The sequence below is a fragment of the Neofelis nebulosa genome, chromosome 3 (assembly GCF_028018385.1).
Source record: "Neofelis nebulosa isolate mNeoNeb1 chromosome 3, mNeoNeb1.pri, whole genome shotgun sequence".
Classification (NCBI taxonomy): domain Eukaryota; kingdom Metazoa; phylum Chordata; class Mammalia; order Carnivora; family Felidae; genus Neofelis; species Neofelis nebulosa.
Window position 1 is genome coordinate 144,653,499 of NC_080784.1, and position 576,716 is coordinate 145,230,214.

At 41.5% G+C, this 576,716-nt stretch overlaps 4 protein-coding genes, 1 long non-coding RNA gene, 2 other non-coding genes and 2 pseudogenes across 44 annotated transcripts; 4 read left to right on the forward strand and 5 right to left on the reverse strand.

The window, feature by feature from the left end:
- The first annotated feature begins 10,860 nt into the window (after window positions 1–10,860).
- LOC131507430 (uncharacterized) lies at window positions 10,861–31,874 on the forward strand. The gene is made up of 3 exons (XR_009259499.1): window positions 10,861–11,046; window positions 28,358–28,754; window positions 30,604–31,874. It is a non-coding gene; the product is annotated as an uncharacterized LOC131507430 (long non-coding RNA).
- A 16,374-nt stretch (window positions 31,875–48,248) lies between these two features.
- Window positions 48,249–57,017, reverse strand: LOC131508051 (farnesyl pyrophosphate synthase-like; annotated as a pseudogene).
- Window positions 57,018–62,071: 5,054 nt separating this feature from the next.
- SHROOM3 (shroom family member 3) lies at window positions 62,072–385,492 on the reverse strand. 8 transcript variants are annotated; one of them, XM_058722187.1, is made up of 11 exons: window positions 385,058–385,492; window positions 271,701–271,855; window positions 125,586–125,717; window positions 107,768–107,899; window positions 97,756–100,960; window positions 90,649–90,722; window positions 84,332–85,228; window positions 82,714–83,202; window positions 79,218–79,368; window positions 68,304–68,576; window positions 62,072–63,059 (listed from the first exon to the last, which is right to left on the reverse strand). In XM_058722187.1, the coding sequence occupies exons 1-11, from the start codon at window positions 385,223–385,225 to the stop codon at window positions 62,691–62,693; spliced, it is 6,045 nt and encodes a 2,014-aa protein (XP_058578170.1). In that variant the 5' UTR covers window positions 385,226–385,492; the 3' UTR covers window positions 62,072–62,690. The 8 variants fall into 8 exon arrangements, with proteins under 8 accessions (XP_058578170.1, XP_058578168.1, XP_058578171.1 ...); XM_058722185.1 differs by having other exon boundaries at window positions 82,714–83,205; XM_058722188.1 differs by lacking the exon at window positions 385,058–385,492 and adding an exon at window positions 332,944–333,095 and having other exon boundaries at window positions 82,714–83,205.
- On the forward strand, window positions 298,733–298,865 carry LOC131508258 (small nucleolar RNA SNORA3/SNORA45 family). The gene has a single exon (XR_009259956.1). It is a non-coding gene; the product is annotated as a small nucleolar RNA SNORA3/SNORA45 family (small nucleolar RNA).
- Window positions 385,493–404,701: 19,209 nt separating the features above from the next.
- On the forward strand, window positions 404,702–508,842 carry CCDC158 (coiled-coil domain containing 158). 30 transcript variants are annotated; one of them, XM_058722200.1, is made up of 27 exons: window positions 405,308–405,523; window positions 409,777–409,935; window positions 410,663–410,705; window positions 415,099–415,329; window positions 417,532–417,673; window positions 423,967–424,184; window positions 428,226–428,335; window positions 428,449–428,776; window positions 429,132–429,208; window positions 430,084–430,194; window positions 431,276–431,390; window positions 438,018–438,137; window positions 440,125–440,322; window positions 441,461–441,943; window positions 449,480–449,669; window positions 451,665–451,817; window positions 454,569–454,681; window positions 456,497–456,655; window positions 458,014–458,106; window positions 458,895–459,020; window positions 495,693–495,853; window positions 497,189–497,248; window positions 498,143–498,202; window positions 501,720–501,787; window positions 504,426–504,584; window positions 506,376–506,475; window positions 508,633–508,842. In XM_058722200.1, the coding sequence occupies exons 5-27, from the start codon at window positions 417,604–417,606 to the stop codon at window positions 508,751–508,753; spliced, it is 3,393 nt and encodes a 1,130-aa protein (XP_058578183.1). In that variant the 5' UTR covers window positions 405,308–405,523; window positions 409,777–409,935; window positions 410,663–410,705; window positions 415,099–415,329; window positions 417,532–417,603; the 3' UTR covers window positions 508,754–508,842. The 30 variants fall into 30 exon arrangements, with proteins under 30 accessions (XP_058578187.1, XP_058578188.1, XP_058578200.1 ...); XM_058722204.1 differs by lacking the exons at window positions 405,308–405,523; window positions 409,777–409,935 and adding an exon at window positions 404,702–404,848; XM_058722199.1 differs by lacking the exons at window positions 409,777–409,935; window positions 415,099–415,329 and adding an exon at window positions 408,749–408,809.
- Window positions 479,728–479,811, reverse strand: TRNAR-UCG (transfer RNA arginine (anticodon UCG)). The gene has a single exon. It is a non-coding gene; the product is annotated as a tRNA-Arg (tRNA).
- Window positions 508,843–511,171: 2,329 nt separating the features above from the next.
- Window positions 511,172–515,541, reverse strand: STBD1 (starch binding domain 1). Its single transcript, XM_058722228.1, has 2 exons — window positions 515,160–515,541; window positions 511,172–513,065 (listed from the first exon to the last, which is right to left on the reverse strand). The coding sequence occupies exons 1-2, from the start codon at window positions 515,359–515,361 to the stop codon at window positions 512,206–512,208; spliced, it is 1,062 nt and encodes a 353-aa protein (XP_058578211.1). The 5' UTR covers window positions 515,362–515,541; the 3' UTR covers window positions 511,172–512,205.
- A 15,238-nt stretch (window positions 515,542–530,779) lies between these two features.
- On the reverse strand, window positions 530,780–567,612 carry FAM47E (family with sequence similarity 47 member E). Of its 2 annotated transcripts, XM_058722234.1 has the most exons (8): window positions 567,384–567,610; window positions 562,455–562,824; window positions 559,761–559,900; window positions 554,026–554,176; window positions 551,121–551,303; window positions 545,140–545,295; window positions 534,030–534,107; window positions 530,780–531,187 (listed from the first exon to the last, which is right to left on the reverse strand). In XM_058722234.1, exons 1-8 carry the CDS (start codon window positions 567,455–567,457, stop codon window positions 531,152–531,154), a joined length of 1,188 nt encoding a protein of 395 aa, XP_058578217.1. In that variant the 5' UTR covers window positions 567,458–567,610; the 3' UTR covers window positions 530,780–531,151. The 2 variants fall into 2 exon arrangements, with proteins under 2 accessions (XP_058578217.1, XP_058578216.1); XM_058722233.1 differs by lacking the exon at window positions 530,780–531,187 and having other exon boundaries at window positions 533,892–534,107; window positions 567,384–567,612.
- Window positions 567,613–575,913: 8,301 nt separating this feature from the next.
- The window catches only part of LOC131508052 (centrosomal protein 15 kDa-like), a 10,642-nt pseudogene continuing 9,839 nt past the window's right edge, over window positions 575,914–576,716 (forward strand).

Sequence of the window (576,716 nt, forward strand, 5' to 3'; positions counted from 1 at the left end):
CTTGAGAGAGAGAGAGAGCATAAGCATGAGCAGGAGAGGAGCAGAGACAGACAGAGACACAGAATCCAAAGCAGGCTCCAGGCTCTGAGCTGTCAGCACAGAGCCCAACACGGAGATCCAACTCACCAACTGTGAGATCATGACCTGAGCTGAAGTCGGGCACTTAACCAACTGAGCCACCCAGGCACCTCTATTTTTTTCTTTTTGAATGTAAACCATCTCTTGCTTGGCTCTTGTTCTCTTAGTCTCTAGCTTCGTAACTTTCTCCAGCCCCTCATCAAATTCATTCTCCACTGCCAGCAGCATCTCAAAATAATGCATTAACATTTATTGAGCAGTTTCTCTATGCTAGGTCCTTGTCTAAACACTCTACATGCATTATCTCCTTTCATCTTTATACCAATTGTGAACAATAGAAAATATATTCGTCTCTGTCCTCAGTTTCTCGCACAGAGCTGCTAAAACCCTTGTAATTTCTTAAGTGATAAGGGCACAGGAGCATCTTTTGTTCTAATATTTGGTCTCTGTCCCCGGTTCCCAAATCCCTTGGAATTTCCTGGGTGATAGCAGTGCCTTTGTTCTAATGAAGTGACTCTTGCTAGGATCCTGGATGGGAGCTGGCCACCAGAAGGACCAAGCCATAAATAGAAGCTTGGAATTTTCAGCTCTGCTCCCCCATTCTCTAGAGAGAGGCTGGAAATAGAATTAATAATTAATCATGCCTATGTGATGAAGTGCTCATAAAAATCCCAGAAGTATAGCGTTCAGAGAGCTTCCAGGTTGTTGAATACATGGAGGTGCTGGGAGAGAGGTGTGCCTGGAGAGGGCAGGGAAACTCCACACCCCTGTGCACATACCTTGCCCTACACATCTCTTCTGTCTGGACATTCATCTGTATTCCTTATCATATCCTTACATACTGTAAACAGTAAGTAAACTGTTTCCTGAGTTCTGTGACTTGCTCTAGCAAATTAATTGAACACGAGAAAGGGGTCACGGGACCTTCCAATGCATTGCCAGTCGGTCAGAAGCACAGGTGACAATGTGGACTTGTGATTGGCATCTGAAGTGGGGAGGGACAGTCTTTTAGGACGGAGCCTTTAACCTATGGGATCTACTCTACCTCCAGGTAGATAGGGTCAGAACAGATTTGAGGGGCGCCTGGGTGGCTTACCAACTTTTGATCTCGGCTCAGATCATGATCTTGAGGTTTTTGAGTTTGAGCCTACGTCAGGTTCCTCGGTGGTGGTGTGGAGCCTGTTTGGGATTTTCTCTCTCTCTTTCTCTCTCTGGCCCTCCCTTGCTCTCTCTCTCTCAAAATAAATAAATGAAACAAACAAACAAACAAACAAACAAACAAAAAGAATGGATTCAAATTGTAGGATGCCCAGCTGATGTCACAGAGAATTATTTGGTGTGAGAAGAACCCTTACAATCTGGGGTCAGAAATGTCCTGAGTGTAGTAGCCACTCCATAGTAGAGGAGAAACACAGGAGGAGAATGGAGGTTTTCTTTTTTTTTTTTTAATTTTTTTTTTTACATTTATTTATTTTTGAGAGATAGAGAGAGACAGCATGAGCAGGGGAGGGGCAGAGAGAGAGAGGGAGACACAGAATCTGAGGCAGGCTTCAGGCTCTGAGCTGTCAGCACAGAGCCTGATGTGGGGCTTGAACCCACAAACCGTGAGATCATGACCTGAGCCGAAGTCGGGCGCTTAACCTACTGAGCCACCCAGGCGCCCCAAGAATGGAGGTTTTCTTAACATAAGCCGAGGAGGCAGGCAGTAGCATTACTCCTATCTTACTGATGAGGAAAAGAAGGCATTGGAGAAGCATAGTAATACACCCCAAATCACAGAACAAGTAAGTTAAGAAACCAGAACTCTAACCCAGACTTCCTGCTTTTAATTATTTGATCTTTCTAAATAGTCAGTAGCCCATTTCAAGCTCAAATATAATTTTGAAGCAAAATTTCTCATTATGTGAATCCCCTGTGTGTTTTCAGTTTGGGGATATTCAGCTCAGAAGATTACATGTCTCTTGGGAGCCCTACAGTTTGACGTTTTCTCCTTGCCTGTAGTTTGGCTTCTGAAAGCTTGGAGTCTTTGACAGAATGTCGCTTTGGGGCAATCGTAGTCTCAAATACATACCCTTTGAGTTTTGTTTGTTTGTTTTTGTCACCACTGTTGTTCTACCCATTTGTAGTGGGTTGAATAGCATCACCCAAAAATTCCTGTCATGGAACCTCGGGATGTGACCTTATATGGAAATAGGGTCTTTGCAGATGTTATTAAGATAAGGCTTGAAGTGACATCATACTGGATTAGGGCAAGCCCTAAATCCGATGAGAATGCCTTCATAAAAGACGGGAAAAAAACCACAAAGTGACACAGGAAAGAAGGTCATGTGAAGACAGAGGCAGAGACAGGAGTTAGCTGCCACAAACCAAGAAACACCAGGAGCCACCAGAACCTGGAAGAGGCAAGGACAGTTTCTCTTCTAGGGACATTGGAGGGAGTGTGGCCCTGCCGACACCTGAATTTCAGATTTCTGGACTCCAGAAATGTGACAGAAAGAAATTTCTGTTGTGCCCACTTGTTACAGCAGCCCTGGGACACTAATGTGCCATCCTTTAAGACCTCCCCCACAACTCCCTCCTTTCCATGGCCTTCCTTTATCATGTAAGAGAGAGGTGTTTCCCCTCCTCTGAACTCCAAGAGGACTTGCTGTCTGCACCATCGCGGAATTCTTAGGCTTCTATTTTGTGTGTGTCAGCTTCTCCAGAAGGAAAGTTCAGGGCTTTTTTGCTTTAAAAAAAAAATTTTTTTTTTAAGTTTATTTATTTTTGAGAGAGAGAGAGAGAGACTGAGCGCTAACAGGGGAGGGGCAGAGAGAGAGAAGGAGAGAGAGGCACAGAATCTGAAGCAACCTCCAGGCTCTGACCTGTCAACACAGAACCTGACGCTGGGCAGGAACTCATGAGCCATGAGATCATGACGTGAGCCAAAGTCAGACACTTAACTGACTGAGCCACTCAGGTGCTCCAGAAAGTTCATTTTTAAATTTTTTTTTCAACGTTTTTTAATTTATTTTTGGGACAGAGAGAGACAGAACATGAACGGGGGGAGGGGCAGAGAGAGAGGGAGACGCAGAATCGGAAACAGGCTCCAGGCTCCGAGCCATCAGCCCAGAGCCTGACGCGGGGCTCGAACTCACGGACCGCGAGATCGTGACCTGGCTGAAGTCGGCCGCTTAACCGACTGCGCCACCCAGGCGCCCCCAGAAAGTTCATTTTTAAATCCTTCCCTGAGTCTCTGCTTAGCTCCTAACTGGGTAATATACATACATTAAGTGTTTAATACATAATTGTTGAATGCATAGTTTTCCAAATTCTCTCTTTCCATTTAATGAATCCATTCAACAAATATTAATTGAGTGCCTATGATCCATCAGGCATTTTTTTCTTGCCTTTGGGGTAAATTCATGAACAAAAATATAAAATTCTGTCCATGTGAGCTTCCATTCTAGTGAGAATGTCAGTTTATGTATTGAAATTCAGATGCCCTAGGCCCATGTTTCAGACTAGTTTTTGTAGCTTTCCCTGTCCCTTTATTGTGTGGATCCCAGTTTCTAATGACGGAACTATTCTGGCCTCCATTCAGATCTTCCTCTGGAGTGCCAAGGTCAAGGAGTGAAGTGACTTGAAGGGGATTTCAGTTCTCTCAGAATAATTCTCTCTCATAAACCTTCTGTGTCCTGAAGTCCCTTCTGTCCATTTAAACATGTTTATAAGCTGTGTTGTAAGCTCCACTTCTGGAAGCTGTATTTGTAAATCGGCATGCAGGCTGAGAAACCAGGAGGGCACACACAAACATGGGCCCAGTGTCAGCTAGGACCCAACGCTTTGGTCTAGTCCCACACAGGTGGCTCTGTGCCACTTTTGCTGGAATCTGTGGCCCATCAGCTGTTCTTCATTGCTGCCAAAGTACAAGACTCTCTCTTTTCTAACTGGGGACAAATGCCAGACACGAGGACCACATGTAGGGATAAGTAGGGTATGTTTTTATAGGAGAAATGTGTAGAACAAAGAATGGTGTTCTCTGGCCTCATTTTGATTTTTCAGCCTCGAGGAAACTGATTGATACGAAATCCAGTCGTAGTTGATTTGATGAGTGGGGGTGGGTGATGGTAAAGACAAAATACCAGTGCATCCATCAATCTGCCCTTAGTCCTTCGAGAGTGTGGTAAAATAGCCCTCTCATAAACTGTTCCTGGGAGAAAGTAAGGGCAATTGATATAGACTTTCTAGGGAGAATTTGGGCAATATATTTCAAAAACCTTAAAATGTTCATCCTAATTAAGTAATTTTATTTACAAGAATTGATCTTGAGGAAATAATCTTATATTTTCACAAATACTTATTCAGAAAGATCTTTTTTTGCAGTGTTCTTTAGAATAATGAGAAGCAACACAAATATCCAACAACACAGAATTGGTTAAATGAACAATGTTACATCTATGTGTTAGAATATGAGCTGGCCATTAACAATTCTATTCAAAGATTGGAAAATGTTAATTTTTAAGGTAAGTGATGAGTACATGAGGGTTCATTTTAACATTCTATATACCTTAGGGCATGGTTGACATTTTCCATGACAAAACTAAAATCTCTTGGTTCTCAAAGAATGTTTTACATCTAATAGAAAATGTTTATAAGGCCTTAAGTGGAAAATGCAGCTTATCAAACAGTATGTATGGACATATTGTAGGATTCCATTGGATTTGTTTTGTAAGACAAAACTGCGATACCACACACACACACACACACACATATACACACACACACACACACACACACATACACATGTTATATTTTTATATTGTGATATAAAAATTTTTTTATATTGTGATATTGTGTGTGTGTGTGTGTGTGTATGAACAGTGGCTGTCCCTGGATTGTACAAACATAGGAACTGTGGGGTCAGTTGGTAGAGCATGCAAATCTTGATCTTGGGGTTGGGAGTTTGAGCCTCATGTGGGGTGTAGAGATTACTTAAAAATAAAATCTTATTTTAACAGTCTATTTATTTTTGTTTATTTATTATATTTTGAGACAGAGAGATAGAGAGCGAGTGGGGGAGGGGCAGAGAGAGAGAGGGAAACAGAATCCCAAGCAGGTTCCATGTTGTCAGTACAGAGCCAGACTCAGGACTCGGGCCCATGAACTGTGAGATCATGACCTGAGCTGAAATCAAGAGCTTGACACCTAACCTACTGAGCTACCTAGGCACCCCTTAAGTTTTATTTATTTTAGTAACCTCTACACCCCACATGGGGCTCAAACTCATGACCCCAAGATCAAGAGTCACATGCTCTTTCTACTGAGCCAGCCAGGTGCCCCTAAAAATAAAATCTCTAAAAATAAAAAATAAAATTTTTTAGAAGTGTGGGAACTCTAGATTGATTTTTTCTTTTATACTTCATATTTTTAAGCATTTAATAAGCATACATTACTTTTATAATCAGCAAAATAATAGTTCAGTATTAAAAGAGAGGAAAGAACCATTTAAAAAATTTTTTTTAATGTTTATTTTTGAGAGAGAGAGAGAGAGAGAGAGAGTGCAGGCAGGGGAGGGGCAGAGAGAGAGGGAGATCTAGAATCCAAAGCAGGTTCCAGGCTCTGAGCTGTCAGTACAAAGCCTGATGCAGGGCTCAAACTCACAGACCACAAGATCATGACCTGAGCCAAAGTCTATGTTTAACTGACTGAGCCACCCAGGTGGTCTGGGAGAACTTTTAAAGGCAAGATTGAGAGTCAGTCACATAAGTCTGGTCCTGCATGACTGGGGAAAGTTTTATAACTTTCCTCAGCCTCAGTTTTGTGTATACAGTAAGAAAAAAATTTCCCTACTTGTTGAAGTTTATATGAAGTTTAAACAAAACAATGCTGAAAAAGCTTTTAACATGATACCTAATAGAGAGTAAGGGCTCAGTAAATGTTATTTTAATAAAACTCAGGTCTGACATCTGCTGTGGTCATGATAGCATAACTGATAGTTGATTAGACTTCCTGCAATAAATAAGTAGAAAACTGGGCAAAACGTATGAAGTAAGTCTGTGCAGACATTGGGCAACAGCAATGCAGAACTTTGATTCCTGAGAGAAGGAAAACAAATTTAATGAACCTTCAGCCTCACTGAAACAAGGGGCAGGCATAGATCAGAGTTGGGGAGGTTGACATAACTGGAATTTGTGAGCCAAGTTACCTGAGGAAAAAAAAGTATGCAGAAAAAGGACTGTGTAAGTATTTATAGGGTCCCCATGAGTCTTGGTCTGAACAGTGGGCTGTACATGTATAAGGCAAGATTCTATAGGCTGGGCACATAACAACATTACCAGAGAAAGAAAAACTACCAGGGACCTGCAAACTGAACAATCACTGAAGTTTGCAGAGGGTTGAGGAATATTCTAGTTCCAACCAGCCAGATATTCTGTAGATTCCAGAAAGGCCATGCTTTAGAAATAAGGCAAAAGTCATCCTAAAATAATGGGTACTTTAGACTCACACAAGAAAAGGTTGAGAATTAGCTTCAAAAAGACCAAGCTGGGGGTGCCTGGCTGGTTCAGTCAGTAGAGCATGCAACTCTTGATCTTAGGGTTGTAAGTTCCAGCCCCACGGTGGGTGTAGAGATTACTTAAAATTTTTTTTAAATTAAAACCAAAACCAAAACAGACAAACAAATAAACACAAAAAGACCAAACTGATCTCCAACTAAATTAACTTCCTGTGAGTATAAAGCTCAACATTTTTTTTAAAGGAGAAAAACATAAATCTAGACACTTAACAACGAGACACCCACTATGTTCAGAATCCAATAAATAGATTACTAGAAGTGTGAGAAAACATGAAAATATGATTTTTAGCCAGGGGTAAATAGAAACAGATCCAGCAGTGACAGACATGAAGAAATCAGCAGACAGGACTTTAATGATGCTTTTGTAAATATGTTTAAGAATAAAAAACAAAACAAAACAAAACAAAAAAACCTCAGCCCTCAACACAGTGAGAAACATGGAAAATTATAATAAAAGAGCCAAGTGTAACTTCTAGATCCAAAAATTAGAAATGCATATCTCATTAGATGGGCTTAACAGAAGACTGCACACTGCAGAAGAAAAGATCAGTGAACTTGAAGATGTATGGGGAGAAAAAAAGTCAAAACTAAAGCTCAGAAGGAAAAAGAGTGGGAGCTGGAGGGAGAAACAAATGAAGAGAACCCCACTGACCTGTGGGATAATATCAAGCAGTCTAACACATGTGATTTTAGTCCCAAAAGGAGAGAGTGCAGAAAAGTTATTTGAAGAAATAATGACTGAAATTCCAGATTTGATTTTTTAAAATATATATATTTACCAAGTGATGTGACAAGCTCAACACCAAAAAACATAAACACAAAGAACTACATCAAGACATAGCTTAATCAAAGTGCTGAAAACCAATAATAAAGTGAATATATTAAAAACAACCAGAGAAAGACACATCACACTCAGGGGAACAAAGATGTCTACTGACTTACACATGAGAAATAATGTAATATAGAAAGAAAGAAAATGTTATTTTAGAACTCCATATGCAATAAACACAGCCTTTAAAAAGGCAGACTAAAGATATTTTTAGATAATATCTAAAAAAGCTAATACTAGCAAGTAATTGTTGCCTGCATTACAATAGCTAATATTAAAATAAACAATAGTTAATTATTAGAAGGTAAATATTGCCTAAAATACAAGATATGGAAAAGGAAGTTTCTTAGTTTATAAGGAAAAAATGCCAGTTCTATACAGAAAAATAAAGGTCATTGACAACAGTAAATATGTGAGTAAAAGTTTTCTCATTATTAAAATTTTCTTCAGAGACAATTGTGTAATTAAAACAAAACTAATATCAATATATTTGGGATCAATAACATATGTGTAAGTGAAAGGTCTGACCAAGGAAGATGGGAGAATGGAAATGGACTGTTGTAGGTCTAACATTATGTAACAGTACAATTTCATTTGAGGATAAACTGTCATAAGGTAAAGATGCATACTGTTAACCCCAGAACAATCACTATAAAAATAAAATAAAGATGTATAAACAATAAAAGAGATTAAATTAAATATTAAAAAATAATTCGAAAGAAAGCAGCAAACATGAAAAAATGAACAAAGAAGAGATGAGACAAATAGAAAATGAACAACAAGATGATTGATGTAAAAAATCCAACAATATGGGGCATCCGGGTGGCTAATTGGTTAAGTGTCTGACTTTGGCTCAGGTCATGATCTCATGGTTCATGAGTTTGAGCCCCATATGGGGCTCTGTGCTGACACCTCAGTGCCTGGAGCCTGGTTCAGATTCTGTGTCTCCCTCTTTCTCTGCCCCTGCCCTGCTCTTTCTCTCTCTCAAAAATGAATAAACATTAAAGAATTTTAAAATTCTTTATTAAAAAAAATTTTTTTTAAATCCAATATGCATACTTGCATTAAATATAAACACATCAGCTAAAAGCAGATATCGTTAGATTGGAAGAAGACAAGATCCATGTAAGTAGTTTAAAAGAAACACTCTAGGGGCGCCTGGGTGGCGCAGTCGGTTAAGCGGCCGACTTCAGCCAGGTCACGATCTCGCGGTCTGTGAGTTCGAGCCCCGCGTCAGGCTCTGGGCTGATGGCTCGGAGCCTGGAGCCTGTTTCCGATTCTGTGTCTCCCTCTCTCTCTGCCCCTCCCCCGTTCATGCTCTGTCTCTCTCTGTCCCAAAAATAAATTTAAAAAAAATAATAATAAAATAAAAAATAAAAGAAACACTCTAAATGTAAAGACAGAGTTTCAAAATAAAAGAATGAAATAAAATATACCATGCAAATATTAATCAAAATAAAGCAACATTAAAATGGACTTCAGGACAAAGACTATTACCAATGTAGAGAGACATTTCATAATGATAAAAGGGTCAATTCGTTATGAAGACATAACAATAATAAATGTGTATGCACTTAGTAAGAGAACATACATAAAGTAAAAAGTGATAGAATTAAAAAGAAAAATAGACAAATCCACAATTATCATTAGAGATTTTAATACTCCTCTCTCAATAATTGTTAAGTGGGTGAACAATCAGTAAGGATATCGGTTTGAAAACACCATCAGTATGACCCAACTGGCACAGATAAAATACTGTATCAACAGTGGAAGATTACATATTCTTTTCAAGTACATGCAGAATATTCACCAAGAGAGACCACATGGTAGGGTATAAAATGTCTTAATAAATTTAAAATGAATACTTTTTGATAATGCAATTAAATGAGAAAACTCTATGAAATCTCCAAATATTTGGAAATTAAACAACACACTTCTAAGTAACCCATGGGTCAGAGAAGAAATTATCAGAGAAGTTAGAAATTGTCTCAAGCTGTATGATAATGAAAATATAAAATATCAGAATTTGTGAGATTCAGTTAAAGCAGTGATTAGAGGGAAATTTACACCTCTAAATACTTATATTAGACACAAAGAAAATTCTAAAATCAACATCTAAGCATTTCACCTTAAGAAGCTCAAAAAGATGATCAATACAAGTTCAGAGTTAAGTGGAAGGTAGGGAATAAAGGTAAGAGAAGACTAAAACAAAAGATTCATTTGAAGGGTCAGTACAATTGATAAACATTTAGGTGGACAGAACAAGAAAAAGGGGAAGAGAACACAAGTTACCTGTATCCGAAACAAAAGAGAGGATATCACTATAGACTAACAGCATTTATGACAACTTGGATGAAATTGAGAAATTCTTTAAAGATACAAATAAGACATAGCAAGATGTGGAGTGTAATATTCAGAGTTTGGGCTCTGGAGCCTGGCTGCTAAGATGTGAATCTATGCTCCTTTACTCATCAGCCACATAAGTTTGGGCAAATTCTTTAATTTTCTGCGCCTCAGTTTCTTCCTCTGTAAAATTAGGATCATAGGGTTTTGTGAACATTAAATGAGTTTGATTTTATCATTTCTTAAATCTTATATGATTTTTCTGGATTGAGACTTAGGATTGGTTCTGAAGGTTCAAGTGAAAGGGAGGTGGAAATTTTGGGGCAGTGTTAGAGCTTCTTCTGGTCTCTAAGATGGACTATTAATGAATATAGCTAGAAAGTTTACATACACAGTTCAAAAGTCTATTGGTAGTTTGTTTAAATTCAACATAGGAAATCAACCAACTTAAGAAAAGAAGAAACAAACCCTGATGAAACATAGTCCCCTTTGCCTTGACCCTCCTAACCTCTGACATTATTCACTTCCCCACACAATTCTAAACGAGATTTAAAAGGTTGACCTCATGGTTTGTTGGGAGAGTTATGTTTGCTCAGCAAAATGCAGCTAAAAGTAGCTGTTGGAAACAGGAGGGCTCCCTGTGTCAGTTGCCAGATGAAAGGAAATGAAGGTTATCTTCCTCAGTTTCCAATCAAGTATGGACAGTTGCTCATCCTAGTTCTGAAACACTGGAAGTTTCTTGCCCATCCAACTTCTTTCTTCCTGTTTCTCCAGAGTCTGAGCTGTGCCTCGTATTCTTTCAGGTCACCGCTGTGCAGCGTGCCTGCCAGCCTGCTGCCATCCATCATGCTAAAAGCCCTGGCATGAGGCTTGGGGCTTTCAGCCAGGGAAGACTGGCAGCCATTGACACTCCTTTCCTGCCTGATGGTCATGCTGGCTTCTCCTGAGAGCCTCTGACTGCTGGCTCCTGAAGCCAGAGGTTGTCTTGTCACAATGCCCTGCTCAGAAGGCTGTGTCTTGGGTTGCTTTGTTGGGACAGAATCCCCACCAAACATCAGCTGGGTGGCAGTGCCTCAGGCAGAGAGGGGAGCCAAGAACTTATCCACCACAAAAGAACATGAACCCAAGCTGAATCTGAACATCTGTTTCCTATGTAACGCCCTTCAGAAAGCATGGCATTGTTTGCTTTCAAAATCAGTTCCCAGCAATCCAGGAAAACAAAAAGCCATCAGTGTCTGAGGTAAAGCTGGCTCTTTTCAATGTGGACAATAATCCTTCTTCCTGAACCTTGGGGTCCTGAGGGATCCCAACATTGCCAATATTTAAAGATCATGCAGACTGATGTTCTGGCAGAATCTATGAACTCTGATCTTCATGAGAAAATTGGAGTTCTCCAATGAAGGGAGAGAAGTAGGAATGTACTTTTAAAGCCTTGAAGAATCTGGGAAGGGACTACCTCCTTAAGGCAGAGTAGAACAGCTGATCTAGAGTCTAGACCTGCTGTTCTGGTGAACATCTGTGGCCAGAGGTTCCACAACCACAATGACCAGGACATGGGCTTGGGGTTACACAGGCCCTGGAATTGATGAGCGCTGGGCAAGAAATGTAATTTCTTGGAATTTTCACTGGTCAAATGGAAATAATAATGCTTTATATATGGGGATATTGTGTGGATTCAATGACCTAGCACTTATAAAGCACTTGAATAGTGTCTAGCATTGAGTAGATGCTTAATATTATTAGCTATTTTTATTACTGTCTTTATTAGGCTCACACTATCAATCAATTCTCATGAAATACATTCTGTTTGGCATATTGGGTTTTTTAAATAGAAAACAGAAATATGTGATTTCTTCCTTTGAAGAGTTTATGTCCCAGAAGGTTTAAAATGATCTAACCCACAGGGGACTTTTCCACTAGTTTGTCATGGGGGGAAGCAGATTAGGAAAGGAGAGCTTTATGAAAGAAGTTGGATAGTAGACTCTCAGTAACTACAATGATTACTAGTTTCCAGTTGCACCCATTCATCCGCTTAACCAGTTTATTCATTTATTAACTCACCAAATTCATGAAGCAATATTTTTAAGGGCCTTTTCATGTCCCAGCCAGTAACTTTGACTAGGAAACGCCTGAGGTATTGTGGTCATGGTATGGAGTGGGAATTATGGTCTCGTGGTGAGATCTGAAATAAGCCACTTTGGTCAAGCCAACCTCTTGATTCCTTTTTTTTTTTTTTTTTTTAATTTTTTTTAATGTTTATTTTTGAGAGAGAGACAGAGACAGAGAGTGAACGGGGGAGGGGCAGAGAGAGTGGGAGACCCAGAAACGGAAGCAGGAGGCTCCAGGCTCTGCGCTGTCAGCACAGAGCTCAACGTGGGGTTCGAACCCATGAACCATGCGATCATGACCTGAGCTGAAGTCTGGCGCTTAACTGACTAAGCCACCCCAGTGCCCCAATCTCTCGATTCTTGTCATAGATAAAGGTAACCCCCAAAGAAGTTTTGGGGAAAGTAATGATTGGCCACTTCCTCACACCTCACTACCAGGTTATAATGAAAGCAAGTTTTAGACCAAATCCTGTCACACATACAGACATTATTAGATAAATATTCATTAGCTAGCAGACACAACACAGTTCCTACAACTGCTCAGGGAGCCCAAGTCCTAGATCTAAGCCCTTCTAGATGCTTCCCTCAGACTCCACATGAAAGGTTCTTTCCAGGTAGACTGCTATCACTTCTAATGGGTATCAGACAATCAGAAATCCCTGTGGCACCTGGGCGGCTCAGTCAGTTGAGCATCTGACTCTTGATTTTGAAGTTCAGGTCATGATCCCAGGGTCATGGGATCAAGTTGTGAGTCGGGCTCCACACTCAGCTTGAGATTCTCTCTCTCTCTCTCTCTCTCTGCCCTTCTGGGTGCACTCTCTCTCTTAAAAAAAAAAAAAAGAAAGACATCCTCATAAATCAATAATTCATCATGGAACTTGTTAACGAACAAGCCTCAGGCACCATCACTAAAGATTCATGCCTCAGCATATTTTTACACCTTGTAAATGTGAGAGGACCTCTGCAGTATTTTCTAGCAACTCTACCTACCTCAAATGCCTTTAATTTCACCACTGAAGGCCAATTTCTAACATTAGTCATGCTTATTAATCATCAGTATTTTCTCAATAAAGCCCTATTTTGGACACTGGGTATACTAATTGGAAACCTACTGGTTATTGGTTGAGGTGTAGTAAATCAAAGACTGACTCTGGAGCAGGGTACTTTCTGATGGAATGTAGCTGCTGTCCCTTCACTGTGCTTTCTTGATTAGTTCCAGGGTTTGGGTTTCACCTAACAAACACACGTTTTAAAATAAATCACAGGTGCTAGAACACCTGTGCACAAAGGTGACTCACAGGATAAACTCAACATCATCTGGGATCTGACCATCAGTTTCCCAGGCCCAACATTTAATTTTGTCTTTATACCACAAAAGGAAAGCTCAAGGGCCACCTGGGTGGCTCAGTCGGTTAAGCATCCATCCTCAGCTCAGATCATGATCTTGCAGTTGGGTTCATAAGTTCGAGCCCCTCATCAGGCTCTCTGCCAATGTGGAGTCAGTTTCTGATCCTCTGTCTCACTCTCTCTGCCCCTCCCTCGCTTGTGTGTGCTCTCACTCTCTCTCTCTCAAAAATAAATAAAAGTTTAAAAAAAAAAGGAAAGCTCAAATTACTCAAGCTTATGGAACCTGGTTATAATTTTTTTTTTTAACGTTTATTTATTTTTGAGACAGAGGGAGACACAGCATGAACGGGGGAGGGGCAGAGAGAAAGGGAAACACAGAATCGGAAGCAGGCTCCAGGCTCTGAGCCATCAGCCCAGAGCCCGACGCGGGGCTCGAACTCGAGGACCGCGAGATCGTGACCTGAGCCGAAGTCGGACGCTTAACCGACTGAGCCACCCAGGCGCCCCATGGAACCTGGTTATAAACCAGAAAGCCACATTATTTGTTTACAGTGAGATCTCAAACCACCAGGCAGCTTTGATATTAATAGGATAACATATTTTCTACCCGGACACCATTTTAAGGGGAAGTTATCATCACAAAATTGCTTGTGAACATTGGACTCTGTACAAGAGCCTGTGGTTAGCAGGTATAGACCTGCCAGAGGCACCTGAGTCCTTAAGCCAGGGTACTTTTTCTCCTTATCTGAGCCCAAATGGACATTGCTAATTGCTGACTTTGGGGGTTCCATTCTCCATCTTTCTTCTGTTCACACAATAGGCCAGAATTCAGGCCACTGTATAATTCATTATGTTTCTACTTATGAAATTACCATGATATTGTGGTTCCAACTCCCTAGAAATATCCGTTTTCTTCTTTATTGACGTTTGGAGTATAATCAAATTCTTCCATCACACTTTAACAGGGAGATAGCTTTGAGCGTGTAGGTTATACAGATGGAAATTTCAGAGGACTCATGAGGCAGTGTTCTTTTAATTACAAGCAAATGAAAACCCAACTCAAAACCTCTTGGTTTATGTAATTTCAAAGTTTCTGGCACAGCTGCATCCAAGGGTTCAGACAATGTCATCAACCCGGTCCTTTGGATGTGCTCTGCTGGATGTTGGCTTCATCTTTAAGTAGGCTCTTGCCACGTGGTGGGCCTCTAATGGCTCCAGGTTCACATGCTTATAGTTTCAAGTCCAGTTGGAAAAAAGCTTCTCTTTTTCTCAATAGTTCACTAAAAAACTCCTGCAATTAAATTGAACTGGCCTGGCTTGGGTTACATGCCCATTGCTGAACCATGGTGTTTAGGGGGACAGAATTCATGGATTGTCTAGACCTTGGTTACATGGCTACTCCTGAGATCTGGTTTTTGTGCATGGATGGAGAGTGAGTGTATCACAATGATGTTGTTACCAGAAGAAGGGGGATGGGTTCCATGTAGGCAAAACCAACAAGTATTCACTGAAGAGGCAACCTGATGTATCTTCTCTCCAATTTCTAGGGGGGTTATTCTCCTTTGTGCCACATATGTCCAAAAAGTAGGTAGAATGGATGACATTCTGCCATCTAGGATCTCAGTCTAGTAGGGAGAGTGTGCACAAATGACCACCACAAACAAACAAATAACCCAACAAGGCAAACATCATGTGAATTCAGTATAGAGGGCAAATGGGAGTTCTGTAAGTTTAAAGGAAAGAGGGTTAGTGTAGTGTGAAAAGATAAAGGAAGGCTTCATGGAAGAGGTAGACTTTGAGCCCTGAAGGATAGGTAGGATTTTGGGGGGGAGAGGGGTGGGTGGGAAAGCACAAGCAGGGGAAGGGCAGAGAGAGGGTGCAGAGAATCCCAAGGGGGCTCAGTGCTCACAGGCTGACAGCAGTGAGCCCAATGTGGGGCTCAAACTCATAACCAGTGAGATCATGACCTGAGCCAAAGTCTAACACTCAACTGACTGAGTCACCCAGGTGCCCCAGGTAGGATTTTGATAAATGGAAAGACAGAGGGTCTGACACTACAGGGAGGTGGAGGGTACTACACCCTGGAAAGAGCATGGTGGGTATGTCTTTTGTGTCTATGAGATGCTTCAGATTGTGTGTTAAGGATGCAGTCAAAGTCCATGTGATGTCAGGTTGAGCAGTGGGTCCGTGGTAGGTTTGGGCAGCTTATACAGGGGGAATGCCTTCTGCAAAGGGTAAAGGTGAGTTTCAGGCATTGTGAAGATGTCATAGTTTCTATTTCAGTGTTTCTGAAAGTGTGGTCTGGGATGCTTTTTAAACATGCAGATTTCAGCACTGGTCCCAGACTGATAGAATCAGAATCTCAGAGGGAGTAGGTCCTTAGCCTTTTTGTCTGGGGCTCAGCCCACACAGATTGTGAGATGTTCTCCAAGCCTACATTCAGCTCTGCCTATCATTTTGACAGGAAGGCCCACTTCCGGTCGCATTACAATAAAAACCTTGTAGCCCTTCCAGAAGACTAAGATTCTTCTGCTCTGCCCCACCTTTACGGCTGTGGCTGGAACCAGAGGCAAGGTGTCACAGCCTCTGGGCTGAGAAGAGTAGAGCTGATCATGGATCCAGAAGGAGGGGCAGGGTACAGGCTTCTCTTGACCTGAAGGAAGAAAGCGAGAGCCTTATCAGATCCACAGAATTGGCCAAGTAGTTCTTCCTGTCACTGTTCTTAATTGGGTACATAGGTACAGACCAAGAAGAGAGACTTTCGGATTTTGTTTGGAAAAACCCAGACTGCATGACGTCTGTCAGCACTTAATCTCCAAGCGCACTGAGTACTAACAGACACAAAATGCAATCAGTGGCCTCCCATCCTTTGTAGTGGTGGGCGGGTTTACACTGCAGGTAAATAAACACTTCCATTTCGCACACATTGTCAATAGCTTACATTTTTTTTTGCCTGCTACGGCGCTCTGCATGGAGTAGCCTGAACACTATTATTCTTAAATTAAAGGCTGTTTCCTCTGAGGAAGAAAGCCTGAGCCTGCTGGTAGTTCGCTACAGCAGCTTTTCTGAGTTCGTGGTCCTCCTCACACCTTGGGAACTGCGTTAGCATTTTTTGAGAAAGGTAAAAGTGGACCGTGCTGTTTATATTCTTTAAATTGAATCAAGATTCACTTGAAACAAACAACGCTCTACCAGAAGTGGAAAAGATAAGCTAAAGGGCAGACACGCCCAGGTGGGCCTTGTCGTTTTCTTCTCTGCTTGTTAGTGCAGATGCCTGTTGCCGGAAGACCTGGGACACCAAGTTGGGTGGCCCTGGCTGCTGTGCAGTCCTCCACCTAACCATTGCCTCCACCTCCCTCTTCTGAGATGGACTCAATTAGCAGGGCTGGTGGAGTCCCCTTCCCAAGATCAGGTTCAGGAGGAGGGCACACATGGGCTGCCCAGGGGAATCGCCAGTGAACATGCCTTTCCAACCCTGGTCTGTGTCTCCATAGTACCCTGGTGTCCTCTGTGGCCCCAAGCTCATGCCACTCAGGGCAGGCAAACTCAGGCAAAGACAGTATCTGAGCCCAGGAGCTCATTCTTCAATTAGTTGGCTCCCCTTGGCCTGGGACACCAGCGGCGTTCTTTCCCTAACTCTGCCTACTTCCTCCTCCTCATTTTATTTTGTTCTCAATTTTCAATCCCTTTGGAAGAGAAGTGCGATTCTAATTCCTCCTGGGTGATTCCTAGCATGGTGATGAGTCTTTGCTTTCAGCTTCCTGGCTCTGCTATCACGCGTGACCTTTGGAATTTCATGGCTCCCTGCCAGAAACCCTGGTTCTTCCCAGCATCTGTTTAAACACGGTGCTTCCGGTATCAATGCCCTTTGCCTTTCTAACCTTTTTGTCATCTGGCTCTGAGTTCCAAAGGGGATTTTACTGCCTGTCAGGTCAATAATGTTGCCCTGTGGCTGGAAGAAACGCCTTAATAATACATTTTTTTGTGTGTGTGTAGAGAGTTGCTGAATTTTAAAGATTAGCAGTTGGAGAAAATTTCAAGCCTTCTTTTTACATCTTGAAAAGACCAGCCCTTAGTCTGGCATTCAGTGCCCTCCTCCATGTGGGCTAGCTTGCCTTCGAGCCTTTCCTCCAATCAGCACTACTTTCTTTTTGCTTCTACTTGTACTTTATCCAGTACCCTGGCCTCCTGGACTTTGCTTAAGCTGTTACTTCTGCCTGGATCACCTCCCCCCCGCCCCCCCCAGGCTGTTTTCGATTTCTGCATGGTGCAATTTCCACCCATATTCTAAGTGTCAATGTCCATTCCAGAAAGCTTCCCCAGATCTCACTGCATCTGATTTACTCTCCCCCCCACCACACCAGACCCTGCCCTCCCAACCTGCTATTTAAAAAAAATTTTTTTAATGTTTACTTACTTTTGAGAGAGAGAGCACAAGTGGGGGATGAGCAAAGAGAAAGAGGGAGACAGAGAATCAGAAGCAAGCTCCAGGCTCTCAGCTATCAGCACGGAGCCCAATGTGGGGCTCAAATCCACAAACTGTGAGCTCATGACCTGACCTGAAGTCAGATGCTTAGCCGACCAAGCCACCCAGATGTCCGGCAACCTGCTATTTTGAGACATAGCCACATTGATACAGCTGTACTGAGATATAATTCAGGTACCAACTCAAATGCATCCATTTAAAATGTTGCAATTCAATGGCTTTTAGCATAATCACAGAGTTGTACAACCAGTCCACAATCAGTTCTAGAATATTTTCATCATCCCATAACCCAATTCCATACTCTCTAGCCATCAATCTGCTCCCTGCCCCCAATCTTCTCCAGCGCTAAGCAACCACTGATCTACTTTCTATCTCTATAGATTTACGTGGTCAGGACATTGCATATAAGTAAAATCACACTATATGTGGTCTTTTGTGACTGACTTCTGCCACATAGAATAGTGTTTTCAAGATTCATCCATGTTGTTACTTGCATCAGTACTATTTCATCGAAGAGGCACACTTTAAAAGCATTATAACATCTCTGAAATAAGGATGCATCTTCAAAGCAATACTGTGCATAGGTTAAATAGCAGCAACTTTTTTTTTTTTTAGTACTTCTTAATGATGCATCGTCCAATCAATGGCATCAAATGCAATGAAATGTTATATTCACATCTCTGCTCTAACCCCTATTGCAATCAGCGTTGCAGCCAACCCATTTGTTTATGTGTCCATCTTGTCCTGTAAACTATAGGCTCCAGAAGGATAGCAACTGTCTCTTAATTATCTTTGGATGCTTTAAATTACCTGGCATAGCACTTGGCTTTTAGAAAGTGCTCAGTTAATGTGAAGAATATGTTCTATTCAGAGACACATACTTTAACAGTAACATGGCAGAGCAGGAGAAAGGTGCAAAATCTTCATGCACACTTTTTTTTTCATGCACACTTAATGGGTATGTGGTGTACTTGTGATTGTTAAATTTTTGGTGACTGATATAGTTATTTAACTAAATATTTAGGCACCTACTGTGTGCCACATCCTGTGTTCTAGGAAGACATGGTACAAAAATGATCATGACACATTCCTGCTCCCAAGGAACTCATATTTTGGAAAGACATTTATATAAATGGTTATACAACAAGGAGAATGGGTGTGGTGTAGGGGCTCCCAATTCCCTGAGACAGAGAGGTGGAAGAAGCTAATTAGAAAGTGGTGCCTATTGGAGCGCCTTGGTGGCTCAATTGGTTAAGTATCTGACTTTTGGTTTTGGCTCAAGTCATGATCTCACAGTTTGTGAGTTTGAGCCCCATATCGGGCTCCATGCTGTCAGCTTGGGATTCTGTCTCTCTCCCTCTCTCTCTCTTTCTCTCTCTCTCTGCTTCTCCCCTGCTCATGCTCTCTCTGACTCTCTCTCTCTCTGTCTCTCTCTGTCTCTCTGTCTCTCAAAAACAAAACAAAACAAAACAAAACAAAACAAGGCAGTGTTACTTGTCGTTAATACACAGGCATTACAAACATGGGCTTTACAGTCTGATAGTCTTGAGTGACCTTGTGATTATGACATTGAATTCTCCATGTCTCTATTTCATTATCTGTAAAGTGAATGTAATAAAAGTATGTATCTCTTACAGTTTTAAGAATCAAATGAGACAATGAATATAAAATACCTGACATATTAATAAATGCTCAAATAAATGATAGTCATTCTTGTGAATTTTAGATCATTCAGCCGTGGGGGATTTTACAAGTTATTTAGCCAGGGCGCCTGGGTGGCTCATTAGTTAAGCATCTGACTTTGGCTCAGGTCATGATCTCATGGTTCATGAGTTTGAGCCCTGCATTGGGCTCTGTGCTGACAGCTCAGAGCCTGGAGCCTGCTTCGTATTCTGTGTCTCCTTCTCTCTCTGCCCCTCCCCTGCTCATGCTCTGTCTCTGTCTCTAAAAAAAAAAAAAAAAAAAAAAAAAAAAAAGATACTATTTAGCCAACCCTCCCCTAATTTTATCCTTTTGAAAGCAAAGCACCTAGGGCTTAACCTCTAACTGGAGGAGGTGGAGTGGGCATCCAGGAGACACTGGAAGCAGGAGACATTAAAATGGCCAAGAATTTTTGGCAAGATGGGCACTTTGGAGGTGAGTTTGTGAAGGCCCGTTCCTCTGGCCCAACCCATTGGCTCTCCTTTTTTCTCCCCCACAGGCAGCCACTTTGTTCACTTAGGCTTCCTATTCATGTAGGTAAAATGTGCCCTGTATTTGGACAGCCCTTAGCAGGAAAGTCTCAGCCCAGCCTGGACCATAAGTTCCAGTTCCTTCCTGGGTATGATTTTTCTCTTCTCAACTAACCTGTACATTCCTTGGACTGTCAGGGGCTGAGGTTTCTGCATTTCTGTTCCTCAAATACTTAGCTGGATTGGCAAAGGAGTTCTACTTAAGTTTTTCATGTTTTTTTTTAACTTTTTCCTTTGAAATACTAACAAGTATTTTTGAATGAAAGAATGGGGAATGAGTATATTTGAGATGAATTATGAATAAATGCACAAACAAATGGTTACAGGGCTGGCTATAACAATTGTTTCTCAAGCAAATTACATTTTTTTTTCAAGGGGGAAAATGAAGTATAGAATGAAGCTAAAAGAATTATACTCCTTTATTAATATTTTTTCAGTTTTATGAATAACATCTTATAATATCACTGTTCAATCAACAGAGCTAGAATAATTGGGTTTTGATAGTTGGTTTCTTTTCTAATAGACATGGCATCTGGAAAACAGTGTTTTATTTTTTTTCTGCTAACTAGACAGACTGATGAAGCTGTTGGTCCCATGGTTACCAATCTTTGTCTAAAAGAAGATGCTGAATGATATAGAAGGCTAAGAAGTATTTTTAGAAACTGTGTATGTTCTCCTCTCCCTCTGGGTGGTGGAAGAAGGGGTGGGACTACAGTTTCAGGACGCTGGTCTTTCAAACCTGGGTCTGAGCACAGGAAGGCCCATGGGTACACTGTCAGAAGTGGGGTTCTACTAAACAGAGGGCATGAGTGTTGACTCAGTTAATAGAAAATGTGACAGAAAATCTGAACTAATAGTAGTTTAAGCAAGATAAAGTTCATTTCTTCCTCACATAAAACAGCTCCACATGAAGATAGTGCAGGGCAAGAATAGCTCCATGGTATAGGTTCCTTTCAGCTCTGTGCTCCATTCCAAGGGGTGTGGTCCTCCAGTTTCCAAGATGGCAGCTGGAAACCCAGCCACCTAATTGGAGGGACAGGAAGGAGGCAAAAAGCTCAAACCACTTCCTTATAAGTTTCTTGAAGATGGCAAAGAACTCTTTTTTTTTTTTTTTATGTTTATTTTTGAGAGAGAGAGAGAGATAGAGCGCAAGAAGGGGAGGGGTAGAGAGAGAAGGAGAAGCAGAATCTGAAGCAGGCTCCAGGCCCTGAGCTGTCAGCACAGACCCTGATGCGGAGTTGAAACCCACTAACCATGAGATAATGTCCCAAGCTGAGGTCAGACACTTAACCAACAGAGCCACCGAGGCGCCCTGGCAAAGAAGTCTTTTTTTTTTTTTTTTTACTTTTTTTTTTATGTTTATTTATTTTTGAAGAGAGAGCATGAGTGGGGGAGGAGCAGAGAGAGAGGGAGACACTGAATCTGAAGCAGGCTCCAGGCTCTGAGCTGTCAGTACAGAGCCTGACACGGGGCTCAAACCCACAAACCATGAGATCATGACCTGAGCTGAAGTCAGATGGTCAATGAACTGAGCCACCCAGGAGCCCCAAGAACTCTTTAACTAATATTTCATCAACCAGAACATAACCATGGTGACACCAGGCTTCAGAAGAGGCTGGGAGATGTAGTCTTGATTCCAGGTGATCATGTGCCCAGATTAAAAACCACAGTTGGATTACCAAAAAGGAGAGGAAGAATGAATACAAGAATAGCAAGTAGCTATCTCTGCCATAAGGGCACGGGGTCCCAATACCGGCCCCTGAGTGTTAGGATAGGTATGGATGGTGGGTGGGGAGCTGGGGCTTCTCAGCGTCTCCCAGGCAAGTTCTGCCTGGTAACAGGCCCATGTAAAGTGCTGTCCTGGGAGTTAGTAGCTCCCCCCGCTCCCCATAAGAATGGTTCACAAGACTTTGCCCTACCCCCTGGAAGGCCCCCACTCTCACCCTAGGATCTCTTCTGAATGCAACAGGAATATTTCATCCCTCTACTTCACCCCTTGACTGCTTTCCTTTGAGAGAGATTTAAAACTAGGCTCAGGCACTTGGTGAACATGTCATCTTGGCCAAGTGATTGAACATCTCTGAAGTTCATTTTCCATACCTCTGAAATGTTAATAATCTATAATAAAACATAATAATAATAATAATAATCAGGCCCAACACAAAGTAGGTACTTAAAACAAATGTTAACTACTTTCCCAACCAAATGGGCTGTGTGAAAGTGGAACCCCTAGTGAAATTAGCACTTTCTTCAGATATTCCAAACTTTACCCATACTCTGATCCAATTCTGATTTTGTTAAAAAGGCCAGAACTTACTAAGAGCGTACTATGTGCTAGGCACTATTCTAAGTGTGTTGTGTGTTTTAACTTCATGACAATCCTATGAACTAACCTTTACTATCCCCATTTTACAGAGAAAGTTTAAGTAATGTGCCAAAGCTCTCCTAGCTAGGAAGTAACAGAAACTCTGGATCCAGGTGGTCTGGGCCCAGGGCCTGTGAGCTTAACTGCTAGTGATAAAGCTTCTCCGGGAACTCTCCTCCCGCCCTCTCACCTGTTTAAGATCTTAATCAAAGCTTTGTAAATTTAGCCAGGATCTGACCCTTTTGAAGGCCCCCAACCCCTCCAATCCTTTATCTTCTTAACTTTGTCTCTTACAAAATCTTTTTGGCTGGGGTTAATGATCAGTTATTTAACAAATATTTGTGTCAAGGCTCCGTCTTTCTCTTAAGAGTTCACAGTCTTATTAGAGAGATAAGAAATTGAATGACAGCTACACCATATGACTCAGCAATTACACTTCTGAGTTATATAGACAGAAGAATTGAAAGCATGGACTTGAACCATGTCTAATGTTCATAGCAGCATGTTCACAATAGCCAAAGAGTGGAAACCACCCAAGTATCCACTGATGGATGAATGGATAAACAAAATGTGGCGTATACATACGATGGAATATTATTCAACCTTCAGAAGGAATGAAATGCTGATACATGCTACAACATGCGTGAATCTTGAAGGCATTATTCTAAGTGAAATAAGCCACACACAAAAGGAGAAATATTGTATGATGCCACTAATATGAGCCACCTAGAAGAGCCAGCTTCATAGAGACTGAGAATAGAATGGTTGTTGCCGGGGCCTGGGAGAAGGGAGCATAGTGTTTAATGGGCACAGAGTTTCAGTTTGGGAAGTTGGAAGAGTTCTGGAGATAGTTGGTGGTGGTATTTGCACAAGTGTGTGAATGTATTAAAGTCATAGAACTTTACCCTTAAAAATGGCTATAATTGCTAAGAGGCGGCAGAATAGAGGCACTTGGCCTGGTCATCTATTCCGTCGCTGATATGACCTTTGCCCATCTGCTCAGTTCCTTTTCCTTGGTGGGTCTCAAAGCCTTCCCATCTCTTGGTCTTCAGAGTGGGCCTGTGGGGGCCGTTAGGAGGCCAGGAGCTGCCTGGAAGAGTAGCTCTGTTGCTCCGGGGTAAGGTGGGAATCCTGCGCGTGTGGTGCAGTTTGCTGAGGTCTGGACTGGAGCAAAGTGCAGGCAGTCTGGGGCTTAGAAGCTGAGGTCTGACGCCTGTCCTGCTATCTTAGCCATCCGGGTGAGTGAGCATGAGGGTGTGAATGAAGGGGGCAAGAGGAGATGGAAGGAAGTGTAGGGATCAGAGAAGGTTTGATAGAGCTCAGTTAGCATGAAGGAAAAGAGCACCCACAGAGGACACCCAGATTTCCAGTCTGGGTGACTGGGTGGATGGGAGTGCCACTCCTGAGATGTGGAATACACGGGGAAGAATGTGTTTTTTGGGGAAACCCATGTGTTCCCTTTTCCACTTTTGGATATGCCAAGTTGAAGGTTCTTATGATACATTGGAGTAGCCAGTTACCCTAAAGGAAATATTGGTTTTAATTTTATACAGCAAAGACAAAGAAGGATACACTAGGAGGAGAGCAGATTGAGATTTAAAAAGAAAAAAGAAGAAAGAAAGAAAGAAAGAAAGAAAGAAAGAAAGAAAGAAAGAAAGAAAAAAAAAAGTGGTGTTTAGAGACCTTCCAAAGGGACTATAGGACCAGATGTACAGCTTGCATAATTTTGTGCAAGTCTGGTTTCTGATTTATGTTTATTTTCAGCCAGTAACCCACACTCATTTTGCTTCTCTTGGTTCTTCTTAGTGAAGACACTGATTGGGATCCAGAAGCATGTGTGAAATCCAAACCATCATTCCCAGTGCTTGAAAGGAAGCAGCAAAACCCCATTGGTTTTGGTTTATAAAATGCATCCTTAATAGTGTGTCATTGCCCTTGCTGTCTCTGTTTCTGAGCTTGACTTCCCTTCAGAAGCATTGTCATTGGGGAGATGTTTCTATTATTTAATTTGCTTTGTTTTTTAGATTATTAGTGTTGAGCTCCCATTCTACACCTACTATCACTCCAGCTGCAATCTTCAGACATTAACTTCTGGGAGCACTGAACTGGCCTCAGCCTGTCCAGCCTGTCCCCTCCCTCTGCCAGCCCTCCCAGGCTTGTGGATTCAACTACAGCAGTCAGCAAACTCATACCTTTCTCCTTCTGCCTGAACTTGGGACTGTCTTTCTCTACACGCTAGCCTTCTTTTGAGTTTTCCTTCTTCTGAAGAAAGACATGGGACAATGACCTTTGGGCACTGTCCCTTTGCTTATCAGTTTGTGTTACAACAAAAACCCAGAAACAGTCTTGTTTTTGTGTGCTATGCTGTGGTATACTGAGTGCTTTTACATTCATTATCTTCTTATCACCTCCTGGACCTTAATTTCTTCATCTGTGAAATGGGGATTAACATATCTACTCATCTTTCATACTTCACACACTTGTAAAGACTGTGATTGATAAGGGATATAAGAGCCGATGGGAAATGACCAAATCTGATTTGTTAAAAAATATATATAGTGTTAAACTTATAGCTCTGTTTCTGAAGCTCCTCAGCAGCTTACACTCCTATTTTTTTGTTGTTGTTTTTTTCAGAAGAAACTGCCAGCTCCCATTTTAGTGTTCTTTTACATGAATAATATTAATTATAATAAAACTCCATTAATCAAGCACTTCCTGGAGCAGATAATAATTACATTAAGAATCCCATTGGGATGCCTGGGTGGCTCAGTCGGTTAAGCATCCTACTCTTGGTTTTGGCTCAGGTCATGATCTCACAGTTCATGAGTTCAAGCCCTGCATGGGGCTCTGCGGGGACAGCACGGAGCCTGCTTCAGATTCTCTCTCTCTCTCTCTCTCTCTCCCTGTCTCTCTGACTCTTTCCTGCTCTCTCTCTCTCTCTCTCTCTCTCTCTCTGTCTCTCTCAGAATAAATAAATAAACTTAAAAAAAAATCCCACTTAGTTCTCAGCCTTGAAAGCGGGTACAAATATGCCTATTTTACAGGTGAGGAAACAGAGGCTCAGAGAGGTTAAAACAGCCAAGTCTAATTCACACCGTGAATAAGTGGCAGAGACGGGTTGTCAACCATGTTTGATGTGAATCTGGAGCCTCTGCCCTAACCACTACAATTTCCTAATTCACTAGCTCTCCATTTTTCAAAGTAACTTCTTTTGCTCCTCCTCCGCCTCCTCCATCCCTTCCCTAAAAGCATCTTTACCCTCAGGCCTCTGAAAGTGTCCATTTTGGAAACCACAAGTAAATAAAAGAAACCTGGTCGGATGCTCTCCACAAGCTTGGGGCAAGTCTTGAGTGTGGGGTGGGAAGCTGGAGGCAGAGGGAGGGGAGGGGAGGGGGCTGACTGGCGGGAGGTAAACACTTTGGACTGTTTGCTGTACCTCTTTGTCTTCACCCAGACAGGAGTGGACAGATCCATGGAATACATCTCCCAGTGGAGAGGTTCCGCCTCCCCTCCATGCCCCCACCCCTGCTCCTTTCAGCTTCCCAGTCCCTGGACTCCTCCCTTTTGACAGTGATGTTTTCCACCCGAAATCTAGCATGCCTTGGGGGTTGGCCAGAGGAGGGAGGGATTGGGGGCCCAGCCGGAAAGGGGGCTGGGGAGAGGAGGAAGATTAAGAAAAGAAAAGCAGCTGGAACTCATCTCCTGGGGAAGGTCCAAGAAGGAGGCCCAGGCCCTGGGAAATCTGCTCGCCTCCTGTTATGCACAGCCCCCCTCCCAGCTTCCTTTTCAGTCTGTGTAACCCAAGGATTCTAATCATTCGTGGCAGTTCCCCACAGCAAGCGGTGCAGATAGCCCAGCAGACACAGGGACCCCCACTGGGAGAGAATACGTGCTTTCAAGCTGCAGGGAGCCCGTTGCCAGAACTTAAAAGATGTCCTTCCAAATGTCAACATTGCAAATCAGGAAAAAAAAATCACTGGGTGTACATGACTCCGGTCAGCAGGATGGTGTGGCCAGCAAATATGTGGATATTTAGTGACAAAGGATGATAAAGGTACTGAACTTGATAGGCGGAGAATTTTAAAACTTCAGTATTTCTGCAGGACTGGTCTCCAGAGGAGCTCCGCAGAGGGTCTGAGCCCATGTGTAAGGAAAGGAACCAGGAAATGAGTTTAACTGACTGAATGTGGGGGAGAGTAAGAGTATCCTCTAAGGAGGGTCTTAAAGTCATTCCAAGCTTGTTTTAAATTTAGAGAAAATTAGGTCATTCTGGAATCATCCTTTGGACCGAGCATGAGGTCAGGAGAAACTATTTTAGAAAATAGATCATATCATGTCACTCCCCTGCTTGAAACCACTGGGAGCTCCCATTAGAATAAAAATAAATCCTGAACTTCCTGCTGCAGCCTGCAGATTTCATGACAGACCCCTGCTGATGTTTCCCACCTCATTTCCCATCCAATAGGCTGTAGCCTTGCTGGCCTTCTTAGGTGTTGAGAGCATCTGCTCTTCCCTTTGGCTAGAAAAATGTTCCTGGCCTCAGCTTATGATGGTGTTTTTCAAATTACAGGTCATAACCAATTAGTGGGTGGTAAAATTAATTTAGTGGGTCATAACCAATTTTTTAAAAGAAGAACTTAAATATAATAGAAATATTAGACTATACCATAAAATAAGGATGGGTATTGTTTTTATGAAATACATATGTGTGTATGTGTATCCTGGATTATGATGTAAAATAAAATTCTTACTAATGAATCTCAGTCCATAAGCTTTGACAGTCACTGACTTGGGAGTTGGTGATAGATAATTTAGGCTTTTCCACCCCCACCCCACCCCTAACCAGGAGCATTTTTTATTTAAAAGAAGCTTTCTGATTTCTTTGTAGAGGCATTATTACAAATGTTCAATAGAAATGAATTGAGCCTTGGGGCGCCTGGGTGGCACAGTCGGTTAAGCGGTTAAGCGTCCGACTTCAGCCAGGTCACGATCTCGTGGTCCGTGAGTTCGAGCCCCGCGTCAGGCTCTGGGCTGATGGCTCGGAGCCTGGAGCCTGTTTCCGATTCTGTGTCTCCCTCTCTCTCTGCCCCTCCCCCGTTCATGCTCTGTCTCTCTCTGTCCCAAAAATAAATAAAAAACGTTGAAAAAAAAATTAAAAAAAAAAAAAAGAAATGAATTGAGCCTAGGGCACCTGGGTGGCTCAGTCAGTTAAGTGTCTGACTTCAGCTTAGGTCACGATCTCATGGTTCAAGAGTTTGAGCCCTGCATTGGGCCCTGTGCTGACAGCTCAGAGCCTGGAGCCTGCTTCAGATTCTGTGTCTCCCTCTCTCTCTTCCTCCCCTGCTCGCACTCTGTCTCTCTCTCTCAAAAATAAATAAAGATTAAAATAAAATTTAAAAAAAAGAAATGAATTGAGCCTGGCCTCAAAGACCATTAACCAGCTTTAAAAAGTTTTTATGGATCATACATGAAAAACAGTTAATGTCTTATGTCTTTATGTTGTATGACCTTGTTGTACTCATAGGAGAATGGCTGCATATGGGATCCATGGTTAAAAGTCTTATGACAAGATGGGCTTAAATGGCTCTGCTGGTTAAACATCTGACTTTTGATTTGGGTCCAGGTCATGATCTCAGGGTTGTGAGATCAAGTCCCATGTTGGGCTCAGTGCTGGGCATGGAGACTGCTTGAGATTCTCTCTCTCCTTCTCCCTCTGCCCCTGCCCTGCATGTGCTCTCTCTCTCTCTCTCTCTCTCTAAAGAAAAAAAAAATTATAAAGAAGATAAAAAATTTTTCAAAAGTCCTATGACAGTTATTGCTACTTAGCCGACCCAACAACCTTTCCCAAGTCCTCTTCACTTGTCCTATTTTACTGCGGAGGCTGGCAAAACTAAATGTTCCACTTTCTCGACTCCCTGGCAGCTAAGAAGGGCCATCACACAGATGTGGTCAAAGATATAGATGAAAGTCTGTTCAAATGTGGCTGAAATTTTTTTTTCCTTTTCTAATAAAAGAAACTTTGGTTGGCATTGTCTCCATCTCTTCGTTTCCTCCTGCTTTGAATGAAGACGAGAAGCCTATAACTGCTTTGGATCTGCAGCCACCATCTTTGGATGATGAAGGAAAGTCCTAGAAAATCACAGAGATTCTGGCTCTGATGGGAATTCTGCAAGTTCTGCTTGTGTCATATTTGCTGATGTCCCGAAGGCTAAAGCCGCGCTCAGAGTCAGTATGGCAGTGGACTACACAAAGGTGTGGATACGAGAACACATGATTCATTGGAGCCATTAATATAACAATCTGCCATTTCCTTCCTCAAGACACTTTATTTTCATCTGTTGAAAACTGGTTGTAGTATATTCATTTTATTAATATAAGACACTTGGCTGTCATCTCCAAAAAATTATCACAGTAAGTATGCAAATCTGTGATGTCTAAAATGTGAATGGTACCTTTTTAGATGCAGTGTTGTGGTGCAGTGCGCAACCTGCACAACCATACTTATGGCCCCAATAACTCTTAGCAGCCCATGTTGAGTGTGAGGGTTAGTTTCAAGCCTTAGGTGTCTTTAGTACTTCCCATCTAATACCATGCCTGACATTTTATGAATACAGGTCTTCTGTCACTTTCTCCAAATTCTGTTTGCCTACCACAGAGCTGCCAGAGTTAGATTTTTAAGCAAAATAACAATGGCAACGAATATATTTTGAGCCCTTCCAATGTTCCAAGCACTGTGCTAAGTAGCTCACTTAATCCTTACAATAACCTTAGAAAGCAAGTGTCTTTATTATTCCCATTTTATAGGTGAGAAAATTGAGATTTAGATATATGTAACCTGCCACAGATAAGCCAGCCAGTACAAGGCAGAGCAAAACCAGAAGTCAGGTCTATTTGCCTCCAAAGTACATGTCACGTGTCCTCTGGGATCCTTGGACCACCTGCATCAAAATTACCTACAGTACTTGTTAAAATGCAGAGTCCTGAGCCACATCTTAGACTTAATAAAGCTTGAACTTAGCACGGTTTATGAGGTTCCTCCTAATTTCGCCTTTGCTCCCCTAACTTCATCTTGGCTGGTCCTCTCCATTGCACTTGCTGCCCCCTGCACACAAGTACGCACACTGCAGATGCACACAGAGGCGTTGGGCATACTTGGAATATGCTGGCCCCTTACCCTTGTACCTGAATTCACACAATTCCTTCTCAGAATAACTCCACTTCCGCTTCTTCCCACTTACTCACTCTGGTGAAATTCCTTTTACGCCTCAAGTTCCAGTTGAAAAGCCAGCCTTTCTGGGAACTTTTCTTATTGCCCATTCCACAGACAGGCTGCTGCTTCTTCGGAGCTTTTCTTGGTACTTACCAGATAGCTCTACTCCACACTTACTGACAAGTTGATTTTTTCTTCTCACCCTACTTGCTGCATCCTCAGTGAGGCATTTAGTAAGGCTTTTTGTTTGTTTGTTTAAAGGTATAATTGACATGTAACATGAGTTTCAAGTGTACAACATAATGATTCAATATTGTATATATTGCAAAATGGTCACAGTAAGTCTGGTTAACGTCCATCACCATACATAGTTACGAATTTTTTTCTTGTAATAAGGACTTTTAAGATCTTCTCTCTTAGAAACTCTCAAATATGCAACACAGTATTATTTTTATTTATTTATTTATTTATTTATTTATTTATTTATCTATTTAAGAGAGAGAGAGAGCGTGCACTCAAGCAGTGGGGAGAGGGAGAATCTGAAACAGGCTTCCTGATGTCAGCACAGAGTCCTATGCAGGGTTCCATCTCATGACCACAAGATCGTGACCTGAGCCCAAACCAAGAGTTAGATGCTTAACCGACTGACCCACCCAGGTGCTCCCACAACACAGTATTATCACCTGGAGTGATCATGCTATACGTTTCCATTTCCATGGCATTTGATAACTGGAAGTTTGTGTCTTCATAAGTTTTAATAAATGTTTTTCAAGAGTCAAATGATTTAAAACAATATTTCTAATGTAAAAATCATAATTTAGTAATAAAGTAGGTCTTAAACCTCAGATTATATTGGAAAGAAAAACACACACACACACGACCACAAAGCAAGATAATTAAAAAAAAAAAAAAAACAGAAAATAGGAAGAGGTAAAATATCATGTTCTCGACTTACAAAGGGAAATTCAGACTATTTTATTCTAAATGCTAGTATTTAGAGCAAATATAGAATCAAGAATATTTACTTGTTTTTGTTCTATTTTATTATAGAAAATTCAAATCTACACACAAGTAGAGAGACCAGCGCACGGGCCCATCACCCAGTTCCAATAGTTACCAACATTCTTCTGTTCTTCTTTCAAATGATGCCAACAATTGAGTTAATTTAAAAATACCCTTGGGTGTGACATTGCAAAACCAGTCATGCTTTTTAAAAGAATGACAGTAACAGCTACCATCTGGTCATTAGTGAACACCTAAAGACAGGAATCACTGTGTGATCATTAGTTTCCTCTCCATGTTGTTATCGGGGAGCAGGGAGGAAGAGGACCCAGACTGCCTTGGTGGGGGCTGCCAACTTGGGGGTGGAGGGGAATCAAAAACCCTTTCCCTTTGCTGCTCAAATTCATCAGAAGCTGGTTGAAAGCTTGAAAAGAAGAAGAAGAATTCGACCAGAAGTTTCTTTGAAGGGAAGCAGATAAAGGTTGTGACTGGAGCCCTAAATTCACAGTGACCTGTATCTAGACTTTACGTGATATCCTTCAGAAACTGTCCAACTATATTGTTTTGTGAGTGTGTGTTAGGGATTAATTTGTTTAATGTAAACGTCTAGAATATTTCACTCTTGTGACTTTATTGGCATTTATCAATTTCTTTAAAAGGTATTCTGGGGGGCGCCTGGGTGGCTCAGTCGGTTGAGCTTCCGACTTCGGCTCAGGTCATGATCTCATGGTCTGTGAGTTTGAGCCCTGCATCAGGCTCTGTGCTGACAGCTCAGAGCCTGGAGCCTGCTTCAGATTCTGTGTCTCCCTCTCTCTCTGACCCTCCCCTGTTCCTGCTCTGTCTCTCTCTGCCTCAAAAATAAATAAACATTAAAAAAAATTAAAAAAAAATAAAAGGTATTCTGGGAACCTCAGCAAATGGAAGTTCCCTGGGATGCTCTTGACCCCTGAAAGACTGGTGGAGATTGCGATTCAGAAAAAGTTGAGGTCTTCAGTGTTGTCCCCACTTTTCATCATGAGGGGCTACTGTCTGATGCTGGTGGAAAGAGTGCCAAGGTTACAATTGGGTCCAAGAGTGGCAAAAAAGGAAAAAAGACAAAGAGGTCACTGGTGACAGGGGAACATTTGGCTGGAGAGGCAGCAAGAAGGAAAAAACAGGAGAGAGATGTGGCGGACAGACTGAGACTGGAAGTGTGAGAAAGGGGAGTGCACCACGCTCTTGGGGTCCATGAAAGGAAATCTGAACTTAGCTTTTATTTAATCCAAATGTCTTCAACTTTCCTAGGAGAAACCAAGGCCCAAAAGGTGGAATCCTAGTAATTAAATCTGTAAAACCTTGAAAGCAAGTCCCAGATGACTGCCCTAGAGATTTCAAGGCGGATGCTTACCACAGCACAGGCAAATGGAAAAGGGAATTTCTGCCCTAAAGGAAAAGGAATACCCTGAGGCACCCATTCCCCCCCCCCCACACCCCCATCCACACACACACACCAGAGCCCTCTCAATTAGATCCCAGAGGGCTCTCCACCTCCTCCCTGGGCTGTCCAGCTTCCCAGTAAGGGGGAACAATGAAGGAATTCGGGGTTTCCTACCAAACATGCACTGACCAGATTGGAAGCAACCCCTTGGTAAAGCACGCAGTCAGAATTGCTGACGAGGTCCACCCTCCTTCCCTAGAAACCCGGGGAGTGGGGGTAGGGGAGGCATTGCTGAGTTGGTGATGTCCTGGAGAAAGGGTGGCCTTTGTGAAAAGTGCCGGTTCAGTGGATGCTTGGGATGACTCCTCCCAACCACCCTGAGTTCTCCTCCAGGAGGGAGAAGGGTGCACAATGAGAGGGTGTGAGGACTTGCTTGGCCAGGCTAGGAAGGCTTGTTGACCATGGCAGTGACAGGCTGTAGGGTGGGGAAGGACAACTAGGGTCTGGGAGAATAGCCAATAGAGAAGGCCTCTGGGGCGGTTCGTTAATGAGCTCATTCATCCAGGCAGGTTAATGGCCAGCAACTGTGGTGCCCAAGAAGCAGTTCACACAGCTGAAGGTTAGGGAGCTAAACAATATGCAGTCATGATGGTTTCCTCTGCCTGTGAGTCAGCAGGCAGTATGTGCAGGAGAGGGTGTGGATAGACCAAGAGAATGTTCTTTCTCCTTTCTAGTAGCAAGTGTGGTGAGCATGTGCAATGGCAATAACTCAGAAATACATTACCCAGAAATCTAAAAATAATGTGATTTTATTACAGCAATAATTATTAATAACATTTTGAAACTATTTTTAATTTGTACCGCCTAGTTAATTTGATCGACTTTAAGCTGTGCGGGGCTCTCTGTAATGAATCAACAACACATGTTAGGCTTTTGCAGTGGAACACCTTTATGTAACAAGCTGCATCCTTTTGGATGTTTATGCACGAAGACCAGCTACACGGAAATGTGGATGAGGCATGAAATTCCAAGATTGCAATAAACAGCAAACACAGGGAAAAACTACTTATTTGGGATGAATGATGCTCTTTGCCAACTGCCTGTTAAAGCATTTTGATTCCAAGTCAGGAGGGAGGGGAGGGAGGGAGGGAGGGAGGAAACATCTTTAGGGTGCATTTAGTAATGCATTCCTGCCTCCCGAGTCCATGCATCTTTCTTCCTTAGAACTCTGTTTTTATCTTTGTTCTCCTTAGAGCCTCTTTCAACATTCTTCAGCTGATAGATAGGCAATGAGGCGTGAAGAAGGTGAAGCGTCCAAGCTGGAATCCAACACGAACCTGGTTCTCAAGGAGACTTCTCTTAAGACCTCACTACCTCTAGTACAGGCTTAATTCCCAGGCCCTGTGTCCCCCCCCCCCCCGCCACCCCCCCCCCCCCCCCCCGTTTTGAAGCTACTTCCTCTCCCATTCCTGAGCATTTGGAGGCACAAAGCCAACATCAGGGGTGGCAGAGGAGCAGAAGGGCCATTCCGTTCTGGCTTCATGTACATCCAGAGCCTCACATATGGCCTCTGGCAGAATCTCCAGACGAGCTTCTCTGCACGCAGTCATACCAGCGCATGCGTGCCATGAAAGGCTCTTTAAAATATGCCACAATTAAAATGTCTGTAACTTGTTTTGGCGTGTCTTCATTTAAACTTTTTTTTCATGTTTTATTTATTTTTGAGAGAGAGAGAGAGACATCATGAGCAGGGGAGGGGCAGACACAGAATCTGAAGACAGGCTCCAGGCTCTGAGCTAGCTGCGAGCACAGAGCCTGATGCGGGGCTGGAACCCAGGAACAGTGAGATCATGACCTGAGCTGAAGTCGGATGTTTAACTGACTGAGCCACCCAGGTGCCCCTGGTGTGTCTTCTTCATTTTAAAGATACGTTCAGAGCCTCAAAACAGAGAGGCCTCTTGCACCTTCGGAGACCTGAGCGCAGAGGAGTTCTCAAAGGCACACACGCTGCGTAGCCTTTCGGTTACGCAGCGTCAGGGTTGAGGAATGGAGGGTAGAGGTTCTCCGCATGCAGTGGTCCGCCTCTCTAAGAAGCCCGGGGGAAGATGGCAGAATCTATCTTGCAGGGTCTCCAGAAAGACTCCCTCTCTCCACCCATCTCCACCGGCGCCCTCCACCGTCTGTGGCCTGTGCGGGCGCCCAGCAGACACGGGGCTCACGCAGACAGGGGTCCACGCTGTTCTCTGGACGCCCTGAGGCTCCATCCTCACGGCCCGGAGAGCCCGGCAAGGTGGGGTCTGCTCACCCTGCTCCCTCCTGCCCGCACAGTGTCACCAGACAGACGCTTACTGCTAAAAGAAAACCTAATTTGTCCTTGGAAGCGAGGCGCCTTCTAGCGGGGGGAATCTCAGCTGTGGGGGCATAGGGGAAGGAGGCGCCATCACGCGGGCCGGGATTGGATGTAAATGCACCGAGGGGAGCAAATGAGGGCAAGTCAAGGAGAAAAACCAGGTCTGAGACTTTAATTAGCGGCTTTCCCCCCTTTGGGATTCCTGAGAGCAAATGGAGAGGAGAGAGGAAGGGATCCAGGGAGAGAGGACGCTGGGCTGCTGGCTGTGGAGGAGCACCTGGGGGGAGACTGAGGCCCGCGGGGCGGAAGGACTGACAAGGCTCTGAGCAGGCCCTTAGGGCTGAGCACCCCCTTCGCGTGTGGTGTCACTGCCCCAGCATGGCCCCCGACTCTTGTGGTCAACAAGGATAGTCGCCAGGGCCTGGGAGGGCCACCGGGTGCCAAGGTAAGGAACAAGCCGCCGCTGCTCTCTGTGCGCAGCGGGGCCCTCAGCCAAGGGGGAAGTGAATTAGAAGACGGCGTGGTGGGTGCTAGTGGATATTCTAGACGGTGTTCACAAGGCGCAGTCAGGGCCCGGCGTGGGTGAAGTCAGTGTTGTTACAATAATTTAATGTTTATTGTTATTTGGGGTGCAAATGGGGGCCGGCAGCAACCGAGGGTGTTTGTCTTGTTCACTGCTCCCTCACTCTCACCTAGAGTAAGTCCTGGCAAATGTAATGAGAGTGTCCGTTGACTAAGTGTTTATGAGATATTTATTATATGTACATATATGTATAATGTAAAGTTATATGTGTGTGTAAAGTTATATGTAAAGTGTGCCTCTGTGTGTGTACATCTGCCTCATTTTACAGACGAGCAAACTAAGGCATGAGATAATCAAGCAGCTTGTGCAAGGTGGCATGGTGAATCTGGGTTTGAATCTGGAATGCTGGCTGGCTACAAAACTAATGTTTTTCATCACCATCCTGTAAATAAGAGATCATTTGAAATGAGATATTTTGAAATGAAAAATTGATTTGCGCTGGAGAATCTAAAGCCTTCAGAGATGAGGAAGCATTTCATTCAGGACTTAAAGAATGACTAGGAGACATGGGAGGGCTTTTGGGGGCTGGGCGGGATCTTTTATTTTCACCTTTCTGCTCTTCAGACAGTTGAGAGTAGGGCACCCTAAAAGTCTTGCTCATATTTTGCATTCACTGTGGTTCATGAGGAGTTGGGCCAATTACCTGAGTTCTGAGGCACAGACACTATTGCTCATGGTGCAGGGAGACAGTGAGTGATCACAAGGGGAAAACTAAATTCTAGTACCTTTGTACAGAATTTTAAAAAAATATTGTATTCTGTGAGAAAGTGAAGAGGTGGGGCCATATTCAGCTGGATAAATGTGAATGGAATGAATTTTGTCTGAGTGGTCTACATTTTCCCACCTAGATCTTAACTCTTAGAACGTCAACTTTTTCTTTCTGTCTAGACCTGTACCTGGAAAAAGAAGAGAAATTCATTCACACCAAGGTGAAAATGACTAATAACATTTATACCTCGAATAGGCATTTATTGAAAGAGCCTACCCTGCAAGATAGGTAGGTGAATAGAATAGATAGATTAGGGGGCACCTGGGTGACTCAGTGGGTTAAGTGTCCAACTTCAGCTCTGGTCATGATCTCGGGATTCCCGAGTTCAAGCCCCATGTCAGGTTCTGTGCTAACAGCTCAGAGCCCGGAGCCTGCTTTGGATTCTTTGTCTCCCTCTCTTTCTACCCCTCCCCCACTTGCACTCCATCTCTGTCTCAAAAATAAACATTAAAAAAAATTTTTTTAAATAGGTTAAGACAGGAAAAGGAAAACGTTGGTAGAATCTAGGTAGTGAGTATATGTGTTTTTACGATAAAATTCTTTTATTTTTGTTGCATGTTTGTAAATTTTCAAGGCCTTATTTCCTATGTGGGAAAGGGGAGGAATGAGTATGAGTTTAGGGGAAAAAAAGACAAATCTTTGTTCTTAAAGAGCTTTTAGTCAGGAGAGGAGATAAAGCACATACACAAATAATTGGGTTCTAAATCTGGGGTAAGATTTTTAGATAAGTCAGGTCTTTTTCCTCTCTGTGTTCTTTTCTTCCTCCTGACCTAGGGCAAGGGTTATGGCTGACTGGGGAAACTGGAAGGAGACCGCTCCTCTTTTTGGCTTTTATATCTAAAAGTCCAAACTCTTAAGAAAAGGAAATGCCCTAGGACAAACAATCCCTCTTAGAATAGAGGAGTGGTGCTGATTCTTAACCCCTAGATGAGAAAGAGATTCTGGAAATGGGGCCCTTCTGCCGGCTTATGTTAGGAAGTAGTAAGTACTCAGATTAGAAATGGCTGTGTGTGGTTTAGGAGAAGATAGCCACCCTCTCCTAATTTATTGACCGAACGAGGACCATTACACTGGGGCACTAAGCATAAAGCAGGACTGTCCCAGGTAAACTGGGAACACAGGCTGCCTCAGAAAAGACTTGAATGCCCTAAGCAGAGCACAGAAGGATGGAGCCCCTGGGCCCAAAGGGGCCTGTAAATAAGAGAAATCGGTGGATGTCCCAGTGATAACCTGGGTGATAATTAATTGGTGGTGCACTTCCCCAACCCCAAGTCTCAGTGCTGCCTAAGCCCTGGGGGGCCTTGGCACATCTCTGGGTGATGCTGGGAGTGGGGAGTGGGCCTACATGCCATCAAGGTAAAATGAATATCATTAAACCTGGAAAGGGAAAAAGGGAGAAGGAACAACTAGATGGTAATACGCTATGCACCTCTCAAGAACAGGGATCGTGAGGCACCTGGGTGGCCCAGTAGGCTAAGCAGCTGACTTGATTTCGGCTCAGGTCATGACCTCATGTTTGGTGAGCTTGAGCCCCCTGTCTGGCTCCTCGCTGACAGTGTGGAGCCTGCTTGGGACTTTGCCCCCCTCTCTCTGCCCCTCCTTTGCTCTCACTCTCTCTCAAAGTAAATAAATAAACTTAAAAATAGGGATCATGTCTTTTTTGCTCAATAGCAGAAGCATTTCAAAGTAAAACTTCAAAACTGTTTGTTGAATAAATGAATGAATAAGGTACATGTATGCCCTGGGAAGGATGGTAATGCTGATAACTGAAATAGAGACAGGAAGTAAAAAGGGTTTAGGAGGGAAGATAGTTTTGGTTTTGAAAATACTGGCTTTTTTTTTTTTTTTTTTTTTTTCAACGTTTTTTTTAATTTATTTTTGGGACAGAGAGAGACAGAGCATGAACAGGGGAGGGGCAGAGAGAGAGAGGGAGACACAGAATCGGAAACAGGCTCCAGGCTCCGAGCCATCAGCCCAGAGCCTGACGCGGGGCTCGAACTCACGGACCGTGAGATCGTGACCTGGCTGAAGTCGGACGCTTAACCGACTGCGCCACCCAGGCGCCCCTCAATTTTCTTTTTAAAATTGAGTTAAAATTGACATGTGACATGTTAAGTTTATGGTGTATAATGTGTTGATTTGATATATTTATAGAATGCATATGATTGCCATTGTAGCCTTAGCTAACACTTCCATCACATTACATAATTATCATTTATTTGTGGTGGGAATAATTAAGATCTAGTTTCTTAGCAAGCGCATTTATAACACTATTATTGTCTGTAATTACTATATTGTGCATTAGATCTTCAGGACTTATCTACTGGTTCTAGGTCAATTTTCAATTTTTTGCTGTTAGTATATAAGAACCTAATTATTGGGGCGCCTAGTGCCCCTTACCCATTTAGCCCACCTCTCGCCCCACAATCCCTCCAGTAACCCTCTGTTTGTTCTCCATATGTAAGAATCTCTTATGTTTTGTCCCCTTCCATGTTTTTATATTATTTTTGTTTCCCTTCTCTTATGTTCATTTGTTTTGTCTCTTAAAGTCCTCATATGAGTGAAGTTATATGATATTTGTCTTTCTCTGACTAATTTTGCTTAGCATAATACCCTCCAGTTCCATCCACATAGATGCAAATGGCAAGATTTCATTCTTTTTGATTGCCGAGTAATACTCCATTGTATTTATATTTCCAACATCTTCTTTATCCATTCATCCATCGGTGGAGATTTGGGCTCTTTCCATACTTTGGATTGTTGATAGTGCTGCTAAAAACATTGGGGTTACATATGTCCCTTCGAAACAACACACCTGTATCCCTTGGATAAATACCTAGTAGTGCAATTGCTGGGTCATAGAGTAGTTCTATTTTTAGTTTTTTGAGAAACCTCCATACTGTTTTCCAGAGTGGCTGCACCAGCTTGCGTGCCCACCAACAATGCAAAAGAGATCCTCTTTCTCTGCATTCTTGCCAACATCTGTTGTTGACTAAGTTGTTAATGTTAGCCATTCTGACAGGTGTAAGGTGATATCTCATTGTGGTTTTGATTTGTATTTCCCTGATGTTGACTGATGTTGAGCATTTTTTCATGTGTCGGTTGGCCATCTGGATGTCTTCTTTGGAGAAGTGTCTAATCATGTCTTTTGCCCATTTCTTCACTGGATTATTTGTGTTTTGGGTATTGAGGTTGATAAGTTCTCTATAGATTTTGGATACTAATCCTTTATCTGCTATGTCGTTTGCAAATATCTTCTCCCATTCTGTCAGTTGCCTTTTAGTTTTGCTGATTGTTTCCTTTGCTGTGCAGAAGCTTTTTATCTTGATGAGGTCCCAGTAGTTCACTTTTGCTTTTGTTTCCCTTGCCTCTGAAGACTTTTGAGTAAGTTGCTGCAGCCAAGATCAAAGAGGTTTTGCCTGCTTTTCCTCGAGGATTTTGATGGCTTCCTGTCTTACATTGAGGTCTTTCATCCATTTTGAGTTTATTTTTGTGTATGGTGTAAGAAAGTGGTCCAGGCTCATTTTTCTGCACGTCACTGTCCAGTTTCCCCAGCACCACTTGCCAAAGAGACTTTCTTTATTCCATTGGATATTCTTTCCTGCTTTGTCAAAGATTAGCTGGCCATATGTTTGTGGGTCCATTTCTGGGTTCTGTATTCTGTTCCATTGATTTGAGTGTCTGTTTTTGTGCCAGTACCATACTATCTTGATGATTATAACTTTGTAGTATAGCTTGAAGTCTGGGATTGTGATGCCTCCTGCTTTGGTTTTCTTTTTCAAGATCACTTTGGCTATTTGGGCTCTTTACTGGTTCCATACAAATTTTAGGATTATTTGTTCTAGCTCTGTGAAGAATGCTGGTGTTATTTTGATAGGGATTGAATTGAATATATAGACTGCTTTGGGTAGTATCTACATTTTAACAATATTTGTTCTTCCTATCTAGGAGCATGGAATATTTTTCCATTTTTTTGTGTCTTCTTCAGTTTCTTTCATAAGGTTTCTATAGTTCTCAGTGTATAGATTTTTCACCTCTTTGGTTAGATTTATTCCTAGGTATCTTATGGTTTTTGGTGCAATTATAAATGGGATCGATTCCTTGATTTCTCTTTCTATAGCTTCATTGTTGGTGAATAGGAATGCAACCAATTTCTGTACATTGATTTCATATCCTGCAACTTTGCTGAATTCATGAATCAGTTCTAGCAGTGTTTTGGTGGAATCTTTTGGGTTTTACATATAGAGTATCATGTCATCTGCAAAGAGTGAAAGTTTGACCTCCTCCTGGCCAGTTTGGATGCCTTTTATTTCTTTATGTTGTCTGATTGCAGAGGCTAAGACTTCCAATACTATGTTGAATAACAGTAGCAAGAGTGGACATCCCTGTCTTGTTCCTGACCTTAGGGGGAAAGCTCTCAGTTTTTCCCCATTGAGGATAATATTAGTGTTGGGTCATTCATATATGGTTTTTATGATCTCGAGGTATGATCCTTCTATCCCCACTTTCTTGAGAGTTTTTATCAAGAAAGGATGCTGTATTTTGTCAAATGCTTTCTCTGCATCTATTGAGAGGATCATATGGTTCTTGTCCTTTCTTTCAGTGATGTGATGAATCACATTAATTGTTTTGCAGATATTGAACCAGCCCTGCATCCCAGGTATAAATCCCACTTGGTCGTGGTGAATAATTTTTTTAATGTATTGTTGGATCCGGCTGGCTAATATCTTGTTGAGGATTTTTGCATCCATGTTCGTCAGGGAAATTGGTCTATAGTTCTCCTTTTTAGTGGGGTCTTTGTCTGGTTTTGGAATCAAGATAATGCTGGCCTCATAGAAAGAGTTTGGGAGTTTTCCTTCCATTTCTATTTTTTTGGAACAGCTTCAAGAGAATAGGTGTTAACTCTTCCTTAACTGTTTGGTAGAATTCCCCTGGAAAGTCATCTGGCCCTGGACTCCTATTTTTTTGGGAGATTTTTGATTACTAATTCAATTTCTTTACTGGTTATGGGTCTGTTCGAATTTTCTATTTCTTCCTGTTTCAGTTTTGGTAGTATATATGTTTCTAGGAATTTGTCCATTTCTTCCAGATTGCCCATTTTATTGGCATATAATTGGTCATAATATTCTCTTATTACTGTTTTTATTTCTGCTGTGTTGGTTGTGATCTCTCTTTCATTCTTGATTGTATTTATTTGGGTCTTTTCCTTTTTCTTTCTGATCAAACTGGGTAGTGGTTTATCAATTTTGTTAATTCCTTCAAAGAACAACCTTATGGTTTCATTGATCTGTTCTACTGTTTTTTTTTTTTTTTGGTTTTGATAGCATTAATTTCTGCTCTAATCTTTATTATTTGCAATCTTCTGCTGGTTTTGGGTTTTATTTGCTGGTCTTTTTCCAGCTCTTTAAGGCATAAGTTTAGGCTGTGTATCTGAGATCTTTCTTCCTTCTTTAAGAAGGCCTGGATTGCTATATACTTTCCTCTTAATGACCACCTTTGCTGCATCCCAGAGGTTTTGGGTTGTGGTGTTATCATTTTCATTGGCTTCTGTATACTTTTTAATTTCCTCTTTAACTTCTTGGTTAGCCCTTTCATTCTTTAGTAGTATGTTCTTTAGTCTCCAAGTATTTGTTACCTTTCCAAATTTTTTCTTGTGGTTGATGTCGAGTTTCAGTGTTGTGGTCTGAAAATATGCACGGTATGATCTCGATCTTTTTGTACTTGCTCAGGGCTGATTTGTGTCCCAGTATGTGGTCTATTCTGGAGAACGTTCTATGTACACTGGAGAAGAATGTATATTCTGCTGCTTTAGGATGAAATGTTCTGGATATATCTGTTAAGTCCATCTGGTCCAGTGTGTCATTCAAAGCCATTGTTTCCTTGTTGACTTTTTGATTAGATGATCTGTCCATTGCTGTGAGTGGGGTGTTGAAGTCTCCTACTCTTAGGGTATTACTATTGATGAGTTTCTTTATGTTTGTGATTAATTGATATATATATATTTGGGTGCATCCACATTTGGCGCATAAATGTTTACAATTGTTAGGTCTTCTTGGTGGATAGACCCCTTAATTATGATATAATGCCCTTCTGCATCTCTTGATACAGTCTTTATTTTAAAGTCTAGATTGTCTGATATAAGTATGGCTACTCCGGCTTTCTTTTGCTGACAATTAGCACGATAGATGGTTCTCCATCCCCTTATTTTCAATCTGAACATGTCTTTAGGTCTAAAGTGGGTCTCTTATAAACAGCATATAGATGGATTTTGTTTTCTTACCCATTCTGTTGCCCTATGTCTTTTGATTGGAGCATTTAGTCCATTGACATTTAGAGTGAGTACTGAAAGATATGAATTTATTGCCATTAAGTTGCTTGTAGAGTTGGAGTTTCTGGTGGTATTCTCTGGTCCTTTCTAATCTTTGTTGCTTTTGGTATGTATGTATGTATGTATGTATGTATGTATGTATGTATGTATCTATCTATCTTTTGTCCCCTCAGAGAGTCCCCCTTAAAGTTTCTTGCAGGGCTGGTTTAGTGGTCACAAACTCCTTTAATTTTTGCTTGTCTGGGAAACTTTTTCTCTCTCCTTCTATTTTGAATGACACTCTTGCTGGATAAAGAATTCTTGGCTGCATATTTTTCTGATTCAGCATATTGAATATATCCTGCCACTCTTTCTGGCCTACCAAGTTTCTGTGGATAGGTCTGCTGCAAACCTGATCTGTCTTCCCTTGTAGGTTAAGGACTTCTTTCCCTTGCTGCTTTCATGATTCTCTCCTTGCCTGAGTATTTTGTGAATTTGACTATGATATGCCTTGTTTGTGGTCAGTTTTTGTTGAATCTAATGGGAGTCCTCTGCTTCCTGGATTTTGATGTCTCTGTCTTTCCCCAGGTTAGGAAAGTTTTCCACTATGATTTGCTCACATAACCCTTCTACCCCTATTTCTCTCTCTTCCTCTTCTGGGACCCCTATGATTCTGATGTTGTACCTTTTTAATGAGTCACTGATTTCTCTAATTCTTAAATTGTGCTCTTTTGCCTTAATCTCCCTCTTTTTTTCTGCTTCATTATTCTCCATAAATTTGTCCTCTCTATCGCTGATTGTCTGTTCTGCCTCATCCATCCTTGCTGCTGCAGCAGCCATTCGAGATTGCACCTCAGTTATAGAATTTTTTATTTCATCCTGATTAGCTTTTACTTCTTTTAGATCCCGAAAAGGGATTCTAATCTATTTTGGACTCCAGCTAGTATTCTTATTATCGTGATTCTAATTCTGGTTCAGACATCTTGCTTGTGTCTGTGTTGGTTAAGTCCCTGGCTGTCGTTTCTTCCTGCTCTTTCTTTTGGGGTGAATTCCTGCTGAATTCTGTGGTTCAGCTTGTGCAGATTGTTGTGTTAATCCTCAGATCAGTTTTCTAGGTGTGTAGGATGGTTTAGTGTTGGTCTGGCTGTATTTCATGGAGACTCTTATTACCCTTTTAATATTGATACAATTTGTAGATCCTTCCTGATATAGGATATTTGTGTTCTTGCTTTTCTTTCTGGATTAGATACCTTAGGGATTTATCAATTTTGTTGCCTTTTGCCTTTGTTAATTTCTTATCTTTTTTATTTTGTTAATTTCCACTTTTGCCTTTATTATTTCCTTATTTCTCCTTACTTTTGGCATACATTGCTCTTTCTTTAGCTTTTTGAAGTTGAAACTTAAGTATTGATTTTAGAGTGTTCTTTCCTAATATAAGTGTCTAAAGCTATCAATTTCCTTCTATTCATTTTTGTAAGTATATCACACAATTGTTGGTATGTTTCTTATCAGTTTAAAATATTTTCTGATTTTATTTATGATTTGTATTTTGATCCAGGTATGTTATATAATAGTGGTTTAATTTCCAAATATTTGGGGTTTTTCTAAGTTTCTTGCTGGTATTTCTAATTTAATTCCACAAAGAACATAATCTGTATGTTCAGTCAGTATGCTTATAATCAATATGCTTCAATCCTTTTTTTTGAGACTTATTTTATGGCCATGCATATAGCCTATCTTGGTACATATTATATGTAATGACAATGATTGTATTCTTCTATTGTTGGCTGTAATGTTCTATAAATATCATTTAGGTCAAGGTGGTTTGGGATAGTGGTCAAATTATTTGTGTTCTTACTGAGATTTTTTTTTTGTCTGGTTTTTCTGTCAGATGATGAGGGAGAGATGTTACAAATCATGGATTTGTGTTCTGTCCTCAGTTTTGTCCATTTTTGCTTTGTTACTTTTGAAGTTCTTTTAATAAGTACATAAATATTTATGACTGCTATATCTTTCTGAAGAATTGACACTTCTGTCATTATTAAACGTCCCTCTTTATCTCTGGTAATACTTTTCATCTTGAAGTCTATTTAATCTGATATTAATTTAACCACTTCAGTTTTATGACTAGTGTTCGCTTCGTTTATCTTTTCTCATCTATTTACTTTCAATCTATCGGTTTCTTTATATATATAAATGTGTCTTGTAGAAAATATACACTTGGATCTTGATTTTTATAATTTATTTAGACAGTTTCCACTTTTAAATTGGAGTGTTTAGGCCATTAAAATATAATGTAATTATTCATAAGGTTTAGTTATAGGGCGACAACACTGTTTTCTCTTTGTTTCTGTTTTCTGTTTCTCTATTCTTCCTTTCCTGCCTTATTTTGGATTTAGCATTTTTTAAAATTCCATTTTAATTTACAAATTGGCTATGTTAGAGTTTTTTGCATTTTTTAAATTTTTTATTTTTTAATTTTTTTAAAGTTTATTTATTTATTTTGATAGAGTGAGCGAGAGTGTGAGCATGAGTCGGGGAAGGGCACAGAGGGAGAATTCCAAGCAGGCTCAGTGCTGCCAGCCCAGAGCCAGACGTGAGGCTTGATCCTACCAACCATAAGATCATGACCTGCCCCCATGAACCTGTGAGATCATGACCTGAGCTGAAACCAAGAGTCAGGTGTTTAACCGACTGAGCCACCAGGTGCCCCAAGTTTTTGCATTTTTAACTTGATAGCTTAGGGATTACGATTACAGGTCTTGATTCTTTGTAGTTTTTTAAAATCCTTATTTTTTTCTGTTCTTCAAATTGGATAATGCCTATAGATCTATTCTGAAGTTCACTGATGCTTTCCTTTATCACTTCTGTTTTGCTTTTAAATCCATCCAGTGTATTTTTCATCTCAGGTATTATATGTTTACCTGATAATTTTACTTGGTTTCCTTTGTATAGTTTTTATTTATCTTGAGATTTCCTATCTCTTTGATTCACTATGCACCTTCATTAACAAACATTTTCCTTTGTCTCACTGAGCATATTTATAGTAGTTTAAAATGGTTTAAAATCTTTTGTGGTTTAAAATCTTTTTGTGCTAATTCTAGCCTGTGGGTCATCTCAGGGTTGCTCTTTGCTGATTATCTTTTCTCTTGAGATTGGGTCACAAATTGCTTCTTTTTCCTATGTCAAGTAATTTTGGATTCTAACCTGGATGATGTGAATAGTATATCCTGGAAACTCTGTATTCTGTTATATATTTCTCCAAAGAGTTTTGATATTTTTGTTTTGATAGACCATGAAGTTGGAATTAAATCTCAAGCTCTATCTTTGGGACAACTCAAATTTCAGTTCAATTATTATGTCTTTATTTATTTATTTTTTAAATTTATTAACCTTTAAAATTTATATCCAAGTTAGCATATAGTGCAATAATGATTTCAGGAGCAGAATCCTGTGATTCATCCCCTACATATAACACCCAGTGCTCATCCCAACAAGTGTCTTCCTTAATGCCCCTTGCCCATTTAGCCCTTCCCCCCACCCACACCCCCTCCAGCAACCCTCAGCTTATTTTCTGTATTTAAGTCTCTTATGTTTTGTCCCCCTCCCTGTTTTTATATTATTTTTGCCTCCCTTCCCCTATGTTCATCTGTTTTGTATTTTAAATTACACATATGAGTGAAGTCATATGATATGTCATTCTCTGACTAATCTGACTTTGCATAATACAATCTAGTTCTATCTACATTGTTGCAAATGGCAAGATTTCATTCTTTTTGATTGCCGAGTAATACTCCATTGTATTTATATATATGACATCTTCTTCATCCATTCATCCATTGGTGGAGATTTGGGCTCTTTCCATACTTTGGCTATTGTTGATAGTGCTGCTATAAACATTGGGGTACATATGTCCCTTCGAAACTGCACACCTGTATCCCTTGGATAAATACCTAGTAGTGCAATTGCTGGGTCATAGAATAGTTCTATTTTTAGTTTTTTGAGGAATCTCCATACTGTTTTCCAGAGTGGCTGCACCAGCTTGCATTCCCACTGGCAGTGCAAAAGGGTTCCTCTTTCTCCACAACCTTGCCAACATATGTCATTGCCTGAGTTGTTAATTTTAGCCAGTCTGACTAGTGTGAAGTGGTATCTCATTGTAGTTTTAATTTGTATTTCCCTGATGATGAGTGATGTTGAGCATTTTTTCATGTGTCTGTTAGCAATCTGGATGTCTTCTTTAGAAAAGTGTCTATTCATGTCTTTTGCCCATTTCTTCACTGGATTATTTGTTTTTTGAGTGTTGAGTTTGATAAGTTCTCTATAGATTTTGGTTACTAACCCTTTATCTGATATATCATTTGCAAATATCTTCTATTCCATCGGTTGCCTTTTAGTTTTGCTAATTGTTTCCTTTGCTTTCAGAAGCTTTTTATCTTGATGAGGTCCCAATAGTTCCTTTTTGCTTTTGTTTCCCTGGCCTCTGGAGACATGTTGAGTAAGAAGTTGCTGCAGCCAAGGTCAAAGAGGTTTTTGCTGGCTTTTTCCTCGAGGATTTTGATGGCTTCCTGTCTTACATTGAGGTCTTTCATCCATTTTGAGTTTATTTTTGTGTATGGTGTAAGAAAGTGGTCCAGGTTCATTCTTCTGCACGTCTGCACTGCACTGCACTTCTGCACATCTGGACTGCACTGCCCAGTTTTCCCAGCACCACTTGCTGAAGAGATTGTCTTTATTCCATTGGATATTCTTTCCTGCTTTGTCAAAGATTGGTTGTCCATATGTTTGTGGGTCCATTTCTGGGTTCTCTATTCTGTTCCATTGATCTATGTGTCTGTTTTTGTGCCAGTACCATACTGTCTTGATGTTTACAGCGTTGTAATACATCTTGAAATTTGGAATTGTGATGCCTTCAGCTTTGGTTTTCTTTTTCAAGGTTGCTTTGGCTATTTTGGGGTCTTTTCTGGTTCCGTTCTAATTTTAAGATTAGTTAAAAGATTAACTAAGATTTAAGGTTTAAGATTAGTTTAAGATTAGTTAAGATTGTTCTAGCTTTGTGAAGAATGCAGGTGTCATTTTGATAGAGATTGCATTGAATATGTAGATTGCTTTGGGTAGTATCAACATTTTAACAACATTATTCCATTCCATGAGCATGGAATAATTTTCCATTTGTGTGTGTGTGTGTCTTCTTCAATTTCTTTTATAAAGTTTCTATAGTTTTCAGTGTATAGATTTTTTACCTCTTTGGTTAGGTTTATTCCAAGGTATTTATGGTTATTATATCTTTATTTTTGTTCATTTATTTTTAACGGGAACCATGGGTGGTTTTTTTTTTGTTTTTTTTGTTTTTGTTTGTTTGTTTTTAAGGTTTATTTATTTTTGAGACAGAAAGAGACAGAGCATGAGCAGGGAAGGGTCAGAGAGAGAGGGAGACACAGAATCTGAAACAGGCTCCGGGCTCCGAGCTGTCAGCACGGAGCCCGACGTGGGGCTCGAACTCACGGACCGTGAGATCATGACCTGAGCCAAAGTCGGACGCTCAACCGACTGAGCCACCCAGGCGCCCCTGGGTGTTTTTAATACATGAAAAAAATTGACATTTCAGCTCAGTAGAAAGGGGGAAAATTATTCAATAATAGAACCTACCAGACAATCATTTGAATGCAAATAAAAGTATACCCTTACATCATACCAAATATTGTCAACTAGCATTCTAGCAATGATTCACGAGTAATAATGTAAATTAAATTAACTCAACAGAATTTATGTTAAGCATTATAAAAAGGGAGGTATACTGGCATTATATCAGGTTCAAAAGTTAATTTCTTAAGTCAGTGATACAGAAATTTAAGAAAGTGTACCCATGTGTTTCTTGCTGATTTATAATGTTCAAACTATGTATGTCAAAATGTACAGAAAACAGATCTCTATATCAATACATCAAAATAAATGATCTACTTAAAGTCTACACCTGAATTACATAACTCCTACAAAAATTGAAATTTGTACCTTCCATTATTACTAACAGAGCACCCTAAATCAACTGTCTTAAAGATAAATTTAGTCCTTCACAAAAGAAATAGTCCAGAGGTGTCCTTTACAAAAAAAAAAAACAATAGTCCAGAGGCAGAATGGCTACAAGACTGGTTGGTTCAGTGGCTAAGTAACAACATTCAGGTACCAGGTTCTTTTTTTTTTTTTTTTTTTTTTTAAGTTTAGATAGTTTACTGAGGGCCTCCCTCTCCCACCCTCACAATCTCTAGGTCACTTTTTCCTCTTATAGATCTTGTGTGCTAGCCCCAGGAAGATGGCTAGAGGTGGGGGCATGGCCTACTGCTCGATGAGGCTCATAGGGTGGCTTTAGCTGTCTTCACACTGTGTGAACACAACTGGCAGGTTCAGCTCCTCATATAGTGCCTTCACCCGGGGTACATCCTCGGCCATAATTCTCCTGAAGGACCCGGTGCTGTTCTGGAGAGGCCCGCTGCGGACACTAAACTATCAGCCAGCTGCATTTGTTGTCCTGGATGTCAGTGCCAATCTTGCCTGTCACACTGGGTCCCCAAAGAGATCAAGATAATCATCCTGAATCTGAAAGAACTCCCCCACCTCAGGATCTTATTGGCATTGGCATGTTCTTTCTCTTCGTCCATGCACGCCACATACATGGCAGTAGTACAGGAAGATAGAGGGAGTAGAAAGCTGTCTTGTGCTAGACAATAGATTTGTACCTCTTTGCAGTGAATCTGCCAAGATCCCCATTGCCCTGGGGGGCTGTGATGAGGTCAGGGTCTGGCTGATCTCAGTCTGATAGGAACTCTGTAGGAAAAGCTAAAGGATAGCAGAATTTCATCTAGCAATTCTTCCAGATTGTCACAGTGCTGAGGATGGAATGGACCATCCAGAGACAGGAGAGGCAATTTCCTGGCTCAAGGAGGTCTTGGAGTACGGTGCGAATGAGACCAGTGTCAGCAGAGTTTGACAGCACTGAGAGCATTTCAGGAGCTGGTGGAGCCAAGGAAGCAGGATGCTGATAGTCTCTGGTGGGCTGGTGTGTGGAACTGCTCTAAGCTTTCTTCCTGGTGTCATGATGGTTATCAGAAGCCAGGCATAGGTTTGGATGCCATCAATGACGCTTTGCTTCTGGAAGCATGTATCTACCACCTGCTGAAGCCCTAGTGGCAGGAGTAGCCTTCTTACCTGAACTTAAGTTGTAATTCATTTTTGAAAGACATAACGAGACATTACATCCAGACAAGGAGGTATCCAAAAAAAGATTAAGATTCCATTTCACCCTGCATGGTTTCTTAAATCTTTGAGGAAATCTTTTCCAGAAATAATTTGTCAGATACATCTTTTGTTTATCTGTCTAGAATTGGGTCCTATGATCAGTCTAAACCAATTGCTAGCAATGAGAAAAGGATTATCATTAATGACAGAAACTGATCTGTGTTTATTCCCTGTCCTGTGATGGGAAATTGACACTCAAACTGGCAGCAAACTGTAAGGAGGCAGTGACTAAGATAGTCCCTGAATGTCTGCCACAAGCACATACTGTGTTCTTAATTCATTCAGTAATAAGAAGGAGTAGAACCTAATGTTTGAAAATGCTATTATATCACATAAAAATACAGATAATTCTTTTTTTTTTTTTTTTTTTTTTTTTTTTTCAACGGTTTTTATTTATTTTTGGGACAGAGAGAGACAGAGCATGAACGGGGGAGGGGCAGAGAGAGGGAGACACAGAATCGGAAACAGGCTCCAGGCTCCGAGCCATCAGCCCAGAGCCCGACGCGGGGCTCGAACTCACGGACCGCGAGATCGTGACCTGGCTGAAGTCGGACGCTTAACCGACTGCGCCACCCAGGCGCCCCAAAAATACAGATAATTCTTAAGTTACATGGTATTTGTGCTCTACACACTTTCCCTATGTAGGCATCCAAATAGAATAATAGATGAAAAAATTAAAAGTGGGAATATTTTTAAAAACATTTTATTTATTTTTGAGATAGAGACAGAGTACGAGTCAGGGAGGGGCAGAGAGAGAGGGAGACACAGAATCTGAAGCAGGCTCCAGCCTCTGAGCTGTCAGCACAGAGCCCAACACAGGGCTCAAACTCACGAACCACGAGATCATGACCTGAGCCGAAATAGGACGCTTAACCGACTGAGCCACCCAGACACCCCTAAAAGTAGGAATATTTTGAGTACATTTTAAAGCTGTATAGACCACAGTAAGTATTACAGTTCTTTCTCTCTACTGGAGACTTCTGGCATTAACAATTTAGAATTATGCAGTTTTCTATCTCTTTTATATATAGATTTCTAATTATTTTGCTGACTCAAATACAGTTGAAAATATTATTTTAAAAACACTGGTTTTTTCTTTTAATTTTTCTTTTCTTTTTTTTTTTGAGTTTATTTGAGAGAGAATAGGGGAAGGGCAGAGAGAGAGGGAGAGAGAGAATCCCAAGCAGGCTCCCCACTGTCAGCAAGGACCCCAATGTGGAGCTTGAACCCACGAAACATGAGATCATGACCTGAACTGAAATCAAGAGTGAGACACCTAACAGACTGTGCCACCCAGGTGTCCCTAATTTTTATTTTATTTTAATTCCAGTGTAGTTAACATACAGTGTGATATTCATTTTGGGTGTACAATGTAGTGATTCACCAATTCCATACATTAGTAGTGTTCATGATAAGTGTGCTCTTAATCCCTTTCACCTATTTCACCCATCCCCCTTCCCACCTCTGGTAGCCATATGTTTGTTCTCTAGAGTTAAGAGTCTTTTTTTTTGGTTTGTCTCTTTTTTTTTTACCCTTTGTTCATTTGTTTTTTAAATTTCACATATGAGTGAAATCATATGGTATTTGTCTTTCTCTGTCTTGTTTCATTTAGCATTATATTGTCTAGATCCATCCATATTGTTGCAAATGACAAGATTTCATTCTTTTTACGGCCAAATAATAGTCCATTGTATATATACACTACATCTTTTTTATCTGTACATCTATTGATGGACACCTGGGCTGCTTCCATAATTTGGCTCTTGTAAATAACGCTGCAATAAACATAGTGCTATATATATCCTTTTGAATTAGTGTTATTGTATTCTTTGGGTAAATACCCAGTAGTGCAGTTACTGGATTGTAGGGTGGTTCTGTTTTTAATTTTTTGAGGAACCTCCATACTATCTTCCACAGTGGCTGCAGCAGTTTGCATTCCCACCAACAGTGCAGGAGTGTTCCTTTTTCTCCAAATCCTTACCAACATTTGTTGTTTCTTGAGCTTTTGATTTTAGCCATTCTGACAGGTGTGAGGTGATATCTCATTGTGGTTTTGATTTGCATTTCCCTGATGATGAGTGATGTTTAGCGTCTATTCATGTGTCTGTTGGCCATCTGTATGTCTTCTTTGGAGAAATGTCTATTCATGTTTTCTGCCCTCTTTTAACTGGATTAATTGTGTGTGTGTGTGTGTGTGTGTGTGTGTGCTTTTTTTTTTTCTTTTCATGTTGAGTTGTAATTTTTTGTCTCGTGATGAGAACTCTTAAGATCTATTTTCCTAGCAACTTTGGAATACATAATGCAATCTAGTCATAATGTTGCCCTGTTAACTATAGTCAACCCTCTGCATTGTATCCCTAGGACCTATTTATCTTATAACTGAAAGTTTGTATTTTCTGAAAACATTCACGCATTTCACCCACCTCATTCACCCACTCATCTATTGATGGACACTTGGGTGGTTTCCATCTCTTGGCTATTGTAAGTAATGTTGCATGAACATGGGAATGCTGATATCTTTTTGAGATAGTGATTTTGTTTACTTCACATAAATACCCAGAAGTAGAATTGCTGAATCATGTGGTAGTTCTATTTTTAACTTTTTGAGAAACCTCCATATTATTTTCCATAGTGATTGTACTAATTTACATTCCCACCAACAATGCACAAGGGTTCTCTTTCTTCCACATCCTCACCAACACTTGTTATTTTCTTGTCTTTTTGATAAATAGACATTCTAACAGGTGTGAGGTAGTACTTTATTGTCATTTTGATTTGCGTTTCCCTGATGATTCGTGATGTTGAGCACCTTTTCATGTATCTGTTGACTTTTTTTTTTTAAGATTTTATTTTTAAGTAATTTCTGCACCCAATATGGGGCTCGAACCTACAACCTGGCCTTCAGGCCACAGCTTTTAAGATGTGCAAATAGGCCTCTTTCACAGAAAGACCTGTTTTTCGGTCTGCTGCCCCTGCACTGGGTCCTGGGGAAATAGGTGCAGTGAGTCTGTGTGAATCCATTAAGAACAGTTTCTTAGTTTGTTATACCCTTGTGGGGCTTGTGTATGAAAGCCCCATTGTCTTTCAGAGCTGGATGTTTTGGGGGCTGTCTCTCAGTTGGAAATCTTAAAAGTTGGGGTGACAGATATGTGTTCAAATCTTTTCACTCCTCAAGGAAAAGCTGGGAGTTGTGGGTTCCCTCCTGCTTGTGTGTTGTTATGCCTGGGGTGGAGTTTTGTGAGATTGTGTCTTATCCTCTCCTACCTGTTCTGATACGGGTCCCCCACCCCCGCCATTTCTCATTCACCTGATGTATAGGAGTAGTTCAGCTAGTTTCTAGATTTCTGCCCCCCCACCCCCCCAGGGAATTGTTCCATATGTAGGTGTGGTTCAGTGTGTCCATGGGAGGAAGTGAGCCTGAAGCCTCTATGTCATCATCTTGAACCACACTCTGTATTTCTTTTTAAAAATCTCTTTGTTACAGCAGCTTAAACTATACCTAGCTATGATAAAAATACCTGGGAGTGTCTGTCTTCAGGATCTCTAATAACTGCATGAAGGATAAAACCCAGTTACCCATTTAGTCAATAACATAACTAATTTGCTTCGTTTCTCACTTGTTTCTCCACTGTTTTTTTAAGTTGAGGTATAACCCACAGTCAATATAATACATAGGTCTTAAATGTTCATTTTGATGAATTTTGACAATTTTTATATACTCATGTAACTACCACTGAAAGGAAGATACAACAGATTATTTCCATCATTCTAGAAGGCTCTCTTGCATTCCATTTCAGTCAATTAGCTTCCCCCCATTCCCAGGCAACCACTTTCTCGTTTCTATCATTATAGATTAGTTTTGCCAGTTCTAGAAATTGATATGTGGAATCATACAGTACGAACTTTTTGTAACTTCTTTTGATTAATTAACGTAATGGTTTTCATTGACGTTGTTACATGTATATCAATAGTTGTTTTTTACTTTGTATTTATTTATTTATTTTTATTAAAACAAATTTTTTTAATATTTATTTTTGAGAGACAGAGAAACAGGGCACGAGTCGGGAAGGGGCAGAGAGAGAGAGGGAGACGGAATCTGAAGCAGGCTCCAGGCTCTGAGCTGTCAGCACAGAGACTGATAAGGGGCCCAAACCCACAAACCATGAGATCATGACCTGAACTGAAGTCAGATGCTGAACCTACTGAGCCACCCAGATGCCCCTACTTTATATTTTTTTAAGTTTACTTATCTAAAATTTTTTTTTAAATGTTTATTTATTTTTGAGAGACAGAGAGACAGAACGCGAGTGGGGGAGGGGCAGAGAGTGAGGGAGACAGAATCTGAAGCAGGCTCCAGGCTCTGAGCTGTCAGCACAGAGCCTGATGCAGGGCTTGAACCCATGAACTGCAAGATCATGACCTGAGCCGAAGTCGGATGCTTAACCGACTGAGCCACCCAGGTGCCCCTTAAGTTTATTTATTTTGAAAGAGAGGGAGAGGGAGAGAGAACGCATGCACATTCAAGCATGGGAGGGGCAGAGAGAGAGAGAGGAGAGAGAGAATCCCAAGCGGGCTCCACACTGTCAGCGCAGAACCCAATGCAGGGCTCAATCCCATAAATGGTGAGATCATGGCCTCAGCAGAAATCAAGTGTCAGATGCTCAGCTGACTGAGCTGCCCAGACGTCCCAATAGTTGTTTTTTACTGATGAATACTATTTCACTGTATTAATGTACTGCTAATGGTAATTTATTAACCTGTTGATGGAGATTTGAGCTGTTTTGAGTTTTTTGACTATTTGATTCAAGCTTCTATTAACATTCTTCTACAAGTCTTTTTATGGAGATATATTCATTTCTCCAGAGTTATTATCTAAAAGTGGAATTGCTGGGGCACCTGGGTGGCTCAGTCATTAAACATCTGACTTCAGCTCAGGTCATGATCTCATGATTAGTGAGTTCTGGTCCCACATCGAGTGAGCTGGAGCCCTGCTTTGTGTGAGCCCTGCTTCTCCCTCTCCCCCTCTCTCCCTCTCCCCCTCTCCCCCTCTCCCCCTCTCCCCCTCGTCCCCTCGTCCCCTCTCCCCCTCTCCCCCTCTCCCCCTCTCCCCCTCTCCCCCTCTCTCTCTCCCTCTCCTCCTCTTCCTTTCTCCCTCTCCTCCTCTTCCTCTCCCCCTCTCCCAGGATTCTCTCTCTCTCTGTCCCTCACTCACTTGTACCCTTTCTCTCAAAAAGAAAAAAAGGGGAGTTGCTACACTGTAGAGTAAATATATGTATAATTTTGTAAAAACCTACCAGTTTTCTAGTGTGTTACACACTCACCGGCAAAGCATAAGAACTTCATTTGCTCCACAGACCCACCAACACTTGATTTTAGTCACTCTAGCGAGTGGGTAATGGAATCTTTTGTGGTTTGAATTTATATTTCTCTGATGATTTAAATATGTTCCTCACCTTTTCATGTGCTTCTTGACCAACAATATATCTTCCTTTGTGAAATGTCTACTTCTTTTGCCAAGCTTTAAAAACTTGGATTGTTTTTATTGCTGATTTGTATTCATGTGTCATGCATATTTGCATTTATGCATTATGGACAGAAGACTTTTTGTAAGCTACCTCCCACTGACTTCTGATCAATTTGATCTGAAGAGCTGTGGTTCTACTTTTCTTAGCAGGCAACTCCTATATCTTCAAAATTAGCTGGGCCAGTGTGCAAACTTAAGTATCCAGAGTGATGATGAGCATGCACGTTTCCCACTGTGCCCTTCAAAGATGCTACTTTCTTATCTACCTGTGGAGGCACATTTTTATTTTTTATTTTATTTACTTTTTTTTTTTTTTTTTTTTTTTGAGAGAGAAAGAGCACATGAGCAGGGGAGAGGGCCGGAGGGAAAGTGAGAGAATCCCAAGCAGGCTCCACGCTCAGCACAGAGCCCAACGTGGGGCTTGATTCCGCCACCCTGGGATCATGGCCTGAGCTAAAATCAAGAACCAGACGTTCAACCGACTGAGTCACCCAGGCACCCTACAATTTGTTCTTAAACCCTGTTATATCATTTTCAAAATGTATTCAAAAACAAGTCTTCAGTAAGATTTGTAGAAAAGGTCAAGGAATCCTTTTTTTTTTTTTTTTTTTTTTAATGTTTATTTATTTTTGAGACAGAGAGAGACAGAGCATGAACGGGGGAGGGTCATAGAGAGAAGGAGACACAGAATCTGAAACAGGCTCCAGGCTCTGAGCTGTCAGCACAGAGCCTGATGCGGGGCTCGAACCCACGAACCGTGAGATCATGACCTGAGCCGAAGTCGGACGCTTAACCGACTAAGCCACCCAGGCGCCCCAAGGAATCCATTTTTAAAAGAAGGAAAAATGGAGGAATAAGAGGAGTTGCATTCTCAACGCGACAATATATGACTGCTCAGGGTTTTAAACTCAGATTAAAATGATTATCCTTGGGGGCACCTGGGTGGCTCAGTCAGTTGAGCGGGTGGCTCAGTCAGTTGAGCAGCTGACTCTTGGTTTCGGCTCAGGTCATGATCTCACGATTTCATGGGTTCAAGCCCTACATTGGGCTCTGTGTTGGCAGTGCGGAGCCTGCTTGGGATTCCCTGTCTCCTCTCTCTCACCCTCCCACACTCACACTGTCCATGTCTCTCTCAAAATAAATAAACTTAAAAAAAATTATTCCTTGATCAGGGTGAAGTTTCTTTGGAGTTTTACATAATAACATCAAAACACGTTCAGTGATACATTATTAAACTGAGTTTATTATTAACTTCATTATGAAACTTCTGGAGTAAACTTTGAAAATGTGTTTCTGTCCTAAGCTGAAGTTCCTTTTCTACCTGTCTATTGGCACAGAATCCTAGTCCTGGATGGACATCAGACTGTCTTCTTGCCCTTTAATAAATCCATGTGATACCACATGGATCTGTGTTCTTTTTTTTTTCTTTTAAGTGTCAGAAAGGAAGATTGGTATTTTAAATTCTCATTCCAGTGCTCTGAACCCTCTTTGCTGGCTTGTTCCTTCTTACCAACTCAGCTCCTGTTATCACATAATATAGTCAAATCCTGTATTCTGTTCTAATTGGAGAAGGGACATTACTCTCTTTCATTCTTATACACATTTAGACATATTGCAAAATATTCCTTTAGGTATCTGTTTTTTCTTTTAGCTTGGATTTTTTTTCTTGAAAATGAAAAAAAGGCATGTTTTTAACTTTACTCACAGGTCTTTGCTTTAGTTCTTTACTCATTCCCACTTGATCCTTTGTAAGTCACCAGAAAGAAAAAGAAAGAAAGGATATAATTGGACTCCCTTTGGGAGTGGACGGGCAGGACGATGCCACGTGTAGAGGGTGAGGTGGAGCAAAGCACACGCAGAGACAGAGGCTTACCCCCCTGGACACACCAGGAGACCTAGAGGGACATGGAAGCCGAGCAAGGCAGAGATGAACAGATACGGAAGTTATGTATGTTCCTAAATAGGCCTAAGTCTAAATCTGTTGCTTTAGGCACTTTGAGGAATATGGGCGTAGGAAGCTCGTTTGAGAACTTGCTTTCCTTCTGATACCTTCTCCTTCAAGAGGTCTGAAGTCACTAGTTTTTCTTTGTTGTCATGGAAGTAGTTCTTAAAGAATTAACAACTACATAATTCTTTATGGTGCCAGAAGATGACGCTAGGGTGATAATCCAGAAGGAGAAATCTGTGTCAGTTATCACCTTACTGCGTCTTCGCTCCATGTCTACTCTTGAATGTATGTTCTGCAGTAGTGGACAGATCGCTTCGATCTCCGTTACGGTGACTGTGATGTTAGGCTTTCTCAGCCGAGGGCACTGGAGGAGCAGGAGGGAAGAAAAGGACTGTCCTGCTGATTTGGCTGGTGAATGAGTAGTGTGTGTATGGGACATCTGATGGAGTTCTGCCCCAACCATGGATTGTCTTGATGACCTTGCAGCCTTAACAGGCGATAGCCATCTCCCGGCCCTGTGGACGAGAAGCCTGTTCCCTGAAGGATTCATGCTTTGCTTCGGTGATTCTGCCAACACCTGCTCCACCATGCAGATCACCTGCGACTCAGATGGTTTCCACTGAGAGGCTGCTCCCCCCCACCCCCCGCAGGTCCCCACTGTTTGTGAACATCCTTGCCATTGGCTGCTGACAGACTGTACCCAGCTTGTGCTCTGGAGGGTTGCTTCCTGCTTGCCCAGGGATTGCAGACCAGCTCTGGCCTGGGTAAACCAACACATTCTTCTGCTGAGAGTGCACTAAGTTCTCCAGTGAGGTCTGAACCCAAGCCTTGGGGAAGGGGACCCTTTCCCAGATTGTCTTTCCTTAGGTACTCTCCCTTAGCTCAGGGTATCAAATTTCCTTATATCCTATAGGCACTCATCAGAATTAAGTAATTCTTTATATTAAACTTACCCTGTTCAACCCGCTGTGTCAAGGGGTTTTACTGATGTTTTAGCAAGAAACAGAGTTGTTTTTCCACTGATAGAATATTAGAGAGGAATTTATAGAATGAAGTAGGAATAAATGAGCCGGTTTCTTCATTTGCAGCTTTTTTCTTACCTAATTCTGATTTTAGGGTTTGGAAATTTGACATTTTTGTGTCATAAGCTAGACTGTCCAATCCATGCTGAGAGAAATTCTAACTCCTGTGTACCTGAGACTTGGGATGGGGCAACAGAAATCTAAGTAAGGTCCCCGCTGAAAAGGTCAGTCATGATTTCAGGTTAGTGCAGATCTCAAGGCAGAACTTCAGATTACTGACATTGTGTGACAGGTTGATTCCTTTTGAGGAAAAATAGTGCAGTTGAGCCTCAAGATGTGCTTAGCTTGTTCAAATTTAAAGCAGATCTGGGAGAAAGTGAGCAGGGAAAAACACCCATATCATAACCTGGGGATTGCACAAAAATCGGACAATATTAACTCATAATGAGTTGTTATTACATAAATTCATGTTAGTCTTTCTGTGATATTAATAAAGACTGTACAATGATTGGTATCAGTGGCCCTCAAACAGTGAAGTATATCAGGATAACCCAGGGAACTTAGAGATGCAGATTCCTAGCCCCCTTGGTGGTGTCTCAACAATGGGCATTTTTTTTTTAAGTTTATGTATTTATTTTTGAGACAGAAAGCACAAGTAGGGGAGGGACAGAGAGAGAAGGAAAGAGAATCCCAAGCAGGCTCCACACTGTCAGCCCGGAGCCTGATTTGGGGCTCAAACCCACAAACTGTGAGATCATGAACAGAGCCAAAGCTGGATGCTTAACCAGCTGAGCCACCCAGGCACCCCAACGATGGGCATTTTTAACAAGCACTCCCATGATTCTCATGCATGGTATTTTTGAGAAACCATGCATTAGCTGGTGTCTGAATGAGCTTCCAGAAGAAAGGTGAGGTTTTTATTTAGAAATAAGAATTAAAAAAAACCCAAACCGTTCATGTGTTCCTTCCTGATTTTAAAACGGTCTTTATCATTTTATCCCATTCTTCATCCCAGAGTTAAGGCAACAATGAATATCTTGTCCCCAGTATACTATTTCTGTGTAGAACAGCACCTTCACATTTGTCTGATCATTTTATACTTTGCCAGAGATGAAGAAGTTACTTAAGGCTGAAAGTTCTCCCTTTTTCTTGCCAGTAATAAGGTGCATAAGACTTGTGCTCTTCTAAAGAAACAAAAAATAATTTCAACCCAACAGAATAAAGCCAGTAACATGGAAAATTAAAGGTATCTGGAACAATAAAAGAATAAAAAGCCAATGTTTTCCCAGTATCCAGAAAAAAACCCAAAACACCCAATATCTTGGTAAAAGATGCTTGAATAAAATATAAACTTAAGGTAGTGCTCATATTAGGAACAACTGTGATCTTTTACACTCAGAAGTGATTTTAGATCAGATACTAACAGTGGAATAATAGGAAAACTGGGATGTCGCAGGCTGGGTTCTCTCTTGTATGCCTCAAAGGCCCTCACTTCAACAGATAGCTTCTGTAGGGTTGACCCATGCTTGCTAATCTTCAAGTTTGGAAATCAGTTGTGCAAAACAGAACCTAAAATGTTCTCCTGGAGAGGAGGAAAAAGTTTTGGTTTTACAGTGTCTCTTGGAAAAACTCAGACACTTTCACTATGGAACCTCCCTGCATTCTTTGGGGTTAAGCAGCCACCACAAGAAACAAAACAGCAGGAGAAAGCCCTGAGTCAACCAGCATGTAGCAACATGCTCAGAACTTCTCAAGTGGCCCAGGAAGTTGGGAGACCTCCCAGTTGTCACAAGACCTCGTCCTTTCTTAGAACTTCACAGGTTTCTCGAGTATCAGCACTTGGATTATTGTGAGGCCACCTCACATCCACCACTTCTGACGGGACATGGCATTTCAGAAATGACCACGTCCACAGTACCGACTGAACAAACATCCTTAAGTCTTGACCAACAACATGCTTATAACTGATTTGCTCATGATCTTGGCTGAGGATATTGCTGGGAGGAAAAAGGATGGCCTCCACTGTAGAGGATTGTTTTTAATAGTGGAAGAGAATGGAAAATAGGAAAGGGATAGAGAACAGGCTTACTGTTGGGCCTAAAGGTATTTGAAAGTTAATAATGGTGAAGTTAGCGGTCTCTTCTCACCAAGCAAGGGTCAAGTTTTGCTACAGTAGGGATCACACCCACCTGAGAATTCATTTTCAGAGTTGCATGTAAAACCTCCCTCATTTCATGTAACAACAGACAGCAGTTCAGTGTAGCAGAGGAGGGAGTGATATCCTGGCAGGTCCTATGCTTTCAGGTGTTTATGTCATGACAAGCATCTGTTACTCTGAAGGCCACTTATTTTGACATGTATAGATCAGAAAAGTGACTGAAAAAAGACTGAATGTGCAAAGTGTATCCAGTCAAATCCTTCAGAGGAATAATTTTGGAGAGTGTTAGGAACTGGGAGCCCCTAGAATCCCCTTGAGGAATTTGACTAAGAGCAGCTGAAGACATTTACTGGCTGGCTTCCACCTGGTCTAATACAGGGAGCCACTCAGTATCAGCAAGACACAGCTAATTGCCAACGAGTTGATTTGGGGCTCCTGTGTTGGCCTAACTCTGAGGAAATGTCAGATGCACTCTATTTCTCTACCTCAAAAGAACCAGGAGGTGTGGCTGCTGAACACTGTCACAGGTTCCACGGAGTCCCTGGGAAATGGGAACTCTGGATGTAAGAGAGAAGCTTTGACAACATTCCTGGGAAACAGAGGTGCTCTCTTACTGTACTGATGGAGTCAGCGGATAGCCTCCAAAAAAGGAAAGCTTTGGCTTTGGTGTTGATGGCTCACAAGAAACTTCTGGGTGGCCTGTTCGTCCAAGCTCTTCAAAAGACATCTATATTGGGGACCAAAACTATAGTTTTGAAGTTCTTAAAACCAGGAGATACATTTCATTAATTAATTAAAATGTCTAGGATGGAAGAGGGCATTTGGTCTCTTGAACAAGTTTTATTCTCCCAATTCTCTCTAGTACTTGAAGCTCAAATGAGCAGAACTGGCCACCAGCCATGGGTCAAGCACATGTGAAAACAACAACAAAAAAAACTAAATCAAAGCCTAGGTTGCACCACCTGCTCAACGTACTAGGCCATCTCTGGCAGCCATTAGCACAGCCTGGCCACTGGTCCTCGCCTCCTGCCACCTCCCGGTCTATTTGTTTTTTTTTTTTTTTTTTTTTTAAATTTTTTTTTCAACATTTTTTATTTATTTTTGGGACAGAGAGAGACAGAGCATGAACGGGGGAGGGGCAGAGAGAGAGGGAGACACAGAATCGGAAACAGGCTCCAGGCTCCGAGCCATCAGCCCAGAGCCTGACGCGGGGCTCGAACTCACGGACCGCGAGATCGTGACCTGGCTGAAGTCGGACGCTTAACCGACTGCGCCACCCAGGCGCCCCCCTCCCGGTCTATTTGAATAGACTTATAACTTGGGCTCTAGAGCACCCTCCAAAAAGTCATAATTTTGAAGCAAAATCACAGTCTTCAGATGCCCCGTCCAAATTCCAAATGGATAGTGCAAAATCACTCTTTGGATATTAAGGAGGCAGTTTTTGATGGTGGTTGATAGGCTTAAGAATTTAGGAAAACTTTTTCAAAAGCATCATTAAAACAGCCTAAGAGGGGCGCCTGGGTGGCGCAGTCGGTTAAGCGTCCGACTTCAGCCAGGTCACGATCTCGCGGTCCGTGAGTTCGAGCCCCGCGTCAGGCTCTGGGCTGATGGCCCGGAGCCTGGAGCCTGTTTCCGATTCTGTGTCTCCCTCTCTCTCTGCCCCTCCCCCGTTCATGCTCTGTCTCTCTCTGTCCCCAAAATAAATAAAAAACGTTGAAAAAAAAAAAATTTAAAAAAAAAAAAAAAAAAAAAAAAAAAAAAAAAAACAGCCTAAGAATAGAGCTCTTAATGTAGGCTACATTTAGCCCAAATCCCCTGCAGAAGCACTGCATGACTTCAGTGGAATTGATTTGGTTGCTGACTTTCCTCTTACACAGATTAGCTGTCGTCCTTGTTGGTAAAATTTAGCTCTGTCTCCCCGCCCCAGCAATCATGCCGTGAAGCACTAAGAAATGATGTGACAGCCATGTGGCACAAAACCTCCTTCCCGGGGAAGGTGGTGTTCCTGTTGGTTGTGGAAGTAAAGCAGCGATGACTGTCAGCAGAAACTGGGATTCCCCCGTACCCATTCTCACACAAACGAAAAAGGTACAAATCAGGCAGACAAGCCAAGGGCTTAAGAAAAAAGTCTCCAGCTCAATGTGATTATCTTTGGAATTCTTCATTTCATTAAGGTTTTCACAAAGTACAAAGCTCAAACATAACTGCCTATGTCCACCACAAAACAGAATCAAATAAGTGGTTAGCACACAAACATAATGATCTTTCTCATTTTAAAAAATATAAATAACGACAATGTTCAAGGTTTTACAGTTTTCTTCTGTGGGTGTTTCTCTTTAAGGCTTTATGTTGCAGACCCTTCATTAATGAGTTCTTATACCTGTTGTCAAGATATACCACCCACAAGCAAGGAAGGCCACTGTGAATACATTCCTGAGGGTGACACTCATCTAAGTTGCCTCAGCCTGTTAAAAACTAAATCGAACGCCCTCCCATCGGTTCTCACAGTTTCATTAATTTTCCTTCTACTAGAAAGTGATCATAGAAAGGAGTAAGTTCCCAGCAGCATTCAAGCTCTCAGATCAATCATGTAGGGTGAGAAGGAAGAAACAGGCTTTTTCCTGGATAGTTTGTTTGTTTTCCTTTCATCCAGAAAAACCCCAATAACCCATAGAGTTTAAATGGTGGTTTGTACTGAAACATTTTTCAGATTAAATAGTGTTGAGAGAAAGGGTGATCTTTTGGTTGGGTGTTTTAGAAGAGGTTAAAGTGGGGAGGTTAATGTTGGAAAAATACCACTTAAAGTACACCCCCCAACAGGAGCCGTTTCACTCTCAAGGTTTGGGGGCAGAACCAAGGCCCCTGCCTTGGGAATGAAATCAGACGGGAGGCTCTCCAGCAGACACTTGACTTGTTCCTGGCCTAGCTTGATCTTGTCGTCCAGCTTTCGCTGCTCAATGAGGAGTGTTGACTTCATTTTCACGAAATGCTGGTAATCCTGGAGCTGCTCCTCTGACAGGTAGTTGGCCAGGATGTCCAACACTACACGCTCCCTCCGATCCAGGTTCTCCTTGAGCTCCCGGGCATCCTCGTGCTGCCCAGCCAAGACCTTCCTCTTCTCGTTGAGGGAGCTCTGCCAGGGCAAAACCAAGAGATCAGCAGAGGGCAAGGGCAAGGAAGGAAACTGCAAAAACACCTTTTACAGGACTGTGAAATCTCCAAGAGTGTATTTCAACTGTTGCTCTAGAGTAAGGAGGCTTACTTTTTGGAAAATCAGTTTATTACCCTTCTGTTGCATGTATATACTTCTCTAACTTGTCAAATTATGTGGCAGCTTTAAGAGAGATTACATTAAACTGGCTGGGGTAAAAGCTCAGCTCTAGGCTTCTAGATTTAAAAGGACAATCAGTGATTCCACTCACATGAAGTATTTAGAGGTTGCATATATCTATATGAGTAATCAAAAACAGAGAGATACAAAGCAGAATGGTGGTTGCCAGGAGCTGGGGGGAAGGGGTGTATGGAGTCGTTTAATGGATATGAAGTTTCAATTTTACAAGAAGAAAAAGTTCTAGAGATCTGTTGCACAACAATGTGAACATACTCATCACTACTGAATAAAATGGTTGAGGCGGCAAGTTTTAGGTTATATGTAGTTTATCATGATAAAAAACTAAAGGGGGCATGGTGTACCTGGGTGGCTCAGTCAGTTAAGCATCCAACTTTGGCTCAGGTCATGATCTCACGGTTTGTGGGTTCAAGCCCCACATCTGGCTGGCTCTGTGCTGACAGCTCAGAGCCTGGAGCCTGCTTCCGATTCTGTGTCTCCCTGTCTGCCCCTTCCCACCCCCTTGTTCCCTCTCTCTCTCTCAAAAATAAACATTAAAAAAAAAATTAACTGAAAGGGGGGAAAGAAAGGCCAATCTTCACAGTACAAGTATTTACATTGATAGCGGTTCTCAAAGTGTGGACCAGCAGTGGCACATCTCCTGGGAACTTGTGAGAAATGCCAATTTTCAGGGGCTGTTTGATCTACTGAATCCACAGCTTGGGAGCTGGGGCCCAGAAATCTGTGGTTTAATAAGCCTTCCAGGCAATTGTTCCACAGCTGAAGTTTGAGAACCTCTGCTCTGATCCACAAACCATGGGAACATCAGATTTTCCATATCGAAAGAAATCTGTTACCAATTTTTACGCCTTTGAATCTACTATGAGAGAAGTTCTGTTTAACGATGATGGTAGTTTCATATTCTGAGCGTTTCTTACACAAACCCAATGGTAAGACAGCATGTGTAGGCTAATTTTCTTTATAGAAATCTTTAACATGGCTTTTTACTCATCATGTTGACATATAATGAATCATTTTTTTTATGTTTAATCATTTAAATTTTTCAGGCCAAAGTCATTGAGAAATATTAAAATGAAAATCTAATTACAAGGTAGATCTGTAATTTTATTTCAATATAAATTGGCTATGTAGGCTTATGAAAGGCTCACAGGCCATGTGCCTTATTTTCCCTTGAACTAGCATGTCAGATCTTACAAAATAATGCCCAGGGGGGAAAGTACAAAGTTTTAGGTTTATCTTACAAATATCTCCATTTTCATGGCTTCCTTCCCCTAATAAGAAAAACACATCTAAAACAACAACAACAACAACAACAACAAAAAACCCCTTAGGTAAGGGGCCTGGCTGGCTCACTCAGTGGAGTATGTAACTCTTGATCTCGGGGTTACGAGTTAGAGCTCCACATTGGGTGTAGAGATTGCTTAAAAATCTTTAATGAAATCTTGCCATTTGCAACGACATGGATGCAGCTAGAGTGTATGATGCTAAGCGAATAGGTCAATCAGAGAAAGACACATACCATATGCTTTCACTCATGTGGAGTTTTAGGAGACAATACAGATGAACATATGGGAAGGGGGGAAAAACAGAGGGAAACAAACCATGAGAGATTCTTAATGATAGAGAACAAACTGAGGGTTGATGGAGAGAGGTGGGTGGGGGATGGGCTAGATGGGTGATGATGGGCATTAAGGAGGGAACTTGTGAGGAGCACTGGGTGTTGTATGTAAGTGATGAATCACTAAATTCTTCTCCTGAAACCAATATTATACTGCATGTTAACTAACTAGAATTTAAATAAAAATTTGGAAAAAAAAGCCCTTAGGGACACATGCACCCCAATGTTTATAGCAGCGTTATCTATGATAGCCAAATTATGGAAGCAGCACAAGTGTCCATCAATAGACGAATGGATAAGGAAGATGTGCTATATATACTATGGAGTATTAGCCATCAAAAAGACTGAAATCTTGCCATTTGCAATGACATGGACAAAGCTAGAGAGTATGATGCTAAGTGAAATATGTCAGAGAAAGACAAATACCATATGATTTTGTTCGTATGTGGAATTTAAGAAACAAAGCAAACGAGCACAGGGAAAAAAGAGGAAGAGGCAAACCAAAAAAGAGACTCTTAAATATAGAGAACAAACTGGGGAGGTGGGTGGTGGGCGGGTTAAATAGAGGATGGGGATACAGGAGTGCACTTCCTGTGACGAGCACAGGATGATGTTTGGAGGTGTTGAATCACTATATTGTACACCTGGAACTAACATTAAACTGCATGTTAACTGGAATTAAAAAAAAAACCAAAACACCTTAAATACCTTTAGGGACTGAATTTGAATGAAGACACCTTTCAAAATGCTGTAAAGAAAAAGTGAAAACCTCTTTCTCACCTTTAAAAAATTAGCAAGTATTTTAAACATGAGAAATAGAGAATAATACCTGTGTACCCATCATTAGCCATGCCAATTCTTAACAGGGGCATTTATCATACTTGCTTCAGATTAAAAGCAAAAACTAGAGAATTCAGTTGAAGCCTTACATATATTCCCCTTCGCCCCACTGGTGACCATTCTACATTTTGCATTTGTTGAACCACTTCTTCTTCCTTCAAATTTCTATTATACTGGGTTTCTTAATGAAGACTGATCGTGATAAAAACGAGTATGGATGTATTATGCATGTGAGCAAGCACACATCTGTATTCGAGGGTGTGTGTGTACATTTAAACGTTGAGTGGAGTTCCATTCTGGAACAACTCCTCTTCCCCTAACGAAAACTGCTTCACTGTTTCTTCTCTCACAGACCTGTGGCATCCATCCCAGCGGCCAAACAGGAAACTTAAAGTTAGCTTCCGCTCTGCCCTACCTCTCATCCAGCTTGCCTTACTATTTCAAACTCATTCTCTCACTCCCTAGTCTGTACCCCTGTGGTAGTTGCCTAAGTGAATGGCCTAACTCCTTCTTGGTAGACTCTTAGCCTAAGCCCCACCACTCTTCAGGCTAATTAGGTGATGAAATTAGTTTATGGCTCTTCCTGGCCTCCAGGCTAAAGTCCTAAGTCTGTCAAGTGTGACCCACAAGGTCTCTGTGACTATTTTCTGTGCTGGATACTGCTTGTGCCTCTAGATCCACTTTTCTCAGCCATGCCCTGGGCCTAAGGAAGCTGAATGGTGAAGGCTGCATCAACTGGTGTCCTCTCCCTCTGGGCTTGATCCATGGGTGTCATGGGCAGGAGACTGGAGGGAGGGAGCAGGAGGAAGAGCCTGGGGCATCTATCCCTGGCTCCTTCCTTGCCAGGTAGTGGGGACTACATTTGCTCACCATGGCCTCAGGGCTGTAGGACAGACACAGTTAGAATTCTGATAAGGGCTCTCTTCCTCCTCCAAGTGATGCTAACCTTGGGGGGACAGGGAAGCTTCATTATCCCTTCTTCCTCACCCCTTCCCACACCTTCACTGAACATTGTTTATCCCTTTTGAATGAGCCCTCTATTTCCTGTCAATTTCCTGACTGTACGCTTTTTTAAATATTTCCTGCAATTCACGATTTTTAAAAACCAAGCAACCATGTATGGTTCTTGAACATGCCATGGTCGTTCTTGACTTTGTCCATGACATTGCTTCTAAATGGTGAAGCCCTCCACGTAGAATTAAGAAATTCTTCTATACCCTGGTCAAGTGTCACCTGTGCCAAGTCTTTCCTGGCCTCCCCCCACCACCTGAGAAGCGTTTCGTAGCTGCGTCCGTTGCTGTGCTGCAGCATTGTGGATGCACTTGCTGCTTCCATACTGGTTTTCCTCACTACACGGTGAGTTCCTTGAGGGCGGGGCCTGTGTTTTGGCTGGTGTTCATCCCCAGAATGCGCAGCACCAGACATTTGGTAGGTGCTTGTTTGCTGAGCGGAGGGAAGTAGGAAAGGATGGTACTTTTGAGGCAGGCACTTCTAGACGATTTCTAGATGCGGAAGCAAAGACTCAGCACATTTGCATGAGGAGGGGACTCACCAGAAGGAGAGAGGAGATGCAGAAAGTTTTTCGATGCCCAAGCACATTCAGAATATCAACTAGACTTTTTCTATTTCAAAAAATGACATCTTCCCTTTTAAGTTAATACATTAGGAGAAATAACTGGGAAATCCCTGATAGCCCCGAAAGAAAGAGCTATAGATAGGAGGAGCCAGAAAGCAAAGGAGTCTCTTAGTGGCTAGGGTGCTCACCACCTTCTAGCATAAATATCTATGTACAATAGTTACAGGTATGTTTATTGTCTGATTTGTCTTGATAGGGTCCCTGAAGACAGGGATCTGTCTGTTTATTCATGAGCCTCATGCATCCCAGCAAATAGTTGCTGTACTGATGAGTAGGTGAAGAGTCCTATGCAGCTCTGGAATTATGTTCATCATAGAGAATAAAACTTGGGGTCTGCAGCAGGACCCCTCATATCCTGGTTCCATCACTTGCTGGCTTGTTGTGAGGTTCCAGTGAGCCCAGTGCTGGGCAAAGAGGAAAGGACTTGAATGTTATCCAGTGTTGCTACCGCTGTTACTACCTGTCCTCTTTCTTCCAGTAGAGGGCGCAGTGGAGACACCTGGGTACATCGTCCCCAAGTGCCTGCAGACCCTCACTCACAGATTCCCTGGAGCTTGAGTCCACATTCCCACGTGGGAACTCTCCTCAGCCCCAGCAGTTTTTTTTTTTTTTTTCTTTTTGTCCCTCTCTCCCTTTCTAATGTCACCCTCCCACCATGCTTCTGTCTCTTCCTTTTCCTGGGAAAGAAGGTTAGGAAAGAAAACTCTGGTACCTGTGTTTTTACTTTCCTAAGTATTCCCTGAGCCTGAAGTGCCAGCATTACCTCTTGGCATGCAAGATGACTTCTTTGGTGTTTCCCGGTAATCTATACATTGGACCGCCCTTCCTGCCCCAGAGATCATAATCTTCTCCAGAGAAGGGGTCATGTTCAATTGCACCTATGTGCGTGGGTTCAGAGGGAAAAGCCGTTGAAGTAAATCGCTAGTCCACCTACCCTTTCTTCATTACTGGCATCTTCACCGAGGCCGCTAAGGACGTTTTCCACACGGGCCAGGCGCCCTGAGAGGGAGAGCAGCAGGTTTACCACCTTGTCCAAATCCCCGATGAACATCTTGTACTTGTCAAACTCATTCGGCTTGCAGAGCTCACTGATCAAAGCCTCCACCTCTTCCCCCAAGGCATTATTGAGCTTGATGTCCATCAGCAGACTCCCTTTCGCTTCCTGCAGGGTCTCAAGCTTGTGGGTGAGGCTTCCAATGAGCTCGGCCTGTAACCCCAGAGGAGACACACAGCAAACATTAGCCAGTGGAATTGTCAGTGGAAAGAGGATTCATTTCTCCCAGGCACATCCTGTCTTTTCAAGGCTAAGCTGAAGGTCCCCTACTCTGTCTGGACTGCCTCTCAACATGACGCCACAATATTCTTTCCTTTCCCTGAATGTCTACAACTGCCTTTCTCTGAGCCTATTCAGTCTTCACAGGCCAACACTTGACTACACATCATCGCCTTGTAATGTTTCCCAATTGAGTCATGCTCTGTACAGCTCAGTTTTCCCAACTGGCTTGTCAACTCACTTTTATTTTACTATTTTTTTTTTTTTAAGTTCAATTTTTTGAGAGAGAGAGAGTGCACATGAGCAGGTGAGGGGCAGCGAGAGAGGGAGACAGACTCCAAAGCAGGATCTCCGCTGTCAGCTCAAAGTGCGATGTGAGGCTCAAATCCACAAACTGTGAGATCATGACCTGAGCCCAAGTCGGACCTCAACCGACTGAGCCACCCAGATGCCCCATTTACTCACTTTTATAAGGCTTTTCAAGACATGCTCTCTTTTGGTCCTCATAACGATACCACAGGCAGGTAGGGTATAGATTTCTTGTTTTACAAATAGAGAAGCCAAGAGTTAAAGGAACGAAGGGACTTACCCAAGGTCAGAGAGCTGAGTGGACTACTGAAGATAGTTACCATTCAACAGAGCAGTTACTATGTGCCAGACACCGTGCAATAAACTCTACATGGATTATCTCATTTAGTCTTCCCAACAATCATACATATACAGCAGGTGAAGAAACAGACTCCGGTGAGGTGATGGCCCAAGACACACATACCATTAAGCAGGGCTGCCTTGAACTCAAGTCAGCTTGATTCAGGAACTAGCCTTGTACAGTCATCATAAATATTCACCGAGACCTTTATCAGAAGTCAGCCGTGTGATCTTTCCATCGTGCTCCACTATCTCCACTTGCCTGAGTTATATAATTTGCCATTTTTATTGCAAATGTCTATGCATATGAAACAGTTACACAAGTATCCAATATATTTAACTGAAGGAATGAAGTAAAGGTCTTAGTGGTTTCCAGTTTGATTACACTTATGCTAAATGTCTACTAGTTTGCTACAAGAGAAATTAAACTTCATGATTTTTAAATTAGTCTTTTGTTTTTCTCTTAGCCTAAGGTAGCCAGATGGAAAAAGGACATAATCTTTTTTTGGTTAAAACCTATTTCTTTACCACTAAAACAGTTCCAGCTCAAAAAAAAATTTTTTTTTATGCATATATATAAAATCAAGCCATGTGGCTTCAATTGGAAACTTGGTAAGAAAGGATCACAATTTTGATGTTAGAGTAAAATCTTCATTTTTAAAGGAAAGAAAAGGGGAAAAATAGAAATAATTTTGACTAACAGAACTGAAGGGTCCTGAGGATTTTTGGTACTATTTCTTCATCACCAGAAAATACAACAATTACAATGATATGGGGAAATATTTCTCCATGTTGTGCTCATCTTGGAGCTGGACCATCAGAGGTACTCTGTCTTCCAACCTAAGGTTCAGAGTGTCCTTGAAATGTCTACGTTTTGGCCTTCACGGTGACAACTTGTCTTCTCGACTCGCCTAAGCCCAAAGGCTAAACAGTGACTAACACAATTCTCATCTGCTGCACTACCTCGTCATAGGTTATAATCTTTGGCTTTCCTCAAGCTGTGTAGTTAAGACAAAGTCAATGCAAGGATACTTTCAGTAGAGGAAAAACCCGTACAGTCTATATCACTCCCCAACTGAGGAGTCTAAACCCAGAAAAAATGCAGGTGGCAGAGAATATTGTTTAATATTCCTTATGTTCTCCTGGAAAATAGATTTTCCAGAAAACCCCCACCAATTGTGGCTGGCATTTCTGGTATTTGCCTGCTACCCAGCCTGCTAGGTAGCTCCAGAAACACGCCCAGCAGGGTGTGACGATCCTGCGTGGTGTTATCCGTTCTTACGAAGAGAACGGCAAGGAGACGGATGGAAAGCATTAGGAAAAATAAACCCTGCCTGCTGTTACAGCTTCCAGCATTCCCACCAGACAAGGTTCAGAGAAGTCAAATGTCATTACAGCTGCTTTTCAGGTAGACAGTGAGAGACTCTGACATCTCCATGAAGTCAGGCCAGGAGGTTTTCATCTTGCTGCCTGCATTCCCTAGGCTCACTGCTCCGTCACCGGACGATACCTTCTCACAGTTACACCAAATCCAAAGGGGCAGATGACTATGCAGCATTTCTATACTCCAGCCTCAGGGAAAGGTCTCTGATTATTCAAATGTGGGATCCATTTCAGCCTCTTGTCTTGAGAAGTATAGTTTCTAGAAAAGTCTTGAAACAGAACTAGGAGATGGAAAAGAAGGTAACGGCCTTGCGTTTTTCATTCCTCTCACTAGGACTTCTTTTGAAACTAATATTGTGTCATCACTTCTGGAACTCAAAGCACTTTTGCTGACAGTTTATTTGATATCATTAAAAAACAAACCCTCATCATGGCCTCAGAAGCTGGTATTTGAAGGGACAGGAGACTCTGAATGTGTGAATGAGCAGAGACCAGGAAGGGATACGTCCGTCCTCACGTGTTGGGCGGAGTTTCTTCTGGACTCGGCTCGGGGCTCCTACGCGGGTCAATAGTGCCGAAAGGGCAGCCCCCAGGCAGGGCAGTGGGCGGGCAGCGGGCAAAGAAGTGACACAGCGGAACAGCAATGGGAGATCAGGCTCGGCAGCCTAATTCTCTCAGTCTGTCCTCTGCACAGCTTGTTTGGGTTTTCAAAGACCCAGATGCTGGGCAGAACCACAGCCTCTCTGTGCAGGAGCTGATGTGTACTGTGGGCTTCAGGGTAGAAGGAAGACTAGAAGGAGATGGAAATGTCCGGGAGTGATGCAGGGAGGATTCGGTGGGAAGAACCAGGGCACATTTCGTGGCACTCTGGTTTCTGAAAGCTATTTGCCGGGCCATAAGGTGATGTGTTAGCACGTATGGCCATGCTGTGATATAGAAGTTACTGAGCAGTCTCATCCGTCGCTCCTGGCCCAAATGGTACATATTTGGATGGTATTTGGTTTTTTAAAATGCTTCTACGTTTAAGTGATGGAAATTTGGATTTAAAACTGCAGTTAAAAGGGATGTGAGTAACTGAAGGCAACAAGGGAAAGTTGGCTACACCAAACAACCATTTCTCTGCCAGGCAGACCTCTTCAAAAAAACCCAAAAAACCAAAACAAAAAACCAAACCCTACCAACTTCTAGCTGCAGAATTCACTGTGGGAGGGACAACAGGTCTTTTGAGGGGTTTTGTTTCAATAACATTCTAGTCTCTCAGGAGCTACTTAATTTGCAAAGTCATTCACATTTTTTCACTTCTCATCTGGTGCGAACTGTTACGTCACCCTGTGTGCGATGCAATTTATAGGGTTTTTTCCCTCTAAATATAGTTTAACAGACCCTCCCCCTCCCACCTCACCATTTGCTTGCAGCAACCCTGCTGGGCCCCTTCTGGCCTCCTCACTGCCTCCAGGAGTCAGGAACCTAGGCTCTGACAGAAAACTCACCCCCCATCAAACCACTTGACCTTTGGTGCCTCCATTTTCTCACTCATAGCCAGGGGATAATAATATCTGCCTAAAACTAATAATGTTTGAATATTAAGCTCTTTCTCTGTGCCGGGAACCACTTAAATATTTTACTATTCAATTACTACTCCCAATAACCTGATGAGACAGGTAGTATATTATTATCCCGGTTTTACTGCTGCACAAAGTGAGGTGGCTAGAAGTTATTTAACTTGCGAGATTCAGGTCGTCTGGCTTCAGGGATCAGGGTTTTAGTCACTACGTTAAAATAGCTCATTGGAATGTTCTGAGGCTCAACCATAATAAAGCTTGTGCGAGCATTCTGGGAAATATAAAAGTATTATACACATTCAAGTTATTGCTACTTGTGCTATCATTAAGATTCAGCAATAGTCTGGGGAACACTCATTTTAGGGCGCACCTCTAGAGGAATACTCAACGTCTCCCCCACGTGACCATGGCACTTTGCCTTCTGCTCAGGGATCTGTGCTGACCATGTTCCCAATCACGTTGCTAATGACACGGCTGGCCTGTGCTGACGGACCATCTTTATCTCAAAGAAGGGTAATTCAGGACTCCTAGCTGCATGGCTGGAATTTAGGGGCAGAGTGGAGTTCAGGCTCCTGCTAGTAAAAATGATGAAGATAAAGACACTTCAACCACAGGCTTTGTTGTTTCTTTCTTTGGTTTTAAATGGGAGGATCTAGGCAGTAGTACATGGTTGTTTTCACAGCTGAACTTCATCCAGGAGAAAAGTCAGGGGTGATTTTTGTCCCAGTGACAAAAATGGGATCAAACCTCCATCCCATGTTGTGGGACCTCAACGAAAACAGGTCTTGGGGACTCAACTACCATTTCAAATATTCTCTGGCACATTCTCTGGCAAGAGTGGCTCTTTACCATTCACTTCCTCTCAGGAAGGCTTGTGATCAGAACGCTGTCCTATTTACTCAGTACTGTCTCTTGGTTCTGGGTATCAGGACTCTCTGACAAGAAACAGTATTAAATTTCTTTAAATTCAGCTAAGCCCAGGGGCGCCTGGGTGGCTCAGTCAGTTAAGTGTCGAATTTGGCCCAGGTCATGATCTCATGGCTTTTGAGCTTGAGCCCTGCATTGGGCTCTGTGCTGACAGCTTAGAGCCTGGAGCCTGCTTCAGATTCTGTGTCTCCCTCTTGCTCTGCCCTTCCCCCGCTCATGCTCTCTCTCTCCTTCAAAAATAAATAAAACATTAAAAAAAATTTTTTTTTAATTCAACTAAGCCCATCATCCTCCCTCCCTAAATGACCTCTGTTTCCCTATTTCAGTTATGACAGCCATGTAAGGCCAGAAGCTCGAGAGTCATCCTTGACCCTTTCCTCCCTACCATGCTCCACATCTAATCTGTCCCCATATTCTGTCCACTCTGCTTCCCGCCCCCCTTTTTTTAAATCCACCTGTTTCTCACAGCCCCTCCCGTACTGCCTTTACACAGGTACTGTCACTTTCCCCGTAACACCCTCCCACCTACCGCCTCTGCCTCCACAGCTGCCAGAGAGACTTTTCTAAAATGCCTGTCAGCTCTCTCCCTGCTGGTAAACCCCAGGGTGGAGGAAGGATGAGGGAGTCCTGGCGTTAGCCAACATGGCCATACACCCCCTACCGCCTCCGGCCCCACTTACCACAACTAACATCCCTGGACTCTGAAGGGGACTCTGTAAAGTGAAGTATGGCAGCGTGTCGGGACGGGGAGCCAAATCTGAAGTATGACCCGGAATGGGGGTTAGTTGCCAGCCTCCCCCTTCTATGTTCTAGCTCTGAAGTGCACGCAGAGAGTGGCAGCAAAACTCTGAGAAAAGTCCTGCCTTTCAAACAAAGGACCAAAAAAAGGGGCCTCCGCGAGCTAAAACGTGTGGGGAAAATCCTGTTTTTAACCCTCCTTGTTTTCTTCCCCTAGCCCTGGCTCCCAAGAGTAGCTCTACTCCCTGAACTGCACTCGCAGTGGGGGCACAGGCACTGAAAACCCCGAGAGAGAGAGAAGCGAAAACAAAAACAACAAGTCTTCTTTATGGTCAGAGGAAGTGGTCCAAACGGTGTGAGGGGAATTCCCACTCTTGTTTCTTTCTCTTTTATTGAGGGAGGTCCCAGCCATGCAGAACAGCATAGCAGCCCAGGCTGCTATAGTCATGAGAACTGGTCTTTCTAGCCAGAGGCCCAGGAAGAGGGGTGGCTGGGAGCCAGACAGTGTTGGGGGGGGGGGGGGGTGGGGTGGAAATACTGCACGGAACAGCCAGAAAGAAGATCCCCTAATTCTGTGTATGAACTGACAGAAGTCCTAAGCTCACGCTCAAGTAGACCCAAAGCAACACAACAAAGACTCTGAGAACTGAACTATGAAAGAAGCACTAACCAAGTCCCAGACTAACACTCCAAATGGTGCATGTTTGGGAAGGATCTGTGCAACACAGCAAAGGTTGTGAAAACCGAAATCATGTTGGAATTGGCACCTGAAGGTGGGACAGAACTTATAGTCAAGGGGCACCTGGGTGGCTCAGTCAGTTAAGCGTCTGACTCTTAATTTCGGCTCAGGTTGTGATCTCACAGTGTGTGATATCAAGTTCTGCATCTGGCTCAGTGCTGACAGTACAGAGCCTGCTTGGGATTCTCTCTCTCCCTCTCTCTCTGCCCCTCCCCTGCTCTCTTTCTTCCTCAAAATAAATAAACTTTAAACACAAAAAGAACTTGTAGTCAAGCTGAATAGATTACTTGCTAAAATGAAAAACAAAAAAGTCAACATTCTGTAGAAGATTTTAACAGAACCCAGAGGCTCAAAATGTAATACTCAAAATGTTCAGAATACAACACAAAATTACCCGACATTAAAAAAAACAAAAAAACAGTAAAACATGAGCAATTCCCAGGGGAAGACAATCCTGAGGAAACCCCAGTGCTGGGATTTCCAAAGCCTTTAAAATAACTTTTATAACCTTCCTCCATGGTAAAAGTAAACACTCTTGAACACAGAAGTCTTTGGCAAAGAAACAGACACTACAAAAAACTGAGTCAATGGAAATTTTGGAACTCAAAACCATATTTGAAATTAAGAGAATTACTGGTGGAATGAAGACAGTCCTACAGAAATTATCCAATCTGAAGAACTGACAGAAAACAGATTCTTAAAAATGAACTTCAGGGACTTGTGAGGCAACATCAAAAGGTCTAATATTTGTGGTACTCGAGTCTCAAAAGCAGAAGAAAGATTAGTGCATAAAAAATATTTGAAGACATTATGGCTGAGAACTTCCCTGAATTTGGTGAAAGACCTAAATTTACAGAATCAAGAAGTCAGTAAATGCCAAATAGGAATCACCAAAGAAAATTAGGCTCACACACATCATAATCAAGCTGGTGAAAATTGAAGACCAAGAAAAAAAAATTGAAAGCAGCCAGAGAAAAACAACACATTGCATACAGGAGAATCAATATTTAAATGACTGTGCAGTTTTTGTCAGAAACCATGGGAGCAAGAAGGCGGAATGACAACTTTAAAGTGCTAAAAGAAAAAGAACAGTCAACCCCCAATTCCATATCCAGTGAGAATATCCTTCAGGCACGACAGCAAAATAATGACATTCTTAGATGAAGGAAAACTAAGAGAAACCGTCACCAGTAGACCTATTTTAAAAGAAATGGAAGGAAGGAAGGAAGACTGAGGTTTTTCAGGCTGAAAGGAAGAAAGACCACAGAGAAATCTGGAACTTCAGGAATGAAGGAAGAGCAACACAAATGGGCAGCTGAGAACCATCTGGGTCGCTAATGATCTCCTGGGGAAAGCCAATTCTGCAGAACAACAGATTCTTTTTGCCTTCTGAAATATTCCACTAAGTCTCTAAGCCAAAGCCCTTTGGCCTTCAGAATAAAGAGTCATGGGACCTGTTGAAGCAGATTTTTGCCTAATAGACATAGCTGGGTTAGGCAAAGAACTTAAAGCTCTAATTATTAGACTGTCTTTAGATTTTTTGTTCAGATAGTTCAGACAATAAAAGTGTTTCAAACTTCTATTTACTTGGAACATTATAATTCATCATCTATGATGTATACATGGAAAATATATTAAAGCAGAATTGGTTTAAAAGGCTAATTTCAATTTTTAAAAATATTTATTAATTGGGACTCTGGTTTCCATTGAGTCTTAGTGAATTTCATGACTAGCGATGTATCTTAGGTTACTAGTAACTTTAAATATCAGGTAATAAGTTATTTCTTTGGGAAGGTTGGTGGGAGGCTAGTCTCTGCCTTGGAACAATCTTGATGAAGCATCATTTTTAAAAATCACCCTTAGAAAAGCTTGCTGTATATCAGGAAGGGAACTGCATTTTCAACTCTATGCTGCAAATATTAATAGATGCCTTCTACATCATTTAAAACTCACATATTTTGGGGGTACCTGGATGGCTCACTCAGTTAAACGTCCAACTCCTGATTTCAGCTCAGGTCGTGATCTCACGGTTCATGAGTTCGAGCCCCAAGTTAGGCAGTGTGCTGACAGCACAGAGTCTGCTTGAGAGTCTCTCCCTCTCTCTGCCCCTCTCCATATTTTCTGTTTCTTAAAAAAAAATTTTTAAGTTTATTTATTTTGAGAGAGAGCACACAAGCTGGGGAGGGGCAAAAGAGAAGGAGAGACAGAATCTCAAGAAGGCTGCACACCATCAGCAGAGAGCCGGATGTGGGGCTCTAACTCACAAACCACAAGATCATGACCAGAGCCAAGATCAAGAGTCGGATGCTTAACTGACTGCACCACCCAGGCGCCCCTTTATATTTTCTGTTTTTAAATTTTTTTAATGTTTACTTTTGAGGGAGAGAGAGCGAGCACATGAGTGGGGCGGGCAAGAGACAGAGGGAGACACAGAATCTGAAGCAGGCTCCAGGCTCTGGGCTGTCAGCACAGAGCCTGACACAGGGCTCGAACTCACGGACCGTGAGACCATGACCTGAGCCAAAGTTGGATGAGTAACTGACTGAGCTACCCAAGTGCTCCATATTTTCTGTTTTTAAGTCAGGAATATAAACACAAATGATGCTAATGAAAATTCTATTATGCACAAATAAGCTTGCGGTTCATTAAAAACATCTCATAGGATTCTCTAGTGCCGTGCAGTAAGATCTGAACTCTTCAGCATTTCAAACAAAGCCCTATGTGACCTCCATGACCTTCTGGCCCCTGTGGAGCCTCCCAGCCTTATCTTCTGGGATCCATTGCCTTCCTGTGTGATCCTCTAAATTTGGTCATTTCTAACTGAGGCATGAGCCTTTTTGTTTGACATTCCAAAGTATCAAACTGCTGGCGATACCTTTCTTCAGTACAGACACTCCCTGTGTTTTTCCACATCTCTGGGTCTTTACCCAGGCCAGTCCCTTTGTCTTGGATGCCTGATGTTCTCTTGCCCTGACTCCTTCTGACTCATTCTGATTACTTCGGTGTAAAATGTGGCAGTATAGGTATCAGAGCAGTTTTGTGGAAATAAAGAGAATATAGCACTATGAAAAACACAGCCCACACTTAACAAGGTAAGAAGTGCTCAGCACATTGTACCTAATGTTATTTCCTGTGAGGATTAATCCTCTGTGCCTTTATACTCTCAATCTAAAAATACTTTTGCCATATAATCATCAGAGTGAGAGGCTGATAATAAACTGATGGGAAAGCATTTTTTTTTAAAAAGCAATGAGTAATTTGTCACACTGCTACTATAGAATAGGGTATCTCTACATGCAAAAAAATGAAACAAAAAAGTGTAAAATATTCAGTGAAAGGCGCCATGGCAACTTGGTACCTGTAATGGTGTTTATACAGCTCCCTCTTTGCGATAAGTAGAGACTAGAGCAGGTAGTTTTTTTCCCTCATCGGAGGACCCATTAAATGGGGGCATTCGGCGGCATTTGAAGTAGGGATATGCCGGAAGTAGGGGAGCCATGAAGCAGGTGTTTAAATGGGAAAACCTCGGGCTGGGAGAGCTCAGTACTACAGTGCCAGCCGTGCACTTGTGCGTCCATGGAGCCAGGAGCTGTGGGAGGGAGAAGAACACCCCTGACAGAGGTGCTTCTAAAATCCCCAAATCCTCCTGCCCCGTTACTCCCTGCTCGAGGGTCTGTGTCCTGTGGTCTTGTTCCACACACAAACAAGAGAGCCTGCGACACATGGAGTAAATGAAATAGAATCACCTAAGAAGGCTTCTCCTGGGATTGGTACCACTGAGAACCACTTACATTCCAGGCTCAGCAAGAGACAAGCGTTTGAACAGAGAGTCCTTTTTCAGTGTACGGGCCTGGCTTGTATGAAGAGCTGAAAACTCAGTGGCAGGTGGCCCTTCCGGGGCTGTAGGGAAGGCGGAATGGCAAGAACTTTCTCCCCGGCAGGCACAGCTGGGCTTAGATCTTCAGGGTATGTGGGAAGACAGCAGCGGCATCATGGTGTCATTTTTAAAATGTCTTACATGTAAAATTTCTGTAGGAGTATCAAATGCTAACTAAATTTCAGTGCTGTGCTTCCAAGCTATTCACTGGGGTGCTGCAGACAGAGTTGGGGGAACGTAAAGATTAACATTACCACCTCTCAGAAGTGTCTTTTGACAATCGGTCTTTTTCCTTAAAGTTTCTATGTTGTCTGGTTTCCCTTTTGGACATGAAACATGAAAGGAAAATTACAGACTGCGGGCATTGGCTGGTCAGCTCAGAGAAGAGAGCTGGGGTCTCTGTGTTGGACTAAGTGAAGGTTGGGCACCTGGGTTTCAGTCTCAGCTATGAGACTTTTAGGAAGTAACTTATTCCCTGTAATGACTTTCACTTTTGTCATCTGTAAAGATGAAAATGACAGGAAAGCTATGAGGAAGTCACTCAAAGTGCCATGTGAGTCAGGAGTCCAAGGACCGTATGGGCAAGGTTGGTGATGTGACAGACCTTTCTTCCTCTCCTGCCCTAAGGAGCCAGTATCCTTGCTCGGACCTTGACTCTCTTTTTGGAGACAGCAGAACACAGGCCTCAATTCTTCTTTTACCTTCTTTTCATTGACATCCACCTGCTCCTCTTCCTCATTCACCTCCTCTGGCATATCCTTGATCTTGTTCAGAAGCTCAGCCTTGGGAGCAGACACACTGTAGTAGGCAGGACAGTTGACCAGCACGCCCATTGCCTCCTTGTCTTCACTCCTGAGGCATAAAGAACAAAAAAGTACACAGCACATTCCAGAAGCTTCATTTTACCACATGTCTGTGCATTCAGAAAGGTGTAAAAAATGCTATTCATTCCCTTCCCAGAAATTAGGATGAACAAATACTTACCAAAGAGTGATTACTATGTATAGGGCTCTTGGAAGCCAGGCAGACCTGGGCTGGAAAACACCAAAGAGAGTGCTGGGAAGGAGACTGGACATCAGGCCTGTGGATTTGCTAGATGACTCTGGATTAAGTCATTTGACCTCCCTACGTGTTTCTCCTTTTGTGATAAATATGAGTTCCTGAGATACAGGAGTGCTGATGCATGGGGGCACTTGTACCCCAATGTTTATAGCAGCACTTTCAACAATAGCCAAATTATGGCAAGAGCCTAAATGTCTATCAGCTGATGAATGGATAAAGAAGATGTGGTTTATATATACAATGGAATACTACTTGGCAATGAGAAAGAATGAAATCTGGCCATTAGTGACAACATGAATGGAACTGGAGAGTGTTATGCTAAGTGAAATAAGTCAGTCAGAGAAAGACAGATACCGTATGTTTTCACTCATATGTGGATCCTGAGAAACTCAACAGAAGACCAGGGGGGAGGTGAAGGGGGAAAAAGTTACAGAGAGGGAGGGAGCCAAACCATAAGAGACTCTTAAATACTGAGAACAAACTGAGGGTTGATGGGGGGTGGGGGAGGGGAAGTGGGTGATAGGCATTGAGGAGGGCACCTGCTGGGATGAGCACTGGATGTTGTATGGAAGCCAATTTGATAATAAATTATATATAAAAAGTATGAGTCCCTGAGTGTGAGGGTATTTTGAAGGTGCTGGACCATCTCCAGTTGTGGGTTATTTCCTACTCTTCCACGGTTACCCGTCATCTTTCTGATGCCTACTATGATTGTTGCATGGACACTTGGCCATGTTTCCTTCTCATATAAGCATGACAGCCCAGATAAGCCTAAGAAATCTACAGCTTTCTGGTCAACAGCCACGAGACGTGAAGTCTACTCCTTAGGTACACAGCAGGGGTTTCAAGGCCGGGGAACAAACTAGGAATTGAGAAACCTGATGTCTAGTGTTCTCTGCTTGACCATCACCAAGCTGTCTTTCGAGTAGAGGTCAGAGCCTACTAACTGAATAAATGACTCTATGGAAGTAGGTGAGGTTCTCTTGGAGAGGTATTTCAATCTTGTGACTTTATTTTTAACATCTAGGCCATCATTTTACTATGGAATAAAGAGCCACAGAAGAAGTCATTTTTACTCATTTCCTGTTTGATAGGACTATTCTTCTAAGCAATATAGTTACATTTAATTCAGTTAATTGAAAAAAATAGGAAAAAAGTCTTCTGATATGCCCCCCCCCCCATATATTCATAGCATTACAAATGCTTCTCAGGCTTTTGACTGACTAAACCTCACAATGGTGAGTCTCATGCACAATAGGACATTGCTTGTTTTCACCAGAAGATGGCGCATGCCAGCCTTTTGAAATTCCTCCAGGTCTCCGTGCTGCAAAAGCTACATGACTATTTCATTTCTAAATTGAGAGAACGAATGTTCTCAGTGATAATGCTAGGAAATACTTTGCTAAGGATGTATTTGTAAGTTGCCTTGGCCTTTTTACAGCAAGTGGTCAGAGAACGGAATGAATGGAAGCCCCTAACTCTGATCTATGACACCTACCCACGGGAACTGACACACCCAGAGAAACCCATCTTTGGGTCCTTCGTGGAACCCAGTGGATTGATTGTCTTGCGCATTGTGGGTACTCAGTAAATGTGTGCTAACCATCTGACCCTGGATAAGTCACTTCACCTCAGTAAGTCTCTGTCTGCCAAATCTGAAGAAGGGGACGGACAAGGTGACAGTTCAGGCCTTGTATTAGGAGAGTCTCCAACAACCTATCAGAGCTTGTAAGGACTCCATCGCTCTTTCCTCTCTTCCCCTCCCCCAAATCAAAACATAGTATTCCTGTTGGTAATTTAGTTAGGATCAGTTGGAAATTTCTAAAGGCAAGCCCAAATTTAGACAAAAAGCTGTTTTTATTTAGTCTAGAAGCCACTAACTGTGGAGTACCAATCCATCAATTCACATAGTTTTCAATGAAAATTAAAAAGAAAACAAAAACCACTCTAAACCTTTCCCATAGTAGTCCTTTAAGGAAATCAAACATACAAGAAAATATGCGATCACCCGGGAGAAATCAAAAGAATGAAAAATACAGATTGCTCAGGGTCCTTTCACCCCTGTGGCTGGGGGCTGGGACACACTGCATGACTGTAAACACGTGCCATCAGGGAGCTTCAGGAGCAGAGGCTCGCTGGCTGAACAACACTGTGAGACTGCATCCACGTTCAGATCTCTCTTGATTTTTAGGGTTACACAACATCCACCTAACTCTTGAAAAGGGCGAATGTCAGTGTAGTAAATCCATTTGTCTGGGCTTGCTTTTTTTTTTTTTTTTTTTTTTTTTTCTGAGAGAGATAGGGTGCAAGTGAGCAAGGGGTAGAGAGGGGGAGGTGGGGAGACAAAGGGATAGAGAGGGGAGGTGGGGAGAGAAAGAAGCGGGGCTCACCCAAAATGGGGCTTGAGCTCACCTAATGGGGGGCTCAAACTCACAAACCGTGAGATCACAGCCTGAGCCAAAGTCAGATGCTGAACCACCCAGGCGCCCTGGGCTCTCTTCCTTCTTAGAAGTCTGTGCTCACCTCCACCTTGAGGAGGCCTCTGCTCTGCTCACCACTTCTCCCTGCCACTCAGCACTGACCCCTGTGGTGCTGTCTGCAAAGGTGACTCTGTTGCTTATTGAGTTAGGGGCACTGTGAAATCATTATGAGAGCAGGCACAGTCACCAGGCACAGTCACTGGGCCAAGTTCAAATCCAGATGCCATCACTCACATGTTCTTGGGCTTTGGTTGGGCAGTCTTAATTTCTCTGCGTTTCAGTGACCTCACTTGTAAATGGGAGGTAAGATTGGTTGCAACCTCAGGAGGTTCTTGTGAAGATTCAGTGAGATAATGTTTATATAAAAAATTACTACAAGGGCTAACACAAAGACATCAACAATATTAATGGTTTTAATGGCAATTGTCACCACTATTACTATTTTTGCTGTTGGGCAAGTGCCTAGTAACTCAAGGTCAGTCTGCCCCACTTTCTACTCCTCAGAGCCATTCTGCTAAGGCTGAGATGGCGTGTCATTCTTGGGTCAGAATCTTTGGAAGCAGGAAAATGTCACACAAGTTGTCCTAGACCTATTACCACCCCCATGGAAGGAGGTTAAATATAAGTCTTTTTGAGGGCATTACCAGGGACTTACCTCTTGCTTTCATATCCTGCACAGTTGACAGTTCTTTGCATGGCCTTTCTCTTTATGCTGTTCTCCTTCAACAAGTTTACATCTCGGGGAAACAAACCTTCCATCAGGTCCATAGTTGTCTTCATTCTGGAGTCTGGATCCAAAATGTCTGCCAGAGATTTGTCTTGGTGGACAATTTCCTTTGCCAGAGCCTCTGTTCTGATGTCTTCTGAGGTCTTCTGAGGACCAGAACTAACATTCTTTTCTAAACTCTGAGTCCCACTGACTGGGTTGTGGATGGGAGATGGCTGCCCGGGGCCTGGCTGCTTGCCAAGAGCCCCAGCAAGTTGGGGCAGAGCGCCCATGGTGGAGGTTGGGTTGGTCTCGTTGGCTTCTGAACCCTTGATAGAAGTTTGCGATCTGGAAGCTGGTATATGACTGCCAACCAAATGGACTGTACCAGGCATGGGCCTTTCCTTGGCAACCGTCACCTTGGCAAATTTGCTGGAGCTGCTAGGGATATTAAAAAAGAGAGGGTAAGAGAGGAGTCAACAGAAAGGTAGGAAGACTGAAGGAGAAGTTTTCCACATCAGGGCTGTGGCTTTCCACATGAGGAATGGTGGGGTGGGGGCAAGGTAGTCATGCCCTGAGGTTATCATTCCCCACAAATTGCAAGGTCCTGAGGGCTTTCTCCTCACCCCAGCAGTTGGTCACATGGGAGTGTGTAACTTTTTAGGGGATCTAGTAGGAATTCAGTTTTGGTGAATGTTGCTGTGAGATTCTAGAGCTTTCTGAAAGGTCCAGGTGAACAGAAGGAGTTAATTGCAAAGGCAAAGTGTTCTCTTGGTGTTTAGAGACTGCTTGTCCTGGGAAGTATTTGTTGGGAAATGCTTCTTCTCTATTCTTCTGGCTTCCAAGAGGTTTTCCCTCAACATTACTGACCTTTAGCTCTGTTCTTTATCCTCTCCAATGGACACGGAGTGACTGTGGAAAGAAAGCTGACCATATCCTGTCCATAATCCAGCTTCTTCTCTTTCTTTTGAGAGTGAGGCTACCTCTAGGCTAGTCTACACCTCTCTCTCTCTCCCTCCATACACACACACACACACCAGTGTGTATCTAGCATGGCCTGAGACTAGGCAGGTAAACCTGTTTGGGGTTCACCATCAGGAGGCTTGCTTACACTCAAGAGAGGAGCCATATTTTCCAGTATCAGCTGTATCAGTAACAAGAGCAATACTTTGGTCTTCTATATGTCTTCCTCCTTTGTCTTATTTCTTAATTGATTCAGAACTCAAGCAGGAATGAGGGATGCTATTTATTTAAGACCCTTTGAACTTATCGTGTCCACAGAAGTGAACTATGCCTTTTGGGCTTTGGTGTCCATTTTCACTACTCTTGTTCCTCTGTTCCCGATGCTAGTATTGGGTACTGGGGTCACAACCTGCCAAGGTAAACAAATGAAACCATTCTGCCAGTTGCGTGACTTAAGCTTCTGTAGAAAATCTCCACAACAGGGCTCTCCTGTGGCCAATGAAAGGAGGATCTGGGGAGCCTGCAGGGTAAAACTCTTACTGGAGAGGGGCACCCTTTTGCTCCTCAGCTGGGGGCTTGCCCTATCCAGAGTCTGCCCACTTACCTGGTACAGGGCTCCTTGTGATCCTCACTGTCCAGTTCTGCCTCATACAGAGCGTGGGGAGGAGGTGGAGGAAAGTCATCCAAGCTATTCACTGGGGTGTCCTGGCTCAGCGGAGGCGGTGGGGGTGGGGGAAGTTCAAATGCGGGGCTGGAAGCGGCGTTGGGGCACAAGTCCTTCACAAACACCTCATCATCATCATCTTCCCGAGGTGGTGGGGAGGCCAGCAGGACCGACTCAGATATTCGGAGGGAGATCCTCCCTGGAGTGCTTGGGGCCCCAAGAGGCGAGTCTAGAGTGCTGCCTGAGCTTGGAGGAGTCTGCTGTGTTTTGTAGTGCTTCAGGTCTCCAAAATCAGGTGACGAGGATTCTTCAGGGAGGCTGTCCTCTCTGACCGTGTGGGCCCACTTCACCCGAGGTGGGGCAGGCCGCTGAGGCAACGAGACCCGCTTCCTTGTTGCCTCTTCTAGCCCATGCTCCGGGCTGTTGGGCTCGTGGCCTCTTGGACTGGCAGGCTGGACCAGGCTGTGACCATTGCTTCTGTGGGTCACTGCTGGGGTGTATGGAGGAAGAGGCTGTTGCCCTGTCTGACAGTCCCTTCCAGTCAGCTGATCGGTCGCAGCCTGGGAGCTGGAGGGAACGGGGGAAGGCAGAGCTGAGCTGAGTGGGGTCAGGGATGCAGCCCTGGTGTCTGTGAGATGCCCTTGCATTCCTGTGGGCAACAGCCTGGGGCAAGGCGTTGTTCTGCTGGCCTGCCTCTGATGGTCCAGGGGTCCAGGACATTCGCTGGGTACAGAGGAACCACCAACTGCTTTGCAGCCTGAACCACCCCAACGAAGGCTAGGATGGTGTTTGAGCAACAGCATGTCTTCGTGGCCTCTTTCTGAACAACTGACGGACCTGGAGCAGGATATACAAACACAAGGGTTACAGCTCAGAAGAAAGGGGCAAACTCTGAACCCTAACTTCATTACACAGACGGGAAAAGCATTTAGGAAGCAGGGCCTCAGAGGAGCCACACACTGTCCCTCAGGCTGCTCACACAAAGAACCAAGTTTAAAAAGGACGCCTGGTGCACAGTTGGTTAGGTGTCCAACTTCTGCTCAGGTCATGCATGATCTTGCGGCTCATGGGTTCGAGCCCCGCATGAGGGTCTGTGCTGACAGCTCAGAGCCTGGAGCCTGCAGTGTGCCTCAGATTCTGTGTCTCCCTCCCTTTTTCCCTCTTAGAAATAATAATAAGCATTAAAAAAAAAAAAAAAGATTCCAGGGGCTCCTGGGTGGCTCAGTTGGTTAGGTGACGGACTTCAGCTCAGGTCATGATCTCACAGTTCGTGGGTTCAAGTCCTGCATTGGGCTCTGTGCTGACAGCTCAGAGCCTGGAGCCTGCTTCAGATTCTGTGTCTCCCCCTCTCTCTACCCCTCCTCTGCTCACGCTCTGTGTCTCTCTCTCAATAATAAATAAACGTTAAAAAAAATTAAAAAAGAAAAGATTCCAGGCATACAGTCCTACAGGAAATGTCAGATGGTAGACATGGGGGTCACAAGGCATTTCCTTTTATTAGCTCTCTCTCCCTGACCTCCCCACCCCCTCTACACATCCCACATGAGGCAGCTTTTCGGGGCAGGCTTTGGGGTATAAAAGGAAACAGGTACATTTCTTCTGCCCCTTTCAGGACTACTTTGGGAAAGCAGTCCCAGTGTGATCCCCATGGGAGAGGTGTGTTTGGAAAGCACCTGTGTGGGCTGTGAACTTGACGGTTTTATTTACAGTTTTCCCTCAGTTTCCTCCTGTTTTCACTTTTTACAATGGAAGGTAAGGAGGGGGAGGGGAGTCTCCCTAAGGAGCTAATAAGCAATCATCTCTGGAGAAAGAGAGCAATAGCAATGGGCAAATGGGGTACGTGGTGAGTTCAACACCTGTCCTCTATCTAGGCTCTGAGGAAAAACCCAACAACTTCCAATACTTTTGTCATTATGCTCTAAAGGAAGAAAGGAAAACAAAACAGAAATCTGTAGCACTGCCTGCTGCCACCCAAGAGTTAATGTGGGGATAAAACAAAGCGCCGGCAAACCACCCGAATTTGAAAATTCCACATTTGGCGCTCCTTGACTCATATGCAAGTGAATCTGGAGAGCAGATGGAACTTCTCATTTTGCAGATCTGAGTCCCGAGGGAAGCTGTGGCTCAGTCCCCAGGAGAACCCCAGCCCAGGCCTGCCACAAAACCATCCAAGTGCCAGGCAAGGATAATGCAGCATATGGAAGGAGAAGACTGCAAAGAACCAAATTAGCTCTTCTTGGGATGTTATTTTTTCTGTATTATAAATGCAGATGGCTAAGGGGCCCATCTCTCTCTCAGATGCAGCCCCTCCCTTCCCCTCAGATATCCTTTTCATTCAGAGGCAGTATCTTCACCAGGAAAGTCTCAATATCTAAGATTGGCTACTTTGTACTTCTTGGTGGGTTCCCAAATGGGGGTACTGAAAACCCAGAGGCAGGAAATTCGGTGGGGGGGGGGGGGCTTTTCTCTCATGTCTTACTCATGTTGGTATCCTCAGTACCTGGTACAAAGTCCTGTCTTGGGGGCGCCTGGGTGGCTCAGTCACTTAAGCTTCTGACTCTTCAGCTCAGGTCATGATCTCGCAGTTCGTGAGTTCAAGCCTTGCATTGGGCTCTGTGCTGACATTGTGGAACCTGCTTCAGATTCTCTGTCTCCCCTCTCTCTGCTTCCCCTACTCATGCTCACGTGCTCTCTCTCTCTCAAAATAAATAAATGAACTTAAGAAAAAAAGGACTCTCTCAGCAAATGTCTGTTGAACAACTCTGCCCAGCTGCACTTTAGACTGTAGGATATAAACTCTTTTCAAACTCCATACCCTCTAATAGGACACAGAATAACTGGAATCCGTTTTAATGACTAACCTGGGTACCTTCATTTTATTATATTTGTATCTTGAGACTTTTTTAAAAGGGGAAGCATCACTAAAAAAACCCCATGAAATATAATATTTATCCTTTATTTAAAGCCCAAATAAACTTTGAGATATATATATATTTTAATGTATGTTTATTTTTGAGAGAGCAGGGGAGGGGCAGAGAAAGATGGAGACAGAAGATCTGCACTGACAGTGCAGAGCCTGATGTGGGGCTTGAACTCACAAACCGAGAGATCACAACCTGAGCAGAAGCTGGACACCTAACCGACTGAGACACCCAGGCACCTCTAATCTTTCATATATTTTTAGTTTATGTTGAATCTTCTTAGTTTATAGGAGCCATACTTCAATTGCATATTTTTGAAGGTAATATTGGAGTTAAATGCTTAGTCTAGTTGAGAATGCTTCTCCTAGGGGATTGTTTTGTATGTTTTCAAGAACAAAAGATAGGGTGAAAGAGAAGTTTGAGTCTCTTTTATACTAGAGTGTGAGAGGCAAACATCTGTTCACAGGTATCCAGGAATCCCAACATTCAAGAATGGAGTTTGAAAGCAATTAGTCTTCTTTTTTTCCTTCATAGCTTTTTAAAAAATGTGATAAACACAGAAAATTTACTATTCTATTTTTTTCAAGTTTATTTATTTTGAGAGAGCACACATGTGCGAGAGAGCCAACAAGGAAGGGACAGAGGGAGAGAGAGAGAGAGAGAGAGCATCCCAAGCAGGTTCCACACTGTCAGCACAGAGCCTGATGAGAGAGCTTGAACTCATGAACCGTGAGATCATGACCTGAGCTGAGATCAAGAGTAGGCCACTAATTAACCTACTGAGCCACCCAGGTACCCCTATGACTCTATTTTTAAATGTTCAGTCCAGTAGTGTCAAGTATATCCATATTGCTGTGCAACAGATTTCCAGAACTTTCTCTTCCTGTAAATCCGAAACTCGATACCTAAGCAACAACTCTTTTCCCTTCCCCCAGCCCTGAAACCTCTACTTTCTGTTTCTGTGCATTTCACTAGTTTATAGATGCCTTATGTAAATGGAATCAGAGTATTTGTCCTTTTGTGTCCAGCCTGTTTCACTTAGCATAATGTCCTCAAGGTTCATCCATGTTGTAGCATGTGTCAGACTCCCTTTTTAAGACTAAATAATATCCCAGTATATGTATATACCACATTTGTATCTATTGATGGGCATTTGGGCTGCTTCACCTCTTTGCTATTGTGAGTAGTGATGCTATGAACACGGGTATGAAAATATCTCTTTGAGATACTGCTTTCAACTCTTGAGGATGTATGCTCAGATATGGTAGATCTTTAATTTTTTGAGGAACTGACATACTGTTTCCCAAAGCAATGGAGACTATTTTGCAATCTCACCAACAATTATTTTTGGTGGAGGGAAAGACATTTATTACTGAGCTATAAATTAGAGGTGGCAGGAGCCTAGTAGTCATGTTTGCACAAGGGGGACCAACGTCTCCACATCCCTTTCCATATATCTGATAGTAGGCCACCCAAATGGGTATGAGGTGGTATCTTATTATGGTTTTGATTTGTGTTTCTCTCATCATTAGTGATGTGAAGCACCGTTTCATCTGCTTGTTGGGCATTTTTTATCATCTTTGGAGAAATGTCTCGTCAAGTTCTGTTTAAAAAATTTTTTTTAGTGTTTATTTTTGAGAGACAGAGCATGAGCAGAGGAGGAGCAGAGAGGGAGACACAGAATCCAAAGCAGGCTCCAGGCTCTGAGCTGTCAGCACAGAACCCAACACAGGGCTCAAACTCATGAACTATGGGATCATGACTTGAGCTGAAGTGGGACACTTAACCAACTAAGCGACCCAGGCACACGTTTGTTTTTTAAGTAGGCTTGGGGTACCTGGGTGGCTCAGTTAGTTAAGTGTCTGACTCTTTGTTTTGGCTCAAATCATGATCTTATGGTTTGTGGGATCGAGCCCTGCCTCAGGCTTGGGATTCTCTCTCCCTCTCTCTGACCCTCCCCTGCTCGGTCTCTCTCTCTCTCTCTCTCTCTCTCTCAAAATAAATAAACTTAAAAAAAAAAAAAGGAGGCTTTATGCTCAGTGTAGAGCCCACCTTGGGGCTTGAACTCACGACCCTGAGATCAAGACCTCAGCTGAGATCAACAGTCAGATGCTTAACCAACTGAGCCACCCAGGTGCCCCTCAAATTTTTTTTGTAACTGAGGTATTTGATTTTTTTTTTTTTTTTTTTTTGGTTGAGTTACTTTTGCCTTTGACTTCAGACAGTTCTCTTCTGGCAGTACGTTAGGTCACTGTTCCTTTTCCCTTGTTTCTAGCTTGTAAGCAATGCACCCAAACTAACCAAAGTTCTCAGCCTCACCTTGAATATTTTCTTCACTTTAGGCACAGCTATGGGAGCAAGAGCACATAACCGTGGACGTCTGCTCTTGGCCATAAAGAAGGTAACTTAATACCCACCTCCTGATACCACACAGGCTGCTTTTAGGTGGCAGTATTAGGCTGAGCTACTGGGAAGGTGAATACAGTATAGAAAAAAAGAGAAACAAGGATTGAATTAAATGTAAGAAAAAGAAACGGGCTTCAAAAAACATGGAAGGTAGGAGGGAAGATGTAAATGCATACTACAAATTATAGTAGATAGCCCTATGATGTTGCCTTAAAACCACATACAGGCACGTGCTTCAGGGGAAATTCCTTGGAAATTTCTACTTGAGCTCCATGTGAATAGCTCAAAAATTCAAAGTCTAAAAAAGTATCCATTATATGTTTCTACTTAGGAGAAATGATTTTGATGACAATTTTTAACTTTCCTGCTATTTTTTTTTTTATCCCTAACTGCCTAAAAATTATGATTTGGGAGCTTTACTTTTTAGTTTGTGTGCTTCCTGTAAGTTTGTCTTGCTCTGTGAAGCTGTTCATGAAATGGTCACTCCTCCTCTAGTGTTCTAGTCACCAGACCTGACCCTTTGTGCACAAGACTGGAAGACAGCCACACAGAGGCCCCATGTGTGACAGCCATCATAGGATATGCATGGAGCATCTCCATGAACTATTCTGAGGCTACTCTTACTTGAAGTCAAGCACTGCTTCAACAGTACACATTCTAAATCTATTTTGAAGAAGTCTCATCCTTAAAGAAAGTCATCTGTAAATAAAAAACGTAGAAGGTCCCTATGGTACAGACAAATGGCAGAGGCAGCACACAGTCCTATGAAACATCTTAATGTCACGTTTCCCTTCCTTGGAGAGAAGAATAGAAACATTTTTTTAAACTTTTTAAGTTTATTCATTTCTGAGAGAGAGAGAGAGGGAGACACAGAATCTGAACTCCGGCGGCATTCCTAAGGCAGAGGGCATCATAAATACACGTACATACCTGGACCCAGGGCCAGCCAAATAATACGGATCCTTCACAGGGCCAAAGCTGTTGTTTTCCCCCAAAACCACATCCTTGAAACACAAGAAAGGCACAGCGTTATTCCCAAAAAAACAGGCACTGAAATTTACCAAGAAGGTGGAGGTAGAAAGGAGAAGGAACCTTTACTGGATGCCTACTCCTTACGGTCAGGCACCAATGCAGGACTGTTACATACTACCCCTCCTCATGCTCAATGCCCCAGGAAGTGCTGGGAACCCTGGTGCATTGAGGAAGACACAGATCCAAAGCACTTAACTGTCCCAAGGTCACAAGTGGCAGAGCCAGGATTTGTACCTCAGTCTGTCTCGCCGGGTGCCTCTCCTAACAAGGACATTTTCTAAGCAGAAGTCTGATAGCAGTTATCTCCAGGGTTCAAAATAACCGCTGGACTTGAAACAGAATGATGAAAATCAATTCAAAGGGCCAAACTTTTGAACCAGCAATAGGGAAATATGGGAGATGACAAGAAAAGGATAGTTTATTGAATTTAGCAAAAATCTCAAATGTTCTGATGTATAATTAGAAAAACGGTAAGTATCTGGCTTGTAATCAGCTTGAAGTATATTCTCTCCAGGAAAAAAACATCTCACCCACCTGTACTATCAATAACTCTGGTAACTTTTCAGGGATTTTCTTTTGGTTCTTTCTATCTATCTATCTATCTATCTATCTATCTATCTATCTATCTATCTATCTATCTATCTATCTTAGAGGGTGCGAGAGGCAGAGAGAGAAAGAATCCCAGGAGGGGAAGAGGGAGAGAAGTGGGGGGTGGAGAGAAGTGGGGGGTGGAGAGAAGTGGGGCTCAAGCTCACGAACCGTTAAGATCGTGACCTCTGCCAAAGTCAGATGCTTCATTCCTGAGCCACCCAAGGCACCTGTGCCTGAGCCACCCAGGCACCTGTTAGTAAGGGTATATATTGGTTTCCCAAAAGGGTGGTAGGTGAGATTTGTTTGGTTTGTGTGAGTTTTCGGTAGTATAAAATTTGGCCCATGTGAACAGGTCCCTGATGAAGACAATGATATTGCTATTGATAATACATTTAATTTTCAATTATAAATTGAAAATTTATTGAATATAATTATTTCAATTATTTATAACAGGCGACAGGCAGAAAACAGAGACATTAAATCCATATATGATCTTCCACTTAGTTTTAGCAACTCATTTCACCATTTACTCTCTCCAATGGGCTAACTGCTTTCCAATCTTTTTTTTTGGCCCAGTCAGTGGTAGAGATACTCAAAGGCAACAGGAAAGAGCCAAAGGCAGTAGTAGGTCTGAAGGGAAAACAAACACCTGAATATTAATAGCAGTGATCCCTTATTGCATTTACTGAGTGCCACTCTGCTAAGTACCTTACAATCCTCAAATTATGTGTCTGGAGTTGTATCAGGCCCCTGACGGTCCTTCTGTAAGTTAACCTATAATAAGAGGGAGCAGGGAGGTAACTGCAGCTCAGAAAGGTTAAGTATTTTGCCCACAGTTAAAGTGGAGGAGGGAGGATTCAAACCATCATCTCTTCAAAGCTCCAGATTTTTCCTTGGAATCTAACAGGTGAGTAGAGGCTGTGCTGGATGCAATGAGATTTCGATGCTTTGAGAGAAAGGAGTTCCATGTGTCTCTTATTTGCTCAAATACTGATAGAGGGAATGGGAATTCCTGCTCTCCACAAAACCTTCTGGTCCTTCTGAGGTCCTTCCCTATTCCACCCCCTCTTGACAAGAATGTACAGCTTTGCCAATAATTAAGTGGGAACGCTTCTACCTCCCCTTTAAGCTCCTTCCCCACTAACAATTAGGTATATTTTTCCATTTTTCTTATTTCCTTTGAATTTCAGTATGAGTTTAACTTCTGTAGTCACATGAGTTGGCCCTCAGAATAAGGCGCTTAAGTTGATATTTATGTGGGTGTGCATAAGATAAAGGAAGAAAAAAAAAGACTTCATAGGATAGCAACACCAAAGTAAATAAATAAATAAATAAATAAATAAATAAATAATAAAGGAAGTGAGACCCACTCACAGGCCATTGAGAGAACTCTCTAAACTTCCTGTTGCTGACAATACCATTTGGACAGAAGTTCAGCCTAGTACAAGCCCAAGGAGGCTCAATTTCTGTTGCATTTACTTGCTGTGATTTGGACATACATTCACTGCCAAAGAAGACTTTATTTTCTATAACCTGTTAAGAAGTATAAAGTACTTATGGCAATTTAGGAAAAAGCAATGGCTCTGGGAGAAATACAAGGTATTGAGTTATTCTAGTAGACACTTGGACAAGTGTCTATTTGTGTCTATTAGTTATCTGATTTTTGATGACGGACTTCAAAATACCCCAGTTCTTATTCTTCATTAGGAATAGCAAACTTAAAATTGCAAACCTAAAGTCTACGGAGTCCCGATCCTCACTCTTCCTTTGGGTTTTGAGTTACTTAGTATCTTCATAGCCAATAAAATATGAAGACAATAGTATTCATCTACTTTGGAATACCAGTTTCAAGTATCTGCTAAGATGAATCAAATCCACTTGAGAAATCTTAAAATTTTTTTTAAATGTAAATAACAGTAATCAGTAGATGTTAAAATGAAATCAATTCATTGACTGAAGTTTTCAGATAGATATTTAATGCTAGCCTCCTCCTTTTCCCAAACTTTTTTATTCAGGGAGGGAGCATGGTATAGGGATTTGCAGAATCTGGTGTCCAACAACATGGGGTCAAAACCTTGCTCCCACCACCTGGGACAAATTTCCCATCCTTTCTGTGCTCATATCCCCCTTCTGTAATACAGAGATAACAACAGTATCTACTTTGCACAGATGTAAGGATTATTTTTATGCTTATAAAACATGTAGTACGACAACTGGTACATACATAGTAAACATTTATTATTAGCTATTTGCAACTTTCCCTTTGGTGGAAAGGTGATTCTGTTTATGCACAAGCTTGAATGGGTGCTTACTGAAGGGGTGCTAAAATGAGTTACAAGCTGCATTCTACAGAATCAAGCCTACATCCAACATGGTAGGATGCACTAAGCAGTTTTTCTCAGTAGTTAAATGATGTTTGTCATACCATCACATGCTGAGCATCTTATATATCAGGAACCAGGGTCTTTGAGAAAACAGGCAGAAGGAGAGAAGCCTCTAACTCAGCATCTGGAAAAACAACTCCCAGCCAGGAATCTTATTTCTCCAAAGGCTTCTTTTTATAGCCTTTGCTGTATTTTAAATCTATGCGATGAATAGGTGTAAATTTCCATCTCCCAAGCAGAATTACTTGGATGTTCTCTGGCAGCTTTGCAGGGCACATCCACTTTAAAAAGGTTAAATTTTCTAAAGCTTCATAGAAAGCAGGAAATAGGTAAGAATTTGGTGTTCCCTTCAGCTCCATCACTAATATCCACTGTTCTGTAATAACTACTTCTGTAGTTGTTTAGGCCCAAGAGTGATCAATTTTTATTAACAGAAGAATTGATTTTTTAAGATACTTTAATTTTTTTTAATGTTTATTTTAGAGAGAGATTGAGAGACAGAGTACAAGTGGGGGAGGGGCAGAGAGAGAGAGAGAAGGTGACAGAATCCGAAGCAGGCTCCAGGCTCTGAGCTGTCAGCACAGAGCCCGACGCAGGGCTCGAACTCACGAATTGTGAGATCATGACCTGAGCCGAAGTCAGATGCTTAACCAACTGAGCCACCCAGGCGCCCCTTGGAAGAGTTGATGTCTATGCTGACCTTGTTTTAGAGGCAGAAACTATCCTCGATAATGGATTTTTGAAAAGGAATGGAATCCTTGTCAAAAGCTTGTAAATCCTGCTCTAGCATCTGGCTGGCGGGAACAAGCAGCATGTGTTCAGGACCATAAATAGACTCCATATTTTGGGTTTAACTGAGGCAGACAGTTTCCACAGGGTTCCTTAATTTCTCAGAGTTCTCTAAAGCTCGGATTGAGACAAATTCCTACTGAATACCTTCATTAAAGCTTAATAATAATGGTAAAGTTTCTCGAATTTATGCAAATAAAAAACCAATATAATATCCTAAAATAATAACCACAATAATTGTGTGGAGCCTAGTTTTTTGTTTTTTTTTTTTTAACTAGTTCTACAAATAGGGTAGATGATGGCTGTATGAAGAAGAATCAAGGAGCAGACCTTGCCATGGACCTGGTCTCCAGGCAGGCAAGGTCTGGTGCTGGGTGGGAGAACGGGAGAAGGAAGGTCAGGAGCACAGTCCTGGCTGTTACAATCTGGGGGATGATATTCTATTCTTAGAATTTATAGGAGCAAGGCAGCACAGATAAACTCTTTGATTTTGAAATGTTTCCCCCCTCTGGCATCACAGTCCCCAAATTAAATAATATCTAAATATGGTACTCTATTGCAGAGGATGTAAATAATGTTCTGTATTTGTCTTTTGAAAAAGTGTTTCAAGTAATATATTTAGCTGGGATTTAGAAGAATTTCATCACTTCTGTATACCACCTATGTTTTAGCTTTATTTCCCAGTTTACCAGGCTTGAGAGGTATTTGGGGAGAAAGCAAAGGAACATTCATAGCCATCCAATCAATTCCCCAAGGGAGAAGGAGGACATCTCATAAGAAATAAATAGCAGAAGATGATTTAGTTTTCACCGAAACATTTCTGTTTTCTGTAGAACATGGGAAGAAAAATTAAGATGTTTGGATTACTATGCTCCTGAAGCCCATCAAACTCGCTGAAATTTTATGTTACATACGTGGGTTTTAAGTGTTTTAGTTGTAGGATAAGGAGTAGAAATTAGCTCTGTTTTTCCTTCTGAGGGGAGGAAAATGGTTAGGGAATGCTTATGGAGGATTGCTTCTATACAATTTTCTTGTGGGTTTATACTGGGGAGAAAAATGTTTCTGGATATTTTGAAACAGAAAATATCTCGATGGGTACAGAATTTTGTTTCAGAAATGGTGCAGCAAAGTACTTCTCAGGCAGTGATGTCTGAATCTTTCTTTTTTTGAGGCTGTTTCTACCAACTAATGCCTCCCCCCACACAACCCCCAATCTTTTATAAATCTCCTGCCCCATCCTTCACAGCCTGGTTCAAAGACCATCTCCTTCACCACACTGAGATATCACCTCACACCAGTCAGAATGGCTATAATGAACAAATCAGGAGACTGTAGGTGCTGGAGAGGATGTGGAGAAACGGGAACCCTCTTGCACTGTTGGTGGGAATGCAAACTGGTACAGCCACTTTGGAAAACAGTGTGGAGGTTCCTCAAAAGATTAAAAATAGATCTACCCTATGACCCAGCAATAGCACTGCTAGGAATTTACCCAAGGGATACAGGAGTGCTGATGCATAGGGGCACTTGTACCCCAATGTTTACAGAAGCACTTTCAACAATAGTCAAATCATGGAAAGAGCCTAAATGTCCATCAACTGATGAATGGATAAAGAAATTGTGATTTATATACACAATGGAATACTACGTGGCAATGAGAAAGAATGAAATATGGCCTTTTGTAGCAACGTGGATGGAACTGGAGAGTGTTATGCTAGTGAAATAAGTCAGTCAGAGAAAGACAGATTCCATGTTTTCACTCTTATGTGGATCCTGAGAAACTTAACAGAAGACCATGGGGGAGGGGAAGGAAAAAAAAAGTTAGAGAGGGAGGGAGGCAAATCATAAGAGACTCTTAAAAACTGAGAATAAACTGAGGGCTGATGGGAGGTGGGAGGGACGGGAGGGTGGGTGATGGGCACTGAGGAGGGCACCTGTTGGGGTGAGCACTGGGTGTTGCATGGAAACCAATTTGACAATAAATTTCATATTAAAAAGATAAATAAAAAATTTTAGAAATGATCAAAAAACCCCATCTTCTTCAAGAGAAGCCCTGAGATCCCCTCAGTTAGAATTAATAACTCTCCCCTCTATAGCATATTATTTATCACTGCTCCCAAAGCATTCACTAGTCATGTTAGTTACTTATAGTTAAGTTCAAGTCCTTGTTCAGTTGTGAATCCCAGAAAGGCATGAACCTTATTTTGTTTTGTGTTTCTTTCAACCTTCTAATACAGTGCTTTTCATACAACACGTGTTCTACAGATGCTTGCTAAATGGTGGACTTCTCTGCTGGGGAAAACAGAATTTGAGAAGGGACAATGGAGGCGTTTTCCCCTGAGCTAACATAAATATGAATGCCTAATATATATATTAGTTCCTGATATCATCTTTGGTGGGAAGGGAACTATGAGGTGAGCCTTTGATCTGCAGGGCATGCACAGCGAGGAGCCACTGAGAATTAGGGAAATTAATACACTCCTGGGACTTAGTGCTCAGGTTCTATTGCGAACTGTGCTGAAATTTCCAGTGGAAAGCACTTGATAAACTTTGAGTAGTTTGAAACCTTTATGAGAACATTCTTTTATGAGAGAATTTGAAAGCGTATGATTCTCCTATCTCCCCAAGACAGTGCACAGAAAGGATCCAGATGGGAGCAGGGAGACATAGGTTTGGTGTGGGTAATATAACTACACAGGATGATTGTGAGAATCAATGAGATAAAAAATGTAAAGCATACTTAGCTGAGGGCCAGGACTTCAATAACTATAACTATTAAAGTCAGTAATTCTACATGTTTTATAAATGCATAAGTCTAACAGAGGATGCAAAGCTAAAATCTTTAAAATTCCAAGACACAGTTTGTATTACATGGTGGGGGGGGGGGGGGCACTGTATAAAAGAAAATCACTAACTTTTCCTAACCATGCATTCTTGCACTGAGAGATGGTGACTTCCTAAAATGAAGTGTGTACATGTACACACACACACACACACACACACACACACTATATGTATGCATACCTCTATATAAGATGTATGGGTCTATATAAGATACCTATACAACTCTATATATCTACATATCAATCTCTAGATCTCTGTAAGGGTACTGGGCACCCAGAAAGAAATCACCCCATGAAAACAAATGCTACCCTTTTGCATGTCAAAGGAAAATTAAAGGGGAGCCTCACTAAAGCTCCAGGGCCAGAAGGGTCCCATCCTAGGACCCTCTGGTTGCACGTACCTGACGCTTGTCTGCAGTGGGAGAGGACCGTGATCTCACATGGACAGGAACCGCCAGGACGTCTGAGCGCTCCAGCAGGTCTTCAGCAGACATGGACTTCCCAGCCCTCCTGGCTGCGGCCCCCCACGAGGAGGGCTCCCCAGGGGTCCTGTCCACCCTCTGGGTGCCCTTCGGCCCATAGTTAGCTCCAGCGAGCAGCTCCCTCGGGGCTTGGTCCCCACGTCGCAGCTCCCCAAAGACATGACCACCAGCGAAGGAGCTGCTGCGATCTCTGGGGGCCCGTGGGGACTCCCCCACGTCCCCCGCCGCTGCTGCGGCGGGTAGGAAGGCGGCCTCTCTGCGGAGCTGCAGGCTCGGTTCCCGCAGCGAGCAGAGGCTGGAGGCCGAGGTGAGGCCGGGGCCCTCGGACGCCGCGGGGCCGGGCTGCAGGTAGGTGCTCTGGGCGCGCTCCCGCGGTGGCCCGGGCTCCTGGAGGCTGCAGGCGGCGGCGGAGGGCCGCTTGCCGGTCTTGCGCTGGATGTAGTCGGCCAGGGCGCTCTGCTGGAACTGCTTCAGCTCGGGGCCCGACAGGCTGAGCGTCGAGCAGGCCTTGCCGTCGCGCTCGAAGATGCGGCGCCGGTCCGCCACGGTGCTCTCGGTGAAACGCAGCCCCTTCTTCTGCGCGCTCGAGGGCGCCGGCTCGGCCTCCTCCGAGATCCCCACCTCGTTCATCTTCTCGGGCTCCGAATAGGAGCGCTTCTTCTGTTCGGGGGTCAGGCGACGGCGCGGCCCCCTTCGGGTGGCAGGGAGCGCGGGTCGGGCAGGGTCGCCCTCGGCCGGGGTCACGCTGTGCCGCTCACGAGGGGTGTGCGGGGAGGCGGAAGCCGCCGCCTCCGGGCTCCGCAGCCCCACGTGGGCTGAGGCGGGCCTTGGACGCCAGGCTCTCGAAGCCGCGGGTGTCCCCGGCTCGAGGTCCCGGCGTCGAAAGGAGGTGGCCCCCAGGACGCGGGACTGCGCGTCCTTGATGCTGTTCCGGTAGGCACGGCTGAAAGGGGCGTCCAGCACCGGCGACTCGGGCGTGCTGGGCCTGTCATCCAGCCACAGGGGCTCCTGCTCCGTCTCGCCTAAGAGCTGAAAGGTGCTCTGGCTGCGGAGCAGGTGCGTGTCCCGCCTCAGGGGCTCACTGCCTTGGAGCTGGGGGCCACAGCCGCCATCCGCACCCCTCCTCAACTGCTGACTGTGTGGCTGCCAGGTAATCTCTTCCAGCTTTGGCTCCTCCTTTTTGAAGTGCTGCTGCTCCCCATTGCCTATGGGTTCAGTGGAGTCGGAAAAACGGATATTGCCTTTTGTCTCCTCAAAGTCCTTCCCAAAAGGATGAGAATTTGGAACGGTCCTGTTGGGCCTGTAGTTATGGCCATAATGAGAGCTGCCCACACTTAGGGGTCTCTGGCTCCCTTGTTCTCGCTGCTCTATCTTGGAAACCTTCTCCAGCACGGAGCAGTGAGGCTTCCCATACTGAAAGCCCTGCAGAGCCGAGGCGCTGCTGGAGCTGAGCCGCCTCCGGCCCAGACTGGATGTCTGCTGGTGGGGTGGAGAGGGAGGGTCCTCGTGCCTTGGGTCTGAACTTGGGAAAGAGGCCAAGGCACTGGTTCTCGCCTCGGGCCTTGGATAGGAAACTGGCCTGTCCAGGTGGCTCCTGTGATCGGGAACAGCTTTCCTGCCAGAGTCCTCCCCCTTGCTGTTGACTACACAGGTGGACCTGCCATCCTGGTAGCCCTCCTGGGCTCCTCTTCCTGGCTCCATGCTGCTCTGCCTTCTTAGATTCTCAGGAATGTTCTGGAGAGAGGAGAAGGCTGACTTGGTCCTGCCAAAGTTGTTCGGCGGGCTCTGGCCTAGGCTCTCCCTCTCCAGCCTGTGCTGCAGGTTGGCATTGTGGTCTGCGTGTAAATCACCCTCCCAGGGCTCTGAGGGCCTGGAAGATCTCTTGTCTTCACCCACTTTGAGGCTGTGGTGATTAGAATATGGTTTGTTGCTGTGGGTGCTCTTTCTCTCGTTGGGATGTGGGCTGCTGCCGTGGAGAGGGGCGAGCTGTCTCTCCAGTGAGGTATCCTCCTCATTTTCAGGTACTGAAGGGAAATGGACTCTGTAGGGGACACATTTGGCTGAAGTTTCAGGTTTCCTCTCTACCAGGGACATTGAATCAGGTTCTAGAGGCTGGTAGAAGGCGAACCCAGACCTGCTAGATCCATTTTGGTTCCCATTCTCGTCAAAGGTAGCCATTTTGTCACAAGCTCCGTGGGGAGCTGTATACCCACTCTCCTTGGCCAGTGCTGGGTAGAGCGTGCCGTTACCACTCACAGAAGGCTGGGGCACCTGGGCAAAGTGTGGCTCCAGAGAAGGTACCGGGTAGATGCCAGTTGGCAGTAGAGGTTGGCCAGGTTGGGCCTTCTGGGGGTAATTATGCTTGGGCTTCGCTGGGGGGCTGTTCTCTGGACTCTTCTCTAGCACAGTATGCAGCTGTTCCTCTAAGAAGGGAGATTTCAGGGAGGCTGCGACGTTTGCCTGAGGCCGACAGAACCGCTTCTGATCAAGGCTAGACCAAGAGTTGGGCCGTTCTCGCTGCCGAAAGGCTGCATAACTGTCGCTCCGAGCTGGGGGCAGCGGTGCGGCCGCTTTAGGAGCCAGGCTGGAAGTGGCCGTCTCCAAGGAACCGGGGCATTGCTGGCTCCAGGATGGGGGGGGCGCCCCCTTGCCCCGAGGAACACTGTGCCATTTATCATAGCCCTGACCATCTGCTGATGCTCGGGCCTCCCTCCCTTGGAGAAGCAGGGCTGAAGAGTTCACCTCATACTCTGCTGAGACTCCCCTCCGGGGATCATAGACTGTCTTGACATAGCGAATGTCTGCCTGCCTCATCCCTTCTAGGAGGCCGCCCCGGGCAGAAGTGGTGTCCACGGAGCCTGAACGCTCCCGGCTAGAGATGCCGGGGGGCGGATACTCCAGGATGCTAGAGCTGGTGGAGAAGGAGCTGTACGCCGAGTCTCTCTTGTTGTGGAGGTGGCTGAGCTGGTCAATGCTGCTGGTGGACTTGGCAGGGGAGAGAAGATGGCAGGGTGGGTATCCCCCACTGGGCTCCAGGCTCTCCATGCTCCCCTGGGAGCTGCAGTGGTCAGGGCTTCGCCTCAGGTACGCGTGGTCATAGTTGGAGAGGTCACTGGTAGAGGAGCTGGAAGAAAGGGAGACACAGCAGTCAGCACCATGAGCCGCTACCATTTGGTAGGCTTACAGGCACAGGACCCAGCTTATAAATGTACTCTTGTGCAAGATGTTTCGTTTTTGGAAGGGTGGGTGAAAAGGGCCATATTTGGGCCTTGCTCGGCCTCCTTGTATGTTGTTACTAGGAGTAATTGCCCGACAGTGTAACCTATGTGGCTCTAATTAATCACCCAGGCTTGCAAGGGGAGGAACAGGGAGCAGAGAGGAAGCCATGTGACCAAATCACATTGATGTGATTTGCTCCGTGCTACAAATGACATTCTACATGTGCCAAGAAAGGAGAGAGGAAGAGGAGGAGGGGTGAGAGACACTGCAATTTTGTGTCCCTTGGGGCTGTTTGTGGGAAGAGGAGGAAGAGCTCACTAAGAGACCAGGCACGTGAACCGGGTGAGGGAGACGCAGTGTGCACGTGTGTATGTTTTTAGTTAATATCTTTCCTTTTTATGGAATTGAAGGGCTACACCTTGGCAATCTTCCTGGAATCTCGACTGTACTAGAGACAATTTGTTTGTAGTGAGAAAGCTAAACACAAAGCTGAATGAGAGAAATACAGAGAAATGGGAGTCAGAGAAGGCTAACAGGAGAGGGAAGCTTACTAAGAAGCCTTAATCACAGGAGCCCATCCCTATGAATGACTTCCCAAAGCCTGAGCAAAGCCTCCTTCATACACTCAGAAAGGTAAGCCTTTCTCCTTTACAAAATCCTCTGCCAGCAAGAGGGGGAATGACTTTCAATCCTGGCATGGCATACCCCAAAAAGTTGCCTCAAAACAAACTTACTTATAATTAGCTTTAATTATAAACTCAAGATATACTTCACCCAGCATGTTGGGGGAGTGAGGGCATACAGGAAGAAGTAAGCGGGGGCACCTGGGTGGCTCAGTCACTTGGGCATCTGACTCTTGATTTCAGCTCAGGTCATGATCTTGCAGTTCGTGAGTTCAAGCCTTGTGTTGGGCTCTAGCTATCAATGTGGGATTCTCTCCCTCCCTCTCTCTCTCTGCCCTTTCCCGGCTCTTGCTCTGTCTCTCTCTCAAAATAATTAAATAAACATGAAACATAAAATAAAATAAAAATAAATAAGGAAGGAATATAGGGTCCAGAAGTCAAACAATAATCTCAAAACTGTTCAAATGTTTGTGACTTACTGCTCTCTACTGAAGGATAAATCACTCAAAGTTTTTGCTAAGCTTTTCTATTTTCTTAAAAAATTTTTTTTAAATATTTTAATTTATTTTTGAGAGAGAGAAAGACACAGAGTGCAAACTGGGGAGGAGCAGAGAGAGAGAGAGGGAGGCACAGAATCCGAAGCAGGCTTCAGGCTCTCAGCTGTCAGCACAGAGCCCAACACGGGGCTCGAAGCCATGAACCATGAGATCATGACCTGAGCCAAAGTTGGACGCTTAACCAACTGAGCCACCCAGGTGCCCCTAAGCTTTCCTACTTTTAAATGAGTTGGCATTTAAGTACTGTTACAATTCATGGTGTTATTACTATATTTCTAGATCTCATGTAAGTAAATACAGTGTTTTATTGGCTAAGGAAGTGCCTTATTGGCTTTGTGGCTGGCCTAAATCCAGGGTCTATGGCAAGAGACCAAAAGGGCCATATTCTGACTCAAAACTGGCACCGGAATTCAAGGAAGAGTACATTTTCAGCAACTCACTTCAAGAATGTAACTCTTCTTTTTTAGAGAAAGTCAGTTTACTGAATGGAGCATCCTACTTTAGGAGGAACAGGTAGAGATTCAAGGGAGACAGGAAGGAACAGCTCACGAGCCAGCCAGATTACAGATATCAGTCCTGGCACTCAATGGCATGGCATATGTCACTGCCAGATTTTACCCCTCCTCTCTCCCTTCCCAGCTCTTTGAAATGAAGAGATTGTGTTAAAAATGTACATGACAGCTCAGCTGGGGATAATCCCACATGACCCACTTATGCTTCTCTTTATCTCCTCTAAGATAGATTCAGAGCTAACACTTCTAATGGAAATGGAAGCCGTATATCCATAATGGCTGTTTTGCTCACCAATTCCATGCAGGTGGTAGGCACTACTCAATCCCCCTCCAAACTGCTGAGAGTTTTAGCAGTCTTTCACTGAAAGGATAATTCACATCTACTTGGGAACACACAAAAAGTCAAAGAGAATAAACTGAATAACTGAAACTCTCACTACTGAGCGGGAACAAGGGTCATCACTAACCTATCTCAAACTGTAGATGATGTCTAGAAATACAAAATCACTGGTAGAACTATCTCTAGGCAGAGCAAGGGCAGAATGGGTTACAGAGCTCAAGGAAACTTAAGCCACCACACCTCAGGTGGAATGCACCATGTGAGGACTGCAACATGCTCTTTGCTACTCGGGGAGAGCTCCACCCCTTTGGAATCCCCCTTCCCAAGCTTCGTGGGGAGTATGACCAATTGGTATGCTATGCCACGAGTGTGCTGACATCACCCTCTGCAAAGTTCTTCTGCCACTTTCTGGAAGTAGTCATTTTGATTATCTTTGCCATTCCTGCTTCCAAGATGGCACTTTAAAAAAATTTTTTTTTAATGTTTATTTTTGAGAGAGACAGAGAGATAGAATGCAAGTGGGGAAGGGACACACACACACACACACACACACACACACACACACACACACACAGAATCTGAAGCTCCAGGTTCTGAGCTGTCAGCACAGAGCCTCGTGTGGGGCTGGAATCCATGAACTGTGAGATCATGACCTGAGCCAAAGTCGGATGCTAACCAACTGAGCCACCCAGGCACCCCCCAAGATGGTACTTTTAATAGTGGGGAAGAACAACTTGGAATGAGGTCTTCATTCCCTGCAACGGTTCCAGCCCACAGAGACAGCCTTACTGTCAAGATAAGTATGTCAAGCTTCTTACTGTGGTCTGGCTAGCTCTCAACCTCATTTTCTATTAGACTCCTCTCGATCACTGCATTCCAGTGCAATGGCCTCTTTACTGTAACTCAGACCCATGAAAGGCATCCCCATGTCTCAGGGCCTTTGTACCCACTGCTCCCGCCACACACTATGCTCTTCTCCTGGCTCACTTCTTCCCTTTACTCAAGTCTCTACTTGAGGGAAGATTTCCTGGAACTATCTAAAGAGCATCTCCTCCATTCTTCCTGGTTAGTCTGCTTACTTCCTTCACAGCACTTACCACTACTAAAGGTTACCTTTTATTCCTTTCATTGTATGAAAGAGACTTCAGTTGTGTCTGTAATGCTTAAGATCTGAAGCAAATATGACAAGATGTTAATTCTGTGGTAGATCCATGTGTTCTTGTAATATTACTCTTTATTGTGGGTGTTTGAAAGTATTTTCTAGGGACACCGGGGTGGCTCAGTTGGTTAAGCGTCCATCTCTTGATTTCGGCTCAGGTCATGATCTTACAGTCTCTGTTGGTCCTAGAAACTTTTTTCCAAAAAGCATCTAAATGGATTATCATTCCATGGAACAGACCTTGGTACACAAATATTACAGGGTGGGGGCTTTTTATGTCTCATTCAGCATTATACGCTCAATAACTAGAAACCATCTGAGACACAGTACTGGTTCTTTAGCATTTTGATACTGTTACTTCAGCCTCCTGTGAGGGGGCTGGATTACCGGACTTTTCAAGATCTCTTCTGAAGTACTTTAACTACTTAGGACCATCGTGTGGTTTCTGTAGAACAGCAAAAAGACAGTGACTTGGGTCTGACAGGAAGCAGCTGCAATACAGTTTCGGTGAAATTCAGATCTAAACCAGCTCGCAGGCAGTTAAAATTACTTGTCCTGTGCTTCCCTCTGCCCCAAGCTCCCTGATTCTCCCGCTTCTTAATGACAAACGGATCCATAAACTTAGGACTGAGATTGGGTTTCTAGAACTAAAGGAGGGCTGCCAGAGGGATGCCACCCAACTGGTTCGGCACACCAGACCACTGTGCTCCTTGGAAACGCGCCGGAAGCACTTCTCCATCGACAGCCACCAACCCTCAGGCCCTCTGAGGGGAACAGAGTTGGGGTGAAGCCCTCGGCGCAGCTGCAAGCCTGAGGTGTGGACCAGACACACCAGACCACAGGGTGACCCGTGCCGGGCAAGAAGAGCATACCCAGGTCTGTAGCGCTGTGGGTAATGCGAGCTTGCCTTTCTTCCTTTGTAGCCCACACAGTGCTTTGTGCAGACGGTCGGGGGGAATCTGTCCTGAAGCTTGTATTAGAGGGGCACGGCGATAGATCGACCTACTGAAGCCCCTCTGGAGGTTGGACAGGAAGGAGGAAGCAGGACATGCAGAAATGCATTCTTTGGAGCTACTGCCCTTCTGAAGCCCGCTCTGCCATTCTCTAGCGGCCTCCTGGAGCTCACCACAGTTCCCGCACGCAGCTCTTGAGCGCCGGCTACAGTAGTCTTAACTTCGGCCCATGTTTTTCAGGTCACAGTATGACCAGATTTAGAGGCTCTGGTACGGCGTAGGCGTGAGGAGGCCCCACAGGGCTCCACTCTTTAGGGACACTCTGGTAATGCACAGTTGCATTTTATGTGCATGCTGGTTTATGCCATTAACCTTAACATTTATTATCAGGTTTCACTGTGCCTCTGGTAAGTCTTCAGCCTAATTATTATCATTGTCAAAATTACTGAATGCTTATTATGTTGCAGGAACTGCACTAAATGTTTTACATGTTCTGTTTAATCCTCACTGTGATTGAATGGGATACGTATTATTAATTTCATCTTATAGACAAGAAAAACAAGATCAAAGAGGTTAAATGATTTGCTCAAGCTCATCCAGTAGGTGGTGAAGTTGGGATTTAAACGTAGGTTTCATTTAAAAGCCCAAGTACCGTATCACCGTGCCTTCTTTCCTTCACACTGCAAGGCCCTCCACATCTAACCTTCTAATTTTTTTTAATATTTATTTATTTTTGAGAGAGAGAGAGAGAGAGAGAGAGCGAGAGAGAGAGCGCGAGCACAAGCGGGGGAGGGGCAGAGAGAGACGGAGACACAGAATCTGAAGCAGGCTCCAGGCTCTGAGCTGTCAGTGCAGAGCTGGATACAGGGCTCGAACTCACGAACCACGAGATCATAACCTGTGCTGAAGTTGGACACTTAACCGGCTGAGCCACGCAGGCGCCCCTATTCTTCTAAAGGCCCAGAGAGTGAAAACGCTGTGCCTGGGTACCAACAGCACCCTGCTGGTGGGCCCTGTTCTCTGAGCTTAGATGGCAAGAATAAATTTTTTCAAGGTTATTGGGAGGGACATGGGCAAGGGAGAGGAGTGTCTGTAACAAGGAGGGTCACCAGGAAATTCTTTTCTATGACCTGAAACCTACCCAGATGTGCTAGGAGCCATGTCTGTCCATGAGAAGTCTAGGAATTGGCTCTTGATTTGACCAGACCTGAGTGTTAACGGCTCTGAGTCCTGTCCTTGCTAAATGCAGAGCCACCATCTGTCAGTTAAGTAATCCTTCCAGAAGTCACCCCCTCCCCCACCTGACTCATCAGCACTTGTATCTCATTTGTATGTAGGACCCATATTCTCTTGACCGTCCCACCTCTCTGCCGTTACCCTTATCCAAGCACTTTCAAAAAGTCCTAAGCGAGAGTCTAACTCCCTGGCATCAGAAAATGGATTCTAATTTGCATGGATTCTGAGTTTGTCATAAATGTAGGGGAGTCCTGACTGAGTACTTTAATATGTCTGGATGGTCAAGTTTGGCTTCCTTCTCCCCAGTCCCTCTCAGTTGTGTAAGATCTGATTACTACAATAAATCCCTTCTCCTGTGACACTGGTGGTGGCCTTGCCTTTTTCTGACTGAACCCTGACTGACACAATGACTAGAAAAGCAGAGAAAGTATAACTCGGTTATGCACAAGGGCTCTGACACCTGGCTTGGACTTGAGTCTGGACTCAGGTCCTGATCAATTGTTTGACTTTCGACAAATTTGTCTCTCAAAGCTTCAATTTCAGGTTCTGTAAAATGGGGTTAAGAATAACGTATCTGTTTTAGGGGCACCTGGGTGGCTCAGTCGGTTAAACGTCTGACTTCGGCTCAGGTCATGACCTCACGGCTCCTGGGTTCGAGCCCCGCATCGGGTTCTGTGCTGCCACCTCGGAGCCTGGAACCTGCTTCAGATTCTGTGTCTCCCTCTCTCTCTGCCCCTCCCCCGCTAATGCGCATGCTCTCTCGCTCGCTCTCCTTCAAAAATGAGTAAACATTAAAAAAAATAAAAGAATACTGTATCTGTTTTAAAGGTGGAGATGAAGGTGTGTATCACAGGAGATAATCACAGGAGTGCACACTGAGTAGCCCTTAAGTGTGTTCGTTTTTTTGGTTGGAGCTAAGTTGGATAACTAGCCTTAACAGAAGGATATAAAGCAAGTAAGGAGTTCAAATACATGAATAAAATCACTCCATAAAAAGCAGACACATACTGGGTTGAGAAGGACATTAAGCACTAAGGAAAGAAGTTTGTCAGTTTTTCTAGTGAAGTGCTACAATGTGCAATTGAGAGAGGTCTGACTGAGAATGAGCAGACCCTGCAATGATCTCATATGGCCTCCCTTCCTGCCAGTCTAGCCCAGGGTATGAAGGTGACATATACATTAAGAGTTTGAAGAGGAAGAGGAAGGTGGTGGATAGAGAGGTTTGATCCTCAGGTTGAGTGTAAAGAAATGTTCTCAAAACAGAAGAACACCTTTTCTGGGAACAAGAGCTCTGAAAGAAGCAAAGCCCTGCATCTCGGCTGGGTCACTTACCTGGAATGGTACCTTTGGGGCCAAGGACTGCCGATCGTGCCCGGAGTGATTTGCATCATGCTGCCCTCTGGTTGTTTCTCTCCCAATTTGGTTAAATGCCAAGAGTGAGGTCGGCCTGCAGGGTCGCTGCGCCTGAGGAGACATGGAAGAGAGACCTCTCAACATCAGGAGCATTCTCAGTGGAGTCTCGTCACCGATGTGATTTACTGATTGAAAAGCAGAGACTGCTGTAGCCTTAGAGATCAAAAAAAATTAAGTAAATACTGGAAAGTAGAACTTACTGCTTATTTCTCTTACTAACCATTGCTCCTCTCTGCTTTATAATATTTTTACTTTCATTTTGACATGATTTCAGACTTACCTAAAAATGTTGTAACTTAGTATAAAGAATTCCCACACAAACTCCAGTGCACTATGTGAATGCAAATTGGTAGTCACTATGAAAAACAGTATGGAGATTCCTTAAAAAAATTAAATAGAACTACCATATGATCCAGCAACCCCACTTCTGGGTGTATATCCAAAGAAACTGAAATCAGGATCTTATAGAGATATCTACTCTCCCAGATTCACTGCAGCATTACTCACAAGAGCCAATATATGGAAACAATCCAAGCGTCTATCACCTGATGAATGGAGAAGATGTGATACATACACACACACACACACACACACACACACACACACACACACACACGGTGGATTACTCAGCCATGACAAAGTAGCAGATCCTGCCATTTGCAACAACTTGGATGGACCTTGAGGGCATAATGCTAAGTGAAATAAGGCAGACAAAGATAAATACCGTACAATCTTACTTCTATGTGGAATCTTTTTAAAAAAGACAAACTCAGGGGCACCTGGGTGGCTCAGTCAGATGAGCGTCCAATTTCGGCTCAGATCATGATCTCGTGGTTCGTGAGTTCGAGCCCCACATTGGGCTCTGTGCTGACAGCTGGGAGCCTGGAGCCTGCTTCTGATTCTGTGTGTCTCTCTCTGTCCCTCCCCTGCTTGCACTCTGTCTCTGTCTCTCTCTCTAAAAAATGAGTCAACATTTAAAAAATATTTTAAAAATAAAAAAATTAAAAAGACAACTCAGAATAACAGTATTGGTAGCTAGAGGCTGGGGAGATGGGAGAAAGGGGAAGATTTGGTTAAAGAGCACAAACTTTATAAGATTTACAGGTTTGGGGATCTAATGTACAGCATGGTGATTATAACTAATAATACTGTATCATACACTTGAGTGTTGCTAAGAGATTAGATCTTAAATGTTCTCAGACAAAAAAGAAATTGTAACTACGTGACAGGATGGATGAGTGGCTAATACTATGGAGGGAATCATTCTGCAATTTATAAATGTATCAAACCAGTATATTGTACACCTTAAACTTATACAATGTTACACACTAATTATATCCCAATAAAAACTGGAAAAAAAAATGAATTTCACCTTCACCTAGATTCCTTGTATGTTAACATTTTATGCTTTATTAATTTAAAGCACACAGAGTTGCCTTGCTGTTTGTTGGTCTCTGCTTATCCATATATGAAAATGGGAGCAGTAATTCCTTGCCACCTCCCAAAGGACTTTGTGTGGCTGTATGGTAAAAAGCTTTCTGGTGATTTTGAAGTCCTCTGTCCTATCCTGATGCTGGATAAATTACATTATTTTAATTTCTTGGTAAGAACTACATAAAAATTAGCAGCTACCTCAGGGTTAACACTGCTCTAAGCTACATGGTCTAAACAGCAAGATGTTCTCGAAAATAGTTTTTCATTTTGCAAGTCAAGGACTTCAACTTTTAAATATCCTGCCTTTATAACACAAAGAGCTGACAAAGCCAAACGGAAAAAAATGGGTGTCCTTTAGCTACGATACTGAAGAATAAATTTGGTAAGGATTACACTGCTATAGAAGGTCAGAGTCAGGAGAGAGGGGCTGTGCCGTACTTTTGGCAAAAAAGTGAGGTGTGCTGGGGTATCTCATGCTGAAAACGTTTGAACTGTAGGAATGCAGGGGCATTTTTCTGCAGTTTAGAAACACGTGTATGAGATCCAGGAGTGCATTTTGATACACTGAAAATAAAGCTGAAAGTACACACACCTGTTTCTTTTCTATGAAACGATAAATTAGCATTTGCTAAATTAAATGAAAAAACCGTTCCCCCAATATGAGTCAAATTTCAAAAGTGTTAAGTATATCAGAATAATATTAGGCCAGGTGTCAAGACATGGGTTCTTACCCTGACTTTATTAACTTGCTGTATGACTCTGTAGAAATTACTTTCCCTCTCTGAGCCTTTGTTCATGTAAAAAAATGAAGACATTAATCAAAGAGGCTGTATTAGCCTCATTTTAATCTGAAATAACTTTTAAAATCTGTAAGAGTGTAGGGAGGACTGCAAGAGAGATAATGATTTCCCAAAAGTGCACATATTTTCTTCTGAAGAAAAATAGGAAAGGATAGGAAAATGGTCTTCTGTGAAGCAAGAGATACAGACACACAAGATTTTTAGCTGTCAGTCAGTAAATGCTGATTGAACTGAGGAACATATAGTCATATGCTAACATCTGTGTTGCCACATGGGCCAAGGAAAGTGAGAAAAATGGAAATCTCTCTTGATAAAACACTGGGGATAGACAGAAGGTGGAATGTGGCAAAAGGTTATCAGCTCTGGGATCAGACAGACCTAGATTCTAATGCTGATACCTCAAATCCAAAAGCTAAAAACTGGTGGTAAATTTCTTAACCATTCTGAGCTACCTCATCTGTAAAAGGCAGATTATAACAGAACCTATTCATAGGGTTTTGTAAGATTAAAAATGAGGTCATGTACCGGCACATAGTAGAGCTCAACGAATGTTAAGTATGATTATCTTCCAGCATTCATTATTAAAGAACTGGTAAAGACTAGAGGGTAGGGAGACAACCCCATCAGGGAGATCTACAATGCAAGACAGGAAAGGGGTGAGAGAAGCCTGGAGTGAATGGTGGAGGCAAGGGGAATGGGCAGGAACTGTTGATGGCACAGAGTCACCCACATCTGAGCTCCCCAGGAAGGTAGATCTAGAAGGTAGATCTAAGAGTAGATCATTACAGCAGAGAGTTATGGTGCTCACAGCCTGGAGGACCCTGGCCACAGTGGTGAAGCAGGGAGCTGCCAGGGCAGTGGTCATGACCTCTGGTCAGGGAAGTAAACACGGGCCAACAGGGAACAGACCTTGCCCACCTGGAAGCTAGGAAAGAATGAAAGCAAGTAATAGCACAGTCTTGGGGCAAAAGAGAGAAAGTAGGGTGCAAAGTCAGGAGATCAACAGCGGAAGGCAAAATATTACAACTGTCTGGCTCTTTGCCCCCATACCTCTCTAATCCCCCTAACAGGTCCCAGGCAACCCATACCCTCTGCCCCAAAGTTGAACCTGCCCTCTTCTCAGAGGGGCCATCTGGGAGCCCCAGGTTAATGGCTCAGTGTCTCCACAGTTTGCCATTCTTGCTGCTAGCTTCCCTCTGACCTTGGACACACAGCCTCCCAGAAACTGGCTCCTCACCTAGCTCCTCAAAGCCAGGCTACCTCCCTGGAACCTCAATTCCTCACTGACTTAGATTTCCTGCTTTGTCTTCCAGTTCCATCCAGGGATTAGAAATCCCTTCTGGTGCCCCAAGCCCCTCAGAGGCTGGCTCAAATCACACAGCCCTAAGTCCCACAGTCAGGACTGAAACCCAGTTGCCTATGACTTCAGACACTCAAGAGATGTTACTGAATAACCATAAAGGAAAAGCCGAGAACTTGCTGAAAAAATATAAAGTCTTTTTTTTTGCACGAGGCACCTGGAGACATTTCATATGGGTTCAAATGATCCAAATGGGTCCAAAATACATATGGAGAAAGAATAAACTGTCATCTTCCCACCTCATGTCTGGTTACCTAGGGAGAGGAGTTGGCAAGACCTGTGACTAGGGACTTTGAGAAGCCAATGGATATAGCTGCAGAGTGAGGTTGGCCCGGCACCTGAGGGTGGTAATCCTAGGGATGACCCTTCAGCAGCTTCATCCACCAGCGGTATCTGACCACGCCTACCTAAAAACACTGGTGCCAAGAAGCCTTCCCTGCCCAAGAGAAATGGACAGGCCCTGATAAACTCAAAAGGCTCTACAGAAACATCTCGCTTCTAGTCAAGGAGATGAGGTGTGAGCTACTGTTTTCCAATAATTTCAGGAGTTCCGGAGAAGCCCTTTAGTCTGAAATCTCAAAGGAAAAAAGAGAGGAGGTGCCCTGAAGTGCAATCTACTCACCCAGACTTCGTATATCAGTTAGTACAGCACCTTCATGAAGGGTCAGACATCCCACTGAAAATTCTGAATCAGACTGAGGTGTACAAGGAGGCTGTGCACAGAATAGTGAAGACAAGTGGAGCTGTTTCACCTACATTAAGGGAAGAAAATTTCTCCTTGTGCTTTGGAGGCAAGAGCGAGGCTTTTCAAAAAAATGTAACCCATGAAACCTTTCTTTGGTTTCTTTCCCATTCATTCAGGAGACATCCAGGGAGACTTTCTATATCCTAGTCACTATGCTGGCAGTGGGGATACAAAGAACAACAAAGGATCAGTAGACCCACATAATTCACAGTATAGAGGAGGATGGCCAAGTAACCTGGGATGCGATGGGCTCCATGATTGAGACCCATACAAGATGCTTGGTAAACACAGGGGAGGGACTCACTAACACTGTGAGAAAGCTTCACTTTAACCTAGATCATGAAAGGTTTTCCAGATGGAAGAGGGTGGGGAAAGGAAGGTTTTCCAGATGGAAGAGGGTAGGGAAAGGAAGGCCATCTAGCTAGAATAGCATGACTAATGCATGGAGATGTACAAGAATATGGTAAAACAACACAAAGAAGCTGGAGAGGAGACGATGAGTAAAGGGAAGAACAGTAGATAAAGGTGATGAGGTAGGAGGGGCCACATCTTAACAGGCTTCACTAGACAGTCTGGACAGTGTCCTGTGGATTTGGAACCCACCAAAGAACCTTAGCCAGGGAGGAGCATGTTCAAATATGGGTTTTGGTAAGATCCTGACAATGACAAGGAGAATACATTTGAGAGAGACAAGACTGGAGGCTTTTCTCTTGGCCAGGGTAAAAGATAATGAGTGTCTGGCACTTAAGGCAGTGGCAGTGAACTTAAAGAGATAACCAATCATGGGGCACCTGGGTGGCTCAGTTGCTTGTGCATGGAGCCCAATGGCGGGGCTTGAACTCATGAACCATGAGATCATGACCAGAGCCAAAGTCAGATGCTTAACCAACTGAGCCTCCCGGGTACCCCTATTTTAAACAAAGAGAAGTATAAGCAAGTTTATGTGAGACAGGGAGCTAAGGATACAGGACAAAGAGGACACTCCTCAAGACTCATGAGAAAGTAGGAAGGGATGGCATTCTACGGTACATGTGGGCAGTATACCTCATTTATGTATGTGTAAAGGCAGTTCCACTGAAATAAGAAAGTAGGAGGTAAGATGTTGATGCTCCTAAGTATGAAAGAGGGCAGATGGGAGGCGAGTCAGAGAGATTTCACACCCAATGTCCTCTATTTTCATTATGATGATGCCAGAAGAGGGAAACATGAGGGGATTGATGTGGCAGGTTGGGGCTCAAGGCACATAACAGTGAGACCAGAAGAGCTAAAATTTGATGAGCATTTATAACTAAGAGTTAATAACTAAGAATTAATACTAAGATATGCCCTTAAGGGGCTTACATCCTGGTAGGGAGACCAAAAGAAGGAATTCCTACAGTAAATAATACATCACAAAGAAATAATTCCTACAGTAAAGATAAAATAAATGTCCAAGACTTGTAATGCCAAGGCAGGAAACCCAACTTGGAGAGATTTTTCTCTCTGGAGCTTGGACAGGTAACTATTGGCCCTTGGGTGGGGTGTCAGGTCTCACCACAGGTCTAAGACATTAAGAACAGAGTGATCTTGAAACAAACAAACAAAAGGTCTTAAAAAACAAAAATGCATCTGTTGGGAGAAGGCTTCAGAGAGAAGTTCTTTTTTTATAAGATTCTTCCACGTGGGCAGTGAAGTGATGAAATGAGGGAAAAGAACAATAAAAACGAGGACCAGAATGGAGCCCAGTGACTCTTACGCCTTGCTAGGGGAAGTATACATCAGCACAACCTGAAGAAAGAGCAGTCTGGCAACATCTAGAAAAAAATGTTTTTTTAATTTTTAAAAAATGTTTATTTTTGAAAGAGAGAGAGCGAGCATGAACAGGGGAGGGGCAGAGAGAGAGAGGGAGACACAGAATCTGAAGCAGGCTCCAGGTTGTCAGCACAGAGCCGGACGCGAGGCTCAAACCCACAAATCGCGAGATCATGACCTGAGCTGAAGTCGGATGCTTAACCTACTGAGCCACCCACGCACCCCTAGGGAAAAAAAAAAAATTTTATGTTTCTTCATTTTTGAAACACAGAGAACACAAGAGGGGTGGCGCGTAGAGAGAGGGGGGCACAGAATCTGAAGCAGGCTTCAAGCTCTGAGCTATCAGCACAGAGCCCGACGCGGGGCTCGAACTCACGAACTGCAAGATCATGACCTGAGCTGAAGTCGGAAGCTCAACCGACTGAGCCACCCAGGCACCCCAAAAAAATTTTTTTAAATAACACATCTATCAAAAGATTGAAAAACAAGCTAAATGCTCATCAGTAGCAGACCAGTTAAATCTTTGCAGTACATCCATAAAACAGAATACTTTTGTGGCCATTAAAAGAATGGAGTAGCTCTATACATAATTGATATGTAAAGATCTCCAAAATCTATGACAACTATAAGGTTGTGAGTACAGTATGATGCAGTATGCAAGAGAAAATATACGTAACCCCTAACAGGTCTTAGTGGAAAGAATATTTCTGGAGTGATGCTTGTGAAACTAGGAAAATGAGTGCCTCTGGGCAGGAAAACTTATTTTTTTCACTGTTATTTCCTTTTGTAACCTTTGAATTGTGTATCATGCGCTTGTATTACCTATTTAAAAGCACAGCATTTTAAAAATAGCTGGAGATAACCAAAAAAAAAAGTCAAACAGCTGTTTACTGACTTTTTCAATGATGCAAATAATTTAATAAACATTCCTAAAGAGCACAGCATGCTTTCATATTTTGGGATCACTTTGATCTTTAAGAAGATAAGGAAATACTTTCCTAAAGGGCATTACATCATGAGCATATCAATAAGGGTCAGAAGACAATTTAATTTTAAATTTTGAGCAGACTGAGTTTTGTGTGTGGGTGTAATTCAAACAAAGCCCTTTTGTTGCATTCCTAACCACAAACAAGGAAGCTTAACTGCGTGGGACGGGTAGGCTGATGAAAGTGGAACTAGCAAGTGACATGGTGTCCTTCTTAGATGATTTTGTCCTAACCCAGAGTCAGGAATGCAGAGCATATTTCTGAGAAATCTATAGTAAAGAAGTTCAGGTATTTCAAGCAGTTTTCGTTGATCACCTACTGTGTGCCTTCTACTCCGATGAATTCTAGTTGGGAGTTCTGAGATGGCCACAAGGAGCTTACAATCTTGCTGGGGAGTCTTAGATGCAAGAAAAAGTGTTCAACAGAATCAGACTTAATCATTCATTCAAAAAATATCTGAGTGCCTGCTGAGTGCCAAGCACTATTCTAGACACTTGATGCCTATTTTCTCACTTACTCTTTGTCCTATCTTTACGTGCAGGGCTATTAATTAGGAAATGAGGTAAATAAGAAAAATTAAGCAACTTGTCCACAGTCACAAGGGTGGTAAGCAGAGTTGATATTTATTAAAAAAAATTTTTTTTTAAATGTCTATTTATTTTTGAAAGAGAGAGAGAGACAGAGTACGAGCAGGGGAGGAGCAGAGAGAAGGAGACAGAATCCGAAGGAGGCTCCAGGCTCTGAGCTGTCAGCACAGAGCTCGATGAGGGCCTCGAACCCACAGACCGTGAGATCATGACCTGAGCCGAAGTCGGATGCTTAACAGACTGAGCCACCCAGGCACCCCCCGAAGAGCTGATATTTAAACTCACACATCTGGCCCCAGAGCTTGTGCTCTTACCATCTAAGCAACGAGCAGTGTAAATGAGGTGGGGTGGGCAGAGTAGGGAGACAGACAGTAAGCAAATAAACAGGATATTTTCACACAGTCCTAAGGGTTCTGAAGGAAATAAAACTGGGTAGTGTGAGAGTGAGATGAGGGTCCTGCTTGTGGACAGCCTCTTTGAGAGGGGCATTTGAACAGAGACCTAAATGATGATAAACCATGCAAAGAGTTGGGGGCAGAGTATTTAGGATGGAAGGAACAATGAAATGCAAAGGCCTTGATGTGGGAATAAATCTGGGGTTTTCAAGAAGCACAACAGTGTGACTGAAGCCTTAGGAGCAAAAAGCAGATGGTAGGAGAAGTCATCAAATGGTACTGGGCCATGTAAGCTCTAGAGGGACTTTGGATGTAAGCATCAAACATCTCACATGCTGCCCATGATCAGGAATAGGGTCTGAAGCTGGCCAAAAGGTCTAGAAATAGAGCGGGACTTCAGATGACCTTGAAGGATCCGTATGCTTTGCATAAATCAAGAAGGTAACAACCACAACTTGGAACATAAAAAATTCCAAGAGCTAGAGTTCAGTTTTGTGTTGATGCTGTGCTTCAATGAGCTATTATGACTGACACTTTGAGTTTACTCTTCTGGGTGCGCGAACATTATAAAACCATGCCAGTTATCAACCAGACATGAGCTGAATATGTAAGAATACAAGATAGACTACCAGCACTACCAAATAAAACATCCTGTTTTCTAATCCACTTACTAACCCACCTACCTGCCCATCCATCATCTGTTTAGTACACAATATGCTTTAATAGATGACCAAGTCCAGGCAAACCATAAAAGACTCTTAAATACAGAGAACAAACTGAGGGTTGCTGGAGGGGAGGTGGGGGGGGAGTGGTTGGGCTAAATGGGTGATGGGCATTAAGGAGGGCACTTGTGTTGAGCACTGGGTGTTATATGTAAGTGATGAATCACTAAATTCTACTCCTGAAACTAATACTACACTGTATGTTAACGAACTTGAATAAAACAAAACAAAAAAACAATAGATGACCAAGTCCAACTTAACAAGATTCCGGTCTTAACCCCCCACTTTTGACCCCCCAAAACAATATATTAATATATTCTGTAAATCAGGTCTGAGTTAACGTGTCATGGATGTGGGTTGAGGGTCTTCCTGATAGACTTACTGAACACCATATGCTTGGCCCAGGATAAAATATGTTTCCTAAGGTTCCTTTTGTGTGTCACTGCTATTTTCCCCTTTTTCTCCTAATCTATTTTTAAAATTATAAAGTCCTTCAAACATATATAAATGTATTCAAATTAATATAAAGATCACCCACATACTCATCACCAAGATTAATCAAATCTTCATATTTTCCCCGTTTTATTTGAGGTACTCTTTTGAATAAGTATAGGTACTCTTTTGAATTCATATAGTTTTTTTCTTAAAAAAAGATCAAAGCCATTGAGAAGTCTTACTCTCCACATTTCCTAGCCCACTCCCCCCATTTCTCTTCAGTATTTAGAAAGCCTCTTCATACCATTTTTTCCTTTTAGCTGCCTGGTATTCCCTTGAATGCATACATCATATTTACCCACCAGACCCTTTCTGTAGATACTTTTTGATTTCTAGTCTCTTGCTATTACAAATAATGCTTCAGTGAATAACCATGCCCATACACTGATTTCTATCTATGCAGACTTATTGCAGCAAAAATTCCCAGAAGTAGAATTGTTGGCTCAAAATAGGCACTTGTGATTTTGATAGTTAAAGCTAAGTTGCCCCTTTCACCTTTTAAAGAGGAAACAAATTCAATATGAACAATTAAGCATCACTGTACAAGTAATTGGGGGGGGGGGGAAGGATATTATATCTTTAGTATAGTGGAACAGATGATCTGTATTTGAACAACAATGCCTTTTTTAGGCATTTCCTGTTTACAGGAAAATGATAGGCCCCAAATACTGATGACAAAAATATACAGCAAGTGAAAACCATGACTGAGTCAAGCTACACTGAGCTGTACTCATAACACTGTTTTATTCCATAGATCCCCATGGAACTCTCTCTGGAATAAAAATTACCCCACATTGAGATAGGTTTTCTACATGTTCACAGGAGGCAGAAAAGCTCCTAAAATTTTTAAAGGGTTGAAAAAGCCCATTATCTTCCAAGATACAAAAGAAAAGACAAGAAAAGAGAAAAGAAAAGGAAAGAAAAAAGGTGGTAATTGTCCCGTAACACTATTGGCAAAGACATTGTTCTTGAGAAATCCTTTACCCCCCCTTTACAGCATCGCTAACCTCTAGTTTCTAGGACTACAGGACTCTTCAAGACTGTATTTCAGACTTTTGAGATTCACAGAAAAATCCAAGCAAAGTTTTCTAAGGCTTTTATAATTGCCTCACCAACATCTGTGTCTTAAACAAGTGGTTCGGTGGGTAGAAAGGTATGCATTAGGTAATATAACCCCATAGCAACACACAGTCCTTTCTGGAAAGAGAAGTTCTTTTTAAATGTCACATCCTGATAATACGCCCTGGGGACGTTTGGCTTTGAGGAGTGAATCATAAGTAAGAGTGAAGTGTGCTAACAGATAGACATAAGACTCTAACACCTAAAATTTGCATAAAAGATGAAAAACCTTTTCAAGTAAGATGCTTTACCCCACTTCTCACACCTGTCCCAATGTCCTTTCACTAGTGGTTTATCTCCTCCCCACTCTCTATTCTGACATATTTTTTTTTAAGATTTAAATTTTATTAATGTCCAAACAAAGCTATTATCCTACAGGAGAGGGACCACCAATGGGGTGGGCGTCTTTCACTTAGTCACCAACGGATGATGGCGTTGCAATGTCTTTTTCTCAACATCCCTCTCTTTCTATCCTCCTCCTCTCAACTCTGAGGAAGCAGAAAAGTCAACTCTCCTTCCCACACTTCAACATTTGCATCCAAGCCATGGCAGAAGTTGACACAGACATTCTAACATCTCTGATCTCTAACAGCATTCATCTTGTCTTTCATGGACTTTCAAAATCCAATTACAATAAATAGCACAGCATAAATAGAGAAGCATAAGTTCTAATTATTGATAATTTCTTCTTCTCAAATCTCAATTTGCAATCAGATATTTTATTTGTTGGAGGAAGAAGGAGAGACTGGCTTTTACCAATTTCTTTAGATATCAGATATTATGATTTTAGGATTTTCTTCTCTACTTCCGTGTGCCATAGAATGTGTTGCTAGAGCTCATGTAGGAGAAATCACTTCTGTGCTGGTCTGTTTTTATCTTCCACACACAGATGGAATAAATGTACCCTCATGGATCTCAGGGTAAGATAGTTGCAGAGAACTGGAAATATCGTTGTGTGTCCCTGAATTACTGCTCCCCTTGACAGAGAAGTTGCTTAGAGGTCTACCATAGGACTCCCATTGGATAAGTTAGAAGCAGTTCAGCAGGGCACAGTAAAGGTGTGGCTCTTCCCCTCCACCCAGTGGTCTTTGGGGCGGGAGGGGAAGGGTATCTACCACAGCAGCTGGAAACATGCCTCCTTAATATATAAATCCACACAAGACTGTCCTTGGAGAGTTTAAAGGAGGCCAAATACCAACCAAGATATTTCAAAATTAAGCTAATTAATTTTCATACAATGCCAAAGTATACATTGCTTTTCATTTACCAAAACAGGCGGAGGAAGGGTTTTTGTGTGTGTGAGGCAAAAGCCTTACCTTTCAGAAGGGACTTTTTTCCAAACACCACTCCATTAAACAAAAACAAATAGATGGACCCCAAACCTCCAACGCTAAAGACACTGGCTCTTTTGGGATAAGTCTGATGCATCCCATTGTTTTTCTCTTCTTTATTTCACCTGCTTGTCATTTAGAGAAAGAGGCCACAAATAAGCAATTAAAGGCAACAAGAAAACAAAGGAAAGGACAGAAAGCATTCATTTTTAGAGAAAAACCTCCAACAGTGGTCAAAAGAATCTACATTTAAAAATCATACCAGAAAGGGATCGCTCACTAAAAGAAAACTTTTAAAGATCATTGATTGAAACCTGATTGAAAAGATGACAGAGAAGCTAAAAACTTTAAGAATACTTGCTCCAGCCCCTCCATTCCTACCTACCTGTATCTTCATAATAAATTTTACACCAGGCGTTTAACCACCACCAGCCACCCCTACCACCACTCACACATAACCTGACACCGGTGGGGGAGAAAATAATACAGCTCAGAAGAATGCTTCCCTCTTACTCACTTTCAAATGAAAGAATGCCAAATAAAACTTGAAAAACCAGCCCTGTGATCCTTCTCTGTGTTGGATAAAATAAGCAGTTCATATTTTCAGTTTTACCTTTTACACGGTCTGATGATCAGAGGAATCTCCATAGTAATCAATACTCCAATCACCTTGAGATCTAGAACATGACCATGACTGCTGCACCCACCTGTTCTTTCCCATGCCGTATGTTCTCTTAAGTGACAGTATTCCCTAGAAGCAAGCACTCGCATTAAGCGGACCTCTGAGCAAAAACTTTGAATCAAGATTATATAAGAAGAAAAGTGGATTCAAATGAGTGGGAATGGGGAAAAGATAATCAAGCATTTATACCTTCAGCTGTGATGGGGTTACATAATGTACAGCCGGCAATCTCAGTAACCACTTCTTTTCATGTAACTTTAAAGTTGAATGAGAAGACCCACCTTTCCTCTAACATTGAGAACACAGTCACAGGTTCCTTCTCTTCCAACAAATGTTGGCAATGAGAACAGAGAAGAACTTGGCTGCTAGGACACAGACAGCCATTCCTTGTGAGAAATGGAAACAGTCATCTAGGAATTCCCCAGGGAAATGGGGAAGCAAAGCCATGAAGTACACAACACAAAGCAATTGCTAATTTGAAGGAGATGAAAAGCCACTCCAAATACGCACGTGCATCCTAAGACATATGGTGACTGTGGGGCGCCTGGGGGGCTCAGTCAGTTAAGCGTCCGACTCTAGGTTTGGGCTCAGGTCGTGATCTCACGGTTCCTGAGTTTGAGCCCCGCATCAGGCTCTCTGATGTCAGTGCAGAGCCTGCTTCGGATCCTCTGTCTCCCTCTCTCTCTGCCCCTCCCTTGCTCGCTCGCTCTCTCTCTCAAAAATAAATAACATTAAAAAAAAAAAAGAAACTTAAAAAAAGGAAATATGATGACTGCATACACAGGAGAGAATAATTAAACATTCCTATGCAGAAATACTAATAGTACTGAATTACATGAATGCGCATATAATGAGAAACTTAAGCATGCGGTTGCTTTTTTTTTTAATAAACAGGTATAACACAACATCAAAAAGACACCTGTGAAAGGCTTGTCAGTTGCGAACCCTGCAATGAAACTGCGAACTCTCACTCTCACATAGTAGTGGACTTACCTTGTGGCAAACAGAAGCATCCTAGATAACAGCCCTCTGGCCAACTGCATGTCATATTCAGGGCTGGGATAAAAAGCCATCCCTCCCAACTACTGCCCTCTCTGCTCCTGTCGGGGTTGCAAAGGCTTCCCAACAGTCCACTGCACCTCCCGTCACACCGCCCGAACCACCCGGAACTCGCTAAGCATGCAACTAGCTGGGTGGGACTCACATTCCCAGTCACCTCTGCAAAACGGCCAATTAAAATTCAATTCCTGCCAAATAAGAGGGAAGAAGAGAAGGTGACCCTTGGTAACTTTTCCGGCAAGAGCCAGCATCTTAGACAATAGCGTGCAGCTTAGAAATGCTAGAATTCCATTTTGTGGGCAGGAGGAGGAGGGAAGCAAGGAAAACCATCTGCTGATAAAATGCATCAAATTGGAATCAGGAAGTTCCCTTGAATGATCTCTGCCAAACCCTCAGCCTCCTCCACATGCAAAAATGCCACTGTCTGCAAAAGTGTGTGTTAATTGCTTTAAGCTTCCCAGTTTGGGAGGCTACTGAGGCAGGGGTCCAAATCAACATCCCCTGAGACCTGCTAGGCACACTGTCCGGAGAACACGAAGTCAGCAGCCCCGGGACAAAACTCACTGCCAAGGGACGTACAAAGTCCCAGCTGAACTAACCGTGTTGCTCCGCTGAGAATTAGGAGTGAAACCCTGAGCTTGTGTTATCTATTTGTCTTGATTTATTTTACAGAGCACAGACCACCATGTGGTAAATGCTTAGTAAGTAAATGAGGCAGTTATTATAATGATGGTACGACCGGTGGGGGCAGGGGGAGAGGTTTGTGGAGGAAAGCACTGGCTCAGGAAATACTGAATTTCAAGCTAGAACATTTTGTCTCCTTTACCAACTCACTGAACTAGCCTGGCCGAAGGCTTGACAGGTTTTATGGAGATGTTTCTGTTAAGATAAATGAGATCACAGGATTCCTACTGACAGAGTTAGATAAGAGAGCATTCAGGGGTCTCACGGAAGGGAAGGATGGGATTGGATCTGTGAGAATATTAAGCCCTGGACCAGAAAGAGTTTCTCTCTCTAAATCTGGTTGCTTGGCTGGTCGCTGTCTACATCTGGGGGAGGATGGAGTTTCCTGCTCTTACTCTTTTGTTTTTCTTATGCGTAAATGAGAAAATCCTTCCTGGCTATTTGCTCCATGAAAAAGGAACTATCTATAACTCTGACCCAGTGCACTTGGAATTGGCTCATGAAGTAGCCCCAGCACTTTCCAATTCCAAGAGTTGCGACTTATCACAAAGTAGACTTGCTCAATGGCCACTACTAACCTACCAACTCGACACTTGGAAGACTCCTAAGAAGCTGATAAGCACATCGTTTCTGCCCTAAGTGGAAGACCAGGACATCAGCACCTCACCCCTTTCCATATTTCAAGACAGGATTTAGACCAGAGCCAGCCTGAAAGAGAAACAATGACCAAAGCTGGAATAATGTAAGCAATGAAAATAATGTAAGAGCAAAAGTGCATTGGATTACAACACAGAGAAGAAAATAAACATGAAGGAGTCCTTACTGATACAGTTAAAATAAGTAGGGAAAGAGACAGCTCTTCCTTACAGAAGAATTCCAACTAGTAAATACAGAAGGAATGAAGAAAATATGGAATCAGCTTAGAACATTATAGTAATAACTGTTGCAGGGACTATATCCACCAATGGAGAAAGTCTGAGGACAAATAGGGATATTCACATAGTCTCAAAGTTATCTCTTCCAAGATATTACAAAGAGATGAATAGCTGTACGGTAGAGAAACCTGGCAGACTTTACCTCAACCCAGTCATCAAGGTTGACATCACCAGGAGTAAAACATACGGACATAACGTAATCCCTGATAGGACATGCAACCAGGACGCATCACTTCTGTGGTATTCTTGCCAAAAATGTATAGCTTCAATCTAATCATGAGACAATATCAAACAAACCCAAAAAGAAGGCATTCTACAAAATAACTGGCCCATACTCTTTCAGTGTGTCAAGGTTGGAAAAGACAAGGAAAAACTAAGGAAATATCAGATTAGAGGAAACTAAGGAAACACGCCAAATACAATACAGAATCCTGGAACAAAAAAGGGATGTTCATAGGGGAAAAAATGATAAAAACTGAATAAAGTCTTCTGTATATAGCCTGTAGTTAACAGCATTTTATCAATAGCAATTTCTTAGTTTTGATATTTGGATTATGATGATAAAAGATGTAAACATTAGGGAGAGCTAGGTGATGGGTGTACTGAAAATCTCTGTACTATTTTTGCAACTTTTTTATGACTCTAAAATTATTTTGAAATAAAAATAAAACCCAAAATGGGCAGGATTTAGGATCGGAGTATAATTGGATAAGAACCACTCCCATTTCCAAGTTCAGTCCTACATCAGTAACACTTGGGATACAGAGATCTCTTCCTCTAGGAAAGAGGAAGCCAGCTATTGCAGGGGCTTACAATAAATATAGTTGTGGAGTCAAGATACACATGTGAAATTCCTAGAGTATACGGAGTTAAAGGGATATGCGTGGGAGCAACGTATCCTTTTTAAAAAGGAAGTTGCTTGCCCATCCACTCCCTTCCTGTCCCCCTTCAGACAGACCACTGATGGCCAGCTTTGACCATGCTGATGAAGGCAACCCCCAAAATTTTTTTAATGTTTATTTATTATTGAGACAGAGAGACACAGAGCGTGAGCAGGGAAGAGGTAGAGAGAGGGGAGACACAGAATCTGAAGTAGGCTCCAGGCTCTGAGCTGTCAGCACAGAGCCCAACATGGGGCTTGAACCCACAGACCGTGAGATTGTGACCTGAGCCAAAGTCGGTCACCTAACCAACTGAGCCACCCAGGTGCCCCAACCCCGGCTCATTTTAAAGACTGTCTCTTCATGGATAGGACACCATCCAGGTATACAATTAGGTTCATTTGTTTCATCCAACTGTTAAAGATCGATTTATAAAATCTTTTCATTGTTTCAAGCTCAAACTCAGGTCTGTGTGATTCCAGTGCTCAAGTACGGCTTCAGTCAATCTATGCTCTTCCTGCCTTCATCAGCCTAATGGTCCCACGCTTATTCCCAAGGGCCCCACTGGCAGCAGCATGGAAGCCACACTCTTTAATCTGTCTTCTCCCTTCTCCCATCCTCATCTGCTATCGATCTGCTTCCTAAATTCATCTCGAATCATGTCTCCTCTCTTGTCCCATCACCGCTTGTGTGGTTCAATCCTGATCATTTTCTTCCCAGGCTATCGCAGTAACTTCTTAACTACAACCTCTGGCCTTGAGCACATTGGTGCTGATGCCACACCAACCTACACAGCCCAGTGGAGTCTTCCCAAGTAGAAGGCTCTGGTTCTCTACATTGACAATCCAAGGAGGCTAAAGGACATAGTTCTCAGGGCTCTGCCTCTTCCGGCTGGCCCCAGAACAGCCTTTGCCAGCTGGCTCCCTTGTAGCCAGCACCTTCTGCAAATCTGACCTGTCCTCTACCACTAACCGAATTCCCACAGCTGTGGGAGCACACAGGAGCACAGAGGATGCACAGGTGAGTAGCTGCAAATGTTTTTTAGGCTAACTTTACAATCTCAGGACACTCCTCAGTTAACAGAGGACAAGAGTTTTATATGATCATCAGTTCAAAGATGAATTAATCTTGCTGTACAATTTAACACATTTGTCATTTCCAAAGTGTAAGACCTTGGTTGGTATATTGCTGTGAGTGTTTTTCATTGTAGTTTCAAAAACAGTTACGGATGTGTTTTTTAAAAAGATATCTGAATCAGGGGTGCCTGGGTGGCTTAGCTGGTAAAGCTTCTGACTTCAGCTCAGGTCATGATCTTGCGGTTCATGAGTTCGAGCCTCGCGTCGGGCTCTGTGCTGACAGCTCAGAGCCTGGAGCCTGCTTCACATTCTGTGTCTCCCTCTCTCTCTGCCCCTCCCCTGCTCACACTCTCAGTCTCTCTCTCTCAAAAATAAACAAACATACACAAAAAAAAAAAAAAAAAAAAGAGAGAGAGAGAGAGATCTGACTCAAATGATTTGAGGGAGCCCCAGACTACCTCCCGGGAACTTTAGGGTTCTTCAGAACCTATTTTGAAAACCATCATTATTGTACTCTGAGCTGCTATCAGACCTCCTTGTTCAGCCCCTCCTACCTACCTACCAAGTATCTTGACCAGCCTTGCCCCCAGTCCCTTTTCTTCCAGCAGCCGAGTTCCTTTTCTGAACTGCTCCGCACAGACTCTGTGTCTCTTACCTGTGCTTCGGCCGAAGCTTAACTCCTCCTGACCATGCTGCTTTCCTGTGCTGGGGGTCCGAGGTGAGGGGCTCTGGGCTGAGGGAGTCAGAGGTACTGGTACCTGCAGGGCCTGGGTCTGCACACGCATCTCTGGCAAAACAAAAGAATGGGAAAACGGGAAAATATGATGGTGTTCATGGGAAGGGTGCACTAATGAATCAACAAGAAAAATGCATGAAAATTAACTGAGCGGTTAAAGCAGAACTGCAGGCTGAGTGCAGAGTTCTCAGCCTGCACCCACTGAAGTGCTCTGCTCCAAAGAAGGCAGGCCCATGCCTGAGGGGCTTCATCCTTTCCCATCTATGTTTCTGTGCAGCACTAAAGTATACTTCCCAGTTTAAAATACCAGGTTTTCCAACCAAGGGGGAAGAGACACTACAATGAAGGTGAACTCCCCCTATAATTCAGCCTCCATCAGTAAATAAGTGAGAAACTGGACTCAGTGAAGCAAATGGCCAGGCAACGTCCCTGAAACCCAGTCCCCACTGCCTCCCTTCTTTTTTTTAATGTTTATTTTGAGAGAGAGTGCATTCATGCGAACAGGAGGAGGAGGAAGAGGAGGAGGAGGAGGAGGAGGAGAGAGAGAGAGAGAGAGAGAGACAGAGAGAGTCCCAAGCAGGCTCTGTGCCATCAGAGCAGAGCCCAAAATGGGGCTTGATCTCACAAACTGTGACCAGAGCGGAAATCGAGAGTCGGACGTTTACCCGACTGAGCCACCCAGGCACCCCAGACCACTGCCTCCCTTCTCAATTCATTATAAGGAGAGTGACCCCCAAGGGGAGCAGGCCTCCTCTGTTCAGTGAGTGGCAGCTCAGAAGAGCATGCCAACTCTTAAGCCTTAGCTGTTTCAGATTGTCTAGATTCCACCGTGCTGGAGGCAAGCCTTTTATGTGTCCATTTAAGTCCACCCTCACACCCCCCAGGTCCCTAACACCATTCTCTTTTCCTCCCCAGTCCCAGGCAGAGAAAATTTTAAGCCCTGCGTGACCAATATGTGGCACACATTCTGCCACAAGAACAGGTGTATTTCTTCCCCGTAGGAGACTCTCAGCTTCTGAATTTCCAAATGCCTGACTCGAAGGCATCCTCTTGATCAGACAGTCGCCTGCCTCAGGCTCTGAAGCAGTTTTGTCATTATTCTGCTCTGCTGGGTACCAGTGATGTGTTTTCAGTGTGGGTCTTTAAGGATCATTCTGAGACTAGGAGAGCCTACCAGTGGCCCCCACACACGTCCTGTGAGCAGGAATTGGAGAAGAGGCAAATGCATGCAGCTTCTCCTCTGTGTGAGCCTTGGCTGAGAAGAGGCGGGATTATCAAACGGCTGTCAATTTCTTTTATTTCAGGACACAGAGGGAGATGACCAAGGAGTTTCCATTTCTAAGATATGCTTCCTTAGCTAAGTACCCTTACCCCTTTCTGTACATTACTTTTCTCATCAAATTTAGGATTCCTGGAGTTGAATATGGTCAATATAAGTCTAGGCTTGAAGTCTGAAGGCTCAGTTGAGGTTCTGTCACTTATGAATTGAAAGACATTGGGCAAATGCCCTCTGAACCTAGGCCCCACATCTGTAATATAAACATAAGAGGCAGGGCACAGCATGACTAGGGGGCTGGTTCCGTAGGCAGCCTCTCTGATTTGGAGTCCTGACTCTTCCTACTGACGAGCTCTGTGACTCTGACCCCTCTGTGTCCCGGCTGTCTCATCTCTGAAAGGGGCGTAAAAGAACACCGTTTTTCATAGAGCTGTTGAGAAGCTGAAGCTAATTCAGATGAAGCACTTAGGATAGAGCCTGGCACATGCTCAGTACTCAGCAAATTAGCCAATATTATCATGCCCATCTTGCAAAATTGCTGCTAAGTCTTCTACATGATGTCTGTTACCTGTCTAGCACACTGCCTACAGGTGGTATTTGCCTAATTATTTTCACAATCATTTTACTGCAGTACCTCCATGTTAGAGCTCCTTTCAGCCAACATGTTCTACAAAACAGACACCACTAAAAAGACCGAATCTATGCTGGGAATAACCGCAGGAAGAGCTTTGGCCAGAGAGTTAATATGTCAAGGCCTTTTGCAGAATTCATCCTGTGGTCCCCAATTAGAATTACTCCTACAACCCTCAGAGGCACCAACACCACCTGGCTTAAACCGGGGGCAGAAAACAGACTCAATGGTATCTCACCATCAGATGTGTGAATGTAAAGATTACATGTACGTCACGAGCACACCCAGGACCACTCACTGGTATAATCCATTCTGACAGCAAGCTTTCCTTTCTAGTCTCCTCTAGATGCCTATGTGTCTGCTAGTGGAGAGCAAAGGCCAAGCCTGAGCTTTCATAAAACCTCTGTGGCGTTTAATACCTTCCTCATTTGGGGCTTGAACCATAATTGCTGGCTCTGTCCTTTCTGCACCACAGCGAAGCCCTTTTCTCTTTCCTCGCCCGCTCCCCCTTCCTGGGAGGTGCCAGGTGATGGAAGGTCCAGGAGGGCACTGTCACGGGGAAGGGTTGGCAGGAAGGGCAGGCAAATGAAAAAGAGATAAAAGCACAAGGAACAGGAGATGATCTCATCCTTTCAAGGACTTTCGATACAGGATTCCTCGCAACCCTAGGAAAGCAGAGAACGGCACCCCAGCATTGCTCTCCAGGCCACTGGCTGTCTGGTCACCTGCCACCTCCAGGAGACCGACTGAGGTTAGCAACTGGGTGTGAGGGTTCATGGAACTCATGTAGCTTGTTGCTGACTGCAGTCCCGCCACTCCCCCCCTTGCTAAACCACAGCACAGCCTCCCTGCTAATCTACGCCTCCCCCCACCCTGGATGGGCTGGCTCCAGAGGCCAGATGGAGGTCCGGGCACTGAGTGGGCTTTCTGGATGTATCATACAAACTAGGAAAGAGGCTAGAGAGAGTGCAGGAAGAATCGCCAGCACTTAGAACACAGCTTTTCTGCCTTAAACTCTTTCTAGAATCATCTGGATGACAAACATTTAAAACATTTATATGTTCTAATGAAAAAAAAAATCCATGATGAATCTAGACCTAAATTAGTCCTGGAATGAGTGTTGGGAAGCCTATTACTCCAAAGACCTCCCCGTTGGACTCCTCACTTCGCCTTTTAATCCCCTCGCCAGTTATCTTATCTGCACCTTGAACTTGGCCTGTCTCTGCAATGCACATTTTCCCATCCGCTTCCGGCCTCTCGGCAGAGTGGAACTGGCAAAGCCTACAATGTGCTCTGATCTCGTGCCCCACTGGTGCTACTGTGATTCCACACGCCTGGGACAGATTATTCCAAGTCTTTCCTATAGGAGATGTGTGCTTTCCCATATATCAGGAGTCATTCTCACAACTTCTCTATAAAGGCAAAACCTAATTGTTTGAGCCCCATCTTCCAGGTGAATACGCCAAGACAGACAGGTTGTATATCTTGGCTCAAACCATACATGGAATCACACTCACGCGAGATAAAAATCACCATCAGTTACTCTTCTTCCTTTCAGTGTAAAAGCTTCAAACTTGTTTAGTTTAGATCACAAATTCTGTAGGCCTTGGAAGTACACCCAGATTTGGTCAGAATGGGTGGAGATGGTGATGGTGGGGACTTTAATTAAACATGTTGCCAAATGAGCTTATTTTTTAGTTAAAAGATACTCAATGGTAGACACCCACAGATATACTGCAGAAGCCTTAGACTCAATGAAACAAGTTCAAGTGAAAAAATACGGAGGTAAACCATATGCCTCTCCAGCCTTATGGAGCTACTTCCAGATCCCAAAAGGCATCACATTCTCCTGGCTTATCCATACTTGCCCTTCAGGTTTCAGTTTGGACATCATCTCCTCCGAGTGCAAGTTGGCATGAGGTGCTGCGCCCTGTGCTAGCTATAGGTGTGCATTTCAAAGTGCAATGCACACTGTCTTCTGACCACCTGTTTGCTGGTCTGTCTTCCTCTACATGCTTAGAAAGGCAAGCAGACCAGCTTGCTGCCTGGCACACTGAGTCGCTTGATAATCATTTGTTAAATGAACGAAATATTGCCAAATGTTCAACAGATCTGTAACGTGTCTTCCTTCCCATCTCCTTTTTGTTCACTTCACTGGCTGGCAAAGCTAATGAGGGTTGCGGGGGCGGGGGGAACTGTTTGTATATTGTTTCTTGCTCTTCCCCAGTCTCGAGATCAAGGTTTAGGAGGAGCTAAAAACAAAATTGTGAACCACAATCCTCCTGTCATCTTTCTTCCCCAGACAGTTAAGAAACAAGAAATCCAGGCCAACTGCCTCCATTTCTACTCCCTGTGATTACACTCATATTTTGTCCACCCTCTCCCCCACCACCCTCAATATTCCTAACTCATGAATATACACTGGCTACTTTACTATTTGATATTTTAGTAGAGTCATTCACTGCTTTCTGAACTGAGTGTCAGCCAACATCAGAAGTTCCAGATCATTCTGTTCCCTGTGGCTCTCCCGAACAGCATGAAAATTGGGGGGAGGCCTGGAGAAGCTGGAGTAAGCGCTGTGAGGAACTGAGCCAGACATTTTAAATGGTCTTTCCAGATCCCTTTAGATTCCTGCTTTCTACTGAGTTTAAATACTTTTATTTTGTCTTGGGGCAGAGTGGCAAAGAATCATCTCTCCTTGGCAGGGACTGTTACAACATTAGAGAAATGCAGCAGTTCCTCCCTTTTTGTGGGGTTTCATCCAACAGGAAAGAGCTTCCTCACTGGCTGCTTCCACTCCTGTCCCCCTTCAATCCAGCGTCTACCAGCAGCCAGTGACACTTTTAAAAAATGTACATGACTCAGGGCACCTGGGTGGCTTGGTCAGTTGAGCATCTGTCTCTTGATTTTAGCTCAGGTCATGGGATCGAGCTCCTCGTTGAGCTCTTTGAGGAGCCTGGGGACTGCTTGAGATCCTCTCCCTCCCTCCCTCCCTCCCTCCCTCTTTCTCTCTCTCTCTCTCTCTCTCTCTCTCTCTCTCTCTCTCTCCCCTGTTCACACTCTAAAATTTCTTTTTATGCTTCCGATTCTGTGTCTCCCTCTCTCTCTGCCCCTCCCCCGTTCATGCTCTGTCTCTCTCGGTCTCAAAAATAAATAAACGTTAAAAAAAAAAAATTAAAAAAAAAAAAAAAACAAAAAGGGCGCCTGGGTGGCTCAGTCGGTTAAGCATCCGACTTCAGCTCAGGTCACGATCTCGCGGTCCGTGAGTTCGAGCCCCGCGTCGGGCTCTGGGCTGATGGCTCAGAGCCTGGAGCCTGCTTCCAATTCTGTGTCTCCCTCTCTCTCTGCCCCTCCCCCGTTCATGCTCTGTCTCTCTCGGCCTCAAAAATAAATAAACGTTAAAAAAAAAATTAAAAAAATAAAATAAAATTTCTTTTTAAAAATTTAAAAATAAAAAATAAATTAAAAAAATGTAAATGGCTCATGTCACTTTCTAATAAAACCCTGTGTATCTACCCCCTGGACTTCAGAGAGAATTCAAGTTCCTTAAGTCAGCTGTTGAGGCCCAAGTGACCTGGCTTCCAGTCCTCCCTTACACATCACCCTCCTACTTCGCCCTGACCTCACAGGCCAGCCTTAAGCTCCCATCCCACCAACCTCTTCACCTTCACACATGCTGTTCCCACTGCCCGGAACAGTCTTCCTCCCAATTTCTTCACTTGGCTGGCTCCTCCTTAGCCTTCTGGTCCCGGGTCGAACATCACCCCATCTACTGCCAAAGTCTCTTTCCTGGCACCTGGTCTTTTCTTTCATGGCACTACTGGCTGCATGTGATTATTCACTGGCACATGGTCTATTTCCTCTACTAAATGGCAAGCTCAGTGAGGTCTGGGCCCCTGGCCGGTCTGTCTCCAATTTTGTTTTTTTAAACCATTACACACCTAGGGCCTAGCACATTGAGTGGTTCACAGTAGGCACATAATACAGATTTGTTGAATGGATCACAGGAGACTGTAAAAGGACTAGTTGGGATGCATCCAGAATGGAGCTCTCTGCCTGTCAACTCTTAAAGGTATTAAGTTCTTTACTGCACATGTTTTGGGGAAGGTGGTTCTCTCTTCTTTCAGTTGCTTTCTCTACAAGACTGTCAGCCAATTTCTTTGAGAAAGCACAGTTTGGCCCTATTGGTCCATCTCATTAGCAGCAGGGTTTGTGGGGTGGGGAGGACCGGTGTTGAGGGACCTTGGCCGAGCCTTCCAAACAAACAGTTGGCACGGCCTGGTGCAGTTTCGCTGCCTGATGTTTTGAAGCAGCCAGAATGCTTTCTCAGATTAAGCAGACAGAAGTGCATTTATATAGGCCTGAGCCTGTCCTCAGAGCCCACTGGAGAAATTCCTGTGGATTTATGCTGGATGCCACTGTGTGCTCATTTTCATAATTTGCCTTATTAAAAGTTGTGTTCTTGGTTTCCTGTGTGTTTGTTTGCTTTGTTTTGTCCTGTTCCATGTCCATCATGCGTGAAGCTGGCCTAATTATCAGGTCTCTCTCGGTAGCAGGTTTGAGGGTCATTACGAAAGGCTTCCCACACATTTCTCCTCCATCTCCTGGAGGGGGTAAAAAGCCTGGACTCTTGGTTTCTCCAGTGTCTGGAAGAAGAGTGGAAGAATTGATGCCATTGGGAACAGATTTCTATTCTTAGCCTAATATAGCTGTTCTCCATTCTTGGATGATTGAGCCATTTATCAAAGTTTTCAGACATCCTTAGTGAACTGTCCTTTCTTTAAAAGCCCCCCGTTCCTTTTGGTTCCTATGTATTTAGACTTAGCCTTCTGGGTCAGGGTCCCTCCATTACTCTCTTTTTTAAATTTTATTTTTTGCTTTTAAAATCACTATTTACCCACCTAGGAAGCTCACTCTGTATTCTCTCAGGCCTAAACCCTATCTGGTGCTCTCCATCATAGCGATGTCACTGATTTGTACTTAAAAACCTCTTCTTTCTGGGGCACCTGCTGTGGCTCAGTCGGGTAAGTGCCTGACTTTGGCTCAGGTCATGATCTCACAGTTTGTGAGTTCGAGACCGCATTGGGCTCTGTCACCACAAGCCTGCTTCAGATCCTCTGTCCCCCACTCTCTCTCTGCCCCTCCCCTGCTCGTTCTCTACCTCTCTCTCAAAATAAATAAATAAACTTAAAAAAAAAAAGCATAAAAAAAAAAAAACCTCTTCTTTCTGCTCATGCACCCTCATTTGGCAGCTTGCTCACTCCAGGAAGGCCACGCATAACCCTTCAGTCAGGCATTGTCGTGATCGGTAGGCCTCAGACCTGTGTCCGTCTGTACCTCCTGCTCTTGCTGCTGCTTTTTCTCACTTCATATCCCTTGAAACCTCCCAATGCATCCACGTGTACAATTTGTACCACCGGCATTCAACGTATTTCTGATGATGTTTGAAACCATAGTAAGCTTAACCTTATCTAGATCTTAGGTAATGACTTCTATGTTGACCTTGCACAAGGACTAGAAAAGGGTGGGTAGGAGAAAAAGCCAGATGCCTGGCCAGATCTTTTCACCTACCTAATAAATATTTAATCACTTCAGATTTACCTTTGACTATAATCCCTCCACCCACTGAAGCCTATGCACAGGCAGCCCAGAGCAAGCGCGTAAGAAAACCAAGGGCACTCATGCAAGGCCCTATAGTTAAATTGATGATATCTTTACCACTGGAGGAGTACAGTCCTCCCCTCAAATACTCAGAGCCTGACCTTAAATCAACTTTGATAAGTGGCAGGCTGTGTAATATGGATTAATGTGGATTCTGGAGCCAGCTGTTCACATTCTTATTTGGGCTCTATTACCTAATAGGTGTTCGACCTTTGGCAGATCACTTATAACCTCTTATGCCTCAATTTCCTCCACTACGAAATAGGATAATAATAGCACCTACACCAAAGGGTAGTTGTGAGGCTTAAACAAGTTGATATGCCTAAAGCACTTAGAACAGAGCCTGGCAATAAATGTTAACTTAGAATAGAAACTTACATTTATTGGGCACATGGTATGTATCCGATACTGGACTTTAAAAACAGCTATTCAGTGAATTTTCTTATCATGTGAAACAGTGATGATCCTCATTACAGATAAAGAAAGCAAAATGAAATAAAACAAGTAGAAACGGGAATGGCTGAAGGCCACACCCTTTCCTCCATGTCACCCCTCGTTAAATGCCCCTGAGATCACTGGCTTTGAAAACTCTTTTCCTTTTTTTTTTTTTGTAATTTTTTTTTTTTTTTAATATTTACTTTTGACAGGGAGAGAGATAGACACACACACAACGAGAACAGGGAAGGGGCAGAGAGAGAGAGAGAGAGAGAGAAAGAGAGAGAGAGAGAAACACAGAATCAGAAGCAGGCTCCAGGCTCTGAGCTGTCAGCACAGAGCCTGAAGCGGGGCTCGAACCCACAAACCATGAGATCATGACCTGAGCTGAAGTCGGACACTCAACCGACTGAGCCACCCAGGCGCCCCTGAATACTCTTTTCTTAAGCATTGCCACATGTTAAGCCATGCATGCCTGGCATTTCTTCCACATCACCCTTTTGCTATTTATAGGAGACAAAAAGATATGCATGAAAACAAAAGACTAGCAAATATGCCAGAATGTTACTACTGGGTGATTATAGATGATATTTTTCTTTTTCTGTATCTTGCAAATTGTTTACGATTAACAGTATAATTACCAGAAAAAGTAAATTAGCCTTATTTTTTTCCTAACTAAAATGAGTCTAAGAGTCTGGTTTCTTCATATTTTTAAAGGGAAATCTTTGTCAGGGAATGAAAGTGGATAGATCTCTCCTGGGAGGAAATCTGGGCAGTGGAAAGACTACACTGGTGGCAGGTTTACTCTGGGAGCTCTAGCAACCACTGAAAATCCTTGTTGGAGTAGGAAGCAGAATTTCTGGGAAGCCAGTATCAGTAGAGAAATGAACGCTTCCTGAGAAAATTCAGCCTCCATCTTTCTTTCCCAACACCCCCCTCTCATGCATTCCCAAAGAACCATGCAAATCTCTACACTGAACTGTAATAATTCCTTACTTTATTCTCACCCATTATAGCTTAAAAGTACCTTCCATACATTATTCCTTTTGGCCTTCATAATAATCCTACATAATAGAATGGGTACTATTTAGCCCCACTGAACAGATCTACATTCACAGCCTCACAGAGAGACACTAACTTGCCCTAGTGCAGGACTTGTAAGATACACAACTGGCATATGAAGCCAGGGCCCCTAACTCCAACTCTCACCCTCTCTCATTTCATATTACTTTTGGATCCTACAGTCCTAAAAGTCCATTGATACAGGTGACAAACATTTAATACCAAGACTTCTTCAAAGGGAAAGCTTCTTTGGAAGAAAATAGAAAGCTACTGAAATCCAAACGGGACCCTCTCCAGCCCTAGCCTAAATGTTCCTAGATCTAGAGAGATGATGAGGTCAGATTTTGAAACACTCCTAATCCTTACCTCTGCCGCCAAAACTGCATTCCTGTTTTTGACTCAGAACTTCCTAACACTGGTCACGCTGCTGAAAACATACAGCACATGTTTTTCATGCCAAGACTCAGAGGCCACTTCTATACACTGCCCAATCATCCAACCCCTCCATCAACAATCACTAAGGTCCACAATGGACCACACAATGGATCAGGCCCTGGGCTTGCAATGGCAGTTGAGTGGACCCCTCCTGTGAAATTATAAACTAATGGGAAGACAGGCAAGACAACTGTACAAATATACAATGACAAACCATGGTAAGTGCTAGAGAGAGAGTACATGAGACCACAAGAGTAGTCCACACTCAGCACACCTTCCTCTCCTTTCCATTCCCTCTCTTTCATTGTCTATATATATGCTTGTTTCCCCTGGTCATATGCTTCAAGGAGGGCAGGTTATCAAAGCACAGTCCCAGATGCCGTAATTACCCTATGGAGTGCTCCGAGCCAGGCCATAATCATTACCTGCACAGCCTAATGTAATCCTCACAACCAGTCTCTAAGGCAGGTACTTTTATGCTGTTACATCTCCACTTTCCAGATGAGGAAAAGGAAGCTCAGAGAAGCAGAGAAAATTGAACACGCTCTACTGGAACAAAAATTAAATCCAGATCTGGCTGATGACAAAGCCTATGCTCCTCACCCCCATGCAATAGTCTTAGTTTCTCTTTTCTTCCTTGGCCAGGTAAGGTGCTCTTCTAAGAGATGATGCCCAATGAATATTTAATAAAACTATGCTCCGAGTGGACATTTGGCCAGCTTCCTGGTGGGCTCCCTGCAGTTGCCCACTCTGTCTCCTGTGGATGGGCACTGCTGTCTTCCCAGAGGGAAGTTTTGTTGCTGATGCCCTACTTGGACCAGACAGGTATGTTTTTGGTCTCATGAGGCAGGTGGGGAGGGATGCACAGAATATAATGCAATCAGCCCCCAGACCCTCAGCTGACACAGCAAAGAACACAGGAAACAATCTTGACATCCTACATCATGGGAGGGTAAGGTGGGAGCCAAATACAAAATGTCCCAGTCCAAATTCCTATGGCTTCCCTCTCCCAGACCACAATGCATGGCATAGTCCCAGCGATGACCACTAGGACAGTGTGTTAGAAAGGATCTACTTGAGGGGCACCTGGGTGGCTCCGTCGGTTAAGCGTCCAACTTCGGCTCAGGTCACAATCTCACAGTTTGTGGGTTCGAGCCCCCCATTGAGCTCTGTGCTGACAGCTGGGAGACTGGAACCTGCTTCTGATTCTGTGTCTCCCTTTCTCTCTCTGCCCCTCCCCTGCTCACACTCTGTCTCTGTTTCTCAAAAATAAATAAATGTAAAAAAAAAAAATTAAGAAAGGATCCACTTGAGGTGAGAGGAGCGAGAGAGAGAATAAGCAGCAATATGGTAGAAGTAACATAGGAAAACATTTGGTAACACTTCCTCCCTTCTTTCCACACATTAGGAAAAAGCAGTTGGGATGATTAAGCGGAACACCCAAAATGGCCATATGCGCACACACTAACATAGAGGGAGATAATACTGGACCGGCAGCCGGGAGACCTGCACTGGGTTAGGACAGGTGAGCTATAGGGTTTCTTCTACCTTTAATGATCTATGAACCGAGGTGAGAGAAAAAAAAGGGCATTAAGTAACAATCCTGAGTGAGAAAACACAATTTCTGAGTACCTTCATCCACTAAGTGATGAGTGCTTTCTACATGCAGGTTCCAAGTTAGAATCTGTGTGGAATAAAAGACAATTTCTAATCTGATCCACGATTTGGATCAGATTGACCTGGGCTGCATCTGAGCTCGGCCAGTCCCTGGCCATGATTCTGACCCTCAGGACCTCATGTATAAAAAAGGGGACAGAGTATTATCTACCTCGTGGCAAGGCTGTGGGATCCAGGGAGACCGGCTCGTGGGAACCACTACCAGACACAGCCATTATCACGTGATCACAGTGGTCTACATGAGAGAGACGAACAGGATAAGTCATCAAGGGGTGTGACGGCATGGTTGGTATAATGACGGGCTCTTTAATTCCTCAAAACAGGAAAACTGCAAATGTCCAAAGCATTTAGGGAGGGATATAAATATTTAACTCCAGGGTGGAGGATTTTTTTGCACATAATTAACAAGAAATATGGAGCATGAGGAAGGCCCCTTTGGAAGGGACAAGCACAGAGGACCTAGCAGCTGGTATGAAAGAAATAGTTGCTCAAGCACAAGGATGACAGAATTAGCCTAAGGAGCTCTTCCAGGGGCCTCCTCTCATCAGAGGAGCCCCAGGCACCGGACAGAAATGGCACTTCAGGGAATGTATGAGCATGGATATGTTAAAAACATGACTTTGGGCCCAGGGTGGGGTTTTTTTTGTTGTGTGTTTTTTTGTTTTTGTTTTTTTTTTTTTTTTTTGAGTCCCTGGAGTCCTCCCACATCAGACTCGGAGTGAAACATCCCTCCCCTCCTCCTGGCTCTGGAAGGTTCCTGGGGTTGCAACCTAGTCAGTGGGAGCCAGGGTTCCACTCTCCATCTACATGCAAACTAAGTCACTCCTGTCCTAAACATGCCTAGAGAAGAGGGGTGGACCTTAAAACTGGAAATGGAGACTGTCATTCATTGAGAGAAAATAGGTCCCTTGCTAAATTTGGCATCAGCTGAGGAATCTTAGAAAAAATGAACTCACCCCCTTGTTTGTGAGGAAGGCCTAATCCTCACTTTGCCCAAGAGGATTATTGGGTGTTAGAAGGAAGCTTGCATGCACTTTTTTTAAGCTCGTGCCAACTGCATTTGTGTCCACAGTATCCAAGATTCGTTCTGCTGTTTAGGGGAGATAATAGACATTCCAGGCTATTTTAATGCCTCTGAATCACAAACCTGAATGTTTCCAACCTTTGCTATCACCCAATGCAGGACCCTGTCTTCCAAGCTTTCCCACAGCTGTTGCTTTATATTCTTGGGAAGCAAGTCTGAATGGAAGCCAAGGTACCAAGGTATAGACAATTTGTGGAAAAGTAATGGTTTGCCATTTACAATATACCTTTCCAAGGTGTTTGTCACTATGGTCCACAGGCTGAGTTTCAACTTAGCCCCATCATTTTTCCTTTCCTTTGGTTACTATGGGATTAATGTAATACAGTCTAGAAATTTTATTTCTTTTAAATCCTGTATGTCCCTACTCACTCCAACACTGTCCTATCCTCCTCAGGGGAATTCTGGACCCACGAACATATGTCACACAAGAGTGGGACTGACCTGACAAAATCTGTCTTGAGTTTAGCATAGCATTCTCAAAACATCATTTAAAAATATTACAAATTGGCACCTGTGTTAGGCTTTATAATTTAGAAAGTATTTTTACACGACAAATTTAATTCTTATAACAACCCCATGAGACATGGCCCCCTTTCACAGAAGTGAAAACTGAGGCACAGGTAATTTTTTTAAATGTTTATTTATCTTGAGAGAAAGAGAGAGAGCACACACATGCACATGAGCAGGGGGAGGGGCAGAGTGAGAGGGAGACACAGAATCCCAAGCAGGTTCTGTGCTGTTGGCCACAGAGCCAGACATGAGGCTCATTCCTACAAACCATGATATCACGACCTGAGCTGAGATCATGAGTCAGATGCTTAACTGACTGAGCCACCCAGGCACCCTGAGGCACAGGTAATTTAAATAAGGCACACCTCATTTTATTGTGCTTCACAGACATTGTGTTTTTTACAAAACGAAGGTTTGTGGCAACCCTGCATTGAGCAAGCCTATTAGCAGCACTTTTCCAACAGCATTTGCTCACTTCCTGTCTCTGTGGCACATTTTGGTAATTCTTGCCAACATTTCAAACTTTTTCAGTATTATGACATTTGTTACGGTAATCTGTGATCAGTGATTACAACTTGCTGAAAGGTCAGATGATGGTTAGGATTTTTGGCAATTTTTTTTTTTTTTTAAGTAAAGGATATACACTGGTTTTTTTTAGACGTGATGCTATTGCCCATTTAAAAGACTACAGCGTAGGATAAACCTAAGTTTATATGCATTGGGAAACCAAAAAGGTCATCTGACTCACTTTCTGGCAGTGGTCTGGAGCTGAACCTGCAGTATCTCTGAGGTATGCTTTTAAGTTGCTTGAGATCACAAAGAAAGTGGTAAAGCCAGGACCCAACAGATTATAAGGCTCCAAAGGGTGGCCTTAACCACCTTTGATAACAGTCATGTCGCCTACAGCTCAGTTAGATTATCTGCAGGCTGATGGGTCTCTAGAATACAGGGTAGCCTTGCCCTAGGAAGAGCATAACAATTCATCCAGTATGGTCTTCCTCGGAAGTGACGATTTCTGGTGGTTTCTAATTGGTAACTACCTTTCCTTCCCTTCACTATTAAGGCTGTTTAATTTCCACCTGTAGTTACAAGTTCTATCTTGACTCTGAGGCCAGCTGGACTCCAAAGGAGAATCTCAGGAGAGAGCTTCAAGACAAATTCTTAGCTAGTACATTCTCATCTTGAGCCTCAAGTCCCTGGGCTACACCCCAGTTTCCAGTGCCTGCCTGATCTTCCAAGCTGGATGGAAACTTGTTTTTAAAAAAAAATTTTTTTTTTATTTTGAGAGAGAGTGAGCACGCAAGCAGGGGAGGGGCAGAGGTTCACAGCAGGGCTGTGAAGCCTGATGCGAGGTTCGATCCCATGACCCTGGGATCATGACCGGAGCTGAAATCAAGAGCCAGATGTTCAACTGACTGAGCCACCCAGGTGCCCTAGAAATTTGCTTTTGACACCAATTCCTTCAAGAACACAGTCTGGACTTACTATTGTTGACTAAGCCATAAACAGATGGTATTGGGAACAAAAGCCAAAGGGAGACAGGGAAGTGAGGGGTCGTTTTTATCTGACTGGGCAGAGCAGGTCCTTCCCCTCTCCACCTGGCACTAACACACAGAAGGAGATGGCATCAGGCTGGAGTTTGGCAGGTCATGGATGGGGCAGCCAGGCCAGCCCAGGGCAAGAAACACCCTGTATATCACCCCTCATCTCCCCTCCCACTGCAACCCCAACTTGCCAAGCCTGGAAAAGGTACAGCACCCATGACAAAGAGAAGGTACTGGACTGTGACCCCACGTCACGAACCCACGGATAGAAGGGTGGCCTCCGCCCAGCCAGACCTGGCTCAGTAGGGGAGGCGGCCTTTTCTCACTAGCATTCCAGCTGCTAGCGGTGAAGAGGTAACCATGGGAACCGACACAAAGGGCTTAAAGTTGAGGGGCAGAGGCTGGAAGCAATGGTGAAGAAGCAAAGAGGGACTTCAAGAGACAGCCCTGCAACTCTCCTCACGTTAGCCATGCACATCTATTGTGAGTCACACTCAAAGACAAGTGGAACTTGCACACGGCACAGCAGGCTTGAAGGGTCAGGGACAGCCAGAGAGCAAAGATCCTTGCAGGTTCTTCCTCCAGATTGCTTCTCTCCCCTTCAGAGAGCAGAAACCTCAGGGTTTCATCTGCCAGGAGTGTTGCAGATGGGTGGGTGGACACAACTGGTACACAATAGCCTTCAAATACAAGGCTGCAAGCAACACTTCCCAATGGGAGTCCTCCCCACACCCCCAGCTTCAGCCCACTGCTTCCAGGGGGACTTCCAGCATGTGCCGGGGAAAATCTCTGGAGGCTCCGTAAGTAGACCTGGCACCATTTGGGTAGTTGAGGAAAAAGTCCTGAGATTCTGGCTGTTTAGCTGCACTGCAAAGGAGAGGCTTGGATGTTGAGAACACTAACACAGAGCACCTTGTACAACAACGGGGACTTGCAGAAGCAGGAGGCTGCTCCAGTGCAAAGGCTCTTATCTACACAGGAAATCAGATCTATAATTTCTGTAACTACATTTCTCCCCTAAACCTCCACACATTAAAAAAATTAAAAAATAATAAAATAATGTTTATTTTTGAGAGAGAGTGTGAGCAGGGAAGGGGCAGAGAGAGGAGACACAGAATCTGAAGCAGGCTCCAGGCTCCGAGCTGCCAGCACAGAGCCCGACGTGAGGCTCGAACTCACAAACTGTGAGATCATGACCTGAGCCAAAGTTGGAAGCTTCACCGACTGAGCCACCCAGACGCTCCACCACACATTATTTTAATTGGCCAATGTAACTCTTAAGTCTTCATTAAATCAGTAGGGTTCTCAACCTGCACTTGGCTTTCATTTTTTTAAAGTTCTAGCTCAGGTTCTTCTGCATCTATTGAGGAAATGCCAATGGAAATAGGGAATAGCAACATCCCAGGTCAGTTTACTTTTCCTCTTACTATGACAGGGCTCTGGAGACCATCTTTCACCTGGCCTTCCCTCTTGGACCAAGGTAATCTATGTCAATCCTTACAAGGGCTTCACACAGCCTAGATCAAATCCTAACAGGTGGCCTAGTTCTCTGCATGTCTTTATTCCCAAGTTGATTTTTTTTTTAAAAGCTTATTTATTTTGAGAGAGAGAGCGTGTGTGAGCACAAGCAGGGGAGGGGCAGAGAGAGGGAGAGAGAAAGAATTCCAAGCAGGCTCCACACTGTCAGTGCAGAGCCTTATGCGGGGCTCAAACTCAAGAACAGTGAGATCATGACCTGAGCCAAAATCGAGAGTCAGACTCTTAACTGAGTTGAACTGAGCGACCCTGGTGCCTCTCCCAAACTGACTTCTTAGTCGGAGCCATTGGGGTGGTAGGAGGGTGAAGGACAGGGTCAGCGAGTGTCACTGACACGCAGAGTTTTGAGAGTCTGGGGAAAGAATCTGAAGTGTTCATTAGCACCCCCCTGCCCCCCATCCCTTGGTCAACTAATTCCTCATCACCCGTGTTCACTTGTGTGCCATCCATAATGGTGGCACCAGTGCCACTTATTGGTGTTACTTTCTTCCTGTAGTAATTAAATCTTAAAAATAATTTTACCTAAAAGGGAAAAGCGACTGACCTCCATTACGAGACTCCTCAGTTGAGGAGCAGGATCCTGTGGAGCTTCAACCCTGGCACCATCATGCCCTCAGCAAGCTATTTAATCTCTTTGTGTTTGGGTTTCCTCACCTCTAAAGGGGGAGAACAATGCCTACCTCACAGGAGTGTGAAGAAGATAGAAGACTTTCCGGTAGTGCTCCACTCTTAGCAAGTACTCAATCAATTTCAGAAATTAACACCCACCAAGGTGCCAGGCTATTTACTTTTACATGTACTTTGTCATTGAATTGTTAGAATTGCCTGAATCTGATACTATTGACACCTCTTTCAAGGTATTATTATCACAGTTCTGCAGATGAGGAAACTAAGGCTTAAACAATTAGGAACTTGCCCTAAACCACTAGCAGATAGCAGAGCTCAGATTCAGACATCGGGTGCTCTGTCTCCAGTCTTAGGACCTTTTCACTACACTGCCTTTTTACACAAGAATATCTTGTTATTCTTATTTTTAGGAAGATAAAAAGAGAAAACCTTAGGAAGAAACTCTGGTGTTTAATGGGGGTGGGAATGGGGAGGGGACAGGATTTAAACTTCCTCAAGCAAGAGGCTTTATCAAACAAACAAACAAAAAACAAGACTAGCCTAAGACGGAGCCCTTTGCTCTGAAAAAAATTCCCAGAAAAATGGATATACATTCACACTTAAGAGTCGGGCCATCTATGAACCCTTGAGTGTGAAATGTCTTATCAGTCACAATTGAATTCCCAGGGCTAATATGTTCTCAGTAAATGTGTGATAAATGTTTACTGAATGAATACCAACCCAACAACAAAATGCCTCTGCTGGAGTTGGCAAAGCACAGAACATCTTTCCCAAACACTTTGTTGAACTGAAATAATTAAAGCTTAATAGATTAAATAAACTATTATCATATTGACCACTCCATCCAAGGTATTTTACTGAAAATTGAAGTTATATAGTCTGTCTCTTTAAAAAGAAGCACAGGGATGCCTGGGTGGCTCAGCTGGTTAAGCGTACAACTTGGGCTCAGGTCATGATCTCACAGTTCGTGAGTTCGAGCCTCACGTCGGGCTCTGTGCTGACAGCTCAGAGCCTGGAGCCTGCTTCAGATTCTGTGTCTCCTTCTCTCTCTGCCCCTTCCCTGCTCACACTCTGTCTCTCTCAAAAATAAACATTAGAATAACATTTTAAAATAAAATAAAAAGCAGCACAGTATCAGTTTGATACAGAGTTCAAGCCTTTCGTTGCCCCCTCCCCCCACATCTTTAGAAAGAGGATGTAAAATGTAACCTTTTCACCTGGATTCCCAGAGGAAGCTATGAACCTAGTCTGGGAGTTCAGCTTCAACACATTTCATAAAATCAGTCCTTTAACACAGAGGGGTTTGCCTAGTGGGTATTTCCTCTCCAGGGTTCACCTCTGGTGGCAAAGAAAAGCCACACTGGTACTCTGAACAAGTGAGGCTGTAGGCAAGAACTTTAAATTCCCCATAACCTCAAAAACAGAACTCATTAAAAAAAAAAAAAAAAAAAGATACATAGAATGCTAAGTATATCAGTTAATAGGTTACAGGATCCTTGATAATCTTAAATGAGATGGCTTTTACAAAAAGCACAAATAATTTTATATACACCAATACTACATTTATATTTATCACAGCGCATGGCATTATTAGCTGACATTTACTCAGCCCTCGCTAAGCTAAATACTTTCATTATCTACCTCAATCCACACAACAACTCTATGAAGAAGCTTCATTATTGTCCAAAGCTTTCAGATTCAGAGGCATTTAATAATTTGCTCAAGGCAATATATACCTAGAGGCAGAGATGGGATGTGTACTCTGGTCTATCTCCGGAATCTAGATTTTTCTTCTCCTGATTGAACTAATGTTTTGCATACAGTAAAATGCGTAAGTCCTTAAGTGTTCAATTTGATGGAGCTTGAAAATTGTGTAGATCTATGCAACCATCTCTCAAAACAAGACCTAGAACCTTTCCATTGCTCCAGAGAGCTTCTTCTTTCCACCCCTCAAGAGGCAGCCACTAACACCTGCCACCATAGATTAGTTTTGCCTGTTCTCGTTCTTCATAAATAGAATTGCTTTTGTATTCTCTTGTCTGTTGTTTTTTAGGTTTATTCATTTTTGAGAGTACGAGGAAGAAGGGGCACAGAGAGAGGAGGGCAGAGGCTCTGAAGCAGGCTCTGCACTAACAGCAGTGGGCCCTACGCAGGGCTCAAACCCACGAACCGTGAAATCATGACCTGAGCCAAGGTCAGATGCTCAATCGACTGAGCCACCCAGATGCCCAACCTGTGACTGGCTTCTTTAACATAATGGTTCTGAGATTCATCCAGCTGGTTGTATATATCAGGAGTTCATTCTTTTTGATTGCTGAGAAGTAGGTCATTGTATGGATGTACCACAGTGTATCCATTCTCTTGGTGGACACAGGGTTGTCTCCAGCTGTTGGCAATTATTAATAAAGTTGCTATGAACATTCTGTACGAGACTTTTTGTGGACATTTGTTTTCATCTATCTTGGGTAAATAGCTAGGCATGGAAATGTTGGGTCATAGGGTTGGGATATGTTTAACTTACAATAAACCTAAGTTCTTAACCCCTATCCTCCCTCACAATGGCATTAGCTTATTAACATCTGATTTCTCCTCTTACAGGACAAGAACCCAGAGGGCAAAGAACCCATCTCCATTTCCAGGGCTGCCTCCCACATAGTAAATGTTTGCTGAACAAATGAAAGACCATTGTTACACTCCTGTTCCTTCTTTGGGCGTTACTATAGCATAAGAAAACATGCTTGGCATGCATGGAGAAATATGACAAGCTGGCGGGTGTGGAGGTGAGGCACTGCTCATTCAAGCAAAGTGAAAAAACGCCCAGCCTGGAGACTCTTGACTTCCCCATTTTCCTCCTGAGGTGACCTTTCCTAGAAAGTGAACCCCTCCCAGTGATCCTGGGGGGAGAAAGCGTGGTGGCTGCTCCTGATCCAGTGACGTGACAGAAAGGGAGGAAGGTGTCACTGCAATTGAGGTCACACAGTGGTTAGAATTACAGGATACTTCTGTCAAACGGGAGAGGAGAGGAAGCAGCAACCCATGAAATCCTGACCTGAAAGAAACCACAAACCAGCAGCACTGCTGGCCCAGGGGAACAGCCTCCAACAGAAGTTACAGGAATACGTTGGTCTGGACAAAAGCGCTACACAAGAACACATTTTGAGGAATAAAGTAAAACGTAATGTTGACGTAAAGATGTCATCAGATTTAACATACAAACTGGGAATCCTGAAGAGAAAGTTGGATCCAGAGTGAAGAGAGCTCCCAAGGACCATCTTTAGTTGAGAGTTTTAGGACACATGGACCCCTCCCCCACCTTTCAGGCAGAACTTTTAATTCCTGTGAATCAACCCATTCATTTACTTCAAACCACACAACTTTTGCTGTATTCAACTTCTGTAACTTCCTAGACAGCAATTAAATCATTGTTGATTTTTCTATCCATAAATAGAAAAGAATTGGCAAGTCCTAGGAGTAATTATAAATCTTCCTTATCAAAGGAGGATTTTCATTTTATGTAAATCCAAACAGGGCTTCACCTCTTACTGGACTCAGGTGCTTTGGGGGTGGGGGATCTTTATACTCTTTGGTCCCAGGTTATTGAAGGCTGAAATATAATTAGAATGCCTCGATTTGGGGTTTGGAGATGTGACCCAGTCTTCCTTTATCCAGACAGTACTGCACTGAAGGCAGATGGATGTTTATCCTATTCTTAAAACCGCCAGGGAATTAAATTCTCTACAACATCCCTTGGTAACCTTCTCCAGGGTTTTATCAAGCATACAGTGAAGAAGTTCTGATGTAGAAACCAATAAAAATATTAACTCTACCAGCCTAGCTGCAAGCACTGGTAAGGGATATGTGTTTGGGCACTTTGCCTTAATGGTAGAGATGTATTTACAAAACAGGCTATACAAACAGAAACCATTTGTCAGGAGCAGATGTGGGAAGCTGATTCAAGAGAAATTGCCACAATAAATTCTGCTCCATGAACTCTGTGAAGAAGTTATTGTTGGTTACAACCTTTTTTAAAGTACAAGGTTATTCCCTGGTCATTTCCTAGTTTTAGTTCCTAAACCAGATTTGTGAGCAATTAAAAAAATGTCTGCAAAGTTTTCAAATGACTAAGCTTTTATGAAACACAAGCCTTAACCTACAATATAAACATTGTTGTGAATAGCCGTTTACTTCTTTTTCAGTTCTGTATGATCCACCTTTTCTGCAATGACCATGTAATACTTTCACAATCAGGAAAAAAAAAAAAAAGATTTTAAAAGACAAAAATAACCATCAAAATTAGTTAAAATGGAAACCAACTTCTGGTGAAATCATTTGGGGGTGGGATTTAGCTATACGTCTAACACGCCTTTGATAACTAGTCCTTAAATATTAAATAACTAGAAACAGAAAACGCACAGAACAATCTTTAGAAGCCTCTGTGCTAATCTCTCCATGGAGATTATACGCATGTGGGTGCTCGTTCACTCCCAGCCCAAAAGCCTCCCTGCACAGAAGTTCACTACACCACTATGAGTAAAAAAAAAAAAAAAAAAAAAAAAAAGTAATACATCGCAGAGAAAGAGACAAACATACTCCCTCCCCCCCCCCCATGCTCCCAGTATTGAAATTTTTTAAGCCCTCCCACACCCTTCGGCAAAGCACTTTTATCCCTCTGGCAATTCAGAGTAGAGCGTGTGTCAGGTATAATTTAATTCCTTGATTTAATTTCTGCTACAGACCGGAGAACACACCTTTTTAAAAACTGCCTTAAGATCTGGAACAAGTCGGGGGCGGGGGGTGCGCCTCAAAGCACATTTGAGACCTTTCCTACAGAAACCAATCCAGTAAAATTACGAAAGAGAAGTCTTTCTAAACCCAGTAGGGGCCCTTGTGCGGAGCGATTTATCAAAATTAAAATATTTCACAGATCATTTCTTCTGAAAAGTTTTCACGCTGTCAATAATCTGCAATTATTTTCCTCTTGGAGTGGCAGTTCCTGCCTCCATAAAAAAAAGCCAAGGCCCAGGAGTGTCAGGAGACCTTTGGAGAGCGCCGCCCCCCTCCCCCCACCTGGCCAGCCCCGGGACCCATCCCCATAGAAAGGGTTTTTCCACAGTCGCCGAAGGGACTGAAATAGACACCCTTTAGAAAGCAGACGGCGGGGCACGCCCGCCCCCCTCCTTCAAAGGCAGCAGTGCGCCCCGGCCGCACCCACCGCCGGCCAGGGGGAGCGGACCCGAGCCCAGCACTCACCATCGCCGCTCGCGGGGCCGCCGCCGCCTCCCGGGCGGTGCAGGACTCCAGGCCGACGCCAAGTTCAAACCTCGCCGCCGCTCCAAGGAGGCGGCGCAGGGCATCGCCGGGGGTTTCGGCCGCGCTCAACAATGGGCGGCTCGGCCGCGCCCTGCGCCGCCGCGCCCCGGCTACTGCAGCTGCGGCGCGGCGAGCCCGGGGCGCGCGGCTCCAGGGGCCGAATCTCGGCGCGGGGGACCCGGGGGCGGGGGGTGCGGGGGCGCCCGACGACCACGCCTCCGGGCCTCTGGGGCCGCGCCGGAGGGGCCGCGCTCGCTCCGCGCTCGCCACCAGGTAATCCCACAGGAAGCCTCGCGGATTGGCCCGGGCGCTCAAGACAGGATTTGCATTTCAATGGCAGAAAAGGCTCCCCAAGGTTTGAAAACGGATTCCGGGATGGAAGAGTCAGGCTGCCCTCGCCCCTCCGCGGGCTACGTCCTCTGGTCCTCGTGGTATTAAGGGGACCGACACACATGCTCCCCGTCTCTCCTTTCTCAGCTCACCCTCAGAAAGGTGGCTTACCTCCCCCCACCCGCCCCATTTTGAAATGAAAAGGAATCCGACAGCAAAATACCAACTTTAAGAAGCCCGCGCTCGCTTTTCAGGGGCCATACAGTTAGTAATTGATCAAATGAAGCATGAATGAAGCAAGGTAAAAAGTTCACAGCTTGGAAGGAAAAAAAAAAAAAAAAAGCTCACATTACAAGGAAAATAACCATCCTTTTTCTTCGTATGTCCTCTTCAGTAGAAGTCAACCGGAGAGATCCAGGTTGTTGCCGACCGGCTAATGCTGTTGAAACCTCCCTTCTCAGTCCCTTTTTGTTTCCATGAGCATCATCTCTACATGAGAGACAGGTGATTTATGGCTGTTATCTCTCGGGACCTTGGATTCAGCTTTGCAAACTCTTGGGTTTTAGACAATATACACATTTGCATTTGTTTTGCTTTTATGATACAAGTGCCCAGTTGATAGTCTTAAGGAAGGTAGGGTGTTATGTTTAGTTTCATCTTTCTTCAAAGGCTCTTCCAGCCTCTTTCAATGGGGGTAAGAGTTTTTTCTTAGAGCACCTTTCTTAATTGCTTTCACATGTTGTCGCCAGAGATTAAGAAAACAGGTCTGAAATTGGTTTTATTTCTTCTCACTCAAGCAGAATCCCTGTTGTTAAAATTTCAGGTTCTATATTTAAGGCAGTAAATATATATATACAGACACAGAGAAGAGAATGCCTAATTAAGTAGGAACTAGAAGCCTCAGTTCCAGGAGGGTTGATACCATTTGTCTTTACTTGGCTGTATTCTTTGTTATTAGAAGCATTAGCTACCACAGCAACCACTGAATAAACCTCTTTACTGAAATCTTTATGGACAGGCTTCCTTCCCACTTCCAAAAAGGTATTATCCCCCTTAAAACTGGATTTTGTCTTCAAAATGATATTACAAACATGCACAAACACATCCACACCTATCATGCAGTCAACAGGGTACGCATATACACTGTTGCTAAGTGTTGGAAGCAGGAAGGCTAATGTGTGCCTGCCCTGTGTGTAATGTCCTGTGGAAATCTAGTTTTGGGTGAAGGTGATGTTCACAGCTTAAGCTTTAAATAAGTGATCAGCCCTTCAGTATAGACAGCACATTGCGTCTGCCACCATGTTGAGGAAATAGCAAGTATTAGCTAGAAGACTCAGCCAGGAGCTCTGCGGGAAGAACAGATAAGACCTGTGGCTTCTTTATCTTGTTTTCTCAGTGCTCAGGGTCAGGTGAAATCTCATGAGGGTGGAACAGATCCCTCTATTCTTATATGAAATATCACTTTAAATTGGTGATTAAAGCCATACTTTGGGTCCAAATCTTACCTCCCATGCAGCCTGTATTATACCAGTGAAATCCATCACTATGGTGAGAGACCCTGGGCTTCCATTGTATAGTTGTATCTGTAAATTAGAGGCATTGTCAGATATTTGTAGATGAAAGGAAAACAACCTATCTCATGGGATCAAAGCTGAGCCTGGAAATGAAGAAATCTCTGCAGCAATACAAAATTATGCTAACGTCTCTCTGCACAAGCTAGAGGTAAGTTCCCTCACCTGGCGCCTCACCTGGAGTTCCCTCTCAGTGCTCCTGCAGAATGATCCATCCCTTCCTTCACAAAGTATAACTGGTAAATGACCATGAAACAGTTACACATGTCAAATATATGTATGGGTAAACTCTAAGACAACTATTAAAGATGGCCTCTGTAAAGTCATGCTGTCTTTTAGTTCCTATTAAGACTGTAATCAGGAATGGTACTTTCACACTAGAATCCAAAGCATTTTTTGTAACCCTAGGATTAGGGTCTCAAGTAAAGGCCTTTATGAAACCTGGCTGTCACCTGCAAAGCTACTTAGAATCTTACAGAGGTCAGAACCCAAGGAAAAGATAGGGTAGGCCTAGGTAGGTGAAAGTTCACTCATTATGTGTGCCACTACAATTTTTGTTAGTATAGCACCCAGCTGCCATGTGCATAGCTTAGGGGGTCAGATCTGGGATCCTGCATCAAACCTGCATAGGTCTAAATGGAAGCCAAAAGGAAGAACAGAATAAAATTAGCAGATGAGACTGGAAGGGATTGCTTCATGGACATGTAAGAGACAAAGGACATTTTCAATGTTATGGGGGGGTCACTGGTTAAGTAACAGTCACTCATGTCAGCAGCCTCAGGTCACTAAGGAGACAAGGATGGACAGCATTCTCCTGGGAAAGTCTTGATTGAAAGATTAGAATTGCCTCCTGGAAATTGGAAGCAACATAAGTGTTCATACCGAAAATGGTTAATTCTGAAGCATATAATGCAGCATTTACAAGAGGTAGACCTATATGTAGTATCCAGAGATTTCCATGTAGTTAAATGACAAAGCTATATACACAGTATATACAACATTTATCATGCTTTACAAAAGTCTAGAAAAACATATGAAAGCAAATACTAAACTATTTCTAGAGTGGGGGCGGGGGGTAAATATAAATGTACCTTTAAAAATTTTTATTTATTTATGTAAAGGTTTTTTTTTAATTTTATTTTTGAGAGAGAGAGAGAGAGAGTCAGAGCATGAGCGGGGGAGGGGAAGAGAGAGAAGCAGGCTCTAGGCTCTGAGCTGTCAGCACATAGCCCAATGTGGGGCTCGAACTCACAAACTTCAAGTCATGACCTGAGCTGAAGTCAGATGCTTAACTGACAAGCCACCCAGTTGCCCCTAAAGCTTACTTATTTATTGTGTGAGAGAGAGGGGGGTGTTGGGGAGGAGAAGGGGAGGGGCAGAGAGAGAGGGAGAAAGAATCCTGAGCAGGTTTCCCCTGTCACCACACAGCCCCACACAGGGCTCAATCCCACGGACTGTGAGATCAAGAGTTTGATGCTTAACTGACTGAGGCACTCCTTATTTGTTTATTTTTAAGTAATCTCTACACCCATTATGGGACTTGAACTCATGACCCCGAGACCAAGAAACACATGCTCTTCTGACTGAGCCAGCCAGACACCCCTAAATTTACCTTTTGCTTTTAACATTTCTAGAGAATTGGGGCATTTTTAAAACAATAAGTATAATTTTAAAACAGTAAGTATAATTTACTCTTTGAATTGAATGTTTACAATATTGTAATAATTATGTGTTCTGAAATATTTCAGCCAAATAAGCTAATTTTGATAAACTGAATATTTTATTTCTTCCCACACGTGCTCCCCACTTTCTCAGGCTGAGGCTTTGCAAGACAGCAGGCAACCCAAGAAATAAAGTCCATCCCCCAAGCTCAGACGGAGCTGCCACATCTTGAGGGTGAAAACTCAATTTCCTAGAGCCTGGGTACTGCAAGGCTAAGAGGGAATAAGAGAGGAAAACGTGGATGATGAAAAATAGAGAGGAGGGAAGATAGAGGAAGAGAAGGGATGGAGAAAGGAAGAGGGGAGGAATGAGAGATGGTAGCTGGAGGATAAAAGACAAGGGGGGAGCGCAGGAGGGAGGATAGAAAAAGGAACATCTAGCTCCTAGAAACATGAAGATGTGCTGGAACACATATGTTAAACACACAGGGAAGAACATACACCAGCCTTTGATGGAAGTTACCAGAAAGAGGTAGCATGGGAGAATGTTAACTTTATTGTTTTACTTTTATTGTGTCATAGTATTTGCCATAACATCAAATAATAACATTTTTTAAAAGTAAACTCTACCCCCAGCATGGGTCTCAAACTCACGACCCCAAGATCAAGAGTCATGTGTTCCACTGACTGAGCCAGCCAGATGCCCCAATAATATCAAATAAGAAAACATTTAAAAATAAGGCACATCGTAAATAAGCAATTATGAAGAAGGAGGAAAATCATCCACCAAACCTGCCTTTGATTGTAACTTGGGCATATCACAGCCTGAAGCTTTAACCCTTCACCTAGATGCATAGTCTAATAAATAGGATATTTGTTATCGGAGGGATTTATGTAATGCGGGGTAACGAGTTTTCAGACAAAAATTTAATAGAAAGTTGTGAAATTCAAGAAGTTATCAGATTTATACACCACCAGCGTCTTGGATGACAATGTCTAGAAAGTCAATAAATGTCAACTAGGACTGCATTGACTGATAACAACTTTCACTAGTTCTGGTCGTACTGCTCATATATGCATATCATCATTTGTTATCGCTGTGTCACCAATAACATTACACCCTTTTCTGGACATAAGGAAATAATTTCTATGCCTTGAATAATCTGAGAGTACAATGTACAGAGAGTCCTCTTCTGGACATGATTTAGATGATACCAGAAATTCCACTTATATTTTGATTGACAGAATATTATTCAGGAAGTTTCGGGACAGCCTAAGATAAGATTTTCCCATTGACTTCCCCCCCCCTTCTCTTTCTTTCTCTCTCTTTGACCCATTTCATTTCCGATACCACCGGCTGAGTGCCTGCAGAGTGCCAGACTTTGAGGATATCAAGTTGGATGAGGTCCTAGCCTTGACTTCAAGGTGCTCATCAGAAACTCAGACATCTAAAGAAATTATTTCAGTACCACAAGATAAGAAGAGAGTGTGGTTATCAAAAGTATGGGCTGGATTAAAGAGCTTGCTAGCTGTGTGGAAGGTTAATTGATCTTACTAAGCCTTAGTTTTTTCCTCTAAGTAAGAATAATTATACCTCCCATAGGTTTTTGTGAAGATAACATGAGATAGTTATTGAGTGTGTGTCTGGGGGGTGGGAATAACTGTTCGTTATAGTCCTGTCTTTCCTCCCAGCCAGTGCCATCCATTGACCAAAGAAAGGGTGACTGAGCAGAACTCATAGAACAAAGGCAGCCAGGCACAAGTCTTAAGATTTTTGAGAACACTCAATTAGAGCCAGTTTTCCCTCCACCACAGACATTACAGCTTTCTAGGACTAACAAAGAAGGGCAAGGCGAGTCGGAGAGAAGTGAAGGGGAATTAGAAGCTAGAGCAACTCTGGGTCCTATGTGGGGCAAGATGGTAGCTCCAGAAAGGCTTAGAGATTTGAGAGCAGAAAGTATGTGGGCCCTGACCCCAAGCAAGAGTCTGGAGATCTGGCTTAGTCCCAGAGCCGTTGGAAACTCGGTCAGGAGTAGGAGTCACAAAGAAATGTCTGTGTGGTGTGCTTAGGCAGGAGAGAGCTTCATGCTTCCCACCAATCCTCCCAATCAAGAGTGGTCCAAGAGAGGCAGAATGTTTCTGGTAAGGCCAAGACAGCATAGATGCTGGATGGATCTGAGGAAGCTGTAGATACCACTGTCCCAGCTTGGATGGTCAGCAGACACTTCAGACACCAGCATAGGGAGATGGTGACATGGAGGCCAAAGGTGCAATTTCACTTAGCCTCCCTGTGACACACACACGTACCTGCCTAAGGCCCTGACAACTCTCCAGCAGCCCCAGAAACGGAAGGAGACTCGGAATTAGCTGATACTAAGTTTCTCTCTGACGAATGAGGTCTCAAAAGAGAAATTACAGTCAGTTTCTAAAAAAGAAACGGTTACCTTCTTCCATAACTGTGTTTGTGGCTCAGGATTTGTACCCACCAGGGGTGCCTGAGGGCTCAGTCAGTTAGGCGTCTGACTCTTGATTGCGGCTCAGGTCATGATCTCATGGTTCGTAGGATCAAGCCCCACGCTGGGCTCCATGCTGACTGAGCAGAGCCTGCTTGGGATTCTCTCTCTCCCTCTCTCTCTGCCCCCCCCCCACTTGTTCTCTCACTCCCTCTCTCAAAAATAAATTAAAAAATAAATTAAAAAAAAAACACTAAAAAAAAATGTAAAAAAAAAAACCAAAAACATTTGCCTGGGTGGCTCAGTTGGTTAAGTGTCCAATTTAGGCTTGTTATGATCTCACAGCTTGTGAGTTCGAGCCCCACATCAGGCTCTGTGCTGACAGCTCAGAGCCTGGAGTCTGCTTTAGATTCTCTGTCTCCCTCTGTCTCTGCCCCTTCCCTGCTTGCTGACTCTCTCTCTGTCTCAAAAATAAATAAACATTAAAAAATTTTCAAAAAAAAATTTCTACCCCCCAAACATATAAAATAAGCAGCACTGTGTGGTTAATATGTGAGAGCTAAAAAAAAAATGATAGCTATTTTTTATTTTGATTAATCTATGTACTGGCAGCAGAGGAGAGGCTATGTACAGCAGGGAAGGATACAGAGATGTTTGAGACAGGTCTTGAAGCACGTGCATGGGCTGACTGGCATAACAGGAGTGGAGAAAAAGATCAGGTCAGAAAGTTTGAAGGTCCCGAAGCCAACTGGGGGTCAGCACGTAACACGGCGAGGCAGGGGGCAGGTGATAAACAGTGTAGATGGAGAGGCGGATGATGGGAGTGAAGCCTTCTGGGCTATCTTCAGGACTTACACTTTATCTCGTAGGCCATGAGAAATCACTAAAAGTTTTACACCAGTGTCATGACCAGATCGGCACCTTCAAGAAGTCACACTGATGGTGAATGGAGTCACAGTGATGGAGGAAGGCTGAATGGGAGGCGCAGGCCTCACAGATTTTGACCATAAGGCCTAAGGGAGAATCCCAGTCCTGTGAGGCCAGCATTGCATCATGGTTCAGAGTACAGTCTCTGGAAGCAGAATACTTGAACTGGAATTCTGGCCTCAGGCTCTACTATGTGACCTTGGGCTGGTCATTACCTGCCCCATGAGGCAAATTCCTCATCTATAAAATGAGAGCTTAAAAACTGAACCTGATTCACAGGATTGCTGGAGGTTTCGCTGTAATAACTCCCCATGAAGCACGTAGAATGGAGCCTGACATAAAGTAAATGCTTATTGCATTTTAGCTCTTATTAATTAAGCTGCACATAAAATCATGATTAGCTTTATATGGGCAAATGATGATTATGGTGGATAATTATGGTAAAATCTTCAACTCCTGGTATTCATTTAAATGTTGGTCACCAAGCAAAACTTCAGGAAGAACATCTTCCTTGTAAATTTACTTATAAAAGGCACAGGTCAGGCTGCAATTCAGACTAGCCCGCACTAGTGATCACAGTTGTTTGTGCTGGCGCAGGTGTTTATCCTTTTCAGCTCCGAAGCTCTAACAGGGTTGATGTGAACTGCTAACAGCTGCTACCTCCTGTTGGCGGAAGCAACCTCCTAGAGCAAGGTGAAGTGCGCTTGGTATGTGAAGGGCATTTGACTCTTAGGAAAAGGCATGTGATAGAGGTGACACTGAGTACTGACGGCCCAGAATCCTGAAAGGTAAAACTCCACAAGTGACAGGTCGTTAACAGCCCGGGTTCATCGGGAGTGCAAACACTAGCATGCCCTTGTCACTGGGAAGAAAGGGGGGAGGCGGTGCAGGCAAGGGCAGACAAGGCTGAGCCAGTCAGCATTCTCAACCTAACCAGTGCCTGAGCAGAAGCACCAACATGATCTTCTGTCAAGGAAAGCAAGTATTTCAGTTGATGTCCAAGAAGCGTCAGAACTGAGGATTAAAATCTTTTCTGGGACATGATCCGAAATGTTCTGATGGAAGCTTTAAACATTTTCTCTTTCCAGGGGCGCCTGGGTGGCTCAGTCGGTCGAGGGTGCGACTTCGGCTCAGGTCACGATCTCATGGTCCGTGAGTTCAAGCCCTGCATTGGGCTCTGTGCTGACAGCTCAGAGCCTGGAGCCTGCTTCGGATTCTGTGTCTCCCTCTCTCTGCCCCTTCCCTGCTCACAGCCTCTCTCTCTCGAAAAATGAATAAACATTAAAAAAAAATTTTTTTTTAAACACAAAACTTTTCTTTCCAGAAAAATGTTCATATGTTTCTGAAGATATAGATAAAGATAAATAAGGATTTGGGGGGAAATCTGAGGAGGAAGAAGCATAACCCATTTAGAGATGGAGTTCAGTGCAATTCCTGTCATGGTTTGCACTTTGTATTTGGGCAGAAACTGCTTCTCTGAGAACCCACATGATGATTGGTGGGGAGTGAGTGCCACTGAGACTGTGCAGGAGCTAAGAAAGACTGAGCAAAGGGCAGACCTGGGGTGGAAAACACCTGCATTCCCGGAGGGCGGTAGGTGGAGAGCTTTAAAGCAAGTACCTGAATCTGATCACGGGTGATACCTAAGGAGAGAGTAGGTGTGGAAATGGAGACTGGTGTGATGTTTTAAGTTGGCATACAAACTGAACAGCTGATTTATAGAAATCTGTTTTAATGACTAAAAGTATGTTATTCCACTACGTGCTAACCTCTGATTTATTTTTTGTTAAAGAGCTGCTTCCCTGACCAAGAGAATTCATCATCATCACCAACAATGGTTTCTTTATAACAATGCAAATCATCGACAAACTTTTTTTTTAAAGCTTATTTATTCATTTTTTGAGAGAGAGAGGGGGAGAGACAGAGGATCCCAAGCAGGCTCCACACTGCCAGTGCAGAGCCCGATGTGGGTCTTGAACCCGTGAACCATGAGATCATGACCTGAGCCGAAGAGTCGGACACTTTAACCGACTGAGTCATTACCCACCCCCACCCTCACCACAAATCACTTTTTAAAAGAATTGTTCAATGATTTGGCACTTTTTGTCTTTGCCTTGTATCAGAATCTTAGCCTTTCAAAAAGGATCTCTTAATTTTATTCAAAGCATCAAGACACCTGTTCCACTGGCCAGTCTTTCTTCCTAAGACTGTGTTATATGAAATCTTGACCACATATAAATATTTTAAACACTTAAATTTCATCAACATTGCCATATACTGCTTTAAGAACAACCCAAGGTGCTATAGAAGTGTAACCTCAAGAGACAAAAACAAGTTGCTGGGGTAAGTTGCTAGGGAAAACCAATTGGAATTTTTGAAATGTAGATGACTCACTTTGATGATTTACTGCTACTAAGGTTTAGACAATATGGTATTTGATGTCTACATGTTTTTCAAAAGGGCTTAAATCCTCTTTGGTGCTTTAGGTTTAAAAAAAAGTCACCTTATCTTCATTTGTAAGCTTATTTTTGAAAATAAAATTTTCCACTAGCTAGTTGGCAGCTTCACTGGTCTTGAAGTATTAACTTCTCTGGCTCCCAAAAGAAAAACAGAGAAATTAAATGTAGCTCCTGTTTACTTTTTTGGCAGTCTCACTTTATTGACTTAAAGAAGCCAATTCATCTCCCCTTATTCTTTAAAAACCCACAAGCAATGTGCTTTTAAAAAGGATTCTAGCCACTGAGCATCGCGCTAATAGTTCATTTTCTAAGATCTCTTTCATTCCCCTCAAGTCCCACAGTTTTATGTTGTACTTTCACATGTAGATTCAGGCAATGAAAAAAATTTTTCTTTACTCTCCAGCTGATTTGTTTTTAAGCCCAACTTTCTCCCAGTAGGTGTTCAGGAAACTGTTCTACTCCAAGCCGGATGTCAGTGTTATTTCACATACTTTAGTGCTCTTGCCTAGGAACCAGAAAATAAGATGGGAGAGAAAACTTACGTTTAAAGTTCTTGTAATCAGCACCTTTGGGAGGTGTCTGGAGTGTGCTTATACTGACCAAAGGCGAGAAGATAACAGCGTCTTGGGCAGATCTCGGTAGACTGTTGGCTGCCATTTTTTGCTGATAGACCAGAAAGAGCTGAGCCACAGCCTATCAGTTATAGTAAGAGCACCCTTCATTTTGTGCCTAGTACTAGTCCCGCACCATGCCTCAGGCTTTATATACCTTAGTTCTAACTTTTACAATAATACCTCGAGGTTATCACCAGTCCCATTTTAAAGACTAGAAATGAAGCTCAGATTTTAAGTAACTTGCCAAAGTGCAACAGCATCTCAGGGACAGAATGAAGAATCTGACTCTAAAGCCCATGCCTTGTCCTTATAACCATCCTGGATGACCAAGATAACACTGCAGGTTAAACTGCTTTAATAATAGGACAGGTTTTGTTTTCTCCTAGGGGGTGAAGGAAAGTGAACATATCCATTCTCTACAGGCAAAGTTTTTATTGGCATTCAGAGCACCAAGAAGAAGAAAACTACTTAGAAAAAAACCCATTTGCCTTATGAGTCTAATGGAGGATAAACAAAGGGCCATTTCTCTCTAGAACGATCTTTTTTTCCCCTCGGTAAATGGAAAGTTACTTTTTTTTTCCTTTAAAAATGGTGCCTTTTCCCAAATGAAGGTCACTTAACTTTGCCTGATTCCATCCTTATTAACTCAGCTATAAGGGAGAGTTTTGCTAACTACCTTTAATGAATCCAGTAATTACCATTTTTGCAAGCATGCTTTGGTTTCCCTCTCTGGAATTTTATTTACCTACCCACCCCCCCCCCCACCCACCCCCTCTCTGGGTTGGGGTGAGATTCCTTCCTCAACTCCAATTTCTCTTCTAAGGAATTCTAGCCAACCTGCCAGAACCAGAAATATTTTTCTTTCACAATGAAACTTCTCTGATCCTTAACCAACAGCAATTTCTCTCTCCTCTGAATGTTCAAAAATATATAATTTAATCATCAACTATTGCCTTTATCACATTTTACCTTGAATACAGCTATTGGTGCCATTAAAACAGAAATCTCCCCTCCTAGACTAATAGTGTTTCGGGAGCACGGATTGTCTGATGCCCATGGTATGCAGCATGTGTCGGTATTGGGTAAATTAATGTTCCTAGACCATTATACACATGGCCATCATCTCCTTTTTGAGACCAGGTTTTTCTTGTCCGCCTTTGTTTATAAGTCATATTCTTTCAAGATCTTTCCCCAACTGCTTTAACCATTTCCCACCCCAAATTTATAAACTAAATTTTTGGTGATTATATACTGCTTTGAAGCATTGTTTGTTTTATTATGTGTATGCCCTGTATTCCCAATTAGAGCTGGGGACCAATGTCTATCTGGTCTATCTGTCTATCTGGATGATGGGATTATCACTGTTGTTATTAATGACTTTGATTTATTGAATGCTATCCTCACGCACTCTGCTGAGGGCTTCATTTACCTTATCATATCCCTGATAGAACACTGGGGTCCCCTGGCTTTGTTCCTCAGCTTGCATCAGCCCTCAGCTTTCTTTACTGTAATACAGTCCAGGGGGTTGATGACTGGATGGTGAGATTCTGGAGAGCAGGGACCACATCTTTTCTACTCATCTGGGAACTTACAGTGTCTAGTGCCATGCATGATAGAGAATAGATCCCCAAAAAATATTCCATTGCAGTTTTTTTTTTTCCATTTCCTTTGTCTTGGATTAGGAGTTGTTTGTTTTTTTAAAGTTTATTTATTTTTAAGTAATCTCTACACCCAATGTGGGGCTTGAACTCATAACTCTGAGGTCAGGAGTCACCTGCTCTTCTTTTTTTGTTTAATTTTTTTTTAATGTTAATTTATTTTTGAGAGACAGAGAGAGAGAGTGTGAGCAGGGGAGGGACAGAGAGAGAGGGAGACACAGAATCCGAAGCAGGCTCCAGGCTCTGAGCTGTCAGCACAGAGCCCGATGCAGGGCTCCAATTCACAAACTGTGAGAATCATAACCTGAGCCGAAGTCGGACGCTTAACTGACTGAGCCACCCAGGTGCCCGAGTGACCCGCTCTTCTGATGGAGCCAGCCGGGCACCCCTCCATCAGAGTTTTGGAGCTACATAGCTCACAAAACAAACAGTGGTTTAAAACCTAGTTTTAGAAATACCAGTGTTTAATTCCATATTCCTATCAAGTGAGAACTCTTCCTCTGTCTGTACTGGAACTGCCAGATTAAGAATTTGGCTATTTTTCCTTAAATCCAGCATGAGATCCCCACTCTTCAGTAAATGAATGTGCTTTAGGCAAAAGAATGAAAACCTGTGTGCCCTGACTCTGAGCTTCCCAACATGCTCCCCATCTGCGTCCCACCTTGTTCATCTCTGGTCTACGTTTGTATTCGTCTCTGAAGGGAGCAATGGTCTCCTCTCCATGTGCTGGAATGAAAAGATCTGATCAGAACCTAAAAGCTCCCCCACAGGAAACTGTCTGAGCCTGTGATTTACATCCCTGGTTTTCTTATTAACTAACTGCCAGCCTTCAGAAAACTGGAGCCAACCCAAGTGGGGACCCTGGCAGCTGGTGTGAAATGTGACACCAGAGACCAGCAAGTCATGGCTGCTGGAGAGTGGGGGGAAATGCGGAGGTTTGGGCGGGAGGGAGAAAACGTCTTCTGGAAGTTTGATGTGTGCTCCTGGGAAGGAGTATAATTCTGTCTGATTAGAAGACAACTCACCCTTGATCACTCTGTTAGACAGACAGCCAGAGACCAGTCTGCTAAAGGTTCAAGGATAGGATTCGTTTCCTCCTTCGCCTATCTCAGAATGTGTAGGAGAAGGGAAAAGATAAGTTACCTAGAGAAATGTGGAGAAGTGATCACAGTTCATGGAAAACAGGTATCTTTTATTTTTCATAAACATTTAATTTTTTTACTTCCTGACATGTGAGGTCATGAGAACATTATACAGAATCAGAAGAATCTATCTTTTTAGTTCTAATTTAAAAACAACAGTGGGGGTGCCTGGGTGGCTCAGTCAGTTAAGTGTCTGACTCTTGATTTCGGCTCAGGTTATGATCCCAGGTGGGATCCAGCCCCGCATCACGCTCTGCCCTGAGCGTGGAACCTGCTTAAGATTTTCTTTTCCTCTCCCCCTCTCACACACACTCTCTCTTTCTCTCTAAAATAAAACATAAAAAATAAATAAAAGCAACAGTAAAGGGGGAAATGAGATACTGTTCAACAAGCATCACAGTTTCAATTTAAGGAGATGGAAAGTTCTGGAGATCTGCTGCATAACAATGTGAGTGTACTTAACATTGCTGAGTGGCACACTTTAAAATGGGAAAGATGGTGGGGCACCTGGTGGCTCAGTCGGTTGAGAGCCCAACTTCAGCTCGGGTCACGATCTCACGGTTCGTGGGTTCGAGCCCTGCATCGGGCTCTGTGCTGACAGCTTGGAGCCTGGAGCCTGCTTCCGATTCTGTGTCTCCCTCTCTCTCTGCCCCTCCCCTGCTCGTGCTCTGTCTCTCTTTCTCTCTCTCTCTCAAAAATAAACATTAAAAAAAATTTTTTTAATGGGAAAGATGGCGAATGTCATGTGTTTTTACCACGACTAGAAATTTTTATAAACTTAAAAAAAATTAAAGGATAAATAAGAAAAAGAAGAAAGTAGCCAAATACATTCTGAAGAGGAAAATACATTACTACTCCTTTGGCTGCTATTTCTTCCCCATCCCTGCCCTTTTCTTTCTCTTACCAAGCTGCCTCACAGTTACACATCAATATCCTTTGTCTTTATGTGGACAAAGAGGAAAAAAAGGAGAAAGATGTAAGAGTTTGCAGACACAGAGAGGAAGGCTGTGGAGAAATGTCTCTTTCTGAACCACCAGCCAATTGGATGTTTTAAAAATTACGTATGTATAATGGGTTATGGCAGAAGACATGTTTTTTTAAATTTTAGATAAACTTTTTTTTCACAAGTGTTTTTTTTAATATCAAATTTATTGTCAAATTGGTTTCCATACAACACCCAGTGTTCATGCCAACAGATGCCCTCTTCAATGCCCATCACCCACCCTCCCCGCCCTCCCAGCCCCCATCAACCCTCAGTTTATTCTCAGTTTTTTAAGAGTCTCTTATGCTTTGGCTCCCTCCCTCTCTAACCTCTTTTGGCCAAAGACATTTTTGAAGTCTACACAACAGACTAATTGGGTTCTTGCTACTGGATTCCAGATCACAAGTCTGAGAGAGATCCCGGGAGCTAACAGGACAGTCATGCCAACAGGCAAAATAAAGAACATAAGAATCCCAACCCAATTTCCTTTCAAATTCTCTTCCTATCCCCACCCCATCCCATTTTTACTTTCTTATCCAGTTGGGACACTAGTTTATATTGACTGATTTATTTTAGGGAAGGAACTGTTTTTAAAATCTATCCTAGTTTAGAGTTTTTTCTTTTGGAGATAAGTGTTGATCAAAGCAACAAGCAACAACTGTTGTTTTAATTTATGTTTCCTTTAGTTTTGCAAATTTGGGAAGGAGGAGGGCTTTTTTTATAAGAGGTAATGAGGCAGAATCCTCTTAATGGCAAGGATATTTTCTCACCAGATTAAAACCCATGTATGCTAAAAAAAAAATAATGAAATAAAAGTAGCTTTTCTTAAGGGAGTAAATAAATTTTAAAGCAAGAAACATCCCACAGTTTGAGCTTACTGTTCCTATCAATACAAGCTGGGAAGGGAGGTAAACAGGGTATTTTCTCTCTCTCTCTCTCTTTCTTTTTTTTTAAGTCCCTGACTTGAAGTAACAGAATTAATTTACAGTAAGAAGAATCTGATCAAAATATTTAGGACAAATGACTGCTAACGCGATCACCTTAAATGCCAACAGTAGGGACAGATTTTTTTTCTGTTTTATTTCTCTCTGAAAATATATTACCTTAGTTTACTTTAGGCAAATGAACTCCGAGCTTTGTATGAACATCACTTCATTAATATTTGTCCCATGCATGCAGTTAGAACAGAGAGTCTTGTTAATGTTCATTTTTTTTCAAAGAGGGATAAATAATCTTGACTTTCTCAATGTATCCTTACTACATCGAGCTCCCATTTCCTATATCAGAACTCTGAGAAATAACTCTTTCCCTTAAGCGTGGAGGCATAGAATCACATAAATAACAAAGTCAATACCAGTTAAACCTGTCTCTCTACAGATTTTTCTTTCTGGATGTTTATCCATCTAGCACACATGTTTTATTGAGCAGCTACTAGGCTGTGGGTGCCGTGTGATGGAATCTGTCTGGCAGGCTGGAGGACTGTAGGAAGGCATCCTAAACCAGAACTGATGAAATGGGAAAGGACTCTCAGCTGAGGTCGAGAGAGTGAATGGGAGTTAGCTGGGCAAAGAGAATGGAGGGAGGAGAGCTCAGGAAGACCCAGGAATGGGCGAAATCAGTGCGGCTGGAGAGGAGCCCAAAGGAGGAAGTGGCTAAGGGGGTGGACAGAGACCGAGGCTTGAGCCGGCCCTGGACGTGTAGCTCAGGTCCTGGTTAGGAGTTTGAAGCTTAACCAAAACGCAATGGGAAAGCATTGGAACACTTGAAGCAGAGGGACGGGGTGACATCTGTGTTTTAAAAGGATCACCTTGCCTGCAGTGCCACTGGTGGGAAAGGGACAAGGCCAGAGCCCAGTCAGGACATAGCTGCGGGAGTACCGCCTGGAGGCGATGTATTCTCTCCACCCTAGAATGTAAGCTCCAGGAGGGCAGGGCTTTTTGCTTGGTTTACTTCACTCTAACTCAGGCACCTGGTGTGTGGCACGTAGTAGGTGCTCAAAGATTTGTTGAACAAACAATTAAATGGCTGGCATAGGGTAATGTTGGAGAAGAGTAAAGGGAGGGGCACATGGAGAGAAAAATGATAAATCTACGATTCAATAGCTATGTGTGTTTCCCAAATAAAATGCTAACTTTAATAAAAGTGTACATATCAGTGATGTTTTTTTTTTTTTTTTAATTTTTTTTTCAACGTTTTTTATTTATTTTTGGGACAGAGAGAGACAGAGCATGAACGGGGGAGGGGCAGAGAGAGGGAGACACAGAATTGGAAACAGGCTCCAGGCTCCGAGCCATCAGCCCAGAGCCCGACGCGGGGCTCGAACTCACAGACCGCGAGATCGTGACCTGGCTGAAGTCGGACGCTTAACCGACTGCGCCACCCAGGCGCCCCTTTATCAGTGATGTTTAATAAATGCATACAGTTGTGCAGCCATCACCATAATCCAGTTTTAGGACATTTCTACACCTCAGGAAGTTCGCTTGTGCCTAACCCCTGCCCCCACTCCCAACCTCTAGCAACTATTGATCTGTTTGTTTTATAGATTTGCCTTTCCTAACGATTTCAAATAAGTGCAAACATAAACTATGTTATCTTCTGTGTCTGGCTTCTTTCACTTGGCATGTTTTTGAGGCTCATGCATGTCATGGCTGGTTTCAATAGTTCATTCCTTTTACTGTTAAATAGTTTTCCACTATAAATATGCCATATTTTGCTGACCCATTTCCCAGGTGACAGACGTTTGGACTGTCTGCACATTTTCTCTATTAGGAATAGCGCTGCTGTGAATATTTGTGCACAAGTCTTTGAGCGGACAGGGGCCTTGTTCGTTTGGATTAGATGCAGGAGTTGGTGAGAAAAATGGAGGGGTCGAGGAAGACACCCAGATTTCAGGCTGGGGCAACTGCACGGGTGACATTGCAACACACTGAAACGGGGGGGAGCAGACGTGGAGCAGATGTGATGGGAAAGTGGCCTCAGTTTAGGGCAATGGCCTCTGAGACAGGAGTGGATATCCCCTGCAGGCAGGTGGGCACATAGATTTGGAAGGTGAGTTTGCTCAAACTAATGTCTAACAAGGGACCATTTTTTGAATGGCTTGTTGCAGGTTTCAGATTTATTTCTCTGGCACGGGCACCAGGGTGGCTCAGTCGGTTAAGCATTTGACTCTTGGTTTCAGCTCGGGTCATGCTCTCACAGTTCCTGAATTCAAGCCCCACGTTGGGCTCTGCGGTGACAGTGTGGAGCCTGCTTGGGATTCTCTCTCTCTCTCTCTCTCTCTCTCTCTCTCTCTGCCCTTCCCCTGCTCTCTCTCTGTCTCTCTCAAAACAAATAAGTAAATAAACTTAAAATAAAATGTAAAAAAAGATTTATTTCTCAGTCATCATAAAAGCACTTCTCTGGAACTTAGGCTCTTCTCTATATCAACCTGACCAAAGAAGAAATTCGTAAAGACACATCACATGCTCACTTTGGTTTGCATAATAATTATAATAACATCTACGTGCTCGGCATTTCCTTTTTGAAAGTTGTGGTAAAATGCACAGTATACAGCTTGCCACCTTAACCATGTTTACGTGAGCCGTTTAGGGGCCCGAGGTACATTCGTGCTGTTGTGCCTCCATCCCACCATCCTTCTCCAGAAGGCTCTCATTTTCCCAAGAGTCGGTTACGCGTCTGACTCCTGGTTTCAGCTCAGGTCATGATCTCACGAGCCCCGCGTGCATTGGGCTCCTTGATGACAGTGCGGAGCCTGCTTGGAAACTGCACTGATTAAACACCAACCCCCATTTCCCCGTCCCCCGCATCCCCTAGCAAGCACCATTGCACTTTCCGTGTCTATGAATTTAGCGACTCTAGGTACATCGTATAAATGGAAGCATACAATATCTGTTCTTGTGACTGGCTTGCTTCACTTACATGTCCAGGCTCATCCCTGTAGTAGCATGTGGGAGATTTCCTTCCTTTTTGAGGCTGAACAATATTCTGTTACATGTATGTAACACGTTTTGCTTATCCATTCATCTGTCACTGGACACTTACATGGGTCGCTTCTATCGTTTTTTTTTTCCTCAAATGTTTATTCCTTTTTGAGAGAGAGAGTGAGAGACAAAGAGAATGTGTGGGGGAGGGGTAGAGAGAGAGGGAGACACAGAATCTGAAACAGGCTCCAGGCTCCAGGCTCCAAGCGGTCAGCACAGAGCCCGATGCGGGGCTCAAACTCACAAACTGCAAGATCATGACCTGAATCGAGGTCAGATGCTTAACCAACTGAGCCACCCAGGCGCCCCTATCTTTTGAGTCATGTAAATAATATTGCTACAAAGATATCTCTTTGGGTCCCTGCTTCCTTAGTATGTCCATTCAAGGAATTAAAAGATATGAGAGTTGAAAGATCATCATACTTTAACTCAGGCAAGCTGTAATACAACATCACTTGAAATAATAGGTGATCGCATGACCAGTTCAAAATTATAATTACAAATATCCATCTGTACTGAGTGAGGCCAGAACCTTCTCCAGCTTTTTTTTTTTTCTAATTTTTTAAAATGTTTATTTTTGAGACAGAGAGAGACAGAGCATGAACGGGGGAGGGTCAGAGAGAGAGGGAGTCACAGAATCCGAAGCAGGCTCCAGGCTCTGAGCTGTCAGCACAGAGCCCAACGCGGGGCTCGAACTCATGGACCATGAGATCATGACCTGAGCCGAATTCAGACGTTTAACCGACTGAGCCACCCAGGTGCCCCACCTTTTCCAGCTTTAAGAGACACTGGGAATTACCGGACTTTTCCTAACCTCCAGACCCACAATGCAGCAATCTGCTCTCTTTTTTTTTTTTTTTTTTCTTTTTTAGGATTTTGGCGATACTATTTTAGCCCAAAAGGAAATCCCTTATAAAATTCTTGCTTTTACCCATAATCCTTAGGGTCCTGAAAATGACCCACTTCTGTTTGGTTGTGTGATAAAGCGTTCGGTGGGAATTTCCGAATGCACTTAAAGTTTTCTGTGGTATGTCAGGTCAGGCAGGTCTGAGCTGATACAGTCGAATTTACCAGGACAGCACTTAACAGGGAATGAAGTTATGACATGGGATCAGGATGTCATGCCAGATGTCAGAGAGAAAGATTAGACATAGCAAACACCAGGGAGAGGTTCTGAAGGAAGGGGCAAGCACTGTCCTGGCTCAGTTAACTTGTATCTGTCTCTCAAAAACGCCACACTCTCCATACATGAATAGGGCAGGCAGTTCGTGGAAAATACTAGAACGGGGCAGTGTTTTCATTCCACCAGGCTCATGGGAGACTAATGAAAATTGCCAGGAATTAAGCTAATAAAGTCAGCAAGCTTAAATAGCCATCAACATCAGAAAACACCATTTTAGGGGTGTCTGGGTAGCTCAGTCCATTAAGCATCTGACTCTTGGTGTCAGTTCAGGTCATGATCTCACAGATGGTGAGTTCGAGCCCCTCATTGGGCTCCTTGATGACGATGCAGAGTCTTCTTGGGATTCTCTCTCTCTCTCTCTCTCTGTCCCTCCCCCACTTGCTTTGTCTTTCTCGAGATAAATAAACTTTAAATTAAAAAAAAAAAAAAGAAAGAAAATGCCATTTTAATTGTAAGAGATGTGGCAGAAAGCAGCCCAGTCCACAGGAGAGTCCAACACTCCAGCAAGGTCCTGGCTCTCTCGGCTGCTAGGGAAGGTAAACTGTATGGATGTAGGCCTTAATAGTACTCTCCTCCCAATGGCTCTTTCTTCTGTCAGTCTCTAAGCTCTAGGCCCAGGGTACTGAGGGAAGGCCAAAACCCTCCTAGTGCCCCACCCTCAACTGGTATGGAGGGTGGGACAAGAAATTAAACACAAGCTATCAGGGGCAGGGACACAGGAGATTTAAAAACAAAACAAAACAACAAAAAAAAACCCACTCAGGATCCCAGCCAGGTCACCACACTGCATGAGTAAGTGCCTCATAGGCAGAGCTGTGGCTTTTCTGCAGACCTGAAGTGGTTCATTTTTACTCAAGGCCTTCAGAAGTCCTGTTACACAGGCAACAAACCTATCCCATCAATTTCTGGATATCATTGTCAGCTGAGGAAAACCCAGGTGACAAATGTAGAAGCCTTAGTCCCTTTTAGGGAGGGACACCCTTCTCTCTACATCAATGGTTCTTACTTCAGGCTGCACCTCTGAACCACCTTGGATGCCTTTATTATTTATTTTTATTATTATTTTTTAATGTTTATCCATTTTTAAGAGAGACAGAGCATGAGCAGGGGAGAGGCAGAGAGAGAGAGAGGGAGACACAGAATCCGAAGCAGGCTCCAGGCTCTGAGCTGTCAGCACAGAGCCCAACGCGGGGCTCAAACTCACAAACCACAAGATCATGACCTGAAGTCAGAAGTTCAACCGCCTGAGCCACCCAGGCGTCCCTAGGATGCCTTTAAAACCAGAAGCCCAAGACCAACTCCAACCAAAGGAGTCAGAATTTTAGGCAATGATCCCAGGCACTGTTATTTTTAAAAACTCTCCAAATGATGCTCATGGGCAATCGAAATCCATAATCACAGCTGTCAGTCAGCTAGGGATTCTAGCTGCAGAAACTGAAGAATTATCCATTAACAACTGCACATATTTCATAAGGTGATACAGAGTTTCTTCCAAAGAAACACAACTTAGGAAGCTGGATAAGTTAGCTAGGGCCACCATAACAAAATACCAAAAACGAGGTGGCTGAAACAACAGAAATTAGTCTTCTCCAAGTTCTGGAGGCTGAGTGTTCAAGATCAAGATGGCAACAAGTTTGGTCTCTCCTGAGGCCTCTCTCCTTGGCAGGCAGGTGGCTGCCTTTTCACTGTGTCCTCGTACAGTCTTTCCTCTGTGTGCACCTCTAGCGCCTCTTTGTGTGTTCAAATTTCTTCCTTTTATAAAGACATGAGTCAGACTGGATTAGGGCCCACCCTAAGGGCCTCATTTTCACTTAATCACCTCTTAAAGGACTCTGTCTCTAAATGGGGTCACATTTTGAGCTGCTGGAGTTTGGGACTCTAACAATATGAATGTGGGAGGGTACAAAATGCAGCCCATAAGAGAAGTTCTTTATTTTTATTTTTTTTAATTTTTTAAAAATGTTTTTATTTATTTTTGAGACAGAGAGACAGAGCACGAGCAGGGGAGGGGCAGAGAAAGAGGGAGACACAGAATCTGAAGCAGGCTCCAGGCTCTGAGCTGTCAGCACAGAGCCTGACGTGGGGCTTGAACTCACGGACCATGAGATCATGACCTGAGCTGAAGTCGGACGCTTAACCAACTGAGCCACCCAGGTGCCCCAACAGAAGTTCTTTAGATGAGAAGGTGCTTTTCCTAAATAAACCCTTTAGCTTCACAAGTACCAAACGTTTTATTTACTTAAACTAAATTTTCAGAATATCCCATTAAAAAAGGTATTTTTTGAAATTATACGAATGCTGAACACTCCAGATAGTAACTATGGGCCTACAGAGAAAATTCTGTTTTATGTATGTATGTATGTATGTATGTATGTATGTATGGAAGAGAGCATGAACAGGGGAGAGGGGCAGAGAGGAGAGAGAGATTCTCAAGCAGGCTCCATACTCCACACAGAGCCTGACACAGGGCTCCATCCCATGACCCATAGATCATGACCTGAGCCAAAACCAAGAGTCAGAAGCTCAGTGACTAAGCCCCAAGAAAATGCTCTTTTAAGTGGCCAGAATTAATGTCAGGGAGTAGCTCACCTGTTTTAAATATCTGGCTCATTCTCTTCAACTGCTAGGAAATAAGAGCCCAACATAGTTGGTATGTATAACCCAGATAAGAAATTGTTTGAACAGTTAGACAAGGTGTCTCAAAACTGTAGCTTAGAGTGAAGTCGGTGTTATGACTCAGATTTCTGTAGAAACCAAGAAGGAAAATGGATGAAGTGAACCAGGGAAATGGGGGCACATGCAGCACCCATGTCCTGTCTACTTGCAGAAAGTAGATGCACTATTCTCAGGAAAAGAAAAGTGGACATCTGGGCTTGTATGTGAAATTTTTTGGCTTTTATATGTTGGCAATTAATTCAAATAAGCAACACTACCATTCTGCAGGCCAAATAAAACACAACTTCAGGAGAGATTGGGCTGGTTTGCTGCTAGTGATTACCTCTGGTGTAAAGCTAATCTTAACTTGCCAAGTCTTGTGACATTGCAACCACCTTCTTTAGAATCCATCTTCAAAACCAGGGGGCTGTCTAAGAGTTTCTTGAAAAGTCGGGCATACAATTCCTTTATTCCCTGTTGGAGGAAAGGCAAAGCGCCCACGTCCGGTGAGATTTCAAGCACAGAATTAAGGACTCCGAAGACCATAGCATCTAAACAGGAGAAGGTCAACTCCACTGGCTCATTTCCTCCCTTAGCTAGTTTCAAGCTGACAAAAGATAACTTTTCTTGGAATGGATTTAGCAAGTTTAAAATTCGTGGTTTGGAACTAAGGAAAACACTATAATCTATGCATAATTTTCAATGTTTTCTAGGTTGCCAGAGATTTATATGGTGACCTAAATCAACAAATCTCAAAGTCCCTTTGCAGGATCAGACACCTCTCTAGAAACAAGGAGGCATTCAAGTGTGGTGGATAATTCAAGTGTATTCTAGCCCGGGGAATATAGAGCCATGGCTCTGGGCTCATCTCTAAGTAACCAACTGTACGAATCAATTTCTCTGATCTTTAGCTAGACTGTAAAGATCTTGGGACTTTTCATCCTTAGATCCTATTATTCTAGTTACCAAATTAAAATATTAGTTTTCAATTCTGTAAACACCAAGACATGACACAAATCACTGGGTTAAAGCACTTTAATCTGTGTCTCGATTGTCTAGCGTTAATATTGCTAGTTACTTAACTTGATCATTTTGAATGGGGCTGTCAAACTCAACATTGGAGAAGCACTTAGATGCTTTCAAATGTAGTAAGTTTTATAAATGCACAGAATACAAATGATAAGGGATAATTATTAAAACCACAGTAGGTATGATTCTTTAGGAGAAAAATATATTTGAAATCTCTAGCTTTAAAAGCAGCTGGATAATGGAAAATGATGTTTGTTTTAAGGCTTCACCATGGCGTGCTATGGTAGGCAGAATTCTAAAGATGGCCCCAAGATTTCTGTCCCTGGTTATTCAATCAAACATTAATTTGGGGGGGCACCTGGGTGGCTCAGTTGGTTAAGCGTCCGACTTTGGCTCAGGTCACGATCTCGCGGTCCGTGAGTTCGAGCCCCGCGTCAGGCTCTGGGCAGATGGCTCAGAGCCTGGAGCCTGTTTCCGATTCTGTGTCTCCCTCTCTCTCTGCCCCTCCCCCGTTCATGCTCTGTCTCTCTCTGTCTCAAAAATAAGTAAACGTTAAAAAAAAAATTTTTTTTTTGAAAAAACATTAATTTGGGTACTGCTGTGAAGGGAGTTTGCAGATGCAACTTAAGTCCCAAGTCAACTGCCCTTAAGATACAGAGATTATTTCCTAAGTCTGACCCAAACAGGTGAGCCTTTTTTTTTTAATGTTTATTTATTTTTGAGAGAGAGAGAGAGAGCGAGCGAGAGAGAGAGCTCATGCAAGTCGGGGAGGGCCAGAGAGAGGGGGATTAGAGCACCTGAAGTGAGCTCTGCACTGACAGCGGCGAACTGGATGTGGGGCTCCAACTCACAAACTGTGAGGCCATGACCTGAGCCAAAGGCAGATGCTAAACCAACTGAGTCACCCAGGCGCCCCCAGGTGAGCCTTTTAAAAGTAGAGTTTTCCCCGGACAATAGCAGAATAAGAAGTCAGACACATTCAAAGCATGAGGGGGATTCAACAGGTCTTACAGTCTTGAAGATGGAGGGGGCCGCATGAGAAGAAACGCAGCCAGTCTCTATAAGCAGAGAGCTGCCCAGAGTGAGAACTGAATTCAACCAACAATCCGAATGAGCTTGGACATGGATTCTCCCAAGAGAATCCAGATAAGAGCCCCGCCCAGGTGGCATCTTCATTTCAGCCTTATGACCAGAAGCAGGAGAGTCCACAGAGTCATATGGGATTTCTGATCTAGAGAACTGTGAACGAATGCTGCTTTAAGATGCTATGTTTTGTGGTGATTTGTTACAATGCATTAGAAAAGGAACACAACTGCTACAACCAAATGTTGAGAAGGTTCTGGAGCAACTGTTACTGGGTTGTAAAGCAATAGAACCGCTTTGGAAAATGGTATGAAAGTTTCTTATAAAGTCAAAAATACATCCACTGTATGATCCAGAGTTTCACTCCTAGGTATTTACCCAACAGAAGTGAAAACATATGTCTACAAAAAGACTTGTATGCATAGCAGCACCTGGGTGGCTCAGTTGGTTAAGTGTCCAACTCTTGATTTTGGCTCGGGTCATGAGCTCACAGTTCATGAGTTTGAGCCCCGAATCGGGCTCCACGCTGACAGTTCAGAGCCTGCTTGGAATTCTCCCTCTCTCTCTTCCCCTCCCCCGCTTTCTCTCTCTCTATATATAAATAAACTTAAAAAAAAAAAAAAGACTTATACACTAATATCCACAGCAGCTTTATTTGTACTAGCCCCAAACTGAGCATAGCACAAATGTCCATCAACAGGAGATTGGATAAAAAATGAGCTACTAATAAAAGCAACAACATGAATGAAGTTCAAAAACATTATGTTGAGTAACAAATACCAACACAGAAGAGTACATACTGTGTTATTTCATTTATAAGAAGTTTTAGAACAGGCAAAACTAATCTATGCTGAAATAAATGAGAACAGTGGATGCTTAGATGTAGGGGATGGACCCGAAGAGGCACAAGGAAACTTTTCGAGGTGGTGAAAATAGTCTATATCTTGATAGAGGAATGGATTACACCAGTGTGATACATCTGCCAAGATTCTTGGAAACATAACACTTAGGATTTATATATTTCAGTTTGTAACTTATCTCTTAATAAAAATATATTTTAAGCCAAATTAAAAAATAATTTAAGCCTATATGTGACAAACTGGTTATCATTAAAGTGTTAATGACTCTCTCCTGGGGGTATACATTTATAAGCAGACAGAGCAAGAGTGAAACCAAAAAGACTAGTCCCCACTAGAGGCATATGGGGCCCTAAGCAGCTGGGTGAAAGATTTGGGGACAGTGAGACCTATCTAGAGGATGCAGACCTCTCCACAAATTTAACTGAACAGTCCTACAAAGGACTAGTATGGGTTTCTTTTATGCCCAATTCCAAAATGCTGAAGGCTGAATGTGAAGATGCCATGGTGCTGAAGCTACCCAAAGCAGGAAGGCTCTGGAAGGCAGTGGGGTGCACAGAGATAAGTGACAGTCTCTGAGCCCCACCTCCCCCCCCCCCCACCCGCTGTGTGAGGGAGATGGCTGAGGGACAGCAACTGAGGGACAACAACACTTAGCATACTGAGCACTGAAGGGCTCTGGGGACATTATCAAGCAGCTTCATTCTTGGTTTCTTTAGTATTAACATATTGGGGAATATATGTATTTTGGATGGGTTCCCTTGGTTAAAATGAACTCATCTTTTCTTATTTTGTGAAAGAGGCTTCTCAAAGCCCATAGAAATTTCACGGAGATTCCTCAGACTTATACTTTGGTTCATGTGAAAGGTTTCTTCTTCTTCTTTTTTAATGTTTATTTATTTCTGAGAGAGAGACAGAGCAAGAGTCGGGGAGGGGCAGAGAGAGAGGGAGACACAGAATCAGAAGCAGGCTCCAGACTCTGAGCTGTCAGCACAGAGCTGGACATGGGGCTCAAACCCACAAACCGTGAGATCATGACCTGAGCTGAAGTTGTATGCTTAACGGACTGAGCCACCCAGGTGCCCCAGTAAAACCTGTTTAAAAAAAAACTTTTTTTAAATGTTTATTTTTGAGAGAGAGAGAGAGAGAGAGAGAGAGAGACAGAGCATGAGTGGGGGAAGGGCAGAGAGAGGAGACACAGAATCCTAGGCAGGCTCTAGGCTTTGAGCTGTCAGCACAGAGCCCAGCACAGACATGGGGCTCGAACTCAGGAACCCTGAGATCATGACCTGAGCTAAAGTTGGAGGCTCAACCAACTGAGCCACCCAGGCACCGCCATGTGGAAAGGTTTCTAAACACAGCCAACAACTGTCGGCTAAAATGTTCTCAGTGACACAAACACACACACGTGGTTCTAAATGAAAACGACCAATATGAGAAGTGATGTTTTACAGTGTGGGCTCTGATTTTTCCAAGAAGTCCTAATGGTTGGAGAGTGTGGAGGGAAGAATTAAAAGAACTCATAGTCATGGGGCCAACCCATTTGGCAGGTGTCTTGGCCTCTGTCTGCAGAAAGCCCCACCTGTAAATGCGAAGTAGTAGGTTCACGTGGGGCAGCTGTTGCTAGGGAGCTGAGAGGTGGCCTCAAGGATATTGAGTATTTACAATGAGAGTTAGCGTAAGACAATCTAACTAGAGGGGACATTGGAACCAAGCTTTCCTGGCCAACCAGGGAGGGAAGAATGGAATCTGAATGAGATTTTTAGATGAGTCTTTGGTGTTTTTTTGGTTTGTTTAACCATAACAACGATTTGAAGAAACTGTACCAGTGAGTCAGTAATGGATCTGGCTACACACACCACGATTTAGTTACAAATTCCCTAATTATTTCCCCAAAAAAGAGAAAGGCTTCACTAGGAAATGATACAGAGTGTAATTGAAGCCGCTGGGTTTTTGTTTTTTAATGTTTTACTTATTTTTGAGAGAGTGTGAGCAGGGGAGAGGCAGAGAGAGGGGGACAGAGGATCTGAAGCAGGCTCCAGGTTCTGTGCTGACAGCAGCGAGCCTGATGTGGGGCTTGAACTCACGAACCGTGAGATCATGACCTGAGCTGAAGTCAGATGCTTAACCGAGTGAGCCGCCCAGGTGCCCCCGTGGGTCTTGTTTCTTATGGAAGTGTTAGGTATTTGACTGTCAGTTTGCAGTCTGCTCGATTTTGATACTGAGAAGTGTTTGATATTTTGGCTTCAAGTGGAACTGAGACTATCCGCTGTTTTTCCATCCAAAGGTGACTTCATTAGCCACTACTTGGGTCCTGTCAATCACACACACACACACACACACACACACACTCACGCGCGCGCGCTGGGGGTGTTCCCACAGCACACTGCAGGACATAATACTTACCACATTATTATAATTCACTGTTCCTGGTTTGTATCCTTCACTTGAAAAATGAGGTACTTGAGGGTATGCAATGGTCTGTCTTATTTATCTTTCACGCTTAATGTTTAACAGAGTATCACATAGTAGGTGGAAATATTTTTGGTCTTGCTATTTCCTGTTATGTTCTCCATGGAGATGAAAACCAGCACTGTATATCTTTTTCTACATGCAGACACTCACTCATTGCTCAATCTCATATCTAGCCACATAAACTTTCCTTTGATTTCCTATCTTTAGGAACTTTCCCCATTCCTCCAGAAATGAAGGAGTTTCTGAGTGACCTGGTTAATTCCAACTAGGGCAGTGAACATAAGTCACTAAGGCTTATGGTTTGGAAACCTGTGATTTCGTGCTCAGCTTCCCATCCTTACAATCTGGTGGATGGTAAAAGGATGTGATTTGTGCTTTCTTACTTTCCACAGCAATAGCCATGGGGTTGTGGGAACTTATTATAAAATATACAGAAAAGCCCTTGGTAAATGCAAGACAGGTACTGTTATCAGTTTCGTGTTACTAGTGTAGAAAAGGCTCAGAGGTGGAAGTGATTTGCCCTGGCCTATGCATTCAAGAGCATATCTGAACCCCAAACCAGTATTTTCCCCATAGTCCTATGAATTTACTGAACTCCACAAAGAGAGGACCAATTCCAGGACTGCCCCACATGACCACAAGGGAATACCTGGTGGCACTGATCTGAGAACACGTGTCCTGGGGAAGGTCCTGAAACCAGCCCACTTTGCAGGGAACCAGGTGCTGACCTATCTTAACTTGCTGGCCCCAGAGAATTTGCTCTCTTTTTCTTTACCAGGAAACCCAATAGTCACAGAGCCGAGAAGCAGGTTTGCTCCATAATTGGCACAACAGGCCAATGGATGTCACTGTTGCACCACAGAAAAAGAATCCCAGTCCCAAGGGGACCTTGAATGGCAGTACATTTTCTATTTGGTACAGAGCAGAGCACACCTTGCACCATAGGAAAACTATTTGTAAGTGGGATGGTAATTAATATTTCACTGCTAATTTTGGAGCTAGTAAGGAGAAGGCACATTTGGGTTAAGGCACATCATTCAAGTTAAGGCAAACAGCTTTGAGCAGAGTGAATAGGTACATATGAATGTGTATGTCACTTATCGGGGAAAAGATAACAAAATGAATCCAACTAAGCCCTCTGACTTCAGATATTACGTTTCTTCCACTTTACATGACTGTTTTCACAATTAGATCATGAGCAAAATTATTTAAAAATACATATGCTGATACTTAGAGTGAGATCTCTCACCATATCGATGGCCCAGCACAAACATTTGGAAGGACTTTCTAATCCTCAACTTAGTGCAAAAACCAAAGGAATAAATATATTTATTAGGCACGAGCTATATGTCAGGCATACTGTGATAGACTTTATACAACTCTTTCAGGTAAGTATTATTATTTCCATTTTTTCATATGGGGAAATTGGGGTTCAGTAGGAGTAAGCTACATTTCCAGTTATACAGCTGGTAAGTGACAGCATGGCTGTGAGCCCACATCTGCCAGCCACAAAGCTTCTGCACAACCCCATATGCTCCAGTTCAGTCCAAACCTTGTCTAATAGCCCACTGTGTGTTCATTATTGGAGATACCACAATGAGTATGGTACCATCTCTGCCCCAAAGAAACTCTTAGACAATTGTTGACAATTGTATTACAACACAGAGTGAGAAGGGCTCTTGGCAGGTGCTATTGAATCGAGAGAGTAGAGAAAGCCTGGAGGAAATCACACCTAAGTTGAGATATGAAGCATGAGTCAAGTATGGTGGGGCCAAGGGGAATAAAGATCAAGGGTGTTTTACCTGGAGGGATATCCAGCGCCTCAGCACATAGTGGAGGAACATCTGTTACCTACAATTTAAATCCAACCAAGATTTTTTTTTTTTTTTAACTTGGACTGAGTGTGAGCTCTAAATAAGAAGCTACTGCCTAGCAATAGTTTCTAAAGAGAACCACAGTATAAGGCCGTGCTTGGGGTGGAATGTCAAGCCCTGCCTTGGGACTCTGGTACCACAAATGCATAAGGAATATCTCCCTGGGTTGTCTTGTCGTTGGAACCCAAGCAGGAGCAGTAGGAATAAAGAATGAGGAATGTGCTCTCCTGAGGCCCTGACCCCAGGACCAGAGAATCCCTGATTCTGCAGGGTTAAGAACAAGCCACTGCAGAGGGCCCTGGCCTGAATCTCTATATTATAATTTCTAGAAGTACAAAATCATGAATGTGTCTCCATATTCAGCTCTGGTCCAAATCCTCACGTGCACAGCTAGCAAATGTAAGCAGCGATAGGTAATCTTCTTCTATCCCAGTTCAGAAATTTCTTTCTCTGGCAGTGAAGGAAGATGATCCCTAGAGACAAATACCAGTGACATTTCCTAGCAATTCTTAACAGGCGTTACAGATGTCACAGGTCACAGGCTATAATCAGTCTTAAATTTTCTGCTGATGAGAACTGTCACTGCTGTCAGACAGGCTTAACTGGCCTTTTTGGACACTTGCTTAACATATAAGTAAATTAGGCAACTAATCCTACACTTTTGTGTCTTGTTTCTCCTAGGAGCTTTGAAGACTAGATTTGGAGAAGGAAAGGTGAAGGGAGAAATCCTAGAGAGAAGTAGCACTGAAATTTCTTTGTGTTTATTTTAACCACATCCATAAAATTCAACTCGTAGCCCAGCGGCCATCTTCCCCTTTTTCCCACCCAACAGTCATTCTCGGTCACATTTAATATTTGCAGATAGAAATGACAAGGGGAGTGGAGGTCCTCTTGCTGGACCTCTAGAACTTAATGGTAATGCTAAAAAAAATAATGCAAATTATCAAATCATAGAACAAGTACTTGTTATACCTATGTCCCTGGCTCTGTGTCAGTGAGCATTTAAACAAATGGGCAGAACAATGGACTATGGGGTCTCATGACTTCACTGGTAGGTGCCAGGAACCTGAGAAGAAACTAAAGCTGCCACTCAGGTGGGTGATATTTGCATGTGATACTTGGCAAGATACTTCTTTATCCCCTCAACAATTTGGAATGCATGAAAATTATAAGTAAATATATTGGTATCATTTCCATGAAAATCAATCATTCCTCCATTCAGTAAATACTGAGCACCTGCCAAACATAAAAGCCACTAGTGACCAAGTCCATTTCTTTCTGAGTAAATTCATATTCATCAGTTTCATCCACACTTGGTCAAAGCCATGTAGTAGGATAGGATAGGGTGGAAGTCAGACACTCAAATAGAGTTCGAATCATGGCTCCTCTGTTCACTAGCTGTGTGAATTTGAGCTTTCCTGGAAGCTTCAATTTTCTCATTTGCAAAACAGGGACAAGAAAAAGTTGGTATGATAACATAATGCAATGGCTACCTCACCGAGTATTTCTTATATGCTAGATGCCAAGAGTGGTACCTGACAACAAGTGTGACAGGCAGCCACCCTCTATCGTTCCCTCTTTCTCATCTCGCACCCTCAAAGAGTCACCAAGTCATGCCATTTTATCTCTGAACTATTTCTCGAGTCTCTCTTCTACTTCCACTGCCCTAGTTTGGGCCTCATTATCTCTTGGCCTCCTAAGTTGTTCCCCCTGATTTCTGTGCCCCTTAAATCATTCTCTACATACTGACCAAAGCAATTGGTTTAAACAAAAACATGTCACTTAAAACCTCTCTGTGGCTCCACAACTCCTGCAATAAAGCACAAGCTCTTAGAATGGTCAACAGGTCATCCTGTCTACCCCTCAGACTTTTAGCATTCCCTGCCCAACATGCAACACACACTAGGCTTGTTTTCCTCCCTGGGTCTTGTTTTATGTTTCATTATTGCCTTTGTGTGCCTCTGTTCACTGTTCTCACATCATCCATTTACTTATTTTTTTAGACTCAGCTCAGACCTGGCAGCTCAGGACAGCCTTTTTTGATGCCCCGGCTCCAACTTCCAAACTAAGTGAGGTGCTTTCTACCCCCACCTCCTGTGCATGTCTAGCTCACTGCATTTAATACACTGATTGGTAATTTATTTATACATGAGTTTTTCTCTCTTATGAGGCTCTTTTCTCTAAGACAAAATGTCTTATTCATCCTTGTATCCCCATTACCTGGTATAGTTCCTGGCACACAGCAAAGGCCAGTAAAAAAAGTAAATGAAGGACTTAAGCCAGCAACGTGACTCCCAGCTCATGCTCTTTGTATACACCTCATATCTCCAACATATCATGTATCTAGAACAGTCATTCACAACCAGAGACAATTTTGCTCCCAGAGGACATTTCACAATGTCTAGAGACATTTGAGTTGTCACAACTGGGGGTGGAGGGCGTGTGCTTCTAGCATCTAGTGGGTAGAGGTCAGGGTTGCAGCCAAGCATCCCACAGTGACCAGGACGGCCCCACCCCACCCCCCACAACAAAGAATTATTCAGGCCAAAATGTTAGTAAGAGCCAAGATTGAAAAATACTGGCCTAGGACAGGGTCTGGCCCATGGAAGACCTCAATATAGGATTCCTAACCTTGGCAGCTAGTGGCAGAAATGATAATCATGCTTGATGTAAATCATATAATTATATGGTATACTGTTTTAAGTTTATTGAGTAGTCCTTCATGATATTAGCTCATTTCACAGCATTAGACCTAAGGGAGTTCCGTTCTACTTTTATAATTATTCTTTAAATAAAGAAAGCAAAGTTAGGTCCTACTCAGAGAGATCGATGGAGTATGATACATGAGTCTCTCTCCTACTTCTCTCCCAGCACACACACACACCATGTATCTGTTCCAGGCCCACATCCCCAAACAACCAGCTTGAATACCTGGACCATAGGGATAAACCTGTATTAGCTCATCAGCTATGATGTTGTTCAAATGTGTGTGTGTGTGTGTGTGTGTGCGCACGCACGCGTATTCAAGTGCATTTCATACCCTGTGTGAACTCATAATCTGGAATGCCCTCTCCAGGAAGGCCTGGCTTCCCTGGGATCTTAAGGAAATGAAAGATTAAACAATTTTAAGTTGTCAGGTGAGTTTTTTTTTTTATTTTTTTTATTAGCTGTTTGACATGGCACAGCTGAGTCAGTAGCCTGTGACACGGGACACAGGCTGACCTACTTTTCCGGGACTTTGTAGTCCCATCAATGATGCATAACCTCTAACACATGTTCATACTGGGCAATTCTTTTCATCTATGCATATCCCACCACCTAATGTTTGGAGATGAGGCCCACGGTGAAGAGGCTGCCTGAAGGTATCAAAGCTAGGACACAGGTTCTAAATTCACCACAGTAACCCCTGCCTATAATTCAGCTGCGTGACCCTCTGTCTGAACCGTGAGGCAAATTTACGATCAGTTTCTCCTGGTTATCTTTAGCTCCCCTTTCAGTTGCCCTTTTATCAGCCCAGATGTCTTCTGCTTTTGAGAAAAGCCATATTTCTTGTCTCAACAACTCCCTTTTCTCTTTATCTAGCTCAAATTATTAAACCACCAAAACTGACTGCCAACACTGAAAATGTTTGCCTCTGCTTAATACACACTGGCACAGAAGTGGCTGTGCATTTCTTTTTTGTAATTGAATGTAACACAATTCATCCTAGAATTTCCAAGCCAAGATGAGGCATTCTGGGCCCTTTAAGGTAGCTTTGAGTCCCAGTATAAGTAGGAGTGACCTGCTTTATTCTAGAAAACCTTTTTAGGGGCACCTAGGTGGCTCAGTAGGCTAAGCGTCTGACTTGGGCTCAGGTCATGATCTCACTGTCCGTGGGTTTGAGCCCCGCATCAAGCTCTGTGCTGACAGCTCGGATCCTGGAGCCTGCTTCAGATTCTGCGTCTCCCCCCTCTCTGCCCCTCCAATGCTCATGCTGTGTCTCTGTCTCTCAACAATAAATAAAGAAATTTAGAAATTAAAGAAATTAAGAAAAAATTAAGAAAAAAATTTAGAAAACCTTTTTAATTCTAAAATAATGCTTTATCCACTATTAAAACCATAGCCAGGTCAAAATTCAGCAGTAGTAAGTTGGACTCTGTGAGGCTTTCTTTGCTAATGACCTGATTTGCTGGATAGATAACCAATGTCCAAAAGTGATAACTTATGATAGAGAGTTTCCCATGGACTATCGTGCCATTAAACAAATCTCAAGGAAGTTAAAGCAAATTTGTAATGAAGAGACTTCTGCTGGTTATGTCAAGCATGTGGTACCCCTTGGCTTGAGCAATTTAGTTCATTTATTATTTAAACACAAAATGAAGCAGTAGCCTGCTCGTAGGTTTCCTGATGGCTTGTTAGACACTCCTTTAACTACCGTGTAAGTGGCAAAGGCATTATTCATTGGTGTGCAAGTGTGGTAGGAAGCACAATCCCAGAAAGTCCCTGACTTCTTCATTACTATTGTATGTGTTATAGACTGAATGTTTGTGTCCCTCTCTACAAAATTTATATGTTGAAGGCCTAACCTATGCCCCATCCCCACCCCCACCCCCAAGTGTGGGCTATATTCAGTAATGAGAGCCTCTAAGAAGTAATTAAGGATAAATGAGGTCATAAGGGTGGGGCCCTGAACTAAGAAAATTAGTGTCCTCATAAGAAACACCAGACAGCTCACTTCCCACCCTCTTTCTGTATGCACACTGTTGTATGTACCGGGGAAAAGCCACATGAGGACATAGAGAGAAGGTGGCCATCTGCAAACCAGGAAGAAAGCTCTCACCAGAAACCAAATCATGCTAGAACCTTGACCTTGGAATTTCCAGCCTCCAGAACTCTGAGAAAATAAATTGCTGTTTAACCCATGCAATCTGTGGTATTCTATTATGGCAGACTGAACAGATTAGCATAGATAGTTACTATCAACTGTATTCAGGAGTGAGCCTCATACCAAGGTTATAATAATTACCATCACAGCAATCATCTAACAGTTGTCACTGTGTGCATCACAGGTCATCAAAATGCTAGGTTTTGGAAATTAAGAAAACAATCCCACTTGCAATTGCATCAAAAAATAAAATACCCAGGAATGAATTTAGCCAAGGAGGGGAAAGAGCTGTGCACTGAAAACTATAAGACATTGGTGAAAGAAGTTGAAGAAGACATAAATAAATGGTAAGATATCCCATGCTCATGAATGGGAAAAATATTGTTCAAATGTCCATACTACCCAAAGCAACCTACAGATTCAGTGTAATCCCTATCAAAATTCCAGTGGCATTTTTTTCATGGAAATAGAGCGAACAATACTAAGACTTGTATGGAACCACAAAAGGCCACAAAAAGCCAAAGCAGTCTTGAGAAGAAGAACACAGCCAGAACTATCACACTTCCTGATTTCAAACTATACTTCAAAGCTGTAGTAAACAGAACAGGGTGGTGCTGACATAAAAACAGACCCACAGATCAATGCAACACAATAGAGAGCCCAGAAATAAACCCACGCATATATGGTCAATTCATTTATGAGAAAAGACCCATGAATATACAACGGAGAAAGGAGAGTCTCTTCAGCAGATGGCATTGGGAGAGCTACAGAGCTGTACACGAAACAAGGAAACTGTACCGGCATCTTACACCATATGCAAAAATTAACTCAAAATGGATTAAAGACTGGAACATAAGACCTGAAACCATAAAGTTCCTAGAATAAAACATAGGAAGTAAGCTCTTTGATATTGGTCTTGGCGACGATTTTTTGGATTTTTATACCAAAAGCAACATAAGCAAAAATAAACAAATGGGACTGCATCAAACTAAAGTCTTCTGCACGCAAAGGAAACCATCAACAAAATAAAAAGGTGGCCTATAGAAGGGGAGAAAACATTTGCAAATCATATTTCTAATAAGTGGTTAATATCTAAAATATGTAAGGCACTCATACAGTTGAAGAGCAAAGATAATTTTTAAGAATTCAAGTTAAAAATGGGTAAAGGGAATGAATAGATATTTTTTTCAAAGAAGACATAACAAGGGCTAACAGGTACATGACAATGTGCTCAACATCACACATCATCAGGCAACTGCAACCCAGAACTGCAATGAGGCTTCACTTCATGAGCGTTAGAATGATTATCAAAAAGATAAGAAATAACAAGTATTGGTGAGGATGTGGAGAAAAGGGAACCCTTGTGCACTGTTGGTAGGAATGTAAATTGGTACAGCCACTGTAGAAGACCCTATGGGGATTCCTCAAAAAGTTAAAACTACAATTACCATATGATCCAGTAATTCCACTTGTGGGTATTTATCTGAGGAAAACAAAGATACTCACTTGCTCTTCCATGTTCATTGTAGCATTATTTCCAATAGAAAGACATGGAACCAACCCAAGTGTCTATTGATAAATAAATGGATAAAGAAGTTGTGGTATATATATACAATGGAATATTATTTGGCCATGTAAAGAAAGAAATGCGGCCATTTACAACAAGATGAATGGACCTTGAGGGCATTATGTGAGGTGAAATATGTAAGACAGAGAAAAACAAATACTAAATGATCTCATTTATATGTGGAATCTAAAACGACAACAACAATAAAAAAAACCTCACAGATACAGAGAACAGATTGGTGTTTGCCAGAGGCAGGGGGTGGGGGGTGGGCACAATGGGTGACGGGTAGTCAAATGGTACAAACTTCCAGACATAAAATAAGTAAGTGCTGGGGATGAAATGTGTAATATGGTAACCAGAGTTAACAATACTGTATTGTATATTTGGAAGTTGCTAAGAGAGTAAATCTTAACAGTCTTCTATCACAGATAAGAAGGATGTATCTTCTTATCACAAGGAAAAAAATCATAACTAGGGGTGGTGCTGGATGTTAACTAAACTTACCGTGGTAATCATTTTGCAATGCATAGACATATCAAATCATTATTTTGTACACCTAAAACTGGTATAATGTTATATACATCAACTATATTTCTATGTTTTAAAATGCTAGCTTTTTAACTCTGGAATTATTTTGTCAGATGGGGAATCAATTATAAATCAGTCTTATACACACTATATTTTATTGTTATCCTTTCAATATGTACCTAATTTGAGAGACAAGCTAGTTTATCTTTCATGACATTATCTTAAATACATGTAGCACATTCCTCCCAAAAAGTTCAAAGGATTTTGCTCAAAACTTCTTACCACTTTTGACTGAAGCCCCAGGATGTAGGTGAAAGGCTGATTCCATTGCCCCATTTTTCATCAAAAATCATTTTGCTTTCTCTTGGTATTTGATGAGAAAAGCTGCTCTTTGATTTGGAGATCTTTTTTAAAATTGACTTTGTTCTTTTTTAATCCCAACTGCTCTAGGCATCATTAGCTCCTTTTAATAGAAGTTTCAATTTCCTTTTATCCCTTTGAGCATGGGTTCCAATATCCTCAAAGCAGCACCTTTTAATTGCCCTGGAAAAGGTCACCCTTTTCAGAGTGGAAACCATATCACACATTTTACAAAGTCAATGTAGGTCTTTGAGATCAGAAGGGGATGGTTGCAGGGGGTGGATTTATTCCCCAGCAAATGTTTAGGTAGCATGTGATTACATTTTCAATATAATTACTATATAATTACATATAACCACTCTTTCCAACACATTCCCTGCTATAATTAGTTGTTGTTTATTTAAAATTCATTTGTCTTTAAGATTTTGCCCTTCCTTTCCACATTGGACAGTGCTCTTTGTTTAGAGAGATATTAAAGATACTATAGTAAGCGGGAAAAAAAAGAAAGATTTTGCCCTTCTTTTCTTATTTAGCAAATGGCTGAAGAACAGTGTTAATTTTGACAATGGTTTCCTTATATGTACCGACTTTTGATGACATTTTTCTGTACAGACCCCCCAATCATACACTTTTTAGAAAATGGTACAAGAGCGTCTAATGTACTCCCACCTTCATATACCCTCACCACACATTTTCTTGTATATCCCAACACTAATTTTTCCAGAGAAGTCTAAGGTGTAATCAAATCTTACATGTACATGGACACAGTTTATAATCAAAGAAAGCTTTTTGAGAGAAACCTACTCTATTATTTTACTTTCTTCTAGTGTTACAAAAACTAATCTGGATCTGGAGTGGGGACCTAAATCCTGTGGTAGAGGAGGGAAGTAGTAAACCTTTCAAGGCAATCTGAAAGAGTTCACAGAAACTTGATTCCATCAAGGCAGCAGCAGTAAGGTGGTGGTGGGGGGCGGGGAGGGGAGCTGCTAACAAAATATCCTGGTCTTTAAGAGGCTAGCTCTCCACTTCAAAGAATCACTGGCATCCAGAAATACTCTACAATATTTTATCTCTTCAATTTTTAAGACACTTTTAAGAAGCCCCAGGAGTCATGACTTAACACTAATGAAAAGTTAAGCACCGTTTTCCCACACAATTCCTAGCGTATAGATGGACCACGGAGGAATATTATGACAAAAAGTGGCATATCAGAAAGATGCTACAATACACCAAATGAAAAATCTAGGTCCATAGGTTTCTTTTCCCTATATTATTGCTTGAAGAAAAATAAATTGGTGAATTGATTTATTTGCAAACTTTCCAGAATAAAGTTCCTTGGTTTCCCCTTGTTTTGAAGAATTGGGCAAAGTCCTATGTTTAATGCACCTGATCGAAGTAGACCATCAAGAACAAGGTAAGCAATTTGCCTCATCCGGTCCTCCCTGAAGCACTGTGTTCTGTGTTACATGTCACCCATCTGAAAGGGTCATGGACAATCTGGAGCACAATCAAGGAAGAAAAACCTTAGCACCCAGGACTCTAGATCATGACACAGGAATGATGGGTGAAGGAATTCAAGACTAACCTAAAAAGACAAGATTTGTCAGGGAAATGGTAACTGTGCTCAAAAGGTTGCAAGGTGGTGAAGTGGAAAAACCATTCAATGGCTTCTGTTTGGTCCAAGAAGGATGAAAGGACTGAAGGTAGGAGACAGCTCAAGCAGGGGAGGGGCAGAGAGAGCCGGAAAGAGAGAATCCCAAGCAGGCCCCCCCCTGCACACTAAGGAGCCCGATGTGGGGCTCAAACCCAAGAACATGAGATCACGACCTGAGCCAAAACCAAGAGTCAGACGCTTAACCAATTGAGCCACCCAGGTGCCCTGAGACAGTCTGCTTCTGTACTTAGTGAGTTCACTTTCCCTGACAGTATTCAAATGGAAGCTTCTTGCCTACTTCAGGGGGCTGTTGTAAAACATATGAGACAAGAATCTGAACTGCTTAATTTTTAGTTCCCTTCTGATGCTGAAGCGCTGTGAAAATGCCTACCTTGGGAAGAAATAATTTGATCATTTTATATGTCCTAGCTAGGCTCTCCTAGCACAAAGCAAAGGAGTTACTTTATTCCATTAAAGGGGGCTGTTTGTTAAACCAGTCTAGTTCACTTAGACAAAAACAAAACAAAACAAAACAAAACAAAACAAAAACAAAAGAACAAAGTCCTTGTAAGGACGCTCCACCAAGATTGTTTATCTACGCTTATCCACTTAAATTGTCTCTTTTGAAATTTGTGTGTGGGTTGTACTGGGTGGATAGATAGAGCCTTGCTGCTGCTGTCATGTCACTCGATTGGAAAGTGGGGAACTCCACTTCACCCAAGGAACCTTTGAGACTCCCCTTCCCTGGCCTCCACCAGCAGGAGAGACACTGAACGAGGTTCGAGTCCTAGGAAGTGTCCCCTGGGACTGCTGGGAGATAGTGGGTCACATTCCACACTAACTAGTGACCCACAGGGAGGGGATGTGCTTCTTTAGACAACACCCCCTTTCCGTGCAGGTATTTGTGAAGTGTGCCTTAATGAGAAATAGCAGAGCTCACCTTTATTGACTAACTTTTCCTCTGCAGCTGACTGCAATATGATGCTATGGAACCCCCTTCCTATTACTCAGGTAAAAGACTTGTAAAAAGAGATAAAGGGAAAGGGTGGTGCTAAATAAACAGGCTTTGCAGGCACAAGAGCCTGGGTTCAGGTTCTGACTCTCTAATGTCTAACTGTATGATCTTGCACAAGTGTAAGTTACTTAATCTCTCTAGTTTCCCCATCTATAAAGTGGGGCTAGGAATAGTTGCTGGATCATAGGGATACTAGAGAAACGCCAGCTTCTGTTATTTTCCCGGAAACAGAAAACTGAGTCCCACTCGAGCTTGCTTCTCCTTGAGCCCTGTATCCCAGACACAGAAGGAACAAAGTGGCATTGAGGTAAGAATCTAGGTCATGTCAGACGTATTGCTCTGTTGATTGGAAAAGAACATGAATCCAGACTGGAGGTCATGTTGAAAGTGACTGTGAATCCCTGTGTAACTTTGAAAGGCAAGAAAACTGTGTGTCCTCACACGGAAAGATGTACAAAATATATTAAATAAAAAAGCATATTACAAAACAGAGTGATTACCTCTGAGCAAAAGGATTATTATTAACATAAATGATGAGAATGAGGATAATATGATGACATTATATAAGCATATATAAAAGAAAAAGGCTGGAGGAATTTTCACACAACAATGGAGAATGATTTAAGGAGCAATTAGGATTGCTCAGGATATTCACTTTATATCTGCTATTTCTGGAATATTTTGATATTTATTGTGAATATTATTTTTTTAATGCTTATTTATTTTTGAGAGAGAGAGGGGCAGGGCATGAGCGGGGGAGGGGCAGAGAGAGAGAGGGAGACACAGAATCCGAAGCAGGCTCCAGGCTCTGAGCTGTCAGCACAGAGCCCTACGTGGGTCTCGAACTCACAGACTGCAAGATCATGACCTGAGCTGAAGTCAGATGCTTAACCAACTGAGCCACCCAGGTGCCCCTATTGTGAATATTATTAATTTTTAAAGTAGGAAAGTCAATGTTTAAAAAGAAGCATATTATCCTGTTACAGATTCTAAATTTTAATGAATACTGATCAGTATAAACCAGAGTAGGCACTAATAATGATGATAGATAAGCTAATGTAAGAAATGCTTCTCTATTCTCCTTTCGAAATGGTGATAACACACATCACATTTTAGAGCCTCCTCCATCATACATAAACCCTCCCATGAACTTGTTTAAGTATTTGTGGTGAACACTTTGAGGTATGCAGTCTTACAACCTGTTTTGAATCCTGGCTCTATGTCTCACTCACCGTATGATCTTGGGCACCTTTCTTAATCTCCATGCCTCAGTTAATTTATCTGTCAAATAGGGCTAATAATAATAATACCTCAAAGAGGTGTTGTGAGGGTGTATTGAGATACTACATAAAAATGCTAATAGTGACTGGCATAGATTAAGCACTAAGAGTTCAGCCATCATTATTTGAATCCTTATTTACAGAAAATTGTGAATACGAATGATACACTTGTCTCAAAACAGTCTCCCCACCAAATCTGGAAAATCATTCCCACTGTCACCTTTCTAAGATCAGAATTTGATCACTTAACTCATAGATTGCTGCTGTCCCTTCTGACGTAGGCTCCTTGCCTCTAGCACCTAATGCTCCAAGCTGTCTTGCCTGGCATGGCTGGGGCATTGCTGGGTTCAGCTCTTCTGAGCTCTCCTTTTATCTTTTAAAGCCTAGCTCAAATGACTTCTGTGATTCCCACTGTTGAAAATTTCAATTGCAAACAATTTCATTTGTCCCTTCACACACTGGCCTCACCCTGCCTTTTTTGTATGTGACACCAACATTTCAAACAGGAACCCTCTGCTTCAGCCACACTGGCTCATTCATCGTTCCCTGGGAACCACAAGAGTACCCCCAATTCTGAGCCTTTGCCTCAGGCAATTGCCCACCTCCCAGTCTCAATCCCATCATCTCAGATCCCAGAGAATAATACTATATTCAAGAAAGCTGTCAGATCCCTCCAATCCATAGTTACCTCTGTTTTGAATTCCTAGAGCATCTAACATCCTGGCCCAAGTTCTCATTGGAAATTCAGCTATAGTCACTGATGTGGGTATCATATGTAAATTCAGGAAGCATGTATTGATCAGGCTTTGGGAATTCAGAGGTGAAGAAGACAAAGTCCCTGCCCTCATTGAGTTCATGTTCCATTGGAGGCGATGGAAAGTAAAAAAATAATTGCTTGGTAATGGCTGGCCACGTGCTTTGTCAGAGGCACATACAAGGCACAGGGGTAGCCCAAAGACAGAAACAACCACAAAGGAATGAATTAACATTAAAGGCACGAAGTGTGTGACTCATTTTTCCCTCTCCCACCCAAGTTTGCCTGTTCTCTGGCTGATCAAAAACATGGAGCTGGATCTGAAATATTTAAAAAAAAAATTTTTTTTTCAACGTTTTTTATTTATTTTTGGGACAGAGAGAGACAGAGCATGAACGGGGGAGGGGCAGAGAGAGAGAGGGAGACACAGAATCGGAAACAGGCTCCAGGCTCCGAGCCATCAGCCCAGAGCCTGACGCGGGGCTCGAACTCACGGACCGCGAGATCGTGACCTGGCTGAAGTCGGACGCTTAACCGACTGCGCCACCCAGGCGCCCCTGGATCTGAAATATTTTAAGATCCGTCCTACTTAAGCTCTCAAAATGACAGGCTCTGACCGGTTTTCCCTCTCTGGCACCAGCCTCTCCCTGGAGTATATTTCCACCTTCCCTTCTACTTAGTTCACCTCTATCTGCCTATTTATTTGTTTAAAATGTGAACCAACTGGTCAGGTATAGTAATCTAATTCTGCATTTGGTTTGAGGCCAATGCATTGAGGGCATTCAATAAATAATGGTGCCTGGTGTGCCTTTCCTAGATCCTGGCTGCATACGTCTGAGATGAAGCTGGGATCCAGGAGGCAAGCTCAAGAGATAGTGGATGAAGGGTGGTGGACCTCTGGAGACCTGGGGGCAAATTCGCTCTGATTGCCTGACCCAGAGAGTATACACCTGTGTTGGGTTTGCTGCAGTGAAGGCTATAACATGCAAATGCTACTCCCCTGAGTTGGCTAGGGTGTGGCCTTCTTCCTGACATGGTTTTCCCAGATTCAATCTGGGTAAAAGTATATAAAGCCTTCCTCCCTGTGGGCACACAGCCCATGTTCACTGGCCTTCATTAAGGAAATTCTCCTTCCTGCGAGTGGGTGGTTCTGGGAGGGGTGGGGCAGGAGTCTCTGTTGAACTGCATGGGCCCTCCCAAGGGAGGAAGAGCGGGGAGAAGACAGGAAGTCCTTAAAAGAAAATTTCAGGGGCGCCTGGGTGGCTCAGTCGGTTAAGTGTCCGACTTCAGCTCAGGTCACGATCTCGCCGACCGTGAGTTCGAGCCCCGCGTCGGGCTCTGGGCTGATTGCTCAGAGCCTGGAGCCTGCTTCTTCTGATTCTGTGTCTCCCTCTGTCTCTGCCCCTCCCCCATTCATGCTCTGTCTCTCTCTGTCTCAAAAAGAAATAAAACGTTAAAAAAAAATTAAAAAAAAAATGTCATGGACAACGTGTGTCCACCTATCCATCAATCCATCCATTCATCTAATCTATCTACCATGTGACAGGCAGTGAGGTTATAAAGATGAATTTCATAGGATTCAGCTCATGGGAGACACTCAATAAATAAATATTTACTAAATTAATGATTTAAGTTTATGCATTAGCTTTCCTTTGACTACCATTTCCTACTGGAGGATATTCTGTATTTGCTGTATGACATATATTATCTAGCATATTTCAGCCCACAGTTAAGAGAGGCAACGTGGCCTGCATAAAAAGGATATTCCCTACATTCTTGGACTTACATCCCAGATTCCCTCATTTTTAGCTTCATTCCCTGCTGCCTTCACCCAATCTCCATTTGTGCATCCACTGTTTGATCCAGTTTCTCCTGGCTTCTGACTGATAATTCACATACAGATCACTTTCAGGCAACACTGCAGTTTCAACTGAGCCTCTGGGTCTCTCCGCTAAGCCGCGTCGTCTGAGACAGCAAGGGGCTGGAGAGAAGTCAAGGGAGTTGGCTCCCCGTTCTAGCTAGATCACCTGGCTTTGGGGCAATTTGGCTTGCCCAGCTGCATCTCCCATTCTGCGTCTGTAGAATGGCAGTGATGCCAACTGGCCCAGAGATAGAGAGAGGGTTGGTGAGCTCATAGCTGGAAAGGGTGATGTATCTGAGAACAAAGCAATCTTAGGAGATGAAATTCTGATTTTATGGTCCATCAATACCAAGGCTCATACTGTTTCTGGCTTTTCTGCTCTGTGATTTTGGCACATTACCTCCAAGGAAGGGGTCTGAGTAATTAGCATGACTCATCTTCTCAAGCACAGACCGCCATGTATAGAATGGACTTGGCACAAATACGAACACCCGGTTGTAGCTGGCTGCTAATCAAACACTGCCAGCAGGTGAGCATGAAGAGCACCTGGCTTGGAGAAATGCTTCTGATGCGGGAGAGCATTTTTTAAAGTGTCACTCAAAGCTAGATTCAATTAAACTACAAGTTTGGAAAGAAATCATGTTACAAAATGAGAAACTGATATTTATGCTAAAAGATGCAGAAACTGCGGATTACAGCTACCAAAAAAAAAAAAAAAAGAAAAAAAGAAAAAGAAGAAGAAAAGTAAAGAAAAAAGAAAGAAAGAAACCATAGACACACACACAAAGATACTAATGAATTACTTTCTTCCTCTGTAGGGTATACAAACATATCCTTTGAGCATGAACTGTGGAGGTTTCTCCAGAAGAAAACTCCCCTTTATATCTGCTTGTAATAATCTGGCAGCCGGCAAACAAGTTAGTGAGGCACACAAAAGAGCAACTAAAATCCAAAACAAACATTATTCTCAAAACCAGAATGGAAAATGGCAAATTAATGTATGGAGTATAAAGTATGGATAACCATAATTGCTCTTATATTGTAATGTTCAAACATAAGAATGAACAAACAGATGTTATTTCTGTTAAAAAAAAAAAAAAAAAGAAAGAGAAAGGAAGAAAGGAAGGAAGAAAAAAGAAAGAAGAAAAGAAAGAAAGAAACTTGCCAGCATTAAGATTCTTTTGCAGAAAAGGCCATCTAACCTAAAATCAGCCCAAAAGTCACTGGAAGGTGCATTCACCATCCATTTTGCTCTTGTGTGCCAAGCGAGCACTTTCAATTTACCTAATGGAGGAAGTAGGAGTAACAAACGCTCTTTGACTGCCTTCGCATTTGCCACTTCTCCCCAGAAGCCCTCATGCAGGAATACTGGCTAACAGGAAACACAGGCCAATGCAGCCCTCACTTACGGATTTTGCTGCCTTCTCGAGTTTTGAGTCCTGAGCCTGGGAAGCATCAGAGCCAGGCAGCCGCCCTTGCTTAGCACCATATCCGAAACAGGCCAACAGCAAGATTGGCATGGGAGACGAGGGCAGCCCAGAGGGAAGAGGAAGAGGCTCTTACTCACCATCTACTCAGAGCTGGCACCGGTTATAAAAACAACAGAACTCCCCCATGCGGGAGCACCTCCCAGCCACCTTGCCTCATCACCAATTTGCAGTAATAGGCTCTGCTGTGCCCATGAAAAGGAAGAGAGCTGGACGTGGTGGAAAGGGCCAACAGGCAGAAAACAAACAAGAGAACCCAAACACTCCTCAGAGAAAACACTCATTTCAGGGGGGGCCTTGTGATACCAGGGGTGCTTCAACGAAATGCACATCCCTCAATAGCAGGGATTTTGGAGTTCCATTTGGATTTATTAGGGGCTCGGTAAGTAGCTACTTTCTGGGGTTGTTTAGAAGGTCTCTCTGTAACCAGAACCAAGCCTGCTTAGGGTTGCCAGCCAAAGATGTTAGCAGTTCTTTGAAACCCAAGTTAAGGTAGGTTCTGAGACCTCTCAAAGATCTGGCTTCTGGCTGCTTCCAGGGGACTGCCTTACAAATGTGTGTGCGGGATGATGATTCCTCCCTCCCCAAAGCCCACTCTGGTTTCTACAGAGGCAAGAGCTTATAGATCCATGAGAGTTCTGGGTTTGTCTATGTTATTCATGACCTAAAATGTCCCTCCCTCCTGAAGAGCTTAGGTCACTTTGAGGTTTGACAAAAGCTTTAGAGTCTTCAGAGGTGGTGAACACGCCATCTCTCTGGATATGATCCCCGGAGGACTCATTCTCTAAGACCATACTGCAGGGGAAACAGACATGAAAGATTTCTGTCTTTTAAATTTGCTTTAAAAAAAAGTCAGCCTATGTTGCCTTATTCCTGAAGGTAATTTTAAAGCTGTGCAGATGATGACTCAAAAGAAAATGAGAAGGGATGATCTTCATGGATGACTCATGCTCTTTAAGGTGTTGAACCCACTTGGCCGGGTCCCACTGCATCCTAGACAAATTTGACTAAAAATATTTTTTGACTAAAAATATTTTTGATTTGTTTAATACTAATACCTGGAGTTTAAAGGCAGTCCATGCATTGAAAATAACTAACAACCTATCAACCAACCATCTAACTTTCTCTTTTTAGGGGTAAATAGAAGTATACAGTATCAGACAATTCATTTCAGAAGTTTCTATACATTCAGTGCTATTTTTGAAAAAAATTTAGAATGGACAACAGTTGAGATTCAGTTCTCCTGGTGACTCACCTAACAGGCTTGGCAAAAGATTTTTTTGACCTCCCCCAAAAGACCACCTTTTAGGCATCCAGTTTTCTATCCCTCCACCTGCTCTCCAACCCCTGTGCCAATTTTGTGCTGTTGCCAGTCCCCCTGGGCTATCCAGATGCCACTCATTGCAGAGATTCAGAGTCATTAAATCCTGCCAGACCTGACCTGGAGGCCTGGGAGGGGAAAAGCATTACAGAAGAGGCGCCAATCCCAGAACATAGCACACTCCCTTTCAAGGCCCAACACACACAGACTTAGCGAGGTTCCAGTCCTTGGCTTTGACTCATGATCCCCAAACCTAGAGACAAGGGTGTTTCCCCAATGCAAGCAATTGAAAGAGTTTCACTTCTGACTGAGGACAGTCCCACAGCTTCCAAAGTTTGGATTCATCCTTAGAACATATAGATTTGTCATTCAGGGTAGAATTTTCTACTTTCATACTTTGTTTCTCCTGTGGCGAGATTCCCATTGCCCAGAGAAGCCAGTGACTCTGAGGTTGTCTTTGGCTTCTAAAGCCCCTAAGCGTATCTTCTCAAAATGATATCACCACCTGTAAAGGCTAAACAGAGAACGGAAACGTTCGATTTCACACAAGAAAAAGAGAAAAGGAGCCTGAATTATTTGGAGTAGTCTCTCTCTCTCTCTCTTTTTTTTGAGAACTTTCCTTCTCTAAACATAATGGTTCTTCTGTTGTCCTCATTATTTGCTACCAAGCTTCCATTCCTGATTATATCACCAGGGTGAGGCCCAGCCTTCGATCCTTATGTTTTCACTAGACCCAGAAAAACAATGTGAAATAGAGAGCCCCTCCCTATGGCATCCACAGTATTTTGGTTCACCCCTCCAGGCCCATCTTTCCATGAAAGAGTATGCCCATTCAGAAAAGCACTGTAAAATTTTCTTTCTTGTGAAAACTTCTAATTACTTAAATAAATGTGTATATTGCATAGAACTATCTCTCCTCCCATTCAGGACTGAATTCAAAGACTGTAACTCTTCAGAAATTATAGGCAAACGGGATTGCCAGGCACATTAGGAAAAGTGACTTTAAATCAGTAGTAATTTCAGGGATGAAGTGAAAGCCTGCTTCTGAGTCCCTATACTTTATGTGAGAATAGTCACATAGCATGTCCATTAATTACCAACTTGTTTCCCCTTGGGTTCCTAATGATTGGAGTATCTGTCGAATGAGTAGAGATGTGTGTTTGTTTCTGCACTGTTAAGTCTGCCGAATGATTTAAAATAGCTGGATGTTCCTTCAAAAAATTTTTTTAAGATTTTATTATTAAGTAATTTCTACACCCAACATGGGGCTTGAACTCATAACCCTGAGATCAAGAATCGCATGCTCTACCAACTAAACTAGCCAGGCACCCTGTTCCTTCAAATATTTATCCCATGGCACTTAAAGTAATGAAGAACATGTTGAAATTTCTGAATTTCTATAGAAATTCAGAAAAAACAATCTTCAAATAAAATAAAGGGGGCATCAACCACCCATTCTGCCTGTTTATTAAATATACTCAGGGCAAGAAGAGTTCCCAGGAACACATATTGAAGAATTGGATTTAGCAACATGAGAACTGGGTAGTCCCAACTCTTAGTTTCCAATAGTCTAGAACCAAGAGAAGCAGTTGGAACACCAGAAGGATAATTTTCATGTAAGGTGCCAGGGCCAATGTCCACATGTTCTATGCAGGACAATGATGGACATCTCTGATGCTGAAATCCAGGACTGGTGTGTTAACACTAACCAAATTCCAGAAGCCTTCCTGGGGTTCTGCTTTGCATTTTGGCCAACGCTGAAGATCCCAGAAGATCTCATGTCTTGAGTTGCTCCTATGGCAGAAGATATAATGGAGTTTCTTTGAGCACCTAGGGTTACTGTGCCCCAAGGATGCATTAGAATATGGAAGGGAAAGATATTTGAGGGATTCCCAACAGGAACTCTGATGGAAGTCTCAGAGTAAGTACCATTAGAAAGATACTGTTCCATTTCTCTAGAGGTCTTTTCAATGTGGTCTGGGCAGGATGGAAGTCACTTAGAAGCATCATGGTAACTTGAGCTCCATATTTCTAGAATTCCAGAGCCTAAATTATAGGTCTGACTGTCCCCACATCAAACTGTAGAAATGAATGTTTTCATCAAGGGATTAGAAGTCATTTTGTGACCAGCTCAGGTCAGGTTCCAAAATGAAGAGGAAAGCACTAGGTCCCGTAAGAGAAAAGATTGTACTTTTTCCCACTAGCAGGAAGATTATGATCTCAAGAGTATGGTTGATCAGGGAGAAAACCTGAGGCCACTATGCAATGGCTATATTGATGAGAAGACAGTCAGAGGTATGGTGGCCAAGATGATCCAGCAAGGACCCTTCCTACCTTTAACTGGACCGCTTTGAAGACATTTAATGTGTGGTCTTCCAGGCCTACATAATCTTCTGGGTAATCTTGAAGACAGAAATTATAAAGATTGGGTTCCAAGCCCAGTAAGGACAGGAGTTTTTGTCTCCTTGCTGTATACTCAACATTTAGAATAGTGCCTAGCACAAACTAGGTGCTCAATCAATATTTGTGGAGTACATGTAACGATGCTATTTCTGGAATTAATGGATAGTCAAGCATGCTCTCAGGAAAGCATGTGGAATTGTCACAAAAAGAGCCTTAAAGGATACATGGCCTATTGATTTTACTTTTGTTTAGTAGGCACACGTGTATGTGTGTGTGTGTGTGTTTGTGTGTGTGTGTGTATGTGTGTACACAGTTCAATACATCTCTATTAAAGCCACATAAACATTTTTTCCTGCTTAAGTAATAATTGTTATTTCAAAAAAACTTGGAAAATAACAAAGTCAGCCTTTGATGAACAAATTAACACTCACTTATGAAATATGCTTGGAGAGATTGTCTTTAATCAGTTTGGAATTGGAGGATGCTTTCTCTTTTTGCAACACTGCAAATGAAGAGCTTAGAATTTGATAAATTATAAACCTAATGAGGCTTCTAACTCCTTTAGCTAGTTATTAGCTGTCAGGAAATGATCGTTGTTACTTAATTATAAGACGAAACTAAACACTGGGAAATGTTGAAAGTGATCTGGTTGGCCAGTATTCTGAGGACTAATTCCACAAGCATGCCTTCCACATACCAATTAAAGCTGCATCACCTATGATAAAATGCTTCGTGCCTTCGGCTATGTTCTATGCTGTCATTTTCAGATTAGAACAACAAGACAATGCCAGTCTAGGGCACTTCCTGGGCACCAATGAGTGCTAGGCTTTTCTAATTTAGAGGATAAAGACTCCTCCTATGGGCTTGTTACTCCTCAGGGAATGCCCTTATTTTCATTATAACCCCACCCAAAATAAGAATCAGCCTTCGAGATAGTAAAAGTATCCAATCAATCATCTGTTTTACTAGCTGTCAGGTAGGAAAATGCCAAAACACTTTCAAAAGAAAAATGTATATGCATGACAGTCTATCTTGATTTTCAGGGGCAATTCATTATCAAGGTGAAAATGAGTTTTGGAGGGAGAATGTTGAGTAATGTTACAGGACTAGCATTCTGTAAATGCAGTCTCTATTGGTATGCAGATTTTTTTTCTTTTTTAAACACCACTAAGAGGTTTCCAGAATAAAATTTTCATTTCTAGCTCAATTCATTATTACTGGTATGCAATTTTGTAGCAACACTGACTTTATCAAATGCCGTCTGCTTTTCCTTTATGGAGTCTCCTTTCCATGTGCCTTGAGATAAAGGATGTTCATTAAGCAGCAGGGGGCTGGAGCTCCCAGATTGCCTGGGTTCCAATCCCACACTGCTGTATAAGCATGGTTAGGGGTATTTGGATGAGAGGAAAAGGAAAAAGATAAAATAAATAATTTTGTCGAAATACAAGCATTTCCCAAGTTCAAGCTGTGTTGCAAGATTTCAATTATAAATTAACTACCTGGATTTTAGAGGAGGCCATGTGATCTTATCAGAAAGGGATTAAATAGCCCCTACCATTTGAAGTAAGTATTAAATGAACTAATCACCACTAAACAGCACACTAAGTGCTCCATAAATGCTGGCTTTTATTATTTTTGCCTTTTGTTCTATTTGGGTATTGCTGCAGAAAACAGCCCCAAGAAACTAGTGTCAAAGAATGATTAGAACTGCATGTATAAACATCAAGGAGACTCCATGAAAGCTTAATCCACCCAACTACACACAGGAGATCAAATGTCCTATGAATGTATATTAGTTTTTTGTTGTTTTTTTTAAACTGAGTTGAATCCTCAGCAGCTTTTTTTTTTTTTAAGTTTATTTATTTTTGAGACAGAGACAGAGCATGAATGGGGGAGGGGCAGAGAGAGAGGGATACACAGAATCGGAAGCAGGCTCCAGGCTCTCAGCCATCAGCCCAGAGCCCGATGCAGGCTCATAGACCTGAGCTGAAGTCGGACACTTAACCGACCAAGCCACCCAGGTGCCCCATATTAGTTTTAATTCACCAAACACCTAAGATTAGGGACACCTGGTGACTCAGTTGGTTAAGCATCCAACTTCAGCTGAGATCATGATCTCACGATTTGGGAGTTCGAGCCCCGTGTCGGGCTCTGTGCTGACAGCTCAGAGCATGGAGCCTGCTTCAGATTCTGTCTCCCTTTCTCTCTGCCCTCCCCCGTTCCCTCTCTCTCTCTCTCTCTTTGAAAAAGGAATAAACATTAAAAAAAAATTTTTAAACCCCTAATATTAGCACCTTTCTAACAATACTGGTTACAGTCCTACCTCATCACTGCATCCCTATCTGAAATGGTGAAAGAAACCACAGATATAAATAAATTGTCTGCACTTGTCTCCATGCCATCATCACCTGTTCTCTTCAACCCCTACAGTCCAACTTTCACCTCGTCATTCCTTTGCACTTGCTCTTGTCAAGGTCACCACACTCTGTTTGCCAAGGTCAGTGGTTTGGGATCATCTCCTGGGATCCCTTGCAGCAGTTTTCATCACAGATGACTATTCCCTCCTAAGAAATCTTTTCCTTTCTGGAGTTGCACAACACTAAGCCCTCCCCCAACTCACTGAAGTTGCTTCTCAGTTAGTTTCCTTTGCTGGGTCGGCCTGCCCTCAAGGTTGATGTGCCCAGGCTTTGGTCTTCACAGCTTTTCTCTCCTCTCTGGAAATTCTTGCAGGTGAGCGAATCAGGTCCTGTGACCTTAAATACTATTTATATGTTGATGACTCTCAACTTTCTCTGTCTAGCTCTGATCACCCCCTTGGATTCCAAACTCTCTTGTACAGCTACCTCTCCAGATAGCTGATTGGTATATTAGACATAATATGTTTGAAAGGAACTCTCACTTCTGCTATTCATGAGCACCTTCCACCCCAACCCCTGCCCTCCAGACTCATGGTTCTCTGGTTTTCCCCATCAGTATATTAGCTTCCTGATGGGTCTCCTTGCTCCTACTCTTGCTCTCCTATACCCTATTCTTCAAAAAGGAATCTCAGTGTTATTGCAAATAAATACATTGATAATATTGTTCCTTTGCTTAAGATCCTCTAGTGGCCTCCTGCTACACTTAGGCTACAATTTGGTTCCTCCCTATGGTCTACGAGGTCCTACCTGATGTGAGTCTAGCCTACTCTGTTCACTATGCTTCAACCATACTGACTTGCTTTCATTACCTCCAACATCCCAGGACTGTTCTCACCTCAAGGCCCCTGCTCTTAAACTTTCCCTTTGCCTGGAATGCCTCACACTTCCATGCAGCAGGTTCCTTCTTATTATTTAGATTTTTAGTCCAAAAGTCACCTGACCCACCTACTTAAGGTAGCTCACCTAAGCTCTCTCCATCTCTTGACAGTGTTGCTTCCTTCATAACACTTATGACTATCTGGATTTATCTTGTTCACTTATTTAGTTTCTTGTTTATTGTCTATGTAACCCCGTGACAATGTAAGTTCTGTGAAAACATATACCTTACCTGTCTTGACCACTGCATTTCTCATGCTTGCCATATAGTAGTGAATACTCCATAAACATCTGTTGAATGAAAAGAACTGTCTCCAAATATAATATCGGTTTGCAAACTATATATAATAACCCATTGGAACTCATTAGCTAATCCAAATAACTCACCAATAGCTAAGAAAGGACTAGAACCAGGGACAAATTGAAGTGGAGCATATGTCTGATTGCAATCTATAGTCAAATAAAAATGATGTTCAATTGTATGCCGATTTAGCTCTTTCCAGCCTTCTCCAAATCATCATCAAGAATCATCAAGGGGTGCCTGGGTGGCTCAGTCGGTTGAGCGTCTGACTTTGGCTCAGGTCATAATCTCATGGTTTGTGGGTTCGTGCCCTGCGTCGGGCTTTGAGCTGACAGCTCAGAGCCTGGAGCCTGTCTTGGATTCTGTGTCTCCCTCTCTCTCTGTCCCTCCCCCACTCACACTCTGTCTCTCTCTGCCTCTCAAAAGTAAATGAATGTAAAAAAAAAAGAATCATCAAAAGCTGATGGCAGAGTTACCCACATTCTCTTTCTTCTCTTGCCTTCTCTAGCTTCCAAGTCGAAGAGGAAAAGAATAATTTATCGTGACTGATTAGATAAAAGAAATTATTCCTTATTCACCCACCTTTCTAGAATTCAAAAATCATTCCCCAGTTTATTCAAAACCTGGCCTGAACAACTCTGAAGGTGCCTTCCAGCTCTCCCTTTGAGAGTGGGTCAGCTGAAGTTCACTCTGTGGCTTTTTACACTATGGGATGCAAGTGCAGCCAAAATTACTGCATTAAGAGAGCTCTCCTGTGTAGACTTTTTTTCTGAAGGAAACAGTTGGTGGCAGAAATGATCTTTGACTTTACCTCTCTGTTATCACCTTTCTTGTTCCATTTAATAAAATTGTAAGTGCTCCAGAAGGCATAAAGAACGGTACTGAGCTAGAAGGCCATTTTACTCCCAGGTCCACCGTTACACTCACTACAATTTTGGTGAAATCATTTAACCTCTCTGAGCCTCTCTTTTTATCTGTAAGATGAGAAACGTTTAGTAGATGACCTCTAGCTCTAACTGTGCATGGTGTGGAAATATTTGTGTCCAGGAAACACCGAATGATTAAACTAATTGGTGTAGCGGGTTATGACTGATGCTATCCTGCTATCCTCAAAAAACAATAGAAGGTGGGGTCAACTTGGCCCGAGGATTGGAACACATCCTATGCCATGGGCTGCAGCTTCTAGAAATGGAGCTCCCAGGAATCAGTGACTTCCCATGGGATATTTCATGGTCTTAGGTACCGTAGAGGTGCCAAATACTCCAAATGGACATCTCCAGACCCATCTTCAATTTTGAATACCAGATGTCTCACTGGAATTCCTTTTGCCCTTGCCTGCCTGCTCCAGCCTTTCACAGCCAAAACAATTCTTTTGTTTATTTTTATTTATTTTTTAATTTAAATCCAAGGTAGTTAACATATAATGCAATATTGGTTTCAGGAGTAGAATTGAGTGATTCATCACTTACATATGACACCCAGTGCTCATCCCAACAAGTGCCCTCCTTAATGCCCCTCACCCATTTAGCCTATCCCCCCACCAAAACAATTCTTTTAGAACACTAGTCAGTCATGTCTGCTCAAAACTCTGCAATGTATCCTTATTTCACTCAGAATGAAGGCTAACTAGAGTCCTTACGATGATCTGCAAGTCCACAAGTGGTCTACCTTTCCCCACTCACCGGTGACTTCTTTGTCGTGATCTGCTACTGCTCTCCCCCTCTCACTCTACTCCAGCCACGGTGACCTCCTTGCTACTCTCAAACACACCTGCTATTCTCAAACACAACAGGCCTTAGGGCCTTTGCACAGAAAATTTCCTTATTTCAGTGTACCCATGGCTACCTCTTTTGCCTCCTTCAAATATCACTTTTGCATTGTGGCCTACCCTGATCAGCCTGTTTAAAATGACAACCTGTCCCCCTTGTAGAATTCCTGACCCCCATCCCATTTTTTTCCATGCGCTAATCTAATATTCATTATAATGCAGTTATGTATTATGTTGAATTTTCATGGTCTATACCCCTGCTCTGAATATAATCTCAATAAAAGCAGGGATTTGGGTATATTTTGTGTCTAGTACAAATAGCCATTCCGTAAGTATTTGCTGAGTTACGTGAAGAATGAGTATCACCATTAGTGAGGAGTATCCCAACATCTGTGCCCCCCCACCACCACCGCCAGTGCACGCAGTTCCTAGAAAAGCTTGTGCAAGGTTCACAGAGTATTGTCCAAATTCCCTCTTGATTGCTCCCATCCTATCAAGAATCTCTCATGAGATAAAACGTGCTAACTGAACCATAATGGCACATAAAGACGATTCTTGCTTTCTTTGATTTTAGTTTTTAAGCTTATTTATTTATTTGAGAGACAGAGAGAGAGAGACCACGCACATGAGTGGGGCCAACGTGGAGGCTTGCCTGGGGGCTAGATCTCACAACCACTGTGAGATCATGAACTGAGCCAAAATCAAGAGTCTGCTGCTTAACCAACTGAGCCACCCAGACACCCCTGCTTTCTTTGATTTTAAGACTATTTTCTCCATTGAACCATGGATTTTAGAAATAGAGAAAAACCCAGTGATCCACAATCAACTAATATGCTAATAGTGAAAGGAATACCCAAATATCCTTCTAATATAAGATTTAGTTTCTCTTCCTCGACTACTTTCCTAACATCAACTTGAACTATATAATTTTTTTAAAACCTCACCTTCTATAATTTTTAAGGTCATTTCTACATACTTTGGGGAAATCATACCTGTATTTTCAATACCCTTGCATACAGACTTGATAGTCTGCTCAAATATCATTAAGCAGGATTTCTAATTCCAATAGCCCCATTTGGTAATCCAACATAGAGAAGGAGAGTGGAATCATCTAAAAGGAAATTTCCATCAAAGGGGAGGGTGTTAGTGTCAAATTATAGTAATTCACTTGGTTCCAATAGTCACCAATCTATAAGTTGGAGTCAATACCCCAACTTCTGAATCACCTTTGTCATTGAAAAGCAACAGTAAGACTTCTGCAAAGCAGAGTAATGTGTATGTGCTTAAACCCATGATAATCACAGACTTTGTGGATAATCTTAGGAAGATTGCTGGTTTTATTGGTAGTTGACTTTCAGGCAGCTTAAAACAGGCAATCTTCTCAAATCCTTGTCACCTCCATCATCATATACAGAATACAAATAATAGAGAACACTACACTGGATAGAATCCACTATCAAGTGGACATTTCACTGGAATAATTGTAAAAGACTTGAAAACTTAGGTTTCTTAAAACATTAGGACTAATTCAGCCACAAGTCCCTAAAGAAATGGTTGTTGGGTTATATCTCATTCTGAGAAATAAAACCGCAGGTCTAGAGAATCTGACTCGGTCCCCAGGTTTGAGACTGTTTCTTAAGCTTTACGTGGACCCTAGGATCTTACCCCTGCAGGCTACATTCCAGAAGCTCCTGGATTCACCTCCTCGGACTAGTCAGGAAGTTGGGAGAAAGTCCGATAAAAGTGTTAGAGAAAACGCCTGTATTAGTGTCCCCAAAAGTGGTGTGATCCTAATAAATAATATAACATGGGCGAACATAGCCTATGTATCTTGACATGTCTATAGAATTCTGGGAAACAATCAAAGACTCATCAGCCTGGCGACTGCTAATCACTTGAGCTTTTGTGGCAGACTCCCAACACTTTGAATTAAAATCCCAAAGTTCTCCAAACACTGTCTGTGGTCACAAATTCAAGGATAATGAGAGAATGCTCCTGCTGGTGACCCATCAGCCACTGTGTCATCATTGTGCATTCAACAATAGTATTCAACAATGATATGCACCAACATCCAATGCCTAAGAAAACAATAGTGCTTTCATCATGAAGAAAAATATACAGTAAAGAACAGGGGCTGTGGGGCACACCAACCAAATTTCAAACCCCAGATCTGCCACATACATACTAAGTGATCATGTCAAGGCATTTCACCTCTGAGCCTCAATTCTTTCATCCGTAAAGAGGGATGATAGCACCCACTTATCATGGTTGCTGGGATGATCAAAGATGATGTAGATAAAATGCCCGGCATTGACTCTGCACAGTGGTAGTTACTTTATGTAATTCTACCCACACTAACCTAAGATTATATTTCTTAATCCCAGCAATTTCTTTTTTTTTTTTTAATGTTTATTTATTTTTGAGACAGAGAGAGAGACAGAGCATGAACGGGGGAGGGTCAGAGAGAGAGGGAGACACAGAATCGGAAGCAGGCTCCAGGCTCCAAGCTGTCAGCACAGAGCCTAACGCAGGGCTCGAACCCACGAACCTCGAGATCATGACTTGAGCCAAAGTCGGGCGCCCAACCGACTGAGCCACTCAGGCGCCCCATTAATCCCAGCAATTTCTTAAGTACAAACATCATTATCAGACATTTTTATTATTCAGGCAACATGGAGATGGTAAGCAATATTTGAGATAGACAGTGGGTATGTACACTTAACAATGAATAGTTTAAGGAAGAAAAATTTTAAGTCACCTTTATAGGAGAAATGCAATAGTAAGGAGCATTGGTTAGGCTCAACCTATTTTATTTAAATACCAACAGTTCACGTTCTGGCAGATAGGTTACTTCTAACGTAGCAGGCAATCCTCTCGTAATTCACTAAAGATAAAGGGCAAATTTAAAATAATCTTGATATTAAGATAATAATTACGTGATTTAGGGCAAGCCTGATGTAGTGCCCCTACATGCTTCCTCATCACAGCCCTATTGTGCTTCAGCTTGAAATCTGTATAATGCCATTCCTAGCCTGCAACCAGAAAAGAGCTGACTCCTGCAGACTTATGAAGCACTCCAGGTACATTCTGCCCCTCTGCTCCTCTCTCCAGGAGTAAGCTGAAAGGTCAAGTTACTTCTCGGCATGTAAAGCAAGCTGAGTGACATCCAGACTCAGTTGAGCCTTTGACAAAAATTCACCGAACGCCTACTATATACCAGGCACCGTGAGGAACTCTAGGGGTGCAATGGTGAACAAAATAAACACAGTCTTGCTTACAAGTCACTTAGAGTCTAAAAGGGAAGACAAATAGTTTACCATACGATGTAGTTGGTTATATGGGTAAACGAAGACAGGATATTATGAGAATACTCACCGGCTTTAGGGAGGGGAGGGTGAACATTCTAGAGAAGTAACGCATGCCAGGGCAAGGGAGAGAATAAGCATGGTACGCTCAGGCACTGGGAGTGGTTCAGTGATTGGAGTGTGAAGCAGGGAGGGAAGCAAGTCTTCCCTGGTCAGCTATGAGGCTGGAGAGAAAAGCCTTGCATACAGTGTATAATTCCTGACCTTATCATGAAGACAATGCTGAGCAATTAGAGCCTTCAGTAATTCAAGAGAGAAGAGATAGAGGGAGGAAGGAAGGGAGAGAAAGAGAAAGGGAGAAGGGAGGAGGAGAGAGAGAAAGAGGGAATCATTGTTGAAAATGGACACATTTGTCTTACAAAAGAAGAATTCTCCTGTGTTTCATTTTGGCATAGTTGAATAACCAAGTAGCTGCTTCTTGGGGTTAGGTAAAAAAATTAAAAACAAAAAGTTGAAGGTTCCCAGCTTTTCATTGGGAAAAATAAAAACGTTTTCTAATGTTTATTTATTTTTGAGAGAGAGAGAGAGAGGGAGAGAGAATGTCAAGCAGGCGGCGGGGGGGGGGGGGGGGGGCGGGCTGTCAGCACAGAACCTGCCGCAGGACTTGATCTCACAAACTGTGAGATCACGACCTGAACTGAAATCAAGTGTTGGACACTTAACTGACTGAGCCACCTAGGCACCCCCATTAGAAAATTTTAAACTATATGCTTCATAGTACCTACTAGAATTAATGGGGGTATGATGAAGCTGAACCTGTAACCCCACTGCCACTGTAGCCTGGAAATTATTCTGGCTTCCAGGAGAAGCAAAGATTTGGCCAATCATCTCCAGGCTAATCCAGGAACTGCACCCTAAAAGCTGTGAATAAACGAGGAGTTGGACATTAAAATATTTCTGCTCTTTTTATACAATTCAAGGGTACCTGAATTACCGAGAAAGGTTTACATATTAGCTCTGCACATAAGGACTTTTCGCTTCCAATAATAACATAGTATGTGATATCATGGCAGTGGGGTTAATAAGGGAACAATAGCTCATAAAGGTAAAAATTATAAATCATATGCTACGGTTCCTTCTAACTCAGAAAAGTATTAAAATCTGTTACAGACTGCCTCAAAAATGTTTGCAAATATGGCAAGTCTCATCCGGCTTTAATTCAGTCTTTCCAGTGCTCAAGATTATTATTAAATCTAAAAAGGATTTGAGGCTGTTCTGGAATATGCAACACACACGCTTACCCCCTAGTAGTTCAGGGGTGCTTTTAACACACGGACTCACTTCAAACATTTCAGTCTAATTTCTGTCCGGCTTCTTCAAGCCCGGCCTAACTTTTAAAACACCACAATAACCACTTGGCAGAAAACTGTGACAGAGGAGGAATGCACGGCCCCAATTTTTAACAAGAAGTGGTAATGGCCCTTGCTGGGAATTCTCATGCCCCACACCCACTCTTGGAAACCTGCAGAACAAAACAGGACTCCAGGCCTTCTGAAATTACTCAGGCTGGAGCAAATGCTGCTCATGCTCCATCTCCTGGGAAACTCAGAAACTTCCCAAGAATGAAGTTCCAGCGGCAAAGCAGGCAGCTGAGTGAACCCTGGAGCTGTAATATACTGTCTTTTGCAGACAACAGTGCTTCAGTGTCAAAGCCACAAGACCAAGAGCAGGCACAAAACCTCTATCAGCAAGCACAAAACAGTGATCACAGATAGGTGGCCCGGGACGAGAGGAGGACAGAAGGGCGACACGCCGAAATGTCTGAAAGCAGGGCATGCCCGCCGTCGTTTGTCACTCTGGCATTTTAATGAGAAATAAAGGGGAAATGTGAAAGTTTTATGATAATTTTATTGATGTACTAGAAATAGCTCTTTTAGAATGTCTATTTCACTCCGACAGAAATGAATATTCTCTAAAAATATTTGATTAGAAAAATTGAAATAATCTGAATTTAAAATGCATGCACATAAATTACAAATACTATCATGCTGGGGATTATAAACCAAACAGAGCTAAATACAAGTTTCAGACTGGAACTTATACTTTCTCCACTAAATGCTTTAGAAAGGAAATGCAGAATCCTCAGTTATGGTCCATCTGAGAGCACAGGGAATTTATTTACTCCTCCCCGCTCCCCCGCCCCCCCCCACCATGGTCTCTTATTTCAAATTCCAAGAGTGTTCTTTTTCTTTTAGTCCCACACTCAGCTCACAAACCCTTTGGTGTTTTACGCAAATATGGAACCGAAACAGGAAAGGGGCAGAAAAAGATATTGATGCATAATAATCTTCAAAGAAATAGTTTTGTTAGTTACAGGGGGAAAAAGGACTTTAAGAAATACTGAACTGACTAATAATTTTTAAAATTCTTATTACTGTTGTCACCTTTCTTAAAAGAAATATTTGTGTCAATTAGATGAGGAAAATAGAAAATGTTCTTACTAACTCCTTGAAAAGTCCAGACCATCATTTGGACCAATGAAGGGTTCTGAGTGAGAGCCCAGCGCTTTCCTTGAGCCCTCTGGCAATTAGCTTTCTAGCTGGGAGTCAAGTTTTATAAACTGTTAAGTGACCAGACAGACTGACTGGCTCTGCAAGGTAATGTTTTCAATTTGACTTTTGCTTATGATAGGTCTTTGACCTTAACAGTCATTTGCGGTCCAAGTGCCACTCGAACTTCTGAAAGGTGGGATGCTGAGTGATAAGCTTGGAACTTCAGACTTAAGGTGACTTCTTGCCTTGCTCTCTACAGTATTGGGACAGCAGGAGATGCATGTTGTAGGGAGGAAGGAGGGAAGGAAGGAAAGAAGGGAGGCAGAAAGAAAGGAAGAAAGGGAGGAAGAGAGAAAGGGAAGAAGGAAAGAAAGAAGGGAGGGAGGGAAAGAGGGAGGAAGGAAGGAAGGAAGGAAGGAAAGAAGGAAGGAAGGGGGAGAGGGAGGAAGGAAGGAAGGAAGGAAGGAAGGAAGGAAGGAAGGAAGGAAGGAAGGAAGGAAGGAAGGAAGGGGCAAGAAAAAAATCAAAATACATTTCCTGAAGACAAAATATCTCAAATTTAAGAGTCATAAAAGAAGTCAAAAGCATAAAATATGTCTTTTAAGGAGCTCCTTTTGCTAAAATAAACAAATATATCACTAAAAGAGTAAACAGAGGTGAGCTGTAAATCAAAATCTTCTACCTAATGCATTCCTAGAGTTTCTTCCTGAGAGCAAATGCCAGGCAGAAATGGATGTTCAGGAGCCCAGACAACTCAGAGGTCAAAAGAAAGCTGACTCAAGTCATTTTCATTAGAGAGATAAGATCACCTGGCCCTCTTCAGTAGCTTTAATAGCTAATGTCCCTCCATCTAATTCTCAAAACTATAAACTGAGAAGAAAAAACCCCTTTGCTTTTAGCCATCACCGCCCACAATTTAAGCAAAGACAGCCTAGGGAACCATAAAAATATTCATGGCCTTCAATAAGATTTACCATTGCATTCATTATTCTTTGCTGGCAGACTTAGTTCCCCATGGCCTCCTTGCCTCAACCAAGGGAAAAATATGCCTTTCAGATCCTACTTTTTGTTCCTTCTCAAACCAAACTCCACGGAATATAATCTCTCTTTGCTTAAAGAGGGTTCTGGAAAGCAAAAGAAGCTTTATCTGCCTGTGGGAAATAGAATTAGTTGGAATCCTAATGGAAACTTCGGGAGGAATACTATGGTGAATAGTTAAATATTTACAACATAAGAACCAGTTCATTTGAAAACAAATGTAACAAGTGCCTGGCTTCTTTCCCTGCCTCAGGAATCAAGAATGTTCCCTTGCTGAGAGCTACCATTTTATTGACATTCAACTAAGAACTGAGTCCAGGAAAAGAGGACAGGAGTGAGTTTAGGAACTACATTGTAGTAGATGAGTTCATCCCCTGTGGCTATCCACTAAGTGACAAACTCACAAAGAAGAAATCTCTGGGGGGTGGGGGGAAGAACAATTTTAATATCAAATACAGGAGTGTTCCTACGAAAACTCATCAGTCTACTCATCCAATTGCCCAAACTAAATAAGTTATAAAGAATAGAAGAAAATCCAAATTACATGAGAATTGGAAAAACAGAAAACCAAACAAGTGGAACTACATATCTATATTTTTAAAGTTTATTTATTTTGAGACACACACATACACACACACACACACACACACACACACACACGCAGAGAGAGAGAGACTCCCAAGTAGGCTCCACCCTGTCGGTGCAGAGCCCAATGTGGGGCTTGAACTCACAAACCATGAGATCATGACCTGAGCCGAAAACAAGTCAGCCACTTCACTGACTGAGCCACACAGCTGCCCCAAGAACTGTACTTTTTATGCAACTGGGACCTGCATCTCATCTAAGGGAAAAGAAAGAATGGGGAAGAGAAAATAAAGCTTTGCCTAAACCACTGTATAAATAAATAACCTCCAAGGGTCAATGTCCCAAGTTTGCTTTGGTACACATGTGGTGGTTTGGGGATTAGGAAAGCATATAAAGTCATTCTTATTAGAAATCCTTCTTTGTGCTCTTTGTGCTTTGCCTTCGTCAGTGAAAGTCAGCTCAGCTTCTCTGCAGTGATCCTTCTGGAGCATCAGTGACGTTCTCAGACAACCTGTAACCGGCAGATCACCTGAGCCTGCACTGGTGGGTGTAACTTCCTGGTGACTGTGTTGGCCAAGTGGGAGGCTCCCAGCAGTGCTAAGACTCTGCCCTTGATTGATAGAGACTTTTTTTTTAATCTGGCAATAAGAGGCTCTTGGAGATGGAAGCAGAAAAACGAAGGAGAAAACCACAAAAATCCATCGAAGTCAGCCTCACTTTTCCAAACTTTTTCAATCACAGGGGGCTGCTTTTGTGTTTTTGCATTCCCTCGAGAGGGCTGAGGATTTTAATTTGGGTGATCCAGAACCATCCATATCACCTAACGTGCACATAAAGTGCTGCTCTCTGGCAGAACCTGAGCTCTGAGGCCAGAGGGCTAGCCCAGGGCAAATACCCCTTCATTCATTCATCTGCTTCTGGGATAGGAGTGACTGTTGAATTATTTTAAAGATGCATTAAAGAGTGGAGAATGCCTCTAGGCTACAGTGAAAGACAAGAGTCACAAAGGAAGATAGTTGTGGGGTCCCCTAACCTGGAGACCCACACCCCCTTCCTCTCACTGGTCCTACAGTTGGACATCTCCAAAGCATCCCTGTCCTTTCAGCGCCTGCCTTCTACTCCACTGACATTTATTAAGCCTCCACAGTTAGGCTTTGGAGCTCATGGTTGTCCAAACTTCACCTCTCGACTGTCAAATCTGGCTGGCCCTTCTCAGGGTCCACCCCTCCCCTCTTTGATGTTGGCATTGTTAACCCCCTCCCTCCCCTTAAAACTCTTCCCCTTAGTTTCCAGAACAGCGTGTTCTTATTCCTCCTTATGTCCCTTTTGCTCTACTTTTTCTTCCTGTAAGTACCAATGTACAAGGCTCTTCTCTCTTTGCTGCTTCTGCTCTCTTCCTCAGGGATCTCATTTTTTTTTAAATGTTTTATTTTTTGAGAGAGAGAGAGAGAAAGAGAGAGCATGCTTGGGCGATGGAGGGGCAGAGAGAGAGGGAGACACAGAATCTGAAACAGGCTCCAGGCTCTGAGCTGTCAGCACAGAGCCAGATGCGGGGCTCTAACCCACAAACTGGGAGATCAGGACCTGAGCCAAAGTTAGATGCTTAACCAACTGAGCCACCCAGCACCTCAGGGGATCTCATCTTTAATGGTCACCTCTATGGAGATAATTCCCAAATCTATACCACTGCTTCAGGTGCTTTCTCCAACTTTGTTCTTCATTTCCAACTGCCTGTTGGGCACCTTCATGAACAAAGCCAAAGACCAGTCCAAGATCAAAAGCATCATTTTTTTTCCCATCAAGAGAGACCCAGATTCACCATCCTGAATGGCTTGTTTCTATGAATACACAATCCCACAAGTCAATGGGTTTTAAACATCCTTCCCTAACAATTAGTGGTCAAACCCTATTGCTTCTTTGAGCCCGCTGATCACCGTGGCCCCTCATTTCGATATCACTGCCCTAATTCAGGTCTTCATTACCTTCTCCCTGAACTGTTCCATGTGTTTCTCTTACAGCAAAAACACCAGCTCGCCCTCTCACTGCTTTTCTAGAAGAATAGGAATCCCCCAGTCTCCACTGAGCTTCTTTCTACTTACTTCAGGGAAGTCACCACTTGCTCTCACACGCCTATGAAAATAAATGAACAAGAGATCATGGAATTATTTATTTGGTGTTTTGGAAATTCTAAAAATAAGCAAATACTGGTATGTTCACAAATTTCACGAAGATGTGAGGACAGGTGGTCAATGGTTTCATTAAACCTCCTCGAGGGCAGGCTGCTCTCTCATGAAGGGATTGGTGCATATAGCAAACTCATATCAGGTCTAAGCACCATGACACAGGGAGTCACCGAGTGATCACAGGGCTCAGCCTGAGAACTCATCAGAATATATCATCCTTCTTTCAAACACATTGTAAGTCAGAAGGTCAAATGAAGTGTCCTCAGCATTCTATTGAAAAAAAAAAAAAAAAAGGTAGATTGTGTTCTTCAAAAATGACCAATCTTGTTAAAGACAAAGAAAGGCTGTGCACATGTTCCAGACTAAAAGAGGCTAAAAAAGACATGATAACTACCTACAATACCTGGCCCAGGGCTGGATCCTGTACTGGGAGGGGAAAAAAAGGCTATAAAGGACATTGTTGTGTCAGTGGATAAAACTAAAGTTTAACATGTTGCATCCATGTTCAAACCACCAGAGTTGGGAACTGAATATCCCTATTCTTAGGAAACACATGTGGAAGTATTTAGAAGAAAGAGTCACACTATAACTTGCCTACAAGTGGTTCAAAAAGTATCATAGAGATAGCACTTATGATAAAGAAAATAAGGTTAAGGGTAGGTAATACGTGAATCCAGGTAAAGGATATGGGGGTGTCCTATGTGCTGTTCCTATTCTTGCAACTTTTCTTTAATTTTTAAATTATTTTCAAATAAAAAGTTAAAAGACTGAAGCAAAAGTAAGTCCTTGTATCTGTACTAATGATCTGCAGGGAGGCCCTGCATATTGCAGAAAATCAAACAGTATCGGAGGAATGAATGTCCGCTGCGTGAACCTTTAGTTTAATACCTGCTTATGTAACATTTGTGTTCATGACATTCAACTTTCCATGCTTTCTGACATCTTGTTCCTAAACTCAGCTTGGATTAGAGTAATATGAGGATAAATATGAGAGTAATATGAGTAATATGAGGATAAATTCCATACTACAAAAAATATGTGTACAAATACGTGTAGTATATGCAAAATACAATATATGTATTCAAACACGATTGTGTTTGTTAGTTTCAAATTGTCATTCCAACAGTTCATATTTTAATGCTAAAGAATTAGCTTTCTTTTTTTTTTTTTTTTTTAATTTTTTTTTCAACGTTTTTTATTTAAAAGAATTAGCTTTCTATAGGACTATGCAGACATCTTAAGTTTGGCTTTCATATATATATATATATATATATATGTATATGTATATGTATATATATACACACACACACACACACACACATATATATACACATATATATGTATATATATTAATGTATATATATATATATATATATATATATATATATATATTAATGTTTATTTATTTTTGAGACAGAGAGAGACAGAGCATGAGTGGAGGAGGGGTAGAGAGAGAGAGAGGGAGACCCAGAATTCGAAGCAGGCTCCAGGCTCTGAGCTGTTGGCACAGAGCCCGACGCGGGGCTCAAACTCATGAGCTGTGAGACCATGACCTGAGCCAAAGCCGGACGCTTAATCGACTGAGCCACCCAGGCACCCCGGCTTTTACATTTTAATTAAGATACTCTGTGTTAATTCTTGGTCAAATAAAATAAGAGTGGCCAATTTCTAGAACTCAGAATATATCATCAGGCTGAAACTACATCTTAGAAAATTAAATTCTTCGATGATTAATAAACAAAATACCCTTAAATGGTTAAGTTACATTTCTGTAATGCAATGAAGTAATCACACATATTAGTGTAGGTCTGTAAGGCTAAAGGTCTCTAAGTCTGAAAAATACCCAGCTGCGATCAAAGGTAAATTTCCTGTTACCAAAAACTTCCTTCAAATCTTTTCATCAAATGTATCATCATTCTGACAAAGAGTCTTTGTAACGTTGGATAGGAAAACATTCAGTTAAAACATATACCATTCAAACCCCAACATGGGCTGTTATTTGAAGGAAATAAATTGTTTAGGGAAGAAAAGTAGAATTTAGTCCAAACACAGCCTATCATTCTGCATAACAATACCTATCAATCTCCTACTGTGTGCAATGTTCAGTTCCAAATATTTTATTTGCCCTCAATCTTCTTACTCTTCCCACCAATGCTATGAGGAAGGGATTATCATTAACTCCATTTCACAGATGACAAAACTGAGGCACTAAAAAGCCGAGTGATTTGCTCAAGGTCTAGTCTGAGACAGAACTAGGACCTGAACACAGGCAGTCTGGCTCTGGGGTCTAGGCTCTTCATCGCCAGTTGTATTTATTTGGATAAAATGCAAACCACTCTGACTCAGCTTTCATGTGTGAAGTAAGTTGATTTTTTTTTTTTTAATTTTTTAACGTTTATTTTTGAGACAGAGAGAGACAGAGCATGAACAGGGGAGGGGCAGAGAGAGAGGGAGACACAGAATCTGAAGCAGGCTCCAGGCTCTGAGCGGTCAGCGCAGAGCCCGACGCGGGGCTCGAACTCACGGACCGCGAGATCATGACCTGAGCCGAAGTCGGACACCCAACCGACTGAGCCACCCAGGCGCCCCTGAAGTAAGCTGATTTTTAAACACACATTTGCTTACCTTTGACTTCTGAGCCTTCCTCCCATTTCATATTGCCTATATAACCTGCTTAACTTCACTATCAGGTGCATGTTAATTTCTGCATTAGGGAAACCCATACATATGGTAGACAAAGAAGCTGGATTATTGTTTTTAAAACATGATTTACGACCCAGGAAGCAGGAAGCGCAGGAGGGTTGATCCTTTCAGAATTCCAAGCCAGATTATTAGAATCATAGTATGTCTAGGGCTACTTAAGAACGGGGACTCCATCTTACCTAGGCCCCGTCGGACACCTGAATGTCTTTTAGAATACCCAACACCAGGCCACTGTTCAACCCTGACCCAAGGCCTCTTCTATTTTCAAACAGCTCTAATTCCTAGAAAATTCTTCCTGAAGTCAAATCTGACTCCTGCTTCCCTTTAACTTCAGGCCATTGGTCCTAATTCTGCCATCTGAAGCCTAGTCTTGCTTTCACATTTTTGACATATTGAAGGGAAGACACAAGCCAGCTGCGTCTTCTCATATGCCCGGATCTGATGACCACGAAGCTTGAGATTTAGATCAGCCTGAGAGTCCACGAAGCGAAGGCTTTCTCGCCCTGCCTTGATGCACTGCTCACATTGTATATACGTGTTTGAAACTGAGGGACTGGATGGACTGTCCCTTGATCCTTAAACCCAATCAGAACTCCAGATGCCACCCAATTCTGAACCACCTCCGCATTCAACAGGGACAAGAATTACAGGTAGAAGCAGCACTTTCGGCACCTTTCTAGGCTAAATGTCATCCAGGCCACAGACCCCTTTTGCTTCACTCCCTCACGTGACTCCATCGGTGAGTTCACTCTCGGTCCCCTCTAAAATTCTTAGCTGTAAAACAGCCGCGAAGCAGCAGGATGATGATTTACTTTCAACTTCAGCCAGGATTTGTAAACACCGTGATAAATGAGGAGAGGCACTGGAGCTGCATTCCTCCAGCAGGTCCTCTTAAATGAAAACATACTGCATTTTAGCATCCGTTGGCATAAATCATTTGTTTCCAATCAGGGCGGAATTTCCCCAGCATTCCTGCCAGGCACCTTATCTGTCTGATCCCCCAAAGAGCACACGTTGGTAGAAATTATAGGTAACTAGTCCATCACCGTATCCCGCAAGACTAAAGAGCACTGATTTCAAATCGATTAACTGTGCTTTGGGCTGAAGGTGGTACTTGGACTGTGGACTAAGTAACGGGACTTTTTCAGGAAAGAGAAACAAAATTTTGAGTTTTTAACACCACAAGTTTAGACATGTTTTCAAATGGGCTTGACCTTTCTGTGGCTCTGTGTTCCTGCTCTTTTCTTGCCTATTTTGTGTATTCATTCCCCACGCTCACATTCTCAACTAGCTTCCTCCTTTGCACCCTGATAAGGTCAAGTGATCTCAGAGGGCAACCAGGCATTTCTCTGCGGGTGATGCAGAGCTTAACTCCATCTTTGCTGAAGAAGGGGGAGGGGGTGGCAAAGGCCAACTGCAGAAAACCATCTGGATCCACTCACAGTCCCACTCTGTAATGCCCTTCCTCAGGACACAACCCACCCATGAGCTTCCCGAATGCTGGAACAGCATCTGCAAACAGAATTTGGCTCACAGGCTTGATTGGGTTGGCCTGCACTGTGTTGGTCCACACAGTGCTTTCAGCTTGAACATTTAATCATTTGGGATCATTCACACAAAAATCCAGACTTCTGGCATACACTGGGACTGTATGCCTTCATAATAATAATCTATTGGCGCTGAGAGTCCCCTGCCTTCTTGAGAGGGGGCGTTAGCCTTCCAGTTTGCTTCAGTCCTCACCACTCTCCATCGTGTTCTTGGATAAAGGGCAGTTTACATTTTGTACCTTGCCCACTTCATTGATTTGTGTTTCTTCCTTGGTCTTATAGCCATCTAAGTTTGCAAGCCTGGCAGATGTTCTATGAAAGACTATTAAATCAATTTTCCTATCTGTAAAATGCTGGCCTTCTAGCTCCATGATTATATATATGATTTAGTGGCTTACCGAGAAAAAGTGATACCGTGCTGTTTTTGGTCCCATTTCCTCAGGAGTGAAAAAGAGGAAACAGCACAGCGAATGACAGCCATGACTGAGTGACTTCCTACTCCTCTAGCCCTCCTCTCAACTACACTTAAAAAAAAAAACCTTTTTTTAATGTTTATTCATTTTTGAGAGACAGAGCATGAGCAGGGAAGGGACAGAGAGAGGGAGACACAGAATCCGAAGCGGGCTCCAGGCTCCGAGCTGTCAGCACAGAGCCCAACGTGGGGCTCAAACTCATGAGCTGCAAGATCATGACCTGAACTGAAGTCGGACACTCCACCGACTGAGCCACCCAGGTGCCCCTCAACTATACTTTTACTTGAACCTAGGTAGGACCCTCTCTTCCTTGGCAACAACAAGAGAAGCCAAATGGAAGTTGAAAATGAAGTTCAGGTTTGAAGGTTTTTCAACTCCTACACTAATCTGCCCATCTGTAGCATGTTCCCAGGACTACCTGGGAGCTTTTCATCAAAGCAAAGGAAGGAGATGTTGATGAAAAAGATTAAGACCTTTCCCATGTAACATTGCTACCTAACTCCTTGCAGAATAACAACTCTGCTAAAATACTAACAAGTCTATGGAAAATACTTTGTGTGAGCTATGCACATACGTTCATAAAATTTGACAGCATAAAATAACACTTTGCCTTGGCAAAAAGTATGGTCAGTGGTTACTTAAAGGAGTTCAGGACTCTTGGATTCAACCTTCTTACAATTGGAGGCACACAAATAAGGAATGAGCTGACCTGTCAGGTACAGAGCTCCCTGACCCTGAAACTGTGCCAAGAGAAACTGGTGAGCCTCTGTACTACGTATCATACAGGAACTTCCTGCATTGGACACAGCGGTGGGGTGAGGGCTAGGGAAGTGTGGAAGTAACAGAGGACCATCCTATAACACCCCCTCCAGCTTCACATTCTGGGAATTCTCCCTTCTCCTTGTTTTTTGTTTTTTCTGTAACTTAGAAGTCCAGTAACTTCATGTGTACCCCCCACGCAAGAAGGTAGGATGATGGATATTATATGGCTTTGGCTCTATCTTGGTTATTCAATAATGTTTAAGAAGAACCTAAATTCATAACTTTGTACTTTTCAGAGTATTTGTGACATGTGACTAAATCTTGCCTGAAATAAATGTCATTATGAAACTAAATTATTTTTCAGTATAGAAAATTTAATAATAATAGCAACTAGTACAAAATATGAGGACCACTAAAGTTCTGGCTAAAAGGAAACAAATTTAACCCTGACGAAAACCTCTTTTGAGGCTACTTAGTATCTCACAAGTAGTGCCCTGGGATTTATTAGCAATTATAGAGGAAATTACAATCTACTGGCTAATACACCATTAGGTTTTCAGTTTGTTTCCACAAAGTTTTAAGTATTCCTATATTATGAGGACCACTTCCACTCCTATTTATCTTGTTTGGCTAAATAAACTAGTTCCACACCCCAATATTATTGTCAATTAGCCAGAGCTTTAACTAGAAAATCCTTCCTTAGGTGACACAAGATATGCAAGAGATGCTCATAGACTAAAATTTTGCTACTTGTGTTTGATAAAATATTCCTGGACATTGCCATATCTGGAAGAAAAGAATACCTCCAAAACAAAATGCAAGAATTTCCCCGGGGTGCCTGGGTGGCTCAGTTGGTCTAGTGTCTGACTCTTGATCTCAGCTCAGGTCATGATTTTATGGTTTGTGAGTTCGAACCCTGCATTGGGCTCCGTACCGACAGCACTGAGCCTGCTTGGGATTCTCTGTCTTCCTCTCTCTCTGCCCCTCCCCCACCATCTCCCTCAAAAATAAGTAAATAAACATTTTTTTTAAATGCAGAATTTTCCCAGTGAGAGTTTAGAGCACAGGAATAGAAACACGTGGGGTTTACAACAATGGGGGTTGGTGGAGGAGGGCAAGGTGAGGATCAAAAAGAAATGCTCTGAGTAAGTTTCTCTTTGGGCAAAACGCAATTAAGTTGTTCCAGGAATAGTCCAAGAAGTAACATGTATCTTTTTCAACATGTGACTGATTCAGTCAGTATTGTACAAACACACTTGCCTGGCAGGTGATCGAGACACGGGGTGAAGATGGCTATGATCCCTTGGGCTATCCCCCAGAAACCCAGGAACCAGCAGAGGGTACGCCTCCAGGGACGTCTTCCCTCATCAGGCTGAGCTAGAGGCTGGGCAGTTCCATGTGGCTGTGGTAGAGTTCCTGGTATGCTGTGCACATTAAGTAAATATTAAAGAACTTCCTCCATCCAGCTTAATGGGAACCCAAGGGCACCATGACCTTAAGAAGCTCTTATCAATGGACAGCAAATATAAAAACAGTAAGGAGCTTGCCCTAAGGTACAGCCAGAAGGTTTCCCAGGTAAAAACTGGGAGTCTTTGTTCGTTGAGAGTGCCAACATGCCCCTTTAGCACCCCCAACATATTTCCAGGAATAATTTAATATCATCTCATATCATTTCCTTTTTTTGCTAAAGTGACTCACAAGAGATGCTTCCCCTTCTCCCCTTCACCTCTGCCATCTCTCTTAGGAAAAAATTCAGCATTCCTGATAAGAAATAACCAAAACAAGATCGTTTGAATTCCACTGAAACCAATTCATCATGCAGTGTTAAAAAAGAAAGAAAGAGAAAGAAAGAAAGAAAGAAAGAAAGAAAGAAAGAAAGAAAGAAAGAAAGAAAGAAAGAAAGAAAGAAGGAAAGAAAGAAAGAAAAAGAAAGAAAGAAGCCTTCCACTCTCCAAGTTAAATAATCAGGAGAGGAACAGACTTTGAGAGACAGGGAGAGGGCACGGAGTCAACTAGAATCTGATAACTGAGGCCAGAAATGAATAAAAAATCACCTTGAAATTCTGGAGATGGACGGTGGTGGTGGTTGCACAACAACGAGAATGTACTTAATGCCACTGAATGATACACTTAAAAGCGGTTAAAACGGTCGATTTTACGTTGCATATATGTCTTAGTCTGTTTGCACTGCCATTATAAAATACCATAGACTGAGTGGCTTATAAACAAGAGAAAATTATTTTTCATAGATCTGGAGCCTGGAAGTCCAAGATCAAGGCACCAGCAGATTGTGTCTGGTGAGAGCCCCCTTCCTGGTTCATAGATTAACTGTCTGTTGGCTTCTGCCTCACACGGCAGAAGGTGTGAGAGAACTCTCTGGAGCCTCTCTTGTAAGAACACTAATCCCATTATGAGGGCTCCGCCCATATGACTAATCACCCCCTAAAGACACCCACCAACACACTGGGGATTAGATTTCAACATACAAATTTGGGGTAGAGGGACACATATGACATCTATGTCAGCATACTTTACCACAATTTTTTTTAAGGAGGGAAAATCACCTTATAACCAATGCTTCAAGCAGGTCCTCCCATCCCCACCCACAGTGGAAGACAAATAGATTGAGATGGTTAAACCTCTGAACGGTTTCCGTTTCTCATTTGAAAAAGGACTACTGCACTCAAGTGAAATCAACACCTCTCATCACCAATCCCCAGAATCCTAACCCCACCTTAGCTGGGTCTGCAGAGAGCTTGTCCATTAGTGAGAAGTTGCATGTGGGGAGAGGGAGAGAATCAAGATTTGGCTTGCAGGGAGATCTGGCTGCAGATCCTTCCACAGAGAGGCCAGTAGCATTTTATAATGAAACCCCAGATTCAGAGGAAAACATGGACAAGTTAGGGATGGGTTCCCAGGGGGCATCTCACTGGAAGAAATACACATACAAACCAAACAAGAATCACTACAAGAGTGTATCAAGATATGTGGGATGCCTAGGTGGCTCAGTCCGTTAAATGACCGACGGTTGATTTCGTCTCAGGTCATGATTTCACAGTTTGTGAGCCCGAGGCTTGGGATTCTCTCTCTCCCTCTCTCTCTGCCCCTCCCCTGCTCTCACACACGCTCTGTCAAAATAAACTTCAAAAAAAAAAAGATACGTGGCCGTTTGAAAAATATATAAAAGTGAATGGTATAAAACAAAGGGGTATAGTTATTTCTGCAAAAGAGGAGGTGTAACCTCCAAATTTCACATTAATACATATAATGCTAACCACTTGGCTTTTGTGCGTGTGTGTGTGTGTGTGTGTGTGTGTGTGTGTGTATTTTCTCATTTTCAAAGCAGAAAACTCCCCCGAACCCATTCTCTTCTTTCCAGAAAGTCAAAATTACCAAAAATTAACAGCCGTGGTCTAGCTAAACAAATAGAACCTTTCCACAAACGCAGTAACTTAATTCATACCTTGATGGCACATCACTCACTGAGAGCAGGAAAGTAAACATTCTCTGAAACGAGGGTGGTTTTCTTTGGCTAGACACACCACATGGTGGTTACTCTCTGTCCTGATTTTACAATAAAGAAAGACTGGCACTGGCTTATTTGCTTTGGTTTGACAGATGATGGTCAAGTGCAGCACTGAGATTATATCCACATTGCCCTTTGTAAAGGAAAATAACATACCATCAGTTTTCCTTGCAGAAATGCTTCTCTTTGCTTGTCTAGGGGATTCTTCAAAGCCCTTCGCCCTTTGCCCTCCAAAAGATAAATAAAAACAAAGCAAAATGTGTACCAGGTGGCAAGAACCGCCTGAAACAAGTTTGATAATCTAAACTGAAGGCTAATAAGATGTTTACAATTCAGGAGTATCTACTGACAAAGTAAATTAATGCTGCCTCTGCTGTTAACTTCAGTCAGAATCTCAAATGGTGTGGGTATATGATAACACTACACTGTCCGTTTAGTTGAGTGTTGGAAAGTTGTAGATGGACACAAAGCTATATTCTAACACTGTTCTTGACATCTGTTCTGATTCTAATGGGGCCATTTGAAAGGAAAAGTTTGCTACATTATTTGGCTTTTCATATATTAAATAAAAATGTAGGACTGTGTTCCTGAAGGCAATATTGGTCAGAAACAGATTCTAGAAATGTTCTGTATAGACTATGAGGTCCTGAGATGATTACTTGGCTTTACAAGGCTGAAATGTACACTCTAGAAATTAAATAGCTGTTTTTCTCCATTCAGCTATCAGGAAATTAGAAACATATACAAGCTTTCCAAAATATAAAATTGTTAGGAAGAGGAAGGTTCCTGATAATTGTATATACCAAATTCACTTAGCAGGATTTTCCAAATACAACTCACTAATTTTTAAAAATTAGAATATCAAGTACATTTTATGTTTTTAAATGTTTATTTTGAGAGAGTACATGCATGAGTGGGAGAGGGGCAGAAAGAGAGGGAGAGAGAGAGAGAGAGAGAGAGAGAGAGAGAGAGAATTCCAAGCAGGCTCTGTGCTGATAGCATGGCTGATAGCATGGCCCTGGCATGGGGCTCGAACTCACGAAACATGACATCATGACCTAAGCCGAAATCAAGAGTCAGGTGCTCTGTTGGGATGAGCACTGGGTATGGAAACCAATTTGACAATAAATTTCATTAAAAAAAAAAAAAAAGAGTCAGGTGCTTAACCAACTGAGCCACCTATGTGCCCCTCAAGTACACTTTAAACTATACTGAACATCATTTATAACTTACTGATACATGTATAATAATATTATTATTAAAGCAGCCACCATTCATTAAATGTTTGCTCTATATCGGAGTTTCTCAATCTTGAACAAGCATCAGAACTACTCAGAGTGCTTACTGAAACTCCTACTACCGAGTTCCACCCTTGAATTTTTAAAAAGTTATGGTAAAATACACGTAAGATTTTTTACCTTTAACCATTTTTAACTGTACAGTTCAGTAATGTCAAGTGCATTTATACTGTTGTGCAACTAGTATTCTTCCCTGTGCTGTACTTTTTATCTCACACCTATCTATCTCTATAAATTACACTGCTCTAGGTACATCATGTAAGTAGAAGCACAGAATTTATCTTTTTGTGACTAGCTTATTTCACATAGAATAACGTCCTCCAGGTTCATCCACATTGTAACATGTGTCAGAAATTCCTCCCTTTTTAAGACTGAATAATATTCCCCTGTTTGGCTAGACCACATTTTGTTTATGCATTTATTATGGATGGACACTTAAGTTGCTTTTGACTTAAGCAATAGTCTTTTGAATATGATGAATAATACTGCTATGAACCTGGGTGTACAAATACCTCTTAGAGACCATGTTTTAAATTATTTGGAGTCTATACCCAGAAGTGAAATTGGTAATCTTATGTTTCGTTTTTTAAAATGTTTATTTCTTTATTTTGAGAGAGAGAGGGGGGACGAGAGAATCCCAAGCAGGCTCTGCACTGCCAGCACAGAGCCCAATGCAGGGCTTGATCCCATGAACCGTAAGACCACGACACCATGACCCAAGCCAAAACTGAGTTGGATGCTCAACTGACTGAGCCACCCAGGCACCCCAATCCTATATTTAATTTTTTGAGGAACCACCACATTGTTTTCCATAGTACTTGCACCAACGATGCACCAGGTTCCAATTTATCCACATCCTCTCCAAGTCTATTTTTTTAAATGTTTTTATTTTATTTTGGAGAGGGAGAGAGAAACAGTATGAGTGGGGGAGGAGGAGAGAAAGAGGGAGGCATAGAATCCGAAGCAGGCTCCAGGCTCCGAACTGTCAGCACAGAGCCCGATGCGGGGCTTGAACTCCTGAACCATGAGATCATAACCTTAGCCGAAGTCAGACATTTAACCAACTGAGCCACCCAGGTGCCCATGTTTTTGTTTGTTTGTTTGTTTGTTTGTTTGTTTGTTTGTTTGTGATAGTAACCATCTAGTGATGGGTATGAGGCAGTATCTTATTATGGTTTTGGTTTGCATTTCCCTAATTACTAGTGATGTTGAGCATCTTCTCATATACTTATTGGACATCTGTATATCATCTTAGGAGAAATGTCTATTCAAGTTCTTGCCCTTTTTTATAATCAGGTTGTTTGTTTTGCTGTTGAGTTTCATATATTCCAGATATTAACCCCTTATCAGATACATAATTTGCAAGTACTTTCTCCCATCCCTGAGTTTTTTATTTGGAGCCTGAGATTTTGCATTTCTAACAAGTTCCTAACTTACACTGATGGCCCAGAGGCCCACTTTGAGAAACTGCTCTCTGCAGCAGTATTGTGAAGAGTGTTACATATATTATCTCAGCCAAGCCTCACATTATCATTTCTGTTTTACAGAAGTGGAAACAAATGCTCAAAGAGGTAAAGCTTGCTCCAGGTTTTCCACTAAGAAGTAGTAAAGCAGGGACTTTCACCTAGTGCTGAGCTGGCCCCACACTACACCATCTCTGCCACAATTAGTCAAAAAAGGTCCACAGAGAATATGGTCTAATGACCAAGTCAATGGACTTGAGAGAACAGTTGATGCTTTGCAAGTTCTGTCTCTCTTCCTTTAAATCAGGCCTAAAGTTTCTGGACTCCTTTCATTGGATGCTATGTTCTGGCTTCGTTAATGTGAATTGAGAAAGCAAAGGGATCTGCTTTAAGTCAATGTGGAAAATGATGGTGGTGGGAGGTGTGGATGGGACATGCTGCCGAAGAACCATAGACCAGACTGACCTGATGAATGAACTCGCTCAAGGGCTAAATGTTTAGCTTTGGTTGACTAGGCAGATCTTGTGCTTCCCCCCAAAGCTGTCTGTGTTTAGACATTTCTCTGATAGCAGTAACCAGTCAGGACCAGAGCTAGTCTGTAAGGGCCTTTCTTTGCATCATGGTGAAAAGTGTCACGGGCACTTCTCAGTATCTATGCAGCCAGGCCCACCGTGCTTGGCCAGGTCAGCGAGGGTGGGTGGATTTCGGCACCTGTGCGCTCTTTAACTGGGCACGATCCAGTGAGCAGCTAGAGGAAGGTGTGATAAGGTGGAGAGTCAGTGCCACTGTTGCTATTCTTTAACAACCCTGATAAAAATTAGTCTAACTACTGGTTAAAGGGTATATATGGCCATAAACATACATATACATATACACATACGTATCTGTATTATATAGAGATATATATGGCCTCCTGGCTAGTCATTTCCATGGATAGCCAAAAGCTGGTGTTCACTTAATATCCATGGTGGTTTTATGAACTGAGAGTAAACACAATTCATAGTTTAGTGAATTCATCAATTTCGGTGCGTACCAGCACATCAAATTAGTGACCTATTCTGATGTAAAGCTGGCCCTTTAAGGCCCGCCTATTCCTTAACAGGCATGAGATAAAAATCCATAGAAATCAAGCCCAAACAGTATTCTTGCAGAACCTGGTTCTTTGTGTTGGATTCCACAGCTGCAAGCCAAAGTGTGGTGGTTCACGGCACTTATACATAGAAAATGTGGAGGTCTCTGGATGAAGACATGGGCTTTATTCGTCTTCAGATGTTGACATTCCCCAGAGCCACCACAACAAAAACAGAATTAAGACGTAAAAGGAATTCAGAACCTTCCTTTGCTATCCCAAGCCTGGGAATCTTTTCAAATTTAAATGAATATCTGTCAAACTAATTAAGAGAAGATGCAACGCTCTCCTTCTGTGCTCATTAGAGAACTTTACTGGTCATAAATTCCTCAGAGAGTGGGAGTGAATAGATCTCTACACTCTTGCTTAAGATTCCTGGCTTTGTTTATTTCCAGTTTGGCCTGTTCATCTTCTAGATCCAGAAAGACCACAAAACATGGCTTGGATCACATTTTAATTTTATAAAACAGAAAAATCAGAAATGATGAGACCCAAAAACTATGATGAGATGTTGCAATGGATTTTTTTTGTCAACAAAACTGGGGGAAATGACAAGTAATTATTTATAACAGAGTGGCATCGTTTTCCCCTAAGATGTTTTATTAGTAGACTGCAAATCTCAAATGTTTCACAGACACACAGACACACACACACACACACACACACACACACACACACACACACTTGAGTTTTCCCATTATTTTTGCATATTTTGAAATTAATGTTTAGTAAACTGATTGGGTAGAACATATGCAAATTGTGTCCATCTGGGTACAATGTGACATACCAAGACCACTACCCATATGCCCCTATAGCATTTATTGGACTCCTGCCAGCTACCCAGTACAATACTTTGTATGTAATTTAATGCATATGTATGAAATTAGTAACCGGGTAACTCTGTAGGTAGAGCTTTTTCCCCCCATTTTCCTGATAAACAGATTCAGAGTGATTACCTTGCATTATGTGAGTATGCAGCAAAGTCAGGAGCAAGCAGGGTATTTCAAAATACTTGTTTGTTTAAAACATAGTGCATTGTGCCTTTAACAAATTTTTAGAAATTTGAAATGATAAAGAATACTTCTGCACCTAAAATTGCATTATTAGAAAGAAATTTAACTATAGCTATTAGAATTGCTACCAATGTCTTTAAAGATACATCCAGAAAACAAGGATTTTTCCATCTGTTTAAAGCCTACATCTTTTCCTTGGTTTTTTTTTTTTCTTTGCCCTGGGATTTATGCCACTGAAAATACATTTTTCCCCTTTTCATCAATTCCACTAGATTTTCCCTATAGGTGTCACTTAGCTGAAGTGCACAGTGATCTCAACCACTTGGGCAGTTCCTTTTGACCATTTCTTTATTACTTCTTCCTTTTGCTATTTATATCTTAAATAGGATAATTATAATTTTTTTTACCCATGTTAGAGGGACGGGTCACACTTACTCGCTCTCTGACAGCATATTAGTAGTTTAAAGGGATATGGAATAGCTAAAGGGATACAGAATATGGGGCTACAGTGCCAGTCAAATTCAAATCTAATTTATTTTTTCCAACTTTCCTTAGGATCTCTGTAATAGGAATTATTCTCTCCCACTGATGTGTAATAAAATGGTTCTTCAAAATCTCTCTTCTGGGCTGACGATCACTGACACACTGTTGTTCTCTGGGTAAATTTCCACTCTTGTTTTTCAGTAAAGTTGCCATCAAAGCCATAATTTCCCCTGCTGTGTCCACATTGTTAAAGTCAGGGTGAAATAGAACCAGTCTATCTTCCTCTAGCAAGTTCTTCACATGTACCCCCATACTGAAACTCATCAACATAGGGCTTTTACAGCCAACGTTGTAAACGAGGATATTTAAATCTTCTACAATGTTGTAGAAGAGGGTATTTAAATCAAAACCAGTTTAATGTTTACTATTAAGGCTTCGTTCAGCACTGAATTAAATGTGCACCTATTTGCCTCTTGAGGAATTCAGTCCAAAAGTCACATTAGATTGATTTTCACATGTTAGAGATGAAATTACCTTAGACATCAACTAGTTCACATTTTTGGTTTTATAGACGAGTAAATCCCTAACTTTATGGACACAAATAATTAGTCATTTATTCAAACTTCTATCTAGAATAAATAGAATATAATTCCCAGATCTCTTTCTCTGAGTACAATATCACTTTTGTCTCACAAAACTTACAACTGCAGTGTTTCTGCACCTCCTTCTTCTCCCCTGTCCATACTGCTTTAGGTGGCTATGATTTCAAAAGTTACTGACACTAACCTCGATCTTTGAAAAACAGTGATTTCTAAAATTTCCAAGGCATTCCTCACACGGATGATTCTCACTTTAACATTTTAACAAGAAAATTCAGACTCTGAAGAGATATTCTGATCAACCGCTTTGTTTACTGAAATAACACACAGTCAGTTTAGATGCTGACAAGATGCTAAGTAGGAGGCATATACTTAAATGATAAAGCTCAAAAGCAATCATGTGTCTTCACTTAGGAAATAAAATTGAAAAACCAAAGCTGTAAAATCATCTCCACCTATTTGTGCTCAGCATTTTAATTCTATCCTGCTTTAGGGACAATAAAAATATGTCAGCAATTTGACACTTATGTCAAATTTGATATAGTATATATTTGATATCCATATCCCTTAGAGCAGTTATCCACACTCCCTAGTACTACACAGGCGAGAAGGGTTGAAAGCATCCTCTTCTAAGGCAATCAGAAGCTCAAATTCTAATATATGGCCCCTGTTGCCTGAAGACTGGAATGTATTTGAGCCTTAGGATTTTATTCCAGTATTTCATATGGTGTTACTGTACAGAAAGTCACAGGATTCAGTTATAAATTAATACATCACAGTCCTTTAAAGATTTCAAAGTATGCATTTTTCAAAGATAACTGTCTCAAGGAACTCAAGATGATCAACGTCAGGTGCATATACACAATGTTGGATTTGGGCAAGCTGCAGTGGGCTCATCTATAGTCTCCTGCTTAGTACAAACACGGAATAATAAAATATGATGCAATGTGATAATGATGACAGCAAAAATAACACAGATTGAGCACTTTGTGTTAGTTACTTGCATTAGCTCATTTAATCCTTATAATCATCCTCTGAAGAAAATACTATTATCCTTATTTTGAAGATGAAAAAAAAAAAAAGACTTCAAAGTTCAGTGGTCTCAGACAGTCAGTGCCAGAGCCAGGATCTGAATGCAAGCCATCCAACTTCAGACTCTCCCCTTTCACTCTTACATCATGTTTGTGCAGTGAGTTTTATTTATTTATTTATTTATTTATTTATTTATTTATTTATTCATTCATTCATTCATTCAATTATATCAATTTATTTATTTTTGAGAGAAAGAGTGTCATCGGGGAAGGGGCAGAGAGAGAGAGAGAGAGGGAATCCCAAGCAGGGTCAGCACAGAGCCCAACCCTTTGCAGGGCTCCATCTCACGAGCTGTGAGCTCATGACCCGAGTGAGAGTCAGACACTTACACGACTCAGCCACCCAGGCGTCTCTGTGCAGTGAGTTCTACTGAATTATCTACTGAAGATGTACTAACATTCATCATAATGAAAAGTAATTTGATTTCCTACAGACTAAGAGAGATTTGACTTTAAAACGATTTCCTATAAATAAATTTATGTATTGTAGTCAATTTTACTCTTGCCTCCTATTTCCCAATACACGTCCATTAGTAAGCCCCAGACCTGGGTAATCTTTCAGAGATAAAGCAAAAGCTTTCCACAGAGAGTAAATCAAAAAACTGACATGGCTATCGCAGTCACTTGTCATGAGTTTATATATTTTTAAAGTGTTCAATAAGGCACAATAAGGCATACCAAAATGTGGGTTAATCTTATAATTAAACTTGCAAGATATAAATACATAATACCTGGGAGAGAAGTCCTTTGTCCAACTTTTCCCTTTTGAGATAACATGGTTATCTGTAGGGCTTTGTAATTTTCTTTTAGTTGTTATTAGAACCGTATGAGTTTTTTGCATCATGAGCAGTACTTACAACAGGAATTGGGTTGGAAAGTACTCAATAGTTTGTGAAAGAACAACAATCAAAGAGGACAGAGAAGAAAAAACAAAAGGAAGTTTCTGTGCCCACCCCTGGATGGCTTCACATGTGGCAAGCATTTGAAAAGCCGCCTTTCCTTTCCTTAAAGGAGAGCACTGAAATGTGAAGGCATTTCCTCACCTCTCTCCTCTACTCCACCCTTTATGACCACAAAACAGCTGTGTGTCCACAGAGTGATAAACCAACCAGTTTGAAAAGTGAATGTTTTAGTCAGCCCGGTTGTTGTTTTCTCCCACCCACAATCACCCCTGCCACTGGCCCCATGGCTTGGGGACTGAATTGCCTGACGATGTGAGAGTTATGTACAAAGAGGACAGCCCAGTCTGAGCCTAAAAGAAGGTATAGCAGTTTTTTCCCCTATATGAACTGAGGAAAATAATTTCAATTCTCAGAAAGCAATGAGAAGGCTTATCTCTTGCTGAAAGAGACAGTCCAAACAGCCATCAGTTAACTCAGGGTTTCTCAGCCAGTTGGTCCAGACAAGCCTTTGTTATGTGGACCATCCTGTGCAGTGTGATCTGTTCAGTAGCATCCCTGACCACTGTCTGCTGGAGGCCGGTAGCACACCCCCTCGGCTGTGGCAACCAAAAGTGTCTTCAGATTTTGTTAAATGTCCCCTGGGGGATAAGATCACCTCAGTTGAGGACTACTGGTTTAAATTTTTAACTGTCACTGAATTTTCTTCTTTCTCTTTTATAGCACACAATTATGGATGACTAATTTTTTAAAGAAATGTTCATTTGTTTATTTTAAGAGAGACAAGGAGAGAGAGAGAGAGAGAAAGAGCAGGGGAGGGGCAGAGAGAGAAGGAGGGAGAGAATCTCAAGGGGGCTTTGTGCTGTCAGCACTAAGACCGACACAGGGCTCGAACTAACCAACCGTGAGATCATGACCCAAACCGAAATCAAGAGTTGGACATACAACTGGCTGAGCCACCCAGGTGCCCTGGATGGCTAATTTGAAACATTTTGAAATCTTTTTCATTTCTTACTCAAAGGCATAACAGATTTCAGAGTAGTATGGAAAACAGACTTTCCACTTTTCTCTGTTTGATTTTCAGACTCAGTTTGATCCTCGTGTTGCTTCACAAGGATTCGGGGGCAACCAAGAACAATAATACTTCATGCTTAAACACGGAGTTCTTATCCTAGGCCCTTTAACAATATTAACTCTTGAATTCTCATTATTCCTCTTTTTGCAGGAGAGATAGAAGGACACTAGTTGTTTGTTTTCAATTCCAGAGCGGCATAAAAACATTTTCAATCTGTAAAAGCATAAATGAAGGCACTTACGAAAACATCACACCTGTGGGCAATGAAAACTGGCGGTACCAACGGGGACATTCCAGAGCAATGACCAAAGTTACAGTCACCAATGTCTTATCGAGACTATTTCTTGATAAGAAAGTTAAGCACATTTTCCGTGGGTGCAACCCGCCGCTGAAGCCTCATGCTGGGAGTTAACGATAAATATTCTTTGTTGAATTATTAAATGTAATACCAAGTGTAGCTTCAGTAGCCTGAAGCTGGTCATGTGAAAGCCAAAAGTACCAGAGTTTTCTGTGTTCTTTCTAGTGGTTTCTATAGTATAACGGTGTGGTCCTTTAGCCTGAATATAATTAGCCCGATATCCCAAGGCACGTCAGGAAGGAGCAATCAGTGTATGTCACCTGCCCTCTGACTCACATGGCATCATGGCACCTCTTGCTCCTGGGACCAATTCATGACGAAGGCAACTTGGTGTGTAGTCTCTACCTAACAGATGCAGGCCCAAGAACTAATTAAAGTCTGCAAAATAAAATTGTATCTTTTCTTAATGTATGAAATTGGCATTAAAAAAAGAACAACAGCAGGGCACCTGGGTGGCTCAGTCGGTTAAGTGTCTGACTACAGCTCAGGTCACAATCTCGTGTGGTCTGTGAGTTCAAGCCCCACGTCAGGTTCTTTGCTGACAGCTCAGAGCCTGGAGCCTGCTTCAGATTCTGTGTCTCCCTCTCTCTGCCCCTCCGCCACTCACACTCTGTCTCCCTCTGTCTCTCAAAAATGAATAAATGTTAAAAAAAAACAAAAACAAAAAAAAACAAGAACAACAGCAACAATGGCCACCTCTACCACCACCACATAGCCAGACCCTATGCCAAGCCCTCCACTTTCATTGTCCCTTAACCTTCATAACAGCACTGTGAGGTAGGTCATATTCCCCCCGCCCCCCATGCTGTAGATGAGGTTCACAGAGATGTGTCCTGCCCCAATCGATAGAAGGTGATGAACTTGGAATTCAAACCCAGAAACCATTTATCTCCAAAGCCTGAGGTACTCTACCATCATGGGAAGCACGGGGGGACAGAAAGAATGCCGCTGGAATGTCTGCCATCAGAAACAAAAGAAACAAAACCCTGCTTTCTCCAGAAGAATGGGAAAAGGTTTGGGGTTCTCTAGGCTTCTATCATTTTACTCTTGAAAGCAAGAATAAGGGTGACAAACTAGCTATCTACAGCTGGGCATTACTCTGTGTCTGTCTTGAAAGGACTGATGGTCTACAGCAGGAGGTTTTGTTGTACTTGGACGGGGTAGTGACAATTTCTTTTAATATCAATTGCTCATTCTCTGAAGGGGCACAGCTCAAGATCAGGGTGTTTTTCCTCTGTCTCAACTACTCAAGCTACTATTGAAGTCTTCCTTTTAATCTTTAACCATAATGCTTATATAAGGAACTTTTTATTGTTATTCAATCAGTAACACCTTACCAAACTCTATGTCAAAGTTCTTGGGTTTATCAGTCTTTGCGGGGAAGCTATAACCTCCCATTGAGGTGCTGAAGCTAAAAACCAGGGAATCATCCTAACCGCCTCTCTCTCCCTCACCCAAAGAGCCAACCTGTCATCAAGTCTTCCTATTCTACCTTCTGGATATCGAATCCACCCACTCTTCTTGCCCCACCATAGCCTACGTGACTGCTCACCTGGACCAGTCCTCTCTCACTAGTTTTTTTTTTTTTTTTCCCCTCCAGAATTGCCATCTTCCGAAATGCAGCCAGAATGGTCTTTCTCAAACACAGATCTGATTTTTGTTGCTGGTCTGCCTTTTAAATCCTTCATTAGCTCCCCATTACCTTCAGGATCCTGTTCAAACTCCTGATCCTCACATATGCTCCCTAAAGAATACCAAATACATTCAGACAGGGCTACCCCCAGCCCACATGGCACCTTGCGCAAATCAGACAAAACAACTTCTTTTCCAGGTGGTTGCCGCTGCTCCAGGGGGCAGGGCCTGGGCTGGATTACAGCCCTGCTCCCACCCCATCTCTGCCTCTCTTTCAGTAGGTCACAAGCAGACAGTCGGACCCACAGCCCTGCCTTGAGGATCTGCTCAAGTACCTCTTTGTTTACTTTGTCTAGAAGCCTTTCCTTACCCACTAAATCCATCTACCTAACTCCTATTCTCCCCTCTGGAAAACAAGACCCTCATCTTCCTACAAGAAGCTTTCACCTATTCTACACCACCAGAAAAATTCTAGGCTACCATGGCATGCCTGTTATGGATTTTCTTATCTATTCCGCCCCACCCCGAGATGCTGCATTCTGTGAAAGCGAGGACGCTGTCTTTCAGACCTGCATGCCTGTAAAGCCTAGCACAGTGCCTAGGTTGGAGCAGACCAATGGTTCTGAATGTCAAATGTGCAGACCAGCGGTTCTGAACGTCAAATGAACGATGCCTCCTCCTCCCAGCTACTTAGTCTTGTCACCATGTAAGACCCCCAGCCACTTGAAGATTAGGCCATGGGGTCTGCTTCCTCAAATTACATAATCCCTACTCAAAGAACAAGAAGGCAGATCTCATTTAGTAATTATTTCATTAGCCTATGATTAAGAAGAACAAACATCTTGGATTTCAACTTTTTGTCCACTTCTGACAGTTCGCTAATACACCTGTCATTGACTATTTAGTCCTTCACTGGATCCTGCTTCTTTCTTTAGCTTTCCCTTCCCTCTCCCAGACTTGTTCTACTTAACATCCAGCCAGATAGGGGGGTGCATGGGAATCTGTGGTACTCTCTACTTCACAAATGTTTGGACATTTTTGTAATAAAAAAATAAATATTAAAAAATAAAGAGTTAGGGCAGCTGGGTGGCTCAGTTGGTTAAGTGTCTGACTTCGGCTCAGGTCGTGATCTCACAGCTCTTGAGTTTGAGCCCTGCATCAGGCTCTGTGCTGACAGCTTAGATCCTGGAGCCTGCTTCGGATTCTGTGTCTCCCTCTCTCTCTGCCCCTCCCCCACTCATTCTCTCCCTCTCTCTTTCTCTCTCTCAAAAATAAACATTAAAAGAAAAGAAAAACTACTTACCCATACTCATTGAACCACAGGCTTGACTCTTACATTTCTGCCTTTCTTGGGATTTTCCTTATCAGTCCTCCTTGGTTCTCCCAATTGCCATCAGGGGCAGGTCACACTGATTTCATTTATGACTTCACTCAGCAACCCTAGTCTCCTCCCCCTCAAATCTCTCACTACTTCCCTCCTGATACGAACCCAGAATTCTCTCTCTTCTCCTATTTAAATTAGGCCAAAGGGAGTGGAGCCAACAGACTTTAACTCCCTGTCAAAGGCACTTATATATCTGAAATCTAACCATTTTGCTTATGAAAAATATACTTTTCAATTGTATACAGAGCCATTTTAGGAAGGACCGGGCAGGGCTATCATGTGTTTTTGTCTGAGACAAATGATATTGTCTCCTTGCTCGCAACTATTCTAGGAGAACATGGCCCTGCCCAAGCCTTCACTGAAGGGATGAGGCTGGACCAGCTCGTCCCTGGCTACCAGTTTGTTGCCCATGGTGCTTGGAACTGGAGCCCAGAGGCTGAGTTAACCAGGTGAAGAAAGCTCAAGATCTGTGAGGGAATCTGGAGTAGAATCCAGCGACAGCTCTGTGGTGAGCCAGGGCCACACATAAGCCCATATGAAGAACAGAAACCCACAAATCTGAGAACATGCATCAGACAGCATTTTGTTGCTATTATTGAAAGCGATACAAGTGACATTGAACCCACAAAGAAATTGAAGCACAAATGGGAACTTCTTGGGAAGGGCATGAATGGAGGTGGCCTCAGGGATTAAAAACTATTGTCAGCTTTTCCCTTCCCCTATCAGGTACCACCGCTGTGTGTGTGTGTGTGTGTGTCCCCATCATATATATATATATATATATATATACATACACACACATTCAGACAGGGCTACCCCCAGCCCTATATATATATATATATATATATATATATATATATATATATAACTTTTTCTATAGAAATAGGATTCTTAAGTGTGTATGTGTGTGTGTGTGTGTGTGTGTGTGTGCACGCGCACGCCCTTCTTCCTCACAGACATAATTCTGTTTCAATTGCAATATCAGATGACCATGTATTCAGGAAGGTGGATCCTTCCATAGCCCCAAGAGATAAATCATTCTTGATCTACACCAATCATGGCATTCTGACTTCATTGCCAGTTATTAGTCTATTCATGGGCATAGGACAAAACGCTAGCTAATGAGATCTGACTCAAAGAAAAGTTTGCAGGAGGGATTTTGGAAAAGCATTCTTCATTCTTGATAAAATACACAAAACTGAGACTCCTTCCTGCCCTTGGACAAAATTGTGTGAGTATATGATGCCTGGAGCTGCAGCAGCCATCTTGTAATCATGAGGGGGCAAATCTGGGGATGAAAATCATCACGCTAAAGATGGTAGAATGGAAAGAGATGAGCCTGGAGCCTTGACGACATCACTATGCCATTCGATTAACTGTGGAACCACGTTTTCCAGGAAGCTAGTCTGTAAGAAGAATAATGGAACTGATGTTTAAAGTCAACTAAAATGAGGGACTATGCAATCCAGTGAGAAAGTGAATAGCTGCCTACTTGCTAAATCATAACAAACGCTAATGGTTAGTGTTCTCTTACCACGTGTCAGGCAGTGTTCCAAGTGCCTTAGACATATGGTCTCATTTAATCTATACAACAATGCAACAAATAGATACTTTCATTATTTCCTACTTTTCAGGTGACTTGATAAGGTCCAGAAATAGTGAATAATTTATCCAAGGTCACAAACTCAGCAATGCCAAGGTGGGAACTCACACTAGGCTTCTGACTCCTTCTGACTGAATCATTTGGTTAAACCTGAAGAGTTCCTGGCTTCCTACAATTGGATTTCCATAAGCTTCTTTCATATCTGTGCAAAGAACCCCTTTTTTATTTTTTTTTATTTTTTTTAATTTTATTTATTTATTTTTAAACGTTTATTTAATTTTGAGACAGAGAGAGACAGAGCATGAACGGGGGAGGGTCAGAGAGAGAGGGAGACACAGAATCTGAAACAGGCTCCAGGCTCTGAGCTGTCAGCACAGAGCCCGACGCGGGGCTTGAACTCACAGACCGCGAGATCATGATCTGAGCCGAAGTCAGACGCTTAACCGACTGAGCCACGCAGGCACCCCAAGAACCCCTTTTTAAAAAAAATGTTTTAATGTTTTATTCTTGAGAGAGACAGAGCGAAAGAAAGCAGGGGAGGGGCAGAGAGAGAGGGAGACAGAATCCAAAGCAGGCTCCAGGCTCCGAGCTGTCAGCACAGAGCCCAACGCAGGGCTCAGACTCACCGTAAGGTCATGACCTGAGATGAGTTGGACCCCCAACCGACTGAGCCACCCAGGCACCCCCAAAGAATCTTTTTTTAATCCGAGCTGGTATGAGTGGGTTTATGTTCACTATACCCAAATATTCCCCCAGGCGCTGGCATTGGCCAGACTCAGGCTTTCTTTCTCCACCCCATAATAAGTCTGTGAGTCTCAATATCCATGTGTTAGATGTACTGAGTCCAAATCCTGCATTAAAACTCTGAGTCAGGGGAATTCATGGTTCCCTGGTTTCTTCCCTCCCCAATTCTCACGTGGCAGGTGTGTCTGAGGGCACAACTTTTTGGGGGAGCACACTTTAATGGGCACTATTTCCAGTGGGATGTGACTACTAAAATTCAATGGACACCTGACAAGGGATGCAACTGTTGACGCTGGTTCAAATAACTGCCCTATTAAACCCTATTAAAGCCTAATTGTATCTGTTTTGTAACCTCAAAATTTTTGTGTTAAGTGACAGCCCACAATCACATATGTCTCTGTAGCTCCGTGCGATCAGGAAGGCATTTCTATGGCCTTCCTACTGTTTATTCATGTCACACCCTCAGTCCCTCACTCATTCAACAAATATTTGAGTATCTGCCATGCCCCAGGTACTATGCTAGGCACTGGGTGTCAACAGGTTACATTCTCTGCCCTCACAGAGGGCAATAAAGTGTAATGATATGCCAGATCACTTGTTTCTCTAATCCACAGGACAGCCACGACAAATGAAAAAGGCACACAGGACCAGACAGAACATTTTGTGGGCATATCCAATGTAGGAGTTAAGAGTGCAGACCCTGCTGGCAGACTGCCTGGGTTCAGTCACAGCTCTGTCACTGTGTGACCTTGGATAGATTAGTTCCTGAACTGGTTATATCAATTATATAATGGTTAAATGGGGATTAAAAGTGTAGCTTTGTTCATAGGGTGGTTATGACAGCATTTTAATAAATCATGTAGAACAGAACAAGTATAATACAAGTGTCCATTCAATAGAAAAAATGAGCTGTAGCCTGTTCCACCCACTGATCATAACTTAGCAACTTTGCAGCAAGCAGTAGTGCTATGACAACATGCTAACCTCAGAATCTGCAAATGGAACACAGCATGGTCAGCCCCGGGGAGGACCGGGACTCCAGACGCCAGGACCAGGGCACCGCTGCAGGAGTCTGACTAGCCTGGCCACCCCTTACCAAAGTAAAATAGAGCTTCTACAACCAGTTGTTTCTTGCTCTCAGAATCCCCACACTAAGATGTTGGTGGAAGAGAATTTGGGGTGCCTGGGTGCTCAGTCAGTTAAGCATCCAACTCGATTTTGGCTCAGGTCATAATCTCACGGTTGGTGGGATCAAGCCCCACAGCAGGCTCTGTGTTGACAGCACAGAGCCTGCTTGGGATTCTCTCTCTCCCTCTCTCTCTGCCCCTCCCCCACTCATGCTCTGTCCCTCTCTCTCTCTGTCCCTCAAAAATGAATGTTAAAAAAAATTTTTTTTAAAGAGAGAATGTAAGGTGACTTTGCTGCAGAGTTCAGTTTTCAATAAGCAGATCTTAGAAGAAAGGAGAACCACAAATTTGGAAGAAATTTTTGAAGTCAAGCTGGAGTCCAAATGTTGGACAACCCCTCTGACCGTTGGTTACCCATCCTCTCCTGGAACATTTCCATTGATGAGAATGTACATTTTTAGAGAGCCTTTCTCTTTATTTCTCATCAAGTTGCCATCAAGTTTTTTCTTTAATTGTTTCCAAACCATTTATTTTGGTTCTGGAGCAAGGATAACCCCAATTCTAAATGGTGGTCTTCAAATGCCTAGAGAAAAGGTTTCCCTCTTTTCTAATTTCTGAGCTAGTCATCACTTGACATGAGTTATGACCCATATCCTTCAAGTTCAAAGGAGGAAACCAATAGAATCTAGACACTCAAAGGTGTGTCCGGGAAGGTTATTTTGAGAGAGGGTTCTTGAACTGCCTTTGAAATCTAATCTTGCTTCTGGGCTCTGGAGAGAAGGAAAAGACCCTGATTCCTCATTTTTATTATATCTGCAATACATTACTTCTCTCCTCAAATCCTGTGGCCTAGAGAAGGGTATTGACATCAAAACTCAAACATGAGTACAATAGCATATGAATTCAGTGGAATTCAATAGGATTTTGTAGCTGAAACTTAAGCCAAATGTCTCAAAATACACCTGTCCTTGGAGAGTATGGACTTTGTACTTTCATAATAGAAACAATGGTTTGGCTGAAACAAGGCCAAGTTTTATTATTTATTTATTTTTTTTTTTTTTAAGGCCAATTTTTAAAAAGTACACTTTTCCCTCTATATGTGTGAAGATATAGAATTGGGACCTTTTTAGGTGATAGAATTGAATACTTAGGGAGCCAAGCTTGAGAGTTTAATTCTCTTAAGAACAATTGGTTTTGATCTGAACAAAGCTGTCTTCTGTGTGCTCACATCATCCTGTATTTAAATCCCAGGTAGCAGTAATAATAAACAAATGGACAATTGCTAACCATTATGGAAAATTTTCTATGTCATTGGCACTGTGCTAAAGGCTTTACACAAATGATTTCATTGAAACCTGTCAACAGAACAGCTCAGTGAAGTAAGTCATAGGGTTCATTCAGAGGAAAAGCCAAATGCCTTCTGGTGGCCCAGAAGGCCTTGACCTCTGTCCCTCCTTACACTGGCTTCTCCTCTTCCTCACAGAAGTCCTTTATACTTTTCTCCCAGGGCCTTTGCACCTGCTGTTCTCTCTGTTTCTAGTGCTCTTCCCCAGCTCACCATAAGCCTCGTTCTCTCCCCTCCTTCAAGCCTTCTTTCAAATGTCACCTTGGTGGGGTCTTCTCCAACATCCCTCTAAGAAACGGCAATATCCCTCTCTGCCATGATATGCCTATATCACATTTCCCTGCTTTATGTGTTTCCATGAAAGTTATCATTTTATAATCTTCAACACGAGTCACATATTTGGGGGTTTGTTACCTGTCTCCCTTGACCAGAACATGTGCAAAAATTTTTGTCTACATTTGTTCATGACCCTAAACCCAGCATCTAGAAGTAAAGCTGGCACATGGTAGGTACTCCATAAATATTTACTGGTTAAATTTTTTACATGGGGCAATAGGCACAGAGAGGGTAAGTGGTCCGGCTTTTTACAGAAAGAAAGACTTCTTAGGAACCCACAGTCCAGATGTGCATATCCATTTCCTTTGACCATCAGGGGCAGTACATCAGATATGAATAATACTTCATGAGTCGAAACACACACCATCAATCAAGAATATAAAGAAGTGTTTTACGTATGTTCTATATTCAAGAATGGCGTATACGTACGCCTGTTGGAATATCTTGTGACTCCCCTGGGACATTTTACTTGGTAAGACTGGAAGGAAATTTTAAAACGTCAAACTGAAAACGGAAGAGGATATAAAGTTCTCATGAAAATATTTTCACAGGGTTGTACAACGGCCAGAGTGACGGCCTGTAATACTCTTTCATAAATGCCATTCACATTCAAGGATTGTTTCCCCGAGTGCCTTTTATGTGATTACATTTAACCTTCCACACAATGCAGAAATCCAATTGGCAGATGAGGAACATGCCCTAAGAGGTTGCTTACCTTCCTAACATAGCCCCATAAGTGCCAGAACTTGGGATAGAATTCTCTTGTCTCTATCTGGTGTACCTGCCCCTGTATAAACAGCTGCTGGTTAGGCTTCAGGTGTTCATCATTTTCCAGACTCTCCTATCCGGAGGAACAAACTTGGTTTTTGTAGATGGCTAATTTAATGCCTCATCAATTGAAAAATAACAAACGACAGACACTACTTCCCCTCTGTCTTTTTTAAAGGGCTACTGTTAACACAGATTCAAGAGACTCATATTGGAACACACATATGGTCACAGGAAAACTAGCACCTTTGTCTGAAGTTGATTTCACTAACTAAACAGCCAGGCTTATAAAGCTCGCGTTATTACAGAGGGAAAAATGCAGCTGCCGACAGGGTCGTTAAATGCAACAAACACCAGGAAAATCTCAAAACACCGACCACTTTTTTCTGAACCATATTTTTGCCAATTTTTTCTCCACGGCTTTGGAAACTTGTTTCCATCTCTACCCTTTTTCCAAAAAGAATTCTACCGTAGGCAAAAAAAAAAAAAAAAAAAAAAAAATTAAGACCTCAAAACCAAGTACAAATTGCTCATTTAAAGAGCAGGAATTAAGGACGTGGGGGCTTTTCTTCCTTAAAAGCTCATCATTCTGTAGAAAGAATCCAAATCCTGTCCTGATTCTTCGTGAGCAATGGAGCAGTTTTGGGTTTTGTGTTAGTTAATTTTAATTAAAAAAAAGGGGGGGCACCATTCTTGAGAAGCTGTTGCTACGAGACTTCCTGAGCCTCAACAGATGGCCACAGAGCGGTTCTCAGCCCTGAGCTCTGGGCTGTGAAGCCCTCCACTCAGGCATACCATTAACATTCCTGAAATACCTTTGGAGGCAATGCGGGCCAGCGCCCTCAGACTGGCTCACCCGCAGCTCCTGGGCTGGCCTCCCTTGTCAAGGGGCCCAGGCTGAAATCTGTTGTAAACGAATGATCAGGCCTCTCTAGGAAAAGGCCAGAGCAGAGAGGTTGCTGTCCTTCTCTGTTAAGCTTTGGACAAACATTAACAACAAATCCCTGGGGTCGTGAGTGGTTTGGGTGAGCACGTGGGCACACATACATGTGCACAAATACATGTACACATGTGTGCACATGCACATGCACGCACACTACCCCCCATGCCCCATTCACTTCCTTGTTTGTAAGCCCCTGACCCCCTCTCCCAGCCACAGAGTGATCCAGTTAAGACAGCAGCATATTTTTGGACTGAAGCATTTTTAGTGCCCAGACAGAACTGCTGAGAGGTTTAGGGCTTTCTGATTTCTCTTTTTTTTTTTTTTTTTTTTTTTAATGTTTATTTATTTTTGAGACAGAGAGAGACAGAGCATGAACGGGGGAGGGTCAGAGAGAGGGAGACACAGAATCTGAAACAGGCTCCAGGCTCTGAGCTGTCAGCACAGAGCCCGACGCGGGGCTCGAACTCACGGACCGCGAGATCATGACCTGAGCCGAAGTCAGCCGCCCAACCGACTGAGCCACCCAGGCGCCCCTCTGATTTCTCTTTTGACAGAAAGACAGAAAAGGAAGGTGCAGCGCATAGGATTTGAGTTTCTACATCCTCGCTAGTTTCTTGGTGCTATTGGACAAGTCATTCCCTTTCATCACCTTTCTCTCTCTTCCCAACTGCCATGATGATACTGACCTACATGCATCAGATGGAGGGATTAATGAGGCGTGTTTAATAAACAACCTAGAAACCACTGCATAAATATCAGGTCAGTAAGACCAGCCTCCACTGCTGCCAGGGAAAAGATAAGGCAGGGACTTGGGAGACCGGACCTCGGGGTCCGAGTGCCGGGACCACCCCCCTGAAGGGCTGGTCTGGAATGCTGACCACAGTTATTGTAGGAAAAGGTCTCCTGGTAGCTTTATTGGTCACTGAGGAGCTTTGGTACTTGGAAAAAAACAAGGATTCTAAACAGCCATAGCTTTTCAGGGTGGGGCTCATTTAAATTCTATCCCCAGAGCTGTCGCTTTAAAACCGGGTCTGGACTGTACAAGAAAAGTCCTACTTAAAGTATCTGACGCCACTGCTCACTGGATCACTTGACAGAACATCAGAGCAGTCCCGAGTTTCAGTTCACAGAAGTTTTTCAAAAGCTTTTTGCCCAATGATATCAGATGATAAGCTACAAATACCACACGGTCTCCATCATTTGACATTTATTTTTTAGTCCTGTCTGCCCAACTAAGAGGCCTGACACTGCTTAAGCTCCTGCCTTCCAAAACCATCCATTTCTCCTGAGGAATGGTCTCCCCTTTGTCTCCCAAATGTGAACATTAGGATTGCTGGAAAGGTGTTTTTTGTTTTTTGGGGTTTTTTTAATGTGCCTTTTAGAGGTTTGGCCTAACAAGGAAGGGCATTTTTTTCCTATTAACCAGCTACCTATAGAGGAGTAGACACGAAAAGCTGCTTCTTTTTCCATGTGTCTGGAGCTAAGGACCCAGCTTGTTTGTCTGTCGCTGTGGCCATAACACATTGAGCAAAGGGAACTTTCACCCAGCTGTTCTGGCTTCTGAGCTCACAGGCCTGCCCAGCTTAGCAAAGTCAGGGGCAAAAGGCTGAGATCAGGGCCATTCAGAGGGAGGGAGGGAGGAAGAGAACAAGAGGGGGAGGGAGAGAGGTGGCTGACGTAGGCAGCTTTCATTTGCATAACTGAATGTTTCAAGCAGAGCCAATGGGACACACAATGTGTGTCTGGGAGGGGGAGGCTGAGTGTGCTCTATGATGTCCCATTGTGTGTTGTCCACAACACCAGAAGGGACCTTCACCATGCTGCACTGGAGGGAGTCAGGCAGGCATTCCACAGTTGTAGAAGGGATACTTTTAAAAATTGTCACCGGAGAAAAAATGAATTTAAGGTATTAATTCCCTGTCCCAATCTAACTCTCTAACGCTATTGTTCTTGGGATGAAATGTATGCGTGTGTGTCTTAACAACTGTGTTAAATTACATTTTTGGGGGTCCCCGAATACTGTGCAGATATGTACAATGGCTTTCTATGTGAATGTGAAATGTGGGGTTTCCATGACTTCATTTATAACCAGAAATAAAGAAGTTTTTCGACTAACTCTGTCTGCCTGTCTGTACCTTTTTAAATCACTGGGGTTTTTATGAATAGTGTTTTGTGGGGATTTTTTTAAAGATCATGATTAGAGCTAAGATAATATTTGTCCTCCTCCATACAAAAATGACTTGTCCTTGCCCCAGGATATCATCTTTGGTTTATACACACTCTAGGTTGTAATTCCTAAGGGAAGGTAGATTTTTGAAATTTAAATCGATGCTGAATACACAATATTTATTTAGCTTTCCAACATCCATTTCTCCTTTAACTCCCTCGACATTTATAAATTTACTTGGCATCTACCTCTACCTACCAACCAATCTAGTTTTTCAATTATCATCAATCACCTGTGCTATTTGCACACACATAATATTTAAAATGGGGTGACCACACCCCACCCCATGGGTAATGTTATTCTTGATGCTTTCATTCACCAAAGCAGTCATTTTTAGTACTTATATTCAGTATTACTACTGTGCTGAATGTATTAGAGGAAAGTGTTTTTAGAAAAACAAGGTAGCTAACAGATGAGAAAGATGGAAATTTCCAACTGGCTAGAAACATGGTAAGAAAAAGACATATTTCAGGATAATTGACATAGCTTGCGAGGGAACGGTTTCTGAATGCTTGTCTGCTTTTCCACCACCTCTATCTGTACTCTCCATTATTGTTTACTACTTGAACAAATCATTCTGAGTTGGTGAATTAAGAAAGCTTTGTTTCATGGACGGTGTTTATATCTTTGGAGTTAATACAGTGGGAAAAGTAGTCTCAGAACCTCTTTGGATTTATAAATGGACCTTCACCCACTTGTAGAAATTTCTCATTAAAAATATCAAAATCAAAGGGAAAATCACTTCCTCTCTATCACAACAAAACAGGCCAGGGGGTAAACACTAGTCCCAAGCCACTAGTCTTTTTGCCAACCTTGAATTAGTAAACCCGAGCATTATTACATGTATGCTGATAGCTGCCCAAGAGGGGAGACAGGATGGTCCCTGAAGTATCTGTCAATCAACTTACAAGGCAAATGAAATCAGGACAGACCTTAATATTCGTAAGCATGTCACTGTTGCTCGAATTTAGGTGCTTGAATTTAGAAACTGCCTTTCTCTCAAACATCAGGATGGGCGAAGAGAGCCAAACAATACAATCAAACCCCTCACGGAAGTGAAATTCACTAATTCTACCTTGTTGAACAAACCTTAGAAAGAAAAACTGCTTTTGTTATCGCAAAAGGAAAAGTTAAAGACAGCCTTAAAAATAAGTGGTAATTAGAATCAGATTATAAATTCTGGGGTTGCATAATTGAAAGGAGCCAAGATACTCAAACTGACTTTATCTTATTGTATGAGCTGGCATGTGTATTTGCTGGCCTTAATTAAAAGTTACTTTATTCTATCATCACTTGGGCTTCTTATCAAATAGGAAGGAGTGCACAGTGAGATGTCAACTGCCTGCAAGGGTCACAACAACTTGTCGAGTACCCCCTCTCCCCATTTAGATCTTTATTTATGCCTTCGGATCACTTTGCCAACGCATCTGACAGCCGAATAACAGTGATTTCACCATAAAGGTCTAAACTAAACAACGACCCTGCCTCTTTCATTTACGTTCCCAATACTGGCATTTCTGTCAAGATCAGTGTAGAAATAATGTCGAGAAATATCTGGTTTAAAATGGACTTACCTTAAGGACGTCTAGGCCAGCAGGTCCATTGTCCTCAGTTATCTGTTGAACACCTCTGTCCAGCATGACACTGGGCCATGCTGGCCTGCCAAGGGGGCTCAGTGGCTTGGGGGAAGGTGACCTAGAGGCACGATTCCGGCACGGAAAGAAGCCACGGGCACCAGCCCCAGGAAGGCCAGAGCTAAGACACAGGTGTTTGACACCACCGAGGCACCTCTGCTCGGAACCTGCAATCAAACGGCTGCCCTGATTAGGCAAGTACAAAAGGCAGTTCAGATTACTACCCTCCTCCCAACCAATCGCCAGCCAGCCTGCCTGACAGCAGCAGGCCCCCTGTCGTAAGGGGAAGTACACGCGGCCAGAACCTGAGAACCGGTTTCTACGGCGGCGGCCAGGTCCCGCGTGCGCTCCCGCCCTGCACGCTGGAGAAGCTGTTTGTCAGACTGTTGTAAGGAGAGCTTATGGTAACTGGCAAGCCATCTCCTGCCCTTCCCCAAAGAGTGTATCTCCAGGTCCTTTGACCCATAAACACCACACACCCTGAGTACAAAGTGAAGGTAAGGAAGAATGAATGGCTTTGGTAGCTTTAACCACTGAGTGCCCCTGTCTGCTCCCTCCCTCCCCTTGCGATTCTCCACTAGGGTTTCTCTGCAGCTGCATAAGTTCAATTTTTAATTAGTTATGCTTTGTGCAAGCAACAGTTTCTCATAGAAACTAGGAGAAGGCAAGGGAGAATCAAATAAGAAGAAAAATCTTTCCACGGCTCTTGTGTCCAGCAATAAAATTCAATATTGTAAAAATCACCTCCGACAGAAAAATGTATAAACACAGTGCTTATAAAGCAAAACAATGACATTACAGCACTGCATTTTAAAATTCAGCACAAGTGAAGTGCCGTGGAGTTCACCTTTGTGGATGGAGTCCTAACAGTTTTCCTAAACTACAACCAGCTAAAGGAATTTTGCTTAAATCTATCATCTGAGCCTCTGAGGTCACAATCCTTTGCAGCTGTATGGAGAAGTAGTGCTTGATTCAAGTTTTGGTATTTGCCCCAGACTGTATGGGTCAGCTTAACAGTAACCATAGACACAAAGAGAGAGAAAAGGAATAGCGCACACAGAAAAAGCCAGTCTTCAAGTGTGTCTGAGTGCGCGGGTATGTAAATGCATTTTCATCAGTTTACAGCTGCTGTGGTGGGAAAAAACAAATTATAGGATCCACAGCTAATCTGTGAACCTTGCTAAAAACTTGTAAGAAGACTTTTAATTTTTTAGGTGTGGAAAAAAAGAAGAGGGAAAGGGAGCATGCCCCCAAAGACCTGCTCGCGCGTGCACACGCGCGTGCACACACACACACATACATTCAAACAACAGAAGTCTGAAATCACAGAAAGCATTACAGTCTAAACACAGTAGTAATCTCCATTCCGGACACCAAGAAAGTCTAAAGAATCCCTGAAGGTGTTGCTACATTTCAAAGGTGAGACTAATTTTATTTAAAGACAGTTCCTGTATTAACAAGAAGGGCTGTCTCTCCAGACTGTTCCACTTGAATTCCAGAGCTATTTATGTATCTATACTGTGAATTCTAAGGAAATAGGATTGAGGCAAGTGCAAGATGGGAACAGTGGTCAGGATGGGGCAGAAAATCATCTTGCAGAAGACAGACATCCCACTGGATCACGTACCACATGCGTTCTTCCCAAAGTCGCCAGCTATCCTTTTAAGAAGGCAAAATCCTTACCCTGGTTTTGTTTTCCTCCCCTACTCTATAACCTCCCCAAACACCACAACTGAATTGCACCTCCTTCCGTCCTAGGCTACCCCCACCAAGCCAGAGGTCAAGAGCAGCCGGGCTACAAAATTCATTTTGAATGTGTCAAATTTAATGACCTCCTGCCGCTGACCAGGAGCTTGCCTCTGCAGCACAGAATGACAACTGGCTACTCTTGACATCTGTCTATCACAATCACCCATCTAATATGGGAATGCCCTTCCCTCAAATGGCAGAACACTCAACAATGCTTTAAATGAGCCAGATGTCTCCTCCCTCTTCATTTCACCAGGGTTTTCCTTCTAGTCCTGCTCTGCCCAACCCCAGCTCACTTCAAACCCACTCTCCTCTAACTTCGCTGTGGCAACATCCTCAACAGATTAGTGGCTCCGGGGAACTGTGGACATTGTGTAAGGTCTTCGTGGCTGCTTTGTTACATTAGAAGAGAAGATTTCTCCATGTGGTTCTTTACAGAAGCTAAAACAAGCAGGCAAGTAAAAGAAAAAATTATTACTGAAGCACTGAATCACCTGCCTTTTCACAAACTATGAGATGAATAAGGGAATTGCTGTTCTATTTACAAAGAATGGAAACCTATGTAGTACTAGACTGAACCACGTTAAACTGTTGATATTTGACCACTTTTGGTCTACCGCAATAGCAATTCCATGTGAGTCAACCTGTAGTTGGACTACAGCTAAGTACTACACAACTAGTAATTAATCACATGTCGATAGTTACCATGTTGCATTCTCTAATCATCACAATTCCATAAATACTATAATTATTGTTACAGCTTCACAGATGAAGAAACGGGGGGCTTGGGGAGGTTGAGGAATATGTTGAAAATGCCCAGCTCGCAAGCAGCCGAGCTGGGATTCACACTGTGGCAACGTGACTTTTCAGAGCCCATGCTCTGAACCACCAACCTCTGCAAAGGAGAATCTGAATTCTGATTTTGGTATTCACTTAGCTTCGTGACCCTGGACCAGTTACTAAACTTCTCCAAGCCTCCGTGTCCTCTCCTTGGAAATAGGACTGATAATAGAATCCATCTGATGTGAGGACCAAACACAATAATTAATGTAAGTGAAGCACTTAGCACGGTGTCTGGCCCTCGGGAAGAGCTCAAATGTTACCTAATAGCAGTGGTATGGGCGGGATGATCACTCTCCCACCTGCCCCAGGACCAGAAGGGAGACAGCACACGGTGTGTCCCCATCACCCTTTGCCATGGTCCGGTGGCCACTCATGGGCAGAAAGACAGTGGAGTCTGGGGTCCTCCGGTCTGGAAGTGACACCCGTCATAGTCAGCACACATTACTTCGGCGTGTAGGAAGTTCTTCACACAAAAGCGTACACCAGCTCCCCCTCATTTAGAAGAGAGAGCACCCACGCCAGGCCGTCCCCTCACAGACGCCCCTGGTAAAGTCTGCTCTCAGCCCCGTCTTCTATTTCCTGCTTACTCTACTTCAGATTTCTGTTGAGAATCTGAAACCCTTTCACAAACACCTTAGACTTCTCATTCATTTCCTACCTCGCTTCTTTGGCAATCAGCGGTACAGGGTTATGCAATCCGTGTTTGAAGACACATTGATGGTCTAATCTAGAAGCAGTGCTATGGAACCCAGAAGCGGAGGTTGGGCTCTCCCTTCTGGTTCTGCCACTGACCTGCTAAGTGACCTTGAACAAGCCACTTATCGTCTCTGGGCTCTAGTCCTCACTCTAATCCTAAGGACATCACTAAGTGTCCTTCCAGTACTAATGTCTGCGGTAAAGAGAGAATAAAAGAATACTAGATGAGATTTTAAAGGAATATGGGATTTTTATTTTTCCTTTTCTCGAAAAGCTAGTATGTCTACTCAGGGACATCCTATTTTCTTCTGTTTACCTTTTTAAAAACAAGCCCACAGGCAGGAGAGTTTCATGTTACTCTTGATAACTCAAGATAGAGCCTTGATCTTAGAATGCCAGATTTCCACTGGTATTTTTCCTTCATGATTTGCACATGTCCCTGTGGGGTGCTATTTGCGGTTAGAAATGGGGATCTGTGGAGAAAAAGCCTCACAACATAAAGTAGAAAATGTGGTTTCCTTACTTATTTTCAATTTCTTTTTGGCTATGAATCATAGTTACACTGTTCTCCAGAAGTGTAAGTTAGACTCATCCATGTGTAAGGTATTTGATTGCCTGGCACTTAGCTGCCAGGCCTTATATTTTTATGATATGATCCAGAGTTCAAAGTACTTTTTACAGAGTATGCTTTCATTTCTGTATTATTTTATTTTTAATCTTTTAATTTGAGCACAGCTGACACACAATGTTACCTTAGTTTCAGGTGTACAACCTAGTGATTCAACTTCTCTCTATGTTGTGCTACACAGAGTATGTTTTTAAAAATTAAAAGCTTGTCCTCAATACTCCCGGGAGGAATTGAAAGAATTTTATGAATGGAGGCGATAGAAACAATCTCTTGGCCTCTGGCCCGCTTTCTTTTCACAGAGCACTCACCACCTTCTAACATACTGTATAACTTATATACATATCGTATGTATTGTTCATTTCCTCTGCTCTCAAGAATGTCAGCTTTGCAAGGGGAGAGACATTTGCTTTAATCGTGGCTGACTCCCAAGCATCTAGAGCAATGACTGACATATAGTGTATATTCAATAAATAAATTAAACTTTATAAAGTCACATAAATAATTCAAGTAGAACCGTGTATATCTCACTTTTAGAAGTCACACTCTTTCAGGGTGCCTGGACGGCTCAGTTGGTTAAGTGTCCGACTTTGGCTCAGGTCATGATCTCACAGGTTGTGGGTTCGAGCCCCACAGTGGGCTCTGTGTGACAGCTCAGAACCTGGAGGCTGCTTCAGATTCTGTGTCTCCCTCTCTCGCTGTCCCTCCCCTGCTCGTGCTCTGTCTCTCTTTCTCTCTCTCTCAAAAATAAATAAACATTGAAAAAAACTTCTTAAAAAAAAAAGGAACTCACACTGTTTCATTAGAAGGAAGAGTAGGGGGGCGCCTGGGTGGCGCAGTCGGTTAAGCGTCCGACTTCAGCCAGGTCACGATCTCGCGGTCCGTGAGTTCGAGCCCCGCGTCAGGCTCTGGGCTGATGGCTCGGAGCCTGGAGCCTGTTTCCGATTCTGTGTCTCCCTCTCTCTCTGCCCCTCCCCCGTTCATGCTCTGTCTCTCTCTGTCCCAAAAATAAATAAAAAACGTGGAAAAAAAAAATTAAAAAAAAAAAAAAAAAGAAGGAAGAGTAGGTCACACTGGCAAGGATAATTATGATGACCAAGGTGATGATGATGCATGAGGCAAAAAAAGTAAACTTTTGTGGAGTTCAGAATTAGTTAAGCTCAACTCTGTAAGTTCCCACATAGAAGTTGCAGGCTAAAAGAAAACTGGGCAGGGAGCCTAAAAAGAAACTTAATAAGCTCAGTTTCTCTTTTCTAGCCCATTTTTGTTTAATTTCATGGGAAATTATCTTTGCTGGAGAACTCCATGTGTGTCTAAAGGAGTCAGCTCCTTGAGGACACTTTAAGGAAAGCGGACACGCCCCCAGCTGAGCCACGCTCACTTTGTACTTAAACATTTTTTATCCCAGTCTGACCGCACACCAACATCAAGGTTGATGAGATCATGCCTGTAGGCCTCTGAGAGTCATAAAAGATGTCAGTTAAGTCCAAAGTATTAATACACAATATCTTCCCGGTATAGTAATTGTAGGACAGACATAAACCAGAAATCAGAAGGCATGACATTTTTTCACTGCTGGTCTTAATCATGCGAGTCATACTTTTCAATTTAAATTCTGAATCTCTTGTGCTCCCTTTGACCTTAGGGTCTAACACTCCACAGGAACATATCAGTCCTGTTCATTTTTCTCTCTTCCCATTCTCTGGTTCTTTGGGGAAACCTAGGTATTTACTCACAAGAATGTTAGTGGCCAGAAGGTAGCAAGGCACGGCCTTAAGCTCAGGCACACCTTCAAAGTCCCAACACCCCAGATAGGGAACCCCAAGTGAACATTTAGTGCTAAGAATAACAGGTAGAGGAATTACATTTGGGTTCACATTTTACCGTTCGGATGAAAAGAATTCAGAAGAAACAGCATTGTAGAACACAAATGACAGCATTATTGATGAGTCGTTTCAAGTTCTAGGAAAATTACACAGCTAACGTAAAAAATGAATGAGGTGTAAAGGTAACAGCAAATATCAGTTACATTTACATACATATGTACTTAGTTTATCAGCAGGGTGCTTACTATGTATCAGGAAGGATACTAAGTACTTTACATATTTTGTTTTAACTTCCAACAACCCTACTTGGAAAGTACTATTATTATAATACCTACATTAGAGCTAAAGCGTCTCAGGCACAGAGAGTAAAAATTTGCTCAAGGCGGGGCACCTGGGTGGCTCAGCTGGTTGAGCCTCTGACCTCCGCTCAGATCATGATCTCCGGGTTTGTGAGCTTGAGCCCCGCATCGGGCTCTGTGCTGACAGCTCAGAGCCTGGAGCCTGCTTCGGATTCTGTGCCTCCCTCTCTTTCTGCCCCTCCCCTGCTTATGCTCTGTCGCCCTCTGTCTCAAAAATAAATTAAAATTAAAAAAAAAATTTGTTTTTTACTTGTCCAAGATCACAGAAGTAGCAAGTGGTGGTAACAGGATTTGAACCCAGGCAACCTGACTTGAGAATATATGCACTTACACACTACTGTATATGTTAGACTCGTTATGACTTAGAAACGCGATGTGTACAATGTTTAGAAATTTGGGACGTTTTTCCAGCCAGCAGATTTCTCCTTAGGGAGAATATGCCATACCACCCCCAGCCAGATATCAGCAGAGAAGATCAGTTCTATGGCGCCAGCCAGCAGTAACGAGAGAGGCTGTCAAGCAATTAGCCTGACGATAATTTGGTATAATAAAACCGGCTTCAAATCATAATTTAAACAGACAGTGTGGAGAACATTTTCCCTTTCTCTTTCCCTATCCTCCATCTTGTGCCATAGTACAAAGAGGCAGTTTGGATCACAGCGAGGCTAGTGAACCCACATGCCTTGAAACGAAATGTGACAGGAGACAAACAGGAGCAGGCAGTCAGCACCTTATGTAGGGGTTTTCACTCACTTGGCAAACATTTCATGAGGGCTCACCAGAGTGGGCACTGGAGAGGTCAGAAAGAGCAAGACGCCATAATTCCCTGCCTTAGTTTAGTATTAGAAAGTGTCAACCATCCCTCTCCTGGAAAAGACTCAGTCTGGACAAGGGGCTGGAGATGGAAAAAGATAGCTAGCCAACCTGGGTTTGGGTACCAGGCTGGCAAACTCAAATGCCTACTGGGCCAGGCAGAGTAAATGGGCAAAATGGCGGGTGTAAGATCATAGGAAGCTGTGGGGCCCCACCTCACCCGAAATGGGTACACAGAGTTCCAAGCCACTACTTCCAGATCAGATGTTTTGCCAGAAGACAGAAAGCCAGATTCTTACGTAAAACATTCAGATTTTGAACACAGATGAAACAAATGTTTGCAGGCCAAATATTTCCACAACATGTAGTTTTCAAATTCTGCCAAAGAACTTAATTAAATTCACTGAGTAGCATTTTAAAAATAGATTTGCTTTCATAGTAGATTTGGAATATGTAGACCTTCTGACCCTTATGGACCCCTCATTCAAATCATTTTTAAAATTTGTATTAAGATGTGTAGCATAGACATAGCATAGGTTGTGTAACATGCACTAATCTTATGTAAATGGTAAAAATGATAGTGAGTATTTCCAGCTTCTGCATAAGGTTCCTTCTAGAATTTTCCAGCCCTCCACTTTTGACTTCCATCATTAATTTGTTTTGCCTGTTATTGCCTTGTTCAAATCTTAATCACAAGAAATTGATAACAGATTTAGTTGCTTCAGGTCTGAACAAAATAAAATTGGATTTAAACAAATGAAGGTACAACCAAAAAGAATCATGGTAAACCCAAATCAAGGAGTCCACTAACTTAGCCAAGGGCTTCTTAAAGTTCCACACATCTAGGGGCGCCTGGGTGGCTCAGTCAGCTAAGCATCCGACTTCGGCTCAGGTCATGATCTCACGGTCTGTGAGTTCGAGCCCTGCATCAGGCTCTGTGCTGACAGCTCGGAGCCTGGAGCCTGCTTCAGATTCTGTGTCTCCCTCTCTCTCTGCCCCTCCCCTGTTCATGCTGTCTCTCTCTGTCTCAAAAATAAATAAACATTAAAAAAAAATTAGAAAAAAAATTTAGAAAAAAAAAAGTTTCACACATCTATTCTTTCCAATACCTAGCATTTTCTATGTGAATACCATATGCCAAGTATGTACTTGTCACTCTGTACAGAGTATCTCATTTAAGAATTACAAAAATCCTCTGAGATACAATTGAGAAAAAATCTATACCTACTGTACAGCTAAAGAAAACCAGACTTGCAGTAGGTTCTGAGCTAGATCCATGGCCAGTACAAAGGCAGGGCTGTTACAAAGCCCAGGTATTTATCCACCGGACTACATAGCCTCCCTTAAAATTAGTAAATGGTGTGTTTTCTTAACTCTTCCCTGAGAGTGTGATACACTCCAATTCTTAACCAGGAGCATAATGAACCTTATCCAGTTTCGAATCTGACTAGGAATTCATGCTTCACATTATAAAGATTGGTAATGGTTGTAGAGGTATTGAAAGCCAATGTTTATCATGTAGGTCCCACATGCTTTACTGACCGAGTCAGCCAGGAACCCCACAGATACTCTTATTTTTAAAACAACTGAATGAACACAGTAAGTAAATATATATGTGTATATATAATGTGTGTGTATTACACATTGTGTGTGTGTGTGTGTGTGTGCGTGTGTGAGCTACCTTTTATTAGCATATGTCCTACCTAGCTTTATTTACCTGATTTCCTGGGACTCATGAGAACAGTGTCTTGTACAAATGTAGTCCTGAGACAGGAGGCAGATTTGGATGTTTAAAGATTTTTCTCTTGGGAAATTTGTGCAGCATGGAAATGGGATTAGAACTTCCTATAAGAGGGGCTTCCTGGTGATGACTGGACTGCAAAGGAATTGCAGAGAACTTGTTTTGAAGCTGTGTTCTGCGTAGCAGACTCATTGTTTTCACTTAGGAGCGGTTCTCATTAGTTTTTTAACAATATTGAGAAAACGTGAACTGTTTATAGCAAAGAATATTATTTTACTGGGTGCGCAACTCACGTATATATTTTTGGGAGGTGGGCGGGCATCGAAAGCCCCGTCATCTGCCAATACCAACTGTTCATGGCTGCCTGTAGAGAAGGCAGGCTTATTCACCTGAAACCAAGTGATTGGAAGAGTAGAACAGTAAGAGGACTTACGAGGCCTTCTATTCAAACCAGTGGACAGAGCTACCAGGCCCTTCCCAGTGGCTCATCCTTTCGGCAAATGGGAAGAAGTTGAAGGCTTGCCAATACTTTTTAGCTACACGGATATAGGCCACTAGGGATTCATTTACGCCCAACGCATTTTAGCCTCAGATATGCAAAAATTTCAAGTATATGTTACTTTTTATCTCAATAGCCACACTGAGAGCAACTATCCTGTTTGACTCGCTTCTTCCTACATTTTAGGTAGCTCAGAAACTCAAGTAAGATCTGGTAAAACACCCAGATTTCCCCAGAGCATCTGTTCCAAAATTTACATCTGAACTCTCAGATCCAGGATTATGTTCCATGGGCAACCTGCTGAGTTAGCCTCGCGACCTTTCCTCAAATCAATACCTGTTAAGCCATTTTTAACCCACGACTTTAATTTTTGCTTTAGTCATGGTATTATTTTTTTTAATTTTATTTTTAAGTAAAATATTTTAATTGTGGTGAAATTCACATAACATAAAATTTACCATCTTAACTGTCTTTAAGGGTGTGGTTCAGTGGTACAAAGCACAGCCCACCATCCTGTTCAGGATTCCTTTCATCTTATAGAACTGAAGCTCTGTAACCATAAAACAATAACTCCCCAGGCCCCTCTCCCCCACCCTCCAGGCCCTGGCAACCAGCATTCTACTTTCCATATCTATGAATGTGGACTACTGTTCCCATAAGTGGAGCAGACAGTATTTGTCTTTTTGTGCCTGCTCGTTTCATTTAGCAATAACGTCCTCAAGGGTCGTCCACGCTGCAGCATGGAATTTCATCGTCTTTAAGACTGCAAACTCCTTGTTTTTAACTGTAAAATGTTTCCAGTTTCTCTAGCAAGTTAATAAATCAACTAGATGGAGGAGGAGTACTTGTGTGTTTAATAAGACTTTAGGCTTGGATACCAGAAACGAAGGGGGTGATCAAATTTGTTGAAATGCTGAAAGCTGTGGTTCTTCACGGTGCATCAGAATCACCTGGGAAGCTTGGTAAACCACTGGCTGCTAAGCCCAAACCCTAGAACATCGGGTATAGTATAGTAGTATCTAGAGTGGGGCCAAAGACCTCGAATTTCACAAGAGTTCCTGGTCAGTGAACCATGCTTTTGAGAACTGCTGTAACCTATTGGGGGGCGGGGGGGAGGTAAACCTGAAGGATTCCAACACCAAGTATTTGCCACAGTGCAAGAAGGCTACGCCTCCCACCTAAGATAGGAGGCACAGAGCAGAGTAAGAATAGTGAGAAAGTCCAGTCCTTGCAATCCCAGGGTATGTAGAACGTGGCAAGTCAGAACAAAGCTGTGGGGACCACATCTGCTTTCGCCTCTCTGGCCTCAGGGAGAAGATGGCAAGCACAGGAGGTGAGTGAGGGGGATATTTAGGAAGCTGGGGACTCTTGGCTCCATCACTCCCTTTGAGGCTCTAGGGAAAGGTCACTGTGAGGAGTGCCTGCCCCACCTCAATCTAGGCAGACGTGAGATGCCAGCCAGTAGACTTGGAATGAGCGGCTATGAAGGTGTGAGATGATCCTGGCGCAGACCCCTGGGCTGGGCGTTGCTGAGATGGGGGAACTTGGCAGACGCTGTGCCTGAAGCGAATGAGAACACAGCAGACTGAGTCTGCCAGTGGGAGTTGCTAGCAATCTCCAGGGGCAGGGCTCACGCCAGCTCTGAACACAGTGACCGGGAAGACCATGGACACAGCCAAGACACCAGGGGACAGCGTGCTCAAAGACCTGCACTCGTTACTGCCCCAAGCCCTCAGACACCATTTTGGCAAAGCAGCCGGGCAGTTGAAACAAAAGATGACATCTGAGAAAGAGGGCAATGTATGTTAAGAGACTGAGCATTACCTCAAGGGACTATTCCAGCCATTAGACCAGCCTAGCTTCTAATTTGGCTGGGATGAAACTTTGTATTGTTTTGTTTCCTTGCTAACCAGCAGGTATGAGTTTGTGAGGAAGACCAGATTAAGTTCTGACAGAGTAAAGAATCACAGTTTTTAAAAAAATTTTTTAATATTTATTCACTTTTGAGAGAGAGAGAGAGAGAGAGAGAGAGAGAGAGAGAGAGAGAGAGAATCAGCAGGGAAGGGGCAGAGAGAGAGGGGGAGACACAGAATCTGAAAGCAGGCTCCGGGCTCTGAGCTGTCAGCACAGAGCCTGAGGCAGGGCTTGAACCCACCAGCCGTAAGATCATGACCTGAGCTGAAGTAGGAGACTTAACCAACTGAGCCACCCAGGTGCACCAAGAACCGTGTTTGTGTTTTTTTTTTTTTCTTCCTGTATGTCTAAGTTATCATTTGACTAGGGTTGTTAGGTAAAATCAGGGACATACTTTTACTAAAAAATTGTTATCTGAAATTCAAATATAACTGGGCATCCTGCATTTTGATTCACTAAATGTGTCAACCCTGCATGTGAACTACTACGATGTGCATGCATGTGGTTTTTAGAACATCTCCTTCCCCCACTGCTTACTTCAGTCCACAAATCTCAATCATTACATGGTCTCATTATTGCACCACTTGAGGGCAACTGCCAAAGAGTTAAATCCCAATTTGTGAATCCTGGGTTTCAAGCTTGTGTTATTATTTCAGAAACAGTGGAGTAGCAGAGAACTAGCTGAGCATAAAACTCCCCCTGTAGACAATCTACAAAGGGGCAAATTCAACCTGAGACATACCAATGGCTTTCTTTTCACTGTGAAAAGAAACATTCATTTAGATGAATGTCCATCCAAACACGGACATTCACATTTGAATTGTTATAATACACCTGTAAATGATTTCCAAAATTGTGAAATGAGCAAGCATTTCAGCTATTCCGTGAGGATATATGATGTATCCTCTAACCCTCAGCTCCAGGGCACAGTTTCTGGCCACTCCTCAGAGCTGTGTCAGCCACACAGGCTGACATGGCCAAGGTCAGCCTTTTGAGGTTGAGGTCACCTTGGGCCCATGACTTGAAGGCTTCTAATGAGAAGACCCACCTATCTATCCATGGCTCCAGCCAATGTGTCACGGAGATAACATCATATTGATTACCTGCAAAATCACTTTTAAAAATATGAATAATAGTTTTATTACTGCTATTTGGTATTAGGGTAAGATTATATTGTTCTCAAAAGACTTCAGCTGTTCTTAGCCATGTATTTAGGGCTTGGCTCACCTCCAGGAAGGTTCTGAGAAAGGGAGAAAGGGAAAGGTAAGTTCGAATGAGGAACCAGGAAAGAGGTGTGGAGGAACGATTCCTAGGTGAGGAAAAATTTGAGCCAGACAGGGTGGACGTGCAGAGATCAGTGGGTCCTGAAACAAGGAGATTCATTAGGGTGCTGGCAAGAACAGGGCATAAAGACAGATTTCATCTTCTCTAGAAGCTGGATCAGACCTCAGTTGAGTCACTCTGCAATGGATGGAGTTTGCTAGGGCTACGTGTCAGTACTCATAAAGCTAGCACTTAAACCCAGCATTATTTTTCCACCATCTACTATGTGGGAAAGAAGTGATACATGCTCCATGCTCTCTTACAAAATGATGAATGTGCCAACATTTCCATATTAAACAAGTGTCATAACCATTTAAAAATTACAGAACAAGTTGTGATTGGAATCAAGAGGTGGGGTGTGTTGTTTTGGGGGAAAATTAAAATGTTGGGCTGTACTGATTTTTTTTTTTTTTTTAGTTTATTTATTTAGTTTGCGAGAGAGAGAGAGAGGCAGAGAGAGAGGGAGAGAGAGAATCCCAAGCGGGCTCCACACTGTCAGCACAGACTCCAACACAGGGCTCCATCTCATGAACCGTGAGATCATGACCTGAGCCTAATGAAATCAAGTGTCAGACATTTAAGCAACTGAGCCACCCAGACGCCCCTGTATTGATTTCTTAATAACCATAAACCACCCCCCATCACTTCTCCCTTCTTGCTGTGCTGTTTCTCCCATTTCTGTCTTGCCTGGCATGTGAACTTGATCCCATCAAATGAGTTAGACAAGATGGGAAGGTTAATTTATTTAAGGGAATGCGAATCAACACTGCAGGGCAAACAAAAGGCACCAGTGTGCGACTGTCCTTAAAGCAAAACAAATAAAAGCACCAGCAGAATCAAACTGTGGTCACCCAGAGGCCAAAGAATCCACGTTGTTTCAGGGGTTTGAGCAATTACCGAAAACCAGCTCCTCTGAACACCTACTGGCTTAAACGTTGGGGCTCTTGTGTCAGATGGACTGGAGTTCAAATCTACACTTAACCGATGTGCCCCCTTGGCCAGGCTGCACGATGGAAAGTCTGGTTCCTGGCCTATTAAAGTAGCGTAATAATAACACCCATTTCATGGGTTGTTGTAAGAATTAAATGGGAGGATGAAATGCTTGGAACAGTCAGAGCCAACAAGTGAGAGCTTTCTAGAATTTTTAATCTAAAGGCAGCAGGCAAACTCGTAAAGCAGAATTGATTCCTATATCTGATCTGAATTAATCCACATCTTCAGAACCTACTATGAATCTTACAAATGTGACTGCCCAGTTGGTCCAGTTCAACCACCTCATGTAAATTCAGCGTCAAGTGCCCCCACTCTTTTATCCTCTTTCCTGAATTTTGGGATGTTAATCCCAAGAAAATTTAATTCTAATACCACCCACGTCGTCTGCATTTAGGGAACAAGACAGGGGTGTCCATGAATTATTACACAAAAAGAAAAGACCTCTCACTATTGGAGGGCTGTTCCAAAAAGGTTAAGGGTAAGCCAGCCTTTTCAGAACATTTTACAGAAAGGTCTCAAACTTAAATTTGCAACAATATGATGCCTTGTAAACTGACATGTTTGTAAAGAGGAAAAAGGCAAGACAGATTAAATAAAACAAAACAAAATACTGTGGGTCTTAAATTCCTGAACATGAGTTTATTTTTCTGTTCGTTAGTATCTCGTAAAATGACCTGGAGTTTTTGACCTCTGCCCCTGACTTTGAGACAGTGATGGAAAGGGGATGACGAATCAAGAAGCAAAGGTTGAAAGGGCCCTTAATCCAAACACTGCTGGTCTCAGTAGGGATGCTGTTCAATGTTCGTGGGGCTGCAGCTCTGGGACGCACTTACCATGAATTCCCACAGACGAATGTCGGTCCTCACGCCTCACCAAGTCAGTACTGTTTTTATGAAGGTGTCAGATGTGAAACTATGTAAACAGAGTGACACGGAGGCCATTCCTGCCTAGTGACCTGTACCAGAAAGGTCTATTTTTAGAAACTGCCGCAAGCTGCTCTGCCCTTGGAAAGAAGGCAAGCCCCACATTCTTGCTATTTTGGAACATTTCTGTGCATTTGGGTTGTGTTCTGAAATGTTTGTCAAAGAGTAAAGAGAAGAACCATCCTCGATCTCTCAAGCTGAAAATCTGAATTTTGGATTTTACTTATATATCATGGCCAAGAAGGGGCATGAAGCTAGTCTTTTATTCCAAGGAATAACCAGGGGATCCCATCCTTTTGGGTCTTCTGTGGGCTAAAGGGACAAGGGAAGATCATAGGAATGGCCGGCGCAGCAGAGGAAAGCTACCGGCAAAGTTACTTGCAAGTTTGTTAAAAAGCAGGCCTCCCCCGAACCCCTAATCCTGAGAGTCTGATTTAAGGAAGAGTATAGACATTTGCATGTTAAACAGGCAAACAGGTGATTTTGAGGCCCTTAAAGTTCACACTTTGAGGGGTGCCTGGGTGGCTCCATCGGTTAGGCATCCAACTTCAGCTCAGATCACGATCTCGGGGTTTGTGAGTTGGAGGCCCACATCGGGCTCTCTGCTTTCAGCCCAGGGCCAGCTTTGGATGCTCTAGCCCCGGCTCTCTCTGCCCCTCCCCCACTCATGCTGTCTCCCCAAAACAAATAAACATTAAAGTTCACACATTGAGGAAAACCTGCTACAGGAAGAAGATAGGAAAGCATGAAAGATGCTGAAGAGTGAGAAGCGAAAATCATCGAATAAAACATGAACACACCAAGTGATCAGTTCTTTTCTATCAGAAAGGAAAAGCCATACAACTGAGGCAGAGCAGAGCCCTGGCATCGGAGTCATTACGTATGTATGCCCTGACATAGCTGACTTGGTGGTAGAAAACTTGGCTTCTCCTCCTCGGCCTGTGTTTCTAGCCTGGTGACCTAAGGCTGAGTCCTTCCATTTCTGGGGCCGTCAACTTACAGAAAGTAGGCAGCAGTTTCTCCAGAATGACTCTTCTTGGGGGTCAGAAGAGGGCCTCTGCTCGTCCACTCCTATACCAAAGTTCTTCTACGTCTACAGTCACAAGCAGGTCACCTCTTCCCCTTGATTTATTTTCCTGACACATTGATTTCTGTCCAGTTTTGCTTGACTTTCACTGGCAGGAAACACAAGCCCCCATCCATCCTGTGTCCTGCTCTCTCACCTACATCTTCTGGACTCTGGGGCAGAAAAATTGGGCTAAAAGCAGGGAGGAAATCACTTCTCTTTGAAAAAGATGGGGGGGAGGGTGCCTGGGCGGTTCAGTCAGTTAAGCATCCAACTCTTGGTCTCAACTCAGGTCATGATCTCATGGTTTGTGAGATCGAACCCTGAATCAGACTGTGCTGACAGTGTGGAGCCTCCTTGGAATTCTCTCTCTTCCTCTCTCTCTCTCTCTCTCCCTCTCTCTCTCCCCCTCTCTCAGAATAAATAAACTTTTTTAAAAAAGAAAGAAAAGGATGGGAATGCCTCCCTCTAACATGTAGTAAGTAAGCAGCAGGTGCAGCATCTATTGGGTGACTATTCAGTGATTGGATAGGATTGCACCAAACCCAGGGCCACGTACTGTTTTCCTTGGCATATGCTGTCTTTATTATTATAGCCTTAATACAAAGTAGGGACAATTGTCTTCACTTCCCAGAGGAAAAACAAGGGAAGTAAGAGGGGAAAGTCAGTTGGCCCAGAACTCAGAGTTAGGAGTGGGTTGCACGCCGAGGTCGGTCAGATTCAAAGCCAGAACTCTAACCACTGCACAGCACTGCCACTGGAGTAGGGGGCTTGGGGAAGGAATCTAAATCTCCACGTGACAAGGTGGCTGCAAGGCCCGCATTCCAGTGAGGCCGGCAGAGCTGGGGGACAGAGAAAAGCCACCAGAAGCATTCTGAAAGCTGAGTTCCCGGGACCTAACTCACAGGCAAGAGCCCCAGAAGGCTACCTTACTAACAGGAGGCACAGGGGAGTGAATTAGGTCCATCTCGTTTCACAGAGGGGAGACATATCCTTTCAAATACAATCCTTCTTGGGTGGAGGATACAGGTGAAAAGTATGGTCAGTTCAGTGACCGCAGTGGTCAGTTCTTAACCATGAGGGAACAGAGAGAGCAGTGAGGGTGAGCCCAACCTATCCAGTGAACTTTTAATGTAAGAAAAAGGACTACCCTGTCTAACGACATAATTCATAGCAGCCAACATTTATTTATATGGCAACTTACTCTACCAGCAAGGGAGATATTGCCATTACGTCCCTTCTGCAGGCAGCGAAACTAAGGTAGAGGTTAAGGTCCTCAACCAGCAAATGGTAAGTCTGGGATTCAAAGTCACACAAACTGGCTGAGAGCCTGTACTTATAACCACCATGCCACCCAGCTGCTGTTGGGTAGAGTTTTGTTTTCATTTCAGAGATATCCAGTGAGCACATATCATGTGCCAGGAACCATTCCAGGCACTGAAGACACCACACTGAACAAAATCGCTACTAGTATGGAGTTTATATTCTAAAGAAAGGAAGCAGAATGAGTAACTTTGCGAGCGTATGTCTCATAGGTAAAAAAATAAAAAAATATGGGGTGTTAGGGATACAGCAGGAAAGGGGCTGCAATTTTTTAAATTATTTTAAATTATTTAAAAAAAAATTTTTTTTTTATTTTAGAGAGGGTGCAGAGGGGGAGAGAAAGAGAATCCCAAGGCTCCACATTCAGCACAGAGCCCGATGTGGGGCTTGATCCCGTGACCCTGGGATCATGACCTGAGCTGAAATCAAGAGGTAGACACTCAACCAAGTGAGGCACCCAGGTGCCTGGGGCTGCAATTTTTAATTGGCTGTACAGGGAAGGCTGACATTTGAGCAAATACCTAAAGGAAGTGAGGGGGCAAGTCAAAGGGGTATAATAAAAACTTTTTTAACTTATTTTTTTAAATAAATAATTTTTAAAATTATTTTTAAAAAAACCTAAGTGTTGTACCTGGTGGTTCCGTCGAAGAGCAGGCAACTCTTGATCTTGGGGTCATGAGTTCGAGCCCCACGTTGGATTTAGAGATTACTTAACTAAATAAAAACTTTAAAAAAATGATAAAAAACTTAACTAACATGCAGCCACTAGTGAAAAAACAATGATTCTCTTTCACCACTTGCTCCTTTAAGTTATACAGGTGAAGGACAAAAGCTTACGAAAATGTCTCATTCCCGTGACTACACCATGAAATACTGTTTTAGGTGTCCAGGGCTCATGGGCCCTGCTTATTCACAAGTGACAGATAAAAATGGCTGATTCCTAACAGACCCCCTTAAAGAAACATTCCAAAGAATCCTTTTAAAAATACTCCTTAGAGGTGCCTAGGTGGCTCAAATAGTTGACTGTCGGACTTCAGCTCAGGTCATGACCTCACAGTTCACAGGTTCAAGCCCCGCATCAGGCTCTCTGCTGTCAGCATAGAGCCTGCTTTGGATCCTCTGTCCCCCCCTCTCTCTGCCCCTCCCCTGCTTGTGCTATCTCTCTCAAAATAAATAAACTTAAAAAAAATTTTTTTTAATTTTAAAAATGCTCCTTAGATCCACAGTCCTCATGGAAACAATGTAGCAACCTTCCTACATAGACAATAAACACACTAACCAAGCAACCTTCCCCCCAAGGATGGATAATTTTACACCTCCTACCCACTAAGCAAACAACATAAGACAGGAAGTCGGACAGCAGAAAAAAGGGGAGTGGAAATTTTGCATTTTTCAAATGCACTGACAAACTGTTACAGTTGACCCTTAAACATCCCGGGGTTTAGGGGCATTCGCCACTGCACAGTCAAAAATCTGTGCATAACTTTTGACTCCCCAAAAGCTTACCTACTCCTAGCCCACTGTTGACTGGAAGCCTTACTGAGAACAGTCTGTTGACATATTTTGCCCGTTACAGGGATTATAAACTGTATTGCTAAAATAAAGTCAGCTAGAGAAAAGGAAAGGGAATCATAAGGAAGAGAAAATACATGTACAGTGCTGTACTACACTTATTTAAAAAACAAAAAACAAAAAACACTTGCATAAGTGGACCGGAGCAGTTCAAACCCGTGTTGTTCAAGGGTTGACTCTGCTACAACAGCAGTCCTGCAGCTAGTAAGCAGAGAGTGAACCTCTAAACCGTGAGGCAGTTGAACAAACGTTTTAGTAACAGAGGCAAAGGTGCAAAGAGGCTGACCTTAGAGTGGTTATTTTACTAAGGACTAAAAAGTCTCTTCAAGACTGCCACATGCGAGGACTCCGGAGGCAACAGAACCATGAGGAGGTGGTAACAAATACCTATTTGGGGTCACCACCTGAAATAGCAATGGTCAAAGGGGCACCCGGGTGGCTCCGTCCGTGGAGCGTCTGACTTTGGCTCAGGTCATGATCTCCGGGTTCGTGGGTTCAAGCCCTGCCTTAGGCTTGCTGCTGTCAGCCTGTCAGTGCAGAGCCCACTTTGGATCCCGAGGGGTCATCTCAACTCAGCCAGACCCAGGGGTTTCTCTGCCTTTTGAAGGCTAAGAGTCTGCATAGGCTCTTAGTGCTTCAAAACCTGTATTTTAAGCCTCTTCCCGGGACTTTAGTAGGACACCTGTGATCTTAGAGCCATGATAATTAAATAAGACATAAAAATATATCATCTGGAAGGAAAGTGGACAGTAAAACAGTGGAATTACCCAGAACAGGACAAAACTGCCAGGACCTTCCAAGCTTGGATTTCCCTTTGAGGACACATGTAGTGTATTTAACAATGGGTGGCATTTGACAATTCTTTCTGGAAACCATTTCTCTACCCATCACTCCCAAGAAGTGTGGGATTTGTGCTAAGGCTATACAAAGTGTGGTTTAAAAAAAAAAAACAAAAAAACAGGGACTGACAAAATAAGTGAATATCCCATGAAGACAGATAGATGCTCACATGCTCGTTCAACTCTACTACCTCTTGACATTGTCTTCATGGAGCATGTCCCATTAGATCGAGTAAGTTCAATGGCACTGAGCAAGCCATCTTTCTTTCGTTGTTTGTCTCCTGGGGGCACCATCCAGAAACGACATGTAGACTGAACGTGGCAACTGTGGCATGATGGGTATGGTTTTACCCGTTCAGAACAGCTGGATGGCCCCCACACCTGCTGGCAAAAATGAGCTCCCGACTCAATGGCATGTGGTAACAGCTCAGGCCACAGACATTCACGGGCGGGGGCCGGGGCGAATCGCAGAACAAGTGCTGCCCAGGGACAACCCCTCCCCTGCCCCCACGCCCACTTATCAGTAGCAACATCCCTTAATGAGCTTTTAAAGAAAATTCCACCTCCATATAGCAGCAATGAGAAACAGGTCTCACAGAAATGCAAGAACAGGAGCCACTGGTGGGGTGGCCCTTCCCCGGCAGACCTCTCTAGACCTTAGACAGTCCTGAAATCTCTGAAGCAGGGGTCTTTGTGTTTGCTCTTCAGTTCCCTGTGTGAACAAGGCTCTGGTCCACTCTTGCCTCCCCTGATCTGTTTCCTGATTCTCCTCCTGCTACTATCCTAATGTCCCCTTCCACTCTGTGGGTCTTTCTTCCACCTCTCAGTTCCTGCCTCCTTGTTGTTTCCCTTTATCACTTTGACTTACAGCTTAAACTGGTGGTTCTCAAACTTTGCACAACGGAATCACCCAGGCAGCTTTAAAAATGCTCGATGCGGGGCGCCTGGGTGGCTCAGTCGGTTAAGCCTCCGACTTCAGCTCGGGTCACGATCTCACGGTCCGTGAGTTCGAGCCCCGCGTCGGGCTCTGGGCTGATGGCTCAGAGCCTGGAGCCTGCTTCCAATTCTGTGTCTCCCTCTCTCTCTGCCCCTCCCCCGTTCATGCTCTGTCTCTCTCTGTCTCAAAAATAAATAAACGTTAAAAAAAAAAAATTTAAAAAAAAATGCTCGATGCTAGGTTACACCCTATACCAATTCAATTAGAACTCTAGGGGTGGGACCCGGGCATTGGTTTGTTTTTTTATTAACTTCCTATATAAATCCCAACGTGTAGCCAAGTTTGACAAGGAGCAGCTTTAAGCCATTTTGGATCAGGGGTGCAGATTTACAAACATTTGGTTCATATTCTAAATCGGAATCACCCAGACCTATCTGTTCTAGCTGATAAACCCACATTTGGAACCGGGGGAAAGGATGCCACCATAACTTCTGAGTGATCTCAGAACTCAGACTTCATATCCTTCATAAAGGCTCAGATGGATATTTGAGTGCCATTCTTTAATAGTTGGGCATGGAGTGATGACTCCCGCTTGGAATACATTTGTTCAAAGTCAAGCCATGTTATCCCAGGAATGAAACCGGGTCTTTCATCATCAAACCTCCTTCGTTGGGAAGCGGTACGGCATTCCTTTGCATGCGGCTAATGTTCAGCGCATAGCCAGTGAGCATATGTAATCCACTGAATAAAAATAGTGGTTATCATTATGGGCTACAGGAAAAAAAAAATGTCCCTTTTCTCATTACAGTAAGGGAGTCTTATTGTGCACTCTTAGGAAACCTAATAATGTGTTACATGAATTTTCCATGGGAAGGAACAACTGGTTAGGAAATCAAATACTATACTTCTAGACAGTGACATTCAAACCTAGGACTCCAGGGGAGCCAAAAACTGCTCTGAGTATGGTCCCAGCAGGATTGAAATACCTCCTCAAAGCATACTGAGCAAATTCCCATGATGCCAGGCCTCTTGGAAAAGTTTCTGGGGGTCGAAGGCCACTGCAGCTGCCTCCTTCCCCTCCTCTCCACCACTTGCTCAAGTGGAAAAAATGTTTCAAGGGTAAGTTACCACAGTTCTCAGTTATACTGGTTTCCCCTCTGGGGAAGTCTAACCCTGGGTCCCAAGACGGGATGCGGACTATACTGCAGCTTGGGGGTTTGTATTCACATCCAGCTATGTGCCAGCCCTTTGCTCAAATTAAGAACTGAAAAGGGTGAAAGAGCCAGAAGGACAAGTGAAGTAATGGTGAGGGTCATTGGGCGTGGGATGGGCGTGGGGCGGCGACAAGAGGGGCATCACAAGTGCTGGGGGGGAGGTGGGGGTGGGAGGTATCATATGGAAGACATGGAAAGCTTCCAAGACAGACGGCACAAGAGTGATACCGCCTGCCATCCTGGCCGCCACTATAGCTGCATGGTCTCCTGAGAGGGCATGGGTGTAACACACCCCCTTCTTACACTTCCACAGAGGACTCAGCCGCAGAGCACAGCATGGAGCCCTTTTTCACGTCTTGAGAGGCAAATCTTGGGACTTGCACACACATCTTTCTCATCTGGCTTCTGTGTCCAGGTAAGGTGGAGGAAGGCCCCTGTGTTGTGCACAGAGGCAAGCACCTGGAGCTCCAAGAACAGTTTTGCAACGGTCTCTAAAAAGATCATTGCTCCTTTTCTAATCGTCCTCAACTCCTCCTGCCTGCCCACTTGCGAGTTATCTTTTGACATCCTAATTTTCCCAAAGGCCACATGCTGTGCCGCCTAGAGAACATTACATCTTCAAATTGTTCAGCCTGTGCCACGTGTGCTTATATAACCTAAGCATTTAATTCGGTGGAACAAAGATGCACAGGCAGATGAAAGTCACTTCCTAGAAAGCCCAGTCTGCAGCCTGAGGGTCCTTTCCTGTAGTTCAGCCTCCCGCCAGTGAGCCACAACTGCTGACTTGTTTTAGAATCAGAACTCTTTTTACATAAGTTCTTCAGGAAAGATGGTCTTAAAAAAAAAAAAAAAAAATCCCATTCTGAACTTGCGCCTTGTTGACACTGTCCTTTAAAATTAAATTTCCTTCTAGCAAAACAGTTATAATCAGAATCTTTAAAATTCATAGATTCTCATTTGCACGAATAAATCAAATCAGTGCATTAAATAGAAAAATCGGGGCGCCTGGATGGCTCAGTTGGTTGAGTGTCTGACTTCAACTCAGGTCATGATCTCCGCTTTGTGAATTCGAATCCCATGTCAGGGTCACTGCTGTCAGCGTGGAGCCCACTTCAGATCCTTTGTCTCCCTCTCTTTCTCCGCCTCCTCCCCCGCGTTTGCCCTCTCCCCCGCCACCTCAAAAATAATTAAACATTAAAAAAAATAGATCAAAACAGAATGCAGTCAGGTAAATTTTCATGAGCTGGAACTGTATAATATATACTGTACAAAATCATGGAATAATGATTGGACATTTTATTACAGTGAAGCATTTTCAAATATACTGTCTTATTTTACCCTTCTAGCAACTGAGTAGGGAAGACATTATTATTGTTCTCCATTTTAAGAAGCAACTTAATCTCAGAGAGATTGATTTGTGCCCATGATACCATGGGAGATTGGAATCCAAGTGATAGGGACTCCCCTTTGGCATGCACCTGAGAGTATGCTGGCATACTCTGGTTGAGAGATTGTCAATTTATAAGGACAAAACAGAGGCTGTTTACGTTCTAGAAAAGTTCAACCCATCCTTCAAACTTTGTTGCTTTGAAAATAGGGACTTCTGTACTTTTTAAAGCTCTTAATAAATTCTTTCCTTAAACTACCTTTAAAAAGTTAAAAAGAGACATCAGATGGTTAATCAGAGTAAGTTGCTTTAAGAATATAGACGCTTTTTAAGGGAACAGACTCAGGCAGGTAGTAGGGAGGGGAGGGGAGATAGCAAAATAGTGTGAAGGAAGAAGGGAATGGAGAGTGATCATATCCCAAGAAATTATTTTCTTTTGTAAATAATAACCATGAGTTGAAAAAGGAACTTGTTTGCAAAATCCTTTTCTTTTTTTTTTAATTAATAGTTAATAGAGCTCATTTTTTTTGTATCCTTTAAGACTCTTGGAGCATCTGGATGGCTCAGTTGGTTGAGTGCCCAACACTTGATTTTGGCTCAGGTCACAGTCCCAGATCCTAGGGTCATGGGATTGAGCCCCACATTGGGCTCCACACTGAGCATGGAGCCTGCTTAAGATTCTCTCTCTCTCTTCTTTCACTTTCCCTCTGCCCCTCTCCCCCCTCTTGCGTGCATTCTCTCTCTGAAATAAATAATAATAATGATAATAATAAAACAAAAAGGCCTTAAAATGCATTCTGTTCATTACCAGATACTTCTTTTGAGATCACTGACTTGCAAATCCTAAATGAGCTATATCTCACAACTCAATCTAGACACGAAAAAGAATTCTGTGTCACAGAAATCTGACACAGAGGTAGCAAGTGTGTGAGCCACCCATCCCATTCCATTCCAATAATGTCATCTCACCCGTTTATAAAAAGAACTATTCTGCTAACCCTCAGATATGTGGGATGGGTTTGGGGGACGGGGGGAGTGTGGGCCTGAGGGCTGTGGTGAACTTAATTCCATCCCCATTTTTGTTAGAGGGAGGAAGCAACTCTATTTTTTTTAAATGTTTATTTGTGTGAGAGAGAGAGAGAGACAGAGTGTGAGCAGGGGAGGGGCAGAGAGAGAGGGAGACACAGAATCTGAAGCAGGCTCCAGGCTCCAAGCTGTCAGCAGAGAGCTTGACGCGGGGCTCGAACTCACAAACGGTGAAATCATGACCTGAGCTAAAGTCAGAGGCTCAATCGACTAAGCCACCCAGGTGCCCCGAGGGAGGAAGCAACTCTAAAGCAACAAATGGTTTTACTTCCAGAGGCTGATGAAGAACCTGGGTGCACAAAGCAGTGACGTGAGGCCCCATGACCTGTGTTCTCAGAGACCAAGCTTCTCACTTAGGCTGCTAGCATTTGGCCTCGGGCAAGTCACTACACATCTTTGGATGCAGTTGTGTCATTTCTTCCTCTAGGCAGAGCCATGGACCGAAAGTAACAAAACCTAGATTCTCACTTTGGCCCCACTACACCAGGCAGTTCACATATTCTATTTTTTTTTTTAATTTTTTTTAACATTTATTTATTTTTGAGACAGAGAGAGACAGAGCATGAATGGGGGAGGGTCAGAGAGAGGGAGACACAGAATCTGAAACAGGCTCCAGGCTCTGAGCTGTCAGCACAGAGCCCGACACGGGGCTCAAACTCACGGACCGCGAGATCATGACGCGAGCCGAAGTCAGCCGCTCAACCGACTGAGCCACCCAGGCGCCCCAAACATATTCTATGCAGATGCTTATGTTTTTCTGCTAATTCAACCCCCCTTTCTCCTTTGTCCCTCTTTTTCAGTAAAATGTGATCGACTCCTGCTTCTCACATATACACATATAGTCGGTCAAAACAACAACAACAAAAACAACAACAACAAAACATTCCCTTCCAACACCATCAATTCATAGAATCATGAATGGGGAGAGAAAATGCTTATTCAAATTTCCAGAAATTCTGGGAAGGTTTGGGAGTAAGATTTCATTCTGAAAAAGGGCTCACTTTTCCCCACCCTTCCCTTACTGTTCTGAATCAGGAATACTGCCTCCTATGCGCAGAAGGAAATGGTCCTCTTATTAAGTGGGACCTCCAATCACATGCTATGTTCTAGAGATTAGAGTAGACTTCTCACAAGAGGTAATTTACTTAACAAATATGCATTATATTTCCAGGAGAGCTCATGCTTTAATCACCATGCTATGTACTGCATATACATATCTCTCATTTAAACCTCACAACCTTCAGATAGATTAAATGACTTGCCCAGGGTCACAGAGCTAGTACCTAATGCCATCAGACTTCATATCCAGGCAGCCTCAAACCTTCATCATCATCTCATGCATCCTCTCAGAAAGAATGAGTCTGACTTTCATGTGGCTACCCTCAGGAATGTTAAACCTGAAGATCTTTTCCTTTGTTTCCACTTTAACAGTTAACTTGGCTCTAAGACTTGTATTTTACGTATATCTGTCAAATAAAGTCTCTATTGATTTGAAAGAGGGTTTGGAGTATTGACTCTTATTTGTGTACATGTCTGCTTTCCTAATTTAAATGCTCTGCATTCCACAAAGGTTTTCCTTCTTCAGTTTTCCTTCAGCTATTTTGGAAGGTCTTTTCTTGGGCCCCCTTCTTACTTTATCATTTTTTTCCCATTTATCCATCACTAGCTGTAGACCTTCCCTCTTTATATACCCAGCACCCAATACATTCTCTGCCCCTGAAGCAAGCACACTGCCCCTTCACTCCCTGTTCCTGGAGGACTGACTCTGCCTTCTTCATGGGTCAGCAGATCTTGTAAGGTCTTTGACTCACAACTCACTCGAGACTGCATTTCTCTTGTCACTGTAGCCTTTAAAGAAGGTGTTTCTACGTTTGATTGTTTCTGCTCACCGGGTAAGACACCCTCAAAACGTATATAAACACCACTTCTCTGCTCAACATTCTTGGCATTTTTATGATGGATGTGAGCTGTTGCCCTCAACTATCCAAACCTAACTTGAATGGAAAAAGAGGCAGGTACAGTTAGAGCTGCTGATATGTAAATTTTCACTACACAAATGATTTCTCTATAAAACAGAGCCTCCAGTTATGTTTCCAGGAAGCCACCTCAAACTTTTTTAAATGTACAGAGATCACTCAGGAAAAGAAGGAAATTTAATAAATGATATATGCAAGTCACTCTATCATGAATGAATAGAAGGAAATGAAATCTCAGGACATGACAGGTGACTAGGTAGAAAGGCAAGACTTCTCAAGAAAATGACAGCTCTACTCAAGACAAAGTCAGATTGATCCAGAGCAAAGGGGTTTGCATTTACCCAGTTCTCTGAAAGGTCACGGAGGAATGTCCATCCATGTCTACCAAAGCATGTTTATAATCTCCATCTCTAAGTATGTGTGAGAAGTAAAGACAGCCTCCTTTTCCTTAAACTCTGAGAGTTCAACTATAAAAATCGACACATAATAGATGAGATAAGACATATTCAAAAGACATCTGAGAGACGAAATGTTTCCCACACCAGAAGCAGGGAATGCAAGGACTCTCCAGTAACCTTATCGATCACATTAGCATATCTAAAGAAAGAATGTGTCAATCAGAAAGGGGATTTGGTGTGGAGGCACAGGGAAGAAATGAGACTGGAGAGCAGGGCTTAGGCAGCATGACTCCCTGCCGTCCAGAGGGGAAAGTGTCCCCACTCACCAGCGCGAGCATCTGGGCCACCTGGCAGATGAGTCCCTAGTAGAAGCTGGGCCATCTGGCCATCAGAGCAGATGTCAGCACTTGCTGGGGTCCCAGAGCCTGTACCTTCACCCTGACAGAGATCACTGTGCAACCATCTCACCTCACCATGGTCAGACTTCTTAGTTTTCCTGTCAAATAAAGTACTGGCTCTTGGACCACTTGGGATACTTGTTTCACTTAGAGTCATCTTTTGCAAAATGAGTTAATACATTAACATTGTGGTATGCATCCTTCGATTTCTCGTGAGTTTGGATAACATAAATTAACATTCCTAAATTTCACGAACTCCTGGGCACTGTCATGACCAGTTCTGTACCTGTAAGGCTGGTGACCAACCCCTTAATGATAGTAAATTCACCAAGGGAATAAAGGAGGTTGGGGGTGGGGGGGGGGGAGGGGGAAGGGAGGAGTGGTAAGGAGGGCTTCTTGATAACCAGGCAATCAGCATATTTGGCAATATGGCAATTCTCTTCCATTTTGCCACATGCCCCTCTAACCCAATCCAGAATAATAATGATCAAATGTTGCATACCTACTATGTACTCATTACTCTATTCATTAAGTCCACATAATGTGCTTTTGTGGCAAGAATTTCTATTTCTATTTTATAAATGAAAAAATTGAGGCTTAGAGAGGCCCAAGGTCATGCAGCTTGCAAATGACAAGGCCAGATTTCAGCCCTGAGACTGGTTCCTGTTCTGCTAGAATACATAATTCAAATCTCATGGCATCATCCACTGGAAGGCAGAACAGGAGGCCAGCATGACTACTTTTCATAGCAAAAAACAGAGCAGCCTTCTCCAGAAGTTAATCTATCCCTAGAGTCCCATCAAAACAAATCAAGCCTATGGATTCCGCTATTGGTCCTAAACAGATAGAATGCCAGGGTTCTAAAGTTGGGCTTTGGGTTTCAATGCCAAAGCAAGTTCAAAACCTTCAACACTCTTCTGAACACATGGAACAGGCCTCATGGTTCTGAGTCTTCCTATGCATCCGTTTGAGAAATCAGCCATCATGTTTGGGATGACTGCTTTTGCTTTACTCAAATCATGACCTGTAAGGAATTAGCCTATGCCTACACTTAGCCAATAATAATGTAAAGAGCAGCAGCATCTGTTGCAACCATGTTATTACCATGAGTATGGAGAGTATTTAATTTCACCTTTCCAATCACCCTATAAAGTAGATTTTTTAATCTCCACTTAAAGATGTGGAAACTGAATCTTCAATGAGGTTAACTAAGTTGCCCAAGGTCACACAGCTAGATGACAGCCCTGGGAATTTGAACCTGGGCCTGATCTAACTCTGTGCTTTGAGCCACTCTACATCCCTGGCCACCAGAGAAGCAATGGCTACTTAGATGGTCCTGAAGAAAAACCAAACACAGCCCAGACTGAAGACTAACATAGTGAGACCACACCCAGGGCTGTGTTTTTGTGGTTGGGAGTTGCTGCTCTATTCCCCTATGCAAGGGCTCAGTCAGTAAAGTTTGGAAAATGAATGAATGTAGGAGTGAATGGTCCCATAAGAGGGTCTCTTATGAGTGATGAAAAGATTAGGTAACTTTTCACATCCTGAAAACAGTGTAGCATGATGAATGACTCCTAGAGTTCCAGCCAACTTGAACATTCTCAAATATCATAACATATAGTTGCCATATGAGGCTGCCAAAACCTGATTAGTGAAGAAATATCCAAATAAGCAAAACGTGCAGGCATAGGGCTTAATAGGACAAGGTAATGACTCGCAAGTGGTGCAGTGAAGCAGAACCAGGGGCATTTGGAGTCTCTTCTGGTTCTTCCACTTATCAGCTCTGCTGCCTTCAGTAATTTAGGTAACCTCTTGCCTGTAAGTGGGGCTAGTGATGGCTATCTCACCAGATTCTTATGAGGTTAAATGAGCTAACGTACGTAAAACACCGTAGTAGCCCTTGGTTTGTAACAGTGCTAAAAAAATTCTTTAACCCCTATCCCTTTTTATAAATACTTCCCTCCACCAAGATGCTGGCTTCCCAGGAGTGGGAAACATCTCATTTTAAGGCATTATAACCAATCACAACCCATACCTTTTCCAAGAAAAGAGCCACCACAATTGCAAACAGGAAAACAAGACAACACAAACAAAAGAAGGAATTTGCTTGTTTTGATGACTGCCGTGGTATAGGTGAGGCTAGTGGAATGGCACCTAAAGCTCCAAGCTAACTGCTTCCTCTAGTTCCAAAATGAGACAAGGCTTCATAGCGCTCTGACCACCTCGGGGATTAGAGTCACCTTTCATTACACCTAGAAATTTAGGAAGTACTGTGAGGCAGAACTCTACCAAGCCAATACCTGCTGGGAAAGCCAGTGTTTGAAAAGAAAGTGGTATCTGAAATGTCTTTACTCAACTTCCTCCTCACATGCCACAAGATGGGCATGGAAAAAACCAGGGCGGGTGCGGGGGCGGTAAACGGGGTGGAGGCAGGGAGGCATAAGGATCCACACAGGGAGGTTTAAAAAACAAGGTAGTGAACCCAGCTCTTCCAGGGAGGTGGGTCAGGGTGGGGGCACCGGCTCAGCCTACCTGCGTACCAGCAGCCTGAGGGTCTTGTAGGATCCTTTCACCAGGGAAACGGCCTCCCTCCTGGAGCTGCTCAACACAACCTCGTTGATGTGCACCACCTCGTCCCCAGCCCGCAGCTTGGAGCTCACCGAGTCAGCTTTGCCCCCTTCTTCGATCTGCTCAGAGAGAAGAGAGAACCATATGTAAGCTGCCCCAGGCCCTGCTGGACTTCTGCAGAGCAGACAGACCGGTTATGACCACGCCCCACTGGTAGCCAACCCGAGGGTATGGGGGGGAGAAGGTAGGGATTGCCTCCTGTTTTCCACACCCTCTAGCACCCAGCACCCTGCCTGCCCACAGAGGGCGCTCGGAAACATTAGCAAAGGGGTGAAACTAGTTTCCATCCAAAAGCAGCCATCCCATTCCGCTCTTGATCCCCACCCCTTTCCAGCTTCAACTCCCGAAGTCCACTCAAAACAACTGTTTTGTTCCTTTACAAGTTGAGTTCTTCTTACCTCGTTTTTTAATCTAAAATTATAATTCAGTGGATAAGTAAGCTGTGGTACACCCAGATAATGGAGTGTTACTTAGCACTAAAAAGAAATGAGCTATCAAGCCATGGAAAAACATGGAGGAAACTTAAATGCATATTACTAAGCAAAAGAAGCCAAACTGAAAGGCTACATACTGCATAATTCCAACTACATGACCTTCCAGAAGGGAAAAACTATGGGAACAGTAGAAAGATCAGTGGTTGCCTGGATTAGGGGGAAGGGAGGGATGAGTAAGTTTAAGGCAATGAAACTACTCTGTGTGAGAGTAGACAGGTTGATAACATGACATTATACCATAGATGTGTAACACCAAGATTGAACCCTAGTGTAAGCTCTAGACTTTGGGGGATAACGATGAGTCATTATAGTTTCACCGACTAACAAATGTACCACCCTGGCAAGGGGATGTTGATAATGGGGGATGCTATCCAAGGGAGGGGGAACAGGAGGTATATGGGAACTTTACTCCACTCAATTTTGCTGTGAACCAAAAACGGCTGTAATAAATGAAATCTATAAAAATGTTATAATTCATTCAACAAAGGGATTCAACACTGGCTTTATGCAAGAAATTGTTCTAGGTGCTAAGGGTGTAACAGTGGACAAAACAGAAACCCTTGCTCTTCTGGTGGTTAGGGTAGAAGTGGGGAGGCAAACCCTAAACATAAAAAACAAGTAACTGATGTAGTACATTAGAAGTTGATGATGTCTTTTGGAAACTAACAGAGCAAAATAATTGCTCGGTCCAGTCATCAGATGCCAATGGATGCTTGTGGAATGTCCATAATGATGAAAGAGATTTAAAAAAGGAAAAAATAAAAGAAAACAAAAAACACATAAACAAAACCTGACCCATATTTTATCTCTTTTCAATAATTACTCACTAGAATTGCCCACATTTTCATAAACCTTCAATCGGTCTTAATATATATAAAATGGACCAAATTCCTATACTGAATTTGTAAGTATGGCCCTTGCTGGCCTTTGTTTTTAATTATTAATATATGCTAAAACCGATGCTTTAACTAACTTAAAATGATATTCATGAGTTTACTCTTAAATCACATGTTCATTAATTTATTAGAAAGGATGAAAATAAGAAAGCACATAAGAGGAGAAGGGACAGTGAGTCATCCCCCTGCTCCCTCCATGTTACTCTCTAAAGGTAACCACTGTTTACAGTTTAGTTTATAAATTTCATTTCTTTTTCTTTTTTCTACAAAAATAATATCACACTACCCATACCTCCTCCATCATCTTTTGGCACTTAACAGAGAGGCATTAAAGTGAGGTGGTTAAGAGTTTGAAGAGTCAAACAGAGACCTTGAGTAAGGGGAAGTCACTTACTCTAAGCTTCAGATTGATCATCTGCGAAATGAGAGACAACAATAATACCCACCCCAGAAAGCTGCAGTGAGGACTAATGAGATAAGCCACATGAATGGGTTAACACAGACCCTGGCCTATGGTAAGATTTAAAAAGTGGTAGCTATTATTTTCATAATTCATATAGCATGAAGATCTTTCCATTCATAAAATATTCTACTGTAACATCATGGTGTGAATGTAACCCAGTGTATGCCGCCGTCCCCTCTTGATCATTTCCTCCTGCCTTTCTCCCTTTCTCATCCTACTAAACTTCCCTGTCAACCTTCTGTAAATGTGCTTTTTTCCAAGCACATTGGGCATGCTCTAAACACAAGGTTACACCAGCGGTTCGGTGTAGCAGTTCAGTTTTGCTTCTTGGAAATCCAACTTAGATCGCTCTCCACACCTGTAGCACCCTTGAGCCACCTATGAAAACTGCATTATGCCATTGTTATTAAGAGCTGGTGCGCTGGAACCAGAGAGCGTGGTTCTATCCCTGGCTGTGCGACTTTGAGCAGCTTATTTAACTTTATTGTACCCCAGTTTCCTCCTTCGTACGAAAATCATGCTCTTCGCAGAGACTGTCATGAGGAGTAAGTGAGTTCCTCATTTACTGATAAAGCAAGTAAAGTGCTTAAGCCCGGCACACAGCATGTATTCACTGAAGGTTACCTCTAATTTCTACCCATCCTTTGAGGTCATGCTCAAATCCTGTCTCCTCAAAGCTTTTCCAGATCTCCCATCCATACCACCCAATTCCCTTACCCTTGCAATCTGTCCTTTAAGAAGTAACTCCGTTTTCCCCCATTTTTAGAGAATCAGATGAGTAAAGTAATACACAAACTGTGAAGTGGCATCCAAATAGTTTATTATGTTTACACCACTTTCACATGCTGCTTGTGGTTTTCACGCCCTGTCTTCCTGATTGCAGAGCGCTGTCTACCTGTGCCTGTTCCCTGCCCACAGCCCCAGCTCACCCCCCACTGGAGCTGTGAACTCTTTGAAGGTGGGAACCGTGGTTCCATCTTCACTTGTGCCTCCTTTACCTCCCCAGAGCCTGGCACGTAGGACCCCTCCAGAAATATCGATTCATCCAACAAGTACCTACTGAGCATCTACTGAGTGCCAGGTATGGAGCTAAAGGCTGTGGGTACAATGATGAGCACCACAGACACAGTCCTGCTCAAGTTATGGTTTGTGGAGCCAAATCCTCCCTGTATGATTTGCCAGCATTTTCAATAAAATGAGAATGAAACAAGGCCGAGGAAATGATTGATTTCTTACAAGAAAGGATGTCAAGGAAGCCCATTTGTATATTTTACATTATATCCATCTTGTGACTGATTTATGTGAAAGCAAACAGGAGGGATAAGGTCATAAAGAGTTTCCCTGTCATTCACTGCTCTCACCAACTATATTTATGACCCTCTGTATTTACAGAGAACTTCTCATAATCTCTTCACTTGGCGCAGAAATTTGAGGTTTAAAATGCTCACTTTTTAAAAGTCAATCAATATAATTATTTATAAGATTGAGAAAAAGTGGAGGTTGGGATGACTTTTTGAAATGATATTTATTTATCAAACCTAAGTTGGGCACTTTGATTCTCTTATACTTTGTCAAATTTCTCCATACTCTTTCTTTGTGATTCATGCTATCTTGGGGCTTTAATTATTACCAGGGATGACTTCAATATCATAATGACATAACACTAATTATTTTTTTCTTTAATATTTTTTAACGTTTATTTATTTTTTTTGAGACAGAGAGAGACAGAGCATGAACAGGGGAGGGTCAGAGAGAGAGGGAGACACAGAATCTGAAACAGGCTCCAGGCTCTGAGCTGTCAGCACAGAGCCCGACGCGGGGCTCCAACTCACGGACCGCGAGATCATGACCTGAGCCGAAGTCGGCCGCTTAACCGACTGAGCCACCCAGGCGCCCCAATACTAATTATTATTAATGTAATGACAATTATATTAATCTTTTACATAAGTCCCTATCCTGTGTTTTCAGTTTCTCTTTTCCTCTTCCCCCTTTTCCCCCCAAATACCCCTCCTTCATTACAAAACTTCTCTTCAACCCAGACAGAATCTCTGTCCTCTAAATGATTTCTACCTGTCTTAAAACAACCCACAATCCCAACCTTTGCTGGGGGGATTTCTGATTATGACCTTCTTCTAGGTTTTAAACTCCTTGAGATCAGAAACTTAGTGAACATATTCATTCACAAATATTTTGTGAGCAGCTCTCTTGTGTCAGACACTGTTCTAGGACTGGAGAAACATCGATGAAGGAAACAGTAGTCTCTCCTTTGCTGAGTTTACATTCTAGTATATATTTTTTTTTTTTAATTTTTTTTCAACGTTTTTTATTTATTTTTGGGACAGAGAGAGACAGAGCATGAACGGGGGAGGGGCAGAGAGAGAGAGGGAGACACAGAATCGGAAACAGGCTCCAGGCTCCGAGCCATCAGCCCAGAGCCTGACGCGGGGCTCGAACTCACGGACCGCGAGATCGTGACCTGGCTGAAGTCGGACGCTTAACCGACTGCGCCACCCAGGCGCCCCCATTCTAGTATATTTTTAATTTATTGCATACCTTTGTATGAAACAACACACACATGCACTGAGGTAGGTCAGAGAACCTGCAGGGAGGAAAACAAGGCTGGATTCTTTGTGTTCTTAGGGTGCTGAAATTTGCCCATGTAAAGAACTCTCTCTGGGAGGTCAGGCAATTTCTGGGGAATCAGGGGAGCCCTGGGAGGTTTGCTTTGTGCTAGGATACATCCAGGGGCTCTACTCCAAAAGGTAGAGATCCAGTAGGACACGTGAGGCCTTGAATTGAGCCAGTGGGCACAAAGTGTAGCCCCCTGGTCTAATTTGTTTCAGCTGACCAGATTAAGGGCCGCTCTCCTGTTGTGAACACTCAGGACGCCCATATTCCCCTCTCCTCCTTTGCTGCTACGGGCCCTTTCGCTGACTTTCTTTTTGGTACCATCACTGTCTGTGGATATTCTGTTTGTTGACCACTCAGGTAATTGAGTGGTTGCCAAGAAAGGTGAAACTATTGACTAAAACCAGGCTGTGAATTACCTTAATCTATATTGTTGTCTCCATTTACTATCAGGAACGATAAATTGAGATACTGAGGTACTTTGGCTGATGCACCGGCAATCATATAATTGATTTCAATGTTCTGAGGCTAACTAAATGCATAAATCTTAAGTTGATGTCAATTATTCACACAGTTTATCTAAAATAACTATTATGACTTTAGAAAAACATTTACAAAAGGTTTAACAATAATTTTCCTGAACTATTCATCAAAGAGGATTATACTTCTTCTAACTCCAAGCCCTGCTGATACTGTCTGTCAACAAGACCAAGTGAAAAATGAAGCTTATTATTTTAAACCTTTGGACCAATACTTGAGCAGCTAAAAAGGTCACTGGCATTGTTTGTCCAATTTCACCTGCCGAGAACTTACTTATTCCAAGAATGTGATTGTCAACAGGTTAAATGACTTCAGATAATACACCATGTACAGCTGGTGGGAAATCCCTAGGCTAACAAAGTAGGGAGAAGGTGAGCATACCCCTGGAAAATTAGCATACCGTTTTCTTTCTCAAATCCTAAATGGGTCCACATCGACAGGATTAAGTTGATTTTTCTTTGTCGACCATGTGAGGGATTGGCTTTTGAATTATTTATAATCTTTCACGTTGCTGTAAATTTAGCACCTGAAATAGTGCCTGCACATAATGATGATTGATAAACACTTGTTAAACAAATGTGAAGGGGCTGGCTTTAAAGAAAAAAATACAGGACTGCACGATACGTAATATGATAGAAATATATTCAAAATACAGGTATGGGCAGAAATGCAGGAGTTCAGTGTGCCAGGGTCAGTAGCTGGATCTCCTTCTCTCTCCCTTAACCCCTCTAGCCCAGGCTAAATGAAGAAAAGGGACACTGTCAATTTGCTGGTGTTAATTTTTTTTAATGTTTATTTTTGAGAGAGAGTGAAAGAGAGAGAGAGGGAATGCGAGACAGAGAGAGAGTACGAGCAGGGCAGGGGCAGAGAGAGAGGGAGACAAAGAATCCGAAGCAGGCTCCGGGCTCTGAGCTGTCCGCACAGAGTCTGATGCAGGGCTCGAACTCACAAAACAGTGAGATCATGACCTGAGCTGAAGTCGAACGCTTAACCGACTGAGCCACCCAGGTGCCCCGGGACACCGCCATTATGGATTGGTCCTGTGTTCTGCTCCTGGGTTTGTGCCCTCCAAACTCAAATGCCCTGTCTCTCCGCTTCCCCAGCCCTATTTTCCATCTTATGTCATTGGTTTCAGCTTTACCATAATTATAAGCACGCCTTTGGCAGTGACCTAGTGACCCTGTTACAATTTCGATTAGATCAGGTCACACCCCTCTTTCTTGCATGACTCTACTCATCACACTCAGAGTAGAAATCCAAGTCCTCCCTATCTGTGCACCAAGGACCCTGTTGGATTTGGCCCCCTTACCTTTCTACTTCCTACCGCCCTCCTCCTTGCTTGCTCAACACCAGCACCCACCTCCTCACCTCCTGGCGGCATGTGGAGTTTGCCAGGCACACGTCCATCTCAGCCCTTGTACCTGCTGTGCCCCCCAGGTAATCATTTGCTTTTCTTCCTCACCTACTCTAAGCCTTTACACAAATTCAACTTCTGGGGGAGACTCTTCCTGACCACTCCTCTAAAATTTCAGCCTCCCCGGGCGCCTGGGTGGCGCAGTCGGTTAAGCGTCCGACTTCAGCCAGGTCACGATCTCACAGTCCGTGGGTTCGAGCCCCGCGTCAGGCTCTGGGCTGATGGCTCGGAGCCTGGAGCCTGTTTCCGATTCTGTGTCTCCCTCTCTCTCTGCCCCTCCCCCGTTCATGCTCTGTCTCTCTCTGTTCCAAAAATAAATAAAAAATGTTGGAAAAAAAAATTAAAAAAAAAAAATGTTTAAAATTTCAGCCTCCCCTAATATTGCTTATTTCCCTTCCTGTCCTTCTTTTTTTCTTTAGCTTTTAAGTCATGATCTAACTCACTATAGGTTTCAGTTATGTTTCTTGTTTATTGTCCATCTCCTCACTTAGAATGTCAGCTTCCTAAGGGCAGGGATTTGGGTCTGTCTTGTCCACTGCTGTATTCCCAGTGCACATAATAGCATGAGGCACATAGACGTGCTAATATTTGTTGAGTGCGTGCCTTCTGTGTTCCAGTAACTATCGCATCATCTTAAAAGTCACAAAGACTTAGTAAAATATTTATCTCCCTTTTATAATTTTTTTTTTCCTTTTGAGAGTGAGAGTTGTGTATGAGCAGGGGAGGGGCAGAGGGAGAGGGAGAGAGAGAGACTCTTAGGCAGGCTCCACACCCAGCCCAGCACAGAGCTCAAGAAGTGATGTGGGACTCAGTCTCACAACCGCGAGATCATGACCTGAGCTGAAATCAAGAGCCAGACGCTTAACTGACGGAGCCACCCAGGCACCCCAAAATCTCCTTTTTCTATGAATGCCAAAACTAGGGCTCACAGGAGCCAGATGATTTGTTCAAGTTTACAAAGTCAAAAAAACAACAGAGCTGGGACTGGAATTCAAGATTTTGACTTCAGGGCCCTCAGTCTCCAGCCTGCTGCCTCTGAGGATCCCCAGATCTTTGTCCCTAAACACTTCTTTACTTGTCTGCTAAACACTTCAAGTGCCTGAGAAATCTGACATCCTGTACTTCTGTGTTCTGACCCTTCTCTTTCGGAGATGCTAAGAACTCTGAAACTATTATGGGAACTCTGCAGTTAACAGAGTGCAGCTTACCCATGAGAAAAAGTTGATGTGCACCACTGCTGGGGCAGGAAGATGGCCTTGCCACATAAAACTGAACATGTAAGGAGGTCCATGTATGTGCATTTCTGTCTGGAGTTGTAACTAAAATTGAGCCCGTCCTGTACAAGTCTACCACAACTGAATGAAGTTCACCTGCATTTTAATGTCTAAATTCTTGAATGATTTTTTTTTCCTTCCCTGACCGCTTTCATTCCAGGATGACAAGGTAGAAGTAAGGGAGGAAAGGATAATTGAATAATTCACAGTCAACGCAAGGTGACGTACAATTTGTTTGCTGTTTTGTGCAGTTGCTGTTTTGAAGAGAAATATGTTCTCTGTAAGTACAAAAACTGTACTAAAGCAATAAGCAAAATAAAGAAAGAAAAAGATAAGTAGATTAAAAAATATATTGGGACACCTGGGGGGCTCAGTTGGTTAAGCGTCCAACTCTTGATTTCAGCAGGTCATGATCTTATGGTTTGGTTGGTGAGTTTGAGCCCCATATCAGGCTCTGTGCTGACAGCACGGAGCCTGCTTGGGATTCTCTCTCTCTGCCTCCCTCCTGCTCCCTTGTATGTGTGTGCGTGTGTGCATACTCCTCTCTCAAAATAAATAAATAAACTTAAATATATACATATAAAGAATCTCTAAAGCAAAGCTTTTGAGTGTTGCTTTTTATTTACCAGGGATTATCATTACTCACAGCTTGGTTTTAAACTATATGTAAAGTGGGAATAATGAAATAAAGTCAAATCAATCAAAGTTCCTCCCTGGAACTTTATCTGGCTCTCAGGTCCTATGAAATTAGTAAGCGTTCTTTGGAACCCAGGACTAGATTTCAACTGCTGAACTTTAAACAGAGAAACCTTCCCATGATTGTACCGAGTGGCATGAGGGTACAGATGTGAGTCCCCTCCATTCTCTCCACCTGCTTCTCATCTAATCCCAAATAATTAGGTATATACTAATTTCATTTCCAAAAAGGAAATTCCTTTTTGGATTATTACAGAATTGTGTATGTATTAGTAGAAGAAAGAACCCTAGGTTAGGACTCAGGAATCCTGTGTTCTGATCCTGATTCTGGCCCTTTTTATCTCTAGGGCCCCAGATGAGTCTATTATTTACAAAATATGTGTAACATTGTTTGCTGTGCATTTACGATAAGACAGTGCCTTAGAAATGGAAGTATGTGTTTCTCATACTTAAAATGACCTGTTTTCAACAGGGAAAATCTCATAGTTTCACTTGAAATTGGAATTCACATATAACACTTACTATTAAAATTATATAATCACTTTCTTTTGTTACCTTCTAAATAGGAAGTATGTTATTTCCCATGCAAGATTCATTCAGCCCTGAGCTGGAGGCAGGGCAATGTGGTGTATAAAGACTAAGCGTTCTACAGCCAGAACAACATGGGTAGGAGTCTCACTCCCAGGACTGGGTGATCTCTGGCAAAATACATGCCATCTCAGAGCATCCGTTTCTTCAGCCTAAGTATGAGAACAAGAAGACTCACCACAGAGAGTTAGTATGAAGATTCCATGAACTAACACATGGAAGTCTCCATACACATAGCAAGGCCTCCATACAAGTGAATTGCAGGGGTTTGTAGTTTAATTAATAAGTTTAATTCTTTTCTGACTGTTCCCACCACAAGAATCATGTGTTAGCAACTGCAGAGACCAAGGGGAAGACACTGAGAGGAAGAGAGAGGTTATTTTCTTAAAGTCAAAGAATAAGAGGTAGTTAACTTGAATTATATATGAAACAGAAGACAGTCTTTCCTTTGGAGGGAAGTTTCCAGGGCAGGAAGTTACCCAGTGACACCCTATGGACCATCCAAATGAGCTGCAGCCCCAGAAAGCCAAGACATGCCCATAATTCTTGATTTACTGCCCACTGAGTGGAAGAAACCAATCTCAAAGTAGGATAAAAGTCAGGCTTCAGCAAAGGCACCTCAGCCACTCAACTTTCTTCATTGCCTGCAGAAAGTTTCCCAGACTTCATTTCCCCCAACACAGATGATTCCATAAGTTTGGTGGTAATTAAGAAGTTAAGTTATAGGGGTGCCTGGGTGGTGACTCGGTTGGCTAAGCATCCAACTTCAGCTCAGGTCATGATCTCACAGTTTGTGGGTTTGAGCCCTGCATCAGGCTTTGTACTGACAGCTCAGAGCCTGGAGCCTGCTTCAGATTCTGTGTCTCCCTCTCTCTCTGCCCCTCCCCCACTGGCGTTCTGTCTCTCTCTCTCTCTCAAAAATAAATAAACATTAAAAATAAATGAATAAAAATTAAAAAGTTGTCAGTGTTTATTTCCGCGTGTTGATAGATGCTCTGCCTCATCTTACAAAAGATTTGAGAAAACTCCTTGTAAATACAAAAGAATAAAGAAAATAGCTGAAGGAATCTAAGCAAAAAGGAAAAAATAAAATAAAATCAAAGCCGAGATTAAGATGAACCTTGAGAAATACATCACATACATGAGGATTCTCATTATCTGGGTATTCATTATTCAGGTCTCCACAGTTACAGGGTTTCAGAGGGAGACAAAGTCTTCATAATTTATAAATATTCACTAGTGAAGAGACACTAAGGCCTCACTCAAGTAGTTAAGCACTAGCCCCTGTCTCCTGCTACTATATCAATGTCTTTTGGCAGTCTGATTGCATGTGAGGTTGCAAATCATCAATACAAGCAAATAAAATGCAAATCAATTGCATAGTTAAGCAGAATATCTTTCAAAAGAGGCAGGATGTAAAATAAAATGCAAATATAGTTAACTTGACTATCTTCCTAATGAGGCAGACTATAAAGGTTAAAACATTGCACGATCTTAAAATTTTGTGAGAAAATTAGGACCAAAAAAGTCAACATAATTAATTCTTCATTCTGAGGATTAGCACATGGTTGCAGTTGTAACTTAATTTTTTTAAAAAGGTTGAATAAACTTATTTCCATAGTTTGTTTTATTTTAAAACTACATATAATCTGAAAAAAAATTTAAAAAATTTTTTTCAATGTTTATTTTTGAGAGACAACATGAACGAGGGAGGGGCAGAGAGAGAGAGGGAGGCACAGAATCCGAAGCAGGCTCCAGGCTCTGAGCTGTCAGCACAGAGCCTGATGTGGGGCTTGAATTCATGAACTGTGTGAGATCATGACCTGAGCTGAAGTCGGACACTGCTTAACCGACTGAGCCACGCAGGCTCCCCCTATATATAATCTAATACAATTGTTTATAGGTAATAAAAGCCACCTGGAGTATAGGATAGTGTCATTTTTGGCTCTTGGCCTCTTGGTAGCAAAAACAAAATGGAAACATAGTTAGAAAAGTCATAGGTTATTAATATAAAAACAGGAAATCATTGTGGAGCATTGGGGATGACAGTACTGAAATCTCCTACTGGAGAAGACTTAAGACACTTAGTGGCTAGTAAGAGGTCTAAGAAAGTAGAGACCTGTCTTTCTAAACTACTTTGTGTTTGGCTTAACAGAGTCATAGGCTAAATGGCTAATGAAAACAGTGATGGTCATTAATGCTGTTCAACAAGTGTTCCTGGGTCTCTACCTTGGCTGCAGTTGAAGTTGCTTCTCTTTCTCTGAGTGCTAGGCTGGGACTCTTGTAGTTGAGTGGAGCCATGTAACTATTTCTGATCAATGTGTTTTGAGCAGAAGAAACATGTGTCACCTCCAGGCAGAAGCCCTCTAACATTTCCTTTCCCTTTGGCATAATGACTGGCAATGTTTGAGACAGTGACTGCTCTGCCAGCAAGGGTCCTGAGTAACTGAAATGAGCTGCCACCCTGAAGACACACCATGAGCTTATAGAATGAGTAAGAAATAAACCTCTGGTTTAAGCCACCAAGATTTGGGAGCTGTTTGTTACTGCAGCATAATCTAGTCTCTACTGACTGATACAAAGATCATCTTGCCAGTGACAGAAAATATAAAATGAAACAAAGTTGTGTGGAGACAAGTTGCATATGATGCTCAGATCCCTAAATAAAGATCCCACCTAGCAACAATGACATTCTGGATAATTTGGGCAAGATAGGTCCAGGAACAAGCCTGGATCTCTGATGTGTACTCTAGCTTATTTTTCTCCCTTTATTTTGTGGTACATCTCGCCCAGATGTATGCAGACCTGAGAGTCCCTACTTTTCGTATATATAGTGAATAATTTTAATGTATAGTAAGCTTTAGAAATGGGAATATTTTTATTGAAGTGAGATAAACTGAAAGATTATCATTAACAACTGGGGGAAAAATTACTAATCATAAAAGGAATATAGAAGCAGGGAAAAAAGAAAGACGGCCTGTTTGGGGAGAAACTACAGCTAATAAAATAAGAATGGCTGCAAAGAATGGACACTAGAAAAAGTGGGGAACCCTGAAAGCAAGAGAGTGGGGGAACGACACACATGAAGAAGAGTGTACAATAATTCCAAGAGACCAGGACCCGAGCAGAGAGGTGCTGAGGCTTGAATCCAGGAGCAGATCTCAGGTCGGGGATGAAGAAAGTAAAGTGAGAGTTCACTCATTTTGGAATTGAGCAGTGAACCCGGGACTAGAACCCTAGGCAGGAGGGTTTCCCACACGGTAAGGGCACTGAGGGCAATGAGTTTTGGCCAGGCCCAGGGGAGCCAGTATCCTGTGGATTAAGGCTAGGAAACAGAGCCAAGCCTGGAAAAGATAGAGTTCTAGGCTTTTAAAGAGTTTTATTATTTATACTTCCTTAGTTTCATCCAAGAGGTTCTGGGTCAGTATTCAGTGAGGTTTCTTCACATACCTCAGTCAAGTCCTTTTTGCACTATATGTAGCTGCCTGTTAGGGAACCAGAGAGGGTGGACTGAGGCATTGCAGCAACTTCTTGGCTGCTCTTCCTGACAGTTGTCTAGTCCCTGCCCTGCCACTGGATCCACTGTTGTTCCTCTACAGGCCACCAAAGAGGTCTAACTGTTGCAAGTCTGACTGTAGCACTTCTAGGTGTAAAACCCTACAGTAGCTCCACATTTTTCATAGGATGATCCAAATTCCTGAGCACACCATCAAAGCTCTTCCTGGTTTCTGTCTGCCTCTCCTGCCTCATTTTTCCTACTCTCTCACCTTTGGCTGTAGCAAACCTGTGTATGGCTTTTGGGTAACCCATATTCTAGATGCCTCCAGTACTTTCACCTGCAGCTGTCTCCTCTCCAACCCTCAGCTCCCCCATATCCCTCAAAGTCAACTTTCAAGACATAGTTCAGTGATCACCTTCTCCAGGGAGCCATCCCTGAACCCCTGAAACCAGTCACATGCCTTTCCTATGCTTTTCCATATACAACATCTCAGCACTACTCTACTGAAAGGTAGTTGTCTGTTTACTTGACTGTGTCCCCCACTAGACTGTTATACCCGAAAGACCAGACACAACTTCCTTGCTTTTGTATCTTTTGCACCTAACGCAGTGCCTACTTCTAGCAGATATTCAGTCTGTGTTTGAAGAGTAAGTGTAAATGATGTAACACCGAGGTTGCGAGGTTGCAAGGGTTCAGTGTTTGAATGAGATGAGAACTTACTCACCCCGCCCCTAGCCCATCCCAGCATTCCCTTATTTGATGAGGACAGATAATTTGCCATTCCTGAGGTGTTCATGGTCTGGTTGGTGTTTCTCCAGTGTTTTCAAACCCAGGGCTTTCTGGTGGAGCTGCTAAGTAGAGTGGCTTATTCTCTTCTACCAAGGCCGGTGCTACTCTCTGTTCCTATGGCTCCCCATAGCTCTGCACTATAAGGGTGGTGTTGAGGGCCCCACCTCCAGAGCCAGACTTCAGACCTCAGATTTATCACTGTTTTAGTTTCCTATTACTGCTTAGTGGCTTAAAGCAACACAAATTATTATCTTGCAGTTCTGGAGGTCAGAAGCTCAAAATGGGTCTCACTGGGATAACACCTGGTCTTATCAAAGCTATGTTCTTTCTGGAGACTCTAAGGGAGAATCCATTTTCTTGCCTTTTCCGGTTTCTAGACGCTGCTCGAATTCCTTGGCTCATGACCCCTCTCCTCCATATTCAAATCTAGCAATGGCCAATTGAGACTTTCTCACAGCGCATCACTCTGACACTGACCCTCTGGCCTCCCCCTTTCATTTATGAGAACCCTGGTGATTACATTGGGCCCACCCGGATAATTTGGAAGAATCCCTTCAACTCAAGGTCTGTCGCTTAGTAACCTTAATTCCATCTGCAACCTTAATTCACCTGTGCCATGTGATACATTCACAGGTTCCAAGAATTAGGGTGTGGACATTTGGCAGGGGGGTTGGTGGTGGTGGAGCGGGGCGTGGTATTCTACTTACCATAACTTACTAGCTGTGTGACCTTAGGCAATTTATTCCTTTCCTCTAAAACTCTGTTTACTTCTCTGAAAAATAGGGAAGGTGATAATAATAGTCCCTACTCCTGAGAATTATGGAGAGAATGAAAGTAAATTATGATAATAAATGGAAAGCTTATCACAATACCTGACACAGAGTAAGGATCAACAAATGGTAGCCTTTAATATCATCATCATCATTTGCAGGGGGAAGTAGGTAAAGAGGTTCTATACACTCAATCCTCTGTCCTTGTTACATGCAATAGAATGAGCACCATCATAGAGACTTCCTACCTTTCCCCCCATTCTTCCTTTGCCCAACCCCTATTTCAAGACACAGAAGGAGGAGCAAGTCCAGCAAACACGACCAACAGACAGGAGACCACTGCAGTCCAAGCTGAGTTCTCTGAGCTTCTGGTATTTGAACTCTGTCAGTCAGCTACTGGGCTCTCATGTCATAGAAAGAGTCTCATGAGATAGTCGTAGCTCAAAACAAGTTTTCCAGGGTCACCTGAATGTGTGGAGGAGCCCCGGGAACCCCTAGGCTGTGATAAGGGCAAAATTCTCCAGTTCCTGGAGCTTGGGTCTGTGTGCCTGTGTGTGCCCACATGCGTGAATCCACATCTGTGAACATTTGCTTCCTTAGAACAGGTACTGGTATCGCTTTCCCTCTCACTGAATTCCCAAGCCCCCACAGTCATTATGTGACCCATCCCAGTGAACTCCACCAAACTTCAAAGAGAAGTTCTCTTTAGAGAACAGGAGGCCAGGGCTAGATGAACCCCAGGTAGGCCTGAATTCCCCCCTCTGCTCCATTTAGATTAAAGATTTGGGCATTTCTTTACATTTAAAGGCATTTATTTATATTTTACTCCATTCCTCAAATAATTTTAGGCATCGTAGTTAACATGGTTATGTCATGGTCCTAAGAAAGACCCTTTGTCTCATTCGTTTCCATTCAAGTCATAATGTTTTCATTTATTAGACTGATTCTGCTGTATTTATCCATGGAAAGATAGTATATTATGTATAATATACATATATGTATAGGACATCTATTAAAATGCACATATATGGAGAATGTATATATAAACCATTTTATAAATAAGAGAAGGAGGACTTTTATTAACTACATCAATGGAGAGCTCAGATCTTTGGAAAATAAATAAAATCTATAAATTACATATGATCTCATGTATTTTATAAGTGTGCAGAATAAGCCCACTTCTTCTTACCAAATAGAAATAGGAATCACAGGACAATAGTTAAATGCACATATACGCACACAATGAAAATATATATAACCTGAATCTCATTTTAGATAACCATTTCCAACTTGTCCTTCGTCAAATTCACATCAAAGTTTCTGACATGCTAAAATGATCAGGCTTTAGTTTTATCTTCTCTTTTTTTCTCTACTCCCAGTTTGGGAGAAATCCTAGTGATCAAAAACTAAAATCGGTGGCAGCAGGAAGAAAAATGACAAATCTCTACGTGTTTTGAATGTTTGGTCATCCACTCCTAAAAAAGCCACCTTAGCTATCAGACCTCTAGCACTTAGTAATGACACTTTAGTCCTGTGGTTCTGACACGAGTTTCATGAGTGCCCAATGGTACAGTTTCAGACCATATACTCTTCTGCTTCCCAAGGAAAGGTCCGCCTGAACCAGAGAATCATTATGAGGTTCATTTAGCTTTATGAACTATTTGTTTCCCAAAGTTTTCCAAAGTTTCCCCTAGGTTTTTAGATTTATAATATTGAGAAAAGTTGGGCTTTCAACAAGCAGAACTGTTAACATGACAAGGGTGACTATTCGTACTGCTATTATCTTAGAGGGACTGACTTCTTTGTCTCTACAAAAGAATTCTCAGGGGTGGCTGAGCTAGAAGGAAGTCAGGTAATAAAACTCATACAGGCTCCCCTCTTGTATAAGATAACAATAGTATTCTATTAGTCACCATTGTGAATTACCAACATTTTCAAACCACATGACATTCCGGAGGCCAGAAAGATACCTGAGCAGTAACTGGCAAAAGGATTTCTTCACCCAGGAGTTCTAAACAATGATTTGTTTGCTTACCTTCTCTCAGAGCCATATAGTGTTTAAGCTTTGGAACCAGACTGCCCAGGTTCAAATCCTACCTCCATGCTTAGAAACTATGTGACCTTCAACAAGGTCAAGTATTTGACTTCTCTGTGCCTGTTTCCCTTTCCATGAGATAAGGTTAATAATACCCCTCATAGGATTATTGTGAGGATTAAGTTAATACACATAAAGTGTTTAGAAAAATGCCAGTTAGTAAATAGCCAGTAAATGTTAGTTACTCTCAGTACCTTATGTTGTCTTCCATCAATTAGGAACACTAATACCTCTTTTTTATACCTCACAGGTTATTTTAAAGGTTGAAATTAGAAAAATTTCATGAAATACTTTAAGAAGCCTAGAAAAAGGCTTCTGATTAGAAGCCAGATATTGGAACTGCTGGAAGCGGGAAATCAAACAGTAGGAGCGTCATCAGCATCAAGGCAAAGAAAGGGAGAGAACAGGACATTTGTGCCCATGCCTACTGTCTACTAGGAGCATGACAGGCATGAAGACATTTCATTCTCACCTATGCTTATGAGGTAGATTTTTGTCAACAACAAAACTTAGACTCAGTGAGCTTACAGTTATAAATAGCAGAGCCACAATCCAAACCCAGATCCATCCAAAGCCAAAGCCCATCATTCATTCTCCCACCCAACTCTAAAACAGGCAGCAGCCAGCCCCTTCAAAAAAATAAGGCCATTCACTGTGTTAGTGACAGCCAGTATGATGCCTATGATCAAGGAATGGTGACATACTGCTCAGCACAGCCTTCTACTCTGCTGGTGGCCAACAGGTTCAATGGAAGCCCAATGAAAGAAGACTATCCTATAGCAGCAGGGGTAGGGACACTGCAGCCATCCTGAGTCATCTCTACTGTGCTTGGCTACAGCCAAATGAGTACGGAAGGTGCCAGAAAACGAATAAATAGGAGTTGCATGAATGAATAATTGAAGAAAGGAAAAGGTACAGTAAGCGCTTAATACTTCAGGCTATTTTAAGTCCTTCACAAATACCCAAATTCCAGAATATTCCCTCTAACCCCACCCCAGCTTTGAACTGCCTGCTATCAGATTTCCACTAGCTTTGATACTTCTTTGTTGTAGTCACTTGCAAACCCTCAGGTCTTCCTCCTCATTCCCCGAAGATCTTCCCCCACACCAGCTGACTGTCAGACTCCTCCCTGACATTACTCCTGCCACCATACTTGATGCCCATTATCTCGTGGGTGCTCCTCCAGCACTCTGGCAGCACCCCGGAGTCTTCCTGACTCTAGATCATCCCGGTTTCTCACTTCCATGGACAGACCCTAGCTCCTGTCATTACCAACATGCAAACCCTCCATAATGCCAGTTTCAAGCACCCCATTCTCTGACCACCTCCTCCTTTTCTTTTTTTTTGTATCAGCTTTATTGTGATGAGTTACATATACCATAAAATTCACCCTTTTAAAGTATACAATTTAATGGTTTTGGTGTATTCACAGAGTTGTACAACCATTACCACAAGGAACTTTAGAATATTTTAATCCGACCCCCTCCAAAAAACCACCATAACTTTTAGCCTTCACCACCCCTCTCAGTTCTCCCATTGCTACAGTGCTAGGCAGCCACCAATTTACTTTCTGTCTCTATATATTTGTCTACTCTGAATATTTCACATTATATAGGATGTGGCCTTTTCCAACTGGTTTCTTTCACTTTGCATGTTTCGGAGATTCATCCAAATCGTAACATGTATAAGAATTTCCTTCCTTTTTTATTGCCAAATAATATTGTATCATATGGATATATATTTTTTTAATCCATTCATCAGTTGATGGACATTTGGGTTGTTTCCACTTTTTGGTTACCATGAATAATGCTGCAATAAACTCTGCGTACGTCTTTTTATGTGAGGTATGCTTTCATTCCTCTGGGGTCTGTACCTAGGAATGGAATCACTGGATCATGTGGTAATTCTATGTTTAACATTTCTAGGAACGGCCAGATTGTTTTGCAGTCACTATACCATTTTGTACTCCTACCCACGATGAATGAGGACTCCGATTTCTCAACATCCTCCTCAGCACTTGTTATTATCTCTTTTATTATAGTCATCCTGGTAAGTATGGATACAATGATATCTCACTGTGGTTTTGATTTGCATTTCCCCCTCCTCTCTTTTCGGCTCATTTGTTTTAATATTCTGACTCCATTTTTTGATTCCATAAAGACCTGCCTATGGTCCTCTGGCTCTTTCACTGCTTCTCACCCATTTCATGTGCTCACTTCCTTCCTTACCTCTCTTAATGCCCATCAGCTATCATTATCATTAGTTATTTGCATAAACCCCCAGCTCTTTTGCCCTTCTCTCCCTTCCTTATAGTCAACTGGCAAAACCCCAGTCTTGGTTAAATTGAGATCTCCGTCTTCTCTACACTTTTATCTGCATAGATGAAAGTGGCTGCTCTCAGTTTAAATCCATGACCTTCAACCTCAAGTCAGCTCTTAATGCTACTTGGCAATTCTAAATGCATTCAGTTGGCAATCCCAAATCCATTCATTCTTCCACTCCCCTGGTCAATCATGGCTTTGTTGTTCTCCCGAGACCTTCAACCCCTCATCACCACCCTCACATTGACTTTGTCTTCCAGTTTCACCAAGAAAATACATGCAGTCAGAAGATGACTCCTCAAAATCCTACCACCACATGAATCATTCTACCTACATATATTTTGTCATCCTTTCTGTTACTAGGGATGGACCAACTATAGCAATGCTTTGGTTTGTGCACAAGATCCCATCCTTTGTCATCTGTTTAAATATACTATTCCAGCAATTGTCCCCTCTCAGGCATTATCACATTTTTCCATTCTATTGGATTATTTTCATCGCTGGAAAACATTCTATTATTTCTTCATCTTAAATTAAATTAAATTCTCCCAATCCTACCTCCTTACCCAGCTATAACTCCTTTTCTCCATATATGGCCTATATCTAATCTGAACTCCAGGGTAACATATTCAATTGCTTACTGGTGGATGTTTACTTGGCATCTCAAATTTTATAAGGCTAAAATTAAACTCCTGGTATTCTTCCTGAGTCTTCATGGTGCTCTTTTATGGAAAATAGCATCACTATCTTCCAATTTTTTGGATCAAAAACCTTGAAGAATTTGCTCTCATGTTACACATTGAATCCCTCAGCAAAGCTACATTGCTACCTTCAAAATATGTTCACAATCTGACTACCTCTCATCCCCTAACCGATCTCTGACCTGCCATCATCTCCTACCTGGATATTTAGTGGGATCCAAACTGGTGTTCCTGCTTCTGCCCATATGTTCTTCCTACTCACTCCACATCCCTATCCCATAATGTGTATTCTTTCTCTCTTTTTAATTTTTTTCCAGATTTATTGAGATATTATTGACATATAACATATATAAGTTTAAGGGGCACAACATGATGGTTTCATACATGCCCCATAATGTATTTTCAGCACTGTAGCCAGAGTGATCTTTCTAAAACTAAGTCAAACAAGGGCACCTGGGTGGCTCAGTTGGTTAAGCATCGGACTCTTGATCTCAGGCCAGATCATGATCTCACTGAGATTGAGCCCCACATCAGGCTCTGCACTGTGTAGAGCCTGCTTAGGATTCTCTCTCTCTCTCTCTCTCTCTCTCTCTCTCTCTCTCTCTCTGCCCCTCCCCTGCTCACACGTGCATATGTGTGTGCACATGCTCTGTGTGTGCACATGCTCGCTCGCTCTCTCTCTCTCAAAATAAATAAATAAACCTTAAAAAGAAGAAACAAGTCAAACATGTCACTCCTCAGCTTTAAACCATCTAATGGCTTCCCAACCCACTCAGGGCAATAACTCAAGTCCTCTTAATGGCTTTCTTGGTCCTACACAATCACACAATCTGCCCCCTCTGTATCTCCTTGACCTTTTCTTCTGTCACTCTCCCTCGGGGTTATTCTACTTCAGCCACCTTGGCTTCCCTAAGATTTCCTGACTGCCCAAGTACACATCTACTGCATGGTCTTTGCACTTGATGGTTTTGTTTTTGTTGTTTGGAGCACTTTCTCCCAGGTAGCCACCTGACTCATTCCCTCTCTTTCTTCAGGTCTCCTACATTATTCATAAGTTTAGCAAAGACTGTTCTAAATTAGAAAATTGCTGGCATGGGATTAGAAGGAGTTTGGAATAAAAGAGAGAAGAGAAAAGAAAAAGCATGTTTAAACTTTGAGGTTCTCCAAAGGCCAGGGTCTAGTTGCTTTACTATTTGGTTGAATCCTCACATCCTATGAGATGAGGATGATTATATAACCATTTCACAGATGAGATAACAAAGGCAGAGAGGGATTAAGTCATAATCTCTCATAAATGTCTAGCAAATGGTAGAGCTAAGTGTCCAATCAAAAATCTAACCTCAAAACCAGTCTACTACATCACAGATTGCTAGCTTCCTATTTGGTTGAGAGCAAGCTGGGATGCCTGTTACAAAATTCAAATATTTGCAAAAGTAAAGAAATCAATATGGCTTATTTTTGTAAATTCTTCACCTTGACTGTACCCTCAAGTGAAACTTATGTGTTCAACTGAGGGTTAGATTCCAGGGATTCCTGGCAATCTTTCAACTAATCATCTGGGATCATTTTTTCAAGATGAAATTTCCAACAAGTAGTCCACTACACATGGATGCTTGTCAGCAGATTTACTCCTTCCAGTTGCTACTAAGGAGGCGTCAACTGCAGGGCCTGCCAGGGAAGGAACTGAAAGGAAAGTAATTTGTTAATGGCTTTACTCAACAGGGTCACTTCCCAAAATTCCATGCTGGGTGGCCCAAATGTTTAGAAATCCATGCTCCATAGACCTTCTTTTGAGATGAGTTGTAACACTGGTCCTCATGCAGATGCCTGAGAAAGCATGAGGGTGTCTGACTCCCCCTGTTATTATGCTGCTGTGACCCACCCCCACATCCATTATCTTTCAATTATCAGCTCAGCATTTCTTCCACCCCCTCTGGCCTATTCTTTGCTTCTGACCTCTGACTTACGTATTTGCTTTTCCCCGTCTGGAATCCTTGCCCAAACTGACTTCAATCACTCAAAACTCTGTGCTGTAAGGAGGGAGATGGATGTAGGGGAGCAGTAATAACCAAGTGACTCCAATGGAATTGTTTGCGGCATGCCTTCCAACCAACCTCTCTTCACTTATTTTATGGTGGTGGGTTATTCATTAAGTGACCATGAACCGTCAGCAAAGAGGCTAGTTTCTATTCTAGATTAGTTTTCTATAAACATTAAATCAGCTCAATAAAATAGCTAATGTAAAATTTCTTACCAAATCTTGTTTCAACTTCCTACAGTGGAAGTTTAGGAATGAAATGATGGTCAGAATATTATGGAACAGTCCCCTACGTCTTATTAATTGCCATCAGTATAACTGCAACTTCCAGCTAGAAATGTTTCCCAGGTGCTAATTAAAGTTCATCAACCTAACAATCTGAAGAGGTCAAAGAGTATTGTACCCATTTTACAAAGGGGGAATGTGATGTAACTTGCTACAGAGCCCAATCTTAAATATGAGCAAGGAATTGGAATTCACACTGAGTGTAACTCCAGAGCCCATTAGGTAACACACCTTCTGATGGCTGTCAGTATCCAATGGAAATATTAAATTTTGTTTTTCTTGTACTGGTTTATTTAAAAAAAACAATATATTGAGTACCTACTATGTGCTGGGTTTGGAAGATATATTAACATTTGGTTTTTATTCCCTTATAAGCTAGTTAAAAAGGAAAGGGATATAAAAAGGAAAGATGGCTAGCAATGCAAGGTAGCATTTCCAAGTGTCAAACGTGAATTAGAAAAAGGAAATGCTGTGTGAGCTCTAGTTCAGACCAGAGAATAACCACTGACGTCAGGCAGGACAAGGATGGTCTTTTAGATGTAATGGGTATTGACCTGGACCTGGTTGGCTCTTAGGCCATTTGCTGTAAGGGCTCTTGAATGATATAAAACTTGAGTTGGAGAGCTAATCTTTTCTATGGTCCTCAAGGAAGAAATTGAAAAAAGGACAATGGAACCTGCCCTATTAAGGCCAGTTTCTCCTTTTAGAAAAAAATGCTAATGGGTCATGGTCAGTGAATACTTTAAAGTCAGGCACAGACTTTAAAACAACCATCTTAAGGTTTAGACATTATTTGTGGTTTATCCAAAATTCAAATTTAATGTCCAATATTTGAATTTGCTACATCTGGCGACCCTACTCTCACTGCCACAACCCATTCAGAACTCCCTTCCTTGAATATCTTTTATAGGCTTTGAAAAGAAGAACCTTTAGAAAGGGGAAGAAAACAGGTCAACTTTGCAGACCTAGGAGCTTGATTTGGTCACTGCAGGCAGAGGTGAGTTCAGAGGGGGAGAAACCTCACATGAATCAAACTCATAGGAGACTGACACATGGATCAAAACCACCCAGACTTGTGGTTCTAAACTACCATGTTTTCAGCCAGTGCCTGGAATGGCCTTCTTCCATCATTTGCTTGGTAAACTCATTTACTCATTTATTTATTTAGTCAATTCATCCATTGAGTTAGCTAGTATCGGTTGAAGATTATATTAGAAGCTGAACATCTAGACTTCCTTCGCTGTTGCAGCAACAATAATCACAATAACAGCTAATACTTTGGGGGGCTTGCCATGAGCTAGGCACTGTATTAAATGCTTTATATCCGTTAAGCCATTTCATGTTTACAGAACACTATGATATATGACTGTTATTATTTACATTTGACCAAAAAGGACATTGAGGCATAACAAGGCTAAAACAAAACAAAATAAGACAAAACAAAAAACCCCACTTGTTTTCAGTCATGCATCTAATACTTGTTGGAGGCAGGATTTGAATCTAGCAGTTTTCAGAGCCTGTATAGTGTCTAAACACTATATTAAGCTACCTCCTTTTAAAAACCCTTTCCTCCTGATTCTCCCCTTCCCCAAGTTAGTTATTTCTGTCCCCAGGCACATGTACCACTGTGAACTTAGTAAACTTCATTAGTAAATTTGTTTCAACTGCATCATAGTAAATTTGAATTTGTTTCAAATTCAAATTAGTAAATTTGTTCTCTGCTTACATGTCTGTCTCCTCAATCAGACAGTAAGCTTCTCCAGGGCAAAGACAACACCTTATTTATTTTGTATCTTCAGTGCCTAGTACAGTTTATGTCCTAAAATAAGTGGTCAATACGTACAGTTGTACTAATTTCTTGCTAGCTGTGGTAAGCTAGAGTGGTCCGAGTATTAGTCAGGGTTGATCAAGGAAAACAGAAATTAATCTAAGTATTTTAAACACAGGGAATGTAACAGAGGGAATTGGTTATATAGATAGTGGATGAGCTCCCAAGCCACGGTGGGAAGCCACCTGCACCCCTGCCTCCATCTCCAAGAGGCCGGAAATCTGCCTGACGGAGCCATGGCAGGCAGGATCTAGTACATTAGAAAAGATAAAACCATCATCATGCTGTCTGAGCTCAAGAGACAGGAGATATAGCCTGGCTCTGCCTCCCTCCCCTCATCCTTCCAATCATTCATCTCTCATTGGCCAAACCCTGCTAGAAACCTGTTGACTATGGAAATTGAGAAGTGTGGCCTGCAGGGTTAGCCCTCTTGGGGGAGAGGCCAGACTGACTTCAAGGGCAAAAAGACCCAGAACAAGAGGCAGAGCACCCATCAGAAAATGCACCTCTTTTGTGACCATGCTGAGAAACTGCAGGGTAATGAAGCTGACCACCCCTGCGGTGCTAGGTGACAGTGTCAGGTGCTTGTCCTTTGGTGTCCCATCATCATCTAGGCTCCATGAGGATACCACTTTTCTGCTAACTTACTATGTGTCAGCTAAGTCTAAGTTCACTTGGATTGGGCTACATCTTTCTTTAGGTTTCAGGTGACAATGACAATAAACGCTTGCTGAGCTTCTGCTTTGCATCGGACATTGTGCCAGGTCCCGGGCCATAGATCCCAAAAGTGAGAGAGCCTGTACATCAAGGAATTCTTGGTCAAGGGAAAACAGACAACTAAACAGCTGATAGATCTGCCACATGGTAAGATATGACTATGGTAAGCACATACGTGCAGTTGGGGACTCCAATGAGAGTCACACCCACCTCCAAAGGGTTGGAAATGTAGGGGTATGATTGTTTTATGAGAGTTTAATCTACAAAATCAATGCAAGTGGTTCAGAGTGGAGACAAGCAAGGACAAATGAAAGATATGTAATAGCCCCTAAAGCTCCACGCAGCTCTGAAATCCCAGGAGAACTCTGTGCTCTACACACACATCGGAACACCACCTTAAAGCATACCTATTATATACCACGCATTGAGCCAGGTCGTTCCATGCATAATTTCTTTTACAGGGGCTCTGAGTCTCTGAATTTCAATCCCTGAATGCTTGAACTTCATAAATAAAAATTTTACAAACAGAGAACGATGCAAGACTTTCTTGGTCCTGCTCACGGTCATAGAACCAAATAGTTGCAGAGCAGACATTAGAAACCCAGGCTCCAGATTCCCATTTCTGCTCTAAGACACAAACTACCCCAGACACAGGAGTGTGTTCTACCCTTGCAAAAATAAAACTTGGCTAAAGTAAGACTCCCTTGATTTCCATTTAGTTGGTAGCTTCCCAGGCTGAGTGCCAACTCCTTTTTTTAAAAAATTAAGTGCATGTAATATTTGGATAATATTTTTCACATTCAAACAGTTGATTGGGTCGATAAAAGAAGGTGGTGGTTTTATATGTTTATCATTATGTTTTCAATTGTTTTTTTTAAGTAGGCTTCATGCCCAGCCTGGAGCCCAACGTGGGGCTTGAATCCTGAGTTCAAGACCCTGAGCTCAAGATGTAGGCTGAGATCAAGAGTTGAACATTTAACCAACTGAGCCACCCAGGCGCCCCTTATCATTTTGTTTTTTAAATACAAAACCTTTGCAGGGTATGTTGCATTTAAACGTTCTGCACCAGTGGCGAGCTCATTCTTGGCTTTTCCACAGCAGTGTTCTCTAAGATGAGATAGAGACTCCTCACCTCTGTCTTCTGCCCCCAGTCATCTACCGGTGGAGCTGGGGGAGCAGCTGGCTCCCTGAAGACAAATGGGAACAGCCTGGAAACAGGCTTTAGAGCGAGAAGTACAACAGTTTCTGACTCCACTGGGTTTCTCTGGGAAATCACAAAACCTCCCATAGGTTTTTACGTATTTATTCCAGTTTAAGCATGCTACTGCCTTTTATAGTCTTACCACTTCTCTGACCCTAATATATACATAGCTACGGTGAGCACAGAACAGTGAAGTGAACTATTATGAGGCGTTCGTAAGTAAAATGAAACAAAACAATAGCTCATCAAGACATATTTAAAAAAAATCCCGGCCCTGATTCTTCCTGTGTATTGGAAATGAACCACAGGTGGCTCTAAAGTTTGAAGAAATTATTTTATTCCCACTGGAACAAGACACTGAAGTGTTTGTGCTTTCTAGCTACTTATTGTAAAAGAAGGAAACTTGAGGAGCTAGTGGACAGAGAGAGTTGGGGTTTATTCCAATGACCACCATCACTGACATTCCTGGAAAGGAATTATTTGTTTGATGGCTTTGCTCATGGCTTTCAGGATTCTCCTTGTGCAATGGAGTGGGACGTAATTATCTGTTAGACATTTTCCAAATGCTAGCTGAACTGGATGGCTGGCCATGGACTCTACACACAGGGCCTGCTGTCATTTGGTAATCACTAGGTGCTGTACTGAACACTTTTCCGGGGTGGGGGGGGGATCTGTATTTAATCTTTAAACAAACTCCATGAGGAAGATACAGTTATGATTAATGGATGCAGAAGTTCAGATTATGGTGATATTTCTAATCCTTTTCCCATCACAGCACCTCCATCTCTTGAGGGAAGGCTCAAGTTTGGACAGGGTTAATGTATCTTGCCGAGGTTAAGAAAGTGACCCAGCTGAGATTTAAACCCAAGGCTGTGACTACAAAAATTGTGCTCTTAAATGTGATTCTAGGAACAAAATCAATAAGAAATAAAACTTTGGTATGCTATACCATTCAATTCGTGAGAAAGTTCTATCGTATTGCTAACACTGAGAAGATAGTACCAAATCACATGAGTGCAGTCAACATTAAGACCTAGAGCAAAGCTACTAAGCAGTATGATTTATGCTATAACAAAGATATTCAAAAGAATAAAAATTATGTAAACCTTCCCCTCCCCCCAAGCTAGATAGAGAGGTAATTAAAAATATATATATTTGTTGGGCTAGAAGAAAAACAAGAGAGTAAGTCACTGGTCAGTGTGATTAACAGAAAGTCCAAACCTGGGGTTAGGGGTGATAGAAACCCTCAGAAGAGTTTGAGGATCTCAGAGCAGGAGACTTGTGCCTTCACTCCCCATTAATAATCCTGCAAGGAAAGATCCTCACAGAGAGCCTACACCAACACAAGGGGCTATAGTAGAGTAGGACAAGTTAAGCCAGAGAGACCATCTGAGATAAATCTGCCACCACCAAGCCCATATTTCCTGGAGTGTCAGAGCAACACTCTGAGCAGCCGATGCTTTCCCATGGCTTCCCTCACACCCTTCCCGCGTGAGACTGGGCAAAAGTGGCTGAAGGAAAGCCAGTGGCTTGGGAATGCCCTTATCACTGTGTGTAACTGGAAGCCAAAGAACAGGGGTATACTATGGTCATCAGCAGTGAATGGCAGTGAGGATAGACACCAACAGCCAAAGCCAGTTCAGGAGAGACCTCCTCACAAGGAGAACCTCGCAGTGGCCCACTCCTTAAATGTCCAGATCCTATATAGAGTCCCATCCTGACATAGTTCTTATCCTGATGTGCTGGAGTTTTCAGAGAGAGAGAGTCTGCTGGTCTTGAATCACCGGCGAGGGTAGGCAGCACCCCCAGTGGTGCCCACATCAGAAACATGCACTCACTAGTTCCTAGATGGAGTAGCTTGGCAGGCATCTTTTCTCATACCCATCAGGGAATTGGCAGGTGCTGTGGTGTGTTATAAACCCTTTTCTCTTTCTTCTAGGACTACTTTGAAGTTCTGGGGAAGGAAAACCTCTCAAAGCAGACTGTTATTGTACAGGTAAAATTCTTTAGCAGAGAACTGAAGAGAAGATTAAGGGTGTGGCTTTTTTTGGGGGGGGGGGAGACAGAGGGTTGTGTCCTGGTGGTTTGAAGTCATGGAGGAAGGGCCATTGAATACTAACCAGTGCTTTTCAAAAGAGGAAAAAAGAAGAACTGGATTTTAAATCACAAGTAATTGAATTTACTTTGAATTAGAAAGAGTTAGTTTTCTATTATCAAGAAGAAATTGGGGCTTATGAGTTAATTTAATTCAATTTTAGGGAAATAAAATTACTTCTTAGCTCACTTGACACTTATAAGAACAAAAATTTACTCCCTTGACACATTTTAGTGTAAATTCACTGTTACTATTAATTTTTTTTTTTTTTACCACTTCAGTTTTATCTCAAGTTTCAGAATGAGAGGCTTGAGGTCCTCCTAAAGGAGTTCTAAGGGCAGGAATTAAAAGGAGCTTTTTAGGACATGTAGCGGGGAGCACTGGGGTTGACACCCAGTATTCACTGCCCCCTTCCTTCACTCTGAAGCAGACTAGGTGACTGTGCCTCCTGTCCCATCAGGGTGAGCCACTGTGTGGCTGCTGGACTGGTTCAGGAAAGCCCAGCATCAGCCAGTCAGCACATGACATGTGTTGGCCAGGGTGTTAGTTGAGGATGATCAGCCAGCACCAAGGGCAGGCCTCCTCTCTCTCGAGATGAACCCTGAAACATGGAGCCAGCCTTAGTTTGAAACTGACACCAGAAGAAGGTAAAGAAAAGATGTCTGGCAAAGTACTACACCAAATCAACCCTGAAACCACTGCTTCTGAACTTTCCAGTACTGAGTCAGTTGCTCTCTTACTGTTTAACCCAGTTTGAGTTGAGCTTTGTGTTACATGCAACCAAAAAGCCCTGAAATGTTGCAGTTGGAAGAAGGGACTTTCTTAGCTTCTAAATCTCAATGTATGAGTAAGAAACCTCATACTTTAATGCCTTTTTTTTTTTCTATAAGAGTATTCAGTGCGAAAAGCCAACAAAGAAGTAAAAACACCTTCTACCAAGTGAAAAACCCAGGGCATCCTTTGTTTCCTGTATTTCACATTTATCTTCTGTCCAACCTGTGGCATCATTCTCCTGGTGACCTCCGCACAATGGGTCTAGCTTTCTTTCCCTTCCTCTCTCTTCTTTCCTGAGGAGGATGAGGAGAAGGAGAGAGAAAAGGCAGGCAGATAGGCAGGCAGTTGGACATCAGCAACAGCTCCCTGCTTCTGATTGGGTGGGAGGAACATTCCTTCTTAGCTCTTATATAAAACCAAGAATGTGTGCTCCCATTGTTCAGGGATATTGGGTGACTCCAAGAGAACAATCCATTCCACAAATTCCACTAACAACTCATGACCAGGTGATGCAAGCAGGGGACACAATACATGTTGATTGTTTGATCTGTCATGGCTCTTGAGGCTGGCAGCTACAGGATTATATTTCACTCACTGTTTCTCTCTCACAAACCACTCCTAGTCTCTCATGGTTACCTCCCAGGCCAGAGTTTAGAACAAGCCACTGGACAGGAACTTATCAGAGTGCAAACATTGACTTTACAATGTGGCAGTTAAAAATAACCTGCCAGAGACTCCAAGTGCGTCAGGGAGGCGATTGTCCTGCATGGTATACGTGTACCCAAGACTTCCTCCGGGAGGCCTTCTCTCCCACATTCTTTTCTTTCCTTCCTGTGGCTACAAACTGATGATATTTGAAGGGAGCCACTGTCTTTAGGATGTTAGATATTTAAATTTCTTCCCTTTCCCATCTACTCTTTGCCTTTTGGGATAGCAGACAAATCCCAAAGTGCCTGGTGCATAGAATAGCCATGCATAGGAGCCTACTACCATTAACTCAATCATTCATTCATTCATTCATTCATCCATCCATCCATCTGGCATCCAGATCATGTGGATCCAGGAAGAGAGGTACAATTCCAAGGCTTGGTTTCAGCTCACAAAGCCAACAACAAGGTCAGGAGGAAATCCGAGGCTAAAGTCCAGATTGCTCTGGGGGCAGCACATGGGTAAAGCTCAGGGCATGGCCAGGGAAGAGCAGAGTATAAAGCAAAATATTTTCAAATGTGATATAGGTGGGTAAATGCCCCCTGCTAAATAATAATAATTGGATCCCTACACCCATGCTGAAGCAAGGATGGGTTTAGAGTCAACACCCTGGTAGTTAGAGCTAAATTAGAGTGGGTTCTGTGCTTGGAAGAGTGAGATGAAAGAACCTTGAAAAACTCTACTGAAAAAAAACTCTCAAAACCTCTACATTAAACAATCCAATTGGAAAATGGGCAAAAGACATGAAGAGACATTTAAACCAAGAGAATATATGATGAACATGAAAAGGTGTTCAACAGGACTAACCATTACAGAAATGAAAATTAAGATCACATTGAGATATCATTAAATACCTGTTAGAGTAACTAAAATAAAATATAGCAATAATGCCAAATGCTGGCAAAGATATGGAGAAATTTGATCTCTCATACACTGATGGTGAGAATGTAAAATGTCACAGCCACTCTGGAAAGTAGTTTGGTAGCTTCTTTAAAAACTAAACATACACTTACCATATGACCCAGCAACTATACTCCTAGGCATTTATCCCAGAGAAATGAAAACTTATGTTCTGCATAAGTACACAACTGATGACAGTAGCTTTATTTGTAATAGCCCATGACTGTAAACAACAAAAACATCCCTCAGTAGGTGAGTGGTTAAACAACCTGTGGTATATCCATACCATGGAATACTACTCAGCAATAAAAAGGAATAGCATTTATATTATATAACATTACCAAAGTGACAAAATTAGAAATGGAAAACATATTAGTGGTTGCCAGTGATTAGGGACTATGTAGGAGTAACATGAAGGGGCTCTTTGTGGTGATAGAATGGTCCTGTATCTTAATTATACTAGTGACTACATGAATTTATATATGTGATAAATGGCATTTTCAGACAATATATGTGATATTCTTAAAGAGCCTAGGCCAGTTTTATAGATTGTCCCCAAATTTAGATTTGTCTGATTGTTTCTTCTTGATTAGATTCAGGTTAAATTTCATATATATATATCATGAATTTATATATGTGATAAAACTATACACATGCATTGTACCAATAACAAATTCCTGGACTTGTTACTGTACTATAATTAGGTAAGATATATTAAACCATTTAGGGAAATTGGGTAAAAGACTCACCAGAACACTTTTGTCCTATTTTTTGCAACTTCCTATAAATCTATAATTATTTTTTTAGTGTTTATTTATTTTGAGAGAGAGAGAGCAGGGCAGAGGCAGAGAGAGAGGGAGAGAAAATCCCAAGCAGGCTCCAAACTGTTAGCACAGAGTCTGACATGGTGCTTGAGCTCATGAACCGTGAGATCATGACCTGAGCCAAAATCAAGAGCCAGATGCTTAATCTGCTGAGCCACCCAGGCTCCCCTCTATAATTATTATTTTTAAAAAAAATTTTTCACCCTACAAAGAATTTCTGGACATAAGCCAGATGCTGTGAATTCTGTGGTTTGGGCTATCCAGTATCCATTGACCAACAGTCTCCTGTTTACTATGCCCATGTTTCCTCAGTGGAACCCCCTCTTGGTCACTTTCCACCCAGACAGTTCCAGTGAAAACATATGACCTGGGCCTGAGTGGTGAATACATCATGTTCTCCTAAGCCAGTCTAGACTTGACTTTGCTGGAGCTGGGATAGAAATGATTGCTCTTTTGCACTGGACTCAAATCTGGAAGGATGGAGGTCTAGGAACCACATAGGGGGCTGTGAATGGTGCTGTTGCCAGGGAAACATAAGTGAGAAATAGAGGAAGAAATTCCTTTTAGAGGAAATCATGTAAGCCTTGTGTCCAATCATGTCTACCTTTGGACTGTTCTGCTTGTGAGCCAACACATCTCCTAAATTCCGGACCAGGTGGCCCTCTGCTAGTTACCATAACACCTAGATATTTAACAGTTAATGTAATCCCGGGAGAGAAAACGGTCTACTCTTTCAAAAACTAAAAACACACACAGCTCTCAGGGTTGCCCACAAACCCATCTCCCTGTACCGGTGGTATTGATGGAAACCTGTTCTCTGGGAATCCTGGCCACAAAGCCACTGAAGCAAGACTTGTAGGAGCTGATGCTGAACCCTAACATCTCCCTTGTGGGCACCTAAGGGGTGGGGTGGGAAGAAGTCATGTTTCGTTAAACAAGGAGGAATACTGATCTCCTGAGGGGATAATATTTGGGTCCCTGTCTCTGCCTCCAACTCTACATGTCATTCTGATTTTTCATTTTCACATTTTATTTTGCTTACCATTTTGCTTCCAAATTCCCTCATGGGTCACTCTGTTTTTGCCTCCTTTCTCTGGTCCGCCCCAGTCACAATATCCACAGTTCTGACCCAGCCTGGTCTCTGTCCACCTCTCTCTTCTCCCTCATGAGGCCCCACAGAGGTCTGAGGCCCACGCCTTCCCTCTCCTCTAGCCCCTGCCTCACCATCTCGGTGAAAACGGGGTTCTTCCCAGCTGTGCTCTGGGTCCCAGCTCCTCAGGTCTTGTGTGGTCAATGATCTCTGCTCTCTGTTATCTTCAGCCTGAACTCTCTGCTGGCTCCTTCTCCTCAGCCTGTACACATGCCCCAGTTTCTCTCCTCATGTGAAAACAAACACTGATCCTAACCCTTTGCTTCCTGATAACTATTGCCTATCTCTCTGCCCTTCTCAGCCAAGTTTCTGGAAAGAACATTCTACCTTGATCGGCTCTATCCTTCCTTCCCTTTTATTAAATGCCCAGTCCTTGACCATCTGGCCTCTGCCTTATTGAAACTGCTGTCTGAGACTTCCCAACTGCAAAATGGAAAGGACTGGTGTGAGTCTCAGTGCCTTCGGTCCCTGTGTGCTGTCTGATGTGGCCACCCACTCCCTCCTCACAAACACACTCTCATGGACTTCACTGAGGCCACGCTCCTGGCTTTCCTCCCACCTCTCTCCCTGTCCTCCTCTCCTTGGTCTCCTTTGCCAGGCCTTCTTTGTTTGCCCTGCATCTCAGAGTGTCTGGCCTTCTATTTGTCATTACATTCTTATTGTCTCCCCACTATAACTAGGAAATCTCCTCAGAATCCATGACTTCACCTAACACCAATATGTGTACAAATTGCCTAGTCCATTTCCTGGGCTTCAGGTCACCTCCCTGGAGGCCCTCTACCTGGGCCTTCAAGTTCCACATGTCCAAAGTGAGCATAGCCTAGATCTCCCTCCACCACTCTCTGTCTGCAGCCCTTCCTCTCTTCCTCCTGCACCCCCTGCAGGGAGGGACAGCACCAACCACCCAGGCACCCACGCCTCCCCTTCCTCTCTCTATGTGGTCAGCAACAAAGCCCTCTGGGTTCTAGCTCCCCCCCCCCCCCAGCTCTCATACATCCTCCCTTCCTGTGATGTCCCTCGTTTCTTATCTGTTTGTCCCACCTGGCTTGGCTCCAGGCTTCTCCACATACCTAGCCCCCAAACAAAAATGTGCTCAAGTTATACCTTGCTGAGAGCCCTGCCTTGGCTCCTCCTGGTCTTCCTGGTGAAAGGCTTCTCTCGATGCAGCACCCTCCCTGACATTCTTCCTGCCTCTCTGCAGGCTCCACTCCCACCATCTTCCAGCATGCACCCTTTGCTCCAACCATTCCGGGCTGCTGGGAGCTCCCCAAGTGTGCCCTCACCCCTGCGGCTGCCCCCCACGCTGTTCTTCAAAACTGTTGGTTTGGCTTGGGTGTCACTTCTCATGGAAACCCTTCCTGATGTGCCCAAGCCAAATTAGCTTCATTGTCTCTGTTTTTGTCACACATGCACTGAGATCATGATGACGCATGTCCCTCAACTGTGTCCTCCATAACTTTCAGATGGCCTATGGGCAAGGGCAGCTGCTGCTGCCCCTTCTTCCTCTTCCTCCTCCTCCTCTTCTTCTTCTTCTTCTTCTTCTTCTTCTTCTTCTTCTTCTTCTTCTTCTTCTTCTTCTGTATAGCCTATTTTTTCCCCAAATTTTATTTTATTTTGAAACACTTCAGACATTCAGAAAGTTTGAAAGAATGGTGCAATAAACACATACCTTTCACCCAAATTCACCGTGTGTTTACATTTCGTCACATTGTGCACTCTTCCATCCTCTCCCCTCCCTCTATACCATCTTTATGTGCTGTGCTGGGTTGAATAGGGTCCTCCCAGGTTTCTATCTACCCGGTACCTCTGAATACAACCTTATATGGAAATAGGGTCCTTGCAGATATAATCAAGACATGATGTGGTCATACTGGATTAGGATGGGCCCTCATCCAGTGATTGGTGCCCTTATAAGAAGAGGGAAATTTGGACAAACACACAGAGAGAATATCACGTTAAGATAGAAGCAAAGATGGAAGTGATACCTGGAAGAGGCAAGGAAGGATCCTCACCTACAGGCTTCAGAGGGAGCGTGGCCCTGTCCCCACCCTGATTTCAGGCATCTGACCTCTCAGACAATGAGAAAATGAATTTCTGTTGCTTTAAGCTCCCCAGTTTGTGGTAATTTCTTACGGCAGCCCCCAAAAACTAATAAAATTACTTTATTTACAGAGAAACACAATAATACGCAGTTGACCCTTGAACAATGTGGGGGTTAGGGGCACTGACCCAATGCAGTTGAAAATCCACTTAAAACTTTTGACTCCCCGAAACTTTACTAATAGCCCACTTTTGACTGAAAACCTTACCAGTGACATAAATAATTTATTAACACATATTCTTTATGTTATATGTTATATGCTTATTATAATAAAGTAAGGTAGAGAAAAGAAGACGCTATTAAGATCATAAGAAAGAGAAAATACATTTACAGTGCTGCATTTATCAAAAAAATTATGCAAATAGACCTGCACAATTCAAACCTATGTTGTTCAAGGGTCAACTGTAGATATTAATATACCTATTAATATAAAATATAAAGTCAATGGGTGCCTGGGTGACTCGGTTAAGTGTCCAACTTCAGCTCAGGTCGTGACTTCATGGTTTGTGGGTTCGAGCCCCATGTCAGGCTCTGTGCTGACAGCTCAGAGCCTGGAGCCTGCTTCAGACTCTCTCTCTCTCAAAAATAAAAATAAACATGAAATAAATAAATAAATAAATAAAAATAAAATAAAATATAAAGTCAGTGTGTAACATAAATATAAAATAGGTATTAATATATCTATTAATATAGATATAAAACCTTTTTTTACTGAATCATTTGAAAGTTTTAAAGATCATAACATTTCCCTCTCAATACTTTAGTATATATCTCCCAAGAGTAAAGACGTTCTTTCATAATTATGATTATCACCATACTCCAAAAATGTAGCCTCAATACAATAATATACTATAGATTACATGCAACACATAATATATAAGTAATATATATTTGAACTTCCCAATGGTCATAACAATGACTTAGTAGCTTTAAAAAAAAGTTCAGGATTCAATCAAAATTTAGTTATTTATTTATCATGTTTCTATAATTTCCTTATACTGCAACAGTTCCTTGTCTTTTTTTCTTTTTTCTTTTCTTAACATTGATATTCTTAAAGAGCCTAGGCCAGTTTTATAGATTGTCCCCACATTTAGATTTGTCTAATTGTTTCTTCATGATTAGATTCAGGTTAAACAACTATGGCAAAGAACGACAAGGGTGACATTGTGTCTTAGTACATCACATCAGGAAGCATACTATGACATTCATTGTTTTGTTTTTTCTTAATTTTTTCATTTGAGTATAGCTGACCCATAATGTTTATTTCAGGCATACCACACAGTGATTTGACAGGTTATATGTCATGTGGTGCTCACCACCAATGTAGCTCCAGCTATCTGTATGACACTTGATTTGATTACCAATACTTATTATTGATAATGGTAAGCTTGATCACATGGTTAAGGTAAAGGACTGTGTCTTATTGTATTCCCAGTATTTATCAATAGGCCTGTGAGTCAGTAACTGTCCACTGAATGAATGAGTAAAAGAATAAATCAGTAAGTGAAGTAGAGTAGTATGTACTGAAAGTAAAAAAATTTGAAAATTTAACATGTGCAACTTCACGTTAATCATCTACATCACCTCCTGTTAATCCTGGACGTCACTGGGCCACAGTGACTATGCCATCCCCACTTGTACCATGTCAATGTTCTGCACTAAAATGGGAAATTTTTGTGCAAGCAGAGTGGTATTGGCTTATAGAGAATTCAGCAGGGAGCTGGGAGCTTTGGAACATAGCTGTCAGGATGGCTGGATATAACACTCAAAAATAAAACAAACTACATCTTACTGACTTGACTGTCATTATTTTCTTCCAGGATATTTTATTTAGGTCCCAGAAATTTAGGCCAGTTTTCAGAGTTCACTAATATGTTTGTAACAGCAAATTATAAAATGTTAATTTCGAAAATTATCTGTTTATCTTTCAACACACATACAGCCTTCTGATCACTTAAAACCTCAGGGCTTATTGCCTGTAAATCAGTTTCTGTCCACCATGTTTAATCATTGGTCAATATTTTTACAAAGATACTCAACTTTAATCAAAATGCATGTTAGAGATAAGATCATGAATGATTCAAAAAAAAAATAAAAGCCTTTTATTATAGAACCAAATACTAATGGAACCATATGATTTAGCTAACTCTTTTGATTTTAACAGCAGCAACCTCAGCAAGTTATCTCATATCCAAAGATGGAAATAATGAACTTTGATTGCTATAACAGGAGTTGTTGATTCTCTTACACAGTGCGAATTCTCTTTTATAATACATGGTCCCTAGTTTTGGTTGCCCAAATATTGGGGAAAAGCTGTGGTAATTATTCTAAGTGGCTTAGTCTGGACTAACTTCCCACATTGTGTGAAGCACCGGCATAACCACACTGGTTAAAAAAAAAAAAAAGTTGATGAGCTCCCCTTTGCTTCAGTGTTTATGAGGTACAGCATGCAACTAACGGAAATGTGGGTGGCACTAACAGAAATTTAGTAAGTATAGGGGCGCCTGGGTGGCGCAGTCGGTTAAGCGTCCGACTTCAGCCAGGTCACGATCTCGCGGTCCGTGAGTTTGAGCCCCGCGTCAGGCTCTGGGCTGATGGCTCGGAGCCTGGAGCCTGTTTCCAATTCTGTGTCTCCCTCTCTCTCTGCCCCTCCCCCGTTCATGCTCTGTCTCTCTCTGTCCCAAAAATAAATTAAAAACGTTGAAAAAAAAAAAAAGAGAAATTTAGTAAGTATAAAAATGCAGTCCATAGACCGTGCTTGTAGCACTGTATCCACTTCTGGACGTCATTCTAACAGAGATGGGGCAATCTGGATCACACGCAGGAGTGTCATCAAGCAATGGTATTAAAAGGGAAGTCTTGGGAGCCAAACCACCTGGGTTCAAAGTTAGGCTCTGTTATTACTAGCTGTATAGCTTTGGGCACATGACCAAACCTCTCTCTGTCTCAGTTTCCTCATCTATAAAATGGGGGTAGTGCTTACCTCATAAAGTTGTTAAGGGGTTTACATGAATTAATATATATGAGTTGCTCAGAATGACACCTGGCACATAATATGAACCAATAAATGTTGGCGATTATTACTAGCATTGTCATCAACATCACCATTATCATCAGGAACACCTGGTGAAAATAAAGCAGGGAAAATTAAAAAAAAAAAAAAAGACTTGGAGGGATATGACTTGTCTTCTCAAAGGCTTGAAATACTGCCAATAGGAAGAGGGATTAGATGATTTCCATGTGACCCGGGAGCACATCTAACATCAAAGGGTATCAATTACAGGAATTCAGAACGGAGCTCACTATATGGGGAATATCGTTTTAATGGTCAGAGTTACCTGAAGATTAGAGGCTTGCCCTAAATGAGGGGTGTCCTAGGTTACTGAGGTATTCAACCCCACCCTGGATGATCCTGTGGAATTTAGGAATTAGCTGGAAGACTGAATTAGATGATCCAAAAGAACCTAGCCTTGTGGGTCTATGGTCAAGTACACCCATTAAAGCATCAAGCAGAAGGTTGAAGAATGATTAAGATATAAGAAGCTCTATACATATCAGAGCCTCTATATTGCAACACTACCACAACTCACACCTCCCAAATCTACTCATGAGTCATCCTAATTTCTACCTGATACCCACATAAACAGGAAAGATGTAGTAAAGACATATCACCTCAATAATACACTCAGAATCACATACAGAAACATAAGAAGCACCTTAATTTCTAAAATCAGTCAGTGTATATAGTAAGAATCACATAGTCAAAATTGGCCTGAAAAATCAAGAAACACACCACCTTAGTAACTGCCTCTTTGTAAGCTGAGCACAGTTAGTTGTCCCCTGCCTGCCCACCCCCCCCCCCGCCCCCACAAAGTGTTGGAAATGATCTCTGCTTTTCTGGTTCAGCACTAAATAAAGGGGTTGGCTTGAATTTAAGTGCCAAGTTCTATGAAAAACATATATGTTTAGACAGTACAGTCAGGGGGAAGAGAGATTGTTCCATGACAAAATGAGAATAAATGAGACCAAGGAGATTCATGCCACACACACCCCCCCGCCACCCTTCTCATTTCAGGACACACTCGGTGAGTAGAACATCAAGCCAAGTTGATTCTCCTATTTTGTCTATTTTTTTTCTTTTTCCTGTTTATCCAAGTGCAGAGTTGAAGTCACTCAAGTTAAATGCACCCTTCTGAACATTTAGAAGCAAACTGGGGATTCTTGTCAACAATCACTCTTTCAGTCCGTGGTTTCTATGACTTCTCCCTGGCCCCTGGAGATGTGCTTGATTGTTTATCCTTCACCCTCCTCTCTTCTGGGAAAGGCACCCCATTCTTTGTGGGAACTGCCCCTTCCTGGCTGTAGTCTGTGATTCCAGGGTACCAACCGGAGTGCCTCAGTGGCCACATGGCAGGCGTGTGACCTAAGCAGGGCCAATCAGGAGCCTTCCCTGGGATTTCTGCACTTGCAGGGAGTAGATCTCAGCCTACTGGGCTGAAGAAGACAACAAGCAGAGAGAGGCGATGTTGAGGGATGGAGAAAGGGTTCCTGGCTCCACTCAATGTCCCAGTTCCACTCGTCTCTAGGGTCTGGCATGCCCCTGTCCTTCCTGTGGTGATCCAATAAATAGCTTCTTTTTGCTTAATTGGGTGTACGTCATTTCCAATAAAAAGAACTTGGATGCCTGGCACCAAACTTGTTATGGTACATGTTTGGAAATATGTTCATTTTCCAGGAGCCTCCATAGAGCACTACCAAACCTGAAGAGCCATTTAAATCCTTTCAAATCATTCAGATTATGTAACACACACACATACAAAGAAAAGAAAAGGAAGAGAAGAGAAGAGAGGAAAAGGAGGGGGCGTGGAGGAGAAGACAGAAAATGAAAGAAAACTGTATGCCTTAATGAGAATTCACTCTACTTTTGCCTGTCTTTCAAAGTTACCAGATAGGGGCGCCTGGATGGCTCAGTTGGTTAAGCATCCAACTCTTGGTTTCAGCTCAGGTCATGGTCTCATAGTTTATGAGATTGAGCCCCGCATTAGGCTCTGTACTGACAGTGCAGAGCCTGCTTGGGGTTCTCTCTCATCCTCTCTCTCTGCCCCTCCCCTGCTTGTGCGCTCTCTCTCTCTCTCTCTCTCAAAATAAATAAATAAACTTTAAAAAAAAAGAATTCAAAGTTACCAGATAAAGGCTCCCATTTAACCACAACAAACATTTACTGAGCACCTGGTATGTGCTAGAGGGGGATATAGGTCAGAGACTATACAACTATACAGATGAATACATGTAGTCCCTGCCCTCAGGGGGCTCAGCACCTAAAGGATTCTTGAGGTTTGAGACTTCTCAAAGTACCTCTAACAGAGTCATTGATTCTTTTCCCCCTGTGTATCAGAAGTTGAGATAATTTGATACTTGATATGATTAGTAAAAGTGTAGCTCTCATTCTTCATTAGGAACACACATAGACACACATACATACAGTATCAAAATAACCATCTTGCAATTTCTAAGAATTATTTGAGTAGAAATTTTCCTACAACAAATACATCTCTTGTTTTGAAATATGACCTTCTGGATTTAAAAAAAAAAAAACTGAATCAAGGAAATAATTCATAGCATTTGCTTTGGAAGAAATAAGGTTTTGTGTCCCATTCCTAACATTTGCCATTGTTCTGTTGTAGCCACAATGCTGCAGTGAGGCAGCTAGTAGATTGTTCAACCCACATCCTTTTACAGGTGCGCACCTAGGAGGCCTTGGCTCCAGGAGCAGTCTGAGGTCACAGGGTGACGAGTTCTGGCCCAGGGTGCTACTTTGCAAACACCTGGCCGTTTCTTCTCTCTGCTAGCATACTTAGGTCCTCACTGGCCTGGGAATTAACAGAAGAGATCCCATGACGTTTAAGAAATTTCCAAAATGACTTCAGTCACTGACTGAAGTCTTAATTTCCAAAAAGAAAAAACCCTAAGATTTCTCTAGTAAGTCAGCAACTCAACTAAGGGAAATTCTTTAAATTTCATTTGCATGGACAAGAATCCCAAATCTTATCTCTCTATCTAGCACAGCATCTGAAAAAAAATGACAAGTTAGTCAGAGAGGAATTCTGAGAGGCCACACAGTCTGAGTTTAGATCGGCAGAGCTGAGACCAGTCTGCTGGGCATGCAGGGTTACGAATATTTTGTACTTGGGATGTATGCATCTTTACTGCTGGGAATGGGGAAGGGAAGGGAGTGGACCTCTGGACATTCTGTCTTTAACAGTCCAGGTAATTTGCCTACACCCATTCAGTGCCCACTGCTAATAAACGAGGGTGACTCACCAGTTCCTAGACAATGAGGGTGTGATCCAGGATGGGCAAATACATGGACTCTTCCCCATCTGCACCCATGGCAGGCATAGCTCACCTATCAAAGCTCAGACTCCTTTTACAACAGAGCAGACCAGGCAATTGTGATTTAGCAGAAACCTTACTGTTACCCTTCAAATGGTCTTTTGAGCACTAAGTATCTAGTCCCTTTGTAAGATTGGGGATAAGAAAGTCACCAAGTCATATCGCCAGGGAATGTATTTGAAGACAGTTTTAATGATAATGAGATGAACAGAAGTTTCACAAAGTAGGAAAGGACTTTCTCAAGTGAGAACATAAATACCACATCAATGAGTTCTGGGTATGATGAAAGTTTGGCTGGAAACAAAACTCCTTGCATTGGCTCACTCAGAGGAGGTTCCCAGGCCTCCCTATTAATACTTTTGTTCACAAATTTCCCCTGTATTTGTGGACTGGAGCTGGAATTGGAGGTAGCAGCATAATTCATGAAAGGGACCCAGGACCAGAAGCTTAGAGAACCAAGACTAGAGGCCGAAGTCTCCATTGATTGGACTTTTCCCAGGGACTGGCACTGGGACTTTGTATTTCTGTAAGGTATTTAATGCATTATTTCTATTAGCTGATGGTTTGGGTTTCTTTTCTGGTTTTTTTTTTTTTAATCATATTCATTTTCTCATAAATCATGACCAAAGTACTGTTACTGGAGTGTCAGCTGACTCAGGCCATTCAGTGCAGGGACTACTCTGGGTTCCCAGGGAGGGGCTCAAGTAAGGTAAAGTCTGATGGCCTTGCAAGGGAACCCATCCTTCACACCATGAGCATCTCTGCTTAGAGCTTCATCTGCTCTCAACGCAGAAAACTAATGGGGCAGAGACATAGCATAATTTGAACTTTAGAAATATTTTCATAATATGAAGGGTGGATTTTAGGGGGGACAAGATTAGAGACTAGGAAACAACAATACTGCAATGGATCAGGCTAGAGGTGAAGAAATATGGAGAAAAAAGAATAAGTTTGAGTAGTAGGAGGAGGTCAAATTAGCAGCCTCAGTAACTGATTGACCACAGAAGGTGGAGGAGAGGGAAGACTCTGTGGTGGACCAGAGGAGGAGAAGGACCAGAACCCCCATCTCCTCTTAGTCTACTGTTTGTTTCCATAATTTTCCACTAACCTGACTTTCCCGACCTCTCTCATTGTATTTGTGTCATTATGAAGTATCATTTCTGATTATTAGAAGTGACTCACATGTAATCATAGCGATGCCAGGCCCTATGTCAATAAGCTGAGCTTTCTACCCATCTGGTGTTTGAGAATAGGTCAAGACCAATTCATGTGCAAGATTGACTTCATAAAGTTGTACCAGTTGGGTAAGAGTGATAAGTCATCGATCCTAGGTCAGAAGAAAGACTTCTCAATGTGGGACTTCTCAACATGACCATAAATAATGGAATTATATTTGGCGATGGAGAACCTTTATTCAGACAAGCCTCAGCTTGAATTTGAATGGTTTTTAAATGTAATATCCAATTCTAGTTAATGACTGATTCTGCAAACCAAGACAGCTTTCACATCCTCAGTTCATTAATTCCACTGAAATAAAAACAAAGCCACTGAACCATTTAAGGGCAGATGTCAATTAGAAGACTGGAAACAATGGTCAATTTGTTAATTAGAAGTTCAAAAGGCAATAATAAATAGGCAGTAACAATTTGAAGACCACAGTTCAAATGACCCCCAAAGAACAATGAGAACAATGAGAGAAATTTTCTATTATGTCAAAAATCATGGAATCAGTCTCCCTTTCTCCTCTTTTAGTCTCAGTTTCTTTCTTGTGCTAAATATTTTTGTTTGTTTTTTAAATGTCTTCTCTTCCACTTTTCCCCATTGCTTTTTTCTCCTTCCCCATACTTCATTTTTTATTATAATTGGGTTATATTTCAAATAGTACTTCTCTTTTTTTTAAGCTTACTTACTTATTTTGAGAGACAAAGAGCATGAGCTGGGGAAGGACAGAGAGAGAGGAAGAGAGAGAATCCCAAGCAGGCACTGTGCTATCAGTGCAGAGCCCAACTCGGGACTTGATCTCACTAAGCATGAGATCATGGCCTGAGCTGATACCAAGTCAGACACTTAACCAACTGAGCCACCCAGGCGCCCCTCAAATAGTATATTTTTCACATAAAGTTTCATGCTTCATAGTTTATCATGATATAATTTACATACCATAAAATTAAATTCGCGTGTCATAAAATTCACCTTTGTTAATCACACAATTCAGTGTTTTTTAGTATATTCACGTTGTCATGCAACCATCACCACCATCTAATTTCAGAACATTTCCATTACCCCAAAAAGGGGCTTAATATGCATTAGCAGTTACTTCTCATTCTCCCCCACACCCAGCCCTGGCAACCACTAATCTTCTTTCAATCTGTATGGATTTACCTATTCTGTACATTTCATATAAATGGAGTCATACAACATGTGGCCTTTGTGACAATTTCACTTAGCACAATGTTTTCAAGGTTCCTCTATGTTGTAGCACATATCGGTGCTTTGTTCCTTTTTTATGGCTGAATAATATCCCACAGAATGGATACATTCCATTCAGTTTATCGATTATCAGTTAATGGATATCTAGGTTTCCCTCATTTGGGGGATATTATGAATAATGCTATTGTGAACATTCATATGAACATTTGTGTGGATGTATGTTTTTACCTCTCTTGGGTATATATCTAAGAGTGGAGTTCCTGCTTCTATGGTAACTCTGCATTTAACTTTTTCGAGGAACTTCTAAACTGTTTTCCAAAGTGCCTACAAAATGTTACTACACTTCATACTTTTCACTTAAATACTTAGGCTTTTAGAAACTGAAAAAAAAAATCCATTAAGTTGCCTCTTGCTTTCTATTAGCCTTTGATTTAGTTTTTATAGGTCATTCGTCCTCAATAAACTCATGGGTTCTACCCCAGTCCAGAAACTGTAGCAGCAGAATATTATAATGATGAGCTAATGAATATGCAGTGGTATATCACTTTTTAAGGATCAAAAATGTCTGACCTAGATAAGAAAAAGCAAAGTCCCAAGTCCTCTAAATTTCTCCCTTATCTTCAGCATTTTCTCAATGCCTCCCAAGTGAGGACAGAGATTTGTCACTGTGAGTGTTTGCTAATGACAATGAAGTCATTTTCTTTTAAAGGCTTTACTTCAGCAATTGCCCAGTTCTCCTTTCACCCTTGAAATAACTAGCTGTAAATGTGACCAAGGAGACGGAAGTATTGTTTTTTCCCAAACTTTAGAGTTGGAATCAGCAAACAGCTCTCCCTTCTCCCATAGTCAGCTTGAAAAGCATTTTCTTTTTCTTTTGTTTTTAAAAAATTGTTTAATGTGTATTTATTTTTGAGAGAGAGAAAGAGACAGAGCACGAGTGGGAGAGGGGCAGAGAGAGAGAGACGGAATCTGAAGCAGGCTCCAGGCTGTCAGCACAGATCCCGATGGGGGGCTCCAACTCATCGACCACGAAATCATGACCTGAGCCTAAGTCGGACACTTAACCAACTGAGCCACCAAGGTGCCCCCTTGAACAGCTTTTTCTTGTGTTTACCTGGAGTTCTCTCTCTTTCAGAGACTACAACATATGCGCAAACATCTGTTAGGGAGTCGTGAAAGAGCCAACAGTACAACAGCTCCGTGGAGTGTCCTCTGGAGGCAATGGAAATCCAGGACCAGTCTCTGACACAGAATCAACCACCTGCTCCAGCTCCGACTGGAAACTTAACACCAGGCTGGCCTGAGTGGCACTGTGCAAAGCGGTGAGGCATTTTATAGGACTCGTTCATGCAGAGTGGGGGTGCTCCACAGTTGGGTACTTTTATGAAATTGCCAAGGAAATCAGTTACAATCCAAGACTCGGCTGTGATTCTTTTTTCCCTGTATTTTAGCAAAATACTAACCATTTTCCACCTTAGCTCCTCCATAAAGCTCTCTTCAGTTAGTCATCATTCAGGTCTATGATAGGTCTTTACTGGATTTTTTGCTAATTCTCCCTCCCTAGGAACGCCCTCATCAACCTGTAAGATAAATGTGTGATTCAAGTTTGTTGCATTCTTCCTGTCACCCCAAGCTCCCTAGAGCCATGTTAAGTCCTCTTTACCCACCCCAACCCCACTCATTTTGGAGGTAATTTGGGTAGTGGTTCCCAAAAAGGCCACCAAATTCAAAGATTAAGCATTTTCCCTCTTTGTGCCTTGATCCCCATATACCCTGCAAAGGCTATAGCATCTAAAGCAGGCACATGAAGGTGGAAAGCAAAGTAATTTCAAGGAAATGGTCAGCATTCCAAATCTGCCAGCTTCCTGCTGCTGTTCTCCTTGATTATTCTGTTCTTACCACTCAGCAGGGGAAAAAAAAAGAAAGGAGAGAATTTTCTCGGCAAATCAAGACTCGGTTCATAAACTGACAGTAACATGGCCCTGCTTTCCTTTCTCTGGACATGTCCTCCCTACAGAGATCTAGAGCATCCCAAAAATCTGTTCAAGATGACAGCCAATCATTCTTTACCATCATGGGAGCAAATCTCAGGAATGAGCTGAATGTTATTGGGGGGATGGGGGGGGTTATAAACACAGTTTCAAGTTGCTCAAGTCATATGGCATGCATTTAAACCATTAAACACCTTCTTCCCAATATTATGTATCAGTTTCCTTCTAGTCTTTAACCAAACCTTTAACTTGACCCTTGGCCCTGTCTTTTTAGCCATTCCATCCTACTTCCATCTGCACTTTTAGGCTGACTTCGGTCTTGAAGTACTCAGTCCTTGGAGAAAGGTCATGTATTTTGGACCTCATGCCCACTCCCTTAGACCTCAGGTTGAAATTCCTTTCCTAAAGGTCACCTGGCCTGCACCCAAACCGGGACCCTGGCCTCTGCCCCTAGGAATCCTTAGAAGCACCTTCTCTAGCTCCTCAATTTTGCGACACGTTTGCCCATCTCACTTCATGGTCAGTCTCCTGCCTCTTCCCCACCCCCTCCCAGCCCACCTGGCCGGGGATCACAGGCAACCAAGGATCACAATGTCCCAAACAGCTCTGCCTCTCCTACCACAGACTGGAACCAGGACACATATAAATGCAACCACAACACAAGGGTGTTTTATTTGAAATTTATTTCCCTGGGTAAGCACTACCAGCCCACTATGTTTTGGAAGAAAAAAAAAGTCCTCATAGATTTGGAAGAAAGAAATTATTGTTTTTACCTCACAAAGCACATGGCTGCCACCCTGCCATGTAGCCCCCAGCTTATCACAGGTGAAAACTTGGCAGGTATTTTTCTGAAAAGCAGTAGCCATGATGAAAAGGGCCTTGGGGAAGGGTTGTGAGTGTGTGTGTGTGTGTGTGTGTGTGTGTGTGTGTGTATGGCAGGTGCTGAGTAATGGCTCCATACCTTCTGTGTATATGTATTGGAAGAACAGGAAAATTCTGACGATAGTGATATAAGCATCATTCTAGGGACTTTAAACTTTAGCCCCATAGAAACCCCTAAGAGTGGGTTCTCATTTTAAGTCATTTGCATTCTTATTACACCCAGTAGGTTGGGGAACATTAGTCTATCCTACCGGCAAATGGCAGCCAAGAGTCTTGTCTTCCGCTGCCACCTTGTGTCTAAGTGAAGAAAGTCCAATTTCATAGAGTTGGTCTGGCAATGATAAACCTGTATTTCAGAGCTGGAAGACATCTAAGAAATTCCCTAGCTCAGCTCCCGTAAATTTACAGATAAGAAAACCCAGACCCAGACTGAAATGAAGAGCGGCACACTGCTTCTCGGGACAATTAAACTGGTAGCATGTACACGTGGGTCAAGTCCTCAACAACTCAGACCCTCAATGTACATGGCAGCAAGAACCAGTGTGTCCAAATCTATTATATGTCTCATCCAGTAAAAGTATTTCCAAGGGATTGCGGTCATCTGTAACACAGCCAAAGAAGCAAAAGTGAGAGCCAACATTTATAGAGCACCTGTCTCGGATCAGATACTGTGGTAACTGCTGTTGTCTGTTATCTCAGTTCTTTCAGTCATCCTCTGAAGCGACAACTATTATTATCCTCATCTTACACTTAAGGAAACTCAAGTTAAGTAACTTACCAAAAATCACACAGCTCCCTCTGGCAGAGCGGGCATTCAAACTTGGGTCTGTACAGTACAGAGTCTGTGCTTTTAACTCTTTATCATTATGCATCACATTGACTTCACTCCTATCCAGTTTCACTTTATAAGATCCCCTAAGCACCCATTCACCTAGTACCTTTCTTCATCCACATCCTGTGATCTCCCTTCCTTCTGCTCTCATTTACCACGGTCCTCAGACCCGCAGCTACACCATGACTCACAAACTTGTTAGAAATGCAAATTCTCAGTTTGCATCCCAGACCTACTGAATCAGGATCTCTAGTGGTTGGACCTCCCAATCCGACTTTAACAAGCTCTTGGGGGATCCTGATGTCTATCAAGTTTGCGATTCACTGCTATGAACATATAGGTAGTCCGACCATTGTTTGAAATTAAAGCGTGAATGAACACAGCAATTTTTTTTAAATGTTTTTTTTTAATTTTTTTTTAATGTTTTTTATTTTATTTTTGAGACACAGAGAGTCAGAGCATGAACGGGGGAGGGGCAGAGAGAGAGGGAGACACAGAATCGGAAGCAGGCTCCAGGCTCCGAGCCATCAGCCCAGAGCCCGACGCAGGGCTCGAACTCACGGACCGTGAGATCGTGACCTGAGCCAAAGTCGGACGCTTAACCGACTGAGCCACCCAGGCGCCCCTAGCAATTTTGGAATGGGTCTGAAAACAGAAAACAGAGAGAATGTATTTAGTTTAGGGAGAGGCGAAACTCCAATCTTATTTAGCTAGAGGGAAAAGACTCCTGGAATTTTTAGTTTCTTCCAAATACCACCTGACCCCTTCCCTGTAGGCCTTGAGAGAGAAAGGTTTTCCACTTAGCAAGAGAAGCAAAAAACGAAGAGCTTCATGGATGGGCACAGATGCAAGAGGAGACAAATTTCCATCCTCAGGCTGGTATCCGGTACCACTATCCTAATGCTCTTGCTCTCATCTGGGGCAGGGGAGGGGGGGGCGGGCACTGGCTAAATGTTTTACTCATAAGCTCCCAGGCCTTTTGGACAGTGTTCTAAAATTCTCAAGCCACTTTTTTAACAATACATTTTTCTGGTGATAAAGTAATACACGCTAATAACCCTAAAACTTTAGAAAACTATGGAAACCATAAGGACAGTTAAAAGAACCCATTCTCTAATTCTTCAGAGATAACATTAACAGTTTGTTGTATCTCCTGCCAGTCTTATTCCATGCAGAGATAAATATTTTTCATGGCGCATATAGATTGATTTCAACATTTTCACACTATAAAATAATACTGATGAAGACTCTCTATAAATCTTGATGTGAATATTAGATTTATAGGAAGAGAATTATAGTGTTAAAAGTTACAACCTTTATCTTTTGTTATTGGCAAACTGATTTTCAAGAGCCTGTAGCATTTTATATTTCCACCAACAGTACCTGCAAGTACCCACTTAAACCCTTCCTCAGTCAACCCTGAAAATGTTCAGATTTTCCCAACTGCTGAGAGTGATCTGCATTTTTGGCATTATTCAAGGATTTGGAAGGTGAGAACAGCATGTATTTTATCCTCCTCCTCTATCTGAGAATGCCAGACCTAGATAACCTAAATGATAAGATAAGAACAAGTTCACTTTGGGATACATTAATCTCTACATAGAAAAAGTTATTAGATGGGGCGTCTGGGTGGCTTAGTGGGTTAAGTGTCCCACTTTGGCTCAGATCATGATCTCATGGTTCGTGAGTTCGAACCCCACGTTGGACTCTGTGCTGACAGCTTAGAGCCTGGAGCCTCCTTCAGATTCTGTGTCTCCCTCTCTTTCTGCCCCTCCCCTCCCCCTCTGAAATATAAACATTAAAAATTTTTTTTAACAAGTTATTACATAAATGTCCAAAACTTCCTAATGGAGTATTTACAGAGTATAAGAAGTACCTGCTAATTATCCTTACAACCCACATACGTAAAAAGAACTTTTTAAATGCTTTAAATCAGGATTCAAGAATTCAAATGTTTTCAGGAGTTACGTAGGTAAATAAATTACAGCAAACAAACCAGGGAAATAAAATAGGCAGCATTTTGCAGCAAATGTAGACTGTGCACCAGAAGAAAAGCATTCAAATTTATGTTTGTTTGTTTTTTATAATTTTTGTAAATGTTTTATTTATTTTTGAGACAGAGAGAGACAGAGCATAAGCAAGGGAGGGGCAGAGAGAGAGGCAGACACAAAATCCGAAGCAGGCTCCAGGCTCTGAGCTGTCAGCACAGAGCCCGATGCGGGGCTCGAACTCACGAATCGCGAGATCATGACCTGAGCCGAAGTCAGATGCTTAACTGACTGAGCCACCCAGGTGCCCCTCAAATTTATGTTTAAAAAATGATCTGTGTATACTTGCAATGAGAAATCTGAACATGAAGTTTAAACATAATCCCATTTATGACATCAAAAAGAAGAAAATACTTAGGAATGAATTTGGCAAAAGAAGTACAAAACATATTCTTAACATGTACAAAACATTATCAAAATAAATTCAAGAAGACATAAATAAGTAGCAGAACATCCATGGTCATGGATCAGAAGACTTAATATTGTTAAGATGGCAATATTCCCCAAACTGATTCAATGCAATTTCTATCAAAATCTCATTTGACTTCTTTGTAGAAATTGACAAGCTGATTCTAAAATTCATATGTATACTCCAGGAATCTAGAATACCTAATAATAATCTTGAAAAAGAAGAACAAAGTTGGAGAACTAACACTTTCTGATTTAGAACTTAGCATAAAGTCATGAATACAGTATGGTACAGAGGACAGACATAAATAGAATGGGATAGAACTGAGAGTCCAGAAATAAACCCTCATATTTATAGTCAATTGGTTTTTGACAAGAGCATCAAGATAATTAAGTGGGGGAGGAACAACCACTTTAACGAAAGGTACTGAGACACCTGGATATCCAAGGGCAAAGGAAGAAGATAGACTCTTACCTGATACTATATTCAAAAATTAACTCAATACATCAAAGACCTAAATGTAAGAGCTAAAACTATGCAACTTTTAGAAGAAAACATAGGCATAAATTTTCATGACTCTGAATTAGACAATGGTGTCTTGGATATGATAGCAAAAGCATAAGTAACAAAAGAAAAAAATTTTAAATTGGACATTATCAAAATTTTAAATTTTTGTGTTTCAAATGACACCATCAAGAAAGTGCAAAGACAGAGGGTGCCTGGGTAGCTCAGACGGAGCACAAGTTGGGGAGAGGCAGAGAGAGAGGGAGACACAGAATCTGAAGCAGGCTCCAGGCTCTGAGCTGTCAGCACAGAGCCCTACATGGGGCTCAAACTCACAAACCATGAGATCATGACCTGAGCCAAAGTTGGACACTTAACCGATTGAGCCACCCCAGTGCCCCTAAATTGTATTTTTTTAACTATAAATTTATCTCTTTGTCTCATTTAAGACTCAACTCCCGTGTTGTTCAACATTAACAATATGAATCTAGGTTTCTTTTGTTAGTATTCACTCTTTTGTGCCTTTGTCCGTCCTTTTGGTTATGGTGGAGAGGGCCAACTATAAAAATATATAATTAAATTATCTTTACAAATTATATCTTATATCTTTACAAATTATATCTGTATAAATTATCCCATTTATAAATGGAGAAGACTTGGGCATATAGGGAGAGAACTATAAGAGCTAAATTTTCATCTTACCTAATAGAAAGTCAACAGACAGTATCAGCATCTGACAAAAATCAAGAAAAATTTGGGGCGCCTGGGTGGCTCAGTTGGTTGAGCGTCCGACTTCAGCTCAGGTCACGATCTCATGGTTCGTGAGTTCGAGCCCCGCGTCAGGCTCTGGGCTGATGGCTCAGAGCCTGGAGCCTGCTTCCGATTCTGTGTCTCCCTCTCTCTCTGCCCCTCCCCCATTCATGCTCTGTCTCTCTCTGTCTCAAAAATAAATAAACATTAAAAAAAATTTAAAAAAAAAAATCAAGAAAAATTCATATAGGCACATTATTAAAAATATGGTCACAAATATTTTTAAAAATGGTTAAGAGTTGAGTTGTTGCCTCAGAGAATCAGGAATAAGGTAGGATGGCATGGTGGGAGAGGAGGGTGCTAGCACCTTTAGCCAAGTTGTTTTAGGATACAGCATTCTATTTACCTTTCCCTGCCTTCTGGATTTATTGTTAAGAATATTGATAATATTCACAGATATGATTTATTGAGAATGTACTATGTGCTAGTATAAGTATTATAAGTATACAAAGTGGAAGTAAAGTCAACTTCTGGGAAAAACCTGTAATATTGGGTCCCAAAACAAAACATACAAAATAAAGTGGATACCTTAAAAGATTCCCCCCCCCCAAAAAAAAAGCATTTGATAAGATTCAACGCATATTCATGTTTCAAACAAAATCTTAGGAAAGTAGGAATGGAAGGACATTTCCTTAAACCTCCTTTAATCTTTTCGAGAACCTTCGTAAAGTGAATGCTGTTATTATTGCCATTTATCAGATAAGGAATCTAAAGTTCACCAGGCTTGTAAGCAGCAACCCTCTGTCTGGCTGCATGACTTGAGATCTTGCTACCATCAGATTCACCTTAGATTAATGGGACACAAGTACACAAAGTAGTCCTCAGGATGAAAAAAACAAAACTCAAAGCAGTACTCTGTATATTGTCTCATATCCACAAGAGGGCACTGGGGCTCATTTAAACCCAAGTCTAATGTTCAAAGAATGAAGTAATTGTATAGTATCAAACTGTAATAGTAAATTTGGAAACCCGCAAGTATATATTCTTCAAGGTCCATCTGCAACTTGGGCCACAATTGACAGCTTTTCACTTTTCAGTGACAACCCTCCATAGCTAGTTAGAGTCTTCATATGCTTCTCTCTATCTACCCCAACCATCAAGGGACACTCAGGCCATATTAAGAATAGACTGCAAAACAAGCTGATCAGTACCTCCTTCGTGTAGTGGTGATGTATGGATGCTATTTCGATGATTTTAAATTAAGAGTACTGAGGGAGAATATTCTTCTAGGGAGGATGTTTCAGACTTTGGGAATGGGGGAATATTGTGTGTGTGATTTGGAAAAAAAAAAAGCATGATCAACTCTTCATTTGAGAAATTGGTTATTATTTCTATAATACAAATATTAAACAAAGGTGTGAGGGATTTTTATGTTTACCAAAAAGGCAGAAGTTTTAAAAACTGAGAAATCTTGTTCATTTAAACCCATTTGGGGCTGTACAAAATATTTTCTATTATAAAACATCAAGGTCTCTAAACGTTCATCTCCTTCTTCCATGTTTACAGCCACTTCCTTGGTTCAAGTCCATATTTATCCACTATCTGTTTCTGGGGTTTTATAAATGGGGGCATAGTCTAGCCCAGGGAGAGGGCTGTAGTACTGGGTTCTAGAGGTGTGTCAAAACAGAAGTGGACAGGGGCACCTAGGTTGGCTCAGTTGGTTAAGTGTCTGACTTCAGCTCAAGTCATGATCTTGCAGTTCATGAGTTCAAGCCCTGCGTTGGGCTCTGTACTGACAGCTTGGAGCCTGGAGCCTTCTTCAGATTCTGTGTCTCCTCTTTCTGCTCCTCCCCTGCTCTCACTCTGTCTCTCTCTCCCTCAAAATAAATAAACATTAAAAAAAACCCACAGAAGTGGACATTTTGAGAGATGCAGAAAAAACATTTTATGAAAGTTTGCACCCATGCTTGATTTTAAACAAAATCTTAGGAAATTAGGAATAGAAGGGTACATCTTTAAATTAGTAAAAGATATCTACAAAAATCCTTCTACAAATATACTTTATTTAACTTACAAGGTAAAAGGTCAACATACAAAAAATGAATTAAATGCTACACATTAGCAACAAAAAAAAAAACCCAGAAAACAAAAATTTTTAAATAGTACCATTTACCAAAGCAAATCAAACACCTGGGAATAAATCTAATAAAATATGTATAAGACCTCTCTGCTGGCTATTACAAAATATTATTGGGCAAAATTAAAGAAGACCTAAATAAGTAAAAAGATAAACGATGTTCATGGATTGAAAGACTCAATACTGTTAAGATGTTAATTTCTGTTAAGATGTTAATTTCTCTAGAATAAATGTATAGATTCATCACAGGATTAATCAACATTCAAGCATTTCTTTGTGGAAATTGACAAGCTGATTCTAAAATACTTCTGAAAACACAAAGGACCAAGAATAGCTGAGGCAACCTTAAAGAAGGACAAAGGTGGATGACTTCCACTTCCAGACGTCAAGACTTGTTATAAAACTATAATAATCAAGGTTGTGCAATATTGGCACAAGGTTAGAAAAGCTGACCAATGGAGTAGAATGCAGAGAGGAAAAATAGAAGCTCAGATATACGGTTACCTGATTTATGAAAAGGTGACATTGTAGTAAACCAAGAGAGAGGGTTTTGGGTTCACTGAATAACCATATAAGAAAAAGTATCAGGATTCTAATCTCACACCACACACAAAAATCGATTTCAGATGAATTACAGATCCAAATGTGAAAGATAAAACCATACAGCTTTTAGAAGAAAGCATAGGAAAACATCTATGTTAGGGTAGCAAACACATCTTTAAAAACTATAAAAAGCAGTAAGCATAAGAATACAAATTTTTAAATTAGAGTATATTAAAATTAAGAACATCAGTTCATCAAAATATATTATTACAAGAATGAAAAAGTTAAGTCTCAGATTAAAGGAGGACATTTGCAATATTTGTCTTTGACAAAGTATTTGTACCCATAATATATAATTAACTTTCACAAATCAATAAGAAAAAGACACTATATCAAAATAAAAAGCTTGTGTACAACAAAGGAAACAATCAATAAAATTAAAAGACAACCTACTAAATGGAAGAAGGTATTTGCAAATGACATATCTGATAAAGTGTCAGTCTCCAAAATATATAAAGAACTTACACAACTCAATACCAAAAAACCACAAATAATCCAATGAAAAAAATGGGTAGAAGACATGAACAGACATTTCTCCAAAGAAGACATACAGTTGGCCAACAGACATGTGAAAGATGCTCAACATCACTCATTAACAGGGAAATGCAAATCAAAACCACAAAGAGATATCATTTCACACCTGTCAGAATGGCTGAAAACAAAAACACAAAAAGCAAGTGTTGGTGAGAATGTGGAAAAAAAGGAACCCTCGTGCACTGTTGGTGGGAATGCAAATTTGTGGAGCCACTGTGGAAAAGAGTATGGAGATTCCTCAAAAAGTTAAAAATACAATTCCCATATGATCCAGTAATTGTCCTACTGGGTATTTATCCAAAGAATATGAAAACACAAGTTCAAAAGGTTATGCACCCCTATGTTTATTACAGCATTATTTACACTAGCCAAATTATGGAGGCAGCCCAAGTGTCCATTGTTTGAGGAATGGATAAAGAAGATGTTGTGCACACACACACACACACACACACACACACACACACACACAGGAATATTACTTAGCCATAAAAAAGAATGAAATCTTGTCATTTGCAACAACACAGATGGATCTAGAAGGTATAATGCTAAGCAAAATAAGTCAGTCAGAGAAAGGCAAATACCATATGATTTCATTCACATGTGGAATTTAAGAAACAAAACAAGTGAACAAAGTGGAAAAAAAGAAAGAGAGAGAGAAACCAAACCAAGAAATAGACTCTTAACTATAAAGAACAAACTGAGGGAAGCGGGTGAGGGGATGGGTAAAATAGGTGATGGGGATTAAGAGTACACTTATGATGAACACTGAGTGATGTATAGAATTGTTGAATCCCTTGAAACTACAGTACACTTGAAACTAATATAACACTGTATGTTCATTATACTGGAATTAAAATTTAAAAAATAAGAAAAGACAGGAAACCCAACTTAAAATGGCAAAAGACTTGGACACTTCACCAAAGATAGCCAAATGGCCAATAAACACATGAAAAGGTGTCCAACTTCCTTCGCTGTCAGAGAAATGCAAATTAAAACCACAATGAGACACCACTTTATACTCACTAGAATGGCTAAAGTAAAAAACACCAAGCATTGGCAAGGGTGTGAAGCAACTAGAATTCTCATACTCTACTAGCAGGAGTATAGATTGTTATAACCGTTCTTCACAAAGATGTGGATGGAGTTTAACAACAACAACCAGGGATGGTGAAGAACCCTGGGGCCAGAAATATCTTCCTCAGGGCAAGGATAAGGAGAGGGAATGGTTCTGAAACACAATGAGGCCTGTAGCTCTAGGAGAGGCTGGCCAACAGGAGCCATGGCGTTCAATAGAGGAATGCAGCCCCAGTAAACCTAAGGCCCACTTTCCAATTTCCCATCCACTATTGCAACTAGAAACCAGAGGGCAAGAGATCAGGCTGCTAGAGTCCATACAGCTCAGCTTCTTGGGGCCCAGAGCATGGTGAAGGGAAAAGTGTGGATCTGGAGGCACAAAAAGAAAGTCAAACTTGTTTTAGGGACACCTGGGTGGCTCAGTCAGTTAAGCCTCCCACTCTTGGCTTCGGCTTAGGTCATGATCTCGCAGTTTTGTGAGTTTGAGCCCCACATCGGGCTCTGTGCAGGCAGCACAGAGCCTGCTTGGGATTCTCTCTCTCTCTCTCTCTCTCTCTCTCTCTCTCTCTATCTCTCTCTCTCTCTCTCTTTCTCTCATCTTCTCTCTCTGCTCATTCCCCACTCGCACTGTTTCTGTCTCTCTCAAAATAAATAAACTTAAAAAAACTTGTTTTAGGGGTGCCTGCATGGCGCAGTCAGTTAAGTGGCCGACTTTGGCTCAGGTCATGATCTCACAGTTCAGCTCTGTGCTGACAGCTCAGAGCCTGGAGCCTGCTCCAGATTCTGTGTCTCCCTCTCTCTCTGCCCCTCCCCGGCTCATTCTCTGTCTCTCTCTCAAAAATAAATAAACATTCAAAACTTTTCAGAAAAAACTTGTTTTAAAATAACAAAAAACTTTTGCCAGAAATGTCAAAACTGGAGCATGGACTCTGGAGTCAGAGTCCATTGGACCTGGGCCCAAGTTTGGCTTTGTTACAAACCAGCCAACAGGTCTTTAGGCTATACACTTAACCTCTCTCTGCGTCAGTTCTTCATCTGTAAAATGGGGATAATAATAATAATCTACCTCATAGAATTGTATAATAAGCAAAAGAAGGAATATAGGAGAAGAATTAGCACACAACAAGTGTTTCATAAGTGATGGGTACTATCTTTAAATTTAAGTGTCCCCCTTTACATATTCTATTCTCATTTAAAGAGTTTATTAAATCTAAATATATCCTATATTTGTGCCTATGAGTAAGAAGCTCCTTTCAATAGAAGTGTTCCCCAATCTCTTTTCTAGAACCTTCCAAAAAGCCTCTCAAATTTGACTTTCTCCATCAAGACTTCCCTGAGCCCTCATCCAGAAGAAGACTTTTCTGTGCATTTAGAGGCCAATGTCCATTCCTCTCTAGTGGCACTTACCACAGTCCTTACTGAAATACAGCCCAATATACACATGTCTATTCTCACTTCCTTAAGAGCAGGAGCCATACCTAAATCTTAATTATTTTGGAGTTAACTGTAGTACCTCACAAAATACTTGATGTATAAATGTTTGTTATCGTGAATTATATTGGAATTTTTGTGTATTGAATATTACTTGAAGCAGGTTTACCATCGGTTGACATTTCTAAATTCTATAGTTATACTGAGTATTTGTTGAGAGAATTTCCATTCTGTTCCATCACTGGCAGCAAAAAGGAGCTAATCATACTGCTATTTACTGACCATCTTCTCTGTGCCAGGGCTTTACATATTATGTCACGTAATGTTCACAACCAGCCCTTGAGGTAGGGACAGATGAGGGAAATAAGGATCAGAGAATAATATGATTTGCCCAAGGCCACAGCATCTAATAAAACCTCCACAAAGGTCTCTACCCAGACCTCCACAAAGCCTATATTATTTCCACGATGTCATGTGACTCCACACACTTAGTGTAGACTGATGGCAGGTATGAACAGGAACTTCTGGCCTTTACTTGTTTCCTTCATTTGTACAATGAGGGAGAACCAGATGTACTTTGTTCTAAAATGTATGATTTTAAAGAAGTAGCTTTGTATGTTCATATCATGTGCCTGTGTTGATTACTGCTGGGGACATTTCTTTCTTCATAAAATTGGTTAGAAAATACAGGTGTTCTCAGTTTCCATCACAAATGGGAGAGGCAGGTTTGGTGAAACTGCCTTCTATGGGACTCAAATTTCCCCTTCTTCAGTTTCTGGGTTAGAGTGAAGTCAACAAAAGTGTGATTTGTGTTTGCATAAAACCAGAACACAAAAGAAAAGATTTGGGCATTATTGAGTATTCCCATACTGAAAGGGCAAAGTTCACTTTCCGTAGCAAATCTCTTTATTCAGCAAATATGCCTTTTATCCGCTGATGATATCCCAAATCTCTCTAGTTTTCCCACTATCTTTGGGAGATAGGCAGAAACCCAGCCACCATTTCGTTAAAATAGAATATATTTGATGATTAAGGGAGTGGAGTCAAGGTAGCATTAATTAACCATGAAATTTGTGAACTCCATGTTTGTGATTCATAAAGAAAGAAAAAGTAAACCGGTCCTCCTGATACATTGCCTAAAAGAGGAAGATCCCTCCTTCATCCTCTCTCTCCCGACAATCTATCCATCTATCCATCCATCCCTCCACCCATCTCTATATCCATCCATCTATCTTCCTTGAGCTATCTACCCATCTGAACCTCAGACCACCTCAGGAAAAGTAGGCATACAGCATTAACATTGCACTTAGGACAAAGTGGTTACCCCTACCTGTGGGAACTCTTTGGGAACCAAAAGTACAAGCTCTCCATCTGTCAACATGAAATAAAAAGCTGCCCAAAGAAGAATCCTATCTCTGATCACATAAAATTAGATTTTTCTACCTCACAACCAGAAAAAACAAACCTGCATGACTAAAGTCAAGAGAATAAACTAGAATTCACACAATGGGAAAGGACTGAAGACTTCCGATCACCTCACCTCACTCAAAACCCTCCAATGGTTCCCCATCCCACTCAGAGGAAGAGCCAAAGTCCTCACCTTGGTCAAGGGTCCCAACATGATATGGCTGCCCCCTAGCATCCCCCTTACTTCCTCTGCCCTAGCTCCTCAGGGCCTCTTTCCTGATCTTCTGACATGTGTGCCACGCCTCTATAGGACCCTGGGACTAGCAGTACCCTCTGCCTTGTATATTCTTTCCTTTCATATCCCCATGGTCTACTGTCTTACCTCCTTGTTATTCCATTACTATTTCATTGATTTTCACTCTATTCTCTATTACTACCTTTCCTACTTCTTTGAGATAATAAATTATTGTTTAAGCCATTAAATGTGGGAAATAGTTGTTACTTAGCAATAGATTACTGAAACACAAAGGAAAACAGTTTCTCTCCATATGAGCTACTTTAAGAGGTTCTGAGAGAACAGTTTTAGTAAGCCCAGACATACCGCTGAGGTTAAGAATTGTTAATGTGTCCAGGGGGCCTGGGTGGCTCAGTTAGTTAAGCATCTGACTTCAGCTCAGGTCATGATCTCACAGTTTGAGGGCTCGAGCCCCATGTCGAGCCCCATGCTGAGTTCCTACAGCTCGGAGGCTGGAGCCTGCTTCAGATTCTGTGTCTCCCTCTGTCTCTCTCCCTGCCCCACTCACGCTCTATCTCTCTCTCTTAAAAATAAATAAACATTAAAAAAAATTTTTTTTAAATTGTTAACGTGTTTGGCTGATATGCTGTAAAATCAGAACTTATACCATGTTAAAATGAATAAAAATGTGTTTTGCTCAGAAAGTTGAAATGACTTGTCCAAGATCACATAGCCAAGTAGGAATAGATTTAGAGATACAGCTGGTGTTTTCCTAACTCTCAGTTCACTGTACATTTATTTACTTGTTCTACAAATATTTACTGAGCACATTCTTTATTTAAGACACTATGTCATGGGCTAGGGATACAGAGATGGTCCTTGTCCTTGGAGAGAGTACATTTCATCAGATGAGATAGACCTTAAGCAATGAATTACTTAATTTTGTTTGTTTAATTACAACTGGTATTAAGAGTCATGGGGGGAATAGGGTGCTTTAAGAGTATTTGATGGAGGGAGGGGATCCTGAAATAATCTGGAGAGAACAAAACAGTTAAGCTAAATCCAAAGGATGAGTAAGAATTAACTAAATGTGGAACTAGAGTGTATTATACTAAGTGAAATCAGTCAGGGAAAGACAAATATATGATTTCATTCATATGTGGAATTTAAGAAACACAGCAGATGAACATAGGGGAAGGAAAGGAAAAATAAGATGAAAACAGGGAGGGAGGAAAACCACAAGAGACTCTTAAATACAGAGAACAAACTGAAGGTTGATAGAGGGGAGGTGGGTGGGGGGATGGGCTAAATGGTTGATGGGCATTAAGGAGGGCACTTGTTGTGATAAGCACTGGGTGTGGTATGTAAGTGATGAATCGCTGGGTTCTACCCCTGAAACCAATACTACCCTGATGTTAACTAATTTGAATTTAAATAAATAAAGTAAAATAAAATAAAGTAAAAAAATGAAAAGAATTAACTGAATGAAGAAGGGAATGGGGAACATTCTAGGCAGAAGTAAAAGCATGTATCTTTTCCACAACATCAGTGGCTTCTTCTACAATATGGTGTTCCTTACTCTTCAATGCCTGGGTCAGCAAGATAATTAGGAGACAACATAAGAGGAAATATATATATATATATATATATATATATATATATATATATATATATATATATAATTATATATAATTATATATGGAGATATATATGGAGAGAGAGAGAGATCAAATAAGAGTGAAGCTCTCCTGAGAGATTTAACAAGAAAGTAACTAGTCCAGGAGAACATGTAATGACATGAAAACTGAAAGATGGGAATATTCAAGCTGTTAACAAGTGGTTTGGGTTATATACATCCAAGAAAAAGGGTCTCAACAGAAAATCCTGTACCTCCAATAATTTGTCTTTGCCCACTGCTTTCATTACAAACACCTACTGCACAATGGGTCAGATACAGAGAGTGATGGCATCTTTTGGGGCTGGGGGTAGGTTAGAGCTACATGTTCAATGTGATTTCTCAGGTCACAACCACTTTTCATGGCTGACAATGTCTGTGAAGATAGACCATCCAACTCCCTAAAACTTCAGTGCTTTGACTTCCTCATCCCAGAAACTTCCCCTCCACTTGATTCAGACACCTGTGTTCATGACATATCCTAGACCTGTCAACAGGCAGAAATGCTCTCACCCTCAAATCTTAAATGCTTACACTCCAAACTCTGAACAAACCTTCCCAGTCTCCCAACCTTGCCACAGGTTCTCTGTGTTGTGCTCGCCACACATTTTCTCCTACCTTAACAACATGTTTGGTCCGTTGCCACCTGCGTTTTGTTTCAAACTGTTTGTTCCTTCCTACCTTCAAGTCCTTGCCCATCATGCCTGGTGCTTTGTCTTCCTATGGCATTCATCTGTCAGGACTACAACCTTGTGCCATCTACTTCTGTTTTATATCCAGGCTGCTGAGCCCTGAAGGAAATACCAATACACATTGGTGCAAAATCATGGTCTCTCAACTAAGCTGACAATCAACACTGCTCCTATTCCCATGAACCACACACTCCCCACATCAGATGTTCACACTGATCTTGTCCACTATCTCTCTTCCATCAGAAAAAAAGATAAATAAAAGCTCACAACACCAGAAGTACATCAACTTTCTGCTCCTACCATCAGATGAAGTTGCCTAGAAACAGAGCCCGAAACAGGGATTCATGTGTGAGTGATTTACTGAAAGGTGTTCTTGGGAGAAACCTGTATAGAAGGGACAGGGGCAGCTGACGTCTAGCCTCTCAGCCTGATCCCACAGGATCTCTGAAGCATGAAAAACAGCACAAGCACAGAGTTGTCCACTTGGAGGCAAGAGGGACAGATTTTTGTACTCTCTCAATCAGTCATTGGCTATCAGCCATCCCCAGAGGATGGTATGTAACCTGTAGGTGTTTTCTGCTTTCAGCAGAGGACAAGTTTCCACGAAAGAGTGCAGCTAGGAACCCTAGCAGCCCATAGAACAACAGCTCAGGGTTAGCAACACCAGTCAACCAAGGGGACCTGGGCATAGCACCAACAGCAGCTCTCACAGCAAACCCACAACCTTATTTACATGAACAATCTCTCTCTCTCTCTCTCTCCCTCTCCCTCTCCCTCTCCCTCTCCCTCTCTTGTTGCTGAATTCCTCAGTATCTCCCACCCCACAACAAGCTCCTAACCCAGCGTGAATGATCACTGCAGCACTCATTATACTGTAGTTTAACCATCAGCTTACTTTCTTTCTAAACTCCCACGCAGTGGGAGCCATTCATTCTTGTCAGGATCCCTGGTGCCTAGCACATAGAAGAAACTTGTTCTGAATGAATATTTTTGACTCATTATGGTTCGAGAAACAGGAATTTCAGGTTGGTTAGGCAAGAATTTCTCAAAAAGAGAAGACCCTTTCACCCTTTGAATCAGTTTGCAGAAATGACAAGCTTAAGCAGCCCCTTTAGAACCGGCTTTGATGGATGACCTCCACTGGCCAAATTCCACATCTCGCACGTCTGAGTGTCAAAGGCTACAACATGAGGACCACAGAGAGCGCCACACATAAGGCACCACAGAGCCCTCCTGCTACTCATCTCCAGATAAACGACCAAAAACTCAGGGTGTGTGGCTGCACTCGAGTTGCCAGGATTGGGGAGCATCCCTTATCATTGGGCACCTACCTTAACCATTCCTCATGCCGTGTGTGTGTCACTATCCGCACTTTCTCTTCCCCGTTCATCCTCTTGCTGCTTTCAGCATAAGGGCCTTGGGCCCTGAAGTGTTCACCATCTGGGAGATGCCTCCCCCATTTCTCCAGCTCCACCGTCCTCTCACTTTGTGGGAAAGTACAGTTGCCTAATCCAAAGGCGTTGGGTGATCTTGTTTGACAAGCAGGAACAAACCGGCAGTACACAATGTTGATTCTGCCTCTTACGGGCCACAGGCAGCCAGCTACAGGGTGAAAACCCAAGTGCCGTGTGGTCCCTCCATTTCTTGTAAAGACTCAGGCTTTTCACTTCCTTAAAGACATGCCATGTGGGTAGAGAGTGTACAGCTGAACGTGACAACTGAATGATGAGCATAAATCAAATCTGGAAAGGCCTGGAAATTTGGAAAAGAGCTTGAGAGATTTGGCAATCATTTTTTCTATTGAGAAAGAGCTTGTCCACAGCAGGGAGGGGGAAATCAATCTGGGGCACACACCATGAGAAATCAATTTAATGAGGGAGGGGGCAATGAGCATGGAGAATGAGAAAATAAACAAGGGCCAACATACTCATTTCAAAATTCAGAACAAGCACCATAAATGGATATTAGGACTACAGCCTATGATAAAAAGTTAATTATTTTCATTTTTGTTAAAGCCATTTTGGGTAATAAAAAGGAAAGGGGTAGAAGAGAAGTTCAAGGGTAAATGGAACTTACCTTTGTACCTCAGTCTTCATACCCCTCACCCCTGGCTGAACCCTCTCAGCCCCCTGATGGGACATGAGATCTATCAAACCTACAGAATCCTCCAGTAGCTTTCCCTCTACCCTTTCTTGAGCAACTTAGGCAAATGCCATTACATCAGTTATTTCCCCCAGAATTAGCATTGCTAGATTTAGCAAATACAAATATAGAACTCCCAGTTAAATTTGAATTTCAGGGGCGTATGGGTGGCTCAGTCAGTTGAGCGTTTGACTTCGGCTCAGGTCATGATCTCACAGTTCGTGAGATCAAGCCCCGCATTGGGCTCTATGCTGACAGCTCAGAGCCTGGTGCCTGCTTTGTATCTATCTCTCTCTCTCTCTCTGCCCCTCTCCCACTTGCACTCTGTCTCTGTCTCTCAAAAATGAATAAAGGTTGAAAAAAAAAATTTTTAATTGAATTTCAAATACATAATGAATAATTTTTAGCATAAATATGCCCCATGCAGTTCTTGGGATATATTTATACTAAAATAATAATAATAATAATAATAAGAAGAAGAAGAAGAAGAAGAAGAAGAAGAAGAAGAAGAAGAAGAAGAAGAAGAATATTCTTATTTACCTGAAATTGAAACTTAATTAGGTATCTTGGATTTTATCCAGCATCTCCATCCAGAATCCCACCATCAGAACTAAATCTCATTGAAATTATAACACTAGTAAGATTTGTATTTGTTTCTAGCATGTTCTCTGAGAGGAGTGTAGGGAAGACCTACCTACACCTTGCAACAGCCTCCACATAGAACATGGGAATCTGTGCCTAAACTCTAAGGTCAAGTGGATAAGATTGTACACATGATATAGTCAAATATTTTCACTGACAAATATAGAAATGTGAAAACAATAGGTGGCTTTCCCTGGTGCCACTTATTAATACGAAGTGAGGATGGGAGACTATATAGGATGTTTCTTTTTTTTCTTCCTCTCTTACCAGAATTTTCTTATTATAAACTTTATAAATGGCACACAAAGTTTTAGGAGCCACATGGTGAAACGGGTACGGAATTCTAAAATAATTTTGTAAATAAAAAAAAAATCAAGTGAGTAAAAGGAAGCATATAATGAAGAAAGTGTTGAATTTTGTGACATCAAACGTGGTAATGTACCTTTTGAATCTCACTTTTAAATTCCACAATCAATTACTTTTCAATCAATCCATCATTCAGACCTTCAGAATGCACACTTTCCCCAGTTCAACAGCTCTGCAAAGCAGGCCAATTCTTGCGAGCACATCCATCACTGGGCTAAACGTGCCTCCCAGCCAGAAGACACTAGCAAATTCAAGGAAGGTAGGAGGAAGCAACTGAAAAGAGCAGCCGTTTTGGAAGAAGAAAATTCTTCCTTTGCCTCGTGTGTATCTAAGAGCTGTGGAAATGCTTCAGATTTACTAATGAGCCCTGTTGCCATTTCAGAAGCATATTGCAACACTAGAACCTGACAGGGACTTTCACCTCATAGCAAACTGGGTTGACGATCAGGGCCAGGATGTTTGAGCTTTAGAGACTTTTGTTAAAAAGCCTTCATTTTCTAGAAATGGTATCTGAAGTGCATTCTCCTTTTTAGGAACTTGCTTTCTTTGTAGGCTTCAGTAGACAATTCTGATGATCACTCCCCACATGGTGTTTTTCCAAAATTAATGTCTACATCAGTTTGGATGTTCTGGCTACAAATAGCAGAATATCCATCTAACAATGGCTTGGACAATGGAGGGTTTGTTTTTGTCACATGACACGTCAAGAGATAGATGGTCCCAGTGTTGCTCAGGAGCTCCCTAATGTCAGGGCTCTGAGTTAATGCCCAGTCTTGGCCCATGCCTCAAGACTACAAGATGGCTGCAGCTGCTCCCTGGGTGATACAAGTGCATTTGAAATGCAAAGCAGAAAGATATTTTTCTTACTGGACTTTTTATCATTAGAGAGAATTTTTTTCCTGAAAATCCCCAACAGGTATCCACTTGTGTCTCATGACCAGAGCTAGGTCACAGGCAAGGAAATCTAGGAAAGCAAGAATCCAGAATTTCTAGCTTCTGCGTTAGTGAGATGAAGTTCTCCAAAAGCAAGGAGAGAGAGAGCTGCCAGGCTGCTCACGGACTGGTACACGTTGCACATTAGTGCCCTGCCGTCATCACAGGCCCAAACCATCACCACAGGCTTTTGCCCTTCCAACTGTCTTTATCTCTTGATTTCCCTATATCCATTCATGATGCCAGCAATCTTTCTGTCACTACTCTGGAGACCTCAGATTACTCTTAGACTCCTTCCCTTCCCTCATTCCTATAGCCAACCAGTCTCCATGTCTCAGAATCATTTATCCCTTCTCAAGGGGTCTTCTCTCCCTCCTCTCCTTTTGGTTCTAATCTATCATATTGATTTGGACTCTTATCACTTCACAGCCAGACTAAAGTGCAAAAGCCACCAAGCCATTCTGCCCTCATCCCAGATGCCACTTTTTCATGTTTCCCATCCAGAACATTTTCAAGGATTCCACCATTAACCACAGAAGATATTTAAAACCCTTTAGCCTAGTCCTTAAGATCAGCCACAATGGGCAGCGGTGACTAAGAAAGCAGACCTTGTGGTTAAATGACTTGTATGATATTTGGCTACTAACTTAACTCTCCAAGACTCAGTTTACCCATTCATAAAATAGAGGTGAGAATACAGAGCACACATGGAAAGTGTCAATAAATGGTAATTATGATTTCTGCTGTTCTTGTTATTAAGTAGCAGGCACTCTACTATGAATTAGGATGTATGGGTGGCTAATAGACACACTGAGCCTGTCCTCAATGGGCCGATTTCAATTGCTGAAATAAAATCCAACTATTCCACTGGCTGAATGCACCTCCAACCCACCACCGAATATCCATTTTATAAACTGATTCTTTGTCTTTATCTACTTGATCAAGGTGAGTCCCAAGGGTAGAATCATTTTTGGCTATGCTTATTCTCCAAGAAAGCTTCCTTCAAGATCCTGAAACCTCATTTTGTCTTCAAGAAGACCTTCATTTGCTCTGAGGTCATAAACCCTGGTTCATGTCTTGACTCACTCTTTCAAAGAATACTCTATTTCCAGAAGCTCTTAACAGTATTTATTTATCTTCATTTGACATCTTTGTAACTGCAAAAAGTAGAAATTAAGGTGTGGATCTTCTTTGTCTCTGTAAATTTTAAGTACTAGAGATTAAAGGCCACACCAGGGATTAAAGAGACACACAAATTACATTCTTCTCACTTGGCTATGGTCTTGGGAGTTTGCTTTTTCATCTTCAAATTTTTACTTCTCTTAATTTGACTCTTTTGCCACTTTCTGCAAATCAGCCATTAATAAAAGACAATATTGTATACTAGAACACTCATCCTCTGTTAAGAAAAAAAAATAATAAAGGGCATACCTTAAAGATAAGCGAGATCTGTACCCGGCTAATCCTTTCTAGCCACAAAAGAATTTCATGTAGTTAATGCTTCTGTTGCCCTCTGAAATTATCCCAGCAGTAAAACGCCAGGACAATGCCTCAGTTCACCAGTTCATTTTGGCAAAGTGCTGGCAGGGAACTGAGCCCTGTACTCCTTCCCTCCTCCAGAATCCTGGCCAGAGGCAGGCATGAGAGTTTCTCCATGATTCAGGTCTATGCAGCAATGGTTAGGGGTTAATGGTTAGGGGTACCAGCTCTGGAAATAGACCACCTGGGTTCAAATCATGGCTGTGTGACCTTCAGCAAGATCCTTAACTTCTCTGTGCCTGAATTTTCTCCTCTAAACTGAGGATAAAAATTGACTGGCCTCATAGGATTGCTGTGAGAATCATGTGAGTGAATATATGTAACATGCTTAGGGCACTGCCTGACATGTGATTAAGAGCTATGTAAGAGTGAGCTCTTGTCATTACTAATACCCTTTCCCTTGGCTTGGCCACCTGTCAACAGTCTTGACGGCTTACTGGAATACTTCCTAAACATTCCCCCAAAGCGCTCTATTCAAAACCTCAGGCCAGCCTATGAATCAACCAATTTCATTCTGTGGAAAAGAGTCCAAGAAGAATAAATGGAGAATGCTGGATACGGTGGGGCTAATGCTTTATCAGCTTCTTAAGAAATGTGGCCAGGCTAATGCTTTATCAGGTTCTTAAGAAATCTGGACAATAGAAATGCAAACTGCTTTGCTTAAAGGGGAGTCCATATTTTATTCCTCTCCAATGAAACAATGTTCTCCTTAAAAGTCAAACAGCATCCCTCTCATTGCCTACTCGTTGTAGGCTCCTACTCAAATATACATGCCACAAGAAAACTGGTAATGTCTGCACAGTTCGAATAGCTTTGGCTCATTAACAAATCAGACTCTTGACAAGTCCATTAATCCTAGGATCTCAACTCCAAGGTCATGTTCACTTTACAAAATCATAACCAGAGCACCTATGTATAAAGTTACTCTTATGATACAAATATGGTCTATTTTTAAAAATCTTTCTAGTGGTCCTTATTCTCACTTAGCAGCGTTCTTTTTAAAAAAAAAAATCAATGCTATAATTTATACACTAAAATGATTTGTCTCCCATACTGTAAGTTTTTTGTTGTTTTGTTTTGTTTTAACTGTCTTCAATAATACCTCTAATAAATAGCACAATACTGGAAACTTCCTAAGAAGAGGTTGAAAAGCAGTTTGCAACTTCTCCATAGTTTGAGGATAAACACAATTTACAGGGCACATAAAAAACATGATGACACACATAGTAAAAGTTCTTTTCGCCAAAAGACTATATAAATACTTTGACTGAATTGTCTGTGTCTCAGGTTTCCTAGCTCAGTAAATGACACTAATGAAAAGCAAAAGGACCAAAAGAAAGAAGGATGGCAAGCAACTAAGAAAGCAAAGACCCTGGAATAATCTGAAATCAACTGCATCCATCCTTTGAGAGTTGAGTAATGGAAACAGGGAACCTCTGTTTCCACTCTACAGTTCCACTTCTTAGTGAATACTGTCTGTGTTCCAAGTCCAGTAGCAAAATAATAAATCAGAGTGAATTCAATGCAAGTATGACCCTGTTCGAAGAGACTGCACATTTAGTACAATTCAGTTTTCTGTGGTTCACCTACTAGTTCACAACATGGGTTGGGGTGGAAGGTGGGTCCAGGACCATGAACTACCAGCCAAGCCAGATACATACCATTGATAAGATGACTTTTAATATGACAGTTAGTAAAGGAGATATTTTTAAATTGAAAGTTACTTTTCTTGGGGGGTGGGAGAATGGGTAAATAGGTGATGGGGATTAAGGAGAGCCCTTGTCGCGAGGAGCACTGGGTGATGAACAGAATTGTTGAATCGCTATATTGTACACCTGAAACTAATATAACACTATATGTTAACTAACTGGAATTAAAATAAAAACTTTTTTAAAATTACCTTTCTTCCCAGCAATCCTACTCCTGGGTACATATCCAAGGGAATTGAAAATATATGTCCACACAAACACTGTGTATGTGAAGGTTCATAACAGCATTTTTCATAATAGCCAAAGGTAGAAATAACTCGGATATCCACTAACTGATAAATGGAAAACTAAAATGTGGTACAGCCACATAATGAAATATAATTTGGCAATAAAAAGAAGTGAAAACATTATGCTAATAGGCCAGCCACAAAAGGCCACACAATGTATGATTCCATTTTATGAAATGTCCAAAGTACGTAAATTTATAGGGACAGAAAGTAGATGAGTGCCTATCAGCAGCTGGGTAAGCAGAGAACAGAGAATGACTGTTAATGGGTATGGGTTTTTTGAGGGGGAGGAGGAATAATAAAATGATTAAAAACTGATTGTGGTGATAGTTGAATTACTCCATAAATATACTAAAACCCATTAAATTGTACAGTTTAAATGGGTGAATTTTGTGACAAGTGAATTATATTTCAATAAAATGTTTTTTTAAGTTTCTTTTCTCCCATTCTTCACCAAATAAATATTTATTAAGTAGTTAGTACAAGTTACAGGGTTACTAGTAACGTATAGAAGATACACAGTAGACCTTTGTCTTTTCACAAGGGATGTTTCTGGAAACATTTCCAAATCATCAAATAAATGATTACCAGTAGGGCTGAGACATTGCACAACTATAGAATGTGTCATTCATTTTGGAATCTACGTGCATGATATTCCTAGGAGTCATACAGAGCAAACTCTAATGGCCATACAGGGTGGTCCTGGCTACCTTTAAGAGACTAGCATGTGGCTTTCTTTCCTAGAACCCCCTCCCCATCACCACCAGGGAACCAGTTCTTTTTCTTTTTCCTTTTTTTTTTTTTTTTTTTTTTTGACTTCACAAGAATTACTGAATATGTGCTGATGGACTGGGATATGGATAGTTGCTCACCCAAGCTATATGGTTTATTGCCAGCACACAACAAGGATCTACAAGGAAAAGTTCCATGATCAACTCTACTGCTTTGACCCCACCTCATTCAAATGTTTATGAAGGAGGTCCCAATCCATCATGAAGTTACAAATTGTCAATCTTACCAGTAGCCAAATAATCTTTCTCTGCCTATTTGAAACATCCTTTCCAAAATATACTAATTGCCACCCTCTGTCTACTCTGGCCTTTTTGAACTACTAAATATACAACTTTCTGAGCTTTTGACGTAAATATAGTCAGCAATGCAAATACTTATGCTTTATCAATCAAACTTGGTTTGTGTTCACTTCCATTCCAACCAGCAGTGATGCAAGGTGTTGATCTCTCAGCAATTGGCAATTCACACATACCCTCTTCTGTATGTCGGACAGAGTGGAAAGCAGCAAGTCACATCTATAACATTCTTTTTGTGTTTGCTTAAGTGGTAGGAAAGCAGAAAAAAACATGAATGACCCAACTGAGACCATAGTAATATCTATGCAAATGAATCATATGACCATGTGGGACTAATTCCCCAAAACCATTTATTCTATTTGGTTTTAAAAAAATCATTTAATTATTATGATACATTTCAGACATATACGGTTTAAAAATAATAAACATCCCTCTGTCTATTATCACTGTCCATAAGCAATAAATACAATTGAAGCCCTGATCACATTGTTCTCTTTTATGTTTATTCCGTTTATTATGACTTGGGAAAAGACAAAAAGGTGACGCATAAATCCTTTTCAGGAACCGCAGAACAAAACATGGGTCACAGCCAAGCCAATGTTTGTAAAGATGCTGCCTTGTATAATCTGATATAAAGGATTTATCTGACCAAAGCTAATTCCACTCCCCCAAACCCATTCTGCCAGGATGTCTCAAATAATCGTTACTAAAGCATCAAAGCCTTACCCAGGTATAGCCAGCAGTTGGGTTCATGAAACTGTCGTAAATGGCTACATCTCTATAAATATTTATTTCTGGAATAAAATCTCCCAAACAACTAAACATATAACTCTTCCCTCATAAATGTTCTATCAGTTTTTGTATTTATATTAGGGAAAAAATACTCAGGAGTTTACTTTAGAAACCTTCTTACCCACTCTAGCCAAAGAGAGGTTTAAATTCTCCTTTTCACCCAGAAATTAAAAAAAAAAAAAAAAAAAAAAAAAAAAGCCCAGGGCCCAGGCTATTTTCAGACAGCTGGTAGCAGTGAGAGGCAGGAAGGTGGGGACATACGATAGGGGTACAAGACATGGCTGCCCCCCAATTTGACATCTCAACTCCTGAATCCAGAGAACACAGGACATTGAAACAATATGGACAGATGACTAGGATAGGTTTCCTATATGATCTGAGAAGGGAATGAGTTTTTTGATTATCTAATATTTACTGTGAATCAGTGCATCGCATTGGATTGCGTCTCCTAAGAGAAACTAGACGGAACAAACACAGGAAGGTAAAATTCTGGTTAGCAGAGTAGAGAAGGGCCGAGGGCTTCAGTGTGCTCTCCATTTGACAAGCCTGGCTGGGCAGCGTGAGTACTTGGGTCTGAGAGAGGAAAGTGCGGGAGGAGGAGGGGAGAGTGACAAAGGACTGGCTTGCCCTGGCCATTTTCTCAGATGTCAGGCCCACCACCCAGGCTCTGATACTTAGATTGTAATCACAGCCCTCCTACTTTCTGCTCACAGATGTTGAGTCTCTGAGTCACTGCATCTCAACCACATTTTCGCAATCTGAGTAAAATCCCTGGTATTAGAAAGAAAGGAAAATTGAAAGCCTGTTTCCTGCTGAACCATAACCAACCCTCTCAAGACCTATTTTTTAGTTTGCTTTTTATTTTGTGTCTTCTTTCTATATTCCCTGCTCATAATGAGCTTCGTCCCTCCTTTGATATAAAGGAAAATGTTAACTAAAAGTTATGCACAGAAAAAGAACCATCCTGCACACTTCATGTGTTGTTTATCAAGCATTTATGTCTCACTGTTTTCTGAAAACAAGTATAGATTACTTTATAAGAGAAAAATTGTATGTACATATACTCACAAATATATCAGTCAGGTAAATCTTACAAACATATATGTGATAAAGTAGAAAGAAAAAAATCATAACAATGATTTAAAAATTTAAAAATTATTACAGTCACTGTAAATAAACATTAAGAATGGTTTTTGAGCCTCCAGACAATTCAGGCAAAACCAGAAAAAGGACAAGTTACATGTCATCTTGCTGCAAGGGCAATGGCCTGAGTCTCCCTCAGGAGGGGGTGGGGCGTCTATCCTTTTCTCTTTCTACACATCAAGTTAAATCAAATATTACTTAGTTTCAGAAATGTTGCCTCTAGTGTCTCAGTCTTATTTCAGTCATATGAACTAGATAAGATACATTGCATGAACATTATCTTGTGTCTTTAATCCTTATTTCTTCAAATTCATAGGAGCTCCAGACTCACAGAGATTGTAGCCAAACCTATCCTAGCTCGCCAGCTCTCATGCACATCATAGAAACCCATAGCACATTCCCAGAGGCATTATCTTAATGCAATAGGTTATACATGGGGGATTAAGAGATGAAAGGAGAGGCTACATATCCTAATTCTTAATCTTTTGCTATTTTTGCTTAAGGGAAACAAAGACATTTCAGTAGACCAAAGGAAAAGAAATTTATACATGACAAGTATCTAAGACAGGACAAAATGTTATATGGTCAAATCTTTTGAGAGTAAGTACAGTTGATAAGCAAATAGGCCCATGGACTTATTTGCAGCTCTTCTTTAACTACAAAACAGAAAAAAATAGGACCCAGCTAAAAAACCCAATGTCTAGAGATGAATTGGATTTTGTTGCCACTAAGCTGGTTTACAAGAAAAGCAGTAATCTGATGCTTGGAGGCCACGGGCTCCTTAATAATGGATGGATCAGCATTTAGAAAACTATAGAAAACAGATCCTTCAGTGTTTAGTGGAGGTCATCTAATTGAAGCAAATGGCTTTGGGAGTCTAGGAAAAGAGTAGAGAGATCATCTCCCCTTGTGTATGAAACACACATGACTCTCTAACCTAATTAGGTAACTGACTCTTTCAAAACAAAGTTTCCAAATTACTCTAAAAAATGGCTGCCTCCAGGGGCGTCTGGATGGCTCAGTTGGTTAAGCGTCCGACGTCAGCTCAGATCATGATCTTGCCATTTATGAGTTCCAGTCCCGCGTCGGGCTTTGTGCTGACAGATCAGAGCCTGGAGCCTGCTTTGGATTCTGTATCTCGCTCTCTCTGTGCCCCTTCCCTGCTTGTGCTCTGTCTTTCCCTGTCTCTCAAAAGTAAATAAACATTAAAATTTTTTTTTTAAATGGCTACCTCCAGATTGAGATCTTAGCGTCCCCAATGAAGTCTTATTTCCCCCCTATGCCAGTCCTCAGCACACGGCCTGACTTGTAGAAATATTCTGCTGGCACAGCTGGTCTAAGATTGTTTTGTATGCTCCTGCATTTCACCAGGTTTAAATAAAATAAAATACATTGTAATACAGGTAAGATTGTTTCATGTGATTTCTGTAACAAGGAGATTTTTTTTTAAACAGTATTGTTTTGTGATTAAACCATATGGATCTCAAGGAATATTGTAGGAAATACTACAAGAATTCACTACTGAATGCTTTTTCATTCACTGTATTTTTTTCTCCACCTTAGAGTATTAGATTAAAGAAGGCTGAGGTGAACAGTGAATTTGCAGTGAACATATTTTGGTGAACCTGTCCTTCTGAAACAACTGCATTGAGAAAGTTAAATACTATGTATGAATTCCAGTGATTTGCTTTGGATTCCTTAACGTTCTATTTCGGTTTGTAGTTCTTAACCCAAAAAGCCAATATTTGTTTTATAAGCTTTTGAAATGTCCAATAAACATATATTCAAAAAGCAATATGGAAAACAGATTTTATGTATCTTCTGCCTTCAATATTTTGTTTTAAAGTAGGTATACCTAGGGGCGCCTGGGTGGTGCAGTCGGTTAAGCGTCCGACTTCAGCCAGGTCACGATCTCGCGGTCCGTGAGTTCGAGCCCCGCGTCAGGCTCTGGGCTGATGGCTCGGAGCCTGGAGCCTGTTTCCGACTCTGTGTCTCCCTCTCTCTCTGCCCCTCCCCTGCTCATGCTCTGTCTCTCTCTGTCCCAAAAATAAATTAAAAATGTAAAAAAAAAAAAAAAAAAAAAGTAGGTATACCTATTAGAGCTTCCAAATACTAATTTGATATTTCTAAAAATTCTGTAAATAGTAACTCTTCCATTAAAGTAGAAATTGACTATGGTAAAATACAGAGTAAAAAAGTCCTTTATCTCTGACCCAGGAATTTTGTGTCTTCTACGAGTAACTATGAATCTGTGGCAGGTTCTTTGTTAGCTTGTTAATAGGGTAAATTCTCCTACTCTTCACAGTCCCTGACAACTCTCATTGAATTATTGTAATAGAAGTGTCTTGTTGAGACATGGACTGATAACACTCATGTTTCTCTTCTATTTTCCAAATCAGGGATGTGCATTAGTGAACATAACAAACATCTCACTTTTATCTTCTATCCCTTTCCTATGAAAAAAAAAGTCATACCTATATATATGTCCATAATGCTTTACATTCTTTTTTTTTTAATTTACTTATTTTTGAAAGAGATAGAGACAGCATGAGTGGGGAAGGGGCAGAGAGAGGGGGAGAGAGAGAATCCTAAGCAGGCCCTGAGCTGTCCATGCAGAGCTGGATACGGGGCTTGAACTCACGAAACCATGAAATCATGATCTGAGCTGAAGTTGGACGCTTAACTGACTGAGCCACCCAGGCACCCCCATAATGCTTTACATTCTTATGAAGGTTTATATAATTCAGTTTGCCATACTGATATAATTAACTCCTTTGGGGGAAAATTTCTAAAATCACATACATTCCTTAACATAGAACCAACCTGCCAAGTACAAAATCACCTGCACTCTCCAGAACAAGGCCAAGGAAAGATGCAGAGATGATGATAAAAATGATGCTGGACTAAATTTCCTGAACCATTCTCTAATCACATGACTTACTTTCTCAGTAACACTTAATGGTTCTCCATAGCCAGCTGTCCAGCCCATCTTTTTATAATTTGATACCCATTTATATATTTTGTTGACCAATTTATATTTTCAATTTTATTTCCTATTACTTTCTTCATACACTGTACAATTTAATCAAATATAACCATTCAAAGTACTAAATTGTCCCATACTTTAAATTTTATTTTGAGATATAATTCACCTACCATGATATTCACCTTATTAGACTATACAAGCCCGTGGTTTTAGTATTTTCACAGAGTTTTCCAACCATTACCATTATCTAATTCCATAACATTTTTATCACCCCAAAAAGAAATTCTGTTCATTAGTAGTCACTCTCTAACCCACCCCCGCCCCCATTCTCTGCTCCCCACAGCCACTGGCAACTTTGTTGTTTCTATGGATTTGACTGTTCTGGGCAATGCATACAACTGGAATCATACAACATGGGGTCTTTTGTGACTGGCTTCTTTCACTTAGCATAATGTTTTCAAGATTTATCAGTGATGCAGCAGGAGTCAGTATCTCATTCTTTTATAATACTGAATAATATTCCATTGTATGGATACCATATTTTGTTTATCCATCAGTTGATGAACATTTAGGGGTATTCCCCCCCCCCCCCACTTTCTGACTATGCTGAACAGTCCTGCTATAAACATTCATGTATTTCATGTACAAGATTTTGTTTGGACGTGTGTTTTCATTTTCTTGGGCATACACCTAGGAGTGGAATTCCTGGGTTGTGCAGTAACTTTATGTTTAACTTTTTGAGGAACTATGCAATCGTTTTCCAAAGTGGCTATACCATTTTACATCCCCACTAGCAATGCATGAAAGTTTCAACTTCTCCATATCCTTGTCAACACTTGCTATTGTCTTCTTCATCACAGCCATCCTAGTGGATGGGAGGTAGCACCTCTTGTGATTTATAATTTTGAGATGCATCTCTCTGATGACAGAGGATGTTGAGCATCTTTTCATGTGTTTGTTGGCCATTTGCACATCTTTTTTTGAGAAATGTCTATTGAAGTCTTGTGTTCATTTTTAATGGCATTGTCTCTTTTTGTTGTTGAGTTTTAATAGGTGTTTTTCTTCTTTTATTATTTTAGCTTTATTGAGGTATTATTGATGAATATAATGGTTCTTTATATATTCTACATGATATATCCTATCAAATGTGTGATTTGCAAATATCTATCCCATTTTGTGGGCTGTCTTCTGAAACAAGTTTTTAATTTTGATAAAGCCAATTTATCTAATTTTTTTCCTTTGGTTGCTTGTGTTTTGCATGCCCTAGTTGAGAAACTATTCCCTAATTCAAAGTCAGAAATATCCCATAACTTTTAAAATTGAGATATAGTTCACATACCATTCTTAAAGAATTTTTTATTATGACTGTAACAAGTACACCAAAAAGTACACACAACATAATTGCATAACTTATTATTATAGAACTACCATCCAGGTCAAGAAACAGAATGTTGCCAGATCCCAAGCAGGCTTCCTCCAGTATTCCATCACTCCTTCCCAATTATAATACCTTCTTACCTCCATGACAAGACTGTGATTTTTGAAAGCAAGTCCCAAATTAGATCCATTTTTTTTTACTTGAACAGTGTTTATTACATTAGAATGAATTAACAAAGAACGGAAATTAATTTTGCCATTTAATAGTATCTCCTATAATTTTTGACTGGTGAAGAATTTTAAATTACTACACAAGGCTGTGTTTCTCAATCTGTTTTTGGCTTTTTTTTGTTTTCCCCCAATCTATCTTAGGTACATGACACATTTTGATCAGTTAATGATTTACTGTAGAAAAGGGAAAGAAAATAATCGTATTATTAATAAAATACCTAATAGTTATTGCATGCTTACTGTATGCATGAAACTCTGCCAAGCATTATGTCAGTCAGTCATCACAATGCCCTTAATGAGATGTCTATTTTTATCACTTCCTGTATCTGCTCCCCACCCCTATCCTTTAATTTTTACCAACAGAAGTACTAAGGCTTGACAAGGCTAAGTAACACGTCCCAGATCACATAACCAACAAACAGCAGTGACAGGATGCAAAACTGGGCAATCTGACTCCAGAGACTACATGACACAATCCTCAACTCTTCCCAGATCATTCTGACGCCCAAAGTACCTGAGAGCTGTCCTTAAATCTGGTTAGGAAAAAAAGATGCTCACTAAATCCCTGGTATCTTTCCCAGATGTTCTTTCAAATGTACAGAGCCTTTGAACAGTATGTGTTCAATAAACAGTGTTTATTACAACACATTTTCTTTTTTTTTTTTTTTTTTTTTTTTTTATTTTTGGGACAGAGAGAGACAGAGCATGAACGGGGGAGGGGCAGAGAGAGAGGGAGACACAGAATCGGAAACAGGCTCCAGGCTCCGAGCCATCAGCCCAGAGCCTGACGCGGGGCTCGAACTCACGGACCGCGAGATCGTGACCTGGCTGAAGTCGGAGGCTTAACCGACTGCGCCACCCAGGCGCCCTACAACACATTTTCTTATCGTTGGATGTTGGACCCATTCCTGATGCATTCATGTGTCACTCTCTGAACAGAAAACTGTATCTGTGAGTATTAGGACTGAATAAGGCCTCTCTGTGGGTAACATTCCAACTGTCCCTGTTTTTTAGATTTGCAGTATAAGGGAAAGTATGTGGTCATAAAGAAAGAAGGAAGTGGTACTTACAAAAGTTAACTATCTTCAGGTAACCTTAGAGCTGTGTGATTCTTTAAAAAGATACCCATATCAGATTAAGGGTCACTCAGAGGTGCTTTCTTTGGTCAAGACCTTAATGGTTCTCTTTTTTTTTTTTTTTTTTAATTTTTTTTTTTCAACGTTTTAAATTTATTTTTGGGACAGAGAGAGACAGAGCATGAACAGGGGAGGGGCAGAGAGAGAGGGAGACACAGAATCGGAAACAGGCTCCAGGCTCCGAGCCATCAGCCCAGAGCCTGACGCGGGGCTCGAACTCACGGACCACGAGATCGTGACCTGGCTGAAGTCGGACGCTTAACCGACTGCGCCACCCAGGCGCCCCAATGGTTCTCTTTTGATATGAGGATAAGTGACATTTCATAAGAAAAATGCAGCTGGATATTATAAAGTAGTGCATGTGCGCGCGCACACACACACACACACACACACACACACACACACACACAGTTGTTATCTCTTCCCTTTAAAAAGACACAGACATAGCACAAGATGGGAACTTGATTGATATCCTTGGCAAATTTTTGAGCCAGGTTTTAATGAGAATATAACCAAGACTTAACTGAAGAACTCTCCACTATCCTCACTACTTTCTGTTTATGGCCCTACTGACAGGCTGTCACCTGATCATAGGGTATTTGTCTCATTTACAGCACACAGAAGTGAATGTATTAGATGAATTAAATTCTGCTTGAAATGTGGCATGCTAAATTGCCCGTGGCTGGCTTGGTGGCAGTACTCTAACAAAATAATGAATTCAGTGTAAGCCTAGAGAACACATCCTTGGCAAAAGGCTTCTTGGCATTTTTAGCCTCATTCATTAAGTGGGGATACATTATCCAAGAGCTTCATTAGCAGTTGAAGGTGGGAAGAATCTATTAGGACACGCAATTATCCCTTTATAGCCAGGTCAGTCCTGTTCCAATGACTGTTCTACACAATGTGGCAATCCAATCTCTCTTCTCAGCTTCGTGAAAAACTCTCAGTCAACAAAGATGATTTTTTATTACACCTTACCTTTATACATCACTTTTTCTTTTTATCTTTATGTTTTTCTTAATACTTATTCTGCCATCTAGAAGTGTTCCTTTATCTGTGGTTAATTTTATTGTAGCTTCAACAGTAACTCACTTTCCAAGTACTGTATGAAAAGGAGGGTTCCACAGAGTAGAGTGAATAACATTTTCTATCTCTTAGGAACTGGCTTTCAAGTATCTAGTGCTTTGTGGTTTCAAAGCATTTTCACACACAAAAACTCATTTGATCCTCACAGAAACCCTATGGGGTAGATAGAGAGACACGGTATAGTTAGTGGCTCTTAGTCTAGGGTCAAATGACTGAGTCTTTAGGTTACTTCAACTACAAAATGGGGTTTATAATAGGACTTCATAGGTGTGCTGTAAAGAAGAAATGAATTAACACCTATAGAGCATTAAGCTTGGGCACACATTAAATACTACTTGAGAGTTAGCTATACTTTTTGTTTTAAAAATGTCGCTAAATCTTCTCTGTCAATGATAAGTAAAGCTTTAAGTGAGAACTTTTCAAGAATTTTACCAGACCAGATAGGACTCAGCTGACCCATTCTTGACATTTTTCACCTTAAATCTCAATCTTCCTTTCTTTAAAGCTCCATATCTTCACCTGTCCCTTGTCTCGTCTTAGTTTCAAGTGTGCAGCATAGTTATTCGACATGTTTATACGTTATGCTATGCTCTCCACAAGTGTGACTATCATCTTTCACCATACAACATTATTACAATACTATTGACTATATTCCCTATGCTGTACCTTTTATTCCCATGACTTATTCATTTCATAACTGGAAGCCTGTATCTCCCATTCCCCTTCACCCATTTTGCCCATTCCCCGACTCTTCCTCCCCTCTGGCAACCATCTGTTTGTTCTCCGTACTTACAGGTCTTTTTCAGTTTTTTGTTTGTGTGTTTGTTTTGTTCCTTAGATTCCACACCTAAGTGAAATCATACAGTATTTCTCTTTCTCTGATTTATTTTACTTCACATAATACCCTTTAGGTCCATCCATGTTGTCTCAAATGGCATGATCTCATTCTTTTTTATGGCTGAGTAATATTCCAACATATATATATATACCACATCTTCTTTATCGTTTCATCAATCAATGGACACTTGGGGTTGCTTCCATAAATTGGCTATTGTAGATAATGCTTCTAAAAACACTGGGGTGGGGGTGCCTGGGTGGCTCAGTGGGTTAAGTCTCTGACTTCAGCCCAGGTCATGATCTCACAGTTTGTGGGTTCGAGCCCCGCATCGGGCTTTAGGCTGACAGCTCGGAGCCTGGAGCCTGATTCGGATTCTGTGTCTCCCTCTCTCTGCCCCTTCCCCACTCACACTCTCGCTTGCACGCTTGCTCTCTTTCTCACTAATAAATAAACATTCAAAAAAAATTTAAAAATAAAAAAATAAAAAAATAAAAACACTGGGGTGCATATATCTTTTTTAATTAATATTTTTGTTTTCTTTGAGTAAATATCCAGTCAGTACTGGAATTCCTGGGTCACATGATATCTCTATTTTTATTTTTTTTGAGGGACTTCCACGTTTTCCTCAGTGGCTGAACCAGTTTATCTTCTCACCAACAGTGTACAAGTGTTCCATGTCCTCGCCAACACTTGTTATTTTTTGTCTTTTTGATTCTAGCCATTCGGACAGGTGTAAAGTGAGATTATGGATTTTTTTTTAAGTTTTATTTATCTTGAAAGGAATGGGGAGGAGGGGCATAGAGAGAGGGAGGGAGAGAGAGAATCCCAAGCAGGCTATGCACTGTCAGCACAGAGCCCGACCTGGGGCCCGAACTCACGAACTGTGAGATCATGACCTGAGCCAAAGTCAGACACTTAACTGACTGAGTCACCCAGATGCCCCAAAATTATGGGTTTGATTTGCATTTCCCTGATGATGAATAATACTAAACTTCTTTTCACGTGCCTGGTTGGCATCTCTATATGTCTTCTTTGGAAAAATGTCCATTCAGGTCCTCTATTTTCTCAGTTGGATTATTAGGGTTTTGTTTGTTTGTTGCTGTTGAGTTGTATTACTTCTTTATATATTTTGAATATTAGTCCCTTATTGGATATATCGTTTGCAAATATATTCTCCCACTCATCGGTTGACATTTTGTTTTGTTGATGGGTTATTTCACTGTACAAAATCTTTTTATTTGGTGTAGTTCCAATAGTTTATTTTTGCTTTTGTTTTCCTTGCCTTATGAGATATATCTAGAAAAAAATATTGCTATGGCTGATGCCAAAGAAATTATTGTCTATACTCTCTTCTTGGCATTTTATGATTTCAGGTCTCACATTTAGGTCTTTAATTCACCTGGAGTTTATTTTTGTGTGCCGTGTAAGAAAGTGGTCCTGTTTTATTCTTTTGCATGTTGCTGTCTAATTTCCCCAACATACTTATTGAAGAGGAAATCTTTTTCCCCCTTGTATATTTTTCGTCCTTTGTCATAGATTAATTGACCATCTAAATTTCTGGGCTCTCCATTTTGTTCCATTGATATACATGTCTATTTTTGTGCCAGCACCCTACTGTTTTGAGTACTACAGCTTTGTAGTATATTTTGAAGTCTGAGATTATAATATACCTCTAGATTTGTTCTGCTTTCTCAAGATTGCTTTGCAATCAGGGTTTTTTTGTGTGTGGTTCCATACAAATTTTAGTATTATTTGTTCTAGTTCTGTGAAAAATGCTATTGGTATTTTGATAGAGATTGCATTGAATGTGTAGGTTGCTTTGGGTGGTGTGGTCATCTTGATGACATTTGTTCTTCCAATCCATGAGCATGGAATATCATTCCATTTGTTTGCATTGTCTTCAATGTATTTCATCAATGTTGTATAGTTTTCAGAGTACAGGTCTTTTATCTCCTTAATTAAGTTTATTCCTAGATATTTTATTCTTTTTGGTACAATTATAAATGGAATTGTTTCATAAATTCTTTTTCTGCTATGTTGTTATTAGTGTATAGAAATGCTACCAATTTCTGTGTATTGATTTTTTATCTTAATACTTCCTGAATTCATTTATTATTTATAATAGTTTTTTGGTGGAGTCTTCAGGGTTTTTGACAGATAGTATCATGTCATCTACAAATAGTGACCATTCGACTGCTTTCTTACCAATATGGATGCCTTTTTGTTGTCTAATTGTTCTGGCTAGGACTTCTAGTACTATGTTGAATAAAAGTGACAGTGGATATTTTTGTCTCATGCCTGATCTTAGAGGAAAAGCTCTCCATTTTTCACCATTGAGTATGATGTTAACTGCCAGTTTTTCATACATGGCCCTTATCATATTGAGGTATATTCCCTCTAAATCCACTTTGTTGAGAGTTTTTATCATGAACAAATGTTGAATTCTATCAAATTATTTTTATCTATTGATAAAGATAATAAAAATCACATGATTTTTATTCTTCATTTTGTTGATATATCACATTAGTTGATCCTTGCATCCCCAGAATAAATTCAGCCCGATTATGGTGAATGATTTGTTTAAATGTGTTGTTGGATTTGGTATGCTAATATTGTGTTGAGGATTTTTGCATCTATATTCATCAGGGATATTGGCCTAGAGTTTTCTTTTTTTGTAGTTTCTTTGTCTGGTTTTGGTATCAGAGTAACGTTGGCCTCAAAGAATGCATTAGGAAGCTTTCCTTTCTCTTCTATTTTTTTGAAATAATTTGAAGAAAATAGGTATTAACTCCTTGTTAAATGTTTGTTAGAATTTGGCTGTGAATCCATCTGCTCCTGGACTTTTGTTTGTTGGGAGTTTTTTGATTGAAGGTTCAATTTTGTACTAGTAATTGGTCTGTTCAGATTTTCTATTTCTTCCTGATTCAGCTTTGGAAAATTGTATGTTTCTAGGATTTTTTCCATTTCTTCTAGGTTGTCCAATTTGTTGGCATACAAATTTTCAAAGTGGTCTCTTATAAATAATCCTTTGTATTTCTGTGGTGTTGGTTATTACTTCTCTTTCATTTCTGGTTTTATTTGTTTTCTCTTTTTTTTTTCTTTGATGAGTCTAGTTAAAGGTTTATAAATTTTATCTTTTCATAGAACCAGCTCTTGGTTTCATTGGTCTTTTCTACTGTTTCTTCTTCTTCTTTTTTTTTTTTAGTCTTCATTTCATTTATTTCTGCTATGATCTTTATTACTTTCTTCCATCTATTCACCTTGGGCTTTGTTTGTTCTTCTTTTTCTAGTTCCTTTAGGTGTAAGTTATATTGTTTATTTGAGATTTTTCTTATTTCTTGAGGTAGACCTGTATCACCATAAATTTCCCTCTTAGAATTGTTTTTGGTGTGTCTCCAAAATTTTGGACTATTGTGTTTTCATTTTTATTTATCTCCACTTAATTTCTTCTTTGATTTTTTTGTTGATTCATTGGTTGTCTAGTAGCGTGTCATTTAGCCTCCACGTGTTTGTGTTTTTTTTCAGTGTTTTTCTTGATTGATTTCTAGTTTCATACTGATGTGGTTGTAAAATATGCGGACTATGATTCCAATCTTCTAAATTTATTGAGACTTGTTTTATGGCCTAACATGTAACTCATCCTGGGGAATGTTCCATGTGCACTTGAAAAGAATGTATATTGTTGTCTTTGGATGAGATGTTCTATATATATCTGTTATGTACATTTGGTCTAATGTGTCATTTAAAGATACTATTGTCTTATTAATTTTCTACCTGGATGATCTATCCATTGATATAAGTAGGTGTAAGCTTGGTGCTGACAGCAGTGAGCCCATTGTGGGGCTTGAACTCCAGAACCATGAGATCATGACCTGAGCTGAAGTCAGACCCTCAACCGACGGAGCCCCCAGGCACCCCTCCATTTTCAAAATTAAGTGTTGGAAAGTAGGGTGCACTGCTTGGAAGTCAACCTTATGACCAAGTCATTTCCCTAAGTTCTGGTCCTAGCTTCTGCAAGCTAGGGCAAATGAAGACTCAGCATGCAAAGGTCATCAGAATTATTCAAACTATGACTAAGTTTATGAAAGTTGCGACTATATATCTTTATCTTGATCTTCCTATGCTTTCCCTTTTTTCTTGAAGATCACCAGTTGAAGTTTGTGTCTTCATTGGTAAGGTCTCTGAGACCCTAATTAGGATTATCAATGTATGTACAGGGTGATCACCTTTGCTTGCTCTAGACTGGACCTTACTATTTAGCTGCCTCAGCCATTAGTTTCTCTTACCAGTATTTGCTCTCTCCTTTATAGTTTCCTTCATTCATATTTTTAAAGTCAGACAGGCCTGGGTTTGAATCCCAGAGGGACTGCAAAGAGGCCATATGATTTTAGGTTAATTTAACTTCTCTAAGCCTCAGTTTACTCATCAATAAAATGGAGATAACATGCTTTCTTTTCTGCGTTCTGGGGAGGACCAAGGTTATATGTATAAAAATCATCCAGCACAAGGGTCGGCACAAAGTACAAATGCAATAAATAATTTCCTTCTATTACACTCTTCACAGAGAAGCAAAATACTATGTTAGCAGTAGTTTACTTTCTCTTAATCCCATATTATCATTGTATCTTCAGCCCAAACCCAGGCATAATCCTTCCTTACTTCTTATTATTGCTAAATGTAAAATTTAACAAATAAACCAAACAAAGAGATCTCTTATTGCCCTTAGAACTTGGTTTTTGTTGTTGTTGCTGTTAGTTTTGTTTAGTTTGATTATTTTTTGCAAGGCTTCTGCTGATTCTAGACTTGGAATTATTGTTATTATTATAAGGTGAATGGTTTAGATTCTTCCCTGAATAAATGAATCATTATCACTGTCTGAAAGGCTAAATAAAGCATCCGGGAAACAGCAGGCCCCTCCTGCTGCATTTGGTAAGAAAGATATTACAGAGAGGCCATGCCTCAGTGCCTGATGCTTCCCGACAGGGCTGTCAGTAACAGAGGGAGTCTGCCTACAGGGCACAAGACACGGATTCACACAACTGTCTCTGTAACCAAAACCTCTATCCCACTATGAACACTAAATCATACCAGGTCTTGAAAATTCACAGGGCAAGTTGGAAGTGAACATAAAAGAGGAAGAACATGAAGGACCAGATGCCGTGGGAGTAGGGAAAAACAATTTTGCTTTCAGTCTATCTGATTAGGCTGTGCGAATGCCTTCTACAGAACTGTCCATCACCACCTCGCTTAGGTCAGACAAGAGTCTGACCCGAATGCCTAGGCAACAAAGGGCAAACAATGCCAAATTCAATTTTAGCTGATCCTTGAAAGAAGGAAAAAACATTCTGCAAGGAGCCCGTTGAGAGCACCACACGAACCCCACATTTTTCATTTTTGACACGTTGGAGTTTATATTAGCACTTTCTCTTTTTTAAATTTTTTTAATGTTTATTTATTTTTGAGAGAGAGAGACACACACGCACACAGTGCGAGAAGGGGAGGGGCAGAGAGAGGGAGACACAGAATCCGAAGCAGGCTCCAGGCTCTTAGCTGTCAGCACAGAACCCAGCGCGGGGCTCGAACTCACGAACTGCAAGATCATGACCTGAGCCAGAGTCGGACGCTCAACCGACTGAGCCACCCAGGTGTCCCTGTTAGCACTTTCTGGTATAAAGTAGAAACCAAAATAGAGTGAGATAAGGAGCGCAGAGACAGACAAACACGCAAATGCTGCTCACGATCTGTTTCGGCTCCCACTCCCAGAAACTTAGTGTCTTTCCTGTCTCCACTTTAAAATCTTATTTTCAAAAGCGACACTTTCTCACTTGAGGCCTAGGCATTTTTCCAAGGGAAAGCAACCCAGTTCTATTCAGGCCTTTCACGTATGGCACACTTCATTAACTTTTCCAAACACTTTCAGGTACCAGAAATAGGTAAGAGTGTTCCCCAAAGCCTGGCAATCCTGTTTGTCAACAATCTAACATCAACGGACTTCGGCTTTTTTGCACTGGAGGTGATTTTTGTGTCAGCTCAGGTTCTTGGGGAAACAAAAGCCCAAGAGGAACTCGATCTGCCAGACACGTTCTTGGGGGAACACCCCTGGAAGATAAGGGGGAAGGGTGGGAACAGGAAGGGAGGGCCTTCTGACCACAGGCAGTCTGACATCTGTGAAGGAAGAGCCGGAAGGAAGGAGGACCGAGGAGGGGGAGCTTCGGCCTGGGTGCAATCCTGGGAAAGTCCTGGCCAGGTTGAACCTCGGGCTAAGACTGCCTATCACAGCAGGCATCGGGCACGAATGCCCCAACCTTCATCCTTCATCTGCTCAGCCATCCACTGTAGCAGCCTGGCGAGCATGGCCTTGATGTGAACGCTGCAGCAGACAAAAGGTGGCAACGGTGGGAGGCTGACAACTATCTTCCTTACCGCAGCGTCTCTTGAAGGAAGATCTAGACAGTGAACCTCCTTGGCAGCTACGACTTCTTAGACTAGTGGCAGCTTTCAATCATTTTTGGAATAAGGTGGGTATACACACACACATACACACACACATATACTAGCTTTTTGATAAATAAGTGATGTGGATCAACTCTGCTAATGGGATTCAGGTGAAGTCTTCACCTTTGGAAAATTAAGGAGTCTATAGGTCTCTGAAAGTTTCTTGATATTGGTTCTAAATGCATGTGAATTCCTGGAAACGCAAAACACCACTGAAGATCAGTAGTCAAAGAGAGGACTTATGGCGCTCTGATGATAAATGAAGTTTGGGCTCAGGTTTACTTTACGGGATCCACACTATGGTTATTTCCTTAGCTCTTGAATGCATAATCGATGTAGACATGCTTGGAAACAGGTCTAATCTCCACATCGGAATGTGCCAAATAGAGCTAATGCTGTAGGAAGGCCAAGTGGAAGCTCTTGGAACTATCTCCACCCTACTCTATGCAATCAACCACATCCCTGGGAGAACTGCCAAGATTAATGTCACCACCAAAGACTTAAAAGATGCAGGTGTGGTGATTCCTAACATTCCCATTTAGCTTGCCTGTTTAGTCTGTGCACAAGATGTATTCATCTTGGATAATGATCATGGATTACCATAAACTTAATCAAGCAACGCCAATTGTAGCTGCTATTTTAGATGTGGTTACTTGAGCAAATGAACATAAGTATCTGGCATCTGGTATACAGCAACTGATCCAATTTTTTGCTCATCAAACAAGCCTCAAGCATCATCACAGGCTTTTGCTTTCAATTAACAGGCATAACAGTATCCCTTCAGTCTCTTACCCCAGGGCTATGTCAACTCTCCTGGTCTCTGTCATAGTCTAGTCCCCAAAGGTTTTGATCCTCTTGACATCCCACAGAACATCACGTGTCCACTTCGTTGATGATATTCCATGTTCGTTCCTTCTCATGAGCAAGTATCTTAAAGCTTATTCCTTATGTTAAATTTCCTCTGCTGAAATAACTAGTTTAAGTTCTATTCTCCTATCTGACACAAATTCTACTTTCTAAACTCTTTATGGACCAAACCCAACATTATTGTCAAATGTCAATTATTTTTCCATGAAAGGCTGAGTTTCCCCATAAAAGTCAGCTATATTCTTTTTTTTAATTTTCTTTTTAATGTTTATTCTTGAGAGAGAGAGAGAGAGAGAGAGAGAGACAGAGTGCAAGTGGGGGAGGGGCAAAGAGGGAGGGAGACACAGAATCTGAAGCAGGCTCCAAACTCTGAGCTGTCTGCATAGAGCCCGATGTGGGGCTCGAACTCACAAACTGTAAGATCATGACCTGAGCTGAAGTCAGATGCCCAACTGACTGAGCCACCCAGGTGCCCTTCAGCTATCCTTCTTATGATTAAAATAAGTACCATGTGAGATATTCAAACAAACGTTTCTATTGGACTCACAATTGCCTTTGACTCCTTCATATGATACTGGAATAAATTCTGGTCCTTTAGTTAATTTTTCATTATCTCTGGGGCAAAAAGCATTAAAAGAATTTTTTTAACATTCATTTACTTTTGAGAGACAGAGCGAGAGAGAGAGAGAGAATGCAAGCAGGAGAGGGGCAGAGAGAGAGGGAGACACAGAATCTGAAGCAGGCTCCAGGCTCTGAGCTGTCAGCACAGAGTTCAACACAGGGCTCAAACTCACGGACTGTGTGAGATCACACCTGAGCTGAAGTCAGACACTTAACTGACTGAGCCACTCAGGCACCCCTGGGGCACAAAGCATTTGTTGCCAGTTATGGGCTGAATTACATCCCCCCTCCCATGACAATTCATATGCTGAAGCCTTAACCCCAGTGCCTCAGAATATGATTGCATTTGAAAATAGGGTATTTAAAGATGCAGTTAAGTTAAAATGCAGCTATTAGAGTCAAATGCCTTAACCTAGTATGACTAGTGTCTTATAAGAAGAGGGAATTTGGACACACAAGGAAATACCAGGGCTGTGCACACACAGAGGGAAGACCACGTGGGGGACACAGTGAGAAGGTATCATCTGCAAACCAAGGAGAAAGACCTCAGAAGAAACCAAACCTGCTTAACACTTTGATCTTGGACTTCTAGCTTCAAGAACTGTGAAAAAAATTTCTGTTGTTTAAGCGTCCGTGTGTGTGTGTGTGTGTGTGTGTGTGTGATTTTGTTATGGCAGCTCTAGCAAGCTAACACATAGCCTATGGTACAAAGATGTAGTATGGCTTTAAAAATTTTTTTTTAACGTTTATTTATTTTTGAGACAGAGAGAGACAGAGCATGAACGGGGGAGGGGCAGAGAGAGGGAGACACAGAATCGGAAGCAGGCTCCAGGCTCTGAGCCATCAGCCCAGAGCCTGACGCGGGGCTTGAACTCACAGACCGTTAGATCATGACCTGAGCCGAAGTCGGATGCTCAACCGACTGAGCCACCCAGGCTCCCCGTAGTATGGCTTTTAAAACCTTCCATTGTAAGAAACATAAAGGTCATAAAGACAAGAGTGAAAGCATCCGCGTCTTGGTGTCTGTGTTGGTGTCTTGGTGTGTTTGTGCGTCTGTGTCTCTCTCTGGATCCCTACCTTCCTCCCCGCCTCTCTCTCTCTGTCTCTCTGTCTCTCTCTCTCTCTCTCTCTCTCGACCACTCTGTCCTGTTTTGTTTGGGCAAGGAGGGAAGCTTTAGTTGACCCTCTCTTTCTCCTTCCTTCCCCCAAACTCTCTTTCAATTAACCAGATAACACTAGTGACACTTACTGTGTATTAGCCACTGTTCCAGGGGCTTTACTTCTTTTAACTCATTAAAACCTCACATGATCTCATGAAGCAATTATCACCTTTTATCCCAGTTTTAAAAAATGGGAAACACAGAGATGACACTCTGTGACAGTGCTCGAATCTGAGCCCCCAAATTCTGGCTCTGGAGTTCCTGCTCTTAGTCACTATGCGACACCAGATTTTATATGAGAGGGAAGGACGCCTGTGGATGTGTCCATTCACCAATATGCTATTTTTACTGAATTGAGGGTAAATGGGGACATTCGTTTTATCTTATACGTAAGTGAAGGTCATTTTTAAACTTACATAGCCCTCAACACTTTTCCTTGGGTAATATGAAAAAGTTCTCTCCTTTGGTAATGGCTAAAGTCCATACCCACATAATCCAGAAGAATCATATACACACAACTCCTAAATTCAAATATAAAAATTCTAATGGATAATGGATATTGCAACAAACGTGAGTTGGCCCTGTTTGATCCTCCCAAGAACGTTGTGAATTAGAAGGAGCAGGTATATGTTGGTTACCTTACAGATCAGGAGCTAGAGGCTAGGAGAGATTGACAAGGAGAGGGATGTAAGGCCATAAGGTACCTTCAGTAGCAACGACGGGTCCCCCAGCTCTTTCGCACAACTCTTGCCACTTCTCAAAGCAGTCAAGTAAATTGCAATACTAATGCAATACACTTGCTCAACCGTCCTGACATTACTTCAGCCAAAGCCCCGAGAAGACACAATGAGGTTAGAATGAGGATATTACAGTTTTCTGAGCCTTCGCGTAGACTGCATCATGACTCAGCATCAGTGAAAGGAAAATTGCCTCCATGGCACTATATCTGGCCGTGTAGGATTTCCTCCATTGATTTTTTTTTTCTCCATATACGGCTCCAACTTGATCCTGTTTAGTGAATGAGGCCTGACGGCAAATCGAAGACTGAATAAAAAGCTCCCCGCTGAAGCGCTGTCACAGCCACTCAACCTAGGCTCCAGGGAACTTTGGCAAGCGGAAGAATCCTTTGTCTTCAGACTATGACAAGAGTGGAAAAAAATCTCAACTATTCGGCTGTGTAGCATCACTCAAGCATGCCTTAATGGGGAAGGTCTAATGAGGAATGTGGTCTTTGAAAAATCTCGCTTTAAAAACTCCCAAAGCATTCTCACTGTACAATTCCACACAATTATAATTAATAGGATTCAAACTACAAACCAGAGATTATGTTACTATTTTACCCAGTTTGATGGCCACGGATGCTTCTTTTCTTTACTGGTTATGTTCAAAGAGATCTTGGCCTGTTATTATAATCAAATGTGTAGGAGAAAACATCCCCATTCTTCGTGGATTCTATGGAGGTAGCAGGAATAAGAGAATAAAAGAAAAGCCAATTTTAAACTACCAAATGAACCGCAGCTGCCCTCGGCCTTTTCCAATCCTCCTGCTTCCTCTCCTGCTGTTGACCTATTAATGGATTCCTGCTCTTGAGTTTAACTCAACTTTTGGAGGGGAACTGGACCTAAAACCAGTTTGAACAGTTTTTGAAGATAACCGGAATTCCTTTCCAAAAACAGACACAGGTTTCTAGCAGATAAAATTTTCATTTACAATTATTCCTCTCTCATCGTTCCTAAAGAAATTCAAGCACATTCACCCCGACAGTGGACTTCATGCATAGGTATAATATTTCCAATTAAAAAAAAAGGAAAAGAGGGCTGAAATACTTCAAAAGTGTCTGTGTGATAGTATGTGAATTATATCTCAATAAAATTGCTATTTTTTTAAGTATGTGTGTAGTTGAGAAAGGGAAAGAATGGACAAAGATGATTAAATATAGATTTTTTTTTTTAATTTTAACTAGCTATCACTAGAGGAGGAAGTAATGGGAACTTATTGCTGAATGAGTACAGAGTTTCAGTTTGGAAAGATGAAAAGGTTCTGGAGATGGATAGTGGTGATGGTTACACAAAACAGTATGAAGATACTGAATATTGCTGAATTATACACTTAAAAATGGTTAAAATGGTAAATATTATGTGTGTATATTTTACCACAATTAAAAAAGTCATCACTGTTTTTTAATTAACAACCATGACTACAACAAGACTACCTCATTTGTTCTAGAAACATTAAAGAAATGAAAAAAGAGGAAAATATAACTCATTCAAAATCCTGCTATCCAGACACATTCATTTTTAATACTTTCATATCTATATTCTCCCAAATTTTGTCACAAACATGTAAGTCAATAAAACAGGAGTTGAACTAGCAATATTATTTATCAATTTGCTTTTCACTAAAAAATATATAAATATAAATATAAATATATATATATATATACATTTCCATTTCCGTACCTATAGATAGATAGATAGATAGATACACATATAAATGTGTGACTATATGTTATACGTTACACTGACATCATCATTTTTACTGGCCCCATAGTTTTGGACATTCAAATTTTTTTCCAACCTTTTGCTGTTTTAGATAACATATCAGTGAACATCCTTGCACATACATCTTGTGTGATTTTTTTTAGGATAAACCCAGACTTCTAAAATTGTTAAATATGTATATTTTTAGAGCTAATATGTGGTGCTCTCCAGAAAGGACTCAACCAATTTGTATTCCCATGGAAAATGGATGAAATTACTTCTATCAAGTGTATGTTATCACCCTTCCTGATCTTTGTCAGTCTCATAGGTTAAAAAAAAAGGTTTAACATTTTAAAAAGTTAAATTCTATCTCATTTCAGTTTTTCTTTTTTTAATTATGGGGAGAATAAATGCTTTTCAAGGAGAATATTCCTTGACTCTGTTATTCTCTTCTTGTGAATTACATGTTCATGGTCTTTGCCAATTTAGCTCTTATGTGTGGCTTTTTCTTCTTGTTTATATATAAGAGCTCTCTTATATTAAGGACCTTACCCCTATTTATCATATCATTTTATTTTGTGGAGCTTTTACTACATATTTTTTCTCTTCTTTTCTTTCTTTTTTTTTTTAACATAACCAAACATATCACCCTTTTATTTCCCATAGAATTTTTGCTTTTGTTTATCATATTTTCCTTCCTCCAAATGACATAAATATTTCTCTACAATTTTAGTACTTTTATAGATTTAAAAAAATTTTTTTTAATGTTATTTATTTTTGAGAGAGACAGAGACAGAATGCTAGTGGGTTAGGGACAGAGAGAGAGGGAGACACAGAATCTGAAGCAGGCTCCAGGCTCCAAGCTGTCAGCACAGAGCCTGACGTGGGGCTCGAACTCACGAGCTGTGAGATCATGACCTGGGCTGAAGTCGGATGCTCAACTGACTGAGCCACCCAGGTGCCCCATTTGTATAAATTATTTTAAGGTGTGACATAATAGAGGTCATATATGAAAAACTCGTGGCTAACATACATACTCAGTGGTGAAAGACTGAAAACCTTAACTCTAAGAATAGAAATAAGAGAAAGATGCTCACTTTCACCACTTCTGTTCAACATAATATTAGAAATTCTAGCCAGAGCAATTAAGCAAGAAAAGGAAATAAAAGGTCCAAACTGGAAAGGAAGAAGTAAAATTACCTCTATTCGCAGATGACTTAATCTTCTATATAGAACCACCCTCCACCACACTATACCACAAAATCTGTTAGAACTAATAAATGGATTCATCAGAGCTGCAGGATACAAAGTCAACATACAACAATTGTTGTTTCTATGCATTAACAATGAAGATTCTGAAAAAGGAAATTAAGAAAACAATTCCACTTACAAAAATATCAAAAGGAAACAGTACTTAGGAATAAAGTTAACCAAGGAGGCAAAAGACTGATAAAGTGAAAACTACAAAACATTGCTGAAAGATTAAAGAAGATACAAATAAATGGAAGGACACTTCATGTTCATGGAGTGGAAGACTTAAAACTGTTAAAATGTCAATACTATCCAAAGCTATCTACAAATTCAGTACAATCCCTATCAAAATTCCGATGACATTTGTTGCAGAGATAGAAAAACCCTAAAATCCATATGGAATCTTAAGGGATCCCAAATAGCCTAAAAAAGTTTTTTTTAATTTTTTTTAATGTTTATTTATTTTTGAGAGAGAGAGAGACCAAGCATGAGTGTGGAAGGAACAGAGAAAAAGGGAGACATAGAATTCAAAGCAGGCTCCAGGCTCTGAGCTGTCAGCACAGAGTCTGACACAGGGCTCAAACTCACGAACTGCAGGATCATGACCTGACCCAAAGTTGGATGCTCAACCGACTGAGCCACCCAGGCACCCTGCCAAAAAAGCCTTTAAAAAGAAGGACAAAACTGTAGATCTCATACTTCTTGATTCCAAAACGTATGGGGTTGAACTAGCATACAGACAAACATAGACCAATGGAATAGAATATGAAACTCAGTAATAAGCTCTCACATATATGGACAAGTGATTTTCCACAAGAGTGCCAGTATTGAATTCAATATTGAAAAGACAGTCTTTTTAATATATAGTGTCAGGAAAACTAGATATCTACATGCAAAAGAATGAGGTTTGACCCTTACTTTATACTATATACAGAAGTTAACTCAAAATGGATAAAAGACCTAGAGGTAAAAGCTAAAACTATGAAACTCTTAAAAGAAGATATTATGAAAAAGCTTCATGACATTTAATTTCAGTAATGATTTCTTAGATGTGATACCAGAAGCACAGGCAACAACAACAAAAAAAAAATAGTGGGCTTCATCATAATTAAAAACTTTTTTTTAATGTTTATTTATTATTGAGAGACAGAGAGAGAGACAGAGCATGAGCATGGGAGGGGCAGAGACAGGAGGAGACACAGAATCCAAAGCAGCCTCCAGGCTCTGAACTGTCAGCACAGAGCTGGACGTGGGGCTCGAACTCACAAACTGTGAGATCATGACCTGAGCCTAAGTCGGACGCCCAACCGACTGAGCCATCCAGGCGCCCCACGTAATTAAACTTTTGTGCGTCACAGGACACTATCAACAGAGTAAAAAGGCAACCCATAGAATGAGAGAAAAAAATTCAAAACATATATCTGATAAGGCATTAATATACAGAATATATATCTAAAAACTACAACACAACAGCAACAACAAATAATCTGAATAAAAATTGGGCAAAGACTTAAATAGACGTTGCTCTAAAGATGATATACAGATGGCCAATAAACACATGAAAAGATACTCAACATCACTAATCATTAAGGAAAAGCAATCAAAACCACAATGAGATCCCACTTCACACTAGGTAGGAGGGCTATTATTTCAAAAGAAAGAGGAGGAGGAGGAGGAGGAGGAGGAGAACAAGTCTTGGCAAGGATGTGGAGAAATTGGAACTCTTTGAACATTACTGCTGGGAATGTAAAATGGTGCAGCTGCTGTGGAAAAGAGTTTCTTAAAAACTAAACAATTCTACTTCTAGGTATATATTTTTAAAAAATGAAAGAAGGTATAGTGAACTAAATATTTGTGTCCTCCCCACGAAACACATAAGAATGGCTGTATTTGGACTAAGGAAGTAATTAAGACTCAATTAGATCATGGGTGGGGTGACCTTGTCTGATAGATGTAGTGTTCTTATAAGAGGAGGCATAAGAGAGCTCCCCTCAAACCCTACCCTACCCCATCTCTGCCTGTAAGCCAAGAAGAGAGCTTTCACCAGAAACCAAGTTGGCCAAAAACTTGACCTTGAACTTCTAGCCTCCAAGAACTGTGACGAAATAGGAGTTCCTGGGTGGCTCAGGTTAAGCATCTGACTTCGTCTCAGGTCATGAGCTTATGGTTCACAAGTTTGAGCCCACATCAGGCTCTGTGCTCACAGTTCAGAGCCTGGAGTCTGCTTCAGATTCTGTGTCTCCCTCTCTCTCTGCCCCTATCCCGCTCATACTCTGTCTCTCTCTCAAAAATAAATAAAAAATTAGAGAAAAAAAAAAAGAACTGTGAGAAAATAAAGTTATGTTGTTTAAGGTACCCAGTAGTTTGTTATGGCAATACGAATAGACTAAGAAGGTTTTTGAATAACATTTATATACCTACGTTTATAGCAACATTATTCACAATAGCCAAATGGTAGAAACAATTCATATGTCTATCAATGAATTAGTGGAAAGACAAAATATAATGAAATACATTCAGCCTTTAAAAATAAGGAAGTCTGACTCATGCTACATCATGGATGGATCCTGAAAACATTATGCTAAGTGAAATAAGCCAGTCACAGAAAGACAACTATTGATTCCACTTACATAAAGTACCTAGAATAGTCAAATTTATAGAGACAGAAAGTAGATTTGGGAGGAGAGGGGCCAGGGATTTGGAAGAGAGGATAGGGGGAGTTGCTTAATGGGTACAGAGTTTCAGTTTGGGAAGATGAAGAATTCTGGAGATGGATGATGATGATGGTTATACAATAATGTGACACTAAAATATACTCATAAAAATGGTTAAAATGGTAAATTTAATGTTATGTATATTTTACCATAATCAAAACATTTTGAAAAGTGTGTTTGCCGGAAGAATTCAAACAATAGAGAAATACTAGACAGTGGACCCATTTTTAAATGTTTTGTTTTGTTCCATAATGCTGCTGGCCAATTTGTTCCTGCCTTACACGTTAAGGTATCAGAAAGTGTAATTTATATGAAGTAAAAGGTACAGATCTTCAGGGTACAATTCACTGAGTTTTAACAAGCATACATCTAGAAAGCCCACACCGCTATTAAGACATAAGACATTTCCAGGGTGCCTGGGGGGCTCAGTTGATTTTGGCTTGGGTCATGATCTCTTAGTTGGTGAAATGGAGCCTCACGTTGGGCTCTACAATGACAGTGTGGAGATTCTCTCTCTCCCTCTCTCTCTGCCCCTCACCTGCTCATCCTCTCTCTCTCTCTCTCTCTCTCAAAATAAATAAATAAACATTAAAAGTATATATACAAAACATTTCCTTCACCCAGAGAGAGCCTTGTGCCTCAGTCAGTTCCCAAACCCATCTACCACAGAGGCAACCTCTGTTCTGATTTCTTTCACCAGTGATTAGATTTTCTAGTTCTAAAAATTCACACGAATGGAATAATTCAGTATGTACCCTATTGTGTCCTGCCTTCTATCACTCAGCACAATATTTTGGCAGTTCATCCATTTTGTTGCATATAGTTTATTCCTTTTTATGGTTGAGCAGTATTCCATTGTGTGAACATACCACAATTCCTTCAACCGTTTCTCATTGTCAGACATTTAGATTGTTTCTAGTTTGGAGCTATTATCAATACAACTGCTACAAACATTCCCATACAAGTCTTTTTGTGACAATGTATTTCCATGTCCCTTGGAGAACCATACTTGTAAATGACCATAGCTTTATAATAAATATTAATATTTGCTAGAGAAACTCTTCACTCTTTCTTTTCTTTTCTTTCTTTCTTTCTTTCTTTCTTTCTTTCTTTCTTTCTTTCTTTCTTTTGAGAGACAGAGAGAGAGAGAGAGCATAATCAGTAGAGGGACAGAGAGAGACAATCAAGCAGGCTCCATGCTCAACATAGAGCCCAACATGGGGCTTGATCTCACAACCCTGAGATTGTGACCTGAGCCAAAATCAAGAGTTGGACCCTTAACTAAATAAGACACCCAGGCACCTCTTCCCTCATTCTTTTTGTATTTTCTCCAAAAAAAAATGGCTATTTTTTACGTTACTCTGCCAAAACATGCCTTTGGAAATTTTTGGATTTTGATAGATTAATTTGAGAAGAACTAGGTCTTGATAATAGTTAATTTTCCCATCCTAAAATATGTCGTATTTTTCCATTTGGTCATGTCTTTTTTCATGTCCCTCAATAAAGCTTTTAGTTTTTGTCAAAACGTACTGAATATTTATAGCTAAGTTAATTCCTAGGTAGTTTTTATCTCTGATCACTATTAAAATTGGTCCCCCTCCCCCATTATTTTTTCTTATTATTATTGCTTTTCCATAGGGGAGATCCTGGCTTTTCAAGAATTATCTTATATTCAATTGCCTTACTGAATTATTTTTCTAGTTATTCTACTATAAACATCTTTTTTTAAGAATTCTTCAAAGATTTAGAATTTCTGGTCGTGAAACTGCTGCTACATTGCAAAGCAAACATTCACAGGCTTAGTACTGTGAACTATTTTAAATATTTACTTTGCAGAGGATTTTTTTCCCAGAAGAAAATGGCAAAAAATTGTGGTTTTCTAAAGCCTCACGAGATTGCTCTCCAGTCTTTCTTTCATTATCACACTTCCTCCTAATCAGTGATTTTCTCTGCCAACAGCCTCCACCACCATTTCTTTTCTTCTGCGTCAGTCACAAACTTTGGAGAAATCAAAAACAAACCATCAACAGGGAAATGTGATTTATAACATTCAAGAACACGCTTCTGAATTAAGTCTAGTGCATGTAAGAGCTAGAAACTCTAGCAGGAAAAGATAGATGATTATTGATCAGTTCACTGCAAAACAGATACCTATCATCCCTTTCCATGAAGAGGAAGCCACGACACTTTAGCAATTGTCCATGGAAACATTCACGGTAGATCCCTTGGAGCTGATAAAGTTTTGAGCAGCAGGTGCTAGAATGGAGGATGGCAGGGGACTCTGTAGACTTTTGAGAGACTCTTCCTTCCCCCACCACCACCTCTTCTCCCACATGTCAAGTGTCCCCATTAGAACTCAGAGAGGACAGCCAAGACAGACAGCACGGGTCCGAGGAGCAACATGGCATCATCAGTGACCAAGAAGCCCCTGCTCTTAGGTGACGCATGCCCCCCCACAGCTTTGCAAAGTGTAAGATGGCCCTTGTGAAATGCTTCTTTGTCTTCTTTAAATTTTTTTTTTTTTCAACATTTTTTATTTATTTTTGGGACAGAGAGAGACAGAGCATGAACGGGGGAGGGGCAGAGAGAGAGGGAGACACAGAATCGGAAACAGGCTCCAGGCTCCGAGCCATCAGCCCAGAGCCTGACGCGGGGCTCGAACTCACGGACCGCGAGATCGTGACCTGGCTGAAGTCGGACGCTTAACCGACTGCGCCACCCAGGCGCCCCTCTTTGTCTTCTTTATAATCTAACTAGGTTAGCGGCTTATTCACCTTTATGAACCCTAATGTGGTAAGATTTCACTATACATCCGTAGTCTCAGTGAATAAGAATTTCTCAAGCTTGAGTTGCCAGCACCCCTCACTCCTCTTCTGCAACACAACAAGTTTTTGTTACAACGTTAAAGGCCTTTGTGACCTCAAACTCCACAAACGAAATTCTATCCTTAGTAATTTAGCAAAAATTTTCATATTTTACATTATTTTACTTTCCCGGGGCACTGCACTTTAATTCCTCCAAAGACACACCGTACACAAAACACGGGCAGAATTGAACATAGAGATTTAAAATCCCAATATCTGGGGCACCGGGGTGGCTCAGTCGGTTAAGCGTCCAACTTCAGCTCAGGTCCTGATCTCAGGGTTTGTGAGTTCGAGCCCCACGTCAGACTCTGTGCTGACAGCTCAGAGCCCGGAGCCTGTTTAGGATTTTGTGTCTCCCTCTCTCTCTGCCCCTCCCCTGCCCATGCTCTGTCTCTCTCTGTCTCTCCTTCAAAAATAAATACACATTTAAAAAATTATTTTTAAATCCTGATATCTGACAATGAGAAAGGCATTCTTCAATTCTTCCTTCAGAGAAAATCCTAGAATGCACTGCCTCCGTCTTCTGAATGTAGCCTATTCTTTGTCATTCCCTAAATTGACTCATGAACAACTTTTTAGATTGTCCTGTTCCTTTAAGTAATTAGGACTCTGCTATACACTTTTTAGGCCTTCATTTTGGTCATCTTCCTCTACTACTTTAAATTTCAGTTAATTCAGTCAATACTGAAGACTTGACATGGTGAGTGATAATCTACTTTATGATTCTTACTTACTTTCTATCTTTCTCTTTTATGTTCCTTCTCATTTTTATTACCAGGAGAAAAATGGCTTTTTCCTTACAATTCAGTGATTTTTTAATAAAGAGTTATGCAATCATCACTGTCATCTACTCTCAGAATATTTCCATGACTTCAGAAAGAAACTTTGTACCCATTTATAGTCACTCTGTATTCCCATCTCTAGCCTCACACAACCATTCATTTACTCTGTCTCTATATATTTGCTTTCTTTGAATATCTCATATAAATGAAATTGCATAATATGGGTATTTTTTAGTGTATCTGGCTTCTTTAACTGAGCATAATATTTTTTAAAAAATTTTTAATGTGTATTTATTTTTGAGAGAGAGACAGACAGACAGAGCATGAGCAGGGGAGGGGCAAATCTGAAGCAGGCTCCAGGTTCCCAGCTATCAGCACAGAGCCCGATGCGGGGCCCGAACCCACAAACTGTGAGATTGTGACCCGAGCCAAAGTTGGACCCTTAACCGACTGAGCCACCCAGGTGCCCCCTGAGCAAAACAGTTTTGAGGTTAATCAATGTTGTAACATCTATCAGTATTCAGTTCCTTTTTCTCACAAAGAGTATTCCATTATATAGCTATATCATATTTTGTTTATCCAGTTGATGGGTATTTGGATTTTTTCCACTTTGTGACTATTGTAAACAATGCGGCCATGAACATTTGAGAATGTTTTTACAGACGTGTTTTCCTTTCTCCCGAGCGTCTACTTGGAGGTCTAATTGTTGGGTGAAAGATAACTCTTGCGTTTAACATTTCCAAAAACTGCCATATGTTTTTCCAAAGTGCCTGCACCACTGTACATTCTCAGCAACGGATCGAAAGGTGTATTTTTAACCTCCGTGAAACGACAGCATGAATAGGACAAGCCAAGGAATTTTGACCAGGAAGGATTTTTCCCCTGCTTCAGAGATGGGAAGATGGGAGGTCATTTTCATCTGCACCACTTGCTGAATCTCTTTGCTATCTCACGGGCTCCCTGCAGTCAGGGCACTCACCAGTGTGTTCTGCGATCAACACCATGAAGTTAAAATGAACGCTGACTTGCCAAGACCTCCCTCGTGGTGATGAAAGGCCCCTCCCTGTGCCCACATCCACACAAACACAATTTTTAAAAATGCTTGTGAATTCCTGCGCGTACAGAGAGGCAAATACCTTCCTCACTCGCTCTTTTTTTACTGGAATATAACTCTATTGCTCTATTATTTAGAGTTCAGTCTGCTGTAACGATGCTTGAACGGAAAAAAGGAACAATGCCTTTTGCACCATGATATTCAAATATTAATTTAGGAAGCAGGGGACTGCAAGCATAGCTGGCTTCTCTTGAACTGCCAATTTCGTGTAGCTGACAACGTGAATTGTCCTGCATAAAATCTGTTCATTATTCCATCCATTCAGGATCGCGCTGGGGTTTAAGGCAGACTAATGGCTGTCACATGAAGCTACTGCTCGTCAGTCTTCAGTGAACTCAAGCAAAAAACAAGGGAACTGGCAAAGGACAACATAGTGAGTCAAAGAATATTCATATTGAGGGGAAACAGCTTCAAAAGAAGCTTCTTGTATTGAATCTGGCAGTGATACAAGTTACTTGAAAACACTACGTTTTAGTGCTGGAAAGTTATTGTGTTATTTTGAGGTTGGGACGGATTCAAAATTATGTTCTATTTTATTGCTTGCTTAGGTACCAAACTTCATACCACTGCCATGTTATAACGTCAAATATGCTGGACTAAAAACTGGTATGGCGCTCACTTTCTTTTTGTGCTATGTTTAGAGTAGGAATTGAGAAAGCATAGAAGCAACATAGGTAAAATTCTAGAGAAGAAACTATGTTCAGAGAGCCCCCCAAAGAATCAGATATTTTCTCTGTCTACTCTGCTCAGGGGAGCACATTTTCCTTAACCACTAACCTGTAAAGCCCATAAAATAGAGCAATCTGCAGAACAAAAAAGACACTGGATTGTCCTCTCAGGAGGGAGGAGAAATTTTCATGGTGCTTGATTGATACAGAAAAAAAGAAGTGGTGATAAAAACAGTGTGACTCATCAACCCATTCAGTGGGGAAAGAAAAAGTCAGTCCTGTGAAGGGGCAGAAGATGAGGGAGATAGTTACAAAATATTCTATCCAAGAATGGATTTCTCTTTGTCTTAGCACCCAAGAAAACACAGCTCTCAGATACCATGGGAGCCCTCTGACTTGAAGTCCACGGCTCCAGAGACTTTGGAAACAAATCTACATTAGGCTTTAGGATCTGGCTTTTCCTTAGGAAGCATTCCCTAAAGGGTGGTCATCTTGGTTTGCTTTTCCCCAGAAGCAGACTCTGACACAAGAGTTCAAATGCAAGTGCTAGTTTATCTGGAAAGTGAAGAAAACTGAGAGGGAAATGGATGGGGGAGGCAGGAAAAGGAAGGTAGTCTATACAGATGCCTTATGAAGCCACCTACAATCGTGAGTCAGTGGAGCTCAATTCTGCCAGGGAAACTCCAGGAGCTGGTGGAAAACACTCACCTCAGAGTTATCCATCCCATGGATGAGAGAGCTGGGCTGTTGGTCAACTCAACTCACTCAGTCCCAGGCTGAGGGCTGCTCCCAGAGTCCTTAAGCAGGTGGCAAAGGGGAGGCAAAATAAAGTCCTTAAGCCAAGAAATGCGGGTGCTGACAGATGGAAGTCAAGCCAACATACACAGAAGTGAAAGGTGAGGGAACATGGTGTGGCGGTGACTGGATCAGCTTCAAGCGGTAGAAAATGAAACCGAGAACACAGGCCCTTTGGGTGCAGGGACCTTGTTTGCTGTTGTTTCCCCAATGCTGTCATATTTTTAGGCATTCAGTAAACACCAAATATGTTAGTGAACGCATGAAATAGCTTTAAATTCTGGCTCCATCATTTATGAAGAATCTCTTTTTTCATATGTAAAATCAAATCTCATTCTACAAAATAATAAATAACCTAACATAGGATCTGATCCACAGCAGGAACTGAGTAAATATAAATATTGTTACTACGTATCCGTTTCCTTCTTTCTACCTTGCAGTCCTGCCCGCTTTATTTTGCCTTCTTTTATGAAGAGAAAAGGTGACTGCAATACCTCCGAGGGCCTAGGTTCAGAATTTGCCCTACACCTGGGCACACTGGAAGGGTCCACACCACAGTGTCTTCATAAAGGTCAAATTCGTCGGCTTATATGTGTATGGAAAGCTGTGATAGCAATTCTCTCAAGACACTGCCAGCAACTTTATTTAGTTGTAAATGTTGCATCAAGAGCACCAATGGGCAACCATGAAAGCCATCCTGAAGAACAAGACTAATTCTTTTATTTTCCTGCCACTTATACTTAGGTCAATGGCTGCCTTGTTTTCGATCTTCTGCTCAAAGGTGAAAATTTGAAAAACAACCACCGCCCCCCCCCCAAAAATCAAGGAATACGAGGAAAACGTCACGTATTTTCTGCAAACTCATTCCTCAAAATTTACTCACTCTCCTATTTCTTTAACATCTTATCTCAACACCCAATATGTGTATTTATTTCTGGAACCCAGCCAGATCCTGCATCTGAATTCCAGCAGCTCACTTCCCAGTTTCCCTGAGGACAAGACCTAAAAAATGTGAGCTTCTCAGCTATTCAAGATGATAAAACACACAAGACGATAAAAGCTTAAATTATGCCTATACAACTTCCTCCATTAAAAGTGACAACTTTTCAAAACAAAGGAGTAAGACGATGAGTTCTAGAAGTTTAATATTTCTTCCTACCTTCCAGCAAATGTGTGGTTTAGGATATAATTTGATACTCAAAGTGTGAGACACTTTAGTCCAACCAACCTGAAGAATGCTTGTTCCATTTAAATTGCCTGTGTTTTAATTTCAATTTCATGTCATAGTTCTTTTTCATTTTCAGATCTTTAGAACTCTAGGATCTGTCTAAACTGTTTCCAGGAGCCAAGAATGGGTTAGGGAGGAGGCAGGTTGAGCTAGGACCCTACTAGGCAGCAATGGCTTTGAGCAATTGTGTGTGGAGGTCCCAGGATTATGCCAAGTAAACATACTGTTAGGAGAGCCAGAAAGTCTGCCTTTCAGGAAGGGTGGGTACTAATGGGACTAATGGGAGCCGGCAGGTTAGCCATGGAGACAGTCAGCTAAGTAGTAGACTCAGTCGGAAGAGCAGTGGAGATTATGGAGTGATGTACAAATACACAGTAGTTTATTTATGTTATAAGGTAAGCCAGAGCTAGAAAGGGACAAACAAAATAAAGGTTGGTACAATGGACACTCCTCCGTGAAACACTGTTGTGGTGCTGATCTCTTCACCATGTTGGAATGCACGAACTTGAAGTACCCCGGAAAATCAGTCTCTATCAGTATGAACCTCAAGCCTGATCCCCTGTACTAACTGCCCCTGTTAGCTTTAGACTGCTTAATATTTATTTAGTCAGTTAGTGTTTCTCCTTGGGTAACTGGCCTGATTTGAGAGTTAAGGTTTTATTTCTCGTGGCCTATCCAGGTGATGGAATGTATCCAATCCAAGAGATAAGCCCTCGGGTTTAGGCTGGTGGGGAGTAGGAGTTTAAGTCAACTGAGAAGACAGGACATGATAGAGAAACAAAGGTACTGTTGATGACTATATGTTAAGATGAAACTCAACAAAATCGCAGTTGAAAAACAACAATCAGAGGGGTGCCTGGGTGGCTCAGTAGGTTAAGCGTCCGACTTCGACTCAGTTGTCTCACAGTTCATGGGTTCGAGCCCCATGTCGGGCTCCGTGCTGACAGCTCAGAGCCTGGAGCCTGCTTCAGATTCTGTGTCTCCCTGTCTCTCTGCCCCTCCCCCACTAGCATTCTGTCTCTCTGTCTGTCTCTCTCTCTCTCTCTCTCTCAAAAATAAATGAACATTTAAAAAAAAATTTAAGACAAACAGCAATCAGAGAGGAGAACTGAGACCAAGACTAGAACCTTGCAGAAGTGAAAGGCAGGAAGCAGGGTCTGGGAAGATGTGGGAGTCCAATTTAATTCCTGAGGTTGATATGTCAGGTATGTTCCTCATGTCATAGTACAAGCTATCTTCAAGATGCCTGGCTTTTTCCCACAGTTCATACATCGCACTCTTTCTACCAGTTTATCATGACTTGGGATGAATAGATGGAAGCATTCTTTGGAACGCCAAAATGACAATGGAGCTTTTACTTTCAAAGGTATTTTTCAGGCTTACAGTTTAAACAGTCTTAGATTAGCACCTAGTTTTATGATCTTAATTAAGCCAGCCTCCAGTTTATCTATAAAATGGAAATAGTAACAGGACTTCTACCTCACAGTTTTGTGAAACTTATGTGAGATAGCATGCCTGTTATAGAGCAGGAAGGACCTCAGCAGAGTTAGTCATTACTATGGCAAAAGCAACCCCAGTAGACCTTGTTGCCTTGAAGTGATAAATAACCCAAGAGGTGAACAGTTACGAGACAAAGATAACCTTCTCTCAACTAATCAAAAGAAGAATATTTACCATTTATTTGTATATCACTCCATAAATTATAATAAATTTTGATAGTTGTCTTTTGGAAGGCCCTACCCTGTTGTAGACCCAAGAAGTGCCTTAGAAATTCATAGGAGGGAGAAAAGAGAAGGTGACTTTAAGAACCAGCACTAAAAATCTCCCAGAGTTTAAATACACACCATTAGTCTGGCTCACCATAAGTACAGAAAGACTCGTGATGTGATGTATCCTCACATCTGTACTGAAACCCAGTCCAGCATCCTTCCCACAACCTATAGGATCTGTTATGATCTGACCCCTGACTTTCCATTTTCATATCATACCTCTCTCTCTCTTGCTTACTTCTATAGACTGATTATGTGCCCCCCACCCTGTATGGGGTTAGGGGGGGGCACATAATTTTAAATATTGGTTGTTTTACGATCATGTTATAATTGTTGTAAAAGTGTCTTAGAATGTCTCGAGCATTCGTGGGGTGCCTGGGTGGCTCAGTCGGTTAAGCGTCTGACTTCGGCTCAGGTCATGATCTCACAGTCTGTGGGTTCAAGCCCCGCATCGGGCTCTGTGCTGACAGCTCAGAGCCTGGAGCCTGCTTCTGATCCTGTGTCTCCCTCTCTCTCTGCCTCTCCCCTGCTCTCACTTGGTCTCACTCTGTCTCTCAAAAATAAATAAATGTAAAAAAAAAAGATTAGAATATCTTGAGCATTGCATTCGTCTAATTTCCCCAGTGAGACTGCAGGTCCTCTGGCGGCCTGCCTGTATGCGGCTGAGAGCACTCTGAGAGGAACATTGACAGGTATCAGGCTCCAGGCAACATTCAATTCATATGTTGAAACCTATTCCCCCAAGGTGATAATATTTGGAGTTTGCGAACTTTGGAGGTGATTAAGTCATGAGGGTGGAGCCTTCATGAGTGAGAGTCTTGCCCTTATAAGAGACTTCAGAAAGCTCCCTCACCCTTCTGCCATCTAAGGACACAGTGAGAAGACAGGCATCCATGGACCCTCGCAAGATACCAAATCTTTAGGCACCTTGATCTTGGACTTTTCAGTCTCCCAAACTGCGAGAAATAAATTTCTGTTGTTTTTAAAGCCCTCTGACTATGGTACTCTGTCACAGCAGTCTGAACAGAGTAAGACACTTACTACAATCCAGTAACACTGACTTTATTTTTGTTTTGAACATTCCAAGACTCTCCTGCCTAGCCGCACTTATAAAGCTCTTTGCAAGTCTGATTTCATGTTTCCCATCTATCAGGTCTTAGCTCAGATGTGATCTTATCAGAAAACTCTTCTCTGGTCACCTATTTAAAGTGAGCCCTGCTTCTCATACCTCTACCCCACAAACACTACCATTCTGGGACCCATCATATTGTTTGTGTTTTAATGACACTTACCAACCCTGGAATTATCATGGACAAACATATCTATTGCCACTCTCTTTCTACTGGAATATAAGCTCCATGAGAGCCGAGAATTATCTGTTCAGTATTTCAGTGGGAGATAGCAAGTGCTGCTGTGATACAGAAATCAGTCAGATGTCATCGTTGTTATGTGGGTTGCTAACTTCTGTTTGATACCTACTATTCTCCCACCAGTCCATATTATCGTATCGTAACTAAACTCTGGATTGTGTTTTGTCTTTTCCAAACACTGTGTTGTTGTTTTTTTTAACCTAATCCATTGGGTACTTATAACAACTCCATTAGTTAGGATATTTCACTTTTAAAGATGAGGAAACTGAGGTCCAAGAAAGCTAAGTTACTCCCATGGTCACATAGCCAATGGAGACTATGGTAGAAATGAAACAGACATTTTTACTCCAAGCCCTACATAGTCTGTAATGTGTCTTGTGCTACACTGGACAGCGTTGCCTGAAATGGGGGGCGAAAAAGATAACTAAATCATAACCCCAAATCAATACAAACATACCAAAGAGCATTTAAAAATAAAGACTTTAGATAAATCTCATAAATCTCTAAGATAAAATGCAGTTCAAAATGAAGAAGGATATAATGAATAGATGTGTGGATGGCTGAGGAATGAAAAAATGCAGTTGACGTAAGAGCAAATTCAGGCTCAGATGCCCAGGACAGAACGTTCTGCACATCAGTCTGCCAAGTTAGACAAGCCTCCTCTGAAGGCAGGAAAGAATTGTCCCTTCCATTCAGTGGATCGAGATACACAAGTTATCTTTTGTGGGGAAAGTCATTAGAAGATTGGGGGGAAACAGTACTTTGGGCAGAGAAACTTGGCCTCGCTTCATTTCATTGAGAAGGGGCTGGGATGTCAGAGCATGAGAGATGGATGGACCAGGGAGAACACCAACTCTGCAGTTCTTTGGATCAAGATGTTCACTGCTTGGAAGTACATCAAAGGGAGAGATGTGGAAAAATCGGTCTATGGGTTAGTTAAGACCCAGACTATTCTTTGGGGTTTTGTTTTTTTTCAAAGATGAATAGAAAGTCTCTCATTATGTGTCTCCAGTCACATTGTGGGTTCATTAAAATGAGACAAATATTTCTTAAGTTGTGTTCCCTGCATAGAAAGCAATGCCTTGAGAACCTATTAGCTTTTAAAGAAAGCAGAATTCTTGCTAATATCCATTTGGCATACCACCTCAGCATGCTACTTGAATAAAGGTTATTTCCAGCAACATTGATGGGATCACAAGCATAGTTTGTGACAAAAAAGGACATAACACTTTAAGCAATTCCTAAATTAGGTAATTTCTAAAAAATTCAATAAAACCATGAATTTCTTTTTTCCAATCTAATTCAACTCAACTAACATTTGCCAAACATTAAGTGTAGGCATCATTAAATGAAGACTCAAGCTCAGCCTACTTGCTTTATTTTTCAAGAGGTTTTTCTAGGACCTTGTATGCACATCTTTCTAACAAAGATTTTTAAAGAAGATCCTCTTTAATATTCATTTATCTTCCTCTTCATCCATTAATATATTTTCATTTTCATCATTGATATGCATAATTTGAGCACTGTGGATAACAGAAAGAAAAGAAAGAAGGAAGAGAAGAGGGAGGAAGAGAAGGAGGGGGAAACATCCTTAGCTTCTAGAAGTTAATAGTCTAACAGGAGCTAGGATTCATTGGAAAGTACAAATGGCACAACCAGAAACCACGTATTCCCTCACTAGCGAGCTTTACACACACACACACACACACACACACACACACACACACACACAGAGGTTTTTTTTTTTTTTGCTAAGGCAGTAACCATCTTGGCAAATAAGTGAACTTTGCTGAGTCTCAGTTTTCTATGTAATGAGGAAGTTGGATTAAATGATTGCTTAGATTCTTTATAGCTCTAAGATCCTATCAATCATTTCACATTCATTAAACATTTGTTGTATGTGAAATGGGAAATATTTTGCTAGGAAAAACAGGATACACAGCATGAGTAAACCTCATTTGGCTTTAAAGAGATTATAATATATTGGCAAGAAGCCAAATGCAAACAACTACCTGTATCTGAAGATAATGTGAATAGAGGTGTTGGAAAGATGAGAGGAAGGAGGAATTCATACAAATGCAGGACAGGGGTGGATTTGAGGGAACAAACAAATTGTTTAAGGACAGCAGAGAGAAGAGGCTGCCCTAGCAGAAAGGCAAAGGATCTTAAAGGCAAAAGCAAGAACAGTAAGGAAAGAAACTCAGAAAGAACTGGCTGTGTTAAAAGGTTGATAGCAAGCTGACCTAGCTCGGTACTTGGAAGGAAATCAAAGAGATGACTTTGGGGTGAACTAAATCAACCAGCCCAAGGACTTGGGGGACTGCCTAGACATCTACTTCAAATTGAACCCAGGGGCCATGGCTGAAAAACTAGTAAAACTGTTTTAGTGGGAAGAGATGGGCCAAGAGATAGTATGGTTGATGCTGGTGTGTTGAAACTGAGGGGCACTAAGGAAGCCAGAAGGTTGGAAAATACTGAATCTAGATAGATTGATAGAGAAAATCCAGAAATGAGGAAATCTCAACATGATCATCCAATTTAATTATGTTTCAAATGAGTAATTTCCTAACCATGGACTATTGGTATTTCCAAGTTTCCTCGCAGTGCAGTAAAGCAGTTCATTTCACTTTAAAATGGCAGGTTGAGGGGCACCTGGGTGGCTCAGTCGGCTAAGCGTCCGACTTCAGCTCAGGTTGTGATCTCACGGTCCGTGAGTTCGAGCCCCGCGTTGGGCTCTGTGCTGACTGCTCAGAGCCTGGAGCCTGTTTCGGATTCTGTGTCTCCCTCTCTCTCTGACCCTCCCCCATTCATGCTCTGTCTCTGTCTCAAAAATAAAAATAAACGTTAAAAAAAATTTTTTTTTTTAAATAATAATAAATAAATAAATAAATAAATAAAATGGCTGGTTGATTGGGATGCTTTGGATAATTCTCTCCAGAGGAGGAATAGTAAAGAGGGCTTAGGGATTAGATCAAATCTCTAAGGCTAGAAGAACCCAGTGAGAGACTCCATTTAAAAATCTGAGTAGTGTTAGCCAACAGGAAACTTGGGGAGCCATGTTCAAGGATGTCTCTGACTTCACATAAAAAACATGCCCACCTATAGAGAAAGAATGGGAAGTTGGGAATACGATAGTGTCCATGAGCTGAGCCTTGGTAGACAAGGCCTAGAGGAAGGCCGTGTTTCAGATTGAGAGCAAGAAGATGATGGTGTTATAAGCAGAAGGGGTTTCAGAGAAGGTGAGGGTGTAGAAGATGGAACCACAGGATTTTTTTAAGTTTATTTATTTATTTTGAGGTGGGGGGGGAGCATGAGTGGGGTAGGGGCACAGAAGAGGGAAAAAGAGAATCCCAAGCAGGCTTTGTGCTGCCCGTGCAGAGCCCAACACGGGGCTCAATCCCATGAACTGGGAGATCATGACATGAGCCAAAACCAAGAGTCAGATGCTTACTGACTGAGCCACCCAAGCGTCCTGGAACCACAGGATTTATACACAAAGAGAGTCCAGCTAAAGCAAATTCATTGCCCAGGGGAGCAGGAATCAGGAATATATGTACTGAATGTTGATAACATAAGAGACATAAGAGGCCTGGAACAACGTCTTATTCAGAAGGCCATGTTTGAAGAGCACTAAAAGGTGCCTCTCTAGGTGAAGACACCACAAAGATACTTGCCAAGAACTCTTAAGCAGCCCCTCCTTCTATAGGTGTAGAACTGCTTTAAAAGCGTTGCTTAAGCAGCAGTCACCTATTTTATGGTACTTACAGGCTAAGGTTTTTTGGGGGGAAAAAACCTGTTTTCCTCTAACAAATTTTATTTTTAAACATTTGTTTGTTTGTTTGTTTGTTTGTTTTGAGAGGGGGGGACACAAGTGAACCAGGGGCAGAGAGAGAAAGAGAATTCCCGGAGGGGGAAGAGGGGGAGAGGGGAAGAAGGGGAGAGGGAGAGAGAGAGAAGTGGGACTCACCCGAAGCGGGGGCTCGAGCTCACCCGATGTGGGACTTGAACTCACAAACCGTGAGATCATGACCTGAGCGGAAGTCAGATGCTTCACGACTTAGCCACCCCGGTGCCCACCTCTAATAAATTTTAAACCATACATAACAAAAGATGAATCCCATATTTTACCCAAATAATGGCTCCAGAATCTAGACAGAGCCAAATACTTGGTAGGCAATGGTGACTAAATGGCCCAGCGTTCAGTGCATTAGACTCTGGGGAACCAGAATGCCTGGATTCAAATTCCAATTCTATGACTGACTAGCTGTGAGAGAAAGTGACTCAAATACCATGTCTCGGTTTGTCGTGTATAAATTTGCATAATCTATTACCTTCCTCACGGTGCTGTCGAAATTTAATGAGTTCACATGTGTGGATGTCTTGGCATAGAGCCGGGCATGTAGTAAGCACTCAGTAAGTGTCATCAGTTGTTGTTGTTGCTGTTTATTGTTGTTACACTTGTTATTTGATTTCAGAGCCCTCGAGCAGGTGCACCCCACCGCAGGTGGGACTGCTCTTTTCAGCCACAATGCAGAGTGAGTCATAATAAAATCATGCTGCCAACTTCCTGATCTGTTGAATTACTTGAGCTTCCACATACAATCACTACTTAAAGAAAGTTGCCCTTTCTTTTTGAAGTTCACAGATTACAGAGGCTCTTTCCTCAACCCCGCCTTTCCTTTTCAAGGACAGTAAATCTCAAAGAAAAAGATTTGAAAATGATTTCTTTTATCGCCACCCTTTTGTAGTTCCTTTTCCCCATTCATTCGCCTGTCTCATTTGTACCTAAAGAAAAATAATTCTTCATTCATTATATTGTTATCCATACCTGGCAGCTTATAATTGCTTTTGTATAAGTGTACGTGCCTTTTGCATGTATGATTCAAGGTGTACGATCCTTTCCCCTTCCCCTATCATGGGGGTCACCTGACCTTGAGGGAATAGTGGACATCTGGATGCCAATGTATGAGCTGGTGTGTGTGTTTTTTTTTTACCATTCTAGAAAGAAGATATGGGATATGCATGATCAGCCACTAAATTTCACTTTAGTCTCAACTCTGGTACAGTCTTAACTTATATGGCCTTTCATCAATGCTCAAATGCTCACATGACAGGCAAAATAAAACCCTCTTCCTGCAAAGACATCCACATTCCAATCCCTGGAAACTGTGAATACATTAGATTATATGGCTAAGGGGAATGAAGTTTGCAGATGGAATGAAGGTTGTTACTCAGCTGACCTTAGGGAGATTATCTTAGTGGGCCCAATGTACTCTCAAGGGCCTTTCAAATTGGAAGAGGGGCACCTGGATGGCTCAGTTGGCTAAGTATGCGATTCTTGATATCAGCTCAAGTCTTGATCTCAGGGTGGTGAGTTCAAGTCCCACACTGGGCTCCATATTGTACACAGAACCTACTTATAGAAAACAATAAAACAAAACATAAAATAACATAGGAAAAGGGAGGCAGAAGTTAGAGATCAGAGTAACCAATGTGGGAGGGACTTAGCCTGCTATTATGGGCTTTGCAAATGGAGGAAGGGGACTGGGCACCAGGGAATGTGGGCGGCCTCTAGAAGCTAGAAAGGGCAAGGAAATAGATTCTCTCCTAGAGCCCTGGTCCCACAGCCTAATTAACACCCAGTGCTAGACCTGTGCTAGAGACCTGTGCTAACTTCTGACCTATAGAACTATAAGATGGTATCTCTGTGTTGGTTTAAGCCGCTAAGATTGTGGTAGTTTTTACAGCAGCAATGGGAAACCAATACATGCTCCATCTTGGAGATCTGGCAGGCATCCTCATTTCATGGAACTCTACCTCCCCACCTCCCCCTGCCTACTGCTCTGTTTCATCTTTGCTTATAATGCCGTAGCAGTTACTGAGCACATTCTCTGTGCCAGGTACTCTGGCAGATCCTGGAAATGCAAGATGAATAAGACATAGCCCACATCCTTTCATTTACTCAACAAATATTTGTGTACCCGGACTACCCACATTAGATGTGGCAGGAATGAAAACAGTCCCTGCCCTAAAGAAGCTCTCACACTTCTGAGAAGACAATCAACATAACTAAAAAAATTGTGATTTCATATACCAAGTGCATGTTCTAAGAGTATAGAAGAGAGACCACCTAACTCAGCTTGATGAAATCAAGAACACTTCAGAGAGAGGAAGAAATGGAGCTTGAATGAATCAGTTCGCCAAAGAGACAAGAGCTTTGAAGAAATGTGACACTTGAAATGTGGCTAGTGCAGATGAGGAACAGAATTTTAAATTTTATTTCATTTTACTTTTAATTGAAACGGAAGTAGCTGTATGTGGCTGTGGCTACCATACTGGACAGAGCATTTTGCACCAGATTATACCCTTGAAAGGAAAGAGATTACCCTCTCCGTCTCCTTTTGCCACTTCTTTTTTATTAAAAAAATTTTTTTTTAAGTTTATTTATTTTTGAGAGAGAGAAAGATACAGAGCACAAGTGGGAGAGGGGCAGAGAGAAAGGGAGACACGGGATCTGAAGCAGCTTCCAGGCTCTGAGTTGTTAGCACAGGGCCCAACGCAGGGCTCAAACCCATGAACCATGAGATCATGACCTGATCTGAAGTCGGACACTTAACCGACTGAGCCACCCAGGCGCCTGTCTTTTTTCCACTTCTTAATGACTGGAAAGCAGATGTTGTGGCAAGTCACCTGGGACCCTGCAGATAGGACATCACCTCAAGGATGGAAGTAAGTGAAGTAGGAGGAACGTGGGTCTGTGACATCATGCAACCATCTTTCAGTTTGGCTTATGCTCAGATTGTTAGGTGAGAGCGACAGAAGCTCCTATGTCATTTAAGCTATTGTTATTTTGGATTTTGCACAGCAGCCAAATCTGTATCCTAGTACAAATGCCCCTAGAATAATAAAAAGCAATAGCCATGGTCTTTGCTGAGTTTTTGAGCTCCTTTGTGTACCCTGCACTATGCTAATTGCTCTAGATGCATGGTCTCTGGGAGCCTGGCTGGCTCAGTTGGTAGAGAACACGACTCTTGATCTCAGGGTTGTGGGTTTGAGACCCACATTGGGTGTAGAGATTACTTGAAAATAAAATCATAAATGAATAAATAGTCTCATCTAATCTTCATACATTCCAATAAGGGAGATAATAGTACACCCCCATTCTGCAGATTAAATGGAGCCTCAGAGGAGTGGCTCGTTAGTGGTAGCATTAGGTTGTCCCACAGCAAACTGTATTCCAGTGTATGGATACATAATACCTCATCACATAAGGCAAGGGAAATTGGGTATACAACCAGAATTCTAAATGCAGCGTATGTATATTTCTGGCAGACATTCTCAGCTGTCTACCTAGCACTCATTTCTTCCTTCCTCTTGAAAAGAGAACCCCAACTTATTCAGATAGTGGACAGAGATTCCTTGACATCAGGAAAGGGAGGTTCTTATTAAAGAACCCAGGAAAGAAATCCTGACTGGTCTAAACCAGTCATGATAATCTCAGGCCCCTCGGCCAGTAATTGGTCTGAGCACAGGTCCTTGGCACAGTTCTGGTCAATGAGATGTAAGTTACTGGAGGGTGTCCCTTTGCAAACAACAAGCCAAAACCCTGCCCAGAATAAAGATGCAACACTGGAGGTGTGGCATCCATCATGTAACCATGAGGACAAAAGCCAAGATGATGGCGGAGTTGGAGAGATAACTGAAGTCCATGTAGACACGATTGAGCTGTGGCTCCTAGCAAGGACAGCCTACTTTCAGACTTCTTGCAATATGGGAAAAACACACAATTTACTACTTAGGCCACTGTAAATCAGGTGTCAGTTACTTAGAGCTGGATGCCCCCTAACTGATTCACATATGCATACATATCTTTTGTTTTCTTAGAAAAGATAAAGAAAAGTCACAAACCTTGAGATGGTATCCTGCACAGTGTTGACTGCTGGAAACCTGGATCCCATTGGCTCATTCACAGTAAGAATCATTTCTGTCTCTCTCAAAACACATGCTTTTGGTATATGAAAACTAACCTTAAATGGATAGCAAAGTTCAGGCGAAATGCCTATTGATCCCTTTCCGACCCTCAACCTAAAAACTTTTCCCCTCAATTGTAAATGTTTCTAAGTAATGCATAATGTGTGAAAAGCGTTTAGGTTCTATTGTTTTAGACTGTTAATATTCTGAAATATTAAAAGAAACTTCTGTTCTCTCTCGATCTATGTAGCTGATGAGAAAAGCAGACATACTACGCCTAACACATAAAAAGGATTAATTCAGTGGGAATACCTAATCATACCAAAGATAAATAAAGAAGTGAGGCATGTCATAGATGACTAAGGTTTAAAAACTGGTTTAAATAAATACATAGATAAATAAAAGAAGCAGAAATGGTGTTTTGTGTTTGATCTATACTGAAAGTTGATTTAATTCTCCTGAGTGTGCAAAAAGGAATAAATAATATGTATGTAATCAGTTATTCCAGAATTATAAACAAATTCTAAAGTATTCTGGAATGCTAGATATGTTCATGTGACGGAGAAAGAGCAGATATTTTTCTAGCCATAGGCTAAATAAAGCACACATTCATAACCATATATCATGCCACCACCTTCTCCACGTTGTTAATCTTTAATCTGATTTATAACTGAAAAGATCATGTGGTAGCTGCTTTTACACTATTTCATTCACAAAAAGAGATTATCCATTGAGCAAGCACATTTTTCCCCCGGGATTTCGCAAACTAAATGAGCTAGACACATTTTTTTCTTTCAAACGCCAAGCCAATAAGATATATTTCCAGATATACTCTGAAAGGTAGGAAACAGCAAATTAAGCAACATTCAGGCAATCCTCCGCATGGTGGTGGCATTTCTGACAGACCTGACAGAAGTTTTAAGGTTGAAAAAGTCATATGAATAAAGACAATATTGTAATATTGTAATATTGTAATATTCTTTTTGTAAAAAGAAACATACCTTAGAGATGATTAATGGTTCTCCGTGCTCCAGGCCACCTTTCAAAGTAAAGCCCCAGGGAGCTCCTCCCTGCAGGAACGCTTCCAGATAAATGTACCTGCCCTTGGGGGTCCTGTTGGGGTTCAGTACAGCAGTAGTCTTATCCAGGTTCTCTGTGGCCTTCATCATGCCCAACACATGATCCCTGGAGTTAAATTTTAAATGCCTGAAGCAGATTCAGAGTAGTGCTTCTATTCACAACACTTCATCCCATCCTTCATGATACTCGCCGGCCAAAATAAAGAGGTTTTGAGAAACAAATTCTTTCAGATGTAAAATGTTCTTCTGAACTTAAGTCCAAGATGCTGAACCAGGAGGACTTTTCACTCCAACATTTCTGAATGTAAATTCTCCTCCTGGGATCCCGGGATCTCACTGAAGCCCCCCAGTGCTCTGTATCTCTCCACTCTGTTCAAAAAAAAAAAAAAAAACTTCTTTCTGTGTTACTCCCAAGACGGCTTTTATTTCGCATGCACACACCCCAAAACTTTTTCTGTACGTTTTCCAGAGAAAATTCAAAATCAAATTCCCCAGAGAGAATTGCAAAAACTCAAACAAATACCTAATTTTTGATTGATTATCAACCCTTTCTTCCTCTCCGAGTGAAATTTACCATTACAATAGCCTCCCCTCTCCCCCTAGAAGTAGCTTTAAAAGAAAGAAAGCACTTACTATGCTTCTGCTGGCTTGAGAATTTTCTAACTTGTCCCCATGAGACAGAGCTGTGCTAAAACTTTTTGCTTATGTTTTTCAGCTATAAGATCATGGTTTGCTTCTTGCAAAAAAAAAAAAAAAATAGTTTTTGCAGGATGGACAGAAAAATGAAAAAAGCATGGCAAGTTAATCCCCAGTGGAAAAAAATATCCAGGAGGCGGCTGAGTTCTTTCTTTGGTATTTTCAGTGATGATCAGCCACTGCTGCTGCCACAGCAGCCACTTGCCTCCTCTGCGTGAAAGAGCAAGGAAGTGAGAGGAAAATGGATTAAGGCAAATAGAGCCACTGCAACCTTTCTGCACAGTGAGCCCTGCCATGCAGAATTCGGTTCAGCACAAAAACTTGACTAATCCAAACAGTCGCACAGCTGATAAAACGTAGAAAGTTAAAAATACCATACAGATGGCTAATTACCAAGGAGTAATTACATAGAATAGCTCCCACCTTGTACCAATTAAAGCGGAATCCCTGGGGGTGAGACACAGGCATTGGCATTTTTTAAAACTCTGGGCAATTCCGCTGTGCAGCCAAGTTTGAGAAGCAGTGCCTGAAGCAGTTTCAGTAAACATTTAAGCGTCAAGGTGGTGGCACGAGGGCTTTATTTTTTTCGTTAGCAGAAAATACCAAGTGTAATCCATGACCAGCTTCTCAGCTTGCAATTTGACTCTCCAATCAAATTTCTGCTTGCTTGACTCAAAACAAATAGGAAGCAGGCTTTCTTCTACATTTTAATTGTTATCTACTCCAAGACTATTGTCCATTCTTTAAATGAAAAGAAATATTCTTAATGCCTGGCAAGCAGTAGGTACTCACAGCTGAATGCTGTTCTAACTTCAGGTTGTCAATAGAATTTTGTAATAATGTTACATACAATTTAACATGACTTCTTTTGATTAAAAATTTGAACAGTGCAAGGTAACTATATATTTTACAAAGAGGTTCAGCCATTAAATTATTAGAACAATTTAGAATTCTTTCCAAGGGATATGTTTGCTAAAACTTTTTCTATTTAAAAGTATGTGATAATATGAGTTTTGTTGGTAATTGAGGTTAAAAATTACTGTGGGTTTGGATGCCAATTTAATTTGAGTGTACTTATAATTAATGAAAATATAATAGAGAAGCAGACATAGTATGCAAATAAGTCCAGGTGATATTCAATGTACAACATACAAGTATTATTTGATTTTCAGCAGTAACTTCATCTGAAGGGCTCCATGACCAAAAAAATGGTAAAGTCTCATTTTTCTGTAATGATAATATTTTAGTGGAAATATAAAGCATACCAAGTGAAAGTATATGTAAATATTGTCTGATTCTTAATAGTAATTTATGTAATTTTTATTGCTCTTTCCTTTTGCAGCTTAATCTATAAATTAAGAATAAAAGGAGAAACATTGGCTTTTCACTTGATTATTCAATGTGTGTGTGTGTGTCGTTAAAAAATTTCTAAGTAAATGAATAATTTTTTTCTGAAAATTATTTTCTGTGGCATTTATGATCTTACTACTAATTCACTTTGTAAAAAGTGGGATTTTATAGAATCAATATTTAATATTAAAAGTAATAAAGCTGAAAACAAAAGGCAAAAGAAAAAGGAAAAAGGTAAGCAATGAAGATATACCGCTTGGTGCTTATAGACTGATGAAACCTCTATTTTATATTCTTGTCAAAAATATTTAGGAACTAAATATTTAATGAAAATTGATATATACTCTGAAAAAAAAGTCAAAATTCATTTGGCAGATATGTAGAATAGCAACAGATAGATCAAAGTTAGACAACTTTTTTCCCCATCTTCCACCGCTCAGAGTCAAAGAATGTATCCTTGTTTCTAGAGGTAAGCACATAGAGGCCAGTAAAAGGTTAACTGATGTGGCCAGAGTCATCTTTCAAGCAGCATAAACGGGCATCAAATTAAAATCTTCAGACACTTAGGAATGGAATCTCAGTGTAAGGTAGGTCTTTTGCATAATTTATGGAAAAAAAACAACTTTCTGTGAGGCCAGCATTGCTAATTCATAGGAAGAACTTTTGTTAGGGCACATAATTGGGACCCAAACTCTAATTAGAGAATGAAATTGAACCCCAGCTCCTCCCAAGGGAAAGAGAAACAGCCCTATTGTCTCAAGATGCAGACAGTAGAAGGGACAGGATTCTGAGAACAGCGTAGTTTTCTTTCTAAATCTTTGGCTTCAGATTCAGGCGTTCTGATGAAGGATTTGCTTTTTGTCTGCCTGGTATCTCTCTGGGGAGCCACTCCTCCACCTATCCTGTGGTGCTGGTGGGCTGACCCTGCTCTTGGGCTCCAGGGGTGGACATATGATCCAGGCATCAACTGCCCTTTGGCTCAAATGATTGGCATATGGATGGGCATGTGACTCAAGCTGGGCCAATGGAATAACTAGAAATTGTATCAGAGCTATCGCTAAGGAGCATTCTCTCCTATGGGATTGCTAAACTGATAGCTTTAGCAAACCTGGAATTGCTGGAGGCCATCCTTGCAGTCACAAGCCTCAGAAGAAAGACAACCCCTAGGAAATCAGTTCAAGATAACATAAATCGGTGTTCTGGGTCCAACCAGACCTCATTTAAACCAGCAGCAACTCTCTCACTTCTTGGTTTCAGGACGATTTTATCTTAAATATCAATAATCTTAAAAATTATTGAGGACTCCAAATAAATTGTTTATGTGTGTTATATCCATCAGTGTTTCCTGTATTAGAAAATTAAAACAGAAAAGAACATTTAAAATATTTATTAATCATTTTAAAATAGAAAAGCCATTATATGTTAAAATGACTAACACATTTTGCTGAAAATAACTGTATTTTCTCAAACAAAAAACAAATCACTGAGAAGCATGACATTGTTTTACATAGTTGCAAATCTCCTTCATGGCCAGTTCAGTAGAAGATTGCAGGATTCAACTATCTTTCTGCATTCTATCTGATGGATGTCACAGGTCATGTAGTCACTGGAAAATTCCACTACACACTTGTGAAAGAACAAGCAGACAAAGGCAAACAATGTCTTAGTTTTTATGAAAACGATTTTGACCTTACGAAACCCAAAGGGTCTCAGGGACTCCTTGAGGTCCCCACATCACACTTTGAGAATTGCTGCCTTAACCAGATACAGCCATACCTGAAGCCATCACACTCCTACTAGTTGTATGAGACCATAAATATCTGTTTATTTTTTCCTTTAAACAGCTAGAGTTGGTGTTCTGCAACTTGCAATTGAAAGAGTTCTAAGCAATACACAATGAAATCCTTCATGGTTCTTCCTGCTTTGGGAGACAGTTTAAGGAAGCTGAGTGCAGTCTCAGAGATGTAGCTTTGCATCTTATTTTCTCTCTTTCTATTGCCTCCCTTCTTCTTAGAATTACTCCTTTTTTAAAAAATCGAATTGGCTTTATTCCACCATTCATGAATAGGACAGCAACCCCTCTAGGGAGTAGAAAGGAGCTCCCAGAACTACTATTTTTAACCAAATTCTTTCTTCATGACAAATAGATTCAACACAGCTCACAACTTCACTTTCTGCCTCCACATGAAAAATCCCCACTGTTGGTAACCGAGTTCATATTGCTCTGTTACTGCGAAGATGGCCCCAGGGCAGAAAATATTTTAATCATATTGACTCTCCCGTTTGCCCGACATTCCTGTACCAAACACTTACAAAAGTCATTTGCCTACTCACGGTTTTGACTTGGAAATCATGCATCACTCAATTTGTTAACATCATTTAAAGAAAAATTGACTTATTCTTCTCAAAATTTTAATTGTTCATAGTAATGTTTAATGCTTTTATCTTTATCTTTGCTGGGATTTTAAGTATGATTTTTTAACTGAGTGGATTTTTTAATGCCTCTCAATTTAATCTTCCAAAGATTAAAAATGCCCCTAGATTATCTCCGAAAATAAAGTAGGAGCGACATCTAGTGGCTCTTCTGGCTCACTAAGTAATCATTAAAGTAACCGTAAGATATTAAATTATTAAATCAGTGGTTTGGTTATTTACTCTTTCTTAGAAAGGACATCTCAGAATCATCCCAAATAGACAAAAATTAACCTTACTTTAAAGTTTTCAGAGTCTTTAGGCAATCTTTCAGAGGCAAAAAGAATCATCCCTTCATGTGTCTCCTTAGGACTGGGGACCACTTTCCCAGCAGACCTCCCCTCACTTCTAAATGCCAAGAAGCCTCCCCTGAAAACAGTCACTTGGAAGAGAAAAGAAAGCCCAAAGATCAGGTTAAAATAAGAGAAGGAAAAAATAATATAAAAACAGGGAGGGAGGCAAACCATAAGAGACTCTTAAATACAGAGAACAAACTGAGGGTTGTTGGAGGGGTTTGGAGTGGGGGGATGGGCTAAATGGGTGAAGGACATTAAGGAGAGCACATGTTGGGATGAACGCTGGGTGTTATATGTAAGGGATGAATCACTGGGTTCTATTCCTGAGATCAAAAAACAAACTGACGGATAAGAAATTCAAACTTCTTATAACATAAAAATAATAAAATAAAATAAAATAATCAGAATCCCTCAGCTAGAACTTCCCTTGAAGTGGTGTCAAACATTGTGTTGAATGCTCCAACACAACAGATGCTCTGAGAAAAGAGGAAGGGGAAATGGATGTTGGGTATGCAACTTACAGCATCTGCTTCACCAACTATCCTAACAGTTGTCCCAAAACTATCAAAAGACAATCAATTTAAATCTTTTGAGAATGATCAAAACGTCCTGTGTCTCAACTGAGGCAATTATTTCACAGGTGTATATATCTGTCAAAACGTCAATTGATACACTTTAAATGGGTACAATTTATTAAATGGAAACTATATCTCAATAAAGTTACTTTTTTTAAAAACTCCGGGACTCAGTCAACAGATGGCTGGGCAAACAAAATGTGGCTTACACATACAACAGAATATTATCCACCCTTAAAGTGGGGGGCAATTCTGACACACGTTACAAGTGGATGGACCTTGAGGACACTGTTAAGTGAAATAAGCCAGTCACAGGACTGTCACAGGACAAATACTGTAAAACTCCACTTGTCTTAGATACGTAGAGGAAGTCAAATTCTACAAAAAGTAGCAGGGTGGTTGCCAGGGTCTGGGAAAAGGGGAATGGGGAGTTGGCGTTGAATGGGTACAAAGTTCAGTTTGGGGGAATGAAAGAGTTCTGGAGAGGGACAGTGGTGATGTTTGTAAAACGATGTGAATATACTTAATGCCACTGAACTGAACACTTAAACATGGCTGAAGTGGTAAATTTTATGTTATGTATATTTTATCACAATAACTAATGTTTTTTGTAAAAAAAAAAATACTTGTAAAAGGTAAAAAAAATGTCAAATATGATACTATAATTAATCAGTTCAGTATTCATCACTTAACCATCCTGAGCAAGGTTGTACATGGATGCCACAAAATTGCCAGATGCATAAAAAGCCAGATAATAATACCTGATAAGATATAGTAAATATAGACACCTGACAGAGTTATAACTGTTACAGGAATTCTTAAGGTAGGTTATTATTTAAAAGCTGGTAGAGAGGTGCCTGGGTGGCTCAGTTGGTTGAGCCTCTGACGCTGAGGTCATGATCTTGTGGTTGTAGGTTCAAGTCCTCCGTCAGGCTCTGTGCTGACAGCTCAGAGCCTGGAGCCTGCTTCCAATTCTGTGTCTCCCTCTCTCTCTCTCTCTCTCTCTGCCCCTCTCCTGCTCACGTTCTATCTCAAGAATAAATAAACATTAGAAATTTTTTAAATAAATAAATAAAAGCTGGTAGAAATATATCCATACCCTTACTTTATTTCTTAGGTAAAAAGTAAAAGACCTAGGGGCGCCTGGGTGGCTCAGTCAGTTAAGCTTCTGACTTCGGCTCAGGTCATGATCTCACGGTCTGTGAGTTCAAGCCCCGCGTCGGGCTCTCTGCTGACAGCTCAGAGCCTGGAGCCTGTTTCCAATTCTGTGTCTCCCTCTCTCTCTGACCCTCCCCCGTTCATGCTCTGTCTCTCTCTGTCTCAAAAATAAATAAACATTAAAAAAAAAAAAAAAGTAAAATACCTAAGACAAATATACTCAGCAGAAACGCTGGATGGTTACAATAAAGGATACAGTTTTTCTTTTCCTTTGGAAGAAACAGAGACAGCTTCAAAGACGCTGGTAATGATGGTGATTGGCCTCAACAGCAGAAACACAGGCTAGACGAGAAAAGATGATCTGCCTTTATTTTACTTCCTATTTGACATCTTTCTCCCACTTCTACCCCTTTTTTCAACCTTCTGTAAAATAAATTGTCTTAGAAACGAACAAACGAACTCAAAAACTTGTATTTTTTAAAAACTCATTTTAATATTAAAAGAGAGAATAACTACAGCTGGACCTTCTGGGTAAATGGAAAGATTCTACATGTATTGGAGAGCTTGATACTAAGTGTATACATTTCCCAAAAGTCATCAATCTGTACATTAAAAATGTACATGAAGTATCATCATACATGAAGTATACCTCAATAAGGTTGATTTTAAAAACCTCAATCAACTCTAAAAAGTAGAAACTTCCCTGCATTTAGGATGGTATATGAAAGTCTTCTTTCACAGCTAGTTTCAAAAGAAACCCCAAATTAGAAATCGCTCATCTTCTTAGTCCACCCTGCCAGGAAATGTTCCTAGAAATCCAATCACATCTGTTCCTGGGAAGCAGGTGGGTGTTCCCTGCTCTATTTAAATTTCCACCCATCCCACATTCCTTCTTCTTTCCTGTTTCCACAACACTTAACCCCTTCTAATATGTTAACTAGGTCAGCGAGATTATTTCTGGTCTCTCTCAACTAGAATGTTAAGTTCTGTGAGGGCAGGGTTCGGTCTGTTTTGTTCACCGATGTTCCTGGTATATAGTTGGTGTTTAATAAATATTTGCTGAATGAACTCAAGCTTTCTTATTAAATATATTTATTTTCTTATGTCCTTGGTGGAGAGAAGAATGTCAGAACATTAACTATATACACTTTAATATTTTTTTAATGTTTATTTATTTTTGAGAGAGAGAGACAGACAGAGTGAGCAGAGAAGGAGCAGACAGAGAGGGAGACACAGAATCTAAAGCAGACTCCAGGCTCTGAGCTGTCAGCACAGAGCCCAATGCGGGGCTCAAACTCACAAACCATGAGATCGTGACCTGAGCCGAAGTCAGATGCTTAATTGACTGAGCCACCCAGGTGCCCCTATACCTTTAATATTTTATACTCTATCAACTTGCCAAAATTATTGGAGATGATTTGCCATTTATTTCCTTTCCACTATACATTGAGTTACTTCTATGTGCCCATGTTGTACCAGGCACTGGGGAAATAAGGCCGTCAGATAAGACTTAACATAGAAACTCTTACATGTTAATCAGAGAGGGAAAATATCTACACTAAAAATCCAGGCTACTCTGTAACTCTGATCTAGCATTGCAGTTAGTTTTGAAGATCTTTGGCAAATTCTTAAAGTTCAAAGTCATAAAGGAAACACAATGCTTAAAAATTTTTTTATAATCTATGCTATATTTTTGACTATCACCTATTTACAAAACTGATAGTGTTTTGTGAAACAAGATCATTTTTTAAACTAAGCAAATCACGAATTAAATTTTAAGTGACTCTACATATATATCATGATTATGATGTATCAAGTGCTTTCGGGTACAATTTTAATAAATGCTTTTATACTAAGATAAAATTCTTTGATTTTATAGAATCATAGTTCTTTTTTTTAAAAAAAAATTAGTTACCCATAGCCAGTAAGGAAATCAAATTAGTAATCAAAAATCTCCCAAAAAACAAGAGTCCAGGGCCAGATGGCTTTCCAGGAGAATTCTACCAAACATTTAAAGAAGAGTTAACACCTATTCTCTTGAAGCTATTCCAAAAACTAGAAATGGAAGGAAAACTTCCAAACTTATTCTATGAAGCCAGCATTACCTTGATTCCAAAACCAGATAGATACCCCACTAAAAAGGAGAACTATAGACCAATTTCCCTGATGAACATGGATGCAAAAATCTTCAACAAGATATTAGCCAACCGGCTCCAACAATACATTAAAAAAATTATTCACCACGACCAAGTGGAATTTATACCTGGGATGCAGGGCTGGTTCAATATCCACAAAGCAATTAACGTGATTCATCACATCAATAAAAGAAAAGACGAGAACCATATGACCCTCTCAATAGATGCAGAGAAAGCATTTGACAAAATACAGCATCCTTTCTTGATAAAAACCCTCACAAAACTAGGGATACAAGGAGCATAACTTGAGATCATAAAAGCCATATATGAACTACCGAACACTAATATCATCCTCAATGGGGAAAAACTGAGAGCTTTCCCCCTAAGGTCAGGAACAAGACAGGGAAGTCCACTCTCGCCACTGTTATTCAACATACTATTGGAAGTCTTAGCCTCTGCCATCAGACAACACAAAGAAATAAAAGGCATCCAAATCAGCCAGGAGGAGGTCAAACTTTCACTCTTCGCAGATGACATGATACTCTATATGGAAAACCCTAAATATTCCACCAAAAACCTAGAACTGATTCATGAATTCAGCAAAGTTGCAGGATATAAAATCAATGCACAGAAATCGGTTGCATTCCTATACACCAACAATGAAGCAACAGAAAGAGAAATCAAAGAATCGATCCCATTTGCAGTTGCACCAAAAACCATAAAATACCTAGGAATAAATCTAACCAAAGAGGTGAAAAATCTATACACTGAAAACTATAGAAAGCTTATGAAAGAAATTGAAGAGGACACAAAAAAATGGAAAAAGATTCCATGCTTCTGGATAGGAAAAACAAATATTGTTAAAATGTCGATACTACCCAGAGCAATCTACATATTCAATGCAATCCCTATCAAAATAACACCAGCATTCTCCACAGATCTAGAACAAATAATCCTAAAATTTGTATGGAACCAGAAAAGACCCCAAATAGCCAAAACAATCTTGAAAAAGAAAACCAAAGCAGGAGGAATCACAATCCCGGACTTCAAGCTATACTACAAAGCTGTAATCATCAAGACAGTATGGTACTGGCACAAGAACAGACACTCAGATCAATGGAACAGAATAAAGAACCCAGAAATGGACCCACAAACGTATGGCCAACTAATCTTTGACAAAGCAGGAAAGAAGATCCAGTGGAATAAAGACAGTTTCTTCAGCAAGTGGTGCTGGGAAAACTGGACAGTGACATGCAGAAGAATGAACCTGGACCACTTTCTTACACCATACACAAAAATAAACTCAAAATGGATGAAAGACCTCAATGTAAGACAGGAAGCCATCAAAATCCTCGAGGAGAAAGCAGGCAAAAACCTCTTTGATCTTGCCCGCAGCAACTTCTTACTCAACACGTCTCCAGAGGCAAGGGAAACGAAAGCAAAAATGAACTACTGGGACCTCATCAAAATAAAAAGCTTCTGCACAGCGAAAGAAACAATCAACAAAACTAAATGGCAACTGACAGAATGGGAGAAGATATTTGCAAACGACATAGCAGATAAAGGGTTAGTATCCAAAATCTATAAAGAAGTTATCAAACTCAACACTCAAAAAGCAAATCATCCAGTGAAGAAATGGGCAAAAGACATGAATTAGACACTTCTCCAAAGAAGACACCCAGATGGCCAACCGACACATGAGAAGATGCTCAACATCACTTGTCATGAGGGAAACATAAATCAAAACCACAATGAGATACCACCTTACACCTGTCAGAATGGCTAACATTAACAACTTAGTCAACAACAGATGTTGGTGAGGATGCGGAGAAAGAGGATCTCTTTTGCATTGTTGGTGGGAATTCGAGCTGGTGCAGCCACTCTGGAAAAGAGTGTGGAGGTTCCTCAAAAAACTAAAAATAGAACCACCTACGACCCAGCAATTGCACTACTAGGTATTTACCCACGAGATACAGGTGTGCTGTTTCGAAGGGACACATGCACCCCCATGTTTATAGCAGCACTATCAACAATAGCCAAAGTATGGAAAGAGCCCAAATGTCCATCAATGGTTGAATGGATAAAGAAGATGTGGTATATATATGTATATATACAATGGAGTATTACTCGGCAATCAAAAAGAATGAAATCTTGCCATTTGCAACTATATGAATGGAACTGGAGGGTATTATGCTAAGTGAAATTAGTCAGTCAGGGAAAGACAAGTATCATATGATTTCACTCGTATGAGGACTTTTAGAGACAAAACAGACGAACATAAAGGAAGGGAAAGAAAAATAATATAAAAACAGGGAGGGGGACAAAACATAAGAGACTCTTAAATATGGAGAACAAAAACAAACAGAGGGTTACTGGAGGGGTTGGGGGAGGGGGAATGTGCTAAATGGGTAAGGGGCATTAAGGAATCTACTCCTGAAATCATTGTTGCACTATATGCTAATTTGGATGTAAATTTAAAAAATAATAAAATTAATAAAAAAATAAAAATATATTAAAAAAATTTTTAGTTAGAAAAATCTCTTGCAATAATTTCTTCATCTATCATTTGGCAGATGAAATACTAATGCTCTAAACTGTTAAATGGCTTGCCCAAGGTTATATAGTTAGTATCAAAGCTCAGACCAGATCTGAGCTCCTTATTCCTGAATCATTCTTGAATAACCCACCCTTCTTAACTGCACCTCATAAAGGCCAGCAGCCATTTGGATTGACAATAATAAGAAGGATACTGGCTCCTTGAAGGCAAAAACTGAAGCTTCTATATATCTCTCACTCCCATCCCAGTGCCCAGCACAGGGTCTGGTCCAGAGTAGGAAATCAATGAAGGGAGACAAATAACTCTGGGTCCATGTATAGACTCTTACTAAAGAGCTCTTGGAGACTTAGGCCCTATGTGACTGGAACTCAACCTTCTCCTTATGGCCCACTCTACTCAGGCCTCACTGGTTGATTCTCAAATACACTGAGCATGTGCCTGGGACACTCCCTACAGTATACATATGGCTCCTCCCTGCGGTCCTATAGGTCTCTGCTCTATGTCACTTTATCAATGAGGCCTTCTCCGTGCACAGTATGAAATGGCACTTGATAAAATAAAATTTTCGAGGGATTCTAGGGAAGATGGCGGCGTAGGAGGACGCTGGGCTCACCGCGTCCTGCTGGTCACTTAGATTCCACCCACACCTGCCTAAATAACCCAGAAAACCACCAGAAGACTAGCAGAACGGAGTCTCCGGAGCCAAGCGCAGACGAGAGGCCCACAGAAGAGGGTAGGAAGGGCAGAGAGGTGGTGCGCACTCCATGGACTGGCGGGAGGGAGCCGTGGCGGAGGGGCAGCCCCCTGGCAAAGCAGAGGCCCTGAGTCTGGCTTGCAAAGGCGGGGGTCGGGGGGGTCGGGGGGGTCGGAGGGAGTGTGTTCCGACAGCAAGCGGGACTTAACATCTGGAAGGTTATAAGTTAATAGCTCTGCTCAGAAAGCGGGAAGGCTGGAGGACAAAGGGAGGGAGGGTTGCTGAGCCCCCGGACGACAGAGCTCAGTTTGGCGGGGAACAAAGGCGCTAGCCAGTGCCATCTCCCTCACCCATCGCCCAGCCAAAATCCCAAAGGGAAACAGTTCCTGCCAGGGAATTTGCTTGCACCTTGCAAACACCCAACACTGTGCTTCTGTGGATCCATCCCTCCGGCAGCAGGTCTGACTCCCTCCCACTGCCACAGGGGCCCTCCCGAAGCGGATCACCGAAGGAGAAGTAAGCTGAGCCTGCCCCTCCCGCCTCCATGCACCTTGCCTATCCACCCCAGCTAATATGCCAGATCCCCAGCACCACAAGCCTGGCAGTGTGAAAGTAGCCCAGACGGGCCACACCACCCCACAGTGAATCCTGCCTCTAGGAGAGGGGAAGAGAAGGTACACACCAGTCTGACTGTGGCCCCAGCAGTGGGCTGGGGGCAGACCTCAGGTCTGACTGCGGCCCCACCCACCAACTCCAGTTATTCAAGACAGCACAGGTGAAGTGCCCTGCAGGTCCACACCACTCCAGGGACTATCCAAAATGACCAAACGGAAGAATTCCCCTCAAAAGAATCTCCAGGAAATAACAACAGCTAATGAACTGATCAAAAACGATTTAAACAATATAACAGAAAGTGAATTTAGAACAATAGTCATAAAATTAATCGCTGGGCTTGAAAACAGTATAGAGGACAGCAGAGAATCTGTTGCTACAGAGATCAAGGGACTAAGGAATAGTCAGGAGGAGCTAAAAAATTCTATAAATGAGCTGCAAAATAAAATGGAAATGACCACGGCTCAGACTGAAGAGGTAGAGGAGAGAATAGGTGAACTAGAAGATAAAATTATGGAAAAAGAGGAAGCTGAGAAAAAGAGAGATTAAAAAATCCAGGAGTATGAGGGGAAAATTAGAGAACTAAGTGATGCACTAAAGAGAAATAATCTACACATAATTGGTATTCCAGAGGAGGAAGAGAGAGGGAAAGGTGCTGAAGGGGTACTTGAAGAAATAATAGCTGAGAACTTCCCTGAACTGGGGAAGGAAAAAGGCATTGAAATCCAAGAGGCACAGAGAACTCCCTTCAGATGTAACTTGAATCGATCTGCACGACATATCATAATGAAACTGGCAAAATACAAGGATAAAGAGAAAATTCTGAAAGCAGCAAGGGATAAACGTGCCCTCACATATAAAGGGAGACCTATAAGACTCGTGACTGATCTCTCTACTGAAACTTGGCAGGCCAGAAAGGAATGGCAGGAGATTGTCAATGTGATGAACAGAAAAAATATGCAGCAGAGAATCCTTTATCCAGAAAGTCTGTCATTTAGAATAGAAGATAAAGGTCTTCCCAAACAAACAAAAACGGAAGGAATTCGTCACCACTAAACCAGCCCTACAAGAGATCCTAAGGGGGATCCTGTGAGACAAAGTACCAGAGACATTGCTACAAGCATAAAATATACAGACATCACAATGACTCTAAACCCGTATCTTTCTATAATAACACTGAATGTAAATGGATTAAATGCGCCAACCAAAAGACATAGGGTATCAGTATGGATAAAAAAACAAGACCCATCTATTTGCTGTCTACATGAGATTCATTTTAGACCTGAGGACACCTTCAGATTGAGAGTGAGGGGATGGAGAACTATTTATCATGCTACTGGAAGTCAAAAGAAAGCTGGAGTAGCCATACTTATATCAGACAAACTAGACTTTAAATTAAAGGCTGTAACAAGAGATGAAGAAGGGCATTATATAATAATTACAGGGTCTATCCATCAGGAAGAGCTAACAATTATAAATGTCTATGTGCCGAATACCGGAGCCCCCAAATATATAAAACAATTACTCATAAACATAAGCTACCTTATTGATAAGAATGTGGTCATTGCAGGGGACTTTAACACTCCACTTACAGAAATAGATAGATCATCTAGACACACGGTCAATAAAGAAACAAGGGCCCTGAATGATACATTGGATCAGATGGACTTGACAGATATATTTAGGACTCTGCATCCCAAAGCAACAGAATATACTTTCGTCTCGAGTGCACATGGAGCATTCTCCAAGATAGATCACATACTGGGTCACACAACAGCCCTTCATAAGTATACAAGAATTGAAATCATACCATGCATACTTTCAGACCACAATGCTATGAAGCTTGAAATCAACCACAGGAAAAAGTCTGGAAAACCTCCAAAAGCATGGAGGTTAAAGAACACTCTAGTAAAGAATGAGTGGGTCAACCAGGCAATTAGAGACGAAATTAAAAATATATGGAAACAAATGAAAATGAAAATACAACAATCCAAACGCTTTGGGATGCAGCAAAGGCAGTCCTGAGAGGAAAATACATTGCAATCCAGGCCTATCTCAAGAAACAAGAAAAATCCCAAATACAAAATCTAACAGTACACCTAAAGGAAAGAGAAGCAGAACAGCAAAGACAGCATAAACCCAGCAGAAGAGAAATAATAAAGATCAGAGCAGAAATAAACAATACAGAATCTAAAAAAACTGTAGAGCAGATCAACGAAACCAAGAGTTGGTTTCTTGAAAAAATAAACAACATTGATAAACCTCTAGCCAGGCTTCTCAAAAAGAAAAGGGAGATGACCCAAATAGATAAAATCATGAATGAAAATGAAATTATTACAACCAATCCCTCAGACATACAAGCAATTATCAGGGAATACTATGAAAAATTATATGCCAACAAACTGGACAACCTGGAAGAAATGGACAAATTCCTAAACACCCACACGCTTCCAAAACTCAATCAGGAGGAAATAGAAAGTTTGAACAGACCCATAACCAGTGAAGAAATTGAATCAGTTATCAAAAATCTCCCAACAAATAAGAGTCCAGGACCAGATGGCTTCCCAGGGGAGTTCTACCAGATGTTTAAAGCAGAGATAATACCTATCCTTCTCAAGCTATTCCAAGAAATAGAAAGGGAAGGAAAACTTCCAGACTCGTTCTATGAAGCCAGTATTACTTTGATTCCTAAACCAGACAGAGACCCAGTAAAAAAAGAGAACTACAGGCCAATATCCCTGATAAATATGGATGCAAAAATTCTCAATAAGATACTAGCAAATCGAATTCAACAGCATGTAAAAAGAATTATTCACCACAATCAAGTGGGATTCGTTCCTGGGATGCAGGGCTGGTTCAACATTCGCAAATCAATCAACGTGATACATCACATTAATAAAAGAAAAGATAAGAACCATATGATCCTGTCAAGTGATGCAGAAAAGGCATTTGACAAAATTCAGCACCCTTTCTTAATAAAAACCTTGAGAAAGTCGGGATAGAAGGAACATACTTAAAGATCATAAAAGCCATTTATGAAAAGCCCACAGCTAATATCATCCTCAATGGGGAAAAACTGAGAGCTTTTTCCCTGAGATCAGGAACATGACAGGGATGTCCACTCTCACCGCTGTTGTTTAACATAGTGTTGGAAGTTCTAGCATCAGCAATCAGACAACAAAAGGAAATCAAAGGCATCAAAATTGGCAAAGATGAAGTCAAGCTTTCGCTTTTTGCAGATGACATGATATTATACATGGAAAATCTGATAGACTCCACCAAAAGTCTGCTAGAACTGATACATGAATTTGGCAAAGTTGCAGGATACAAAATCAATGTACAGAAATCAGTTGCATTCTTATACACTAATAATGAAGCAACAGAAAGACAAATAAAGAAACTGAACCCATTCACAATTGCACCAAGAAGCATAAAATACCTAGGGATAAATCTAACCAAAGATGTAAAAGATCTGTATGCTGAAAACTATAGAAAGCTTATGAAGGAAATTGAAGAAGATATAAAGAAATGGAAAAACATTCCATGCTCATGGATTGGAAGAATAAATATTGTCAAAATGTCAATACTACCCAAAGCTATCTACACATTCAATGCAATCCCAATCAAAATTGCACCAGCATTCTTCTCGAAACTAGAACAAGCAATCCTAAAATTCGTATGGAACCACAAAAGGCCCCGAATAACCAAAGTAATTTTGAAGAAGACCAAAGCAGGAGGCATCACAATCCCAGACTTTAGCCTCTACTACAAAGGTGTCATCATCAAGACAGCATGGTATTTGCACAAAAACAGACACATAGACCAATGGAATAGAATAGAAACCCCAGAACTAGACCCACAAACGTATGGCCAACTCATCTTTGACAAAGCAGGAAAGAACATCCAATGGAAAAAAGATAGTCTCTTTAACAAATGGTGCTGGGAGAACTGGACAGCAACATGCAGAAGATTGAAACTAGACCACTTTCTCACACCGTTCACAAAAATAAACTCAAAATGGATAAAGGACCTGAATGTGAGACAGGAAACCATCAAAACCCTAGAGGAGAAAGCAGGAAAAGACCTCTCTGACCTCAGCCATAGCAATCTCTTACTTGACACATCCCCAAAGGCAAGGGAATTAAAAGCAAAAATGAACTACTGGGACCTTATGAAGATAAAAAGCTTCTGCACAGCAAAGGAAACAACCAACAAAACTAAAAGGCAACCAACGGAATGGGAAAAGATATTTGCAAATGACATATCAGACAAAGGGCTAGTATCCAAAATCTATAAAGAGCTTACCAAACTCCACACCCGAAAAACAAATAACCCAGTGAAGAAATGGGCAGAAAACATGAATAGACACTTCTCTAAAGAAGACATCCGGATGGCCAACAGGCACATGAAAAGATGCTCAACATTGCTCCTCATCAGGGAAATACAAATCAAAACCACACTCAGATATTACCTCACGCCAGTCAGAGTGGCCAAAATGAACAAATCAGGAGACTATAGATGCTGGAGAGGATGTGGAGAAACGGGAACCCTCTTGCACTGTTGGTGGGAATGCAAATTGGTGCAGCCACTCTGGAAAACAGTGTGGAGGTTCCTCAAAAAATTAAAAATAGATCTACCCTCTGACCCAGCAATAGCACTGCTAGGAATTTACCCAAGGGATACAGGAGTGCTGATGCATAGGGGCACTTGTACCCCAATGTTTATAGCAGCACTCTCAGCAATAGCCAAATTATGGAAAGAGCCTAAATGTCCATCAACTGATGAATGGATAAAGAAAGTATGCTCTATATACACAATGGAATACTACTTGGCAATGAGAAAGAATGAAATGGCCTTTGTAGCAACGTGGATGGAACTGGAGAGTGTTATGATAAGTGAAATAAGTCATACAGAGAAAGACAGATACCATATGTTTTCACTCTTATGTGGATCCTGAGAAACTTAACAGAAGACCATGGGGGAGGGGAAGGAAAAAAAAAACAAAAGAGGTTAGAGAGGGAGGGAGCCAAAACATAAGAGACTCTTAAAAACTGAGAACAAACTGAGAGTTGATGGGGGGAGGGGAGGGTGGGTGATGGGTATTGAGGAGGGCACCTTTTGGGATGAGCACTGGGTGTTGTATGGAAACCAATCTGACAATAAATTTCATATATTGAAAAAAATAAAAATTAAAAAAAAGAAAAAATAATAAAATAAAATAAAATAAAATTTTCAACTTTTCATGTTTGTGGGCCCTGCCCCTAGGCTCCCAGAGAAGCTATACTATAACATTTATCAACTTGAAAATAAGCAAGACCTCAAAGGATGGGCTCTATTTCTGCCCCAAGCACACATTGTACATCTGCTTCATTAAAAACATAACCAAAAAGGAGCACTGCAAACATGAAGATAGGAAAAAGAAAAAAGCCTTCCTGATTCCCACAAGATTAAAGTCATACAGCCTTGCACATATGAAAAACACAAGATAAAGCCTGTAACTTTCTGGAATGTCCTTCATCATGATGATTTGCAACTCTTTATGTGGAAAAACAAAACAAAAAAGGAAAACAAAACAAAACAACCACACACGCATAACCTGGGAAAGAAAGTGTTCTTTCCCCAGGGAACTGTGTGTATCCCAGGCAGCTGTCTTAACTTGGGCTCAAATAAAACTCTTTTCCTTTCTCTTTATAATTTTTAAAAAGGCTTGTTTTAAAAAGGCTTTGTGTTGACTCACCCCACACTCCCTAATCTCCTCACCCTGTCTCCATAACACTTATCTTAGTCAGACATATTTGAACTTGTCCCTTTGTGCCTTATTCTTCTTCCTCCACAAAAATGTAAACTCCCAGAGGATGGGGACTTTATTTGGTTCATGGCTATATTTTCAGCACCTTCATGTGGCCTGTGATAGATGCTTCATGAATATATGTGAAATGGCTGAATGAATGTTAAAGGAAATCTAGACCCCCTTCATCTTTAAATTCTCTATTTTAAAAGCTAAGAAACCCTTTTTGATTCAGTATAAAAAAATATTGAGGAGTAAAACTGCAAGATACTTCAAAATGCAGAGAATTGTATGAGAAAATGTAGCACACATAATTGCATGCATATATACAGGTTAAAGTAGGTTGTTTTTTAAGTTTATGTATTTTTCTTAGCAATCTCTACACCCAACATGAGGCTCAAACTCACAACCCTGAGATCAAGTCTTATGCTCCTTGGACTGAGCCAGTCAAGCGCCCCTAGTTTTATATGGTTTTAATGAACATGTTATGTTCATTAAAAACTTCAAAAAGAAAAGAAAAAGGAATTTTCCTAGTTCTTAGGGTCCAGCATACAAATATAAACATCAGACACCAATGGAAATCCCTTAATAGTAACTAAAATATTTTCTTGCTGTAATAACACTCATACTTTGAATAAAAGATTAAAACAAAATAGGGGCGCCTGGGTGGCTCAGTCGGTTGTACATTCCACTCTCGATTTCTGCTTAGGTCATGATCCCAGGGCATGGGATAGATAAGCTTGTTCTCTCTCTCTCTCTCTCTCTCTCTGTCTCTCTCTTCCTTTGCCCCTCTCCAGAGCCCTACTCACACTCTCTCTCCAAAATGAGGGGGGAGGGGGGAGATTAAAACAAAATAATTAAAAATTGCTTTCTGTGTAGCTACAAAACTTAAACTGTTGTCCTTTCTACTTAATACTTTCACTCCCCATTAAAACACTTCATTCTGTAGGCAATCTTAAATCTTGGCCGGTCAATAAATGAAATAATTTAAATTACAGATATGATCAACAGCAATCTTTAGTGGCGTTTGGTACTATTTAATTAAAATCCATAATTACATTAAATAATGTATGATTTGTTAATATTTCCAATCTAGACATAAAAGGCTTTTTGCTTGTAGGTGTGTGTAATGTGACTGCTAACAGTATTAACGTCACTGGTTGTATCGGTCACACGTAGCCCTTTCTGAATTCCTTCCATTTGAGCACTAATTCGGGCAGCACTGAAACGTTTGCGTGTGTGATCATCTCATCCGATAAATTCTCTATCAGAGACCAACTGAAACACAGGGAAGGAAACAACTCTCCCTGAGAACACACGTGAACATTGCAAGTCCCTCCAGCCAGAGGATCAGCATAAGCAAAGGCAGAGCTGCGAAATGTGAATTCTGTTAACTTGAAGTAGTCAAATGGGACATTAAGGGTGGGACTGGAGAAAGTGTCAGAAACTGAAGCAGGATGGAGGTGAGGCAGGGTGAAGGCTTGACAGGCCAAACCAGGATTGGGATTAAGTAGAGGTAGGATTTGTGTGGGTTGGTTAAGACTTTGGGAAGACTATTTGAGGGACAACTGCGAGAACGGTCTGGGGTGTTGGGGTGCATGTACTGGGGAGAGCAAGAGTAGGACAGGGAGACCGGTTAAGGGGCTGCAGAAAAGGGGAGAAGCTTTGAGTCACAGAGTCCAAGTGGAGGCCCGAAACCAGGGTTTGATGCAAACAGCCCCTTACTCAGAGCTGAGGGGAGGGGGGCGGAAATGGCGCTCGGTTGCCCCGGCGACGGCGTCTGGGGGCGGAGTGGGGAGTGGGAGGCGCCCCCACGCCACGCCGAAGGGCCCAACGGTCGCCGGCGCGGCTCGCGTGGAACCGGCGGAGGCCAGATCCCGAGCGCCGCGAGGGGCGGGGCGCGGAGGCGGGGCGGCAGAGCACCCGCGCCGCCGCCGACGAGGAGGAGCCGCCCCCGCCGCCACCGCAGCCGCCCGGCCGACGCAGGTGCGGCCGCCGCGCCCGCCGGCTCCCCGCGGGGATGCGGCCAATGTCTTAAGATGGTGTTGGTTGCAGGTACACGGGCGGGGCGCGGCCCGGGGGAGAGGGCGAGGGGGTGGGTCCTGCGTCCAGAGGATCCGGAGCAGCGCATCTTCATTACTGGAACCTTCCAGACCTTTGTTTTGCACGTGGCAGATGCCCAATAAATTGGTTTTTTAACGGAAAGGACTTCTGCTCTTCGGGGATCGCAAGACCTCTGGGTCCAGGGGCTGTAACTCTGGCACCAGAGAGTCCTGTGCAAAATATTCCACTTTGGGGGGAATAACCGCGGATCTTGTCCCAACACTACCGCAAAGTCCTGTCCCTATCCCGTTTCCCGTGGACCAGGGGATGAGTCGGGGGACACATGGAAATAAAGAGGAGTGTCTAGCCTTGGACAGTCACCAACCTGTCATTCAAAATGAGATTGTAATAAATGTGTAAGGGCCTTTTCAGCTGGAGCCCTCCCTGTAAGTGACATTAGGAATCTGGCCCTACCTGGTCATTGGCATCAGTCAGAAACTGTGAGTTCTCAAATGAGTCCATCCGTGTCCACAGAACCCTGTTCGAGGTCTGCACTCAGGCTGTTCCAGGATTTGTCCCTGCATCTTGGTGTACCTTAAGGTCAGGAGAAAGTAGAAGTGAGGTCTGTTGCTGTTTGTCAGGGTGTTATTGACTTGGCAACCGCTTCTCTCTTGCTTTCTCTGTCAGCTGCTGATTCAGGAAAGGTCTAGCACCTACCACACAGCCCAGAGACTAGCTAGGCAGGACTGTTTTTCTGTGGGTAAAGAATTGGGGTGGGGGTGGGAGAGTGGTGGGTGAGATCTGGGCCTCCTAGCTCCATACCACACTTACTGCTTTTCATTTTACACAGTTATCTGTGTTGTGGGTAAATGGTCTTTATGCATAGAGGTATTATACTCTCCAAATAAATTGAGGGCAGAAATGGACAACTTATTTGGTATGTGCAAAGCCCTTACTATCGTGTGTTACAAAGAAGAGTCGGTGTTATCTAGTGTGTTAGGATCACTCACTTTGGGGCCTCTGTCAACCACATATTTGCACACTAGGTGACCCCAAATTATATGGTGTAGCAGGTTGAGTAAGAGCCACCTGAAACATCAGGCCCTAATCCTTGGAACCTGTAAATGTTCTAAGGGGAAAAAAAGGGTCTTTACATGTATGATGAAGTCAAAGATCTTGAAATGGGAAAATTATTCTGGATTAGCTGGGTGAGCTTTAAATGCAAACACAAGTGTCCTCATAAGAGAGGGGCAGAAGGAGATTTGATACAGACAGAAGAGGAGAGTGCAATGTGACCACAGAGGCAGAGAGCGGAGTGATGAGGCCCCAAGTCAGTAAGTAATGCCAGCAGCCAACAGAAGCTCAATAGAAGGGGCAAGGAATAGATTATTTCCCAGGGCCTCGGGTGAGAGCGCGGCCCTGCAAACAACCTTGATTTCAGCACTGTGAGACTGATTTTGGACTTCTGGCCTCCAGAACCGTGAGAGAATAAACAGCTATTGTTTTAAGCCACCAGGATTGTGGTAATTTGTTACAGCAACTACAGGAAACTAATACATATGTTCATTGTTATAAATCACATAGAATCAATCCTGTATTAATATTTTAAAGCCCTCCAGCTGGGGCAGTGCCAGATGGAGTAGTGGAGACCACGAAGTATTTTCTTGAACCCGGTAAATCCCAAGGAAAATACTTGACTAAGGAATTTGATCAGAAATGAAAATAACTTAGGTACATTGGAAAGAACTAGCCTAACACTTAGAGCAATTTTTGGACTTTCATTTGTATTCCTATTAATACATCACTGTATTTGCTCTAGTTAAGGGAATAAAGGCGACTTAAGCTTGGTTTTCAGCTAATACTTTACTGGCTATTCATCGTGTGTATATCAAGTAAGAGTTGCACATGGCTCAGTCGGTTGAGCATCTGAGTCTTGATTTCGGCTCAGGTCGTGTTCTCACACTTGTGGCACTGAGCCCCACGTCAGGCTCCGCTCTGAGTGTGGAGCCTGTTTAGGATTCTCTCTCCTTCTGCCTCTCTCCTGGGCTCGTGCACTCTCTTTTTCTAAAGCAACAACAACAATGATAATAGTTGCAGACACCTGGAGATTGAAGTCCAAGCCTGGGGAAAGTAGGCAATGCAGAAGTGCTTCCATGTGTGGGGATGTTAGAATCGGGATAAAAGCAACCTGTAGTCATCTTGAAATTAACATACTTTGGAGTTCACAGGGTGTAGGAAAAAAACAGTGTTCACTGTTCAGGAAAAAAACAGTGTTCAGTGTTTAATCGATTGACTTCTGGGACCCGGGCAGCTAATTTGCACCCCCAGTCTTACTCCACAAAACATAAGGACAATGTCCATACAAAGGGTAGCTGGTCTGCTTTCTTTCTGAACTGCTTTTCTGAGGTATGATTTATATACCATAACATTCACTCATTGTAAGTGTCAAATCCAATGCTTTTTAGTGAATTTACAGAATGGTGCAGTTATCACAGTTCAGTTTTAGAAAATGTCCATCACCCAAAAAAGATCCTTCATACCCACTTGCAGTCAGTCCCCATTCCCAGCCTCAGCCAGGTTTAGAGTTAGGTTTTAGTCCTTCTGTTGGGCTATTCAAATGGCCTCCTAACTGGCCTGGGCTTCCACTCAGTATATTTTTCACCTGACTTCTGGAGGATCCTATGCCTCTGATAAAAATCCTCCAGTGGCTTTCCATTGCAATTAGAAAAAACCCCAAAGTCCTTTTCAAGGCCCTGTGAGCTCTACCCCCTGCGAACCTCACCAACACCTTCTCGGATAATTTCGGAAAGGAACTGGGAATAAGCTCTCCTTTGGGCATGATACACAGTCGGCTGTCCATAAGCAGGCCTCTCACCCTCCCTTGTCCACACCGCAGCCTCACTGCCTCTGTCGGAGAACACTGAGCCCCTTCCATCTCAAGGCCTTTGCATGTGGTATTTCCTCTCAGGGACTTACCCAGTTCTCTTTGGGAGTGATCCTTTTTGATACTCAGCTCAAATGGAACCTCCTCAGAAAGGCCTTCCCTGACTCACCCTAACGAAAGTAGCCTCCATTCCATCTCTCTGTATACTGCCACCTGTGGTATTTGCTTCATTGCACTTAACCGCTCTCCATAATTCTATTTTTGATGTGTTTCTTTGGTGTCTCTTTCCCGATTAAAGTTTAAGATCTGTGGGGTGGCAGTTTGATTCGTCTTGATCTTCGTTTTATCTCTAGGATTTACAGAAGCACTGTTCATAGCAGCAGTACGTTTTAAGCCATCAAAATGCCAGCAATGGTAACTAATGCTTGTTGAATGCTTACTACGTCAGGCCGTGTGCTGAGTGCTTTGCATGCATGAATGATTTAACTGAAGCTTATTACTTTTGATGTGGGAAGAGTAAGGAGAGCATGTCCTCCAAATATAGTCCCTCATATCAAATTATTTTTTTTCAGAGGCACTGGGCAGTTTTCTTTCTCTTATTTTTGAACATTGATTTGTAGGGACTGCATCAACCAGCAATATAGTATTGAACCTCTTCTTCCACAACTCTTAAAACTGCACTGGAGGCTTTTGCTAAGAAGGAGAGGAAGAACTAAAAGAAGAGTGTAAATAAAAGCAGAATGCTAAAAGAGCAGGATACACTCAGGACATGGCAGGTAGACCTCAGCTGAGGCACAGTATATGTCAGAGGAGTTTGGTTATGCCAGATCCCAAAGGGCTTTAGTGCTAGTCTTAGCTTGGACTTTAGTCTTTGAGCAAGTCACAGCAAAAGGGTTTAAAGGAAACTCTTAAAGATTGTAAGAAACTGACACTAGAAAGATCACTTTGAAGTATTCTGTAGTAGGTCTGGCAAGAGCTGATTAAAGCATGAAAGACACAGTAGGCGTAAAATTAACTAAATTTCATATTCAAGCAGTCCTTTGTGACTTAATTACCACGCATAAGGAAGTCATCTTTGCTGACTTAAAAGGTATTACAGAGATAACACCCTAGGAAGCAGATTTGGTGGGAATAATGAAGACATAAATGTGGGATAAGATGAATTTAAGGTGACTGTAAACATATATGCAGAGGTGCTAAGGAAAAGATACTCGTTAAAATTTACCTAGAGCCCCAACTTTTACAACAAAGTTGCACGAAACCTCCTGGCAGCAGCGGAATTGTCCCGATCATTGTCCCGATCTGGCTCTGCTGTTGACTGAAATCACCTGTGAGAAGTCATCATATTTTTGGTCATCTGTCTGCTGAATGTTTTCCATAGGAAATCATAGAATGTCCAAGTTGGAGAAGATTTTAGAGATCTTCTAGTCCAACTCTCTGCCCAAGAGAGGACACCCGGTGGCAGTTGTCATCCCAACAAATGCTCATCCCCTCTCAGCTTGAACACCTCACAAGGAAGTTCTCCACATATACATTCAAGGTGCTCCAGCTTTGGAAAGCTCATCTCCACCCTGTAGAACCTACCTCCCTTTACTTCTGTTCATTAGTCCTAATTCTGCACATGGAGTACTGTCACTTATTTTTCCAGTGTGGCAACTGCTCACTAAGATTTCACTGAGCTATGCCAAAAATCCTAGTTGGTTGTCATTTCAACTCCGCTGCTTAAAATGTATAGACCTATTTCTGATTGACCAAGTAGAAACTCTACCTAGCAAATCTGCTCTCCAAGCTCAAGAGCTGTGCCTGGTTCAGAGGATCTCCAGCCACTGGAAAGTAATTTAAATGGTCAGAAGACATGGTCTATTTAAGTCACTTTGGACTATATCCTAGAAAGGTCTAGTCTGGAAAGGCCTGGGCAAGGGATTTACTTGCTGTGTTATCTTGCTAATGCCAATGAGAGCAAAATTAGCGTAGGACCAACGGGGGGCTTATACTTGCATATGTTTTGTTGTACAGTCCTAGCCTAGATAAGTGCCACAAACTATTAATTCAAACATGCTTTTATATACAAGACAAGCCCAAAGGAAAAGGAATTTAAAGTTTTTTGTGGTGGTGGTGGTTGTTATATGTGTGTGTGTTAGTTGTTGTCAGGATCTTAGCTGATGAAAATGAACTGGTGAATTGAACTTTTCAAAAATAATGAATTTAGATAATGAAGTATGGTTATATATTAATATACAGATTTTAAAATATTTTCCTCTTTTCAGGTGTTAATAGGATAAGTGAAAATAAGAATATCCAGATATTAAGGTATCTCTTGTTTTACTTTCATTTATATTTAAGAATTGTGAACATATATGACCAATATGCTAATTTATTGTATCTGGGTCTGTATCTAAGTTATTTTAGAGCCTGAGGCCTTGAGCTTGATGAATGCCTAGGCTGGAATATCTAAGATAATAAAGCTGCAAAGGCTTTCTCTTTGTGGTTTTCAAACTCTGCTCAGTGGAGCCATTGCATTCCATAAAGATGTCTCTGGGGCAGAGAGGAGGGTGTATAGTTGGGGCTCTGAAGATTTACAGAAAGCCTTCCTCTGCTTAAGAATAGTTTGCATTACTTCTCATTTAGTAATGGTGGAAATTGAGGCTCAAGGATATGAAAAGATTTGCCCATGCCCTCACAGGTAACCAGTGACAGTATTAAGTTCCTGATTCTAAATCCTATGCTTCTTTCATATTGCCTTTTTACGAGACGGTATTATGTACTAGCGAAGGATATCTTAAATAGCTTCATTCTGTATTAGATTATAATAGTCCCTGGGTTTACTCAATGCAATATAAATACACTTTACTTTCTGTTAGTGGACCTGTATGAAACTTATATCTTCTTTCTAGATGAATAGAAAGATACACATGTATTATCAGAAAGTGAGTATACACTGCCTAAATTGCAAAGACCGTGTTTTTGTTCATGTTTTACTATCCTGTTGTGCAGTGATACTATATACATATGGTATATAGCAAACAGATCGAGGCAAGTACTATATGGTTAACACTGCACATGAGTTTTCTTTTGAGGTATATACTCTCTATCTTCTTCTTATAGTCTTAAAGAGGCTAAATACTGTTCTCACAGTCACAAAGCCAGTAGATCACAGAGATAGGATTTGAAACCTAGTAGGGAACAACATCTAGAGAGAAAGAACGTGATTGAGAAAACAGACATTAAGAGCAATGTGAAGTCAATAAGCAGTTAACAGGAAATCAGGCAGTGAAGTTGTGGTCAACAGTAACTGTTCTCGTTGCATTTCAGAGATGGCACCAGCCTAGGTGTGTTGTATTTGGATCAGTTGTGGGGTGCCTTAGAATTTCCCAAGGAAAACATACCTGCACACACTCATTCTTCGAGAGTATGGACCAGCTTTATAAAATCCCCAGTCTCAGGCTTCTGTGGAAAGTAGGATGGTTCGGCCTCCCAGGGGCTTGAGTCATTGGTTGATAAATCTAGGAGTCCTTCAAAAGTCTTCTTTTTGTGGTCTGTGGTGTCTCAGGCCTTTTCTGCAACATTCCAATCAAATAACCAGAGTGGAATCTTTACCTAGCTATTACTTGTCAGAAATTTAAGGCTCCTTTCAGTGTGAACCTATTCATAATTTTAAATCCGCCAGAATTGTTTGTAACATGTAAGGTCATGTTATGATCCCCAAATCAACAAAATGTAGCATTTTAACAACTTTCTGTCTTATTGTGGCAAAAAAAAAACCCTTTATTTTCCCAGAAATCCTTAATAATTTAATAAGCTTTATGCCTGAAAATAGGAATAATGTTTCAATTCTTAGTGTTGTGAAAATAGAGAAACACTGAATGATTTCACCGAATTGAGGATATGGTCAATCTAAAATTGTGAAAATGTGAATTACAAATACCTTTTTTTTTTTTTTTACAAATACTTTTTTAAAGACAGATTTCTTTAACTAGTGGCATTGGCGAATGGGTGTACTAAATATCTTTACAAATAAATGTTTGTTTAAAAATCCTTGTTTAATAAACCTATGCTGTCTTCTTTAAACTATTAATTTTCTTTTTTTTTTCTTTTTACATTTATTCATTTTTGAGAGACAGAGAGAGAGAGAGCGCGCGCGCGCGCGCGCGCGCGCGCGCGCACAAGCGGGGGAGGGGCAGAGAGAGAGGGAGACACAGAATCTGAAGCAGGCTCCAGGCTCCAAGCTATCAGCACACAGCCTGACTCGGGGCTCAAACTCACAAACCGTGAGATCATGACCTGAGCTGAAGTTGGACGCTCAACAGCCTGAGCCACCCAGGCACCCCAATTTTCTTTTCTTTTTTAAGCTGTTTATTCTCTTAAAAAGTTTCCCTCAGAAGGACTGACACTCTTCGAAGGCCTGCTGCCCATCAGGGGAGACTGAATTAATGAGTTTATGACATTCATCACCCTACCCAGAATCAGGGAACTTGGTTTTTATATCAGAATAGTTTCTAAAGTCAAACCTTCTCCTTTCTTATGTGTTCTCCAACTTTTAGTTTCAGTTCTACCTACCTTACTCGTAGGTTCTGTTTCCTGCTTGATACCAAAACCTTTGGTGTCTAGAAGAGTGGAGCGGTGTGTGACTTCCCGACACTGGGCTATAATTCTCTCTGTCCTACTCATTCCTTTCTGTCTTTGATCAATCTGTAATTTATAATCATAACATTACTGAATAATTTGAATTTCCTTAGTGTCTTTCATCATCCTGAAGAATCCCCAAGTGCATCATTTTAGTATATAAGTTATACAGCAATCATTCCTCCCCCACGTACCAATCTCTCCTATTCAGAACATTCGAATTGCCTAGCAATCTGGACTAAGATTCCATTTGTTATTCTTTATGGAATGTCTCCCTCCCTACTGCCTATTTGCTAAACATGGTAGTATGAAACACACGGTAGAATTTATCTGACCGTAGTGTTGACAGATGGCACCTCAGTAATCAAAAGGGAGAAACTGTGAGTGAAATAAAAAGGAATTCTGTTCCATAAAAATTCTTTAGTTCACAGTTTTAAAAAATGCTTAATACTGTACTTGCAATCATGAATTATTGTAAAAATGATAAGCACTATGTTATATGTGACCTTCCTCTTTCCATCACTCTGATAGTCCTTGCCTATATTTTGTTTCTGTTTGTTTTTTTTAAAGAGAATCAGGATTCTGATTCATTAATTTGATTTATTGTTTTTCTGTTTTCTGCCTCATTAATTTCTGTTTGTATCTTTATTATTTCCTACCCTGTGCTTTCTTTTGTCTTACTTTTCTTCTTTTTGTATTAGAAATTTAGTTCACTTAGTGCCATTCTCTCTTTTTTGTTGAGACCAGGTGTTCAAAGTCAGGAATTTTCCTTTTTTTCACTGCTTTACTATATCTCCAGTTCTCCTGGTAGTGTGTTCATTGTCATTATTTTTCGGAAATTCTTTCATTTTCCTTTATATTTTCTTTATCACAGAACAGTTATTTAATAGGAGGTCTTCTCGTTTCCAGGAGGAAAGGCCTCTTTGCTTTGGGGTTTCACTTTTCATTTTTAGTTTTATGAACCTGTGAGCAGAGGGTGTTGTTTGTAACGTTTCTACTTTGTGGAACCTGCTGATCTGTTACTTGTGCCCTAGAATGTGCTTGGTTTTTGTCAATGTTCCTTCCATGTGCACTTGACAGGAAGGTATATTCTCTGTTGTCAGTGTCGTGTTGGATATATATCGAAAAAGTCTACCTTAGTAATAACCTCATCTAAATCTTTTCTATCCTTATTTTTTATCAGTGTGACCTGTCTCATACTGAGTGGCCTACTAACATCACATCATCACTGTGCTTCTGGTTCTTATTGTACCTCCTATAAAGCATGTTTTATCTAAGAGGGTGCTGCGTTATGTGGTACATAGAGTCAGAAGTGTTCTATCTATTGTGGATCGTGACTTCTAATGCTAAGTGCCCTTGTCATTATTTAATGCTCTAGCTTGCAGACTACTGGTATCAGGATATTGACTGATGCTTTCTTATTGTTTTTATTCACTGGCAAATCTTTGTCCATCACTTTATTAGCAGTCTTTTTGAATCAGTGTATTTAAGTGTCCTCTTGTATAGAGCATAGAGTTGAAATTTTGAAGAACTAATTTGACAGTCCTTTCCTTTGAATAGGCAAGTTAAGTCCCATCACATTTATTGACATGACTTTTATGTTTGGCCTACGTTCTGTGACATTATTCTTACATTATCTTCTAGTGTTATAATTACTGTACGTATGATATTTTTTACTCTGTTCATTCGATGTTTTTTTTCTTTTTCTTAAAAAATTTTCTTGTCACTTAAGGTTTGTATTTTTATTCTGGTGGTTACCTTTGCATTAATACTTTTAATAGTACACCTATAGAGCCCTTTTCTTCTTACTTTTTCCTTCCTGTCAGTCTTAAATGATATCTTTTGACAACCAGTGGTCTTCTACTTCCCCCTTTTCTATCTCATATCTTCCCATTTTGAGTTACATTTGTCCTCCTTTTTCACACATGTAATATTTATGTATTATCCTCAGTGCCATTACTCCACCTATGTTTTGGTCTCAACCTTACGAGCTGAATAGTTCATGTTCCCCATCACATGTCTTGCACAGTATCCCCAGTCATGTTTTTTTTTTAATGTTCATCTTTCCCTTTTTTTCCAGATTTTATTCTGAAAAATGTAAAGCTTACAGAAAACCCAAAAGATTTTCACCAGTTGTTAACACGTTGCCACATTTGCCAGCTGTCTTTCGGTTGGATGAAGCCTCACCTCCTCTAGCGGATTCCTCAGAATCTGTGTGTATGTTGCATGTATACAGTGCTCTGGCACATTCAAAACTGTTTTCCTGTGGCTTTGACTCTTTGGAAAATCTTGGCTGGATATAGCATCCTCGGTTTGTACTTTCATTCCTTGCATTTCTTTAAAATCCTGCTGTACTACTGCCTTGCTTTGTATCTTATTTTTGAATAACCTGATGCCATTGTAGGCCTATTGCCTTTGTAAATTATTTCTTCTCTTTTTTTTGCCTGAAGGCCCTGAGGACTTTTTCATCTTTAAAGTCTTAATACAGTTTTTGGGTTTTTTAAAAATATAGTTTCATTAGGATATGTTTTAAAGTTGATCATTCTTGGTCGATATTCCCTAGTGTGAAAATGTATAGACTCAGAGAGCTTTCTTTGTTTCTGGGAAACTTTCTTGGATTATAGTTTTAAATAATAGATCTGTTTCATTGTTTTGATTTTTTTTTTCTTCAGGGACACCAATTATCTTCAACCTCCTCTGCCAGTCTTCCATTCACTTCCTCTCTCATCCTTTTTTACTTGTTTATCTCAGTTTTCATCTTCTGTTTTCCTGATTTTCTTCATTGCCTTTGTTAAGCTTGCATTGCAGTCTATCCTCCCTTGTGCAGTCTGTAATTTGAGCTTCATTCATGATATAATATAGTGCTTTTCTCACTTTTCTTTCCTGACTTCAGCCAACCCTCATTTCATTCCTCCTTGTTTGTTTGCTTGCTTGTTTTATGTGTTTCTTGTCCATTTCTGTTCCTAGGTTTTACATTTCTGATTCAGAAATGTAAATCTAATTGTGATCTGATTTTTCTTTTTCTTTCTTTTTTTTTTAACTTTTTTTTTTTTTTTTTTTTTTGAGAGAGAGAGAGCAGGGGAGGGGCAGAAAGAGAGGAGGAGAGAGAATCCCAAACAGGCTTCACACTGAGCACAGAGCCTGGTGCAGGGCACAAACTCACGAACTGCGAGATCATGACCTGAGCTGAAGTCAAGAGTTGGCCACTTAACTGACTAAGCCACCCAGGCATCCCTGTGATCTGATTTTTCATTTCCTCCAATGACTGAGAATATTTAGTGCAGTTTGAAGGTGTGTTGTTAGTTTTCTTCGACTAACTCCGACTGTTTGTCGGAGTGGGGGCACTTCTCATCAGCAGAAAAGATCTTATTCATATTTTCTGACATTTTATAATAGTTTTGTATGGGTGTGGTCTGCTTTTATCTGTCCCTATTCATTTTATGGGCAGGATTCTTAGTTTGAGAGTACCCTCTTCCAGGCAGTTTCTGTTAAGCATGGTGGTGGTGGAGTGGGAGGGGTAGACGAAGGGTAGGCATATCTTGTTTTTGTTTGTTTCTGCTGGTGCCTGAATTTTCCCTCCTTTCCCTCTGTGGCCATATCTGCTGGGGAGATCACCTCTTCTTCCCCAGAAACACTGCTTCTCTGAGGCTGCTACTTCTGGTCCCTGCACACTTTCAAGCCATTACTGAGTAGCCGGGGCTGTGGACTACCTAGTCGCAACCGTGCCTACCATCTTGGCTTTTCCTGTTCACTTCTGGGTTGTGGGGGAGGTCTGTGCTTCCTCCAGCCCTCTGCTCCTTTTCCATTTTTCAGCCTCTCCTCTCCCATTCTCCACACCTACAGGCCCGCAGCACTGGCAGATGGACTGTGGGAGCAAGTTTGGAAAAAAAATCTCCCCCTGTTAACTTGAAGGTTGCAGTATTCTCTGTATTCTAGAGATGCTGAAGGCATAGAGCCCATGTGCTTTTCTTTATTTGTTCTCCTTGTTGATTTTATGGTTGTTTTCGCAGGATGAGGGCGAGATTTGGAAATAGGCCACCACCATTGTTCTCCAAACCCCGAAGTCCTCTTGGCCTAATCTAAAATTATGAGCATTGTTTGATATTAAAGAAGTTTTTCACCTTTTATTAATGACTTCCAATTTGCTAATTTGTGATTTTTTTTAAATTTGTGACTTTTTACTAAAGAGATGTTTCTAACATTATTTGACAATGTAAGAGAGAGACTTAAGAAAAAACTCTGCCCTGAATAAGAGTGCTGATCATCATAATAATTAAAATATTCATGTTTGATTTTCAGCTTATCTTTAATAAGCTACTTAGCCATTAAAAGGAACAATTTTTACAAGATTCTATTCACTTACTAATTTTATGTAATAAAATATTTCTGTATAAATACTTTTCTGGTGAAGAGTTATTCCAAACTAAACTAAACAGACTTTGTTAGTTCCTCTTCTATGAATTTTGTTCTCATAATACCTTATTAATAAAGATCAAATGCCTGTTTTTTATAGATAAGAACTAAAAAAACCAAACAGGGAAGCACTCATATTTCAAGATCCAACGAAAAGGTAGCAATAGTTAATATGGAACAAAAAGCTGGTGAATCAAATAATGAAGATCTTTTATCAAGTAGTGGCGTCACATCCAATGGAGGTAAGTATTCTTTATCAGACAAAATGGGGAAAGAATTGGAATTAAGCAGTCCTCATAGTATTCATTCAGGCTGCAGGGTTGTAACAAACAAACATACTGTATTGTTGAAAATTCTACTTTTTAGGGAAGAAATTGTTTAGTCTTTTAAAAATAGCATATCTGTTTTTTAACATCTGTGTACCTTACATTTTTAGTTTAAAAATCGTTTCCATGTTTCCCTAACGCCTTTTCTTCCCCTGTCTGCTCTAAGCCAGATATCTGTGTCATTTTGACTCCTTTTCCTTCCCTACCTCCATCCACTCGGGTATGCTCTTTCTAGTCCCAGCAGTGGCTCACGAGTCCATTTTTCCCTCTCCGTTGCCATTACTGCTGTTCTAGTTCAGGGCCCCCTCACCTCTGCCTGAACTGATTTCAGTGAAAGGATGGCCTTCAGGAAAACAAAGAGGTGGCATGAATATGTGGAACGTTGCAGGGAATTGGTAACTCTAGTGTTTGAAAGAGCTGAGAAGCCTCACTGGGGAAGAGGCAACCCAGAGATGAGCAGCTGCAGGAAGCCACTACCAGCCTTGGTCTAAAAGGACAATGAGAAGAGGAACTGTTGCAAGGGCCAGAACGAGGGCTGCCTGGAGGGAGCAGCAGCTACCACTCCCTGCAGGAAGCCACTGAGGCTGGTGAGAGGGAGTGGTACTCAGCTTCTCCCCCTCCTCCTGCCCCAGATCTTGCACCAGCACCACCCATTGTGACCTCCCTAGACTTCAGGGGGGAAGGGAGCCTGGGAAGAGTAGTTCTCTGCACCACACGGCAGAATAGGGGAAGGACAGAGAATGGGTTTTCTGGCTGTCAGGCCAATGGCCTGTAGCATCCTTGACCGCTTTCCCTGCCTGTCTCTCATCCAGAAGAATGCACCCAGAGTTTATTCTCAATTACAGATCTGTTGTCTTACTGGTCTGCTTCAAAACCTTTATTTCAGCACACTTAATTTGCAAAAGTCTCTGCTTTTTAGGATGCTCATGCCATCCTAAGATGTCACTGTCACCTCCACACCGCTGTTCCCATCTCTCCTGCCCACTTCCATGCACTCACCTCCACACTTATACTCTGCCTTGTACTCCCCAGGGACACCGGCACTTAGGTCTGGGGTCATCTCCTCTGCCTTGGGCCCATCATCATCCCATAGTATTGTTGTCCTCATGTGTGACCCATCTGAGATCTTAGACTTCCAGTTTCTTGACCTTTTTAGTTCTTCTCATCTTGACCTTTAGCCACCCGCTTGTCTTACTTGGATCTGATTACCAAGAGCTGTTAGACTTCTAAAACCCAACCCCCTGTCTTCCAGCCCTCTCGGTCCCTTATTCCTATTTTTCTGCCTCATGAAAATAGTGGTTCTCAACCATGGCTCCATGCCAGACTCATTTTTTGAGATTTTAAACATTTACATGGCTTAGATCTACACCCGCAGATTCTGATTCAGTAGGTCTGGAATGGCGCTTAGATGCCACAGATTTTTTTTTTTTTTAAGCTCCCCTGGTGATGCTAATTCCCAGCAAGTATTGCAAATAACTACTCTAGATTCTGCCATTTTCTCCTAAATTACCAACCTCTTCCTATCCTCACTTTTTTTTTTTTTTGGTACTATTCATTATTTCACGCCATCGCTTGCCTGTATCTTCAACTTCCTTTTTCTCTTATTCTTCTGTTGCACTCTTACAGGAAACTCCCCGTCTTTATCAGGCTGACTGCCTTTTCCGTTTTTGTACTGGGCTGCTGGGATATTCTGCGAGAGAAAACACAAATTGTGGATTTTCCACCAGTTTGCCACCTCACAGTCACAGTCATCCCTCTCTCAACTCTGTCCTTGATGCTGCTAGTGGAGATTTTCTCACTATCTCAGGCAGTTCTCTCTCCAATTTCCCACACTACTTATTTCAGAATTGTACCATTCTTGGGTCCCTCACCCCACCACCTTCTTGTTCACTCTCAGCATTACCTCCTAATTTCCAGAGACATTAGGAGCCCTTAGGCTGGTACTCTCTTACTTTCTCATATCCTGCTCCATGACCCACTGTTTTTCATAATCCATGCCTGCCTTCTCTCAAAGCTCCATGGAGGAGGCAGCTTTTTAATGTGCTACCCGGGATCTAATTCCTGTGCCTGTCACCACATCAGCTGCCTCAGAGATTTGGCTCCAAAAACTGTCCCCACTCACTCTGCTAGCTTCAGTCCCTTTTCGCCATTTGCACTCACCCATCCACGTAAACATGCTACATTTCTCCCAACCTAAAACGCTACAGATGCAACAAACCAGAACAACAAAAAATAAAACCTTTTCCTTGATCTGTCCTCCTTTATTTCTTCTTGCCTTCTTAGCCATGGCTTCTGAATGAAGATTTGTATTCAGTGTCTTCACATCTTCACCATCCATTCATTCTGCAAACTACTGCCTTATGACTTGTGAACCCAATAATCCAATGAAACCACTCTGGCCAACGTGACTAAATTTTCCCTTTTTTGCTAAGTTCAGTGACTTCTTCCCCCACCCCAACATTTTGTTTTGAAATTTCTTAAGTTGTTGAAAAATTGAAAAATAGTACATTGAATACTTTATATATTCTTAGACTGGATGCAGCAGTTGTCAACATTTTATTGTATTTGCTTTATGTCTATACCTACAATTTGTATTTCATTTACCTGAAGTTGAAGACATCATGATTCTTGCCTCAAAATCTGACATGCATCTCCTTAGAATAAGGATGATTTCCTACATTGCCACATTATCATTTCTGAGAAATTTACTATCAGTGCAGTGTCATCTGATATGCATTCATATTAAAATTCACCCAGGGGCACTTGGGTGGCTCAGTCAATTAAATGTCAGACTTTGGCTCAGGTCATGATCTCAGGGTTCGTGAGTTTGAGCCCCGTGTCAGGCTCTGTGCTGACAGCTTGGAGCCTGGAGCCTGCTTCAGATTCTGTGTCTCCCTCTCTCTCTCTGCCCATCCCCTGCTCACGCTCTGTCTCTCTATCTCAAAAATAATTAAACGTGAAAAAAAAATTAAAAATCAAAATTCACCCGGTTGTCCCTATAAAAAGCTTTCATTAGTTTTTTTTTTTTTTTTTAATGTAATCAGAGATCATGGATTGTATTTGGTGGTGGTTCTCTTCATTCTTGCTCCTTTGTTGTTTCTGCTGGCATTGGCTTTAAGAGTCTAGTTGTATTGTAGAATATCCAACATTCTAGATCTTTCTGATTGGTTCTCATGTTTAGATTCAGATTAAACTCACTTGGCAAGAGTTTGTGAATATCCTGGTACTAAATAGCTTTGTATCCAATGGTTTTAGGATCAATTGAAGATCCTTGCCTGAATCAATTATTACATTGTTGATTTTCTAATTTTACCATAGTTACTAGCTGACATCCTTCAGGGAAGAAAAGCTTTCCTTTAATTATTAACACTACAGATCCACAGAGTGTTCTTTAGTTCAAAGTGCTAGAATGCATCGGTGCCACTGTTGTTTCTGATGCTCAGTTGTATCACATTTAGCCAGTCCTTTTAAGCTAGGTCCTGTGTCTTTTTATTTTTTTAAATTTTTTAAATAAACAATTATATGTTATTCCAATTCAGAGTCTCTAAGTAAAATAATGCAGAATTACACATCCCTGTGTCTTTTTAAAACATGACCCCCTTCATTGCTTTCTGGCCCATCAAAATGTTCCAGACTCTCAAATGTACTTGGCCTGTTCCCCACGAATGAGCCATTTCTCTAAGGAGCCCTGGGTCCTTTTAGTAGGGAGGAGTATATAGAATCCAAAATCTGGTGTGCATATTGCTACTGAAGTATCACTTTGTCTGGGAGCATTCAGTGGATGAAGTTTCAAAATAGATTTTTTTAATCATAAGTTCACATGGCTACAAACGCAAAATCAAATCCAGTACCACAGAGTTCCTCATCTTCCCTCATTCCAAATCTGCAACTCCCCTGCATGAAAACTCCAGTGTCCAAAACCTTCAGTATACTCAGTCATTTTCTCTCTTCCACAGTACATACCAAATAGTTCCAGAATTACAACAGCGCTGCCGCCACTCACAACTTACCTGCCAAGTGAAGCTCGCTAAGGCCACACGGTCAGAGCGCTAACAGAGTCCTAAAGTTATTTGAAGGAACTACTTTCTGTGTGAAGTTATGTTATCAACTTACCGTACACTTAGGTTTATTTGTTTCTATTAGTATTCACTTTTGGCTTATTTTTTGAATATGGATGATGTGTATGGCTCAAAAGTAAAAACTGTATGAAAATGTATATTCAGTCAAGTCTAGCTGCCATCCCTATTCCTTCCACTCCATTTCCACCTATCTCTATATCCCTATAACCATTTTCTTGAGTTTGTTTTACTCTTCCAGTGGTCCTTTTGCAAAAGTAAGCAATTGCTACCCGCCCCCCACACACACACAGATATGTGCATGTGCTTAACACATACACTCTTATTTTTCCTTTCTTACAAAGAGGAGGGTAATTAACCTCTACCTATTCAAGGGAGGAGTATCAAAGAATTTATGGACATATTTTCAAAGCACCACAGTTTGCCCTATGGTCACAAATTATTTACATTTCTCTCACATGCATAGTTCATTCACTCTCTCCCAAGAAGGGCCCTAACAGTCTCATCCCATTATAGCATCCACTCAGAGGCCAGAATCTCTTTTTATTTTTATTTTTTAATCTGGGGGGGCGGGGGTGGGTGGGTGGGGAGGGCCAGAAGGAGAAGGAGAGAGAATCTTAAGCAGGCTCCACTCTCAGTGCAGAGCCCAATACAGGACTCCTTCTCACAAACATGAGACCATGACCTGAGCAGAAATCAAGAGCGGGACCTTAACCCACTGAGCCACCTAGGCACCCTGAGACCAGAATCCCTTCACTGAAATTAGATTCAGGTATGGATAAAGCTCCTCAGTTGTAAGTCCTTAAGTACAACTCCTTAGTTCTTTTTCATCTGAAGACCTGTGACAGCCAACATACAGTGGCAGGCAGGCATAGGATAACCTCTCTCAACACAACCATCCCAAATGGGGTAAACAGGCACACAGTCCGTCTCAATTCTGAAATCTAGCTGGCACAGGTTGACCATCCCCTCATGAGGACTCAGGCCTGCGAATACTTCTCCGTGGGTCTTGACACCATCCTCTGTACTCTTGGGTCTGACTTTGAGACCTCCTTCCTTTTACGTGAAAGGTAGTATATGTGTTCAGCTGGGGGGTTTCTCGGCCTACTTATGGGGAGGCTTCTTTTCATCTCACACTCTCTCTGTCACTCAGTCAAAACCAGTGGTGTTTCTTGAATATAATTCTCTAATATCTTTGTGGGTCTTCTGTGAACCTTCCCAGATTTTACTTCCTTCATCTTCTCTTTAAATATTGGTATTTTCTCCTGGATCCTCTTCTGTTTTCACTCTGTACACTGCCCCTGGATGATCCCATTGACTCCAAGCATTCACTAGAATTCAGATGCCGATGACTCCCAAATCCTTATCTCTAAAGCACATCATACTCCTCAACTGCACAAATTAAACAGCATTACTTGATGTTGAAGCTCAAACCCCAAGAGAGATCTTTGACACCTCTCTGTCTTTTACTTACCACATGTATTTCTCAAATCCACACCCTGGTGTCTGTCACCATAGTCTCCACTTCAGGGTAGACCCTTGCCATTTCTTGCCGGCATTGTTGAAGGCCTTCTCGGACTTGATTCTCTACCTTCAGCTTATCTCCATGCAGTGCATTCTCCACGCTGAAGCCGGAGAGCCTTTTCAAACTACGGACGTAGTTAACTGTTCTCTCACTTTCAAATCCGTTAATAACTTCCCAAAGCTTTTGAGATGAAATTCAAACTCCTTGTCGTGACCACGAGGCCCTTCATGATCTGGACTATGTTTTAGTTCTCATATCTGGCTGCTACTTTCCTGTCACCCGGAATACGCAGTGCTGTCTCAAGCCTCCTCACCAGTAACTGTGGTGTTCCCACTGCCACAATGCCTTTCCTCTTCTCCTTAATATACCGCAAGGCTCGTTCAAGCTCAGGTATCACTTGATCGCTATCAAGTAAAACTCCCTCCTCCTCCCTGATCTCTTCCTTTTTACCTTGTGTCCTCTCAGAGCTGTTACCAATCTTTTACTTGTCTATTTTCTGCCATGAGACCTTGAGCCCCTTGAGTGTTCACTAAGGAGATCACCTGGGATGATGTTTGCCATAAAATTGTTTTATTACTAAGTTGATTGATGAATTCTTTAATATCTAGGTTCTTCAAGTCCATTTTTTATGTCGTCTATTCGTGGTACAATAATTGAAAACACATCTTCAGCTGGGACATTGACACAGATTCCTTTTTTCCCCAAATATGAAGTGGAGCTTGATTCTCCTAGAAAAGTTATCCCTTACCCTGGAAAGGAACACATTGAACGTGTTTTGGAAGAATATTCACATCAAGTCAAAGATCTGCAGAGAAGACTAAATGAAGTGAGTTACATTCTTTTCTTCTAGAACTTCGTGCCATTCGGGGATGACAGTGAGGCACATTGCCTTGGAACAGAACCTAAACTTCCTAGAAGAAACACTTAGCAATAGATTTATTAGTTAAAGTTATTAATTTGACCTATGCTTTCTATTTCAGTGTTAAAAATTGGGCACATAAAGTTTCCATACATATTCCTTGGTTTCATGGCTAATTTTAATGAAACTTGAATAGCTCAAAATGTTATAATTAATGGCATTTATCTGTAATTATAATAACTGGTTCAGGCCTGCTGTCCTCCTATCATGATACCTGGTTTTTCTTTACAAAGCAGTTGTACGGATAGACCTTTACATGTAGGTATATACATAACAGCTAAATAGTATATAGAAGTTATTTGCTAAAAATTGTAAGTCGACCTTATGTGGAATGAGGTCAGCTTTAGCCAGATTTACAACTGTATACTGGTTTCCGGTAGTCTATAGTCTAAAAGTCAAACTTACCATTGTATCCTAAGCCTTTTGATGATATAACCCCTCTCTTGTGCATTTGAGCCTCATCTCCTACCTGTTCCCCAAATGTACCCTCCGTTCCAGCAGTATGAAGCTACTTGCTCTTCCTTGGATGTAGCATGCTATTCTAGAGCTTCATACTTTGGTCCAGGCCGTTACCTCTTCTTTACCCTGTCCGCCTGGCAAATTCTTATTATCCACCAAGAACTCAGTGCAAGCATTTCCTTCTTTGAATCCTTCCCCCTAGACAGCATTAGGTATATTCCCTGTCCAGCTGTTGCCCTATGTGCACATGTCTGTTGTAGTATTTAGTACACGTTACTGTGTTCATTAACATGTTGTTCCATCTCATCAGACTACATAAGCACATTTAAGGGAAAAGCTACAACTGTATTAAGTGCTGAAAATTATATACTATTGTATTACGTACAGGGGTACAAAGATGATTAAGGTAGGACTCAAGGGGTTCATAGACTTGAAGAGGAGCTGGTATATAAACAAATAGTGATGATACTTATGATAAATACACTGATAAAAAGAGCGGGTGGGTGGGTGGGTTGGTTGGTTAGATGGATGGAAGAAGCACAGAGATACCAATGAAGTAAACAGTGTCTGAATTTATTTTCCATATCCATCCTCTGACAGAGTATCTTGACACTTGATTGGCTCCCAGTAAATGTGTGTTAAATCACTAAATGAACAACAGGGCTATTTGGATACTTGTAATATTTAGCGTGAACCTCCTGTGTAACAGATGTGCTGGGTATATGAAGATGGAAAAGACATCATCCTTTCTATGTACACATTTATAGTCTGTGGCTGAGATATTTAAATAGAAAATGATAGCAACAGTGAGATCTGTGCTATAGTAGGGTAAGCAACCATGCTTTCCATTCCTTTTCTTACTTTTCAGCAACATTTGACACAGGTGATTATCCTCTTCCTCTTGAAGCACTCTTTTCTGCTGGGTCTGAGAAGAAACACACTCTCCTGATTTTCCTTGAGCTTACTCATTTTGTTTCTTGTTCCCGCAAAAATACCATCCAAAATAGTCATAGTGATTCCCATGGCATCTATTGCCGTTTATATGCCAATGATTGTTCAACTTACATTTCTAGTACAGACCTCTTATCTTAGCTCTGGCACCAGTTAGTGTATCCACGTACCTACTTGACATTTCTACATGAGGTGTTTCTGAGGCTCTATGAACTCAACGTTTCTAGCTGTATACGTGATCTCGCCCCCAAACCTACTCTTGTCCCAGTGTTCCTTCTAACTATATGCGGTGCCACCCTTACATAGTAGCACGAGGCAAAAACCTCACTTATTCTTGATACCTCTTCACTGGCATCACTTTATCACCATGTCCGTCCGGCGTATCTCATATATATTTCTCAAACCTGTTTCCATTTGCACTGTTGCCATCCAAAGTTCAGACTATACTGTAGTTATTCACCTGGACTATAAGAGGAAAAGCTAAAGGACCTTAACCCTATATATTGACTATATAAACATTGCCGACTGCAGAATCCACTAGGATCCTATTACATTTCCTTTCCTGTGTAGTGTTTTTTCTGGTGGTTCTTTAGCAAAAAATTTTTTTTAATGTTTATTTATTCTTGAGAGACAGAGAGACACAGAGCGTGTGCAGGGGAGGGGTAGAGAGAGGGGGAGACACAGGATCTGAAGTAGGCTCCAGGCTCTGAGCTGTCAGCACAGAGCCCGACACGGGCTCGAACTCACAAGCTGCAAGATTATGACCCGAGCCGAAGTCAGTCGCCCAAACAACTGAGCCACCCAGGCACCCCTCTGGTGGTTCTTAATTGCCTGTCTTTTTCTTTGTGCCGTTTTCCTTTATCATATCGTCATTTTTTTTTTTTTTCTTAAAGAACCATCATGTAGGTTTTCTCTCAAATTCCCCTTTGACCCAGGGCTCTTCAGGAGTCTTCTGACCTGTTTTCCAGTCTATGTGAGTTTCTCCTCAGGTCTGCATATAACGAACTGTTTTCTTCTTATCACTGCTTTCCTGAATGGATCCATGATTTCCAGGGCTCACCTTTTTCTGGCTTCCTTTTTCTTGATCTACTTCTTCATTTAGTCAAAGCACATCTTCAGAAATTTGAGAAAGGGTATATGGGACATACATTTTATGGATTTTTGCATTCTGAGGATGACTTTAGTTTGGTAAGTTAGCAGTCATTTTCTCTCAATCCTTCAAAAATATTGTGTCCTTGAATTTTGTATTGCTACTGAGAAGTAGATGTTGGATACTTGCTCCTTTGTAGATGATATGTTTTTGGTTAATTGAGGTTTGTCTTTGGAGGCTTTAGGCTCTTCTGTCTCTGAAATTCTACCATAATGTGCACAGCTGTGGGTTTTAGTTTTTTCATTCACTGTGCTGGGGATTCAGTGGATCATTTTGGTCTGCAGATATGTACTTTTCAGCTTTGAAGAATTCAGTTGTTTTTTTCTTTGATAGTTTCTTTCCCTCTGTTTTCTCAGTTCTCTCTTTTGCAGCTCCTTCTAGTCAATTAGTGTCTCCTAGGTTGACCCTCTAAGTCTCTTACCTTTTCTTTCAAAAGTTTTACCTACTTTTCCTACTTTGGGGTGACATTTCTTGACTTCCAGCATTCCTATTGCAGCTTTTTTAGCGTGTAAGTATATTTTTAATTTCCAAGAACTCTTTCTTCTGCCCTGATCACTTCTTTGGCATAGTATTTCGTTCTTTATAGCTGTAATGTCCCTCAAATTTCTCTGCAAATGTAAGTTTTAAAAAGTGTTCTTCCATTGCTTCATAACTTTGATTCTTTGGGTCCTTTTGTGTGTGTGTGTGTGTGTGTGTGTGTGTGTGTGTGTGTGTTTCTTTGTTTAATCTTGGTCTCTGTTTTTTTATTTCATAATCTTTCTTCAGGAGTTCAGTGGTATTTGTTTGTTGGTTTGTTTGCTTTTGTTCATACTCAAAGATGAGCAGTAAAAAAGCTGATGGCAAGCTCTCTATCACTGGCGGAAATCAATGGCTTGGCTTTGGGATGATTAGCTGTCATCAGTTATTATGCTGGAAGATGCCTCAGTGCCTGATTTTAGAGATCTGAATGAATTTCTTTGTAGTAGAACACTTTGCATTTTGGGTACTGGTTGTCTGCTGTCAAGTTTTTAAGTGGGTTGGGGGTGGGGATTGACTTTCTTTTTAATTTTTTAGATCAACTTTTCTGTTTACAGAATTTTAACCAATTCCCTGTTTTCAAGAACAAAATTTCGTTCTATCTCTATCTTGAGCTGGAGGTCTGATTTGTTTTAGAAATAGTGTTTTGGTTAAGTAAAGAAGTGATTCTGAAAGGGGCCAAATTTTGAGTCTAGTTAAGATAGTTCAGTAACCTAGGTGAGGTATGATTAATTAGACCCTGAACTATGGTGAAAGGAGAAGGAAGTACGCATAAAAGTAATAATACATGGATTTTTTTAGAGATTATTAGCTGTAAGGAAATATGTTCCTCTGGTGAAGACTGATTTGTGTGGCTTTTTTTTTTTTTTCAGAGCAATGAATTGCATGAGAAACAAAAGTTTTACTTAAGGCAATCCGTCATTGATTTGCAAACAAAACTTCAAGAGATGCAAATGGAGAGAGATGCCATGGCTGACATCAGGTTGGGATTCGCTACCTAAAATTATTTTAAAGTTTGACTCTTTGTAGCATAAAACTATTTGTGTGAACATGAGTTTTGTCAATATTGTTTCTTCTCTTTCACCTACTTCCTAGACGAAGGGAGAGTCAGTCCCAGGAAGATTTAAGAAATCAGCTTCAAAATACAGTTCATGAACTTGAAGCTGCCAAATGCCTTAAGGAGGACTTGCTGAGAGATAGCAACACACAGATAGAGCAGCTGAGAAAGATGATGCTGAGTCATGAGGGAGTGCTTCAAGATATCAGATCAGTCCTAGTTGACTTTGAAGAAGCCTCAGGCAAGAAGATATATGAACATGACAGCGTGTCTACTCTCCACTTCCGCAACATGGGCTCAGCTATTAGCAAAATCCTAAGAGAATTAGACACAGAGATATCTTATCTTAAAGGGAGGATATTTCCAGTAAGTGGTGAGAACACTATTCAATTTTATGTTAAAATCCATTAAGAGAATAGTATTAGGTGTATAATTTTCTGAGTTCTTAAAAGTAAGGCAAGTTCTCATTTTTGTTCTCTAAAATAAGTTATTTACAATGATCTCTCAATAAATTAAGGGAACTAGCTCGATTTGCCTGTGTGGCTTCGTGAGAGTATAACCAAAGTAAACGCTCTAATGAAATACAGTGATAGAATGTATTCAGTTTCAGTATTACTTTTATTTGCTTCTTTCCAAAGAGTTCCTTTAGTTGGAAGCTCTCCAACTTTTCCAAAATGTAGATTTACCAGTCCCTAAATCATTGTCTCTTTTTTATAACTAGGTAGAGGAGCAGCTTGAAGCACTGAAGTCTGAATCACAGAACAAAATAGAACTGCTTCTTCGACAACATCAAGATAGGTGGGTTTCTGACTGAAGTATAGATAGTCATAGTGAAGAAACCATAGGTTTACAGTCCCTCATCACAAATTCCAGAATCTAAAATGTTCTGAAACAAAGCAGTTTTCTTCATAGGTTTGTGGTAAATTCATGTGAAAAGAAAAATTATTCTGATACTTATTAAGAGGGTTAAGGAAGACTTTATTCAAAGCTATTGTAGTAGGAGTTTTGCATTAGGGGAGAGAGTTGAGCCTTAGCTCTCTCACCTCAACCAAGAAAGCAGGGATTTACAGCCAAGGAGCAGGTGAGAGGGGCAGTGGATGGAAAATCACTAAGAGGACACGTCAAGGACAGGGGGATTTTTACTAAGCCTGAGCAGGCCAAGGGCAGGGGTGAAGGGTGCCAAAGTCAAGACCTAGAAGAGGCCTCAGAGGAGCCTGACTTAAGTTTGGTCAAAGAGAGAGCCTTTGTCATTCATTTGTTGGCAAAACCTGACCTGAGCCTAACGCATAGCTTTATGATGTAAAGTCTTTATGATTTAGTGTGAATATTTAAAAACCTGTTTTTGTATTTCTAATATTTTGGCATAAAGGACACTTCCCTAGGTGTGTCATATAATATTTAGTACTTGGAATTTATTACCATTGTAACATTTTTTTTTAAATCTGACTTCCAAAACCTAAAATGAGTAGCATATTCAAAGTCAAAACAAAATACTGAATTTGAGAGTGTTGAAAATCATTAGTTTTTTTTTTTCAATATATGAAATTTATTGTCAAATTGGTTTCCATACAACACCCAGTGCTCATCCCAAAGAAAATCATTAGTTTTTAGAATAAGTAATAGTCAAACAAAATGTTTTGTATCAAATAACAAACACCACATTCTTCTTATAGGATTGAGCAGTTAATAAGTGAACATGAAATTGAAATAACAGGACTTACCGAGAAAGCTAGCAGTGCTCGAAGCCAAGCCAATAGCATCCAGAGTCAACTGGAAATCATTCAGTATGTGTGTCCTGGTGGTTTGAAATTGGTAGCCATTTATCTTCATTTTAGAGATACTATTTCATTTATGTTGTGTCCTAAAATCTTTTAAACTTTGCTTACAGATTCCACAAGAAAGTAAAACTTTTCTAACATTTAAATGAATTGAGAAGATTACTTAAATGATAATGTCGTATGACCATCTAAGCAGTGTTATTTGTGGGGCGCCTGGGTGGCTCAATTGTTGAGCATCCAATTTCGGCTCAGGTCATGATCTCGCGGTTCGTGGGTTCGAGCCCCGCGTCGGGCTCTGTGCTGACACCTCAGAGCCTGGAGCCTGCTTTGGATTCTGTGTCTGTCTGTCTCTCTCTCTCCCCCTCCACACTCACACTTTGTCTTTCTCTCTGTCTCTCAAAAATAAATATTAAAAAAAATTGTCTAAAAAAAAGGAATATTATTGCAAGTATTTAGGACTCTTGGAATTGGATGTTTTAAATATTGTTCATATCTCAACTGATAGGACCAATCAAACACACTCACATTAGTGTGTATATATACTTACGTATATATTTATATGTATACATATAAATAACTTTATAATTTGAGGTTATGTATTAGAAGTTTTTCTAGGGACATTTTTAATCACATATAAAAATAGAAAATAGTATGCATGAACTCGTATATACACCATCTAGCTTCAACACTTAACAACATTGTTGAGCTGAAGCTTTTAGGAAGCAATTTTGGAAAATAAAAGACTTTGGGGGAGCCTGGGTGGCTCAGTTGGTTGAGCATCCAACTTCAGCTCGGTCATGATCTTACAGTTCGCCCTGCATCGGGCTCTGTGCTGACAGCTCAGAGCCTGGAGCCTTCTTCAGATTCTGTGTCTCCGTCTCTGTCCCTGCCCCGCTTGTACTCTCTGTTTCTCAAAAATGGATGAGTGAACGTTAAAAACAAAAACAAAGAAACAAAAACAGACTTTTGGCCTAGCAATGCCATATAAAGGAACTAGTGGAAGTATCTAAATGCTAGAGTATTCTTAGATATCACACTTAGTCTCAGTTTGCTGTTTGCTTTTATTCTCCTTTTAAACCCTTCTTAGAGAACAAGCAAGAAACCAAAATTCAATGTATATGCGTCAACTCAGTGATCTGGAATCTACTGTTTCTCAGCTACGTTCTGAATTAAGGGAAGCCAAAAGGCTGTATGAAGACAAGGTGAGATTAGATTTTGCTGCTCTGTTACCACAGACTATTATACACAGATTTAATTACACATTTTTAAATAGTTTATTTGAAAATCAGGAATCAAAGTAATATCAAATTAAAAGCAGTTTTTAAGATGGAGTAGGAGGATGCCAAATATCTATATGTTAAATTGTAAACAAGTTTAATTTAACTTGTTTGCTCAAATTAATTCATTTCTGGAAAAAGAAAGTTTTGCACACTTACAAGTAAGTTTCTAGAAACGTAAGTTAAAAATAAGACCACTTAAATTATTTTTACAAGGCTTAGTTTTAACAAGTATTCTGGTACCAAGTGGTCCCCCCCTACTACTTTAGGGGCCTACCTCCTAGGTTTTACTTCAACTCCTAGTTATTAATCATCGTGTGGCTAGCAAACCAAATTAATAAGATTAGTCTAAATAAAAAATAATTAGGAAGATAAATCATCTTTCATCACACAATTCCTTTTAAAAGCAGATATTAATGAATATTTGATTTTCTGGGGGTTTTTTGTTCTCTCACTTTCCATAGCTAAAGACAAGGTATTCACTATTATTACCAACCATTTATCCAGAGCTTATGCTTGTGTTAATCTCAGGCATTTGTAAAGCAGTGTCAGAGACCCTAAAAAATAAGCAAAGAGCTACCATCCAGAGGAGCTCGTGTTCTTTATTGCATGTGAGAAAGGCGACCAACTATACATGCCTGTTTGCCGGCAACAGTCCAGTCTGCACCTGCTATCCCAGTGTCCTGTTTTGTGAATACCACCTTTCATCTCCAAATTGTCCCAGTTTCGCCAAAAAGTCATCCTACCTCTAAGAGAGCCTTCAGTTCTAACCGTTGCTTTTAGCTGATTTCTCACACCTTAGGTGATGGGGAAGAAATAGAATATAAGGAAGCTGCCAGATTTCCCCTAAAATATAGCCCAATTCTACGGGGTAACAGTACCAGAAAAACACTTCACATGGGAAGAAGCAGTTGAATATCGCAGCACTAATTCTTTTTTTTTTAAATATATGAAATTTATTGTCAAATTGGTTTCCATACAACACCCAGTGCTCATCCCAAAAGATGCCCTCTTCAATACCCATCACCCAACCTCCCCTCCCTCCCACCCCCCATCAACTCTCAGTTTGTTCTCAGTTTTTAAGAATCTCTTATGCTTTGTCTCTCTCCCACTCTAACCTCTTTTTTTTTTCCCCTTCCCCTCCCCCATGGGTTTCTGTTAAGTTTCTCAGGATCCACATAAGAGTGAACACATGGTATCTGTCTTTCTCTGTATGGCTTATTTCACTTAGCATCACACTCTCCAGTTCCATCCACGTTGCTACAAAGGGCCATATTTCATTCTTTCTCATTGCCACATAGTACTCCATTGTGTATGTAAACCACAATTTCTTTATCCATTCCTCAGTTGATGGACATTTAGGCTCTTTCCGTAATTTGGCTATTGCTGAGAGTACTGCTATAAACATTGAGGTACAAATGCCCCTATGCATCAGCATTCCTGTATCCCTTGGGTAAATTCCTAGCAGTGCTACTGCTGGGTCATAGGGTAGGTCTATTTTTAATTTTTTGAGGAACCTCCACACTGTTTTCCAGAGCGGCGCAGCACTAATTCTTCCAGACATTTGCCCTCCTATGGCAGCCCCTCATTTAATTACCGCTGTCACCCCTGTGCTGGCCACAGGAGGGGGCTGTTCCTCCTTGGTTCTCGAGTGGAGTACAAGCACAGAATGTAAAACCCTGACCTTCGTTCCCTGTGGCACAGTCAAAATAAGAATGGAAAATTTAGACATGACTTCGCTAAATTCTAAAACAATAAAGAGTAACATGATACTATATAATCTCAGTTATGAGATTTAGATGCTCTTACAGCCTTGGCTTTTAAACAATTGTTGATCACTACCCACAGTAAGAAATAGCTTACCTTATGATCTATCTACTACACACATACTAACTGAAGCAACTTTCACTGAACAGTATTTACCCCGGTTACATGTGATGCTGGCTCTTCTCTGTTCTCTTCAGATGCTGATATTTTTACTCACTAAGTTGATACCATGATTCACTGGCCCCCTTGCAGTTTGAATAACACTGCCTTACTAGACTGCATGCTTAACTCTTAGCCAAAATCCTTGTGTCAAGGTCATTTCAACCACTGCCACTTAAGAGTAGCCTTCAGGAATCTTGGACTGCTTAGAGGCTAAACCAACAAACAGAAGCCTAGAGAGAAATGTTTGTTTTTTTCTGCTTCTCTGAGCCCTGCTTTTTGTGTTCTAGTTTCTTTTCTCAAAGTGAGCTTTTCCCCTGAAGGTTGATAGCAGGAATGTCCACCCCTTTCTGGGCAAACCAAGCCTGCATGAAAGGTCTTGATGTCGCCTTGCAGGATGGGCCTGCTTTCAGCACAGCATGGGGCAGAAAGAGGCTCTAGTACTTGGTCTGGTGGAGGCAGGCACATTGGCAGAAGTGAGCCCAGAAAGTCCCAGCAGTGAGAGACTAGATGGGAGAGCTGTTGTGTTATAGCCCAATCCACTGACTGATACTCAGCACTACTCAACCCATTTTGAACAGATTGAATATTCATTGTTTATTGACAAACTCTTTGAAAAGCTGTGAAGTACTAAGCAAAACTCAACTTACTTGTGTCTCCTTACATAATTTGAAAGTGCTATATGTAACTTTCCATTGTAACAGAAAAATGTTGCTTGGAAAAATTACCCCTCCATAAGCTATCACCCATTGTTTGCTAATTCACGTACAGTCTGTATACAGCACCATACTTATCAACTCTAAATTTCAGCATGGTGAGAAATGTAGTTACATATAAGGAATACAAAATAGTTTATGAATTTTTATAAATATTTATCTCTTTGGCATCGTAGAAGCATAAGCATCCTGATGAATGACTGTAGACTTTTTCATATGAATGCTTTGAGGCCATATACATATACAATGATACATATAGTAGAAGGTTAGAATAGTTATCTTATTTTGCCCTAATGTAAACAGTGGAGTGCTAATAATGTTGTTAGCCTTAAGCAGTCAACATTGAATAGAAAGAAGGGTGTATGTATTAGCTTAGCTACTTTTAATCCAGATCACTGAGATTCATAACATGTTGAACCTGTGGAGTTGGTACCTAGATGGTGGTTAACTGGGCTCTCTTAATAGTAACTCCCTTTAGTCAGGGAACACTGACAGAGGATTATCTGTCATCTTACTATAGAGTTGAATATACTTTGGCCTGAAATGTCATCAGTACATGGTGCAACTGAGCAGGAGAGATCAAGCTAATTAACAGAAGGATTTCATTTTGGGGGCCCTGAAAAATTCTATTGTTACGAAATGTTTTTGTTGTAATGAATTGAATACAAAATCTAAAAACCACAAATTCTTCTGTTTAATTTTTTTCATTGTCATGTACCTTGACTCTACATTTCTAAAGCCTTTGAGAACTTTAAAATCTATTTTCTACTGCTTGTGTGAACAGTTTAGTATACACTATCCAAATAACAATAAGGTAAAAAAGCCAAAGAGAATAATAGGTAAAAACTATGATTAAAAGTGAGATTTGTGTGAAAAGAAACATGAGTGTGCTGATACCACGCATCAACATATTTTACGAGAGACAGTATTAGTGTTTTCTCCTGAGGTCAGATTCCTTCAGAAAAAAAAATCTTTATTATTTAAAAAAAAATGATGATGTGATAGGTCTGAACCAAACTTTTCTAACTAAAAAGCATAAATTGAGAGAAGACTCGCTAGGGCCGTGTGTCTCTTCAGAATAACAGAAGTATTTTCATATTGATGAAAATAGAAACTGTATTTCAAAGAAAATTGTAGATGTAGTTTTTATAGCTTGCATAAGTGTTCTACTGTAATGCTTTTTTTCTATTCTTCTCTTTCCATTTTAGGAGAGCCTCCAGAATCCCCCTTTACGAATTTGGACCAGTAGAAGCTGTCACTATTGGCTCTGTAGATTTGGCTTTACTCTTAACTTTCGCTTTTTGACAACAAAAATTCTCATGATCTTGACTCTAAGTTTATTTTTTCCTACTCTGAAAGCATTTGGGGCTGAATTTCATACTCAAAAAGCAAAGATTTAGTAGCACTGGCTGGAGCTCTGTACCGTGCAGGAAGATTCTGTGCAAACATCTTTGCATAGTTCTGCCCATGCACCTCCGTGCTGACCTGCAGCGTCCCTCATTATCCAACATCTGTGCCGTCTTTGAGCACAGAACACAAAAGATACAATTTGGTGTGATTGGTAACATCTCTAAAATTACTGTAAAGATTAGAGTGAGATCCAAGTATTTGTCCAGTGATCTAAAACAAAAAGTAGATTCATAGATGGTGAAAGGGAAAACCAGTGCTGCTATGGAAAAAGAAAAGAAAAAGAAAAAACCTTTGATATATCTCAGATGTCAGTAAATATTTATTCTGGACATTTCAAAAGGCTTTGAGGTGTTTTGTACAGCTGTTTGTATCAGCTCAGCTGCTACGTCAGTGGTTTTCCCTTTCACTCTCCATTTATCTTTGTGATCGATTAACTAACATAAATATTTTTATTCTAAAAAGTGAAAGGTAAAAGCAGAGCTATAGCAGCTGAGTCAGTACTGACAAGTACAAAACCAATGTTCCTGCAGGGGTCTGGAGGAACTTCTGATGCTCAGTAGACTTAGACAAAAGAGAAGACTTGGCTCTTTTCTTTTTCTTTGTTCCTTTCTTCCTTTCCTTTTTAAAGATTTGGCCTCATAGATTTTCACCATCTAGTTTGATGTTATCAAGTGGTCATCCAGAACTTTTTTTTTTTAATGACAACAGACAAAATAGCAAGTCTTAATTTAAGCTTTTAAAGCACATCTACAAATACTTTGCTCAAAGAGAAAATAGTTTTATGCCAAGCTCAGACTAGAAAATGTTTGTTTTAGTCATATGAGCAACTCTTCAAGTTGAAACTGTTCAAGTTGAAACTGTTCTTATTAAATGTATAGCTCAAAATATGGTTTCTTTGACCATACTTTGTTTCCAAAGACAGGTGGAAATTATAGAATTTCAGCTCTATTAATACTGTTCTTCTCGTGCAAAAAAAAAAAAAGGGGGTTTGAAAGATCTTCTAGATTACTTTTTTCAAATTATAGATGAAAAAAATTGAGACTCAGAGAGGTTATGTGACAGCACCTCTACCAGAACCTAAGGTGTTTGGCTCTTAGCCTGATCATGTTGCCTCTCTGATTATATTTGTCCACCCACAAATATACAAAACAAAAGTTTGCGGGCTTTTCCGTAAGTATTCCTAATGCCATTACTAAGTGTGTGCTGACTTAGTCTTTCCCAATAATAATAGAACTCAAGGGATCATAACAACTGACACTGTTCATCCATTTTCCTTAAGAAGCTACTCATGCCACAGAGGTGGAGTTGTTGTATGGCTTTTTTCCATATATGCCTCCAAAGGAGTGCCAGAGTGCAAGAATTTCCTTTATAGGATTAGTAGAACCTATTAACACATTTCTGCTGTAGCCTAATGTTTTATATTTCATTCTTGTGAAATACTTGTTTATATCTAACATACAGTCAAATGTAAAGCCAGTTTTAAAATATATCCGAGGCAAATATTAAAATGTATATTCCAATCCTTGCGGGCTCTGATTCTACTCTGTAGGCAAATGTGAAACTGTTTGATGAGCCTATATAATCTACTTTTTTAAAGGTATATGATTCTGTATATACAGAAAGGTATATAAATTCTGTGTATCCATACTTAGCATTTATCAAAGAGGTAGTTGCATATATGTGTGTTCATATAAGCACTAAGTATGTGTTGAATTAATAAATGAAGATCTTAAATGAACCTGGTCCAGGTAAAAATAGAGACTCATCAAGAAAAAATTACTCTTGCTCATATATTCTCGAAGAAATTTTAATCACAGTTCATTATCCAAACCAATAAGTTTTATTCTTGACATAATAAATCTGGAAGCCTATTGAATAGATGCCTTAGAAGTAAGAAGGAATATGTAGCATTTATGCAGATACCAGGGATTTCTTTTTACTGGTTGTGGAAGTAGTATTTTAGTGATAACACTAAGTAGCAACATGGTCCCGTTATTTTAATATCTCAATACCTAAATTATGAATTTGTGTGGCTCAGCTAAAATCCAAACCTGGAGTCTCCATTGTCTGAGATCTTAACCTCAGCCTACCTTGCATATTCGATGCCTTTTATTATTGAAACTCTGATACTCTAAAACAAAATAACTCTTCTGCCTATAATGCATGTCATTTGTGTGGGCTGTATACAATGTTATTTATGCCACACCAAATTTCCTTAAGTACCAAATGACAGAACACATACTCAAAGGAGACAAACCTTGAATGGTGTGAAAAAGAGAGATTACAAACAGTGCCCATATCTAACAGCATCAAATATTTCATTTTGGCTAATTTCCCTCTTACAATTCTACATAGATCTTAAGTTTAGAAAACTTTGCAAAACATATCATAGTAAGCTTTTATTTTTGCCCCCAAAATGTATTTATTTTATATTTATTTTATATTCTGTATTTATTTTATATTCCCCACTAACATAGATTGATTTCTGCTTTCCTTCTAGATAGAAGAGCTCGAAAAGCAGTTAGTCCTTGCCAACTCTGAGCTAACTGAGGCACGGACAGAACGTGATCAGTTCAGTCAGGAATCAGGAAATTTGGACGATCAGCTTCAAAAGCTGTTGGTAAGACTATGCTCTAAATATGAATGAGATTAATTCTAGGAAGTTTCTCACCAAAATGTTTCATAAAACTGGTTTTATTTATAAAATTACAAATTTTACAAAACATTTGTGCATACATACACAACAGAATATCTTGACATTGTTCAAGTTTTGAATATAAATGTTCTAAACTTTACCTATTTTGTTTTCCTTAAGCAGAACTGTTAAAGCTTATAAATTAGGTGAAGCTAGTCTTCAGTTGACCCATCTTTCAATTAGATAAATGTGTTCTACTAAACCGAGGTAGTATGGAGTGTTTGTTTTCAAGCCAAGTAACATTCAAAACACAGACACGTGTGTACAGAACATTTGAATGGAAGTTGAGGTTAAAAAAAAATTATTTTAAAGAAAGGAAATAGGATCCCAATAGTAGTGAAGCAACCTGTGCCCTCTGTCAGAGGTACTGTAGGGTAAGAAATTTAGGAAAGGAGATGTTTGGTATTCCTATATGTGATATTGGCAGTACAGTAGAATACACTTCTCACTCCCAGACCCCTCTGTAGGGTATAGTGCCCTCTGCTGGTGGAGCCATCCTTCATAGGCTGACACGGGGTTTGAGGAGCAAAACGTTAAAGGTAGAGCCGGCAGCTGTGTGTGACCAGCTCCAAACCTTGGGATAGTCCTTCACATCTTTCCCTCCTATTGCGTGTGTCCCCAAGTCCTCAGATCTAATTTGAAAATCTTTCAGGTTGTTTGAAAGACCTTGAAAACCCTCCCCTCCTTTTCATTCTTACCACCACTACCCCTTGGTTCAAGCCCCTCATTTAACCTGGAGCAGGGCGACGTCTCCTTACTAGGGTTCCTACCTCCAGTTTTCCCCCTCTTCGGTCTGGCCTGTAAAGTGCTGCCATACACATCTTCTAAAATACCACTCTGATTATGTCATTATGACTCCAAAATTATTTTCCCCATAAAAGTCAGACTCCATCTATACCTTTCAAAACTGTTCCTAATCTGGCCACAGCTTACCTTTCTGATCCTTTCTCTCTACATGCCCCCAGTACTCCAATCAAATCACACATCCACCTTACCAGTCCCTGCTTCCTGATCTCTGCATTTCCAAGCTGGTCATAAGGTCCGACTCAAATGCCTTCTTGAAGAATTTTGATCTCAGTGATTTCTTTCTGTTTTGGCTTAGCTGGGTCTCTCTTTTTAAATTATTTATTTTAGAGACAGAGTGTGAGCGGGGGGGGGGGGGGGGAGGAACAGAGAGAGGGGGTCAGAGGATCAGAGAGAGAGGGGCTCTGACAGCACAGAGCCCAAAATGGGGCTTGAACTCATGAACCAGGAGATCATGACCTGAGCTGAAGTCGGATGCTTAACTGAGCCACCAGGTGCCCTGCTTAGCTGTGTCTCTTTAATGACAAACCACTTCCAGTTTTTTGTGTCTGTGTCTTACTTTTTCCTTTGTCTTTGTTTCTCCCATTATATTGAGTGTTCGCTGTCAGTAAACACTATGTATTTTTTTTTAGCTGTGGAAGAGGAACAGAATTCTGTTCATAGCCAACTGCTACTCCGCTCCCCTCTCAGTACGAAACACTGTTCTGCCATTTCTGAAGCAGTTAGCCAAAGACTGTTGCTATTCTTTCAAGCTTTTGAGCATTTCTTTATTACAGGAGCACACTTGGTGTGAGGCATAATGCCTTTGCTAGAAAACCCAAACCTTAAAAACAGGACGACTTTAAAAATCTACTGTGTTCTCCTTTTAGTTTCATACTATTTGGGGACTAGTCCATTGAGATTTACTTGTGATGCTAGAAATTACAAGTAAGCGAACTGCTACCATGTTCTTCTAGGAAATAGTTGTTCTTAAGCCATTAAAAAAAATAAGATTCCACAACCAGAGGCTTCTCAAATCATATAAAAATTCCAAAGATGATATAAGGAAAATAAGAGTTTTTCTTGAATTATTTAATACAAATCGGGGGACACACCTCACTTCTTGTAGGCTGATCTGCATAAAAGAGAGAAGGAGCTGAGTCTGGAGAAGGAGCAGAATAAGCGGCTGTGGGACCGGGACACGGGCAACAGCATCACCATTGACCACCTGCGGCGGGAGCTGGATGATAGGAACATGGAGTTGCAGCGCCTGGAAGCCCTCCTCAAGGCCATGAAGAGCGAGTGTCAGGGCCAGATGGAGCGGCAGGTCAGGCACAGCCCGGGATGGCTTCCCCAGGCTCTTCTCAGGGAAAAATGTGTGTTGGTAGAGCCTTAAAAAAAAAAAAAAAAAAAGTATGGGCCTAGGAACAGCTCTGAAATAGAGCTATGGATTCTTTGAGCAAGTCATAAAAACCTGTTGCTTATTTCTATATTTTTGACCACTGATTAAAATGTTAAGCTTTATCTCCTTTTCATTCATTGTTGACTAATGAAATTCCCATCCAGTTGCCTTTTTATTTTCACGTACACATTGGCAACCTAATGGTTGCTTATTTCAGAAAAGCATCAAACCATAGGGACATCTAAGGAACAGCAGGGTTGAAGGTTTCCGTCATGTTTTCTGGTTTTGGTTTTCCCCCAAACTGATTGGTGCGCGAGATGTAGCAAGACTGATAGATGCACAAGATGGTTGCACTGCATTTCAGTGCAGCAGTAACAAAACATTGACTGCTTTATTAACAGCACCATACCTTTGGTACCGAAGGGACGTGGTTCCAGGGCCACTTATTGCCACAGAGACATAAAAAGCATCCCACAAAAGACTAAGTTCCCCCAAATGTGAAAGCAAACCAAAGAGACCAGTCTTGGCTTAAAATCCAGGCAAAGCCATTTTCCTACTCTTTGGCCCAAGCTGGGCAAGAAGAAAGGTGACAGGAGACACTGGGAGTTAGATTCTTAACTCTTTTCCAAACAAGACCTGAGAAGGTAAGTGCATGTTGCATACAAGCCGTTACTCACTTTTCCCTCAGGGGTAGAATTAAGGGGCACATTGGAGGGAAATCGTGAGGAAGGGCAGTTGTCACCCTACCATGCTTCCCCCTATCGCCAGTGTTATCCTAAGTTAAATTGTTACAGAAAACATCCTCAGAGGAAACTTCCCAAGCTCCCACACTAGAAAGCCATTCTGGAGGAGCACTGTTACTTAATGAAGTTCTCTCCACCTTGGTCTCATTAACTGTATTTGGTCTGTGGCCTGTACGGAGTTCTGGCAGCAAAACGATTTGAGTTAGTCTAAGTAGATATTATCTGAGCCATGATTTCATGTTTGTGAGCTAGCTTGTTATATCTCTTGAGGGTGCCTCTACCTATCTGCCCAAATCCATGAAATTTTCTTTAACAATCAGATGGCGGCAATTCAGGGAAAGAACGAAAGTCTAGAAAAAGTGTCCTCCCTGACTGCTCAGCTTGAATCCACCAAAGAGATGCTCCGAAAAGTGGTCGAAGAGTTGACCGCCAAGAAAATGACCCTGGAGAGCTCAGAGAGGACCGTTTCGGACCTGACAGCTTCCCTCCAGGAAAAAGAGAGAGCCATCGAGGCTACCAATTCGGAGATCACAAAGCTGCGCTCCCGGGTGGACTTGAAATTGCAGGAGCTGCAGCACCTGAAGACGGAGGGAGATCACCTCAGAAACGTGCAGACGGAGTGTGAGGCCCTCAGGCTCCAGATGGCAGAGAAGGACAAGGTGATCGAGATTTTGCGACAGCAGATCGAAAACATGACACAGCTGGTTGGCCAGCATGGACGAACAGCTGGTGCCATGCAAGTGGAAAAGGCTCAGCTCGAAAAGGAGATCAATGATAGGAGACTGGAGCTACAGGAATTCAAGGTCTGTAGAGATTTTTTTTGTGGCTTAGCTTCTGAAATAGCTTTCCCCTCATTAAGGAAGTTTGACTCAAGTCACTGAGGAGGGGCTCTGTGAAGAGGGCCTGTGAACCCTCTGAGCTTGTTTGAAACTAATTGTGTCTGAGTGCATCTGTGTGTTTTTGTGAGAAAGGATCCATACTTTTATTAGATTCCAGAAGGAGTGGGTGGCCCCAAACTGGTTCAGGACTACTGATACGAGAGAGAAAAAAAAATCAGAAAATCCAGGTTCCTCATGAAGCCATTTCTGATCCCACAGTTTGAAGTATTTTCTGCCTCTTCAGATAGACCCATCTTTGAATCCCATCTCTCACCACTCAATGACTATAAAACACTGCATTGTTCACTAAATCTTAGCCTCCATATCTGTAAAAAAAAAGAACAGCTAACATATTTTGTAATATGAGTTTCAGTTGTGCAATATAGTGATTCAGCACTTCCATACATCACCCGATGCTCATCACACCAAGTGCCCTCCTTAATCCCCATCACCCGTTTAACCATCCCCCTCATCCGCCTCCCCTCTGGTAACCATCAGTTTGTCCCCATACTTAAGAGTCTGTTCTTGCTTTGTCTTTCTCTCTCTCTCTCTCTCTCTCTCTCTTTTTCCCCCCTTTCTTTTGTCAGATTCCACATATGAGGGAAGTCAATATCTGTCTTTCTCTGATTTATTTTGCTCAGTGTGTAATACTTTCTAGCTTCATCCATGTCATTGCAAAATGGCAAGATTTCATTCTTTTTATGTCTGAGTAATATTCCATTGTATGTATATTTCACATTTCTTTATCCATTCATCAATCGATAGACACTTGGGCTGTTTCCATAACTTGGCTATTGTAGATCATGCTTCTGTAAACTTCGGGGCGCATGTATCCCTTTGAATTAGTATTTTTGTATTCTAAATTTTTTTTTTGTTTATTTTGAGATAGAGCATGCAAGTGGGGAAGGGGCAGAGAGAGAGAGAATCCTAAGCAGGCTCTGCGCTGTCAGCTCAGAGCCCAATGTGGGGCTCAAACTCACAAACCTTGAGATCATGACCTGGGTTGAAACCAAGAGTTGGACGCTTAACTAACTGAGCCACCCAGGTGCCGCTAGTATTTTTGTATTCTTTGGGTAAATACACAGTAGGGCAATTGCTCTATGTAGGGTGGTTCTATTTTTTTTTTTAACTTTTTGAGAAACTTCTGTACTGTTTTCCACAGTGGCTGCACCAGTTTGCATTCCCACCAACAGTGCTTGGTGGCAGAAGTTGTGCATGTGCATTTTTAACCCACTTTACAAGACTGGGATTTCTTCAACAGGTGTTGGCAAGGATGTGGAGAAAAAGGAACCCTCGTGCACTGTTGGTGGGAATGCAAACTGGCGCAGCCACTGTGGAAAACAGTATAGAAATTCTTCAAAAAGTTAAAAGTAGAACTACCCTATGATCCAGAAATCTTACTACTGAGTATTTACCCAAAGAATACAAAAACACTCATTCAAAGGGATACATCCATCCCTGTATTTATGGCAGCATCATAAATATATAAATAATACATATTGATGAATGGATAAAGAAAATGTGATATATACATACAATGGAATATTACTCAGCCATAAAAAAGAATGAAATCTTGCCATTTGCAATGACACGGATGGAGCTAGAGAATATTATGCTAAACAAAATAAGTCAGAGAAAGACAAGTATTATATGCTTTCACCTATATGCAGAATTTAAGAAACAAAATGAGAAAGGGGGAAAAAAAGAGACATACAAAGCAAGAACAGACTCTTATGTAAGGAGAACAAACTGATGGTTACCAGAGGGGAGGTCAGTGGGTGATGGGTTAAATAGGTGGTGGGATTAAGGAGAGCACTTGTCATGATGAGTACTAGGTGTCATAGGCAAGTGTTGAATCACTATATTGTACACCTGAAACTAATACAGTACTGTATGTTAACTAACTGAAATTAAAATAAAAAAAAAAAAAAACTAAAAAAAAAGAAAGGGGTACCTGAGTGGCTCAGTCGGTTGAGCATCTGACTTCGACTCAGGTCATGATCACATGGTTTGTGAGTTTGAGCCCCAAATTGGGCTCTCTGCTGTCAGAGCAGACCCTACTTTGGATCCTCTGTCCCCCACTCTGCCCCTCCTCCACACACGTGCACTCTCTCTCGCAAAAATAAACATTAAAAAAAAGAAAGAAAGACAAAGAAAAGAACAAACAAAATACCCCCAATAACTTTACTTGGTTACTAGAGGCTTAAATGAGAAAATAGGTATCAAGGACTTAGCCTAATTCCAGGTCTACAGAAGATGTTTAGTAAATGTTCCCTTCCCCCATCCCATTCTCCTTCAGAACCTTATCGCTCTTTATCTCTATCTGTCATAACCTGGTCACATTCTCTGTTGCACTGAGTGGGTTTAAACAGCAGTGTCCCCTCATCCCCATAAGACAGCAGACTCTTCAAAGTAGGATACACATCTTTTTCATTTTTGTACCCCCTGCCCTGTATTTTTATGCATTGCACCCAGCAGGTACTCAAATATATGATTGGATGAATTATTGTAAAATTTGATATCCCAAGCTTTACATCACCTGTATCTCTGACTTGGTAAGTAAAAGGAGACAAATCACATAAACCTTAGATGACTCAGTTTCCTCATTCTAAAAGTAGGGCCAATGATAGTTACTTAATCTTATGGAAATATACAGGTTCATTGCATAAAGAACTAGTGCTTAAGTTTTCTTGATTATAAAATTGTTTTGATTTCCTAGTGTTTAAGTTTTTACTTGATTATATCATGAGGATATTTTATGATGGTCAAATTCACCATGAAAGAGATTTATAAAGGCTTCTCAATGGCCAGTGTTTACAATGAAAACTTTAGATAGGTTTACAGACCTACTAGAGGAGAAAAGAAGATTGTTGTACCTTTTGTTAAGGAAAAAAGAGACTTGTACCCTATAATTGTTGAGTCTTATACCCTAAAAATTAAATTTAATCTTCACAAAAACCTAATGAGGTGGGCATGTTGTTGTTATCCCATCTTAAAGATGTGGAAGCTGAGACAGAGAGACTCAATAACTTACCTGAGAGCAACACTACCTTGGGATTTGACCCTAGGCAGTCTATGAGTAAATATTATATAGGGCAGTGCTTCTCAGTCAGAACCAGAGTCACCTGGAGGGCTTGTTAAAACACAGACTGCTGAGCCCCACCCCAGGGTTTCTGATACAGTAGGTTTAGGATGAGGCCGGAGACTCGGTGTTTTTAGATACATTTCCAGAGAGCACACATCACCTTCTAATATCAGAGTGGCCCCAGAGCAGCATGGATCTCTGTGACCGCAGTGGCTCATGAAGACTTCATAGAGAAGCGGGGACTTGAAATAGGCAAAGAGGAGGAATGAGGTATTTCTAGGAAGGGGGAGTTCAGTGTGTGCTTCAGCCTAGAGATGGTGTGAGAGCCATTAAGGGTTTTGGATACAGAGGAGGAGGTGACACGACAAAGGCCATGTTGGGGTAGATTAACGGGGCAAAGTTTGGACAGAGAATTCAAAGATAGATCGGAGAGGGTGGAAACTAGTTTTCAGTTCCCAAATGTGGAGCAGGAACAGCTTCAGGGAAATTCCTCCAGTGAGAAGAGCTTCACACAGGCACAGAGGATGTGGGTAGAAACCTGAGCTTTACTGCCACAACCATTTCCCTCCACAGCCCAAGCAGCAGAAGGGAGGGGAATCCGAGCCCCAGAACATATGGTTTCTCTCACCTCTTCAGGCTGGGTCCTGCACACACTGACAGCACAGAACCAGGATGAGCTTCGGGCCCTCAAAGCCGGATCCTTTCTGAAAAGGCTAAGAAAGGACTGAAAGTCCATCAGCTGATTCCATGAGGTGGAACAGGGTAGCATATGCCCAATACATGTGATGCCTCAGGCTGTCCCAGGGATTGTGCAGTGAGAGAGGCCTGTGCTCTCCACCAGTCCTTTCTGAAGCAGCTGGAAGCCTGTTACCTGTTTACATTGCAAACACAGCATTGGCCTCTACGTTGAAACTGCTACTGTACAAACTGCATTAGCTAATATTCTATTTCTGGATGACAGGTCTTACTTTGGGGGAACAATCTGGTGACCAAAAAGTAAGTTTTTTTTTTTTGAACGGTGTTAACTTGGAAGGATCTAAGCCTGCTCTGTCCACTAGAAATTACATGAGCCACATATAGAATTTTTAAATTTTTTAGTAGACACTTGAAAAGAAACAGATGAAAGGACTTTTATTTAACCAATATATGTCAAATATGGTGATATTTTTATATTGCGATCAATGTAACAAATTATTGAGGTATTTTACATTGTCTTTTAATATGAAGTCCTTGAAATCCAGTGCATTTTCCACTTGTAGCACATCTCCCCTTAGATTAGCTACGTTTCAGGTGCTCAATGGTCACATGTGGGTATTGCAGACCTAGGTCCTGGTAAGGGGGTTTCATCCTAGGAAGGCTTACCAATACAGAGACCAGTTAAGAGGCAGTCGTAGGAATCCACATGAGAGGCGAGGATAATCCGCATTGCCTAGGGAAGGATTTGGAGAACAGTTGAGTATAAGGGGTTAGGAGAAAGGGACAGACATAGCAGACTTTGAGATTTCAAACTTCAGTGCCTGACTCAGAGTAGGCGGTGCCCCTACAGAAGGATGGGGAAGAAGTCCAGAGAAAAAGCCTTCTGTAAGAAATAGGACTGGTTTGGTCAGAGTTTGCAGAGGCATACCAAGCTGGGAACTTCTGACAGCTGGAAATGCAAAATCAGACCTTCCATATTGCTGTTACCTGTTTCACCCAAGGACCAGATCCAGCCACCACCTCACTCACTTGCTCTTGCAACTGCTACTCATTGGTCTCCCTGCTTCCCCTACTACCTCCACCCCCCACTACTGTTTATGCTTCACACAGGAACCAGAATCCTGTTTTAAAGCGTTACATCACTCCCATGCTCAAAACTGTCCAACAGCTTCTTATCTCACTCAGAATGAACTCTCACATCCTTACACTGCCTCTAGGGTCAGTCTTACCCACGGCTCCCTCCCTGACTTCATCTCCAACTCCTTTTTTCCCCCATGCTCAGTCCACTCCAGTGTAGAGCAGGAGAAATCCTTCTTCTTCTGTCTTTCTGAATTCTCGGTTGAACCCCTGAAACCAAGGCAGATCAACAAGAAAAGAACAAACGGAAGTTTATTAATACATATATCTCATATATACAAGGGAGAAGCCCAGGGAAATGAGTAACTCAGAGGTGGCTTGGAATTCAGTCTTAGGGGCACTTGGGTAGCTCAGTCAGTGAAGCATCCAACTCTTGATCTCAGCGTTTTGTTTTTTTTTTTTAATGTTTATTTTTGAGAGAGAGAGAGAGCACACAAGTGAGGGAGGGGCAGAGAGAGAGAGAGGGAGACACAGAGTCTGAAGTAGGCTCTGGGCCCCAGGCTCCAGGCTGTCAGTTCAGGTTCCGACATAGGGCTCAAACCCACGAACCATGCGACCATGACCTGAGCTGAAGTTGGACCAACTGAGGCACCCAGGCACCCTTCAGCTCGGGTCTTGAGCTCATAGTCTTGAGACTATGTTAGGCTCTGCATTGGGTGTGAAGCCTACTTAAAACAAAAAAACAAACAAACAAAAAGATTTCAGGCTTAAATACTTAAATATCATCTTTAGCTAAAACAAAGAAGGAGGTGAGAGAGGCAAGTTTTGGGAAGGTGATCAGGAGAACTATGGAGAACAGGGATGAGGTTTGTTTTGCAGATTTAAACTGTGCCTTCCCCATTGGTAAGATTCTCTTATAATTTAGAGTCATCCTTTCTTTTGTGGTTCACAGAGGGAGACACCCTTACAAATGGAGACTTCCTTTGTAAATAGAAATATCCCTTAAAGGGCAATTTCTCTGTTTTCAGACCTTCTCCCATGTCTGCTGTTTCTCAAAATAATCAGCTTGAAATAATCTTTATGACAAAGAAACATGTTTGGGGTGGCAGATTCCAGTCTCCCCCCACCAGCCATTCTGATGGCTGTGCTGTTTCCTGAACACATTCCCCGTGCCTAGAGCTGTGCCCAAGCCTGTAACATGGGTTGCTCCTTCACCTCCCTCTTTGAGGTTTCTGCTCATCAGAGAGGGTCAGGGTCCCCAAGACTACCCCCAGGTTCAAACATTGGCTAGGAGGACTCCCGGGACTCAGCATAGAGTTGTGCCCATGGGTACAGTTTATTACAGTGAAAGAATAGAAGGTAAAATCAGCAAAGGGAAAAGGTACATGGGAGGAAAGTAGGCCCAGGCTTCCAAAACTCCTCTCTGGCAGAGTCCATGCAGGATGTACTTGACTCCTCCAGCAATGAGCTGTGACAGCACACACGTCAAATACTGCTAAGGAAGCTCATTGCAGACTCAGTCCCCAGGGTTTTTATACTGGGGACTGGTCACACAGACACCCGTTGCCTGGCAAGTATTCCAGTCCTTCAGAAGGAAAGCAGGTACTCAGCATAAATAATTTTGTCTGCAGAAATGGTTTAGGTGCAGTGAGCTACTCTTACAGTTTGAGTGGGGGACACTCTCCTAAATCCAAGTCCCCAGATACCAGCCAGGGGCCAGCCTTGTTGCAGGCTTTAATAAGAATAGCAGTTGGGCGCTTTTCTACCTGCCAACTTATCTCTTACGTGCAGAGCTCCTCCCCTGCATTCATTCTCTACCCCCTCACCTTCTTTTATTCTTTTTTTAAGTCACTTATTATTACACTATTAAATATTTGTTATCCTCTGCCTCCTCTGACTGGAATGTAAGCCCCGTGGGGACAAGGACATTGTTTGTTTTACTTCCTGTGTTTCAAGACTGGGACAGGGCAAGGCTAGTGAGGCTCCTAGGACACAGAACTCAGGGAGGCAAGTGAGGCCTCACCCCAGAACCTGCCCTGCTGCTCTGTCCCCAACATGTAAAATAGTTCCTGCCACAAAGTAGGTGCTCAGTACGTTTGTTTTTTGTTGTTTTTTTTAATGGGGGGAAAAAAAAAAAGGAACATCTGAGTGGCTCAAACACCTGACTCGATCTCGGCTTAGGTAACGATCTCACACAGTTCAGTTCATGAGATTGAGCCCCAAGCGGGACTCTGTGCTGACAGAGAGGAGCCTGCTTGGGATTCTCTCTCTACCTCTGTCTCTGCCCCCACCCCAAGTGCACGCGTGCACACTCTCTCTCGCTGTCTCAAAATAAATAAACTTAAAAAAAATAGGGATAAGAATAATGAAGGAGCTACAGCAAATGATACTGGAGATTGACACCTAAGGTTAAAAGGAAGGTAAAATATTCCTTTTGTTTTCCCATTTACTGTTGAGGTTTTATAATAAAATAGAAATTTAATATTGTAGGAAAGAGGGAAAAGATACTAAACATAGATAAGATACTAATACAATGTCAATTATAAGTACATCTACATAATTTTTTTTCTTACTCTGTCCTTTGTATTTGTCCCTATGTTTAGATTTTAAAAGATAAAAAAGATGCAAAGATACGGGAACTTGAGGCCCGAGTGAGTGACCTGGAGCTGGAAAAGGTGAAGCTGGTGAATGCAGGCTCTGAGCGGCTCCGTGCAGTGAAGGACATCAGGCAGGAGAGGGACCAGTTATTAAATGAGGTGAAGACCAGCAGGAACGAGTTGCACAGTCTTTCAGGTACGTTCCTTCGGTTCGCGGTCTACTGACCGCTCAGAGCGCTGCCCTTGAGGTCCAGCATGGACACCAAGACTGCTGCAGGACGGTGGCCGCGCCTCCCACATCACCAACATGGTTAATTATGCTGCCCAGAAGTCTTGACGCCTCTCCTAGCAGAGCTCCTGTATCTTGCACTCATTAACTGTTAACATTAGTCACCTCTCAGAGTCCAGGAAATTCTTCACTGCGTTTTCAAGAAAAGGGGGAAGGAAGTGGAAACCTTGAGTCCTTTGAGTCAAATAGCTTGATCAGAAGTTTCATAGTGAAGCAACATATGTAACAGACCTGGCATAGATTTCTGGAAAGGAGAAATCTAAGATCTTAAATTTAAAACCAAAACACTCCTAGTTCACAATTAGTTTGATACAGGTATCATTTACTTCACACACACACACACACACACACATGCAGAGTCCATGATTCCTGAGCATGTACTAGGCCAGATACTGAGATAGGCCTTAGAAACACAACAGGGGGGACCCCGGCTAGTTGGGAGCCAGACCTCTATAGAATGGGTTAGTACAGCAGATGAGGATCAGTGTGCTGGATGCAAAAGGGAAGAGTATAGAAAGTCTCCTATAGGACTCAAACCTCCTCTGCTGAGTCTGAAGGAAGCACTGGGATTTGGCAGGTAAAAAAGAAGTAGAAGGGCAACCCAGGTGGAGAGAACATTATGGGCTAAAGCATGAGGCATGAAATAACAATATGACCTCAGAAGTAGTTGAGTATTTGAGGCACGAAGGCCAAGATATGAGGCAGAGTAGATAGGCAGAGCCAGACAGTGTGGAACCAGCAGAAGACATTAAGCAGGAGATTATTGTCATCTAACTTATATTTTGGAAGGACAGTGTCAGCAGGTAGAGAAAGGCCAGGGGCCAGCCAGCCCAAGAGGATCTTGCAATGGCCCCAGGAGATATGAGAACTTGAGCCAAGGCAGTGGCGGTGAGAATGAGAGGAAGGATTAGAGTATTTTGGCAGTTGAACAGCAGTACTTAGTGATTAGAGGGGTTATGTGTGGCCTTCAGGTTGTAGGTCTGTGTTACTGGGAGAACGATGGTACCAACAGCTGAGAGAGGGAAGCTGTTAGAGGGGCAGGCTTAAGGGCCAGAGGATGATACATAGCCAGCATGAGCTGGTTGGTGTGGGTGGTGCTAGGACATCCACGTGGAAATGTGTGGGGAGACAGATTTCAGCAAAGAGGTCTTGGCTCTGCCTGTTTCCTCTGTTTATAAATCTAGCATATATAAATATATAAAAAGGTGTGTTTGTGTGTGTGTTCTTGTGTATAAATGATGAATGTGTGCCAGGTCTTTTAATACTTACTAGAGATAAAAAGTCAGAGGGGTGCCTGGATGGCTCAGTCAGTTAAACATCCAACTCTTGATTTTGGCTCAGACCGTGGTCTCACAGTTCTGAGACGGAGCTCGGCATCTGCACCAACAGTGTGGAGCCTGCTTGAGATTCTCTCTCTCCCTCTCTCTCTGCCCCTCCCCTGCTCGTGCTCCGATTTGCATACCCACATGCTCGCGCGCTCTCTCTCTCTCTCTCTCTCTCTCTCTCTCTCACTCTCTCTGCCTCTCTCAAAATAAATAAACATTGAAAGAAAAAAGCTAGAACACAAAGCAACCTCAGGTTACTGATCACATCATGGAGATTCACCTGCCTACAAATGGTGGTGAGATCCTTTGTGGTGGGTACGACCATCCAAGAAAGTTTAAGATGCAATTGACGTGAGCCAATTACACTGGCTGGAAAAAGCCATGAATAGTAAGCAGGTAGAGAAGGAGGATCCACTCGGAAAATGTGTATGTACATCTAATTTCTATAACAAATGGTGATGGAGCTAGATGAAGTCTCTTCTGGCTCTAAAATTCTGTGATCATCAATCACAAATAAAACATACTTTATACAGTGGGGTAGAAAAAAGTAACCTTCTATAATTATCACACTGTACAGAGGACTATGAAGTCTTAAAAAGGAATTTTCGAAACAAAACTGAAGAGATGGAAGCTACTACAAATAAACTGAAAATGCAATTAAAATCTGCACAGTCTGAACTCGAACAAACAAGAAATACGTTAAAGTCGATGGAAGGATCCGATGGTCATGGTATGCTCTATTAGATTTTATTCTTCTGTTTTTAATTCCATTGGTCTAGATTTATTATAACACAAACCTGGATGCATTGCCTGGCACCTTTCCCGGGTCCCGGTGCACAGTGACAGGCACCAATGATGGATGTTAGCAGTCGTTCTACTCGGGGGTTTTGGGGGAAAATGCTGTGTGCTTAATTTAAGCCCTGAAGTATCTGAATCTTTCTTTTCCTGTGGCTGTTTTGGTAATCTCTAATAGATCTCAATGTCTATAAATGCCAATTACTTTTAAGGAAGTGTTGATAAAAATACACGTCACCAATAATTTTCATTCAACCCCTTATTTTTCACATGTTCATTACCAACATAAACTATAAATTTGTGGTTAATTGTCAGTTCCTGATTCCTTTTCTGCGATATAAATGGGATGAACCCTGGGAATTGAACGGCTGGCATGAGTGGTCCCTTTCACCCCTTGGACCTGTTCCCTTTGTCCTTTGCTGCCTGTATTAATTCTGAGAGAGGTTATCTGCTGTTTTATATCATTATTTATTAGTGTTGGTATGGCTATATTAGCTGACTGTAAGAATAAGTAAGTCCTATATTTTTTATCTCTCAACATTTTTTAGTGTCAAAGATTTATTTTTGTGCCTGCTTCAGCAGCACATACATTAAAGCTAGAATGATACAGAGAAGATGATCATGATACCTGTCCAGAGACCGAATGCATGTTCTCGAAGTGTTCTGTATTTTGTGTAGTCCTTAAAGGTTCATCTCTTTCTTGCTTGGTGTTAACCAGCAAGCAAATGGTGGGGTTTGGAGAAGTCGCTCAGGAGGCCCATTTGGGGGTCCGTTCCCTTCCCCCACCACCAGAGAGAGCCCTCTCTTCAGTGCCCTGCTGGCATCTCCACAACAGCCCCAGTCATATTACAATGATTCAATTCACTCAGTAATCCTGTTTTTGCATTCAAATGTTAATTTTTATTGATTAAATTACCTTAGAAGAGATTTAAGAAAACAAGCTTGAAGGCCAACCTTGATTCACTTAATCAGACCAGAGTTCTTCAGAGTGCTTGAATTAGGTGAGTGGTGAGCAAATGATGTCAGACTGCTGCTCTGTTAATAGATCGATGTGCCATGCCTGATGAGCCCTGTTTCAACAGTTTCGCTATAGCAACTACTCCTTAGCAAGAAGTGAGACCTTTTATCCTCTCTGATGGTTTTTTTAAAGAATGGTACATTTTTGGGGTACCTGGGTGGCTCAGTCGTTTATGTGACCGACTCTTGATTTCAGCTCAGGTCATGATCTCCCTGTTTGTGGGTTCAAGCCCCAGGTCAGGCTCTGTGCTGACAGCCTGGAGCCTGCTTCAGATTCTCTCTTCCTCTCCCTTTCCCTCTCCCTTTCCCTCTCACTCTCCCTCTCTCACTCTTTTCCTCCCTCCCCTTCTCCCCCTGCCTCAAAAATATTTTTAAAAATTAAAAAAAAAAAAAAGAAGAAGAGGGGCGCCTGGATGGCGCAGTCGGTTGAGCGTCCGACTTCAGCCAGGTCACGATCTCGCGGTCCGTGAGTTTGAGCCCCGCGTCAGGCTCTGGGCTGATGGCTCGGAGCCTGGAGCCTGTTTCCGATTCTGTGTCTCCCTCTCTCTCTCTGCCCCTCCCCCGTTCATGCTCTGTCTCTCTCTGTCCCTCTCTGTCCCAAAAAAAAAAAAAAAAAAAAAAAAAAAAAACGTTGAAAAAAAATAAACAAAAAGAAGAATGATACATTTTCTCTTTGCCTTTTAACCTCTGAGCTGTATCTGGACCTGACTCAACTCAAAGCCAGTGGCATTTTCAAACCTCTTTCCTGTAGGAAACAACACTGGGTCTCTGGTTTTGAATTTCCAAGCAAGGATGAGCTTCATATGTCTTTTCAATGGTCTCCCATATCTGAAGTATTCAGTGCCTACTACCTGCCCTGAACATTCTCACCCCATCACCAGTTTTACTAAAATAATTCCATATGTGCTAATGCTGCCAATTTTACTATTGAAATAGTAGTGAGTTCCAAGCACATGCAATAGCCATGAGAATGAAAATTGAATGGTTTGTGGTATCATTGGAATCTTTAAAAAGATCACTTAATAATAGAAGTCTTACACAATCACTTATGACATTTTTATAGGATATCATATGAAAAAAATAAATAATAGATGTCTTTCGTGGGGTTTTTTTGTTTCTTTGTTTTTTTTAAGTAGACTCTACACCCAACGTGGAGTCCAGTGCAGGGCTTGAGCTCACGACCGTGAGATCAAGACCTGAGCTGAGATCAGAAGTCAGACGCTTAACCTACTGAGCCACCCAGGCACCCCATTTGTGGTATTTTAAATATGAATTTCTAGAAAATTCTTCATTGTTCAGTATACAACTATTGTTATGTATATATGTTCGATATGTGTAAGTATGAATTTGATCAGTATTATATAACCATTGGAGATACAGCAAATTATCATGGTCAGTGAAATTAATACCAGTAGCAAGGAAATCACAAAATATCATTCTCAATTCAAAATCTCTCTGTAATTGCTGAAAATTGTTATATCCCAATATTGTGAAGTCTGAAGGTTTGTTTTGTTTTGTTTTGTTTTTTCCCGTGATCAGTCTCTTGAAACTGTCCAAGTGCCTTGGAGAATCTTGTCACCTTCTCATAATGTTTAACCATCAATTTATAGTAGCCTCCCCAAATTTAGACACTAAAAACTAAGGCCGTTTATTTTCTTTTTCCCCCCAGCTATGAAAGTGGCAATGGGGATGCAAAAGCAAATCACGGCTAAAAGAGGTCAGATAGATGCCCTTCAAAGCAAGATACAGTTTTTGGAAGAGGCAATGACAACTGCAAATAAGGTGAGTCCCTGTGCTCAGAATGAGGGAAGCCAGTGTGTTCACTCTTTAATATACTGCAGGCAGAATAAGACGTAGCAGAGTTACCAAGTAAAATGGAGAAAAGAGTTTATTTCTGACTGAGAGAGTGAGGGGAAAGTTCCTGAAGGAACATTTGAGTAGGATCTTTTTTTTTTAATTGTTTTTAATGTTTATGTATTTTTGAGAGATGAGACAGAACGCAAGCAAGGGAAGGGCAGAGAGAGAGGGAGACAGAATCAGAAGCAGGCTCCAGGCTCTGAGCTGTCAGCACAGAGTCCAACACAGGGCTCAAACTCGCGGACTGTGTGAGATCACACCTGAGCTGAAGTCAGACACTTAACTGACTGAGCCACTCAGGTGCCTCTGAGTAGGACCTTGAAGGAGCTAGTATTTTAAATGCAGAAAATGGACAAAACGACATTCCTGGTAGAGACAGGGAACGACTATTAACAAAGCATGGGCAGTTCTGCTATAATGTGACACGTGTGTCTACAAAATTGTGCAGAAAAGGCCACGGGGGTTATGAGAACAATGGGATTAGGAGTACCTCACTAACAAATTTCATCAATAACATACAAAAAGTAGGGACCTAATGAAAAGTGGTGGTGCAGTTTTACATGTGTTAAATGGCTAAGAAATACATAAATACTACAATAAATATGGTCCTTTATCTTGAAAAAGACCTGAAGTCTGCTTGTAGAAGTGTGCATCAAAGGGCTGCAGCTTGTGAGTTACTATGAGGGGGTAGAAGGGAGGTTTTCTGTGACACCAGTGTGCACGAATGTGACTCAGAACACAAGATAAACTGAGGTAGTAGCAGATTGGTGTTTGAGGAGTGTGCATGTGTGCTTTTTGTGTATTCCCACACAGCTCTGTTTAGCCGGGTGCAGTTTTGTGTTGACTTAGTATTTCTTATAAGTGCAACTGTGCATAGTAAGTGTGAAACTTATGTTGTGCTCAAATGTTCTCTGATAGTTCAATCACTTCGGAACAAATCAACATTTGTAAAAGCAGGGTTTGTGAGCACTGGCTGTAGTGGGGGTGAAGAGGTATGAAGCGTATGTGGAAAGTGAGCGTGGGTCAGGCATTTGCTCTTCCCACACCCAAAATGAACCTTTTTATCTTTTTTATTATTTTTTTAAATTAAAAATATTTTTAATGCATGTTTTGATTCAGTAAGTCCAGGAGTGGAGGAGCAAGGGATTCTGCATTTCTTTGTTTGTTTTTTTAAATTATTTATTTATTTTTTAATTTACATCCAAGTTAGTTAACATGTAATGCAACAATGATTTCAGGAGCAGATTCCTTAATGCCCCCTACCCATTTAGCCCATACCCCCTCCCACCACCCCTCCAGCAACCCTCTGTTTGTTCACTATATTTAAATTTTTCTTATATTTTGTCCCCTTCCCTGCCAAAATGAGCTTTTTAAAAATGAGCTACGCTTGGGGTGCCTGAGTGACTCAGTCAGTTAAGAGTCTGACTTCGGTTCAGGTCATGATCTCACAGTTCACGAGTTCGAACCCCACATCAGGCTCTGTGCTGACAGCTCAGAGCCTGGAGCCTACTTTGGATTCTGTGTCTCCCTGTCTCTCTGCCACTCCCCTGTTCTCTTATTAAAAATAAGAGAGTACATGGTGACATGATTCTAATAGCTGCCAGCTCCAACTCAGAACAATTAAGTGACATATGAATTGAACTATAGTTCAGATCTTTATATTAGTTTTATATTTCCCTCACATCTGGGCATCTACATCAGCATATTATTTCTGATATTTTTTTTCCTCTATAATTATAGGAAAAGCATTTTTTAAAAGAAGAGAAGAATAAATTAAGCCAGGAATTGAGTACTGTTGCAACAGAAAAAAACAAGATGGCTGGAGAATTGGAAGTCCTGAGATCGCAGGAGCGCCGTTTGAAAGAAAAAGTTGCTAATATGGAAGTTGCTCTTGATAAGGTAGTTACTAAGTGTGTAAAGTAATCATCAACTAAATAGCTATTAACTGAGGAGACATGTTCTGAATAAAAGCTCCATGCTGATAGGAACCAAATCTCTACTAGATCCCAGTCACCTAGCACAAGGAAAAACCATAGCCTATAGAGTAGAGAAGGCTCTTCTAAGCTTTAAAGCGCAGTTATACTGTGTCCTTTTTAAAAAATTCTTTTTGAGGCTAACTCAGTCACAGGAGCAGTAAGATACAAGATGCAAGATACACCTGGGGTCCTCACTGGACTGAATAAATAAATATGTCTTCAATCTAACTTACTGCCACAAAATGACTTACTTGAACACTAGGTAGAATACAGTCTGTTAATAATATCAGTAAAATGCTAACATAATGCTAATGTCTGGCATTCATTGGAGTCCAGAAAATTCTGGTAGAAAACACAACTCAGGGGACACCTAGGTGGCCCAGTTGGTTAAGCATCAGCTCAGGGCATGATCTCATGGTTTGTGAGTTCAAGTCCTGCAATGGGTGAGCTCAAGCCCCATTCGGGTGAGTACGAGCCCCACTTCGGGTAAAAAAAAAAAACATTAGCCCTGCTTCTCTCTCTCTCTCTCTCTCTCTCTCTGTCTCAAAAAAAAAAAGAAACACAAAGAATGAGAAGGGTTAGTGACATTGTATTTGTTATTGCAATGTATCATAAAGGCATATATCTTACTTGTGAGAACTCTGGAAGGCAAAAATATACCCAAACTAGTCCTGATTATTAAGAAATCCAGAGCCTTTATGGTTAGGTAAAATGACCTGTGAACCCACCTATGCCAGCTTTGATCTTAAAACATGATATGTTGATTTAATGAATTTCAGTTGTGGTCATTTTTTTTTTTTTAATTTTTTTTCAACGTTTATTTATTTTTGGGACAGAGAGAGACAGAGCATGAACGGGGAAGGGACAGAGAGAGAGGGAGACACAGAATCGGAAACAGGCTCCAGGCTCTGAGCCATCAGCCCAGAGCCTGACGCGGGGCTCGAACTCATGGACCGTGAGATCGTGACCTGGCTGAAGTCGGACGCTTAACCGACTGCGCCACCCAGGCGCCCCAAGTGGTCATTTTTTTTACATCACTAAAGTGATTTGCTTATTCCATCCTTAGTTCATTCTTACTAAATGCTACATAGATGCCAGGGATACAGAGGATAAAGGCATGGCCTCCAGTTCTAAGTTTAATGAACAAAACTGATAAGTAGATAAATGCAAGTTAGTGTGGGGGGGTTTCCTTGAAGAGATGGCAACTCTGTATTTATAGGTTAACAAAACAAAATTGTGTAGAGAATGGAAGACAAACCACATGTGGTTGTTTGATTGTAGGCATCTTTGCAGTTTGCAGAATGTCAAGATATCATACAGCGTCAGGAACAAGAATCTGTGCGCCTAAAACTTCAACACACTTTGGATGTAAAAGTAAGGCCTTTTTTCCATCAGAAATAGTTCAAGTGAAATTAATGCCATTCTTTGATATACTTTTATATTTACTTCATGTACCTTGGACACAGTCAAGTGTACTTCAACATTATCTGATTCTAGCAGTTCTAAAATCTGCATAAACATCATTATATCTATACCTGTCCTCTTCCTATAGTAACAAATTGAAACACCGTACTCTCTGTTAAGTTTATAAGAGAGGCAAACACCTTCTTCAGGTATGCCATGGGGATACCTGAAGGAAGAATTTTCCACACAGAAGGGGGTCAAGCAAGTGCAGAGGTCCAAAGTGTGAGTGTGCTCAGCCTGTTTGGAGAATAGCAAAAATGATTTAATCTGCATCACCAAAACATGTGTCCTTTAAAAACAGTGCATTTTCCACTGAAATTTATGTCTGCTTTCCAAGTTGCAGACATACGTTAAAGTGTCCGTAATGGATACTTTTGCGGGCTGGAGCACGCGATAGTTGTAGAGGACCTTTCTCAGTAGTATGCCCCAACTAGCGTAGAGTCTTTGGCAAAAGTTAGAAACCAGCTAAGTAGCGTACCATCCGAGGTGTTTTAACATCTCAAATGCCTCTTTCAAAATCAGCAGTGTGAAGGCATCTTCTTAGCATATGCTTAGTCCTCAAAGAGTGACTCAGAATCATCTTGCTTTATAGATGTTCAACATGTAAAATTGAAATTATGTTTGTGAAATACGTTTTGATTTCACAATTGTAGGTGTAGGTGGACAGTTATTTTGCTCACATCTATATTGTTTTCTAGGAACTTCAGGGCCCTGGATACACCTCAAATACTTCTGTGAAGCCACGCCTTCTACAGCCATCCTCAGCCACCCGTTCCCATTCTAATGTACCGTCATCCCAGTCCACAGCCAGCTTCCTGTCTCATGTAAGCACCTAGTCTCATAATCCGTGATGCAAATGACCTAATATGTAAGTAATTTTAAATGGAGAAAATTTCATTTAAAAATATATCTATAGTTATGACATTTTCAATTACTGGATTTTAGATTTATACATACCAGATGAATGAAAACATTTACTTCACTATTTGGTGTTTCCCCTGGGGAAAACATGAATTATTCAATAGGATTAATGTTAACAATAATTGAGTCTTTTTAAGTTTTCATTTTAATTCCAGTTAGTTAACATACAGGGTTATATTAGTTTCAGGTGTACACTATAGTGATTCAACAATTCCATACATCACTCAGTGCTCATCATGACAAGTGCACTCCTTACGCCCCCTCACCTATAAAACCCATCCCTCACCCCCTTCCCTCTGGTAATCATCAGTTTGTTCTCCATTGTTAACAGTCTGTTTCCTGATTTGCTTCTTTCTTTCTTTTTTTTTTTCCTTTCATTTGTTTATCTTGTTTCTTAAATGCCACATATGAGTGAAATCATATGATATCTGTCTTTCTCTGATGGACTTATTTCACTTAGCATTATACTTTTTAGCTCTATCTATATCATTGCAAGATTTCATTCTTTTTTATGGCTGAAGTAATATTCCATTGTATAATATGCCACATCTTTTTTTTTTTTTATCAGTTCATCATTTGATGGACATTTGGGCTGCTTCTGTATCTTGGCTATTGTAAATAATACTGTTCTAAACATAGGGGTTTCTGTCTCCCCTTGTATTAGTGTTTTTGTATTCTTTGGGTAAATACTGAGTAGTACGATTACTGGATTATACAGTAGTTCTGTTTTTAACTTTTTGAGGAACCTCCGTACTGTTTTCCAGAGTGGCTGCACCAGTTTGCATTCCCACCAAACAGACTGGTCATCTGTATATCTTTGGAGAAATGTCTGTTAATGTCTTCTGCCCATTTTTTCATTAGATTATTCATTTGGGAGGTGTTGAGTTTGATAAATTCTTTATAGATTTTGAATACTAACCCTCTATCAGATATGTCATTTGCAAATATCTTCTCCCATTCTGCAGGTTGCCTTTTAGTTTTGTTGATTGTTTCCTTCACTGTACAGAAGTTTTTATTTCAATGAAGTCTCAATAGTTTATTTTTGCTTTTGTTTTCTTTGCCTCACGAGACATATCTAGAAAAAAGTTGCTTCGGCCGATAACAAAGCAGTTATTGCCTATGTTCTCTTCGAGGATTTTTATGGTTTCAGGACTTACGGTTTTAGGTCTTTAATTCATTTTGAGTTTATTTTTGTGTATGGTGTAAGAAAGTAAAAAAAAACTTTGCATGTTGCTTTCCAGTTTTCTCAATATCATTGTTTGAACAGACTGTCTTTTTCCAATTGTATATTCTTTCCTACTTTGTCAAAGGTTTAATTGACCATATGGTTGAGGGTTTATTTCTGGGTTTTCTGTTCTCTTCCATTGCTCTCTGTGCTATTTTTTGTGCCAGTTTCCTACTGTTTTGATTGCAACAGCTTTGTAATATAACTTAAACTCCAGAATTATGATGCTTCCAGCTTTGCTTTGCTTTTTCGAGATTGCTTTGGCTATTCAGGGTCTTTTGTGGTTCCATACGAAGTTTAGAATTGTTCTAGTTCTGTGAAAAATGCTATTGGTATTTTGATAGGAATTGCATTAAATGTGTATATTGCTTTGAATAGTACAGAAATTTTAACAATATTTGTTCCTCCAATCAATGAGCTTGGGATGTTTTCCCTTTTCTTTGTGTTGTTGTAAATTTCTGTCATCAGGTTGGTTTGTTTTGTTTTGTTTTGTTTTTTTATAGTTTTCAGAGTACAGATCCATCACCTCTTTGGTTAGGTTTATTCCTAGGCATCTTATTATTTTTGAGATTGTTTTCTTAATTTCTCTTTCTGCTGCTTCATTATTGGTGTTTATAAATGCTGTATTGGTTTTGTATCCCGTGAGTTTACTGAAAGTTCTCACAGTCTTTTGGTGGAGTCTTTGGGGTTTTCTATATATAGTATCATGTCATCTGCAAATAGTGAAAGTTGTACTTAGGAGTGCCCAGGTGGCTCAGTCAACTGAGCATCTGACTCTTGATTTTGGCTCAGGTCATAATCTCATGATATGTGAGTTTGAACCCCACGTTGGGCTCTGTGCTGGCAGCGTGCAGCCATCTTGGGATTTTCTCTCTCCCTCTCTCTCTCTGCCCCTCCTCTGCTTGTGTGTTCTCTCTCGCTCTCTCTCTCTCTCTCTAAAAAATAAATAATATAAACTTAAAAAAAAAGGAAATTGTAATTCTTTCTTACCAGTTTGGACGCCTTTTATTTCTTTTTGTTGTCTAATTGCTGCAGCTAGGATTTCCAGTACAGTATTGAATAAAAGTGGTAAGAGTGGACATTCCTGTCTTGTTCCTGACCTTAGACGAAAAGCTCTCAGTTTTTCCCCATTGAGGATGATGGTAGCTGGGGGTCTTTCATATATGACCTTTATTATGGTGAGGTATGTTCCCTCTAAACCTACTTTGAAGGTTTTTATCTTGAATGGATGTTGTATTTTGTCAAATGCTTTTTCTACATTTTTCAAAATGATCATATGGAGAGTATGTTTTCTCTTATTGATATGATGTATCACATTTATTGATTTGTGAATGTCAAACCATGCTTGCAACCCAAGAACAAATCCCACTTGATTTTGGTGAATAATTTTTTTTAATGTTTTATTGGACTTGGTTTGGTAGTTGAGGATTTTTGCATCTATGTTTACCAGGAATATTAGCCTGTAGTTCTCTATTTTAGTGATGTCTTTATCTGGTTTTGGTATGAGAGAATTAATGTCCTCATAGAATGGGTTGGGGGTTTCCTTCCTTTTCTATTTTTTGAAATAGTTTGAGAATAGGTATTAACTCTTCCTTAAATGTTTGGTAAAATTCTCCTGTGAAGCCATCTGATCCTGGATGTTTGTTTGTCAGGAGTTTTTTGATTACTGATTCAGCTTCTTTGTTTGTTGTTAGTTTGTTCAAATTTTCTATTTCTTCCTGTTATAGTTTTGGTAGATTATATGCTTCTAGGAATTTATCTATTTCTTTAGGTTGTCCAACTTGTTGGCATATAGTTTTCATAATATTCTCTTATAATTATATTTCTGTGGCATTGACTGTTATTTCCCCTCTCTCATTTGTGATTTTATTTGAGGCCTTTCTCCTTTTTTCTTGATAAGTATGGCTAGAGGTTTTTGGCGTTTTTTTTTTTTTAAGTTTATTTATTTATTTGGCGGGGGGCAGGCAGAGAGAGGGAGAATCTCAAGCAGGCTCCACACTGTCAGCAAACAGCCCAGTGCTGGGCTTGATCCCACAAATCCTGAGATCACTTGAGCCAAAACCAAGAGTCGATTACTTAATTGAGCCACCCAGGTGCCCCTAAGTCTGGCTTGATCTGTTCTATTTTTTTTTTTTTTATTTCTGTATCATTTATTTCTGTTCCAATCTTTATTATTTCCTTCCTTCCTTCTGCTGGCTTTAGGCTTTTTTTGTTCTTTTTCTAGCTCCTTGAGGTGTGTGGTTAGGTTGTTTGTTTAAAATTTTTCTTGCTTCTTGAGGTAGACTTATATTGCTATAAACTTCCCTCTTATGACCACTTTTGCTGCATCCCAAAGGTTTTGACCAATGTGTTTTCGTTTTCATTTGTTTCCATGTACTTTTTAATTTCATCTTTTATTTCCTGGTTGACCCATTCATTCCCTAGTAGCATGTTCTTTATCCTCCTTGTATTCATCATCTTTACAGATTTTTCTTGTGGCTGACTTCTAGTTTCATAACGTTGTGGTCAGAAAAGATGCACAGTATGACTTCAATCTTCCTCAATTTGTTGAGGCTTATTTTAAGGTCTAACATTCTCTGCTGGAGAATGTTCCACGTGTATTTGAAAACAGAATGTGTATTCTGCTGTTTTAGGATGTAATGTACTGAATATGTCTGTTAAATCCATCTGTGCAAGTGCGTCATTCAAAGCCATTGTTTTCTTGTTGATTTTATAAGGATTTTTTTGTTTGTGTTTTTTTTTTTGTTGTTGATGATTTTCTGTTTAGATGACTTGTCTGTTGAGGTACATGGGGTATTAAAGTCATCTTCTCTTGTTGCATTATTATCTATTAGTTCTTTTATGTTTGTTATTAACTGTTTTATGTATTAAGGTGTTTCTATGGAGGGTACGTAAATATTTACAATTGTTATATCTTCTTGTTAGATTGTCCCTTTTATTATTATATAGTGTCCTTTGTCCCTTGTTACAGTCTTTGTTCTAAAGTCTGTTTTATCTGATAATATGTATTGCTACTCCAGCTTTCTTTTGACATCCATCTGCATGATAGGTATTTCTCCACACCCTTTCAATCTGTAGGTTTCTTTAGATCTAATATGTGTCTCATGTAGGCAGCATATAAATGGGTCTTGTTTTATTTTTTTTAATCCATTCTGTCACCCTATGCTTTTCTTTAATTTTTTTTTTAACATTTATTTATTGTTGAGAGACAGAGACAGACAGAGCATGAGCAGGGGAGGGGCAGAGAGAGAGGGAGACACAGAATCCGAAGCAGGCTCCAGGCTCCGAGCTGTCAGCACATAGCCCAACACGGGGCTCGAACCCACAAACTGTGAGATCATGACCTGAGCCAAAGTCGGATGCTCAACCTACTAAGCCACCCAGGTGCCCCTGTCACCCTATGTTTTTTATTGGAATGTTTACCCAATTTACATTGAAAATAATTATTGATGGATATGTATTGTCATTTTGTTGTGCTTTTTGTGGTTGTTTTTGAAGATTTGCTTTGATCCTTTGTCTTTCTCTCTTTCATGTTTTGCCAATTTTCTTTAATGACACATTTGGATTTTTTTCTCTTTATTCTTTGTGTATTTATTAGTGGTTTTAGATGTATGGTTCCATTAGGTTTGTATATAACATCTTCTGCATATAGCAATCTATATTAAGTTGATGGTCATGTAAGTTTGAACTCATTCTTACTCCTCCCCACATTTTAAGTACATATTGTTATATTTTACATCCTTTTATTTTGTGCATTCCATGAATTTTTTTTTACAGAAATATTCATTTTGGGGGTGCCTGGGTGGCTCAGTAGGTTAATAAGTGTCTGACTTCAGCTCAGATCACAATCCCGCAGTTCGTGAGTTTGAACCCCGCATCAGCTCTCTGCTCTCAGACTGTCCCCCTTTTTTCCTCCTCCCCCACTCACTCACTCTGTCTCTCTCCAAAAAATTAAACATTAAACAACAAAAAAAGAAATACTCATTTTTACTTCTTTTATGTTTCCTACCTTTATACTGTTACTTTGGTCTCTCCTTTCCACTCAGAGAGTCCCCTTTAATATTTCTTGTAGGGCTGGTTTAGTGGTCCTGGACTCCTGTAGTTTGTTTGTCTGGGAAACTCTTTATCTCTACTTTTATTCTGAATTATAGCCTTGCTTGACAGTATTCTTGGCTGCAGATTTTTCCCATTCAGCACTTTGAATATATCATGCCACTCCTTTCTGGTTTGAAAAGTTTCTGTTGAAAGAATCTCCTGCTAGCCTTATGGGTTTTCCCTTGTAAGTTACTGTCTTCTTTTCTTGTTGTTTTAAATTTTTTTTCTTTATAATTGTGTTTTGCCAGTTTAATTACAGTATGTCTTGGTGTGGATCTGCTTTTGTTAATTTTGATGGGAGTTCCCTGTGCCTCCTGGATCTGGATATCTGTTTCCTTCCCCAGATTAGGTAAGTTTTCAGCTATTATTTCTTCAAATAAATTTTCTGCCCCCTTTCCTCTTTCTTCTTCTTGTAGGACTTCTATACTATCAATATTACTATGTATGATAGAGTCACTGAGTTCCCTAAGTCTGTTCTTGTTTTGCATAATTCTTTTCTGTCTGTCTTCTAGGTCACTTATTCTTTTCTCTGCTTCTTCCATCCTACTGTTCATTCCATCAAGCATGTTTCTCATTTTGTTTATTACACCCTTTATCTCTGGTACACTATTCCTTATGTCTGCATTAAGGGTCTCACTCCTGTCTTCCATTCTTTTCTCAAGTACAGTGAGTATTCTTATGATCATTGCTTTAAATACTGATAGAATATATCAGTATATCAGTATAAGGTATGTTACTTATATCTGTTTCACTTAGATCTCTGGATATCGCCTTGTCTTGTTCTTCCATTGGGAATAAATTTCTCTGTCTTCTCATTTTTGTCTAAGTCTCTGTGCCAGTTCTTGTGTGTTAGGAAAGTCAACTATATCTCTTGTTCTTGAGGGTAATGGCCTTAATAAGAGGTTCTCTAGTGCCCTGTCATGTGGTGTCCCCATTTCCCCAGGGCCTGGTGCTCGTGGGAGTGTCTCTAATGTGTGCTGTGTGTGCCCCAATGTTTAGTCCTGGCCACTTTATCCTTTGGGCCAGTTGTCTGCCCAGGCTCTCTTTGCCTGTTGTGGGCAGTGTTTGGTCCCTGGCCTGAATGTAGCATGTTTTAGCTAGGTGTGCTCTGGTCTGTTTGTGAAATGAGACCTGTCACCACCAGTGCTGGAACCAAGTCTTGGCAAATATCTCAAGTTGGAAGATGCGTGAGCAGGGATTTGGGTTGTTCTTCTAGGGGAGGGGGCCCACCACACTGGGACTGAGACAAACATGACAGGCAGGGTGGTGACACCAGAGTGTGGACAGGGGAGGCTTGATGTAAGCAAGTGAGATAGCGAGTGTCAGTGCTGCACTGGTTCCCACTGGTAGCCCTGTATGCTGAGGGATGGGGAAGGAAAATGGTGCCAGCCAGTTCCTTTGTTCCTGGAGGGGTCTCTCTGTGAATGCTGTCTTTTCCTACTGTGTGCCCCTGGTGCTCTTCAGATCACTGTTTCCATGCTGGGTGTCCATTGGTTGTTTGCCTGCCGTCTCTCCAAGAGCAGTTCAGTGCCCTCTGGGCTCTATCTCAGCCAAGCCCACTGACCTTCAAGCCTAATCATCAGGCTTGAAGCCCTGATGATTGACAGAAGTCACAAAATTCAGCCCTTCTTGCTTTCCAAGCCAATTGCTATGGGGATTCATCTTCCCTGTGTGCTCCCTTTTGTGTTAGTCTGTCTCTTGCCCTTCTCCAAGAGAATGGCTCCCTCCCCACTGCAGCAGCCACAATCCATTTCTCTCCTAAAGCACATCTCCACATTTCCTACCTTCTTCAATGTGGTTTCTTCTCTACCTTTATTGTAGAGTTTGTTCTGCCTGTCTTCAAGTCAATTTCCAGGTTATTTAGGATGATTTGATAATTACCTAGTTGCATTCATGGGATGAGGCAAGCATAGGGTCCTCCTGCTTTGCTGCCATCTTCCAACCCACCAATAAAAATGGTCAAAATAAATTATTTAGTAGTCTTGTGTTCAGTGCTTTCCATCACAAGCATTTCCACATTACAAAGCAAATGCTGAGATAGCTAAAATAAGCACCACTTCAAATACCAAAGGCAAATTAATGGTATATTGATATCCCACCAAGATGAAAATGATTTGCTTATATAGTTTCTTCAGGAACTATATGTAAATGTACTTATAATCATAAAATTTTAGTAACTGTAAGATATTTTTATTCCCTTCATTTAAAATGTTCAAGACTTTAGGGGCTCCTGGGTGGCTCAGTTGGTTGGGCGTCCGACTTCATTCGGCTCAGGGCATGATCTCACAGTCTGTGAGTTTGAGCCCCACGTCAGGCTCTGTGCTGACAGCTCAGGGCCTGGAGCCTGCTTCAGATTCTGTGTCTCCCTCTCTCTCTGCCCCTCCCTGCTCATGCTCTGTCTCTGTCTCTCAAAAAATAAATAAAAACATTTTTTTTAATTAAAGAAAAATAAAATGTTCAAGACTTTAGAAAACTTTTGGTTTTAACCTTTTTTTTTCTTTAAAGCTAAGGAAAAAACTTGTACGGTGTAAAATTCAGACTTTGTTCTCAAAATATACATTTATGGAACCACTAATCCCCTGTAACCGGTATTCAGCTCCAACTCTAGAGAAATGAAACTTATTCCATAAATCGCACATGAAAATCAATTTCATTAGTTAACAGTCCTGTCTAATGAATAGCAACAGTATGACCAGTGACTGGCCAGTTATTCCACCTGTGCACTTAAATGAAAGGCATGCACTGCGAAATGGCTAAAAGTGGAAAAGGACTCCTCTCAGACACTTCAGATGTGTGCACTGAAAAGCAAGCTGTCACACAACAAATAAGAGAACATTCTATCAAATAACAGAATGATAATCTTCATATTAGAAGGTAAACATGCTTCTCTCTGGAGACTGGGACTTGGAGGCGGTCAGAGGAAGAGCAAGGGACTACTGTTTTTTGTTTTAAGTGTTATAAAATTACCTTTAAAGTTTATTTATACATTTTGAGAGAGAGACAGGGAGGGAATGTCAGGGAGGTACAGAGAGAGAGGAAGAAAATCCCAAGCAAGCTCCATGCTGTCAGCACAGAGCACGATAAAGGGCTTGAACTCACGAATCTTAAGATCACGACCTGCGCTGAAACGAGTCAGGCACTTAACTGACTGAGCCACCCAGGCGCCCCTAAAGTAAGCTTTAAAATTATGTACATGTTAACATTGATACAAAGTAAATCCCCCTCCCAAAATAACCCCACAAACCAAACAACAAATAAACAACAACAAAGAACATTTGACCAGGAGTCATTGGTGGGTCTCCCTACTTGTGTGACCTTGAAAAGCCAAATATATTGTGCCTTACTCTTTTCATGTCTAAAGATGAGTGTGGACTAGACGACCTCTAGGGTCATCTAGAAACATCAGCTCTGAAATTGCATGACTTTTCATTACCCAAAAGCCAGCCTGAGAGATTTTGTCTAGTTGTGCAATAAACAGACTACTTGATTATAAAGAATCTCATCCATCACTGAAAAAGTACCAGTCATATCTATTAAGTCAAAATTTTAAGTAACAATTCTAACAGCAAAAAATGAACTGTATTTCCTAAATAGACTGTCAAACATGTCGTATGCAATTTCTCCTCTTAAAAATGTTTATTATTTCTCCTCTTAAAAATGTTTGTTATAGAGGCACCTAGGTGGCTCAGTCAGTTGAACATTCAACTCTCAATTTTTATCTCAGGTCATGCATGGGTCCCAGGGTTGTGTGATTGAGCCCTGCACCCAGCTCCATGCTGGGCATGGAGCCTGCTTATATTTATTTATTTATTTATTCATTTATTCATCCATTCATTCTCTCTCTCTCTCTCTCTCTCTCCCTCCCTCCCTCCCTCCCTTCCTCCCTCCCTCCCTCTTTCTCCCTCTCCCTCTCCCTCTCCCCCTCCCCCCCACCAAAAAGAAAAATGTTTGTTATAATTTTGCACAATAGAAGTAACATTCTTTGTTGTATTCACTGATGCATCCCAAAGTACCTAGAACAGTATCTAGCATATAGTAGATAATAAATATTTGTCTAATGAGTGAATGAATTGAATTCATTGTAAAACATTGTATTCAGGTTTTCATTGTTTCTACTGATAAGTCAGTTTTAAGTCTTGTTGCTCTTTTGGAGGTAATTTTGTCTCTGACCACTTTTAAGATTTTCTCTTTGTATTGGTTTATAGCAATTTTACTGTGATGTGCTAGGTGTGTTCTTCTTTGTATTTGTCTTTCTTGAGGTTCACTGATCTTAGTAGACATATGGATTAATATGTGTCATTGATTTAGGAAGTTTTTACTCCTTACCTTCTCAATTATTTTTTCTACCCCATTCTCGTTTCCTTCTAGTACTTGTACTGTTAAAAACATTTTTTTTTTTAATGGTATATGATAACTCCATTATCTGAATCCCCTCTGGGCCTGTGACCATTGTTTCTTTTGGTTTTCAGTCAAGTTGTTGTCCAGTCCTGCTTTTTTTCCCAATAGTTTAACTTTTTTAGAGTAATTTTAGATTCACAACAAAATTGAGAGAAAGGTATAGAGATTTCCCCATATATGCACAGCCTCCCGTATTATCAACATCACTCACTGGAGTGGTACATTTGCTACCAAGGATCTACAGTGACAAGTTATCATTACTCAAAGTACATAGTTTACATTGGGGTTCACTCTGGTGTTGTATATTCTATAAGTTTGGACAGATGTACAATGACATAATACCCATTATTATTACACAGAGTATTCTTACTGCCTTCAAAACCTTCTGTGCTCCTTCTTATTCATCCCTCCCATTCGCTTCCGCCCTGGCAACCAGTGAACTTTTTATTGTCTCCATAGTTTTGCCTTTTCCAGAAGGTCATATAGATGGAATCATACAGTATGAAGCTTTTTAAGATTGGCTTCTTGGGGCACCCGGGTGGCTCAGTCGGTTGAGCGTCTGGCTTCAGCTCAGGTCATGATCTCACAGTCCATGAGTTCAAGCCACACGTCGGGCTCTGTGCTGACAGCTCAGAGCCTGGAGCCTGCTTCAGATTCTGTGTCTCCCTCTCTCTATGCCCCTCCCCTGCTCACCCTCTGTCTCTGTCTCTGTCTCTCTCTCTTTCTCTCTCTCTCTCTCAAAAATAAATAAACATCAAAAAATTTTTTTAAAAGATAGGCTTCTTTCATTTAGTAAAATGCATTGAAGTTTCCTCCATGTCTTTTCATGGCTTAGTAGCTTATTTCTTCTAAATGCTGAGTAATATTCCACTGTCTAGATGTACCAGTTTGTTTATTCATTTGCCTACTGAATGGCACCTTCATTACTTCCAAGTTTTTGTAGTTGTGAACAAAGCTTCTATAAACATTCATGTGCAAGCTTTTGGGTGGACCTAAGTTTTCAGCTCCTTTGAGTAAGTATCCAGGAGTATGATTACTAGATCATATGATAGTAATATGTTTAGTTTTGTAAGAAACTGCCAAACTGTATTCCACAGTGGTTGTGCCATTTTGCACTCCCACCAGCAATGAATGAGAGTTCCTGTTGTTCCATATCCTTGGCAGTACTTGCTGTTGTCTATGTTTTGGATTTTGGACATTCTAATAAGAGTATAATAGTATCTCATTTTATTTATTTATTTTTTAACTTTTTTAATGTTTATTTATTTTTGAGAGAGACAGACACAGAGCACAAACAGGGGAGGGGCAGAGAGGGAGGGAGACACAGAATCTGAAGCAAGTTCCAGGCTCCAAGGTGTCAACACAGAGCCCGACAGAGGGCTTAAACTCATGAACTGTGAGATCATGACCTGAGCCAAAGTCAAATGCTCAACCAACTGAGCCACCCAGGCACCCCTAATAGTATCTCATTTTAATTTGGGTTTACCTGATGCCATATGTCCTGGAACATCTTTTTATATGCTTATTTGACATCTATGTATCTTCTTTGGTTGAGGTGTCTGTTAAGGTCTTTAGCCCATTTTTTGTTTGCTTCCTTTCTAAATAAAGTTCTGGACATTGTGAAAAATTAGATCATTTTGGTTTCTAGATGACATTTTTTTTCCTTCATAGAGGATTTACGTCAGCTTCTGGCTGGTAGCTAAAGTAAGGGCACTAACAATCCCATATCACCTTAATTCATTCAAGGATTGAGATGATTCAGATTAAGGCTCTTATCCTGAAGCCTGATGTTTACCAGTTTATCTTCTAACCTCTTTGATAGAGTTCTAGTTTTTCATCCCTCTAGCTTCTTGATTCTGCCAAAAGCTCATCTCATCTTCCCAACCTCTCAACTGGTTCTTTTAGAATTGGCAAATGCTTCTAGAGAAAATGGCATTTTGTTCCAGACTTTGGCCCCATAATTCTTAACTGTGTTGGTAGCTCTCTAATGTTGTCAGGTAGACTTAAAAATTTTGTGTGTATACTTTTCTAGTGAATTTCTAAACAGAAGGGTTGTTCTACCATTACTGGAAAAAGAACTCCTCTACTGTTAGTCTTTGCTCATATAATTTTAGATATTATTTATAAACTTATGCTGTAGAATATAAAAAATTATCTCTTTAAACCACACATACATGCGCACATATACATCTTCCTTTTCCCTGCATAATCCTCCCTATATAATCATATCATATCATATGTTTTGGTTAAGTCACATTGAGTGTTTAGATTATTATGACAATGTAAATATTGTTCTCTAGCTGAACTATGCAGTGAACTGTGATTATATTTCCTTTATGCCCTTAGATTTAATAATTGTCTTGTTTTACTTTGGTTAGTTTTCTAAATATCTATAACCAATTATCCCTCAAACGTTCTCTGAAAAACAACTGTAAAATTCCTTTTAGTATGAGCAAAGTAGTAAGATTATTTTATTAGTTTCTTTACTTGTTCATATATTCATGTGTTAGGCATCATGCCTTTAGAGCCCTCCAACATTCCTGTTCTGATCGGGAGTGGTTGCCTTCTAGGCTTGCCACGCAGTTGGCTTCTTGGATATTCCTCCCCTCAAAACCCAGGGAATTCCCGTCACCTTTTTTTCTGTTTTTTAATTTTAATTCCTTTTCTTGGTTTCTTTCTTTCTTTTGGTGGAGGCTATGGTGCAGTGGCTAACTATGGAAGGGTGTATTTTAAAATTTTGCATTTCTGAAAATACTGGGTTTTTTTCACTTACATATGATTGATACTTAAAATTTTATTGCTGTTGTCCATTTTGGCTCCAGGGCCTTTGTTTGTGACTAGTTTTTGTTCGTTTTCTTAGTTTGTAGGGTCTTTTCTTTATCCTGCATACTGATTTCAAGACGTTCCCTGCTGAGGGTCTTTTTCTTTTCATTGTGCTGCGTACTTAGCAGACTCTTGAGTTCTTTTATTCTCAGAACTTTTCTAGTATCATTTATTTGATCATTCTCCCCCTCATTTTCTCAGTTCTCTCTTTTTAGAATTCCTGTTAGTCACCTATTAGACCGCTTGGACCACTCCAGTCATCTTTAATTCTGACTTGCATGCTCACCTCATCTTTTATTCCCACCTTTCAAGAAATTTCCTCAACTCGAATTGTTTTTCTGATATCATTTTTTTTTTTTTAATTTCCAGGAGCCGTTTTCTCTTCACATAGTTTTATGTTCTTTTGTGATATAATCTTTTCCCATTTTTTTTTAAGTTTATTGATTTATTTTGAGAGACAGAGAGAGTGAGTGCGGGAGGGGCAGAAAGAAAGGGACAGAGAGTCACAGGCAGGCTCTGCACTCTAGCACAGGGCTCGAACCCACAAACTGTGAGCTCATGACTTGAGCTGAAACCAAGAGTTAGACACTCAGCCAACTGAACCACCCAGGCGCCCCTCTCATTTCTGTTTAAAGATACTCATTTCGGTTTTTCAGTAACTGCTCCTGTCATCTGAATTATTGATGTTTTTTCAAATTCATTTTTTTTGGTTTGTTTTGATGTCTGTCATTAATGTTAAAGAATTTCCTTCAATGTTTAGTGGTCATTGGCTCTTCATTCATATTTAAGATTGAGGCCCTAAGAAGCTGATTAAAAGCTCTTTGTAAGGTTGACAGGATTTGTCAACTGGTAGGTAGTTAGGTATTGCTTTTTTATTGAGGGACCCAAAAATTATCTGTACATCTTTTCTCTTGGTCCTGTTAGTTCTCCAAAAGAGGGATTCTCTTACTACTGCCTTGTTAGGTGCCAATCACCTGTCAAAATTCTGAAAGGTGAGTGGGGTGGGGAATCTGCAGTACCTATCTATCTATACAATCTCACTTCATGCTCATATTTTCAACTTGCAGCCTTACTCCTGCTATGCCACGTATCTATCCTTTTGGAGCCAAACATCCTCTGGCTCTACCTCATGCAGAAATCAAGCCTCTAAATTCCTTTAGGGCAAAAGAATGAGTAATTACCTGATTGTTGGGGGAGAGCATCTGGGATTCTAACAGCTTCTCCCATAGACTTTTAGCCAATCCTCCCATTTTGCTGCCCTTTCTCTTCCCTGGCCTTTAGAAATACATGAGCCTCCAGTTCCTGAGCCTTTCTGGAATACTCCCATGCAGAGCAGCTTGCTTCTTGTTGGCTACTTCTGTGCAGCTACTTTAAGTTTTAGCTTTCTTTGTTCTGTGTAACCAGTTACAAATTATACATTTGCTTTCCATCTCCTAAAATTTCATTATTATTACTCATATCTAATGTTATCTGTTTTTTCCTTTTTATTTTATTAATTTTTTTAGTGTCATTTCAGTTGGGCTGTAATTAAAGTAGACCTAAATGTATCATGTTTAGAAGTGGAATATGACTGCATTGTTCTATATCGCCTCTTCGTTTATCTTGTTTCATTTTAGTTTTCCTGTTCAGTTATTCTAATGATAGCTGATATTTATTGAACACCAGGCACTATTCAAAGTACTTTCCTAGATTATCTGACTTAGTCCTCACAACTGCCCACTTAAGGTGAGTGCTGTTATTAAATTTTTTTTTTTAACGTTTATTTATTTTTGAGACAGAGAGAGACAGAGCATGAACGGGGAGGGTCAGAGAGAGAGGGAGACACAGAATCTGAAACAGGCTCCAGGCTCTGAGCGGTCAGCACAGAGCCCGACGCGGGGCTGGAACTCACGGACCGCGAGATCATGACCTGAACCGAAGTGGGCCGCTTAACCGACTGAGCCACCCAGGCGCCCCGAGTGCTGTTATTATACATACTTTACAGATGAAGAAACCAAGGCTGGGAAAAGCTAAATGACTTACACAGGGTTCACATACCAAAAACACAGTTTTGCCAACACTTAACCAAGACAACTTGAGTCTAGACCAATGTTTTTAGCCATTATTCTGTACTGCTTCTCTACACTACACTGCTGAATGCTGTTTATTTAAAAAAAAAACCACACACACACACGTTTAAATAATTAATGACATAATTAGATTCCCTGTATGAACTAATACTGTATTTCATAAATGTATACACACACACACACACACACACACACACACACACATACATACATACAAATACACATACTTGTAATTGGTATCTTGACGTGGAAAAATTTTAATGTTTCAGATAAAGGCTATTTTGCATTTAAAAAGAAAATATTTTCAGGACAGTATAGTTTTTTTTTATTGATGTGTCAGAATCTATGCACATGCACTCTATGTAATGTATACTAGCTGTGCTTGATCTCTGCCACCGAAGTACCCATGATGTGGGCAATATTTTTAGTAACACTTTATGTTTGTCTTGTTTCCTACTCACCCACTCTTGAAATACAGTATAAATAATGCTTTTATATTCTATGTAGGATATTTATATCCCACTTTTATTATAGTCTTCTAATAGAAATAATTGTAAGAGATAGACTTGGTCAGACATTCTCAAAATAGAATAGTCTAATTCAAACTCAATGAGATCAAGTTCTTATATTTAGCACTTCCATTTATCTTCTATCTTTGGAGAATGGAGATAGGAGCAGTTGAGAAGCACATAGTCTCCTTAGACATTACTTATCTTACATCATAACTCATACATTTGTCTGTAATGGACTCAAGGCCATTAGAGAGAACCATATTTGAAGAAGATGGGGATGCATTAGAGATATAATTTAGGAGTCATTTTGGCAACAAATCTAATATAAGATGATTCCAGAGTCAAAATGTACTAGGAAACTAATCTAATCACAAGATAAACCTTAAGTTGAACTGAAAAGTATAAATTTATATTCTTCCTTTGAAACCAAAAGCTTGTGGAAGTTTTAACCTAAAAATGTATATCCTCTAGAAGTAGTCTTAATGTGTATCCTAAGGGTCAAAAGATTGGGTGGGAGAGAGCACAGTTCTTTAATGGGCTCTCGTAACTTCAGGAGGATCTATGTTTAGTTATTTCTTTACCAGCGAGACGAGTCAGATAAAAAGAATGTTTTAGAACTTTTCACTTCCCAGCTACTTTCTAATTGTACAAAGTATTTTGTTCACATTACATATCAAAATATTTCCATATGAATTAAAAGTAATGTATTAAAATTTAATGTATCGCAAGATGTACAAACATTAAAAGATTGGCAATTTTGACTAAATAAAACTAATATTGTCTATGACTAATAAAAATCACAAAGCCACCATAAACAAAATTAAAGGGAAATCAGGAACTAAAAAATATTTTAAGTAGATAAAAGACCAGTAGCTATCATTTAGAGAGTTTTTACATACCCGGAGGAAGATAGCATATACTCTAAAAAGAAAAGTGTACTGAATAGACAAATTTTGTGGGTAGAAAATTCATAAATAAGAAATGCATATATCCAATAAACATGACAAAAATGTTCAAATTCATACATAAATAACAACTACATATTACAGCAAAAACAGGGATGCCAGGGTGGCTCAGTTGGTTAAGCATCTGCCTTCGGCTCAGGTCATGATCTCATGAACCCCATGTTGGGCTCTGTGCTGACAGCTTGGAGCCCTGAGCCTGCTTCGGGTTCTGTGTCTCCTCTCTGTCTGCCCCTCCCCTGTGGCCACTCACATGCTCTCACTCGCTCTCTCTCTCTCTCAAAAATAAACAATAAAAAATTTAATCTTAAAGCAAAAACAAACTACCAGTTTTGTATATAAAATGATAAAGTGGTAGTAGGAAGGGTATAGCATAACAGCCATTCTTATATCATATCCTACTGGTAAGTGTATAAACTGACATGACTTTTTGTTGTTGATTTTGCCTCCGAAGCCTACAATTTCTTTTTTTTTTAATAGACCTGATATTTCTAAAGTAGTTATAGATTTACAGAAAAATTGAGCAGAAGCTATGGAAGGCTTCCCTAGACTCCCTTTTCCCCCACCCTACAGTTAACATCTTTCATGACTGTGGTACATTTATCACAAAGGATGAGCCAATATTGATACATTATTAACTGAAGTCTGTAGTTTACATTGGAGTTTACCCCTTGTGTTGTACATTCTATGGGTTTTGAAAATGTATAATCACATGTATCTACCACTGCAATATCATAAAAGAATAGGTTCACCACCCTAAAAGTGCCCTGCTTTTCACCTATTTATTACTCCCTTCCTTCCTTCCTCTGAACCCTTGGCAATCAGTGGTCTTTTGACTCTGTCCATAGTTTTCCTCTTCCAGTGTGTTCTATAATTAGAATCATTTAACATGTTTTTTCAGATTGGCCTCTTTCACTTAGCCCTATGCTTACAAGATTCTTTCATTTATTGTCATGAATTAATAGCTAATTTCTTTTTATCACTGAATAACATCCCATAATATGGATAGAACCACACTTTGTTCATCCATTCACCTATTAAAGAACATCTTGTTTGTTTCCAAGTTTTGGCAGTTATGCATAAAGCTCCTGTATGCATCCATATGTAGGTTTTGTGTGGACATCAGTTTTTAATTCTGCTGGGTGAACACTAAAGAGAGTGATTGCTGGATTGCACAGTAAGAATATCTTTAGGTTTTTAAGAACCTGCCAAACTGTCTTCCAAAATGTTTGTACTATTTTGCAGTCTCACCAGCAATGAATGAGAGTACCTGTTGCTCCATATCTTCATCAGCATTTGATATTATCGGTGTTTGGATTTGGGCCATTCTAATAGAAGTGTAGTAGTATCTCATTGCTGCTTTAGTTTGCAATTCCTTCCTTAATGACATATAATGGTGAACATATTTTCAAATGCCTTTTTGCCATCAGTAAGTATGTCTTCTATAGGGAGATGGCTGTTCTAGACTGTTGCCCAGTTTTTAAGTGGGTTGCTTTTTCCTTATTGTTGAGTTTTAAGAGTTTGGGGAGGGGGCACATTTTGGATACTAATTCTTTATCATATATGTGTTTTGAGAAGATTTTTTTTCCGGGTCTACATCTGGATTCATTTTTTTTTTCTACATGTGGATGTCCAGTTCCAGCACCCCATTTGTTGAAAATACTGCCCTATCTCCATTGAGTTGCCTTTGCTGTTTTGTTAAAGATCAGTTGACTGTATTTGTGTGGGACTGTTTCTGGCTCTTAATTCTGTTCCATTGATTTATTTGTTTACTATTTCACCAGTACCACTCTGTATTACTATGTTAAGTCTTGAAATGGGGTATTGTCAATTCTTCAACTTTGTTCTCTGTCAATATTGTGTTTGCTATTCTGGGTTTTTTGCTTTTCCATATAGACTTTAGAATCAACTTGTCAGTAGCCACAAAATTTAAAAATTACTGAGATTTTGATTGGGATTGCATTGAATTCATAAATTAGGTTGGGAAGAACTGACATCTTAACAATATTTATCCATGAATATGGATATTTCTTTATCCATGAATATGGAATATTTCTCTACTTATTTATATTTTTTTATTATGTCAGAATTTTGTAGTGTTACTCACCTAGATCTTGTATGTATTTTGTTAGATTTATGCCTAAATATTTTGTATTTTTGATATTAATGTAAATGATACTGTGTTTCTAATTTTTTAATTCCAGTTCATTTCTGGTATGTATATTAATCTTGTATCCTGACATCTTTCAATAATCTCTTATTTGTTCTAGGAGTTTTGTTATTGTTGATTCTTTGAAATTTTCTACATAAAGAATCATGTCATTTGTGAAAAAAAAAGAGTTTTAATTCCTCCTTGGCAAATCTGTACACCTCTTATTTTCTTTCTTTTAACTTTTTGTTTTATTAGCTATGACTTCTGGGATGATTTTGAGTATAAGTGGTGAGAGGGGACAGTCTTTCCTTGTTTTTTGTGGTTTTGTTTGTTTTTTTTAACTTTTTTTTTTTTCTTAATTTTGGAGAAAAAGAGTGAGTGGTGGGCAAAGGGAAAGAGAGAGAATCCCAAGCAGGTTCCATGCTCAGCTCAGAGCCTGACATGGGGCTCGATCCCATGATCCTGGGATCATGACCTGCGCCGAAATCAAGAGTAAGATGCCTTACTGACTAAGCCACCCAACTGTTGCTGTTTGTTAGTTTTTAAGTCATGCCCAGCACATACCCCAGTACAAAGCTTGCATTCATGACCATGAAATCAACACCTGAGCTGAGATCAAGAGTCAGAGGCTTAACCAACTGAGCCACCCAGACACCCCTTGCCTTGTTTTTGACCTTAGCAGGATAGCATCTAGTTTCTTACTGTTAAGTATGTTAGCTATAGGTTCTTTGTAGATGTTCTTTACCAAATTGAGGAAGTTCCTCCTGTATTCCTAGTTTGCTGAGAATTTTTTATGATAACTTGGTGTTGGATTTTGTCAAATCCTTTTCTTCATCTATTAATATGATCATGTGATTTTTTTTCTTCTTTAGCCTGTGTTATAAGCTGCTTTAAGTTTCTGTATGGATGTAAGTTTTTAATATAATCTTATAATTAATTGATTTTTGACTGTTAAACTACCTTTGATTACCTGGGATAAATCCCCCTTGATTGTGTTATGTAGCTTTTTCATAAATTATTGGATTATATCTGCTAATATTAAGTATATTTATATCTTATGTTCATGAGAGATAGAGGCCTTTAGTTTTCTTTTCTTGGAATGTTTTTGATTTTGGTCTTAGGGTACTGATATCCTCATAGAATGAACAAGGAAGTACTCCTGTGCCTCTGTTTTATAGAAGAGATTGTAGAAAATTGGTATAATTTCTTCCTTAAATGTTTGGTAGAGTTCACTAGGCCTGGTTCTTTCTGTTTTGAAAGGTTATTAATTATTGATTTAATTTCTTTAATACATTTACGTCTACTCATATTGTCTGTTTCTTTTTATGAAATTGGTCCATTTCATCTCTGTTATCAAATTAGTGGGCATAGAATTGTTCATAATATTTTTTTTTTCTCTTTTGAGGTGGAGTCAGAAGTTTTTGTTTAACTTCTTTAGAACTCATATCTAACACAATAGGGATAGTTGTATTCTCTGTCTGCCTGTTTAAAATTTAATCTAAGAACAAGCTCCTTCACAGATTTACTTGGAGAACAATCAGATCTGAAAACATATGACCTAAGGGATATATTCTTAAATCTAACCTAAGAGAGATTTGCATACACCATTTTGGGAAGGAAACAATTTTTTCTTATGAACATTCTATCTAGGAAGAGTTCCGCAAAGAGTGAGTGGCTTAACATATTTCGATTTTTATAGTCTGCTTTAAAACTTTTATGTTAAAAATAAAAGATAAAAGCCTGACATCACTTCCAAGCTTCCCTCTACACACTCAGGCACTTAGTCATTTTATATGTCTGGCAGGATGGTGTTTGTTTCTGGTCAGTCTCTGCCTTTTCCAACCTCCTTGGCACTGAGAGGGTGGTAGTGAGGATTAATTAGTCTATGAAATGACTAATGAAATGACTATGCAAATCCATGCTGCACCCTTCCAGAATGAAAAAAGACTGAAGAGATAGGACTACTACATTATAACATTAGCTTCTATAAAGGAATATTAGTCTTTATCTTAATAATGTCCATGGGATCTGGCAGTGATGTCCCCTCTTTCATTTCTGATATTAGTCATTTGTATGTTCTCTTTTTTTTTCTTAGTCAGCCTGGCTAGAGGCTTATTGATTTTCTTGATCTTTTCAAAGATTCTGTTTTTGGGTTGTTGGTTTTCTCTGCTGATTTCCTATTTTTAATTCCATTGATTTCTGCTCTAATTTTTATTATTTATTTTATTTGCTTACTTTGGATTTAAAAACAATTTTTTAATGTTTATTCATTTTTTGAGACAGAGGAAGAGACAGAGCACAAGTGGGGAAGGGGCAGAGAGAAAGGGAGACACAGAATCCAAAGCAGGCTCCAGGCTCTGAGCTATCAGCACAGAGCCCAGGGCAGGGCTTGAACCCGCAACCATGAGATCATGACCTGAGCCGAAGTCAGACACTTAACCAACTGAGCCACCTAGGCACCCCACTTTGGATTTTTTTATTTTTTAATATTTATTTACTTTTGAGAAAAAGAGCTCAAGTCAGGGAGGGGCAGAGAGAGAGGGAGACACAGAATCCAAAGCAGGCTCCAGGCTCTGAGCTGTCAGCAACAGAGCCTGACATGGGGCTTGAACCTACAAACCACGAGATCATGACCTAAGCCTAGGTTGGACACTTAACTGACACAAAGTAAGCAGGTGCCCAGCTTACTTTGGATTTAATTTGCTCTTCTTTTTCTATTTTCCCAATTAACAACTTTGGATTATTGGTTTCAGATCCTTCTTTTTTTTCTAATATGTGCATTCAGTGCTATAAATTTCCCTCTGAGCCCTGCTTTTGATAAGTTGTATTCTCATTTTCACTGTGTCAAAAATATTTTTAAATTTCTGTTGAGATTTCTTCTTTGGTCCATGTGTTATTTAGAAATGGACTGTTTAGAGGCGCCTGGGTGGCTCAGTCGGTTAAGCGTCCGACTTCGGCTCAGGTCATGATCTCACTGTCCGTGAGTTCAAGCCCCGCATCGGGCTCTGTGCTGACCGCTCAGAGCCTGGAGCCTGTTTCAGATTCTGTGTCTCCCTCTCTCTCTGCCCCTCCCCTGTTCATGCTCTGTCTCTCTCTGTCTCAAAAATAAATAAACGTTAAAAAAAATTAAAAAAAAAAAAGAAATGGACTGTTTAATCTCCAATTGTTTGGGAATTTTTCAGCTTTTATTGATTTCAAATTCAATTCTATTGTATTCCTAGAGTAGACATTGTATGATTTTTATTCTTTAAAAGTTATTAACATGTACTTATGGCCCAAAATGTGGTCTATCTTGATGGTTGTTCCATGTAAACTTAAGAATATATATTCTGCTGTTTTGGGTGTATTAGTCTATAGATGTCAATTATTCCAATTGATTGATGATGCTGTAAGTTTCAGCTATGTCCTTACTGATTTTCTGCCTGCTGAATTTGTCCATTGTTGATAGGTATTGAAGTGTCTTCAACTCTAATAGTGGATTTATCTATTTCTCCTTGCAGTTTAACAGTTTTTGCCTCACATATTTTAATGCCCTGCTGCTAAGTGTATACACTTTAAGAATTGTTATATCTTCTTGGAGAATTGACCCCCTTAACATTATGTAATGTTTCCTTTTCCTTGTTCTGAAGTTTGCTCTGTCTGAAATTAGTGTAGCTACTACAACATTTTTCTTTTTTTTTTTTTTTCTGAGTAGGCTTCATGCCCAGCACAGAGCCCAGCATGGGGCTTAAACTCATGACCCTGAGATCAAAACGTGAGCTGAGATCAAGAGATGCTTAACCAACTGAGTTGAGGCATCCCTCCAACTTTCTTTTGATTAGTATTAGCATGATGTATCTTTCTCCATCTCCTTACTTTTAATCTATATGTGTCTTTATATTTAAAGTAGGTTTCTTACAGACAGCATATAGTCGGTCTTATTTTTTGATGCATGCTGACAATCTCTTTTAATTGGTATATTTGGACCATTGATATTTAAATTGATTATTCATAAGCTAGATTAATATTATCATGTTTTTCATTATTTTCTTGTCATTGCCTTTATTTTTATTCCTGTTTTTGGTTTTTACTCTTTTTCTGCCTTTTGTGGCTTTAACTGAGTATTTAAAAATATAATTTCATTTTCTCTCCCTTCTTAGCATACTAAATTATATTTCTTTTTTTCCTTTTTTTAGTGGTTGTCCTGGATTCTGTAGTATACATTTGCAACTAATCCAAGTCTACTTTGAAATGACCCTATCCCATGTCATGGACCTTATAATAACAAAATCGTCCTAATTCCTCCCCCTTGTCCCGCTTATCATTGTGGTCATTTGTTTTACTTATGCTTAAGCATATGTACATACACATATATTTTGTATATATTATTATTTATATTATGTATACATAATTGGATGCATTGTTCCTGTTATTTGAATATATTGCTTTAGAGCAGTCAAGAGAAGGTTTCTTATTTTACCTTCCCTTATTCCTTCTCTAATGTTTTTTCCTTTCTTTATGTAAATCTTGAGTTTCTGACCTGTATAATTTTCCTTCCCTCTGAAGAACTTTTTTTTTAATATTTTTATTTATTTATTTATTCATTTATTTATTTTATTTTATTTTTTTAAGAAAGAGAGACAGAGTGCAAGCTAGGGAGAGGTAGAAACAGAGAGACACAGAATCTGAAGCAGGCTTCAGGCTCTGAGCGGTCAGCACAGAGCCTGATGTGGGGCTCCGACTCACGAACCATGAGATCATGACCTGAGCTGAAGCCAGAAGCTTAACCCACTGAGCCACTCAGGTGCCCCTGAAGAACTTTTCTTAACATTTCTTGCAAGACAGGTCTACTTACAACAAATTCCTTCAGTTTTTGTTTGTCTGAGAAAGTCTTTATTTCTCCTTCATTTCTGAAGGATAATTTTGCAGGGTACATAGTTCTAGATTGGTGGCAGGGGTAGGATGGTGGGTTCTCTCAATATTTTAAATATTTCACTTAAGTCTCTTTTTGCTTGCATGGTTTCTGAAGAGAAGTCTGATGCAGTTTTCATCCTTGCTATTCTGTGTCTACCCCCACCCCCACCCCGCCCCCCCCCGCCGGCTTCTTTAAAAACTTTCTGTCTTTGAGTTTCTGCAGTTTTCATATAATATGCTATGGGTAGATTTTTTTTTTTCCTTTGGTGTCTGTATTGCTTATGTTTCTGAGGTTCCTGGATCTGTGGCTTGATGTCTGTCACTAATCTTGGGAAATTCTCAACCATTATTACTTCAAATATTGATTCTATTTCTCTCTCTCTTTTCCTTCTGGTATCCCCATTATGCTACATTCTGTAACACCTCTGACAGTGGTCCCACAGCAATTAGACATTCTAGTCCATCTTTTTCATTTCTTTTTGCATTTCAGTTTTAGAAGTTTCCATTAACATATCTTCAAGCTCACTGATTATTTCTTGGTCATGCCCAGTCTGTTGATGTACCTTTCAAAGGCCTCTTTCATTTCTTTATAATTTTTTCTAGGATATCCTTTTGATTCCATCTTAGAATTTCAGTTTTTCTGCTTACATTATCTGTTTTTGTATGTTGTCCACTCCTTCCATTAGAACCCTTAGAGTATTAATCATAATTAAATTCCTACTCTAATAGTTCCCAAATCTCTGCCATATCTGAGTCTGATTCTGATGCTGGCTCTGTATCTTCAACTGTGTGTTTTTGGGTTTGTTTGTTTGTTGTTTGTCTTTTTTAGTATCAGTTTAATTTTTTGTTGAAAGCTGGACATGATGTACTGGGTAAAAAGAACTGAGATAAGTAGACCTTTAGTGTGAGGCTTTTGTGTTTATTTGGCTAGGAGTTAGGACTGTGCTTGCTGCTTAGGTAGCTAGCTATAGGTGTCAGAGGCTAAAATTTCCTCTGATGTCTTTGTTTTTTTCCTCTTCTTTGCGTTTCCCTAGAGACTTCTTAAATAAGGTCTTTGACATGCATTTCTTTCTGTTTTAATCCCATTATTATACAGAAGCGTTATTGATGTCATGGGTTATAGTAAGGTGTGAGGAGAGGGGAAGCATGCTATAGTCATGATTAGGTCTCAGTCCGTTAATGAGCCTGTGCCACTGGGATGAGGCCCTTCCAAGTTCTCAGTTTTGTTACCTCTGCCACCACCACCATTAAGTGAGACAGGAAGAGGTTGAGATGGGTATTTCCCTTCCCCCACACTGGTCAGGTTCTGGTATAATCCAAGGTATTTAGGGTCTCTGGTTTAATAGTGTCCCTTGAGGGCTGGATTTGCTACAAAGAATGGAATGCTCTGAGCAGATTTCAAAATATGTACTTTCCCCCCATTCCTGACAGAAACACAAGGGGATTTTTCTCCAGTCGTCACCCTGAGAACCCAGTGCTGGGCTCCTGGATGTAAAACTCACAGAAGTATGTGGCCCCAACTTGGAGTTTTTAACTCTTGTTTGTCCACACGGAGCCTCTAGCAATTCATCAATTAAAATTTTTCTACCCATTACTGGCTTAAATGAAGGGTTTCTGCTTCAGTCAGTCGTGATTCTGTATATTTGCCTCCACTTTGGAGGGTAGCATTTTGCCCTGTGACCTCACTTCTCAGACAGACCTAAGAAGAGTTGCTGATTATTAGTTTGTTCAGCTCTTTTCTTATTGTGAGGACAGAGTTGATGACTTACCAGCTCCTCACATACTGCCCTGGACTGTTACGACTTCTCTAGCAGATGCTATCTCAAGTCCAAAAAATGCCCTTTGACTCAATAATATCATTTCTAGAATTTGGTCTTGAGAAAATAATCAGAGTTAGGTACCAAGGTAAATACAGGAAGATGGTCACCGAACATTATTTCTAATAGCAAAACCTGGAAATAGGGCCTAACAGTTGGGCATTGATTTAAAAATTATGAAACATCAGTGTAGCCATTAACAGTTATGTCTTTTTAAAGATTTTTTAGGGGCGCCTGGGTGGCTCAGTCGGTTGGGCGTCCGACTTTAGCCCAGGTCATGATCTCATGGTCCGTGAGTTCAAGCCCCGCGTCGGGCTCTGTGCTGACAGCTCAGAGCCTGGAGCCTGCTTCAGATTCCGTGTCTCCCTCTCTCTCTGCCCCTCCCCTGCTCATGCTCTGTCTCTGTCTGTCTCAAAAATAAATAAACATTAAAAAAATTAAAAAAATAAATAAATAAAGATTTTTAAAAATTTATTTATTTATTTTCAGAGAGAGAGAGAGAGAGAGTCCCAAGCAGACCCTGGTACGGAATTCAAACTCACGAACCGTGAGATCATGACCTGAGCAAAAGTCAGACGCATAACTAAGTCACCCAGGCGCCCCATCAATTATGTTTTAAACTAATATTTAGAGGGAAAATGTTCATGGTATGTCAAATGACTAAAAATTTGATGAAAAAGTAGTATATACATATACAGATGGCCTATCTCTCAGTTTTGCCTGAGTCCCCAAAGCCAGGAATAAGACAGAGACATCCCAAAGCAAGGTACTAGACCCCCTGTGCTGCACAAGGGAGAAGATTGCAGAACCAGTTTTACTACTCTTGACTCATCAGTTCAAGGTTTTAAAAGAGAGGTTGCAAGTTGAAGAGGCCCACAGAGAACTATTTAGAAGAGACTTGCTGCACCCTCCCCTGCCTCAAGTGGAGATAAAGAAGCTTCAGGGAATACTCTTCCAGTGCTAGACAAGTGTCCCCTGGGGTTTGGTTTATGAGTGCCCTCAAGAGAAATTCATAATCAAGAGCCTCTTGTCACTGGCAAAGTAGAAAAGAGGACTGCCTTGGTGGCATATAGCACTTCTACTTCTCATGGACTGAAGGACCCTAGAGAAAGGGTCATTTTTAAAGACCCCAGCATGATCTTCATAGAGGTATGAACTGCTGGGAGACCGGTGCTGGGCACAGCTCATAAACCAGCTCACCTGCTAGTGAAGACCCCAGACATCACCGCAGGGACCATTCAAGTGGGGCTCACCTTCCTCCTCTGCTTTCCTCCCCTTCTTTCTGTCCCCAACCATGGAGGGCCCAAATGGGCAGCTAACGAGTGAGGAAAGAGGCAAAAAAGGACAAAGACTTAACACTCCTCTTCACTGAAGTCTTCCAAGCCAGAAACCATCCTCTCCACTCATTCTGTAACTTTAGCTATTGCAAAAACACAGGAGGGAAACACATAAAAATGTTGAAATGTTAACAGCATTTATCTTCTGGCACGTGGGATTTTTAATCATGTTTTTTTTTTTTATTTTTAAGTGAAAATGTAATACCTTTATAATCAGAACAAAGCATGTATATATTCAGAAAATATAAGTGGGTTTTTTTAAATAAAAACCCTTCAAGAATTAATTTGTTGTTTATAAAATATTATCTATCAGGCAATTAACTTCTCAGAAATATGTTTTTGCATGGTATAACTTCATTTGAGGCCTTGTCCTCCATAATAATTCTCTTTTAATTTGTCAAGTTGCTAATAAAAATTGTATTATTTTTCACCAAAATGGATTCTGTTTTGATTAAAAGGTAATTATTGACTTAATACTAACAATAGGCCATTTGCCTTAAATACATTATTTCTAATCCCAACAGTAATCCAGCAGGATAGATTGTATTGTCTCCATTTTTAAAAATTTATTTATTTAAAACCAAGTCATTTAACATATAGTGTAATAATAGTTTCAGGAATAGAACCCAGTGATTCATCACTTCCATATATTACCCAATACTTATCCCAACAAGTGCCCTCCTTAATGCCCATCACCCATCTAGCCCATCTCCCACCCAACTCCCCTCCAGCAACCCTCAGTTTATTCTCTATATTTAAGAGGCTCTATGGTTTGCTTCCCTCTCTGTTTTTATCTCATTTTTCCTTCCCTTTCCCTGTGTTCATCTGTTGTTTCTTAAATTCCACATATGAGTGAAATCATGTGATATTTTTCTTTCTCTGCCTGACTTATTTCACTTAGCATAATATGTTCTAGTTCTATCTGTGTTGTTGGAAATGGCAAGATTTCATTCTTTTTGATTGCCAAGTAATATTCCATCGTGTGTGTGTGTGTATACATATATACATATGTGTATATACATATATATATAAGCTTATGAAAGAAATGGAATACATACACGTATGTATATATGTGTGTGTGTGTGTGTGTGTGTGTGTGTGTGTGTGTGTGTGTGTGTATATATGTATATGTATACCTCATCTTCTTTATCCACTCATCTGTAAATGAACACTTGGGCTTTTTCCATACTTTGGCTATTGGTGATAGTGCTGCTATAAACATTGGGGTGTATGTGTCCCTTCAAATCAGCATTTTTATATCCTTTGGATAAATATAGTAGTGCAATTGCTGGGTGTAAAGGTAGTTCTGTGTTTAACTTTTTGAGGAATCTCCATACTATTTCCAGAGTGGGTGTACCAGTTTGCACTCCCACCGTTAGTGTAAAAGGGTTCCCCTTTCTCTGCATCCTCACCAACATCTCTTGTTTGCTGAGTTGTTCATTTTAGCCATTCTGACAGGTGTGAGGTGGTATCTCATTGTTGTTTTGATTTGTATTTCTCTGAGGATGAATGACGTTGAGCATCTTTTCATGTATCTATTAGCCATCTGGATGCCTTTTATGGAAAAGTATTATGTCTTCTGCCTACTTCTTCACTAGATAATTTGTTTTTTGGGTGTTGGGTTTGATAAATTCATTATAGATTTTGAATACTCACCCTTTGTCCAATATATCCTTTGCAAATATCTTCTCCCATTCCATCGGTTCTTTTAGTTTTGTTGAATGTTTCCTTTGCTCTGTAGAAACTTTTTATCTTGATGAGGTCCCAATAGTTCATTTTTGCCTTTGTTTCCATTGCCTCTGGAGACATGTCAAGTAAGAATTTGCTGCAGCCAAGGTCACAGAGCTTGCTGCCTGCGTTCTCTAGGATTTTGATGGTTTCCTGTCTCACATTTAGGTTTTTCATTCATTTTGACTTTATTTTTGTGCATGGTGTAAGAAAGTGGTCCAGTTTCATTCTTCTGCATGTTGGTGCCCAGTTCTCCCAGCACCATTTGCTAGAGAGAATATCTTTTTTCCATTGGATACTCTTTCCTACTTTGTTGAAGATTAGTTGGCCATACATTTGTGGGTCCATTTCTGGGTTCTCTATTCTGTTCCATTGATCTATGCATCTATTTTTGTTGCCAGTACCATACTGTCTTGATGATTACAGCTTTGTAATACGCCTTTAAGTCCAGAATTGTGACGCCTCCAGCTTTGGTTTTCTTTTCCAACATTACTTTGGCTATTCAGGGTCTTTTCTGGTTCCATACAAATTTTAGAATTGTTTGTTCTAGCTCTGTGAAGAGTACTGGTGTTATTTTGATATGGATTGAATTAAATGTGTAGATTGCTTTGGGTGGTGTTGACATTTTAACAATATTTGGTCTTCTAATCCATGAGCATGGAATGTTTTTCCATTTTTTGTGTCTTCTTCCATTTCTTTCATAAGCTTTCTATAGTTTTCAGTATACGTATCTTTTACCTGATTGGTTAGGTTTATTCCTAGGTATCTTATTGTTTTTGGTGCAGTTGTAAATGGGATTGATTCCGTGATTTCTCTCTGTGCTGCTTCATTATTGGTGTATAGAAATGCAACTGATTTCTATATGTTGGTTTTATATCCTGTGACTTTGCCGAATTAATGGATCAGTTCTAGCGGTTTTTTGGTGGAGTCTTTTGGGGTTTTCAATGCAGCGTATCACATCATCTGCAAAAGTTAAAAGTTTGACTTCTTCCTTGCCAATTTGTGTTGCCTTTTATTTCTTTTTGTCTGATTGCTGAGACTAGGACTTCCAGTGCCAAGTTGAACAACATGGTGAGAATGGACATCCCGGTCATGTTCCTGATCTTAAGGGGGAAAGCTCTCAGTTTTTACCCAATGAGGATGATATTAGCTGTGAGCCTTTTATATATGGCCTTTATGATGTTGAGGTATGTTCCAAACCCTTTGGGATGCAGCAAAGGCAGTCCTAAGAGGAAAGTACACTGCAATTCAGGCCTATCTCAAGAAGCAAGAAAAGTCCCAAATATACAAGCTAACCCTACACCTAAAGGAGCTAGAAAAAGTGCAGCAAATAAAGCCTAAAGCCAGCAGAAGAAGGGAAATAGTAAAGATTAGGGCAGAAATAAATAGAAACAAGCAAAAAACCCAGTAGAACAGATAAATGAAACTAAATCAATGAAACTACACTAAATCAATGAAATTAAATAAACTAAATTTATTTGAAAGAATAAAAAAAAATGATAAACCCCTAACCAGACTTACCAAAAAGAAAAGAGAGAGGACCCAAATAGACAAAATCATGAATGAAAGAGGAGAGACCACAAACAACACAAACAATACAATCATAAGAGAAATACAAACAATCATAAGAGAATACTATGAAAAATTAAATGCCAACAAACTGGGCAATCTGGAAGAAATGGAAAAATTCCTAGAAACATATAAACTACCAAAACTGAAACAGGAAGAAATAGAAAATTTTCACAGACCCATAGCCAGTAAAGAAATTGAATCAGTTGTTCAAAATCTCCCAACAAACAAGAATCCTGGGCCAACTGGTTTCCCAGGGGAATTCTACCAGCCATCTAAAGAAGATCAATACCTATTGTTCTCAAACTGATTCTATGAGGCCAGCATTACCTTTATTCCAAAACCAAAGACTCCACTAAAAAGGAGAATTATAGGCTAATATCCCTGATGAACCTGCATGCAAAAATTCTCAACAAGATACTAGCAAATCAAATTCAACATAATATAAAAAGAATTATTCACCATGATCAAATGGGATTCATTCCTGGGCTGTAGGGCTGGCTCAGTATCCGCAAATCAATCATGATACATCACATTAATAAAAGAAAGGATAAGAACCATATGATCCTCTCAATAGATGCAGAAAAGGCATTTGACAAAATACAGCATCCTTTCTTGTTAAGCCCTCAGAAAAGTAGAGATAGATGGATCATACCTCAACACCATAATGTCCCTGTTTTTAAATTGAGGAAATGGGCACTCAGAGTGGTCAAGTTTCCTGAGGTCCCACAACTAGTACACGGAGGAGCCAGTATTAGCACTCAAGTCTGTTTGATTCTAATCTCATGCTCGTCATGCTGTTTAAGAATTCCCAGATAACTTATATGTTCTTTCTCTGTCCTCTTTTATGTTTGTGTTAAAGAAAAGTTTTGGTTCACACACTGAACTTGCACAGAATTGGTACATAGGAATGGCGTAGTCATAATCCTTGATCTATGACACACTGTCATTGTTGAACCCTATATAGCTTTATTTGGTTGTTTAAAATAATACTTAATACAACTGAACACATTGCCCAGCCCAACAACTAGAGCTTTACCAGTAACTTACCTCTGTGGTCCTCCCTATTCCACCCCCCCAAGAAGTAACCACTCTCCTGTAATTTTGATACAGTAGTAATCTATAAACAAATCTTCAACAGAAAGTGAACTAATACACACACGATTTTTAATAATACTATACATATACTATACAATACTATACATATTGGCTTGCAATTTGCTTTTTTTTACACTTAATATTTCTTGGAGGTTTTCTCCACAAGATTCCCTAATGGAACCAAATTCTCTAAAGTTTATGGATGCATGAGGACAGTGTCTATAGGTAAATTATATTGTCTGCTTTGGTTCCACAACCATTAGGGGACCTTTGCCACAGCCTTGAGATTCCTTGGTTTGAGCTAAATGGGAACCTTTAAAACTGGAGGTAGTTCCTATGCCTCAGCATGTAGCAAAATCTTTTACATATTGCAGGACATATGTGCACACACTGCCCCCCACCACACACACACACACACACACACACACACACACACATACCTCAACAAATAACATTTGTTAAATAGTTAACATTTGTTATAATTGTGTCAAGTTCACTTCTCCTTTAGTTAAAGAAAATAATGTTGTTTGCATAGAAAAGTAATTATACTTTTTGAAAAATAGACCCAATACTTTATTTGAACACATACTTATAACAAAGAAATACTGTTTTTAAGTGGTAGTTATAAAATTTACTGAGATGTAACTTTCAGGCTGTGCACTTTTGCCCCTGTTTATTGGCTGTTCATTGTATAAGTGTTTAATTTTCTGCTATTTAATTCAGGCCTCTAGAATCCCATTTTATCCCATTCCTAATATTTCCTTTCATGGCTCACTTATATTTTACTGGGAAGACTAAAGAGAGAAAGAATTATTTTCTTCCAGGTGTATAGTAGGTTCAATTCTAGAGCCACCATATTACTGTTTTGTGAATGTCAGCATAGAGAGTATGGGGTAAAACCACAAAGGTAAATGCTTTCCTCCCTATGTGGGCTCCAGAAGAGAAGGTAAGCTATTGAACATGTTTCCCCCTTACAAGAAACTGTATAAAAAACTACTTTGGGGGAACCTAGGTAGTTTAGTCAGTTGAGCAATCAACTCTTGATTTCAGCTCAGGTCATGATCCCAAGGTTGTAGGATCGAGCCCACATCAGGCTCCATGCTGAGCATGGAGCTTGCTTGAGATTCTCTCTCTCTCTCTCTCCCTCTCTCTCTCTCTCTCTCTCTCATCCACTGCCCCTTTCCCTCACTCATGCTCTCTCTCTCTCTAAAAAAAATTAAATTAAAAAAATTAAATTAAAAATAATTTAATTAAGAAAATAATAAAACTATTTGAAAACAAAGAGGAGATAAATTTCTGACAGTAACCATGTTAACTTTTCCCCTGAAATTTGAAAGAAAAATAAAGGAAAAAGAACGATAATATCTCTACTTCTATCAAGGGGAGCATAGTAGCTGGAATGCACAACTAACTCTGATAACTTTTATTAGTGGCTGGTACTATATGTTGTAGTACCTTTCTGGTTATTCTAGATCAGTAATATGGAGCATATAAAATATGTTTTCATATTAAGGGGAGAGTGAGGTGGAAACCAGCCTTTCTTGGATACTTACCATGCACACATTAGTACTTCTTATTGCTTATGCCATCCTTGTAAAGTAACAGGCATTTTCCTCCTTTTTACAGGTGAGGAAACAGAGATGCGAAGAAGCATTCCACTAGTTAATGACATTATCTGTTTATGCATTTGCCTCCCATATTAATCTGTACAGTCTCCACAGACAGGGGCCAGACACATTTGTCATTTTACTTTAGCTTTTTAATGGAGTGTCTGGCCCATAGTAGGTGTCCTGCAAAGTTTCTTGAATGTAGAAGGTAACTTGCCTAGATCACATAGTGGAAGAATGGCAGAGGCAAAAGCCTGTGCTCTTTTCCACTGTATCACACTGTCTATTCCCTGTCACCTCAAGAATGGCTTAGGAAATGGTACTGGCATTTGTGTTAATATCTCTTGAGTAGTTTTAAAGATTCCCAGGGTGCATTTAACTTATAAATCAATCTTTGTTTAATGCCTCTGAGTTTGGGGTAATTTCCCTCATGTGATTTGCGAACTACTTTCAGTAATAACCAGACTGTAATTATGTTGAGGCCAGCTGCTCAACTATATTATTTACTCTGTGCCCATATTCTGTAATTTTGTGATCCTAAATTTGGATACCTCATAGCATGCTGATCACATTTCCTAACGAATATACCCAGTGAGAACCAGGCAGTGTGCCACCGTGGAAAGACCATGGGCTTTGAAGTCAGACAGATGACAGTCTTTATTCCAGTTTTGCCATTTACCCCTCGTGTAATTTTGACCAAATTATTTAACCTCTCTGTGCCTGAGTTGTCTCATTTCTAAAATGGAAGTGATTATTTCTACCTTATTGGGTGGTTTGAAAATTGAAGTTCAAATGAGATAATATATAGAGTGCCTGGTGTTTGGCAAGCACTAGATAAATGGTGCTTCTACTTATTTATCCTGACAGTTTGAAATGATGATCTAAGTCTAGGAAGAGAAAGTTCCATTAGAATAAATGTCGTCTAGGGGTGCCTGGGTGGCTCAGTCAATTGGGGGTCTGAATTCAGCTCAGGTCATAATCTCGCAGTTCATGGGTTTGAGCCCCACATCGGGCTGCGCACTGACAGCTCAGAGCCTGGAGTCTGCTTGGGATTCTGTGTCTCCCTCTCTCTTTCTGCCCCTACCCCACTCGCACTCTGTCTCTCTCTGTCTCAAAAATAAACAAACATTAAAAAAAAATTTTTTAAAGAATAAATGTAGTCTAGAACTTGGTAAGAAATACACAGAAATACAAAGTATAGCATATGGAAGATGGGGCTTATCAATAGCATGTGGAAAAGACCTAGGGAACCTCAGTTGACTCCCTGCTCAGTCTGAGTCCACAGTATTACGTGGCAGTCAAACAAGGTTTTAATGGTAGCATCCAGATCCCAGAGGGGGACAGCTCTTCTCCACACTGCTCTGGACACTCCCTGAATTCTAGATTTCATTTTTGGGGCATGGTTGTTTAAGAGACTCACCGATCACGCAGAGTCTGTCCAAAGAGAACCAGAGTGGTGAGAAATTGTGAGCCCATGCCTTATGAAAAGAGTAGACGGCTTGAGGAGATTTAGCCTGCAGTGTGTATTAGAAAGTGGAGGTAGGGGAGTGGAGGCTGGAGTGACAAAATAAGTGTCCATTTCTTGAGGGTTACGTTTGACTTGTTCTGTATGGCCTGAGGGGTAAAATGATGACCAGTATAGAAGTATGGAGGAGATTCAGTTTAATAAGCCTTTCTCTCAAAGGATTAAAGGTATATAAAAATTAAACTGCCTTCCTTGGTGTTTGGTGATCATGCAAAGGCCAGATAAGTGTACTGCTAGGGGAGATTGGACTGTACTGTTTGGAGATTGGACTAAGCCCAAATGATCTTTAAGACCTCTCCAACCTTGATAGTTCTGTCATTTCATACACAAGCCAAGTATAGCTTATTTGTAATGGAGTATATAAAGAGTGATGATCAAAACAAGTCCTTGCTTCTGTAAAGCAGCTTACATTTTAATTAGAGGAGCAACACACATTTCAAAAGCTCTTAAAAGTATTAGGATGAAGTCATAATAAGAAAATGTCATAGGACTGATTATGATCAATTGCTAAGTGAATGTTGGAATTGAATTTTTTTCAAACTTTTCTGTCTTATAAAGCACCAGTCACTCTCAAAGAAACAAGTGTCCTGATCTCAGGGTGAAAAAAAAGCCATATTTATATGTTTGTAGGTTATTATACTATCACTTATAATAAATGTCAAGGCCTGAACATTTTTAATAATTACTAAACTTCTTAAATAAACTTCCTAATGGGCAGATGATATGAATGAAAGTCCAGGTGCTACACTGAGATTTTAAGGTAAGAACTAAGGTGACTGAAGATTGCAATAGGATAAGGTTTTCCTTATAAAGTTTTTGAAGTTTTATTCCATAACAGACATTATGTCCAACAGGGCTAGGACAAGACAAAGCCAGTATTTGGTAAAATTGGATCATCTGCTTAGAGACAAAAGCTTTTATTCATATTATGAGAAACTGGTTTAGCACCTATGTAATCAGGGATATATATGGGAAATCTCTGTACCTTCCACTCAATTTTGCTGCGAACCTAAAACTGCTCTAAAAATTAAGGCTATTAAAAATTGGTCCACATTTGTATATATTTTAAATTAATGGAGACAAATTTAATCATTAAATTGAGTCTGATTTATGAAACTCTGAACTCATGATAATTTCCAGGTAACGTCACCATCAGTAAACTGGAAAGACCATACTTACCACCATTCAGTTAGTCAGAACTCTTGACATCTTCAGCTAAATGTTGTATGTGGTTTGCCAGCGGGGTTAGGACGGGGAGGGGATGGGAGGGTTATATCAGTAACATTAACACTCGTTTGGCGTGGACTCTAGACAAGCAAAGCTGGTGTTCATTCAGCAACCAATGTGTATGGCAGGTTTAACTCTACATTGAGATAGATACCTCCAGCTTTACAACTTGATGATGGGGGTGCTGGATGGCTCAGTCGGTTAAGCGTCCAACTCTTGGTTTCAGCTCAGGTCATGATCTCACGGTTCATGGGATCGAGACCATGGGATCAAGCCCCATGGGGGGAGCTTGAGATTCTCTCTCTCCTCTCTCTCTCTCTGCCCCTCCCCAGCTTGTGTTGTGTCTGTCTCTCTCAAAATAAATAAATAAACTTAAAAAAATAGCTTGATGATTGATGATTTTCTAGCCATGAATGTCCTCCTACTAAGACCACCTGCTCACCAGTGCAACTTCTGACTATCATTTGGTTTCCCCTTTTGAGGTGCCTTTTGGGAACATCTGTAAGTTTTATTGTAATATAAATATTCATCAGCAAATACTTGTATATCTGAAAATCTTTTATTTAAAAAAAATTTTTTTAATGTTTATTTCTTAGAGAGAGAGAGAGAGAGAGAGAGAGAGCAGGAGAGGGAAACACAGAATCCAAAGCAGGCTCCAGGCTCTGAGCTGTCAGCAACAGAGCTGGATGTGGGGCTCGAACTCACAGACCACGAGATCTTGACCTGAGCCGAAGTCAGATGCTTAATGGACTGAGCCCCCTAGGCACCCAATCGGAAAATCCTTTTAAAACTTATTCTCAAATACTGACTAACACAGTTTGAAAATATTGAATGTCTCTTTCCTCATCAGTAAAATGGGGGAGTAAATTAATTCATCTCTAAAGAATTCCTTACTTTTATTTTTTTTTTTTAACATTTATTTACTTTTTAGAGAAAGAGAGGCAGAGTGTGAGCAGGGGAGGGACAGAGAGAAAGAGGGAGACACAGAATCTGAAGCAAGCTCCAGGCTCTGAGCTGTCAGCACAGAGCCCAAAGCAGGGCTCAAACTCAGGAACTGTGAGACCATGACCTGAGCTGAAATCTGACACTCAACTGACTGAGCCATCCAGGCACGCCTAGAATTCCTTACTTTTAAAATTCTGTAGTTTTATAAAATTAGTTCAACCATAAACAAAGTATTGGAATTATTTTGCCTGGATATAGTTGTAAATATTTAATGACTTCATACTACATTATTAAAATTTTTTTAAAATGATTTAAAGATAGATGTGTATAGTGTGATTCTATGTGTGTATATTTTAATTTAAATATATATATAAATAAGTGTATACACATTTATAAATTAGATATAGCACTGTGTTGATTATTGATTGGTTACTACTGATTATCCCTGAGTAGTAAGATTACAGGTGATTTTTGTTTTTTCTTCTTTTCCTCCAAAATTTCTATCTACCAGCTGAATTAATTTTATAATAGGATAACATACAACTCTAAAAATAAAAACCAGGGTGTTTGTTTTGTAAATTGTGTTAATGCAGCACTCTTTGAAACCTAACACGTTGAAGGAAGATCCAACGAGGGACCTGAAACAGCTTCTCCAAGAGTTGAGAAGTGTGATCAACGAGGAGCCAGCTGTACCTCTGGGCAAGCCCGAAGAAGAAGGGAGAACACCGTCCCTGGGAGCGTCCTATGTGGCTGTGTAAGACTGGGTGTGCTGCAGAGTGAGCGAGCTGCTGTCACCAGCGGTTTGCCATTAGTTGTCTACATGATACTCTATGGGAGGTTGATGTTTAAACAACTTTGAAGAATATCTGACGTTACCAGGGGAAACAGTATGAAAGTGGAGAAGCTAAGCAAAAGTAAAACAACTTGATATCAAGAGTAAATAATGCAGTTATTCTGCTCATAAGCTGTCAAAGCAAGGTGTTACCCAAAGTTACAGTCATATAATAATGTATAGTTCCCAACAGATTTCACATCTAAAATCGCTTTTTAAATCTTTCTTTAATTTTTATATTGAGGGAGAGAGAGCACGCATTTAAAAATACATGGAATCTGGAAATTGTTCTTTGTATAATTAACTGAGACTTATATTTATCTATACAGAGATGATAGAGGAAGAGATTGCATTACTGAATCTCTCTCACTAGAGAGAGAGTGGGGAAGGGGCAGAGAGAGGAGACAGAGAATCCCAAGCAGGCTCTACATCGTCCATACAGAGCCCGACGCGGGGCCCAAACCCATGAACTGAACCCACGAACCATGAGATCATGACCTGAGTCAAAATCAAGAGTCAGATGCTTAACCTACTGAGCCACCCAAGTACCCCTCACACCCATAATCTTATTTGATTATCACAACCGTTTGAGCTAAGACAGAGCAGGATTTATTTATCCCATTTTACAGATGAGATAAACATAAGTTTCAAAATTTTGACTTGTCTGCAGCCACACAATTTCGATGGTGGAGCTAAACTAGAACCTTGAAAACTACATGACTCTCAAGGTATAATCTAATAGGAAAGTCCTTGGTTCTCATTTGACAGATGAGTAAATTTAGGCATAGACTGAGTTGCCTTCTCCTATAAAGCAAAGAAGCAAAGCCAAAAGTGAAAGTTAGACCCCCTGGCTCCCCACACCAATCAGTCCACAAAGATTACCATGATCTCCCTGATGAGATGATTTCATCACTTTAGCCATTAATTATGGGCTTGAACTATTTTGGACTATATTGAACATGAATATATTTGGTACCTGCCTTTAAAGAATGTATGTTAATTTGCTATAATCTTACAAATAACATTGTCACCAAAGCCTAAACTCAGCCTAAAGCTTTTGGGAGTCCATGGAAAAGAAAATATTTCTGAGTTGAACTCCAGGGACAGCCTTCTGCAAAATTTGCTTGGAGGCCTAAGATCTACTTTTACACTTTAAAGAAGAGTTAAATACATAGGAGCAGTTGATTATTCTAAAAATAGATGGAATCAGGAATTGTTCTTTGTATAATTCACTGAAAGTTATATTTATCTGTACAGAGATGATAGAGTAAGAGATTGCATTACTGAATCAAGCCTGAGATCAGAGATATGCCAGAGGTAAGAAGAATCTGAGATCCTGAATCTAATTAATCGTCTAAGAATTTTTTATGTTTCCGGGTAATTTGGGAAGTCTGGACAGTTTACATGGGAATTTAGGGGCATTTGGGGTTCATTGAAGGAAAGCTGTTTACATTGTTTAACTGAAACTAAAGTGGATTTCAGTGTAATGTACTTTCTCAAAATCAATACGATTTTTTTTTTGCTTATTTTAAATTTTGCTACTGTTTACCCATATTAAGATATTTATAGGTATGCCATACCAAAAATGGAAGATTTTTCTACATTTACACTCATTTACAATGGCTTACATAACTTTTGAGAGGAAGGTAGTCCAGAAGGAGATGCTAACAATCTCAGTACAGGATTATAAGAACCTCACGGAAAACAATCCTATTTTCCTCAGTAATTGAATAGCTGAATTTTTAAATGAAATCCTAAAAAGAGCGTAAAGAAATTAAATCCATAACCCCTTAACAGAGACAACTTCTGAGAACTGACTTTAACCAAAAAGGAAAAAAGGCTAATGTTAATTTGTTAATTCAGGTAAAACACAGAGGCCATTGCCCGCAGGTTTTCATGAGCTCCTCACTGTCTGCTGATTAGGTACCTGGTTCCTTAGTCTGAAGTTGAAGGAGGTCCCTAACTTGTTACCAGCCTGGTTACTCCCGTAGTGTGCTCTAACCGAAACAGACTACTGGGTCCAAGAGGAGTTCACTCCTTTTCATCTCCAAGGTTTTCTTCACACTGTTTCTCCACCTGGAAGAGCCATTAGCCCTAGTCTCACCTTTGAATCAGCGTTGGTGTAAAAGCAATGTTCAAACAATGTTGTTTTATCATTAAGTAAAAATAACACCGTGTAGTCTTTCATTTCTCCCATCCTTCTGCCAACAGAAGCAACAACTCATTAAGGGACTCCACCGAAGGTAGCAAATCCAGTGAAACTCTTAGCAGGTAAGAAATGATCTTAGCAATGCCTGAATGTCCTAATGTCCTCATTACTACTGTTTATTCATTAATTCAGCAGATTGTTAACTGTCCGTGAAGTGTCATACTCCACACTGGGTCCTTAGAATGTAACAGTGGGCAAGGCAGACAAACGTGGGCTTACGATGATAAGATCTGTTTATTGACTGACTGCATGGAAAAAAAACTTACTTTTATCTTTTCTATTTTCACCACCTAAAAAAAAAAAATAAGAGGAATCAGAGCCTTTTTTATATCCTCAGAATAAGAAAAAGAATTCTGTTCAAATTCAGTTAGGCAGAGGCTTATTCATTGCTGTATCTTCAGTGTCAGCCATATTGCCTGACCCACAGTAGCCTTTCAGTAAAGTTTTGTGTAATGAGTGAATTAAGGCAGTATTAAAAATATTTTCTTACTGTCCCTACTGCTTGATCAACAATGAACTTTTTAAATATATCTTTATCAAAACAAATTTTGATTTTCTTCTCACCTATGTATGTGACACTACGTAGCACCTATTAACAATATTTTTATTTTTACATTTTTTATTTTTTATTTTAAATATTTTTATTTTTACATTTTCTGGATGCCATAGATATTTCATTTAGTCTGTATAGCCTAATATTTTTTTAATGTTTATTTATTTTTGAGAGAGAGCATGGGCAGGGGAGGAGCAGAGAGAGAGGAAGACACAGAATCCGAAGCACAGTGTATCTAACCTGATCTTATATCCATATGTGGGTTAGAAATGAAGACTCACATTGTTTAAGCAGCTTGCCAGGGCCATACAGCTTGTAAACAGTGGAGCCAGATTTGAACTCAGGTCTAGCTGGCTCCTGAGCTCAGGTGTGTGACCACCTCCGTGTTCGGCCTCTGTGTACCTGCACTGAGCTCCTGGGAAAGGGCCCTGTCTGTGCTAGGCACAGGGCACAGAAGGGCTGCTCCCCTGAGATGCGTCAAGCTCTGCTATAGTTTTTCCATGACCAGAAAAGTCTGTTTCCTTCAGCAATGATGTGTTCGTGAAGAGACAGATTGGAGAGGAAAAGATGGGACCTAGCCCCTACTTGTGTTCGAATATTTAATAGAAGAAGAAGAGGTTTTCAGATATTTAATAGAAGTTCTGAAAAGCATGAAACATACTAGAAAATTAAAAATGCATTTGAATGCTCTATCCTGTACTTCAGCACACTGGCCATTTTGGAAACTCACAAACAAAGAATACCACAGTTGCTGTTTTACTACAACATTTCACTGTAACTGCAGCACCTTTGCTTGACTCGGCATCTTACAGCAATGTTTCTTCATTTAGAAACTTCTGCAACCTTTTAAGCTAAATCAGTATGGTCCATATACCCAAAACAGAATAAACAATTAAAGAAACGAACAACTCTGCTGTGTGGATTTGTGCTCGAATTATTCTGAGAGCCACATTTCTCAGAAGTTTGTGGACAATTGACTTTTCTTATTTTGTTATATTATTATAACTTAATGAGCAACATTATGCCCTAAGGAAGGTTCCCAATAGAGGCTTCAAAACATCCAGCTCCTTTTTACACATCTCCATGTGGATGTTTCAGGAGATGAAACATAATGACCTGAAGATCACAGTGACCAAAATAAAACAAAGGCGGTCATTCCACAAAACCATTCCCCTCCAGCTCATCTTGTTTCTGTAAATGGCCCCCTGCTTTCCAGGGCACCTCTGCTTAACCCTAACGTTCTCTTTGGTTCTTCTTTCTTCTTTGTCGCGTTTCTCTAGTCACCAAATCTTATTAATTTTGCCTCTAAAACAGTTCTCAAATCCATTTTCTTCTTTGTACATCCTCTGGAACGGCCTGTGTTAATCTCCTATGTCTGCTGTAACAAAATTAGTTGCTTAAAATGACACAAATTGATCTCTCTTACATTTCCAAGGAGGCCCGAAGTCCCAAATCAGTTCCACCAGGTGGAGTCAGGATGTTGGCAGGTCCACACTCCCTCCAGAAGCCCTTGGGGTTAATCCATTTCCTTACTTTTTTCCAGCTTCTAGAGCTTTGTTCCTTGCACTCTGGCTTGTGGCTTCTCCCTTCATCTTCAGATAGCAGCAGAGCATAGCATCTTCAAACCTCTCCGCTGAGATTGACACATCATCTTCTCTCTTTCACGTGAAATCCCCCCTGCCTCCTTTTTACAGACCTTTGGGATGGCAGTTAGCCCCCCTCCTAAGAAACCCAGAATAATCTCTCCATCTCAGGATCTTTGATTTCATCACATCACATCACATAAGGCAACACCCATAGCAGATATTTTTGGCAGCCGTTATACAGCCTGCCACACTGCTCTAGGCCTTTTTACCTTTCTTATAGACTATTGCAGTGGTCTTGACAGCGTTGAGTGTGGGTATTTTTAAACTCCAGTCTCATAGACATTCCAGTCACTTCTATATATTAATTTCAAATTGATCTGCCTGAAGCACACCTCAGAGTATGACCTTCCCCAAGCCCCCAGAACCTTCAAAGGCTCCCCCACTGCCTCCTGCAGCAAAAACACTCTTTGCCCTGATAATTAAGACTATCCATGGCTTCCCTTTCTAGGGCTTTTCTCCTAATAGAGCTATCCTCAAACTTTTTGGTCTCAGGACCCCTTTTAGTCACAAATATTGACGATTCCTAAGAACTTTTGTGTATTGCTATTCTAAGTATTGGAAAATAAGTTTTCGTATTAGCATTTTAAAAATAGAAAACATTTTGATATACCTTTAGAAACAACAGTGTGTATCACATGTTCACCTAATAGCATTTTATTTTGAAAAATAACTTTTTCAAACAAATTGTTGAGAAGGCATTCTTTTACAATTTAACATGTGACTTCACAGAAGATAGCTGATTCTCATATCTGCAGCGGCATTTAATCTGTTGTGATATCAGATCTTGTGGATCCTCTGGGAAACTCCACTGCTCATTTGCGAGAGACTGAGAGTTCAAAGCAGATGCTGATGTTAGTGTCATAATTAAGACAGTGTGGGCATCACACACCCCCTGCAAGGGAACCACTGCCATAGTATCCTCGTGCCGTCACCCAAACCACAGAGAACAGTGTGGTTTATTTCAACCTGTTGATTTAAGTAAGTCTAATAGTTTTGTAAAGTGATACGACTATTGCTAAGAGAGGTTCCTTTTTTTTGTCTTTTTTTTTTTTTTCATTTTAAAACAAGTTATAAAGATTGTGCCTCTTAGAATCTATGAGAGAAATACTTCGGGTTTATAGCTATTATAAAAATGAATTTTCTAACCAATATTATTATATTTTCATTCTGCAAAATGTTCATGGGCCCTGAACGATTAACAATAATGCAACTCGGGATCTCCCTGATATTTTTTGATTTCTGCAACTTAGGGTCATAACTGCCATCTTTAGCTTGTATTTTAGTCTGTCACTTTTGTGCGCATTAGCTTGCTTCTGTCCATAAATCTTAGTACTGTATTTGTGAATTGGAATGTCTGCATGACCATTCTTATGCTTCCAGAGAGCCGGTCACATTACATACAGGAGACCTAGAAGATCCGTCTAGTTGTTTTACATTCCCATCTACAGGTGAGTGAAAAGTACACAAGACAGGCCTGCTTCAAACCCTGCAGTGGCTTCTCATTTCCATGCGAGTGGAAGCCAGGTATGACAGCAGCCTGTAAGTCCACATTAACTCTCTAGGCTTATTTCCTCCTATTCCCCCCCTCATTCACTCTGTGTCATCTACCCTTGAATTGCTCCTTGAACATCCCAGGCAGCTTCTGTACTAAGGCCTTTACACCACTGTTCCTTACACATTGCTAACCCTTCACCTCCTTTAAAGGCTCTGCTCAGATGTCACTTACCCAATGAAACTACTCTCATGACCTTCTGCCAAAATTGTAACTCTCCCATACTCCCAATCACCCTTTTTTGTTTTTTTTTAAATTACACTTAGTATCTTTTAATATGTAACTTACTAATTTATGTTGTTCATAAAGGTGACTCTGTCACCTCCTGTTAGACAAAAGCCGCACAAGGGCAAGTATCGTTTGGTTTCCTGATATATCCCAGGCACATAGCAGGTGCTCAATAAATCCTTATTGAACGGATGAAAAGAAAAAGAGAAGAACTGAGACAGATGGTTCTTTTTATAATTTCCAAAGACATAATGCTATCTGTTAAACAAGGGAGTCAAGGAAGAGATTGAAAGATAACAGAATCTGTTGAAAAGCAAAATGGCATAACAGACTAGAAATGGAAGAGAAAATAAAAACATTACAGGGGGAAGAAAGCCTTAGGAAAAACATAAATGGGATAGGCATGACTGAAATCACAGGGACTTGATGGACCTTCTGTGGGGAAATTACACAAAAAGAATTTTTAAAACTAAGACAAAAATAATTACAGAGAATATGTTATGGGGAGCCTCGGTGGCTCAGTTGGTTGAGCATCCAACTTTGGCTCAGGTCATGATCTCAGAGCTCATGGGTTCAAGCCCCACATTGGGCTCTGTGCTGACAGCTCAGAGCCTGGGGCCTGCTTCAGATTCTGTCTTCATCTGTCTCAGCCCCTCCCCTGCTTGCACACTGTCTCTCTCTCTTTCTTTCTCTCTCTCTCTCAAACATAAATAAACATTTAGAAAATTTTTAAAAAAGATTTGGAAGGTGTAATTGGTCTTCCTATAGAAGAGACTAAAATGAATAGGAAAGAATGAAGCTGTGAAAATGATGGTTATTCAACAAAGGCTTAGCTGTAAATCTGGACAGTAATATAATATTACAGAAATAATGTAAATAAGGAAAGTTGAGGTATGAGGTGAAAGAGATAGGAGAAAGATAAATCTCCATATTTTCTTGTTTTTTATGGAAGATTGTCAGTATATATCTAAAAAAACAAAACAGTTTTAATAAAATAAATGCAAATTCTTAATTTTTGAATAATCTTCAACTTGTGAGAAATCTTTTAAGAACTGTATTTTGAAGAAAAGGACCATTTATTTGAAGTTACTGCTTTGAGATTTACTTCACTTACATGTTTTACTGTTGTTTTAATAATTACCCAAGAGAATACAACATGTATTCTTGCCGTGTTAGATTAATATAAATGAGAGCTTTACTTTTTTCTTGCATTGTGAGTACTTTAGAACATGTTAATTCCACTCACTATTCTTTCAAATTATATAACACTTGTTGTCACATGTATATTTTAATTATAAAGGTAAACATCACAATGGATAATTTGCATTGTTTTATACAGTTAATATCCATTTAGATATACCCATGTGATTATACTTTACTTTCTCTCTGGTGTCATTTTACTCCCAATGCCTTTAATTTTTCCTTTAAGGTAAGTCTGCTGGTGATACATTCTCTCAGTTTCTGTTTTTCTGCAGTTGTCTTTATTTCATCATCATTTTTGAAGAATATTTTTGTTGAGTTTAGAATTTTAGGACATTTTTCTTTCACTTTGAAAATATTCCATGGTTTTCTGGTTTCCATTGTTTCTAAGAGAAGTCAGCTCTGAATTTAATTGTTACTCATTTAAATGTAATCTTTTTTGCCCTTTTGGCAACTTTAGGATTGTTTTTGTCTTTGATTTGTTTTTTGAGGTTTTTGGGGTTTTTTCTTTTTCTTTTTTAGCAGTTGTTATTGGTATGTTCAGGTATGGTTTTCTTTATGTAAGAAGTACCTGTTTAGGGTTTGGAATAATGCTGCTTAAATCTGTGGTTGTCTGTGCCTCCACTATCCAGATCTTGTGGGTCTATACCTATTACTTGTATATATGATTTTTTCTCTTGGTTTTCTGCCATATCATTTTGTCTCCTTCTATGCCTGTTTGTTTTTATTCTATGAAAGACATCTGTGAAAAATTGTTCAAATGGTTGGAGGCAAAGAATGAGGTTACCTTCCTCCAGACAGCATTCATGCTTGCTTCTGGTAGACAACTAAGAACACCACAATCCCAGATCAATTTAATCCAATCGGGAATTCAGATAATTTGAAGCTAGATCTCAAGATCCCCAAGGGCAGGTCTTGTTCCTGTTCATCCTTATTTCTAAGACAGCCCTTTGCAGTTCTAACCCAAAGCCTTGGGTATTTATGGGAACATCCCCTTACCCCCATCATTGGGAATATTTTCTCATGAAAGTTTGACTTTTTGAGAAGTGCAGTATACTATTTTTAACTAATTCTGTCCTTTTGCTTCTGTTCTTGCAAAATTTTAGCAAGTCCATCTGTGAAAAATTCAGCTTCTCGTTCATTCCATTCTTCTCCTAAGAAGTCTCCAGTTCACTCACTCCTAACTAGTTCGGTTGAAGATTCAGTAGGTTCCACATCACCGTATAGATCCACGAAACCCGTTCTTTCACCTGATTCTGTTAAAGGTAAGAATGATCTGATGTCATTGATGAGCTTAATCGGTTTCCTCCTCTGGTGAATTGAAAGTTCTTTTCCATAATCAGAATTAATAAGATCTTATATGGTGTTCTTATATGCAAACTCTAACTGATGCTGTGTAACTTAAGTGAGTCTTATTTAAATAAAACAGCTATCGCATGCATGCACACACTCTCTTCTTAATAAATATCCATAGATATTATATGTGAATATTTTCTCTATTACTCTGACATGAATAATGAACTCCCCCCCCCCCGCATTTTATTATAAGATTTTGGTCTTTTTTTTTTTTAATGTTGTGACTTTTCTTTCTTATTTACATTCTCTCAAATCATGACTCTCTTCAGTCTCTGCCTTTGTAAGTGCAAGTATTTATCATACAAATTTGTCAGATGTCCTCATTTCTTAAATGTTAAGTTCATTTGTTATTTGCTAAAACAGATAAGGAAAATGGTTTTATTTAGATTAAGCGCATGATAAATAAGTGGACATTATATGTGTGTGTGTGTGTGTGTGTGTGTGTGTGTATACTGACTTGAACTTGAAATGTTTTTACCATATATTGACAGCAATGCAAACAACCCCATGCTCTCTGGCATCAGTCCCTTTGATAAGGGATAAACTAGGCAAATTGTTGCATCACTGTTAAGTCAGCTCTCAGCCTTTAGAAATTCTATGCCTCATACATTTCTAGATCTCCCCCAAATCTGAAAACCACAACATAATCACAGATTTTAGTACATTTTACCATCTTTTTTCTGTATTTTGTCCTCCATCCTCTCTTACATTTCTGAGTTATTCCTTGGTGTCTTTAAAAATACTGAATACTAAATAAAAATACTTTTAAAAAAGGGCAAATTCTTGAGCTATTAGAGCTGTGACTACTGTAGAAGTAGAACAGTACTTCTGGTCACCTCATTATTAATTTGTGATTACATAATAGCATGGAATTTCCTTTTTTTTTTTTCTATTGTCAGATCCTAATCAAACATCATGTATTTTATATTATCCATGTGAAAAATATCTCTCTGAGGAAGTGGTTTTCATCCTCTTGAACTAAACTAATTCTTAGATGATTGCCTCTAATACCAATATCTGTACTGAAAAGAGTGGTTTTTTTGATAGGAAAATGAGCCACCAAAAAATATTTTCAAGATTATACAGCAAGTCAGGGACTAAGATCGAAGTTAGAATTTCAGGGTTGCCCATCAACTATCTTTTAGAGATCAGCAAAACGTAGCATACTTAGTAGAGGTTAGCTTACGGGCTTCCAACCCCTCTTCACTTGCCCCTCCCACATGTATTCCAGGCTCACTGTGGCCATGTCAGGATCCAGACTCCCTCTCCCACCATGTAAAACTGTCCTCATTCAGGTGACAGCCACTAAAATGGGCACTTGGTCTCACACACATTCAAAACTGTTGCCAGTGTCGGTATTAAGTCTTGCTCTTCCAAATCCTAAATTAACGTATCTACACAGGTTTGGTATGAAAAGCTGTCATTTAGAATGAATGTATCATTAAATTTAAAGTATTCCTCTCGCTCATCCCATTTAATGCTATGTAGTTAAATAATAATAAGCCAGATTGTTTTGAAACAAATTCAAATAAGCTAGTGTTGGAATATTTAGATAAAACACTTTTTAATTTGTATAGTGTTTTAAAGTTTCCATTATTTTAAAAGAAAGGTTGTTTAACTTGTAATTGGAAGATTTCTAAGAAGAAATACTGAATAGACTTTTAATATCACATCTAAGCAATTTTCTAATAGCTTCACAGTCTCAGCCAATAGAAACAACAGGAAAAACATGTCGGAAGCTTCAGAACAGACTGGAAAGCTTGCAAACTCTGGTAGAAGATTTACAGATGAAGAACCAAGGTACAGTGTACATTTCGGAGAGATCTTCCTTGCTCAAAAGAGTACTCACCTTCCCTTCAGGTGAAGCCTGTTGTCTATAGACCCGCAGAAGAGGATATTGAATAAGCAATTCAGAAACATCAAGTCAAAACATGAAGGTCTTAACCATGACTAACCCCCAGATTAATTGTGTGACCTCGGGCATGTCACTTTAGCCCTGCTCTACTCCGTCATCTAATAGGGATGATAATACTGCTGACCAACCCTCCGTAGGACACGTTTTGAGCAGTTTTTCACACGACACTTTCCCACACATTATCTTTCTTATCCCTGTTAGGTCTGCACATAAGCATTTGTATGACGGTAGCCAGGATAAGATTGTAGTTGATGGCTGGAAGACAAAATAACCATATTTCACCTTACACAGAATTTAAATTAGCATAGGCTAGAAGAGACCCAGTGAATCACTAACTAAAAAGATAAACTACTTTCAAATGCACTAAAGCTGTTTGAATGAGAAACTGTCATACTCTGCAGATGGTAGGTAAATTTGGGGGCATAAGTTCTAAGTGGTTGTTCCTGTGGATGTGGGAAGCCCATCATGTTTTATGCTTTTCTGGTATAAATTCATGAATCCAGGAGTCTGTCAGAGAGAAATAATTTTGGAATATACTTGTTAATTCTTACCCATCTTTCTATCTCTAGAGAATATAAGCTGCTAGATGAAGGATAGTAGATATTTTTCTAAGAACAATTCCTTATAAAGAAAATTTAACCTTATCAATAATAATAGTTGCTATTAATATTTCTTGAACACTTACCAGCTGTGTGGCAGGCCCCGTATTCAGTGTTTGATTATTTATGTTTTCTTCATGTGAGCCTCACAATACTGGGAGGTGGGCACTGATATCAAGTCACTTGAAAATGAGGAATCTGATGATCAGATTACAATCAGTAAATAGTTAAGTCACACAACGAGTAGTATATCTGGGACTTGATCTCTGCAATTGCTGCTTCCAAAGTCCACGTTTTTCAACACGCTGAGGCTATGCCAAATTGTTATTAAGGCAAGTTCCAGATCCTTTCTGTTAATCCCAGATCCTTGTGTATATAAACATTAAGAAAACATTTGATTTTAAGTTTGTTGTGATATTTTTAAAGGATGCATTATCTTATTGGCCCCATTTTTATTCACACTTTGACTTACATTTCTGAATATATATCTGAGTAATGCTACCATGTAATAATCCAAATGGGAGACATGTTGTATTTGTTTAAAAAATAAAAAGACCTTTTTATTTGATGCATTGCCTGGATGGAGTGTCTCTTGGAAGTTATGAAACAAATATTTTGGGAGCATTTATCAAAACTTAAAGTGTCTATATGCTTTGACCCAGAAATTCTACCTCTAGCAATTTATTCAAGAAAAAATTGTACAAGCACACAAAAGTCTGTTTATAAAAGTATTTCCTATACTTTTATAAACAGACTTTTGTGTGCCACCAATGCCACCATAAATCGCTATTACAATACCATTGACTATATTTCCTGTGCTGTACCTTTCATCCCCATGACTCATTCATTCCATAATTGAAAACCTGAGAAATCAACTTTTAAGAATTTTATTTACTAACATGTTGGTACATCCATATAATGGAATACTATACAGTCATAACAAAACATGAGCTGAACTGGAAAAATGTTGACATTTTTTAAGTGAATAAAGCAAGCTACAGAACAATCTATACTACATATTTCCACTTGTGCAAAGAAGGAAAGTGTGTGCACGTGCGCGCATGTACACGAAGATATTTGCCAAACTGCTTGCGGTGATGACTTCTGAGGGGAGTTCAGCAGATTGAGGGAGCAGAGACGAATACCTTCACCTTCATCTCTCTTTGCACCCTTCTGAGGTGTTCAAATTATTTACAATTAGTATGTATTATTTCTATAATAAGTATGCTCACTTAAACCAACCGAAAGAGTAAAGATTTACCCTTAGCTCTGTCCATAACGTCAGTCTTTTCAAAAATATGCTACTTTGCAATTTTTAAGAACTTCCCGATCTCAGAATGTGTCTCTTCTATAGTAGCAAGCTGACCTTTTAAGAAGCACATTATAAAATTTAAAGGCAGAGTAGATGTTGCTAATCTAATTTTGTTTTATCATCACTTTCAGCAATGTCTTCAATGATCAGAAATCAAGAAAAGAGGATACAGAAAGTGAAAGACCAGGAAAAAATGTTACTAAAATGATACATTGCTTGCCTGTTCTTTACAGAGGGATGATGCCCAAATAATTGTGGTGTTGCTTATAATTAGTGCCCTGTGTACTTTTTTTCTTTTTATGTGAAAATTTAATAAAAGATACCCTCCCCTGTAAACTCTATTTTGAAATAAACTATTCTTCAATGCTCTCACAGTAAAACTTCAAACAGTTCTAACTAGATGTGAAAGTCTGCATCCCTTATAAGGTATTAATTTGTGCTAAGACCCATGTGCTGGAACAATTGTGTGGTTTTTATTATCTTAACTGGTGCTGAAGCAATAGTTATTCTTTCCAGCTTCAAAAAAACTTGACACACAAGTAAAATATGTGGTATAATGCCCAGAAGGACAAACTCCAAGGTACTGACAGGGATCCATTTGTGACCCTGAACTCACTGTTCCGTCAGTTATCAATGAATGTCATCAGATAACACAACATCGGGGCCCCTAATCAAAACTTTTAGAAAAGTTTTTTTCTAAAAAAACGTTTACATATTAATAACTGTAAAGAAAGAAACAAGAATGTGTTCTTCAGCGGTGGGTAACTTCTAGATTGAATGGATTCAGCCTGCTTTACTTAGATTTTATTAGATTAGGAGGGTTTTGCATGTGGATTGTTTTCTAACACCAATAACCAGCTAGGTGTCCTAGGAGTCCATTCAATTCTAACACTAACTACCTGGAGTTAGTATCAGATTCTCCAGGTCTAAGGGTTCGGTCCCACAAGACCTCCCCCCACTTCAGATGCAGTTGCAATTTCTGGGCTACCTGTACTCTGGCTATAAATTGGAGTCTCCCACACCCCCCCTCCCCAGTTTCACTAACTTGCTAGAACAGATCACAACTCAGAAAAGCACTTTACTTACTATTACCAGTTTATTTTAAAGAACACAACTCAGGAACAGCCAAATGTAAGAGAGGCACAGGGCAAAGTATAGGGTTCTGGTACACGAGGCTTTCATGCACTCTCAAGGACCCTCCCAGGACCTGGACGTGTTTACCAACCTGGACGCTTCTGAAATCTTATTCAAGAGTTTTTATAGAGCTTAATCCGCAGTCCCCTTCTCCTCTTTGGAGATCAGGGAAGGGGGCTGGAAGTTCCAATCCTCTAATCACTGGTCTTCCTGCCAGAGACGACAGGGACAGCAGAAGGGTACCTGTCTAAAGATGTCACCAAGAAATGACTGCCCTGCTAGAGGCTATTCCCCAGCCCCAGCGCCATCACATCTACTGACCAGTCCTCACTAAAGGCTTGTGGACAAAGCAATACGCAGCACTTTCTGGCCAAAAATTTTAGTAAGCATTTGTGTTTTTCCTCACTTTATTTCCCCTTCCATGAGCTGGATACAGTGGACAGCGGGGTCCTAGGGGATGGCAGAGCCGCAGGACAGAAGCAGCCTGGGCAGCAATCTGCAGGGAGAGCTGCCCTTCTGCCAGAAATACCCACTGCTGATTATTTAGTGAGCAAGAAACAGGCTTCTGGTGCAGCCTTCTTAACATGCATGGTGTCTGTGACAGCAGCGGCATTAGTCCCAACCAGTGCAGATAATAGTGACTAAGTCCTCCTGTTTCTCCTCTAAATGACAGTGTTAACATGCTAAGCATGTCCAATTTTACAATATTCTTTTAAAATATGAACTTTAAGGGGCACCTAGGTGGCTAAGTCGGTTAAGTGTCCGACTTCGGCTCAGGTCATGATCTCACGGCTCATGGGTTGGAGCCCAGCTCAGAGCCTGGAACCTGCTTCGGATTCTTTGTCTCCCTCTCTCTCTGCCCCTCCCCCACCTGCACTCTTTCTCTCGAAAATAAACATTAAAAAAAATTTTTAGTATGAACTTTAATATATGTATCTACCTCAATTGGTTTTACTGAAAGATTTTTATTTCATCAGGTAATGATAAAATTGCTAGTGAAAGAACTCTAAAGAAATTTTTATTGTAAACTGTTTTACTTTAAATTTTACCTAATAGAAATGCTGGGGCATTTTGTGCAGTAATAGTAAATGCCCTCTGAAGACCTTAGTGGTAGAGTGTGAAATTCATTATAAAGTATATAAAACGTATATGTGGATTTTACATATACATGCTAGGAGCCAAAAACTATCATAGTTCTTATAAGCACTTTCTATTTTCTTTTGGGTTTATGCTCTTTTGAGCAAACACCACCTGTAACCAGGATTAAACACTGTTTTGCCAAACGATGTTATACTTACTACAAGTTGTTTTAACATATAAAAACTCATTTTCGAGTACAAGCATGCATAATATCCCTCCAAATAATGGTCAAGTTCTAAAAAAGTTCTACAATGTTTTCCCCAAAGAGAGGAGAAAACGGACCTCTCTTGCGTCTTGATTTTTTCTATGCATCTGTTATTAGTGGAGGAAAATATTGGCATTTTATATCTAAGCTATTATGGTACTAAGATTTAGACAAATAATTCAGACATTTAATGAAGGTATTAAAACTCAGGTTTTATTTGTTCAGTATAATAAAGTTTAAATGTCTTACTTCTTCTCAGAACAAGGATATACCTGTGTGTCACTGTCCTATTACAGTTTTGTTACCCAGGATAGCTATTGGTATGAAAGGGAAGGGCAGGGGAAATGATTGCTATGGGACAGTCCTTCTGTCAGTCCAGACCCCCTGTGAGACAGGAGGGGAGGGGGTGGGGCAGTCCTGCAAAGGCCCTGGAGGTAAATGATGGCTGTGTCTGTCTTCTCTGCAGTCAGGCTATACCTGGACCTCCCAGCCCTCTAAGAGGCATCACTCAGGCCACCTAGCTCAGCCCACACCTTCATCCAGTTCGCACTTCCTCTCTTCGTGGTCTCCTCCCAATGACAGACCCCGACTAGGCCCCTTGTTTCTACACCGGTCTGCAATCATTAAGACAAAGACTTACTTGCTACTTTCAAACCGGGGCTAGCACATAAAATCAAGCAAAAAAACAAAAACAAAACAAACAAAAAAACACTGGGGAGTCTTAACGTATAACCTCATATCCTTGCTAACCACCTCTTGTGACCGTATTTTTTTTTCACAGTTAACTATTTTTAAATATAGAGTGTGCACGTAGTAAGGAGTTTCTCCAGTTGTACCAGTAGGAAGGCAGCTCTTTATGAATGAGACGTGTTTCACTCTCTTGGTTTAAGGGTCACCCAAAGGCTCAAGCTTGAACCCTGTGCAGCTGGTTGGTTTCTGCGTGCTCTGGCCAGTCCACACCTGAAGCTTAGCCAAGTCACTCCCCAAGAGGACTAAGCTCTGAAATAACGATGGATCAGCAAAGACCCACCCATCGATGCCACAGGGGAAAAAAAAGTCCATGCTCACTGAAAGCATATACCTACATATGTATTTCTGCACATTAGACAAAAGCCGCTAGCAAATTTGAAACAACTCTGATGGCTATATTTGGAGTTATACTTCCTTTATTTAAAATTATTCAGTGTGCTCCACAAATAGCCTCTCTAGTACTTTGAAAACTGAATCACTGAATCCCCCACCGCTTTTGAACCACTTTATCCTCACGGCCAGTCTCCAGGAACCTATTGCTGCATTCTTCCCAGCGGGTAATTTTCCCGTTGTCTACCACTACAAACTTCCATTCCACCACTGTATCTGCTGGCAGGGACACAGAGTGAGACCAGAACCCGTCCTTGCTATACTGGAGTGGGATGTAAGTGTTCCACCTCCCAAGACTCTCATGGTCTCCAGTTACTGCAATGAATTGCCCACCAGTGCTTGTGACATAATGGACCTGGAACCTGATACTAACTTGCTGAGACTCTGAAGACATTGCTACCCCCTTTTTGCGTTTCACATCCATTTCCTGACCTCTTGGTTCCATAAGAGTGCTTCTGCCACAGTCCATTCCCTGGTTTGGGCTTAACACTGGAGCCTCAAGACCGCCACCCAAACCAACATCTCCCCAAGAGGAGTGCCTGGACACCATTTCCCAGTCCTCATTGTCAGCCCGGTCCTGACTGCTCAACTCGGCAAGGCTCACTTCTTTCCCTCTGTCAACGACCAGGTTGCTAGAATACAACTTTTCGGCAAAACACGGAGCTGCTTTAGCGAGTGTCTCTTGTCCTTTCTGGAATCCCCATTCTGCCATAGGAGACTGAAGCCTTTCATTTCTTGAAACTGCAGAGTAACCCCTAGAGTCACCAGTCTCAGATGTAGCTAGAGATTCTGTGTCTGGAAACTGTCCAGAAGGAACATGCTCTCTTGAACTGTCACAATCACCGTCTTTTCCAGAAGGACTCTGCCGTCTCCATGTTGCTTCCTGCAGGTTACCATGGCCTTTGGTCTCTGAAACCAAACATCCATTGCTTTCTTGAAGATGCTCTAAAAAGCAAAAGGAAAAATGTAATAGTGTTAGGCAGTTCATGTGAGAAAAAAGGCTAAGAAAATAGGTTTATTGAAGACTTTACCAGTAATCTATCTGCAGTTCACGAAATCCATCTCTATAAAAGCAAGTGCTTAATTACCTAGTTAAGACACTAACTGAACCAACAGCACGCTTTAAGAGCATACATGTATATGCAACAATAAAAGGCACATCTGGGAGTGTCCGTGTGCTCACACAAGAATGTAAATGAAGTGGCTAGTTGTAGAGGCAGCAGTTTAACCCCGTCATGGTCCTTGATCTCTGCAGTCCAGGCTTTATTGGCATACAACCAAGTTTGGTTTCTATCAGCAGAAAATGCTGTCTAGCCTGTGGGGCAAAGATCCACACAGCTACCCTACAGACCCTACGAGTACACCTGTACTCCCAGGAACTGTCAGCAGCCCAGGGATCAGCTCTCACAGATGTGGGCAGATCCACAGCAGCTGTTGCTATGGTTGGGGGGCTGGGGAGTGGGGGCGGGGGGGGGGAGATACAAAGGATAGCAGTGCATCATTGAACAAGGATTGGGGGTGAGGGTAGGGAGAGAGGGCTGGTTTCTCCTTGCCAACCCCATATGCATCAGAAGTAAACCTTGGGGGGCCTGGATGGCTCGGTTAAGCTTCCTAGTCTTGGTTTCGGCTTAGGTCATGATCTCACAGTTTCATAAGTTTGAGCCCCACCTCGCGGGCTCTGTGATGGCACCCTCCCTCTCTCCACAAGCGATGGAGACCGCTTGTGTGGTCTCTGTCTCTCTCAAATAAATAAAGTAAACCTTTTTAACAAAACAGAGGCTTTTTACATCCCCTCCCATTGTACACTTTTAAAAAACACGTTCTTACAGTACACAATCCAAGCTCCCTAAAGGCTCAGTTTCCTTCTTGGCCACCTCACTGACAGTCGGGATAGTTCCCTACAAGATGGAAGTGCCCCAAGTCATACAATCAGCATAGATGGGAGGGTTTCTTTCTTTTGGCGGTGGGGGTTGACCTTGTTTAATTTTATCTCCTTTTAGTGGTGGAGTTGTGAGACGTAAAAACATTGCCCTGAATTCTCAATCTTTCAACCTAAAACATGAGACTGGCTTCATGAAGACAGAGGAGCTCTCTGCTCATCTCAAACCAATCGCAGGAAAGGCACAGAGGCAGTCTTTCAAATGGCTACACATGAACACCGACTCCACTAAAAATAAAGTTCCCAGATGTCATTTTCACCGCTCGGCTGGAGTCCAGGCATGGGCAGCTGGCCAAGGGAGGGCACTGGGAGCTAAGGTTTTCTGCCAGTCCTCTTTGTGTAGCACAGTCTCTAACACGTACACATGTAAACCTGGATGTCAGTTCTACTCATTGGAGTTGGGTGCCCTATTAGGTAGGTCCCCTCCCGGGGCATTAGACAACCCTATGCTTTTGGGTCCTACGGCTCTGAAATGGGCAGCCAGCATACAGCCCTAGGGCTTCAGCTGAGGCCTTCCTGGCCAGAGTCCAACCTGAACTTTGCCTTCCTGACAGAAGCATCCAGATAGCGGGAGGTGCTCAGCGCCTGGGAGTTAGTTCCCAGACCCAGCTCCTCCATGGGGTGAGGTAGGGGAGGACGTGAGGTTATGGGATTGGGACTGAGAAAGTGTCCCTGCTCGGTCTGAGATTGATGAGGGTTGTAGGATCTCCCTGAACCTAGGCATGCCCTTCGTAAGGCCCGGAAGGGGCGCCGCCGCCGCCGCGGCCGCCCGCACTGCGCCAAGCGCAGCCACGCAAAGGAGCCCATCCCCCTCGGGGTCCTCGGGGTCGGGCGCCCAGGGTAGAGACTCTGCCCGCGCTGCCCTCGGACTATGGGTCGGGGAACCTTCGGAGCCTCCGAGGAGGGCGATAAACCTGCCCGGCGCGTGCGCACTAGCCTGGGAAAATAATGAGAGGCTTGGGGAGGGTCCTGCCCGGGGTAGGGGAGGTTAGTCGGAGGAAAGGGCCAAGAGAAAAACTCCAGGTGGGTTTTTTTCCTCCCTCGGTGAACTTCAAAGCCCCCATGGCAGATCTGCCCTCGAGACGTGGGAGGAAGAATACCTGCTTTGGTGACCAGTTCCCGCCTGGAAGGTACAGGGCTCGGTCCCCCGCCGCCACCCTGATCGCTTCCCGGAGCCGCAGCCTCCCCCTGTGGGGCGTTCCGCTCCGCGTCGCTCTCATTCCCCGAGTCCCGCAGCAGCCAAACGAAAATCGCTCCGGCCAGGCCCCCTCCGACCAGCAGGGCCGACCAGACGGCGCCCATGGCTGAGAGGCCGCAGCTGCGGGAGACGACGGGAACCGGGACTCGGGTCACGCAGGCAGAGCCACACCTACCCCGCCCGGCCCAGCCTTCTACGGTCCCGGCGGCCGGCGCTCCTGCGCGGAGCCCAGCCCACGGCGACTAATACTCAACTTTCCCAGCCCCGCCCCGCTTCCCGCCCCGGGGCTGCAGCCCCAGGCTCCGGCCGGGCGGAGACTCGGGCGCCCTCCTTTTCCAGCATATTCATTCCCGACCCCGCCCCGCGGCTGGCGGCCGAGCGCCCGGGTGCCCCGTTCCACGTGTGGCCCGCGCGCGGAAAGAGCCCAAGTGCGCACAGCTGCCGCGCGCCAGCCGGGCTCTGCCCCACCGCCGTTCCTCCCCGCTCCCGCTGCCCGCAGGGTCGGGTCTCGCTTCGGCCTGCGCCCGGCGCCTCGGCGCCTCCTCCCCGTAGCCTCTCAGCGACGGCGTGGCCAGCCAGAGACCCGGGCTTCCAGGAACTTAGAAGCGGGAGAGGCCGACGTGCGTCGGTGACGCGCGGGGTTGGGGCTCTGGCTGGTGGGGAAGCCGGCCGGATCGGGTGGAGTGGTTTGGAAGCACAGCGGGCGGCGGGCGGGGAAACCCTGTGGAAGCTCCATTCGGCCGCCACTTAGCTGCGCCTAGCCTCCGCAAGCCTCCGCCACCCGCCGGTACAATGAAAGGATTGGACTGAGACCCGTCCATCTATCAATGCCAGTCTTCTCAACCACATCCAGTCGTTGTTTCTTCCTCGACCTCTTTTTAGGGTGTGTGGTTGTTGCAAAATGCGTGCCCTCTTGACTGGATGTTGCCCAGGGACAAGCTCCTACTGCAGCGTTTATTAATAAAAATTGCAACCCTCTTTGTTAAGCGCTGTGTGCCAGGTAATGTATATGTTTAATTTGATCCTCACAAACCCACATCCGTGTGAGATCAGAATTACACAGATTGCCTCCTCAATTCACTCCTCTGTTGATCTGATGGCTTTGCACACCAGCTTCAAGCTGATAATTCCCACGCTCGTATCTGCAGCGGGAGCCTTTCTCATGAACCTCATTTCTACACCCAACTGCTAAAGCCACAGCTGGCAAATATCTACCTGGGAATAATTAGTAAAATGGCTCCCTCTGGTAAAACAAACCCTTCAAATGTGTCCCATGTTGAGGCACACAGCAACTCTCTGAAGGAGTTACTAGAGGGCTGGTGCCTCCTTAGGGTCACGACTCCTACAATCCTAAAGGAAGGGGGGTGGGGGGAGGGTGGAGACCGGGGGCCTCTCGTCCCGGATGCTAACAGACATTTCAAACCCAACTCACTCAAGTCTGACCCCCTGTCTTCCTCCCCAAATCCGCTTGCCCCGCCTACCTCATGGGGTGGGGGGCGGAGTGGAGAGTGGCAACCACATCCTTTCCCATTGCTGGAACACCAACAACTTTGAGTCCTCGGCTTTCCTTCTTCCCCTCTCTCAGAAGGCAGGAAGTAGCAAACCGCCACTCTTTCTTCAAAATGCTATGTTAAGAGAGAGTTCTGCTTCTCTGCAGACACCCTGGTCTGCCACCATCATCTCACCTTGGATTATTGTAGTCACCTCCCCCTGCTCTCCCTGCTTCCACCCTGAAGGCTCTACAGGCTACTTTCAAAGCATAGGTCGGAATGATTCTTTAAAGCATCCTCTGAGCCCAGGACCCTCCACTTGCTCTCTATCTCATGACAAAGAGTCCTTGTTGGTTTGCAACCATCTCAGGAGCTTCTCAGGTGTGATCTGAAAATGGCCCCAGTGCATGGAGCACAGGGAGAAACTAAAGACCAAACCACTCCAGATTGGTAGGTCACGATTTTAATAAGCAAGGGGACTTAGGGAGCTTGTTTTGGGCCCTGAAAGATGAGTGGGGTAGTTTGCAGACATCCGTCCAGATATCTATCCTTTCTCCCTCACCCTCTACAGGTTGTTGCACAAGGGCAATCTGCCCTATGAGCCCTTCCCTGATAATCCTAATTTTAATTACAACCCCCTTCACCCCATACCATTCTTCGGTTTCTTTTTCTCCCTAGCATTTAGGGCATCACTTCTAATACAATGTAAAACTGATGGATTCGTTCTACTTGATTTGCTTCCTTATCTTCAGAATGTAAACTACACAAAAGAAGGGTTTATTGTCCTATGTTCTCGCTGAATTCCTGGCACCTAGAAAATGCCCAGAATAGGCCCTCAAGAAGTACAGGTTTTTTTTTGGGGGGGGGGGGGCGCCTGGGTGGCTCAGTCGCTTGAGCATCTGACTCTTGATTTCTGCTCAGGTCATGATATTGGGATCATGTGATCAAGCCCCGCATCGGACTCTGAGCTGTACATGGAGCCTGCTTGAAATTCTCTCTCTCTCCCTTATGCTCTCCCCAGCTTGTGCTCTTGTGCTCTCTCCCTCTCACTCATGCTTTCTCTCTCACACACACAAAAATAAATACATAAATACATACATAAATAAAACATTTTTTTAAAAAAACTACAGGCTGAGTGAATGAATCAAAAGCTCAATGTATTCTCAGTCTAGAGCTTAATGTCATCTTCTTTATACAAGTTCGATCTGCGTTTTTTAGCACAATGTAGACGCTACTTTTTTGTCAAATAGGTTTCATGTCTTAGGCTAATTAGGAAGTCAATGGTGAACTTTTTAAAGACTTCTAAAGTTTAAAGCTACCCATACATCTCAATTCAGGCAGCTTTAAGATTAAAAAAAAATCGAGTTGAAAATACTGAAAGGTGGTCTCAGAGCTAAATTTTAAAGAAAATAATGTCACTATATAAAATAACATTCTCATGGACTCTGTCTTGCTAACTGGTTCTTAAATCTTAAGATTATTATAGAGCTGATTTTTTAATAGTCAGAATTTTGTAGAAAATTTTAGAATTATTCTACTTTTGTCAAAGTAAAACTTGATGTCATAGGATGTCCTTGAATTTTACTAACTCTAAAACCAATCGACTGAATGATTTTTATAAACAGAATGAAAATTCTTGAAGATTTTCTTTTTATCTCCTCACTGAGAACTTCAGTTCCCACTTCATTGGTCTAAGTTTCTTTATAAAATGTGCTTGCAAATGAAATCCCAGATCTGTAAAATCATAGAAAGCAAGCCCCCTTATTCATTTCCAGTAATTAGACGGTTTATTGTTGTCATCAACTGCTACTTATGAAAAATATAACCAATTAGTGATGTAATTCTTTCCACCCATCAGAATTATTTTTACATTGGTATCAGACTTCTCATGCAGCATTTTAAAAGAACATTATTTATTTGGCCTTCCTTTTGGCTTTTCGAAACTTAAATGTTGACTGATTTTTGTGTTGCTGCTTTAAAAAAAAAAGCACTACTCCACTCACTACCGTACTTCTTAAAAGTCTATGGCTACATATTCTAAAATCATGCTTACTGCACTGACTGTACCTGTTTATCACACACAATTGAAGAGTGTTGCCTCTATATAGAAGTCCTTTGAGCCTAGGAAGACAGAAACAAAAAAGGAAGGCAAATTCGATAGAAACAGGGGTGGAAGATGATGCGTTCCGCTGGGATGTGTTGAGTTTGAGGCAATAGAGGGAAACTGGAACTGGGGGCATGTAGTTTAATAAGAGATACTGGAAATTCCTCACAGAGAGGTGGCAGGAAAATCCGTGGTAGAGATTAATGTTACAAAGGGAAATCAAGAATGCACTTCAGCCTTTGGCAAAATTCCAAGAAGACTGGAAATCTGCCTCCCTGTTGCTACTTCTGTTGCAATTACGTCTTTATGATATATTTTCAGGGCCATAATGTAGTGCCAATTTTCCAACCGATCACTATTCTATTAAATTGAATATAAACAGATAGCTATAGATATGGATGATATTTTTAAAATAACTTAAAAATGTCCGATACATAAGGAAGTCAGTGATAGAGTTTTAAAGACCATTCATATTTATATTTATACTTATATATGTTAATATTTATGTGTATTAAGACATATGTGTATACTTACATGTAATTTTTTTTTTTCTTTAACTTCATGCAAGAAAAGAGTCCTCCCTCCTTGTGTGGAAGGATGAAGACAAAACAATTAAAATCAGCTTTGTTTTCAGGGCCAGGGGATTAAAGAGGGTGGGAAGGAAGAATTAGGGAAGAGAGAGAACAGGGAGACTTGTTTCTTGTTTCCAAAGTCGGTGCAAGAAGGTGTTGGGAAGGGGGGTAAAGGGGTGTCACTCAGCTGAATTTAAAAGGAGACAGGACTAATAAGAAATGGTTGGATTTGACATATACAAGGTCATCGGTAACTCTTCAGTATTTGTGACAGTAAGCATTCAAGTTTGGAAGGCTGAGGAATAAATGTGAAGGCCGTGAAGTCCAACGCTGAGTTAGCCTCCTCTTGAGAAATTTGGGGGCAAAAGGTAGGAGAGAAATAGAAGTGTCTCTTAAGAACAGAACAAGGTCCAAAGGAAGTTCTTTCAGACCAAGAGAGACTTACCTGGGCATGTTTGTATGCAGGAAATAACCAGCGAAGACTGAAAATTAATAAAAGGAAGCCTCCTTTTAAATGGAGTCGGGAGACCAGGAGGGGGGAGTTCTGGGGGTCTACCACCTGTGGTCAATTGCAGACCCAACAGGAACAGAAGTACTTTGCAAGGTGATACTGCGTTAGCTAGTTAGCTACTACTGCACTAGCCCAACAGGAGGAAGAAATGTTTCTTTGCCCAGCAACAGCCCAGCCAATGAGAAGCCACTATACTTTGACCTCCCAGTTTATGCCAATGGACTTTTTGTTATTAATAGCCCTCCCAACATCCCCCTTCCTCTAGAAAAGGGTGTTTCTCTCCTTTGTTCTCCTTCATGCTAGTGTCTGGTTTTGCTGGTGTTTGCTTGTTTCCCATTGCAATTCTCTACTATTCCTGAATAAACCCATTTTGTTGGTAAAGTAACTGGCAGTGTCAGTTTTAAGGTTACTATGACAGCGACTGAAGATGTGAGGAGAGGAAATACTTAATGGGAATCCCAAAAAGGAGGAGGAAGCAGTGGTTCCGGGGCCACCAGTGGAAGGGCTGGCCTCCGACGAAAGAGGACACGGGCATTGAAAAAGAAAAGAATGAACATAAGAAACGTTTTAAGATAAAAGGAGGCAAGGAATGAGGTTATCAGCTGAGTGAGAGAAAGGAGGTACAGCTGAGATTTGAAGGAACAGCCACAGGCAGAAGAGATTACCTATTGGGAGACCTGCCCGTCCTGGATCATGTTGATTCTTCAGTTCCGGGCCTCTGTTCTCCTTTCCCCGATATTCCCAGGGCCCTCACCCACACTCAGACCCCACCTAAGTGTCCAGAAGACTACAAACCACTTGCTGGTTCTGTCTGCACTTCCCTCCCGTCTGGCTGTGACCCACTCTGCAACCACTTCTGACTTAATCCTCGGTAAAGTACAGCTCCCAGCAGGCCATCTCCTCTGTCTACCAGATTAAATTCGACCCCACTTTAGCCTTCCAAGGTCTCAATGACACAATCGCAAGGACCACCCCGGGCCATTCTCTTACCACTGATCTGCACATTCCAGCCAAACTGGGAATCTCCCAGCTGGAACCTTCACTCATTGGTCTAGAGATTTCCTAAAAGCCACTTCCTTACATGAAACTTTTCCCCAGTCCACAATCCCATTCCCCGGCCCCCAGCCCTCAAATTGATAGGTAGTCAGACTTCAAAGAAAAGAGTTACAGATTGTAACTCTCTTAGAGCAAAATGGGAGATTTTCTATTATGGTACAATTAATTTTGTAGTTTTTCTCATCCTCACATTAGATCATAGATTCCTTGAGGGCCAGAGTTTGTTTGTTCTTTGTATTTCGTGGAATGCAAAGTCTATTATCTAATAGGCCTTTTTATCCTCTTTTTTCATTGAATACCCGATGTATACTGGCACTAGGCTAAGTGCTTTATAAGGATTATCTCATATAATGCCCAGAGAGAAGTAAGTTTCCCAGGGTCACACAGCTAATGAGTGACTTAGCTGTGATTTGAACCCACTATTCTGACCTCCCAGGACTCATGCTCTGAAATTCTAGCTATGCTGAATCCTGAGGGGTCTTAAGCCATGTCCGAATTTCGAAGCATACATTTTAGACGTGAGTGTGCAAATTTGGATGTGTGACACATTTATGGTGAATTTCAGTCTCGTTCTTAATTTGTAGTTGCCCGCTCTGCAAGCCCTCCTTAGGAAAATGTCCTCACCACCACCAGCACCTGTCCACCGCTGTCAAGCCCCTGGCTCTTGCTGCTCCACATAACATTAGCCACAAGTGAAACCTTTCTGCAAAGCAGTCACACTGGAGCTGCCCGGTTTCAGATTTCACAGAGACATTTTCTAACTGCAAATGTTTGCAAACCTCTGACTCATCTTAGTTCCAGAATAGATTCAACCCTGAGATCTCTGATGCTAACTGATGAAGCCTTTAGAGAAAAGGGAAATCTGTGTTGGGCGAATCCAGCTCACTGTATAGAAAGAAACAAAGTTAGATTACTGCTTTGTACTCCATAAAATGGTGGACTCCAGATGGAATAAAGCACTAACTGTAAATGGTAAAACTACTACAAAACTACAAACATTACTAAAAGCTAATAGAACAAAATCTAGGAGACTGTCACTGTGATATTGCATAATATAGGAGGCCAAAATACGTCTTGACTTTATCAAAAGAAGCCTGTCTAATCATCAAAGGATGCCATAGACAAAGTTAATAGACAGATTCAGATGGGGAGATTTTTGTGTTTATTTATTTATTTTTGAGAGAGACAGAGAGACCACGAGTGGAGGAGGGACAGAGAGGGAGAGAGAGAGAATCCCAACAGCCTGTCAGCGAGACCGAAGCAGGGCTCAAACCCACAAAACTGAGATCATGACCTGAGCTAAAACCAAGAGTCGGAAGCTTAACCAACTGAGCCACCCACGTGCCCTGATTTTTGTGTTGTTAAAACAGTAGATATACGTGGGATTATTATGTAGATATACAATGAACTTTGACAAATTCACACACACACACACACACACACACACACACACAAACATGAGACCCAATGTAAACTGAATAGGGAATACTTTTCCCTGGGGCCTAGCATGGTGCCTGGAGCATCAAAGGCGCTCATAGTAATTTTTGGTCAAATAAATAAATAGCTAGCAAAAAGATACAGAAATACTTAAATTCACTGGTAATCAGATAAATGCAAATTAAGACAATGATATTACACCATTTTACATCCAAATATTAGAAGATGTGATGTTGCTGGTGAGAGAGTAAACAGGTAGAAATGATCTGGAGAACAATCTGGAAGAATTTTGTGAAATTAAGTATGCATATACCTCATGACCCAGTAATCCCACCCTTGAACATGTCTGGCCCAGGGAAAATTTTGCACAAGACCATAAGGGGACACACAGTGTTATTTGGGGTGACCAAGTTCAAAGCCACCTAGATGCCCATCATGGGGAAATAGCTAAAGATGTTGGATGCCTATGAAATCCTATGCAGTAGTTAGACCAATGAACTAGATCTACACATTACAACATAACTAAATCATAAATACATGAAGGTGACAAAAGGTAAGAAATGAAGGTTTCTTGTACATTCACATTTATGTAAATTGAAAATATATACACACTCAACACTACCGTTTCAAAAATGCATGCATATTTCAGGTCAGTTATGTAAACAGACTAAAGAGAGTGACTTTGGTGGACAAATGATAGGAATGGGCATTGGAATAAAGGGGAATGAGTAAATGACCAGAGGAAGGCCTTTCCCAGACATGTGAGGATAATACCTCTGAGGTAGGGCTTCTCAAACTCGCATCTGCTAAATGCAGATTCCTGTTCAGTAGATCTGCGGTTCTGCTTTTCTTCTAAGCTGCAGTTGATACTGGCCCTGCTGGTCTCGGGACCTCACTTTAGGTAGCAAGGAGACCAAGGGATAAGGTTAACAGCTCTGGAAGGTTTAAAAAGAAAGGGAAGGAGGAAGGGGATCAGGAAGGGAGACACAAATCACTTAAGGGTGCTGTCAGGGACATCCAGAGCAGGGGCAGGGGGTCTAGAACACACAAAGAGAAAGATCGTAGTAGCCACGATCTCTGATTCTTGCAATCTGTCATGCCAGCCTATACCACACACCCAACTCTTCACCAAGTGGAAACAGTTCATATATTTGTAGTGAGGAGAAAGAGAGAGCAAGAGCGAGAGCGAGAGAGACTCCCATTCCCACCAGATGCAAACTGTTACTGAAGAGAATGTAGGTCAAAATTCTTTGGAAAGATCTTTCCAAACCTTTCTATTCAGAGCCATGCCCTCAGCACCACCGTCAGCAGGGCTGCTGTCACCCCTCATTGATTGCGGTCATATTGTGCATCACTGACCCTACTATCTTCTTTGGTTACTCCTTAATGGTGTGTTTCCCTCATTAGAGTATAAGCTCATGAGGGTAGGGAATTTATAGGTTTTCTTCTCGTGTTCTATAGAGTGCCTCAAGCTCTACAAGGTAGAGGCTCTAAGTTTTGAATGACTAATGAATGAATGAATGAATGAGCGAATGAATATCAGTGTTGATGAAGCACTAGAATGTAATACCAAATTATTGGAGGCAAATGTTCAGAACGAAATTTTTTAAAATTTTTTAAATGTTTGTTTTTGAGAGACAGAGAGCAGGGGAGGGGCAGAGAGAGAGAGGGAGACACAGAATCCGAAGCAGGCTCCAGGCTCTGAGCTGTCAGCACAGAGCCCAATGCAGGCACCACACCTATGACTTGACTTGAGCTGAAATCAGACACCCAACCAACTGAACCACCCAGGCACCCCAGAACAAAAATTTTTTAAGAACTGACCATGATCAGGGCACCTGGGTGGCTCAGTCGGTTGAGTGTTGGATTCTTGATTTGGGCTTAGGTCATGATCTCACGGCAGTGAGATCCACATCAGACACTGCGCTGGGTATGGAGACTGCCTAAGATTCTCTCTCTCTCTCTCTCTCTCTCTCTCTCCCCCTCCCTCCCTTTGCCCTTCTCCCCCACTTGCGCTCTCTCTAAAATAAAAAATAAAGAATTGACCATTATCTGCTTGGGAGAGAGTGAGGTAGGTTAGAAAAGGACAGACCTAAGCAGAATTATGGTGAGGGAAAAGTTTGGAGTGACTGTTATCCCCTGTTTCTTCTACCTCTTTTCAGTATTATTTTTAACTACTTCCTGATCCCACCCACCTACCTGACCAAGGCACTGTCAGTATTGTTGTCTGTTAACATGTGTCATCTAGGAAGTTGTGTCACCAGTTCTCTCTCTTTCCTCTCTCTCTCTTTCTCTCTCTCTTTGAAGGTCTCCTATGAATCTTACTGGGTCCATACCACAAACCCACAGATCTCTTCAAGATAATCCCTTCTCTACCTTGAGATTAAGCTGAAAAACATCCTTCAGTTTCTTGGAAGTTCTATTGTTTGAGTGAAAGAATTTGTGAGGCAACTTTAAAAATTTTTAGTAGGTCTTTTGTCTGACTGAAAGGTACTCGGGGGCACCTGGGTGGCTCAGTCAGTTGAGCGTCCAACTATTGGTTTCAGCTCAGGTCATGATCCCAGGGTTGTGGGATCAAGCCCTGTGTCAGGCTCCACACTGTGCATGGAGCCTCCTTAAGATTCTTTCTCTTCCTCTGCCCCTCTCCCCAGCTCATGCTAGCCCTCTCTCTCTTTCTCTAAAATAAAAAATAATATGGGCACCCGGGTGGCTCAGTCGATTAAGCATCCATCTCTTAGATTCAGCTCAGGTCATGATCTCACGGTTTCATTAGTTTGAGCCACACGTCAGGCTCTGTGCTACCAGCTCAGAGCTTGCTTGGGATTCTCTCTCTTTCCCTCTCTCTCTGCCCCTCCCCCACTTGCACTGTCTCTGTCTCTCTCAAATAATAAATAAACTTTTAAAAATATAAAATAAAATAAAAACTAATATTTTTTTTTTTAAATGAGAGGTACAAAGCATCATCTTTGATCTTTCTGAGGTCTTAACAGTTTTAACAATTACATCCTTGGATTCATCTTTATACCGTGTTTTCATGGAAATGTCCTTTTATGTGTCCTTTTGGATTTGATCTTTGCTACAAATCATTTCTAAATTTAAACATCATTTGTCATCTGAGAGACTAGGAATCTTTCAAAACCATAAAGTCCTGGTTCCTTTTTGTTTAGCTGTCCTTATTCCAGCTTATCTACCTCCTCTTGCATTTTACTGTAAGCAGCAAGAAGCAGTATCTTCAGTACCTTCAACACTCTGTAGAACAATCGCTTTAGTTATATCACCCAGTTCATTAGGTACCGTCTCTACTTTCCATGTTACTTTGGGTGACAGTGTGGCTAAAATTCCTGCTATTGTATAACAAGGAGACCATTTCTCACCATTTCCAAAGTGTTTAACCTCATTTTCCTGCAAGCCTTCACTCACAGCCTCCTCAAAGTCCATGAGGCTTCTGCTACCAATTTCTTCAAAGTTCTTTAATCCTTCATTAACACTGTCCTAAAACTTCTTCCTGCTTTAACCTACTTCCCAGTCCTGCTCTCTTCCAGCATCCTACTTCCAGGCATTAAAATTCTATATTGGTCTGGGGTGTCTGGGTGGCACAGTCAGTTAAGCATCTGACTTTGGCTCAGGCCATGATCTCACGGTTTGTGAGATCGAGCCCCGTGTCTTGCTCTGTGCTGACAGCTCAAAGCCTGGAGCCTGCTTCGGATTCTGTGTCTCCCTCTCTTTCTACCCCTCCCCAACTCATGCTCTGTCTCTTTCTCTCAAAGATAAATAAACATTAAGCAAATTAATTTAAAAATTTTAATCGATATTGTTCATCTATTGCCACATAACGAATAATCCCTAAATGTAATGGCTTAACACAAGAATCATCAGAGTAGTGTTTATGGGTCAGGAATTCAGAAGCACCTTAGTTGGGTGGTTGAGGCTCAGAATCTGTTATGTGGCTGCAGTCAGGATGTCAGTCAGGCTTCCAGTATCATCTGAAGTCTTCATGGGGCTGGAGGATCCACTTCCAAGATGGCTTATTCACATGGCTGTTTGCAGAAGGCTTCCATTCCTTTCCATGGGGGCCTTTCTATAGGTAGGATGGGTGTCCTCACAACATAACAGCTAGTCTCTCCCAGAGCAAAGGATCCAAGTGAGAATAAGGAGGAAGCCACAATGTCTTATGATTTAGTCTTAGAAATCACCCATCATCACTTCTCCCACATTGTCCTGCTAAAAACCAAGTGTAGATACAGCCCACACTCAGGGAAAAGGAGTTACACACCACATGTTGAAGGGAGAAGCATTAAATAATTTGTGGACATTTTAAAATCAAACACAGATCCCCCCCTCAAATCAGGAACTCCTTAAAGGACTTTCTAAAGGAATTTCATGTCTTGCAGCTATTAAACTGAGAGAGAAAGAGGGGGAGAAATGGACCTTTTGAATGAGCTGAATTAAAATACCATTTGAATTCACAGCTTTGCCAGATCTCTTTTGTGAAGATAGAACATTGCTTGGGAAAGAGTGAGACCCTGAATGCTGAAATGTGAACACACAGGAAGATTCAGATGGCTTCTAGTTCCCCAAACCCCCGAGCCTATGGAAATACACCACTCGGATCTCCTGCTGTACAGAGTATAACTGACTGACACTGGGCTACTGCCGACCCTTGCACTGAGGCCATGCTCTCTGGGGCTGCTCCCAAACCAATGACAGAGCACACGGAAGTACCAAGGCTGGGCCATTCTGGCAAGATGTGAGAATCCGCCTTTTGGCAGCTTTGACTTGAAGACTCCCCATTGGCCTGGCCAAACCGTTATTTGAATTAGGTTGCAGTTCAAGATTCTTCCTTCCCCAATCCCCCTTCCTTCCCTCTCTCCTTCCACAGGCATCACACATGTACTGTCATCTAAAGGCTCTCCCCATGTCCTCCTGCTTCCTCTCCCAGGAAATCTCTTTAACTTCGAATCCCATTTTGCCATCTGCTCCTTGGCAGACGCAAGCTAACACAGCCTTCCTTGTCAGATTCTCCCTACTCCCCTGTGTGTGAGGCTTTTCCCTCCTCGCACGAAGCCTCTGTAATGACCTTTGTGGAAATAGCTGATTCTCTTCATTCTCCACCCCTAACATCTTTCATACCCCTGAATTCTCCCGTCAGTAATGTGCTAGAGACTCTTTGTACCAGATCACAAAAGGCAATTAATAAATTCTCAGGAATTTAGTGAGCTGGCTGGGTAAACGTAGTCATTATTAAAACTTAAATATACTTACAGTAAATTGCATTCACAGGGTGCCTGGGTGGCTCAGTCAGTTAAGCCTCCGACTCTTGATTCAGGCTCAGGTCATGGTCTCATGGTTCATGAGTTCGAGCTTCACATCAGGCTCTGTGCTGATGGTGCAGAGCCCGCTTGCACTATCTCTCTCTCTCTCTCTCTCTCTCTCTCTCAAAATAAATAAATAAACTAAAAAAACCTTTTAAAGTAATAAATTACATTAACCACAAAGGTAATAAAAACTCAAAGACGTATCACTTTCTAGTTGTTAACAAACTTTCGTTAGTATCTATGCTCTTAAAGTTATTTACATCTACTATATCTGGGTGTTGGAAATAAAATATAATGGTGTACTAGCCTTCCTTTTGGATATTGAAGGCCAGATTTAGATGTGCTGTTTCAGCTCCTTTCTTCAGTAATCTGAGAGGTTGCCAGCTTTGAGTGCAGCCTGCAGCAAGAGAAGACTTGTAGCTGGTCCAGGAAGCTCTGGCCTCTGATCCAATGAATCCAATGTGCTTGAAACACCTGTGGCAGATAAGGCTGCAGAATGGAGCTTTGTCACGTCCAGAAAGGTGAAGCGGAGCACAGGCCCCTAGCATTTTGCAGCTTGGCCCTGAACTCTGTGGCATATAACTGTTCTCCTTTTGAGAGACTGATCTTGGTTTGTCGCTTGGCACTGATAAATATGGGGGCCTGATCATGAGCCATTAGGTAACCAAGCGACTGGTGCCCGTTATAAACTTGGGGTCATCTGATCCACCAATCCATAAAGTCAGCTAGTATTTAGCGTGTGCACACACTGTGCCAGGCTCTCTTATGGGCACTTTACGCATAGCATTTCCTTTGATCTTCACCAAAATTCTGGGAGGCAGTTCTGTTATTACTGCTATTATCCCTATGTTAGCTGAGAAAACTGACACAGAGAGAGGATGAGCAGTTTGCCCTCTAGTCATCGAGCTCATAAGTAGCAGAGCTTGGCGTGAACCCAGGCCCTCTGGCTCCAAAGTCCACATGTTTAATTACCAAATTATATTGCTTCTCACGATCACGTGGAAGTTTTCTGTATGGGATTGGGCTTGAGCAGAAATTGAAGACACAACAAATTGCATGGAGTGCCCAGTCCTCTCACACGGCCACTCTTCCTCAGCCTACACATCTGACTAGGGATGTTCTCTGAGATCAGGTCTCTGAACAGACAACCTGCACAATACGATCACAGCAGCCACAAGTGGACGCCACAACACTAAAGCCCAGCTCAAGGCTGGCCCTGAAGAACAACTGGGGAGAATTTTCCAGTAGGGCGAATTCTTAGGATTTCATCCTGTTGACCACATTGTCTGAAAGGAGAAATGGTCTGAGGTGTACATGTCACCTATACTAGTCAGTAGCTGAGGATTTAGCTCAGCAGCCAGACTCGGAAGGATCACAGATGCAAGGCTGATGGTGACAAAGATGCTTGGGAGAAGAGGTATTCAGGGGATCTCTCAGAATGGATCCTCTGGAGTATGAGGATATTTGGTTCTTCGTGAATACCCACCAAAGGTCTCCACTGTAGAGGAAGTGCTCAATAATCAGGTGAAAAGGCTTACCTAGCCTTGGATGTCAGCCCACTTCTTTCCCCAGGCACTCCAACGTTGCCTGGTGATCTCATGAACAATGTGGGCATAGAGGCAGAAATGCAGACTATACGTGGGTTTCAGCAACTTGGACTTTCCCCTCACCAAGGCTGATCTAGCTTCTGCTCCTGTTGAATATTTAGTTGTCCGGCAATTAAAACTAAACCTGAGTGCCTGATATAAATTAGGCATGAATGTAACAAAGCCAGGAGCAGTGTGGCCAGAAAAAGAAGTAGATTCTCTCCAGACCACCACTGCCAACACCACTTCTTACTCAGCACCTGACTGTCAGATCCCAGCACTGATTGCCCAAATCCTGCCCCAGCCTGTCTCATCGAACCAGATTCCTCCTCCACGGGGCGTGCAGGAGGAGCAGCTGTCCTTCTGTTGCTCTTGTGGGCTACCATACATGTGGGCATGTGTGATGAGTTGAAAACATCCAGGAAGTCTGAGAAAAGTGGCCTAACTGGAATAGCTACGTTTTCTGATTTGGATTTGTTTTTCTGTGTAACCAACCTCTGCCCACACCAACACTGATAGATGTACTGAATGTGTATTCACTGCCATGGAATTCTACCCAACACTGGTTCTCACTAAGTAACTAATTTTACAGGAGTGGGCTGAAACTGTGGGGTTCATGCTTCTATCATGTACTCCGTCACCCTAAACTCTGGCTTCACAGAGGGCATGGCAAAGACTCATTTTATGGCACAATTGCTATGTAGTCAGTACAACATACAGATGATTGAGATGAAATCAGGACAGTCCCTAAGGATGAAAGGTCATCACCCAAAAACTTTATATTTGAAGACAGATTCAGTAACTCAGAAAACTTTGGGACTCAATATGCTTTTAATAAATTCCCTTTTTGATTAAATTTTACACAGTGGGTTTCATAGAGAAAGATCTAGAAGGATATGTTCCAATGAGTTAAGAGTGGTTATTGTTGACTCTACAGGAATTAGTCACATTTTCAATATTACTTTTGTTAGTTTACTTTTTCTGATTTTCCTGACAGGAGCATTAACATTTTAAACAAAAAATAATTTTTGGAAAATTAACTTAAAAATCTATATCATTCTGAGAGGCGCCTGGGTGGTTCAATCGGTTAAGCATCCAACTCTAGATTTTTGCTCAAGTCATAATTTCACAGTTTGTGAGATCAAGCCCCATGCTGGGCTCTGCACTGGCAGTGAAGAGCCTGCTTGGGATTCTCTCCCTCTCCCACTTCCCCTCCTTCATGCATGTGCGCGCACTCTCTCTCTCTCTCAAAATAAATAAATAAACATTTTTAAATTAAAAAATAGAAATATATATCATCTTGAGTCACCATTAAACTTTATGACTTATGACATTTATTATCAAGACTAACATGTCTTAGTCTTTAGTTTAAAATTAAATAAAATAATATTCTAAAGAAAGAATAAAGGAGGTGTTCACTCAAAACCAAGGAAAATAATACTATTGGAAAATGCAATAGAGTAATTCTGCTTTTATTATGGTTTTATACGTTTTTTACAAATAGCTGATATAACTATGTTATATTGACAATGCCACAAAAATATGAGAAGACTATATGTGAATATTGATCTCACAGTTGATATGATACATAAGATACTGATTAACAGAAGCAGAGAGCCATTGTGAAATGTTTGTATTAGGTATGAAATTATGAACGTTGCCAAGTCAAAGTTGTACAACCACGGAACACTCATAAATTGTATTTAAGGTTTAAAAATGAGGTAGAGAAATAGCCAAGTATGTAGTAAATAAAATTGGTCTAATCATCCTCCCAAGATTCTTCTATGCTTGAGTTATTTTATAGAAGTCTTATTACACTCACATTAACATTCCTTCCTGATGTACATCTTCTCAAGGAACTTTAAAAAAAAAAAACACAAAAGATGAGTAAACCTTCATTAGATAGGAAAACAAAAATTGTACACTCCTGCCCACAGCCACTACCATACACAAATTCACAATCTCACACTCGGACCTATATCCTTCTGGTACTCAAAATCTCATGTTGGTAATTGGCCACGAGAGATGTGGGACTTTGGAAGGTAGTTTCACAGCATCAGAAATACCTAGATCTAATTCCCATTTGTTCTCTGCCCGAGTCCAGCCCAGCTCAGCTCAAGCTCAACAAAGCCTTGTGCTGCTCATCCCTTCTATTAAAAACCCGGGACCCATCTGTGTAGCAGACAGAATGAAGCCAAGAGTAATGAATAGAGTGGACAATCCAGCAGCAGATGCTGGAATGTGTGTAAAGCACCTGTGTTCATGTAACATATGAATGTGTATGTACAATGTACATAGACCTTATGGGAGTAAAAAAGGGAATATTTATGTATATATGACATACATATGTGAAATATATGTATGACATATTTATGAAATAGATACAGTAAAATATATTCCCTCCTCTCTTTTAGTTGAAATTATATTGATAAAATAGATGATATGGGATGTAAGAATAAAGGAAGAAGATATATTCCAGGGTTTTGAATGACAGGGGTTCTCAGAGGACTCAGCTGTGGTCAGGGGCATCATCTATCTTTAGTTAATGCAGCTAAAAGAGTATAGTCAACTTTGCCCAAAGTTGAACTAAATATTCATCAACAAAATGAATAGAACCAAAAGGGGACAGATCAAAATGAAAAAAAAAGTTCTGAGTTCTGCCACTAAAAATATTATGACAGAACTGAGTTATTATAACAGCAAACAAGGATTACATATATATATACATATATATACATATTTACATATATATATACATATATAAGGATTATATATATATATATATATAAACAAGGATTATATATAATCTTTGGCAAGAGGAATATATATGTGTGTGTATACACACACATCACATTTATATATATATCACATAATTATCATATATATCACATAATTATACTTGTGCTTAAGTGCATTTATATATGTTATAAAATCTATAATATGTGCAATTATGTTATCATATAAAATATTATCAACATATTGTATATTTCACACATGTAAGTATGCAAATGTACATTTATGTGACCCTCTCATACAGATTAGGCAGTTATAAGTACATAAATGTGTATAACTATGGTAAATATATCTCACAGGCCTCTTATTGATGCTCAAAGCTAAAGGAGATATTTCATCCAGTCTTTTTTTTAACTTTTATTTATTTTTGAGAGACAGAGAGAGATAGAGCATGAGTGAGAGGGGCAGAGAGAGAGGGAGACACAGAATCTGAAGCAGGCTCCAGGCTCTGAGCTGTCAGCACAGAGCCCAACATGGGGCTCGAACCCACAGACTATGAGATCAGGACTTGAGCCAAAGTCAGATGCTTAACCGACTGAGCCACCCAGGCACCCCTCATCCCAGTTCTGTAATGGAGTCTTTTCACCCTTCTCTCCTCACACTCTAGACTTCCCCTCACATTTAACTTTGAAACCAGTCTGCATCTGAGTTTTGTCAATATATTTATTTGCCAGTAAGTATAAGCTATTGTTAGTTGTATCATTCATGGGAAAAAAGAAATCCAGTGTCCCATCTCCCAACCTTCTGACCATCTTGGCTGCACGGCTTCCTAAAGACTCATGGGATGTGCACACAGAGGGCCCTGAATAAACACATGACTTAACAGCTATGACTTTGGCAGCATGACTAGCTGTTTTCTTGCTGTGGTGACAGGGCTGGTCTGGACACAGAACTCTGGGCTCTGAGGCCCTTCTGCTAAAAATGGTCCACTCTGCCAACCTCCCACCCCACCCATGTTGCAACTGGCCTTCCAAAGGTGGCCGCTCCAAGTGGGAGGCAGCTGGGGCTAGCTTTACAAGTTAAGAGAGGAGAAACTAGATGAGGGGTGAGAGAAAGTGGGAAAAATACAAAGATATTGGTGGGCCCCTGGGAAGTGAACATTTGTCCTAGTCTGTTTCCACACAAGGCTGACCCACACAGGCTAATTCCTATTGTGAATCTCAGCTCCATTTTGTCCTGACCCGAGCCATAGCTCTCTGTCCTTAGATGTGGAAGTAAGACACTCAAAGACTTCCTAGTGACTTCAGAGTATTTGAGTAACAGAGTTTGCAAGATACATGCCCTGCACATAGACCCCTTCCACTTTGCCTCCGTTAAGGCCAAACTCCAGACAGGTGAGTCGGCAGGAAGACAGCACCTCTGACAGCAGAAACCAAATAGGTAGAATAAAAAAAGCAAAAGCCAAATCCTATCTCTGGGCCTTTGTCTAGGGAAAAGCATGCCCTTCCTTCCAGGAACCTGAGTCCTGGTATGAGAAGTACTAATGACCCTTGAACATTGCTACAGGGGTTGGGGGCACCAACCCCCCACGCAGCTGAAACTTCGTGTATAAGCTTTGACTCCCCAAAGACTTTACCAATAGCTTACTGTTGACCAGAAGCCTTACTGATAACATAAACAGTTGATTAACATAGATTTTGTGTATTATATTTATTATAGACTGTCTTCTTACATTAAAGTAAGCTAAAGAAAAAATGTTATTAAGAAACTCATAAGGAAGAGAAAATATGTTTACAGTAACATACTACATTTATCAAAAAAAAAAAAAAATCATGTGTAAGTAGACCACAGTTTAAGCCTATGTCGTTCAAGACTCAACCATATTTTGCTTTGGAGAGGGTGCTGACTCTGCCCTATCAACAACCGGGAGCCCCTCAGCAAGCCTTTCTGAAATGACCCTTTACTCACACTCGGCATCCTGTAGCCCCTGCTTAGAATGAAATCCTTAAAGGCAATTGTTCCATGAAGGTCTGCAAGTAACTCCCCCTAAAAGAGGAATCACATGTAAAAAAAAAAAAAAAAAAAAAAAAAAAAAAAAAAAAGTCAGCTGTCAGAAGCTTGATTTCATTCTTGTCCTAATTAAAAGCATTTAAGCTCTTTATGAAGTACCTTATTTTAAATCACTTCCTCCTCATCTGGGAGTGTATGTGTGGATAATGTTCTCAAATCAGTGAATATAAAGGCTTTCAAAAGATGTCCAACTTTCTCTCCTTTCTCTACCATTGTATTAAAGATAAGCAATACAGTTTAGCAATTAGACAATTATTAAGTCAAGATGTCTGGAATCTAACCTTTTTGAGATTAATAAGTATGATACTGTGATTTTTATTTTTATATTTTTTTAATGTTCATTTATTTATTTTGAGAGAGAGAGCACGTGGATAAGCAGCAGAGGGGCAGAGAGAGAGAGAGAGAGAGAGAGAGAATCCCAAGCAGTCTCTGTGCTGTTAGCACAGAGACTGATGTGGGGCTCCATCCCACGAACCATGAGATTGTGACCTGAGCTGAAATCAAGAGTTAGACGCTTAACCAACTGAGCCACCCAGGCACAATACTGTGATTTTCTTTTCTTTTTTTTATTATGATTTTTTTAATTTTTTTTAAAATTTACATCCACATTAGTTAGCATATAGTGCAATAATGATTTCAGAAGTAGATTCCAGTGATCCATCCCTTATGTATAATACCCAATGCTCATCCCAACAAGTGTCTTCTCTAATGCCCTTTACCCATTTGCCCATCCCCCCACCCACAACCCCTCCAGCAACCCTCAGTTTGTTCTCTGTATTTAAGAGTGTCTTATGTTTTGTGTCTCTCCTTGATTTTGTATTATTTTTACTTCCTTTCCCTTATGTTTACCTGTTTTGTATCTTAAATTCCTCATATGAGTGAAGTCATATATTTGTATTTCTCTGACTGACTTCGCTTAGCATAATACCCTCAAGTTCTATCCACATAGTTGCAAATGGCAAGATTTCATTCTTTTTGATAGCTGAGTACTACTCCATTGGACAATATTGTGATTTTTAATAAGAAATATATCTGGTCTTCTTCCCATTCGCGGCACAGAGCTCCTAAAACCATGGCAATTTCCAACTAATAAGAGCCACAAAGATGAAAGGAGAATTTTGTGTTCTTCACAGCTAGCCCCTTTTAGTCACAACAGAGTTTATTTTAATGAAGTGATTTTTGGAAAGTCCCTCAATAGCCACAGGATGGGGTCAGGTTGCCAGAGGAAACAACCACGTATTGGAACTTTTGACTCCACCCTGAAATCTCTGGCTGAATTAATCACTGGTGACCAATGATTGAAACAACCATTCCTACTTATGAAAGCCTCCATAAAAACCCAAAAGGATAGGGTTCAGAGAACTTCCAGCCTGGTGAGCATGTGGAGATTTCAGGAGGGTGGTGTGCCTGGCTAGGGCACAGAAGCTCTGCGCCCTTTTTCATATACCTCGCTCTGTGCATCTGGCTATTCTTGAGTTATATCCTTTTATAATAAAGCCATAATCTGGTAAGTTGTTTTCCTAAGTTTTCGAGCAGATGATAGAACCTGAGGAGGAGGTGTGGGGGAATCCCAGCTGAATGGTCAGAAGCACAGGTGATAATCTCAATTTGTGATTGTGAGGGCAGTGTTGCAAGACTGAGCCCTTAACCTGTGGGGTCTGATGCAAACTCCAGGTAGAGTGTCGGAAATGAGTTAAGTTGGAGGACACCCAGCTGATGTCTGGTGAATCAGAGAATTGCTTGGGGGTGAGGGGGGAAACTGGATACATTTGGTGACCAGAACTGAGAGTAGTAGAGGAAGAAACAGGAGTGTTTTTCCCACAGGACAAATAGCCACAATTTTTAGATGTTAAAAAAGAACAACAGCCCCAACAAGGAGTCACTTCTGTTAAGCCCCAGCCAGATTTAACACCTAACCTAACTGCCATTTCAGCCTCTCCCAGGAGTGGGATTTTAAGCCAGTCAGTCTGGAATTTCCTGATGAGCACTAGTGAGGTACTCTGCATAAGGACCCCAGCCCCTCCCTCTAAGGAAGGTGACCTTACCTAAAACAATCCTTTCTTTTCTTTTGCTAATAACTTCCTTATCCTGCCCTATTTCTGCCTATAGAAGCCTGCCATTTTGTGCAAGTCCTTGGAGCACACTTCTGTCTGTTAGATGGGATGCTGCCCAATTCATGGATCACTGAATAAAGGCAATTAGATCTTCAAATTAACTTGGTTGAATTTTTGTTCTCTGACGGTTTGGTGGCAGCAGGGGGACCAAAGGAGACTTCCAGTGGCTTTGGGGAACAACAAGAAACAGACATGGTGCCTGAGAACACTTCATTCTCTTGCTGCTTCTGAGGGCCATTGGTCACTTGGTTTCAGTTCTGAGCTCCACTCCCTGCATCAAGCTAGTGATCTAACTGGCTTTCCACATTTCCCTTCCACTGGAAAGCCCCGCCCTTGGTTCTATCACCAGATCCATGTTGGGAACTGCTTGGTGGCAGCTATAGTTCCCCATTTGTTTGGGATCAGTCCACAGTCCCTATACTTTCAGGTCTGCTGGTTCAATCCTTTTTCTAATCTCCAGATTCCACACAGGGAACTCTAGTGGTTATGGGTCAGAGTTGGACTGGGTCCAACTTCAAAACCAGACTGGGTCTGATTTGGGATTGGACTGGGTCCAATTTCAGCTGCTCTGGGCCTGACTTGGGCTGGATGGGTCCAGGGGAGGCCTCAGGTATTAAGTATTAAATAAGGGCTAGTTGCTAATAATAATCTCAGAAGCTGAGCAGAAAAGATTGGTGGGGTGGGGTTGAGCATTTAAAGGTTGTTACAGTGCTTGCCACTTTAAGAGGACTTCTGTGATAGGCAATCTGAGTATCAATCTAGCTCCAAGAAACCCAAAGACCTGCTAGCTAAAAGAAATGGGATCCTTTATATCCAGAGATCCACCTCCCCACATGCTTATCTATTTTAATGTCTGAGAACTATGGTCCCAGAGACTGCAGATATCTAGCAAAATGGCAAAATTTTACTAAAAATAACCTAGAGTAACAATGGTCATTATGGGGAACATTCTAATTAGACAAGATCACTTATTTTGAAAATGCTCTTGAGAGGGGTGCCTGGGTGGGTCAGTTGGTTAAGCATCCAACTCTTGATTTCGGCTCAGGTCATGATCTCACGACCCCGAGATCAAGCCCTGCTGCATCGGGCTCTGTACTTACAGTATGGGGCCTGCTTGGGATTTTCTCTCTCCCTCTCCCTCTGCCCCTCCCCCTTTCATGCTCTCCCTCCCTCCCTCTCTCTCAAATTAAATAAACATTTTTTAAAAAGGGAAAAAAGCACTTGAGGGCAAGAGGATCCAAGTTGAACACACAGAATGGGATGCTTACTTTAGTTGGTATGCAGACGTCTCCACAAGGTTTGAAGATTCCAAAATAGCCTCATTAAAAGACTTGGTTACAAAAAGCCAGTGAAAAATTAAAGACACTAGAGGTACAGAAAACAAAAGACCACAGGACTGATGTAACTCCTACTGCTCCCCCATCCTTTTTCACCTGACAACTCATGTTTTACTAATCCTCTGTCTGAACATCCTTTCCACTCTTAAGAGACTATTGGACAGTTACCAGTTTCCTTTTAAAATAAAACTACCTGGGGGGGGGGGGAGGGGGCTGAGTGGCTCAGTCAGTTAAGGGACCAACTCTTGATCTCGGCTCAGGTCATGATTTCACAGGTGGAGCCCCACATCAGGCTCCACAATGACAGCTCAGAGCCTGCTTGGGATTCTCTCTCTCCCTCTCTCTCTGCCCCTCTCCTGCACATTCTCTCTGGCTCTCTGGCTCTATCTCTCTAAGTAAATAATACACTTTAAAAAATAAATAAAATTAAAATAAAATAAAACTACCAAGGTTGCAAACAAATTTCTCAGTTATCTTTTATCTCTTGGTCAACGACTGAACATTTAATGGCTGTAATTAAAGAAATTCCTAAATCTAGGGAGGAAGCCTGAAAGTTTTTTGAAGAATCTGAGTCCTTATCAGTGCCTATGACACCAAGATGCCAGGTCTTTATCAGCATGTAAACATGTGAAGCCCAAAAATGGATGCAGTCAGCAAGACAGCAAAACCCCATGGATGATATTCAAGCTCTTTGGTCTTCAACATCTCAGGGATTAGAAAACGCTCACAAAATAGCAGCTGAGCTGTTACACATTCCTAGGTATAACTAAGCCTCTCCCTAAATCACCTCAATAACCATTAAAGCCTGAGGTGTCAAACCCATAGAAGACCCAATTGCTCAGGGTTAATCATTCCCTGTACCAGTTCCTGCAACAGCTGCCCAGTCTTGCAAGTCTAGAAACCTAATGGACCGGGATACTGATTTTTTTTCCAGGATTTGAGACCTATTAATAAGACATTTATTCCCCATCTCCCAGTCATTCCAAACCTGAACACCCCTTTGTCACAAGTTCTGCCAGACTCAAAATGGTCCACTACCGTGGACCTCTGTTTAGCCTTTTTCAACATCCTTGGAGACCCCAGTAACCAGTATCTATTTGCCTTACTTGGAACTATCAACACTATACCTGGACAATCATGCCTCAAGAGTTCATTGAGGCTCTTTCTCACCTCTCTAGAGCACTTCACCCAGGGTTAAGCACACTCCAGTTCCAAGGGAAATCAACCCTTTTACAATATATAGAAGACCTCTTGCTATGCTCAGCTACTAAAGAGGAATCCATAAAAGATTCCATTTATTTGCTACAGCAGTTAGCTGAAAAGAGACACAAAGTCTCTAAGAAAAAATTATAATTATCTCTAGACATTGTTCATTACCTGGGTCATTATCTAAGCCCTGGAGGAATTCAGCTGTCTCCCAAAAGAATTGTTAATCCAGGAATTTCTGCCAACTAGGTGACAGATTTGTGGATTACTAGGCTTGGCTTGTTACTGCAGCCTATGGACTCCTAAATTTTCTCTATTAGCTATCCAACTCTAGGAACTGACTAAAATTTCAGTCCCTGAACACTTTCCTTGGGAAGACAAACAGGAACAGACTTTTAGGAGACTAAAGCAAGAGCCTTAAGAACTGCCTGCCCTGGGGTCACCTAACTATCCAAAACCTTTCACCTTATTTGTGCAGGAAAGGGATAATCAAGCCCTGGGAATGCTCACACAAGAGCATGGTAATAAACGTAGACCTATTGCCTCGTACAGTACACAACCTGATTGAATTGCTCATGCCTGTGTAGCCATCTTAAGGCTACAGTCACAGTTGCAAAGCAAGTATAACCCTCATCAGATCTGACCCTAGGAAATGATGTTTCCTTGCAAACTTCACCCACTGTCCAAAGTCTTCTTAACTCAGAATTGACAACATTTCTTGCAAGTAGACTAACTTCTTATGAGATCCTTCTGCTTTCACCAATCTGTGTCTTAAACTTTGCAACACCTTTAGGGCGCCTGGGTGACTCAGTTAGTTAAGCATCCAACTCTTGATTTTGGCTCAGATAGTGATCTCACAGTTCATGGGATCAAGCTCCACATCAGGCTCTGTGCTATCAACACAGAGCTTGGGATTATCCCTTTTTCTCTTCCCCTTCCCCACTTGCACTCTCTTTCTCTCTCAAAATAAATAAATAAACTTAAAAAAAACTATTAAACTTTGCAACACCCTTAATCCTGCTATGTTACTACCTCTATCTGAAGGAGGCAAATCCATGACTACAGGGTACTAATGTCCCATTTTGTGATACCATGTCCTTATGGATGAGATACTCCTTTACTCCTGATCTAACCTTTGTGATGGGTCATACTGTAGAAATGAAAAAAAATGGATTTCTAGGCTGGCTGTGCTGTTACTACCGAACATGACCTACTCGAAAGAGGAAATATTTCATAAGCTACATCCATGCAACAAGCAGAGCTCCACGCCCTTTCCAGAGCATGCCAATTATCAGAAGGACAAACTTAAAATACTGATAGCCAGTATGCCTTGGGGGTCATCCATGAGTCAGGGATATTACAGAGAAAAAGGGGCTTTCTTATGTCCTCTGGGACTCAGTCAAAAATGTACAAGTAAATGATCTTCTTACTGCTATCCTCTCACCTCCTGAAATTGCTGTCATCAAAATTGAGGCTCATACTGAAAGATTGAACCTGAGTGTCAGGCAAATGCCCCAGCTGACTTTCATGCAAAGGCAACAGCAAAAAAGTCTATAAATATTGTGGCACATATGGATGAAATCCATTCTGCTTCTGCAAAAAAACAAAAACAAAAAGAAACAAAAAACAAAAACAAAAAAAAACAACCCCTCATTGCCAGATTTTTCCATCCTAATGTCCTTGTAACATGGCAATAGTCTGCTCCGGAGTCAGAAATTAAGATGGGTAAGCAAGGGCTGTAAATTAAATGAACAGTTGGGGCCATGGGAAACCCAAGACAGCTGCTTGGCTCTTCCTGGATCCCTGACAAACCCCACTTTTTGGTTTTTGCATTACTAAACCCACCACTGGGCATTTAAGATGAACTCAAATTATGAATTGACATTGGGGGAGAGACTTCTATAAAATTGCAAAAAGAGTCTGCAGCAATCTGACCTGCCAAGTCCATAATCCTAGAAAAACTATTTTTGTCTTCAAAGACCTCAGACCTCCTCCCTCTGGACCCTTTGAACAGCTGCAGCTGGACTTCATTAAACTGCCACTTCATGTGGGTTTCAGTATGTTCTTGTCACTGCACTTGTGTGTTGTAGATTCCTTGAAGCCTTCCCCTGCTGCAAGGGTGATGCCCTCACAGTACAAAGACACTGTCAGAGAATATGTTTCCCATTGGGGGATAGCTTCCACAATCTCCAGTGATCAAGTACCCATTGCCAAGTACCCATTTGACTTGACATATCATGTGAGGCTTAATGAAAACCTTGCTGACTTTTTGGAATTATCATTGTCTTTATCACCCTGACTCATCAGGCAAGGTTGGGAGAACTAATGGGATCCCCAAACTTAAAATTTCTAAACTGGCTGAAATCACTGGGCTCCCCTGGCTGACGGTATTGCCTTTGGTCTTCCTGACTGTTTGCAGCACCCCCTTTGGGAAACATAAACTCACTCCTCAGGATCTGGTCACCAGCAGACCAATGTCTTATACAACCTTCGGCTGATCCCTTGTTGTCTCATGCTAGTATGACCAGCTACTGTCTTTACTGTCTGATGCTTAAGCCTATCATCAACAGATTAAAGAAGACTTCCCTGATCCCAATTCAAGGGATCCTGTTGGTCAGTCTAGAGCCTGGTGATTGGGTACTCTAGAAGCATCATCAGAGGAAGACAACCCTTGAGCCCCATTAGAAGGGATCTTACCAAGTACTCCAGACCACTGACATTACTACAAAACTAGAGGGCATTGAGCCCTGGACACACAACTCACAGCTAAAGAAACCTCCACTTGAAATCTGGTCCTGTACAGATGCTGGAGACGTTCGAATCACATTGATGAGGAAGAGAAGTATCTGGTACCAAAGTAGACTGCTTCTACCCAAAACACTGGGTAGTCAACATTTCATAATTTGACTAAACATGAAACCCCTTCTTCTTCTATTTCTTTTCATTACTCTAACATTGGCCAGGAAAGATAATTCTATCATCTGTCTCTCCCAGTCCATTGCTAAGGGAGGCAAACTTTCAGATTTGTCAAACTGGATTTGTCATCATGCAAGAGACAAGAGACCCACTGGCCCTCCCTGTGACTAATTTCTCTTATATTCCCAATGTCACCACAAACTACAGTTGACCCCTGCTCAGAAGTAGACACATTTACCTATGTGAATCTTCATACATTTGCACCCCCACATTCCCATGATTATCAAGATCAGATCTGCCCCCACTCACCAAGAGATCTCAGCAGCAGCACCCATCTTTGTAAGGCACTTAGGATGACTTTTTATTTCAGGCTAGGTGATTCTCTTCCCATATGCACTAAAAACCTGACTGACCTCTGGTTTAGGAACAAATACAAATCAGACTATGACCAGAGACTTCTCCTTAACTCTTGGGGACATTGCAGATTCCATTGCTAAGACACGAGCTGCCCAGGAAAGATCCGTAGACTCTCTGGCCAAAGTCGTTCTTGATAACAGGATTAGCTTTTAGCTGAGCCAGGAGGTGTCTGTGCTGTGGCCAACACCACATGCTGTACCTGGATTAACACTTCTTGGGAAGCTGAAACTCAGTTACATAACATCACCGAGCAAGCCACTTGGCTTCAAAGGGTGACTCTTACTGCTGGGTCGTTCTCCGTTCTCCGATTAGTTGGGTCTCAGGAACCATGGCTCCAAAGAGCACTCCAAACAGTGGGAATTAGCCTGCTTAGAATTTTCAGAACAATCCCCCTGGTGTGTTCCAGTCTCTCAAAAACTCCAAATGCATGTTTATAGCTGCTAATCACCAAGCAAATGATCTCCTTAAGGCTGGAACATCAAAAAAGGGACAAAGAGAATGACTGACTAAAAAATTGTGAGCCTGAAGTCATGACCTGTAAATGCCACAGAGATTCATGAAAAAAACAGGATCCACAAAAGCTTTGAGAACTACAGAGCACTAACTGAGATTGGCACTAATACCTTATATTTTGATCACACCTCTCAGTTCAGCTGACAGTTTCATGAAAAGGAAGGGCATTGTTAAAAAGAAACAAATGGAGGGGTGTCTTGGTGGCTCAAACGTCCCACTCTTGATCTTGGCTCAGGTCACAATCTCACCATTTGTGAGACTGAGCCCTGCTTTGGGCTCTGCACTGACAGAGTGTGGGATTCTCTCTCTCCCTCTCTCCCTGCCCCTCCCCTCCCTGCTCACTTGTGCTCTCTCTCTCTCTCTCTCTCCCTCCCAAAATAAATAAATAAACTTAAAAAGAAAAAGAAGCAAACGGAGTCACTTACATTAAGTGCCACCAAGATTTAATACCTAATCTAATTGCAGTTTCAGCCTCCCCCAGGAGTGGAATTTTAAACCCATTAGTCTGGAATTTCCAGATCAGCACTAGTGATGTACTCTGCATAGGACCCCGTGCTTCCACCTTAGAAAGGAGACCTTGCCGGAACAATCTTTTCTTTTGCTGATAATTTCCTTGACCCAGCCCATTTCTGCCTATAAAAGCCTTCCATTTTATACAGCTCTTTGGAGCACCCTTCTATTTGTTAGGTGGGATGCTGCCCAATTCACGAGTCATTGACTAGAGCCAATCACACCTGTAAATTCACTTGATTGACTTAAACTTCAAAGGGCATGATAATCAGAAAAGATTTGATGCAGTCCCAACATCTTTGGGGCATTCACATATCTTTTTGGTTTTACCTTTCATTTATTTGAATTTGAAAATTGGATGGATAAGTTTATGTCATTGTAATTCAGTTCTTTAAAACCATTTCACCTTCCAAATGAACTCTGTCAAGAACATACCAAAGTCATGTGTTCCCAGCAAGATAGCCAAGTCCTCATAGTGACTGTCCCCTCCCAACATCCTGTCACTCCTGTGTCTTGTGAATTGGGATGCTATAGTCAAGTGGCACCAACCAAAGTTAACGGGAAATTCAATCTTCAGGAAGTACAAAAGTGTGATTTATAAACATCATTAGAGAACAATCCCGTTGTTTTGACTCCTCCCTATGTCTAAGCTGCCTGGTAAACAATCTTTTACTGTAATATATAACTGAATTTCCAAAATTTAAACATTACTTCTTTTTCATGAACTGACTGTCACCGTTGTGGCAAACATCTTTACTCGTGTTCACCATCAAAATGGAATAATTTTGCAAAATTCCTTACGCCTTTAAGAATTAGTCTTTAAGAACATATTTCTAAAAAGAGAACTTATAGACACCTTAAAACAAAAGTTTTGCATCTATTTTTGTTTTGCAATATTTGATTCATTGAGAATTATTCATTTATTCATTATTCATGTTTTGTTATTTTTTAAAGTGCAACTGAAACAGTTTTGTGTTATGTATTAAATTCACATGAACTTAGATACTTTGCTCAAAGACCATATGCCAAGAAATTCTACTGAACATTATTTACATTACTTTTTGGCTTCTGTAAGCATCTTGTGCTCATAAATTTGTGTCATGCCTTACATCTGAAAAATAAGAATTTCATATACACTACTAGAAAAGATAAAAGTGACCATCCTTCCTGCCTCAGCTGTCCAATCTAAAGGAAGCAATCGGTGAGTGATTACTGAATGAATGAGTCAGCACATCTGTATGGCATTTTGTTTTGAAGTGTTTTCACATCATTATCTGGGGAAAGTTTTGGACCTGTCATAAAAGAGAAGGGGTCACAAATATTCTTATCAGAGTTCTATTCAGGTGTCATGTCACTATTTCCAAATTTCCAGGACTACAATGAGTATCTTCTGTCTGTGAGGCATGTACACAAGGCTGGGCAGGCACAGAGTTTATTTGCAGTAAAATTAGAGCACATACTTGTTATGTGTGTCTGTTGCTTTGCAATATCAATTGGTGCTTATTAACCTTTACCCCTTTTCTCCTAGACAGGTCCTGCAACTCTGGGAATTGCATAAAGAAGCTTCCTCAATGCAGTTTTGAACTCTTTAACAGGCACCCACTGCTGACATAAAAACCAGCTTCACATGTATTTACTCAAAGAGAACCCATGATGTTATATCCACTCTGAGTACTGGGGTGGTCCTACCAGGTCACACCACCCTTTGAACAGCCAATTTATCCATAGAATCCATTGTTCCAAGAATGCTAGGTATATGATGAATGGTTGCCCCATCTTTTGAGACATTGTGTCTACCATAAAGCCAGGAGATTTCAAGTCTTACTTACTACACATATAATGTGTATATGTGTAACCTCATAGAATGGCTTGGCTTTCTCATTGCCGAGTTCAATACGCAAGCAGTAAGACCTTCTGGAACCTCTGTTCCACCCAGAACTCTAACTTCACCATGAGATGGCAATCAGATGATCAAATCTCAGCACATACACATACCCGTTCCTGCAGCTCCTTTTTAAAATTCTCATCTTGAGCTTTACATGAGACCATAGGGTCAACCAAAGGTTCATCTGCTCTTTGCTTTTTCCACAACTTGGTGTTCAGGTACCAGGCTCCATACTTCATCTTCACATACTTTGGCTTATAAGAATTCTACAGAAAATAACATAATTCCCAACTTCATTAGGTTTTTTTATGTTTGTCACTTCAATAAGTCTAAGATTTAGCTTATGAAAGCAGTAGGATTTTTTTTAAGTTTATTTAGTTTGAGAGGGAAAGAGCGGGGGTGGGGGGTGGAGGCAAAAAGAGGGAGAGAGAGAATCCCAAGCAGGTTCCTTGCTGTCAGCACAAAGCCTGACATGGGGCTCGATCTCATAAATCATGAGATCATGACCTGAGCAGAAATCAAGAATCAGACGCTTAATGGACTGAGCCACTCAGGTGCCCTGAAAGCAGTAGCATTTATATTTAGCTTATGATTGATCCTTGCTTTATTTTTTTTACAGAAACTTTATGAAGTTTCTGTATGCTTTGACTTACAAAGGTATCATGAAAGTTTCATAATTGAGAAAATAATGTAATGGTTAAGCATGGCCTTTGCATTTAGACAAACCCGGGTTTAAATCCAGCCTCCCCTACTTAGTAGCTATGAGTCTGTGGGCAAATTAGTTAATTCTCCATCTGCAGAATGGAGACAATAGTATCCATCCATAAGGTTGTAGGAAACATTAAAGGAGAAAGTTATGTAAAGCAGCTAGAAATCATATAAAAATCACATATTTCACTGAAGGGGTAATGACCTTAAACAATACTTAGTCAACCAAAATAATGAGTTATAGACTTACTATGCGCCCAGCACCATGCTTAACCTTATAAATGCTATACTACTTTTCATCAAAATGCTATCCAACAACAGCAACAACAATAACAAAATTGCTATCTAACACCAATCTCTTGCCTCTGATTGGAAGAGAGAAAGAGGAGGGAGAATAGATGTCATTCCTTTCTTTCTCCCTTTCCTCAGTAGTGCAGGAAGGATGTAAAGAGATCTGTTGGATCATAGCCTGACAGTGTAGATGTAATACCCACAATGTCTCATAACAAAAAGGGGTTTAACTCTTGAGCAAGGCAAATATGAAACCACCAAGATTCTGCTCCTCTCTATTCTCACTCACATTTAAACCTGAGGCACAGGGGCGCCTGGGTGGCTCAGTCGGTTAAGCATCCAACTTCACCTCGGGTCATGATCTCGCGGTCTGTGAGTTCAAGCCCCGCGTCGGGCTCCGTGCTGACAGCTCAGAGTCTGGAGCCTGCTTCGGATTCTGTGTCTCACTCTCTGCCCCTCCTCTGCTCTTACTCTGCCTCTCTCTCTCTCTCTCTCAAAAATAAATAAACATTTTTAAAAAATGTAAAAAACCTGAGGCACAATGTGTGGGTCATTCTAGAGTCAGGTCAGATCGTCTTTCTGAAGCAGAGAGGATGGGACAGTGCAGAGGGAAGGGAAGTCCCTTCTCAGAGCTGGATTCAGCACTTTGATCCCTCCGTTTCAAGCATACTGTTGAAAAATTGCAACCACCTCACAACACTCCTTGTCTCCCTTCCCTGTGTCATTTCTCTTCACAGTACAGATCATTTCATATGCTATATATTCTTCTCATTGCTTGTCTCACCTCTCATCTTTCAAAATGTAAGCCTCAGAGATTCTTCGCAGATACAACCCCCTGGGCATCTAGAGTAATACTTATGACATAATAGGTGCTCAACAAATATTTGTGGTTTTTTTTTAAATTTTTTTAACGTTTATTTATTTTTTGAGAGACAGAGACAGAGCATGAGCTGGGGAGGAGACAGAGATGGGGGGAGCGGGGAGCGGGGAGTCACAGATTCTGAAGCAGGCTCCAGGCTCCGAGCTGTCAGCACAGAGCCTGACCCGGGGCTTGAATTCATGAACCACGAGATCATGACCTTAGCTAAAGTCAGACGCCTGACTGAGCCACCCAGGCACCCCATTATTTGTTGAATGAAAATTGGGTTGCTCAAGTTTGGCATCATTGACACTTTGAGCTGGATAGTCCTTTGTTGGGGGGTTGGGGAGGGGGCTGTCCTGTGCACTGTAGGAACTTCAGCAGCCTCTCTGACCTCTCCTCACTAGATGCCAGTAGCACTGCCTCCCCCAAACTGTGACAACGAAAAATATCATCTGCAGACATGGCCAAATAACCCCAGGTGGGAAGGGAGGCAAAATCACCCTCAACTGAGAATCACTGAATAAACGGAAGGCAGGAAGGAGAGAGAAGAAAAACATTAAAAGGAGGGGATGAAATCTATAGTACAGATATGAGTTCTGAAATATGTTATGCTGTTGGGTGACTGGTAATCATTCAAGACTCAGCACAAACGTGATTTCTTCTGGGAGGCTTTAACTGAATCCCTCCCTCAGCCCGTGCTTGGTGAAATTGATTACTTCTTCCCATGTCTTCTATGAACCATGACCGTATGCCATGACAGTTCATCATTTGCCTGTTGACCCAACTAAGCTGTAAGCTCCTTAAGTGCAGGAAACAGGCCTTCATGTCAGCTTCGTTTGTCCCCAGCACTTCTCGGCACATGGCAGTGGATACTCAGAAATGTTTGTTGAAGGACTGTACAGACAAATGGGTGGATTAACATCCGGGGGAAAAGGAGATGCAGAATAGAGGCACAGACTGCTGTGAGAGATCAGAAGTAAGAATAAAGTAATGTCAACCTGAAAAATCTCCATAGAAAAGCTGGCATACGACCTGTGTCTAAAGGAAGATATAAGAAAGTGGACGTGAAAGAGGGGCACTTCAGACAGAGAATACTGTGAGCAAAAGTAAGGTAGTGGGAAAGCTCAGAGTTTTAAAGACCAAAGAGGAGTGTAACAGGCCTGAGAGTATGTGGGGTAAAAAAAAAAAAAAAACAAAAACATGGGGATTTCCACTTCTGGGAGAGGGACCAGATTTACCCCTCCACGTGCTACTACCAGAAAACAGGAATAAATATGAATATAAATGTAAAAGCTTATAAGACACTAGACCTCAAAGAGCAAGGACAGGGATCCCTGACAGACAAGAAACAAACAAGGTAAGTCCCACAATTGTCCCAGCTCACTGTGTTGAGAGACTTTCCAGGCCACCGCACAGACAGACGCTCAGAGTTGAGGAGACAGAATTGAGAGTCCAGACCAAGGCAGTTACATTTTGCAGCAGAGGAACAGAATGTGAGAACTGCATAGAGAGGGAACTCCAGACGTTTGTAGAGGGTCTCCCTCAGCACATGTAGGGGAGGAAACGACCTGAGCACAGGGACAGAACCAACCAAAAGGATTAGAAGAAACAGTGCCTGACATGTACACAGAGCCAGGGACCGTTCCCTGGCCTGTTCCCTTCTGAGAAACCTAAAGATTCACAGGACGCTGGGTAGAAGAGACTGAAGGGTCTTCCCGCAATTGTAGAGAATTAGCTACGGACTGAACATCACTTCAACCCTTCCTAACAAATTTTAAAAGCCAAGACCCAAAAGGATCAAACTTTTCCAAATAACTTTAACCACATCCCAGAGCAAAACTCAAGTTTATAATAAAAATACCCTGCCCAAATAAGGTAAAATCCACAATGTCTGGCATCTACTAAAAAATCACCAGGCATACAGAGAGGCAAGAAAACATGATCCACAACGAAGAGATAAATCAATTCATGGCAACTCACATAGAACTGATGCAGATGTTAGAAGTGGCAGACAAGATCAAAAACAGTTATTATAACTGCATTCCTCATGTGTAAGATTAAGGAGAGACGTGGAAATGGTTTTTTAAACACTCAAGTCAAATTTCTTGAAATGAAAATTATAATGTATGAGATGAAAAACACACTACACAGGATCAGCGGCTGATTAGACATTGCAGAAAGAACAGATTAGAACATTTAAAGACAGCAGTAGCAACAGAGAAAAAGAAGAATCAAAACTGAACAGAAAAAGAAAAGCTTCACAGAGCAGCTGAGTTGGGAGACCACTCCATGCAGCGTAATTACACGTAATTGGAGTCTTTGGAGAGGGCAGGGGAGGGGCTGAGACAAAAAAATGTTTGAAGGAATAATGGTCAAGATGTCTCCAAATTTGATGAAAACTATAAACCCATGGATCAAAGAGGTCAACAAACCCCAAGCACAAGAAATATATACCAAGGTGTATATAATAATCACATCACCCACCACCAGTGGCAAAGAGAACATCTTTAAAGTCGCCACAGAACACACATCCAGAAAAACAAAGACAAGGAGGGCATCAGGTTTCTCACCAGAAACAATACAACCAAGACAGCAGAACACCATCTTTAAGGTACCAAAAAATAAAAATAAAAATAAAAAACTGTGAACCGAGCATTCTATACCCGCAAAAACATCTTTCAGAAGGAAGGCAGAATAAGGATATTTTCAGACATACAAAAGCTGAAGGATTCAATCACCAGCAGATCGACACTGGAAGCAGTGTTAAAGGAGGCCCTCCAGGCGGAAGGAAAGTGATACCATATGGAAACGTATTTGAACTTTTACATAGTGACCCTCTGTCTGCCAGTCAAAAGTTCAATTTTGGCAATAACCACCACAGTTTATAGAGCCGTGGTTGTGCAACTATTGTACATACAGGGAATTGAGCAATTTGATTCAGCACAGATTCAGGACAAGCTGTGGTTCAGACCTCAGGTGTGATGGACATGATTTGCTTGTCCAGCATCACTTTGCATTTTACCTTTTAGAAAGATGAGGTTGGGGTGGGGGTGGGGGTGCCTGGGTGGCGCAGTTGGTTAAGTGTCCAGCTCTTGGTTCTGGCTCAGGTCATGATCTCATGGTTCATGAGTTCAAGCTCCTCATCTGACTCCACACTGTCAGTGCTTTGGACTGCTTAGGATTCTCTCTCTCTCTCTCTCTCTCTGCCCCTCTCCTGTTTGTGCTCATGCTCTCTATCTCTCCCTTTCTCTCTCTCTCTCTCAAAAAAAAAAAAAAATAGAAATATGAGGGGGAAATGGGAAATTTAAAGTGCTGATATTAGTGCTGGAATGCATAGTTTTCATAAACCTTATACAACAGAACCAAGGATGGAAAACATCACCTTTGTAAAAACAGATCAGCTGACTGTATTCAAATACAAAGGACAAAGTTAATATGTTTATACGTTAGAAATATAGCTTCAAAGATTACATGTAAAAGACAGCGGGAAATTGGAGATAATATATTCTTTTTCACTTTCAGAGAAAGGAGCTTCTCCACTCTCACCACCACCCCCACCACCACTTAGGTACTTAAATCTGTTGTTGCACTGATACAATTTGATACGTGTGTATATGTATTTGCAGCTGTACATTGTGTAGAAAACTAGAAAAGAACTTGAGTCCATACTTCTTCCCTTAGGAACACAGAATGTTTTTTCTCCTCTGTTTCCTTCTATCTTCTCGGGCAAGAGGTATTGAAGAACTGAGCCATTTGTTAATAATCAGGCAAACATATGGTTAAGAGTAATGGTTTGTGGTCATTAAGACTCTCCCCAAAATTCAAGAATTCTTTACACAGAATAAACAACTTTCATGATCATTAATGGCAGCATTCAACTCTTGGATTAATAAACATTCATATATATTCCCATCAATTGTTAGGATTTCAACATATAAAACACAACAAGAGAAAGGATGTCAACCTATAAACACATAGAAATAACAATGATTATTCAGTTATTAACAATAATGCTGAATGGCATGCCTTGTTTGTATAAATGGCTTTATTATATATATTAAATATTCATTGATTTAACAAATATTTATTAAACACCAAAAAAAAAAAAAAATTCAAGAATCCTACTCAAAAAAGCCAATGCCCTGCTGAAGTACCAGAAATCAAGAACATTTAAGGTTTTAATTCAACTGAGTTTTCTTGATTTTTAGACTTCTCCTCATTGGCAATTACCTGCAGTTTCCGGTGTTTCTGCTCATAGTCTAGTTTCTGGAAAAATTGTGGCTCCCGCAGTTTCTTTAGCTCCAGAGGAACCTGGTTGAGTCTCACTGTGTGGAGCACATCATGGCTCGGTTTGCTCCAGTAGTCAATGTCAAACTGTTTCAGGATGAACTCTTCATCAATGTTTGAACTTCCCTGGAAGAATATCACATTGCATGAATCAAGGACAAATGGTGAAATTCTTCTTTAATCTAAGGGAGGCATTTGACTATGGCTAAAGAAGAGGTAGCTTGGAAGAGGGGTAGAAAATGCTCAGTCAGCATTTACCAGAGACAAGAACTTCTGGGGCTCCGGAGGGCTTTGTCAGTGCATTAAGAGACAACTTAGGGGGCGCCTGGGTGGCTTGGTCGGTTAAGCGGCCGACTTCAGCTCAGGTCATGATCTCACGGTCCGTGAGTTCGAGCCCTGCGTCGGGCTCTGTGCTGACAGCTCAGAGCCTGGGTCTGTTTCAGATTCTGTGTCTCCCTCTCTCTGACCCTCCCCCGTTCATGCTCTGTCTCTCTCTGTCTCAAAAATAAATAAACGTTAAAAAAAATTTTTTTTTTAAATAAATAAAAAAAAGAGACAACTTAGCACCAGCCAGCATGAGTCCCTGAGCTGAGAAAAATTCAGTCGGTTTAATCATAAGCAGACTTCTGAGTGCATAAAGAAGATGTGATACACACACACACACACACTGAAATAGTACTCAGCCATAAAAAAGAATGAGATCTTGCCATTGGTGACAACATCAGTGGATCCAGAAGGTATTGTGCCAAATGAATTGAGACAAACAGAGAAAGACATATGATTTCACCTATGTGTGGAATCTAAAAAGCAACACAAATGAACAAACAAACGAGAAAACAGAAAGTGACCCATAAATAGAGAACAAATTGGTGGTTGTCAGAGGGAGGGTGTGGGGGAATAGGCGAAATGGGTGAAGGGGACTGGGAAGTACAGCTTTCTAGTTATGGAAGGAATAAGTCATGGGGATAAAAGGTACAATATAGGAATATAATCAATAGTATTGTAGTAGCATTTTATGGTGACAGATGGTAACTACACTTGTGATGAACATAGCCAAACGTATAGAACTGGCAAATCATTATGTTGTACACCTGAAACTGAAATCAGATAAATGGATTCAGATAGAGGAGAGCAGCCAAGAGACAGAGAGAACGCCTAACAACGTTTTAGCACCTAGATCCAGCTATACCTGAAACTCCCTGGATGGTTCCCTTTCTACCTTAATCCAGTCTGAACTATATTTCAGTCACCTGCCAATGAAATAGTCCTAAATAATACACTGACTAAAACTGATTAATGTTGTAAAAAAGGGAAGGAAGATTGCAAATCCTAGAAGGTCTTAAATCCAGTAAAAACCTAAGGAATCTATATCTACAGGGACTCAGGAACACAACCAAATAAGTAGGTTCTTAGAAGGAGGGAAAGAAAAGACTTTAATAACTAAGTCAAAAATCCATTTATGTCAGAAATACCTTTTGTGAAGGTTGTAGTTAAGCATAACTGCCCAAGTACTTAAATATAACAGAAAAACGAGTTGAAGAAGGAGTGAAGGACAGAAAGAAAGAAAGACATTGAAATAGAAAATAAAGATATGAAACAACAGAGTAGGGGAAATGAATAGTTATTAGCCAAAGTATACAAACTTTCAGTTATAAGATGAGTAGTTCTGGGAATCTAAGTTACAGCGTGGTGACTATAATTAACAATATTGTATTTAGGCTTGAAAGTTACCAAGAGAGAAGATCTGAAATGTTCTCACTGCACTCAAAAAAAGGTAATTATATGAGGTGATGGATGTGTTAACTAACCCTATTGTGGCAATCATTTTGCAATATGTGTGTGTGTGTGTGTGTGTGTGTGTGTAAAATTATCACATTGTACACCTTAAACTTACATAATGTTATATGTCAGTTATATCTCAATAAAGATGGCAAAGAAAGAGAGCCACTAAAAAGAAACAACAGCAATGTGACATATAAACAATAAACATTTGAATAGGCTGCAAGTTTGCAAACTTTCCAGAAACATCATCTACAGGACACATTTCTATTATAAATGGTGACAGATTCATAAAGATTCCTTTATGACTTGGATTATTTATCATATGTGAACACTGTTTTTTAGTAATAGTAACTCCGAGCTTGACTTTAATGTTTATTTTTGAGAGACAGACAGCAAGCGACAGAGGGGCAGAGAGAGACGGAACACAGAATCTGAAGCAGGTTCCAGGCTCTGAGCTGTCAGCACAGAGCCCGACGCGGGGCTCAAACTCACGAATCGGGAGATCATGATCTGAGCCGAAGTCAGACACTTAACTAACTGAGCCACCCAGACGTCCTGTGAGCTTGACTTTAAAAAGTAGGCTGTAACCAGGTGCCTGGGTGTCTCAGGCTGTTAAGCATCAGACTCATGATTTTGGCTCAGGTCATGATCTCATGGGTTGGTGAGTTTAAGCCCTGCATCGGGCTCCATGCTGCCAGTGTAGAGCCTGCTTGGGATTCTCTCTCCTTCTCTTTCTGCGCCTCCCAGACTCAAGCTCTCTCTCTCTCTCTCTCTCTCTCTCAAAATAAATAAACTTAAAAAATAACAGTAGGTTGATGGGCGCCTGGGTGGCTCAGTCGGTTGAGCATCTGACTTCAGCTCAAGTCATGATCTCATAGTACGTGAGTCGAGCCCTGTGTCGGGCTCTGTGCTGACAGCTCGGAGCCTGGAGCCTGTTTCGGATTCTGTGTCTCCCTCTCTCTCTGACCCTCCCCCGTTCATGCTCTGTCTCTCTCCGTCTCAAAAATAAACATTAAAAAATTAAAAAAAAAATAAAAGTAGGTTGTAAATCCTACTACTAACTTACAAAAGAAGTAGCCCAGTTGCAGAAGTCACTAACTCCTTTGCGTACATTTTCATGAAGAAGAGGACCATCTTGGTGTAGCAAATCCGTTTCACTTGGCTTCTTTTCTTTAAAAAGCCATTGACCTGGATGCGACCCAGGAGTCTTCTTGGGACTAAGGACAGTGAGATCACCAAAGAATCGCAACATGAGACACCATGAATCCAAATAGATTTCAAACACTATCTTGAGGGAAGAAGATGATAATGCAAGCATTTCAAACAGTCTCTCACAAGCTCACTAGGTCTACGTTAATTTTCCAAAAACCACATCCTCATTATCAGTATCATAAAGGCAAATATATCATGATTAGTTATAATAATTAAAATGTATGCAGCATTTTACCATTATAAGTTGATTTTTTGAAACTATGAGTGCCATTTATTAAGACATGTGCCAGGTAAAAGCCCAAATTACTGTGCTTGGAGACAGCCAAAGCCAGGAGATATCCTTGACTTCTCTCTCTCTTGTCCCTAAAATCCAGCCCATTAATAAATCTCGTAGGTTTTAACTCTGTCTCTTTCTCTGGACTGTTGCAGTGCTCCTCACTGGTGTCCCTGATCTTCTCTTGGGGCCCGAACCCCCAACCGCTAATTCATCTCTGCACTGCAGCTAAAACAGTCATTTCAAAATATAAATCTGGCCGTATCAAATGCTGCTACCCTTCACCCTCAATTAAACCTCTCGATAGCTTCTTTTTTTAAATTGAGTTATAATTCCCATACCATAATACTTACCATTTCAAAATATACAATTCAGTGGCTTTCATATATTTACAAAGTTATGCCACCGATACCATGATCTCATTCTGGAACATCTTCATCACCCCAGAAAGAAGCTTGTAAGCATTGACAGTCATTCTTAATTTCCCCCATTCTCTCTGCTCCTGAAAACCAGAAATCTACATTCCACCTCTAAGGGTTTGCCTATTCTGGACAATTTATCTGAATAGAACCTTATACTATATGGTATTTTGTGTCTGGTTTCTTTCACTTAGCATAACATTTCAAGGTGTGTACATGCTATGACATGTATCAGGACTTTATCCCTTTTTATGGCTAAGATTCCATTGTTAGACCTCATTTTGTTTATCTATCATCAGTTGATGGGCACCCGAGTTGCTGCTCCTTTGGACTATTGGGCATGGTGCTGCTCTGAACATTCAGGTACAAGTTTTTGTGTTCAGTAGCTTCTTGTGACTCTTCCAATGAAGACCTAAGTCTTAACTCAGTTTCCAAGGCTCTTCATGGCCTGGTCCTTGCCTGTATCTCCAGATTCTTCTGGAATTGTGCCATCCTCCCTCACTCTCTGAGCTCCAGCCGTAGTGGCCTTCTCTCAGTTGCATGAATTCATCATGCTGCCTTCAGCCACGGACCCTTTGTACACGTTGTACCATCTGACTGCAACGCCTTCTGCATTTCCTCATCCCCCCCTTATGTTTCAACACACATGTCCCTTCCTCAGGAAAGCATTCACATAGGCTTTCCCCAGAACCCACATTTCATTCCTGGCAACATGTACCTTCTTTTCACAGCACTTAAATATTAATTCATCCATCCACTCATTCAACAAGTATTTACTAAACACCAACTATGTACTAGGCACTGTCTTAGGCATTAGAATTTAGCTGTAAATAAAGCTTAGGCCCTGTCCTCACATAATTTGCAATTGATTAGGGATAGACAGATAGGAAAGAGGTAAACATATGCCAGGTGATGGAGAGTGAGGACGGGGGCTTTTAATTTGTACAGAGAAATCCTTGCTACCAAAGTGATAGTTGAACAGAGACCCAAAAGAAGAAATTAATCAAGCCATGCAGATATCAAACTATGCAGACACCAGGCAGAAAAGAAAAGCGGGTGCAAAGGCTCCAAGGAATGAGCATGCTAAGTGTGGATGAGGAACAGCAAAGAGGCCAGTGTGGTTGGAGGGGCAGGATTAAAGGACAGAGTAGCAGACAGTGAGGCCTGAGAGGTCACAGGGGGCCTGATCATAGGGATCTTAAAGGCAACTGTAGGACTCTGGGTTTTAATCTGAACGAGTAAGCAACTGGAGAATTTTTGTTAATCAGGCAAACAAAAACATAGCATTTGTTGTCATCATATATATCCTGCAGTAAATTTTTTTAAATTGAAGTACAGTTGATACATAATGTCTTATTAGTTTCAAGTACACAACACGGTGATTTGACATGTCTGTATGTTATGCTGTGCTCACCTCAGCTGTCACCGTGCAATGCTATTACAATACCATTGACTCCATTCCCTATGCTGTACCTTAACTGGAGAAGTTTGAGCACAGGAATGATGCTGAAAGAATCATTTTAACTGTGTGAAAAATAGACTGGGGCAGGGAGTGGGGGTAACTCCGGAAGCCATGAGACTAGCTAGAAACTATTTCAATCATCCAGGCAAGAGCTGATGGTATCTTGGAATACAGTGACAGTAGTACTGTAGCTGAGAGTCCAGATATATTTCAAAAGGAAAGCCATGAGGGTTTGTTGGCAGGTCGCAACTATTGTTTCAAAAGTAACTGGAAGAAGGGCATTGCCATTTACTGATCAGGAGAAGACGGAAGGGTGAGTAGTTCTGGGGAAGAAATCAAGAGTTCGGTTTTGACTCATTGAGTTTGAGATGCCAATTACACACCCAAGGACAAATGTTGAACATCCATATAAAGAGGGATTGGATGAGGTCACTTAGGTGTGAGTAAACATACAGAAAAGATGTCAGAGACTGATGCATTTAATATTAAAAGGAAGATGAGAAGGGACCAGCAAAAGAAGGTTGGGGAGAGGGTCATTGAAGTAGGAGGAGAAATAAGAAAGGGTGTATTCAAGAGGCTAAGTGAAAAAAACTCTTTCAAGAAAGAGGACATCATCAATTTTGTCAACTGCTACTGACACATCAAGCATGATGATCACAGAGAAGTGATGAGGTGACACAGAGGTCAATGGTGACCTTGACCAAGGGCAGACCCATTGCAGTGCTGATGAGTTAAAGAAAGAAGAGGAAGTAAGTATGGGCACCTTTTTCAAAGAGTTTGCTGTAAGGGAAAGGAGAGTCTGTGCTCAATGAGAGTTGTTTTGAAATGGGAGATATTAACTCATGCTATGGTAGGCTGATAACGGCCCTGAAAGAGATCAGGTACTAATCGTTGTACTTTACTTGGAGAAACCATCTATATAGATACAACTAATTTAAGGAGCTTGAGATGGTAAGATTATCCTGGATTACCTGGGTGGGCCCTAAATGCCATCACTAGTGTCCTTGTAAGAGGAAGGCAGAGGGAGGTTTGACACACACACACAGAGGAGAAGGGGATGTGAAGACAGAGCAGAGAGAGACTTGAAGATGTTGACCTTGAAGACTGGAGTGATGTGGCCACGGCCATGGAATACCAATAGCCACCAGAAGCTTGAAGAAGCAAGGAATGGATTCTCCCCTAGAGCCTCTGGAAGGAACATGGCCTGCTGATACTTTGATTTTAGCACAGTAATGCTGATTTTGGACTTCTGGCCCCCCAAAACTGTGAGATAATAAATTTCTGTTGCTTTAAACCACTAAATTTGTGTCACTTTGGGGTTTTTTTGGGGGGAGGGGGATATTTTTAGAGAGAAAGAGCACAAGTGGGAGAGGGGCAGAGGGAGAGAGAGGGCATAGGGAGAGAGAGAGAGAGAGAGAGAGAGAGAGAGAGAGAGAGAATCTTAAGCAGGCTCCATGCTCAGAGAGGATCCCACGACCCTGGGATCATGACCTGAGCTGAAATCAAGAGTTGGACACGTAACCGACTGAGCCACCCAGGCACTCCCAATTCGTGTTACTTTGTACAGCAGCCACTGTACAAGAATATGCTAACAGAATATGCTAAGAGTATGCTGACAGAAAAACTTGCCATTACATACTTATACATTCATTTTATGATGATGATTTATTAAGATATTAGTTTTGTTCATTTCCTCTATACTTTTACCTTCTCTCTTTTCAAGTAGATTACCCATTTGTTTTTCATTTCTTGCCCTGGAGATTTCTTCAGGGTTGACCAGGGAAACTGCCTGCAGTTAAAGGCACAGCCCGCACTGTGCAGAACCCCAAGCTCGTTGCAGCAGTCATGTTAGATGTGACAGGTGACGCAGGAAGACACGGGTGGGTGGACAGAGTGTACCACAAATGGCAAGACTAGACAGAAGAATGAGTCCCAAAGACCAGAAAGAAGTTAAAGATCCATCCTGCGATTATTGGGGACCTATCCCACTTTCTTATAGTGTAAGTAATGACCATGATTGAAAGTTTGCTACTCAGTGGGATGAGATGATATAAATAGAAAAAGGAAAGTGGTTTTTTGTAAACACATGGCTTTGTGAACTAAGATTCATACCTTCTGTCTGTACTCGTGCTCCCTTCCACAGCACACTGCCATCACCGTGAGGACAGGGTCCTAGCCTGTTCACCACTAGGTCCTCAGAACCTAGCATTGTCCCTAGGTGCCCAGTAGTACTGTGGTTTGTTGTTGTTGTTGTTATTGTTATTTTGCATAAAGAAAACCAGCTAATAATTCACTGAAGATCCATTAACTCAAAAGATGCTCCTAGGGCCACACCAACCCACACTGTTAAAGTCTCCAAGGGCAGCCCTACTTAGAACACTCCTCTCTCTTCCTCAGCCAGGTTCTGAGCAAAATAATACAAAGGGCAAAGATGGAAGCTAAAATATGACCTTTACTACTGACAGTGGCCATGTTGGAGCACATGGATCTAGGTTCAAAAGGACTTGTGAGTGAAATCCAGTAACAGGTGGACTGTCCCATGGGGACCCCAGCAGGGACTGGCCAGGGTGGGGCTCCCTTCAGGAAAGGGAGCTGCGTTTCCCATGGGCCATCTCGCTTCCTAGTGGAAGAAAGACAGAGTGTGCCCAGTCTCCCCGGTTTTGCCAGGGGGTACACTCAGCAGCCAGAACGGTGGGGCTCCTGTCACCTTGTGCGTCACTTTAGCAAACATGTATAATTTAATAAAAGCTCTTCGTGGCCATGGGCCTGGGTTTTCTGTGAGTGGTCTAGGGTCTGTGGGTAGGCTGCTCTCCAGTTCTCCCGAGGGCCCACCAGTGATATCATTTAAAGTCACAAGGCGAATTGGTATCCCAAATCTATTTTTGTCAAGCATATTTACCACGGCATTAACATTTTAGGTTAAATATTACATGACCTGGGAATAGAAGAGTGTGATACAAAGGAAGGTTGCTGTGAAAATTAAACAAGTGAATGCACAGGTATGTTTGAGGGTAAAATAGAATGTGTTGAAAGTATTTAAGCATCATCTTTTTTAAGAAGTTTTTAGTTTTTTTAGGTTTTTTTTTCCTGCCCTACAAACTACTAGTCCCAATCGTATTGAATAAAAGGGCTTTTGCCATAGATGATTCAAAGAGCCACTGTGGGCCAATGAATCCGGTTTTCTGCAGTTTCCCCCTTCCCAAACAGCTCTTCTACAGTCATATACACACACCCATGTTGTATTGCTGGATAATTCACATCCATTTATGAAGTAAACACTAAGAATAGGACCCAAGGCTCCTCTCCTTTCTCCTTGGGAACTTAGTTATTTTGCTTCTCACAATTATTCCAAAGATGAGGGGCTTTGAGAAGGTCAGTCCTCGAGGGTTTCATCAGGTGACAGGAAAGAGCAAGGGGGTAAGGACAATACTTACAGTCCCGGGTGGATTTCAGTAGAATGTTTTTTTAAAAGTTTTGCCGGTTCCTTTGTTCTTTTCCTGATGCCCTGACAATAAGCCCAGGTGTCCTCCAGTTTCCTGACGGGATCCAGCACTTCCAGCACCTTTAATAAGAGCTACAAACAGAAAACAGCCTTGAAGAGAAGAAAAATGTGCTGAAAAATAAGGCTCCTTGATTCTAAAATGGACCAGACCAACAGCATGCCCCTCTGCTTTGCTTTTCCAGCCGGTTATGCCCTTCATCAGTTTCTGTGCAGGAACCGTGCCGGGCGCTGGGGTAAGCATCCACCGCCTAGACATTAGGCAGTGCCTCTAGAGGGCTTCTGTAGTTTTTGATGTCCGGGCTTCAATTCTTCCTCCTATAAATAACAGTATCTAGATTTTTCTTTGGACCCCAGCCTCACTCCACAGGCAGGTCAGGTCAAGCAAGACCACAGTGACTGGTTTAGGAACAAGCACATAATCCAAAGTTTACTCACGGGAACTGGGCTATGGGATTTTGCTGGAAGCATGCATATAAAAAGAGGTGTTCTTGGTAGCATTTCAATCTAGAGCTGCTCGTGGCCGTCATAATACCACAGGAAGAGATCCTGCCTCAGAAAGAAGCCAACACACCCAGTTGGGGAGGTCAGACATGGAAATAGGGGCCACAATCCTACGCACCGTCTGCAAGGATGTGGAAATTATCTGTTTGTCACAGGCTCCAAAGCTCTGGCTTGCAGGAGACAGTGGAGAAAAGCCCCAAGTGGAAAACAATTGATGAGAAGTTCTAGTTGTCCTTTCTGTAAACTTCCCTGACACGAATCATTTGTTTATCCATTCACTCATTCATTATGCACAAATATTGACTGAACGCCAGGTATTGGTGGAATAAAGTCCCTGCCCTTGCAGAGATTTTATTCCAGTGAGGAGCCCAGTGGTGACAAGTGCTGTGATGAAAAACAGATCACAGTAAGGGATAGAGAATGAGAGTACAGGAAGTGTTATTTCATGAGACACGTGAGCAAAGATCTGAGGGAAGCAAAGGAGTGAGCCAGACAGATATGTGGGGGCAGGTGTCCCGGGCACGGAAGAGAGATCTGAACCAGCATGCTGGCTATGTTCACAGAGCAGCCAGGAGGCCAGAGTGGCTGGAGCAGGGTGAGAGCAGAGGAGTAGGTGGTGAGGTTGGAGGAGGAACAGAGCAGGGGTGGGGCAGAGAGCAGGCTGTGCAGGGCGTTTTGGACAATAGCAAGGACTTTAAGAAAGGGCCATCAGAGGGCTTAGCAGAGAAGTTTTCCTTCTTTTCTTTCTTTCTTTCTTTCTTTCTTTCTTCCTTCCTTCCTTCCTTCCTTCCTTCCTTTTCTTTCTTTCTTTTTCTTTCTTTCTTTCTTTCTTTCTTTCTTTCTTTCTTTCTTTCTTTCTTTCTTCCTTCCTTCCTTCCTTCCTTCCTTTTCTTTCTTTCTTTCTTTCTTTCTTTCTTTCTTTCTTTCTTTCTTTCTTTCTTTCTTTCTTTCATTATATTTTGAGAGAGAGAAAGAGAACCTCATGCAGGCTCCACACCCAGCGTGGAGGCCTGGCTTAATTGCTGGACCCTGGGATCATGACCTGAGCCAAAATCGAGTCCAACGCTCAACTGACTGAGCCACCCAGACTCAGTTTACTTTTCTGAACAATTGCCATGCTGACTGACCTAGGGAACAGACTCTACGGGTGGGGGTGGGGTAGCAGGCACTGCTATTCCCTGCCCGATATCCATTCTGCCTTTTTTCTGAAATCTAACAGAACCGTGTTCTAGGTTTTGTTCAACACTGCAATGCGCCAACCAAGAAACTCAATTTTCTAGACTCCCTAGAAGCTAGAAGTGGTCAGATGAATGAGATGTTTACTAGGAAAGTTATTATTTGTCTAGTTAACCTTTGCCCCATTCCCCCTTCTTGTTTGAAAGACAGACTTGATGCCTGGAGGTGTGGAAGCCATCCTGAGATCCAGGAACAAGAGACATACGTTAAGGATTGTGGAGCTTGGAATCAAAAGCAGCCCAGGACACTGGTGACATAATGGAGCTGCCCCCTCAACCCCAGGCTAGAGTCACAGAAGCAAGACTGGACAATTCCCCCCTTGGTTTCTCCCTCCAAAATATCCCAAGCAAAAGTAGGCTGGTAGAACGTTAAGGGAAAAGAAGTCAAATGTTTCTGGTTGGCTTCACAGGAAGCATAAGTTGGCCTCACAGGAAGCAAAGGGAGTGGTGAGTATGTTGCTGGGAGCAGAGAAAGGAGGGCTGCTCCTGCCCCCAGGAAAACTCTCACCCCCGGGGGTGTTCATCGTCCTCTTCCCTACATAAACATGTCACCCCCTCGAGAGAACTCCCAGGCAACTAAGGAGAATTATTTTCTTTTTTTTTTTTTTTTTTTTTTTAAATTTTTTTTTTTCAACATTTTTTTTTTATTTATTTTTGGGACAGAGAGAGACAGAGCATGAACGGGGGAGGGGCAGAGAGAGAGGGAGACACAGAATCGGAAACAGGCTCCAGGCTCCGAGCCATCAGCCCAGAGCCTGACGCGGGGCTCGAACTCACGGACCGCGAGATCGTGACCTGGCTGAAGTCGGACGCTTAACCGACTGCGCCACCCAGGCGCCCCAGGAGAATTATTTTCAAGGCCCTCCCACACCCCTAGGTCAGGAGGTCACCTCAACAGGCATGTCTTCCCCCAGATTCGGGTAGAGAGCCAAGGGGTGCGGGGTCAGCTGGGCTTGAACATCCGCCAGGAAGGCCTTCTGTGCCTGCTGGGCTGGCGAGAGCTTGGAAAACGAGGCTGCTTCCTTGGGCCGCCTGTGCTGCCTCTTCTTTGGGGCAGGTCGAGGAGCTGTGGGATGAATCTGGGGGAGAAAGGCCTCCTGAGGACCCCGAGTGATCAGACCCTCACAAGGTGGGCAGCCTTTCCTGAAGTCATCCAGTCCCTTCTTCACAAATATCCATCGCAGGCTGTTCAGGGAGGTGGGGCACGTTGGCCTGTGCTTGTGCTTTCTGTAACACTTGGAAGGTAGATTCTCTTTGTACCTGGATGAAAACACACCACAGGGATAGGGGTGGGAACGGAGGTTGGATACAGGTTGGAAGGAGGCTGACCTCCACCTTTCTTTTATTTCTTTTTTCTTTTTTTAAAAAATGTTTATTCATTTTTGAGAGAGAGCATGTGAGCAGGGGAGAGACAGAGAGAGAAGGACACGGGAAGATCTGAAGCAGGCTCTACGCTGACAGCAGCGAGCCCCATGCAGGGCTCATCAAACTCATGAATTGTGAGATCATGACCTGAGCCAAAGTCAGGCACAACCAACCGAGCCACCCAGGTGCCCCCGGCCTCCACCTTTCTTGAGGAGGTGAGATAGGGGAGGAAGGGTTCTGTGGAGAGGGTCCAATGAAGCAGACTCCTGCCTCAGGGCACATTATCACTGGTCTGTGCAAGGCTCCTCCCCTGTTTCCTTGAGTCCGTGTTATCCCACATCCCATTCTCATTGCTCTCCCTGCACAGGCAAACCACTCTCACAGATTTAAGACAAACCCTTTTGGGGAACGTGGGTGGCTCAGTTGGTTAAACGTCTGACTTTGGCTCAGGTCATGATCTCATGGTTCGTGGTTGGAGCCCGCATTGGGCTCTATGCTGACAGCTCGGAGCCTGGAGCCTGTTTCGGATTCTGTATCTCCCTTTCTCTCTGCCCCTCCCCTGCTTGCACTCTGTCTCTGTCTCTCAAAATTAAACACTTAAACATATTTTTTAAATAAATAAATAATAAAACAAACCCTTTTGCTTGTATGTTCCTTATGATATCTGTGTTGTCTTTTTACACGCATGTATTCTTAATTTACATAAATGGTACTATTCTATTTCTTACTCGTTTGGCAGGCACCATATTATAAAGGCCCGTCCATGTAAATCTAATTCTTTATTACCAACCTGCTGCCACCATGGTTCATCTATCCACTCTCCTTGTGAAGGACACTTACAAGCTGCAGCTACTCTGGCGACTTTTTCTTGTCCTTTAAAGGACCACAGTGCCGCAGTGGCAAGAACCTGGACCCCAGTGACAACTAACTAGCCGAATGACCTTGGCACATCATTGAACCTCTGTGGGCCTCAGTTAACCTCCTAAACTCAGAGGGTCAAAGGTTGCAAATTGGCAGTCCATGGGCTGCATGGGGGGCCTACAAACCTGTCATTTGGTCCCTTTTCTGTTTGAATAAGAATTATAATGGTTAACACACATCAAGGACTTTTCTATAACAGGCATGTTCTAGTGCTTTACATGTATTAACTTATTTAAATCTCATAACAATCCAATGAAGTGGGTACCATGTACTATTTCCACATATTAAGGAAATTGCGGCACAAAGAAGTTTAAAAACAAAACAAACACTTGTGAAAGATCCCACAGTAATAAGTCCTAGAGGTGGGATTTTAATCCAGGTAGTGTGACTCCAGAGAAAGGTATTTAGCCACATCGCTAGAGCGTCTGACATATAAAAAAAGTTCACATGAATAATCTAGAATAAAAATCAGGCTCTCTGGGGACACTGGGTCCACTTTTCCATGGAGCTGCAATTGGCACAGGGGTACCTTCTATAGATGAGTCCTACACCCTCTTATTCACAGTCTCTCCCTACTGCTTTATTATACCCAGTCTGTTTCAGTCAATCTCCTTACCCACCAGGTCCCTGTTTGCACTGAGCTGTTAGGACATAGAGATGAGATGGAAGAGGTTGACAGAAGAAAAATGAGACCAGTTCCTGGACAATCTAACACTCCCAGACATTGCCTAAGTCAGGACTTACAGACAGGTCACTCATTATCTTAATACATTACCCTGCCCTAGTCAGATACTTCTATATTATTGCTGTCTTTCTCTGAAGCCTCTTCCACCTCCAGACCCCTTTCATCTGTAATGGCTCATTACACCTAATCTACTCCTTTTACACTCATCCTTACAGGCTCAAAGCATTTTTAAGAGCATTCAGCTCGGGGCACCAGATGGCTCACTCCCTTACACATCTGCCTCTTGATTTCCGGCTCAGGTCACGATCTTGCGGTTGTGGGATCAAGCCCAGGTCATGCTCTGCACTGAGTGTGCAGCCTCCTTGAGATTCTCTCTCTCCATTGTCTCCCTCTGCTCCTCCCAGGCTTATGCTAGCCTCTATCTCTCAAAAAAAAGGAGGTTCCAGCTTGAGCCCTCTTCTTTTCTTGTGAGTCCTAGAAACTTCTTGCTTGCTGCATGTGCGTGCGTTTGGGCTTAAACCAGTTCTACTGTGCAGATCTAGAATGAAAGGCTACGAAAAGTTGCTCTTTGAAACGAATAAATCATTCTCAAATAGCTAAGTGGTGGGGGTGTTGAAATTACATCAAACCTTGCAATTTGCTGACCCATACGGCATGACCTACTAGCAAGTAACTTTCTTAATATTAGATATCTTTACAGAGTTTATGTTCCATACATTTACAACTAACTCAAACATCCAAGCACTTCACACAATCAAATCTGGTGCCTGGTATTTTTGCTAAAGAACAGTTCTACAACTCCAAACGGGGATAGTATGGCAGCCAGCTCAAACCTCATAGCATGTCGGATCTGGCAGAACCTGAAGGAAATCCAGGCTACTTCCTCCCTTCTAAATGAAGAAACTGAGTTCTGAGAGGCTAACAGGAAACCAGTGCAGCACGAGAGCTTCCTACCACTCTGTTTTGCCTCTTGTAGCTAAGAAACGTGGCTCTGCATTTTGTTAAGTTTATGAAAAAAACTTGACCCAGAAAGTAAAACTGAAAACGTTTTTTTTCCCTAAACATTGACTATTTTCAGAGTTACTAGCATATGCTCCATAGATATCTCCATTTTTAAGAACTGCAAAAGAGATGGGGTGCCTGGGTGGCTCAGTTGGTTAAGCATCGGACTTTCGGCTCAGGTCATGATCTCGCGGTCTGTGAGTTCAAGCCCCGCGTTGGGCTCTGTGCTGACACGTCAGAGCCTGGATCCTGCTTCGGATTCTGTGTGTGTGTCTCTCTCTGCCCTGCCCCAGTACCCCCCCCCCCTCCACACACCCTGCTTGCTCTCTTTCTCTCTCAAAAATAAAATATTAAAAAAATTGCAAAAGAGTATTGGGCATTTATCCTAAAGAAATGACAACTTATGTTTGTACAAAAACCTGAACACAAATGTTGACAGCAACAGCCAAAAGCTAGAAGCACCTGAATGTCCTTCAATAGGTGAAACAAATAAACAGTCATACAACCATACGAGCAATAAAAATGAACAACCCGCTGATACACAGTGTCCTGTTAGCAGCCTTATGCTGACGGAAAAAAAGCCCATCTCAAAAGGTGTTACACTGTATTACTCTACTTGTCTAACATCCTCAAAAGAACAGAGTTACAGAAATGAAGAACAATTGTGGTTGCTAAAGGTTGGGGGTGGGAAAAGGAGTGCTGATAAAGGGGTTGCAAGAAGTAGTTCCCTCGTGGTGAGGAAATACTTTTGTATCTTGGTGAATACATATGACAAAATTTTATAGAAGTACACACACAACTGCAAGCAAAAGCTGATGAAATCCAAGTAAGGCCTATAGCCTAATATATTGTGCCAATGCCCCGTTTCCTGCTTTGGTAATGAAATACAGTTGTGTAAGATGGTACCCCTGGAAGCAGCTGGGGGAGGGGTGCATGGGACCTCTGTGCTATTTTTGCAACTTCTTGTGCGTCTATAATTATTTCAGTACAAAAACTTTGAAAATGTGGGAAAAAAGATTCCCAAAGGGTTGATAATTGCTAAAATGCATACGGTACACACTCTATGTCAGTAACTGCTTTACATGTGACATAGCAGTTAATCCTCACGACGATCATATAAAGGTGATTCATTTTGTTGTTCCCATTTTACAGTTAAGCAAACTGAGCCCAGAAGCAGCAAGTAACTTGTCTAAGGTCGCTAGGCAAACAAGAAGAGAACTGACCTTCGACTCCAGCCTTTCTGATTCTAGACTTTGGAATCAACTACCATACCGGGCTGCCTCCGAGAGAGCCGAATTCCATTCTCATAAATAGCTCAAGGAATCCGCAAAGTCAAAAAGTCTTGGGTTCCTGCCCTGTGGCTGTGACACCATCCATTCAAAATGGCAGCAGACCGCCCCAGTATGTGAGGCACTCCCCCCCCCCCCATCCCGCCCCCAAGCACAGGCTCAGTCACAAGGTGGGTGGCCAAAGGCTCCAGATCCAATTGGCTAACCCGCAGAAGGGTGGGTGGTAAACTAAGCCGGTCTCCGCAGAGGACTCTGTGGCCATCAGTTTCCCATCCGGAATGGCCATGTCAATCTACATCCCCTGGGAGGTTGGGAGCAAAACAGAAAAAAAGTGTGCTTTGCGACAGGAGCATCAAGCGTTTATTATCTCACATGATAATCATTTAGGTGCCTAGGACCTTGTGGAGAAAAGACGAGCAGCACGCCCAGCAGAGCCCTCCTTGGCCATTTGCCGCCCCGCCCCCGCTACCGCCGCCCCTACCCCCAGCAAGCACGGGGTGCAGGCGCCCCCTCGCGGCACCAGTGGGGTGCGCCTCGCCTGGGCGGGGCGCGCTTACCGGGGCCCGCAGTCCCTGCCCACTGGCACGCGGGTTGGCGCCCCGGGCCCACACAGCCGCTTGTGGTCGTCCATGATGTCCCTGGCTCCGCGACGACAGCCGGGCCTTCGTGGTGTGTATTTCCAGCCACTCCGGTCGCTAGGAGACCGCCTGGCTGTGCGCTGGCCAGATTAGCGCCGGATGGCCCAGGCGCCCCCTGGCGCACCCCGGTTTCCCCCGGGAGCGCGCTGCCCAGCCCCCACGTCGCACCCGATTCTCCAATGCCTGAGGCGGTGGACCGTGGTGGGGGGTGGGGGGGGAGGCAAGAGAAAAGGATCAGGTCTTTGGTTTAAAAGTGTTTTAATCTGTTGGGAAGGCATCTTCTTCCCACTGAAATTTACCGTAGGCTGGGCCATGCCCATTTTTCAAAAAGGGTTTGTTGAAGGAAAGGAAGAAGGCAGCTGGAGACATAGTGATGAAATTTGAAGTGGGGTCCGTGAGCAAAGGGCTAGGAAAGAATTCTTGAGACGTTTTTGGTGCAGAAAGGTGATTTTATTATAGCATGGGCACAGGACCCGTGGGCAGAAAGAACTGCACTGGGATTGTGGGGAGTGACTGATTATATACTTTTAAAGTTTGTGGAGGGAGGGAGATAGAGATAAATTAAGTTTCTAAGGAATTTTGGGAGCAGGGCTTTCAGGGCCTTGAAGGGCTAGCTGCTGTTAAGATAAGGTTAGTCTTTAATACAACATAAACACTAGGCACTAAGGCTGCCAGGAGTTCCTTGAGGAAGGTCACACCCTGCCTGTTTCAGGTGGCTATCAGTGGGCTGCAAGCTGTAAGGAGATTTAATTTAAGCTACATTTCTCTTGCCTTTGTTTCCCTCATCAATAGCAATAGAAAAAGAGTGGAAAGGGAAGGAAGGCGATAGACTGATTGCTGACAGTGGGAAAGCCTTTTAGCATGGAATGTTTTCTTGGAGGTTTTGCAAATCCCTGAGCTTCACTGCCTTCATAAACTGAGGACTGAGTACTCCTGTCTAGTCACCAGCTGGTTATGAGAATCCCTTCCAGCTCTTGTGTTATTTGATTCTTCTGCCTGGATCCACTTGCGATGGTGAAGTTACCATCCTGTTGCGCCTGGCAGGAAGTTGCCCATGTAAGTGTGGATAGCATGAGGCTGTGTGTTTGGCTTTGTTAAGTTCTCTTACTACTTCTGAGTAGTAAATATTAAACATTGCTTCCAGAGGAAGTAGCAGCAAAACATGCTCCTGTCCCCAAATGTTAAATTGTATTTAACATGTTTCTGTTACCGTGGGATAATTTTCGTAGTCATTTAAAGATGCGTCTTCTCATCTTCCAACTCTCTGGGAATATATTAGCTTCACCTTTGGAAATCTGTTCAGTATCTGGGTAGTAATCAAAGTTGCTCTGCTTGATGCTAGTGTTACCGGACAGAACCAGGTCCGAACTCATGTATGGCTGCCTGAAGCTGGAAAGTCCACATTCAGAGACAAGTGGTGGTAGGAAGGAAAGGTTGCTTTATTCATGAAGCCAGCAGTGTGGGGAGTGTGGGCAGATGGGGGGCTAAAGTCTCAAAGACCATCTTCCCCATCCAGGTGAATCTGGAGGGGTTTCTGTTTTGTTTTGTTTTGTTTTGTTTTGTTTTGTTTTGTTTTGTTTTTAAAGGGGAAGGCCTGGGGAAAAGGGAGGGGGATTACGTGCTGGAGAAGCAGGTGCCCACTCGGTTAGTTGTATGCCCTCGTGACCCTGAACAGACTTGCTGGCATCGTGGCAGCTGTTTTCGAATATCAGGCCCCTATCTTCCGGGAAAGCTTCGTCCTTCACCTCTCAAGGCCATTGGTCTGCCAATCTCAACGTAAGTTAGTTCCACTACAGATCCAGAGACTTCAATCAGCAAGCAAGAAGTGCATGAGCTTGAGGCAGGTTAACCCTTAACCCTGGCTGGAGTGCTGTTCCACTAGTTCCAGCACCTTCATTTGCTATTGCCGTCCAGCTCCCTTTTCTGTGCAGTGTGAGCCCTGGAGTCTCACCACCTGAGATGAATCCTGATTCAACTAGCTAATCATTGCGCACCCCTGGGCACAATTACTTAGACTTCTTTTTAACTCCATTGATTTTCTAGTCTGAAATGGAGGAAATAACAGTATCTCCTTATAAGGGTTACTGATGGATCAATGAGACGATGAATGCAAAGCACTTAGCAGTGCTGGCAATTAAGAATCCCTCAGTAAGTGCTGAGCGGTAGTATTATCTCAGCTGTGAACTGGGGGTAGTAATGTTTGCCCTGCCTGCTTCACAGAGTTGCTGTAAGAGTCAGTTAACGGAGAAAGCTACACATGCAATCATTATAAAGAGTCTGAGTGTTTTCATTATCTTTGATAATATCTTTCGTGTTCATTTGTTTGCACACTCAAGCTTCTATTACTTTGAGGAGGTAGTATTTTTTCATAAGACTGAGGGTAAGGGATTATGTCTGTCATGCTCCTAATACTGTGCCTGGCATATAGGAGATACTTACTCAACAAATATTGTCTGGTATGGACATCGACATCGTCGATGCCCTAGGGCAATGGGGAATAAAACAGCCTTGGTCCTTGTCAGCTTGATTCTTAGGTGCTAGTGTTTGTTGCATGAACTAATCAGAAACCACCTATTCCGTGGCTTTTGCATCCTCACAAGTTGGTATTTGTTCCATGTAGGAACTTTCACTCCATATCTAGTAGTAGACAAATGGCATCCTTTTTATTTCGTCACATTCTATACCTTAATTATACTCATTACTCACGGAATCTCTCATTCATTCTCTCTGTGTCTCTCTTTTGCAACACAAAAGTAAAATGTGTTCCATATAGTAATCTAATGAGCAGATGTTATTTAAGAAAGAGGATAATGAGATTCTAGGTGTTTTTCCTCTCGTTGTTGCCAGTAGAACCATTTTATTTCCAAATGGGATTACTCAAATACCCATAACAGGGTTGCCAAACACTATTACTGCATCCTTCCCCCCAGCAAGGACTAATTACTGTCTCTGTAGCATTCTATTACATACGCAGCAATACTTGGTTCATAGTACTTCCCAGAAAAAAACAAGAAAAAAAAAAAGCACTGGAACAACAAAAGCAACAGAACATTAAGCTGAGAAATCGTAAAGTGGTCCTGGAAATTATAAAGCAGAAACCTTTGGCATCTGTACAAAATATTACCAGTCATTCCTTCAGGACTTCATGGAGTCTAGACAACTGTACCCTCAGCCCAGTTCTCACAGCATTTCTACGGATAAATTCACAGTGTCCATGAGCTCACCAACAAAAATAAAATCCACGAGGAGACAAGGCACAATGACTAAGAAACAGCAGAAAAAACAAAGAACAGAATCTTATCTACAGAAACTTTATGTACTGGGATGTTCAGATACAGAATCTATGTAAATAAGATTAGTGATGTACAAATATGTTTAGGTACCTAAAATAAGCATGTTTAGTGTGTTTTGGAAATAATAGAGGGAGTTAGAAATATGAGCAAAGTACAAGAAACTATTTTTGAAAGAAATTTGAAAAAGAACCAGATAGAACTTACAGAAATGTAAAATATAATCCTTTCAGTTAAAAACTCTATGGACTGGTTAAACTGATTAGTCCAGCTAAAGAGAGATAACTCTGAATAAATGAGAGATAGCTCTAAATAAATGCTAAGAGTACAGCACAAAGAGGTAAAGAAATAGAAAACATGGAAGAAAGTTGAATACATGGAAGAAAGTGTGAGAAGGTCTACCATGCTGCTCATCAGACTTCCATAAGAAGATGGTAAAGAGACAATATTTTAACAGATAATGACTGAGAATGTTCCAGAATTTTTTAAAGACACACATCTTCAATTTCAGGAAGAACTGTGGACCCCAAATAAGATAAATAAGAGGTATACCTGGCTGGCTCAGTTGGTGGATGATGTGAGTCTTAATCTCAGGGTTGTGAGTTCGAGCCCCACTTTAGGTGTAGAGATTACTTAAAAATAAAATATTAAAAAAATATATTTTCAGACAAAAACTGTCAGAATTTATCAACAGACCATAACTAAAGAAAATTCTAAAGGTTGCCTTTAAGATAAAATGACTCCCAAAATGAATATTAGAAGTGAGATGGGGGAGGTGCCTGGATGGCTCAGTCGGTTAAGCGTCTGACTTCAGCTCAGGTCATGATCTTGCAGTTCGCGAGTTCGAGCCACGAATCAGGCTCTGTGCTGACAGCTCAGAGCCTGGAGCCTGCTTTGAATTCTGTGTCTCCCTGTCTGTTTGCCCCTCCCCTGCTTGCTCGCTCTCTCTCTCAAAATAAAAATAAACATTAAAAAATTTTTAAAAAGAAGTGAGAATGTTAAGCAGAGGAAATTATAAATATGTAGGTATTCTTTTAAAAGGGGGGTTGTATAAAATAATAATAAAGTCCAGTTGGCAGAGATAAACAAAAAGGAATTATCTGAAATACTAAATTATTTTATTTAATAGAGAAGAGGGTAAATATATTGATTAAAGTAATATAAAGAAAGATGTACCAGGAAGGTATTAACCAAAAGAAACAATGCAACTATATTACTATCAGACAGAATAGACTGACAAAAAGACAAAAATATCATTAGAGATATGCGAACATTTTTAAAGGTATAATTATGCAAAATGATAAAAGGTTCAATTCACACACATACATACATACTAGATAGAGATATACAATTCTGAACTTGTATGCACTAACGACATTGGTTAAAATATAAAAGGAAAAATTGATAGGCCTACAAAGAGAAGTTGATTAAAATTCTATCCTAATGAAAAGATTTTAATACAGCTCTCATTAACAAATCAAACAGACAAAAACAGTGAAGACAAAGAATTTAAAGCCTGATCTAATGTATATATGTAAAACTTTGCATCCAACATCACAGAAAACACATTCTTCTCAGAATATGTAGAACATTATATTTGCAAATTCATAAAGCAAGTTTTAACATATCTGAGTTGATGTAATTTAACCCACATCCCTGATCAGAATGCAGTTAAGTTAAATATCAATAATAAAATCAGGGGCACTTGGGTGGCTCAGTCAGTTGAGCATCCGACTCCTGATTTCAGCTCAGGTCATGATCCCAGAGTCCTGGGATTAAGCCCCACTTGGGACTTGGGATTCTCTCTCCCTCTCCTTTTGCTCCTTTCCCCTGCTCATGGGTGTGCTCTCCCTCTTTCTAAAATAAAAAATTTTTTAAATAATAAATTGATGTCACTTAAAAAATAATAACAAATATAAAATCATACTTGAAACCATTTATTTGGAAATAACATACAAATTCATAGGTTAAGAAAGAAAATATAAATTAAAATAAATGTAAAAACATAAAAAAATTGTGGGATGCTGCTAAAATGATACTTTGGATGAAATCACCTTAAATTACTAAACTAAAAAAGAAGGTTAAGACCTAAATAAATGGAAATATGTATTATGTTCACGGATCTGAAGACTTCATATTAAGATGACAGTACAACCCAAAGCAAGATACTGATTCAGTACAATCCCCATCAAAATCCCAACAGTGTTTTTTGCAGTAATAGGAAAACCCATCCTAAAATGCCAATGGAATTTTGGGTTAAGGGACCCAAACAACCTTGGGTTAAGAGACAAAACAACCTTGAAAAAGAAGAACAAAGTTGGAGAACTCGCTTTCTTCAAAACTTTCTACTACAAAACTAGAATACTCAAAACAGTCTATATAGACCAATGGAATAAAATCGAGAGCCCAAACTAAGCCCGCACAGCTATGGTTAATCGATTTTGGACAAGTGTGCCAAGACCATTCAGAGAGAGAAGTATAGTCTCTTCAATAAATGGTGCTGGGAAAACTAGGAAGACACATGCAAAAGAATGAAGTCAAATTCTTACCTTATACAGTATACAAAAATTAACCCCAAAATGGACTAACGACTTGAATTTAAGAGCTAAAACTGTAAATCTCTCAGCAGAAAACACAGGGGTAGATCTGCATAACCTTGGATATAGCAATGGTTTCTTACATAGGACACCAAAAGCAGAGGCAACAAAGAAAAAATAGATAAATCAGACTTCATAAAAATTACAAACCATTGTGCATCAAAGGGCACTATCTATCAAGACAGTGAAAAGACAACCCACAAGATGGGAAAAATATTTGCAAGTCATATATCTGATAAGAGTATGATATTCAGCATATGTGTTTTAAAAAAAGACCTAGTACCACTGAACAACAAAAAGACAACCCAATTAGAAAATAGGCAGAGGGCTGTGGACAACAGTTTTGTGGTCCTCAAAAAGCTAAATGTAAACTTACTGTATGGGCCAGCAACTCCACTCCTACATATATACTCAAAAGAACTGAAAACATGGACCCAGATATTTGTATGCCAATATTCATAACAGCATTATTCATTATAACCAAAAGGTGAAAACAAACCAAGTGTCCATCAACAGACAAATGGATAAACAAAATGTGATATATACATGTAACGGAATGCTATTCAGCCATAAAAGGAGTGAAATGCTATACGTGCTACACTATAGATGAACCTTGAAAATATTATGGTAAGTAAAATAAGCCAAATACAAAAGGACAGATTTTGTATGACTCCACCTTTAGGAAATATCTAGAATAGGCAAATTCATGGAGACACAATGTAGGTTGGAGATCACTAGGGACTTGGGGGAAAGAGGAACAGTTATTCCCTAATGGGTGCCCTTCTGCTTGAGAGAATGAAAATTTTGGAACTAGATAGTGGTAATGGTGGTAGAACATTGTGAATGTAATCAACTCCCCTGAATTTTACACTTAAAAATGGTTACAGTGGCAAATTTTATATGTTTTCTGCTACAGCTTTTAAAAGTTAAAAAATGCAACAACAAAAAAAGAAAGGTTGATACTTGTGATGAGCACGAGGTGTTGTAAGGAGGTGTTGAATCACTATATTGTACACCTAAAACTAATATCACACTGTATGTTAACTGGAATTTAAATAAAAAGTTTAAGAAAAAGAAAATTAATGAGCTAAAAATCCAACAACAAATTAGAAAATGGCCACTTATATAAACCCCCCTCCCCAAAGAAGGATATTTTTCATGTTGAGCAAAAGAAGCCAGACTCCCAAGCATATATACTGTGTGCTTTCACTTGGGCAAAGCTTTGACACGGGCAAAACTAATTTCTAGTGATAGATGTCAGAATGTGGTTACATGGGGATAATTGATGGAAAGAAGACCTAAGGAAGCCAGCTGGGAGGCAGGAAATGTTCTATACCTTCATCTGGGGATGGACACATGGATCACATAAGTAAAACTTCCATGAGCTGTGTACTTCAGGATGTGCACTTTGCTGTGTGCATTATGCAATAGTCTCCCCCTAATCCAGTTTCATTTTCTGCAGTTTCAGTTACCCATGGTCAACCACAGTCTGGAAGCAGAGTTTCCTCCTTCTGACAAATCCAGAAGGTCGGTAGTAGACTAATTCTACATCCCAATGCCTATGTCATTCATCTCACTTCCTCTCATCACATAGGCACTTGATCATCTCACATTACCCCAAGGGTGAGGACAGTACAATAAGATATTCTGAAAGAGAGAGATCACATTCACATTACTTTTCTTACAGTATATTATTATAATTGTTCTATTTTATTGTTATATTGTTAGTCTCTTGCTGTGGCTAATTTATAAATTAAACGTTATCATACGTGTGTACATATAGGAAAAAAACATAGCATGTGTAGGTTTTGGTACTATTCATGGTTTCAGGCATCCACTGAGGATCTTGGAACATATCCCCAATAGATAAGAGGGTAACTGCTATCCACTAAGAGAAAAGCAAGAAACATGGAGCATTTTCCATCAGGAAAATAATCCTGGAGAATTCTCTCCCCCATCATCATATATAGAAATGAGGGTCCAGGGAGTCATAGGATGTCCAAAGGTCTGCAGACTTTCCTCTATACTTCTTTTGTGACACTCTTCCAGGAGAGGGATATTTAAAATATTCAACAACCAGTAAGGCAATAACCAAATCAGGAAAACAGCCAGCCAGATTGCAACAACAGGGTTCTGGGGTCCCCTGGCCCTGCCAGGCATACCCCTTTAGTTACTGATCTTGGTGGGAGGGATGGTTTCAAGGAAGTGGTTAGGGCAGTCAGAGTACCATGGCCACTCACGATTGTTCAAAGCAGAGGCTATTTACCAAAAAACCCAGTGTTTCGACAATAATTGTGGTCTTAAACTGTGCTTGCTGGCTGAATATCATCTCTCTCCCTCACCCACAGGATCTCCCAACAGACATCCCTCCACAATGTCACAGGTGGCTTTTTGAAAACTGCCGTCCGTGTTGTCTGCAAGCCAGAATAATAACAATAAGGGGTAAGGCGTGACGCCAGTAATCAACAAGAACATCACTTGGTCAGTAGCATGAGGACAATGCCAGGTAAGGGCTTACAAATAATACTGCTGAGGTGGCTGCCCTCAGGAGGTTATGTCCCAATGGATGGACGGGTCCCTGAGATCCAGCAGGCTGATAGATATGAGGACCACATGTACGCTAGACACATTCAAAGGAAGATGGAAGAGATCTCAGCTGTTACTTTTGGAGAATGGTGGGCCATAGGCTATGAAGGAGTAGATGAGATGTGGAGATAGGCTGCGGGTAAGAGTGGAGACAGTGCATTAACTATGGATAGCAATCTAAAAGGACTTAGCCAAATCAAGTAAACTGTGTATTTATCACTGTGTGCCCCGTGATTTGTTCCCACCTATCCCTATTCTGTCCTGACACCTACAGGCTACAGTTGGGGGTGGGTTCAACTAGCAGAAAGCACTGATCGGGGCTAGGGTGGGAGGCAGGGAGGGAAAAGTCAGGGTAATTTCCCTCTCCTCTGTCTCCTAGGGAGTATCTGTGTTTTTTCCTTCACTTTCAGCTCCCATCAGGCAGCCCTGGTACAAGTCCTACTTCCATCAGACTCGGGTTCCTTTAATGAGTAATTCCTGTGGTTTGGATGTGGGAGGGACTTTCCTGCTACTAATCTCTTATGCTCATATCCTCTGCTTGGCTCTCAGTTCTTCCATCACCTCTGTAATCTGTTCTTGCATTAAGATCTCTCAGTTTTAACATGCTTAGTGTGGCTACTGCTTTCCTGGTTGAGCCTTAACAGACACATATGTTACTTATGACCTAGCATTTCCCTGGCAGGGTATAGAAATCCAGAGGAATTCTCACCCATAAGGGGAGATATGTATGAGGATATTTGTCGCAGCATTATTAGTGGCATTGGTGAATTGAGAGTGAT

What these genes read in the sequence shown, in the direction of transcription:
- STBD1 (XM_058722228.1), bottom strand. Translation starts at nt 515,361, where the DNA reads ATGGGCGCCGTCTGGTCGGCCCTGCTGGTCGGAGGGGGCCTGGCCGGA. An exon ending in GGAACTGGTCACCAAAGCAG is followed by an intron (nt 513,066 to 515,159) that starts GTATTCTTCCTC and finishes TTTGCTTTTTAG; the next exon opens with AGCATCTTCAAGAAAGCAAT.
- FAM47E (XM_058722233.1), bottom strand. Translation starts at nt 567,457, where the DNA reads ATGGACGACCACAAGCGGCTGTGTGGGCCCGGGGCGCCAACCCGCGTG. An exon ending in ACTGAAATCCACCCGGGACT is followed by an intron (nt 554,177 to 559,760) that starts GTAAGTATTGTC and finishes CACTGTCCTTAG; the next exon opens with TCCCAAGAAGACTCCTGGGT. An exon ending in AGAAACACCGGAAACTGCAG is followed by an intron (nt 545,296 to 551,120) that starts GTAATTGCCAAT and finishes TATTTTCTGTAG; the next exon opens with AATTCTTATAAGCCAAAGTA.
- SHROOM3 (XM_058722185.1), bottom strand. Translation starts at nt 385,225, where the DNA reads ATGATGAAGGCCACAGAGAACCTGGATAAGACTACTGCTGTACTGAAC. An exon ending in AAGCTTCGGCCGAAGCACAG is followed by an intron (nt 107,900 to 125,585) that starts GTAAGAGACACA and finishes ATGTCTCCTCAG; the next exon opens with GCGCAGCGACCCTGCAGGCC. An exon ending in TGGATGTCAATGAAAAGAAG is followed by an intron (nt 68,577 to 79,217) that starts GTAAAAGAAGAA and finishes CTGGGGTTACAG; the next exon opens with GCCGAGCTCATTGGAAGCCT.
- CCDC158 (XM_058722204.1), top strand. Translation starts at nt 417,604, where the DNA reads ATGGAACAAAAAGCTGGTGAATCAAATAATGAAGATCTTTTATCAAGT. An exon ending in TTTTACATTCCCATCTACAG is followed by an intron (nt 501,788 to 504,425) that starts GTGAGTGAAAAG and finishes GCAAAATTTTAG; the next exon opens with CAAGTCCATCTGTGAAAAAT. An exon ending in TTTACAGATGAAGAACCAAG is followed by an intron (nt 506,476 to 508,632) that starts GTACAGTGTACA and finishes CATCACTTTCAG; the next exon opens with CAATGTCTTCAATGATCAGA.